Raw genomic sequence first — 564,712 nt, 5'->3', positions numbered from 1 at the left:
GTCCTCCACCCCCCCCCCCCACAAGGAACTGGGGTGCTGCATTGGGTGGGGAGGGAGGTTAAAATGTGTCCTATTCTGCAAAAGAAGACCCTGATTTTCTTCCTGCTGTTTGTCATCATCTGCTTGTCAGAAGCTGTGCTGAAACCCTAGAGGGCAGCGACTGGGCCCATTCTTTGCTGAGGCTGGAGCAGGGAAGGGAAGGGTTTGGTGTGACCAGCTCTTCCCCCCACCCTCCGGATCTCCATACTTGCTACTTTCTGAATAGCTTTGGCAGCCAGACAGGAGCTGATCCCATGGGTGCCAGAGGGTGGTGACAGAAAGAGATAGGTACTTTGCGCTTCTTGAGTGTCTCTGGAGAGGCCCTTGTCACCTGCACACGGCCAGTCAAATGTTTCCTTGTGGAAACTGAGGCATAAAAGATTTGTTCTGAGTTTGTTTTGAGCTTTAGATGCATACCCAGTTTTCCTGATGTGTAAACCCCAGCATCTTCAGAGTGGTCTGTGAATCCCCTTGAGCTTTTTCTCCTCTGCAGCGTGTTCGTTACCCATCCCACCCCCACCTCTCTCATGCTTTCTCTTTTTCTTTCTTTCAAGACAGGTCTCATGTAGCCCAGGCTGGCCTCAGCCTCCCTATGATGCTAAGCATGACCTTGAACTCCTAACCTTCCTGCCTCCACCTCCCTAGTACTAGGGTTATATCCTTGTAAACGCAGCTTCTGGTCCCCTGTTCCGTGATGAATGTTGGTGTCATCCCACAGCTCTCCATCCAGCACCACAGATAACTTAAGCCCAACAGAACAAACCTCTCCTTACTGCCTCAGTCTTCTGTACCCACATTTTTGGTTTTTTGCACTCGGGTTGGGGCGTGTCTGGCCACTCCTCACACACACACATCATTTCTACTTCCTGGGCCCGATCACCATCAGCAACAACAGATTCCCATCTGCTCCCTACTCCTTTCCTCCCTCTCTTTACCCTCCCCCTCTCTTGCTGCTGCCCTGGGAGGAGCTATTTTTAGGGGCGGCTTCCTGGGATGTTTTACTTGGGGCTGGTTACCATGAAGGAAATGTCACCAAAACAGTGGGCAAAGGTGAGGGGCACTCACTAGGGGCGCGGGGCTGACCCCATTTTGACCCTTACAAGTAGCCAGAGCGTCCACAGGCAGAGCCTTGCCTTCTTGGGGCTTGCTAGTGACCCCATGGGGATTTTCTCCGTCAAAGCTGGCTTGGGGTTTGAACCTTAAGGCGCGTCTTGGCGCCTCTTGCCTTCCCCTCCTTAGTTAGCCTTTTCTTGTCTTGAGAGCCAGAGGCCCCAGTGAGGCTCAGGACTTTCTGTTGTTTGATTGGAATCATTCAAGTAAAAAGGCAGGGTATTTGTATGTGGTTATGAAGGAATTAGAAGACTCTGCTTACTTGCTAGACCCACTTTGCCTTTACCTGGACCTTCTCTGCACCTTCAAAGAGAAAGGGATAAGGCATCATGGTGTCAGGGGGCGGTCAGTGGCAGTCTCACTTACTGGTGCCCAAGGGTTAAAGCTGTGTATAAACAGGAAGGGAAGGTGGGTTATGACAGGACGGCCCTGTGGTGCTGTGTTTCTGCTCCTCAGACACGGAGGACTCTGCAGGGGGTCAGCTGTTTGTGAAGGGACTGTGGAGGCACTCAGGAGGCCAATGAGATGTCGCCACCTTCATCTCCATCAGAAATCAGTGGGGCCGCTGGGGGCACCTCACAGCTGATGCTGAGGTCACAGGCACAGGGAAAGATGTCATTGAGATTAGAACTCAGGAAGTCTTTATAGCCACAATATGGCCATGTGTCCATTCCTGCTCACAGAAGGTTGTAGCTCATGTGACAACACAACTTTTTTTTTTAACCCTAGTTTTTCGAGACAGGGTTTCTCTGTGTAGCCTTGGCTGTCCTGCACTTGCTTTGTAGACCAGGCTGGCCTCAAATTCACAAAGATCCACCTGCCTCTGCCTCCGAGTGCTGGGATTAAAGGTGTGCGCCACCACCACCCCCTGCCAACAACAGGACTCTTATCTGAAGCTAATGCTGGTTTTTGTGGTTCTAGATAAATGTTGCTAAATCAGTGTGCAGGGCCATGGAGAATCAGTGGCCAGTGTTCCTGGTCTTCCAGTTCTTGAGTAGGCTTGTCTTGGCTGGAAGGAAGAGGCAGCTGTGGGGTTCTGTGTGCCCCTTGCTGTTTGCTGTTCCACTTGCCTCACCACCTGAGAACTCAGCTCCTCCTTCCCTTGCAATATCCGGTCACTCCTTGCTGCCCTACCTGCGGAACTGTGGTGTCCTAGACCAAGTCCTGAAGCACCTGGGCCGGAGGCTGAAGAGGCTGCATTTCCAGTTGTCCCTGTTTCCCAGCGCCTGGCTCTGCGCTAAGTAGACTGCTGGGGAAAGCCCAGACAGGAGCAGGAGGGCTGCAACAGGCTCCTAATAAGGCTGCTTCTGCTTTCTGAGCTTGATGCCACCTCTTGCAATTGAGGGAGAAAACTTTGCAGCTAGGCTGAAGGCCTGCAGGGTGGGTCTCCATGGCAGTAGCACACAGGCGGGCAGGAAGTGGCCCTGTGCAAAGCGGGAAGTGGCTGTTGTCAAACAGGAAGGGGGGGCTGGGCTGTGGGGTGGGAGGAGCCCTACAGAAAGGTGGGCGGGAGCAGGGTCAGCTAGAGAAGGTCCGAGTTACTCTGAAGTGTAGTCACTGACAAAAGGAAGGAGGCTGGCTTTGTGGCAAGAATACTTGCTGGCTTGTCCTTTCCTTGAGATGCCAAGCCTAGGCCTGGTCCCACCTCCATGGACCAGAAGAGCTCGATGGCTTCACCCCTTTTAGTGTTGAGGATGCTGTGTTCATGAAAGAAGGGTACTCTACAAGTCACTCTCTGTCCTATGTAGAAGACTCTTTCTCATCAGTCCTGAGTAGACTGTAGACCAGGAGGGATGGGGAGAAAGAGATAGGGCATAACCACTGGGGAGGCCAGGCTGTGCATGCTGGAGGGGAGTGTGGTAGGCACAAACCACATGGCTCACTAAACAGAGAGCTTTGGGATGGCAGGATGCCATGGCCAGCAAGACCGAGGAAGAGGAGGCGTTTTGTGGTCAAGCACTCCCTGGGCTGGCGCTCTCTCTGTGTGCCCCTCTTGCTTTCTTCTGTAGCCTGTAGACAGGCACAGGCTTCAAGCACCCCTGGGTGCAATTGGAGAATCTCGCCGAAACCCTAAGACCAAGTCAGAGGCTTCGCCTGGGGTATACAGATTCAGGGTCTGCCCAGGTGAAGGGAGAGCAGATCTGGCTCTTGTGTCTTCTCTGACAGTATGTACGAGCACAGGAGCTGGGCATGATGGCTCCATAGTTAAATGGCTGCCATGCAAGTGTGAGGACAAGAGTTCGGATCTCCAGGAACACATTCATGGAAATGCTGACCCACCCACCGGTAATTCTAGCCTCTGCTGAAGACAGAGATAGGGAATCCCCAGAGCAGGCTAGCTGAAAGACTAGCCAAACCTACAAGCTTTGGAAGATTTGATTGAGAGATCCTTCCTTAGCAGATAAAGAGTAGCCCGCAGGGCAGTGGTGGCGCATGCCGTTAATCCCAGAGTTCTGAGTTCAAGGCTCAAGTGAGTTTCAGGACAGCAGGGCTATGTAGAGAATCCGTGTGTGTGTGTGTGTGTGTGTGTGTGTGTGTGTGTGTCAGAGACAGACAGACACACTCACTTCAGGCTTTCTTCATACGCGTGCACATATAACCATATGCGTGCAAAACGCACAAAGAGGAAAGAAAAGCCGTGGGCACAAGCCAGTGCAGGAGACCTTTCCCTCTTTATCACCAGATCCTTGGGAAGAGAACTCTAGGCACTCCACCTTATTACTTCATTTAAAGCTCAGGCATTGCCATTCCTGTTGTGGAAGTGTGAAGCTAGAGACTGGGCTGTGGCTCGGTTGGCAGGGTGCATGTGGAGCAAGCACTAGGCCCCAGTTAGATCCCAGGCACGTCAGTGAGGTGTGGTGGGACCTTTAATACCAGGACCTAAGAGGCAGGAACAGGGGGATCGGAAGTTCAAGGACATATTTTGTTACATACCAAGTTCAAGAACGGCCTGAACCGTGGATGGGTGGATGGATGGATGGATGGATGGATGAAACTGGCTTGTTTACCTCCTTTGGGTCATAGTCAGATGTCATATCTCCTTGCTTCCCCTGCACACCTTACTTAAACTTAACACTCTCTTCCCTGCTTTGTCTGCGTATGGAGAACTTCAACACCAGTGAGTTTCTTGAGTCTGCACCCCTCCCATTTAGTGACACCATTGTTTTCCAGCGTTCGGAGCAGTGCCTCTCACAGTGACCGACCCAATACATACTTTTTGAAGGCTCGGATGAGGCTCGAGCGCATTTAATAATTTGGTGCAGCAGCAGCCCTTCCCAAACCAATGTGTTAATTGCTCTGGCTTGTGGCTTAGAGTCAGAATGAAGCCCAGAGCACGGCTCTGGGGTTTCCAGACACACAAGCCTTGCCAAGAGAGCAAAGCTTGGCTCCTTGGAGTTAGGCTTGAACGACGTGGGAAGATGAGCTCTCTGGACCTTAGGCAAGCCCCCTCAAGGAGCTGAGAGCCTCTTGTCTTCTCTCTGCTCTGAGTCACTGGTGAAGCCAGAGCACCCGTCCTTATTTTTAGTACTGCCACTGTTGTGGGGCACTAAGAGACTTAGGAGAGGAGATAAACATTAATCTTCTGGGCCTCCCCTCAGCTGCCACCTCTGCATCACAAGATGCTCTTCTCCCACACCTGCCCAAGAGCCCTAGGTCAAGGGGCGGTGAGGTGAGAGTGGTCAGAGATAGGGCGGGTAGACCTGCAGCTGGGAGGGCTGGGAGAAAATGGGGGTTTGCCTTGTCATAGGGCCAGATATATGGGAGGAGCAAGCCCACCACCCAACAAGCAAATTTATTGCTGCTTCCTTGAGTGTTTCAGTTGGTGGAAGTCTTCAGCCATGTTGTTCTACCTGAGACCAAAGGACGTCTTTCTGCCTGGCACCAAGGGATACCATGAAATGCTGGGAATTGGGAGTTATCTAGGATTTTCCTGGCTAAATCCTAGTTGTTGGTCATGCCGAACTTGAAGGTGACAAGAAAGGCCTGGGCAGCTAGGGTGGATTAGCTGGTGGTGGGGACTAGGCTCTGCCTGGCTCCACCTCTTCACAAAGTCGAGCTCTTGCTAGAGGGAAGACTTAGGATAAGCTGATGATGCTTGGAAAACATGAGGGAATTCCTTCTTGACTGTCATCTTCGTATAACCCAAGAGTGTCAGGCCAGCATTTGATTCCTTTCCTCTTGATGGACCTTAAGTTACTCAACTTCTCTGGGCTTTAGTTTTACCTTCTACAAAATTGAAGTAACCAAGCTGTGCATGGTGCTGTGCGCCTTAGATCCCAGCGCTTGGGAGGCGGAGGCAGGCCAGGCTACTCTGCAGCTTCAGGACAACCAAAGCTACACAGAGAGATTCTGTCTTGAAAAACAAAAGAAAACCAAACAAACAACTAATTGTACCCCCCACTTGGAGGGGGTTATAGGACACTTTAAAGAGATACTTTGTTATAGTGAGTAGAGGTGAGCCGGGGAAGAAACCCCTACAAGGAAGGCAGGGGGCTGTGAGTGTAGCTCAGAGGGTAGAGTTCTTCTTCTAGCATGTATGAGGCTGTGAATTCAATCCCTGGCACTGCATACGCCATGCATGGGCTATAATCACACTCAAGGGGCAGAGGTATGAGGATGAGGAGTTCAAGGTCATTGTCTTCAGCTACATAAGTGAGCTTGAGGCCAGCCTGGGCTACACAAGGCTCTGCTTTAATAACAGAGGCAGAGGGAGGAGTTGCTTAACCTGGATTCTGTACCCCAACACCTGGGATTCTTCAGTTGATTGTCACTTTTCTTCCTCCTGTCATGGCATAGCGGTGGTGAATGGGCAGTCTAAGCTGTGTCCCCTTCATCAGCTTTCTGACTGTATTACTTTGGGCAGGTTACTTTCTCTCTCTCTCTCTCTTTTTTTCTTTAATGGTTTTCAAGACAAGGTCTGTCTGTGTTACCCTTGGCTGTCCTGGACTTGCTTTGTAGACCGGGCTGGCCTGGAACTCACATGGATCCACCTGCCTCTGTCTCCCGAGTGCTGGCATTAAAGGCATGGTGGCGCCTAAATCCCTTATTTATGTAATAGAGCAAAACAGATCCCTGCACCACAGTTTCTGTTAGGACGAACTATTGAGAGTGCCTGACGCTGCCTGGCATTCAGTGAAGCTTAGTGAGTGGTGGGTGTTACTGAGTCCTGTTTACCTAGAGACTGCTAGCACGTACAGCATAGAGCCCTGGACCCCACTGAACAGCTTACGAACAGAAGGCAGCGGTGCTGAGTACAGTGTGAGCAGTCTCAGAATGCAGTGGCGGTGGGGAGAGGGCTGTAAGCGGAGAAAGCATGCCCTGCCGAGAAGAATGGGGAAGGCTTTGTGAAAGATGTGACTTTGGCCACATTCCAGCAGGTAGAGGTATGGGAGGCTGAGTGGAGGGAGAGGGTCCGAAGCCTCCTTGCTGGAGGCATCACTCTCTGTGTCCTTTGGAAGGGGTCAGCTCACTAGGATCTGAGGACCCATCAGGTTCTGGATATTTCTTTGAAGTAGTAATCTTAGGTCTGACTGCGGAGAAGCCAATTCCCGAAGTGGTGGGTAGCCAAGCCTATCCCAAAGAGGAGCAACGTGTGTGTCCTATAAAGAGGGCATCATAGTTGCGCCCATTTCCTATGGCTGTCCTATGCAGGGTGAGGGAAAGCATCTCTCGTGTGTATAGGGGACTTTAATCAATTTCACCAAGTACTGCTATTGTTCTATTGATCTTAAAATGTTTTCATTACACTTGTTTATTTGTGTGTGCATGTGTGTGCATATGCCATGACATGTGGGCGTGATTATGGATAAGAGACTAACCGTGGGAGTTGGTTTTCCCCTACTATGTGAGTTCCAGGGGAATCCAACTCAGGTCATCAGGCCTGGTGGCAAGAGCTTTTGCACCATCTCCCTGGCTCTACAGTTGGTATTATTTTACTTCATCAATACCTTGGTCACCCACATCGTCACTGTCAGCATCACCGTGTTTCAGAGTTGTTGTAAGGACCACATAAGAGAATCCATGCAGAACTAGCGTGGTGACTGCTGCGTGTCAGACTCAGTTCACGGCCGCTTAGCCTTCCGGTATCTTTGGTTCGGCTCTCTCCCTTTGCAGTTGCCTGTGATCAGCTGTGATCCAAAGGCCTGCAAGATTCCAGAAATAAGCAACTAATAAATTTTAAATTGCATGTTGTCTGAGTGACGTGGTAGAACTCCTTGCCATCCTGCTGCTTCCCACTCAGGACGTGACTCATCCCCATATCCACACAGCACACGCTGCTTGCCCGTTAGTCACTTAGTGGCCTTCGTGGTTGGTTATCAGATTGATCCGCAGTTGTAGTGCCGCAGTGTGTGCTCCCCCCATCCCCCTCCCCACCCCTGTTTCTTGCACTGCTTCTTCTGCCTCCGCCTCTGAAGAACTGGGGTTACAGGTGTGCGCGAACACCTGTCTCAGTTGTGGGTTTTGTTTACTTTTTATAATACTAAGGATTGAAACCAGGACGCTGTACTTGTGCTTGGACAAGTTCTGTATCAATGAGCTGTATCCCCCAGCCCTTGGGTTTTGAGACACTCTCTCAATATGTAGCTTAGGGGCTGGAGAGATGGCTCAGTGGTTAAGAGCACCAACTGCTCTTCTGAAGGTCCTGAGTTCAATTCTCAGCAGCCACATGGTGGCTCACAACCATCTGTTGTACAATGCCCTCTTCTGGTGTGCATAAAGACAGTGTACTCAAAGACATAAAATAAATCTTTTTTTTTTTTTTTTTTTTTTTTTTTTGGTTTTTCGAGACAGGGTTTCTCTGTGTAACCTTGGCCATCCTGGACTCACTTTGTAGACCAGGCTGGCTTTGAACTCACAGCGATCCGCCTGCCTCTGCCTCCCGAGTGCTGGGATTAAAGGCGTGCGCCACCACGCCCAGCCTCATAAAATAAATCTTTAAAAATAAAATATGTAGCCTAGGCTGGCCTTGAACTGGCACTCTTCCTGCCTCTACTTCCTCAGTGCAGGAGCGACAGAGCCACCATACCTGCCTTTTCAGTGCTTTTATGTAGTGTCTGGAACTTCATGCAGATCCGATGAGGGTCTCCAAGTATCCCCTCAGGTGAGGGAGGTCTGTTGTCACTTTAACAGGAACTTGCCTCAGACTCAGACATCTGCCTGCCTCTGTCTCCCAGATGCTGAGATCTAAGGCGTGCGCCACCACCCCCACCCCCAAATTCTTAACACCTCAGCTCAGTGAAACACCTGTTGTAGAAGGAGGAGACCAAGGTTTAGCTGAAGACCTAGATTTTAAATTCTAGTGCGCCCTTCACTGGTTTACGGTGTTCAACCTCTCCAGCCTCATTTGTTCATCAGGAAAGGGCAGTGACTACTGTCTCCAGATTTGCTATGACTTGCTGTGTTAACTTAGAAATGGCCAAAAACGCCTAGATGGTGCCTAAGAATCAAAGGAATGTAAGTGACCGGGTAGCCAAAGCTAGAACGGGTGGCTAATGGCTTTTGTTGTCTTTTGTCTCTGTTTAGATCATCAGAAACTAGAACGAGAGGCCCGGATATGCCGACTTCTGAAACATCCAAACATTGGTGAGTGTCCAGCAGAGCCTGGGTGTGGTGCAGAGGACAGGGGCACAGAGGCTGGCTTTGTGAGCAGTTCCCTCTGGTCTCGGAGCTTCACCTGGTGTCTTCTTGCCTGAGTAGGATGACAACTGAGTGTCTCCTAGGCCATGGTGCCATCTCAGGGCTGAGGTGTGAGGCTTTTGAATTTGTCTCAGACTCTTTCTCTTTCCGTCTTTGGGCTGAAATCCAGAGTCCTCAGTGTGTGGGGTTCCGGGCCACCAGGCTGCCAGAGTCCCACACCAGAGGCCATCCATAGCCTTCATGAAAGGCTCAGGATTTTGTTCCTGAACCTAAAAGAGTTTTGTCCCTGTCGCAGTGTCCTGCACACTCTGGGGGTTTCCATGGCACTCCTGTTTGTGTTCCGAAGACCCAGGGGAGCAAGCTGCCTGTCTGCCTGGCTTCTCTGAACAGGGAATGGCAAGTGCTGCTTAGATGCGGGAGGAGAAAAACTTGAGAGGATCTTTCCCCGCTCCCACCCTGACTGGGGTACAAGAGCACATTGTTGGTTGTTCTGAAGCCTGAGGAGGCTCGCCTACCACAGCCCACTCTGCCTCAGCCTTACATTGTTCAGCTGAAGCAGTCTTTGCCAAAAGTGTTGGCCCTGATCTGTTGCTCCTCACAGAAGGGACAGAATCTGGGCTGGCTGCAGTGTTTGCGCAGAAACCCAGGGTTGTCTTGAGGCAAGGAGCATCTCCTAGGTTTTCCTGAAATCCCTGAGTCATCACAATAGACAACACGCGTTCTCCTCAGCCATGGCCTAAATATCAAGGCTCCCACAGTGCCCCGGAGGCTGCCTGCTTAGCTCTTGGTGGCCAGGGCTGAAGAAGGGTGATGCTGCCTCTGAGAGCTACCCAGCCTCTGTCTCTCCAGATCTCAGGGCTCAGTGTGAGCGCTTATGTGGAGGAGCTGAGGTCAAGCTCCAGCCCACTGAGAGGGGAGCAGCCTGAGGTAACAAGAACTCCAGCCATGCAGGGCTTTGTAGATCAAAATCAGAACTTGGATCACACCCGGAGCTGATTGGCATAGCCAGTGTTCTGCTTCGCCTAGTGCAGCTGTGTTCTGCACCACCAGTGTCCCTTAGCCTGGGAATCTTGTTGGCCTTAGAGCTGCTGGTGTTCCTGGGGTCCTCTGAGGTTTTAGACTTTCACCTGAAAAATACAGTGAGGACCAATACGTTGCCATCCATGGATAAGAGAAGGCGACAAAGAGAAACACCTAAAACAACAGTCACAAAATGAGGCATGATCAGTCACAAAATTTGGTTAGTTCAGTGATGTAAGAGGATTTTTAGCCAGGCATGGTGGCACACGCTTTTAATCCCAGCACTCGGGAGGCAGAGGCAAGTGGATCACTGTGAGTTCGAGGCCAGCCTAGTCTACAAAGCGAGTCCAGAACAGCCAAGGCTACACAGAGAAACCCTGTCTTGAAAAACAAACAAACAAAAAACAACAACAAAATATTTTTATTATTTGCTGTGCATTCCAGGCCTGCAGCTATATAATAAGACCTGGCTCAAAACAAAATGAAACAAAAAGCAAATAAAGCTACCTACTAGCTTAGGCAATAACTTCCCTTTGTGTTTCCTGTGGTTGGCTCAGATAGAAACGATCAATGGGGTGGAGGAGAACAGAGAGGCTGGGGTCACTGAGAGGAGGCTAGCCTGCCTCTGTGTTTCATCTGTGACCATGAGAAATCAACCAGAAGGGCAGAAGTAGGGTCCTGGCCTAAAAATACTTTAGCCTTCCTTTTATTATCCATAGAAATAAGTATATCTAGTCTGTGACCTCTCGCTTTACATGGTTTTGGTATCCTTTCCCATCTGCCCTTAGCTCAGGGTAAAGGCCGAGGGAGGACCCATGCCTTTCATGTGTCTATACTATGGGCAAGCTGTAAAACCCAGGGAAAGCAAGCATGGTAAGGTCACTTGGGTATCAGACTGCCAAAACCTGTGCCTCCATTTTATGACTGCTCATGTGTCCTGAGGGATGTGTTGGTCTGAGGACCAGTTCCAAGGTTAAGAGTAGGCAGAGAGAAGAGCAAGCCAGGACTGTGTTCTGAGAGCATGTCTGCCTGGACTCCTCTGGCTTCTGTGGGAACCAGGAATCCTGGAGATGTGGCTGAGCTCTGTGTCCAGGAGGCAGGTGTTGCCATGGATCCCAACCTGGCTTGTGGCTAGGAGACCGAGTGTGCCCCTAACTCAACTGTTCCTCGCGCCACTGCTGTGTACTTTTAAGCTATGGCCTTTTTGGTTTTGGCCTTTTAAACTTCATGCCAAAGGGAGAGAAGCAGACTGCGCCTTGCACAATTGAAAAGGCTGAGAGCAGCGATCAGATCTTCAGCCTCTGGCTGCTGTCAGACTTGGTAGGGCTGAGACGCATGAGTCCATGGTACGAGGAGCCAGGCAGTCGCAGTTTCCCCCAGTTCGTGTTCTGTGCTGAGTTAAGAGCCCTAACATAAATTGTGGGCTTCGGGTAATGGTGTGTCACTGTAGGTCTGTCGCCTATAGCGAACCCTGGTGTGTGGGGTGGTTCATAGTGAAGAATCTGTGGAGGGGTCAGGGCCATACGAACCTTCTGTTCAGTTTTGCTGTGAACCCAGTACTGTTACCCAAAAACAAAACAAAAAAACAGTTAATTAAAACCAAGCAAGTATAATGCCTGTTGGAGATAAGTAAGGTGCACTGCTGAACTCAGAGCACCAGTAGAGTGGCTGGCTGTGGGGAGTCAAGCTGGCTAGTGCCGAGAGTCTGAAGTCTGAATGGAGTGCGAGCTACCTGTGATCTGCTTGCTCTCTGCTCTAAATCCCTCTAATGAATAGACTCTGTCTTCTTTCGTGCTGAGTTTCGATCACAGCCTAGCGCTTGTGGTTTAAAGCAGCGCTACTCGAACTTTTATGTGCTTATGAATCAGCCAGGGATCCTGTCAAAATTCAGATCCTGATTCAGTAGGTCTGGGGGGAGGAGCTGAGATTTCCCCTCAGCTTCAAGGTGTCCAGGTGGTGTTAATGCTGCTTCCCTCTGTGGTCCATAGGTGTGTGACCTTGCAGTCAGGTTCGCTGGGTTTTGGGTTTCTGAGTTCCTGTTTAGAAGCTGTGACCCTAGCAAGTTGTTTAACCTGTGTATGCCTTCGTACTTTCTCCTATGCGCCCCTTCATGGAGTTGGCAGAGGGTTCTGAAAGTGAGACACTGGGAAATATCATAAACATGAAAGCAGAGATTCTGAATCCAGCTCCCCCACGCCCTGCCCCAGCTCAGCTGATAAATTATTCAAGCCTGGCTGCAGGACCCATTCAGCTGATAGTAAATGTAGCAAAAGCAGTTGGAAAAAAAAAAAAAAAAGGAAAAAAGAAGAAGAAGCAGCATTGAGTTATAACTGAGCTTGTCCTAAATCCTTCCCCTATGTTGGAAGGGCTGAGACTTGCCACAGCTGGCCTTTGGGGGACAGACTTAGTTCTGTCTGGGATCCCTGTAGTAACAGCTCCATTCCTGCTGTTTTATTATTAAGGGCATCTTAAAAGCCGACCTTATTTTACTTGTGTGTGTGTGTGTGTGTGTGTGTGTGTGTGTGTGTGTGTGTGAGTGATGTGAATGCAGGTGTCCTCAGAGGCTTGAGGCATTGGATGCCCTGGAGATGGAGTTACAGGCAGTTGTGAGCTGCCCGGTATGGGTGTGAGGACCAAACCTGGATCCCCTGTAGTGTGGTAGGCACTCTTGACTGCTGAGCCATCTCTCTAGCCCCAGTTATAGACATCTTTATCAGGGATACTTTTTCAGTGTTGCTGTTTTGAAAAAGACTTCTAAAAGCATCAGGTTGCTGGTGGGTTTTGAAGAACTAGAAAATAGCTACTCACAGAAATTAGGTTGTAGATTCTTTGGCCCATGAGAGTATAAAATGTTGAGTGTAGCTTATTTAGGTCTTTTCCCCCCCTACTGATTTTAGAGGCTTGTTTATTTAGGTTGATTGCTGAAGTGCAGTCATGGTTTAGGCTGCTTCTACCAGATCTTCCAGTCTGTAGACTTGGTTTGGTCCTCTTGGCCTTCATGGCTTGTAATTATTGTGAAGTGGGCTGGGTGTCAGGTGACATTTTTTAATGTGTCCGTAGTACCATTAGGTGACTAGTTACACATTTGTATAATTGCTAGTTAAAGCCTGCCTTCTTTACAGGGTAAGCTCTGTAGTGGCAGGGCCTGGCTTCTCCTCTTCACAGCCTTGTATATACAACAGTGTCTGCTTCAGGGTTAGGGTTAGGGTTAGGGCCTAACCTAATGAATATGTTGAACCAATTAGTGTGGCCAGAGCTGGTGAGGAAGGAATGGAACATCTTTACCTAAGAGGATGGACAAAGTGATTCTTTGTCATTCGGTGATACTAAGGACCTTGATGTTAATTTGCCGAGTTAGTTGCTTCAAGTTGTGCTATGTAGTGTGACTTTGAACTGTTTTCTTTTGGTACCTGTTTCCTCTCCCTTCAGGTAGGGTAGCTGTCTGATGGAGTTAAAGTGAGGATTCAGTAAAGTATTCTCATAAAATGGTTCACATGGACTGGGAATATAGCTCAGTTGGTACTGTGCTTGCCAGTCATGTACAGGACTCTGGGTTCAATTCCCAGCACTGCATCAACCAGGTGTGGTGGTGTATATGCCTATAATCCCAGCACCCAGGAGATGGAGGAGGCAGGAGGATCAGAAGTTCAAGGCTATCCTCAGCCACATAGTGAGTTCAAGGCCTGCCTTGGTTACATGAGACACTGTCTCAAAAAAGTAACACAAAAGTAACACAGTGGTTGGCACATAGGAACAGCTTCATTACATTTTAATCATTTTGATTTTAATCATCAAGAATCAGCTGTGTTTGACATGGCACGGTTAATTTTTCCCTTCCTTGTCCTTAGTTTCCTGTTAATTTTCTTTATACATTAAAAAGGAAAAAAAGAAAGACCGCAGTCTCCTTTGGAGCCCTTGTCTTGGCATGCCCGTGTCTTGCTTTGGGCTTACATCAGAGCCTTTGGGGCTGGGTGGCCTGGAAGGATTAGTTTTCTGCTCCTCTGCTAATCCCCACCCACCTGCACTCTGTGTGTGTGTGGCCTTCCTTCACAAGGGCAAAGGCCTGGGTGTCTGTGTCTCTGGCCCAGTTCTTAGGCCTGCAGTGTTGGGGGCTTGGGGAGTGGAGTTTTGGGAGGAGGTTGTCCAGGTGAGGCCTGCCCCAAGGCTCAAGGCCAAGCCCAGCAGGGCAGTGCACTTGGGCTCCCCTTGGGAGTGGTTGTTAGCGTCCTACCTGCTGTCCTGTCAGCTCAGCATCTTGATGCTGTTAGTCAGCTCCCTAATGAAGCTGGTCTTCGGCTTCTAGGACAGCTGATTTCCAGGGGATTATTTGTATTACACACTTTAATGCTTTTTAATAGCAAAATTTTAATTAAATGGAAAGTCCTTTTGGAAGCAAGGGAGCAGCCGCAGCAGGACTCAGAATGAGGCACTGCCTGAAAGCAGAGAAGTGAAATGAAGGGGGGTGAGGGAGCGCTTGGGGAGCCTGACCTGAGCCTGAGTTAGGTGGGTCGGAGGGCATCAGGAATCTGACTGTGGATCTTTCCTTCCACCCTAAAAGCTGTCCCCTGTGAGCACAGGCTAGAGAAGTGAGGGTTGCAGAACTACAGATGGGCAGTGCAGTTGTTAGCCCCGGATCTGCCCTCATTCCTGAAGTGAGGAGAGAGGGAGCTGTGGTGATGCCCAGTACCTTGTGGCAGCTTCCTGGCTTCCTCGGTTGTAGGGGACACAGAAGTGCATTATCCTTTAGAGGTGCTTTGGCACTGGAAAGGGCAGCGGTGTGGGCATGCCAAGGAAGTGGCACCATGATTTTTTTCTGCCCAAGCACCTCACCAGTTGCGTTGGTGTCAGGCCATCACTGAGATGCTCTGTGACTGCTGAAGATGGAGCAGAGCTCAGAGACAGGAAGGTAGTCCTGAAACCAAAGGTCTCCTGGCAGCCAGAGCACGTCCTGAGAGTGGTACTCAGGGCTGGCGTTTAACCCCGGGGTGGCTTTCTAGTTGGAGCTGGAGAGACCTCAGAAGACACCGGGTTGGTCTTCTGCCCGAGAGCTTTTGAGGCATGCGTTGAGGAGGGACTGCGTTTGCCAGCCTTCACCTGCAGCCTGTTCTCTTGGGCACATCTGTGGCACTGTTGTAGGTACATTTGTGAGCACCCTCTCTTTGGCTCTGTTGCTTGCTAGCCTAGTATGTGGGCTGCCCCACATTTCTTATAGGCTGTAGTTGAGTGGACCAGCTTTTGGTGTTCGAGACCCACTGGTCAGTAACTACTTAACCTTTGCCAAGGGGCTGAAGCCTGAGCCTCTGTGTTTCTTTTTTGTAGAACGGAAGTAGCAGTCATCCCAGGGCAGCGTAATAAACTCCTTGAACACCCTGTCCCTCCTAAACGCCATCACCTAGCCAAGGATCTGGTACACCATATTGCTCAAGATAATGCATACAGAATCAGTAGGGTATGACATTTGTCTACCCCAGGTTGGCACACAGAGTATACATTGAATAAGGAGTTATTGTGACAGGGAGTGTTGGTACATACCTGTAGTCCTAGTATTCCAGACAGTAAGGTGGGGAATTGCCACACGCTCCAGGCCAAGTGGGCTCCATAGCAATACTCTATCTCGAAAATAAGTAAGGTCTGAGCATAGTGGTATACCGCCCTTTTAATCCCAAAACTGAGAAGGCAGAGGCAGGCAGATCTCAGTTTGAGGCCAGTGTAATCTACGTCCCGCGCTCTAGGCCACCCAGGCCTATATAGTGGGATGCTGTCTCAGAAATAAGCGGTGTAGGTATGTAGACAAACAGAAAATGTGGCTCAGTAGATAGAACGTTTGCCTACATGCATGAAGTCCCGGACCCCCTGGCGTTACACTAACTAGACGTGGTGGCGTGTATCTGTAACTCTAGCATTGTGAGGTAGAGGCCGCAAGATCAGGAGGTTGAGGTCGTTCTCAGCTGCATATTGAGTCTGAGGTTATAGATACAGACCCTGGTTTAAAACAGTTACCATGTTGGTTGCCTGAGCATGTGTGTGCCCTGCTCAGCGTGTCTTTCTCGTGGGCTCTACCTTTCCCCAAGCCCTCCATCCTCCTGCTCCCATTAGCTCTTCTGACGGAGCTCCTGGGCTTCCCCATCTTGTCAGTGTATGTCCCTGTGCCCCACATCATGTCGTAGGTGCACCTTCTGTGGGACTAGTCCCTCTAGGGAGCTCTGGCTTTTCTCTGTCTGACTGATTTCTATCTCTTGCTTCAGTCTGCAGTGGAAACCAAGTGCTAGTCTCTTGGTGTGCCTGTGTACCCACGGCCTGACGGGTACTAGGCACGTTGCCACTTTTCCCTGCAGCATCTTCAGAAGCAAGCCCTATGAGGCTGACAGGATGGGGCTGGGTGGGGTTGCCACAGAGAATAGGATTTCTGAGTTCCTTTCTGCTAATCTCTGTTCCCATCTCCTCTCTTACAGTGCGCCTCCATGACAGTATTTCTGAAGAAGGGTTTCACTACCTCGTGTTTGACCTGTAAGTGCCACTTTCTGAGGGTATGGGGACCTTCCTCTCCAGCTGGCTGAAGATGAAAGCTTGGGAGAGGCTAAAATGGGCCTTCAGCCTCTGTTGAGGGTCCCTCCCCATTGCTTGAGGAAAAGGACTCATGGAGTTTCTAGGGGGATGAGTGTGCCTGCCCGAAGCCACTCCCGGAGCCCAGCACTCTGATTGTTCACTGTCTCCTAGAGCCAGGGCCCATGGGTGGCCTTGCTCCCTCCCTTCTGTTCTGTGCCTGCCTTGTGCAAATGTTTGTTTGTTTCTTGGTGTTTTCCTTACTAGTAGGAGAAATCAAATAGTGACTCTCTGCGTGTCCGTAAAAATTCTGGGAAGTTGGAGGTAGATTTTATGAGACATGACCTGCGGTCCACTGGTTTCTCTCCCACTTTAGTTGTTCTTGAGTGTCATAAGAGCGGCTCTTTACCTCCTGGGAAGCCTTGTCTGGTACTGTGGTGGTTGAATGTCTGTTGTCTGTGGTCTCCTTATTCTTCAGCTTAGCAGTAGGGTCTGCCCTTGCACTGCCGTCGGTCTTCAGTAAAGCTGTGACTTGGGGTATTGTTCTTAGATCTCTGTATGGTCATCACCATCTGGGTGTTAGCGATTCTCTTAGGTCATGGGAACAGAACCGTCCAGAAGGAGGGGAGAGCCCATTAGCCCATGGAGAAGCTCTGTGCCTTGGAAGGACTGAACATGCTCTGGGCTCCCAAAGTGTGCTGGGAGTTGGAATGGCTCTAAAAGCTGTTTTGCTGTGTGATTCTGTTACCTGCTGGAAGCTGGAGTCAGCCTGTGGAGCCCGGCCCCTGTGACCATGTCTTCTGTTGGTTACAGAGTTACTGGAGGGGAGTTGTTTGAAGACATTGTGGCCAGAGAGTACTACAGTGAAGCTGACGCCAGGTGAGAGAACCCTTGGTTGTCCTGAGTGAAGCCCTTTGCCCTGGCTAATTTGGGGAAGGAGGGGGGCGGTGGTTTACTTGAATAGTCTTTGGCCTCTGGTCTGGATAAGGGTCTGTAAAGTTGTGGTAGGTCTGCATTCTGTGCACAGTATAAGAAGTTAAAAATTGAAACCCCCAGATTAATCAAACCTCTTCAAGGTCTCCTTTTTTTCTATTGCCTTAAAAATACTTTTTTTAAAAATTGCATTATTATGTACTCACAAGTATGCCCAATGGCTCCTCTCTGCACCTCTTCCTTCTTTTGATAAATTCTAGAGTATACAAGGTCCTGACACAGGGGACTGGGTAATCAGAGACAGAGAAAGCATCTTTTTTTTTTTTTTTTTGTCCTGAAACTGGAGAGCTTCCTCAGAAGCTTTCAGCTTTTGTCACCTTGTCACTTTACCACCATTACCAGTTCAGCATGGGGAAGTGTTTTCTAGGTCCCATGGCTTAGTCCCTTCTTCCCCTCCCCCCCATCAAAGCCAGTGAGTGGCTCTTGAGTGACACAGCACAGTCCACCTGCATCACAGGGCTCAGGTGCTGGTGTGGCCTGCTTTGCCTACCTTAGCTCTTCCCCTGCCTACAGCTTATCTGGCTCATGCGGTGGCTCAGGCTGCCTGTAGAGAGTGGGGGAGTGCAGCTTCCTCACGAATTTCTCAACCTTGAACAGCCGATGTTTGCTGATCAACTTCAGATGCCTCAGCCTGGGGAAGAATTCTCAAGTGGAGAGATGAATTCCAGTGCCAGCGGGAGGACCAGGCTGTGGGTGGGAGGAGGCGGGGATAGCTCGGGGAGCTTGGGGGTGGGGGGGACTGTACCAGTGGGTTTGGCCTGGCTCTGCTGGGACACTTCGCACTTTTGCCATTTTTGGCCAGAAGGCTCTCCCTGCTAGCCGGGCTCTGTTCTAATTATACATTTCTGTGGAGACTCGCCTCTGCAGCTCAGTCTTAAAGTTCTTTTGGCAAACTCTTGGGCTCTATGCTGTGGGAGGCCTTGAGCCAGTCTCTAGGTCTTGTAACATTCACTACACCTTTGGTTGTCACAGGAGCCTTAGTACCAGATTTCAGAGAAACAAAGTGCAGGCCACTCGTGGCAGCACACCTGCCCTGCGCACCTGGTGGAGGCTGCTGACAGGGCGTCTTCTCTAGCCTCGTTGGGCCTGAATTTCAGCACAGATAATTTTTGTTATGAAGGTCTCTCCTATGCACAAAGAGAACGTAAAAGCATCCCTGAGCTTCTCCTTTTTCCAAGTTGTGCCAAACAGAATTATTTCCAGACATTGCCAGATGTCTCTTGGAGGGCACACTCACCCATACTTGGAAACTATTGCTCTGGGCCGCTCACACCTGCTACCAGGCTTTGACTCCAGGACTGGCAGGATTGTGTGCAAGATGGACGGTCTGCTCTAAGAAGCAGGACCGGAATGTGATTCTGACCTAGGCTGCCCTTTTCTGTGTAGAAGCATCAGAAATGCTTTGCAGACACCCTGTTTAGAGCCCTCTTAGTTGTTATTTCTGGGAAGGATCTGTGTGCTTGTCTTATCAAAGCCTTATGAGATGACAAACGTTAGAGCAGTTAATGTCTTAGGTAGTACAAGAAAACACCAGTCACTCAGGGGATGTTTGAATCAGTGAAGACGTGTGTCCATCCTTGCTCTCTTCCCAGGTTACGGGTAAGCAGCTCCTCTGAGAAAATGTTTGCTGCTGAGGAAACAGCTTTGGGGGTTCTCACATTCCTCAGGGGTATTTAGCATCTTTCATCTCTAGAAAACAAATTGGTTGTTCTGGACCTTTGTAGTCAGAATAAGCTGGAGTAGACGTCTATATTCTAGTCTCTGCCTTAATTAAGGCTTTGTCGGTCTGGGAAACCCACATAACTTTACCTGGGCCTCAGTTTCCCTCCCTGTGAAGTAAGTGTTGGTGAGGAGAAAAGGGAGCTCTTGGCTGAGTGGCATAGCACACCCATAATCCCAGCAGTCCTGAGGCCGAGGTCAAAGAATCATGAATTCAAGGCCAGGCTGCGTCACATAGCAGGTTGCAGGCAGCTGATGCTACATAGCAGAAAGGCTCTACCTCAAAACAGGAAGAGGAGAGGAGAAAAGAAGGCGAAAGGAACCTTCATACACTGTTGGTATTGTAAATTAGTATAGCCGTTTTTGGAAGACAGTATGGATGTTTCTCGGAAAAACTAAAAATAGAGCTACCATCTGATCCAGCAGTCCCACTACTGGATAAATACCCAACAGAATTAAAATCAGTATGTTAAAGAAATGTCTGCCCACCCACGTTCATTGCAACATTATTCACAATAACCAAGATATGGAAACAAACCAAGTGTCCATCAGCAGATGAATGGATTAAAAAAAGAATAGTGTATACTATTGAGCCTTGCAGAGGCCAGGAGATTCTGTCGTTTATGACAGGATAGGTGAACCTGGAGGACAGTGTGTTACGTGAAACAAGACAGGCACAGGAAGACAAATACCACATGATCTCACTTATATGTGGAATCTAAAAAAGATGATCTCATAGAGGTGAAGAGGAGTGGTGGCTAGCAGAATCCAGCGTGGGTGGGGGTGATGGGGAGAGGAGAGTTGGTGGTCAGATAGGAGGAATGGATTCCCACATCTTGTTGCACAGCAGGTGGCTATAGTTAGTCATGTTTTGTTTGTTTTGGTGTAGCCCGGGCTGTCCTGGAACTCAGTCTGTAGATCAGGCTGGCCTCAACCTCAGCAATCTGCCTGCCTCTTCCTACCAGCTGCTGGTATTAAAGGCATGTGCCACCTACACTCGGCTCCTGGCAATGTTTTTAAACGTATAAAAAATATTTTAAATGTTCTCACTTTCTAGAAAGAATAAATACTTGAGGTGGTGTACATGTATCCAAAAATCACATGGTAATTCAGAAGTTATTTTTCAATTAAAAATAAAATATGTGGAGCTTGATAATGTTAAAGGCCCAGGGTCCTAGCTTCTTCTTTGGTGAGTGTGGTCCACACAGGCGGTCTTCGCTGAGGCGGTTTAGCCGTGCACTGACAGTTCGTGTATTGCTCCTTCAGCCACTGTATACATCAGATCCTGGAGAGTGTTAACCACATCCACCAGCATGACATTGTCCACCGCGACCTGAAGGTACTGACTGCCTTTGCCTCCTGCTTGTGGCTCGTTGGCGCCACCTGGTGCTAGGTAGTGGTGCTGCGTGAGGCCAGGGTAGGCGCCCCCTGGGCTCCAGGGTGGGGCCTCCTAAGGTTCTCCTTGTCCCTCCGCAGCCTGAGAACTTGCTGCTGGCGAGCAAATGCAAGGGTGCTGCGGTCAAGCTGGCTGATTTTGGCCTCGCCATCGAAGTGCAGGGAGAGCAGCAGGCTTGGTTTGGTAAGGGTGACCCTGTCTTCCCGGAATGCAGCCTCCGCCCTTCCTCCTTTTCCCGGTCTGCTTTCCTCCTTCCAGAAGGAGATGTCAGGCCTTTAATGGTCCTGGCTTTTTTAGAAAGTGGAGGGGGGGTGCGGGAGTGGTGGTGGGGAGTGACACCGAGGTCCCTCCTGGCCCTATGACTCAGTCCAGCGACTTTGGCTGCTGTCAGCGCTGCATTCTTGTTACCTCTAGGGAGGTGTTTGAGTCCCTGGTAGGCACAAGTACTTGCCCTCTGATTTAGATTCCAGATGCCGCACCGAGCCCAGCCTGTCATCTTTGCAGCCTGGGTGCTGAGAGCGTATCTAGTAAAAGCAACAGGCCTTAGAAGGGCTTTGGGGGGAAATTGGAGATGTGGACTTGCTGAGAGAGAAAGTGGGTTCAGTATGGCTCTCTCTTCCACAGGTTTTGCTGGTACCCCAGGTTACTTGTCCCCTGAGGTCTTGAGGAAAGATCCCTATGGAAAACCTGTGGATATCTGGGCCTGTGGTAAGCCCATTCCATACCCTGAGCTTTTTGGTGTGAAGGGCCCTCGACTTCCCGTGATGGCAAAACAAAGAGGCGTTCCCATTCCTTCTGGGCTCTACAAGTGGCTGCTGTCTGTGAAATCATGGCGTTGGCTCTCGTTCCCTTGGGAGGGCTGTTCCCATCATGCCCTCCTCCAAGTAACTTCCTGGATTATGTTGCATCCTTCTTGGAGAAGGATTTGCCCACGCCTTAGAGGATAGCTTGTACCTAAAGAATTCTGTGACGTGGCTTGGTGACATAAGGAGTGAGGCACAGCAGGAAGAACCAGTGGCACGGCATTATCAGCTGGCATCCACCTCTAACTCTGGCCTGCTCTTGCCTTTCTGGGTGGTTCTGAGCCCTGCATGGCCTTTCTTGGTTCCTCAGGGGTAGGTGACTGACCCCAGTGACCTGTGTGTTCTGTCTCGCAGGGGTCATCCTGTACATCCTCCTGGTGGGCTACCCTCCCTTCTGGGATGAGGATCAGCACAAGCTGTATCAGCAGATCAAAGCTGGAGCCTACGATGTAAGGACCGGTTTTCTAAGAGCTGAGCAGGCATTCCCGGGAAGACAGATTTTCTGCCCCTAAGGGTCTGTCCAAGGGAGTGTGGTATTATTGTCACTTGATAACAGGGTGTCAAGGGACTTTGAGGACCCAAGGATGGGCATACAGGACTCAATTCTTGCCACCTGATTTATAGGGAACAGATTTAAAAAAAAAAATTCTCGTTGCTAGCTATAAAGTTAAGGAGCTTACTGAAGCCCCTTGGACTATTTCTGCAAAGAGCAGAGGAACTACATGGAATGTTCTGTCACACAGGGAGAGCTCTGGAGGCTCCCTCCACTGCTTTGGTACCTTAGGCACATTGCAAAGCCTGTTTTCTCCTTGGTAGAAAGATACACTTGAAGCAGAAAATGTCGGAGACCCTTTCCTTCACTGATCTGCTACATTGACGTTATAACCGTTATTGCTCTTCCTTCCAAGTCCTTAAGTTGGTACAGATCCCGGGATATTCCCAAGACTTCTCCAACTCCTGGGCACCGCAGAGCACCCAGTTACAGGAGTTAGAGTGAAGAGAGTCCACCCTTCAGGGCACAAGGCTCACAAATGTCTCGTTTCCCTTTCCCCTGCCCCTGCTCCTCAGTTCCCATCACCAGAGTGGGACACGGTCACTCCTGAAGCTAAGAACTTGATCAACCAGATGCTGACCATTAACCCAGCAAAGCGCATCACAGCTGACCAGGCTCTGAAGCACCCATGGGTCTGTGTAAGTGTCTTTACCCCCGCCCTGGTCTTGGAGATTAGGGCGGCAGCCCTCGTGTACTGCCTTATAGTCCCTGCACAGGATTTGAAGGAGGGCAGCGGGGTGAGTGGAGTCCGAGGCCAAATGTCATCAGGGGGACTTGGGAGACAAAAAGGGCTCTTAAGTCTTTACTTGTCTGTCACTTGCTGTGGGGCTGTGATTGGCTCTTCAATTAGGACAGGTGGTAGAAAACAGGTACTTGGACCTCAGCTCTGACCAGGACACAGTGAATAAACAAAAAGGCTTCTGAAGTATTGAAACAGGTCCCCGAGGCTTAGTTGTAACACTCTTGAGCTGAGTCCTTGGGAACCCATAGGCTGTCAGTTTAGGTAGATATCTGTGTTTTCGTACACAGCTACATCAAGCTCTAACTGAGGTTGTCAGATGAAGGAAAGGGTCTCGTGGAACATAGCATCTTGAGTGAGGATGCGTTCATTTGTTTGTCGTTTCCCATGTTTATTGATTGCCTCTCTGTGCTGTGTCACTAGGCAGTTCTTCAAATAAGCAACCATGCCTGTACCCTGACAAACACACAAAAAATGTCACAAGTGCTCCTGGTAGGCATTAGGGTCACAGAAGGTTTTGCGGAGAAGGTGGTCTCTGTCTTGGTTCTTGGCAGATGACTGAGAGTCCCCTGTATGTTATCTGCAGACTGAGTTTAACATGGCAACAGGGAGAGGCCACAGGAAGTGGTCACCGGTAAGGAATGTTATGTAGTTTGGTTTTCAGTGAGACCGTGGCAGGGACTGCGAAGGAATGAGACAGAAAAAAAGATTTCATGACGCACCAGCTTCTGCCTAAAGAGTTGTGATTTTATTCTAAAGCTTTAAAGAGAGTGTGATATTTGCATGTTGTGTCCCTTTGAAAGCTACGTAGAAAACAGGACTGATGAGGCAGAAGGCTGGAGGCAGAGAGACAGGAAGCTATCACAGGTATCTGAGCAAGGCCAGGTGAGGTCTTAACTGAGGGTGAAGATGGAGAAGGAGTGGGTGTGCCGTCAAATTCAAAAGGATCTGAGAGATGTGGTGTCTGGGCTTGAGGAATGAAGGAGAGAGCAAGTCGATGGGTAGCACTCAGTTTCACTGGTCAGTGAGCAGATGCTTGTACATAGGCCCAGAAGAACTAGACTGTGAGAAAAGACAGTGGCTTAGTTTCGTAAGCAGTGAGTGTGGTGTTATAGCCAGGCGTGGTAGTGCACGCCTTTAATCCCAGCACTTGGGAGGCAGAGGCAGGCGCATCGCTATGAGTTCAAGGCCAGCCTGGTCTACAAAGTGAGTATAAGACAGCCAAGGCTACACAGAGAGACCCTGTCTTGAAAAAGAAAAAAAGCCGCCATCTGAGACACCTGGTGGCCAGTAAGAAGCATGGCAGTGTGGTCTGGGCATGTGGGTTGGTGATAGAATGCTTTCTTGGCAGACGTGAAACCCCGGGTTCCATGCCAGCACTGAAAAGAGGGCATGGAATGTGGAAGAGAGGGTGCTGTAGAGACAAAAAGCTGGAAATGCAGCCTGTCATCTCTTCATGGGTGACACTGAGGATTTGGAAATATATGAAATTGTTGAAATTGTTCTTGTACTGAGAAGGTTCTTGTTGTGAGCTTGTGTTGCTTCAGCAAGAGGAGAGGTGGCCTCTATCTCAGCACGGAGGGTCAGGGAGGGTCGCACGAGCCACGAGCCATGCCGAGAGGTTGACATCTCAGCACTGAAGGTCAGGGAGGGTCACGTGAGCCACGCCGAGAGGTTGACATCTCAGCACTGAGGGTCAGGGAGGGTCACACGAGTCACGCCGAGAGGTTGACAAATCAGCACTGAAGGTCAGGGAGGGTCGCACGAGCCACGCCAAGAGGTTGACACAGGAACTAAGAAACAGGTGGGCCAGACGCTGAGCAAGTCCTTGACAATACAGGAAAGAATCACTAGCTCTGACCAATGAGAGAGGCCATGGCTCCGCAGTTTCATAGAGCTAGTGGAACACGATAGGGAGTTTGTCTCCAGAGAAGTGAGGCTGAGAAGGCTGGGAGGCCGGGCAGAGAGGGCCGAGCCTTCTATTCCTTAGTGGAAGAACATGGGTCAAAAAGCTTTGTGTTTTCCTTGTCAATAAGCACTTGCTAATGTAAAGATCCACGGGGAACTGTGGTAACTTAGCACACGCCTACACCATGTTCAGCCCCCCCATACCTTAAGTCTACTCCCCTTCTTTCCAGCCTTTAATTCTAGTGATTTTTTTTTAAAGGAAGATTTTGTTTGGTGGAAGCTGGAATCTAATGGAAAGAATCTAATACAGAGGGAGCCTGACTGAAGAGTTTGGCGAGCAAGGCGAGGGAGGGGTTCTGAGCCTAGGTCAGAGGTCCACCCTGGGTTGCAGGTCGGAAAATCAGTATGAAATGACACGCAGAAGCAGGACACGCATGGTGGCCTCATATTTCTCTGTGGGGAATTTATACCACAAAAAAAAAAGGAGTGGGGGAAAAGTAGAGAAGGTGAAGAGAATTCTGTGGGAACCAGGAAGGGGAGGGGCCAGGAGCAAAGGCAAGGATTATGCAGTGGTAATGCACTCCAGGCTATAAGCCCCCGTGTTTACTTCCGGCGTGGCTAACTTCAGGCGCTCAAGAACCACACAACTACTGTGTGTTGGAGGCCATTTTCATGGGCCCCACCCCTTACAGTCCTGTAGTTCTCGGTGGCCCTCAGGGGCATCACTGTACTATAGCACTGCACAGTAAATGATGCTTACATTGTGATCCTCAGTCAGCAAGGAAATGCAGACTACAGTGAGAAGACAAAGAAATTAAAGACAAATACATAGAAAAAATTCTTCTGAAAATGATGAAAAAAAGAACAGGGCCTGGTGGTGCCTGTCTATAACGCCAGCACTTGAGAGGCCAAAGTCAAAGGCCCATGAGTTCAAGGCCAGCCTGGGGCTACCACAGCAAAACCCTGTCTCAGAAAAAAACAAAGATAATTTCTGCTTCAAGGGAAGTCTTAGCTTTCCAGAGCACAGTTTCATTCAAGACTTTGTGGGATGTGATGAGGGTTTTCTGGAAGGCACTCCATAGGGCAGGAGCCTCTCTCCCCTGTGCAGTCTGGACTACAGCAAGTACTCAGTAAACAATTGAGGAAGAAGTCACTGGACGGGGATCCCCTCACCAGATCCCATCATCCTCAGCTGCCTTTGGAAAGTTCTGCTGGCGCCCTCGTGCAGTGTCAGTTATCGGCGGTTTTCTTGTTGAGATTGTCCTCACACAACCTTGAGTTGGTGGTGGTTCTTCTGTTTGGTCAGCACTGGGGTAGCAGGGTGTGTGACTCCATCCTGGCACAGCAGTCAGTGGTCAGGAGGTCAGAGGGCCTGTGGCGGGGAATCTCATGGACCTGTCTGTTCGGCTTCCAGCAACGGTCTACAGTGGCATCCATGATGCATCGCCAGGAGACGGTGGAGTGCCTGCGTAAATTCAATGCCCGGAGAAAACTGAAGGTGAGCCTTACCTCTGCACCGCTGGCCTCTCAAAGTCAGGCCTTCTCACAGCGCAGCTCCTGCCTGGCCCCACAGTGTATGTAACTCCCTCCTGTTGGAACTGAACTGAGAAGGCTGTTCATATTGGGGCACCAGAAAACTCAAATCTTTAGGCTGTGGGCGGGAGCTGCTTTTGTCCGAGGCCAGGCTACCCTGGTGTAAAGTCCATTTGAACTCAGGGCATCCTCTTCTTTCCCCAGGGTGCCATCCTCACAACCATGCTTGTCTCCAGGAACTTTTCAGGTATGTGTTCCCAGCTGTGCACTATAATTCTGCCGAGGTGAGTGGGACAGGGATGGAGTCTGGCCAGTCCGGGCAGCGTAGGTGTGTCAGGCAGGATGAACAAGGATCCTGTTTGATGGTAGCTGCCGAAGGTTTCTTTTACCCAGGGAAGGGCTTTTCTGAGGCTCCAATTTATGAATTCTATTTCTTTGGACCCGGCCAAGGGGAGCCTGCCCAGCTTCCCCTTGTGCCCTGTTGCCTCCTGTTTGTAATTCTCCAAGGACTCTTCAGTGCTTTGAGATTTTAGCCAGTCTAGGGTATTGGAGAATGCATTGGAGGAAAAAGAAAGATGAGATACCATGTGCCTTCTCCATAGCACCCACTGAAGGTCATCCTTACTTCACTGTGTCCAAGAGGAGGTGCCTGATAGAAATTATTCGAGGTGTTTAAACCTTTCTCACTGACCGAGGCTTACAATGCTCTGTGAAAGTGAAGGGACCAGTGCTGGATAGGTAAAGGAACTCACTTAATTTGCATGAGGAATTGGCAGAGTTGGGTCAGTAATGTGTAAATCACACTTGACATTTCTTTTTTAAGATGCAAGACATCCCAGTCCCCTCAGCCCTATTCTCACCCTCACCTTCATTGTTTGCTCTCAGTTGGGAGCACAGTGGCTTTTCTGTGAGGAAAAGATTAGTGTCAAGACTTAACTGAAGACTCAGCTTGCTTTTGTCTTCCCTTCCTCTAACCCCCAGCCTCGCTGTTTTGGTTAAAGATCCTCCCCTTTCTCATCCTTCTAACAAGACCCTCCCCTTGCTTACTTCCTGCACCGCCATGGAGAGGGGCTTGTGAGGGAGTGCCAGCCACCCACTGGTTACAGTAGGTGGCCATTTTGGGCAGGGCTTGCGACTTTGAGCTCAAGTCCTGCCCGAATCTGCCTGAGTCTGGAGAGCTAGGGCTGTACAAACTCTTGCCCTTGGACCACAGGGCTCCAGAATGTCAGGACTGGATAGTGCGCCCAGGATAGCCCTGGTCTGGAGCCTTATTCCTATGTTCAGTTCACGCTAGAAGAAGGTCATGGCCCCTCCTCCAGGAGGAGAGCAGGAGCCTGTGGCTTGTTGCTCCCATTGAGATAGGGTGGTACCGGCACCCCCAACCCCGCCCCCTAGTGCTCCTTAGACTGTAAGGACTTTCAGCTTTATTTTCCTGATCTCAGAGCCTTCTCAGAGGACACTCAAGGACATTTCCATGAAGCCTGTAGAGTGATATTCCCTCTCTCTTCTAAGTCAAACCTGAAGACAGGCTGCTGCTTCTTGTGTAGTCTGGCCCATCAGAAGCAAATGCCCTGTCCCGTGATCTTGGGCTGCGTGTCAGCCTCCCTCTCCATTTCAGGAAGTCAAGTTAGCGTCCTGGATCCTGGCAGTCAGGCCTGTGAGGAAGGAGCATCGACTGGTCCTTCAAGAGCCTTCTGGCCTTTGAGCTCACTTTACCCTAGGTCAGAAGGGACAGCAGAAACAAAGCAGTCCGGCCAGCGTTCCGTGTTGGCTTCCTCTGCCCTGAATTTGGGGCAGGTGAGGACAAGGCTACGGAAAGAGCCTTCTACAGGTGTGATGGAGGATTGTCACTTTGTTCTTTGGGCACAAACCAGATCTTCCCAAGTTGATCCATGGGGTACAGCAGTTGGGCAGATGCTGACATGTAACTTTAATGGCCTTTGTTTTGTTTATGGGCTTTTTTCTTGGGCATCTCCATCCTCAGCGCACAGTAAGACACAGACTGAAAAGAGCTACCTCTCTTTGCTAACTCCTTAGAGGGAGACAGACCAGGGTCTAAGGAAGGCTTAGCCATAAAGGTGGCTTGCCCGAGGACTGTGTGGAGCCTTCTCACGCCCCAGCTCCTCTGTTACTTGGAATGCAGTGTGAGAAGTGTCCCGTGCTCCGGGCACTCTAGAAAGAGGCTCGTTTAAACCAGAGCTTGGTTTCCTCAGAAAAGGTACATGCCTCCCACCAGGTCAGGCTTTTACCTGCAGGCTCTTAACTTGAAGTGGCCATGGGACAAGCAATAAAGCCATTGCCATGAAGTAGAGGCATGGTGTTCTCCTCAGCCTGTCCAAGCCTCACAGGCCCCAGACTGCTGTATAGGGCTGGCTGCTCCTGTCTCCTCAGTCTGCCCCCTGGTGCCTCCTTTACCCCAGCTCAGCTGGCTTGGCCATGCCACCCGGGCCTTGCTGTGCGTGGGCGGCCAGTGGTTCCTACGCCTCATGCTGGGGCATGCTCGCTGCTGACTGGCCCCCGTGGCTTTGCGGCAGCTCTGTGCACTGAGAGACTGTATCCCCTCAGTTGGCAGGCAGAGCTCCGCCCCCGCCTCGCCTGCCGCGAGCGCCGCCGGCCTGGCCGGGCAAGGTACGTGGCATGAGTCCTCCCTGACCGCCTGCCTTGGCTCCCTGCCACCCCAACAGTAGGGCCAGCATGCCAGGCCCACTCACCAGGGAGGCGAGTCCCATGCTTGCGGGCTGAGATGGGCATGCCATACGGACCACCTAACTTGGCATCTGCAAGCACATTGATGTTATGAAGGCCCCTAACCAGCCGTGCATGCTGGGCGCTTGCCAACTCTCAGGAGGCAATAGCCTGGGGACTTGGAATTGGGCAGTACAAGCCTTTCCTCCAGGTGGTCCAAGGGCTTGACCTCAAACAAACCTGGGCATCACCTGAAGCTGTCTGGTGCTAAAACTAAACTTCTGCAGCACCATTTAAGACCCCCTCAGAGAAAGCCTCAAAATTGTGAAGCCTGAAGTTTATAACCTTCCAGGTCTGAAAGGTTGCGTGTGCAATACAGGATCTGTAGGGTCAGCTGTCCCTTGGCTTGAATTCTAGCCCTGTCATACACTGAGCAAATCCTGTCAGCTCTCCCGCCTCTAATTCCCTCATCTCTGTAATTGTCTTAACAAATTACACAGAGATATCTAAGAACATGAATGTTGTAGGTTCTCAGCTCTGCCTATACAGGACCACCAGCCACCTGGGAACTCATAAAACAAAACCCCGATGCCAAGGCCCCACCCCAGACAAAATCTGAATCCTTAGCGCATGGGATAAGTATAAGTGTTTTCTAAAGTTTTCCAAGTGATTCTAGTGGGCATCCTGAGTTGAGAACCAGCTGGCACATCTAACAGTAGGTGGTTAGGCTTACTGCTATAAACACATTAAACATTTTCTTGCCCACATACAGCATGACTGGAGATAAGGATAAAGGCCCCCTTTTTTTTTCTTTCTTTCTTTTTTTTTTTTAATCTGAGAATTAAAATGTCATGATGAAGTTACGGTCTTTCTCTCACTGGAAAAAGATCAAACATGGCTTAGTTAGGAATGGTCACCTGAAGAATAGAGGACAGTGGCAGTAGTCACAGCAGTGGTACTGATCAATGGCTCTTACATGCCAAGCACTGTGCTAAGTGCTGCTTAGGCATGGTCCCATTGGAGCCCCACCACTGTCCTGTGACCTGGGTGCTGTTTCATTTCATCTTAAATAAAGAATTTGAGACTTGAAGTGTTTAAGTAACTCATTCATGGTCAGGCACAGAACACAGCTAGCAAGTGGTAGAACCAAGATATGAATCTAGGGTGGCCAGGTGGATCAAAGTTGGGCTGATCCTATCTCCCTGTGTCCCCCAGAACTCTCCCACCCTCTGTCTGCTGCCTTCCTATGAGCTCTGTGGCCTTCTGGTGTCACCCCATTTTGGCAGCTCACAACTCTAGGCAATCCTTCCTGCTCGTGAATCCAGAGATGGGGAAGGCGATAGCTAGAGCCCAGTAAACTGGTGAGGTCCTGCCCAGTGAAGGCTGCAGCCCCTTGGCAAAACCCTCCTGTAGGTGGTCCTGGTTTCTGTGTCTGTGACTGTCTGTCCTCACGTCTGGTCTCCTTCGTGAACTGTGACACTATTTTCTTGAGAAAACTCCAGAGATGTCTTGCATCCTTCCATTGAGAGGACTTCCATGGTGTCTAGGGATGGAGCCCTCACCTTTTCACATTGGCGCTCTGTTTCTAGGCCTCGGGAGGAGCTGTTGAGGACAGCCCTCCCGGTGCCCAAGTGTGGTGTCTCTTCCTAAGCACAGGGCGTCTGCTTCTACTGAGCCCTCATCATGGCAAAGACGGTCCTAGAGTGCCATGGCTCTGAAACCCTCGAGATGTGCTTCCTGCAGAGGAGCTCCTGGAATGAATGGCCTTTTTTCAGGCCCCTTGTTAGCTCAGCAGTTTCTAGCAGACCTGGCTGCCAGATTGAAGAGAGGATGTGGTGCAGGAGACATGACTTGCCTCTTTGTTTTCACAGCTGCCAAAAGCCTATTGAACAAGAAGTCAGATGGCGGTGTCAAGGTAGGTGTGTCTCCAGAGACTGGCTTCTCGCCCCGCAGCCACTGAGGGATTCTAGGCACCTTCTCCCCCCACCCCCCATGCCCCTTCTCAAGGAGCATTGTCCTTGCTGCTCTGAGAGGGAAGAGGGGATGTGTGGCTCCTCACCTTAGCAAGATGGGCGTGTGTTGGGGGAACGGTCCTGGTTACAGTTTGTCAGAGCTGAGCCTCCCTCCCATACACCAGCCCCGTCTCCAGGGCTGCACTCGCTAGGTTTCTGATTTGTCTGAGCCATTTGGTTAATCTTGACCCTGTCTGCACAACCTCTTTTAATCAGAAGTAAGCCAGCGTGCCGTAGTAACTCAGGCAGCCCACCATACTGGGAACCTGAAGCCTCTGCTGTCTTTTTGGTGTTTTTCTGTAAACCACTTCCAGGTCCCAGATCAGACGCCACTGAGAGACTGGTGGCTCTCTAAGCGAAGGGACTTGGTGTGTCACAGCCCATTTCTGTCTGGTAAAGGAGTGTTTCCTGCGCAAGTCAGGAAATAAGAGAGGGCCTGGAGTAGGGACTTGGCTGAGATGAAAGAAGTGGCCGGAGATGCCCACAGGATAAGGGGCACACAGATGCGTCGGAGGCAGAAAGTGTCCAGGGCACGGGCACTGGATAGCGGGGATTCATTCCATCTGCAGACCCACCGACTGACACTTTAGAGAATTTCAGACCAAGAAACTATCTCAACCGTAATCTCTGACAAAGCATAAACTGGGCCTTTGCCCAGGAGCTTTTAGCCACAATTGAGTTACATACACGTGCCTCCCTGCTCCTTTCTCGTTCCCTCGTTCTCTGCATGTTTGCTTTGGTGTCTTTGTGCCAGAGGAGGGAAGCTTAGCCTCACTCACACGCTCACATGCTGCCGTGGTGTGGGTATGCCGCTAGACACGAACAAGATAAGTAAGCCAGACAGGAAAAGGGGGCTCCACAAGGTGGTCTAGGCCAGGGAGCTCTAGGAAGAAGCTGAAGGGGCACAGGAAGATGATCCCTTTAGTGATTGTCTCTAAGGTATGGAGTTGGCGGAGAGGGGGTGAGGGTAAGACAGGAAAACACCTCCACCCACCCACCTTTACACTTGAATGCATTTTCTTTAAAAATGAGACAGCATTGCCTCTGCAGCCTAAAAACAACAAATACATTGGTATGTGTTGTCATGCATATTGGTGTTCTCTGTCCAACTAGAATACAAGCTATATATGGTAGAAAGATGTAAGACAGGCTTGGTTGTACCCGCTTCTCACCCTAGTGCTTGGAGGCTGAGGTGGAAGGGTAATGAGAGGGAGCCAGCCCGAGATGACGTAGAAAAACCTTATCTCGATTTAAGGAAAAAAACTAAAAAACCCTTTTTTAATAGAGAAGAGAGAAAAACAGTCAAAATTAGGACTGGCCTGTAGAGGTGGGGCTGCAGAAAGGAGGAGTAGGGCTGTAGGGGCGGGGCTGCAGAAGGGAGGAGTAGGGCTGTAAGGGCGGGGCTGCAGAAGGGAGGAGTAGGGCTGTAGGGGTGGGGCTGCAGAAAGGAGGGGTGGGGCTGTAGGGGTGGGGCTGCAGAAAGGAGGAGTAGGGCTATAGGGGTGGGGCTGCAGAAAGGAGTAGGGCTGTAGGGGTGGGGCTGCAGAAGGGAGGAGTAGGGCTGTAGGGGTGGGGCTGCAGAAAGGAGGGGTGGGGCTATAGGGGTGGGGCTGCAGAAAGGAGTAGGGCTGTAGGGGTGGGGCTGCAGAAGGGAGGAGTAGGGCTGTAAGGGCAGGGCTGCAGAAGGGAGGAGTAGGGCTGTAGGGGTGGGGCTGCAGAAAGGAGGGGTGGGGCTGTAGGGGTGGGGCTGCAGAAAGGAGGAGTAGGGCTATAGGGGTGGGGCTGCAGAAAGGAGTAGGGCTGTAGGGGTGGGGCTGCAGAAGGGAGGAGTAGGGCTGTAGGGGCGGGGCTGCAGAAGGGAGGAGTAGGGCTATAGGGGTGGGGCTCTGTAGCTAGGTGGTATAGAACAGCAAGGCCCTGAGTTTCATTGCTTGGCAGGCACTGCAGGAAGCAAAACAGCCTCATTGATCTGATTGAGCTAGACTGTAGGAAAGGTTGTATGCCTGATTGAGGGAGCTATGGTAAGAGTGATAAGGCCGGGTGTGGTGGTGCACACCTTTAATCCCAGCACTCCGGAGGCAGAGGCAGGTGAATTGCTGTGCGTTCGAGGCCAGCCTGGTCTACAGAATGAGTCCAGGATAGCCAAGGCTACACAGAGGCGGGGTGGGGGTGGGGGGAAGAGTGATGATAAGGGCTAGAGGCATCCCTCATATGCACGAGGCCATGAGTTCAAGATACACTATAATTTAGAGATGAAAGATTCAGAGGAAAAGATAGTCAGAAATAGCAAGGAACAATCTTCAAAATTATTAACCAGTATGACAACACAGATTCTAACTAAATCGGAATAGAGGTCGCCTAAGTCATGGTCCAGCTACACCCGTAACACAGGGAATACCTGCTACAATTAAAAGTGTGCCTAAAAAGCTCACACTGGGTGTGGGTGATTTTAGAAGAATCCACAGGATGGGCACTGGCGTGCATTCTTATTTACTTTGTACTGTGAAGGCAGCAGTAGGAAGGTCAAAAGTTCAGGTTTATCCTGAGCCACATAGCGCAACACTGTCTCAGGAAAAATTAGCTGGGCACAGTGGTGAACACCTTTAATCCCAAAAGGGGAGAGGCAAAAGTTCAGGGCAGCCAGAGCTACACAGAGAAACTCTGTCTTGAAAAACAAAAACAAAAAAAAAGGCAGAGGTAAGTAGATCTCTTGAGTTTGAGGCTAACTTCATCTCCATCAACAGCCAGGGCCACATAGAGAAACCCTGTCTCGAAAGAAAGATAGAGAAAAGGAAAGAAAGAAAGAAAACCCATTAGTGTCAAGATCTCCAGGCTTGACTGGTAAGATAAAATGGTAACGAATAAACTGTCAGTTCAGGTGGGACGAGTTCTGCTTTGATCTCATTGAGATGAAGGGACAGGTGGCAGATCTGATGGAGATGTTCTTAGTGGCCTTGGGAAACATGGCATATAATCCAGGAAACCATCCTTCCCTAGCCTTGAACCTCTTGATTCTCCTGCCTCTGCCTCCCAAGTGTTGGGACTATAGGTGTGTGCTAGCCTGTCCATCTTTGTGAACTGAGTTCTGACAGACTCAGAACTTTTAAGATAATAGTTTCAAAGATGGCTATCTAGTATAACCATATGACATTAACCTAAGAAGGTAGCTATAATACAGACTCCAGAGCCAGGGGTGTAGCTCAGTGATAGAGCACTTCCTTAGCATATATAAGGTTCTAGGTTTGATTCCCCATATCACACAAAAACACCCGAACCAAAAAAAAGTGCTAATTTGAGCTGGAGAGATGGCTCATTTTTTGCTCTCGCAGAGGACCTGTGTTCAGTTGCTAGCACTCACGTGGCAACTCAAAACTGTCTGTAACTCATGTTCAGACGATCCAGTGACCTTTTCTGCTCCCTGTGAACACTGCATATACATGGTACACAGGCATATATGAAAGCAAAACACCCATACACATAAAATAAGAATGAATAAATCTTTCAAAAGGGAATTTCAGGATGTAGCCTGGGATTTAGATGCCGGAGGCATGAGTGGGAGAGAGAACCCACTGAATTTTAATGCATTTCTTCTCCCATATAAGTCAGAATATAAGTCCCATGAAAATTCAAGGATATTATAAAAGGAAAAATGGGAATTATATGTTATTAAGGTACCAAAAAAAGATTTCCTCAAAGGAAATGGAAAAGAGCAGATGCTGGAGAAGAAGAAATGTCCAGCAATGCTAGACACGGCTGGAGTGCCGAGGAGAAGGCTGTGTGTACAGAATGGCAAACAGGAGCACGTGTGGAGAGCCTGGCTCTGCTGTATGTCTCACCCTGATAGGTAGTGCTGTGCTTTTTTTTTCTTTTTCTTTTTCTTATTTTTTTTTTTTTAAAGGTTGATTTATACAGTATTTGGCCTGCAATTGAGCTAGCATGCCAGAAGAGTGCATCAGATCTCATTATAAATGGTTGCGAGCCACTATGTGGTTGCTGGGACTTGAACTCAGGACCTCTGGAAGAGCAGCCAGTGCTCTTAACCTCTGAGCCATCTCTCCAGCGCTGCTGTGCTTTTTATCTGAGGAGACGGTTTCGCTATTGTGATGGGGTAAGAGGCCAAGAAACAAGTGTTTTAAGAAAGGAGTGACCAGTTAACAGACCAACTACAACTGTTGGGACTTTAGATCAGCCGTAGAACACTTGCCCAGCATGCCCAGTCTTTAGCACTAGGAGGTGGCAGGGCGTGTGGGAGACACAGCACATAATCCAGGAGAATATTCATGGTAGGTGTGGAACCTTTTATTGAAGTGTTTAACAAATATAATTCCTACTTCTTAAAAAAAAAAAAGAAAAGAAAAGAAAAGAAAACTAAGAGGATCCATTGATCATCTGACGATGGAAAATAGATCAGGATGGCAAGTTTTAGCCTCATTTCTTCTTTTTTTTTTTTTTTTGTTAAATATTTATTATTTTTATGTATATGAGTGCTCTATCTGCCTGGACAGCTGCATGCCAGAAGAGGACATCAGATCCCATTATCTGATGGTTGTGAGCCACTATGTGGTTGCTGGGAATTGAACTCAGGACCTCTAGAAGAGCAGTCAGTGTTCTTAACCTCTGAGCCATCTCTCCAGCCCCTTAGCCTCATTTCTATCAGCGAAATACAAACTGAAACAAGGAGACTGGTCTACAGAGTAAGTTCCAGGGCAGCTAGGGCTACATCAGGAAACCCCATGTCGGGGAAGGGACTGTGCCATAGTAAAAACACAGGGTCACAGCCATACAGATGTCCCTACCTTTTCTTCTGGCGATTTTTTTCCCTAAGAATTCTAAAGAAGTAATAAAAATAGGAAAAGCTGAAAGCAGAAAGATGTTTTCTATGACATTATATAAAAAGATTGGAAACTATTTCAAAAGCTAGCCGTAAATAAATGATTAAATAATGAGAAATCCATTTAATAGGCCATTAGAAGGTTATTCGTCTTGAGTTGGAGAGATGATTTGGGACTTGGGAGCACTTGCTGCTCTTCCAGAGGACGTAGTTTAGTCCCCAGCACCCACCTCTGGGCTTACAACAGCTGATCTAAGGCCCTCCCTTTTCTGGCTTCTTCAGACAGATCTGGAACTAAGTAGCCAGTTATGAATTGCTATATTGGTACTGGCAACTAAACTCATGTCCTCTGCAAGAGCATCAAGTCATCTGCTGGGCCATCTCACCAGCCCTTAAGTTTTATTTTTAAAACAAAACATAACTGGGGCTGAAGAGATGGCTCAGAGGTTAAGAGCATGGTCTGTTCTTCCAAAGGTCCTGAGTTCAATTCCCAGCAGCCACATGGTAGCTCACAACCATCTATAATGAGATCTAGTGCCCTCTTCTGGCATACAGGCACACATGGGGGGCAAAGTACTATATAAATAATAAATAAGTAAAATCTTTTTAAAAACATAACTATAGCTTCTTGCTCAACATATAATATGGAAAACAGGGGAAAAGCAGCAGCAGCAGAAGAAAACTCACTGAATTTCTTATTCGTAGCTTTGCTGAGTGATGGGAATTTTGGTAACATTGAGGTTTCTAAACATTTTTCTGTTATTGTGGCTTTTCTCTACTTTGCATACTTTTCACCTGGACCATGCATTAATATTAATCAGCAAGTCAAATTATTCTCTAATAAAAACAAGAAAACTAGTGGACAAGTTGGCACATGCCTGCACTCACAGCACTTGGAGGTAGGAAGGTCAGGAGTCATCCTGGTCATCAAAGCTATGAAGTTATCAGGGTTATCCTCAGCAACATACTGGGTTCAAGACCAAGTTCTCAAAAAAAGCCACTTGTAACTCAAAATACTAGCTTTAAAGTGCAGCATAAAATTCTATGTAACATGTAGCTTTTAAAGATATTTTTAATTGCATATGGAAAAAACCTCAAAGAACAATAATAAGAATTTGGGGGTAGGGGGAACCACTCAGATTTCCCATTTGTTTTTCAATTTGTTTATAATGTGATTGTAGGTCTTTTCTTACTCTGTAACATGTAGTCGATGTGAGAAACGGAGAAGACAACACAGGGCATAGGGCCTATGTGGCGTCTCTTGACATTTGAGCCAATGTCCAGAATTATGAGGGAAGCCTGTAAAAGCCCCCGGAAGGTCTTGCGCTTTCAGCATTCGGATTCTTTTAGAATCTGTCTTCCCTTGCCAGTGCTCTTTCCCCTGATTTCTTCAGTTAATTCACCCATAGAAAGGTTCCCTTTCCTTTGTTCAGATGTTTCTGCAAGATCTTGGCTACAGCTCGCAGTCGCTTGAGTGGATCCCATGGCTTTCAACTGGAGAACTTGCGGTCGGTTCAGGTTTCTTTAAGGGTTCCTGCGAGTGACCCAGCATGTATGTAGATGCAAGCTCCACTTCTGAAGGCAGCATTGACAGGAACCATAAACACTCAGATCCTGTGAGGCCTCTGGGCAACTTGGTATTTAGCTGATTTCAAGCCAGAGTGTCCATTCAAGTTTGTTTATTTTTAATAAAAAGAAAAAAAAAGCAAAGGTTTTTGGTTAAGTACTCTTTGAGTATTTGTTTTAATTGAATATGGAAAAAGAGGCCGGAACCCTTTAACTATGTGAAATTTTAAATATATGTACAGTTTTTAAATAGAAGTCAGGTATGGTCCTTTAAAAGTGATCTGGCATTTAAACAATGCTGTGGTGTTCTGGTTGAGAAGGAGCCCAGCTATGTGTGGCTGAGGGCAAAGCTCTGAAAACATGGGCTGAGAAACTGAAGGATGGGCACTGGGAAACAGCCTCAGAGTGGGAAAGGGTGGTTGCTTTGCCTGTAGCACAGTTTAAGAAGAACAGAGCCAAGTAGGAGAAAGCTCAGAACATATTACCCACAAGGTGAGGCAGCAGCTAAAAGGTTTCCATTTGAATGCAAGGTCCAGGTAAAAGCAACAGCAATGGCCCTTGACAACCAGCCACTGAAAATCACCAGAACCAAGGCCAGGCCTGGACTGAGTGCCTGGCCTGATTCTCGGGTTACCTTAGAGACATGTGCTCTGTTTTAGCCTAGGGAAAAGCTACCTTCAGCAAACCTGGTCAGCACAGCATGTTTTTATTAACCTGGTGTTAACTGTCAGGCTTCTGTTAAGACGCTCTGGAACATACAAAGGCAGGTAAGATAATGACCCTTCAAAGTATCAGTACTAGCTAAGGTTAGTGACTCACACCTGGAATCCCGTTAAATAGAAAGATAAGTAATAGGTAGACCGCTAGACAGGTGACCATGGTAGATACACATGTAAGGTAGCGCCCTTCTTTTGAGGGATAATTTTGGAAATAAAAATCTTATATTTGAGCATATCCAAAAGGCTCTAATGCACGCTGGATATGGTAACACACTTAGTAGGTGAAGAAGGCAGGAGGGTCAGGAGTTCAGATCAGTTCTTGACTATATATATATGTCGGCCAAAAGTAGCCTGAGCTGCTTGAAGCCCTGCTCTAAAACAGACAAGAAGGCTTACACAAGCCCAGTGTGCTGGCACATACCTGTGATCCAACTGCACAATTGAGTAAGGCTGAGAGGGGTTACAAGTTCAGGACCAGCCTAGACTACATAGCAAGACTCTGTCTCGAAACAGAAGAGAGGACTAGTGCAAAAGGAAGCCTACTATAGGTTCTTCTTTAATTCAAATCCAAATAATGGACAATTTTACTTTTTAATGTTTTGCATATAAATTATGCATAGTGATGGGTTTCATTATGACACTTTCATACGTGTGCACATACTCCCACATACCCCATTATCCTCTGAAATACTCCTTTAAATATTAGTAGCTCCCTTCCAGAAAACATCTCTTGAAGTAGGAAGTTGGTCCCATGAGGACAAAAACCATTTCTCAGATATGTTTATTATGCCCAGAACAACCCTCTACGAGTAGTGTTGGATGTCGTTAAGTGAATGTTCAAAAGTCAAACAACAGACATATTCCAAGGGGACTTCTGTCTCCCAGTGAGCTAATTATCAAAGTCATAATTACCCTTAACCCCTTAGTCTACTCTGGTGTGCCTTCAGTGTGCTGTTTGGTCTTAATTTCACACAGAGCCTGAGGTCTGAGCGTTGAGTGGAGGTTGGGGAGTTAGTTAGGCTTTCAGCACTCTCCCTGATCACTGTACACATGCCTGTGTTTCTATTTCTAGTAATTACAAAAAGCAGTAGAACATGCAAATCTTTTGATCCAGTATGGCTATGCTGACAGGGAAAAGAATGTCAAAACTTAGCCATAAAGAGTCTACCATCTTTTATCTAAACAGCATTCATGGCATCATTGAGGTCAGAGTTCAGAAGCCAAGTATTACTAAAGCTGAGGACATCCTGTAGTAGTTTTCCCTCCTTCCCTGGTAGCCGCTCATCCCATTTCAGACAGACCTAGCGTAGAGTGTGAGGGCCTTGTTAGTGTGCTGCTCCTATCAACTCAGACCTATAATTTTGCAGCAGTCAAATGTTACACACATACATTTGTGACTGAACAAGACATATTTCCCAGAATATACTAGATTCCCTGTGTTTGTGAACCCAGCAGAAGAAGTCTTCTCCAGCGGCTGGAGGAGTTGATGTGCCTGTGGTCTGTGTACTGTTTTAACCCCTCTGGTGCTAGACTCCGGGATTCCTCCTCTTCCCCCTCCCCCTCCCCTTCCTCCTCCTCTCTCCCCTGATGCAGAGCGTAAGCTGGTGCACTAACCCGCAATGTCTCTGTGCTTCTCTTCTTACCTCCTCTTTCCCCTTTGCTGTGGTGTGTCCAGAAAAGGAAGTCGAGTTCCAGCGTGCACCTAATGGTGAGCCTTGCCTGCCCACCCATCTGCCCACTCCATGCTGCTTGCGCCCGCCTGCCAGCCATGCAGACCATTCTGCCATGTGCGTGTGCGTCACTCATCTTCACTGCATGTCCGTGCTGTGTGGGCAGGTGTGGCCTGTCCTGCCAGGCGGGGGCCATTGCCCAAGGTCACCTAGTGACCTCAGAAAACGGGCGTTGGAAGGTGTGGTGTGGCACTCCTTGCTGTGGAGGTTGGGTGGCCTCCCACAGCCTGTTGCAAGGAGTAAAGCTGGTAGGGATTTTGGAAAAAGGCAGCAAACACAGGCAAAGACCATCACTCGGGAGATAAGGCCTGTTCTGCAGGCATGAGCGGTTGCTTCCTGGGGGCTGACGGTCAGTGGACAGTCATGTGATGAGAAGAGCTAATGGTTGTCTCTAAACTTTGTTCTCCTGTGAAAATCCAGTTTTCCTGCTAGGTCCAAGATTGTAGCCTGCCCACCCAGCCACACTGAAAGACTATAGTAAATGCATCTTTTCTCATGGGGCACGAGGCATCAAGGGAACACAGCAGCCTGGTCATTATGAAACTGTCCATTATAACCAGAGGTGTGGCCTCTTGGGTGTTAGCTCAGCCCTCAGCAGATAAGGCCTGTCTTACCATGGAGTGTTCATCTACTGCCCACTGCAAAGGTCTTAATGTGAACATCAAGTGGACTTTGTGGGCTGGGCACCCTTCTCTGGTCAGCCCCAACCTGGAAATCAGCATCAGTACTGAGGTAGGAGCACTGCCCTCCATTGCCTCAGGGTAGGAACAGAGGGCAGCAGTTGGTGTGGTTTTTTTTTTGTTTGTTTGTTTTGTTTTAAACTAACACACAGAGCCTCCTTTCCAGCCTATAGAATTCAGTAGCATCTTGTGGTACTTGATATTGACTCAGGGTTCCATGCCTCAGGCCAAGTTTGAGTATATCTCAGCCTCTGATAGCAAGCTGGGGTTCTACGGCTTAGATCTGGTCCATGAGGCCTCTAGGCAAGATGTAGAAGAATCTGGATGCATCCTGTGTGTCCTTGGAGAGGAGAAATGCATTCTGGCCATCAGCACATCTTGACTTAATGCTCTGAATAGAGGCACACTTGTCTCCATGCCTGTTGAAGGAGAGGCAATCAAGCCGCGCCTTTGTGGCCGACACTCCGCTGGGACCCAGTGAGACTGAGCTGAGCTGTTCAGGGAATCGGAAGAGGCAGAGAGCCTTGGTGTGGTTCCCTACACTGGAGATCAGCCTTCTTCCTTCCTCTCCAGCCCCTCCACACTCCTCCTTGGCTGTGCCACTCTATGATGTTTTAAAAGGCAAGGAATATCCCTGGTGGTCATGTTGCCATTAGGAATATTGGCTTGCTGGGCGGCTTGTTCTTTCCTGGGAGCTCAGTGCTGGGACTGCAGCCACAGACACCGCTGAGATTTGCCTGCCCTTCCCTGGAGTTCTGCCCTCACTTCCAACTGATCAAGTCTAAGATTTATCTGGTGGAAGATGAAGAGCACAGTCCTGTCTCTGGGATCTGTGGCTACAATTTATACCCAAAGTTGAATCCCACCTATTTTCCTCCCTGGACACCGCCCCGCGGGCCAGGTGTCCTTTGCTCATGTCCTTCCTCCTCTTCTTACCAGGCTTCAAGCTGGTATTTTAGGGGGGAGAGGAAATGCAGGTGCCAGGGGGGAAGGGCAGCAAGGGAGCCAGAGTTCCCAGTTTCTATTCTGCTTTAAGTCACCGTCTTTTCCACCTGTAATGTGAGAAGAAAGTCCCGAATTTCTTTGTATCTGGTGTAGTTACATGGCACCTGGAGTAAGCGGAAATTTCCGGAGAGATGCTTTAAAACAAATCTTTGGCTAGCCCTGCAGTACGGATGCCTCGAGAGCTAGGTCTCTGGGGCTCCCCCAAATTCTCCTTCTCCAGCCGTCTCTCTAACCATTGCTCCCATCTGCATAGTATTACAGTTGCCGCCTCAGGCCTAGCACCTCTGGGCCAGACCAGGGGACAAGGGAGGTCTGGGAGTCAAACCTGAGCAACTTTGGTGACTCTGGAGGAACTAAACCATCTGTTTTCTTGTCTCAGCCACAGAGCAACAACAAAAACAGTCTCGTAAGCCCAGCCCAAGAGCCCGCGCCCTTGCAGACGGCCATGGTACCTCTGACTACGGCTTCTCCGCCTCTGACCCTGGCTGCCTGCCTCCTGCCTCTTTTCCACTTGCTCTTCTTGCCTTACCTCCCTAGGAATCCTCAGCTTTTGTCATTTTTTTTCCCCCGTAGAGCAGACTGCTCTTTGTGCTGCCCTGTAGGCCCCTTGTCCTTCATTCTCCTGCTTGGCAATGCTCCATCCTGCATGGCAGAACCACAGCTCCTGCTCCTTTCGCTGTTGGGGGAAAGAGTGGTCAGGGCTGTCAGTTAGGGCTCCCACCCCCAAGTTGGACCCCTAGTGGGTCTGCTGTGGGGGCTGGGGAGGGTAGGAGCTCTCTTGGTGCCTGATCATTAGTTCTTAGAGGCTTCCTTGCAGCTGCCTCAGCCTCTCCTTTGCATAGTCAGAAACAGGAAGGAGGGGAACTGGGGTCCCCCACATCTGTCTGATCCTGGAGAGCCCCTCTGGTCAGCTCTCTGGGTTCTTCAGCGGGCAATGTGATATATCACAGAACTTTCACTGACAGGGCTGGCTAGCTGATGAGTTGGCAAGGGAGAGACTGGGAAGAGGGGCAGGAATAATAACGCCTGCCACGCCTTCTACTTCCTGTGGCCCCTCTTGTTAGCTGGTGTGGTGCCATATGGTCAGCTAGGGAAGGCAGAAGGTGGGTGAAATCGGCACGCCCTAAGCTCAGCTTGCTGAAGGAGCACCCTAGGCCTCACTGGGAAACTTTATCTCTCTGCTTTCCCTGTGTCTCTGTCTTCTGAGGACCCCTTGATGAACACTGTTGGCAGGGCCTGACCTGTGCTCCAAATCCCACAGCCCATGGGGCTCCAATCTAGGAAGAACCCTCAGACCCAACAAGATACAAGTACAGAGGCCCCTGTCCTCTCAGCTTCCTGAGAACCTGCCTCTTGCAAGCTGCTTTTTACCAGCCAGTGCCGTCAACTAAATCCAGGGTTTCTACCTCTCTGGGACCCTAGAGAGCCAGTCTATTTTTTCTTGTAGGGATGGCTGGTGGGCAGGCCTCAGTGGTCATCATAGGGTCTCTAAAGGTTCTATGTAGGGGTGTGGGGATCCCTCAGGGAAGAGCCTAAGTCCCAATCAAGAGGGTAATTTTTATCTTCTCTCACAGGAACCACAAACCACCGTGGTACACAATGCTACAGATGGGATCAAGGTGAGCGAGTGGCCACCAAGTCTGCTTTTTTTCTCACTCAGCAGGAAACAAGTAGACTAAGTTACTGGAGTGTGAGAGTTCTGTGGATGTTATGTGCGGGCTGTACCCTAAGGCAGAGATGTTTGTGGAGTCCAGGCTAGAGGTAATAGTTAACTCTGAGGTAAGTTTAGTGAGGGCTGGAGAGATGGCTCAGAGCTTAAGAGCACTGGCTGTGCTTCCAGAGGTCCTGAATTCAATTCCCAGCAACCACATGGTGACTCACAACTATCTGTTAAGAGATCTGGTGCCCTCTTCTGGCCTGCAGGCACACGTTCGGGCAGAACACTGTATACATAATAAATAAGTAAATCTTTTTTAAAAAGAACGTCTATTGAGGAGGGAATGAAGGCAAAGGCTTTGGAGATAACCTGGTGGATAAGTACTTTCTGAGCCCGAGGACTGGAGTGTGGGTCCCAGAATCCATATAAAAGCACATAGCGGCCCATGTCATCCCAGCATTCAGGAGAAGAAGCAGGACTAACCGAATTAGCAAGTTCAGGCTTCAGCCAGAGACCTTGCCTCAGTAAGTAAAGTGGAGAGCAACTGAAGAAAACAAACAGCCTGTGTCTGGCCTCCATTCATGCACTCAAACCCATATGTAGCTCTGGCTGTCCTGGAACTCACTATGTAGACCAGGCTGGTCTTGAATTGCCAGCTCCTGCCTCCTGAGTATTAAAGGTGTGTACTGCTCCACCTGGCGTTATGGTTTACAAGTACTCCTACAGCAAAGAGAATTTACTGGTAGGTTTTTTGTTTTTGTTTTTGTTTTGTTTTGTTTTTTGATCAGGTGAAAAAGAAAATCTATTTGTATTTTTAACTTTATTGTGACCACATATTCTAGATAAGAGCTCTAAGGAGAACGTCGGACACTCTGGAGGCAGAGGCCGGCGGAGCGCTGTGAGTTCAAAGCCAGCCTGGTCTACAGAGAGTTTCAGGATAGCCAGGGCTATTAAAGAGAGAAACCCTGTCTCAAAAAAACCCAAAAAAAACAAAAAACCTCTAAGGAGAAAACAAAAGTGGGCAGTAAGGAAAGCTGGAAGCTCTGGTAGTGTTTTAGGTACGAGATACTGGTAGCTTGGACAGAGTGTAGCTAGCTATGCATCTGAGGAGAAGAGGCGGGATTTGTGTCAAGGGTGAAACACTGGATTTTATTTTGGGTTGACTAATGAGGCTATAACAGAAAGAGAAGGATGAAGGGTGATCACAGCTGTAGCATGAACGACTGGGTGGTGCCTTTTCCTGATAGGAAAGCCTAGGACAGACACTGGGACCTGAAGAGTTGCAAGGAGCAAGGGTGGAAGTTACAAGCCCCCTGGTTCTCAGCACCTCTTGTAGGAACCCATTTGTTTCTGCTCCTCCAAGCTTCCAAGGGTTGATCACACACATGTCCTCTTTTCCCACAGGGCTCTACAGAGAGTTGCAACACCACTACAGAAGACGAAGACCTCAAAGGTAGGTGCTGGCCCTTGGAGGGGAAGGGACCCCAGCCGTGACCCAGGTACCGCAGCATGGATGGGGCATCTGTCTTCTCTGTCCCCGGACCTGGGATTAATGATGCCTCCTTATTCTGTAGGCAGGCTTGACCTAAAAGCTGCTTTCCATGCACTGAGATATGAGGTCCCCCATATGGTATTTGCTGGGGCTTAGAGAGCTGTTCCATTGCGGTATAGACCAGTGGTAGAGCACTCGCCTGGCCTAGCACCTCGCCCTTCAAACTAAAGAAAGGAAAAACAAAGCCAACCACACAAACCCCAAGGATAACCGCAGACTGACTCTGCTTCTGAGTCCTGGCCAGGAGTGATAGAGCTAGAACTGGTCTGGTGTCTGAGGCTACACTCAGCTGTCTTTGTAGGCCTGTGATGACCACTAGCCTATACTTGGGGTTGGCCAAGATACCAAGAGCTATGAGGAACATGGAGGCCAGATCAGCGGGAATCACCTCCTGTTCTTTGGGTTAGCCTCTTGGAACTTCTGCCTATGCTTTCAATAAGTGACCATCTGCCAGACCATCAGAAAAGACTGGATATAGGGCAGTACCATATCCTTGAATGTCTTTTATGGGAGCAGGGTCCTTATGTAGGTTGTTTGAAGGCTCCTTTGGAAGCGGCAAGCATAGGACTATGCGCCTTTGCAGTGTTCCCAGCTGGCAGGCCTCTCTGGCAGAGGCAGCTGAGTGGGATGTGGTCCAGTGTCCACAGCAGCCCCAGGCGTCACCTCGCCCCGGCTCTGCAGTGCCAGTGGCTTGGGTCCTGTCCGGCTTGCGCGCTCACCTGCCTTATTCTGTTTGTTTTGGCTGCTCTGCCTTGCCCTGCCCTGCCCTGGCTGGCTAGCTGCCCCGCTCCGCACTGGGAATGGCAGCTTGGTGCCCGAAGGACGGAGCCCCCGGGACAGAACAGCCCCCTCTGCAGGCATGCAGCCCCAGCCTTCTCTCTGCTCCTCAGCCAGTAAGTGTGAGGGAGGCACATTCTGGCTTCCAACTCCCTGGCTCTTCCTGAAGCCCCCTAGGTATTCCCCCAAGAGCAGTCAGCCTAGCCCAGCTGCCTGTTAGTCAGCTTTAAGGGCAGTGTATCTGCCAGGGGCAGGGGCCTGCTTAAGGCACTAGTCCCAGGCAGAGCCCAGAGAAGAGAAGAGTAGGTGGGAAGCTACGGTGTAGACGTGGGGATGACAAAGCCCCTGGGATGCAGGCACTGCTTTGGCAGCAGGCAGGAAGAGCAAGAAGCCAGGCCTGTGAGGGGGGGAGTGAGTCGGGGCAACGGTGCAACAGCCTAGGAATTGTGTTGGGGTGTTGTGCTTTCTGAGGCTCAGCCATGTTAAAAGCCGGGGCTCTGAGTGAGGCAAACCTAATTCTGAGTCTTAGCTAAGTAATCCTAGCATTCAGGAGGCTGAGGTGGACGCTGACCGCTCTGCACTGAGGTCAAGGCCAGTCTAGCAACACAGGGAGACCATGTCTCAAAAGGGAACATGAATTCCAGCAATGTTACCTTCAAAAGTCTGTGAAGTATCTTAGCTTTCAAGAGCCTCAGCTTCCTTATCAGCTAAGTAGGGGCCAGTGAGGGGCCCCCACCTCAAGCACAGCAGTAGCTGGCAGGGTCCCTGAGATTCATGTTTACGCCAGTTGTTCTGTCTGTGCTAAAGGACTGCCTCTCTTGGTTTCTTTGCCCCATGCTGTCTGTCCTTACAGAGTTTCTAAATCTAGTCTTTCCTACCCATAGGACCCCAGTCAGGTTCTCCAGATAATTCTGATGGAACTCATAGGGAAGTGTTGAGAAGACACACCTGCTTGCCTCTCTGGAAAAAGAATAGAGCTCATTGGTTCCCCTCCCCCCTAAACCTCTGCTTGTTCACTCAGGGCTGCCCACCTATAGTGGTCTCTGTGGAGGCCCCTCCTGGCTGCACCTTCAGCTGTGCTGTCCCCTCCCAGACACTCCCCTTGGCTGTGCTGGCCCAGCTGTGTCCTGCTGGTACTGTTCTAATGCTCGCATTTGTCTGTCTTGCAGCCTCTTGCACCTGTGAGGAAAGGCTTGTGGCCTGGACCAGCCTGGGGCTCCAGTTACAGTCAGGGTTAGCCTGAACTCAGTCCAAGCTCGCCCTTACGCTAGAGACACCCCCTGCTAATAGTGGCTCTGTCTGTAAGTGAGCTCACCCTGAGAGCAGGATGTCACCATGTGCCCCTTGGGTAGGGAAGGAGGGCACCAACCTACCTGCCTCTCAGTCTTGTCTTGATTTTCCTGACATGAGAACTGATACAGGTTTCCAGTTTTTTCCTGAAGCCAGTGTCTAGTGTGAGAGGCTGTCAGAGGTGTCACAGTCCCAAGATCCTTTAGTCCAGAAAAGCCCCATGGAAGAGATGAATGGGGTATAAAGAGCCAAGCCCCAGCCAGCTCTCTCTTCATCCTTTTGGAACGTCATCTCTAGCTAAGAGTTTGCTCTTGGGCAGGTTGTCCAAGACTGAGATCTGGACCCGCTGGATAAGGGCTACAAGTGCAGTAGTTACTGCAGCCTGACTGAGCCCCTTCTGGTGAGAGAAGTAAGTGGCTAGAGACAGAACAGCCATGTCTAGAGCTGCTAAGCCTGCTAGGATGGAATACACAGGTTCTGACTAGGGGGTTCATGACATTACAGGCTCCTCAGCTGCTAAAAACAAGGCGTTTTCTGCAACCTGGTTGTTGATGGAGAAGGTGGCAAAGGCCACAGACCCACAAGTACTGAATGGGCTTAGAAAGGTAGTCCTCGGCTCTGCAGATGCCAGAACTGGGGTGGGGAGAAGGGTGGGCCTACTCCTCCTGCACAGGGCCTTAAAAGAGAGGAGGAGGATGTCTTTGACAAAGAGATCGCAAGGGATCCCTGAAGGACTGAGGAGGGCTCTCTTTTCCCTTGGGAAGTTGCCCAGCAGGTAAACTGGTGGATTTTTTTCCTCCCGACAGTGCGAAAACAGGAGATCATTAAGATCACAGAACAGCTGATCGAAGCCATTAACAATGGGGACTTTGAGGCCTACACGTGAGTAAAAGACCCATGCCTTGAGATGTTGATTGTCTCCCAAGCCCACCCGTTTCCCAAAAACTGTCTGTAATCCTGTGGAAAGTACAGGCTGGACCTTAAGCTACGTCCTAGTCTGACCCTAAGCCCGTAGTAGGCTAGGGTACCATCCAGGTAGACTCCCCACAGCCAAGCCTGCCCTGTCATCCTGACACTGGGTGAATGAGCAGAGTGGCTCTGCAGGCAAACCCTGAAAAGTGTAGTCCATAGCTACCCTGCTGTGGGACAGACACACCTGGGGAAGAAGGCCTGACAGGCTGTGTTTTTGCCCCCCCCCCCCCCACCCTGGCCCTCTTTTCTGCAGGAAGATTTGTGACCCGGGCCTCACTTCCTTTGAGCCAGAAGCCCTTGGTAACCTCGTGGAGGGGATGGATTTCCATAAGTTTTACTTTGAGAACCGTGAGTGGGTTCGTGCTGCTGACAGACCCCTGCCCACCCCTCTCCCCTGCCTCTGTCCCCACCCACCCTGTACCCCAGTTACCCGTCTTGCCTTATGTGACCTTCCTGCTGCACTCTGCTCTGTACGCTCACCTCCTTGTGCCCTGCTGGCTTTTAAGTGGCACTGCTCCAAAGCTGGGTACCCATTCATTTGGTGGCTCTGTGAAGGCACTGTCGGTCATCAGCCTTAGGGGTCACTCATTTGGCGGCTCTGTGAAGGCACTGTCGGTCATCGGCATTAGGGGCCATTGTATTCCTTTAAGCATCACCTCTCTCCAACATTAAGCCAAGATGATCTCAGCAAGGGATAATGAAGGTCTGTGTGTGCAGGGCTCACAGTAAAGGAAATGTAAAACAGGATCAGACGTGTAAGCAAGTAGTGCAACATCTGTGAGATCAGAAATTGTGGCGAGCATACGCTGGCCATCGAAGGAACCAGGCATCTGGATGGGGGGGCCAGTTTATAGTCTTGAATAGTTCCTGGAAGTCCCAGAATTGAATCACCACACCCTCCATCTCCTCCTCCAACTCTCCTAGACCCTCGTCCTTCAGTTTTCCTTCCTCTTGTCCACTTTATGCCAGGCACCTCTTATTCTGCCCTGAGGTTTATGTTGTAGCTGTTTCCCCCCACTGACTCCCGACATGTGACTTTGCCACATCGTAGCTACCTGTGTAATCCCTTAGCTATCTCAGTAATTCTAGTAGGCAGAGCAGTGTGTGTCCTCCTTCTCAGGGAGGGCCTCCTGCAGCCTCTGTAGCCTGGAGGGAACCTGCAGGGAAGCGTCACCACGTGCCAGGTGTGTGCTGATGCGGCGGTCCAACTCCCTGGGGGCGCTTCCAAACCCAGAGAACACTGGGAACCTGGGGGATCCTGAGCTGGGTGCTTTGGGGATTTCAAGCTTTGATGTGCCTTTCCTTTTTAAGTCACAAATTGATTTGGAATGTATTGCTTTTATGATTTTTTTTCTCTTCAGCCTTAGTTAGGGGCAAAATAAGCCTAGGACTTTTAAACATCAGCCTAACCCAAGTAGAAAAATCATAGGCTCTTATTAGAGCCACATAGTCCTGAATTTAAATATTTTATCTGATTTGAATCCCCCCCTTCTTATAGCAAAGAAAATAATATCAGTGAAAAATATCTCTTGCATGTAAAACCTTAGCATAATACCTAATGAAAAGAGTAGTTGCTAGCCGGGCGTGGTGGCGCACGCCTTTAATCCCAGCACTCGGGAGGCAGAGGCAGGCGGATCGCTGTGAGTTCGAGGCCAGCCTGGTCTACAAAGTGAGTCCAGGATGGCCAAGGCTACACAGAGAAACCCTGTCTCGAAAAACCAAAAAAAAAACCAAAAAGTAGTTGCTATTATTTTTACCCACAGTTATCTTTCTTTTGGATAAAAGTACTGTAATGGGAGACCTTGGCCTCTGGCAGGAGATATTAGGGTACTTGAGGATTCTAAAAATGGCAGCTGGAACTAGAGTAAAGAAGGTGCAGCCTAGCAGCAATGTGTGAGTGCCCAAGCCTAACACCGACTACCTCCCTGCCCTGCCCTTTCCCCTGCAGTCCTGTCCAAGAACAGCAAGCCCATCCATACCACCATCTTAAACCCACATGTCCACGTGATCGGGGAGGACGCAGCTTGCATCGCCTATATCCGTCTCACCCAGTACATCGACGGGCAGGGTCGGCCTCGCACCAGCCAGTCAGAGGAGACCCGAGTGTGGCACCGCCGGGATGGCAAGTGGCTCAACGTCCACTACCACTGCTCAGGGGCCCCTGCCGCACCACTGCAGTGAGCTCAGCCACAGGTGCACCTGTTGGGAGAGAAGGGACTGGGCAGGGGAAAGGTGGCTCGGGACAGATGAGGTCAGGGGAAAAGGGTAGGAGGTGGCACTCTGGGAGGAGTTACGGACCATGCGGGAGTGGAGGGGGGCATGGTAGACTGGGCAGTGTATTTTTGACAAACTTTGTTCTGTGACCAGACTCTAGACTTGTTGCAATCTCCCCCTGGCAAGCCTCGATTTCTTGAGTTATCAGAAGAGGGAGAAGGTGGTTCTCTCCCCATTCCAGGGTGAAGTGTGAGGATTGAAATCTATATATAAACTGTTGAGTAGGCACTCAAATGTGAGACAGTGTTGTGTTTAAACATTAACCTCGCCGCCCAACCCCACCAATTCAAGCACACTTAGCCATGTGTACTAAAATCCCAGGAACTTCTCTGTGTTCTCACTGACCTCTGTTCTGTCACCACCTTCTGCTCTGTTTATAGGGGCATTAGGAGATTCCAGCTGGAGGTTGAACCTTCGAAGCCAGTGACTCTGGAGGGCCTGAGTGACAGCGGCAGTCCTGTTCGTTTGAGGTTTAAAACAATTAAATTACAAAGCGGCAGCAGCCAATGCACGCCCCTGCATGCAGCCCTCCCGCCCGCCCTTCGTGTCTGTCTCTGCTGTACCGAGGTGTTTTTTTTACATTTAAGAAAAAAAAGAAAAAGATTGTTTAAAAAAAAATGGAATTCATACCATGATGCGTTTTAAAACAACTGATAGCCCTTGGGCTTGCAAGAAGGCAGGAGTTTGTATGACTTCATCCAGGCGTGAACAGTGGGCTCACCCACCAGCTTTGAAGAGGTGAGCTTGGCCTCAGGCCCCCATGGACTCAGGGGGACCAGGCAAGGACTCTTGACAGAGCTTTGGGAGCCATGGGTGGTTGCAGCCCCAGAGGTGGCCTGATCACCCCAGGGCTAGGAGTGGACTTCTTCAGAACACGCATTGACACCTAGGTGAGATGGAAGAAAACACCATGGCTGTTGGACCTACTTGGGAGAGAACGCGGCACTCCCAGCCTGCCAAGGAGGCGGCTGAGAAACAGAGGCCTCAGGACTGAAGGCCTGGACTTTCTGTACCGTTCCAGTTAGTGTAGACAGGAAGAGAATTGGTGCTGCAGAAGTGTGTCCGCTACGAAGCCGACGAGAAACCTCGTGTTAATCTGACATGCACTCATTCATTCATTTCTATCGGATGCACAATGCTCGTGGGCCTGATGCTGAGTCGGGAAGGGGGAGGGGTTGCTACTTTGCTTCCTGTTGGTTTCTCTAACTTAACAAGGAGAGATCCAGACTTTGGCCCGGGCATCTTTGGCCGCTTCTGGCGGTTGTGTTTCTGGGCTGATCTGGACCATCTTTGTCCTGCATTTTCATGCTGGTGGTCCCCGTGCTGACCCTCATCTGGGCCTGGGCCCTCTGCCAAGTGCCCCTGTGGGATGGAGGAGTGAGGCAGTGGGATAGGAGTTGGTGGTTGTTTCTATGCACTCTGGCTGCCCTCTGGGCTGCCCCCCCCCCATGCTGCACGTCATCTCTTTCCCCTGTTTGAGATTGAACTGACTGCTTGGGTGAGAGATGTCCTCTTTGAAGAGGCTCCTTGCTGACCAACTGAAGTATAGACTTTCTGCTGGACAATCTGCATGGGCACCGCCCCCCTCACCCGCATGTACCCAAATGGGGGTCCAGAGCCAAGGCTCCTACATTCATTGTCCCTCTCTGTGCTCAAGGGGTTCCATTCCAGGAAGAAAAGATCTGTACCTTAAGCAGATAACAGAAGATAGTGGAGGAGCAATTGGTCATAGTCTTGGTTCCCTCCCAACAAACAACTTCATATTATCTGCATTTGGGGGGGGGGGGAAAGGTGGGTAGGTTTCGGCTCCTTGGATGACCTTCAGGAGCTGGGAAAAGAGAACTGCAGACTTTGGAACCAGCTAAGAAGAGAGCAAACTCGTGGGTGCTGGTGCTTGGATTTAGCCAGCCTCCTCAAGCACCACCTGCATGCCTCAGACCCTGGACCCTAGTCCCTTCCTGCCCTGCAGCCTGCAGCGCCAGCCCACAGATACCTCCCCCACAGGGTTTGGTTTTGCTGGCTTGAAGACAACAACTGGTCTTAGAGCTCATTGAGACCCATAGCTTCGTATGGCTGCTCCAGCCCCACTTCTTAGCACTCTTACTCCACTTCTGGGGCTAATGTCAGCATCTATAGACTTAATAGACTATTTAAAAACAAACCACCTTTTAAACAGGAAATGGAAGGCATTTGATGCAGAACTTTTGCATGATGACATAGAAATAATTTAAAAATAGTGTTTGTTCTGAATGTTGGTAGTCCCTTCATAGCTTTGTTACAATGAAACCTTGAAGATATTTAATAAAATAACCTTTAAACAGTCCATTGTGTTATTGCTGTTGGAGACTCGTGGCCATGGGCTTGGATTCTAGCAGCCTGTGTGACAGGGCTTCACTGGGAGACAAACATCTCCCCCGCGCACCCGCCGCCGCCCCCCTCCTTCCCCTCCCCCCAATACCCTTGGGTCACAAGGAAGAAACTTCACATAAACTCAGCCTGGGTTGCTGAGTCCGGGGTAACTGGGAGGAAGTAGGCTCTTCGAAGAGTAGTGGACTGTTCCTTAGCCCCGCCCACCTAGAGGTGGCCCCGCCCCTCGGTGCGCGGGCTCCCTCCCCCTAGCGGGGCTGAGTGGACCGGCCTGAGGTCTGGGCCCGCCCCGACGCTCCGCAGACCGTGCCACCCGGCGTAGAGGACGGGGTCCGCTCCGGTGGGCCGAGCGCGAGGCCGAAGGTCTGGGAGGCTGCGGCCGGGCTGAGCACCGCGGAGGGCCGTTGGCTCACGCCAGATCCCGGTCGCGCTGCGGCCTGGCTCGGAGAGCGCGCGGACCGGAGCGGACGCCTCGAGCCGCAGCGCGCCGCCTCCCCCGGGTGGGAGCGGTAGTTGGGCCCGGCTGCGGCGGAGCGTTCGCTCGGAGATGGCGGAGCCGCCGCGACGCGGCCCGAGGCCCCGCGAGCTGGGAAGCCGGGCAGCCCCGGGACGCGGCGGGGCCCGGGGACAGGGGGGACGCCGCCCACTCCACCGGGTGAGCCATCCTGAGCCTCCCGTCCACGCTCGCCCTCAGTTTTCCTCAGCAGACTTCCCGCGAGTGTCGCCCCCGTAACCACCCGCAGCAGGCTCGTCCTGGGCGGCCCCCCATCCGGCCCTGCGCGCCCCTGCCCCGCGTCCCAGCCGCTGGCCTGCCCTCAGTCGCTTCACTCCGGTCACACGGGGCTCTCTCAGCCTTTGCTTGTGTGGACATCAACTCTCGGCCGCGCCCCTGCCCCTTCCCCTGCGGCTCCCCCACCTGTGGGCTGCTCGTTTCTTTGGTGAGCTCGCAGTTCCCGCAGGAGGGTCTCCCTCCATCCTCAAGGCCAGGTCCCCAGGCCGTCCGCCTTCCTCCCCCAGCCTCGGCCCTGATGTTTATCCAGCGGTGAGCCCACGCCCCCAGCCCTCCCTGACCCTGTGTGTGCTGCCCGCTTCGGCTGATGACCCTCCGGTTTCTCCTTCCTCAGAAACTTTCCGTTGCCACACACATGTTCTTCCCTCAATATTAGTCATGCCACTGCATCCCCACAACAGTTCTCACATGACCCCCTCCCTAAATCTCACTGCTTCCTCTAGGTACGAAGCTAAAATGCAGTGGTTACAGCTCAGGGGCTTGACAGGCTTGACCTTTGAATCCCAGTTTGTCCACTGACAGAGCTTTGTGATCTTGGGTAAGCTACTACCCTTCTCTCTCTCTCTCTCTCTCTCTCTCTCTCTCTCTCTCTCTCTCTCTCTCTCTCTCTCCTCTCTCTCTCTCTCTCTCTCTCTCTCTCTCTCTCTCTCTCTCTCTCTCTCTCTCTCTCTCTCTCCCCCTCCCCCGTGTGTGTGTGTGTGTGTGTGTGTGTGTGTGTGTGTGGTGTGTGTAAGTGGAACTAATACTATGTGTTTCCCCTGCATTTTTGAGCTGGTATTAAATGCAGGTGTTTCTTGACTTACAGTTTCCGTCCTGACAAACCTTTAAGACATCCCTAACTAAGAGTGCATGTAGTAAACCTGACCTACTGACCGCAGCAGCTTATCAGTGCCTTCTGCTGTGTGTGTGATGCCGGTTGCTTAACCTTCTGGTTGTGTGGCTAAGTAGGAACGTGCAGTGTCTCGAGTTGAGCAGAGTATTATGTCTATAAATCCACTACCACCTTAGGAAAGGATTAAAATGCTAAGGCCTGGGGCTGTAATTCCAGATAGAGCACTTGCCTAGCGGGCACGAGGCCGTGTATTCCATCACCGGCACCAAAACCCAAAACCATTTGAAGTATGCTTTATACTGTTTATCACTTGCACTTTGATTTTGTTGTTGTTGGTTTAGTTTTTCAAGACCTAGCCCTGGCTGTCCTGGATCTCGCTCTGTAGACCAGGTTGACCTCAAACTCAGAGATCCTTCTGCCTCTGCCTCCTGAGTGCTGAGATTAAAGGCCTGCGCCACCCCTACCCTCAGCCCCCACCCGGTTTCATTTAGACATTGTAATAAATGAAGCTGGTTTTTGGTTTTTTTTTGTTTTTGTTTTTTTTAATGCTCATTGGTGTTTTGCCTGCATGTATGTCTGGGTGAGGATATCAGATCTTGGCGTTACAGACAGTTGTGAGCTGCCATGTGGTTGCTGGGATTGAACCCAGGTCCTTTGGAAGAGCAGTCAGTGTTCTTAACCACTGAGCCATCTCTCCAGCCCCCATGAAGCTGTTTTAAGTCTAGTTCTATTTGTATATTCCAAGCTCTCAGAAATACGTCCACCAAATAGTGCACAGTAGATACTGTTATTAACACCTGTGATACCTGCAGCGTACAGCTTGCTTTCCCGTGAGTTCTCACTGCTGTTTTCCCTAAATTTTTCTCTGTTAGAATTCTGCCATTCCTGCCAGGCAGTGGTGGCGCATGCCTTTAATCCCAGTACCTGGGAGGCAGAGGCAGGTGTGAGGCAGTCAGTTCCAAGACAGCTAGGGTTACACAGAGAAACAAAACAAACAAACAAAAATAATTGATTTTTCCCATGACCTACAGCTCTCCCTCCTCCTCCTCCTCCTCCTCCTCCTCCTCCTCCTCCTCCTCCTCCTCCTCCTCCTCTCTCCCTCCTTTCCCCCACCTCCTCACCCCTGCATTTAGAGCCTGGCACAGGCTTTGCTTCTAAACTAGGTCTCCAGCCCCATCACTGTTTTGTTGTGTGTGTGTGTGTGTTTTTTTGTTTTTTTGTTTTTTTAATTTCTTGTGCATTGGTGTTTTGCCTACATGTTTGTTTGTATGAGAGTGTCAGAACCCCCAGAACTGAAGAATCCAGGTCCTCTGGAAGAGCAGCCAGTGCTCTTATCCACTAAGCCATCTATCTCTCCAGGCCCTCATCACAGGCTTTATTCTGTCTTATGTCACTTAGTTTTACCCAGGTCAAAGCTGAACTCTGATTAAATCATCATAAGTCATCTCTGGATTCTGAAGGGCTCTATCTATCCCTGCCTAGTCATGGCAGAGGTGCATGGGCTGAAATGGGTGGGAGAGAGAGACTGCCAGCTGCTGGCCTTCCTAAGACTGTAAGTGTCCAGCAGTCTGTCAGGTTAGATTTCCTTCCGGCTGTTTTCTCTCTGTTCCCTCACATTCCTCCAGGGTGGCTCAGGAACCATCCTGTACTGTTGTACAGTGTGGATATAGTAATACTTTGGTTAATTTAAGAAGGATTCAGCGTTCTGGCTTCTCCTTGGTGCCAGTGATGCCACGGCTTGCCCTGGGTGTGCATTTTTATCTTCTCGCCTGATTGTGGCATGGGTGGAATGAAGGGTCTGGGGTGATTTTTCACAAGCAGTGGAAAGGAAAGGACCCCCAAGTTCTGGGCTCAGAAGCTGATAGAATGATTAGCTCTCACCGTTGTGTGCACATGACTGCAGGTCCGTTAGTGCTGTTGGCTGTGGTAACGGGTGTGACTGATGTACAAGATTAGCACTCAGGAGTTTCTCCTATCTGATGTTTCGTTGGGTCATGAGGCTTCTAAGATGTGCCATCCATTTGTTACAGAGAGCTCACCAGAGCTTCTGCTCACCCGCAGACTTCTCAGTCCCAGGATGGGAACCTCAGTCCATCCTCCTGCCTCTTTCTTAACTTGAGTTACTGCCCCAGCTTGAGCATAGGGGGATTTGGATGCTTTTGGGGTATTCTAAGAAAGGGAGCGAGCTGTGACACCAAGGTATGGGATTCAACTTGTAGTCTATAAAGGCTTAATTTTTTTCTAAAGAACAAAGCATCTGGGCTAGGGCGAGAGCTCAGTGGGGAAAGGGCTTGCTGTACAGCATGAGGCTCTGACTTTAGGTTCCCAGTACCCATGAAAGGCCAGCTCTGTGGAGGTGCACACCTCCAGCACGGAGAGGTGTAACCAGGAGTTTGCCAGCCAGCCATTCTAACTGGGACAGAGAGCTTCAGGTTCAGTGAGAGACTGTCTCAAGAATCCAAGAGCAGTAAAGGAGGGCACTGATATTGGCCTCTGGACTCGACATGCACACACGCGCACAGAAGAGGCAGATCATCAGATGGGTAAGAGATGGATAAGGAGAACAGTGAATGACAGGCTTTCCAGGGAAGAAGTAATCCACCAATTCCTCTTCTTTACAGATTGTGGGGCCAAGCTTGTGGACTTTGCTGACTTCTGAGGGAGTGCAAGTGTCAGCCTGAGGCATGGGCCAGGAGGCCATGGTGACCTGAGGCCTGTGGAGTCTGTCCAGTAGACCCTGTTTGCTCCTTCTGCCTCTCCTGTCCTGTGTTGAAAGAATTTGTGTTCATCTCATCAGGGAACTGACCCTAAGAGAATTCCTTCCTCTTATTTTCCTATTCTCCTGCCCTACCAAGACAGTTCCAGCCCACAGAACTCCTACCTGCCGTCTCCTGAGGTGGTCCCCATCCCTCCCTCCTTGCTCCTCGCCATGCTCCAGCTGTGGAAGGTGGTACGCCCTGCTCGGCAGCTGGAACTGCACCGCCTCATACTGCTGTTGATTGGTTTCAGTCTTGTCTCCATGGGATTCTTGGCATATTACGTGTCCACCAGCCCCAAGGCCAAGGAACCGTTGCCTCTGCCCTTGGGAGACTGTAGTAGCAGTGGGGCAGCTGGTCCTGCAAGGCCACCAGTTCCACCTCGACCCCCAAGGCCTCCAGAAACAACTCGAACAGAACCTGTGGTCCTTGTGTTTGTGGAAAGTGCATACTCACAATTGGGGCAGGAGATTGTAGCCATCTTGGAATCTAGTCGTTTTCGTTATAGCACTGAGCTAGCACCTGGCCAAGGGGATATGCCCACACTGACTGATCATGCCCATGGCCGCTATGTTTTGGTCATCTACGAGAACCTTCTGAAGTATGTCAACTTGGATGCCTGGAGTCGAGAGCTGCTGGATCGGTACTGTGTGGAGTATGGTGTAGGCATCATTGGCTTTTTCCGAGCCCATGAGCATAGCCTCCTGAGTGCCCAGCTCAAGGGCTTTCCCCTCTTCCTACACTCAAACCTGGGGCTGCGGGACTACCAAGTGAACCCTTCTGCCCCACTACTACATCTCACCCGGCCTAGCCGCTTGGAGCCAGGCCCACTGCCTGGTGATGACTGGACTATCTTCCAGTCCAACCATAGCACCTACGAACCAGTGCTGATTGCCAGCCATCGGCCGCCTGAGCTTGCTGTGCCGGGACCAGTTCTTCGGCGGGCCCGGCTCCCCACCGTGGTACAGGACTTGGGTCTTCATGATGGCATACAGCGGGTGCTGTTTGGACACGGCCTTTCTTTCTGGCTCCATAAACTTGTTTTTGTTGATGCTGTCGCATACCTCACTGGGAAACGCCTCTGCCTGGACCTTGACCGCTATATCTTAGTGGACATTGATGACATTTTTGTGGGCAAAGAAGGTACTCGCATGAAGGTGGCTGATGTTGAGGTCAGTTTTTCTCTCTCTCTTTTGTTTATTTTGCTAGAAAATTTATAGCCTCTGCCTGTCAGGTTGTCTGCTTTGATTCTGAGCTGGTCATAGATACATATTTATAGTTGTGTACTATGCCTTTTATAGTTGGAAAGAATGCTAAATTACTATGTATTTCTCACTCAGTCTGTTTTCTCCTGATTTGATTTCACTACTTTCCTTCCAGGCTCTGTTGACCACCCAGAACAAACTCAGGACCTTAGTCCCCAACTTCACCTTCAACCTGGGCTTCTCGGGCAAATTCTATCATACTGGTGAGCTCTTTCCCCTATCCTTACCAATTTTAGTTTGATCTGTCTCTTTATTATCAACCCTGGGCACACAAATTGGAGAAAGGGACACAGTTTGGCGACAAAGTGCAGTGATGGCTTGGGTTAGCATAGGTGGCTGAAGAACGCTTTGGCAGTGGGGCAAACAGAAAACTCTGGGCCCTGGGCAAGGGTCAGTAATGTCCCAAGACTGGAAGCTGCTCAGTGTTGTTACAGAATCCAGGGCATAGGGGCTGACTGCTGTGGTCAACAGTCGGTGTGTGACCACAGGGACAGAAGAGGAGGACGCAGGGGACGACATGCTGCTGAAGCACCGCAGAGAGTTCTGGTGGTTCCCTCACATGTGGAGCCACATGCAGCCACACCTGTTCCACAACCGCTCCGTGCTGGCCGACCAGATGAGGCTCAACAAGCAGTTTGCTTTGGTGAGGCTCTGGAGTCTCTCCCTGTGCTTCCTCCCAGAGACAGTGTTTCCTTTGCAACCTTCCCTAATGGATGCCCTCTCCTACCCTTTCCAGTTGTCTTTCTTTGGAGGCATCCCCACCCGCTTTACCCTCTACTCCCCAAACTTCACCAGGTCCTGGTGAGAGTCTATGCCATTCCCAGGAGCATGGGATTCCTACGGATCTGGGGTATGCTGTGGCCCCCCACCACTCGGGCGTGTACCCCATCCACACGCAACTCTATGAGGCCTGGAAATCTGTCTGGGGCATCCAGGTGACCAGCACTGAGGAGTATCCCCATCTCCGCCCTGCTCGCTACCGCCGTGGCTTCATCCACAGTGGCATCATGGTAAGGGATTCCCACCTCAAATGTCAGACCTCAGACAGCCTTCAGCCAGTGTTGACTTGTGGCCCATCAACTCAGGGTTAGGCATCCACAAAACATGATGATGCAGATAGTGAATTCTGTTACTATGACTTCAGACCAGGCCTCTATCAAGGATTCTGGGAATCCCAGTGCCTCTTGGCTTTGGTTCTTAATCTGCTTTCCGTCTTACCATTCAAATCTCGTCTATCCGTATATTTTCTTTTCCTCTCAGGTGCTCCCTCGGCAAACATGTGGCCTCTTCACTCACACAATCTTCTATAATGAGTATCCTGGAGGTTCTCGTGAGCTAGATCGGAGCATCCGAGGTGGAGAACTCTTTCTGACTGTGCTGCTTAATCCAGTAAGGTGCCAGAAGGGAAGGCTAGAGAGCCACGGTGCTCTCAGGCCTGCGCCTCTGTTCACTGAAGTTAGTTCTGAGACAAGGCGGCTCTCAGTCTCACATGCAGGCACCCTCTTGCAGATCAGCGTCTTTATGACTCATCTGTCCAACTATGGGAACGACCGGCTGGGCCTGTACACCTTTGAGAGCCTGGTGCGGTTCCTGCAGTGCTGGACACGACTGCGCCTGCAGACCCTCCCTCCTGTCCCTCTTGCACGGAAGTACTTCGAACTTTTTCCTCAGGAACGAAGCCCCCTTTGGCAGGTAAAGCTGGAGCTCAGGCTGACTGGAGATCTGATGGGAGTCAGGGTTTGTGAGTTTAGTCCTTATCAGATTCGTGGCCTAACCTTCAGAATCCCTGTGATGACAAGAGGCACAAAGATATCTGGTCCAAGGAGAAAACCTGTGATCGACTCCCCAAGTTCCTCATTGTGGGACCACAGAAGACAGGTAAATTATCCACATCCAATTTATCCTATGCTGCCTTCCTATACCTACTTACACTAATCAACGCTCTTAAGAAAAGGATTCCTAGCCGGGCGTGGTGGCGCACACCTTTAATCCCAGCACTCGGAAGGCAGAGGCAGGCGGATCTCTGTGAGTTCGAGGCCAGCCTGGTCTACAAAGTGAGTCCAGGACAGCCAAGGGTACGCAGAGAAACCCTGTCTCAAAAAACCAAAAAGAAAAGGAATCCTTTTTTAAAACGTTATGTTTATTTAGTGTGCTTGCATGCATGTGTGTACGCATGCACAGGACAGCTCCAGGGAATTATTTTCATCATGTATTGTTTTGTTTGGGTTTTTGTTTTTTTGTTTTTTTTTTAAGACAGGGTTTTGCTGTGTAGCTCTGGCTATCCTGAAAGTCACTGTGTACTCCTGGCTGTTCTAAACTGTAGAAAGCTGGCCTCAAACTCACAGAAATCTGACTGCCTCTGCCTCCTAAGTACTGGGATTAAAGGCGTGCACCACCACACCTGGCATTAAAAGACCCTGTTTCAAAACCACTAAATGCTACACTACTACTAAAGAGCATGTGTGCAAGGACAGCTGTGGTGGCAGTTGTGTTTTTCTTTAGTATTTTGAGAGTTCAATCAGGCCTTGGACAAGCTGCCACTGTACCATTTAGTTGACTCTGGCTTCCATCTGTGAAATTTGGGTATTTTATTTATTTAGATTTTTGAGACAGTCTTATGTCACCCAGACCAACCTTAATCCCCTGTTCTCCTTGCTTCAGTTTTCCAAGTGCTGGGATTACATTTGTAAGCCACTACACCTGGCTCCATTTGGTGAGGTGAAGATACATAAATATGGGCAGGTTTGTTTGCTGAGTATGCACAAAGCCCTGGGTTCCAGCCCCAGAATTAAGCTAGTATGGTGGAACAGGTAGGATCAGAAGACCTCACTTGATATACAGCCAAGGCCATCCGTGAGGCCAGCCTAGGCTACAAAAGGCCCTGTCTCAAAAGTCTATTAGATGGGGTTGGAGAGAGAGCTTAGTGGTTAAGAGCACTGACTGCTCCTCCAGAGGACCTGGGTTCAGTTCCCAGCACCCACCTGGCAACTCAAAACTGTTTGTAAATCCAAGATCCGACACCCTCACATAGACGTACACACAGGCAAAACACCAATGCCCATAAAATAAAAATAACTAGGAAAATATTTTTAAAATCTGTTAGATAGGGCTGGAGAGATGGCTCAGGGGTTAAGAGCACTGTCTGCTCTTCCAGAGGTCCTGAGTTCAATTTCCGGCAACCACATGGTGGGTCACAACCATTTACACTAGGATCTGATGCCTGCAGGTGCAAATGAAGACAGAGCACTCATATACATAAAATAAATAAATACTAAAATAAAAACAAAAACTGTCAGATAACCAGACTTGGTTGTACGGGCTTGTCATCCCAGCAGTTTGGGAGGCAGAGACGGGGGAATCAGCTTCGGTGCCTGCTAAGCTACAGAGGGCATTCAAGGAAGCCTGGGCCATTTTGTAAGACCTAATCTCAAAATAAGAAAAGCAAAGAGGCCGGAGGCCATGGCTCAGTGTCAACATCAACCATGTGTGAAGCTGTGGACCCAGTCCTGAGCGCCGTGAAGGGGGAGTCTGCAAGCATCTCTGATAGGGTGGGGGTGAGCACCCCGTCTAACCCAGACCTGGGCCTCTCTCAGGGCTTCCCTTGCTGAAGTGGGTTTTACTACCCATAAGTGAGTATTCTAACTCATGCCACTCAGCTGACTGCTCTCCTGGACCAGGCTGGTTTTTCTCCTCCCTACAGGCACCACAGCTGTTCACTTCTTCCTGAGCCTGCACCCAGCTGTGACAAGCAGCTTTCCTAGCCCCAGCACCTTTGAGGAAATCCAGTTCTTCAGTGGCCCTAATTACCACAAGGGTATTGACTGGTGAGACTGGGTCCCTTTGAGTGTTCCTTAGAGCAGTGTTGCCTTCTCCAACATAGAGCCCACGCCAGCTCCTGCCAGCACCCAGCATCTGGTCTTGCCACTGAGATTTTTCTTTTTCCTATGCTACTCTGTAGGTACATGGACTTCTTCCCTGTTCCTTCCAATGCCAGCACTGACTTCCTGTTTGAAAAAAGTGCCACCTACTTTGACTCAGAGGTTGTACCACGGCGGGGGGCTGCCCTTCTGCCCAGAGCCAAGATCATCGCTGTGCTCACCAACCCTGCTGATAGGGCCTACTCCTGGTACCAGGTTTGCCTGAAGCTCGGGGTACATTAGGCCTTAAGGGAGAGGTGGGGAAGGTAGTCACTGCTAGAGACACAGAGCGGAATGAGAGCAGGCAAACTAAACTTGTCCCGTAGTGAAGGGTAGCTACGCTGTTGTCACCAGACAAGAATATGGCTGTCAGATCCCCAGCCCTGTCCCTTCTTCTGTGTCCTGCAGCACCAGCGAGCACACGGAGACCCAGCTGCTCTGAACTACACCTTCTACCAGGTGATTTCCGCTTCTTCTCAGGCCCCCCTGGCCCTCCGCTCCCTGCAGAACCGTTGTCTTGTCCCCGGCTACTACTCTACCCATCTGCAGCGCTGGCTGACCTACTATCCCTCTGGACAGGTACAGTCTCCAGAGGCCTCCCCAGGTACCCTTCCCCTCAGCCCCGTCTTAGGAGTCTAGACTCCACCACAACCACATCCCTGTCCCCTCAGCTGCTGATTGTGGATGGGCAGGAACTTCGTATCAACCCAGCAGCCTCAATGGAGGTCATCCAGAAGTTCCTGGGTATCACCCCCTTTCTGAACTACACAAGAACCCTCAGGTGGGAAAGCAGGTTTTGCAGGGAAAGGGAGGAGGGTCTGTTTGGAAGGGACACCTGTCTCTCCCTGTGGGCTGGGAGGGGAAGGAGTGCATCTGTGGGGCTTGGACTTCCCTTCTCCCTGACACTTAATACCTGTTCCTCTGAGTAGGTTTGATGAAGACAAAGGATTTTGGTGCCAAGGACTTGAAGGTGGTAAGACTCGATGTCTAGGGAAAAGCAAAGGCCGGAAGTACCCAGACATGGACATGGAGGTAAGTAAAACCCGGGACACGGTTGCCACTCTACCTCGAGGGTCTGATCTTGCTGCACTCTTTACTGTTTGTTTCTCCTTTCACCTTTTTTCTCCCATCAGTCTCGCCTTTTCCTTACGGATTTTTTCCGGAACCATAATTTGGAGCTATCAAAGCTGCTGAGTCGGCTTGGACAGCCAGCCCCCTTGTGGCTTCGGGAAGAATTGCAGCATTCCAGTGTGGGCTGATGCCCCAGTCTTTCCATACCAGCAAAAAGCCTGAGAGGCCACCTTAGAGCCGGGCGCACAGGGAGTTTGCGTGGCCTGGCTCCGCCCCTTACCCCTCTACCTCAGTGGCCCCTAGGATTGGAATGGCTGAAAAGGAAAGGGCATCTATCCCTTTTCCATAGTTTTGGGGCCTAATAAAGGGGTTTTCCTTGGTACCCCATGGTACTAGGTACTAGGTACCTTTGACCGATGAACCTGGGAGGTGAGGAAGAGAGGGTCCAAGGAAGGGGGTAGAAGAATGTATTGAGTCAGTGATTTCCCTCTTTATCCCCAGCAGTTTATCTGTCTATGCCTACCCATGAGAGGGCCCGTCTAGTCAGACAGTGGCATCTACCTGTGGCCTGGCCTCCCTAGTGTCATTCACATTGAATGGGGATGAGGTCGGACAGTTGCTCATAGAGCTGAATATGAGCCCTAGCTATGGGCTAGAAATACCCTTAATAAACATCCTTATTTTTCTGTTTTGTCTGCTTCACTGCAGTTGGAAAAAAAAAAAAAAAAAAAAAAAAAAAACCTAGACTACAGCAGGTATCAGCTAACTTTCCACAACTCTTCTGCACAAGGAAGAAGGGAAAGACCCAGAAAATAGAGTAAAAAAGGAGTTTATATATTTATAAATGCCAAATAAATACCAGAGGCCACCCATCGCCCTCTCCCAGACAAGGCTGTCTCCCCCAGCCCTGGGCTTCTAAGGTCTGAGACATCTTGGCCCCAAGCTACAGCCCAAGAGCGGCTGCCAGACTGAGCTACCAGGGAATTGAGTAGGGATGCTCTGTCCAGCCGAGAGTCACTCCCTCTGTGTGAGGGGCCCCCATAGCCACAGGCCTGTGTCCCCGTATAAGGCCCGAGAGGGGCCAGACTCAGGGGGAGAAGGTGGTTATCTCTAGAGAGACCCGCTGCCACAGCTCCTTGGTCTGTTTGCTGCGCTTGAGGTTCTGTAGGATGTCGTTGAACTGCATCATGCCCATGGGTGTCAGGCAGAAGGCGCTGCGGGCACTGCGGATTGCATTCACAAAGTCGTCGTAGTCGGCAGGGGTCAGGTGGATCAAGCGGTGATGGATGTACTGCAGGATGGGTTGAGGGGAATCTCAGCACAGAGCATACCAACTGGAGACCCACCCCCCGTACATGCTGAGGGCTCTGGTCCGACTCCACAAGAGGTGCTCCACCCTAGTCCATACTTTCTGAGTGATCACCTGCATGTATGCCTGCTGACAGCGTTGCACCAGCTGGTGGAAGGCCGGGGCTCGAAGGTGGTTGTGGGCATGAATGGGGTTCAGCCGCTGCAACGTCTCCATGACGATCTCCTGCAGCACAAACGGGCTCAGCACCCCCTTGGCTGCCCCCACACAGAACTGGTGCACGTAGTTCACTCCTGGGGGGCAGGGGGAGGGGCATGAGACGGGGGTGGCCACCTCTGCCCTAGGGACCCACTTACATATCTCAGCTCTGGCCTGACAAGAGCCTCCCTCCACCCCAGGAGCTGAGGTAACCCTCCACCCACCGTGCTCACACACATACCAGACCAAGGTCTCAGCAAGAGCTAGGAAGGAGGATAGGAAAGTAGGGGAAACAGGTGGGGGGTGACAATGGTCCTGGGGAGGGGAGGTGTTACCCAGCTTTGCTGCCAGCCCCAGCAACCATTTGACATCATCAGTGTAGGGGGGAGAGCGAGAGAAGTTGTTGGGGTGATCGTTGTGTGCCCGACGGCCCAGCATCTCCAGTGCCAGCATCCCTAGAAAACACAGATGGGCACATAACAGGATAGAGCCTTCACCTTCCACCCCAACCTGGTATTGACCCCATAGTAAACAAAGAGCTAGTGGAGAGTGTTTACTTACCAACACGGTAAGCAGCATGCAGGTGGTGCAGGCTGTGTGGGTTGACTGGTTGACTGTGGGCCTCCTCCTCTGGTGGTGGAAAACCTCCGCTTACCAGAGGGCTGGGCTGCGTGGTCAGAGCAGGCAGGGATGCACCCTGGATGGCTGGAAATGTGGATGCTGGATGGACACTGCTCACTGAGGGGAGATTGAAAGCCACGTGAGAGAAGAGGTGCAGAGAAGATCCCCTCTCTACTTCCCATGTCCAGTGCACCTCCCCTCCATCCACCTGCTCCCTGTCCCCGAAACTCACAGGCCACACTGGTGGGCAGTGGGAGCCCTGGCTCTGTGTGGTAGGGATGGACTGTGATGGGAGCCATGGAAGGGACAGGGAAAGATACAGCAGTGGCAGCAAGTGAGGGTGGAGTCACCGAATAAGGGTATTGAGCCCCCAGGAATGCAGGATGCACACCCTATAAAAGATGGGAAAAAAGAGCGGAGACCAAGTCATGTTGGATGACAAATGGACATTCCTACATTTCTTAGTTTTCCCACCAGGACTCCTGGACAGCCCTAGTATGCACCAGAGTTCTCTACTCCAACCCCTGTGACCTCCTAGTGTTCTCCCACATGCCCCACACCACCAGTAAAACACTAGTCTCACCTGTGGGTATGCAGAGCTGGGCACAGGGAAGACGGCAGGCCGGGGCATATGAGGCATAGGGTGGGCAGGGTGAGCTGGGTGGGTGAGATACTGAGGGCTGCAGGGCAGGTGGGGCTGTAAAGCAGTGTAGGGGTGCAGGCCAGGGGAATGACCATGCCCCAGTCCTGGACCTGGATATAAACTGGACCCCACTGAGATGACTGGAACCACTGTGGCTGCTGCTGTCACTGCTGCGGCAGCCACAGTAACAGGTTCAGTTCCTGGGGCAACCCTGCCCTCAGGCAGTCCCCGCCCCGCCTCCCCAGCAGCCCTCATTGCACTGCCACTACAGCTTGTAGCCCCTTCCCGGGCTGTGGATGAGCCGCCTGCTGTCTGCTCATAGAGCCAGAACCACTGATGAGCAACCTCAAACAGCACTTCAGGGTACACTCCCCCACCCTTGGCTGCCTCTTCCACTGCCATGCAGGCCTTCTCCAACATCAGGTTATCCTGGAAAGGATCACAGAGCATTAGGTGGTGAGGGCTCACCCAGGAATGCAGGCTGGTTGAGGGAGGGCTTAGAGTCAGTGCTCATAGTGTCAGTAGCGAGTGTTTCACACAGGCACTGAACAAAGTATTGTTCCCTCCCACCTGAAGCAAATCATTTCTCTGAGGCTATTCTCAGGGATTATCGTGGGCCCTAAACTAGAAGCCTCTCTTTCCTTGTGTGTGTGATGGGAATGATTCTAACTTTAGGATTATACGTATACAACAGGATTATATGTAACACATATGTAAGACAATAGAACCCTACACATAGTATATGAATATAAAGGGTGAATGTGAATTCATATTACTGGGCTGAGTACCCCTAATCTGAAAATGGGAAACACTAAAATCAGAAATATTTTGAACACTAACAACATGAGACCTCAAGTGGAAAATACAGTGAAGTATGCTTTCATGCACAAATAAGGCTGCAGGCTGTAAGTCAGTTGCTTGCCTAGCCTGCATGAGGCCCTGGATCCAATTCCACATACATGCATACACACATTGAAGAGAAAAAGGGTGAGAGAGGCACAAGATTACCTCTAGGCTGTGTGTGTAATTAATACATAAAATATGAACTTTATAACTAGATTTGGGTTCCATCCCCAAGAACGCTCATGTATAAGAAAATAGTCTGAAACATAAAATCTAAAACTAACCTTCAACCTAAAGATACTCAGCCTATAATATGTGAAATGATTCTCCCTAAATTCCTGAATATGGAACAATCAAGAGAGGGTCACTAAACTCCAAATAATATGTCCCAGATACTCAGAAAAGGCTAAAGCAGAATTGTTAGTTCAAGCTCAGCCTAGGCAACTTAGACCTCTTAAGGGAGGGAGGGAGGGAGCGCTGCAAGACAGTGGGTTGGAGGTACTTGCTGCCACACCTAACAACTTGAGTTTGGTTCCTAGGACTCACACAGTATAAGGGGAGGACAAACTCCCACAAGCTGTCCTTTGACCTCCACACACACTGGCACATATCCCACACCATCATGTATACACATTAAAAATAATTTTCCTAGAGGAAAAATGCTGGGCGCTTAAGTTCCCCCATGCCTAGGTGGCTGACAGCAGGAAATACCTGTTCCTTGCACTGCACCAAGGCTCGTTGAATCTCATTGGGGTTCAGTGCATGGGCATGAGGCAGGCAGCTCAGAGCCAACTCTGCCGCCGCCCTCACCATGTTGGAGTCTCGTGCCCGTGATGCTCTATCAGCCAGTGATGCAACCTCAGGGGGTGTCAGGTGCCCGTCCCAGCACTCTACCAGTATAGTCAGCGCTGCACTGCCTATCTCCATTGCCTGCCCTTTAGGGAAGAGGAAAAGGAGCAAAGTGGGCACCGCAGATCAGCAGTGTCCTGTTCACCTCCATCCTGTATGCAAATCACAACATTGGATTTACCTGTAATCCAGGAGACGTGGGAGGAATAGGTACGAGAGAGCCAGTTAGGAGAAACAAAGTTGTGCAGGCCAAGGGCATAAAGCCCAATCTCAAAGGCGCAAAGGTGCAGGTTGCGGTGAGGACCCTGGTGGCCTCCTGAGGAAGATGGTTGTGTGAAAATGGAAGTGCTGCTGTTGCCCCCTGCTTTGATCAGAACTGTCTTCGCCAATTCAAAGTAGAAGTGTGCAGCTGCCTCTGATGGCTGATTGGGTACGTGGGGGGCATGGCTCTCAGGGCGGCGGCCTTTGTAACACCTGAAGGAGCAATTGGATATGGACAGGGCTGGAGTTTCTTCAAAATGGTGTCCAAGCAGGTCAGGAGGGACCAGGGTAAGGAAGGCTGTTAGGGGATAACAGTCGGGTCACACTATAAATATGGGTTAGAGGATGGGCTAGGTTAGAAAGATGCTATTTCTCCCTACTGACCTGCCAACTTCAACCGTCTTTGCCCGGGCCCCTCCACTGGCGCTAGCCCTGCGGCTTCCACTGGAGGATGAGGAGCCCAGGGAGTCCGAGGAAGAGCTGCTAATGCTGTCACTGTCTTGTCCTCGACCCCAGGAAGTAGGGGCCCAGCCTCCTCGAAGTGGCCTTCGGCTTAAGGTAGGAGAGCTGTCCGATGTGGTCTCAGGGGCACTGCTGTCAATGCTGGCCATGCCTAGTACCCCCAAAACGAGTCAGTCGTGGACCTCAGGAGTGCCTGGAGTCAGTCTCCAGCCTGCAAGACTAGCCTTCCCTCCATGCCATCCCATGGGCTGTCCTACCTGTGTGCTTCTTTTTAGGCCGCCCTGGGGAGCCCCAACCTCGACCATTATAGCCTCCACGACTGCCAAGAGCTAGGCGGCTAGGAACCTTCCCCTCTGGCCGTGGGGTCAAAGCTGCCTCAGGTGGGAGACCCTCACAGGGGGAATGTGGGGAGCTTTCTGAGTGAGAAAACAGGACACTGAGATGAGCCCAGTAAAGGGCACAACAACAGACTGTACCACTCACCCGCCCTATCCAGTGCCCCCACCTCACCAGGCACATTCTTCTCTGTGAAGCCCTCAGTGGGACCTGGCCCAGCCCCTGCCACAGCCCCTTGCTGAGCAGGGCCTGTAGAGCCTGAAGTCAGTGGCTGCAGGGCCCCAGGGGCAGACGGGGCCCCATGCTTTGAAGGAGATCTCTGGTTGGCTGTGGCCGGACGGCTAGATGAGTAGAAAGAACTCAGTGTCTGTGGCTTATGTGTCTGGCTTTCTCGGTCCAAGAGTTTGTCTAAGATCTAGAGAAGAGACAAGCAGTAACATGATGTCCTTATTTCCTGAATTCTATTACCTTCCTTTCTTCTTGAAGTAGCCTAATGCTACCTCCTTCAGGAAGTCTTCCCCAGATTTAACTACAGGATAACCTCCCAGCTTACATGTCTTGGAATCTTCCATAACACTTACCTGAGGACTGAACATACTGATATTCAATAAATATTGAAATAAATGAATGATTGACTTTATGCTCTCTGCTTCTCTTCTTCCACCTCATGCCCAAGCATACCTATAAGAACCATTGGTCTCTTGTTCTTTATGAGAAGTCTCCAAAATTCTCTACTTACCTCCTACAGGCAGACCAGTACTTTTGTCATTGTACTGGAAACTTCTGAGAAAGATAGTGACATTTTGTTCACTCTCTGCCTGGCAAAAACCCAGTACCTCAGGCCCTCACCTTCTTGAGCTTGGCCTGGTCGTCCTTGTAAGTGATCATCAGTGCTAAGGCCAGGTCACCCTTCTCCCGACGTGTGCCTTCACATAGGAGGGGATGTTCTGCCTCACTCACTGTTGTCTTCATGCCTGTGAGGATTAGGAGTGATTATAGCGCCAAAGACAGCAGAAACATAGCAGACAGAGCCAGCACTCATGAGGAAAAGGTCCCCACTGCCTAATGTGTGCAGCCTTAGCTCCACCTGCTTCTCAAAGCCTTTGTAAGCTGTTCTTCTCTACTGGAGTTAAAGATGTGTCCCACCACACCCAGGCACAGCTAACATTTTGTTTCATTGCTTTTTTTTTTCTCTCTTTTCTTTTTTGTTCTTTGTTTTTGTTTTCTTTCTCTTTTGGTTTTTTGAGATAGGGTTTCTTTTGTAGTCTTGTCCTGGACTTGCTTTGTAGACCAGGCTGGCCTCAAAATCAGAGATCCTCCTGCCTCTGCCTCCCAAGTGCTGGGATTAAAGGTGTACACCACCATGGCCAGCTTTTTTTTTTTTTTTTAAGGCAAGATCTCATGTAGCACAGGCTGGCCTTAAACTTGCTATGTAACCAAGGATAAAAAGGAACCTCTAATCCTCCTGTCTCCACCTCCCACGAACTGGGATTGCAGGCATAGCCATTATATCTGGTCTTAGAACTCAGTCTTCCAGGCTGGAGAGATGGCTCAGGGGTTAAGAGCACTGACTGCTCTTCCAGAGGTCCTGAGTTCAATTCCCAGCTACCACATGGTGGCTCACAGCCATCTATAATGAGATTTGGTGCCCTCTTGCGGAGTGCAGGCACACATGCAGGCAGAATACTGTATAAATAAAACAAAACAAAACAAAACAAAAAACTTAAAAAAAAAAAGAACTCAGTCTTCCTGACAATTTCCTGTCTATCTGAACTTTTAAGCTTAGATTACATATTCTGTCACCTCCTTTAGACCTTTCTTTAGATTTTTATTTTGCTGTCCTTTAAGCACCAACCATATGTAAGACACATTTAAAGTTTTGTTTTTCTATATGTGTGTGTTTTGCCTACATGCATGTATGTACCATGTTCTTGCAGTGCCTGTGGAAGCAAGAGAGGGCACTGCATCCCTTGGAAAATGCAATCACAGATAGTTGTGAGCCATCCAGTGAGTGCTGAGTACTGAACCAGGATCCTGTAGAAAAAGCAGCCAGTGTTCTTCACTGCTGAAGCGGCTCTTCAGGCCCTGCTCTAAATTACTGTGTAAGAAGCACTAATTATTTGGTTCGCATATGTCATCTTGACTTTCCCATCACAACTCTAAAAGGCTTGACCCAAGCTTTGCTCCTGAATATGTTCAAGACAAGACACTTACCCAAGGCAGCAACTGCTGCTTCAAATCCCAGCTCCTCATCCCCAGGCATCTCATTATTCCAGTTTCGACTTGGGGGCCGGGAACCCGTGAGGGAAAACACTAGATGAAAATTGGGTTAAGTCAGGAAAACAAAAGTACCACAGGAAAGAATGCAGAGCAACTTAAAACCTTCGTCACCCAAGACCTGCCCGTGGAGCTGCCTGATGGGTCCTATAGTTGACTCTGACAGTTTCACAACTTTTGGTTTTCCTTTTAAAAAGCAACTACCCTTCTCCTCCAATGTCTCCACTTACTGTAGGGCCATGCACTATACCTGGAGCACAGAGAACATCGAAGATGAAACTGGCCAACATGAGGGGCAACACAGGCCGATAGTCACAGAGTGTGCCCTCCCGAAGTTCTTCTGCCCGGCACCGCATGGTACTCATTTCACTGGGACCCAGAGGGATCTTCCTGAGCAGAGCAGCCACCTCAGATTCCTGATATGCCAACTTTACCTGAGGACAGAAAGGAACTCAGACCTCCTATACCTCAATGGAGGTCAAGACAAAAGAATCCAAAGGCGGTGGTGGTGCATGCCTTTAACCCCAGCACTTGGGAGGCAGAGGCAGGTGGATCACTGTGAGTTCGAGGCCAGCCTGGTCTACAAAGGGAGTCCAGGACAGCCAAGGCTACACAGAGAAACCCCGTCTCGAAAAACAAAAAACAAAACAACAACAACAACAAAAATCCAAAAAGACTAAGGACAAGACAGAAAACCTCCAACCTCCAGGGCCTTGGTAGAAGCAGGGGGCCGCTGTAGCTCCAAGGCAAACATGCCAACTCGGAAGGCCAGGTTGTGGTGCTCTGGGCGCTCACTCAGCACTGTCAGCAGGAAAGCTGCCTTGGTCAGGGTGTTCGTAGCCACCCAGGTCTGACGGCTTGTGGATACCTTGTTTTTCTTGCCCTAAATGGGAAATGCAAAGAGTTGGACAAATGAGTCTGACTGACCTCAGTGGAGATAGAAGGAGGCTCTCACTTGGGGTGGGGAATAGGAGCAGGGATAAGTGGGGCCGGGAAAGTAGAGGAAGGAGGTCTCTCTCACCTTGGCAGGGGGCGGCTCTACCTTGAGGTCAGGTGGGTTGGCTAGCAGGTCCTGGGCAAGCTCCACAGTGAGGCGGGAAGCCTCATTGCTATAGCCATGGGCATGCAGGGCCTCAGCACAGGCAAATAACACCTACAGGACACAGGACCGAAAGATGAAGGCCTTCACTTGGAGAGCATCATACCTGACGATGAAGCACAATATCCCTAAAGCACTGGGTGCCATGATGATCCATAGCTGAGTCTGGTTATAGACACCACTAACACTCAAGATTATGTGGTAACAAGCATTGCTCAGAAAGGTCAAAAGAGGGGCCAATGGCTAGGGTGGTTCCTAGGGACTTGGGGCAGAGGAGCACTGCTCCTCTCATCTGAGAAGGGGGAGTCACCTCAGATACAGTAGGTCCTCTAAGAGGACAAGGCCCATTTGATTTGAGCCAGGGTTTCATTATGTAGCTCAAGCTGGCCTCCTGCTTGAGATTCTCCTACCTCAGCCTCAAGTGCTGGGATTACAGGTGTTTCCTACCACGCCTGGCAGGGAGGGGATTCTGAGTTCATCAACCTTGTGTCCCTATCTCTCAACTTTTAAGGTCTCTAAGGCCTGGAGAGGGAACGAGAGCTAGTCAAACCTGGTGATAATTCCAGGCAGAAAGGCCAGTCTGTACCTAAGTTTGTAGGCATGAGGGACCATGGCAAGCTCCAGGAATGAGTGAACTGCACAGAGGATAAAGACTAAGATAACACTGAAAATCTGGCAAAGATCAGACAGAGTGGAGCCCACAGCTCATGCCAAGGACCTTCATTTTTTTCTAAGGGCAGCAAGTAACTACTGAAGACTTTTAAGTAGCACACTGACATCGTATGTGAGAAATACCCAGAAGAGCATCAGTGTGGAAGCAGTAGGACAGGCTGCAGAGCAGGCGGCCAGTTCAGATCCCCTACAGGATGCTAATGATCTTGACACACTGCCAGCCAGAGCCACTGGGCCCTGAGTCACTCTGATGATCCATTCCACCCTCCTCTCCTTGAGTCCCTCACCTCCATTCTGCTCTCCTGTTCCAGTGGCTTCAGCCCAGCAAACAGGTCGTGCTCCTCCCCAGCCCCGCCCTCAGCCTTCTCCTCCTCGCCTCCGGCCCCATCCTGGGCATTCAGGTAATATGCTTGGTAGTCATCCTCCTCTTCTCCAACGGCAGGAGCTGCTTCTTTGGTTTTGTGGAGCCCGCTGCCATTGTCGTCCATGGAAGGGAGGTCATCTTGGGTACAGACCTCCCCAGGCAGCAGGCCAGGGCGGCCAGCAGAGGCTGTGGGAGGCTCAGGCCCTTCTGAGAAGTACACACCAGCATCTTCCTCATAAGTATCTGGGGGCTCGGGAAGGAAGGTGGCAGGTCCTCTGGAGCCAACTGAGGGAGGACAGGGTGGAGGGCTCTCAGGGAATCCACCGAAGGTGCTGGCCTCTGCACCCAGGGCCAGGCTGCTGTCATCCAGGCTCATCTCTGCCAGGTCTGGTTCCAGGGAGCTGTCCTCACTGCTGAGCCGTCGTTTGCTCCCACTGCCTGCTGAGCTCTTGCCCCCACTGCCAGTCCCACCCAGCACCTTGGCTTTGCCCCCACCTGGACCCATCTTATGCAAAGCCTTATCTCCTCCTTCAGCAGAGAGGCGGCGGGGACCCCGTTGCGAGGACACTCCCTCACCCAATCCTTTGCGCTTGGCACCAGGTTCCTTGGGCCTCACAGCTGGCTCAGTAAGAAGAGGTCGGGGCCGGGACTCTTCCAGGCCCCCAGATCTAGAGGCTCCTGGCCTAGTGGGCAGGGCCCGGGCCCAGCATAGCGCTAGCTTTCGGTCAGTGCCACTGTAGGTAACACCAGGAAGGGGATAGGCCTCTTCCCAGTTAAAGTAGCAGGCCTCCACTGCTGGCCGGAAGCCAGGGAAGAGCCTCTCCAGGGTCTTCTTGTGTTGTCCCCGCTTGACATTCTCAATCACCTTCAGCTGCCACTGACGCAGCTGTGCACACAGTTCCCGGCGGCTGTGGAAACAGAGAGCAGGAGGCTGCGAGGGGGAGACGAGACAAGCAGTCTGCACCGAGAGTGGAAAGCGGCAGTTACAGTAAGAAAGGCATAGAGAAGGGACGCAGTGGGGAGGGCATGCTCTTTAAGCTCCAGAAGACATTGGTGCAACAGTAATGAATTTGGGAAAGTGGGGACTATTTAAGGGAGGGGAGGAAAAAAACCTGTGAGAAACACGCCTCACAAAGCTCTGGTAAGGCCAGTGCCCAGCACTTCCCAGTCTCCCAGATGAGAGAAATCCCTGTACTTAAGGAGACCAGTGTCTGACTCTGTCAGAATACAGTAATCCTGGGGAAGACTCACCGCTGAGGGCTGAGGGCAGGGTCCAGCACAGCAAGCCTCCATAGTGTGACCATCTCATCACACATACTTGCGCAAGCGTGGGCTGCTACCTCTGACTGCCCATTGCTACGGCCTGTGTGACCACTGGCACTGCTATGCGAAGCTGAGGTGCGTACACTATACCACCAGCCTGTTATCTGGAGGCAAAGAAAGCTGTGAGGTACACAAAAGCCCACACCCTCCTCCAGGTTCCTATCAGAAAAAGGAGAATAAGATGCGAGGAGGAAAAGTGGGAACTACCACACACCCACCCATCCTGAGGTGTTACCTGTTCGTAGGTGAGGCATTGGTCAGTGAGTATTTCCAACAAGGGGGCAGCATTGCTGTCCCTCCGCTTGAACATCTCTCGAACAATGCTAAGCAGGTTCCAGACGCCCTCAGGCTCTCGGCCCCTCAGAGGGCGCAGCAGACATGCCCATTCAGCAGCGGCAGGAGGCTCCGTGGAAGAGAGATACATAGAGTTCACATCACTGTAAAAGGACAGAGACGGTGACTGAAGTAGGGCTTCTGAAGGAAAGAGGTTAAAACAGAGCAGAGCTGGGCCAGGCTCAGTGTTGCACACCTGTAATCCTAGCACTTGGGAGGCAGAAGCAGGTGGATCTTCCTGAGTTCGAGGCCAGCCTGGTCTACAAAGAGTCCAGGACAGCCAAGGCTACACAGAGAAGAAACCCTATCTTGAAAACAAAGAAACAAACAAATAAAACAAAAACAAAAAACCCACAAAACCCTAAAGCTGGGCTTTGACCTAAAGAGACCCTGACCTATGCAGAGTAGCAGAGGACAGGACACCTGTGACAAAATTCTTGGCCTTTCTCTGCATCTGCATCAGTATGATCAGGAAGAAAAACTGACTCTGGCTCTACCCAGATGGGCAATCACTGTACATGGTCATCATCAATCATGGCTGCAAAACTGATACCCATGTGCCAGGTGCCAAGCTAGTGCAGGGAGAAACGTAGCAAACACATGCACTAACAGAAGAAAGATCTATCAGTGGCCTAAGGAAGGTGCCTACTCACCACAGATTTAATATGCAAAGATCAATTTACCTGAAGACCACAGGGGTGGGGCCGCAGAACTTGTGCAGTGTCTTTTTTATGTTGTCAGTGAGTGTTGACTCATCCAAATACCAAGTGCTCTGGTCTGAAGCTGAGGGGCCTGCTGTAGGGTCTGGGAATTACAGGCAATCAGTCACCAATTGATACAAATCCAGATTCAGCCAACAGCATGGAACCTTTAGTAAGAGATGTTCTGTTCTGGCAGCTTGCTTGCTTTCTCACCACACTCACCTGGCGCTCCACATACTGTATTGATGGCTGTTGACTGGGAGGAAAGGAGTTCATCTAGAAGACGCTGGGCTGTAGGGAGAATCTAAGGGGAAAGGAACAAAGGCAGAGAGAACAAGGTACAGGTGAATCCAAGGAGGCCAGGCACAATTAGAAGGCCAGGCAAAGCCTGAAAGACAGCAGTGGGAAGATGTGCCAGCCTCACCCACCTGCTGAGGCAGCTCACTGATAAGATACTGAGCAAACTTCTGAAGCTGGTCTCTTTGCAGTCGAGACAGGGACTCGGAGACTGGAGCCCGCAGGCAGACTGCAGATGCCTGGAGGAGCAAAGAGAAATAGACCCATCTGAGAAATGGTTCTGGAGCTGAAGCAGGGAGAGATGGGCAGAGGGGAGGTAAAGGGGCTCACATTGTGGCCAGGCATGCAGCAGAGAAGGGGGGGGATGGAGCGTAGGATAGGGCCAGGATAAATTGGGAGGGCCTCACGTTGTGAATGCGGAAGAGACAGAGTGCCACGACATGGGTGCACCATTTGGCCCCAGCCCCACAGGTACAGCTACAGGAAGTGACCCGGCAGCGGTCAAACATCACAGCCACATTGTAGGCCCCTTTGGGGGGGACCATCTGCGGCGGCACCACTGTAGCACTCAGATGGAACCCTAGGGAGAAATAAGGCCATGGTCAGAAGTAGCTGCCAAGACCTTGTCAACCCCGGCCCCATGCTTAATTATACAGTTCACTCCTCATGGTAGTTTTGTTTTGTGTTTTTGAGACAGGGTTTCTCTTTGTAACCTTGGCTGTCTTAGAACTCACTATGGAGACCAGGCTGGCCTCAAACTCATAAGAGATCCACCTGCCTCTGCCTGCTGTCTGCTGGGATTAAGGACATTTGCAACCATACCCAGCCACAGAAGTTCTTAATCTTTACCACTGGTGATGAGAGGAGCAGGGTTACCACAGAGCACGTTGGAGCCCTTACCTATCTGCAGCGGATCTTTCACAGCCCTCATTCGGAACAGCTGATCCCCTCGCTGGAACTCATCCGCACTGCCATTGGCTAGGCATGAATATAGACTGCAGGGGAAGAAGAGGACATGGCCACAACCCAGCAAGTAACCTTCCACAGACACTGTGAGAGACCACCATGCTCTAGGCAACCCTCTCTGTTAGCACTCCTCAGGAGGAAACCCCAGGCACTCCCCACATTCCTTATCTTTCTCTTAGCAATTCCAACTACAGTATCCCTTTTGTTCTGCAGAAGGCCCAGCCGCCAGCCTGAGATACCAGAACTCCGCTGCCCATTATCAGTCCTCTCGACTCACCGAATGTCCTCTTCATTCTCAGGGAAACTCCAGAAAGCAATTCGGAGTTGGAGTTGTTCAGGCACTGGAGGATAGACTTTCTCCACCACTTCAAATGGGATGTGAAAGGCCACCTGCTTTGCTGACAACTCCACCAATGGGATTACCAATCCATCTTCCAAAACAAAGATTGGGATGGTGAAAGAGAAAGGGCCATAATTATTTTGCCATAATTACTTGGTACCAGTGCCACAGCCTAGGTACCTGTGCACACACACCCTCTTCTCAGAAATATATTTTTTGAAGGTTTTTTTGTTTTTGTTTTTCTTTTTCTTTTTTTTCCCCAAGACAGGGTTTCTCTGTGTAGCCATGGCTGTCCTGGACTCACTTTGTAGGCCAGGCTGACCTCAAACTCACAGAGATCCACCTGCCTCTGCCTCCCAAGTGCTGGGATTAAAGGCGCACACCACCATGCCCAGCTTGGCTGGCTATATTTTTAAATTTAAATTTTATTTTATTTTTTACTGTGTGTCTGTGTGTGGGTTTGTGCATGTGCATGCAGGAGCCCATGGAGACCAGGAGAAAGTGTCAGAACGCATGGGCCTAGAGTTACAGGTGGTTGTGAGTCATCCACACGGGTGCTAGGAATTGAATGAAGGGCCTATGGAAGAGCAACAAGCACACTTGGCCTCCTCCTTGTCAGGATATAACAACCCTTAAAACTCCTTTTGGGGGAGGGGAGCTGGGCAGTCTCCAGCCACACACAGTCAGCTGCCTAGCTCAAGCGCAGAACAGAAGATCCCAGGGAGATTCTAGGACACTTCTGGCCAGATGGGTGTTCTACAGCCCAGCAGGTAATCTACTCGTGGACCTCTGCACCAAACTTCCACATTCTCTATTCAGATTCACATTACACTGAACCTTCTCTTTGGCATTCAGCTCTGGTTGCCTTTTTACTTATCACTTTTCCTCTAAATGTCTGCAGGTCCCATCTACGGAGGGAGCTAAGCCAAGACTCAGTAATTAGGGACCTCAAGAAGCGAAAGAGTCTACAAGGCCTCTGGCGCCTGAGGCCTGACTTCTCATCCTGGAAGCCAGGGGCAGGGAGATAATCACCCCAGGGCACCTGGCAGTTGCTCCTGAAATCACCTGGAGTGGGAGGGAGTTAACACTTAATGTTTTTCTACACTGTTTTAACAAAAAGCAGTAATAATGTAACAGTCTGCAGATCTCATGCCAAACAGCTATATTAGAAGACTGATCAAAAAAATCACAGAACAGAAAAGAACCTTTCAAAAACAACAGCAACCCATGTAGGAGCAAGCTACTGAAGGTGACTGAGGAGGATGTGGGGCAGGAATGGCATCTGCAGGCCAGGTCTGGAAGGTATTGTAAGAGGATCAAGGCCTGCCTAGGCTGTGGAGCCAGGTCCTCTCTCAGGATGATGGCATGCAGGGAGGGAAGAAAGAGGGGAAAGATCTTAGGCTCCGCAGGAAGGTGTCAACATGCTGAAAATCTTTACCACTATGTTTTCAGTCACTTCCCCCAAAGTGAGAGCACTCAAAATCCCCAGACAATCTACATCTCAAATATGACAGAAGCAAGAAGAGCACAAGGATTCGCACCGAAGCTGCTTGTGACCTGCACCTGTGTGTGCGCGTACACATGCAGCAAGTGCTCTCCCCACCTCAAGCTCTGTTCTGCCCCTCGTGAACAGTGGTGGGACGGGCACATTTCTCTGAATCCTAAAGGGGCACCAGAAGTCTCCGCAGCTTGCAGAACAGGTCTTTTGGAATGGCCTGGCTAGAACACATAAGTGAATCCTTTCAACTACTGAAGAAAGCCAGCTCCCACTGAGGCCCAGGACAAAAACTGCCTTGGGCAGAGCAGGTGGAAGAGGTGATGACTCCTAAGCCTGTGAGGCTTCGCTCATCTTCACTCTCCTTTCTACCCCCTCCAAAAGCAAAATTCTTCACAGCACCAGTCCTTGACTTCACTGAAAGACCAAGAATGACTGAAACACAAGGGAAAAGTGCTTCCTGAGGAGACCCCGAAGAGAACTGCTTGCCCTCCTGCCCAGATCTCAGATATGGAAGTTCAAGGCTCCCACCCACTGGTCGCAGATGCCAGGAGCAGATCTCTAGTGTAACCCTATTTATTATGGCGTCTCTCCTCATAGGCAGGTTCTTTCCTCTTGGTGGAATCCTTTCTTGGTGCAGTTTATGAGAGATCAACACCCTGGGAAGCAAAGCAACCAATGCAGCATCCCATAGAGTGACACACCTCAAGTGGTTACTTTTTCACAATCCGTGCTTAACCACACTCTCTTCTGCCTACCTCTGGTTTGCTAAAGGCCAAATTCCGTTAAGCATTCTTAAAACAGAGACGGAGTATTCTCCCATTTTCGGTTTCTAAGGCGTAAAGGAATAACAAAAGATCTTTCTGGCCAAGCCACCAGGATGTTCTCTGCCACAACACAGGCTTGCGTGTACGCGCGCGGGTGAGCGCGCGCAGTCAGAGTCAGTCTCTCTCTCTCTCTCTCTCTCTCTCTCTCTCTCTCTCTCTCTCTCTCTCTCTCTCTTTCTCGTTCCTCCCCCCCTCCCTCCTTCTCTCTTTCTCTTTCTCCCTCTTTCCCTCCCCTCCCTCCCCCTCCCGCCCTCTCTGTGGTGAAGATGCCACCCCATCCCTGGAAGGCCAGAAAAGCAAGTCTTGAAGTCTTCTCTAAGCTTGGGACAGCTCCCGGGCCGGACAGCTCCCGAGCGAGGCCCAAGCGGGGCCAGCCGGCTCCCCTCCCCCTCGCAGCCGTCCCCGCTCATCCTCACCTCGCATTCTGGTACCGCCACTGCCACCTCCGCCACCGCCTCCAGTGGGGGAATTGGGCCCCGCTGACTGTTTGCGCCATCCTCGCCAGTTCTGGCAAAGGCTCTCGGCCTCGGAGATGAACGAACAGAGTGAATCCTCCTCAAAGCGATCGGAATCCTCGAACGAGAAGCGCTCGCCGTCCTCCCACTCCGCGAACATCAGCTCCATGGGGCCCGCACCCCCCGGGGCCGGGTCTCCCCCAGCGGATCCCGGGCCTGGGCCGCCGGCCGGGGACTGAGGGGAGGCCCGGGGCCTGAGGGGCGAGCCGGGGCTGGGGGTGGCCGGGGCGCTCAGGGCGGCCGTGCCGGGCGAGGATTTCGGGCCTGGTAGGGACACCGGGCCGGGCCTCACCCAACCGCGAGGTGCGAGCGAGGATTGTGGCCAGTCTGCGAGACTCGAGGCCGGGACGAAGCGCTGGGCGGCCAGGGCCTCTAGGCGGCTGCGGCGCCGCCTCCCCCATCAGCTGATCCGAACTTCCGGCCGCGCCGGCCATCACCACTTCCGCCCTCGCGTGCTCCGGGACTGGACCCGCGTACGGGCGGGTGTAGGGGACACGTGTATGCATTACCTGCTGTTTTCTCGAGCCCACCCTCACACACAGCTCCCAAAGGTACACGGAACAGCTACAGATTACAGCAATTGCTTGGTGCCCATAATGTCCCCAAGGAAGAAACAGCCGCCGTTCACGTCCAGAATCATCTTTGGCTGTCAGGGAACAGTGCAGTGACCATTGGATAGGTTATTGTCACGCCTCGAGATAGGCCGAGGCCGCATAGCCTCCTGGGAGTTGCAGTCCAGAGCCTATAATCCATCCACTTTATAGCGTCTAAAGGGGAGCGCCAGAAAAGAAAGCATTTGATTTCAGGAAATGGTTGTCCCTTTCCGTGGTACTGCCTTTGAAGCTAGGGATTTTTGATCTGCGCGTGTGTATGTGCGCGCGTACACGCAATGTAGACCTCTGAAGTCCATGGATGCCCTTCACCTGTCCTGATTGTTTGTGAACTACACATCAATTAGATTTCAATACAGTTATCAAGGCTTTAATAAAACAAACCTGTAAATAGTACTGTTTATACTTTAAACGCTAAGATTGGGCAGGGTATTTAATACTTACACTTTTGGTTGTGAGCTTAGCCTTTAATGGCTGAGCCATCTCTCCAGCCCAGGCATGGTATTTAATTGATAATGTTTGCCAAGCATTTACAAGGCCCTGGGTTCTATGACCAGCCCCCACCCAGTCCCCCTAAATTATCTCATATACATACTAATGCTACTGTCGACTGTTTTCTATTACCCTAATTGAAATGCTAAATTTCAGCTGTGGTTAGATATATTTTTCCTCATCCCAGTTCACAGACTACTGGGAAATCTACCCTAGGTTAAGATTGCTTAGTCTGCCGGGTGTGGCGCACGCCTTTAATCCTAGCACTCAGGAGGCAGAGGCAGGAGGATGTCTGTGAGTTCGAGGCCAGCCTGGTCTACAAAGCCAGTCCAGAACAGCCAAGGATACACAAAGAAACCCTGCCTCAAAAAACAAAACAAAACAACATCAACAACAAAAAGATTGCTTAGTCTAAAGTGTCTAAAAGCTGAATTTCTTCTTATAACTAAAAGACCCAGCTTGCAGAACCAAGCAGTTGTAGTGGAGTAAACAGCTATGGGAAAATGTAGCTACTGAGCAATAAAGAAAGACCCAACGGAAGTGGTGGCTAATGCCTTTAATCCCAGCACTCAGAGAGGCAGAGGCAGGCTGAGTTCAAGCCTGGTCTACAAAGCAAATCCAGGACAGCCAGGGTTACAGAGAAACCCTATCAAAAAAAAAAAAAAAAAAAAAAGAAAGAAAGAAAGAAAAAAGAAAAAGAAAGAAAAATAAAAAGAAGAAGAAAGAAGGAGGAGGATGACCCCTCTTTACCTTAGTAATAATCACACCAGACCATAGAGAATTCTCATTTCTGTATCACATTTAATGCTATCAACTACCAAGAAAAGGTTAACTTGATTGTGCCTGAAGCAGCGGAACATATATAAAATCCTACATAATTATTCCTTCTTTAAGGGGACAGTAAATAATCTCAGCAAAGAGCAGAATGTAAGAAAGAAACAGTAAGTTACAATGAAGTTAATTTCCTACCAAGTCTTATTCTACCACTTGGGAGAAGTAAACAAAAAGTCGCTGAAATATTGAGACAGATGATAATCAGCTCTACCTGATTATTTAGTAGAAAAAAATATAGTTATCAGAGACGTGAAAAAACTTTGTCCTCAAATGTCTTAGGTGAAAGTTAATATACAACATAGTGCTGTTTAGGGATTAGTCTGGTGCTATGTTTTCTTTTGGATGGGAAGCAGACAAGATAGCTCAGAGTGTTGCTATCTGCCCAGCTCTAGTGCTTTAAAGCTTGTAAAATAAATTACAGTCTCTGTGTCAGTTATTTGGGAACCAGCCAGGGTAGAGTAGCCTTTAAGAGTCTAATAGCCGCTTTACAACATGGTACTGCTTGTTTATTCATTAAGCAAGATTGAGAAGAGTATTTAATTCATTGGTAATACTTGTTTTTTACTTTTCTATAAATCATTTGTTTGGGGGGCTTTTCATGACAGGGTTTCTGTGTAGCCCTCGCTGTCCTGGAACTCTCTCTGTAGATCAGGTAGGCCTTGAACTCACAGAGATCAGCTTGCATCTGTGTTGGTATTAAAGGTGTGCTCCACTACCAGTCTCTCCCTCCCTCTCTTTCCCTCCCCCCCCCCTTAAGCAACTTTTAAAAATTAAAAAGGGGACTGGAGAGATGGCTCAGCAGTTGAGAGCACTGACTCTCTTCCAGAGGTCCTGAGTTCAATTCCCAGCAACCACATGTGATCTGATGCCCCCTTTTGGCCTGCGGGTGTATATGCAGGGAGAACACTGTATACATACAATAAATAAATCTTTAAAAAAAAATTTTAAAGGCCCTGAGTTCAATTCCCAGCAACCACATGGCAGCTCACAACCATCTATAATGAGATCTAGTGCACTCTTCTGGTATGCAGGCACACATGGGGGCAGAATACTGTATAAATAATTAATAAAATCTTTTTTTAAAAGATTTGTTTTTTGAAGCAGGGTTTCTTTATGCCCTTGCTCAGAGACCTGGCTGCCTGCCTCCTAAGTGCTGGGGTAAAAGGCATGTACCGCTACACCCATTAAGATTTGTATTGTGTTATCAGTCTCTAATTGCATTTGAAGGCACCAGAAAAGGATTATCAGGTCCCCTGGTGCTAGTTACAGGCAGTTGTGAGGCACCTAGCATGGTTGCTATGGAACCAAATGTAGACCTCTGCAAAAGGTGCAAGCACCCTTAAATGCTGAGCAATCTCTCCAGGCCCTAAAAATATTCATTGTAAGAGACTTGATACCCTATGAGCATATACAGGGGGAGGAGGTTCCCCTCAGTCACAGTCATAGGGGAAGGGAGTAAGGGGAAAATGGGAGGGAGGGAGGATGGGAGGATACAAGGGATGGGATAACAATTGAGATGTAATATGAATAAATTAATAAAATATATTAATTGTACAAATCAAATGAAATATACCTACAGAATCTTTGGGTTATCAGTTTATGCCATTTCTTTAGCAAGTACTTTGGACAGACTATTCATGATGTATTCACTAAATACAGCTGATGGTTTAAAAAAAAAAAAGCTCTGCAAACACAGGGACTTCACCATCCCTTATGTATCTAAAAGGAAAAGCACTAAATAGTATAAAGGACTTGAAAGGCAATAAAAGAAATCCTTACTTTTTTTTTTTTTTTTTTTTAATTATCTACACAGTATTCTGCCCACCACAAGAAGGCACCAGACCTCATTACAGGTGGTTATGAGCCACCACGTGGTTGCTGGGAATTGAACTCGGGACCCTCGGAAGAGCAGACGGTGCTCTTAACCTCTGAGCCATCTTTCCAGCCTCCAGAAATCCATACTTGATGATCAAGAGCACATTTGGACTAGAATATGGTGGCATACGCCTTTAATCTCAGCACTTGGGAGGCAGAAGCAGGCTGATCTTTGATTTCCAGGCCAGCCTGGTCTACAGAGAGAGTTTCAGGACAGCCAGAGCTATAAAGGGAAAGCTGGGGGCTGGAGAGATGGCTCAGTGGTTAAGAGCACTGTCTGCTCTTCCAGAGGTCATTAATTCAATTCCCAGCACCCACATGGTGGCTCACAGCTATCTATCCCTCTAATGCCCTCTTCTGGTGTGCACGTGTACATGCAGATACAACACTCATATAAATAAATCTTAAAAAAGAAAGAAAGAAAGGGAGCGCTAAGGGCTAGTTCAGTTGTTGGGTGCTTGCCTAAGGCTGGAAAAGACCAAGGCCGAGAAGTTCTTCTTCAGGATGGGTGGGATACGAGGAGGAGTGGCTAATTAGAAGTAATGGCCACTTTCTTTTTAGAAGATTTTATTTCAAGACAACACCCAGAACATGACTCATTCACACGAGCAAAATGAAGTGTTTTACCTCATTTTGCCCTTCAAAAATGCATAGGGATGCAAATAAAACATCCCTAACATGCCTCTGTACAGCTTTCAGAAATGAGAGTTCATTGAAAATGCTTCTCCATTTTCAGTTGAGGTGAGATTTGTTAGGAAATCTCTGTAACAACCTGGTCATCTTGTGGGGAGGTAAGCTCTCAGACTGTCCCAGAGTCTCCTGATTTGATCTCATCTTTCCGGCTTCCTGAAAACACAACAGAAACAAAAATAGTAACAGTTCTTCAGTTTACTGTGACCTAGACACATATTTTTTTTTTCCTAATATTCCAAATCCCAAGAGACCCAGCCTCAAAAAATAAAATGGAAGAGGAATGGAGTAAAATTCCAGACACTGACCAGCTAGCTTTCTTGCCCAGATGTACCCCTGCATATTCGAACACCCATGCACTTAGAGATACGTGTGCGTGCACGCACACGCAAGCACTAGGAAGGAAAAAGAAAAAACAAACAAACAACAACAAAAACCCCAAAGGAACAAAGAAAAGGGATTTAAATGGACTTGGGACCATCATTTGTATCATCTGAAGCTGCTATTCTAGGTAACAAATTAGTGAAGATCAACCATAGGTTAAAACTTAGCTTTTCTGCTGGGCGGTTGGGGCACACGCCTTTAATCCCAGCACTTTGGAAGCAGAGGTGGGTGGATCGCTGTGAGTTCGAGGCCAGCCTGGTCTACAAAGTGAGTCCAGGACAGCCAGGGCTACACAGAGAAACCTTGTCTCGCAAAACCAAAACAACCAACCAACCAAACGTAGCTTTTCTCACTTTGGCGAGGGTGAGATAGACAGTCCCAGATGAATGAGAGGCTTTTCCCGAAACTTAGCACACGGCAGTGTGAACCCTTTGTGTATATTCCCTTTATCTTCCCAAGAAGGCACCCGCGGAGCCAGCTATCACCTGAGCCCTGGAAGAACAATCGAAGAAGTCCTGGATCTCTTTCCTGCAAGCCTCGTCGCGGAATTCATTCTGCTTCCAGCAAGCCATCATCAGCGACATCTCCGTGATACAGGTTGCCTCTGGAGGGGCAAACTGGAGGACCTTCAGAAACAAGCCGACCATACACCTGTCGCCCGCGCTTACCCAGGCAGCCCCCGTTCCAAGTGCTCACCGCCTTTCTCTCGCCGTCGGTTCCCGACGCGGTTAGCTAGGATAAGAGGCTTGTTGGGTTTCAGGATAGGTTTCCCTGGGGTCCCAAACCGCGCCAGGCGGCCGCGCAAACTGGGCGCCGCCATTTTGCACAGCGTTCCCAGTAGGCTCCGCGGCGCCCGGCGTGACCCCTCTTGACCCTTACGCTCTCTGCGCGCGGCCCACCGGCTGCTGTGCGCGCACTTTCCTCCTCACACTGCCGCTCGGTTCAAACCCCGGCGGGTCGGCAGCCGCCACCAGGTTAGGATGCTCTAGGTCGTGCACCGCCCCTTTGCGGGCTCGGGACCGCGCAGGACGCGTGGGCTCCACATCCGAGGCTATGACTCGTTTGTGCGTCTGTGTGTGTGTGTGTCAAGTGAGTGCTGTGTCCGTATAGGCCAGGGGAGGGCGTCGGATCTCCAGGGGCTGGAGTTAAGGATGTTGGCCTGAGGGGCTGGAGAGGTGGCTCAGCGGTTAAGAGAACTGACTGCTCTTCCAGAGGTCATGAGTTCAATTCCCAGCAACCACATGGTTGCTTACAACCATCCACAATGAGATCTGGCGCCCTCTTCTGGCATGCAGTACATGAAGGCCTAATACTGTATACATAATAAATATTTTTTTTTAAAAGGATGTTGGCTTGGAAAGGATGTTTGTTTTTAACAAATCTGTAAGAACGATTGCTTTTGCCTGGCAGTAATGGCGCACGCCTTTTAATCCCAGCATTGGGAAGGCTGAGGCAAGCTGATCTCTGTGAGTTCCAGGACAGCTCAGGCTATAGAGAAACCCTGTCGCAAATAAATAAATAAATAATCAATGGGCAGGGCGGTGGTGGTGCTTGCCTTTGGGAGGCTGAGGCAGGCGGATTATCTCTGAGTTTCAGGCCAGCCTGGTCTACAGAGTGAGTTCCAGGACAGCCAAGGCTACATAGAGAAACCCTGTTTCAAAAAACTTTTAAAAACGTAAATAAATAAATATAAAAAGTCAATAAAAGAACGGTTTTCACAACGGGTTGTAACAACTGCTGTGTAAATGCTGTTTACTCGCTTGGCATCACCGTACTGTATGGTTATATTTGTGTTAACATACATAATATTTAACATTATTACATTTACTTATATTGTTACTATTTATGGACCTCCGTTTGTGGTTGGTTTGTCGGGCTTAGTGTTTGACTTTTAGGAGTTTACAAAACCGAGTCCAAAGATGTGCTACGGATTTGTATAGCATTTGCAAAAAAAAAAAAAAAAAAAAAAAAAAAAAAAAAAAAAAAACTCCCAGGCCATTTCTGCTGATGGAAGCAGAATCCAACAATCATGTAGTTTATCTGTCTACTTTAGCACAAGATGTACTTGCTTTGGGTACATTCGTGTTGAAATTATTTACCACAGATGTTTGGAATCCTACGTGGATGGCTTTTCTTCCTGAGTAACGAGGCTCAAGGCCAGCAGCCTAAGGTGGGAAATTCCAGGAAATGGTCCTGACCAAAGTCCATTTCTGTTTTCTTTTCTTTTTTGTTTTTGTTTTTGTTTTTTGAGACAGGGTTAGGGTTAGGCTCTGCACTGTCCAGGAATTTGCGCGTAGTCCAGACTGGCCTCAAACTCAGGGAGATCCACCTGTCTGTGCCTTCAACAAAGTCCATTTCTTGGTCAATATTTAGTATTTACTAAAGCTTGCTTTAAATTTGGCCCAAAATGGTGGAGCTGGTTTTTCTGGTAACACTCAGTTCATACTAACGAGGTTCAGTATGAATTTATTGCTTGTGACCTTACCTACCCCAACGTCTACTCAGGCTGGAGAGGTAGGTCCATGATTAAGAGTTTCTAGGTCTTCCAAGGACTCAGGAATTTGGTTTTCAGCATCCACTTCACAGGGCTCATATCTACCTCTATGTTGATTGCTAATCCCCAGTGCCTAAAAATAGTTATGCCAGACACGGCACATGCATGTGATCCAAGCACTTGGTGGAAGGCTGAGGCAGGAGGCAGAGTATTAAGTCTGAAGCCAGCCTAAGTTACAATAATGAATACCAGGCAAGCCAGGGCCACAGAGCATGACTTAGCCTTAAACATTTTTTTTTTTTAATGAACTAAAAAGGCAGGCGTGATGGCACATGCCTGCAACCCCAGCACTCTGGGAGGCAGAGGCAGGGGGATGTCTGAGTTCGAGGCCAGCCTGGTCTACAAATCAAGTCCGGGACAGCCAGGGCTACACAGAGAAACCCTGGGGGTGGGGGGCAGAGACTGATGGGACCTACTGCCTACCCCCCAAAAAAGAAAGAAAAATAAAGGGAAACTATTAAATGAGTAAATGTTTACCAATATTTTTGTACAAGTCTCTAGTTTTATCATCTCCAAACCCAAAAAATAAATAGAGGCCAGCAAGAAGGCTCAACGGGCGAATAAGGGTGCTGCCACTAAACCTGATGACAGGAGTTCAGCCTCTGGGACCACATGGTACAAAGGACACTGACTCTTCCAAGTAGAATTCGACATGTGTACTGGGCAGTACAAGCTATCAAATACATACACATAATAAGCAAGTGTAATAAAGTAGCCAGGTAGAAGACATTATGTAAAAAGCAGTTTATTATGTAAGATGAAACCTGAGGTAAGACAGAATAGTAACTTTGTGTTCTACCCCATACTTTGGTAGTAAATAAAAGAAACTTCTACCACTAGTACCCATAGCCTGCAGCAAATACTTGGTGCTGTATACAATGTAGCTGAGCCCCAAACTAGAAAAAGAAAATTCATTCTGCTATTTCCCTATGGAAAGTAAAGCTTTTTCACTGGTAAGCACTATGTAGTTATTCATAGTTCTTTCCCTTGTGGAAATGAAGCACCTGATTTGTCCTGGTCTTTTGTGATTATTTACATAATGATAGGAGAAGCTGGGAAATGCTGAGCAAAAAGCAAGTCTGATTCTCCAGCAACAACTATTCATGAACAAGTCATTCATGAACAAGTGGCCCGCCGTGTGCATAAAAGTGCTAAAGGAGTGTTCACACGCGCTGGTGGGGTGGAGAGTGCGCTGCCTTGCATAACCAGCACTTACATTGCTTGTTGCGCATATGACACCTGAGTTGTGATCTAGGTTTGCACCTATATAGTAGTTACTTTGTTATAGAAATCAGCATCTGCACTGAAATGGATGACATGGTTGGGAAACAGAATCCTCCATTTGACTTCTTTTGTACTATGATATTTATTTATGTTTCTTTCTTTATTGAGACAGGGTCTTGCCATATAGCTCTGGCTGGCCTGGAACACTATGTTCTCAGACTCACCGAGATCCACCTGGCTCTGCCTCCCAAAATGCTGGGATGCTAAAGCTAAAAGCATGTACAACCATGCCCATCTATACTATAAATTTTTAATTTTCTTTTTTTTTAAACAGTCTTGCCACTGTAGCCCAAGCTGGCCTACTGCTCATGAGCCCACCTAAGGTGTGTGTGTGTGTGTGTGTGTTCTAACATCTTTCTCACTTGTTCTCTGCAAGAAACAAAAATAGGCTAAACAATATCTATGCTATTATGAAGACATTTCTTTCTTTCTTTCTTTTTTTGAAGACATTTCTTACTAAAGGACAAAATAAAGGTCTGGGGATTAACTCAGAGCAGAGCACATACTTATCAGGTACAGAGCCTGGGATCCATCTCCAGCAAAGCACATACAATGACAAAACCCAAAAGCCTTTTGCAATGCAATCCCAGCCCATGTTAAAGCTTTTCTTGGTCACATCCTTAGAAGTCACAATACTAACCAGGAAACCTGATGGCTCAAAGCATCTAACAGTGAAAAGCATTTGTCTCTATAGATAAGGATTCACAGCTATCTGTAATTTACAGTCAGGTATGCTGATAAGCCAAGAGACTTCTCAAGTGATAGTTCGCTAACACAGTGAGCATAGCACTAAAGGCCCTTGGCCCCAGAAGAAGCTCTTGGTGTACTGGTCAAGCTGCAGTACTAGGCAGTTGGTCCATATTTCCAAATCTAGTTTTGGTTGTTGTGGACCTACATGGGTGTTTTGACTGCATGTATGTCTGTACAGCACATCTGTGCCTGGTGCCCACAGAGGCCAGAAGAGGGATCAAATCCCCCTGGAACTGGAATTACAGTGTCAGCTGCCGTGTGGGTGCTGGGAATCAAACTTGGGCCCTCTAGAAGACTAGCCAGTGTTCTTTTGTGTTGTTTTTGGTTTTTTTCGAGACAGGGTTTCTCTGTTATCCTTGGCTACCCTGGACTCACTGTGTAGACCAGGCTGGCCTCAAACTCACAGAGATCCTCCTGCCTCTGCCTCCTGAGGGCTGGGATTAACGGTGTGCACCACCACACCCAGCTCAGCCAGTGTTCTTAACCATCTCTCCAACCCAACATCTAAAGTTTTTATTTAGCTAGCCACTTAATGATGACTTAAATTCCTTTCCTTCTTCAATCTGTTTGAATTGGGTTGGGACTGGCTTTACCAAAAAACCAAAAACTCAGTATTAGGGTTGTAGCTATAACTCAACTGGTAGAGTGCTTGCCTTCCTAGAACCACAAAAAAATAAATAAATAAAAAAAAAGTGACTCAGCACCACAGTTATCTGGAAGAAAGAATGTGAGTAATGGATTGGAAGGAGCTTTCCAGCCCTAGAACAAAGCAATATACTGAACTGGCATCAGTGTAATATTAGCTAATTAATCTGTTTATAAGAAAAGACGAGCTGGGCAGTGGTGGCGCACCCCTTTAATCCCAGCAACCGGGTGGTGGGGGGGGCGAGGTGGGGGGGGGGGGGGGGCAGAGGCAGGCAGATCGATGAGAGTTCGAGGCCAGCCTCATCTACTGGGTGAGTTCCGGAAACGTTGGATCTTCCCAGTGTTTGCGGGAAATAGCCTAATGCAAGCAAGCAAGAGCTCCTTAACACACACTTGACAGTAAAGACAATGCAAGTGTTTTTAAAGTGACAGTGTTGTATACCTGTAGCCCTAGCTACTTAGAGGCAGGGGCAGAACTGTCAGCCCAGGAGTTGGAGGCGGCCTTGGGCCATGTAGTGAGACCTGTCTCAAAAGCGGGGTGGAGGGGGCTGGGGGGAGGCGGGGGGAGCAGAGAAGCAGAATAACACTCCACGCCGCCCCCCTTGGCCTCTCCATCAGGGTTACAGCTGGTAAGAGAAGTAAGATGAGGAACGAACTCTACGGAAAGGAACTAAATAGAAGTTTTATATCATCGCCTGACCCGTCCTGCCCATATCTGAAATGGTGAAATGGCTACAGATACGCGAAGTGTACTTGAGTCAAGTGACTGCTTCTGGTCTCTTCTTTTTTCCTTTCTTTTCTTTTTTTCTTTTTTTCTTTAGAGACAGGGTTTCTCCATGTAGTCTTGGCTGTCCTGGACTTGCTTCATAGACCAGGCTGGCCTCAAACTCACAGCGATCCTCCTACCTCTGCCTCCCAAGGGCTGGGATTAAAGGCATGTGCCACCATGCCGGGCCCGCTTCTGCCTCTCTTTAAAGAGAAGCTCTCTGGCTGAAATACTGGCTACATACCCTCCAGGTAGAGAGGGCTGAGGGTACTCGCCTAGCATTTTCCAAAACCGAGGTTCCATCCTCAATGCAGGGGGCAGAGGAATGAGTGAACACATCAGTTCAGAGTAGACAGTGTTCACTAAAGGCTGGGCAGTGGGTGTGCCTTAGGCGCCGTGGGAAAGCCATCTCAAGTCCTCAAGCCGAATGCTCTTTTGTAAGGGAAGTCAGGTTTTATTCCTTCTCATAAAGATCTGATGCACATAATCCCAAAATTTGCTCTGCCGTGTTTCATTGTTGTGGATCATGGCCGTGAGAGCTTCCCCTTGGTAGAGACCTTGCCAGTAATCTTGTAGCCACATTTCCTTCCAGCTGAAATGACAAAACAGGAGGGGGTAAGTGGAGGGGCCAGGGCAGTAATAGGCTGGTCTACAAAGAGACAGCCATGGCTACACAGAGAAACCCTGTCTAGGGAGTAAAAAAACAATTAAGCAGGTACTGTGCCTCTGGATAGGGCAAGGCTCTTCTGTGAAGGAAAGAGACATGGAGTAAAGCTAATCCTATCCCAAGAGATAGGATGTAGGTCATAAACATAATGACACCATAGTCACCTAAGAAGCTGACACTGCTCACTTGCCTCTAGCTGCAAATGTGGAAGAAGTGCCAAAGGTCCTTGGCATGGAAATAGTATTCTAGGGAAAAGCAAGGGAGCCTTTAGAAGGTTTTAACCTTCGCCATTACTTAAAAATCTAAGTAAAGGTGCATTGATATCTGGCGTGTAGAAAAGGCATAACCTGAATTTCCTTTTGTTAGGGGAACAGGGGTCTCAAATAGCCTAGACTGGCCTCAAACTCACTGTACAAGGCAGTCATGACCTTGAACTCCTTAACCTCCTGCCTCGGTTTCTCTATCGTTAGAATTACAGGCCTGGCCACTTACTTAATGCTTTAACTTTTCTAGTAAACCATGTGTTCAGCATAAACTGATAGATTCCTAGTGAAAGACTCCACCATCAGGACAGCAGTAAACAGTCCTCTGCTGCCACCCACTGCTGAGTCACTTTCTTCTAATTATTCTAGTGATCCCTCTCGAAATTAACAGTGGAGGCTTGCTGCAGGTAGCTTCAAAGTTTTCCCGTTCTACCTCCCATGCACACCTTTCCCAACACAGGTATATTCTGCTCTCACTTCCCTCTGTCCCCACACTGACCAATATTTATTATACATCCATTGAAAGCATCCCTTCAATTCTGTCTAGAGTGAATAAACCAGGCTATGATCTAAAGCAGGGCATAGAAAAGGTGGGCCGGAGGTGCAGCCTAATGGTAGAGTGCACACAAAAAAAAATGTAAATGCTTTTCGTGAGCACAGTGGCTCACTCTTGTAATCCCAGCACTTGGGAGGCAGAGGCAGGAGGATGAGGCCGGGTTACAGAGGGAGACTCTAGTATGTTTGGTTGATTGATTACTGCAAGGAGTGGGAGGCAGGGGTTCTTTCAAAATGTTCTCACTGGACTGAGGTGTGTGACTGGGTGGGAAAGTATTCTCTTGGCATGCAGAAGGGACTGACCTCCAGCACACCCAACACTCACCCCTGAATCAAAGGTCCTTAGCTGAGGTGGTGATCCTCAGCTTGGCACTGGGACAACAGATGTATCCACCACATCCAGCTCCCAGATGCTACTGACATCTTAAAGCAAAGTGAGCCTGTGTATCCTTTCAGCAGTGCCCTACACACTAAGAAAGCAAACAGTTTGATGTGACAGCTGCAGGGCATCCCAGCAACCCCTACCTGTCATTCTCAGGAATCTCTTCGACTTTGCCAAAGCCAGGAGCAGGCACTGGACAGTCCATGTGCGAGGGCTGGGCAATATGAGGCTCGGGGAAAGGAATGTCCCCAGGAGAGGATGCATGTGCTTTCTCGGCATCCAGCCGAGCGAGTACATGGTCGCAGACGAAACACTCAAAGCCATTGAGGTAGTTAGGCAACATGGGATCATTCACTCCCCACTCCCTGTGCTCCAGATTATGCAGAAGAAACTGGTTGGCGATGCCCCCGGGTTGCTTGTATGCCAGATATTTCATATACTCTTCATCATTCTTGTCCAGAAAGTCAATAAACTCTGCCAGCTTTTGAGGGGACTCAAAGTCATCAATTAGGATGATGGAGTGGTTATTGGGCATCCAGTCCCTCACAGAGGGTGATCCACGATACACAGGCACAGCACCCAGATGCATGGGGCGCCACAGTTTTTCTGTGATGTAATCATTGCAAATGGCATTTTCCAGGGCCAAGTGGAACTTATAGCGGGACAAAAAGGCCAAGAGTTCCGGATCCTCGGTGGTGGCCGTGGCTGTGTCCTGTAACCGCACAGTGGGCAGCTCGCGGTTCTGCAGGCACTTGCCATAGGAATCCACCTAAGCGAGGCAGAGCACGGCGGTCAGCAGGGTGCCTCGTCGCCCGGCCCACCCCCTCCCCGCTATGCTAACCTCTCACCCACCGGGATGTAGCGCATGAGCTCGCGCACGTAGCGGTCCCGGTCCGCGGGCACGTCGCAGTGAGACTGCAAGTAGACCAACGGCGCGTACCCGCGACGACGCCACTCGGCGCGCTCCCGGAGGGGAGGCGCAGGCCGGCGCAAATAGGCGACCCCGGGCAGCCATTGCAGCGGCAGTGGGTAATCAGAGTGGCGGCTGAAGGTGGCCGTGAGGTTGAAAAGGCGGATACCCGGGCCGTGGCTCAGCAGGAAGTTGTTGAGCGGCGATTCCTCGTGCAGGAGCGCCCAGCTCTGGTGCGCTAGGCGCGGCAGCGGCGCATCAGCCGCACGAAAGTCCGTTCCGTAAAAGAGCAGTGCGCGCGTCCGCGGGTCAGCGCGCGCCCGTCGATCCCGGGACGCCACGCACGCGCCGTGCGCGCACTCTATGCGCTCCGAATCACCTGGGAAGTGCGGAAACAGACCTGGGCTCCACCACAGCAAAACCGGTAGCTCCGCCGTCTCCGTGTTCGCCGGAGGCGGGGACCCCGGCCCGCGCGCCACCCCCACTGCGCCTAGCGCATCCGGCGGCCGGAAAACCGCACCGTCCCACGGCTCCGCCCACTCTGCCTCCCCACCCGCCTTCCCCGTAGCCCCGGACCCGGAGCTGCTGGCCGCACAAACACTGAGCACTCCCAGGGCGGCCAGCACCGTCTCAGTGCAGCGAGCAGCCATGTCCACACCGGACCCACTCGGACAGCACGAAACCCCGCCCTGCGGCGAGTGGGGAGCCGACCAGGTCCTACGCCATAGGGGCACGCGGCGCATGCGTAACTCCTCTCAGCCACAGGCTGGGCTGGGAGAGGTCGCGAGTAATGAACGAGATACTGGTTACATCTTATTTTATTTCTTTACAAATTAAAGATGCATTGAAAAATAAACCAATGAAAAGAAATGAAAGGTCCAGAGCAGGGGCATCCCGGGCTGGGAGCAGGCAAGCCTGACCACCGTCAATCCTAGCCCTTGTCCTGCCCCAGCCAATTGGAGTTGGAAGATAACTGTCAGCTACTCAGTCAACACCAAAGCCCAGTAACATCCTGGCACAGGAAGACAGGGCTCCAGCCATTTCCGCCTCTCCCCAACGTTTCTGGTGGGAGCTGAGTGGGATGTGGGCTGGCTCTGTGAGGTATTGCAAGTTGACCATCAGGCTCTCTACAGAACCATCCAGTATTGGGGCGTCTCCATCTGGAAAGGAGGCTGCCACCTCCCCTAGGTGTTAATATGCTTTGCAATTCAGTCCCCAGGCTCATTCATTTCTAGCTATGTGCTTCTATCCACAAAATGTTCACCAATCATTGCAGGGGAGAGAGAGCACGTACAGTGGAAGCAGAGACAACTAGTCATCCGTCCTCAGTAAAAACGCCTTTGCTACTGATCACCAGGTCCCCGAAAGGACCAACTACTTTACTCTCCACCACCTACGGTCTGTACCCCAGCTCTTGTGCACCTGTATATTTTATCCCTAATATAGGAAGATGATGACACGGAGCTGAATTTGCCACCTCCTGTAATAACCTTGGGATTCCCACTTCTTCCTGCCTGCCCCTTTCCTCTTGGAGGCTGGTCCAAAGGGACACAATATTGCTGGGGCCTGGCTGCCTCCAAACCCCCAACACCAAATCATATACAGTGAACTGAGAAACTACATTCATTACAACAGGATTAGCAGGAGAAAGAGGGTAGAGTAAGGGGCCTGGGGCACCTTCCATCAGCAGGACATGACAGAGTGGTAGGGTATTTGAGCCCAGAAAGAAGGTGTCTCCTTATATCTCGCCCTCCCCCCCAAAGAAGTCAACTGAGGTCAGCTTACATGACTTATAAGATATGGAACTGTCCCGATTTCTCTGCCATCCTGCAGCACTTCCTGGAAGCTGGCCTGGGACCCTATGCCATTTACCCACTTGCTTTAGCTCAGTAGCTGCCGAATCTCCTTGTGCATATGACAGAGAAAGTCCACATAGGATGCGCCTCCACTTAGGCTCTTGTCTTCCACCAGGAAGTGCTTGAACAGCATCTCCAGCTTGTCTTCCTGTTTGACCACGATAAGCTACCACCAGAGGGCAGGTTGTGAGGAAGGGTCAGTGAAAATGAAGTATTCATACTCTCCCTCCCCAAGCTCCTTCCTGCTGACTTGACCAGGTAAAAAACCCAGAATTCAGAGCAGTGTTACTGTCTAGGCACGTGGCTCAGTGGTAAGAGTATTTGCCTGGCATACAGAAGGCCTAGGGTTTAATTCCAGTAGCACCACCCCAAAACACAGCACTTGTCTTACCTTCATGTACCGCATTCTCTGTGCCCGTAAGCTATCAATGAGGCCTCGAACCTTCTTGGACAGTGGATTATCCAGAACTGGCAGAACACTCTGGAACAAAAATTCATGTATTACTAAGGAAAACTGCTTTTAAATCAAAAGAGAGCAACACAGATTTAGGTATCATCTGAAACGAAGAAGCCTGGAAGCACTTGACAACACCTTCCCTTGTCCCAAGCACTCTCCGGTATGTAAAGAGCCCAGCATGATGACCTCACTGGCCCACAGTCAAATCACCGAAGTGTTTTTTCCATGCCCATATTATCCTTGACACCCTGTTCTCACCAAGCCACTGGTGATCTGACTGAAGGAGGAGACGTTGAAAAGACTCTGGACAACACCTTGTTGGACGCTTGCTCCCACCCAGACAAAGAGGTTGAGCCCGTTTTCCAGCAAATATATGTCACCACTGCTTAATCGCTCTTCAGAGGCTCGAACTGCTGGTGGTTCGGTGGTACTATCAAGGGGAGACTTCGTCTAGACAAAAAGGGAAAAAAGTCACCAAGAACTACAAGACACTCCTTTACACACACAAACTAAGAAACCTACATGGAATGTATGTTGGAGGATGGTCTGATGTATTTTGATGCTAATTATGGCTTGTTGTCTGTGTGACCCAACTTTTGTTTAATAAAATGTACATAAAAATAAATTCCTCAGTCAGGCACAGTGGCACACACCTGTAATCCCAGCACTTAAGGAGGCAGAGACAGGTGGATCGCTGTGAGTTCGAGGCCAGCCTAGTCTACAAAGTAAGTCTAGGGCAGCCAAGGCTACACAGGGAAACCCTTTCTCAAAAAGCCAAAAGAACAAAACAAACAAATTCCTTAGTGTTGGCAGTAAAGCGATCCCACCCCTTCCTTAGAGGCCCTGTCCTCAGTACAGTGTCTCAACTCTCCAGTCCTCGTGCGCACCAGGGGCAGGAGCCGAGGGTAGAAGAAGACATTGGTCTCAGCCACGTCCATGGAGGAGACCAGCTGTCGAACATAGGCACGGTCATCTGTAGTGACCTCAGCTCCAGGCTGCAGGACGTCACTCTTCAGCACACAGTTCAGGTAAACTGGGAGGAGCTTCATGCACTCAGGAAGGATCAGCTGAGGGATTTATGGAGACAAAAGTCAATGATCACAAGGGATCCCTCTAACACACTTTGTTGAAACAGCCCCTGCGCTCACGTCCTGCCCCACCTGTCCTGCAGAAGAAGGGCTGGCGCAGTTCTTTCTGTAACAGGCCAGGATCTGGGCGCACTGGGCGATGAGAGTGTCCCGCACAGTCTTCACAGGACTGGTCAGAACACCCCGATATGCTACACGGGAAGGAGAGTCAGCGTCACTGCCCAGCTTCCCGTCACGCGCACCTTCCCACCACCACACCTACCCAGCAGTGCTGACTTGTGACCACCCTGGACCTTTCTCATCCCCAATCCCGCCCTGCCCTGCTTCTACCCTCACCAAACTTGGCCATGTAGTTGATGAGCGTGTCAGTCTCACAGTTTCGATACAGATCAGCCAGCTGGGTGCAGCAGTTTAGGGCCAGGTTGTGGATGCGGAGCCGACGCTGCCCTGCACAGCTGGTATAAAGCAGGGCACACTAGGGGAAGGGAGAAAGGGGGAACTCACACCCTCCCTCACAATTCTGTCCACCCCTTATTATCTTCCCAGTGAACGCACACAGCACTTTCGTCCCGCCCTGCCTCCCGCCTGCCACCTGCAGCAGCGCTCCACTCTCTTCACTGAGTCGGTCGTCGTGCTTGAATTCCACAGTCACGGTCTTGTCACCATCCAGCCCAGCCAACTCCACATCTGTCGTGTTGCTCATGTAGAAAGCTCCAAAGAAATCTACAGCACGGATACCTGTGGCCACAGGGACAGGTCAGGGTTGGAGGTAGGACATATACCTCAACCAGATATAGCCTCACCCAGAACTCACCAGTACTTGTCCGAACCCGCATCACAGCATCAAAGCCAACCACCTTCTGTACATCCCGTCGCAGGTCACTCAGGAAGCGTTCCTGATCATTCTCCACCTGCAGGCCAGGCCCCAGTCACATCACTGACCACACAGTTCCCCCTGCAGTCGGTCTCCCCACACCACTTCCACTCTACAAGCCCACTTAATCTTAGTAACAGTGAAAAGGATGACAATGACAGTGAAGCTTTTTATGGATTCATGACAAACCAGGTACCACACCAAGTACTTTATATACAATTGTTTAATCTGTAGACAAATCCTAATTAGTGAACTCTACTTTGTAGATGAAAGAACAAAAGATGAGTAATTAAGTGGGGGGCCTCAGTATCAACCCAGGACTGACTTTAGGACCCATGTACCTAACCACCATCCTCGGGGTTCAACTTCACACCCCAGTAATAAATTACTAACTACAGAGCCACTCCACATATAAGCAGATATTTCCACACCCAGGAATCTATACCTGAAAGCAGGCGTATTTGTAGACAGAGCCGCCAGTGAGCTGGGGAACAACACAGAGTGTGGCCACATCTACGTATTGGTTAGGGAAGAGGAAGAGGTCCACACAGCAGCCTTGGGCCACACACTCTTTGGCCAGAGTCTGATAGGTACCTGTCTGAGGCTGGAACAGAGTCTGGAAGGAAACAGAAGAAATGTCAAAAAGCTTTCCCCAACTTTAGAGCTGGTCATGTAAAATTAAAAACTTAGTTTCAAAACTTCAGCTCTACCACCTTATAATTCCAACAGTCGGAGAAAGGTGGAAGGAAAAGGAAGACTAGAGAGGTGAAGGAAGGAAGGGAAAAGAGAAAGAGCAAAGGCACAGGGTGTGATCGGCCACACCCATAATCCCAACACACAGAAAGCAGAGACAAGATCACTGTAAGTACAAGGCCAGCTGAACTACATAGTTTCAGACCAGCCTAGGCTACATTGTTAGACCCTCATCTCAAAAAGTCCACCAGGAATTCTGTGAGTGGGTTGGCAGTCTCGGTGGGGCATGTGAGGATAGAATGTAAAGGCGTGGTGGCGCACACCTTTAATCCCAGCACTCGGGAGGCAGAGGCAGTCGGATCTTTTTGAGTTTGAGGCCAGCCTGGTCTATAAAGTGAGTCCAGGACAGCCAAGGCTACCCAGAGAAACTCTGTCTGGAAAAACCGACCAACCAAACAGGCAAACAGAATGTAACCGCAGCCCAGTTGTTGACACTGAAGAGTGGACACGGCCGCTGCTGCCGTCCTCCGGGATGGAATGCCCTCCCCATCCCCAGCCCACACCTTCTCCTTGTCTGTGCTGATCAGCTTCCTGTCGTCTCTGTTCTTCAGCTTCCCCGGGGCCTCTGCAATGGGCAAGGACGTGTGGAACACAAACAGCTTTCCCGCACACTCGGCAGCCTAGGAAAAAAAGAAAAACTGCTTGTCCATCCCTCCCTTTTTTCGTCTGTTACTCTTTTTCTTTGCCATTTATTGGGCACTGTGTGAAACGGGCTGACATGCTAGACAGTTATCAGTCACTAAGGCTATTATCCAGTGATAACAAGGTCAGAGGAAAGCTAGAGAGGAGGTTGCCACAGACTCCTGACTTACCTTCAGAGCTTCCAAGCCAGCCTGGATAACTGGGGCAAATACTGTCTCTGTCTCTCTTGTATCTGCAAACATTTCTGGAATCTGATCCAATAAGCTGAAAAGACAGACAACCAAAATTGCCAGCCAGATTTTAGCTGCCTTCATTCTCAGTTCCCTGAACAGTTATCTGGCTCCCAGACTGAAAGCTCCTGGGCCACACCCCTGCCCGTCTACTAACCCTGCTCAACTCCCCGGCCTTCTGTGGTTGTGCCTCCCACTCTCTCGTCTCCACCATCTGGCTCTTACCTGGTGATAACTGCCCGAGACTCACTGACATTGACCAGGAAGCCATCCAGCAGTGGCACAAACATGTCAGCCACATCCGATACAACCATCATCTGTGGCTGAGCCAAGGAGCTCTTCACATTGTAGAAGTGGAGCACCTTATTGTAGGTGACAAAGCCGACTCGGATCGCTGACTCTTCTGCTCCACCCTCCCTGTGGGAGGTAACACTGTTATCCAAACTGGCCACCTTCTTCACCACCCATGATTTCATGACATAATGTTCCAGACATAGTGCTCAGTCAACCCAGACATCCACCATCAACAAGGAAAAGCAGTGCTTCGACCCTCACCTAGGCAGGTAGTCTAAGAGGGACTTGAGCTCCTCACAGAGGAGCCGAACAAGACCAGTTCTGATGGCGTTGTAGGAGACGTCAATCATAAAGATGAAGGCAGGAGGACTGGGGAACTTATTGTTCTGTAGAGGAAGGAAATGTTGAGGGCACAGGAAGATAGTAAGTAGACTGTAGACTAGAAGGCAGTGAGGACAAAGGAAATGTTAACAGCTAATGTGGGCTCTCACAACCCCTCCACCCACTGCCTTGCTCACCTTGCAGTAATCTACAGTGGCCAAGAATTCATAAGATCCCATCGACAGCTCAGGACGATCATAAGCATCCACACGCTTGCCAGTATGATCCAGATGTTGAAAATACTGGGGGGGAACTGTGGGGAGGATGCAGTGTCTTACTCAAAAGTTTCACCCTCAACCTAGTATGCCAACTCTTAGCTAGAGGTTCCTTGACACCATTCCAATACCCCCTGTCCTCCCCTGCGCCCCACTTCCCCAGCTCCTGAGAAATGCTCCCTGTCTATCTAACTAGAGAGATCACTGTGGACGCAAGGCTCCCCGCTCAGCCTCACAACTCACCATCACTGACACAGCCTCACAACTCACCATCACTGACACAGCCTCACAACTCACCATCACTGACACAGCCGCACAACTCACCGTCACTGACACAGCCTCACAACTCACCGTCACTGACACAGCCTCACAACTCACCATCACTGACACAGCCGCACAACCCACCGTCACTGACACAGCCTCACAACTCACCGTCACTGACACAGCCTCACAACTCACCGTCACTGACACAGCCTCACAACTCACCGTCATTGACACAGCTGCAAAAGGAGCACTGGAAGCGCCTCCCTCCCTCGATGAACATCATGAGAGGGCACATGTAGGCTTTGCAGCGATTACAGCGCAGGGGACCAGATTCGCCGTGGTCCACAACATAAGGTGACGCCTAAGGAACAAAGAGAAGGGGCTTGGATGGAGGGAAGCTACAGTGGCATCAGATGTGTGGCGACACATGACACAGACTGGGGGAGAGGCAGCATGATTCGGGTATTTTGCCTGGGGAAGGAATACAGTGGAAGGGAGCAAGGATAATAAGGGTCCTGAACATGGGGGAAACCCCAGTTTTCCCTTTTCATTTCCTCTCCCAGCATGCATTTCTTCTTAAAAAGGAAGAGGGCCTATGAAACTGGCCATAGCACACCAGAGGCTGCCATGAGTGTATGAAGAGAAAACTAAAGATTATATAGGACTTCTGCTCCTGGAGATGACTCCCTTCCCTCATATCTATGACACGTCTCCCCATCACTCACAAGAGAATTCTGTGGTGCCTATTGTTGTCCCAAATATGTCATCTTACAAATCCGAGAACAGCGTCTAACCATCCTCATCAGCACTCACAAAGGAAATGAGAGAGCAGAAAATACCCTGAGCCTCGAGGTTCCAGTCCTAGAAAACTCAAGACCTGAATAAACTGCTACCTAATTTTAAAATGCTTTCACCAGGCGTAGTGGCACATGCCTTTAATCCCAGCACTCTAGAGGCAGCAGCAGTCAGATTTCTGAGTTAGAGGCTAGCCTGATCTACAGAGTAAGTCCCAGGAACAGGTGTACAGGAAGCTCTGTCTTGAAAAAAACAAAAACAAAAACTGCTACTTCAGGTGCTAGATTGGCAGATGGGGACCCAAGCCTGGTGAGGGGTGGATTATTGGATACAGTAGTACCTTTTCTTTTTTATGCCTTCCTATACCTAATCCAATCCAGGGGGAATTTAAAAACAAAACAAAACAAAAACAAAAACAAAAAAAAAAAAAAAAAAAAAGCCAACCCACAACAAAATAACGCACTTATCATCATTACCATCACAAGATGCAAGCACACAATGAGGAGTTCCTATATCGGCTGTCTTGCTGCTAGAAATTAGGTTATTTTGTTTTAAAATAGGGCCTCACTATAAATCCCTGACTGGCTTCAAAGACTTAGCAACCTGGCTGCCTCTGCTTCCTGAATACCATGCCTAGTTCTTTTTTTGTGTGTTTGATTCTACTGTGTGGCCAGGCTGGGCTGGAGCTCCATGGCCTCCTGTTTCAGCTTCCTGAGCGCGACAAACACAGGTGTGAGCCTGCACACACAGCCGGCTCTCTGTCTTTCCCTTTGTTCCTCCTATGAACCCTGGTCTCGCAAAGTAGTTTGTTTGGCTTTTGCTTTCATCCTTACCACTGCTACCAGATTTGGTCCTGGGAAAGAAAGATACCGAATATACTGTCTGTCCCCTCCTGCCCAACCAAAATGTCTTCCATGCCCGCCAGAATCATGTCGAGAAAGAACCCTCATCCCTCCTTCTTTCTTTCCTTGTATTCTAGTCCTTTAGCAGACTTACCTCCTCTGGGGGCAGCCTTGCCAGTGGCTTGATGACAGCTGCGAGAGGCACCTGAGCCTGCTTAGCCATGTCAGATGTGCAAGGAATATTATAGGATGTGCATCGAATGTAGCGGGGACTTGCATTCCCTGAGGAGGGTAGGATATTTGAATCATATCACAGAAGCCTTTCAGATACCAATTCTCTCCATGGGTGAGTCACTCCACCTCCACAAATGTTAGGAGTTGGCAGTAGCTTTTAGCCCCCTGTAGGACTAAGCGGGGAGCAGAGGTGGGGTAGGAGAGACTGGTCTCTGGTTAAAGACAGAAGCATCATCCATAGCTGACAGCTTTAGAGAATCAGCTGCCATAAGGAAACAGACATTGAAGTTCATCTCACCTTGGTCTTTTACCAGGAAGTTGGTGGTGACTAAAGGTGGCACCTGTCCCCGTACACCAGTAACAAATGGCTCTGAACCCCGGTTGTTCCTATCATCTTCAATAACCTGAATCTGCAGGAAAAAAGTGAAATGAGTGGTATGAAAGAAAAAAAGGGGGCTGGAGACATGGCTCAGAGGTTAAGCGCACTGACTCCTCTTCCAGGGTCCTGAGCTCTATTCCCAGCAACCACATGGTGGCTTACAACCATCTATAATGTGATCTGATGCCCTCTTCAGGCCTGCAGGTGTACATGCAGGCAGAGCACTGTATACTTAATAATAAATAAATAAATCTTTAAAAAAAAAAAAGAAAAAGAAGTCCTGGACAAGGCCAGCCAGAGCTGCGGCATGAGAACACCTAACTTGCAGACAGCGCTCTGTGCACCAGGCGCTCCATGCACCAGGCATGCTTTCCTTTTGAAGACCGTTATCAGATGCCACAGTGCTGGCCTTCCACTTCGCAGCAGCTAGCAAGGAGATGCTGGGTGGGCCTTGGTGAGAATGGACTTCCTGTTAAGCCCCGTGGCTCCAATCATCAGTGAGCACCCTTTTATTGCTCCCACTCCAGGAAGGCTTCAACTCTTATCCCAAACCGTAAGATGTGACTGGATTCCGTTCTCCATCCCCATCAAACCCCTCCCTCCCTTCCTCTCTGTAAGATACACTGAGTCAAGCAAGGAGAACAGAGGACAGAACCCACATAGGAATGAATCTACCTGGAATGGTTCTAAACTCAATGAAATTAACAAGGAACACAGGGCAGAGAGAATTAAACAGCCAGGAATGACCAGGTAAGTAAGGCAAGGAAGCAAATGCTGCCTTCCTTTCAGGTGAGCATCGCTGGGTCCATATAGGAGAGGGTAAGGACCCAATCCTTATGTCCCAGGCCTCAAACCTCTACTCGTGACAAGACATTGAGGAGAGCAAACACAAAAAGGATATGCAAAGCTCATCATCAGACCCTTGTCCAAGCTGGTGACCTTTGCTCAGTTACTTCAAGATGAGTTTGATAAAACCAGAAAAAGTAAAGGGCAAATAAGACTGTATCCCGCAGCAGAAAGAGTTGACGCTTAGAGATCCACCAGACTCTAAAAGTCTCCAGATGAGAAGTTGCCCACATTCTCCCCTGAGAGAAATGCCATGAACCTGCATGTTCACAGCTACCCACCCGAACACTGCACCTCACCAAACCGGAAGGATTTGCTGCTCAACTCTGTCTGGTTCCATCACATGCCACACACAAGCTCCTGGAGGAGCCAGCGGGACTAAAACCAAAGCTTAGCATGCCACGGGCCCACCCTTAGAGGCTGGCCATTCACCATCCCATACTCAAGGCACTGCTAACAGTTTGCTATCTCTTCTGTTCATTGTGACTTGGGGCATGCATATCCTTCAGCTTATAAAAGCAAGGATCTTGAAGGGCTCGGGGAAGACATGAGAAGGGATGGACATGGTGGGTGAGGTGACGTCACAGGCATGCATGAGTGACACTAACACAGGGACAACAAGCACATTCTCCCACCCCTGCACTTACTGGACTAGGGATGGCATCAGGGTCTATTCTGTGCCTGGTTTTCTGCTGAGGAGGCAGCTCATTAAGTTGCTTTTAGTGTTTTAATAATAAAGGCAGCAGGAGGTACAGGGAGGGAGACAAAAGAACAAGAGGCAGACATTACTTCTCTAACGCTGGTGAAGCAGGCATGATGAGCCGGAGCCCCTCCTGGACTGTGGAAGTCAGGGCCCCAGTGGAGCTGGGATTCAAAGGCTCCCTAGCCCAACACAGAGGCCTCACAGGAGGCCTCAGTGACTCAGGCTACACTGGAGCAAGATAAGGTCAGGTAGAGCAAGCAGCAGGCAAGCAGGACTCTCCAAGGAGGCCCTAATGGGAAAAACCTCAAGGAACAGGAAGTTCCTGAGAAGGGGAAGCCTATACCTAAGAACTGTCATGAGAGAGATACCTCGGCTGTCCAGCTAGATTCTGCTTCTCACCACAGAGGGGAGAAGGGGGAGGTCGGTCAGTCCTCTTGGGTTCCCCTTAGCCAGCAGGCTTCCTCACTATGGTAGTTCCCCAAAGGAAGAGGGAAGAGAACAGAATGGAATATGACAATGGCTAAGTATGAAGAGGTGACCAACACCGATGTTACAGACAGGCTATAAAGCAGGCCCTACGTGGAAGAACTACTCTAGCGAGTCTGAGAAGGATGGGCTGAGATCTCCAATGGCTCTGAGGAAGAAGTGGCTTCCTCTGTGGACTTTACATGCACTGTGACTGCTCCCCATCCACAGTCAATCAGTCAATAGTACTGGGGGACATCACCCTACAACACTACTGTATAGGAGCAGAAAAGAACCAATGAGGCTTTCCTGCTCTGGCTGCCTAACACCAGAGACCTACTACCTGCTCTCATATCAACAAGAATGATGCCCTAGGGGCCGGAGAGATGGCTCAGAGATTAGAAGGACTGTCTGCTCTTCCAAAGGACCTGGGTTCAATTCCCAGCACCCACATGGCAGCTCACAACTGTCTGTAACTTCAGTTCCAGGGGATCTGACACCTTCATACCAATGCGCATTAGAATAAAAAAAAAAAAAAAAAGAATGATGCCCTACTAGATCTAAGGGAGAGGGGCCTAGTCACTACTCTACAGAAGGGTGAAGATGACCATGTTATTATTACGTCCAAGAGCCAGAGAACATAGCCCTTGACCCGGAGCTCTACCACCATGATCACTCTTGGCTTGGCTCCCTTCTTCCCTATATAGCTGTGGAGTCAAACTGCGCTACAAGACTTTGGGGATTTCAAGGTTCATGTCAAAGGCTTAGACATCACATCCAAGTTCTAAGTCTTTAAGAAGGTGGTTGAAAAGGGAATGTTATCAGAAAATGCCAAGCAAACGTCCCATCCCGGGCAGTCTAGTCCTCTAGAAGACATGTGTTTCCCCAGGACCACATAAGCACCTACTTACAGGGCTGGGGATGGCATCAGGGTCCAGGCGCTTAGGAGGCAGTGGCTGAGGAGGCCCAGGCTGACTGCCAAAGGTAGGTGCTCCTGGGTATGAGCTCTCATAATTAGGCTGAGGGCCTCGGCCTGGTCCAAAGGAACCTGAGAGACAAGGGCACAAGGTTGATAAACTCAAAATCCCTCCTCTATCTCTTCTTCTTTTACCCCCCAGAGCTGAGGACTGAACCCAGAGCTTTGCACTTGCTAAGCAAGCGCTGTACCACTGAACTAAGTCCCCAACCCCCTCTACCTCTTCTTAAAGTCTCAGGAAAATAACTGGACTCTCTGACACAGATTATGAGGCCTAGCAGTGCCTGAGGAAGCCAAAGAAAGGCCACACTATCTAAATGAAGTAAGAGACATGAACATTTCTTACAAAGCTCACATCCTAGTAATAGGTACTCTGAAGCTGCCCACTAGCTTACTACTTAGTAAGCAATACCAAAACAAACAAAAACCAAAACTCGCCATTTTGCTGCAGCTGATAACCCGGCTGCTGAGGGGAGTGCATAGGTGGTGGTGGTACTGGGGGCCCAGTCATCTGAGTGCCTGGACTCAGAGCGTGAGTAGGAGGCGAGGACACGTGGTTGGCCTGGGTCACGGGGAGGCTCCCAAAGCCCTGTCCAGGTGGGAGTGGAGCGGTCATGGAAGGCATCCGAGGGCCACCTGAAGCTGGGGGTGTGAGGCTGGAAGCCAGTGGTGGGGCAGATCGCAGGAGAGGCTGGACTCCAGGATGACCCTGAGCCTGGCTAAGGGGAGGAGCCTGGCTCTGAGGATAGGAGCCATATGGACCAGAATTAGGGAAACTTCCTGAGGCTGAGGCCAATGATGTTGGTGGACCTGAGAGACAGAAGAGGTAGAGGTGAAAGCCAGTCATTCTGCCTTGTTTGGTAAATTAGTTCTGTTCCCACCAAAAAACAAAATAAAATAACAACCAAAACAAACAACAAACAAAAATAAATATGACTGTCCCTGCATCTGGGCTAAATGGCACAGGAAATTAAAAATTTCTACTTCTGAAAAGTAGATGACAGCACCCTGGTTCCACCACTACTTACCATAGCCCAACCCAGAGGGGGGAGGGGCTGGGGCCACAGCACCACTGATCTGCATTCCAGCCAGCTGTGCAGTCACCTGTGTACTTGTGGGGGGAGGGCCATAGGGCTGAAACACAGCTGGCTGGCTGACCACAGGGGCCAAAGGGGACCCGAACTGCTGAGACCCAGGGAGCCTGTAAAGAAAAGGAAAGCAGAGGTGACTGGATGGGTGGGAAGTCTGTCAAAGCTGGTAGAGTTCCACACCGTGACGGGAGCCACACTGTTCTGGTATTTATGTTCATCCCAGGCTCTCGGATAGCTCCATACTTGTAGGTTTCTGGCCAAATGTGGCCTGGTCTACAAAGCGAGTCCAGAACAGCCAAGGTTACAGAGAGAAACCCTGTCTTGAAAAGCCTCTCCTTTGTGCAGCTCTCCTTCTGGGTCCTTTCACTTCATAACTGGCCATGTATAAATTTAAGCAATCAGTCCTACTAAGTGCCTGGTTTAGTGAAAAGGGAGACAGACACAGACAACCTTGAGCTCCCTCTTCTCATTTCCTCTTTAGTGTAGGCTCATGAAGACTAGAACCACTGTGGAAACAGATGTCTGGTAAAGGGAGAAAAATTCAGGATCACAAAAAGATAATATGGAAAAGAACACAGGAACTAAGATGGGTCCCGAATCATGCTGGACATCAGCAGCATCGGTAACCTGCAAAATAAGGCTGGCAACATGGCTCAGTGGGTGAAGATGTTTGCTGTCAAGCCTAAAGACGTGAGTTTGAGCCCCAGAACCCACACACTGGGAGGAGAGTACTGATTCCTACAAGCTGTCCTCTGACCTTCCACATGAGCCCCATGACAAACATGCCCACACGCATATTATTCATACAAACAAAACATGTAAATGTGGTAAAAAGTAACCGAAGGAAGCCAAACATGATAGAGGGAACAGAAGAAAGAACCTCAGGGAAAGGGAAAAACAGAGCCTTAGAGCATCGCGAAGCTACTCTCCTTACACTGCCCTTAGGCTCTCCCAGTACATACCTCTGCAGCTGAGCTGAGGAGCTTGGCCCATTCTGTATATCACCTTGGCCAAATTGGCTGTATGTAGTCTGACCACCAGAGGGCTGGGCTGTTGAGGCTGGAAGTGCCCCTGAGGAAGGTGGGGCTCTCGGCACACCTGAGGGGAAAGGACAGAAACTAAATGGTTGGAAATAACCTTCTCCTCCACCTTGAGGCAGGAATGCAAAACAAAACCCCACACTCCAGCTACACAGCAAAAAGGACACCATGCAACGCTCTCTACCTCAGTATTTGGCGTGTGGATGTCCAACAAACAAGCTACTTTCTCTGACACATCGGGGTGAAGCTAGTCACAACAACACAACACAGACCTTCCTCTGATCAACACAAACTTTCTCGTTCAATCTAAGACTCAATCTCAAAAACAGGGAAGGCGGAAGAGGAGATGAAAAGAAAAAGAAAAAAGAAACCAGGGGGCTGGGGATGTGGTCAGTTGCTTGCTTAGTATGAAGCTTTGGATTCAAACGCCAACACAACAGCCAGGCATAGTGGCGCGCACCTTTAATCCCAGTTCGAGGCCAGCTTGGTCTACAAAAAGCAAGTCCAGGATGGCCAAGGCTACACAGAGAGACCCTGTCTCAAAAACAACAACAATAACAAAACAACAAACAAAACAAAACAAACCCCAGTACAACATAAAAAATCTTCCTGGTAGGGTCTGGAAAGCTGGCCCAGTGGTTTAGGACCTGGGTGCTAATTGCAGAGGACCTAGGTTCCACTCCCAGCACCCACATGGTACCTCACAGTCAACTGTAACTCCAGTTCCAGAGGACCTGACTACCTCTTCTGAGTTCTAAATACATACATACATGCAGGTGAAACACTCTCACCAGTTTGAAACAAAATAGTACATCTTAAATACACTACACAGTTTCGCACACGTATAACCCTAGCATTTGGGAATCAAGAGGACCAGAAATTTAAGAAACTGTGGGGTAGTGGTGAGGGTGAGGGGGGTTGTTTGCTTGTTTGTTTTGTTTTACAGTGCTGGGGACTGAGTTCAGGGCTGCATGCCTGCTAGGCAAATATCCCTTCCCTGAGCTCCAACAAGCACCAGAGAGGCACTTCCCAGAGGCTGTGCTGGCCTTCACTGGACGTTCATGTACCCTATCCATGCTCCTTTTGCTCTCTCCCTGTTCAGTAGCATTCTCACAAGTCAGAGTCCTTCTTTTCTCCAAGAGTTCCGTCAGGTGAGGTGGCCCATCCCATTGTTAACCCTGTACCTACGTTCTCACAAAAACTGGGCTCTATCTTTTCTCTGATCAGACCTCCCCTCAAAACTGCTTCTGCCAAGCTTAGCCATACTTCCAGTATAAAACACAAGAAGTGACAAGTTATTTGGAAGTCACTTTTGAAATGTTCCTGACCCTCGGGAGAGATCAAATTGAGAAGTTCAACTTGCTCACTGACCATCACAGACCGAGACAGACGTCCCTTCAATAACAAACCCTCTCAAAAGAGAATGACAAGCTCCGTTCTGATACGTCAGACCTAACAGAGCAGAAGTGGACTCTGTCCAGTCAAAGTCCCATCCCAGAACACAGCGCTTTGAAAGAACCAAGACCTAACTTTATTATTTCACTGGTTTTGATGTTTTTGTTTTTGTTTTCTTTACTTCACTAATCTTTTTTTACAGTGTGATTAAAGTGACAATATTTTGTTTACTTTCTTTCTTTTTTTTTTTTAGTTTTTCGAGACAGGGTTTCCCTGTGTAGCCATGGCTGTCCTGGAGCTCTCTTTGTAGGCCAGGCTGGCCTCGAACTCACAGCGATCCGCCTGCCTCTCCTCCTGGGATCACAGGTGTGTGCCACTGCGCTCGGCTTTTATTTTGTTCTTTTTCAAAACCTATGCATACCATGCCTGACTGGTATCTTTTCCTCCTCTTTATTAAATCTACTCTTTTTAATTTTTTAAAGTTTTATTTATTTATCACATATATACAGTGTTTTGCCTGCATGTATACCACAAGAGGGTACCAAATCTCATCATAAATGGCTGTGAACCACCACATGGTTGCTGGGAATTGAACTGAAGACTTCTGGAAGAGTAGCCACAGCCCCCAACATCTGAGCCATCTCTCCAGCCCCTTCTTTTTAATTTCTTAACAGTACACCAGGCTGGCCTCAAACTCACTGCAATCCGCCTGCCTCTGCCTCCCAAATGCTGGGATTAAAGGCGTGGGTCAAAAAAAAAAAAAAAGGGCATGGGTCAGCATGGGTCACCTCACCCAGCTTGGATTAAGCCATCTCTCTAATCCTCATAAAATTCTATTTATGGATTTATTGTGTGTGGAGATCAGAAGACACCTTGTTTTCTCCTTCCACCATGTGGGTCTCAGGGATTGAATTTAGGTGTTAGTGGTAAGCACCTTTACCTGCTGTGCCATCTCAAGCCTCCCACCCTCCCCCACCTGCTTGTTTATTTATTATTTATTCATTCATTCATTTATTTATTGGTGGTGGTTCTGGAGACTGAAACTAGGATCTCATACATGTTAGACAAGCACTTTGCTAATGATTTATATCTTTGTTTTCACTTTTATTTTTAGACAGAATATTACTCTATTACTTAAGTTGAATTTACAGCCCAGATAAGCCTGAAACTTATAATCCTCCTGCTGTAGCCTTCCTCATAACTGGAATTACACGCCTGCAAGAACAGGCTTAGTGGAATCTACTCTCTTAAACAATCCAGAGTTTGGCTGCTGAGAATTTTTGGTGCGTGCCTTTAATCCTAGCACTCAGGAGGAAGAGAAAGGCTGATCTCTGAGTTCAAGGCCAACTTGGTCTAAAGAGAGAGTTCCAAGACAGCCAAGGCTACACAGAGAAAACCTGCCTGGAAAACAACAACAAAAGACCAATAGAGTTTGGCATACTCTAAGTCTTCAGCCAGCCTAACCAAAAAGTCTGCTATTAAATAACTTTACAGCCGGGCAGTGCTGGCACACGCCTTTAATCCCAGCACTCGGGAGGCAGGTGGATCGCTGTGAGTTCGAGGCCAGCCTGGTCTACAAAGGGAGTCCAGGACAGCCAAGGCTACACAGAGAAACCCTGTCTCGAAAAAATAAAAATAAAACAAAACAAAACAAAAAACTTTACAAGGCCTGCCAAGTAACAGCTATTCTTCTTGCAAAAGTAACATAAAACAAACAAGGGCTGGCAGCATAGCTCAATGCCAAAGCACGTATACAAGAGGCCTACGTTCAACTCTCCAAGACACACGCACACAGAATCTGATGCAACACCAAGTTTTCTTATTTTACTGATAGTACAGAACACCCAAGGAGAGAAAACCCAAGAAAAAGAAAATGAACGGCAGTAAGAGACCCAGGGAGCACTAAGGGTCAGGCATACAAATATACTTTTCCTCCGAGAGTCACTTACAGACAAATGTGTCCCAGAGTAATTTTATAATAAGAACCTGAAGGCACGTAAGAGGCATCCTCAACATACATGAGGAACACGTGACTTCAGGGAAATTAGGAGTCAACAGGTAATGGAAGTGCTATGACAATACCCTTCCATCTAGCTCTTAGTGATGCAGCCAGGTGAGGCTGTCCAGGGCGACACCCACAGAAGTGAGCTGCTACTGAATCTGGAAGATGCAGTCTCACTAGCTGTCTCAAGTGGAAACAGTCACACACGTAAAAACAGGATGAGAGAGACCACTCAGAGCCTTCACGATCCTCAATCACCATTCCTGAAGACTATCAGTCCCCCTCCTTAGCTCACAAGAAACCTGGAAGCATACCTTGGGGAGGTGTCTGCTGATAGCCTGGCACTGGGCCGTTGTAGGCTCCACAGGGAGCAGGAGGGACTGCAGGTCCTGGTTGCCCACCATAACTGGACTGATGATAACCTGGGTAGACGGGCTGGTTCTGCCCAAATGGTGGACCGGGTGGAGCTGACTGGTTGACATTCATTATGAGAGCATCCCCGATTTAATCTCACCTATTTGATAAAGGAAAATAAAGAAATCAGTCAAAACAAACTCTCTAAAGAGAGAACAACTCTTCAGGGAAGGAAGTAAGAGACAAAAGGGGGCAGAGATCAGTTAAACTGTTCCCGCACTACCACAGGATCTCAGAAGCTTCCAGGCCCAGCCAGGACCCAGTCGCTTTCCTCAAAGCAAGGATTTTGTTACTGGGAAGCCCATGCTGTGTCACTGCCAAGAAGGTATAAATGTCAACTTCAGACAGACTGAACGGAGCAGGACAGCAGCCGCCAGTCTCCAGTGCTATGACTTTCAGTGTCTAGTCACAGAGTCCTCTGGCTGATAATTGCAATGATATTACAGGTAAACAAAACAATGTGTCCCCTCCCCCCCCATCCCATTGCCACCGAGTAACTTCAAACGTGCTGGGGGTTTGTTTTTTAACCACTATGGCTGAAAATTAAAAAAATAAAAAATACCAACTAAAATCCGTCCCCTGACAAAAGACAAACTGTAGAGCAGCTGTTTGGGAGAAATAGCATTCTTTGTCTGACCTTCAATAATCCAAATGTTACTCTGACCCCAGTCTTTCCATGAAGAGTGTATTAACCTTACAAATGAAGCGTTAAGACAAACAATGTAGCAATAGTCCATGTCAAAGACAATTCATCTCATGCCTCAAGCTGAGGGCTTGTGGGTATTCTAAATCCTGAAGCATACCTGTAATTCTGTTTCTGTCCTAATGTTTGTTTGATAGGTCGGCATCAAAACTATTACACTCGCTCGGCATGGTGGCACACACCTGTAATCCCAGCCCTCGGGAGGCAAATGCAGGCATAGCTCTGTGAGTTCGAGGCCAGCCTGGTCTACAAAGCGAGTCCAGGACAGCCACGGCTACACAGAGAAACCCTGTCTAGTAAGAACAAAAAACAAACAAACAAAAAACCAAAAAAAAACTATTACATTGTTGCCCAGCAGCAGATGAGTTGGAGGGCCTTTTAAGGGTCATTTCAAAAAGGGCACAGCAGATCTAAACAGTTTATCATTCTAATAATTCTACAGGCAGAAGAGGCCCAGGAAGAGTGAGAGCTCTCAGGTGCTGCAGTAAGACACTGGGCCTCTCTTTGCTAGGAAAGCCCAAACGCTGATCCGCTGCCGGACTTAAAACTCTGTAAAGTAAAAAGTCATTTTAGGAACTGTCATTCCAAAGCCTAAACCCCACGCATGCCACCAACTCTAAGCTTAGGAGACGTCCCTTTCCCTTTACTTCCTGAAGGAGGGAGAGGGGCAGAATACGCTTAAAGTCAAACTCCAAGCTAGACTCCATTCAAGGTAGACAGTCGAAGGTGACAAGCCAAAGGGGCGGGGCAAGCTTTCTAGAACTCTGAAAGTACCCGAGATTTGGAGGCTTGAGAGCTCCAGAGATCAAGATCGGGAAGCCAAGCCAGCCTCTAGTGCCACGGTGAGGGCCAGTTCATTAAGCAGTACAGACAAAGCTTCTAATGCCCTTCAACATGCCGGGAGGGCGAGGCGGGAGCCGGAACCTGGGCCAGGAGGTGAAGGGAGGGGTCTGGGGATCTGAGAACGATCCGGGGTCACGGATGCAGGAGGTGAGGGTCTCTTTTCAGGCCCCGCCCCCAGGCTCCTCCCTTTCCTCTAAAACCGGACCGCGATCTGGCCAGAAATACCCTGGCCTCTCCGCAGCATTCCTCCCCACCACGCAACCTCGCGATGCCACTCCTCACCCGGCTCCAGATCCAGGTTCGACTTCGTTCCTAACGTCAAGGATCCCAGGCTCGACTTCCGGTTCCGAGGGGGCTGGCTTGTCGTCCCCGGAAGTTCCGCCTCATGCTCTTGGGCCGGCCACTCCTTCTGCCACGTCGGCCTTAGGCACGTTTCCGGGAGCCCGGATCTTGCGCATGCGCCTGTCTTCTTTTCCGTCATGGCGGCTCCCTGGGAAGTAATGGGGAGTTTCATACTCCCTCCCCCCCTCTTTTTTCCAGACTTTCCCACACACTTTATGGCTTTACCATCTGGAAGAGTATTGAGAAAACTAGGTCAGATTCTTACTAACGTTCCCTTCGTCATGCTGTGACTTTAAGGATCGCTAGTCTTGGAGCCACTTCCTGTTAACCTTTCACCCCATTGATTTTCGTCCCTCAGGTAGATCTCACCCTGACCTTTGAGCTACGGGTGATGCCGCTGTAGGGCACTAGCCCTTACTATGTGGTTGTGTGCTTATGAGTTCGAGTTTGAGCCAATTAGTTCAATATTTGGACAACTTTTGCCCCGATTTATTTCTTCACAATAATGCCTGTTGAATAGCCAAGTGAGAGGTATTTAGAGATGTTTCATGAGATTGTCCAGTATAGTGTTTGTTCAATAAAGATTAGTAACCATTTTATGCCATGCCTTTTTTTTTTAAATAGAGGCAAAACTCTACCAGAATAAAAAAAAATCTCCCTGGTAAAAGAGCTACAATTCTTTCAGTAATTGTAATACTCTTTAAAAAAATAATTGTTGCCCCTTTTTTCCCTCTAACCATTATTTTTTTGAAACAGAATCCTGTTTCAATCCAGACTGTCCTGAAACTGGATATGCAATCCAGGCTCACCTTGAACTCAGAACCTTTTTTTTTTCCCCCCGTTTTTCGAGACACGGTTTCTCCGTGTAGCCTTGGCTGTCCTAGACTCACTTTATAGACCAGGCTGGCCTGGAACTCACAACGATCCGCCTGCCTCTGCCTCCCGGGTCCTGGGATTACAGCGTGCGCCACCAAGCCCAGCTGCACTCAGACTCTTTGTACTTTACCTCTCCCGTACATGGATTATAATCCTTTCGGTACTGTTTATTCATACTTTAGAGTTGGTCCTGGTGTCCCACATCTTTAATCCTAGCACTCCGGAAGCAGAGGCAGACGGATCTCTGTGAGTTCAAGGCCAGCCTGTTCTACAAAGCGAGTCCAGGACAGTCAAGGCTACATAGAGAAGCCCTGTATCGAAAAACCAAAACAAAACAAAAACAAAAAACAAACAAAAAAAAAGGAAGTGTAAAGTCTTAAACCACCTAGATGTAGTTCCGTTTTGGAGATGGGGCTCAGCAAACAATATGTGCTTGAGTCCCTGACAGATGACCAGGTGTCCCTTCTGGATGATTCTTTTGCTAACAATTGTCTAGTTTAATAATTTGCCAAATGCAGCTAACATCTATTGAGCACCTGACCTGCTAAGGTGAGGCTGAGCCCGCACCTTAGCATTTTTACATGATTTATCCTATTTATCTTTCATGTCACCGTAAGGAAGTAGATATACAATGTGTCTTGCATAAAGTTTTGGCACTCCTAATAAGAGCTAAGATTCACAGCTGAAGACTAGAAAAAGCCTCGATGGTTAAGAGCACTGGACTCTTCCAGAGTTCAATTCCCAGAAACCACATGGTGGCTCATAGCCATCTATAATGAGATCTGGTGCCCTCTTCTGTCATGCAGGCATAAATGCAGGCAGAAAACTTAAACTTTATGTAATAAATCTTTTTTTAAAACTCCCTTGGGAGGCAGAGTCAGGCAGATCTCTGTGAGTTCAAGGCCAGCCTGGTCTACAAGTGACTCCAGGACAGCCAAGGATACACACAGAGAAACCCTGTCTCAAAAAAACCAAAAAAAAAAAAAAAAAAAAAAGAAAGAAAAGAAAGAAAGAAAGAAAAGAAAAAGTGTGTGCCACATCCGACCCATCTGTAGTGCTCTTAAAAATATTATTAGTGGCTGAACGTTGATGCACACACCTTTATTCTGGGCACTTGGGAGACAGAACCAAGTGGATCTCTATGAGTTTGAGACTAACCTGGTCTACAGAAGGAATAAATAAATAAATAAATAAATAAATAAATATTAAAATAAACAAAAACCGAGCTGGGCGTGGTGGCGCACGCCTTTAATCCCAGCACTCGGGAGGCAGAGGCAGGCGGATCGCTGTGAGTTCGAGGTCAGCCTGGTCTACAAAGTGAGTCCAGGATGGCCAAGGCTACACAGAGAAACCCTGTCTCAAAAAACCAAAAAAAAAAAAAATAAAATAAAATAAACAAAAACCAAGCTGAGTGTGGTGGTGCACACCTTTAATCCCAGCACTCCGGAGGCAGAGGCAGGTGGATCACTGTAAGTTCAGAGCCAGCCTGGTCTACAAAGTGAGTCCAGGACAGCCAATGAGAAACAGCGAAACTCTGTCTCAAAAAGCCAAAAAGAAAAAAGTTCAAGGCCAAATGGGGCTACTTAAGACCCTGTCTCAAAAAAAAAAAAAAAAAAAAAGTTCAAAGCTAGTCTGGGCTGTGTAGGCCAGCCTGGTCTACAAATCCAATCCAGTACAGCCATGGCTACACAGGGAAACCTTGTCTGGAACACCTCCCCACCCCCCCCGCGCGCAAAATAAAAAAGATTTATTTTATTTATGATTATACATAATCATATGTGTAAACCTGCAGGCCAGAAAAAGGCATCAGATCACATTATAGATGGTTATGAGCCACCATGTGGTTGCTGGGAATTGAACTCAGACCTCTGGAAGAGCAGTCAGTGCGCTTAATCTCTGAGCTATCTCTCCAGCTCCTTGACTTTTTTTTTTTTAAGGTGGGTTCTTGCTATGTTGTCCAGGACAGCCAGATCTTGACCTTCTGTACCCAAGCAACCTTTCTGCCTCAGTCTCCTGAGTAGTGGGGACTTTAGATTTTCATTAACACAGACACACATATAGCATAAATAAAAAATACAATGAAAGGAGTCAGAAGATGTGTAATTTCAGGTTAACATATTTTTTTAAAGATTGGTTTATTTATCATGTCTACAGTACTCTACCTGCATGTGCGCCTTCAGGCCAGAAGAGGGCATCAGATCACATTATAGATGGTTGTGAGCTACGACATGGTTGCTGGGAATTGAGCTCAGGACCTCTGAAAGAACAGTCGGTGCTCTTAACCTCTGAGCCATCTCTCTAGCCTTCAGGTTAACTCTATGTCTGTAAAATATTGGTGTGTAAAAGTAAAAGACTAAGCCGGGCGTGGTGGCGCACGCCTGTAATCCCAGCACTTGGGAGGCAGAGGCTTGTGGATCGCTGTGAGTTTGAGGCCAGCCTGGTCTACAAAGTGAGTCCAGGACAGCCAAGGCTACACAGAGAAACCCTGTCTCAAAAAACCAAAAGAAGAAGAAGAAGAAGAAGAAGAAGAAGAAGAAGAAGAAGAAGAAGAAGAAGAAGAAGAAGAAGAAGAAGAAGAAGAAGAAGAAGAAGAGCAACAACAACAACAAAAACAAAAACAAAAAAACTTGCAGCTCTTGCAAAACACCTGAGTTTGATCTGAGACCCTGCACTGGAAGGCTAACAACTACCTGTAACTCCAGCTCTAGGGCAAATAATGCCTTCTTGCCTCTAGTCACTTGAATTCACATGCATATACCCACATACAGACACATAATTTAAAAATAACCATTTAGCCAGGTTAGTGTCATCCTAGCACTCAAGAGGCAGGCAGAGTTCCAGGCCAGCCTGGTCTACAAAGGGAGTCCAGGACAGCCAGGACCACAAGAGAAACCTTGTCTCAAAACATAAATAAAATAAACATTTGAATAGTCAGTGAAGGGATATTCAGATGCGTTTGTTTGTTTGACAGTTTTTGTGGTTTTATTTAAACACAAATAAAACCCGCACTCAAGCCATCCACTCATGTTCTTTGCTGCCTAGCCTGGAGTTGGGACTGGTGACTGATGGCAAGCTCTGTCGCTCTTTCTACGATGGCTTTCTGGTTCTTGGAGGAAACATTGTGAGCAATCTCAGCACAGTAAGATTTGTTGCACATCAGCAGCACATTCTGCTCCTTGACACTGTGGACCAGAAACTTCTGGAAGCCACTGGGCAACATGTGCTTGGTCTTCATGTTGCTCCCATAACCAATGCTGGGCATCAGGATCCAGCCCTTGAATCTTCTCCGCATCCTGTTGTTGATACCTCTGGGTTTCCGCCCGTTTTGTTTAATTTTGACATATTGGTCTGAGTGGTGCCTGCTGAACTTGGTCCTCTTTTTGACGATCTTGGCCTTCACCAGAGGCCGGAGGGCACCATGATGCTGCAAAAGAGATGGCAGCCACTTCATAGATAGCACCGAGGAAGACGCTCAGATGCTTTTTTTTTTTTTTTTTTTTTGGTTTTTCGAGACAGGGTTTCCCTGTGTAGCCTTGGCTGTCCTGGATTCACTTTGTAGACCAGGCTGGCCTCAAACTCACAACGATCCACCTGCCTCTGCCTCCCGAGTGCTGGGGTTAAAGGTGTGTGCCACCTCTGCCCGGCATCGGATACTTTTTTTAATTGATGAAATAACTTCATAAAAGCATACTGATAAGCAATAGGGTAACAAGAACTCAGATTTTGTTCTTCTAACTTTAATTCTGATTTTTTTTTTTTCTGAGACAGGGCTTTTCTGTGTAGCCTTGGCTGTCCTGGACTCACTTTGTAGACTAGGCTGTAAATTCTGATTTTTATAACTATGTCATCACTAAGATAGCTTTTATCACAGAACAGCCGTCCCACAAATACTACCCACTGATATCAGTTCCCGCATGCCAATGTTATGTTTTGTAACAGAAAGAGGTTTCCTAGTGTGAGACAGATCTGTGCAATGCAAACCTAGAAACAAGTAGAGATGTTATTAATATCAACAGTTTCCTGTTTACACACACATCTCTGTATCCATGTTTCCGTGACCCCCTCCCCCTGCTTTTATATTGTGATAGTAATTTAGTTCAGCAAATGTTTACTGGGAACAACCTGAGATACAGAATATAATAAATATAACTTGTGACTTGGGAGGTGGAAACAAGAAGATCTGAAGCTGAGTCCCATCTGGGTTACATGAGACTCAGAAAACAACAACAACAACAAAAACAACAACACAAATCAGATTGTGGACCACAGCACACATTCCTTGCCTTCAACTTTTGTTTTCTGTTTTGTTGAGACAGGGTTTCTCTGTGTAGCCTTGGCTGTCCTGTACTTGCTTTGTAGACCAGGCTGGCCTTGAACTCACAGCGAGTCACCTGCCTCTGCCCTTCTAGTGCTGGGATTACAGGCGTGCGCCAGCCACCACGCCTGGCATGCCTTCAAGGTTCTAATGTTCTAGGAAGCATATAAATAATCTACGTGATCAGCTAAAAAATATAATGTGCACAAGATACTTATGTTGCCCAAAGAAGAAAGGACTAATTCTATAGGGGAGGAGCTAATGGTCAGAAAATGCTGTAAGGAAGAGGTATCAAAACAACTGAGTCAAACTTCTTCCACGCAGTACCCAGTCCTGTGGTGGACAATACAGATCTCCATAACAATTCATAGTAATGAAAATGAGAGCACGGGGGCTGGAGAGATGGCTCAGAGGTTAAGGGCACTGTTTGTTTTTCCTAAAGGTCCTGAGTTCAATTCCCAGCAACCACATGGTGGCTCACAACCATCTATAACGAGATCTAGTGTCCTCCTCTGGCATGCGGGTAGAATATTGTATAAATAATAAATCTTTAAAAAAAAAAAAAGAAAATAAGAGCACACCTACATCAGCCCCCTTGAACCACTGATTTCAGTTTACATTAAATATTACTAATTGGCTGAGCAGTGGTGGTGCACGCCTTTAATCCCAGCACTAGAGAGGCAGAAGCAGGTGAATCACTGTGAGTTGGAGGCCAGCCTGGTCTACGGAGCAAGTTCCAGGACAGCTAGAGCTGTTACACAGAGAAACCCTGTCTTGAAAAATAAATAAATAAATAAATAAATGTGACTAACTTAAAAAAAAAAAATATTGCCAGACAGTTGTGGCACATGCCTTTAATCCCAGCACTTGGGAGGCAGAGACAGGCAGATCTATATGAGTTCAAGGCCAGCCAATCTACAAAGTGAGTCCAGGACATCCAAGACTACACAGAGAAACCCTGTCTCGAAAAACCAAAAAAAAAAAAAAAAAAAAAAAAAAAAAAAAAAGACTGTGCAAACATGCAAACATTCTGATATGTGGATCATAATAACAATTGTATGGATTATTTCTCCCTCTGGGGCTTGGAGGCTGCCATTATTGAAAGAACTGACAGGTCACTTGGACCTTTGCCAGCGTCCGATGAGCAAGACAGGCATGTATCTGACAGACAGCTATGCAGCCTGGGGATATAGCTCAGAGCTCCAGCTTTTTTGTACCATGCAGAAAATCTTGGCCTTCCTGCTCAGATGGAAAGGTATGCTGGGACTTTGAAGACTAGGAACCCACAGCTCTGAGAGGAAGTCTCACCCCACCCCTACTCCTTCAGTGCTGCCCCTCCCAGGGGAGGGCATCCTCAGCTGAGCTCAGGAGCTCAGGAGCCTCAGCCTCTCTCCACTTGTTTGTTTCTTCTTTTCATTGCTTCTTGGCTTCTTCTGATAAGAGAGTCACACCAGGCAGCAAATCTCATAAAAGATTTTTTGGGGAGGATTCAGAGTGTGGAGGCACAAATCTACAGTTGGCTGCCACTGCTGAGTGAAAGGACAGACAAACTCCATTTTGAAGAACTCCATTTTGTGTTAAACCTAAGCCAAGGCTGAACCTAGATTCCAGAAAAGCCACAAACTAGTCTAAACAGAAAATTATTCCCTAGCAACACAATCAGTTCACCTTGGGAAAGTCCAAATATACTCTGCTCAGCTTGACCAGCAGGTGGTCTGGCACATAGCAACAACCAATTAGGAGAAGCCAGGCCAAAATTCCTAGCACCCCCCATGACTGCTTCAACCAATCTTTTCTATAGGCCAACCTGCCCCTACATTTATTACCCAACCATGAAGCGCCAAGGCTTGTAAGCCCCACTTGCAGCTTTTCTGTCCAAATGCCATCTGCTCATATACTATAAAACCCATTTTATTTATTTATTTATTTATTTATTATTTATTTATGTCTGAAGCCTATAAAAACTCCTCTCATTTGAGACTGAAGACCACTTCCCTGCATCTGCTGTGTCAGTGCATAGGAGATATGTCCTGGGTTCAAACCTGCAATAAAGACTTCCTTGCTAAGCCAGGCGTGGTGGCTCATGCCTATAATCCCAGCACTCGGGAGGCAGAGGCAGGTGTATCGCTGTGAGTTCGAGGCCAGCCTGGTCTACAAAGTGGGTCCGGGACAGCCAAGGCTACACAGAGACCCTGTCTCGAAAAACAAAACAAAACAAAACAAAAAAAAAGACTTCCTTGCTATTGAATTTGGACTTGGCTCTTCGATGGTCTGTTCAGGAAGTCTCTCAAAATTTGGGCATAATGCTGAGGACAGCAGGTAACTGAGCAAACATGGCCTTTATATAGGATTTCCTAGGAGGGTGGAACTTACCAGGGCAGAGATTTCCAGGGTAAGGATTGGTGGGATTCTAAGTCCTAAGCTTGAAAGAGCTCAGGAATTGGAGGGTTTCTGTGGGATTGGTGGGTTTTCTTGTTCAAGGATTGGTGGTTTGGGTTTTTATTTGTTTTGTTTTTTGGTTTCTTTTGTTTTTTTGTTGTTGTTTGGGTTTTTGTTTGTTTTGTTTTTTCTTTTTTCACGACAGGGTTTCTCTGTGTAGCCTTGGTTATCCTGAACTCACTTTGTAGACCAGGCTGGCCTCCAACTCACAGCGATCCACCTGTCTCTGCCCCCGAGTGCTGGGATTAAAAGTGTGTGCCACCACTGCCCAGCTCTTTTCGGATTCTTTTGTCTTTTTTTGTTGTTGTTGTTTTGTTTTAGTTTTGGGAAAAGGAGCAACAGGGCACAAGTCCCAGACCACTCACGGGGAGGTAGTGGTGGACTTGGATGCCACAGAGAATCAAGGCTTTGTGAACTCTTGGGCCTAGGGCCTAGGTGGTGGTGTTAGGGTGAAGGTATTACTGCAGTCTGTAGGCTCTAGTGTACCCACAAGGTGTGCACCTGAGGAGTTAAAGCAGCCTGCAATACCAAAGAGACAGATGATTGGCTTAGAGCAACTAATGAGTGTGGAGAATCTAATCAGTTGGCAAGGCGTCGAACGGTGGGGAAATGTAAAAAGGTTCTTTGTGCAAAGCACCCATTCATTGCTTCATCACCAGTCACCTTTCCCCAACCTTAGACCACCCTGCTGCTGTTCTTTGAATGTTCCAAGGTACATGTGGAGGTCAGAGGACAACTTTTGGAGTCAGTTTCTTCCTTCTACCATGTGGGTCTCAGGGATTGAACTCAGGCCAGGCATCAGGCTTGAAATGATGAGCCACCTAACAGGTGTCTTTGTCTTGTACATGTTTCTTAACTGTGCCCTCCGGAAGAAAGTTGGAGGCTTGGGCCTGTCATTTCTGGGCACTCGATATATATATATACATTTATTCATCCACTCATTTATTTTAGATTTTTTTCTGTGTAGCCCTGGATATTCTGGAACTATTATAACCTGCCTAACTTGCTTAAACTCTATAACTCCTCCATTGAGACCTATTTTAGTTCCTAGCATAGCTGAGGCTTCTCTGTTGACACCTGCTGTCGCCTTTAGCCTATCAGAAGCCATTCTGACTCCAAGTCTCCATTTTGACTATAAGGTGAAATTAAACTCAAGTTCTTAAGCCCTACGTTCCTAGAACCAGGAAGACCCAGTGCTTGTTGCTCAGCATAAAACAGTAGATGATAAATACATGTTGTGCTTGGGTTAAAGATAAATGATGTTCTAATAGAGTGAAGGCTGCAACATCCTGCTCTGTTCCTTACTCCCAGAGACTAGAAAGCCCCAAATGCTACCCCACCCCAAGTCCTAGCCAATCAGATTCAAATGCTTTGTCTAGCTACCTGGACATTGTGCTTCACCATTCTTCTTGTGTGTAGCTAGTCAAAATGATGTAATGCTGCCTTTCCCCTTGCTTCCTACCTGGTTACCTGGTTCTGGGTTTTCTTATTTAAAAAAAAAAAAAAAAAAAGCCTGCCTTAGAAGCGGACCAACATCACAGTTAGGCTCCCAAGTCCAGTCCACTGTGTCCCTAGCCATGGTCAGTCTTGGGATGTGACATTAAACCATCAATATCTCACTGAGATTGGTGCTCCAGTGATTTGTGTGTGACAATTCTTGTATTATAACAAAACTTGTTCTGTCAACCAGGCTAGCCTTGAACTCAGAGATCCTCCTGACTCTGTCCCCCAAGTGCTGGGATTAAACTCTTATTCACAAAAGTCAGCCTTTCCATGGTTAGCATACTGTGCAGTGCACAAATAGGTCCTGGTTCAATAGTAAGGCCATGCCGGGCATGGTGGCGAGCACCTTTAGTCCCAGCACTTGGGGACCCAGAGGCAGTCAGATCTCTGTGAGTTCAAAGTCAGCCTGGTCTACAAAGGGAGGATAGGATAGCCAAGGCTACACAGAGAAACCTCTGTCTCAAAAAAACCAAACCGAATCAACGACAACAACAACAAAATAGTCAGTTCAAACAGCAAAGCAGCAGTCTCTCCAGAAGAGTTTATGGAGCAAATCTCATCATTTCTTGCCAATTCTGGGACTGAAGCTGATGTCATTTTGCAAAAAAGTAGGTTCACAATCTTTGGGGGAAGGCACGCTGCCTGAAAGGTCGTAGTTAAAAAGACCCTGATACCGAGTCCTGACTAAAAGGCCCATGCAGTAGAAGGGAGGACATGGAGGGCAGAAGTTTGTACTATAATTAGCTTTAGGAGTAACACAGTTGGGGGAGGGAGAAGACCACAGCAGGCAACTATTTTGAGCTAGCTGTGATTGACAGAACATGTGTACTGGACTGTACTGATCCCAGGTCCAAGTTGCATGCCTGTGGTGTGTGGTGTTGGGGGGGGGGGCAGGCCTGGGTCGGCAGGAGCAAGACAGCCGGACAGGCAGGCGGGACGGGGTACCAGCACCTCAACTTCTCTCTCAGGGACACTCCCCAGACTCCGGGGCCACAGGCCAAGCTGTGTGATGGGTGCTGAGGAGGAGGTGCAGGTCACGTTAGCAGGGGGAGCACCATGGGGCTTCCGACTTCAGGGGGGGGCCGAACAGAGGAAACCCTTACAGGTGTCTAAGGTAAGGGAGAGCCCCTGAAATGATGTTTCATGGAGAAGGGGAACCCAGGGGAATTTGGGGAGAGTCATGTGGTGGCCTTCTGGGGGATGGGGGTGGCGGAGTGGGAGGCTGTAGAGAAGAGGGGGTGGGCAGGTAAGCATGCTCAAGGCTGTAGGGGAGCAGAGTGTGACCACAAGCTCCTAGAGGATTATTAGCAAAACCAGTCCTGGTTTCAGGGAGCAGAGCAAATGGAAGGGCTTGCTTCAGCAATGTAGGAGAAAAGGCTGAGTCTGGTCAGCCAGTATCTGTTCCCCGATGTGTGTAAGCCTCTCTACTTTAAACTCTAGGAATGTAGGGAAGGTTCTAATTTCTCTCTAACTTAACTGATGTGTGACAAGCTAAGACAGTCTCTCCCAGCCCAACCCAACCCTGCCCTGCCCTGCCCTGCCCTGCCCTGCCCATCTTGCCCTACCCTGCCAATGCCTTCAGTGTGTTGCTGCTCTTTCTCTAAGTCATACCCTAGCATGACTAGGCAAGACTAGGTGCTAGACTCTCTTATGAAGTCATTAGCCTTATGGCTTCACCCTACAGACTTAGTTCTCTGGTTTGTAAAATGCAGATAATAATAGTAGCAGCTTTACAACCCCTCCTAAGAGTTAAGTGCAATCTTTCATCCAGTGCAGTAAGAGCTCAACAGAGATTAGCCGTATGTCACACCTTCCAGAATACAGCTGGGTTACCTCAGTCTGGAATACCATTCTAAAATGTTAACACATAATGGCACCTGGGATTTCAAGGCTTAGAAAAGGACTTTTGCCCAGTAGAGATACTGTCCTTGGAAGAAGATCTTGCGAACTCATCATTTCTAAGACCTCACCCCCACGCAGTTTCCTTCATACCTGCTGCAGCCAATGATTATCTTTTTTTTAAGTTTTACTTTTTATCATTATGTATACAGTGCTAGAAGAGGGCATCAGATCACATTATAGATGGTTGTGAGCCACCATGTGGTTGCTGGGAATTGAACTCAGGACCTCTGGAGGAGCAGTCGGTGCCCTTAACCTCTGAGCCATCTCTTCAGCCCCCCCCCCCATGATTATCTTGATGCCTCTCGTCAGCCTGTAGTTGCACCCTAGACATCTCCCTACCCTTTTTACCCTCCCCCAAATCCTCAAAAACAAAGCCTCTCACATGAGCCCTTTTTGTCCTTTCATTCCACCCCAACTGGAACTTCCTACGATCTACAATCTCTCCTCCAACATCTCAGATCCGAAGACGAAGCCAGGCTGGCAGAGCAGGACTCCGAGAAAGGGACCAGCTCTTGGCGATCAACGGGGTTTCCTGCACCAGCTTCTCCCATGCCAGGGCCATGACTCTCATCGATGCCTCAGGGCATCAGCTTGTCCTTACTGTGAGGAGGTATGGAGTCCTCCCTTCCCTTTCCCTAGCCTAGGTCTCTCCTTGGCTGCCTTAGCTCTGCCTTACTGGCCTGGCTTCAGTAACTAACAAGCATCTTTTCCAATTTACTTAACTTTATTTGTTTGTTTGTTTTTGGTCTTTCGAGAGAGGGTTTTTCTGTGTAGTGTTGGCTCTCCTGGACTCACTCTGTAGACCAGGCCGGCCTCGAACTCACAGCAGCCTTCCTCTGCCTCCCAAGTGCTGGGATTACAGGCGTGTGCCACCGCGCCTGGCCCCTGATTACATTTTTCTGCTGGAGAATGTTTGTATATATCTCCAAGGGATGAGAGGAGGCATTTGAAGTCGACTTCAGTCCTTGGCCTGTCTTCTCCTTATTATAGATTCCTCAAAGTCTTCAGACTTCTCTTCTTCCTGGCCAACCTATTCCAAGTGTATGCCCGTCTCTTCTTTCCTCACTGCCTTGCCCCTCATCTCCTCCAGAGCTGCTATTTTGTAGCTCCTGCTTTCAAATTCTGTTATCTTTTCCATCTAGGGCAGCAGATGAAGGGGCTGTGAGCTCTCCATCTCCAGGGGAGCTTCAGGTGATGTCACCTTTATCTCCACTGAGTCCTGAGCCCCCAGGTGCTCCTGTTCCCCAGGCTCTTCAGCCTGGGAGCCTTCGTTCACCCCCCGACAGTGAAGCCTACTACGGGGAGACCGACAGTGACGCTGATGGCCCTGCTACACAAGAGAAGCCCCGCCGAACTCGCCGTCGGTGTCCCTCAAGGCCCTTCCTTCCAGGAGCCCCACCTGATGAGGTGTACCTGTCCGACAGCCCTGCAGAACCAGCACCTGTTAAAACTGGCTCTCCCAGCCAGGGTGACAGCCGTGTGAGCTCGCCTTCTTGGGAGGAAGGGGCAGCCCTCCAGCCGCCACCAGCAGAAGCACTTCTGTTACCCCATGGTCCACTCCGGCCTGGCCCTCATCTCATCCCTATGGTGGGCCCTGTCCCCCACCCAGTGGCAGAAGACCTCACTACCACCTACGCCCAGAAGGCCAAGCAAGCCAGTGAGTGCCTGAATCCTTTTGTTCTCAATCTGTGCCTTCAAATCCACATTCTGCCTACCCAGTGTTCCCTGCAAACAGGGTTTGGGACAAGTTGAGAAGAGTAATGAAGGGGCCGGGCGTGGTGGCGCACGCCTTTAATCCCAGCACTCGGGAGGCAGAGGCAGGCGGATCCCTGTGAGTTCGAGGCCAGCCTGGTCTACAAAGTGAGTCCAGGATGGCCACGGCTACACAGAGAAACCCTGTCTTGGAAAAAAAAAAAAAAGAGTAAGGAAGAGGAGAAGAATCATTGTGTTCCTGGTCCTTAGTTATCTTCGCTGTAAGAAAACTATTATTTTATAACTAGCTTACTTAATGGCTCAGTCCAAGCTAAGAACAGACAACGGAGGGACACGGGGAAGGGATTGACTTGCTGGGTGGTTGTGGTGTTGTTTTGCTGAATGTCAGAATAGAGGAGGAGAAAGAAGGATTCCGGAAGGGGAGCCGACGCCTGAGAACAGGGCAAGGCCATCGGGGTCTTCACGATGTCAACTGTAGGCACAGCATGAGCGCTACCTTAGGGACCTGCCGGTTCATATGGGGGTCCCTGGGGACTAGAAAGGTAGGAGCTGAGAAAGGGAAGGATCGTTGGTTTCTTACGTCACCTGGGCCGAAAAAGCCAGTTCCACTCATATCAGGCTTTTTGCTGCTTTGCTGTGAGCTACACAGGAACGGAATCTAGGGAGGTTTCTCTCTGTCCTGTGCCTCCCGTGCCCCTTCCACAGAACTCACAGCGATCCACCTGCCTCGGCCTCCCGAGTGCTGGCACAGAACCCCTTTTTGCCACTTCTGAAATCTAAAGACTCGCTCTCTAGTTACCTTTCTTCTCTTCCACCATTCTGATTCTCAATTCAGAGTTTTGTAGTCTGACACCCTGAGAGTATCCCCACGGCCTACAAAAAAAAAAAAAAAAAAAAAAAAAAATTCAGTTGCATGCTCAAGATCCCATACTTATCCCTAACTCTCATTTTAGCACTCCCTGCCTTCCCATCATGCTGGGCAAAGATTCTATTTAGTGGCTCAGGCTTATTTTTAGCCAAGTAGACCTCACAGTTCAGAGGGAGTGGGGTGAGGGGAAGGGGAGGCAGGTGCCCATGTCTATCACACTAGGAGCTGTGGGACAGGGAAAGAAGGGAGGGGGGACAGGTTCTAAAAACAGCTCGGTGACCTCACTCAGCTGCCAGCTCTGGGGACGAGACAAAGGGGCTTTAAAAGGCCTTGGGGGTGGCTCAAGCTGGTCCTGCTCCAGCCGGCACTGCCTTTCTCAGCATGGAGACCACCGATCCCATCGGCCAAGAGCCCCTCAGCCAAGCTGGCTGTGACAAAGCCCCAGCTCCTGAGCTCCAGGACCCATTCTACGCAGGTACTACTACACAGTCCCCATGGAGAGAGTGCTGGGGGCTAGGGTGACAGAGTGGCAGTGTAGGAAGAGGAAGGGTGGTCTTTGGGAAAGGTCATACTCTCTCATTCTCTCTTTTCGACAGTCTTTCTTCCAGAGAAGTGTCACCACCCCTTTCTCAGAATGGGTCGGTGCTAAGAGCATGCGGCCAGGGGCTTATGACAACGTGTTCTGTGGGAAACTCACAGGAAAAGAGTGAGAACTGAGAGTGCACTAGGGATGCACCAAGGCATATATGTGCAAATCTGGGAGATGTGTAAGAACAGGAAGGTGGTGGTGTACATGAGCAGCTGACATCAGGAAAGCACGTGGCTGCTTACAGCAGTGTGCTGAACGCTCAGTGGACTCACCTCACTGTGTTCACAGTGATCTTGGGAGGAGGGAGCCATTATCATCCTCATGAAGTAATGGCCCCAGAACTGAATTCTGACTCCTGTGTCTATTCTCTGCCGGATAGGACTATTCTGTGGTATACACGTGGGGACAAAAGGAATGAGGTCCCTAATTAGAAAACAGCTTGGTATCTTGAGAGGGAAAGTAGATGGAATGTCAAGAATTTTCCAGGAGGAACTGGGGACCAAAGACAAAGAGAGTATCTATGTCCAGGGCGGGCTCATATAGCAGGGCAGCCCTTCCCGCTTCCTGGCCCCACCTACTCAGGCCCACAGGGCATAAGAGCGTCCTGCACACCACAGACCCTCTCATGCCCACCTGATGGTGGTGCTCTCTTGAGTTCTCAGCTTGGAAGACTGGGCAAATGGGCGAGGAAACGGTTCTAGCTTCCAAAGCCGTCTTCCTATCCCAGTGCCAGCACTGGCTGCGACAAAGGAGAATCTATTTACCTGGTGACCTTGAAATTTCCTAAAGATTTAGGGGGTTGCCTCGAAGAGCAGCATTTTGGCTTTGTCTGCATCTTGGATCCAAGATTATCCTGGATGTGAGTAGCAGGAGGTATGAAGCACAAAGGAATGTTCTAGCAGTTGGGAGGGCCAAGAGTTCTAAAATCTACAGGGGAAACTCAGGGAACAGCTACCTGGAGCATGTAGGTTTATAAGTGTATTAGACAACACTGTGCTTGTATATGTGAACCGGTGTGTATGTAGGCTGGGCCAGTAAGAAACCGTGAATATGAGCCGGGCGTGGTGGCGCACGCCTTTAATCCCAGCACTCGGAGGCAGAGGCAGGCGGATCGCTGTGAGTTCGAGGACAGCCTGGTCTACAAAGTGAGTCTAGGAAAGCCAGGGCTACACAGGGAAACCCTGTCTTGAAGGGAAAAAGAAAAGAATCTGTGTACATGTGGCATGTCCCTTCTTATCTGCTCTCTCTCTGGGATTTGCCTGATTTTCCTGCCTGCCTTAGAGTGACACCTCCCCCACTCCGCTGCCAGTCAAAAGCAGAGCAGGTGAAGAATGCGCGGAGTGGATAAGGCTCTTCTGGAAAAAAGGAATGCAATAGAGGGAATAGAGCTGTGCTGTGGACAGTGTCTCTGTCCTGTCCTTGGTTTCACCTCGCCCCTACCCCCCACTCTATCTCCAAGTCTGAGGACTTTGCCAGAGGCAAGAGACACTGTAGGTCCTTTCAGTGAAAGAAAAAAACAGGTGAAAGCTTTGGGGAGCACGATTAGAATAGGCTGTGAAGCCTCCTGATCAATCTTCCTCTTGATCTCCTCAGAACTGCAACGTGCAGAAAGCCTCCAAGAAAAGAGCGTGAAGGAGGCCAAGACCAAATGCCGGACCATTGCATCCCTGCTAACTGCGGCTCCCAACCCTCACTCCAAGGGGGTGCTTATGTTCAAGAAACGGCGGCAGAGAGCCAAGAAGTACACCCTAGTGAGTTTCGGGGCTGCAGCTGGGACAGGAACAGAGGAGGAGGACGGCATCCCCCCAACGAGTGAGTCAGAACTGGATGAAGAGGCCTTCTCGGACGCCCGCAGCCTTACCAATCAGTCCGACTGGGACAGCCCTTATCTGGACATGGAGCTGGCCAGGGCGGGCTCCGGCACAGCAGAGACTCAGAGCTCTGGGCTGGGAGGGCAGCTGAGCGAGGTCTCTGGGCGAGGCGTCCAACTCTTTGAACAGCAGCGCCAGCGGGCAGCCTCCAGCACGCAGGAGATGACTCAGGTGGGCCCAGCCGCCATGCTAAATGGGCAGAGTCTGCAGTCACCACCTCGAGCTCAGAGTGCTCCCCCAGAGGCATCAGTGCTCCCGCTCAGCCCTTTGCCGGCCCCTGCAGCCAGCCCTAGCCCTTTCTTCCCGGATGGTGGAGCCCCCAGCCCTGCGCCAAGTATCTTCAACAGGTCAGCGAGGCCTTTTACCCCAGGTTTACAAGGGCAAAGGTCAGGTACCACCTCAGTGATTTTCAGACCCTTAGCCCCTAAGAAGGTGAGCGAAGGCCTGGGAGGCACCAGCCCCGCCCCGCCCCCCTTCGCAGCCCCTCTGCCGGGGCCCAGCTTCACTCCAGTTGTACCCAGCCACATGCCACTCTCTGGGACTTCTAGCACCCCACGTTCCTCCGGTCCTGTGACTGCTACCAGCTCCCTGTACATCCCAGCCCCGAGCCGGCCCGTTACACCAGGAGGTGCCCCAGAACCTCCCACTCCTCCTAGCGCGGCTGCCATGACTTCCACCGCTTCCATCTTCTTGTCGGCGCCTCTGAGAAGCTCTGCGCGCCCGGAGGGGTCCGGCCCCGTGACCCCCGAGTCGGCCAGCGCTCGGGAACAGCGCATCTCTGTGCCGGCTGCTCGCACGGGCATCCTGCAGGAGGCCCGGCGCCGGGGCACCCGGAAGCAGATGTTCCGGCCTGGAAAGGAAGAGCCGAAGAACTCGCCCAACCCCGAGCTGCTTTCGCTGGTGCAGAACCTGGACGAAAAGCCCCGGGCTGGCGGTGCGGAATCTGGTCCAGAGGAGGACGCTTTAAGCCTTGGAGCTGAAGCCTGTAACTTCATGCAGCCACTAGGGGGCAGGACTTACAAGACCTTGTCTCAAGTGGCACCGAAAACCCCGCCTCCAATAGCTCCCAAAACCCCACCCCCTACAACGCCTAAGACTCCGCCCCCTGTAGCTCCTAAACCCTCATCTCGAGAGTTCCTTGATGGGCTAGTGAACGGGTCGACCCCTATGGCTGGAATCCTTGACCTCCCAAGGCTGCAGGGGAGGGGTGGGGAGCTATTTGCCAAGCGGCAGAGCCGAGCTGACAGGTATGTGGTGGAAGCTACACCTGGCTCCAGCTTTAATCCTGGCCTTCGCCCTAGAAGCCCTTCCCCCACACCTTCACTGCCCCCATCGTGGAAATACTCACCCAACATTCGCGCCCCACCTCCTATTGCTTACAACCCACTCCTCTCACCCTTCTTCCCCCAAGCTTCCCGAACTCTCCCCAATAAGGCCCAATCCCAGGGACCTCGGGCCACCCCCAAGCAGGGTATCAAGGCCCTGGATTTCATGCGGCATCAGCCGTACCAACTTAAAACTGCCATGTTTTGTTTTGACGAGGTTCCTCCAACTCCTGGTCCCACTTCAGGGCCTCCCAAAACTACCCGAGTCCAGGAGATCCGCAGATTCTCCACTCCGGCACCCCAGCCCACTGCAGAGCCCTTGGCTCCTACTGTGCTTGTCCCCAGAGCGGCTACCACTTTGGATGAACCTATTTGGAGGGCAGAGCTGACCTCACCCCCTGTCACTAACCCAGACTATCCTCAAGAGTCTCCCAGGGGCTTTGCTGCCACCCCCAGCTCCTGTGGTTTCCAAGTTGCCAGGCCCCGGTTCTCAGCCACTAGAACAGGGTTGCAGGCGCATGTCTGGAGGCCTGGGGCAGGGCACCAGTGAGCAGGGAATAGGTCCCAGGACCAAGTAATGGAATTTAGACTCCCAGAAGTTTTTTCTGCTTTGTCCTACCAGCTTCACCCCACCCCACCCCCGACCCTGACCCCTCATCATCTGAGGCTGATTGCCTCTTGCCAGAAATAGTATCTCCCCTGAGCTCTCTCACCTTTCTACTGATGCTTTTTAGCCTATTATCTCTGCTTTGGAATCTTCTCTGTATTCCCTTGCCTGGATCTCTGGCTTCCCCACCCAGAGATCTCAGTAAGTCTCTGTTTTGTTTTTGTTTTGCTTTTGTATTTCTGTGGGCAGCATTAGTGTTAGGTAAAAAGCGCACAGTAAAGTGACCACTGAGATTTCAGGCAGGAAGCTCCCTTTGAGGCAAGCGACGGAAGGACTGAAGTGTGTCCTGAGCCCCTCATACTCCATAACCCTCACTCCTAGGTTAGCTGGTATATGCCTAGGTGTGTATGTGTGGGGGGTGTGTGTGTGTGCTTTCACAAATGTGTGTGGTTAGGATCTGCTTTGGAAAGGTATCAAATACGTATACACATGCGCGTCTCTTGAGGCGAAGGTAACAGGGGAGTTCTTTTCCTCCTACTTGAAGGGTCAGATAGCTTCCCTTTAAGGAGTCCTATGGGGGACAAGAGCTTAACTGCAGAAAAACTCCTGAGAGAGGAGTGTCTGTGCATGTACAGATATGAACTCTGACAAGACTGACGGGCAGGGACAATTTTCATGGGTCTACAAACTAGTTATACAAACTAGACCTGGAATAAACCAAGAATTCTTGAAGTCCAAGGATTTTAGGAAGTTAGCAACCAGAGTCCTGTGCTGAACAAGTAAGACAATTTCCTCTGAACTGCTTAATGAGTCTCAGTCAGGACGGATGGTGGGTAGAGCCAGAGTGGATGAAGAGAGTGAGGCAAAAACCCAGAGCAAGGATGAGATGAGCAAAAGTGACCAAGAGGGAGAGAGAAAAGATGGCTGACAAGAAGCTAACTATGAAGCTGGGCGGTGGTGGCACTCACCTTTAATCCCAGCACTCGGGAGGCAGAGGCAGGCGGATCACTGTGAGTTCGAGGCCAGCCTGGTCTACAAAGCGAGTCCAGGACAGCCAAGGCTACACAGAGAAACCCTGTCTCGAAAAACCAACCAACAACTGAACAAACAAAAAACCCAAACAAAACAAACCATGTGTGAGGTGATATGGGGAAAAGGCTGAGCTCAGGAGAAGAATGCGTGCATTTGTTAGAGCAAAGGTGTGAGGATGTGTGCTAAATGTTAAATGCCAAATATGGATGTGTTCCTTCCGGTGAGTCTGACCTTCCACCCTTCTGCAGCAATTCCTGAGGAACCAGGAAGCCACAGAGAAGCAGTGAGCCCAAACCTCTTTTTCACCCCACCCTCCCTGTAGAAGCCTAGCTCTTTTTCCTTTTCAGCTTCAGACCCTAATTTCTGCTCCCAGAAGGACTGACCTTCCATGAACACCAGCAGCCATGCTTTCTGCTTCACCTGGAAATCGATCTTTGCAATATTTCACGTCACAATTCTTTGGTTTGTGCAGAAGAATAAACGTATGCCCACAACTTGGTGCTGTCATTGCTTCTGGTTTTATACCCAATCCTGGTTTCTTTGTTGTCTTTCCTCATCCATTTTGCTCATCTGTTCTCGCCTCTGTCTCTCTTCCTGCCTTCTCATCCTGTCCCCTGCCCCCTACCATTTATTTTGCTTTGGTCTAATGGCCTTCCCCACTCCTCTGGTTTCCTCTTCCTGCAGTTTCCATGCCAAGCCTCTTCCGAAGCTCACTCCTCCGAGGCAAGGCTCAGCTTGCACAGCTGAAAGTAAGCTTTTGAAGCTTTTTGTTTTGTTTTTGATTTTTCAAGACAGGGTTTCTCTGTGTAGCCTTGGTTGTCCTGGACTCACTTGGTAGACCAGGCTGGCCTTGAACTCACAGCAATGCACCTGCCTCTGCCTCCTGAGTGCTGGGATTAAAGACATGTGCCACCACCGCCCAGCCTTGAAGCTTTTTTTTTTTTTTTTTTAAAGATTTATTTACTTTATGTATGAGTGTTTTATCCGTATGTACAGCTGCATGCCAGAAAAGGGCATCAAATTATTGGTTTGAGCCACCATGTGGTTTCTGGGAATTGAACTCAGGATCTCTGGAAGAGCGGACAATGCTCTTAATGGCTGAGCCATCTCTCCAGCCTCCTAGCTGAGAGTAATTGGAAAGGTTGTTGGAACCCTGTGCCATCAACATTTCCTGGCTCCCAAGAGGAAGTAACTGTGTTAAGCATTTTTCTGGCAATCATGAGAAGGGAATATAATGGCAGGTATGGGTGCTGAGGAAGGGAGAAAAGAGAGTATGTGGAGTGAGACTAAAAGGGGATTTGGGCACTGACTGGAAAGACAGAGAAGGAAAGTGTCGTTATTTATCTAACCAGCAGGGGGCACGTTTGTGCCAATAACCAGATGCTTCCAAGTACAGAGTCTGAGAATTCCAACGAAAGGGCTGAGACTCCATAGGCTAAATAGTATGCCTTTATATTTTTTATTTCAGGTATTTGGTCATAGGAGATCAGACTTTTTAAGTTTTGTTTTGTTTTTTGACAGGAATATAATTGTAATAACAAAGTTACTTTTCACTATTTATCGTTTTTCCTGTTTCCTGGGGTTGGGAGGAAATGGACCAAAGATAAAAGGTCTGGGCAGTGGCCACCTGCTGTGGGGGGGGACGGACTATCAACCCCCAGTTTAAGCATGATAAGAATAGGATGGAAGGAGGGTGTGGTCAGGAAGGGTGGGGGTGGGGAAATTCAGAGAGGGATAGGGGACATCTGGAAGCTTCAAAAGCTTCCTGTGAGGAGTAGGACCAACGGAGGGTCATGTGGTGTGAATGAGAGCGATACAATGATGCGTGTGTAAAAAGAATTTTTTTGTCTGTTTTTGAGACGAGACATTTCTCTGTGTAGCCCTGGAATTTAGATATCCACCTGTCTCTGCCCCTTGAGTGCTGGGCTCAAGAAATGTATGTTTACTAAATTAACCCCCCCCACACTGTCCTCCCTCCCCCCTCCCCCTCCTCCCCCTCCCCCACCCAGAGCCAGTTCCTTAGGCAGCCCGACTAGCTGGTTTCAGAACATGAGCAGAAGATGAGGGGCTAGGGTATCACTGTAGCTACTACGACAGTGGCTCTTAACCTTCTGAATGCTGGGACCCTTTAATCCAGTTCATGTTATGTTGTACCCCAACCATAAAAATGAATGTTACTATTATTACTATTTATTTGTTTGTTTTTTTATTTCAAGACAGGGGTTGTCTGTGTTGTTCTGGCTGTCCTGGAACTCACTCTGGCCTTGAACTCAGGGATCCACCTGCCTCTGTCTCCTGAATGCTGGGATTAAAGGCGTGTCATAAGAGTTTTTTCATTGCTACTTCATAGCTGTAATTTTGCCACTGTTATGAACTGTAATCTAAATATCTGATATGCAGGATATCTGATAAGTTACCCCTGTTAAAGGGTCTTTTGATTCCCAAAGGGGTCATGACCTACAAGGTTAAGAACCACTGGAGAGGAAAGCAGAGTGAGGCTGACAGGCCTCCACCACATCACATGCACTGGGGCTGACTAAGTTGGTTTCTTACCCTGCCAAGATCTAACCCTCTCAGAGGAAAAAGCCAACCTATTCAGGAAGTTTAAAAGCAGCATCACAATAAATAAATAATTAATTAAAAAATAAAAAAATAAGAAAAAAGCAGCATCACTGTGAAAAATTCCATCCTGTCTTCAGTTTAGGGCCTTAATCCCTCCCACCCCTAAATACACCCACGGATCCCTCTATCCCTGGTCCGGAATGGAACTGAGAGGAACACAAATCATGTTTTCTGTTTTTTCCTTTATCTACTCCCCCCCCTCCCCCCCGCTTCCCGCCCCCACAAACTAGGGATCCACAGGGATCCGCCTGCCTCTGTTTCCAAGTGCTGGGATTACAGGTGTGTGTGAGCGCCATTGCGCCCACCTCCTTTACCTACTCTTAATCCGTACCCACCACTTACTGTCTGCTTCCTCTCTGCCTCTGAAAAGCTTCTTTGGATCTAAGGCTCAAGGTGCAGAGAGGAGGCACACGCCCTCAGCTAACTGATCCTTGGCTCAGACAACTTGGTGGGACATTTTGTAGGCCTTCCCCCTTACTGAGCATCAGGAGAGCAGGGCAGGATCTTGGTTCCAGGGTCTCAGTGCCCCCTGTGCCATTTGAGCTGCTTGCCCTCATCGTCGCTATTAATAACCACCCTCCCTCCCCCACTGCCGGTGCTGCCCCTACGCCTGGCCAGCTCAGGTTCTCCAGTCACAGCAGCCCAGTCCTCCAAAGCTGCTGGACCCCAGGGAGAGCTGACCACCAACTGAGCGCCTGGTAAGTCTGCGGCTCTGTGGCATGAAGGGGCCCGGAGCCCACTCTTCTGACCTCTGTGTTTGCAGTCATGATTCTGCATCCTCGGGGAGTGGCCTCTCTTATCTCCGCTCAGCTCCCAGCTGTCCGGTTGGAGCCACAGGGTTGGAAAGAAAGGGACCTAAGGAGCCGGGAGGAATTGAGATGTGTGGGGAGGTACCTAACAACTGGGACGGGGTGGTCTGAGAGCGCACTAAGTTGGCAGTGTGCCGTTGTGTTTGTGAGGCAGGACTCCTCCACAGAAGCCTGCATGAATGTGAGGAGAGAGTGGAGCTCGTATCTTTAGTTTGTCCCCATCCGCAGCAAGATCTTATTACTCTGTTTCTGTCCTCTACTGCCATGCACGATATTGCTGAACTGACATCTGTCAGAGCTCAAATGCCCTCAGTTCACTCTCCACGCCAGCTCTGCGGCTTGGGAGAGGAGTGCCTTGAGGAAGCAAGGAACACACCCATGACCTCTCAGGCCACGTTCCAGTTGGCCTCCTGAAAGAACAACAAGCTCTTCTTCCTATGGAGAGTACTTTGGCTGAGTCTCCTCAACACTAGCAGAACATTTCTCTCCCCTCTTGGACCTTGAGGGAAGCCTGAGGAGGAGACCCCAGAGTCTGCAGCCAGAGCTGTAGCCTGAGATCCCAATACAAACAAGGACTTTCAATCATGCCAGGCCCAAGAAACCTGGGTGCGTTGTCTTGCCAGTGTAGTCTTTTAAAGACCCCCTCAGGCCCAGCCGTGTTCCTCATTCCTGTGGAAAGTGGACACATGGGTTGGTAAGAGGCAAGGAAAGGGTAACGCTCTACCTCTTGACCTGCTTCAAAAGAAAACAGGAGCCTCTGTGGAAACGCATTTCTGTGAAACCCTGAGAGTGGAAGGCGTAGCGTAGTGGTAGAGAGCCTGTGGCACGCATAAAGCCTCGAGTACAATCCTCAGACTGGAGAAAACACACACACACACACACACCTGGAGAAATTTTGTCTTCTACCCGAAGTTAAGAAGTACAGCTGGGGGCCGGGCGTGGTGGCGCACGCCTTTAATCCTAGCACTCGGGAGGCAGAGGTAGGCGGATCGCTGTGAGTTCGAGGCCAGCCTGGTCTACAAAGTAAGTCCAGGATGGCCAAGGCTACACAGAGAAACCCTGTCTCGAAAAACCAAAAAAAAAAAAAAAAAAAGAAGTACAGCTGTGGGGCCAGATGTGGTGGCGCAGGCCTTTAATACCAGCACTCGGGAGGCAGAGGCAGGTGGATCGCTGTGAGTTGGAGACCAGCCTGGTCTGCAAAGTGACTGCAGGACAGCCAGGTCTACACAGAGAAACCCTGTCTCAGAAAACAAACCAAACCAAACACACAACAAAAAGTACTGCTGTAGCACACACATTCGCCTTTCCCATCCCCTGTCTTTCCTTGAAGCCTGCTTCCCACTTCTTCCAGGTCAAATCCATCTGCACCATGCCGCTCTCCGGAACCCCAGCCCCTAACAAGAGGAGGAAATCCAGCAAACTGATCATGGAACTCACTGGAGGTAAGGTTTTCTTTTCTTCCTTCTTTCTTTTTTTGTTTTTTGTTTTTTTTTTTCCGAGACACAGTTTCTCTGTGTAGCCTTGGCTGTCCTGGACTCACTTTGTAGACCAGGCTGGCCTGGAACTCACAGAGATCCGCCTGCCCCCATCTCCCAAATACTGAGATCATAGGCGTGGGCCACCGTGTCCGGCCAGATGCAGGACTTTTAAGAGCATCCCTGACTCAGTCTTAGAAATGACATAATGCCAGGTAGAAGTTAGAGTGAAAAAACAAGAGGAAGTCCAGCTATGGAGGGTGTGGGAGACAGGGGTGATGGGAGAGGTAAGAAAGGCGAGGAGGAGGAAGGAAGAACTGGACATTCACGCTGTAGCCTCCCAGCCTTTCTACACTGTGCTGCACTACGCAGCCAGGCCCAAGACGACAGACAGGTCCCATGGTAGGGAGGTATGTGTGAGGACACAAGCTAGGCCTCACCAAACGGTTAACTTCCTTATTTCTTTCTAAGTGCTAGGGAACTTGTGTAAGCATTTAAAATAGGAAACTGGACAGGCACACTCCCTGGGGATGCACACAAGCTACCAAGTGTGAAGTTCTCCTGATACCTTTGGAGCCAGAGCTCACTGAAGAAAAAAAGAAAGAAGGCAAGAATCTGTATTTAGCATGGGGGACCGACTGCACGTGGGATGCACCTGTCAGCTTTCTCCACTGGCCACTGCCTGGGACGTTCCCTTACACTTGCTCTGTGTCTTTCACGCCAAGCCCGTTGCCCCTTCGGGCCTGTTTACTTCTCTAGCACCCCAACTCTATATGCCACGAACCTTTGTTCCCTTGCGTTCTAACTCCAAACCAGGAAATAAAAACTTATGAAATAAAAACGAACAATCTGAAAAAAATAAATGCTTTTCATGGGCTGTGTATGGTGTGCCTGCCTTCGTCCTAGCACTCAGGAGGAAGAGGCAGAGGCAGAGGCAGGCAGATCTTTGTGAGTTCAAGGACAGCTTGGTCTAATAGTGAACTCCAGGTCAGTCAGGGCTACCTAGTGAGACCCTGTCTCAACTGCACACACACACACACACACACACACACGCATGCACAGGGCTGAAGAGATGGTGAAATGACTCAGGGGTTAAGAGCGCTTGCTGCTCTTGCTGAGGACCCAGGTTCAGTTCCCAGCACCCACTTGGTGGCTCAGAACCATCAGTAACCCCAGGTCCAGGGGATCTGAGCCCTGTTTCTTACCTCTGAGGGCATCCGGCATGTATATGGTGCACAAACACACACGCAGGCAAAACACTCACACATCTAAGACATAAACAGATCTTTTCAAAGACACACAAGACGAAACCGTCTCTTAAATAAGACAGACCTTGGTCAGCCAACAGCACCTGCCCCTGAAATGATCTCTTTCTTAACACACTCAGTTGTGGGTGGTGTTTCCCTCCTCAGTCCACAGAGCCCTAGTTTTCTCTCTTTATCGTTTCTTCTCCACCTCCCGGACAAGGTGGACGGGAGAGCTCCGGCCTGAACCTGGGGAAGAAGATCAGTGTCCCAAGGGATGTGATGCTGGAGGAGCTATCGCTGCTCACCAACCGAGGCTCAAAGATGTTCAAGCTGCGGCAGATGCGGGTGGAGAAGTTTATCTATGAGAACCACCCCGATGTCTTCTCTGACAGCTCCATGGTGAGTATGGACATCACTCAGCCTCAGAGCCCGGTGTCTTTCCTGGCAGGCTCTTAGTAGGCCCCCATCTCCCCAAAGACCACCCATCTCTTCTCCATGAGGATGAGAAACTCACTAAGCCCCTGCATATATTAAGTTCCTAACATCTGTAGGGTGGGTTACAGGTCATGTCTGAAGCTAAGTCCCTATCCTAGAGCCAGGGCAGGAAGGAGGAGTACCACACCCAGAGGGAGAAAATTCCTTCCCAGTGTGGGTAAGTGTTAAAATAGGTTTGCAGATAAAGCACAGGACACCCAGTCCTCTATATTGAAGTTAAGATACAGAATGAAGCCGGGCGTGGTGGCACACGCCTTTAATCCCAGCACTTGGGAGGCAGAGGCAGGTGGACCGATTTGAGTTCAAGGCCAGCCAAGGCTACGCAGAGAAACCCTGTCTCAAAAAACAAAAACAAAACAAAAGATACACAATGAATAATTTTTTTAGTAAACTATGACCTTTGTGTCCTGGGGACATAAAACAAAACAAAACAAGAATTTAAAACTAAAGAATCTTGGAGCCGGGTGGTGGTGGCGCACGCCTTTAATCCCAGCACTCGGGAGGCAGAGGCAGGTGGATCGTGTGAGTTCGAGGCCAGCTTGGTCTACAAAGTGAGTCCAGGACGGCCAAGGGTACACAGAGAAACCCTGTCTCCAAAAAAAAAAAAAAAAAAAAAAGGAATCTTGGGGCTGACTGTATAGCTTAGTGGCAGAGAAGGTGAGTGGGACCTAGGTTTCATTTCCAGTACCCCCAAAACCAAACAATAACCCAACAAAAACCTAAAGAGAGCACCCAGTTACATATGACCTCCAGCTTTATACAAGGAGCTGGGTCACTGTGGTGGCTAAGGAAGGAGGATTGCTCGTGAGTTTGAGAACAATTTTTGCAACAAATAGTTGTGAAATATGTTGCCTGTAACATGTAACTTTTTGGACATAAAACCAATATAAGTTTTGAATAGTAAAAATTAGGAGCCAGGCGTGGTGGTGCACCCCTTTAAGCCCAGCACTTGAGAGGCAGAGGCAGGCGGATCGCTGTGAGTTTGAGGCCAGCCTGGTCTACAAAGAGAGTTTAGGACAGCCAAGGTTACACAGAGCAACCCTGTCTCAAAAAACAAAACAAAATAAACAAACAAATAAAAAAAAAGGTTTTGTTTGTTTGAGATAGAATCTTAAGATGTAAACTGGGTAGCCTGGAACTAAGTAGAGCAGGCTGGCCTCAAACTCACAGAGCTCTGCTTTCCTCTATCTCCTGAGTACTGGGATTAAAAGTGTGCTATATTGTAAGTTTAAATACATAAAACTACTTTCTTTTTTAAAAAATATTTTTATTTAATTTTTAAATTTATGTGCATTGGTGTGAGGGTGTCAGATCTTGGAGTTACAGACAGTTGTAAGCTGCCATGTGGGTGCTGGGAATTGAACCTGGGACCTTTGGAAGAGCAGACAAGGTGCTCTTAACCGCTGAGCCAACTCTCCAGCCCCAAAACTACTTTTTTGGGGGCTGGAGAGATGGCTCAGCGGTTAAGAGCACTGACTACTCTACTCTACTCTTCCAGAAGTCCTGAGTTCAATTCCCAGCACCCACATGGTGGCTCACAACCACCTATAATGTGATCTGGTGCATACTGTATACATAATAAATAAATCTTAAAAAAAAACAAAACCAAAAAAACCTACTTTCTTTTTAATTTGGGGGGGTTTGTTTGTTTTTCTTTCTTTCTTTTTTTTAAGATTTATTATGTATACAGTGTATATCAGATCACATTATAGCTGGTTTGTGAGTCACCATGTGGTTGCTGGGAATTGAACTCAGGACTTCTGGAAGAGCAGTCAGTGCTTTTAACCACTGAGCCATCTCTCCAGCCCATTTTTTTTTTCTCGAGACAGGGTTTCTCTGTGTAGCCTTGACTGTCCTGGACTCACTTTGTAGACCAGGCTGGGCTCAAACTCACAGTGATCCACCTGCCCCTGCCTCCCAAGTGCTGGTATTAAGGGCGTGCACCATCACTGCCCGGCAGAAATACTTTCTTCATGTAAACACATCCCATTAAATATCTAAGGCATATTTTATACTAAAAATCGTTATATACCTAAGCATTACACTTAAGTGGCAGTCTGTAATTTTCTTAAATCTCTTGATGTTAGAAAAGTTTAATGAGTTTTTGTAACCATCTTCATTTTGAATCATTCTTATTTATTTATTTGGTTTTTTTTGAGACAGGGGTTCTCTGTGTAACCTTGATTGTCCTGGACTCGCTTTGTAGACCAGGCTGGCCTTGAACTCACAAAGATCCTCCTTCCTCTGCCTCCTGAGTGCTGGAATTAAAGGTGTGCATCATCATGCCTGGCCTCTTTTTTTTTTTTTTTTTTTTTTTTAAATTTTTAATTAAAAATTTTTGTTTTTTCAAGACCTGGGCTTCTCTGTGTAGCCTTGGATGTCCTGGACTTGATTTGTAGACTAGACTGGCCTCAAACTCACAGCAATCTGCCTGCCTCTGCCTCCGGAGTGCTGGGATTAAAGGTGTGTGCCACCATGCCCAGGCTTTTTTTTTTTTTTTTTTTTTTTGTTCTCATCTCTTCTTTAAGGATGCCAAACGGGGGAACTAAACTCCTCCTTTAAGATCATACATTTTTTTCAGTCTTTCTTTCTTTTTCTTCTTCTTTTTTTTTGTTTTTGTTTGTTTGTTTGTTTTTCAAGACAGGGTTTCTCTATGTTATCTTGGCTGTCCTGGACTCGCTTTGTAGATCAGGCTGGCCTCGAACTCACAGCAGTCTGCCTGCCTCTACCTCCCAAGTGCTGGGATGAGAGGCATGCGCCACCACCACCATGCCCGGCTTGGATCATACATTTTCTAATCAGGCTTCTCTGAAGAAAGAGAAGTAGGGATGGAGAGAGGCCAGGCACAGGACAGGACGTTACCACCACCGAGGAGGAGGGGACCAGCTCCATTTCCTCTCCTCCTCCTCCACCTCTGCGTGGCTGGGGGAGGACAGTGGAAATAGATGCCTACAAAACATAGCCAAGGCAGGAGCGTCTGTCATTAGCCCTTATGCAGGATCAGAGTAAAAGTGCTGAATGGGTCATATCTAACTTTAGGAGACCAAAAGCCCTCCTCTGTGCTGGGTCTGGTTACACTGGGTGGAGCGTGGGGGACACACAGTGGCCAGGAGGGCCTCCTCAAGGAGTTGGTGGGGTTATTTTTAGGCTTTGGAGCCAAAACCAGTGTTGCCCTTTTGGCCATCCTCCTCTGCTTCACCTGCTACAGTTTCACTGTGAGAGAGTTCTAGTCTGATAGGCATTCAGGAGGAGAGGGGGAGACAGGGGCAGAGCACGGAGAGCTCTCACTGCTGGGCAGACTGTGAAGGGGAGGGACAGAGACTTTTTTTTAACCCCCCCCCCAAATGAAAACTGGCTTCTCTCTGGAAACTCATCCTTGCACTTTCCTGTTGAGTAGATGTCTTGGTTGCTTTGCCTCGTCAGGATAGGAAAGGGGATGGAAAAATCAGCTGACTTACCTTGAGGTATAGTCAGGGAGTCATCCTTCTCCAGGAAAGTAATTCCCTCAGACAGACAATCTTCTTTATGCATTTATTAGGGAGGATTTTTCTCAAAGATCTAGGGTCTTCTTTCTGACTGGTCCTTAGGTCTGTCATGCCCTCCTTGTATACATAACCTCTGTCTTTGTTTATTTTCCACATCCATTGCTAACCTTCCTCTTGCATTGTATTTTCTTTTTCAGGATCACTTCCAGAAGTTTCTTCCCACAGTGGGAGGACAGCTGGAGACAGCTGGTCAGGGGTTCTCCTATGGCAAGGGCAGCAGCGGAGGCCAGGCTGGGGGCAGTGGCTCTGCTGGACAGTATGGCTCTGAACACCACCATCAGCAAGGCTCTGGGTTCGGAGCTGGGGGTGCAGGCAGTTCTGGGGGCCAGGCTGGCAGAGGAGGAGCTCCTGGCACAGCAGGGGCTGGAGAGCCAGGATCAGGCAAGTACTCTCTCCAGAAGTAAGGCATCCAGTTCCCAGGGCAGAGATGTCCCTAGCCCTAGCTGAAATATGGGAAGAGAAAGACAGAGGTATCTTGGACTTGGAAGGATTCCCAGCCTTATCATTTAGGATTTGTTTTTCTGATCTCTCAGATTGAGTCACAAATCTCACCCCCGACTACCATTATGTTACAAACTATACACAGTTTCCAGGATGTCACCTCTAGCCCCTAGACTCAGCAACTTCCCTAGTGCTAAGACACGGGATTAGCTTTCATTAGCTACTAATAATAGCTGCTATTATTTGACTTACGTTTCTCTCTCGCGGCCACCAGGTGACCAGGCAGGTGGAGAAGGAAAACATATCACTGTGTTCAAGACTTATATTTCCCCATGGGATCGGGCTATGGGGGTTGACCCTCAGCAAAAAGTGGAATTTGGCATTGACCTGTTGGCATATGGGGCCAAAGCTGAACTCCCCAAATACAAGTCCTTCAACAGGTAGGACAGTGGGGACAGGATGATCAGATGTATTCCATTGTGTGGTACTGTGCTTTACTTGGTTGGGGATTGTAGTTCAGATGTTTGAGGAGGCTAAGGGGCCATGGAGGAACATGGGACCCTCGTGGAGGCCCTCTTCTCTCGTCTCGTCTCATAGCAGCAAAGGAAAGATTTGCTGGGAAGCCAGATCTCTGTTAGTTCACTCATCAGCAGTTTGGACACTGATTTATTGATTTTGATTTTTTTTTTTGAAGGTAAAATGGGGATATGCCACTTTATGGTTGGAGGCTTCTCCTCCCTTCCATTCATGGCGACAATGCCATTACTGTACCAGCAGGATAATTCTATTTCTTTATTCCCTGCTCCAAGTTTCTATTGTTTTAGAATTGGGCATCCACAGGCCACAATAAATAGGAGACCTGTGTGAGAGCAACTTGAGGAAGATCTGCAGAAGTGCTTTTGCACTTGGTAGTTAAGTCCTCCTGGCCACTATCTATTTGAGGTGAGGGTGGAGTTGTAATCTAAGATGGTCTCATACTGTTGACTCTATAGTATTTGAGGCCACTTGTTCTAAAATGGTGGTGTATGTCACAACTGTCCATGAGACCATGTGGATCCCTAGATTCCTCTCATCGCTAACTTTGGAGAGACATCAAGCTGGGTAAGTGGGGTGGTAAGGGAGAAGGTCCAGGAGCACAGAAGCAATCTGTCATTATGATTTGTATACTCTCCTCCCTTGAAACAGGGTAATATTTCATTGATAAGTACTATTTCTTTTATTCTGATTGTTAGTAATGTAACATGTTTCCCCTCTCAGGACAGCAATGCCCTATGGTGGATATGAGAAGGCCTCCAAACGTATGACCTTCCAGATGCCCAAGTTTGACCTGGGGCCTCTGCTGAGTGAACCCCTGGTTCTCTACAACCAGAACCTCTCCAACAGGCCTTCTTTCAATCGAACCCCTATTCCCTGGTTGAGTTCTGGGGAGCCTGTAGACTACAATGTGGATATTGGTATCCCCTTGGATGGAGAGACAGAGGAGCTGTGACATGTTTCCTCCTATGTTGTGTGATCTCCCCTCTCTGGTTCCAATTTGAGAGGGGATGCTGGACAGGATGCCCCAGCTGTTATTCCAGCATCCTTGTGGCAATGGGGGGAGGGTAAAGAGTGGGAGCTATTGCCTTCCCACCATTCAAGTTCCCACTCCAAAGCACCCCTCACCAGCTCAGGGCTCCCATCCTGCTGTTCCATGTGGAATCTGCTCTTTTATGGAATTTTCTCTGCCACCACTAACAGTCAATAAACTTCACGGAAATGAATTCATTGTTCCTCTGATATTTGAAAGCAGATGAAAACTGAGGCTGATGATGCACAAACACTGAAGCTAACTACTAAGCACTCTTGGTTCAGACTTTAAGACCATGTGTGAGCTTTGGTTGCTTACATACCCACACCTCACCCCAAAACCACATTTATTAAGTATAAACAAAGAATATTATTCACTATTACAGGAGATAAATTCTCATGTGTAAACCCATGTGTTGGCCCAGGTGTATATAAAGCTAAGAAGCTATTGTACACAGATTAGGAAATAAATGTTGGTAACACTGGTATTAGTTATCTTTCTGTAGCCAATTAGAAGCTGAGAAACACCAGGAAAGGAAAATGGAGTCCTAAGAAAGTGAAGGTCACTCTGGAGCAGAGACAGGCAGATCTCTCTGAGTTCTAGGCCAGTATGGTCTACAAAATGAGTCCAAGACAGCCAGGAATACAAGAGAAACCCGGTCTTGAAAACACAGAAAGAAAAAAAAAAAAAAAAAAAGGAAAAAAGAGTAAAGGTTCCTTTGATTTTCACAAAACAAGATCGATCATGTTTAAAGTTACAGGAGGGTTCGAAGAGATGGCTCAGTAGTTTAAACATGTACTGCTTTTCCAAAGGACCAGAGTTTGGATGCCAGCAGCCATTGTAATGTAGTGCACATACATGCACGTGGATAAAACACTCATACACATAAAATAAAAATAAAATCTAAAGTTACTAGAAACCAGAGTAAGCTTGGGAATCCACACGTAAAGGCTTAGTGGGCCTGGAGAGATGGCTCAGAAGTTAAAAGCACTTGCTCTTGCAGAAGACACACATTGGGGGTTAGTTCACAGCCACCTGTAGCTCCAGGACAGTGACTCTGATGCTTCCGTCTCACCTCCGCAGGCTCCTGGCCCCGGTGTGGTGCACACACACACATGCAGGCAGAACAATCATACACATAAATCTAACAAAAAACCTTAATTATTTGGTGTATTGCTACAATTGTTCTATTTTATTAATTCTTGCTAAGTTCTTTTAAGTAAACTATTTTTTTGTTGTTGTTGTTGTTTATTGTTTTGAGTCAGGGTTTCTCTGTGTAGCCTTGGCTGTCCTAGACTTGCTTTGTAGACCAGGCTGGCCTCGAACTCACAGTGATCCACCTGCCTCTGCCTCTCGAGTGCTGGGATTAAAGGCGTGCGCCACCATGCCTGGCTATTTATTTATTTATTTTGTGGTACTGGGGCTCAAACTTAGAGTCTCAAGAATGTTACACCAGTGCTCTACCACCAAGCTATACCACCACCTCCATAAAACTCTTATCATAGGTATGCCAAAACAAAAAACACCCATAGTATGTTCAGGTTTGGTACTTTCAGCAGTTTTAGGTATGTGGGACAGGTTCAGACCATATTTCCTACAGATATTTTGAGATGCTCTGAACTTGTCCCAGTGATGTAATATACTGAGGTAATATAGGTAGGGCACAGCTATGTTTACAAAGAGTTCTTAGGGCTGGAGAGATGGCTCAGAGGTTAAGAGCACTGATTGCTCTTCCAAAGGTTCTGAGTTCAATTCCCAGCAAACACATAGTGGCTCACAAGCATCTATAATGCGATCTGGTGCTCTCTTCTGGCTTGCAGGTGTACATTCAGGCAAAACATTGTATACATAATAAATAAATAAATCTTTAAAAAAAAAAAAAAAGAGTTCTTAGTTTTCATCAGATTCTCAGGCTTGTTAGGTAGTAGCACCTCTCTGACCAAGGTTTGAGAACTGTAGTCTTTTTGCTGTTTTATTGTGACAGGGTCCTTTCAGATGAGAATTTGTGATTCCAGAAGGTTCTAGTACTCAGTACTTCTATTATACAAGGTTGGTTTTTGTTATTTTCCTAGCCTCTGCAGACACCGACTTAGCAATTTCAAAGGTCCCTCTTTTAAAAATTACTCCTCTATTAGACTATTCACTCGATACTTTAGAGACTGAGTTATGCTACACAATACTGTACTTGCTGGCTGCACGTGAATGTGTTCACATGCCTTTAATCCTAGCACTCGGGAGGCAGAGGCAGGCGGATCACTGTGAGTTCGAGGACAGCCTGGTCTACAAAGCCAGTCCAGGACAGCCAAGGCTACACAGAGACAACCTGTCTTGGAAAAAAAAAAAGTTTCTGGTTGAAATTGAGATGTGGAATAAATACAAAATAAATATTTTAAAAGATTTTAAAAGCCAGGCGTGGTGGCACAGGCCTTTAACCCCAGCATTCTGGAAGCAGAGGTAAGTGGATCTCTGTGAGTTCGAGGACAGCCTGGTCTACAAAGACAGTTCTAGGACAGTCAGGGCTATTACACAGAGAAACTTTGTTTCGAAAAACAAAACAAAACAAAAAACCAACCAAACAAAAAAAAATGCTTTTTATGTGTATGGATGTTTTGTCTGTGTGCTGTGCATCTCGTGCATGCAGTGTCCGCAAAAGCCAGAAGAAGCAATCACATCTTCTGGAATCAGAGTTGTTAGCTCCACTCTGGCTCTGTTCAAAAGCTCCATTCTCAGCAAACACTCTTAACCTCTGAGATCTATCTTCAGCCCCTAAACAATGGTTTCTGAAAAACTGAGGGAAAACCCCCACAATTTTAGAGTGCAGGGCTTTAATCCTAGCACTTGTGAGACAGAGGTAAACAGATCTCTGTTAGTTTCAGGCTAGTGAGGGCAGTGAGACCTTGTCTTAAAATACTGATGACAATTTGGAAAAAATTTCTTTTTTGTTTTTTTCCAAGACAGGGTTTCTCTTTGTTCTGGCTGTTCTGGACTCGCTTAGTAGATCAGGCTGTCCTTGAACTCACAGAGATTCATCTGCCTCTGCCTCCCAAGTGCTGGGATTAAAGGCATGAGCCACCATGCCTGGCAATTTTATTTTTTTATGTTTTTGTTTTCCAAGACATGTAGCTCTGGCTGTTCTGGAACTCACAAGAGATTCTGCAGGCACCAGGATCTGGGACTAAAGGCATCTGTTACCACACCTGGCCTGATTACAAACTCAAGTGGTTGAATAGACTAGTGAAATTAATTTCATTTGCTAACAAATGTGGCAAGTGGAAAATTTAAGTTGTACACTGTGATTAGCCATATTATTTTTACTTGTCAGAACTGGTTGAGACTAAAGCACCGCATGAAAACTATTCAAGGCTTCATTCCCTTGTGTTTCATTCTTCCTTTGACCTATGTTCCTTAAATTCTTCTGCTTCAGAGGCTTGTTTTATTGGCCTGTGAACAGAGACACTCCCTGTAAGTCAGTGTTCAGGAGATGTGTCCAGAGGCCTGCAAGCGACAAATGGCAATCACACTTCACCGAGATTCCCATCTGCACCCACAGCTAAACACCTACGGGCATTTTTCTTTCTTGTTTGTGTGTGGACGTGCGATTTACTTCCTATTTTGGTCTCAAAAATTGATGGGGCGGGGCATCTGGGATAAACTTTTCCCGAGAAGCCAAGAAAGTTTTGCAGAAGGTAGAAACAAAACAAAACAAAAAAACGGATGAAGGTAACGCGGTGATCAGGAGGTCAATTTCGGGCCTACCCACTCCATCACCAAGAATTCGACAAGAAGCGAAGCGGAACCTCAGGTAAAAGAAATACTTTTCAGTTTGATGAGGAAGTTGGACAAGGTGAGCATATAGTCAGCCATAATAACTATCCCCACCGGGGACAGACCACCGGCCGGCCGGCGTCCTCCGACTCTTGTCAGGGCAGCTTAGACGCCGCCCGCGTCCCACCTCCAACTCTTTCCCGGGTAACCCCGAACCGCCCCGCCGCCGCCATCTTATACATCACTATCGCGAGATAGCCTCAGCCCTCAGCCGTCAGTCGCGGCACTCACTTTCCAGCGAGCCTCTTTTGCACAGTTCTCGCCGTCGCTGAGCGAAGTATCGCGAGAGCTGGTTGCCTTGGCTCCCCGTAGCTATAGCAGCCGCGGCGGTTAAGGATGCGACGGCGGGAGCGGTGAGTGCGACACCCTCAGGGGGGCGGGGCCGGCGGAAACGGGGTGCAGGGGTAGCGCTGGGGGAGGGGGGTGTAGGAGGTCGGGTCTCGGGCTACTTGCACCCCGGGGTGACGTGTTAGGAGCGACTTGCGTTCTGTGGGCACCGGGACCGGGCGCCTTTCTGAGCTTGGGGCAGGCGGGGAGGGTTGGCGCCGCTCGGAGGTCCGGGAGCAGGGGGGCGGGGAGGCTCGGGTAGAATTGGGTTCGAGGGGGCCCGGGTGGGAGCGGAGAAGCGTTTGTGGGTTGGAATCTAGGAGGCTAAGGAGACTCAGAACAGGATAAAAGAACCCAGCTGTATCCGGAAGAAGTGGGGGGGAAATGGGGGCAGTGTGCAGAAGAGAGTGTGTTGAATGGGGCCAGAGAGTTGGGCCCGGCTTGTATTTGGCTGTTTGGGCTTGAGTAGGAGTGCGGGAAAGAGGGGAGGGAGGGTCTGATCTTTGCCCTCCTGCCCTGGGGCTGGGCTGGGCCAGCGGGCCCGCACCTGACTCTTAAATGGTGTGGCGGGAATGGTAGCTCGTCCGGGACCCTCCCAGTTTCCCCGTTCTCCTTGTCAAAGAAATCTCCGACAAACCAACACTCTGGACTTGGGAAGGGAGAGGTCTTGAAAAACTAGTATTAGTTGGAGAAGGTTCTTTTTAGAGTAGAGACTGTGAGTAGGATAGTGAAAGATTGCTGCTCTAAAATAAAGCGTGGGATGGGAGCTGGAGAGAGACATTCTTGAGGGGGGTGGGTGGGAGAAAACCCAGAGGTGTGCTTCCTCTGGAAGCGTTTGTGAACTGACAGTGTGTGTTCACAACACGTTTCTTCCTAGATTCATTCAAATGTAGACTTCCTTTACGACATGCTTGTGAAATTATATATGCAGTGTAAAATCAATAGAGACGATATGGCAAAAGAATGTACAGTAAGACACACCTTTCACACATAGAACTGAAAACTAAGAGAGGCTTTCGGCAGCAGGAGGCTGAGCACTCAATCTGGGGTTAGTTTTAGTACCCTGCATAGGAAACCCAGTTCCCATCGCGTGCCCGTTCACATTGTCTTTGAAGAAATAGATGAGGTTTTATTTTAGGAGACATTAAAATTTGAGTACCTGGAAATAATTTTCAGGAGTTAGAATTATGGAGGAAAAATTTACACTCTGAATCTCAAGAGCTGTTTTCTGGAGTTGAGTTTGCACTTTTTGGCTGATTAATTCATTTCCAGTGAAAATCATGGATTCATGTGAGAGGTAAAGATGATTTATCCATTTTAATCTGCTGAAACAAGCTTTCCAATAGTCTATTTTGTAGGTATAAATTTACAAGGGATAACTTCTTTGGTTATGTAACTGGATTTTGCCATATTGAGATTTACAAATTCATTAATTAGAATAATGGCTTTAAATCCTTAAGCTAGGTTAGATATAGTCATGGAACTCATGCATTTGATGTGTATTAGAGGAAAACTTGATTTGTAGTATTTGTAACTAAACTTTAAAGTGTAAATGCTTTTTTGGAACAAGGTACAGAAAGCTTTGTATGGTAGTTGAATGGAAATTTTTTTTCTGGAGCCTGGCATGGTGACACACACTTGTAATCCCAGCACTTGGGAGGCAGAGGCAGGAGGATGTCTGTGAATTTCAGGTCAGCCTGGCCTACAAAGGGAGTCCAGGACAGCCAAGGCTACACAGAGAAACCCTGTCTCGAAAAACCACACACACAAAAAAAACCCAAAACAAAATGAGAGAGGTGGTGGTGGGGAATACACACACACACACACACACACACACACACACACACACATACACACACACACATACACACATACACACACACACACACACACACACACACACACACACCTACCTAATGTTTGGAGAGCTCAGTGATACCATGCTAGCTTAGCATGAAAAAAGTTCAGGATTTGAGTCCCAGCTCTGTAAACTACAAAAGAAAGACTCTTTGTCCCAGACTCACTTTGTAGACCAAGCTGGTCTCCAATTCACAGAGGCCCACCTGCCTCTGCCTCCTGAGTGCCACCACTCCTGCCGACAGAAGAGATTCTTAAACTGGGTGTGATCTTTCATCCCAGCACTGGGAGGCAGAGACAAGCCTGGTCTATATAGTGGGTTCCAGGACAGCCAAGGCTATAAAGAGACCCTGTCTCACAACAGAAAACAAAAACCAGTATTGATATTGAGTAGGGAGAGAGATTGAAGTTGAAATTATCCTAGAGAGCAACATTTAGGGGGTGGTTGGGAGAGTATACATTTATGGAAAGGGTATTTCTTCATAGGCTTTTTTCCCTCATATAGTTATACTGCGCATGAGAAGCTAATTTGAATATTAGTGTGATGTTAAATATGAGATTTTATATTATTAAACAGAATTGAATACATTATGCTATTCATGCTGTGTATAATTTTATAGGGAACTGTGCTTGAAGAAATAGTTGTAACAAATAATTAACACTTGCAGGCTTACAGAAAGTGATTGTTTTAGTAGTGGAAATGGTTATTTATATATACTCATATATGAGGAAAATAATACTTTTAAAAAATTTAATTTAATGTGTATGAGTGTTTTTCCTGAAAGTATTCATTGCAGTTTTGCCTAGTGCCATGGAAGCCAGAAGAGGGCGTCACATCCCATGAACTAGAGTTATAGATAATCGTGAACCACGTTTAGGTGCTGAAAACCAAGCCTGGCCCTCTGCAAGAGCAGCAAATATTCTTCTTTCCCCCCTGAGACAGGGTTTCTCTGTGTAGCCTTGGCTGTACTAGACTCACTTTGTAGAGCAGGCTGGCCTCAAACTCACAGTGATCTTGCCTGCCTCTGCCTCCCGAGTGCTGGGATTAAAGGTGTGCGCCACCACACCCAGCTAACACATTAACTTTTTGAGTCTGTCTGTCTTTCTTTCTTTCTTCCTTTCTTCCTTCCTTCCTTCCTTTCTTTCTTCTTGGTTTTTCAAAACAGGGTTTCTCTGTATAGCTCTGGATATCCTGGAACTCATTCTGTAGGCCAGGCTGGCTAGGAACTCATAGAGATCCGCCTGCCTTTGCCTCCCAAGTGCTGGGATTAAAGGCGGGTGCCACCACGCCCGGCCCTGAGAGTTACATAGATACTTTGATCACATTTACTTCCTCACTGCTGCCTCTAATTTCCAAGATATTCCTTCCTATCTCCTCACCACATCTCGACTTTGTGTCCTCTTTTATTTTTATTTATTTTTAGTTGTTTAAGATAGTCTCACTAGGTAGCCCTGACTATCCTGAAACTCACTCTGTAGACCAGACTGGCCTCAAATCCAGATATCCACCTGTCTCTGTCTCTAGAGTGCTGGAATTAAAGGCATGTGCCACCATGCCCCTACCCCATTTTTAATTTTTTTAAAAAATTATTTTATTTTGTTTAGTTTTAGTTTTTTGAGACAGGGTTTCTCTGTGTAGCGACTCACTTTGTACACCAGGCTGGCCTCGAACTCACAGCGATCCACCTGTCTCTGCCTCCCGAGTGCTGGGATTAAAGGCGTGCGCCACCAACTGCCCAGCTCCCCATTTTTAAATTTAATTTATTTTAAGAAAATTTTTTATAACCCACTGAGTTTGACTCGTGCTGTCCATATACTCATGGGTTTTGGCCTATCCAGTGGAGTGTAGTTGACCTAGCAGGGCCACAACCTTAAAGAAAATTGACCTCCTTTCCACAGAAGCCATCAGTAGTCAGTAGTTTCTGAGTTAAGAGTAGGGCCTGGTAAATCCCTACTTCTTGTGGAATGTCAGCTGGCTTGGTCTTGTGCTGGTCTTCCATAGGCAAGCACAGTTCAGTGGTGCTGTCATGTCCAGAAGACAGTTTGTCTCTGATCCTCCCTAATATCTGGCTTTTACAGTCTTTTTACCTCCTCTTCCTCAGTGGGTCTGAGCCTTGTCGGGTGGGAGTAAGATAGATGTCCATTTGTGACTGAACACTTCATAGAAACTTATTTTCTACTTAAGAATTTAAAAAATGTTTTTTAATTTCTGTTTTAAGTGCATTGAAGTTTTACCTACATGTATATCTGTGTGAGGGTGTCAGATCTTGGAGTTACAGACAGTTTTGAGCTGTCATGTGGGTGTTGGGAATTGAACCCAGATCCTTTGGAAGAGAAGTCAGTGCTCTTACCCGCTGAGCCATCTCTTCAGTCCCCCTACTTAATAATTTTTAAAAAGGGGCCAGCTGTGGTGGTACATGCCTTTAATCCCAGCACTCAGGAGGCAGAGGCAGGTGGATTTATGTGAGTTCAAGGCCAGCCTGGTCTACAAAGTGAGTCCAGGACAGCCAAGGCTACACAGAGAAACCTTGTCTCAAAAAACAAAACAAAACAAAAAGTTTTAAAAAGATTTATTTATGGGGGGGGGAGGGAGGAATGGGAGGATACAAGGGATGGGATAAACATTGAGATGTAACAAGAATAAATTAATAAAAAAAAAGAAAAAAAATAAATATAATATGGTATATTTTATAGTCTTTATAATAGTAATAAAACAGTTTATGTTGGGAAAAAAAAGATTTATTTATTATGTACACAATGTTATGCCTGCATGTATACCTGCACACCAGAAGAGGGCACCAGATACCATTATAGGTGGTTATGAGCCACCATGTGGTTGCTGGGAATTGAATTCAGGACCTTTGGAAGTGCAGCCAGTGCTCTTGCCTCTGAGCTATCTCTTCAGCCCCTACTTTCTTTCTTTCTTTATATATATATATATATATATATATTATATGTATTTATAATATATATATATATACATATATGTATATACACACACACACTTTTTTGGTGGGTGGTTTCAAGACAGGGTTTCTCTTTATAACAGCCCTGGCTATCCTGGAACTCACTTTATAGACCAGACTGACCTCGAATTCACAGAGATCCATCTGCCTCTGCCTCCCAAATTCTGGGATTAAAGGCGTGCACCACCATGCTGGGGTTCTTTTTTTTTTTTTTTTTTTTAAAGTGGGGCTTACAACTATGTTGTAATATTTTAATATTTTCAAGAAATACAGATTTAGTTGGGCATGGTGATGCATGCCTTTAATCCCAGGATTTGGGAGATAGTAGCAGGTAGATCTTTAAGTTTGAGGCCAGCCTGGTCTACCAAGTGAGTCCAGGCCAGTGAGGGCTACATAGGGAAACCCTGTCTTGGAAAAAAACAAAAACAAACACAAAAAAGAAGGAGAAGGGGAAGGAGAGAAAAGATACAGATTGAAGGTGAGTGAGTGGTGTGTTTTCCTGAGTTTTTTGAAGTAGTTCCCCCATCTGTACTGATGTTTGCTAGAATAATTTAAGGATAAAATGGGATTTCCCTTTGCTAACTCCCCCACCCACAGGGTTTCTCTGTGTAGCCCTGGCTGTCCTGGACTCTCTTTGTAGATCAGGCTGTCCACAACTCACAGGGATCTGCCTACCTCTCCCTCCTGAGTGCTGGGATTAAGGGCGTGTGCCACCACGCCTGGCTCTTCCAAGAAAAGTTTTGAGCAAAAGAACAAGATGATACAAAAAACCTTGAGGATTGAAAGTGCAATGTCTTCAGAAGATGAAAATGTTTGGCAGTCTTTGATGATGGGTAGAATGGGTCTAAGGGTGCTCATCACGTCTCTCCCTCCTCAGGTTGGCCTCAGGAGCATTTCTTTTCATCAAAACAGTCTTCTTTTGTTGTTTTGGAAGTCTGAATTTGCTTCTGTTCCTCCAGGTAGTATAAAAGTACTCAAATGCTCATTGGTCATTTGTATATCTTACTTGATAAAATGTCTTTTTAGGTCTTTGTCGATCCTTCCTTCTTTCCTATGATCACATATTATTTAGGCCTTATTTATTTGTTTGTTTGTTTGAGACAGGGTTTCTCTGTGTAGCCCTTGGCTGGCCTCTGTCTCCTGAGTGCTGAGATTAAATGAGTGCATTATCACTGCCCAGTATTATTTTTGAGGTTTTAAAAACATTCATTCATTTAATTTTATGTGCATTTATGTGCCTGAGTGTATGTGTGTGAGTCATGTACAGTAGGAGTCTGTGAAGGTTAGAGGCATCAGATACTTAGGGACTAGAGGTATAGCTGTGAACCACCGTGTGAGTATTGGGAACTGAACCCCGGTCCTGTGCAATACCAGAAAGTGCTCATACCCACTGGGAGATCTTTTCAGCCCCCCTTGTCTATTTTCTTTATGTTTTGGTATAGAGTTGTAAGAGTTCTCCACATGTGATACACAGTAACCTCTTTTGTTGCTGATGTTTTGTTTCCCAGGATGGATGGCCTTGAATTGGGTATGCTTCTTCCTCAGCCTCCTGAGTGCTGGAATTATAGATACGCACTGCCATACGTGGCTGGATAAAACCTTTTATCGCATAAGTTATTTGTAAATAATAGCTTTCATTTTACTGGTTACTTTTTAAATCTCTTGTTTAATCTGTTAGTTCCTTTGATGTATAGAAGTTGTTTGTTTTTTATATTTTACATATTAAAGACATGTAAAAAGAATAGTATAATACTACTAAATTGTTTTATTGATTACAAATCCTTGTTTTGTTTCGTTTTGTTTTTTGAGACGGGGTTTCTCTGTGTAGCCTTGACTGTCCTGGACTCACTTTGTAGACCAGGCTGGCCTTGAACTCACATAAATCCACCTGCCTCTGCCTCCCGAGTGCTGGGATTAAAGGTGTGCGCCACCATGCCCAGCTTCCTTTTTTATCTCTCAAGGCTGTTGGTGAACATTTGAAATCCCAGAACTCTGGAAGGTAAGGCTAGACAGATCCTGTCTGAAAACAATCAAAAGATAGCCTGGTGGTGAATGTGATGTCTCTTTAGTTACTTTAATCTTGAGATAGGCTGTTGCTGTTAGTTGTTAGACATTTCCTCTGGCTGAAGTGTAAAGTATTACCGAGATCTTGTGAAGAAAGGCTAAAGGGAGAAGGGTTCTTGTTTTGTTTCAGTTTCAGAGTGTAGTCACCAAAGGCTCATGTACATAGTAAGAATATAAGCCGGGCGGTGGTGGCACACGCCTTTAATCCCAACACTTGGGAGGCAGAGGCAGGCAGATTCTGTGAGTTCGAGGCCAGCCTGGTCTACAAAGTGAGTCCAGGACAACCAAGGGTACACAGAGAGACCCTGTCTACAAAACCAAAAACAAAAATACAAAACATAGTAAGAAATAGGTATATCTGTTATTTGCTCCCCCATTCATCTGACTGAAGATAATTAATACACTGTTACAGCATTTTGAAATGAAATCAGCTCTATGTATCTTTGGGCTAAGATGGTTCTGTTTTACCAATAAAAGAGTGGATGTGACAGAGTAAAGCTTTTTTGTTTTTGTCTTTGTTTGTATTTGAGACAAGGTTTCTCTGTGTAGCCTTGGCTGTCCTGGAACTTGCTCTGTAGACCTGGCTGGGCTTGAACCCAGAGGATCCAACCGCCTCTGCCTCCTGGGATTAAATCTCTGTTGGGATTAAAAGTGTGTGCCACAACTGGGAAAGAATTTTTTTTCTTTTTTTGGAAAGATTTATTTATTATTTGTACAGTATTCTGCCTATATGTGTGCCTGCACACCAGAAGAGGGAACCAGATCTCATTACAGATGGCTGTGATCCACCATGTGGTTGCTGGGAATTGAACTCAGGACCTTTGGAAGAGCAGACAGTGCTCTTAACCTCTGAGCCATCTCTCCAGCCTTGGCTGCCCTGGACTTGCCTTGTAGGCAGGGCTGGCCTCCAACTCACGGAGATCCGCCTGCCTCTGCCTCCCAGTTCTGGGATTAATTGTGTGCCCCAGCATGCCCGGTGTAAATATTTTCTTAAAGATGGTGAAACTGAGAGACAGCTTGGAATGCAAGGGTTTACTTTTCATTGCCTGACAGCGCAGTTAGCTGCCTTGGCTACTTTAGATCTGTGGACAGAGCAAAGGGAAGGATGGGTAGTGGTGCTAGGAATGCCGTCTGCTTTCTGGAATGCTTGCCTAGCATCCATGGGTTCCAGAGTTTGATGCCCAGCACTACCTCTACCCCTAGGACTTGGGAGGTGGAAGCAGGAAGATCCGAAACTAAAGTCATTCTCTTGTGCTTTGTGAGTTCAAGGTTGCTGGGATACAGGAGACTCTCCCTTGTGGGAGGAAAAAGGAAAGAAAATAGAGAATGTCCTCTTGAGGACTTAAAAAAAAATCTGTAAGTAGTGATTTTGGTGAAGTCTGATTATGGGTAAAGCTGTTGAAACAGATAGTAGTGTTTCCAGGCTAGTGGTGATAGATCCGACTTCCACTGTAGCTGAACGTGATGCTCTCTTGTGTGCTAATGCTAGCTATAGCAGGAGCCGTTGCCGCTACCATTGGCCCCCGAATTCAGCACTGTGTGGAGTGGCCAGAGCAGGAAATGATCCATGGCACTAGGCAGTATAAGGAAGGACTGGTAGCTCTAGCCATGTTGCTGCTCAGGTTGTGGATGTCACTTTAAATATATGGAGACTTGCTTACTGGGGGAGGAGCTGCTTCTTAAGGATCAGGTATGAATCTGAAGGGATGACCTCATCCTTCTACCCAGACCTGCCCTAGACGCTGAGTGGATGCTTTTCTTATTACATGTCCTACACCTGGGAGCAACAGGATATGACTGAAACTTGAAGCACTTGTGAGTAGGGGTCAAAAAACCACCGGGGGAATCTGTGAAATGTGTGGGTGTGACTGTCAAGCCGAGAGTGACAGACATGTAGACTTTCTCTAAGTTGAGGACTGCAGAAAAGTGCGTGAGAGATTGAGAAACGCTTTGGTGGCTCACTTTTTTTTCTGGTGGCCTCTATTTTATTTTCTTTTGAGACAAGGTCTCACTGTGTAGCCTTGGCTAGCCTGGAACCAGGCTGTTCTCAAGCTCATAGAGATCTACCTTCCTCTGTGCTGGGATTAAAACTGTACGCCACCATGCCCAGCTTTAGAAATATATTAGTGTGTGTGTGTGTGTGTGTGTGTGTGTGTGTGTGTGTGTGTATGTGTGTGTGTGTGTGTGTGAGAGCGCAAGCGCGTGCCTGTGTGTGCAGTAGCTCATGCCATTGTTTGCATGTGGAAGTCAAAGCACAGCTTTGTAGAGTCACTTCTCCTATTACTTTATACAGCTTCTGGGAATCCAGCTCAGGCCATCAGGCTTGTGTTGCAAGTACTTTACCTGATGCTGAGCCATCCCACTGGCTTGGTGTTAGGACTGACACACACACACACATACACACCTCACACAAAATTTAAAAGTTCAAAAAAATTAGTAAAATGTGTAAGTATTGTAAAACTGCAGAGAAGTTGTTATATAGAATAAAAATTTTAAATTACAGGGAGTAGTTTATTTTATTTTATTTTTTTGGTTTTTCGAGACAGGATTTCTCTGTGTAGCCTTGGCCATCCTGGACTCACTTTGTAGACCAGGCTGGCCTTGAACTCACAGCGATCCGCCTGCCTCTGCCTCCCGAGTGCTGGGCGCCACCATGCCCGGCCCTTATGTTTTAAATTAATTATTATTGTGTATATGCTATCTTTTCTCTGTGTGTGTGCGCGCATGTGTGTGGTACATGCCATGTAGTGCACACTTAGGTTAAAAGGCAATTTGTGGAGTTGATGTTTTTCATCTTTATGTGGGCTCTAGGGATTGAATTAGGCCATCAGGCTTGTGTAGCAAGTATTTTTTCCAGTTGAGCCATCTCACTATCCCAGCTCTAATGTTCAGAATCTCAAGTAGGCCTCATGGTACAGATTTGTAATCCTAGCTACGCTGGAGGCTGAGGCAGGAGGACTGAAAGTTCAAGACCTGACTGGCCTACATAGTTAACTTCAAGCCTGGCCTGGGTGGTGTAGTAACATCTGTCTCTAAAATAAAAGTCAGGGCCTGGGAAATTGGATCACTGGTTAAGAAGATAACTTATCCAAAAAGCCTTTAATCCTAGCACTCAGGCAGAGGCAGGTGGATCTCTGTGAATTGGAGGCCAGTGAGTTCAGGACAGGTAAAGCTACACAAGGAAACCCTGTCTTGAAAGAGAGAGAGAGAGAAAAAAAAAAAAAAAAGAGACAGAGACAGAGAGCGCTTATCTGCTCTGGCAAAAGACTCAAGCTTTGTTCCCAGCGTTGCTGTTGGGCCACTCATAACCACCTTTAACTCCAGTTCCAGGGGATCTGACTCTTAGCCTCTGAGGGCACCAGTATTTATGGGCACATTCCTACGTGTACACACACATATACAGAATTTAAAATAATGAAAATAACAGCTGGGCGTGGTGGCGCACACCTTTAATGCCAGCACTGGGAGGCACAGGCAGGTGGACCTCTGTGAGTTCAAGGCCAGCTTAGTCTACAAAGTGAGTCTAGGACAGCCAAGGCTACACAGAGAAACCCTGTCTAAAAACAAAACAAAACAAAACTGGGGATGTCATCTCAGTGCTTGTTTAGCATGTGTGAGGCCTTAAATTTAAGCTCTAGAACTGTTCCCCTCCCCAAAAATCAAGATCTCAAATACACAAGAACAGGATGACAGAAAGCCGACTGGGCAGACGTTCATGTGGAGAGTGTCTGGGGAGTTGTAAGTTTGGTGAGTCATGAGTGCACTGACCTAGCCATGGTTAGTCAGAGGCTGCTCATGCACGGTGGCTGCTGAAAACACCCTCAATTGTATTTGCAGGAATTTATTCAGGTGACACAGAATTAGTCCCTGTGTATTTTTTGTCCTAGGTTAGAAACATATTTGAGTGCTGGCATAAAAGAATACTGACAGTGTTAAGAGCATTCCAAGGAAGGGAGACAGATTCATAAATATTTTGAAAACCATTTAGATAGGAAACTTAGGATTTGTGATAGAGGTGGTGGTGAAAAAACTTGAAATTACAAAAAGAGTGCAACATCTAAATCCCTACACACACAATGAACTTTTTTTTTTTCAAGACGGTTTCACTGTGTGTCGCCTTGGCTGTCCTGGACTCACTTTGTAGACCAGGCTGACCTCAAACTCATAGTGATTTGCAAAATTACAAAAGTGATAAAGACATCAACCAAAGCATTCCACGTAAGACCACGGAAAGGGCACTGAGGAGGTGGAAGGCAAAATTCTCTACTCAGAGGGAGAATGGGGTACACATGCCAGAAGTACTTAGCAGGCAAATTCCTTCATCTGAACATGGGATGTGGAGCTGACTGGCCTCTGATTCATCTAGGAACATGTTAGGGAGGGTGTGTGTGTGTGTGTGTGTGTGTGTGTGTGTGTGTGTGTGTGTGTGTGTGTGTGTGTGTGTGTGTGTGTAGGGTATTATAGTGTACTTCAGAAGGAACTTTCCTGGTTTGAGAAAAGATTTTATGAGATAAGAGTTTTGTATGCTACACTTAATATGAAAAACATTAAAGAATACTAACATGTTATTCATAGCCCGAAAAAAATAAGTTCTTATTAACAGCACCAAACATCCCTCTAACTTTAAAGTAGGAAGCAGTGTGAGGATGGGATTTAAAAATAGAGAATTATCTCTGTAAAATGACATGGTAACAATACCACAAAGTAATATGGAACTTAAATCTTTTTTCCCCCCAAAGTTTCTCTGTGTAGCCTTGACTGTCCTGGACTCACTTTATAGACGAGGCTGGCCTGGAACTCACATTGATCCGCCTGCCTCTGCCTTGGAGTGCTAGGATTAAAGGCCCCGCCCCTTAAATCCTTTTGAATACTAGATGGCTATTTTCTGACAGAAATCCTAGGCCTTCACTCTTGCAGAGATCAAAGAAAGGGCAGATCCCAGATTGCAGAAAAATAACTTGAAGGGATTAAGAAAGAAGTATAGCTGGATATGATGCCATACAACTTTAATCTCAGGCAGAGGCAGGTGGATCAATGTTAGTTTGAGGCCAGCCTGGTCTACATAGTGAGTTCAGGACAACCAAGGCTACACAGAGAAACCCTGTCTGGAAACCACCACCACCCTTCCCTCCCCGCCCCCCAAAACAACCCAATATTGGCTTATTAGTTAGAGAGTGAGGAAAGACAGAAATAGACTTGATAATGCTGGGTGAGAATTGTCCATTCATTTGCTTTGTCCTTAGAATGTGCTGTCTTCCTGTCACATGGGTGGACACTATCAGCCTGGGAAGGTTACTGTCTCAATGTACAGCTTTTATCTGAGCTTCATTTTGGAGGCAAGATTAGGTTGGTTTGTTGACCATATGGAGATTATACATAGTCTTTAGACTTCTCTAGCCCCAAGAAATCACGTTGATATGTGGATCAAAGCCAAGTGATTGGTCTTTCCAGTATCACCAACCTTAGTCTTGAATTGGTGAAGTCCATATATGAGTCAGTTGGTTAGCATAAACTCAGTGGGTTCCTCAAAAACAAAAACAAAACAAAACCCCAGAAACTCTAATCTTTGGGAAAATTCCAAAAACTTTGGAGTTCTCTTCTAGGAGTAAGGGATAAAGACAGATGCGACAGGGTCTCTCTGTGTAGACCTGGCTGTCCTGGACTCCCTTTGTAGACCAGGCTGGCCTCGAACTCACAGAGACCCGCCTGCCTCTGCCTCCCGAGTGCTGCGATTAAAGGGGTGCACCACACTGCTCTAGTCTAATTTTTCATTAGTGAATCTTGAAAGTCTTTGTTTCTTAGATATTAACACTATGTTTGGCTTAGTAGCTATTCATCGAATATTTAATGAATTAAAACATATACAATAGGGCTGGCAAGATGGCTGTATGGGTAAAAGAGCTTGAATCAAGCCTGATGACCTGAGTTGATTCCCAGAACCCATGTAGTGGAAGGAGAGAAGTCCTCTGACCTCCACATGTGCACCATGCCATTTGCATGTGTACACACATACACATATGATAAATAAAACATTTAAGACATTTAATGGATAGGTGGAAAGCTCGGCATAGAATTGTCTTTGAGTTTTTTTTGTTTGTTTTGTTTTTCATGATAGGGTCTTTTTGTGTAATCTTGGCTGTCCTGGAACTCACTTTGTAGACTAGGTTGCCCTCAAACTCGATCTGCCTCCCTTTGTTTCCCAAGTGCTGGGATTAAAGGCTTGTGCCACTGTGCCCAGCTTTAGAGTTGTTTTAAAGTTATACAGAATCAGTAGTTTGACCTTGTCTCTAGTTGGGTCTTAGTATAGAGATATCAGACATAAACTAGTTCTGAAGTGAAAGAAAAGGAGAGTTTATTATAGAAAAGAAATATGACAGGCTACTGTATGGGTCCAACAGCAGCAAACAGTGTCTTTGTTGTTTTGATTAGTTAGTTTTGTGTCTATGTGCACATGGGCACACATGCCACGGAACCTGTGTGGAGGTTAGTGAACAGCTTGCAGGCATTGATTCTGTTTCCAACTTGTGGGCTCCAAGTATTGAACGTAGGTCATCAGGCTTGGTGGCAGGTGCCTTTACCCACGAGCCATCTCTCTCTCTCTTTCACTCTTTCTCCTTTCCTTTCCTCCCCCTCCAATCCCCCAGGCAGGGTCACTCTGTGCAGCCTTGGCTGTTCTGGACTGGCTTTGTAAACCAGGCTGTGCTGGAACTCACAGTGATCCATCTGCCTCTGCCTCCCTAGTGCTGGGATTGCAGGTGTGTGCCACTACATCGGCTTCCTTTCTTTTTTTTAGACAATGTTTCATATAGCCCAGGCTGGTCATGCGCTTGGTACTAGCTGAGGATGACCTTAAACTCCTTATTTTCCTATTTCTATCTCCCAGTGGCTGGGATTATACCTTAAAAAAAAAAAAAAATGTTGAGCTGGGCAGTGGTGGCACAAGCCTTTAATCCCAGCACTGAGGAGCAACAGGCAGGTGGATCACTGTGAGTTCAAGGCCAGCCTGTTCTACGAAGAGAGTTCAGGACAGCCAGGGCTGTCTCGAAAAACCAAAAGCCAAACCAACCAACCAACCAACCAACCAACCAACCAACCAAACAAACAAAAAAAAAGGAAGAAAAAAAAAGTGGGTATTATATTTATAAAATAAATGAAAAAAGAATTTTGCTCTAAGGCTCTTTGGTTCACTATTTTCTTCCAGCCTGCATATGGTCAGATTGGTTTCTTTTGTTTGTTTGTTTGTTTTTTCGAAATAGGATTTCTCTGTGTGGCTTTGGCCATCCTGGACTGGCTTTGTAGACCAGGCTGGCCTCGAACTCAACAGCGATCTACTTGCCTCTGCCTCCCAAGTGCTGGGAATAAAAGTGTGCCACCACGCCCGGCCAGATTGTCTATGGGATGTTTTCATTTGATTTCTAAGTGCGTACTCTAGGGAAATATGCCCAATAAATTAGAGGGGGAAATTTTACAAACATGAAATAGAATGTTTGTGATTATTGAGCAGGGTGTGTCTAGGAAGCATCACTCAACCTGCCTGGTTCATCTGTTTTACCTCAGCCCAAGACTAGTCTGACATTTGCTGCTGTACCATCTCCGTATGTGCTCAGCTGTTTTCTTCTTTAAAATCATAGTGGATTATTGTCCGCTAGCCACCATGGACTATGTGTAGTAAATGATATTAATCCTGGCTTCTTGGCTAGGGAGATTGTGATTGCATTCTCTTCTGATTTAAATGACAAAAGCAAAAGAGTAAGAATGCACAGTCTCATTTTCCTACAGATTCTTTAAAAACAATTATTCAAAATTGGCACACACACAAACAGAACTTGTTTGCCATACACAGTTGTTTGCCAAGTATTTGAAGCCATCCAGTTTTACCAGGTGGCAGCTGCTGTTGTTTATGGAGGCCTAATTTAATCCACAGACATGAAACAAAGAGTATCTTGTTTTGCAAGAAGGAAAACTTAAAAAAAAAATAGCAGCTTTATTGAGATATAATTCACATGCTATATAATTCAGGCATTTAAAGTATACAATTAAGTGGTTTTAATATATTCAGCATGGCTACTACCACAATTACTTTTAGAATATTTTCATCACTATACAAGAAGTGCTGTACATATTATTAATAGTCATATTGTTTCCTTCACATTCTCTCACTGCTGCAGCCAACCAGCAGTTTTTCTGTCTGTATATATTTGTCTATTCTAGACATGTCATATAGTTTGAATCATACAGTATGTAGGCTGGAGTCTCAGTAGTATAGTAGTATTTTTAAGGTTTATTTTTATAGCATTTCTATAGTGGCTGAAAATATTTATTTTACAAATACACGTTTTGTTTTTTTGTTTGTTTGTTTTGTTTCTTGAGACAGGGCCTCTCAGTGTTAGCCTTGGCTGTCCTGGACTGGCTTTGTAGACCAGGCTGGACTTGAACTTACAGAGATCCACCTGCCTCTGCCTCCCGAGTGCTGGGATTAAAGGTGTGCGCCACCACACCATTTTTTGTTTGATAGTTTTATTTATTTATTTCGAGACAAGGTCTTTTGATGTATCTGTGGCTGTCCCGGTACTTTCTATGTAGACTGGGCTGGTCTTAAACTCAAAAAGATCTTCTTGCCTCTCTCTCCAGAATGCTGGAAGTAAAGGTGCATGCCACTATGACCATTTTAATAGTTTTAAAGACTTATTTTTCACTATGTATATGTGTCTGTATGGGATATTGTTGTGGTTTTTCTTCCTGGCCTTATGCTCTCAGAAAAATGACTTATGAAGCTCAAAATATATTACAGATACCTAAACCATATAGCTAGGCTCTTCTCTGACTAGCTCATAATTTAAAATAACTTATTGGGCCGGGTATGGTGGCACACGCCTTTAATTCCAGTACCCAGGGAGGCAGAAGCAGGTGGATCACTGTGAGTTCGAGGCCAGCCTGGTCTACAAAGTGAGTCCAGGACAGCCAAAGCTACACAGAGAAACCCTGTCTCGAAAAACCAAAACCAAAACCAAAACAACAACACTTTTTGGGCTGGAGAGATGGCTCAGAGATTAAGAGCACTTGGTTGTTCTTCCAAAGGTCCTGAGTTCAATCCAGCAACCACAAGGTGGCTCATAGCCATCTATAATGAGATCTGGTGCACTCTTCTGGCCTGGCATACGTGCAGGCAAAATACCGTATAAATAATAAATAAATCTTTAAAAAATATAATTTATTTACACTAGTCTACATTCTGCCACATGGCTGGTTACCTCTGCTCAGGTACCATGTGTCTGTCCTCTTTCATGTCTTCCCAGGTGACTCTCCAGTGCCTGGCTCTATCCCAGAGTCCTTTCTGCCAGCTGGATGTCACACCTCCTATTTCCTATTGATAGGTGAAGTTTCCATACGGACACAAGATATTCTTTCAACAATGAGATGTGTCTGTGTTCGTGCAGGTGCCCTTGGAAGCCAGAAGAGGGTGCTGGATCTTCGAGAGCAGCCCTTCTCCACCTTCCTAATGCTGTGCCCTTTTAATACAGTTCCTCATGTTGTGGTGACCCCCAACCATAAAGTTGTTTCTTCCCTACTTCATAACTGTAATTTTGCTACTGTTGTGAACTGTAACATATATCTGACACACAACCCACAGGTTGAGAACCGCTGCTTTAGAGCTAGAGTCACTGGTGGTTGCAAGTACCAGGTAAGGGTGCTGAGAGCTGCACGTGGGTCCTCTGCAAGGACAGTGTACTATTTTAACTGTGGAGCTATCTCTTCAGTCCTAAGTTTTAATTTTGATAAAATCCAGTTAACTTAATTGTATTGCTTTTTGTCACTTGTGTAATATCTTTTTTTTTTTTTTTTTTTTTTTTTTCTGACACAGGATTTCTCTGTGTAACAGCCCTGTCTGTCCTGGACTCACTTTGTAGACCAGGCTGGCCTTAAACTCACAGTGATCTACCTGCCTCTGCCTCCTGAGTGCTGGGATTAAAGGCTGCATCACCATGCTTGGCTTTTGTGTGATGTCTTTCAGTAGACAAAATGACAGCAGTTTAAGGATTTTGTCCTCTTTTTGTAACTCTAGAATTAAGCAACACTTCCGCGTCAGCCATCATCATCATCATCACTGTCTGTTACAGCTTTGACAGCTTTGAGGAGTTTGCTCTCTCCTTCCATCATGAGTTACGGGATTACAACTCAGATTGTCCAGCTTGTGTCAAGCGACTGTACCCACTGAGCCATCTGCCTGGCTGTAAGCAGCACTTTAGTCTATAATAAAATAGTGTTTATGTGAGCCAAGCAGAATAGATTGGTTTTATGAACACCAGAAACAAAGACTAAAGAAAAGTTGTAAGGAAAACAAAACTAAACCCACTAGGCAGTTCATAAATCCCCCAGGCCAGGCCTGCTGTGATGGTGGAAATGCCCTGTAGAGTTGGTGCCCTTTCGAATTCTTAGTGTTTTCTTTTGATTGATCCCAGGGTGGTTTTCATGTCAAGTGTGTGACCTACACCCCTAGCTACGGCTCTGTACTATGTTTTGTCTTAAATAGAGGCAGGTTCTCTCTGTTAGCTGGCCTGGAACTCACTATCTACCTGTTTCTACCTCCCCGAGTGCTGGAATTAAAGGTGTGTGCCACCACACCCGGCCCACTTTCAGATGTATGGGTATTTAGCTTGCGTGTATGTATATGTACCATGGGAATGCAGTGCCTCATTATCAGAAGAGGGTGTCAGATCCCCTGAGAGTGGAATAACAGATGGTTGTGAGCTGCCATGTAGGTGCTGGGAAGTGAGCCCAGGGCTTCTGGAAGAGCAGCCAGTGTTCTTAACCTCTGAGTTATCTCTCCAACCTGTAATATTTAATCTTCATTGTCAATTTGTCTAGATTTAGAATTACCATGGAATTGCACACTCAAAAGTGTGTCTAGGCCAGGTAGTGGTGGCACACACTTTTAACTCCAGCATTCTGGAGGCAGAGGCTGGCAGATTCTACAAAGTAGTCCAGGACAGCCACGGCTACACAGAGAAATCCTGTCTTAAAAAACCAAAGCCAACCAACCAACCAACCAAAAAAAAAAAAAAAAAAAAAAGTGTGTCTATGAAAGTGTTTTCAGAAAAGTTTAAAAGTCGGTACCGCTCTGAATGTGGGTAGCACCATGGCGTGGGGGCCTGGGTTGAGATGAAAAAGTAGGCTGAGTGGCAGGATGCCTTTGTTTGCTTCCTGTCGGTGTAGCCAGTTGTTCATGTTCCTTCAGCTGAGCCTTTCCGGCTGTGAGCCAAAAAAATTTTTTCTCAAGTTGCTTTCTTAGATATTTGTCACAGAGAAAAGAACAAGTGTACTGTATATCTTTCTTTGCATTTAGCACTGGTCAGTGCAAGTCTCTGCTTTGCCTTGATGTGGCACTCCTGTGCCTTGGCACTAGGTATTGAAAGACCTGGTTAGAATGCTAATAGTGAGCAAGAGAAGCTATATCTTTTTCCTTTTAAACTTGCTACTTGCTTTGCTGCCAAAGGACTACTTTAGTTTAAGCATATTGTTAAAATGTAAGAGCTTAATTAGTTTTGGGCAGTGTCCATGGTTGTTTAATTTTACCAATAAACTTTAATTAAATCTTGTTTCAGTGAACTCATGTATTTTCTCTCAAGGTGTGGAAATACAGCCAACTTTCATGTTTGGCAAGAATTCTGCTGATGAGTTTTTTCATCAGTATGCTTATAAAACAACTCATTTCAATAAAGCTGTTTTATAAGCAGAGTAATACCTAGAAGCGTGTGGGATGCCCCTTGGGCCTTGGTGCCCTGCCTGCAAATGCAAGTTCTGCTGGACTGATCATATGGGTTTTTTTTTATGGGGTGGGCGTGGGGTTGGGGCTGGGGGTGGTAACTGCCATTCCCTGAAGAGGTGTGGCGATCTTGTCATCTTCAGGCTGGAAGAACCTTTAGATTCTAGTCTTGTGTATGTGTGTGTGTGTGTTTGTTTTGCTTTGTTTTTTGTTTTTTTTTTTTTCGAGACAGGGTTTCTCTGTGTAGCCTTGGCTGTCCTGGACTCACTTTGTAGACCAGGCTGGCCTCGAACTCACAGCGCTCCACCTGCCTCTGCCTCCCGAGTGCTGGGATTAAAGCGTGTGCCACCACGCCCGGCTGATTCTAGTGTTGTTTTGTATTGACTGACAACCCCAGTAGCTTAGTTTACATAATTTCTATTCACATAATTTCCTAATTTCTTTAATAGCACAGCCTTTTAATATTTAAGACTTTTGTCCATTAAAATGGCTTAAGTGCACATAATCTTGGGATTTTGAATTGGTTCAGACAGCATTATTTCAGTGACTCTCTAGAGCACTGCAAAGGTGTCTCCTCACAGTCGCTGTGCTGTGCCAAGCGACTGTACCCACTGAGCCGTCTGCCTGGCTGCAAGCAGCACTTTAGTCTATAAAATAGAGTGTTTATGTGAGCCAAGCAGAATAGATTGGTTTTATGAACACCAGAAACAAAGACTAAAGAAAAGTTGTAAGGAAAAAAAATACTAAACCCACTAGGCAGTTCATAAATCCCCCAGGCCAGACCTGCTGTGATGGTGGAAATGCCTTGTAGAGTTGGTGCCCTTTCGAATTCTTAGTGTTTTCTTTTGAGGATTGATCCCAGATTGGGCTCTTTTGGAAGCCGGGGTGTGGTGGCGCACGCCTTTAATCCCGCTGCACTTGGGAGGCAGAGGCAGGTGGATCGCTGTGAGTTCGAGGCCAGCCTGGTCTACAAAGCGAGTCCAGGACAGCCAAGGCTACACAGAGAACCGTGCTGGGGTGGGGGGGTGGGGGGAGAACAAAGGGCCCTTGGAAGCAGCGGACACCCTGCAAACCTTATTGTTTGATGACCCTTGCCATCAGGAATGCCTTTGCGGGAAGCAGCCTTATATAGTGTTCTAAGCCTCCAGTCAAGTTTGTCACAGGTCTTGTCCAGAGACTATTGGTTCATGTTGTACCACTTAGCTTCATAATGAATTGTTAGTACTCAGTTCCTGGTAGTTAGCAAAAAATTTGTTTTTTCCCTGATATCCTGTTCTGTGCCTTTGTAGTTTTGATGAACAGTTTCCCATTGTTGCTAGTTGCACTTATCTCCTCCCCCTGTACCCTTGCTTGTGTTCCCTTCCTGTATCACTTGCCCCACAGATGCCTTTGTGACTGCTTGAAGTTTTTCACTGAGTTCGAATGGGCTGTCTGGTAAGCATTGTAGTTGTGTAAAAACGGTGTAGAGGGAGGGTACAATGACTAGGTAGTATTTGTGATTTTTTTTTTTTCTTCACCCCACAGTAACGGTTTACTATGAAATTGAGATTTGAACTCAATTTTCAGGAGACTTTTTTATGTTGTCTCTTTTCTGCCTTTTAAATTTTGGAAATTTTATTTTCTTTTCCTCTAAAGTGTGTGTATGTGTGTGTTTGTATATTTGAACTTATATTTGAAAAAAAAATATATATATATGAATTAAAGGGAAAAGTTACAGGTTTAAAGAAAAGAGTTGGGGGCTGAAGAGATGGCTGAGAGGTTAAGAGCACTGCCTGCTCTTCCAAAGGTCCTGAGTTCAATTCCCAGCAACCACATGATGGCTCACAACCATCTACAATCTAGTGCCCAATTCTGGTCTGCAGATGTTATATGCAGGCAGAACACTGTATATTAAATAAATATGAAAAAAAAAGAGTTTTAGATTTAGTGTTTTAAATTTCCTTCCAAGACATTTATGTGAGGTTATGTTTCTTTGTTTTTGTTTTTGTTTTTATTTATTTTGTTCTGTTTGTTTTCAGACAGAATTTCTCTGTAGCCTTGGCAGTCCTGGACTCACTTTGTAGATCAGGCTGTCCTGGTACTCCAGTAATGATTTCTTGAACTTCTAGATTCTATGCTAAATGCTAGACATATATTTCTGATTTTCAGCACAACCCTGACAGGTAGATAGTATTTTTCTTTTCATGCACAGGTAGAACTTCTGCCTGCCCTCTTTTCCTTACAGGATGAGGAAAATGACCCCTACTTTTAAAGAATTAAGAACATGCTATGGCCGGGTGGTGGTGACGCACGCCTTAAGTTCCAGCACTTGGGAGGCAGAGGCAGGTGGATCTCTGGGAGTTCGAGGCCAGCCTGGTCTACAAAGTGAGTCCAGGACAGCCAAGGCTGCACAGAGAAACCCTGTCTCCAAAAACCAAAAAAGAGAACATGCTATGTGTCCAGTAATGTTGCCTTAAGTAGTAGCTTCCATTATTATAATACCACAGCTGAAAGAGGTAGTACTGAAGGCTACTCCCACTCCTTTGTAAGTGGTAGAGTTAAAATTTGAACTGACTTAGCCGGGCGGTGGTGGCACACGTCTTTAATCCCAGCACTTGGGAGGCAGAGGCAGGCCGATCACTGAGTTCGAGGCCAGCCTGGACTACAAAGTTCGTCCAGGACAGCTAAGGCTACACAGAGAAAACCCCGTCTTGAAAAACAAAACAAAACAAAACAAAACAAAAATTGAACTGACTCAAAAGCTAGAGTTCAGTGGCATTGGAGAATTTGAAAGACTTTTAGGATAGATTTCAGTACTTCCTGTTTTTTACTGCTAACACTGAAGAGAGTTTGTTTTGTTTTCTTTCTGATGCTTTGGTATCCTCTGTCACCTTCTTTCCAGTCACATGCTTGCTTTCTCACACTGGAATTGCCTGTACCGTTCTGTACCAGTGTTCTCACAACAATGAGTGAGGCTGGTGCTGTCATTGGCTTCCTCTCCTATTTTCCTCTTGTTGATAGTGTCATTATATTTTTATTATTGTATAAAATAACCCAGGTACTGATGTGTTTATAATGATTGTAAAATAATTCATAGTTGTAATCAAGTACCTAAATTATAAAAGCATTCCTTAGTGATTTAACCAGAGGGCTATATAGGGTAAATTTGTGGAACTCATTTTTACTGTTTGTTTCTCAGGGGCCAAATAAATTGCTCTGAATCTCTCTTCTTTCAACCTGTTATTAGTTTACTACTGTTGGCAGTGTGGTTAGGAAAGAACGTTGTGTGCCCCACTGGCCAGAGTATCTTTCCTCCATAGACTTTGGAAACATAAGATGAAATTTAAGTGTGGTGTGATTTAGGCTGGATATTCAGGGAAGAGCTAAAGAGCTTATAGGTCATATCTGTCACTGAGTTAGCTCTAACATGAAAAAATGCCAGTTTGTTTTATAAGACTTTGTTTTCATTAATCCTCCTTGCCCTTCCCACAAGACAGGGTTTCTCTGTGTAACCCTGGCTGTCCTGGAACTCACTGCATAGACCAGGTTGGCCTGAACTCATCTGTTAACCTCTGCCTCCAGAGTGTGTGTTGGGGTTAAAAGTGTACCACCAATCACCCACCTCAGTAACTCTTCTTCGTTTTCTTTTCTTTTCTTTTTTTTTTTCTGAGACAGGGTCTCTCTGTGTAGCCTTGGCTGGCCTAGACTTGCTTTGTAGACCAGGCTGGCCTTGAACTCGCAGTGATCCGCCTGCCTCTGCCTCCTGAGTGCTGGGATTAAAGGTGTCTACGACCACCGCCTGGCTTTTTTGTTTGTTTTTTTGAGACAGGTTTCTCTTGTAACAGTCCTGGCTTTCCTGGACTCACTTTGTAGACCAGGCTAGCCTTGAAAGAGCAGGCTAGCCTTGAATTCACAGAGAACTCACTGTGATTAAAGGTGTGTGCCACCACATCTGGTCTCATTTACATTTCTTTAGTAAGTATTAAGCATCTGTAGCTTTCTAATTCTAATAAAACTCTAGTAACTGATTAAGTTATTAATCTAATAACTGATGAAGTTCCTGAGGGGGAGAGAGAAGTCCTCTTTGTTGCCTGTATTTTAAAAATACAGTTTGTAGCAAGTAATTAAAAATACATTTATTTTATTATTATCTGTTATATAGCTCTGGCTGTTCTGGAACTTGTTCCAGACTAAGCTGGCCTCAAACTCCCAGAGATCACCTGCATTTGCCTCTTGAGTGTTGGAATAAAGGTGTGTACTATCAGTCCTGGGAAACATTTTTTGTTAATATATAGTAATCACATATAATGAGTTTCATTATGATACTTTGATACACATGTATAATGTATTTTGATCATATTTACCCTGCCCTATTCTTTCTTGACCCGTTCCCACTCCCACTGAACTCCTTCTCCTTTCCAATTGGCCCCAAGAGAATGATGTAATCTAAATGACCACCATTAGTCCTTCTTGAATGAGCTGCTGCCTTGGAGTCGATGCTGATATTAGGCCCGGGAGGATCGGTGTGGGAAGAATACAGTTCTTATTTAGCAAAGTGCTGGGCCTGTCTGCAGAATAACTTAAAGCTTTTTCCATCCTGGACTCACTTTGTAGACCAGGCTGGCCTCGAACTCACAGTGATCTACCTGCCTCTGCCTCCCAAGTGCTGGGATTAAAGGTGTGCACCACCACACCCGGCCTCTATATTTTATATAAGTGCTGAGATTATAGGCATGTGCCACCATGCCCGGCTTTCATGGAATTTTTTCTTTTTCTTTGTTTTTTAAAATTTCTTCTTACAGGTGTGTGTATATAAGATATAATCATAGATGTTATTTGTGGAACTCTTAAATGTTTTGTACATTTTTTTTCCGGGTGGGGATAAGGAGATCTCACATAGTACAGACTGAGCTTGCACTTGCTATGTAGCTGAGGTTGACCTTGAACTTTAATTCACTGCTTGCTCGTTTTGGGTGGACTAGCTCCTCAGCTGGCCCTGAGTTCCTGGGCTCTGCCTGTCTCCAGTGCTTTATGCTGGGATCTCACATGTGTGAGGGCATGCCTGGCTTTTTATGTAGACAATGGGGCTTCAAACTCAGATCCTCAAGTTTGCATAGCAAATGCTTTTACCTACTGAGCTGTAAACCCACCCCATACCCCCAGTAACTGTAATTTTTTTCTTTCTATGAGACAGGGTCTCTCTGTGTAGCCTTGGCTGTCCTGAACTCTCTTTGTAGACCAGGCTGGCCTCGAACTCACAGAGATGCCTCCTGAGTGCTGGGATTCAGTATTTATACTTTATTTAAATTAATTAATTAATTAATTTTGTATTTAGGGCTCTGCTTGGATGTATACCCGCAGGCCGGAAAAGGTCATCAGATCACATTATAGCTGGTTGTGAGCCACCATGTGGTTGCTAGGAATTGAACTCAGGACTTTTGGAAGAGCAGTCAGTGCTCTTAACTTCTGAGCCATCTCTCCAGCCACCCAGTTCCTGTACTTTTTGTTTTGTTTTGTTTTGGTTTTTCGAGACAGGATTTCTCTGTGTAGCCTTGGCTATCCTGGACTCATTTTGTAGACCAGGCTGGCCTTGAACTCAGAGATCCACCTGCCTCTGCCTCCCGAGTGCTGAGATTAAAGGCGCCTGCCATGCTTGTATCTCTTAATAGCCAGCATTTTCTTAGATCTGCAGTTGGGCTCAACATACTCCAGTCTCAGCACAATCCTTTGTAGTTTTAGCCTTTTTTGCAGAAAAATAGGCTTAGTTGGCCCACCATAGCCACTCTGTTTCCTGTCATAATGCCCTTTTCCCTGGGCATATAAAGAATTCTTGCTCTTCTTGTACTATGTCACTTTGTGGGGTTGGTGCTTGCCACATTTCTTGCAGAATGTCCAACAGGTCTTAGGAGCGTTCAGCATGTCGGTAGGAACATTATCAGCTCAAGGAGCTGGACTGCGAATCTTCATAGTAAAGAACTAAGCAGCCTTTCTACATCTCTTCCCATAGCAAAGTGACGCATGGTTTCCTGTCTGTTTATTTTCCTTAGTTGGCTTCAGACAATTTTTTGTGTAAGCGATAGAAAACATGATTTTCTGTATTTTAACACTATATAATTTTTCTTTTCTACATGATGTACTAATTTGATGCCAAAGTTCAACCTTCTGAGTATTGCTCATTTGGGTAACTATTTACCCAGAAGTATCAGATAACCAGTGAATAAATCAACAAGTAGTTGACCTTTTACAAATGGTTGTAGATGTTTATCTCTATTTTCTTTCAAACTTAAGTTAGAAGGAAATAAATATTGTTTCTATTAATAAGGCTCTCTGAAGCTGGGCATGGTGGCGTATGCCTTTAGTTCCAGCACTTTTTGGGAGGCAGAGGCAGGTGGATCGCTGTGAGTTTGAGGCCATCCTGGTCTAAAAAGCAGGTCCAGGACAGCCAGGCCTACACAGAGAAACCCTGTCTCGAGAAATGAAAATGAAAAAAATTGTCACTGTTTCTCTCTGTCTGTGTCTCTCTCTCTTCCCGAGACAGAGTTTCTCTGTGTAGGCCTGGCTGTCCTGGAACTCTCTTTGTAGAACAGCCTGTCCTTGAACTTACAGAGAATTGTCTGCCTCTGCCTCCCTGCTGGAATTAAAAGCATGCACCATTTTGCCTGGCCTAATAAGTCTCTATTTTAAAAAGTCACCTGTATCTCGTTGTAGATACAGATTTTGGAGACTTATTTAAAGGTAAGTAGAATTTAGTAAGATTCTGGAATTAGTTATTATAGTTACATTTTCTTTTTCAACTAATTTCATTGATTTCATACCTATTATCTCCAACTCTATAGAATAAGAATTCCACATACTGCAATCTGTGTGTTCAGAAATAACTAATATGAAGGAGTGTTGGGTGGGGTGGGAGTGGGGTCTTTGACCACTATGGCCAGCAGAGTAATGATCCATGAGAGGCAAGAAGGCAATACAGAAGGCTGGGCGTGGTGGTGCACACCTTTAATCCCAGCACTCGGGAGGCAGAGGCAGGTGGATTTCTGTGAGTTTGAGGTCAGCCTGGTCTACAGAGTGAGTCCAGGACGGCCAAGGCCACATAGAGACACCCTGTCTCGAAAACCAAAAGCAAACAGAAAGAAAAAGAAAGAAAGAAAGAAAGAAAGAAAGAAAGAAAGAAAGAAAGAAAGAAAAAAAATGAAGTTCAGGATTCTGTCCTGGATGTTCTGCCTGGAGTTAAACGTAAAGGCAAAAGTGTGAACACAGAGCACAGTGTTTAACCTTCGGCCCCGCCCCTAGCTGGCCCTCTTTGTGCTAGATGGCTGCATTTGATCCTTAGATGTCATTACACTTTAATTGTTTTTTTCTGTTGCTCAGGATTCAAGGCACAGCCTTGTACATGAGTCATCCTCACTTGCTTTTCCACCTTATTTTTGAGCTAGACTAGCTGGTTAGGATGCCCCGGGGATATTATTCTCTCCTTCCCAGCAATGGGTTTACAAACCTACCTGGCTTTTTGTCTTTGTCTGAGGATCAAACTCAGGTCTTCATGCTTTTGCTATGAAGCATTTACCAGCTAACTCAGTTGTCTCTCCAGACCCTCATGCTATATTGATTGTAATTGGCTTTTTCTTTTTTTTAAAAAATTATTTATTTATTAATTATACAGTGTTTTGCCTGCAGGCCAGAAGAAGGCCCAGATTTCATTGTAGATGGTTGTGAGCCTCCATGTGGTTCCCAGGAATTGAACTCAGGACCTTTGGAAGAGCAGGCAGGGCTCTTAACCTCTGAGCCATCTCTCCAGCCTTGTAATTGTTTTTTTTCTTTAACTTTGAGATTGCCAGCCTCTCTTTTAAACAAATATAAAATTTATAGAGAAGTTACAAGAAATAGAAATAGAGATACTTTAAAAAAAAATTTATATATATAGGATCTCATGTAGTCGAGCCTGGCCTCAAATTTTCTGTGTAGTTAAGGACTTTGTGCCTTTGCCTCCCAAGTGCTGGGATCTCAGTCACATTACTTAGGCAATGCTGGAGACTGATCCCAGGATTTTGCGTTGTAGGCAGACCCTGCCAACTGAGATGTTTCCCTAGCTTGGCATTCTTGTGCTTTTAGGTGAAAGTCAACTATTATTAATATTTTCCTATATATTTTTTTAATCTATATATTCCTTTTGTATGTGTTTGTGTGTACATATATGCATATATGCATATTTCTTTAGTTCTGAACCATTTGAGAATGAGTGGTAGATATGTTCTTTTACACTGAAGTATTAAAAAGTTTTTTAGCAAGGTGATAGTGGCGCACGCCTTTAATCCCAGCACTCAGGGAGACAGAGGCAGGTGGATTGCTGTGAATTCAAGGCCAGCCTGGTCTACAAAGTGAGTCCAGGACAGCCAAGGCTACACAGAGAAACCCTGCCTTGAAAAACAAAAAACAAAACAAAACAAAACAAACAAACAAAAGTATATATGTAGCTCTAATACCATTTCTATTCTCAGGTATCTTCAGTAGTTAACAGTGGGGAACAATCATGCTGCCCAGTGCTAGACCTAGAACCCCAGGTATCTTCAGTAGTTAACAGTGGGGAACAATCATGCTGCCCAGTGCTAGACCTAGAACCCCAGGTATCTTCAGTAGTTAACAGTGGGGAACAATCATGCTGCCCAGTGCTAGACCTAGAACCCCAGGTATCTTCAGTAGTTAACAGTGGGGAACAATCATGCTGCCCAGTGCTAGACCTAGAACCCCAGGTATCTTCAGTAGTTAACAGTGGGGAACAATCATGCTGCCCAGTGCTAGACCTAGAACCCCACATTTTATTTGAAGTGCAATGTTTTTGTCATCAGTGTTTGCCTGACCCATTTTTACTGCCTTTCTTGCCCTTGTTCTTTTTGGCTGTCCCTTTTAGTTTCTGACATACCTAACTAATGTGACAACTTACTGCTTTCCTCCCATAATGCTGCCATTTAGAGCCTGTGAATCCTTTTTCTGTCACTGTCTGTCTTCCCTTTGCTTCGGTGCTTGGGTATGTGTCATAGGGCAGGCAGTTTCAGTGAGCACCTAATGTGGATACTGAAAGCTCCACCTGCTTGCCCAGTCCCTTTGCTGAGAGCTAAGTGGAGGCTCGTCATTCCTTTGCGGCAGTTGAGCTAAAGGAATGCTGCATGGCTGGTTGGAGGTTTCTGAGTGGACTTGAGTGCAGTGTTGATGAGGGATGTATAGAGAATTCAGGGTCTTGCAGTCTGTGGGATGTGTGGGTTCTTCTTGGTTGTACATTAATCACTAGACAATATGTGAGTGCTTCTTTATGGCTGTCACTGTGATGGGGCTTTGGGAATAGTATAAGATTCATAATTAAGTGACAATATTATAGCCACCCAATTCCAGCTCTGCCACATACCAGTTAGGCAAAAATCAACTTTACGTCCTAGTTTATTCTTCTGGAAAGTTGAACTATTAGTATCTACCTGATAGGCTCTTGTGAAGATTAAAGAATGTCAGTAGAGTGTCATCATATGCCTGTGTTTTTATACAGTCAGATGACACATGACTGACACGATATAAAACAAAAGGAGAGTAATAAAAGCATAGTGAATAGTATGAGCATACAGTGTATAATGAAATACTTTCATTGTGACATGTGGATTATGAAGATTATAAATAGCCCAAGAACGTAGAGAGGGGAGGGCAGTCTTATGCAACCAGTGAATAGTCCTGTGCCTCAGTGATGTCCCTTAGACAAGGGTTAAAACCTCAAAGCATTTTTGCTTTTTGTTTGTTCGAAACAGGGGTTTGATACAAAGTCCAGGCTTCCCTGGAGCTCATGGGTAGGGTTACAGATGTGTACCACTATCCCTCCCTGCCCATTATGGTTTTTGTTGTTTGTTTTTATTTAAAGCAGGGTCTCACTGTGTAGCCATAGATAGCCTGGAACTCACTATGTGGACCAGGCTGGCCTTCATCTTACAGAGATCTGCCTGCCTCTGCCTCTGAATGTGGAATTAAAGATACGTATCATCAACCCCGCTTTTAAAACTTCTTTAGCTATTCTTTTTTTTTTTTTAAGATTTATTTTTTAATTATGTATACACTGTTTTGCCTGCATGTATACCTGCACTCCAGAAGAGGGCACTAGATCTCATTATGAATGTGGTTGCTGGGAATTGAACTCAGGACCTCTGGAAGAGCAACCACTTGGATGCTAGGAAAATGGTGCCTGCTATAATACCTGGCCTATTTTTGATTTCCTAAGTGGTATATATAGCAGATATTAAAGGGAAGCTTGAGGAGATAGTTGGAATTTAGCACTTCAGCCAGGTTTGGTTGTATATACCTTTTGAGCACTTGGGCAAGAAGGAGGATTGCTGTAGATTTGAGGTCATCCTGGTCTATGTCATAAGTTCCAGGCCAACTAGAGCTATATATTAAGACCCCATCTCAAAATAGAAATGTGGGTCTTTGAGGTGACTCAGAAGGGTAAAGTTCCTTGCTGCCTAATGACCTGAGTTTGATACTGCGAGTGCACGTGGTGGAAGGAGAGAGAGAGAGAGAGAAGTGATTTAGGAACCCTGTGCTGACACACACCTTTAATCTCAGCACTCTGAGTTTGAGGCCATCCAGGCCTACATAGAGTTCCAGGCCAGCATGGCGAGACCCCACCTCTCAGATGCTGGAGATGAGATGACTTCTTTTCAGGGATGGTGCTTGATTTGATCCTCCTTCCTGCTGCCTCGCAGACGCTTCAGCTAGTTGAAGCCAAAAGTTGGTCAGTGGATGACTTCTCATTCTGAGCCCCTCTGTATCATTTGAAGATTGAGTGATTTATAACTCAAATTATTTCTCTGATCCTCTTGAAAACTATTGATTAAAAAATTGGTTACATATGGTGGGAGAGAATGTCCCCTTCTGTCACAGACCTAGGGGAGGCAAATAGGGTGAAAGGAGGAGGGAGGGAGGAATGGTAGGGTACAAGTAAAGGAATAACAATTGAGTGTAATCTGAATAAATTAATAAAAAAAATTGATCACACAAGGGAGTGGATGAGGCAGAAGGCATAAATCTTTTGGATTGGGTATTGAGGACATGAGTGATTTTCTGGGGTAGAGCTTCGTTCCCTTAGAATGGAGTTGGCGTGCTGCTGTGTCCTCCACCTGTAAACAGGGCTTCAGAGCCACGCACAGAAGACACCTTCACAACACCTGGAAGACAGACTTCCTTGCTCTTTTTGTTGTTGTTGTTGTTGGTTTTGTTTTGTTTTTTTGGAGAGGTTTATTTGGGGGAAGAGAGGGGAAGAAGAGTTAGAGCCTGAGTGGGCCATGAGGAGAGAGAGAGATATAGACAGAGAGACAGTGGCGGGGCCGGGGGGGGGGGAAGGGAAGGGGGGAACCCACTAGAGAGATTGTAAGAGAGAGATTAAGTGGAAGACAGCAGGTTTGTCCTTTTATATCTTGATGTTTGCTTTCTTAGTGATTTGTTGTTGTTTTTGTTGTTATTTTATTCTTCCTTAGCCTCATTCTAGAAAGTTTGTTTGGCTTTTATTTCTGCACAGTTCAGGTTTTTTCTTCAAAATTTAAGAGAAGTTTCCCATGAAAGTGAAGATGCCACACTTCTTTTTCCCTTTAGCATTTCCCTTGTTACTTGTTCTCTCTCTCCTCTCTTTCTCTCTCTCTTCCCCTCCCTCCTGCTCCCTCCCTCTCTTTCCTCTTTCTCTCCCTCCCTCCCTCCTTCTTTTTCTCTCCCTTTCTCCCTCCCTCTGTCTCTCTCTTTCTCTCAGCATTGTTTGCCAAGGTTTCAAGTTTATACTGAGAGGTGAGGCAGCGTTGATCTTGGCAGAACAGTCCAAAGCCAGTAGAGTCATTAAATGACGTAAGCTTTTGATTTTTTTTTCTTTCTGTTAAAGCTCTCTGGCACAGCTGGCTATTCTGGTCTCAGAAGAGAAGAGAAGAGACTTTCTGAGGATCTGGTAGAGAGGACAGAAGAAAGTTGGAGCATACGTGAAAGGTGCAGCAAGGAACATCAGCAAAAATCCTACGGAGAATCCAGACAAACTTCTTGGCTTGTGGTATCTTTTCAGTTGTTTAGAGTTTGAGTTTTGCTAGAGGATGCTGAGACAAGGCACTAAGAGGGCGAAGAGGAGTGTCCTGGATTCCTGCCTCTCCTTCCAGTGGAAAGTCTTCAGTCCTCGAGAAGCATTGGAAGGAGAGCTGAGGAACACATCTTCGCCTGCTCCTGGATACTACTGAGTTGAGGGTCCATCTGTGTCACCAGGACGTTAGGGAAGGAAGCAGTTTCAGCAGCACAGAAGAAAGTAATACTTAAGAACTTCTCTGCGGTAGTCATGTGCCAAGTTACGTTTTGAACACCAGGGCAGGTGGACAGATTTGTCACTTGGATCTAAGGGGACCCCTGAATTCTCTGAACTTACAGATGTGGTTGGAAGGCTGCAAACTCAGCCTTCAATACAAACAAACTTCTGGATTCTTTTCTGTTGAGGACTTCAGAAGACACAGTTTCCCTGCCAAAAAGATATAAAGCCTTTCTTCCTGTTTTTTTTTTTTTTTTTTTTTAAAGCTTTTTGGGCTAATGTGAACAATAATGTCTTGGAAAAGAAATTACTTTTCAGGAAGCCGTGGTAATGTTCAAGGGATGTTTGCACCTCGAAGCTCAATGTCTATCGCCCCCAGCAAAGGCCTCAGCAATGAGCCAGGGCAGAATAGCTGCTTCCTCAACAGTGCCCTGCAGGTAAGGCCATCTCCTTCTTTGTGACAGCTGTAGTCCTGTGTTTGCAGAGACCTTCAGATGTTAGGCTTACCAGCTTCTGTCTGAAATCCATAACCCGAGATCATATTTTACATTTATCTGTGTGATGTAGGCAAGGCTCTTTATCTTTTTGAATGTTACCTAATTTGTAGAATTGGAGATTATAAAGATAAAAGTGTTATTAATCAATGTCAGAGTTTTTAGACTGTATCTTGAGACACTATCTCCTTGTTTTCATGTGCATGTGTTCTGATGTGTGTGGGTGCGTGTGTGAGTGTCAGCGTGCTCTGGTGATCCTCCATCTCTGCCTACCCAGCACTGAGGTTGCAGGCAGGGCTGCCATCCACACCCAACATCTACTGTGTGCCGGGAATCTAAACTCTGGTCCTCTTGCTAATGCAGCAAGTGACTGACCCACTGAGACATCTCTTCAGCCCCAAGGATAGTGTGGCTTTCAAGCAGCAGATACTCTAGGTGTGCTGTGGCCTGCCATTCCAGGGCAGCTTTGTTATTGTTTTCTTCAAAAAAGATTATTTTAATTTTTTAAACTATACATACGCATGTGTGTCTGGATATGAGTATAGGTTCCTTTGGAAGCCAGAGTCATCAGAGCTCCTGAATTAAAAGAAGTTGTAAGCTGTCATGTGGGTGCTGAGAATTGAATGTGGGCCCTCTGGAAGAGCAGCAAATGCTTTTAAGCACTATGCCATCTTTCCACACACCACTCCCCCTTGACCTTTTAAAGACAGGGTCTCATTATGTATCCCTGGTTGGTCTAGTAATCTATGTAGACCAGGCTGGCCTGGAACTCACAAAGATCTATCTGTCTCTGCCTCCCAAGTTCTGGGATTAAAGGTGTGTGCCAACATGACTGGCTTTTCTCCCCTTTCTCGTATATAAAATTTATTTTTATTTTACGTTCATTGTTGTTTTGTATGGATGTGAGGGTGTCAGAAGCCCTGGAATGGGAGTTACAGATAGACGGACAGGTGTGCGGTGCCGTGTTGGTGCTGGGAATTGAGTCTGGGTCCCCTGAAGAGCAGCCAGTGCTTTTAACCACAGAGTGATCTCTCCAGTCTTTGTAGGATTTTTAAAAACTATTTTTATTTTAGGTTCCTTAAATCTCTTTCTCCATATTCCTCCTAATACCTTCCAACACCCCAACACCAGCAAGGACAGAAAGGTTAGTGGAAGAAGAGGAGTAGTTTTCCTTAGCTACTTCCTGCTGCTTTGGGTTGTCAGGTTCCTAGGGGCAGGGTTAAGACTATCTCCAGCTTCCTCTTGCCAAGCTGCACCAACAGCAGCAGGAGTGGCAGGGGCAGCCTCAGAACTTGGAACCCTTCTCACTTGCTCTCTGGGTCTGGCATTATCCCATCTGGCAAAGACCACGCACCCTACGAGGTAGTTCAGCTGTGGCCAAACTGGAGCAGCCCCCATGTCCCACACCTGGGATTAAAACAAAAACATGTTTACATAGAAACCAAAACTTCCACAACATCTTTCTTTTTTGGTTTTTCAAGACAGGGCTTCTTGTGTGTAGCCCTGGCTATCCTGGAACTCAGAAGTTGTCAGCCAACTTTTGTCTCCTGAGTGTTGGGAATTAAAGGTGTGTGCCTTTAATCCAGGTTTTGTTTCGTTTTTTATGTGTTGTACCATTTTTCTAGCAAGGAAAATTTCCTAAGAAATTATTGTTACTTTATTTAAAAATATTTTGGTATGGATGTTTTGCCTGCTTCTGTGTGTATGCACCACATGCACACAAAGCCCATGGAGGCCCAAAAGGGTATTTGATCCTTGGGACAAAAACTGTGAGCTGTCTTGTGGGTGTGGGAGTAGAACTTAGGTGGGTCCTCTGCAAGAGTAGCCAGCTTTTAACTGCTAAGCCATCTCTACAACCCAAACATTATTTAATTTTTAAAAAACTTTTAAATGACATTTATTTATTTACTTTTATGTGTGTGTGTATGTGTGTGTGTGTGTGGTATAAATGCAATTATGTGTTTGTGTATGTAACCATGTATGTGCACATGGAAGTCAGGGGGAGAGATTGGTGTTTTCCTCTATTGCTCTGTACCTTATATGTTGGAGACAAGGTTGCTTAGTGAACCTGAAGTTTGTCTTGCCATTTCAGTTAGGATGGCTAGTCAGAGAACTCAACACTAGGTTTGCAAGCATGTGAATCACACCTAGCACTTATATGGGTGCTAGGGATTTGAACTCAGGTCCTTTGCTTTCATAAAAAGTGCCCTTACCACTAAGCTGTCTCCTCAGTCCCATACTACTACTTTTTAACAAGAAGACTAGATGTTGCTGTGTAGCTCTGGCTGGCCTGGAACTTGGTGTGTAAACCAATGTGGCTTTTTTTGTTTTTTGAAATAGAGTTTCTCTATGTAGCCTTGGATGTCCTGAACTCACTTTGTAGACCAGGCTGGCCTCGAACTCACAGTAATCCATCTGCCTCTGCCTCCTGAGTGCTGGGATTACAGGCTCATGCCCAGCCAGTGTGGCCTAACACAGAAATCCACTTGCCTCTTAGAGGTATGTGTCAATGCACCCAGCAGCTCACTATTACTTAAGGAGTTTTCATAAAGGTAAATTTTTTTCATTTGGTTCAGGCTTCTAATACAAATTTAAAGGTATTCTTCCTTTTCTCATGGAGATCATCCATTAATTTTGTACCTTTTCTTTTTTCAAAAAGATTTATTTATTTATTTGAATACTCTGTCTGTATGTACACCTGCAGGAGCAGCCAGTGCTCTCAACCGCTGAGCCATCTCTCCAGCCCTAATTTTGTACCATTTCTTGATGAATTGATCCTTTACATTGAACTTGTACCTTGGTGCTCTGTCACATGGCTAATTCCCCTAGATCAGCTCTACAGTTTATAATCCCTGAGTTTTTTCTTTAGCATCAATTTGATTTTTGCTATAGGATATTTTCACTGGATGACTTTTATTTCCAGAATATGTTCATTTGTCACTCTTGTTAGTTACTATATAATCCCAACTTTCTCCTTTGATATTAAAAAAATGCTTTAAAAATTTGTGGGGTGTCTGTGTCTGTGTGTCTGTGTCTGGGTTTGTACAATTGAATGCAGTGTGCTCATGGAGGCCAGATGAGGGTGATAGATCCCTTGGAGCTGGAGTTAAAGGTTTTGTGAGCCACCTGCTGTGGGTGCTGGAAACCAAACTGCAGGAACAGTAAGTGCTCTTAACCGCTGAGTCTTTTCCATCTCTGATGCTTCACCTTTTTCTTTTTAAATGATTCTATGTCCTTCCAATTCTTTTTTTGTTTTCTTAAGATTTATTTATTTATGTAAAAAGTGTTCTGCCTGCATGTACACCTTCATGCTAGAAGAGGACATCCGATCACATTACAGATGGTTGTGAACCACCGTGTGGTTGCTGGGAATTGAACTCAGGACCTCTGGAAGAGCAGGTGGTGTTCTTAACCACTGAGCCATCTTTCTAGCCTTGATGTTCACCTTTTTTGAGATTTGTTTTAATATTGTAAGAATGACCTTTTGTCCGAAGAATAAAGGTTTTTCCTGCAGTCATGCCCTGTTTGCTTGAGTTCTTCACTTTAAAGATAAAGGCTATTTGTAGGATAATAAGTTCCCTCCTTTTTTGGAAGGTTTTGTGGCACTTGGACATCTTCCGCCGTAGCTTTCGGCAGCTTACGACTCACAAGTGCATGGGTGATTCCTGCATCTTCTGCGCTCTTAAGGTAAGCTCCTGAAAGTTGTTTCATGTCAGCATTTTAATTACTGTTGTTACTATTGAGGGGATTTGGTTAATTAGGGCAATTTAAAAAAAGATTTATTTCTTTATTATTATGTATACAATGTTCTGCCTGCATGTACACCTACACATCTGGGGAGGACCCCACATTTCATTATAGACAGTGTGAGCCACCATGTGGTGCTGGAAATTGAACTCAGGACCTTTGGAAGAACAGTCAGTGCTCTTAACCTCTGAGCCATCTCTCCAGGCTTCTAATTAGGACAATTCTTAAGAATTTGTTCCTGAATTATCTTTCTGCAATTTATAGCAGAAACGAGTGTGAGTGTTTTATTTTGAGGTATTGTTGTGCAGTTGGTATGCCACTCTGCTCCAGTTTGCCGAGAGTTGTAATAGATGTGGTAGATACTGTCCAAGTGTGCTTCTGCTTTGCATATTTACTTCCAAAACTCATTTTGAATTTTCCTTTTTTTTTTTTTCTGAGACAGGGTTTCTCTGTGTAACAGCTTTAGCTGTCCTGGAACTCAGAGATCCACCTGCCTCTGCCTCCCAAATGCTGGGATTAAAGGCATGCACAGCCACCGCCCAGCCGAATTTTCCTTTTGAAAGAACAGTTGTTTTTGTTTTGGTTTGGTTTTGTTTTTTTTTTTTTTTGTTTTTTTTTTTGTTTTTGATTTTTCGAGACAGGGGTTCTCTGTGTAGCCTTGGCTGTCCTGGACTCACTTGTAGACCAGGCTGGCCTCGAACTCACAGCGAGCCACCTGCCTCTGCCTCCCGAGTGCTGGGATTAAAGGTGTGCACCACCACTGCCCGGCTGAAAGAACAGGAATCAACTATTACTTGTTAAAACTAAATTTAAGAAATTTATTGTTTCATGATGCTTTCCATTAGATTTTCAAAAATTAATTTTATTTGTTTTGTGTAAGTATGTGCCATTGACACTTGTGTAGAGGTCAGAGAACAACTTCTTAATTTTTATTTTTTTACTTTTTTGACACAGGGTTTCTCTGTGTAGCCTTGGCTGTTCTGGACTTGCTTTGTAGACCAGGCTGGCCTTGAACTCACAGAGACCCGTCTTTGCTTCACTGAGTGCTGAGATTACAGGTGTGAGCCACCACTACCTGGCTTCATTATTTTTCCCTATCTCATATTTTCATGCTCTGAGTAAAATGAATCTGGTCATTTGTATAGAGACAATGAATAGGAGAGAGATTTTGACAGAGAAGGAAACATGATGGTCCTTGGTTGGAGCCATGTCCTTGACCAGCATAAAACTCTCCTGTGTTTTTAGTTCAGGTATACAATAGATTAGTTGTATTTGTATCAATCTGTAGCTTCCATCTGAGTTCAGAGCAAGATTCCAAGGTCATTATTTTGTTTATGAAGGCTGAATTTTGTTGTTTTGTTTTGTTTTTCTGAGACAGAGTTTCCTTGTGTAACAGCCCTGGCTGTCCTGGAACTAAGTTTGTAGACTGGGGCTAGCCTCAAACTCATCTCCTGAGTGCAACCACAGCCGGCCTGAAGGTTGACTTCTTAGTTTTTCATCACTGCCTCAATATGATCATTATATATTTAATTTAGTTGCCTTTTAGCTTAAAGTAGAAACTGTGAGCTGAATAGTCTTGAATTTTCTAATTTTCACTGGTTATATGCAATAATTGACAACTTTTTTTTAAGATAGGTTCTTATGTGGTCAAAATTAGTCTAAACTGGCCTTGAACTTCCTACTTTGCTGAGAATGATTCTTTTGAGTTCACCTAATATGTATGCTGGAATTACAAGCATATACTACTAAGCCCAGTTTTCTCTGATGCTGGGGTCAAACTCAGGGCTCTGTGCTTGCAGGCAAGCGCTTTACCAACTGAGCTACATTGTTTTGGAAGCATTTTGTCTTTTTGTTTTATTTGGTTTTGTTGTTTTATATTTACCTGTCTGGCCTTGGGTTTGCTATGTAGCCTAGACTGGCTTTGATCTTGCTTGTGATTCTTCCACCTTAGTTCCCAGTTCTGGCCTAGCTACTGTGATGGCATCTGTGAAGGAGTTAAATGAATCTTCTGAGCTTTGTGTCATTTGAGCCACAGATAACCTTTTCTATATTTTACTTAGAACCACTATAACTTGTAACAAAACAGATTATAAATAATGAAGGTGTGTGTATAATCAAATATATACATGTGAAAATTATAAAAAAAATAAATTACTGGTTAGTCATTTAAAAAAATATATATATTTTAAACAAAGAAACAGGGTTTCTGTGAGTGAGTGTGTGTGTGTGTGTGTGTGTGTTTTCAGTACAGGGTTTCTCTGTGTAGCCTTGACTGTCCTGGACTCACTTTGTAGAGCAGGCTGGCCTCAAACTCTGCTTCCTGAGTGTTGGGATTACAGGTGTGTGCCACCATGTCCAGCTTTTAAATATAAAATTTAAAAAATTATTTATTTTTATTTTATGTGCATTGATGTTTTGCCTGCATACATGTCTGTATCAGATCCCCTGTACCTGGAGTTACAGAGATCATAAGCTGCCATGTGGGTTCTGGGAATTGAACCCAGGTCCCCTGGAAGAGCCACCAGTGTTCTTAACAGCAGAGCCATCTCTCCACCCCCTTATATAATTTTAACAAACTCTTCTTCAATAAGTTGATTCTAACATTTCCTACTAGGTCCATTAAAAAAAAACTATCTAAAAAAATCCTTGATATCTGTCAACTCTGATTTAAGATTGTGTTGTACCAATTACTGTTTCCTTTCAAAACCCAATCTATTCCCATCTAGTATGATTAAATGATTTTTCCTGACCTAAACTGTCATTACCTGTAGCCCAGAGTTCTTATTATTGTTCATGTTGGGTTAGTCTTGCACCCGCTGTCGACAGGGTATAACTTTTCTTTGGTGTTGGCGCATTCATTTGTCTCTGTTCTGGGAGGAAATCCGTCCTCTGTACTTAGTATGCTACAGAGATTTTGTTCTTCTTCCTGGGATTGTCCTAGAGGTTTTACAGTGCCAGCACGTAGGACAGAGTACTTTTTGTTATAGGCAAAGAGGAGAATGTTGCTTTGATTGACTAAATTAAATTTTTTCAATTAGTGATTTTAAAAAAAGCATCCTATGACAGCATAAAATCTAGAGGATGGTGCCTGGTGGAGGTGGGCGTGATAGGAGGAGTAGGTTCTGTATTGTGAGATGTCTTGAAACGTCTTCACTTAGAGAGCAGTTAGACTGCTTAGCTGGGGCAAATTTGAGATTATAGGGGCGAAATATCTTTTGAGTTCCTTTTGAGTACTGAAAGATTAGCACAGGATCTTTATTCCTCATTTTTTCTAGCCTATAGAAATGGATTTTTTTTTTCCATTATCCTTCATGGCCAATATCAGAGAGTAAATCTATTAGTCTACATGAGTTAAAGCAGGAAATTAGGTTTCTAGTGTGCTTCCTAGACATTTTAGCTAGTAAATAAAAGTCTACACATAAGAAGGTAGGTCGTAGCTTGTGTTTAACGTCCTCTTGATTACTTATGGACAGGAGGAGCATAGTTGTGTGGTCCTTCGTCCTGTTTGTTCCTAGGTCCTCCTCGGCTGTGGGCATTCTAACTGTCTTCAACTGATTTTACCATTGAGGTAGTTGGGATAACTTAAGCTGAATCCTTCATCCTTTTTAAAATTTGGAGTTCAGATTGTACATGTTAGTCAAGTAGAATATAACTACAAGTAGACATCATGATTAAATCTTTTCTTTCCAGAATTTATGGCAGTCTAAAACTTATTGTAGACTTAGAATCTTTGTGCATATCCATAAGAATTCTTCAATTGTCCCAATGCAGTAAGTGGATAAGGTATTGATTCCAATAATGTTGGTAATTTGTGACGACCCTCGCTTTTGTTATGACAAAGTTAGTAAACTAACCATTGAACTGTATAAAATATCAGTGTCAGTTTATGATTTCTCACTAAGGGCAGCACTGTGTTCTGGCCCATATTTGTCTGTGTTCATTGTTTTGAAGTTTCAGTGTTTTTGCCTCTTTCTACCTCTGTCCGAGTATGTATGGAAATGCTATCAGCATAGCAGCAGCCATGAGTGTGATAAGTAACTTCTGTGATTCTAAGACCAGAAGAATGGGTTAGCAATTGAATATCAATAAAGGCTTAAACTTACCAGTGGATATGATAGTGATAACAATAGATGAAGTAATGTATATGGATACTTGTCTAATTAAGAAGTCTAGAAGGAGCCCTTTTTAGTTATAAAGGGAGAGACTCCCAAGGAAGACAATAGCCAGTTGTTCTCTGTGTTCCCTAAAGTTGGATCCAGTATTTTTATAGTTGGGCCTGATGGTACATGCGTGTAACTCCAGCACTCGGAGGCTTAGGAAGGAACATTGCTGTGAGTTTCAGACCAGCTTGGTTATGTAGTGGGTTGGAAGTTATCTTGGGTTACATAGCAAAAAGACGCCACCCCCGCCCCCAGAATCTTTATTAAACTGGATGGTTATCTGATGGTATTAAGGCATTATCATTACCTTGTGTAGAGGATGGCATAGGCAATTTTTAAACAAAAAGTTCTTATTTTTTAGAGTTATATTTTGGAATATTATGTATAGGTGGAAAATATGTCATGTGCCTCAAATGATCTGGGAGTAGGCTAAATATACAGAGTCAACATAAAGGGAATTAAATCAGTCACAAACTGGCAGTTGTTGAGTTGGATTATGGATACATGGAAGCTGGTCATGCTATTCTGTCTGTTTTGATGTAGTTAAGATTTTTCTATAACAAAACGAGAAATCTTTTGTTGACCTGTAGGATGCTACAAGGTTAAATATATAAATGACCTTGCCCTGTCTTGAAGATATTGCAACATTCTTTCACCACATAAAACCAATGAAAGGATTTTTCCCAACCATTAACATAGCTCAAAAATTAACCCTTTGCTCTCAGAGGCTTATATTTACAGACGACACTGTTTACATTTAGGTTCTTTAATTTCCAGAAGGCATAGGGGGAAAAATAATCACGAGAGTGGAAATACTAAATAAATTAGGAAGCCCCGATCAGAACAGGAGTCCTGAAGGAACTGAGCAAATGTCAGGCAGGCGATAGCGTGTGACACCTTTGCAGAAGGTATCGCTGGATGCCCGTGGAAGATGGGAGTTGGACATTCTAATACTTTGAGCCCTTAAAGTACTGGAATCAAAACATTTTCTTTTTGAACCTTACTGTCTCTAATATTTAAGAATAATTTATATGTAAAAGTAGGCTATTCTGAGAAAGAAATAAAAAGCTCTTTTCTGAGGCTGGAAAGATGGCACAGAGGTTATGAGCACTGACTGCTCTTCTAAAGGTCCCAAGTTCAAGTCCCAGCAACCACATGGTGGCTCACAACCATCTATGATGAGATCTGATGCCCTCTTCTGACCTGCAGGGGTACATGCAGGCAGAGCACTGTATAATAAATAAATAAATAAATAGTTTTTTTAAAAAGCTCTTTTCTGCTCCAAGGCAAGGGTGTCTGTGTGTGTGTGTGTATCTATTTTTATCTTTATTTATTTGTTTATTTTGTGGGAGGAGAGACTTAAGGAACAGTTAGTTACATTAGTAGCCAGAACACAAAAATGGTCTGTCTTTATGGTGCTTCTATCTTATGTACATGGCTTTTGTTAATCCAAATAATGATGTGTTTACGTGGACAGAGTTGCCTGCTACTTGATCCAAGAGAGATGGGTGGGGAAGCACCTGCTTCTTGCCATTAAAGTCTTGTTGCTTTTGTGCTGCATCCAAGTTAACAGATACAAAGTAATTTACTATTTCACGAATGAAAAGGACCTTTAGATTCCTCCTGTTAGGGAGCATAGAGAGAAACCTGAAAGGTGTTGGGCTTTTTTTTTTTTTTTTTTTGCTTATCAAAATGGAATTGTTAGGAACTCACAAGGAATGATGGTTTCTAGGTTTGAGTTCTTTATGTCCTTTCCCTCTCCCTGCTGTAGAATTCAGCAATTGGAATAATACCAGTTTTTGTTCCTTATTGGTACTGCCACCTGTTCTTACTGCTGAACTAAATGTTCTTGGCTTTCTTTGGCGTGAACAGGATCTCCCTCTGGGAAAGGTGGGAGGAGGGTGAAAAAGAGAGCGGGAGGAGGCCGTCCCAGCCTGTGCTCACGTGAGAGGGACACACAGGGTTAGTGTGCTGCCTGAACAGAGGAGCTTTGTGCTTCAGCTTCGCCAAGAGTTACAGCGCCACAGATGGACGCTAGGAAGGCTTAGGCTGCTCACCCCAAATACAACTCTTCCTAGCGATAGCAAAGCAAGACTGCTGTTAATTAAAGTAAGAAAATAAAGAGGATTCAGTCAAAGGCCGTTTGAAATACATTCCTTTACTCACTGTGGATGGGGAAGGCTGCCTGTAATTAACTAAGGGACGCGAAAAGAGTACAGCATGGAGACACTGATGCTGCTGAGTACAAGAGCCAGGTCTGTTGTTGCCCAGACCCTGATTACTTTAAGTCATGGGGAACTGCTTTTCTTTTCTTTTTCAACTTATTTATTTTTGAGATTGGCCCAGGCTGGCCTCAAATTCATGGCAGTCCTACGATACCGGCCTCTTTAGTTCTAGGATGATACACAGCAGCCACCACATTAGGCCTAAGTGACTTGCTGGGTTTTCTTACCGTTCCTGCTAAGCGTGGAGAGAATGAGTTTCAGGAGGAAGGCCTGAGGAGGAGGAGGGGTGCTTAATTTCCACGGAAACTGAACCAAAGACTAAACGGGTTGAAATGTGCTAATGTCTAATTTGTACAGATTATTTGTATTTGTTCTAGAAATAATTCCCTGGTCATTTTAGGATTAGTTTTAGAAGCTTGGGAGCTATCTCAGATGGTAATTTTTGCTGCTTAAGCAGGAGGACCTGAATTTGGATCCCTAGCACCCTCTTAAAAAGCCATTCATGGAGCTAGGCGTGGTGGTGCACGCCTGTAATCCCAGCACTCAGGAAGCAGAGGCAGGCAGATCGCTGTGAGTTTGAGGCCAGCCTGGTCTACAAAATGAGTCCAGGATAGCCAAGGCTACACTGAGAAACCCTGTCTCAACACCCCCCCCCCCACCAAAAAAAAAAAGAAAAAAAATCCAGTCATGGTAGTAAATGCCTGTAATCCCAGTGCTGAGAGGCTGACGCAGGATGATCCCTGAGGGCTAGACTGGCCAGACAGTCTAGCTGAGTCTGTGAGTTCCAGGTTCTATGAGTGAGATGCCCTGTCTCAGTGAAAATTAAGATGAAGAGCAATTGAGGTTATCAGACCTCTGACCTCCATATGCATACATGACCCTGCACACAGGCAGGAATGCAGAACGGCTTAGACTCCAAACAAACAAAGGCTCAAACTTCATTGGCCCTTTGGTTTGGAGGTGGAGTTTTTGTCAGCAGTGTACCTTATCAGTAACAGTTGAGATTAGCCAGCTGGTGATCACAAATCTTGCCAAACTGAGTGACCCTTCCCCGCATAAATCACCAGCTGTCAGGCTCGTGCTGCCATGTGATCACAGTAGTAGTCATTGTCCCCCGCGCCCCTCTCCCCCTCGTGTCTCTTCATTCCTACACACCCTCAGTGTGTGGGACAGCTAGCCATTGTCTGACGACGGCCTGCGTCCTCTCTTGGTCTAGTGTAAGTGCTTTCTCATAGGCACATTCTCTGTTAGCCACCAATTACGGAGCAGCCCGCCATGCTTTACCCAACTGCACAATAGACTTGTAAGTAGATCCAAATTGCTCCAAAATAGCTTGGAATAATTATAGTAGATTTCTCTCATAATTTATTAAGTAATACTGAGTACGTATTGCTGACCCTAGCTCCTCTATAACATATAGAATCACTTGTAGGGAAATGATAAATTACATGGTAGTCTGTGCTTGAGTGGCTTTAGAACATTTAACTTGGTTGAAGAGAAAAGATGCCAGTGAGGGTGAAATGAGAAAAATGACTTTAACTTGAAAAAATTTATTTTTATTTTATGTTCCTTGGTGTTTTGCCTGAAAGTATTTGTGTATGAGGGTGTCAGAAGCTCTTGAACTGGATCTACAGACAGTTGTGAGTGCTGGGAATTGAACCTGGGTCCACTGGAAGAACAACCAGTACTGTTAACCATCTTTCCAGCCCTATTTTTGTTTGTTTTTGAGGCAGAGTTTCTCTGTAGCCTTGGCTGTCCTGGACTTACTTTGTAGACCAGGCTGGCCTCAAACTCACAGAGATCTACCTGCCTCTGGGATTACAGGCGTGCGTCACCTCACCCAGCTTCTCCAGCTCAATTTTGTTTTTGGTTTTTTTTTGCGACAGGGTTTCTCTGTTACACAGAACTCTGGCTGTTCTGGACTCTCTCTGTAGACCAGGCTGGCCTTGAATTAATAAGTAATTAAAAAAAAAAATAGATCTTAAAAAAAAGAAAAGAAAAGAAAGAGCGAGTTCCAGGACAGCCAAGACAATACAAAGAAACTCTGTTTTCAAAAATGAGGGAAAATGGGAGCTGGAGAGATGGCTCAGAGGTTAAGAGCATTAGCTGCTCTTCCAAAGGTCCTGAGTTCGATTACAGTAATCACACAGTGGCTCACAACCATCTATAATGAAATCTGGTGCCCTCTTCTGGCCTGCAGGTGTACATGTAGGCAAAACACTATACATAAATAAATCTTTTTAAAAAGAAAAAAGAAAAACGACAAAAAGGAAAAGAAAAAAAATTGTAAGCTCTCTTTTCCTAAAGCCCTACTGTTCCCTTTTTTTTTCCTATGGTACTTAATTTTTTTTTTTGTTTTGGTTTTTCAAGACAGGGTTTCTCTGTGTAGCGTTGGCCATCCTGGACTCACTTTGTAGACCAGGCTGACCTCGAACTCACAGCGATCTGCCTGCTTCTGCCTCCCGAGTGCTGGGATTAAAGGCGTGCGCCACCACGCCCGGCTCTATGGTGCTTAATTTTAATCGATTGCTTATTTTAGTTCTTGTCTATCTCCGCTTCCTAGAATATAGATATGAGAAAAAATAAGTTTTGCTCTTCCAATCTTTGATATGTCTCAGTACCTAGAATGACACTATTACATAAAAGGCAGAAGACATCCTTGTTTTAAGTAACTGAGTGAATCAGTCATGTGATATGGGTAGATCTCACCAAAGGAGAATAGGAAAGAAACTTTCTCCTCTCTCCTTTAAAACAAAACAAATCAAAAACAAAGCTGGGCATGGTGCTACATGCCTTTAATTCCAGCAGAGAAACCCTGTCTCAAAGAACAAAGCAAAACAAAAAATTATTTATATTTTATGATTTGTGGTTTGTCTGCGTGTATGTCTGTGAGGGTCCCAGACCCCCTGGAACTGGAGGTGCAGAGAGCTGTGTGCTGTCATGTGGGTGCTGGGAATTGAACATTTAGGAGAGAGCCAGAGCTCTTAAATGGCTGAGCCATCTTTCTAGCCCCATGGAACTCATATTGTACTCTAGGCTGGCTTCAAACTCAGAGATCCGCCTGCCTTTGCCTCCGGAATGCTGGGATTAAAGGTGTGCATACCGGGCCTAGAGTTTGCAATTTAAGTTAAACTGGAGTTACTGTACTGAGAAGTGACACTTGCATAAAATTTGGCAGGAAATAAGTGACCAAGTTGCACAAAGAGAGAAAGAGTGATTCAAGTAAGGAATACAAGTAAAAAATCTCTGGGTCTAGAACATCCATCTTGATTGTGGGACCTAGCAAGACGCCCATATGGCTGCTGTGGGTGAGTTAGAAGTAGATCCGTTGGCCAAATAACATATAGAATTTTCACTTTGGCTTTTACTGCATATTTGATGGGAAATCTTTGGAGAGTTTTCTACAAAGAATGACATTTGGTTTTATTACTTGTTTTGTTTTGTTTTTTTGATTTTTGAGGTAGGGTCTTAAGTAGCCTAGTCTTTTTGTTTGTTTGTTTGTTTTTTTTTTTTTTTTTGTTTTGTTTTGTTTTGTTTTGTTTTTCAAGACAGGGTTTCTCTGTGTAGCCTTGGCTGTCCTGGACTTGCTTTGTAGACCAGGCTGGCCTCGAACTCACAGCAATCCGCCTGCCTCTGCCTCCCGAGTGCTGGGATTAAAGGCGTGCGCCACCATGCCCGAAGTAGCCTAGTATTACCTTAAACTTGCTATGTAGCCAAGGATTACCTTTGGCTACCTTCTGTGCCTGATTGTACAGTTCTGGGGACCCAACTTAGGGCTTTGCGCATGTTAGGTAAGCACTCTACGAACTGAGCAATGTCCTCAACCTAATTATATATATATTAAAAAACATCTGATTATTGTTTTGAACCTACTGTGTATTTCCTTGGAGACATGGTTCAGTCAAGAACTGGTTGCAGTTGGGTTGAGAAAATGGTTAAGTGGTTCTTCTAGAGGACTCAAGCTCACTTAGTTGCTCGAACCTACTTCAAGTATCTCACAACTGCCTGAAACTCCAGCTTCAAGGACCTAAAACCTCTGGCCTCTGCTGGTACCTGCATATCACTGTACATACCCACACTCACATAATTTAAAATAATAATCTTAAAAAGTAATATAAAAAAGAAACGGTTACAATCATCCAGTGAAGAGAAGAATTGGCAGCAGGTGAGGTGGTGAGCGGTGTGAAGTCTGGATGGACTGTGGGTGGAAGCACGGCTGACAGGGTGTGAGTTCTGAGACCAGGAGAGCTTCAGCCACGGCTTTAAGGTCTCTTACCTATGTACTACAAGGAAGTAACTGGAAGTAAACATGATGAAATGCTTATTTTATTACTGAAAGAGTACGTGTGGTGAGAAGAAGTTTAAAGGTGTATACCACCACACCCAGCTGGCCTCAAATTCTTGATCTTTCTGCCTCAGCCTCTCAGGTGGTGGGGTTATGAACACAATACCTGATTTGCTATATTCTGTATAAATTTTGGAATCTTATATAGCTGGAAAATACAAAAGAAGACTAAGTTTCGTAGGAGAACCCATCCCAAAAAATAATTGCCAATTCATTGACATGTAGCTTACTCCTTCTAACCTGAGCGTTGACTTCTTTTCTGTCTCCCAGGAAATACTATAACTGCCGTGTGTCGTGTCCTGAGAATGGGCTCCCCTAGTGTGCCCTTGACAGCATTGCACTGAGGGGCCAGCGCTACTGCAGAGATACTCCCCTATTCTGATTTTCAGTCTTTGGTTTTTAAATCACAAGCTGAATATATCTTGTTTCTATGTCTGTCAACAGAGGGGGGTGCTAGCACGATAGACTAGGATGTGTGGAAACTCAGTAACAGCATCGCGTTTTCCTCTTGTCTCACAGGGCATCTTTAACCAGTTTCAGTGTAGTAGTGAAAAAGTGCTCCCTTCTGACACTCTCCGCAGTGCTCTGGCAAAGACTTTCCAGGATGAGCAACGCTTCCAGCTGGGAATTATGGATGATGCTGCAGAGTGCTTTGTAAGTGCTGCCCTCTTGCTGCCTTTGATAAGAAGTAGAATTGTTCATCTTCATCACGGCCTATTTTATGATGGATTCACTAGGCTCTGGTCTCTGCATAGGAACTAGAACTTTCTCAGCCTTCTTCTCAGAACTTCTCTCAGAGTTCTAGAGTCTACTGCTACAGTGTGAATGTCTAGTGGCTTTGTGATTTTTTCCCTTCAGGCTTAGGGCAGTTTAATGCTTGCCACTGGGGGAAAAAGTGGCTTTTACCTTCAGAGAAACCAAGGCATATTGAAGTACAAACTGTACTCCCAGAGCTTCTGATTCTGTGGCCTGGCATAATACCATAGAAAGCCAACTCTAACAAGTACCCAGGTAATCCTGCCTGTGTTGATGGTGCTGCTCTGGAGAACCCATATTTTTTTGTTATTGTTGTTTTTTGAGACAGGGTCTCTCTGTGTTGCCTTGGCTGTCCTAGACTCGCTTTGTAGACCATGCTGGTCTCGAGCTCACAGTGATCCACCTGCCTCTGCCTCCCGAGTGCTTGGAATTAAAGGCGTGCGCCACCATGCCCGGCTCAGAACCCATATTTTGAACTCCTCTGTTTCTAGTGATATTAATATGATATTCTGCATAAACAATTACATTGCTCTAGTGACTTTAATCCTTGCTCTCCCACCTCGCAAGTGCTAAGTGCATGTGTCAACATGCCACAGATAATCTTTTGAGATTGGATAAATAGAACACAGGGTTTAGAAGAATTGGGGTCATTGGCTAGTTTTCATAGTGAGTTTAACTCTGTTTCTGTTTTCTGTTTATTTCTTTTTAAGACTTGTTCTTACAGTGGAATCCTTGCAGAACTGGAGTCCTATCTCAAAAATAAAAAGGGGGTTGGTATAGGAATTATGCTGAATGAAAATATGTCAGAAGTTCATTTATTGGGATTAATGATGTAGCTCAGTTGGTGGAGCACTTGCCTAATGTGCATGTAGCCTTGACTCTAATCCCCAGTGTGTGGATCTGGCACAGCAGTGCACACCTGTAGTTCACCTGTAGTTCCTGAAGTGGAAGCAGGAGCTCACCGGCCTGCACAGTGAAGTCAAAGCCAGCCTGGACAAAGGAGACCTTATTGGGAAAAAAAAATTCTTGAAAAAACAAACACTAAAACTAAAACAAAAAAGAAAAAGGAAAAAAAGTTATGTACTATGTGATTCCTTTTTTTTTTTTTTTTTTTTTTTTTTTTTTTTTTTTTTTTTTTTTTCGAGACAGGGTTTCTCTGTGTAGCCTTGACTGTCCTGGACTCACTTTGTAGACCAGGCTGGCCTCAAACTCACAGTGATCCACCTGCCTTTGCCTCTGTCTCCCTTCCCAAAGTGCTGGGATTAAAGGTGTGCGCCACCATGTCTGGTTTAATTTAGTATTCTTTAGTATTCTTGAAGTGACAAGATGATAAATATGGAGGAGCAGGCTGGTGGTTGCTAGGAGTTAGAAGTGTAGATAGATGGTGAGGCTATAAAAAGGCAGTGCAAAGGAGGTCTGTGGGGATGAAACCCTTCTGTATCTATTTTTTTTTTTTAAAGATTTATTTATTTATTTATTTATTAAGTATACAGCGTTTTGCCTGCATGTAGATCTGCATGCCAGAAGAAGGTACCAGATCTCATTACAGATGGTTGTGAGCCACCGTGTAGTTGCTGGGAATTGAACTCAGGACCTTTGGTAGGGCAGACAGTGCTCTTAACCTCTGAGTCGTCTCTCCAGCCACCCACCCCTTTCTGTATCTTTATTCTTTATCTCTGCTTTCCAGGAAGATTGCTATGCCTTGGCATGAATTACCAACTTGCCCACTGGCTTTTTTTTTTTTTTTTTTTAAGATTTATTTATTTATTTATTTTTAAGTTTATGAGTGCTCTATCTGCATATGTACCTGCACACCAGAGAAGGGCATCAGATCACAGTATAGATGGTTGTGAGCCACCATGTGTGCTAAGGAATTGAACTCAGGACCTTTGGAAGAACAGCCAGTGCTCTTAACGTCTGAGCCATCTCACCAGCTGCGCCCATTGGCTTTTAATTGTGCTGCTTTTGTTTTTTCCTATAAGGAAAACCTCCTGATGAGACTCCACTTCCACATTGCTGATGAAACCAAAGAGGACATATGTACTGCTCAACACTGCATTTCTCACCAGAAATTTGCGATGACACTGTTTGAGCAGGTAAACCTCTGTCTTGGACTTTTTCTTTCTCTTTTCTTCTCTCTCTCTCTCTCTCTCTCTCTCTCTCTCTCTCTCTCTCTCTCTCTCTTTCTCTCCCTCTTCCCAGTTTTTTGAGACAAGGTTTCTCTGTGTAGCCATGGCTGTCCTGGCCTTGCTTTGTAGACCTGGCTAGCCTCTAACACACAGCGATCCTCCTGCCTCTGGCTCCCCCAGTGCTGGGATCACAGGTGTGTACCACCAAGCCTGGCTCGGACTTTTTCTTTAAGAACATTTTATCTGAGGATGCGAGTTTCAAAACAAGTCCTGAGTGTGGCTGCTGAGTGTTCCTTTTTCCCTCTGCCCAGTGTGTGTGTACCAGCTGTGGTGCCACTTCTGACCCACTGCCCTTCACCCAGATGGTGCACTACATCTCCACCACATCCCTTTGGTGAGTTTTATGGAATTCTTTCTTTTTCCTTAAGATTTATTTATTTTTATTTGATGTGTATGAATGTTTTACCTGAATGTATGTTTGTACTCAGAACTCATGCCTGGTGACTGTGGGGGTTGGAGAGAGTGTTGGAGGATCCCATGGAACTGGAGTTACATACAGATAGCTGTGAGCTGACATGTAGGGCTAGGAACTGATGAGCCATGGTCCTCTGGAAGAACAGCCGCTGCTCTTAACTGTTATGCAGACATTTCCCCAGCCTGTTCTTAGGGAATTCTTCATTGTACTGTTAGGGGTTTCTCCAGTTGATTGGCTTTTAATTGAAGGCCACCAGATAGCATATGTCCTTATTGCTGAATCTGTGTTATATTGCAGAATTTCAGAATTTGTAGGCTTACTAATTGCTAGCAAAGTGGGAGGGAAAATGGGGATTCTGTGAGTTTTGGATTTGGGGACAGAGAAGCTCACTGTGTTTGTAGGCCACCGAGGCTAGTCAAGACATGGGACTGTAGTATAGTGGGCAAATGAAAAATCACACGTGCCAAACATTTAATCCCAGCCCTTGGGAGGCACCCCATGTGTTGGAGGCCAGACTGGTCTGCATAGCAAGTTCTAAGACAGCCAGAAAGAATTCCACAGTGAGACCCTATCTTAAAGACAGAAAAAGAAAATCACTTGTATGAGTTAGGTGTTTGTATGGATGATTTTGTTTTTTAGTTTAGTCATAATTTGTAACAGCATCTACCATTACCTTTCTCCTTTCCCCGTCTTGAAGTAACCAGGCTATTTGTATGCTGGAAAAGCGAGAGAAGCCTTCACCAAGTATGTTTGCTGAGCTGCTTCAGAATGCTAGCACCATGGGGGACTTGCGGAACTGTCCGGTGAGTTAACTCTATGGACTTTAGGATAAGAAGGAGAACCGTGATTTGCAGCCTTGCCACAGAGCTGGTGGGAATGTTTGAACTAGGGCTGTGTATGTATTTCAGAGCAACTGTGGGGAGAGGATCCGAATCCGCCGAGTACTGATGAATGCGCCACAAGTTATCACAATTGGGCTGGTTTGGGACTCAGACCATTCAGACTTGGCAGAGGATGTCATCCACAGCCTGGGCACCTGCCTTAAGCTGCGTGATGTATGTATTATTAGTTACCTTTATTTTGTATTGTTCAGTCACTGAACAGACAGGTACGCTCTATGTGACAGTTAATATAGCATTTGGACAGATGCACTGTGTTTCTGTGTGCAGACTCATGAGCCTCATGTATACGCTCACATATCACTTTTGTGAGGATGGTAGAACCCTTCTAGAAAAAAATGACACACTTTTTACCTTGGTGAACAGATGGGCAGAACTTTGATATTGGTAAAAAAAAAAAAAAAAAAATCAGTTTCTATGGGGTGCTTGTTGCTTGTTTATGCCTGGACAGTGAAGAGAAGTATATCCAACAGCAGGAGATAGGAAGGCCAAAGGGACAAGCTTTCTTGACTTTGGGAACTGAGTGAGGTAAAAGTTGGTGGCCTGAGCCCAAGAGCAGGAAATGAACTCTCTGTTGAGAAGATAATTGTATGTGAAGACTCTATAAAGAAACTACCAGCAAGGCCACTCCCTTGCAGCCCGGAAGCTTTTATTGTAGATAAGAGAGAAGGTAGACAGGGTTATCTGAGAGAGTCTGCTTTGGCTGCCTCTCTGGACCGAGAGGAACAGAGAGAAAAGGCAAGGAGAGAAGCAGACTGGCAATTGCCAGGGCTGTGGGAGCAGAGACGATAGCAGAAACAGTGGGAGAGTCCTGCCAGTTACAACGGTTTTGTTGCAGCAGGGGGAGGGCAGGTTAGTTGAAACAGCCTGGGAACTGGCACGGGGCTCTGATCTGTTGGAAGCTTGTTCAAGTTAATAGAGAACTAATGCCCACTCTGGAGATTGGAGGGCTGTAGGAATGTACAGCAAAGTAGTGACTTTCCCCTGGCAAATAGAAATTCCCTTCACAAGGTTCCCGAGGAGTGCTGAGTGCTACCAGGTCAGAGTCCAGCCTGAGCTGAGCCAGATCACTATTTGTGGTGTTAGGCCCTGGAAGTAATGACATAGATTTAGATGATAATTTAGCAGCTTAGGGGTTTTCTGTGTGTTTATTTTGGGGAATGGGAAAAAATGTGAGAGTAGATCTCATTTTTATCAGCTCTGTGTCCTAAGGTAGGGACAGTCAGTGCTTTCCTTCAGTTCAAGGAGAACCAGAAAGTCTGGTTTTCTTTGTGCTGGTTTCTGTCGGGGATAAGGCAAGTCTTTTCTTTTAAATAGCCACTCTTGAGAGTAAATGGTCTGGTGTTACATCCTTTTCAAGAAATCTAACTGGAGTAGGTTGTGCACAGAAAAATCTTAAAGTAGGGTTTTGTTTTTGTAGTCCATATACTCTGTATTAGTTCTGTCTTTTTTTTTTTTTTTTTTTTTTCCGAGACAGGGTTTCTCTGTGTAGCCTTGGTTGTCTTGAACGGAAGGGATCCACCTATCTTTGCCTCCTGAGTACTGGAATTAAAGGCGTGAGCCGCTGCCACCACCCCCCCCCCCCCCCCCCCCCAGTCCAGCCTGCCCTTGAGCTCTTAATGCTCTTGCCTCCACCCTCTTTACACAAAGCATTACAGGTGTGTGCTATCACACCTGGCTTTGACTTAATTGTTTCGATTACTTTCTCAACTAGGTAAATTCTTAGGTCAGAATCCCTTAACTCAAGTATTTGTATGTCTCTTAGCACTTGAGACAGAGCTGAGTACCTATAAGTTGAAAAAATTTGAAAATTGAGAGCCATTTTTGTTTGTTTTGAAATTGTTCTTGCTTCTCTTATGCCTCAGAAAGAAAATACTTTTTGAGCTGACTATGTAGCCCAGGCTGACTTCAGGCTTATGCTCCTCCTGCCTTAGCCTGCCCGTGCTGGGACGGTAGGCATGTGCAGCTCATTTCTAATGAAGAATTTGGACTAGCAAAAATATCTCAGCTTGAGGGAGAAGCAAGACACTATCTTCATTAAATGGTGATGGCCGCTAGACACAGCAGTACACATCTGTAGCTGCAGCCCTCGACAGATAGAGGAGGATCAGGAGTTCAGGCTCATCCTTAACTATACAGCGAGCTCAGGGCCAGTCTGAGGCTCCATCTCAGTAAAACAACCAGGAGGAGCTAGCTGTGGTATCTCATGCCTATAGTCTTGGCACTCAGAAGGCTGGGGCTTAAGCATTGCCATGTGTTTGAGGCCAGACTGGCCTACATAGTGAGTACCACCAGCCAGGGCTACATAGTGTGTGGCCTTATTTTGGGGTGTAGAAGGAAGAGAAATGTTGATGGAGTCTGCTGAGGGAATATGGTAGATGGTTGGCTATGTGATGGAAACTCCCCTGCTTTTTTCCTTCCTGTAGCTGTTTTTCAGAGTGACAGATGACCGGGCCAAGCAGTCTGAACTATACTTAGTGGGAATGATCTGTTACTATGGCAAGCATTATTCTACATTCTTTTTTCAAACAAAGATCCGAAAATGGATGTATTTTGATGATGCGCATGTCAAAGAGGTAGGACTATGCAAGAATTTTGAAGTATTTGGTGACTAAAATAAAAAAATATATAGCATAATATATAGCATGTCCACCTTTGTGAGATTTTATGCATATTTCATCACTGAGTTGATGTTTCATAGAAACAAAACTAATTGTTCATTGTTTTTTTCTCTGATTGTATTTAATACTTTGTTTAAAAAACAGGTTTACTAGAAAGTCATTAAGTTTAGACTTAGGATCTTTCCCCGTTTCATTTTTTCCTCCCTAACTGTTGTAAGAAAGCCACACCAGGAGAGGGACTGTTGTTTGAACTGTGGACATGAGGGTGACTGTCGTATGCTTCTGCTGCTTCTGCTTCAGATTGGTCCAAAATGGAAGGAAGTGGTAACCAAGTGCATCAAAGGGCGTTATCAGCCCTTGCTGCTGCTCTATGCAGACCCCCGGGGCGCCCCAGTGTCCCCCCAGGACCCACCGCCCCAGGCTCAGCTCCTGTCCTACACCAAGGCGTGCTACGACAGTGAAGACTCAGGTGAGGAGTCCAACCCTCCCCCATACAGTTAGACAGTTGGGGCTCCTACAAGTTTAGCTCATAGCTATTACAGTAAGAAAGAAATGCCAACTTGTGCACAGGCTGATTAGCATCCAGCTTTGTTTTCTTCATCTTGATTTCAAGAGTCAGCTGGTCCAAATCACAAGTGAGAAGACAACTATGTTTGCTTGCATTTAGATACTGAAATAAAATTATAAGGGGTACCTCAGTGGCCTTGAACATTGTTAAGGGTTATTGATTCCTATTAGCAATGTTATGGTGGCTTAAGTAAATTTTGAAAAATATATGTATTTGTTTTATTTTATGTGTGTGAGTGTTTTGCCTGTGTGTATGTTGCACTGTATTTATGCCTGGTGCCTACAGAATCCAGAAAAGGGTGTTGAATCCTCTGGAACTGGAGTTATGGATGGTTATGATCTACCTTGTGGGTGTTGGAAACTGAACCCCAAGTCCTCTACAAGAACAGAAAGTGCTCCTAACCACTGAGCCACCTCGACAGTCTCTGGCTTAAGTGAATTGTTAAGAAACACTAGATCACTACAATGCTAATCCTTGGAGGTGAAAGAGTTTTGTTTAAATTCCAAATGCTGAAATGATGTATGAGCCACTGTTCCAGTCTAAGGCAGCTGTTTGGAATTACATAATGCCTTCCTGCAGAAGTAACTGAGCTTATGACTAAAGTCCCAGGATATCCCTCAGAGGCTGATAATATTTGAACTTTAGCCCTCATAGTTTGGGCTTGATTTTTTGTAAAGATACAGGATTGGCTCTTAGTGTAGTTTTAAAAGATAAGGTACTTGCCCTAAAGTTTTTCCCTTCCTGTTGCATCTCCTTCCTGTCTGGTCAGCCGTGTTTCTTCTGCTGTTTTGTTTTTATTTGGTTTGCTTTTTGAGTCAGAGCCTCACTATGTAGCACAGACCACCCTGGAACTCACTATGTAGCTCAGGCTGGCCTCTGTTTCATGGTGATCCTCTTACCTCAGCCTCTTGAATTCTGGGCTCATACCAAGCCTAACTACTCTTTCTGTTTTGTACCTCACCCAGACTTGCTCTACTTCTTCCTTCAGTCAAGTACTCATGTGTCTATTGTGTTTATTTTAGCTAAGGCTTCAGAAATTTTTTTTCTGTGGAGTAAATAACAGCCCTATGAGTTTTCAAAGATACTAAAAATGTGTATGTCAAGTTTTTAAAACAACATATATGACAGTGTAGGAGAGAGCTTCTAAGATAGGTGAACAGCTGGCATGTGTGACAGGTTGGCCTGGGGCTTTCCATCTATGTAGGATCTTACGTCTCACAACCTTTTCATTTCTTCCACTTTCCCCGTAGGTTTTCTAAAAACCCCACAGTTTTTCACAGTGGCAGGCAAAGTGAGGGCTTCAGCAAGGTAGGGACAGGGGTGGGAGGAACTGTATGTGTGTCTGGATTACCTGGAAGACGGGTGTTGGGAAGAATGGCTCTGTGGTGTATTCTTCTCACCCTTCCTTCTAGGAAGTTCTTCCTATGGGTCTTTGTTGCATCCATCTCCTTTCCTCATGTCTGTCGCTGTTCTCTCTTTCCTTACTTTTGCATCTGTGTCTCCTCCTTCCTTCAGGGAGGGAGCCTTCCATCTCAAGTGACACTCGAACAGATTCCTCAACGGAGAGCTATCCCCACAAACATTCTCACCATGAGTCTGTGGTCAGTCACTTCTCTTCCGAGTCTCAGGGGACAGTCATCTATAATGTGGAGAATGATTCCATGTCTCAGAGCAGTCGGGACACAGGTAGGGACTTACACATAGAACCCTGCTGGCCTGATTCAGTTCTTGCGTAGAAAGTCTCCGAAGAAAAAGAAACTGGAGGGGGCTGGTGCTGGAGAGATGCTTCAGGGGTTAAGAGCACTGGCTCCAAAGGTCCTGAGTTCAAGTTCCAGCAACCACATGATGGATGGCTCATAACCATCTATAGTGAGATCTGGTATCCTCTTCTGGCTCACATCCAGGCAGAATACTGTACAAATAAGAAATAAATAAATCTTAAAAAACAAAACAAAACAAAAAAGAGGCCGGGTGTGGTGGCGCACGCCTTAATTCCAGCACTTGGGAGGCAGAGGCAGGCGGATTGCTGTGAGTTCAAAGTCAGCCTGGTCTACAAAGCGAGTCCAGGACAGTCTAGGCTAGTAGGGAATTTCAAGGATACAGCATGCCTGCTCACATGTATTTATCATGTAGTTTCAGTAACTGTAGCCCAAGATCAGTGTAAAGCAAAGTAATTCTGCTTACAGCTGCTGAACACCAGTGAGTGGTTCACTATTGTAAGTGCTGTCTTTACTGGTTTGTGTCTTTTGCTCAAAATTAAGATGAGATCCGTACATTTTGATGAGTCTTTTATGTTATTTCATATTTCATTGAGGGTTTATATTATTGGGCTGGGGAGATGGCTCAGCACTTAAGAGCACTGGCTGCTCTTCCAGAGGACCCAGGCTCAATTACCAGCAACCACAAAGCACTTCACAGCTGTCTATAACTCCAGCTTCAGGGGACCTTTACATAGACAAACATGCAGGCAAAACACCAGCGCACATAAAATAAAAATAATTTTTAAAAATTTATTTTATGGCTGGGCAGTGGTAGCACATGCCTTTAATCCCAGCACCTGGGAGACAGAGGCAGGTGGATTTCTGTGAGTTCGAGGCCAGCCTGGTCTACAAAGTGAATCCAGGACAGCCAAGGCTACACAGAGAAACCCTGCCTCAAAAAATCAACCCTCCCCCTCAAAAAAAACTCCAAAATTACTTTGTGCTATGAGTGTTTTGCCTGCATGTATGATGTGTGTGCACAATATGCGTTACTGGCGCCCTTAGCAGTCAGAAGGGTGTGTCAGACCCCTGGGGCTGGCATTACACACAGTTGGGAGCCATTTGTGTTGCTACTTCTTTTAGGTTGGGAGTGCGGTATGGGCGGCAAGACAGGGTTTCTCTGTGTAGTCTTGGCTGGCCTGGATTCACTTTGTAAACGAGGTTGGCCTTGAACTCAGAGATCCTCCTGCCTTTGCCTCCCTAGTGCTGGGATTACAGGCGTATGCCAATGTGTCCAATTTAGGTTACTTCTTAATTTTACTTACTTATTTATTTCTGCTCCTTTTTTCTTTTCTTGACCTGGTCTTGTTTTGTAGCCTAGGTGAGTCTTACACTCAGGGTGACCTTGCTTCAGCTTCCCACATGCTGAATGCACAGCTGTGCAGTACTACACCTGGCTTGCTTTCTTTCTCCCTTTCTTTCTTTCTTTCTTTCTTTCTTTCTTTCTTTCTTTCTTCTTTTTTGGTTTGTTTGAGACAGGGTTTCTCTGTGTAGCCATGGCTGTCCTTGAACTCCCTCTGTAGACCAGGCTGATTCACAGAGACCTCTGCCTCCGGAGTGCTGGGATTAAAGGTGTGCCACTACCACCTGGTGATTTAGAATTTTTTAAAGATGAAGTCTTAATATGTTGCCCAGGCAGTTCTGCAACTCCTGAGCTCAGGGCTCCTCCTTCTTCAGTGTCTACAGGTGGATATCACATCACAAAGTTAGGTTACTTTTTTTGTTTTGGATTTGTTTTTGTTTTGAGACAGGGTTTCTCTGTGTAGCCTTGACTGTTCTGGGCTCACTGAGTGCTGGGATTAAAAGTGTGCACCACCACACCCAGTGGTGCGATTGTTTGTAATAGCTATCTTTCTGGAACTGTGGGCCAGAGAGCAGCCACTCCTGCAGGGAGTGTGGTGTGTGCTGGGGTGAGGAGAGTCCCTAGGGGTTTGACCTTGGTGTTATTTAGTTGCTGCTGGTCATTTTCTCTTGTAATTCTTTCTCTTGGGCCCAAACAAACAAACAAACAAACGGATAAAGCAATGAAGTTACATGGGGTGGTTGGTTAGGAGTAGAATCCATCACATTTCACTACTGATAACCCGAGGACCTGTAAGGCTCTTTGTACACCAACCTGTGAAGATGAACTTGTCAGCTCCCAGGCATTTGAGGGCCCGGGCAGTCTCTCTTATCCTGCCTTCAAACTTGGTTCTCCTTCTGCATTCCAGCTGCTTAGCTGATTATGTCCTTTATAATCTGACCTTTTAAAATAAAAGTCTTGTTCATATATTTATATACTGTAGGCATGATGCTGGGCAAGTTACATAAGATATGGAGCTCAGTGGTTACTGATAAAGAAATATGAACTATTATGTTTGCGTGCAGTCAGGTTTGATGAAGCAAGGCTTAGAGAATGAGAGTTGATCAGAGTTGAACCGCCTGCTGGGTGTGGTGGGTGTGGCCTTTAATGTCTGCCAGTGTTGTCCAGGACAGCCAGGACTATAAGAGAAAACCTGTCTCAAAAAACAAGATAAAACAATACAAAAATGCCTTTTAAAATTCACATTTAAAGAGGATTTAGAACTGAGTTCTAAAGCCGTACATAATGAGAGTTGTTGCCAAATAAATAAAAGCAGCTCTGTCTCCAGTTTGTGAGAGTGGGAGGTAGGTGTGATGCACACCTGCAATCTCAGTACTCAAGAGACTGAGGCAGGAGAGTTACTCTGAGTTGAAGCCCACCTGGCTTGTATAAAATAAAAGCAAAATCCACACAAAACTCCACCTCAATAAAGTAAAAATAAAACCCACTCAATGGAAGAAAGAACAAAAAAAAAAATGTGGGTTTGTGACATTTTTAGATAATATTTTTTTTCTTTGAAGATTAAGAAGTAAAGCCTGGCATGGTGGCACACGCTTTTAATCCGAGCACTAGGTAGGCGGAGGTAGAGGCAGAGGCAGGCGGATCGCTGTAAGTTCAAGGCCAGCCTAGTCTACAAAGCGAGTCCAGGGCAGCCAAGGCTACACAGAGAAACCCTGTCTCGGAAAACCGGGGGCATGGGGGGGTGCAGAAAGAAAATTACAAAGTGCTGGAGATGGAGTTTAGGGCCTAAATGGTCATTCAAGTGATTGATTCCACAGCACCGCAAGAGCAGACAGAAGTTACTAATGAACGTCTTTAGTTCTTCTGGGTCACTGGGAAAAATGATGAGTGTGGTTGGGGACTGGTGATTGTTCGGGATATGTTATAGATTTGGAAGGCACTGTAACTACCTGAACTTCTCTGTACTTATCTCCAGAGAGACTCAGATAGTTCTGACCCCTGAAGTTTCTGATCCATGTATATAAGTCTGTGGTGCTGCTACAAGTCCCAAAGGGAGACTGGGCTCTCAAGAGGGTAGGGGTCGGTTGCAGGAAGCAGCTTACTTTCATTTCCTTGTTCTTTCAGGACACCTGACTGACAGTGAATGTAACCAGAAACACACATCGAAGAAAGGGTCCCTGGTGGAGCGCAAGAGGAGTTCTGGTCGTATGAGGAGGAAAGGTGATGAGCTGCAGGCCTCAGGGTACCACAGCGAAGGCAAGCCCTCTGCGCTCTGCGCTCCTTGATTCCTTTCATTTAGCTTTGTCTTTTTTGCCAAAGAGATTTTCCTTATTTCTCAACTTTAGGATTAGTACATTTGTGATTATTTTAAACACCTTTATTTCTTTTATTCTCTCTGATTTTTAGGAGAAACACTGAAAGAGAAGCAGGCTCCTAGGAATGCCTCCAAATCCAGTAGCACCAGCAGGCTGAAGGATTTCAAAGAGACAGTCAGCAATATGATCCACAGCAGGCCTTCCCTGACTTCCCAGGGCAGTGCCGGCTCTCCCCGTGCAGGCAGGGCGGGAGACCAGCCAGACAAGACACCACCAAGGAACTTGTCTTTACACTCTCGGGACTGGGAAACGGAGAGTACCAGTAGTGAGGCAAAATCCAGTTCTTCCAGCCGGTACCGGCCAACATGGAGACCCAAACGAGAGTCTCTGAATATTGACAGCATTTTTAGTAAGGACAAAAGGAAACACTGTGGCTACACCCAGCTTAGGACGTTTCCTGAAGATGCAGGTAAGCAGAAAGTAAGGCAACAAGTGAACTTTGAATTACAATTGATTTATGTGTTTAAAAATTCTGAGTTTTTTTTGTATAGCTGATGCCATGTTTTTTGAAAATAAGACTTCAGTGAATAATGTCTAGGGAGAGGGTTTAGTTAGGCAAATGCTAAATCTATCTCATTTTCTATACCTGTCCTTTGATTGAGATAGCTAAAGAATTTACACCAGATGAAATAAGCAGGCCAGCTGCTTATGACACTAAAGATGGTGGTCCAGGCTCACAGCGCAGCCCCTGGGGAGCCGCCCGGCCTGGGGCTCATCTCCTAGAGCAGCGCCCTCGCCTAATCCAGCGCATGGAATCCGGCTATGAGAGCAGTGAGAGGAACAGCAACAGCCCCGTCAGCGTGGATGCAGCCCCGCCCGAGAGCTCGAATGTCCACAGGTATTGTCTGCTCTTTTAATATGCAGCAGCATGAGTCGCCTCCTTGGAGCTCTCAGCTGTGAGTAGGCTAGAGAAGAGAGGCTTAGCTCTCTGACCTGCTTCTCTACCAGCTTTGCTATAGCAGCAGCGCCCTCTGTTGGGAGGAGGAGTAAAGGCAGTGGCATTTTATTTCAAGCATTAGCTGTGCAGCAATAGTTGTTGAGTACATACTTAAGCAGAGCATAGTGATGTCGGGGTAGCAGAGAATGCTGACCGGGCTGGTCTAGAGTTCATGTTGTAGCCCGGGTTGACCTGAGACTTAAGCTGACTCTTTTGCCTCATCTCCAGAGTGCTGGGATTACACAAGTGCCCCACCATGCACATTGTGAATATTTACCGTCTTACATTTTTATTTTAAAAATTGCGTAGGGGGGCTGAAGAGATCACTTAGAAGTTACAAATATTTGCTGCTTATGCAAAGATGAAAATTTGGATCTCAGAACCCATGTCAGTAGCTTTAGGGAATCTGACAAGCTACTCTGTCATCTACAGGTACCCACGCACATGTATGCGCACACACACATATGCATATGAATGTATACGTAAATAAAAATAATTGTTTAGCAAATACTTTTCAATAAAAAAATGAATTAGCCGGGCGTGATGACGCACACCTGTAATCCCAGCACTTAGGGAGGCATAGGCAGGCGGATCTCTGTGAGTTTGAGGTCAGCCTGCCTCTGTCTCCCAAGTGCTGGTATTAAAGGCATGCACCATCACACTTGGTTCAATTTTTTTTCAATAATTTATTTTTTGTGTATGTGCATTGGATTGGTCTGCATGTATGTCTCTGTGGGTGTCAGCTCTTGGAGCTACAGCTGTGAGCTGCCATGTGGGTACTGGAAATTGAACCCGGGTCCTCTAGAAGAGCAGACAGTGCTCTTATCCACTGAACCATCTCTCCAGTCCAGAATGAGTGAGTTTTTAATGAGCAGATATTCAACAAGATATAATGAAGTATGATGTACTAAGATAGTCAGAGGTGACTGGGATAGCCCAACTGAGAGAATACAAGCAAAGCATCGCCGTCAGTCTGGAGCTCACAGACACTGAGCGGACATTGGCTGGGGAGGGAAGGCCCTATGAGGCAACCGTTTGCAGTTCTTAACTGAGAGAATGCTGAGAAGAGCGGAGTGTCCCTTGGCTGAGGCTTCCAAGTAACAGAACAAATGATGGCAGGCAGGTAACACCATCAAATTGGGGATTGCAGAAGATGGCTGGAGAAGCTGAGCAGTTGCCTGCAGCTTCCCCTTTCAAGAGTCCTGGTGGAGGGTTCTCTTCTATTCTATCCATGGGTGGACTTCCTCTGTTTGTTTGTTTGTTTGTTTTTGAAGATAGGGTTTCTCTGTGTATCCTTGGCTTGACTGTCCTGGACTCGCTTTGGCCTCGAACTCACAATGATCCACCTGCCTCTGCCTCCCTAGTGCTGGGATTAAAGGCGTGCGCCACCACGCCCGGCCCATGGGTGGACTTCAAATTCCCATTTCTATTGTAGGCATTTGTATATTATGAGATAAACAATAATAGCTTTGGTTGGAAATAGCTGTCTCCCCCCCCCCCCCCCTTTTCCTGGTTTTTCAAGACAGAGAGTTTCTCTGTGTAACAGCCCTGCTGTCCTGGAACTCAGAGATCCACCTGCCTCTGCTTCCCAAGTATTGGAGTTAACGGCATGCACCACCACACCCAGCCCTACTAGCTTTGTTTGTTTGTTTTGTTTAAAGATTTATTTATTATGTATATAGCATTCTGCCTGCATGTATACCTGCTCAACAGAAAAGGACTCCAGATGCTTATGAGCCACCATGTGGTTCATTTTCCTGCCTCAACCTCAGGAGCAGCTACATTATGGTTTTGCCTTATGCCTCTTGATTTCTAAACTTTTTTTTTAATTGTTTATTTTATTTGCATTGGTGTTTTGCTTGCGTGTATGTCTGTGAGAGCATGTCGGATCCTCTGGAACTGGAGTTATAGACAGTTGTGAACTTCCATGTGGTTTCTAGGAATTAAACTCAGGACCTCTGGAAGAGCAAACAGTGCTCTCAACCCTGAGCCATCTCTCCAGCTCCCGGTTTCCAAGCTTTTATGATGCTTGCTTTCTGTTTTGAATTTTAGTCTTAGACATGTTGCTAGAAGCCAGTTTTTGGAACTTTTACTACTCTGGACTCTTTTGAAGGGATCAGAGCACAAAGAGAGCAATTGGGTTTGTCCCTTCTTGGCGTCATATCCCGAAGTCTCACAGCAGTAGCATCCTGGAAGTGGACTCCACAGCATCCATGGCTGGCTGGACAAAGACTCAACCTCTCTCAGGTAAATAGGATGATCCTGGATTTAACCACCAACCAGTTCTATTTGGGAAACACTCTTATTGAGTATACTTCAAATAGAATTGTTTGAGAATTCCATCAAAATACAAATGTGTGTGCTAGAGAGCTAGCTCAGTTGGTTAGTACTTGTCATACACCATGAAGACCTGAGTTCAGTTCCCAGTGTGGTAGGGAAGCATATCTATGGAGCTCACTGGCCAGCCAAGCCCAAATCAGCAAGTCCCGGGTCCTACTGAGAGGACGTCTCAAAAAGCAAGGTGGATATACCCACATACATGCAAATGGAGATACACACCCGTCTAAACACACCTACCCCCAAGTGTAAATGTGGAGGCTTTTCAGATGCTTTCTTTCAGTTTCTCTAGTTTTTCCCCCTACAGCTTGCCTGACTGTTTTAGGATTGGAAAGAGTTTTGTGGAAATGAGAAGGGACATAAGTACAGTGCATGATGATTAAAAAACAACAACAACAACAGTTCCATTCTTTTTTTTTTTTTTTTTTTTTTAATGTATGTAGTGTTTTGTCTGCATGTAGGCCAGAAGAGGGCATCAGGTCTCATTATAGATGGCTGTGAGCCACCACGTGGTTGCTGGGAATTGAACTCAGGACGTTTGGAAGAGCAGCCAGTGCTCTTAGCTTCTGAGCCATCTCTCCAGCCCTCCAACAGTTCCATTCTTTAGAGGAATAAGTCCTAGGGCTTTCCTTGGTGTAGGTAACCTCTTGAGAAATGAATCCCTTTGTAACTTGTGTTCTGAACTGAGACACAACATAGACATATGGGCAAAATGATGAAATTAGCAATTCAAGCTTGCTCTACCTTTGCCTCTATATCATACTCTCATCACCAGTTGAGTGATAGTTGGTGAATGGTTCTTAGAGGCAGGTGGAAAGGAGTGTGCAGGAATAGGGATAAGAAGGTGTGAACTTGCTTGGTGTGCGTTGTCACACTTGCTGTGCAGAGAAATGTATGCAGAGAGATGCACTTGGAATACTGGCTAAGTTAAAGTGAAGGACTGGCAGAAGACATGCCTGTTTCCTAATGAAATTACATACTGTGCTCACCAGTCACAGTTTAGTTTATTTTATGTTGAGTAACATTACTTTAAGAAACTTGTGAATGTGGATGAACCTACTACCCCTTCTAATCTCTTCTATGTGGCACCTTATCAGGATAATAAAAACTGAGTGTCATGGTTTTCCCTGCTAGTCCTCAGTTCTGGATCAGCTGGATAGACTAGAATCTTCTAATAGGATTTCTCAACAGGCAAAGGATATTTAGCAGAATGATGAGAACATTTCACTCATATATGCACATGCATCCACATGTAAAGAAGTGTGCACTTGAGCTCATGCACATGTGTACATCCCCACCCCAACTCCCTGCCCACACACATGTGTACAACAAAAAGACAAAATAAACTCAACTACAGAAGTAAAATTGGTTCAACAACTCAATAACCTTCCTTTTTACTTGCTGAAACTTAAGGAACCAGTGTTAACACTGTGGTATATGTGCTTATATAAATGTATAGATGTTTATGTACATACATATAGGCCTCAGCATTATTTTTTTTTAAGATTTATTTATCATTTATACAGTGCTGTGCCTGCATGTACACCTGCAGGCCAGAAGAGGGCATCAGGTCTCATTATAGATGGTTGTGAGCCACTGTGTGGTTGCTGAGAATTGAACTCTGGACCCCTGGAAGAGTAGCCAGTGCTCTTAGCCTCTGAGCCGTCTCCCCAGCATCCTAGGCCTTAGTATTAAAAAGGAAATCACACTATGCATGCTGTTTTATCTCCCAGTTACTTGATTTATCATGTTTATCATTCTCAGTCTATTTCAACTCATCAGTGAGCTCTTTACAGCTGAGTTTTCACTATGGATATTTACAAAGTGATCTAAACAGATGGTGGCAATTGAGAGAAATATGATTCCTTTTTTTTTTAAGTACCAGGAATTGAACCTGGGAGTTTAGGAGCCATACATGTTAGGCAAGTGCTCTGCTGCTGAGCTATATCCCAGCATTTTTGCTGTTGTTTTGTTTTCTGAGACAGGTCCTCTCTATGTAGTCTGCACTGGCCTGAGACTTAATATTATAGCTCGGACTAGCTGTGGCCTTCTGGCAGTCCCTCTGTTTCAGCTTCCCAAGCGCTGCTACGACAGGTATTAGCACCATGTCCAGATTCTCTCTGAGACAAGGTCTCACTAAGTGCTCTAGGCTGGCTTTGAACTTACTCTATAACCAAGTAGGCCTTGGGGTTGTCATCCTTCTCCATCACCCTTTGGAGTAGCTAGGATCAACTGATGCACCAGCCCTAGCGGAATTTACCCTACTTGACTTGAAGTCAACTCTGTCATTTGCCATCTGTATTACCTTTCTGTATCTCCATTTTCTTTTCTTCTAAAAGGGATAATACAGTTTATCCCCTTTACCTTTTCACGTGAAAGAATTAAATGACGAGAAAATTAAATATATAAAAATGCTTTAAAAACTGTTCTTAGTATATTGAAAATGCTTAAGACATGTTAGGAGTTATGCTGTTACAGTTAATGAAATATTGAAATATATATGTTGTTGGCATCATCATTATTCATGGCCTGTCTTTCTCCCTAAATCTGATAAAGAAAGTACTGTCCAAAATGTGAACTGGAAAGCAAAAGTTCTAAAGGAAAAATGGCCTAGTGACCATTGCGTCAACACGTAATTGAACTGGACTCTGCAAGTGTTGTGACTTGTCTCCCTTGCTTGTGTCTCAGATGGGGGCATCACCTCTAAAAGTGAGCTGGATGAACTACAGGAAGAAGTGGCCAGGCGGGCCCAGGAGCAGGAGCTTCGAGCGAAACGGGAAAAGGAGTTAGAGGCTGCCAGAGGCTTTAACCCCCATCCCAGCCGGTATATGGACTTGGATGAACTGCAGAATCAGGGTAATTGTGAGAATCAGGCCGTCAGTCATGGGGACAGAGAGAAAAGGCCACCAGTAAGATCCACACTTAGAAGTGTTTATCCACTGTTTAGCAATATTTGATTTTATCTGGGTTCAACTACTGTGATGAGGGCTCAGCTTATTGATTAGTATCACTTCTAGGACCATCCACGAGCAGCCTAGAGGTTAGGGGATAGAGAGACACCTGAGCGGTTACGAGCACCTGCTCTTCCAGCCTCCACAGGCACCAGGGACACAGGAAGTACATCGACATACATGCAGGCAAAATACCTGTCATATACTTAAGATTTAAAAATAAAGGTTAACCCTGAAGGTTAGAGACACTGTATTATTCAGGGAAACTGGTTTATATAACACCTATAAGCTGTGTAAGTAAAACAAGTCTTAACTGGGAGGGCATACAAGGGCGGTAATTTTTTTAATGTGAGGTTGGAGAAAGAAGAAGAGGCAGTGCATATATATGCCAGGCAGACTCTCTGTCTGAATTTTGTTTTCATTGGGGGTTTGTGTTGTTTCCCGTATGGGGCTCTCCCTTTGCTGCCCAGCAGGCCTTGTGCACATGTCTTCCTTCGTTAGCCTCCCAGGCAACTGGGGTGGTAGCTGTGCACCGTCACACTCATTCATAACTTATTTTTGATCCCATGACAGTTCATTCTCAAATCTTAGGTGATGTGCATAGTCTTAAACGTCCCCAACCCAACCCCCCCCCCCCCGAAACAAATTAGTTTTACATTACCACTTTGTGCCAAGAGACTAGTCTTTAAAATAGAAGTTCAACACCTCAATATCTCTTCTTTATATAGGCTTTGAAACATTTCCCTAAGGGGTTTGTTTGTTTTTATTTTTTCTCTGAAATGAACGTAGTGCTCTTATTGCTCAGAGTCGGCTGGTAAAGCAGTATGAGGCCTGGCGGCAGCGCCCTTCCACTGGCTGCTCTTCCTCAGCTCTTAACCATGCTGTAAAGTAGCTTTCTGCACTAAATCATCTTAACTGAGGGCAGCTTTTCTTCTAATCTTACTGTGGTGGTTTCTTTTTTTTTTTCTTTTTCTTTTTTCTTTTTGTGATATTGAGGATGAAACTCAGGGCCACACACTTGCCAGCCTTTCTACAGCAGAGCCATCCCCACCCCTATTGCCCCCCCCCCCCAAACCTCGCACATGCCAGGCTCTCTACTGCTGAGCCACATCACCTGACCCCTTCTTTGTTTTGATTCAGGACAATCTTTGTCTTTAATTTCCCAAGTTATTTGTACTGTTTGTTTCAAAATAAGCTTTAAAGCCCGGTGTGGTGGCACATGCCTATAGTTCTAGCACTAAGGAGGCATGGTAGGCAGGTCCCTGAGTTCACAGCCAGCCTTTTCTACAGATCTAGTTCTAGGACGGCCAGGGAAGAGAAGCTCTGTCTCAAAAAAACAAAAGCAAAAAGCTTGAAAATTTCAATTCCTCTTAGATGTTTCTGTATTGGGAATGTCAGTCTGTTTTTCATTTTGAGCTCTAGACTAATCAGTTTGATGTTGCAGTTTTACATTACTCTGTGTGTGTGTGTTTGTATGTGTATAGGTGCACACGCATGTTCATGTGGAGGACAGAGGACAACCTTAGACATTGTCCACCTTTTTTTCCTTCCCCTGGGGTATGTTATTTAGTCTGGAACCTAACTGAGTAGCCTAGTCTGGTTGCCAAGTGAACCCCAAAGACACACCTATCTCTGCCTCCCCAGTGCTAGGATTGCAAGTGGACACTCGTGCCTGGCTTTATTCAGTGTTTGGGGATGAAACTGAGATCCTTATGCTTCCAAGACAAGCCTCAGCCACCTCCACAGCCCTTTTACCCTTCTTCTTTGAGACTAGGTGGTGGCTGGCCTAGAACTCACTTTGTAGATCAGGTTCTCCTCACGTTTGTTTCACTTCTCCTCCCGAGTACCGAGATGAGGGCATGTGCCACCATACCTTGGTTTAAAGTTTATATTGCTACCGAAAGAGGGATCTTGTTTTCTTTTTTCCTCACTCTCTTAGTTAGACCACGTATTAGAGTTGAAGAGGAATCCCTCTGATGATGTTTCATTGTCAGTTCTCTATAAGCTTTGGTGTAGCCTCACCTAGAATAGTAAAGCCTGGAATGTTAAGAGTCTAGATGATAAAGACTTAGATCTGTTATACAGATCCATTAACTATAGCTTGTCTCGGTCTTTGTAGAGTCGAGAACTTTCACATGGCCTCACTATGTTGCTTTGGCCTCTGAAGTGCTGGGATTATGTGTGTACCTTGATGCCTGACCACTCCCACCCCCACCCCCAGTTACTACCTCTTTGTAGTATTGTAAATTGTAAAGATGTTTAGATTTAGTTGATTTCAATTATAATGAAAGAACTTTGGGACTAGGGCTGGGGGAAATCAGAGTTCTAGAAATGGGGTAAAATTGATTGCCAAGGTTTTTAGTTTCTCTGTGTAGCCTTGGCTTTCCTGGACTCGCTTTGTAGACCAGGCTGGCCTTGAACTCACAGAGATCCTCCTGCTTCTGCCTCCCAAGTGCTAGGATTAAAGGTGTGTGCCACCACGCCCGGCCTTGAGCCTTTCTGGAGGTAAGGTGAGGATAGGGGAAGGATGACATTATGAAGATAAATGACTCAGACTTTTTATTCCATTCCATTCCATCTTACTCTTTTCTGTTTTGGCTTTTTGAGAAACGATCTCATTGTATAACAGTGTCTGGCCTGCAGTTTGCTATGTAGAGCAGGGATCTTCCTGACTCTCCCTCCAGAGTGCTGGGAATAACAGGCATGTGCCGTCATACCTAGCTTGACATTTCATTCTTCCAGCCCCTTGACCATGTGAAGGCTCAGTGTTAATTCCAATTATAGGTGAATTAACATCATAAGTTACTGTCAGTTTATGGTTGTAGATGAATAGAAGATAAGGATACCTGATGGTCCTTCACAAGAGTCTCTTTACTATACGTCTTAGTCCTTTCATCTGTCACTGTTCTTGGACTATTCTTTTGTATCTACTTCGACCCATATGCAATTTGGGAGTAGGGAGAACTAGCCCATGTTGTTATATGGGAGGTGGCTTTTTAGGGATGGATACTTTTAGTGAGTGAGGCATGATAAAAGTCAAAACTTCTCATTGCTAAAGGTCACATGTAACAACAAGTGGAGTTCAGTGCTGTAGTAGATATATTGAAGTAGAAATTGCAGGCCACCTTGCCCCAAGACATGTGCTGACAGAGCGTAGTGGTGCAGAGAGAATTGTAGCTGCATGAAGAAGTGGCATGCGTTATGCTCTACAGAATGGCAAGCCATGTTTGTGGCTATAGCAGTAGAAGTCTGGAGTGTCTGATGGTAGATGACAAGGTGTCGTGATTTGTAGAAGCAGTTCAGTTCCAGGCACAAGAGTCATGTTGCTACTATGGACAATTCTTGTTTTTTGCCTTTTGGAGATATTAGAGTTGGCATTCACATGACACCCCTACCCCATTCCTGGCCTTGGTTAGGTCTCAGTTAAGGCAAAAATGGATGCCTTACTTGTTCTCAAGACTTCTTAATAGCAATGGATAGTTAAAGAAAGCATAGACTCGTGGATTAACAAGGATCTGTGTGTCCAAAAGAGAAGAAACACTACATAGGAGAAGTTGGAATTAATTATAATAAAAATGAAAAGTGCTGGCCCTTTCAGGGAGGAGTGACGGCTTTGAAAGGTCCTTGCAAGAGGCAAATTCAATATTTGAAGAGTCGCTGCATCTGGAACAAAAGGGAGACTGTGCTGCAGCTTTGGCTCTCTGTAACGAAGCTATCTGTAAGTAACTCAACTGCTATGGCTACGGCGTTTTTGACCAACTCCACAGTGGGCACTAGTGTTGTCTCGCAGATGGCCATATGAACAGTTTTTAATGTCTCTTGTGTTCCTAAGCTGAGGCCCTTCAGGTTTCAAAATGTACCTGGTGGTGTCACTGGTCTGTGGACATTTACTGGAACAACCTCAACAGGAAACCACAGATGAATTCTTCAGCTGTGTGTGTCTGTCTTTTTATCCCCAAATAAAGTTAGACTGCAGATATGAGGCTAGCCTACTCTTTCTCTAGTCACTGGCTAATGAGAAAAACTAAATAAACTGACTCTGACTCCCTAGGCTAGTAACTTCATTGTAAAACTCCATTCTTTTTGTTTCTCTCTGCTTTCTGGTATGCCATACTGTAATGTAACAGCAAGGGACTAAAGCCAAGAACTGGTATCTGACTCTTAAAAATGAGCCCCACAAAGCTTTTGCTCTGTACAGACAGATGCAGGTTTGGATCTTATTTTTTGCTGTTGGCTATCAATTAGAAAAGGGGAGTTGGGAGCAGAGTGTGGAGGCCAGAGTCAGACAGGTCAGTGAAAAGATAAAAGTGGCAACCTCCAAGTGCTGGTTTATCTTCCTGGCTCCTTTTAAGTTTTGTTTTGTTGTTGTTGTTGTTGTTTTTTAGTGTTTTGTTTGTTTAAATTTGAATTAACTTGTTTGGCCTCATGGCTTTCATGAATGTTCTTTAGACCCAGAGCTGGTTCTGTGCCCTGGACTGCGCATGCATAGTCCATGCCTTGCATTCCTGCTGCAGATTTTGTTTTACTGCCTCTCTTTGCTTGGTTTTGGTTTAGTTTTTGTTCTTTTATTTTTGTTTGTATTTTGTGTTGTTTCTGCTATATTTTCTTTTGCATTTTAGCTAAACTAAGACTTACCCTGCATGGTGCCAGCTCTAGCACGCACAGCAGAGCCCTAGTCGATAAGAAGTTGCAAATCATTATTCGAAAAGCACGAAGCCTGCAGGATCGCATGCAGCAGGAACCATCATCGCAGCAGCCGGTGCAGCCCTCAGCCTCTGTCCCGTCACAGGGGGGCGCCCTCCCTCAGCTGACAAGGTAGTGCTTGAGAACCACATTAGTTTATGGACATCAGGGGAGGAAGTGACTCTGGGGCTCCATAGCAAGAACTCTGTCTCCTTCACTACCAGGGAAGAGAGAAAAATCCGCTCCTAAGATTTTCTCCTCTAAGGCCAGACATACAAAAGCTCCTAGAGAGATGCAGCTATACAGGATAACAAGCTATCCGAATTTCCTGATTGTTATATTTGCATTTTTTATGTTCTGACACTATGTTCTTTCATGTTGTAGTAGTAACCATTTAATTTGGGGGTTTCACTGTTTCCCATCCCTTGCAGAGAAAATGTAACCAGTTGATCTTGCTTTGATTAAACCATAGAGAAGAGACACAAAGATTTTCTTTGTTTGCTTCTCTAAGGTCAGGGTAAGGAAAAAGTCCCAAGAGGTACTGGAGTAGTTTCCACATTTTAGGGGTTTAAATTTAGCTTTTACTTAGAATAAACGAATTTAGGTAAAAATTAATGTTGGCTATTAAAATTTCAAAATATAAATATGATAAAAACAGATAACTTCTGTGTGTGTGTATGTGTGTGTCTGTCTGTCGGTCTGTCTGTCTTGCTGAGTCTGTCTGTCTGTCTGTCTGTCTGTCTGTCTATCTTGTTGAGTGTATAACCCAGGAAATTTCATATACTACTAGGCAGGTGCATCCTTGGCTTTGGTTGTTTGTCTTTTCACTATCAGCTCCATTATGTTTGTTAATATTTTTGAGTGTTTGCCTTGGTTCAGGAGCAGAGCCAAACACTTTCTGTTTTATTTATTACAATAACCTGATGAGATGCTATTATTTAGCATACATTCTAAATAAGGGAACTTACGGAGAGGATAGTTACTTAGCTAATAAGTGGCAGAAGTATAGAATTCAAATACACATCCTTTGTCAGTGTTCCCCTTCCTTATTTCCCCCCTCCCTCCCTCCCTCTTCCCTTCCTCTCCCTTCCCTCCCTCCCTCTTTCCTTCCTCTCCCTTCCCTCCCTCCCTCCCTCCCTCTTCCCTCCCTCCTTCCCTCCCTCCCTCTTCCCTTCTTCTCCCTTCTCTCCCTCCCTCCCTCCTCCTTCTTTACTTCTTTCCCTTTATCCCTCCCTTCCTCTTCTCCCCTTCTTCCTGTCTTTGAAATGGGGTCTCTCGTTGCCCAGGCTAACTAGGGCCTGTAATACCTTGAACTCCTGATCTTCCTGTTTTTGCCTCTGGAGTGCTAGTGTTACAGGCCTGTTTGACACTACTCTGGTTTATTCTGTCCTATGGATTGAACTCAAGGCATCTTGCATGTTGGGCCAGCACTCTACCATCTGAAATATATAGCTAGGCCTGTCTCTTTTAGAGTATCACATTCATGTTACAAGAGTGACTGGGTCTCCAAACCCACAAATATTTGTGATATACAGTCTGAATACTTCTTATCTATAATGGTTTAAGACCAGAAGTAAGTCGCTCCCTCCACCCTTCCCTCTCTGTATATCTGTCTATTTCTTGTTTTTCTGTCTCTCTGCCTCTCTGTGTCTTTCTAGCTCTCTCTTATATCTGTCTCTCTCTGCTTGTCTTAGTCTCTCTCTCTTTCTCCTCTTCCCTCCCTCCCTTCCATTTACCTCTCTTTGCCTTTTTATCTTCCTTTTTTTGAGAATAGGGTAGCTTTAGCTGGCTTGGAACTTGCTAGGTAGACTGTGTGGGCATCAAAGTTACTAGAATCCTCCTGCCTTTGGTTCCTAAATGCTGGGATTAGACGTTTACACTGCCATGTCCAGTTCACATTTTAACTTTTTTTCTTTCAGATTTTGGAGCACACACATAGATAGGTTGAACACCCTCAGCCCTGAAATTTGAAGTCTGAGATGATCCAGGGTCCGAACCTATTTCATTACTGTACTTATGCTTAAAATAGTTGGGGGCTCTAGTTTTGGATTTTCAGACTCTTAATTCTTATTTGAAACTCTGGAGCTGGAAAGGTTGAAGTTTCCTATAAGACTGCATATTTTTTTGCTCATAAATATAAAACAGTGAGAATCAACTAAATGCAGTTTGTCCTGATTCCCACTCCCCAACGTTAAGAGAGTCTCGTTCTGTTACTGTGAGGACCTCTGCGCAAGGAACACAATGATAGTTGATTTCTGTGACCCCAGGAGGACAGGTCGCCTTGTATTCTGTAGTAATATCATCTTCTTTTTTTTTTCGACTGAGCTACCCCCTAGGACCTAGGGTAGCTCTTCCTTCTATAGCATTTGAGACTTTTGTTGTATATATAGTACGTGTGACTTCTAGGCTTTCCATTCTGTGGGAAAAGCAGTTTTTATTTCTTGTGTGTTTATTTTTGTTATTGTTGTTTTGGTTTTTTTGTTTTGGTTTTTTTTTGGTTGTTTTTTTTTTTTTATTTTTTTTTTTTGGTTGTTTGTTTTGTTTTTTGAGGTAGGGTTTCTCTGTGTAGCCCTGGCTATCTTGGAACTCACTTTGTAGACTAGGCTGGCCTTGAATTCAAAGATCCACCTGCTTCTGCCTACTGAGTGCTGGGATTAAAGGTGTGCACCACCACCACCACCTGGCAGCTTTTATCTTTTTTAATTTGCGAGTGGCCTTCATGGGTGTCAGAGAATGTTGGCAAAGGCTGCACTGAGCGTCACACATGCAGGCTCGGAGACACTGCCTCTCTTCTGTGAACTCGTACACTAGTGGCTTTGTGTTTGTCTCTTTCTCTTCATCATATCATGGTTAGCTAGAAGTAAAATGGAATAAATAGTTCTTTTTGGAAGTATTATAATTAGACAAGGCACCTTACGACTGGTTCTCTCCATTTGTTTTAGTGAACAGCCTATCCCGCTCCAAGTATTGTTAAGCCAGGAGGCCCAGCCGGAGCCCTGCAAGGGTACAGAATTTGCGAACAGTTCTTTCTTCCATTTACCTGCTTCCTGCCATGAGTCCCACTCATCACTCACTGCAGAGTCACCTGTTTCATCTGTTACACAGCACAGTTCCCCTAGTCGGTCTTCCGCAAAGTTTCTCACATCCTTTGAGGTGGACAGCATCCGTCACTCTGCATCCCACAGGCAGGATTCACCTAAAGCAACAAGAAGAATTGAGATGAATTCTCAACATGAATGCCTGCCATTGGATGCCCTTGAAGATAAGTTACAAGGCTGCAGGGAGGGGGACAACAGCGGTAGCAGATTCCCACCACAAGAAGGAAGGGACACAGCTCAAGATCACCTGTTTGAAGAAAAGAAGAATTCTGTTGACACATCCATGGGAATGCCTTGGTCACATTCAACAGGAGAAGCCACTTCTGAGAGAGTTATACATAGCCTAAATAGTCCTTCAAGTTCATCAGCTCAGCCTAGTATTCCCCCTTGCAAAGCCTGCTACCCCATAATGCCTGCTGCTTCTTCATCTGGGCTTCATCCTACTGACCCCATGCAGAAACTAAACCATCTCCAAGCCCAAAGTCTCCAAACTTCATTGACTTCAAAAGTGGTCAGAGGCAGTGAGGAACCCTATAGGCCAGAGTTCCCCAGTACAAAAGGACTTGTCCGCTCATTGGCAGAGCAGTTCCAGAAGATGCAGAGTTCTTCCACAAGGGATGTTAGAGGTTCCCAGGATCAAAGTTTGCCAATCGGTCTAAGGAAGAACTCTTCTCCTTCTGACCCTATGCCTCTATTACTCCAGGGTCCAGGAAAAGAGCACTGTTGCTGGGCAACACATTCCCCTTCTCTAGGCGGCAGGGAAAGACTGCCGTGCCGCGAAGGTCCTGAAGATGAGCCTTCGCTTGCCATGGACTCTGGGCTTCTGAATGGTGAGACCTTTAGGAGGGGACAGCCTAGGTTGGCTGAGCCTGATATACACCAAGGAAAGTTATCCCGAGTGACAGATATGAGGCCTCAGGAACTGGCTAGTGTCAACTTGGGGACTTCTTTGCCTTTGGATTCTTGGGTAAATGTCACAAGGCTCTGTGATTCTCAGGTTACATACAGAGGCCCTGGGCCAGGAGTTAAGCCCTCCTCCCATGATTCCCATGCATATGTAACCTACCCAGAGAGAAATCACATGCTTTTGCATCCACACTGGAACCAAGACACAGAGCAGGAGACCTCTGAGCTGGAGTCTCTCTACCAAGCCAGTCTTCAGGCCTCTCAAACTGGCTGTTCTGAATGGAGGTCGCAGGATGTGGCTTGGCAGCCACTTAACCCAACAGGTAAAAATACAAATGGTGGGGGACATGTCAAAACTGAAAGCCAGAGAACACGATTGAAAGAGGGGTAGTGTTCTGTAGAGCATCGCTAGCTTACTTCAAAGCAATAAAACCTCTGCCTTCCCTCATAAAGCCTTCAGGACAACAGCTAGGCATTATTTTTTCCTAGTCAGAGTTTAGATGGGGTCAGACTTATCACTGGGAGAGTAATCCCCTCCTTATAAGGAAATGACCACTTAAGCGGGCTCTCCAGAGTGTAGTGCAGAGAAATGGCTCACAGGTCCGCGGGGGGGGGGGGGGGTAGACGGGATGGGGGGTCTGAGAAGAGTCTGCTTTTATGTGCTTTAGAGTGAGACCAGTCCATTCAGGCCCCAGCGCCACCTTCCAAGGACAGCCACACCAAACCAAGTCTCTACTGTGACATTTTCTGACTTTACTGAGCTGGCAATATCAGGGCCTCCCCTGGATCTTCCAGGGACTGCTGTGTGTGTTCCCTGGAGACTAAGTAGACATTAATAGATAAGATATGTTTCTGATCTGCATTTTACTTTAGACCTTATAATAACAAATTTAAGTACTCTTTGATACCCACACAGGTTAATTTAGAAAGATTTAGAATGAATGAGGAAAGGTTGGAATCTACTTCACTGAGCTTTCTTCTAATGTAAGAGAAAAAATACACAAACATTAAGTTCAAATTGAGTGTTTAACAAATAATAATATCATGCACTTGAGATGGTTTAGTGGGAAAAGGCACTTTGTCACAAGTCTTAACAACTTGAACTCGACTCTCATAATCTCCTAAAGGTAGGAGAGGGCCTAGAGAGATGGCGCAGTGCTTAAGAACACTTTCTGCTCTCCCAGACTACATAGGTTCAATTTCCAGAACCCACATGGTGGTTCACAACTGATGCCATCTTTTGGTCTTTGTGAGAGCTGCACAGACATGCATGCAGGTAAAACATTCAAGCACATAATAATAAATAAATCAGAGCTGGGCGCGGTGGCCCATGCCTGTAATCCCAGCACTCAAGAGGCAGAGACAGGGGGCTCTGTTTGAGTTTGAGGCCAGTCTGGTCTACAAAGCAAATCCAGAACAGTCAAGGCTACCCAGAGAAACCCTATCTTGAAACTTAAAACTCCCGCTGCCCCCACCCCCCCATCACTAAGAAAAGAAGATGGAGCTGGGCGTGGTGGCACATGCCTTTAAACCCAGCAAAGGCTACACAGAGAAACCCTGTCTCGAAAATCCAAAAAAAAAAAAAAAAAAAAAAAAAAAAAAAAAAAAAAAGGTGGACAGAGAGAACCGACTCTACAAAGTTTTCCTCTGACATCTACATGTCGGCTGTAGCATGTGCACCCACATACATATTCATCATAGAGACACATAAAAATAAATTAAAATGCTGTCACAGAAAATAGTGCATTACAAAATTAAAGTATTTGAATGTTAGACATATAAAACAAAACAAAACCAGAAAACTTTTATACTAAAAGCTAAATGTGGTGGCCCACACCGTTAATCCCAGCACTAGGGAGGCAAAGGCAGGGGGATCTCTGAGTTCAAGGCTAGCCTGGTCTACATAGTGAGTTCCAGGACAGCCAATGCTACATACACAGTGAGACTCTGTTTCAAAGACAAACAAACAAACAACAAAAATAACTTAAAATAACATTTCTCAGCTGTACGTCTGTAGTCCCAGCACTCAGGGAGGCAGAGGCAGGTAGATCTCTGTGAGTTCAAGGCCAGCCTGGCCTATAAAGAGAGTTCCAGGACAGGCAAGGCTGCACAGAGAAAACCTGTCTCCAAAAACAAAAACAAAAAGAAAGGAAAACAAACAAGCTCCATTTCTCATTGTAGATAATTCTAAAAATGTATAAACTAGCAATTTCTTTACCCTGCCATGCAGTTTCATGAAGGGTTTATTTTGACTCTTAGTTGAAGTCCATCATGGTGGGGACTTGCAGGCTGTAGGAACTTGAAGCATCAGATGGTCACACCCACAGTCAAGCAGAGAGGAGTGAGCTCATGCTGCTGCTGAGCCATCCACAGGGATGCTTTGGTTGTTTATTTTGAGAGTAGTTTATTGAGTGCATGAGAGAACCAGTGGGCTGGGCAGCAACGAGCACTGCTTATAGCCTACTCTAGTGTTTTTATAAGTTTACCTTTGGCTCTTAAAAAAAATTGTATTGCAAAACGTCTCGTTTTGAGATTGTTTCACCATGTTGTCTGGGTTGATATTGAACTCATTATGTAGCCCAAACTATTCTCAAATTTATGGGGACCTTCTTGCCTCAGCTTCCTAGAGTATTGGGATTCATGGCAAATACAATACCAGCTTACCACAACCAGTTTTATTTTAAGTTTATGAGTATTTTGCCTGTATGTATGTCTACATATGTGCATACCTTGTACCTACAGACCAGGAGAGGGCATAGGATCCCCTGGGACTTGAGTCACAGATAGTTGTGAGCCACCATGTGGGTGCTGGGAATCAAACCCAGGTCCTCTACAAGAGCAGCCCATCACAACAGCTTTAAAGAAAATTCATCACCTTCCAGAGAAGTCTCTGATCTAGCAGCAGTCCTGTGCTTCTTGTCTTTTATCAATCTCTCTTACTCCAAGTAAACACAAGTGTTTCCTGTATACACTGATCTGTTCTGGACATTTCCTATGAATGAAATCAGCCAGTATTTGGTCTTTTGTGATCTGATTAATTTTTACATATTAGTTCTTTAAAAATTATGTAAACTCTGCTTTTGTTTTAGTTTCTAAATTTTCTACTACTTTCAACTGGCATAGAAATCATTTTATTCATGTTTACTAAAACATTAAAAGTAGCTTTTGTAGGCTGGAGAGATGGCTCAGAGGTTAAGACCACTGACTGCTCTTCCAGAGGTCCTGAGTTCAATTCCTAGCAACCACATGGTGCCTCACAACCATCTATAATGTGATCTGATGCCCTCTTCTGGCCTGCAGGTGTACATGCAGGCAGAGCACTATATACATAATAAAAGCAAAGAAACAAATCTTTTTAAAAAAATAAGTATCTTTTGATATGAAAAGTTTAAGCCAGATGTGTGTTGCACTTCTCTAATCTCAGCACTTGGAAGGCAGAGGCCGGCAGACCCCTGTGTGCCTGGTCTACATAGTAAGCTCCAAGTGAGCCAGGCTTACCTGGTAAGACTGTGTTTCAAAAAAAAAAAAAAAAAAGAAAGAAAGAAAGAAAAAAATTAATATATTAAAAAGAGTAAAAGGAAATGTTATAATTAACCCTGTCCCCCAGGTAGTCATTACCAGTTTCCATGGTGATTAACTTGGCACTTCATCAACAAAAGGCCAATTTTGATTTGGATATAATGCCTCCACACATACGCTTCCTTCCTCACAAGATTTTTATTTTTTTTCCATAAGATTATTATTGTAAACTAAAATGTGCCTAGTCGCATTGTGGTCATTGTAATGAAATTGAGTAGTATACTGCTTTCAAGTTTGTAGTATGAGAGTTTAGAAAAAAAAAAAAAAAGAAACCTGTGTAGATACACAAAAGCTGGTTATTGTGTTATAATTACTTCCAGCATTCAGTGCAGTAACATGCTGTACAAGTTGATAGACTGAAAAAAAAGCTGTACTTATGTGTACTTACTTGTTTTAAAACACATATTGGTCAGTACATTCTTTTTTTTTTCTTTTTTTGGCTTTTCGAGACAGGGTTTCTCTGTGTAGCCTTGGCTGTCCTGGACTCACTTTGTAGACCAGGCTGGTCTTGAACTGACGGCGATCCGCCTGCCTCTGCTTCTCAAGTGCTGGGATTAAAGGCGTGCACCACCACGTCCAGCTAACATTATATCTTTTTAAAAAGGCATTTATGGCAGACTGAGAGATGGCTCAGTGGTTAAAATAATTGAGTACTCTTTGAGAGGACCCAGGTCAATCCGCTACCTACATGGCCTTACAGCCATATGTGACACCAGTTTCAGGGACTGTGATCTTATATTCTGCTCTCTGCAGACGCCAGGCATGTATGTGGTGCACAGGCCTTCATGGAGGCTAAATACCCGTACACATAAGAAAAAATTTAAGTGATTTGAATTTGTTGAATCTTAAAGATTTAAGAGGTAAAATTATAAAAATCAGAAAAAATGAGACAAAGCTTTAAGACCTGGATTTGACAACAATTTTTTAGAAATAACACCACGAAACCAGGCAATAGATAGAAAAAATAAGATAAGCTGTGCTACATCAAAGTTCAAAACATTTGTGCATCAAAGGACACTGCTGACCTACAGGTGTGCATCAGCTTTAGAGAATGCAGCTAGCTAGTGTGCATGAGGTCTTGGGTTCAGCATCCAAAACCGTAAAAAAGTAAAATTAAGAAAGGGTACTAGCCGGGCATGGCGGCACATGACTTTAATCTTAGCAGAGGCTGTGAGTTTGAGACCAGCCTGGTCTACAAAGTGAGTCCAGGACAGCCAGGGCTATTACACAGAGAAACCTTGTCTGAAAAAACAAACAAACAAACAAACAAACAAAAAGAAAGGATATGGGACTGAAGAGATGGCTTAGTGGCTTAGAGCAGTGGCTGCTCTTACATAGGACCCAGGTTCGATTCCCAGCACTCACATGGCAGCTCACAACCAATGCTCTCTTTTGGCTTCTGTGTATCTACTGCATGCAAGTACTACACAGACACATGTAGATATAACACATATACACTTAAAATAATAAGATAATTAAAAACAAACAAAAACCCCCTAAAATATTCATTTAGTGTGCCTGTCTCAGCACAGCTGTGGTGTTCAATGGACAACCTGCAGCTGTTGGCATGTATGTCTGTGCACTACACGTGTGCAGTGCCTATGGAGGGCAGAAGAGGGAGGGAGTCATATTCCCTAGCACAGGGATTATAGGTGGTTATGAATTGCTGTGTGGGTGCTGGGAATCAAACTTAGGCTTTCTAGACACCCAGTCAGTGCTCTTAATTGCTAAGCCGTTTCCCCAGCCCTTTATTTATTTATTTAAAAAAATTTTTATATACTCTGGTGTAGCTCAGATGGGCCTTGAATTCCTTTATCTTCTTGCCTCTACCTCATAAGTACTGAAATTATACTTGTATGCCATCACACCAGGCTACATTTTAAATTTACTTATTTGTTACATAACCCTTTAAAGTAAGAATTCCTTCCAGGCAGTGGTGACACACCCCTTTAATCCCAGTACTTGGGAGGCTGAGGCAGGTGGCTTTTTGAGTTGAGGCCAACCTGGTGTACAGAGCGAGTTCCAGGACAGCCAGGGCTACACAGAGACACTCTCAAAAAACAAAAATAATGACAATAAAAAAGAAAAAAGGAAAGACAAAAATCCCAATGTTCAACCAGAGACGTTCTGTGTCAGATCTGTGGTAAGTCTCAGGAAGTCAGTGTCTTTGTCCCATGTCTGTCCCCCTCTTTTCACACTCTGAAGGTTGAACCCCCAGAGCTTCATGTATTTAGGCAAGTGTTATACAACTGAACTATAGCCCCATTCACTGAGAAGGTATAATTTTTTTAAGCTCCCAGATAAATCAGTACTATGTCAATGCATTAAGTAACTAGAAATGTTTAAAAAAAAAAACTGATCTAAAGTACTTACATTAACAGTATACTTAAGTTGTGTGGTCTCTCTCTCTCTCTCTCTCTCTCTCTCTCTCTCTCTCTCTCTGTGTGTGTGTGTGTGTGGTGAGAGAGAGAGAGAGAGAGAGAGAGAGAGAGAGAGAGAGAGAGAGAGAGAGGTAGGTACATGTATCAGAGTGTCATGTGCATGCTGTGTGTATCAAAGGCAGGTACATTTTCACGAGAGTTAATTAGTTGGATTGGGGACAGCCCCTTGTGAGGGGATCACATATCCAATTTAGAGCAGTTTTAATGGTGGTTTATAATTCAAGCGATTGAGAAAAGCTAGGCATAAGTGGGGATAAAAATTTTTTCACATGCCAAATATTCCTGAAGTGATCCTGCTCAGAGAGAGCATGAGAGGACATTAGAAGATAGTAGACTCCTGTACTTAACATTGAAAGCCTTCAGTTTCAGTTCTGGTTAAATCACTCTCTGATTATGGAACTCATTTCCCTATTATGTCAAAAGAAGCAGGTTTGATTTACAAGGAGTATGATCATTTACATCCTGAGCCCGAACTAGAGATACTGTTTCCTTTCTTACCACAATATGTTAGATCACTGTGTCAGACCATTTCCTCTCTAGATTACAACTATTGGGCCTGGTTTTGAAAACAAAGCTGATTTTATTCATACAAGAGAAATGTTGGAGGATGGAGGATATTCAGCCGACTGTCTTTAGAGCCTTTCCTAGAAACTTCTACAGTAATTTTGATTTTGTGGCCTATAAGAATTTATCTGTATTCTGAAATTTGCTGTTTATAGATTCAAGGGGCATACCTCTCCACTGGATTCAGAGACACAGACTAATTACTTAGTGAGAGAGCTCCGTGTTTGTGCTTCCAGGCTCAAAGTTCCGGCTCTAGAGGAGAGATGACTCCAGCTTGTTTGTGTGTTTCCCTTCCTTAGGCTCTGCAGATGGCATGGGGAGGAGACTGCACTCAGCCCCTGGTCCTGAGCTCTCAAAGACTTCAACAGCAGAAACGGAGCGTGCTGTTCATGGGCCAAGCACAGCGCCTGCCTCTCAGGTACCAGCCTCTAGTGCTAAGGTGAGGGACTCAGGTGGTGAGCCAGAGAAGAAAGCCTGCAAAGAGGCAGGCAGAAGTGCTGCTTGTAAGACAGAGAGGCGTGGGTATGTGAGGCAGCAAGGACTATGTGATCTGAGATTGGAATGCCTTTGAGTGAGAGGAGGGTACCACATGGTAACTGCCTTTGAAGTCTGTCTAATTTATGTGATAATTTTGAGTTGTAATCAGTTTTTCATATCCCTGAGCACAGGGCCTGGGGGGAACCACAGGTTGATTGTTTCCATCTGCCTGTGTGTGTCTATGCGTTTGGAGACTGCAGCTTGTGGAGCCTCAGCAGGGGTCTGGGGAAGCATGCGGTTCACTCAGTCTGAGTGGCAGGCAGCCTTTTCTCAGGGAAGGAGGAACCTCAGACCTTTCCCCATAGTCTGTAAGTAGAGTCAGGATCTGTTCAGCGCACCTTCCTCCTTGCTAGAAACTGAAAGTTGTCATTTGGTGAAAGTTATGTATATTCACCCAACATTAGAACTCATGGTCCTTATTTACACAGATGTACCCAGAATTCAGAGGGATGTTCCTTTCCTTGAGCAGCTTTGTGCCCTTTTAAGTGGATCCTAGGATGTGAAGAGCTATGTTAATTTTCGCTCATCTCTGACAAAATACCTATGAAGACAAGGGAGGAAGGATTTATTTCAACTTGTGGTCTTCGTGGGTTCTCTCTCTGGTTGATAGCTCCATTGCCTTGGGCCTGAGCTCAGGCAGAACGTGTCTGGGAGGGCATGTTGAAGAAGAGTTGCTTACCTCATGGCAGCCATAAAACAGAGCGACAGTGGCAGGTACACCTTTCAGAGGCACACCTTTAGCTATTGCTGTCTCCAGTTAGTAGAGACCTCTTAGCTAATTACTAATGTGTTCATGCGTGAATGAACCACCAGTGAAGCTGTCATTCTTATGAGCCAGTCAGCTCTCAGTAATTGGATCTACAGGTGTGGACTAGGTTTTCAAAATGTGAGCATTATGGGAGAAACTTTATCTTCAAACTATAACAAGAGTTATAGAAGCTGTGAGAATAAATTGAGAGGCAAACGCTGCTGATTGGGTGAGACTCACTGCGCTCGTAACAGGAAGGAACGAGATGAAATGAAGGGCAGCTTCACCTTCTTTACAGCTCAGCACAAGACCGCGCGCGGCCCAATAAGTTCTAAATGAAAAGTGAAACATATTAGCAAAAGAGAAAACTGATTAAAAACCCTCCCTTTTGAGATTTTTCAGTTTATTTTTATTTTATTTCTGTGTTTTGATTTCTTCTGAGACAGGGTTTTGCTCTGTACATAGCCATGCTGTTCTCCGGTTCACTGTGTAGACCATGCTTGCCTTAAACTTACAGTGCCTCCCTGTCTGTACCTTCAAACTTTGCCATTATTACACCAAGCAGTAGAGATCAATCAACAGACTCAAATACTATTGTGTTGGCTAGATTTTACAGGAAATATACTCTTCTGATAATTTTAATAGACTTTTCTAAAACACATTGAGTTTTCATTACTATAGAGGTCAGGATACAAAGCATCCTGCTTTGAAGCTTGTCCACCAGGTAAAAACAGGTTTTCTTTTGTTTACTTTATTGTTGTTGTTTTTTTTACAGGGCCTTATTATGTACCCTGTCTAGTGGAACTCATTATATAGACCAGGCTGGACTCCACAGAGATCTGCCAGCCTCTGCCTCCAGAGTACTGGGCTGAAAGGCATGCGCCACTACACCAAGCTTATTATTTTTAGTTGCAGTACCAGGATTGAATCAGGACCTCACATGCTGGGCAACCCTTCTATCATCTAAGTGCATACATAAGATGGGTTAAAAATACATGGTTCAGAAGACCATATAGTGCAGACTGTCTCTGCCCCAGCAGCCCTTCATATCCAGTTTCTCTCCCAAAAGACACTCTAAAGGTTACTGAGTGTAAGTTCCTAAGTGAATGAATATTTCTTCTTCTCCTCCTTCTCTCTTCCTCCTCCTCCTTTCTCCCTCTCATCTTTCTCCTGTCCTCCTCCTCTTTGAGAAAAGGTAGTTTCCCTGGTATAGCATTTGTTCTCACATAGTTTTCTTTCTTTTCTTTGAAAAAAAATTTTTTTGGAGGTGGCAATGGTGGAGGGGTGGAAGTAGGGGGGTGGGAGTGTGTGTGTGTGTGTGTGTGTGTGTGTTTCGAGACAGGGTTTCTCTGTATAATAGCACTGGTTGCCCTTGACTCCCTTTGTAGACCAGGCTGGCCTTGAACTCACAAAGATCTACCTGCCTCTGTCTTCTGAGTGCTGGGTTTAAAAGCCACCTCTCACATATTTTCAGTGCATTTGATCTAGATGTCATTTCCCTAAGAGAGTTGTTTTTTGTCTAGTGTATTATGCATTTACTTATTGATTTAGTTTATCTATTTAGAACAATGCTTATTGAAATTATATACTTGATGCCATGCCAGGCACTGGGGATACTGTGGTGAGTGAGTGGTACAGTCTCTGGTTTCATGGAGCATTTAGTCTACTACAGGGACAGATAAACACACAAACAACTTTATAATGTGATTAAATAACTGCTGCTATGAGACAATCATAGAAGAGGTGAAATAACAGGGAAAGCTTCATGGAGAAAGAAAATTGAGTATACCAGGCAAAGGAAACTGAAGCAAATGTTCACTGGATTAAAAGAGGATGATTTGGTATGACAGGATTAGAAAACTGATAAGAAGAAATGATGGAAGTGTTGACAAGTGATAGGAAAGAATATAAGCAAGAGTCAGACCATGGGTCACAGAGGATTCTGTAGGTCATGTAGGAGTTTGAGAGGATAGAGAGCAGTAAGTATATTGGAGTGTCAGTTAGGCAGTAAAGGCAAATGAGACAGTGCCTCCCTGCACTGGGGAGGAGGGCAGTGAGAAGGATGGGGACACAGACCAAGAATGATATTCAAGTTTTGTGAGTTGGTGATTGTGTTTGGGAGAGTTGTACAGTTGACTATGGGTGTATTACTCATTACTGGACCTAGCTGGTAAAGTGTGGATAGGAGACATATGGGCTAGAAGTTGAGAATTGTGTTGTATTGGGATTCCTGGCCACTGAAAAGAGGGAAAAAGAGAGTGTGTAAAAGACACAGAGACAATACAGGATTAAATGAGAAAGATCTGCCACACTGTATCACGTGAGACCTTGTGGCACATTAAGTAGGTAACAGGAGATTAGAGGATCAGATTAAGGCTTCTCAGTGGTCCAGGCAGATTGATATGAAATCCACGAGGAGAAATGTCCCTTTGGCCACAGCAAACGAGAAATGTGAAGTAACTTAGGAAAGTGTGGTCCTAGGAGGAGTCTGGAAAAAACTGTTCTTTCAACTTTGGATATTTCAGTGTTTCTGATGATAAAGGAAGTATTTCTGGGTCTTTACCACAAAAGCGAATGGAGCCCTGGCCGGGCATAAACAACTGGGTATAGGGTTAGGTATATCTGGGTATATATACCAAAGAGACAGCTGTGGCAGGGCAGGGTGGAGTAGGCTTCAGTTCTGTATTTTAGCAGGTAGTTTAGTGCCCAGTATAGATTCTCTTCAGCCTCTTAGTCTGTTTAGATTCCCACTCCCACCTTCTCTCCTATCCTGTCTCCAATATTTTTGGGGGACCAGGGATTGAACCCAGGGCCTACTCTACAATTGAACTAAATCCCCAACCACTACTTGGTTCCTGGTTGGAGTTTCTTTTCTTTTCTCTTTTGAGATAGGGTGTTGCTTGTATAGCCAAGACTGGCTTTGAACTCACTATGTGGGCCAAGCTAGCTTTAAACTTCAAGCAGTCCTGCTCAGTCTCCTGAGTGCTGTGATCACAGTGGATCTATATCAGCATGCCTAGCTCTCAGTCCCAGCTTTAAATTTCTGTTTCAGTCTGTTTAGCTGTGCTGTTAGTATTAAAGAGTTTCCCTAAGACTCAAATGGTGGACCTAGGAAGGCCAACAGGTACTGCGGTGGAGTAATGTAAGAAGGTGTGTTGCACTCGAGTTCCTTCCATTTCCCTCCGCTTGCCTCTCTGTGTTTATCCAACCACATCCTGCCATGTTAACCCTCATCTTTGTGCTTTTCTGTCTTGTCTCATTACAAGGATTCATCAAACGTGAGGAAAAAGACTTTGGAAACCCGGCACCATTGTTCCAGCTCCTCTTCCCTCCCTGTCATCCATGACCCTCCTGTATTTCTCCTTGATCCTAAACTCTACCCTCCCCAACCACAGTTCCTGTCCCCAGATGTCCTGATGCCCAGCATGGCAGGGGAGCCCTATAGACCCCCAGGTAACACCCCCCAAACTAATAATACATGCTAAAATGTGATTCTTTTTGTTTGGTTGGTTTAGTTTTTCCAGACAGGGTTTCTCTGTGTAGCCCTGGCTGTCCTGGACTCACTTTGTAGACCAGGCTGGCCTCAAACTCACAGTGATTCTCCTGCTTCGGCCTCCCAAGTGCTGGGATTAAAGGCATGGGCCACCACACCCAGCTAAAATGTGATTCTTTTTCAGGGTCAAATCAGTATACCTACTGGGAAAGTGTGATATCCCTAGGTACAATGAAATAAAAATATGAATTACTATGGAGTATGACTACATAATTTTTTTAAAGATTTATTTTTTTATCTTTGTGAATGCTTTATCTCTATGTACACCTGCACTCCAGAAGAGGGCACCAGATCTCATTATAGATGGCTGTGAGCCTCCATGTGGTTGCTGGGAGCTGAACTCAGAACCTCTGGAAGAGCAGCTAGTACTCTTAAGCACCGAGCCATCTCTCCAGCCCCTGAATAATGAGTGTGAACTGAACTGTTTTAGTCATGAAGAAAAAAGGTTTTAAGTGATGAAGTGTAGTTAATAACTAGTCTTTAGAATCCTCCTACAAACTGAAAGTGTCATCACTTTTAGCTAGTTTTTCCCTGGCTGCTTATTACGTTGCAGCTGACGATGTAGGAAGACAGAAGTTAACGGAAGACTGGGAAGGCTCTGTGCTTTAAGAATGCATGTCTTATGTACAGACCCAGATGGCCTGGAGGAGGATGGGCAGCACATCTCAGGCTTTCACTGACCTCCATGGGAAGATGTTCTTCTCTTAGTCCTTATGAGTTTCACTTACATTTTACATCTGCGGTTCTCCATGGGGAAGAGGACATACTACTTGGCACTTAATGGATGCTGCACGAAGATGCTTTGAAACATCATGCAGTGCACAGGGCAGTCCCTTCTGATCCTCAGTAAAGAATTATCAGCCCACAGTGCCATAGTCAAATAAATGTATAGAGAAGACTTTCTATTCTACATTGTGTATGGGTAGAGTGGTATGAACGAAAGCAGAGAGCTCAGAAATTGAACAAAGATTTAAGTGGAGGCCACGTAACTGCAGTGAAGGTATCATGTTAGGAGCCAAACGAACAAAACAACAGCAAACCCAGTCAGAGGTGGTGCACATCAGGCTGGCAGACCTCTGTGAGTTCGGGGCCACCCTGATCTATAAAGTGCAAGACAGCCAAAGCTACACAGAGAAACCCTGTCTCAAACCATGCCCCCCACCAAAGAATAAAATATAAATTAGAAAAAAAAAGAAAAGTCGAGTAGGATTTTAGTATAATTGCTGCCGGGGACTGTATTTGTTGTATTAAGTAGCCACTCTTATGCATACATTTCTGCGTGTTTGTTAGAGAAGGGTTATAGTGAATATAAGTACGGCAATAGGCAAGAGACTGCTTCATTTCCCCCATGATAAAAGAGATTGATTTTGATGTAATGTTTAGGAGCTGTTAGGGCTAAGGCTATAGCTTAGTGGTAGAATGCTCGCCTAGCGTGCACAAGGTCCTGGGTTCAACCCCCAGTACTGAAAAAAAAAAAATCATATATCTATCAGAAGCAAACCTAGGTTTCTTTTTCCCTTGTGCGTGTATTCTTGAAGGAGGGAATGGTCCTCTGGGAAGGAGAATTTTTTTCTAAAGATGCTCAGTCTTTGCGTTTCTTTTGTTTTCTCAGGAACTTCGAGGAGTGTCCAACAGTTTCTGGCTATGTGTGACAGGGATGAAACTTGCCAAGGGGTCAAGTACACAGGAAGGACTTTGAATTACCGAAGTCTACCTCATCGTTCCAGAACCGATGCTTCCTGGGGACCAGGGTCAGAGATCAACCAGCATGTTGGGGCCAGAGACCTAACTACGCCAGCATGCAAGCCTCAGCTAACCTACACTGCCACACTTCCAGAAAGACGCAAGGGCCTCCAGGTTCCTCATGCCCAGTCCTGGGGGAGTCTGTTCCACCCACCCTCCCATCCTTCTGCTGTTCACCCAATGTCCCCGCCATCCACCAGTCATCATGTACCCCTTAGGTCGGCTTGGAATTCGGGTCCTGTTCTAGGCTCCCGAGCACCTGGCCCTCGAAGAATAGATATGCCCCCAGATGATGACTGGAGACAGAACATTTACCCCTCCCAGAATAGGCATAGGAGGACGGGAGAGGAGAGAATTATGTTTGTTCTATCAAACGCCCCTGGAAGAGAGCAGAGCAGGGTGAGATTCTTACAGCACAGCAGGTGGTAGGGGTCACTCCTAACCACTCCTGGAGCCACACCCTTCTCTACAAAACTGTGCTATGGCAGGTGGTGCCATGTGCCCTGCCAGTTAGGCCGTTCTCATCGCAACATAGACTTGGCCATTTCCACTCAGGCTTCACAGGCTTGTAATCTCAGCAGTTGGGAAGTAGAGGCCAGAGAATCAGCAGTTCAAGGCTAGAGACGCTGGGGTAAAAGAGGCCGTGCTGTAAAAAACAGAACCATCACAACAAAAAAGAACTATTGGATTTCCTAAGGGAGTTTGCTTCTTCAAAAGGGAGTATTTGAAAGTTGAGCTTTGGAGCCGGGGATGCAGCTCAATTGGGACAGTGTTTTCCTAATAGGTACAAAGCCCAGGTGGTATCTTTAGCACTGTGCAAAACAACTTCATGGTGCACAACTGTATCCTAGCCCTTGGGAGGTGGAGGCGGGAGGATCAGAGGGTCAGGGTCATCCTTGGCATAGCAAGTTCTAGGCTAGTCTGGGCTACATGAGACCCTATAGGGATTGGAAAAAGAAAACTCAAACTTTGGCTCCTCTAGCAAAAGGAAGCAGCTGATGCTTAGAGCTTTATCTGAGCCACTTTAAAGTTGAGCCTATCTTATTATTCTGGACACTAGCAATTCCTAAGTGTTTAAAATCAGTAAGCCGGGCGTGGTGGTGCACGCCTTTAATCCCAGCACTGGGGGGGTGGGGGCAGAGGCAAGTGGATCGCTGTGAGTTCGAGGTCAGCCTGGTCTACAAAGTGAGTCTAGAACAGCCAAGGCTACACAGAGAAATCCTGTCTCGAAAAACAAAAAGAAAAAAAAAAATCATTTTATTCCTGGTTACGTTTTTATGTCCTCTGCCCGACCCTCATCTCCAATCTGAGCCCTTGTCTTTTGGTTCCCTACTATAGTCCCAGCCTAGGCGCTTGGTTTATCCACCTGTCTCTAGTACCTAACTCTCTATCTTCCCTACCTCCTATCTCTGGAGAGGGATATAGTTCCCTGTAGTCAGGATTCTGACCACATCCTTAAAAGAAGCTCAACTGCCCGGGCATTATGGCCGGTCAGCCTTCCTTGTGACTCATACTTTAGGCCTAGAATGTGGAGCTGCCAATATAGTATTTGCCCTTTGGAACAAAGATGGAGTTGGGCACACTAATACACCCTCCAACCCTTAGCAGCAGAGCCATTCCTGCCATATGCTCAGTCATCATTGTAAACACTCAGAGTCGGCTAATCTATTTTAGGGCAAAGCATACTGTTTTTGTAAAGTATTTTTCATTAATAAATCTATAAGATAGTTCTATTTAATCTCTTGTCCTTCACTTTTGTTTGTTCTTGCTCTTTTCTTCTGGGGTGGGGAGGTTGGATATTTATGTGAAATGACTTTTGACCAAGTGAAAGTGAATCACCAAAGTGGAGTTGAAAAATATATAGTCAATGTTGGAGTCAATATATTCTTAAATAAGAGTCTTTTTCCTTTTGTTATGGCTGCTAGCATGTTAGCTATCCCTTTCCTGCCTGTGACACTCAATACATGACATACTTCATTCTTCCCCTCACTAAGGAGATTCTCTGGGCATCCAGATTACTGGCAGACTCATTCCTGGTGGAAGTACCGCTTGTGGTGCCTTTCTTCTCTGTATTCCAGGTTTGTGCTGTGCTTCCTATGCTTTGCCCTCACTCCTCTCCCTTTCCCTTAAGAGTCAGACTCTCAGCTGGGCGTGGTGGCACACACCTTTAACCCTAGCACGCAGAGAGGCAGAGGCAGGTGGATCACTGTGAGTTCAAGGCCAGCCTGGTCTACAAAGGGAGTCTAGGACAGCCAAGGCTACACAGAGAGACCTGTTTTGAAACACCCCCCCCCCCACCCCCAGCAAATAAGTCAGAATAGCTCTATGATAATAAGATCTATCTTCATCCATGACACACTCCCAAAAGTCTCTTTCCTTTAAAAGGTATTTTGTAGTGGTTGGAGAGATGGCTCAGTGGTTAAGGGAACAGGCTGTTGTTCATCCTGGGTCTGGTGTCCACTGGGTGTCCTTTCCTTATTTATCCCAGATGTCAGGTTCATTGGTTCACTCAAAGAAACAAAAGATGCCGAGACCTTTGTTCTGTTGCTTCCCTAATCACCGTTTTGGACAGAATCTAAGCACCTCCCCCAGCCCCAAGACAGGGTTCTCTGTGTGGCCTTGGCTGTCCTGGCCTTCCTTTGTAGTGCTGGGATTACAAGTGTGCGCCACCATGCCCAGCCTGAGCACACATTTTTATTTTTTGTTTTTGAGACAGGGTTTCTTTGTGTAGCCTTGGCCATCCTGGACTCACTTTGTAGACCAGGCTGGCCTTGAACTCACAGCGATCTGCCTGCCTCTGCCTCCCGAGTGCTGGGGTTAAAGGTGTGCACCACCACACCCGGCTACAAATTTTATTGAGTAATAGAATATGCTGGACTTTCTTGCTCCATCCTATTTGGATCCTCCACCATGTAGACACATGGGCCTTAATATGTAAGTGGCCTCTGAACCTTTCAACATATCTGGTGTGAGACACAGTCTTGTAATCTTTTATAAAAATTGTAGTTACTTTGTGTTTATGAGGTACACATGAAGGTCAAAGAATAAGTTGTAGGAGTTGGGACTCTGCTTCCACCTGTGTGCCCTGCCCTGTGGGTCCATCACTGGGTGTGGTGGCAAATGCCTTTACCATCTGAGCCATCTTACAATAACTAATCCTATAACATACAATAACTTCTCTTGTAGTCCTGGCTGCAGACCAGGCCTGCCTCTGCCTCCTGAGTGCTGGGATTAAAGGTGTGTGCCACCATGCCTGGCCTGTTCTTATTTCTTGACCTCATGGATACTGGTCAACTTGGATCTGTTTCTGTAAGTTGCCCAGGCCCAAATTCTGTGTATACACAAATATAAGGAACTAATTTTTAATTTTCTACCTACCTAGCCTCTGCTGCCCCAAATTTTCCATTTATATACACTTTTAAAAAAAGTTTTAGCAGAAGTCAGACTTAAAGGAATCTATTCCTTCTTTCCATTGTCTCCTTCCACCATGTGGATCCCAGGGAACTTGGGCCACGGTCCTTGGCAGCAAGGCAGCTGAACTCTCCCGGCCTTGAATCTATTTCCTGAGTGAAGTGGGATCGTGTGGCCTTTCACGTGAATCTGACAGATTCTTCGAATATCTCTTGGTGTCATTCCCTGGCTTCCCTTGACTTTTGGTCCTTAAACCTTGGTGCTTAGACTTTTTCAGCTGAATTTATGTGCCTTCAGACTTCCCAACCCCAACTCCCTTTTTGAGACGGAGTCTCACTTTGTTACCCTGACTGGTTAGACACAGCTAGACTTGAACTCACAGAGTTCTGCCTCCTGAGGTCTGGCAGTAAAGGAAAAATTGCATTTTAAATGATAGTGGCACTTCTTTAGTCTCCAGTGTTTCTTTAATTTTTGTCTCCAGTCATACCATTATCACTCAGGTTTTGTAGGTAAATTGTCTTATATTTGTCTAGTAGTGGGAAATTCTGAGCTCTAACTACGTCTCTTCGTTTTCCTGGGGTCCAAGGCAGCCAGAAAAATGGCCTTTCTTCATTGCACTCATATAAGTCCTTATGTCTAGACTGCGCCTTCTCTTTTCTGTCACGTGTTTCTGCATGCAAGGAATTTTTACCTGATCCCTTGACTTGCTCCCGTTTCTGTAGTAGCTTCGGTAATTTTACTCAAGTCCCTGGAGCCTGTCCCGCCCCCGCCCCCGCACGCGCGGTGCATGACGGTCTTAGCCCCTCTGAAGGGAAAGAGGGTCCGCCATGTTCCCCGGCGGCGCCGCCGCTTGGCTCTAGTAGCCGCCGCCCCCGCCCCCAACCCCGCCCGGCCCGGCACTTAGCCGAGCCCCGGGCCCAGCATGGCCGCCCCGGAGCCGGCCCGGGCCGCGCCGCCCCCTCCCCCGCCCCCGCCGCCCCCTCTTGGGGCCGACCGCGTCGTCAAAGGTGAGAGGTAGCCGAAGCCCTGGGGGCCTGGCGTGAGGCGCGGTGTGAGGGCGGGCGGGAGTCCGTCCCCTCAGGAGCGGGCCCGGCGGGGCGGGCGAGTGACTGGCTGCCTCCCTCGGGGAGTGGCCCCTGGGCGGGTCCCCGCTGGGCCGGGCTGCGGCGGTGGCTGCTCCCTCCTCGGGCTCCCGCTCGCCCTGCAGGCCCGCGCCGGGCCGCGGTGCGGGGCGCCGCTGTCGCGGGGTTCGGGCGGCTCGCCGCAGTGAGCCCCTTCCTTGCCTGCTCCGCCTATCCCCGGCGCTGGGCCCGCGGTGAGCTTCCGGCTCAGCGACTGCTGCGCTCGCTCGCTCGCCGGCGCCCGGCTTGCCCGGCGCACCGCGGGGCCCGGTAGCCGCACGCAGTCGCGTGAGCTGTCGGGCTCGCCCGGGTTCTGGCCCACGCCTGCTCCCGAGTGACAGCGCCTGGCGAGCTCCAGCCGCAGGGGGTTCGCGCTCGGCCCTCAGGCGCCACCCCGCGTGGAGATTGGGGGAGCCATATGGGATTGGACGAGGGTGGAGGAGTCCGGCGAGAGTCAGGAACCCAGAATTCGAGCTGCAGGGCAGAGGAGAAAGCCGTGTTATAGAAAGAACGAAGAAGTGTGTATAGGAAGTAGTAGTTATATTAAAAACCGCCAGCGCGTACCAGAAAAGGGTTACCTGTCGCCTCTAAACACAGGGCATGCATTCTCTAGAAGAAAAAGTGAAATCCTTCTGAGCCAGGGATGGATTAATGGACGATTGTGTATAGATAAGCAGATTTATTTAGAGAAATTTAGAGGCAGTTGAAAGTTCCTTAAGAGTCCAAGTTCTCTGAGAGTGCATCTACCACACAAATACTTTGGGTATTAGTACGAACCTAAAGTTAAAGTTTTTGTTTATTGTGTAGTCAATAAGCAGAAATAAGAAAATAAAGATTTCACTTAGACTATGTTTATTTTTAAAGCTATTTTAATTTTCAAATTCAGTTTTTCAAATACAGACTGGCACAGTGTTTAAACAGTGTTAGCTTAGTTTTGAATCGTGGCCCTGGTTTGCCATTAAAATGTTTTAAAACAAGAAACCCTTTTCTCGTGTGTGTATGTGTGTGTTTGTGTGTTTGTTTGAGACAGGGCTTCTCTGTGTAGCCTTGGCTGTCCTGCAGTGCATTCTGTAAGCCATGCTGGCCTTGAACTCAGAGATTTGCCTGTCTCTGCCTCCCAAATGCTTGGATTAAAGGTGTGCACACCAACTGTGTGTTTTCTTTTTTCAGTCTGCGCTTTTGGTTCCTAAAAGAACGATACATATAGTTGAAGCTAGGCTTTATGTGGTCGGGTTAGGCATTAGTTTGAGCCAAACAGTTAATGAAATTTCTCTGAGGGTTTTCCCCCTTTAAGGGAACAGAGAAAATCAGGTATTGATTCTATCAAATTCTGTAGTTTTATAGGTGGGGGTTGAAATGGAGGCCGTTGCCTGCCTCTTCATTTTCTTAACTATATTTCCTGTATATTAATTTGTCTGGGTACTTTTTACCAGAATAAAGCTGGTGAAATAATACTAACTAGTCACACTCACGAATCATGTATTTATGCTGTCCTTATGCGAGTCTTGTTCCTTGTCATATGTGTGGCAATGTGTTTTTCCTACTGCTTTAATGAAGGAAAAATGAGCATAAGGCAGATTCCGTAGGGGTGAGTTAGTCCAAGACACAGCCATTTACAGTTTATTCGTTTGAAGTAAAAAACCATTTTCTTAGTAGGAAAGAAGCTTGTTTGGAAATTTTCAGTTATAAAGCTTATGGCTAACATATCTTGTGTCTCCTTTCCTTGTGGAATTTATTAGAATTCCTGATACTGTGGTGGCACATGCCTTTTAATTCCACCACTTTGCAGGCAAAGGCAGGAAGGTTGGTGTTAATTTTGAGGCCAGTCTGATCTATATAGCAACTTCCAAGCTAGCCAGAGTTACATAATGCAGCCCCATCTTAAAAGATAAATAAGTAAAACAACACAAAAATAAAGCTCAAATTTCATTTAAGTCCAGGATGTTGTTCTACTTTTCATATACACTATTTTATAAGATTGTTGGGGGCAACTTCCATTAGTATTGAGTCCAAGTCTCTCTAGAACTCTTTCTTCTCCTCTTTAAATTTTAGGCTCAATGCTTTTTTTTTTTTGCATGTTTGAGACAGGGTTTCTCTGTATTAGCCTTGGTGTAGACCAGACCAGCCTGGTTGAACTCACATCGACCCGCCTGCCTGTGCCTCTGCCTCTGCCTCCTTAGTACTGGGATTAAAGGCCTGTGCCACCACGCCCAGCCCCATTTTTTGTTTTTGTTTTTGTTTAAAAAAGATTTATTTATTATGTATACAATGCTCTACCTGCATATACCCCCATAGGACAGAAGAGGGCATTAGATCACATTATAGGTGGTTGTGAGCCACCATGTGCTTGCTAGGAATTGAACTCAGGACCTCTGGAAAAGCAGTCAGTGTTCTTAAACTTTGAGCCATCTCTCCAGCCCCTGAACATGTTTTGTTTGTTTGTTTTGTTTTTAAGATTGCTTTTATTTGTGCAGATGTTTTGCCTATATGTTACATATGTACACCATATGTGTGTAGTACCCCAGGGAGTCAGAAGAGGGTGTCAGATTTTGTAGAACTGGAGTTAACAGAAGAATTAAGTAGCCTTATGGGTGTTAGAAACCTGATAGTGAAGGCTCTCAACTGCTAAGCCATTTCAAGTCCCCAGACATGTAGGTTTTTAGGAAAATATAGAATGTTTTGTTTACTATCATACTTATGAAATTCTCTTGTAAGTTTGGGAGATTTTAAAACTATAGTAATTCATTTATAAATGTGATAAGCCTGTCACTAAACTTGTTAGTAGCAATTCTGTTTCACTGGTCATGGATAATTAGGTTTCTTGGTTAGTTATAGTCAGTTCTGAACCTGAGTTTGACTCAGGTCAAACTCTTTTCATTAAAAATCTAATAGAGAGGCTTATAGTTAGTCCCACGGACTGCTCTTACAGAGGACCAGAGTTCTGTTCTCAGCATCTATGTCAAACAGCCCATAGCTGGCTAACTCCAGTGTCAGAAGATCTGATGCCCTCTCTGTGCTTAAAAGCTGCATTCACTTGCGTATATTCCCACACAGACACACATGCATATACATAATTAAAAATAAAATGAATCAATGAAAAAGATTAACCTGATATGGTTAGTCACAATGGCATATGTTCATAATCTCAGCACTTTGGAGGATGAGAAAGGAAAGTCATCAGTTCAGGATCAGCCTGGGCCATAATGAGACTATGTCTCAAAAATGCTCAAAACAAAGTATAAATAAGCTGGGTAGTGGTGGCCCACACCTTTTATCCCCGTACTTGGGAGACAGAGGCAGGTGGATCTCTGTGAGTTTGAGGCCAGCCTGATCTACAAAGCAAGTTCAGGACAGTCAAGGCGACACAGAGAAACTCTGTCTCAAAAAAACAAAACAAAAAAACAAAGTATAAATAACTCACAAGTGATTTATGTCAGATAGTATATGTTCCTGAAGCATCTGTTACTCTTTTGTATACATCTGAATTAAAAAAAATAGAGATGGCTCAGAGGTTAGGCATACTGACTGTTCCTCCAGAGGTCCTGAGCTCAATTCCCAGCAACCACATGGTGGCTCACATGTCTTCTGGCATGCAGGTGTTTGTGCAGACAGCACCGTATACATAATAAATACATAAATCTCTGGGGGAAAAAAGAAAGAAAGTGGAAACAAGTGGTTGGTAAGGTGGCTCGGTGGGTAGAGCTGCTTGCTGCCAAGCATAACCTTAATCTCTGGGACCCACATGCTGGAAGCAGAGAACCAGTTCCTCTTGACAGTTGTCCTACCTCTGCACACATATACACATACTACATGCAAAATAAATAAATGAAATAAATTTTATAGCATGTAACCTTAACAAAAAAAAAAGGAAATGGAAACAACCTAGAAAAACATAACTGTGCATATGTACCTTATTGCCACATCAGTAAAATGGTGTATTTGAAACACAAAATCCTGATTTAGGAGTATTCCTTTCTTCTACTCCCCACAGATTTATTTAACCTAATTTTTCCAGTTACTTTTCATCACTAAATTGTGCATGTACACACACAAACTTAAATCCCAGTTTTGTAAAGCTGCTATAATGTGAAATTCACCTTTATCCCATACAGAATAGTGTTTAGGTTATATCCATATTAGCACACACAATTTATAAGTTTTTTTTCCTTTTAGTTTTTAAAGAAAAAAATGATTATACTTTTTATGTTTGGAGTATGTGTGGCAGAAATGTCATGGCACTTATGTGGGTACTAGTTCTCTTTTTCTACCATTTGGATCCTAGCACTTGAAGTTATGTTAGGCTTGATGGCAAGTGTCTGTACATGCTGAGGCATTTCCCATAGCCCTCGTTTTGATTTTTTGATGTGGGGTCATATGTAGCCCAGAGGCTGGCCTTGAAGTCAGTTATTTAGCTGGCCTTGAACTTATCTTCCTGGTTTTATTTCACCAAGTGCTAGGAATACATACATGCATGTACTATCATGCCTGGCAACGATTTTCTTTTACATTTAACATTTCCTCCAATTTTCTAGTTTTTATTAATCATAAATTATCTATTTGCCGATTGAACCAAAATGCTGAGTGTACTTTCTTCTAGACTGATTTTTTTTCTTTTTCTGGGACAGGGTTTCTCTGTGTAGCCCTGGCTGTCCTGGACTTGCTTTGTAGACCAGGCTGGCCTTGAACTCAGAGATCCATCTGCCTCTGCCTCTCGAGTGCTGGGATTAAAGGCGTGCGCCACCACACCTGGCTTCTAGGCTGATTTTTTTAAAAAAAATAGGCAGGCTTATTCGTTTAGCTTATACATCAGATCATTTGCCACTCTATTTCCAATACTTCAGTTTTATTAGAATTGTTAAATTTCTATCAGATTTGTAAATTATTTATACATATTTTGGAATCACATAATGTCAGTGTTGCTCACAGGTGTTTTCATACACACACACACACACACACACACACACACTGGCTTTTTGAGACAGGGTTTCTCTGTGTAGCCTTGGCTGTCCTAGACTCGTTTTATAGACCAGGCTGGCCTCAAACTCACAGAGATCCACCTGCCTCTGCCTCCCAAGAACTGAGATTAAAGGCATGTGCCGCCACCACCTGGCGTGTTTTCATATTTTAAAAGCAGTTTGAATATTAGTTTTGTTTACAAAGTATCTTTTAGGCTTATATATAAGGGTAACTCCTTAAAATGCTTTTCTTTTTACCCTTGTTAAAATTTTAACCATACTAAAATAAATTTTTAGTACCATGTGTTCTAGAGAAAGCAGAGGGACAGAGACTACAATGTGTGTTTAAAAGATAAGAGAAAGCACTATGGTAGCAAGTTATCTTAGAAAGAAAATACCAAGAAGGAAACACAGATACTCAATAGAGAGCTGAAAGCCAGAGCTGTCGAATGAGTAAATCAGTTACAAAGGAAAATTTATTGAAAAGAACTGTGATGTATTAAAATGAGGTATGTTTTGTGTTAATCATGTGACTTCACTTCGTCATAAAAATGTTAATTTATATTCAGAGGTGAAATAATCCAGCTAATTGAGTCTTTGTACATAAAGTTTGTCTTTGGACATCAAAGTTACAAAATAGTAGCCAGGCTGTGGTGGCTCATGCCTTTAATCTCAGCATTTGGGAGGCAGAGAGAGGCTGATCTCTGTTTGAGGACACCCTGGTTTACAGAACAAGTTCCAGGACAGCTTGGGCAACATAGACTGTCTCAAAAAACAAACAAGCAAACAAACAAACAAACAAAAACCCAACCAAACAAACAGAAAAAGTTACAAAGTAGTAATGATTAAATTCCTGCTGTATGCTGGGCTTGGTGGCGCATGCCTTTAATCCCAGCACTCAGAAGGCAGAGGCAGGTGGATTGCTGTGAATCTACAAAGTGAGTGTAGAACAGCCAAGTTTACACAGAGAAACCCTGTCTTGAAGGGAAAAAACAATCCTACTATGTGCTTCTTACCTTGTAGGAAGACAGTGGCAGTGTAAAAGGTAAAGTCTTGATCCTTGGGGAAATAAGTACTCACGAAAAGTTAATAAATTTTGTTCAATAGGAATGTGGTTTATAGTTACTACAGAACCTAGCAAGTTGTCCCAGTCCAAAGGATGTAGTAATATCTGGTCTGGCAAGGCTCTTTTTTTTAAAGAGAGGGTCTTACTGTATAGCTCTTAATGGCCAGGTTGGCATTGAATCTAGATCATCTGCCTGCCTCTGCCTTCCCAGTGCTGAGATTAAAAGTGTGCATCATTACACCGTTCTTATAGGATATATAGAAAGGGTTTTGTTGTTGTTGTTGTTTTGTTTTTTAAAAGAAGCATTGAAAGTTGGGTAGGATTGAAATAAGGTGGGAGGGTCCTTGACATGTGCAGCGTTTATTGTGTACCTCCTTTGTACCAGGCATTTTACGAGGAATTGGAGTATGTAACTCAGTTGGTAGTGCAGTTGTCTAGCATGCAGGAAGCCCTGAATTTCATCTCCAGTACCACATAAATCAAACACAGCGACACATCCCTGTAATCTCAGTGTTTGGGAACTGGAAGTTCAAGGGCATCTTTGACTACATAATGAGTTTGGGGCCATCCTGTCATACAGGAGATCCTGTTTTAAAATAAAAGATACTAAGTAAGATATAGTCTTAGGGCTGGAGAGATGCCTCAGAGGTTAAGGGCACAGTCTGTTCTTCCAAAGGTCCTGTGTTCAATTCCCAGCAACCTCATGGTAGCTCACAGTCATCTATAATGAGATCTGGTGCCCTCTTCTGGTATGCAGGTGACATGCAGGCAGAACTCAGTATATATAATAAATAAATCTTTTTTTAAAAGCTAGAGTCTTAGTGTGGGAAGTATGGTGAGGGCAACACTATAAGTATAATAGGTTTAGACACAAAGTGCTACTAGAATGATAAAGAGAAATGACAGCAATCTCAGTTTACAAAGAAAGCGTTACTGAGAGCAGTGTTTAGAGGTGGTCCTTGAAAGATGAGTAGGAATGGAATAGAGAAAATAGAGTTTGGAAAAAAAGGGACGTGTATGACAGTAATATGTAAGGTGCTTGGCAAGGAATGGCAGATAAAGTTGGAAAGAGACCTTTGTGATCCCAGTTAAAAAGCTAAAATTTTAGCTTGTTACAGCAGGCTAGCCTCTGAATGATTAAGAACGCAAGTTGTAGATAGAATCATACAGACTTCCTGGCTTTGAAAACTGCCTCTACCACTGTGTAACTTCATGTAGACAAGTTCTTAACATTCTGAGTCTTAGCTTCCTCATTTAGGCTAAAATTAATGTTTTATTTTAGAGTTTATGGAATATTAATTAGGGCAGTGCATGTAAACTCTGTACCGTAGTACCCGGCCAGGCATGTCATCTGTACTAAATCAGTGGTAGCCATCACTATTAACTGTTTTTGATGATTTTAAAGTAGAAGCGTGATCTGTTACCATTTTGAAAGCTGATGAGATTGTATGAAACAAATTATTAAAGGAGGCAGCAGCTTTAATTAGGTTTAGTTACGTTAGTAGAATAGTTCAAGAGAGAGATGACCAAAGCATCAATTAAGGGAAAGAAAAGCCAGGTCTGATTATGCTTAATAGTAGTAGGAGGTAGATATATGTTGGATAAATCATGGAGAATCGTACTGAAACAGATGAACAACACTAAGGGATAGTAAAACTAAATTTGCTTTAGCGTGATTCAATTGAGCAGTTATAGTTGGGGAGTACAGATTGGAATTACTTGTTAAGGACTGAGAGTGGTAACATTGGAAAAGACCTTAAGATTCAGGTTATTAAAAAATAATCTTTTCTAAAAATTATTTATTTAATGTGTATATGAGCGCTCTTTTTGGCTGTATACCTACATGCCAGAAGAGGGGATCAGATCATATTACAGATGGTTGTGAGCCACCATATGGTTGCTGGGAATTGAACTCAGGGCCTCTGGAAGAGCAGTTAGTGCTCTTAACCTCTGAGCCATCTCTCCAGCCCCCGAAAAATATAAAGTGAAGTGCCTGTGGAAGTAAAAGCACTTTCTAATGGCCTAGGTTTGAGTCTAGAACCCATGGTGATAGGAGAGAATTGATTTTATTTGGTAAGAGACTACTTTCAGTCATATGGTATATACCTTTAATCCCAGCACTTGGGAGGTAGACACAGGAGTGCCCTTAAGTTCTGCCATAGCCTGAACTAAATAGGAGAGACTGTCTCAAGGAAAACGTAAAAACAAAACTACCTAAAAATTTGAGCCTGTTAATTTAGCTATGCTTTGTTTTATTGAGAGTGGATAGTAGAATTGAAGATTTCTAATAGAAATTAGATTATAAGAATTAAACTACTGTTGATACAATACAGATAAAAGAAAATTCAGTAATGCAGATGTAAGAAAACTGAGAGAATTTGAACAATCAAAAAGCCTTGGGGTCATATTAGAGAGGTTACTCAATGGATAAGAGTCTTTCTCTTGCAAAGAACCTTGAGTTCCCTGCTCCCTGCTCTTCACATCTGATGCCTTAACAGCCACCTGTAACTCCAGTTCCAGTGGTTTTGAAGCCATCCTCTGGCCTCCAAGGGCACCTGCACACATGTGGTGCATATACATATACTTAGGTCCACACTTATTTTTATAAAATAAAACATGGCTTGGGAGATGGCTAGTGGTCAAGAACAACTTGTTACTTGTTGGTTTTGCTGAAGACTCTTAAGTTTTTAGCACTCACTTTGTAGTTAACAACCGTAACTCCAGTTCCCGGGAATCTTGACACCCCTTTCTGACCTCCATGGGCACCAAGCATGCTCCCAGCATGCATTACTTACTTACTTACATACACACATACATACATACATGCATACATACATGCATACATACATGCATACATACATGCATGCATGCATACATACATACATGCATGCATGCATGCATACATACATACATACATACATACATGCATACATACATGCATGCAGTTTGAAGACTCATACATCTGTAATACAACTAAAAAAATTAAAAGTATATAAAAATAATATTTTTTTAAAGCCTAAAATTCGGGCTGGAGAGATGGCTCAGCGGTTAAGAGCACTGATTGCTCTTCTAGAGGTCCTAAATTCAGTTCGCAGCAGCCACATGGTGGCTCACAACCATCTATAATGGGATCAGATGCCCTCTTTTGGTCTGTGGGTATATATGCAGGCAAGACACTGTATACATAAATCAACCAACCAATCCATCAATCTTCTTTTTAAAGCCTAAAATTCAGAAAGGGGGAAAATTTTTTAAATCTTAGTGATGAGCAATAGTGATATCATGACAAAAAGCAAAGAAGAGCTGGACGTGCTGGTGCATGCCTTTAATTCCAGCCTCGTCTATAAAGAGAGTCCTGGACAGCCAAGGCTACACACAGAAACCCTGTCTCGAAAAACCAAACAAGAAGCAAAGAAGGAAAAAAAAATTGAGGAAGGGATACTTAAATAATGACCAGAATTAAGCAGATGAATGTGATGCTTTGAAATTCTGAGTACAGTGCTATTTATTTGTTGAATCTTTCCTAAGTTTATGTGGCTACTCCGTAGATCTACATCAGCCTGATAAAAACCTATTGTTTGGTTTTTGAAATAGAATCTCAGTGAGCTCAGGCTGGGCTGCTGATCCTCCTGCCTTCACCTCTGGAGTGCTGGCATAACAGTGTGCACTAGTATTCCTGGCTGAGGAGCATTTTCATGATCCCTTAGGTCAAATGAAACTTGTCATTATGTTGGTATAAAGGCATGATACTGGAAAGCTAAGTGTGGTGATGCATGCCTGTAATCCCAGCACTTGGGAGGTAGAGGTAGGCAGATATCTGAGAGTTCAAGCCAGGACTATTACACCGACAAATCCTGTCTCCAAAACCCAAAGCAAACAAGCGAACAAAAAGACACGACACTGGAGCATCATTTAGACCTAGTTTCAACCATGGTTCTACACCTTGAGAAACTACTTAACTTCTCTGAGCCTATTACCTCATTGATGAAATGGAGATGAAATATGTGTGATCACACAATATATTTCTGAAAATCATATGGGACTGTGTTTTGGAAAGTACAGACTAAATCATTATATATTGTCTTTAGATTTATGAGTATTTTAGAAGCTACATGCTAATAATTGAATAAACGGTGTATGTTGTAGATACTTGATACAGAGATGAAATACCTAGCCCCTTTACTTTCAAGGCACTGATAAGTTGGTGAGAGAGACGGGCATTTAGTAATGCAATCGATACATGTTATAACTTAAGTATACATCATGTCCTATATTTGGTCAAAAAAAGAAAAGGTACTGTTAATGTATGATGGGAATATCAGAAAAGTTTCCTAGAATGAAACACTAAACGAGACTTAAAGACAAGGGGTAACTGGGTGTGGTAGTTCATGCATGAAATCCTATCATTCCTGGGTATGGGGGATTGAGGTAGGAGATTGCGGAAGTTCAAGTTCAGCATGGGCATAGTGAATGCCAGGTAAGGACAGTGTGAGGTCTTATTTCAATTACCCCAACATAAGGTGAGATTATATACCCAAGACAACACGACATGCAAAGTAAGCCAGTCAATCAATCAATCAGTTGAACAGATTGTCACTATGTAACTTGGCTGGTTTGGAATTTGCTGTGTAGACCAGGCTGACCTCAAACTCATAGAAATCTACCTGCTGCTGCCTCCTGAACACTACTCTCTATACTACCATGCCTGTCTAAAATAGTTTTAAATAAATAAGTTAATGTCTGAAACAGAATATGTTCAGAATATGAGGTGGTAGTAAAAGATGTGGGTAAAATATAGGTGGGTATTTGGTCATGAAGGGCCTTTATATCATGTTAAAATAAAGAATTTGAATTTTAGAACTAGGTATCAGCACAGTGATTAATAGTACTTCTTGTTCTTACAGAGGACCTGGGTTTAGTTCCCAGCACCCACATGGTAGCCCACAGCCATTTATAACGCCAATTGCAGGTGACCAGATGCCTTCTTCTGACCTCTGAGGGCACCAGGCACACATGTGGTGCACAGATGCAGACAAAACACTCATACACATAAATTAAAATTTAAAAGTAATTTGAATTTTATATAGTGAAGCCAATCTAAAATTGAATATTGATGTCTGGATTTCATTTATTTCTTTAGGTTTTTTTTGTTTTGTTTGTTTGTTTGTTTGTTTCCCTCAAGACAGGACTTTACTATGTAACAGAGCCCTGGCTGTCCTGGACTCACATTGTAGACCAGGCTGCCTTGGAGCTCAAAGAGATCCGCCTGCCTCTTCCTCCTTGAGTGCTGGGATTATAGTTATGTGTCACCACACCTGCCCTGATGTTTAAATTTTAGAAAGAGAATTATGTAGGTTTGGGCAAGTGGCTCAGTTAGTAGAATGCTTGAAGGCCTGAATTCTTTCTCCAGAACCCAAGTAAAAAGTGCTAGGTGTGGCAATATGTGCTTTTAATCTTAGTACTGGAGAAGTTGAGACAGGCAGGTCTCAAAGTTTCCCCTGCCAGTCAACATAACCTAGCCTACTTTGTGGGTCCCAAGCCACAGAGAGGACCAACCCATCTTTTAAAAAAAAAAGTGTGTGTCACTCAAAAAAAAATTGTTCTCTGCCCTGAACATACACATACATACAAAAAAATCTTGTAATGGGCAAAATGGAAAAGATTGTAGTAGTTGGACATAAGGAGGGAAAGACATCTTTATTCAGTGTCTGGTGACCAAAGAGACAAAACCAAAATTATTTAGGACCATGTATGGTGAGGGAGATAGCATGTCTAGGATAATTTGCAGACTAATTAGACAACCATTTGGTAATGGCTTGGATGGAAAGACACCGCATTCACTTTTTGGCAAGTTAAGTTTACAAAATCTATAGGCCATAAAGTTGAAGATATTTGATAGCTTAATGTGGATCTGGAGTGTAGGGATGGGACCTGAGCTGAAGTTGCCTATTTAGAGGTTCTCAAGATGTATATGCTATTGTGTATTTGTGATCTTTGCAGCACTCAGGAGGATAAAGCACTAAGATTTCACGTTCCTGGCCAGCACGGGCTATATACTGGGAGCTGTGGTGTTGAGTAAGATTTACTAATTCAGAGTAGTATGAGAGGAGGCTCAAAGATAGGACGCGTAAACCACCACTGACATTTTAGGAAGGTTCAAGAAAAGAAGAGTTTGAGACTGTAGCTCAGTAGGTAGAGTGCTTCCTTACATGCACACAGCCATGGTGCTTTCAATCCCCAGCACTGTATAAACCAGGCATGGTGGTGCACACCTGTGGTGACAACATGTGGGAGATGGAGGCTAGAGGATCAGAGTTCAGTGTCACCTTTGACTACATAGTGAGTTCCAGGCCAGTAAAAAATCAACCCCACAAAATTGTCCTCTGACATCCATACACATATTGTGGCACATGCACTCACACAGATCATGTAGCTCAGTGATTCTCAACCTTCCTTTTGCTATGACCTTTTAATACAGTACCTCTTGTTGTGACTCCCAACCATAAAATTATTTTTGTTGCTGCTTCATAATTTTGCTACTGTTATAAACCATAATGTAAATAACTTGTGATTTCCTATCGTCTTAGGCAACCCCTGTGAACAAGTTTAGAAACAGTGATGTAAACACTTATACTGTAATAATTGTTTTAGAGATAACATGAAAGATTATCTTATTTGCATCTTATTATGATTCAGGGTTATGTAGTAATATATATGTATATATGCAGCATACACACACACACACACACACACACACACACATTGTTTGTTTTTTCCAAGACAGGTTTTCTTTGTGTAGATATGGTTGAGTTAGAACTAGCTCTGTAGACCAGGATGGCCTTTAACTTACAGAGATCCGCCTGACTCTGCGCCATCCCCAACTGGCATAAATTATATTTTGCAATTTAAATATGCATTATAATTAGAAAGTTCTGACTAAAATTTTTTTATAATAAAAAAGCTTCAGTTAATCTTGAATTCTTTCAAATAATTCAAGTCTCTAATCATTTTCAACAAAGAACATGTTATTATATGTAGCTTGTTATTCCCCCCACCCTAGTACTAGAGATTAAATCTAAGGAAGGCCTTGCACTTGTGAGGCTAGCACTCTACCATTGAGCTATAGTCCAGATCTTATATTGTTTTGCTTGCTAGCTTACTTCATTTATATTTATTTACTTGTTTGTTTATTTGCCTATTTGTTTATTTTTGAGACAACCTCTCAGTAGCCAAGGCTGACCTCAGATTTGCTAGGTTCTAGACCTATGTAGCTTTTTTCCCCCCTAAGACTGATTTATTTAATGTATATGTACAGTATTTGCATGTATGCCCAATTCCAGAAGAGGGCATCAGATCATATTATAGATGATTGTGAGCCACCATGTGTTTGCTGGGAATTGAACGCAGGACCTCCAGAAGAGCAGTTAGTGCTCTTGACTTCTGAGCCATCTCTCCAGCCCACCTATGTAGCTTAATAGAACTGTAGAAGCTAGGTTTGGAGGAATGCCTGTAATTTCAGCACCCAGGAGGCAGATGCAAGTGGATTTCTATTGAGTTCATGATCAGCCTGGTCTATATAGTGAATTCCAAGAGAGCTAGGACAACTTTAGTGAAGTGTGTGTGTGTGTGTGTGTGTGTGTGTGTGTGTGTGTGTGTGTGTGTTCACGTACGTGTGTACACAAGTGTTTAACATGTAGGAGGGTCTGAGTTTCTTCTTGAAATTACTCTTAGAAAACATTTGTTTTAAATGAATGCTTGTATCCACTAAATGAAAAAGAAGAAAAAGTCTGGTGTTTTTCAAATGTTTTTGAAATTTATTTATTTATTTATTTACTTATTTTGGTTTTTCAAGACAGGGTTTCTCTGTGTACCCTTGGCTGTCTTAGACTTGCTTTGTAGACCAGGCTGGCCTCGAACTCACAAAGATCCACCTGCCTCTGCCTCCCAAGTGTTGGGATCAAAGGTGTGTGCCACCACACCTGACTCTGGTTTTGAAATTTATATTCAGTTTTAAATTATTAGTTTCTGTGTTAATATATTGTTACTTGTTTTGTGTTCATTTAAAAAAAAATGCAGCCGTCCCTTTTCCCCCAACTCACCGGTTGACATCTGAAGAAGTATTTGATATGGATGGGATACCCAGGGTTGATGTTCTGAAGAACCACCTGGTAAAAGAAGGTCGAGTAGATGAAGAAATTGCACTGAGAATTATCAATGAGGGCGCTGCCATTCTTCGGCGGGAGAAAACCATGATAGAAGTAGAAGCTCCAATTACAGGTAAACTTACTTGTGTTTTGTATATTACTAAACCAGTATTTAGTTGATTTGTGAGAAAGCTGTTTCCTATTCAGTCACATAATATACTGATTTATATTGTATGGACATTGCCTTAATTTTATAATTTTGTGTGTGTTACATTTTTGTCTTTAATAAGTACACATGCAGCTGCACTCTAATAGCTTTTATGAAGGTTTCATCAGTTGTATTGGCCATACTTCAGTTTGATTCAACACTTAACTTTGTACTTAACTTTAGTGGCAAATACCTTGGTACCATATTAGATACCTAAGGTGATCATTTGAAGGTCATTAAAAAGTACTGAGGTGAAAATGGGGGTTTATTGCCAGCATTATAATCTTGTCATCCTGTGAAGTACTTCCTTAGCTTCTAAATAAGGATACTTACAAATTTAGATGAAAAATTCATTACTGACATAAATCCTGTTACTTCTGTTACATCTTGTTTTAGATCTTGGACATATGAGCACTTGGTTAGCTATCATCCCCATGACAGTCTTCTTAGGCCACCTTCAGATAGCTCTTGGTAGCATTTATATTCTCTCCATGTTACAGCAGTTAGAGTTTAAGGAATATTTGTTAACTTTGAGGTTTTTTTTCATATCTAATAATCTTCTTGTTTCAGTGTGTGGTGACATCCATGGCCAATTTTTTGATCTGATGAAACTTTTTGAAGTAGGAGGATCACCTGCTAATACACGATACCTTTTTCTTGGTGATTATGTGGACAGAGGTTATTTTAGTATAGAGGTAATAATCATATACTGTCTTTTGAATTGCTGTTGTTAATATAGAGTATTTCTATTAATTCTTAGTACAGTAAGTTCCTAAAAATATTTGTATTGGGTTCTTTTTAATACCTCTATATATTCTGAAATTTGTAGGAAAAATTATTTATTCCTTTTTCAGAACAATTAGTATCATTTTTTACATTGTTTTTCCCCCAGTGGAAATGATGATCAGACTGAGATCTTTATTGTTTTGTTATCTCATGACTTATGAGCTAATGATGGTCATTTCTTTCTTTACCTTCCTTGCCACTAATGGCATTAAACCATGAGAAAGAGTATATTCTCTTTAAATGAAGAATTTTGTGATTCTTTGATTATTTAAACCCTAGATTTAGCTCATCATGGTGCTATCAAGATCCAAGAATATGGACTGGAGAGATGGCTCAGAGGTTAAGAGCAGTGTTTTTCCAGAGGTCCTGAGTTCAATTCCCAGTAACTACATGGTGGCTCACAACCCTCTGTAATGAGATCTTGTGCCCTCTTCTAGAGTGCAGGCACACATGTGGGCAGAATACTGTATAAATAATAAGTAAATAAGTCTTTTTTTAAAAATCTAAGAATATATGAAATGTGAATTTTTAAACTTAAGAGGCATTAAAATGACCTATTGTTTGTCACTTAATTCAGTGATTCTTTTTGCTCCTTTTCCTTTTTAATTGTATGAAGTATGGAAAATACAGTACAGTCTGTATTTTCTAACGTGTATCTCTTCTTTCTTTAAATGAAAAATGGGACCATATTAAAATGTTTTTCTCTATCTTCACATATCTGTGCACTATTGATGTCTTTACATATTGGTAAAAAAAAAAACCTACAGAATCATTTTAATAGCTGTACTGTTTTCCATTGAATAAACAAGCCATAACTTCTTGTTGAACATTTAAAGTTCCCAAATTTTTGTTATGTTTTGTTTTTTAAATTACAAGTGATATCTTACTGGGACATGTTTGTATATATTTCTGTAGGACAGATTTGTAGGTAGACTTGCTTAGTCAAAGCTCTGTCAGTATATAATGTATGTTACACGTTTAATATATCTCAACCAGGTTTAAGCATTAACAGATCCTGGTTAATTTAGTCCTCACAACACTGTTATGAGGTAAGTTGTTATTTGTCCATCCGTTCAGTAGGTGAGGAGCCTAAGGCTTGAAGTTAAAGTAGTTAGTGAATGGCATAGTCAAGCAGAAGCTTCTGCTTCTGATCACCTGTCCTAGTAGGTGTTGAGGCCTTTTTGCCTGGTAAACTTTAATTCTACGTAGTGTTGTGTGTATCCACGTCTAAGGAATTTTCGGTACATTGTAACTTCTCAGGAAGGACTTTGGGACTGTCCATTCCTTCCCTTAGGAATTTTATAGTCCTAGGTTGTTCTTCCCGTCATAGTCTCATTATCAAGTCCTTTAATCTTTCCTGCTTTAAGAAGAGTTAGAAAATGTTCCTGCCTTACACAGAATTAGTGTAATTGACAAAATCAGCAAAGTAAAACGTAGTTGTTACTGAGCATGTTGGTGTGTGTGTACTCATTTAAGACTGTTTTGTAGCTTAGTTAATAATATATTGTTACAAAAAGAAGATAAAATATCAAAAACAAATACAGTTAGGTTTAGTAGATATTCTTTGGTTTTATTACCCTTTTTAAAAAGTAAAATTAAGGGCTGGAGAGATGGCTCAGCAGTTAAGAGCACTCACTGTCTGCTCCTCCAGAGGTTTTAGTTCAATTCCCAGCAACCACATGGTGGCTCACAATCATCTATAATGTAATCTGATGCCCTCTTCTGGCCTGTGGGTGTATATGCAGGCAGAGCACTGTATACATAAAAATAAATAGATTTAAATAAACAAATAAATAAATAAAATAGAATTAAGGCCTGAATAGTTATGCACATCAAGGTACTTTTCTAAAATAATTTTTCTTTTTGTATTATAATTTATAAACAATTTATTTCTACACGAAATAGGCATTTTTCTTAATTAACACATAAAATGTTAGTCTTTTAATGTTAATTCTAGAGCAGTGCCTTTATGCAAAATGTTTCTTTTATTGTTTTTATATTATAAAAATTGCATTTTCTTTGAATTTGGATTAGATCAGTGATTCTCAACCTTTCTAATGCTGCAATCCTTTCATACTGTTCTTCATGTTGTTGTGATCTCCAACCATAAAATTATTTTCGTTGGTACTTCATAACTGTAATTTTTGCTACTATCATGAATCAGTGTAAATATCTGTTTTCTGATGGTCTTAGGCGCCCCCTGTGAAAGGGCTGTTTGATTCCCAAAGGAGGCGTGACCCCCAGCTTGAATATAGCTCCATTAGTGAGTACCTGCTTTGCGTAAGGAATCATTGCAAACAACAAAGCAAACATAAGTCTTGGCCCCTGTGTTTGGCAGTGTGGTATAATGCTTAAGATGAAAGGATAAAAACCTGCCTTTATTCTGTAGGAGCTTTGTGATTTTGGACAGTTACTTAGATTACTGCTTTAGTTTCTTAATACATACAGTAGAGGCAATATGATAATTACTTTTTGGCCTTTTGGGTAAAATAAAGTGGGGATGCTGTTAAAAGCTACATAGTGTTTGAGGAATAAAAGAAAACATTTTTAAAGAAAAATTGTCAGGCACTGTAGTGCTCAGTACATTGTAAATATTCTATAGATGGTAGATGCAATTTTTTTGCATTATTATCTTTACTCTTTACAATATAAGAAAAGGAGCCATTTTGCTAAGCTATATTAAACAATCTAAAGTGTTTAAGTAGTTATATATCTAAAGTAAATTTATTAATTCAACAAATATTCATTGTTCTTTTATTTGCTAGATACTTTTCCAGGAGAGTCAGAAGCAGTAATACAACAAAGTCTGATTTCATGAAGCTTACATTTATTAAGGAATAAAGAACAATAATAAAGAGTAACAGAATTTGTAAGGGAAATACAGTTAAAAGAAACAAAGATCAACTCAGTTAAATAAAATATAAGGAAAATTCACTGGAAACTTTTTTTTTTTTGCAGTGTGTCTTGTATTTATGGGTCTTGAAGATTCTATACCCAAGCACATTATTCCTTCTGAGAGGCAACCATGAATGCAGACACCTTACTGAATATTTTACCTTTAAGCAGGAATGTGAGTACTTACAGGAGAAATATTTCTAGTTCATTGCTGTTCTTTTATGACCTGGGTAGTAAGAAATATGAAGACTTCACAGTGTAGCATGCAAAAATAGATTCTGTGACCACACATGTACACTTTTTAGGATGAAATTGTTAAGGACTTTCAGGTGTGTTTTCTATTTAGTTTTATAGTTGTACCTAAGAACAGTATGGTTTTTAAAAAGAGTGGTGTGATAATTTAATGTATTTATAAAGTGTATATAGTTTTAATGTCAGCATTATTTTTTCTAGTAGGGAAAACAAAGAAACAAAGACCAAAATGGGTGGTAGCAGTATTATTATTCTATGACGGATTTTTTTTTTAAAGATTTATTTCTTTTTACTTTATGAGTGTTTTATCTACATGTATGTATATGCACCACATATGCCCCTGGAGGTCAGAAGATCTCATGGAACCTGAATTACAGATGATTTTGAACTGCCATGTGGGTGCTTAGAGCTGAACTTTGGTCCTCTGCAAGAACAGCCAGTGCTTTTAATCTCTGAGCCATTTCTCCAGTCCTCTATTGTAAATTTTTATGTCTCAATTTTGAGGCATCCTGAAAAATATAAACTATCTTGTCTTCATTATAGACCATTTCCAGCATACTGTTAATGAACTCAGTATTTTTAATTATTTTTATTTTTATTTTTTGGTTTTTTTGAGACAGGGTTTCTCTGTATAATGTCCTGGAACTGTCTCTGTAGACCTGGCTGGTTATGAACTCATAGAGATCCACCTGCCTCTGCCTCCTGAGTGCTGGGATTACAGGTATGCACCACCACACCAAGCAAATTATTTTTCTTTTAAGTTTATTTTTATTTCTTTAAATTATTTGTGTGTTTCTGTATGGGAATTTATGTGTACATATGGGTAGGTACAGGAGGAGGCATCAAATCCCTCTGGAGCTGGAGTTAGAGATGGTTGTGAGTCACTTGATGTGGGTTCTGAAACTGAACCCAGGTCCTATGGAAGAACAAGTGCACTTAACCCCTGAGCCATCTCTCCAGACTTGACTTGAAAGTCTTAACTTACAACATTTATCCGTTTTTTTTCTTTCAATTAAAACAATAATAATCCATAAGCAACCATATGATATAGAGGAGTGCTGGCTCTTTTTCCTTACACTTTTAAAGTTGGGCTTGTTTCATTAATGTGTATAACCATATTAAGTCTTTCAATTAAATTCTAAAAATAGAAATTTGAGCCGGGCGTGGTGGCGCACGCCTTTAATCCCAGCACTCGGGAGGCAGAGGCAGGCGGATCGCTGTGAGTTTGAGGCCAGCCTGGTCTACAAAATGAGTCCAGGATGGCCAAGGCTACACAGAGAAACCCTGTCTCGAAAAACCCAAAAAAAAAAAAAAAGAAATTTAATTCCATGGGGTTAAAGGGAACCCTTGTAAATACAAAAATATGTAGATGAAGCCGAGTGTGGTGGTGCATGCTTTTAATCCTAGCACTAGGGAGGCTGAAGCAGGTGGATCTCTGAGTTCAAGACTAGCCTGGTCCAGAGTCCAGGACAGCCAAGGGTAACCAGAGAAACCCTGTCTCAAAAAAAGAAAAAAAATGTAAATGCATTAGTCTCATAAAAAACTTGTAGTATTAGCTTATAACTTGTGTATATCCTCTCAAATACCTTAAATTATTTCTAGAATATTTTAATACCTAATATAACTTAAATGTTATGACTAAATATTGTTGAACAATCAATGAAATGACTAAAGTTACTGTATTGTTTAGGAAATACTGACAAGGAAACAAATAAGTCTGTTTATTATGAAGGCTTTTTTTTCTGAATATTTTGATCAAATGTTGGCTTAATCCACAGTGTAATTTTAGAACTGACTTGGTATGATGGCACAGGTCTTTAATTTTAGCCCTTAGGAGGCAGAGGTAGGCACTGGAGAGATGGCTCAACCATTAAAGGCTAGGCTCACAACCAAAAATATAGGAAGTAGAGGTAGGTGGATTTCTCTGTATTTGAGGCCAGCCTCATCTATATAGCAAGTTCCAGGGCTGCATATTGAGACACTATCTATAAAAAAGGAGAAAGAATGAGTAGGGTACATAAAGATGAAAAAACTTAGACTATTAATGATACAGTTATCTGATTTCAATAATGAGGCAATCAAACATAAGATGAAATATGGAAAATACATGTTTGATCTAATGGATCAAATTAAAATTTTTATTAAGCCACATTACTAAACAATTGATCTGTCAGCTGTCTGTCAGGATACCCTGGTTGCTAGATGTATAGGAATCTTTTTTTTTTTTTTTTTTAGAATTATTTTATATATAGTTATGTATATGGGTGTGTGTGTGGTGGGGGAGTTGGTGAGTGTTAGTGCCTGTGAAGACCAGAGGCATCAGAAACTCCAGGAATAGTTACAGACAGGTGTGAGCCCCCTGATGGGGGTGCTGAGACTCAAACTCCAGTCCTTTGAAAGAGCAAGAAGTGCTCTTAATTTTTGAGCCATCTCTCCAGCCCCAGGATTTTTCTTATGCTTCATTGCTAAGCAAAGCTTACGGTTTAATCATCCTCCCTATCTCCATGCATGTGAAGGCTTTCCCACATTTAGGAAGAAAGAGACCATAGGACCTCCTTAGTGTTAGCTCTCAGCCAAGATGCCCTGTGGGTAAGAGAGCTCTCTATCTTGAAGTCAGAAATAAATAAGAAAAAAGAGAAAGAAAAGAACTTAGTTTTTATTTTTCCCCCTTAGATGACTATAAAGTTTCTAAAGATGCCACTTAAAACAATTAGGGATTTAAGGGCATTGAGGCACATTCAGGAATATGCATTTTTTAAAAAAGTAAATGATAGTTTGATTGGATAGAGTTTAATTTTTCAGGTTTTTCTGTATTGGCCTCTTGCTTCGTTGCTCATTTTAAGCCTTCATTTTAGATAAGAGGAACCTGTTACTGCTCTAGTTTTTTAAGTGGATGAACTTTGAATTTTGTTGTGATGATGTGGTGGTCTGTATAATAGATATAACAATTTTAAGATTGTTTAGTATTAGAATTATGTAAATGTTAAAACTTTAACCCCAAAATATAGTTTTAATTTTTCTTTATTAGGACTATGGAAGTTCAAAGTTGAACTGATTTTAGAAATTTCATTTACTTTGTTTTTGTTTTCTTTGTTTTGTTTTTTGAAACATAATTTTTCTGTGAAGCCTTGGCTGTCCTGGACTCGCTTTGTATACTAGACCGGCCTCGAACTCACAGCAATCCACCTGCCTCTGCCTCCTCAGTGCTGGGATTAAAGGCATGCGCCACCACCGCCCAGCTCAATTACTTATTTTTGATAATATTTTATAACTGTCTACTACATACCCAAAATAAAGTTAGAGAGAGAACAGATATTCACTTTTTTGAGACTGATAACTTTGCCTATTTCTGTTGAATCTTAGGATGGAGAGGCTTTTTAAAAATTCTATGTATAGTAAACTTGATCCTTTTTTTTTTTAAACTTCATCCTTTTTAATATTGTATTTCTGTGAATTTTAACAATTGCGTAATTGTACCTATCACTGTATTCATGTAACCGAAGTTTCCTCATGCCATAAATTCAAAATTTGCTGGGTTTTGTTGTTGCTTTTTCACCCAGTCTTAATTTACGGCTGCCATTTAGGTGTTTTCTGTGTTATAGTTTCCTTGCTTTGGCTTTAGTAGTCAGCTTAGAACATTTCCCTTTAATAATTGAAACTAGATATTCAAAAATCACTTAGGAAACCAGTGATGCAATATTATGAAGAGAATAAGAAATGAAAATTTAGTACTGGTGTAAATTTTAAGACTAGCTGGGCCTATGAGATGTCTCAGCAGATGAAGACATTTGCCACCAAGCCTGATAGTCTGAGTTTGATTCCATGTTGTTTGAATGAGAAGACTGAATCTTGCAAGTTGTTCTTTGATCTTTACATATAGGCTATACACTTTTGTGCATGTGCGCGCACACACACACATATACTTAAATAAATGTAAAAACAAATTTAAAATAAGAATTTTCAAATGCTAATATTCTTCTTTTTCTAGGTAAAATTAAATATTCAGAAAGAGTCTATGAAGCTTGTATGGAAGCATTTGACAGCTTACCCCTTGCTGCACTTCTAAACCAACAGTTTCTTTGTGTTCATGGTGGTCTGTCACCAGAAATACACACTCTGGATGATATTAGGAGAGTGAGTAGAACCAGCTTCTGAACTTGGTTCCTGTTTACATTATTTTTGATTAGAGAGTTTTTAAAACCATCAAACTTATTTTTACTGCTATGATTAGATAATGATAGAAATGAATATACTAGTTAAGAGACTGATTTCAAGGAAATACATCCTGATCGTTTAGAACAATTTAGTACTGACTGTATTCAAAGTTGGTATCACTTTCTTATGTGCATTCTGTCTTCAGTTGATGAATTAATTCTTTGTGTCTTTTATTTCACAGTTAGATAGATTTAAAGAGCCACCTGCATTTGGACCAATGTGTGACTTGCTGTGGTCTGATCCTTCTGAAGACTTTGGAAATGAAAAATCACAAGAACATTTTAGTCATAATACAGTTCGAGGATGTTCTTATTTTTATAAGTAAGGAAAAAGATCCAAGTTTAATCACATTTTAGTTATGTAACAGTTTATGCTTCATGTGAAAAGAATTCTTTTACTTAATTTACTCTTTTTCCCCTACAGCTATCCAGCAGTGTGTGAATTTTTGCAAAACAATAATTTGTTATCGATTATTAGAGCTCATGAAGCTCAAGATGCAGGGTAAGAATTCTGTCTCCCTGACCCAGATTTACACTTGAATACAAATCAAACTTAGGAATCGTGATTGATGCTTTACGATGCATATTAAGCTATTTGTTTTGCAGCTATAGAATGTACAGAAAAAGTCAAACTACAGGGTTTCCTTCATTAATAACAATTTTTTCGGCACCTAATTACTTAGATGTCTACAATAATAAAGGTAAGATGTTGTTGATTTAAAAAAAATGTATAGTCAACTTAGCCTTTTAATTACTTTAAAAAAATAATAGGGTGCATTGTTTGAAACTGTCCAAATCTCATTTTTAAAAATCTTAAGATATAAGGGAGGGGAGAGAAAAAGAAATAAATTCCAAAATGCGCAATCAAGTTGTGTGCAGCCTACTTTACAAGTTGCTGTTCATAAAGCCATTTCTAGAAGTGCTCTGAGTTAGGCACAGCTACCAGTGATTTTGAGAACAACTATATATGATTTTCCTTAAGCTCCCTCTCTTACATCTTTCCCTATAACTGAGAGAATGTTTTTGTGTCTGTGTAGCATTGCTGCTGTCATCATTTTGTCTATTTGTTTACTTTATAATGTTGTTTGTTTTATGTTCACCAGTACAGGCTTTTTTCTTTATATATCTGTATTTTTTCCTTTTATCTCGGTGGTCTTAAATTATTTCCCCAAGACGAGCTTTTTTTTTTTTTTTTTTTTTTTTTAATTCCCTTTGGTCGACTTTAAGAGAGATATCCTTCTCTTTCTTTTATTTGCTTTTAACCTTTGTCTTATACCCTTCTTTACCTCCTATTCTAGGCATCCATTTCTCCTCATTTGCTCCTAATTTGATCTGACTATAAAGATTAGATTTCATCTTATTCTGAACATAGCTTACTGATTGAGAATGCTTCAGAGTCGTAATCTAGTTAAATATGTCCCAGGGACATGGAAAATGAGATGGGGTTTTACGTAGTTCACATCATGAGAGGAGGAATTGAAGAGGCCAGCTTGTATTCTGTCTGGACATGTCTAGAATTCAGTTGACTATCATAGCTTCAGGGTCAGACTATATTAGACGTGCCAAGAGGGGGAAAAAAAAAAAAAAACCACACCAGAAAGTTAAAGACGTTAAAAAGTACATTTAGAAAGATAATGAGGTCATTGCTAAATGTGTGTCATGGTTTGAAAGAGGAGAAGAGCTTTTGATGATGGTAGATGATAGTAAGAGATTAAAAATATTTGCATGTGATGAAATAGCATGCCAGATACAGAATTCTTTGATAGAGAATATGCTATAGAATATATAGCTGCCTAATGAAATATGGCTTCCCTTTTGAAAAGTAGCGTTTCTGCCAAGAACAGAATTGATTGCTACATCTGTCTGCCAGTACCTTAACCCTTCAGCAGTGTTTTCTCTTCATCTAAAAAGGATGAGTGTTCAGTGTTCAGTTGATTGCAGCCTTGCTGCTTATCCTTTGCCAGTTTGATTTAGGAGGCTAAGGAAACCAGCTTGTCGTTGTCGTCGTCGTTGTTTTAATTTTTAAACTGAAGTTCAAATCACTGAGTCTGCTCTATCAGAACCAAATGTCTCAGTAATTCTGATTTGTGCATAAATGATGTTAATGATTTGATTGTTCATATATATATATATGGGCACATTTGTGATGTTTCATTCCTTCCCGTAAGCAATTTTCTAGATTTCTTATTTTTCTCTTTTCTTCTTTAAATAAAAAGTTTGAAAGTTTGGTATCAACCCATAATTTCTGAGACTACCTTAAGATGTTTTAACATGTGTGTTGTATAAGAGGAAAAAGCATACCCATGAGTTAGTATAGTAAATGGTAACACCGAGCAGGGTTGCTTTGGCTTTATGCTAACTAGAATTTCAAATGTTGGATTTAGCATCCTCACTGAAGTGCTTTTCATTAAAAAAAAGGGGGTGGGGGAGAGGAAGATAATCCACATGATCATAAAGTGAACATGCTTCTGTGACCATACTTCCCCTGCATGATGTACTGTTCTGTCTGAGATCCAAAGCAGTAGGCAAGTTAATCATGAACTGAAATCTCAAAAACTTTTATTTCTAAGTTGAAAAATAAGTCATGAGCCAGGCATGATGGTGCACGCCTTTAATCCCACCAGAGGCAGAGGCAGGCGGGTCTCAGTGAGTTCGAGGCCAGCCTGGTCTACAAAGGGAGTGCAGAACAGCCAGGGCTACAGAAAGAAAGGCTGCCTTGGAAAACCAAAAGAAAAAGAAAAAAAATTACATTATATTTATAAAATATTTATATTTTTTTGTTTCATATGGAATACATTCTCTGATCTTAAACTTTTAAGATAGACAGGGTAGACATTTTGGTTGCATTTAACTTACGGAGTTTATGGCCATATTGTATTAGGATATTTAAAAGATATTTAAAATTGAGATGAACGTGTGTCCTTGAATTATTTAGTTATACTATTTTTCTCTTCTGGTTATTTTTTATTTATTCATTTATTTATTTGTTCTTCTGGTTATTTTTATATTTTTTTCCTAAATGAAGTAAAACATTTCTTTTAAATAGTTCTGTCTGATTTCATATACTAAGAAACACTCGTATTTTCTAAATTGGTGGGGTTTTATTTGTTTGCTTTATTGAATTTAGCTGTTCTTATTATGTTGCCTCCAATTAAAAGGATCTTCCTAATTCCTCAATTTTGTGAGCTTTAAAAAAAAAGAAACTAGAAAATTGCCCATTTCTATTCTGTTTTCCTTAAAAATTGAATTTCACAATTTGCATTTAGTAAAAGTGCATGTTTATTATTGGATTATAAAGTAAAACAAGCATTCTGGAAGGAATCTGAAAACTTCATTGATAATGAGTAAACATTTTATATTTTTACATATTTTAAACTGGGCATGGTGGCACATACCTTAAATCTCAGCATGTCAGAGGCAGAGTCAAGCAGATCTCTGTGAGTTTGAGGCTGACCTGGGCTACATAGTGAGTTCCAGGCCAACTAGAGCTATCCATTGAGCTCCTGTTTACAAAAGAAAAATAATGTGTGTGAGTGCTAAAGAATTCATTCCTGACTCCCACTACCAAGCCCAGATCTACGCATCCCTCCCTCTTAAATAGATGCTGTGTTTTAAGTATTTGATGCTCTTCAGGCTCAGAATAGTTTGCTATACTGATGTTCAACTTACTTTGCAGCTGCTGTACTAAAGTATGAAAATAATGTGATGAATATTCGACAGTTTAATTGTTCTCCACATCCTTACTGGTTGCCCAATTTTATGGATGTCTTCACATGGTCTCTACCGTTTGTTGGAGAAAAAGGTACGGGTTTTTTGTTTTTTAGAGAATAATTATTTCTCTTACATTTACTCCAGTTTACTATCACAGACACATACTTGCTGGAGGAAACTGAAGCCTGCTTTCACTGTGCTTACAGCTCTTCTTGTGTCTGTGGGTGTGGATATGACAGCCACAAAGATATTTTGGTTCAATGTTTACAGCCCCCATGTGAGGATGTCTGGGGGACTGGTAGAGGATTTATAAATAGCCCGATGTCGTCTTCAGCTGTTGGATTTTCTTTCAATTTGTTTTAAGCATAAATCTTTTATGGAGGGTTAGCTTAGCTTTGGAATGGGCGCTTCTATATTCTAACACCATTTGTGTAGATTTTACAGAATTTATGGGACAATTTAGTAGTCATCATTTTGGCAATGTTAGTTGTTTTATAGTGAATCTGTATTGTAAGAGGAATGGAGAAATCCAGTTTCTATCTAACCTAATATTCTTCTGTATTTAAAAATGTATAGTTTCAGTAATGCTTTCTGATGAATGTTGAGAAATAACCATTAGAACATTTACCTTTGAGATGTAACCATTAAGCTTTTAAAGAGAAAATAAATGCTGTTTAGTAATTTTTTTCCTAGTTGTATAGAATTCGTAGGGTTTTATTGCCTTCTTTTCCGTGTTAGTGTTCATTCTTTTTTCTTTCTACTTTTTAAGCAAGGCAGTGTATCAGATTTCATATGTGACAAATTGACAATGTGAAAATACAGATAGAATTATAAAACATTTTGTTCTATATCCTCTTCTATTTTTCACACCTCTTCCACAATATAAAATGTTACCCCTGTTAGAGCAATTTTTGGTTCTAAAATTCAGAATTAATAATTTCACTGTATATGTAAGGAGATGGCCTTTACTCTTCATTTACTCAGTAGATCTGATGTTAAGTTTATATGGAGATAGAATTACCCATTTTAGCATTTGAGAAGAGGACTAGTTAAGGGCTTAGGTGGAAGGGATGGGTTACACTTACAGCCTTCTATCTTTGGTATATGAGAAATAGTTCAATCATAGCATCATCAACTAAAGGGAATTTAAGAATTTATTTTACTCACTGTGCTGTCTCTAGGCTAGATTGCAGCTCAACTACTTTAATGCAAGATCAGGGGGATGGAGTATGGGGATCCAGAGGATAAAGCAAGGAGGAAAACGATTATTTTGTAGATTCTAATTTAGTAATGTTATACTTCTCTTTACTGTTTCATAATCTCTATTGTTTTTGCTGTGAGTGTTTAAACACAGAAATTGTAGTTCGAAAATGCATTTATTATTTTATATTGTCTACCCATTGAGAGATTAGAAAATTGAAGCTGACTTTTGTTTGTCGACTACAAGTGAAGAAAAAATGGAGAACAATGGACTTCTGTTGATATTTACATTTAATTGCTACGAGATGCTCTTTAGTTCTGTTAATTTTTGTTGTCACTTTATGTACATTAGTATTCTGTCTGCCTGCATGTGATAGGGTGTCAGATTCCTGAATCCGGAGTTACAGATAGTTGTGAGCTGCCATGTGGGTGCTGGGAGCTGAAGTGGGGTTCTTTGGAAGAGCAGCTAATGTTCTTAACTGTTCAACCATCTCTCCAACCCCATCTTTATTTTTGAGACAAGTTCTATCTATGTAACTCTTGCTGTTTTACCTAGACTTGTCCTGAATTCATTCATGGTTTTTTTTTGCCTCATTCTTTCCAGATTACTAATGTATGCCATCAGTCTTCATTTATTGGCGCATGTGTGTGTGTGTGTGTGTGTGTTTGTGTGTGTTTGGGACAGTTCACAAGTCTTCCTTATCAGAGGGCCATGTTAATCTCTGTACTGTTCCAGTTTTAGTGTATGTGCTACCAAAGCCAGCACTGGTGGTCACTCTTTCTCTTCCTCTTACCACTCATTGTCAGCCTTAAGCAAACTCCTGTTGTATGGTCTCCATGGTTTTGCCCATTACAGCCATTTCATATAAATGGAGGTATACAATATGTAGTAGCTTGTTTTATTTGTACTGGCTTCTTTTCAACCCCCTGTCCTCCTTTGTTTCTGTTTTGATTGCTCTTGTGTAAATGTTCATCTGTAAGCTGGTACCAGTAATGTGTGGGTGCCAGTGTATGTGCAGACATATGGAAGCCAGAGGGCAAGCTTAGGTGCCATAATTCATCATCAGGTGTCATCTACATTGGTTTTTGAAATATCGTCTTTCACTGACTTGGAGATCACCAAGAAGATTAGGCTGGCCCCACATTTCCAGTTCTGGGATTACAAATCCATAACACCATGCCCAGCTTAGTTCATTTATTTATTGAGACAAGGTCTCACTCTGTAGCCTGGCTGTCCTAGAACTCATGGACCAAGCTGTTCTTCAATTCACAAAGATCTGCCTGCCTTTACCTCCTGGTTGTTGGGATTAAAAGTGTGTGGCACCACTCCTGGCACGTCCAGCTTGTTATGTGGACGCTGGGCATTGAACTCAGATCCTCACGCTTCACAGAAAACTTTACAGATTGTCCTGTTTTTGAGACGAGGTCTTTCTGTGTTTCCCCTGCTGGCCTGAAATTTGTGATCCTTGTACCTTAGCCTTTTAAAAGCTGTGTTATGTGTGTACCATCACTTCTGGCTTCTGTTACATTTTAAAGATCGATCTGTGATGAAGTGTGAATCTGGACTTCATTTCTTTTTATAACCAAATAGTATTTCCTTATATTGTGTGGATGTCCTACTGCCTTTTGTCACTCGTTCATAAGCCTCTAGACATTTGATTATTTATGCTCTTTTTCTTGCTGTTACATACGACATTAGGAACAACATCCTTTTATAAGCTTTTGTTTGGTTGCTTATATGAAATACTTCATTTATTTTATAGTTGAATTATTTATTTTTGAATTATGTTTTATATTATGTGTATTTACATCTGTAATATATGTGTGTACATATTCTAGATCCAAATCTCTTATTAGATAGATGACTTACAAATACTTTTTCCCATTCTTTAGGTTGGCTTTTTACTTTGGTGATAGTAGTTTTTTAAACATAATTTTAATTTTTCCTTTGTCTTTCAAATAGGATCTTGTTATGTTGCCCAAGCTAGGCCCAGATCTGAGATGAAGTAGTTCTGCTTCAGTGTTATGAGCACGGCATTGGTACATACCATTGTGGCTTGTTTCTCAAGTTTATGATTTTGATGAAATCTCATCTAATTCTTAATTACCTAATCCGTAAAGATTTATCCCATTTATTTTTTTTCTACGTTTTTTTTTATGTCTGCTAAATTATTTTGATACCCACGTTTAAAAAAGATTAATTGACGTTAACCTTGTGACCTTTTATTCCTGGACCTGATTTACCCTATGAGACCATCTGTTTGTTTGTTTTGTTTTTCAAGACAGGGTTTCTCTGTGTAACCTTGGCTGTCCTGGACTCACTTTGTAGACCCAGCTGCCTTCAAAATCACAGTGATCCACCTGCCTCTGCCTCCCGAGTGCTGGGGTTAAAGGTGTGCGCCACCACACCTGGCTTCCTATGAGACCATTTCATAGTTCTTGTCACTTCTTCATAAAATGGAAAACTGAAGTTTAGTTTATAATTCTCAGATGTTATATATTGAAACAGTTGTATTTCTTACAGATCTTTGACATCTGAATCCCAGTCTTTCAGAGTTCTTATCTGTTAAATTGCTTTCATTTTAAAATTTTTTAGTTTTTGAAGTTGTCATTCCTGCTGTCACGAGGGATCCTACTAAACTATTGTTTTAGTTGTATGTAGGCATCTAACGTATCATTCTTTTCTTTTTGAATAGTGACAGAAATGTTGGTAAATGTCCTGAGTATCTGCTCTGATGATGAACTGATGACAGAAGGTGAAGACCAGTTTGATGGTATGGATGCTCATCTTACTATGCTATAATGGAATGATAACTCTTCTACTGAATCTCAGGACACCCCATTTTAAAAACGTCTTTGCTTTCCTGTGGCTATGCTGTTTGATAAGTGAGAATTCACTCACACAAACACACACACAATCACACACATATTTTAAGTTTTGAGAATAACTTCAGGTGCTTTTTTGTAATGGCGTGAGAGTTTTAGGAAAGGGGAAGTTTGGAAAAAAGAGCAAGAAACAGGAAAATGGAGAGTTGTTGAAAGGGTGTGGTTCTTAATGAATATGGACATTTCTTTGTGAAGAGGACATTCAATACTGTGTTCCTAGTACATCAAAAACATCGGTGAACTCCTAGTATTGTATTCACTTTATCAATTTAGGTTATTCTCACCCTAGCGTGGTTATGTTCAAAAGATCGCTTGCCAATTTGCTAGAGATTTTGAAAGTTTGCTTTTCTTTTTCCATAGAAACAAAGTTATATGTGGTTGTTAGCTCTTACATAAGCCAACAAACTTGTGTAGCTAATGTATATTTATAAAGAAATACCAATAGGGCTTGACAGAAAGATGGTTTTGTGGTTAAGAGCACTGAGTGCTCTTCCAGAGGACCCAGGTTCAATTCCTAGCACCTCTATGGCAGCTCATAACTGTCTGCAACTCTAAGATCTGACTGCCTCACACAGACTAACATGTAGGCAAAACACCAATGCACATAAAATAAAAATAAATATTTATTTAAAAGAAGGAAAGAAAGAAATACCATTAAAAATTGTTTGTTTTTATGTTTTGAAATTTTTACTTAAAAAAATTAAAGCTGCTTAAATTTTAACAGTAAAATAAAAAGATAAAATAACTTAAATGCTGAAAACATATTTTTTATTTTTTTGTGTATAATTTCTGTAGTGTACTAAGTTTATATGGTAATCAGCATTCAAATTCCTTATTGTGCTAATTATGATACACATTTTAACAGGGAGATAGATATATTGCCTTTTTTCTTTCTCTTTCTCCCCCTCCCCACACATTTCCCCTGCCCCCCCCCCTTTTTTTTTTTTTAAAACAAGATCTCATATGCTTCAGGCTGGCATCAAAACCCACCTGTAGCTGATGACCTTGAATTCCTAACCCTCCACTTCCTAATCACTGGGATTATAAGCATGTACTTCCTTTTTTTTTTTTTTTTTTTTTTTTTTTAATTTATTTTATTACGTATACAATGTTCTGCCTGCATGTGTGACTGTCCACAAGATCTCATAGATGGTTGTGAGCCACCATGTGGTTGCTGGGAATTGAACTCAGAACCTCTGGAAGAGCAGACAGTGCTCTTAACCACTGAGCCATCTCTCCAGCCCCAGCAGGTACTTTCATACCTGGCTTTTCTATTGTGTTCTTGAGACAATCTTGCTATGTAACCCAGGCTGGGCTTGAAATACTGATTATCTTGCTTCGGCCTTTTTTTTTCCTTGCTGGGCTGTATTATAGATGTGTGACATCATACTTGATGTATGCCATGCTGTGTGGATTGAACCTAGGCTTTATGCATACTAGGCACACCCTCTCCCAACTTAGTTATAGCTCCAGCTCTCCTCCCCATTATTTTGAGTCAGGTCTTACTCTGTAACCCAGGATGGTCTAGAACTATGGCAAACCTACCTGTCTCCTCAGTGCTGGGGTATCAGGTATGTGTTATAACCTTATCTGACTCAAGTTTCATTCTAAACCCATTTGTTGAAAATACAGGTCCTGGAGGGCGTGCAGGTGGTGGTGGTACAACCAGCACTGGGGAGGCAGAGGTAGGCAGGTCTCTGAGTTTGAGGACAGCCTGGTCTACCACTGAATTCCAGGACAAGCAGGGCTACACAGAGAAACCTTTCTTGAAAGCAAAGCAAGACAAAACAGACCCCCCCACAAACATACCAAAATAAAACTGGAGTAACTATTCCCACGTACTGGTGGCAGGCAGAGCTAATGCTTTTATTACTGTACCTTTATTAGTAACTTAAAAGCAAATTTATGTCAGTTTTTTTGAGGGTTTGGATACTACTTTTCTCTCATGAGTTTCTATTTTAAAATATTTCATCATATATCGCTTTTAAAAATATGTAAATAGTTGTAATTTCTTCTACCTATAACCCACTGTTCTATGAAAAAAATCTAGGTTCAGATTCTCCTCCTTTATACATGGCTCTGAGACTTTAGGTAGATTATTTAACCAGTTAAGTTTGTGCTTCCCTTATCCATTTAAGGATGATAATTATTCATGTCGCAGGTACTGAGATAATATTGACATGGTGACTGAAATAACTCTTGGCATATGCCTTTTTTTTTTTTCCTTGTATGTTTTTCAGTTAAAGTTTCTAGCAGTTTTGTTACATTCTCTGAAATATTCAGTGGGTATTTCAATTGGTTTATGTTAACTATATCCAAGTCTAATATTTTTTAAATAATATTTAGCTTTCAAACTAAAGATTTCTCATTTTGTATAATTAGTCCATTTACCAAAATTTACTCCACTGAATTTATAATTATTCAAGTTAGTTTTTTTTTTTTAATGAATTTATTATATATAGTGTTCTTCCTGCATATATACCTGCACACCAGAAGAGGGCATCAGATCACATTATAGATAGTTGTGAGCCACCATGTGGTTGCTGGGAATTGAACTCAGGACCTCTGAAAGAGCAGACAGTGCTCTTAACCACTGAGCCATCTCTCCAGCCTCTCAAGTTAGTTTTTTAAAGCTTTTAAACAGTTAAATGGTTTCAATTTTTAAAAAAAAATTCCCATTACTATTCAGTTGCTATTTTTAACATCTTCTTTGTCTGTATTGAGGAATTCATTTATTGTTTTATTGGTTTGTTTTATATCCAGTAAGATCAGTAGAATTTTTTCATATGCTAATTTTAAGTTTTTTTGTATATAACTTGTAAAAATAGGTCTTCTGCATTAGGCTGATAGTATTTCCTAACTTGCCGTTTTCTTCTTTCAATGTTGTTATCAGTATTACCAATAGCGTATTAAGTAGGAGTGGCAGTAGGTCCTTTTCTTATAATAAAAAGGAAAGAGTTTTATAGTTAAGGCTAACAGTACTTGGTTTGTGTATCATATAATTTATATGAAGATAAATATGATTGATTTTTAAAGATTTAACTAGAAAAGGAACACATAATTTGTCATCTGCCTAAAGCATAGAAGTATTAAACTATATATTCCTTTTATAGAGGTTGTATTTAATTTTTGTTTTGTTTTGTTTTGTTTTGTTTTTGAGACAAGGTTTCTCTGTATAGCTCTGGCTGTCCTGGAACGCACTCTATAGACCAGGCTGTCCTCGGACTCGCAGTGATCTGCCTGCCTCTCCTCTCAGAGTACTAGGATTAAAGGCGTGTGCTACCATACCCAGCTAGTTGTACTTATTTTGTGTTTTTCCCACCAATAAGATATAAATTGTGTCAGTTTATTTATTTGTTGTATTATTCTTGCATTCCAGGGATGAATTAAGTTTCATCATTAAAGTGGCATTTATTACTTGATAAAAAAGATAATGGTTTAGTAGTTCCTTTCACTTTCATAGCTATGTAGTCTTGGAAAAGCACCAAAATTCTTAGGATCCTCTCATTTAAAAATTGAGAGAACAGAAAAGATGACATTTTATTCTCAAGTAACTGACAATTTCCTGTACCATTTATGACAATGTTTCTATGAAAAAATACACTGAGTTCTGTTTTGCATTCTAGAAATAGAGTTCCCTTCATTGTCGGCATCACAGGTGCATTTATTTATCTTTTTTTTTTTTCCTTCACAATTTCATTAACCACGAGTTAGTATCCAGAATTCTAAAAATGATATATAAAAATAATGAGTCAAGGAGTTTGCATAGAAGAATGGGAGTGATTTGGGAAAGAAAACATTGAAAGAATGGAGAAAGTGGAGGGTGTTAGGATAGACACTAAAGGTCAGCACAGGCTCAGAAAAGAACTACTGGAAGGCCCCCCCCCCCCCCCCCCGTGCTTGTTTCATCCCTTTTATTCCATCCTTCTCTGTCCCTCCTGTCTCCTTTCCTTTCACCATGATAGCATGATTTCTCTCTTCTCTTTCTCTTTTCCTGCACCTTTGTGAAGCCATCCTACAGGGTTGGAAAGAACCTGACTTTAGAAAGAAAACTTGATAGAATGGGGTTTGCTATGGAGGTCAACTGAAGGTTCAGTTTTTCTGTAGAGAAGGAGAAAGTAGGATTAGAGAGTTTTCAGTAGCATGAAGCAGAGTAGTTTATATGTATTTACTTTTGAGATTTGTTAAAATGAATTAAGACTCTTATTGAGGGCTCCTTGGTATGGTATGGCTTATTTGTTTGTTTCTTTTTTTCCAAGATAAATTTGCATAAACGTTGCATATAAAATGTATAGTCTCCTTTTTAGAGGTGTTAATCATGAAAGGATTTTTTGAACACTAATAATTTCTATGATTTTAGAATGCATAAATTTCTTTTAGATATTTATCTTTTGTCTTCAGCTTGGTAAGAGACATGCATAATCTGTGTGTTATAGTATCATTCCATTAAACTCTGAAGTTCCTATTATGCAATCATGTATCTTAGCATTAGAATGTAAGATCTGAAAAACTGAAACCACCCCTACTGCCCACTTTTAAAGCTCCTTACTTGATTTGAGGCAATCTGTTGCTATTTTTGCAAAAAGATGTCCCTTGGTCTCCCAGATTGGATTGGGAACAAACAGCACATTGTTAATTTTGAATATATGCAAACATTCTACAATTCAGATGAAGAAATCACGTCATCTTGTTATAGAGTGTGGGAGGCTCAGCTTTTTCTTTATTGAGAATGGGTGATGCTTTCCACTGAGGAAAGTTACCTACATTTTCTATATATACTACAGATTTTGCATATGCTTATATCCTTGAAGAGCCACATGAGTTTGTATCTTATTTGTGTCATTGCTTTTCCCTTAACATACTTTCATAGGTGGCATATTTCCTTAGAGTTATGACTATAAATGTGTGGTTGTTAGCACAGTCGTTTATTGGTCTTATGTGTTTTCATATGTGTTTTTGTCCCTAATTTTGTCTACTTTCATCAAAAATTATAACCATTCTTTCATAATTTCTTTCTGAACACATATCTTTTAAGAAATCTTTGCTTTAGAGCTCTACCCTATAGCATCTGTCTTTTATTCACCAAATTCTACAGTACTACATTTTTCAAGTTTTCAAATATTAGGGCCTTCATTTTTCTCTCTTTCTTTCTACACTCATTCTTCAATACCACTGCCAAGTTAAATCTCTATCTTTTTATTTGTTTCAACCACCTTTTCTCCATCATTCACTTCCTTTTTTCTGGACTCTCCATCTGAAGAACGGCTCATATATGGCAATAAAAAAGGTACAGACCAGACAGAGTAACATTGTTTTGAAATATGACTTCATAAGTTACCTCATGTCCATGTAAGTTGGCACATTCATTAACTAATGTTTTGAGAGTCTTTTTGGGCCTTGTGCAAATTTAGCCTCTTATCTGAGTCTTATTTGATGTTTTAGAAGTCATATTCCAAGACATCTGTCTTTCTGTGCATGGAAATAGTTTTCCCTCTTTTCATTCCTCTTGTTTTAAATTTTCATTCTTTTGTTTATTTGTAACGTTTTGTACTTTTCCCTGCATGATTAGGGGTGTTTGATTGTCTGTCTTATTCCCCAAAGTATTTTTAAAGAGGACATTTACTTTAATATGATGCATGATGTGTTTGTAGACTGATTTTAAATCTTGATTTGTACAGTGTGTTTATATTCCTCAAAATTTTTTATTTGAATTCAGTATAGTTTTTATATCATTTGCTTTTTACAAATATATAAATTAAGGTTGAAAATACAAATGTATAGTGATAATAGTCATCCTTCTCAACCTGCTACTCCTTATACAAATCAAACTTTTAAATTTTCTGCCAATTTAAAAATAGAATCTATATCAATTTATTAGAAGGAAATTGGACTTTGTATTCTTGGAAAAGTCATTTAAACTTAGGGAGGTTTTTTTGTTTGTTTGTTTATAAAATAAGGAAATATCCTCAATGTGTCTTCAGATTCTGATATTCTTTGATACTTAACCTTTTTAGTTGATCTGAAGAGCACCTTTTGATACTCTAATGGCCACATAGTTTTGAGTTTGGAGCACGTCAGTGCTCTCCATATTTATTACCCTTTAGAGAGAATAGCAAATAATTTAATTGGAGCCCTGCTCTCTAAATACATGCTGTTTTCATCCTTGACATTGGACTTTATTTTTCCTGTTTTCCATTTAGTTAGGTCTAGTCATCATTTTAGCTTTTAATTATATGTATTTGTAGTTGGCTTGAATTCTAAATGAAATGCTCTCACAAGACTTCTGATAGTTCAGACCTCTGCATACCTAAGGCCTATTTTGCTCTAGCATCTTAGCCTTTCCTTGACCTTCTCCTCAACAATGGTGCTTATGTATGAGTGTTTCCATCATGTGGAAGCACAGGTGTAATGAAACACTCGGGTCCAAAATAACTAGTTGCTATATATGTGGTAACAGCACTGAGATTATTGTTCTTGCTGGAGACCAACGGAAGGAAGAGTGATTCCTTTGAGTCTTTGTCCAGCTGAGGAGCCAGTTCTTTCCTTAGCCAGCTTTTCCAAGGAGTCTCTTACTGTTTATTTCATATTCACCTGTGGTTATTAAAGGTTATATATACTTGCATGACTTTAGAGGACAGCTACTCCATGAAATTGAGAGATAGTCATTGTTGTTGAAATATGACATTGTTACCCTTTGTACATTATCTATAGATTAACTTAAAGAAGCTTATTCTTATATAATATAATGAGATATTTTAGTGTGCATGTTAAAAGCTTTTGTGATAGTTAAGCAGAAATCTTCCGTTTTAGTCTGCATGCCATGAGCTCCCATAAAAATTAAAAATTACAAGATTGTTTCTAGTTTCTTGTCCTCTGGTTTGCAGTCCAAGTTGGGGTCAAAGTCTCTTGACCCATACCGCCTGCCCCCTTACTCCTTTGCTGATTAGTCAGTGGTGTGAGGTAATTAAAGTCTTCTTAGACCCTAATATTTGACAAGTATTGAGCCAATCATTGAGGGATTGAGAAACTTTCTGGCATGAGTTATCAAGTCCTGCCCTTGGAAGCTGTAGAAGGAGACCTGGTCTCGATTGAGTTGGGTCTGGAGGAGTAGGTTAGTAGAATAATAGAATAATGCTTGAATGCCCTAAACTTGAGCCTTTTTCCCCATTTATTCCATTGAAAGTAGGTTCAGCTGCAGCCCGGAAAGAAATCATAAGAAACAAAATCCGAGCAATTGGCAAGATGGCAAGAGTCTTCTCTGTTCTCAGGTACTGATACATTTTGTTTTGTTTTGTTTTTGGTTACTTGTAGAAATTATTTCATTGCATTTTATGAGAATTTTTCTGGTTGCTACCTAAAAGCAACTGGTTTTCTTTCTGTATTGAAACTAGTAAGTTCATGAACTTTTGAAGGACTAGAAGTTCCTTTAAAGCCGGTGGTATTTTGTTTGCTTGATTTGTATTGTGGAGCTGGAATCAAATCTAATACCTAAAACATACTAAGCATGAAATCTGCATTGAAAATAGAGCTTGTGACCTTGTTCTTGCAATGAGAACACTGAATCTACACCTTAAAAATCAGACCAGAATAAGATTCCTGGTGAGAGCCAGGCAGTGGTGGCGCACACCTTTAATCCCAACACTCGGGAGGCAGAGGCAGGCGTATCACTGTGAGTTCGAGGCCAGTCTGGTCTACAAAGTGAGTGCAGGATGGCCAAGGCTACACAGAGAGACCCTGTCTCGAAAAACCAAAAATAAAAAGATTCCTGGTGAGTTTTCTCATCCATGTAGGATGTTTGTTTTCCTAACAACTTACCTTTCTGGGGTCAAAATTCAGAGAGACTAGGTTTCAGGAAAACAATGTGTGCTTTGATTATAATGTGTCTACCCTCCCAAAGAAAACATTTAGAATATGGGAAAATAAGTATCTTGGAATTGAGGGAAATACGGTAATAACAATGAACATAATAATTACATGCATGGCCTATATCTGAGCTCTAGTTCCTCTTATAAAGTAAGTGCTTACTGATAGATTTTTATTTTGTTTGGTTTGTTTTTTGTTTTTGTTTTTGTTTTGTTTTTTGCAGTTTTGAGGATCAAGCCTAGTGCCCATGAATGCTAGACAAATGCTGTACCTCTGAGCTATTAACCTTTCTGATACTTGTTCCATTTTTCTGCTGTAGGGAGGAGAGTGAAAGCGTGCTGACACTCAAGGGCCTGACTCCCACAGGGATGTTGCCTAGTGGAGTGTTGGCTGGAGGACGGCAGACCTTGCAAAGTGGTAATGATGTTATGCAACTTGCTGTGCCTCAGATGGACTGGGGCACACCTCACTCTTTTGCTAACAATACACATAATGCATGCAGGGAACTCCTTCTGCTTTTTAGTTCCTGTCTTAGCAGCTGACATACGCAGGGTACTGTGTGCTAGGCAGTATTTGATTAGTACCTGACCAAGACATAATATTGATAGAACGGGTTGTCTTTTAACTGAAAATAATGGTCAGTTCTCCAGCTTGTCTTAAAATGATGTGGGAGCCGCTCATGTCATAATTCTGAAATACTTATTTATTCATTTGTCTAGTGCACCTTTTTAAAAGCTTCACTAAAGAATGTGAATCAGGGATATACATATTACTAAAATGGAAATGTAATTCCAAGTTTCTTACTTTTAAAATTTATATAATTGTATTATATTTTCAAATATTTAATTTTTGAGATAAAATTCTGCTTAAACCCAAAAACTTCCTTTATGAGCTTCATTTGCCAAAAGATTTATGCCAAGTTTTGTAGCCTGGTAAATGATTAGAGTTTGTTTTCTGTGGTGTTTGTCAAATGTTCTATGTATAATTGACTGTCTGTAACTTGCTGTTTTCCTTCCTCTGCAGATATAGCTACTTTCCTAAATCTGTCTGTCTTTCTTTAGGGTAGCTGTATGTCTGTAAATATATGTTCAATTAAATTACTCTATCAGACACTTGTCTGTCTTTTGATGTAGAAGCAGCTTTGTAGCACCTTGATTTTAGGTTTGCTGCATTTGTTGCTGCACTTGGTGCATTCTGAATATGAATGTAACATGAGATACTAAGCTATTGTTATAAAGGGTTGAATTTAAATCATGTAAGTCAAAATTGAAAGGGTGTTATTAAGTGTGCCTTTATTTTGCATGAAAATAAAAAAATTATACGTAAAGCATTCCTGTAATCTGGCTCGTTGAATATTTTATGTTCTTTAAAAAGCTAACTTGTTTTTAAGTATCTGTGTAAGTACTGGGTAAACTTTGGAAGCCCATCACAGATTAAGTAGAAGAAAGTAGTGTGAATATTGCAGCCCATACACAGTAACACACAGTGTCAATTTCTTTCCCTTATGGATAAAAACAATTTGCGGTATAGAAAAAAAACTATACTTAGAGCCACTTTGACAGGTCATTGTTTTATTAAAATAGGCAGTGATAGATCTGTTGTTTAGAATACATTTTCTTTTTGGTATTCTAATTAGTGAATTTTTTAAGTGGAAAAAAAAGCAATTTAAATATTTGATAAATTTGAAATTCCTTCATAATGTCGTTTTACTCAATTCCAAAACAAAACCTTTTTTAACTAAAATAATTTTTCAGTAGACAAATAATTTTTATCCTATATATGTTCTATTTTATATGTTATTCTATTGTCTGCTGCTGCCACTGGTGCAAACAAGTTCAGCTAAGTACAGTAGTGGCTTTCAGATTGAGTAGAAACCACATGTAGCTTCAGATTTCCGTGGTGAATGAGGTATTTTTGTTTGGTTGGTTTTTGTTTTATTTTTTTATTTTTGTCATCGTGCTAGAAATCAAGGGATCTAGCTAGAACCTCGAACATTACTGAACCACTAAGCCGTATCCCATCCCTACATTCCTTTTCTCTTTTTTTATTTTTGGATTTTAAAAAAATCTTATGATTTTCTTTGCCCTCCATTTTTAAAATTACAAATATTTTTAAATGCCAAAGAGAATTCATGAGTGTAAATTAAAACATTAACAAAACCTTAAATATTCAATAAAAATTACAAAAATTGTTACTAGTACAGGATATCATTCTAATTATGAAAAGTATACCCTTTTTTTTAGAACAAAAATAAAATATATCATATTTAAATAAATCTACTTCACAGTCATCTCTCATTATCCTTGGATATATTGTTAGTTTTATACTGTATCCATGGCAGACCGTGCTTTCAGATTTCACAGTTAGCACCTGCTAATTACATGCTTTGTTGACAGCTTGGTACTTGTATTTATTCTTAATTTGCATGCAGCCTGAAGCTCATTCCTTCAACTTGGAAACCACCCTCAACTGCAGGGAAGGTTTGAAAAACAGCAGCTTTGCTGAAGGGACTGTCTGTTCCCAGCATAGAGTGAGTTACTGGAAGGAGCTGAGCTTAAGGGGTCTAATTTGGGGAACTGGACAGCTCCCTAGTTCTGCTAGGGACCACTCTTGATGTTATGGTTTGAGCATTTGGTCGAAGTTACTTCCCTAGCACATGAAGACTTGTTTTAAAAGAAGTAATAAAGCTCACATAGAAACCACATTTTTGGGGTGTTTTACTAAAAGATTAAATGTTTTAAATTTTTATAGATATAAACTCTCTGATATTAATGCTTATGACCAAGAGGTAATATAAAAATAAATTTAATTCTGAGACTTAAAGTGTATTTTTAGAATATAGAAATTGCCTTTTCAATAACTTTTAAAACCTCTTGTTTTGTTTTTTTGAGACAAGGTTTCATGATGTAGCTTTGGCTGGCCTGCGGTTCGTAGAGCAGGCTGCCCTCAAACCCATACAGATACTCTAGCCTCTGCCTCATGAGTGTTGGGATTAAAGGCAGGAACACCACCACGTTTAGCTTCTTTTTAGTATCTTTGAAGATAAATTATATGTTATTTCTTGGGTGGAAGGGGTTGTTCTTTTTTTAAAAACTACAACTCTACTGGAGTTTGATTTAGGAATTTTAATATTTTTCCCCCATGGTAATTTGATTGGGAGTTAACTCTTTAATTCTGTCTACATCACAGTCTATTTGGGAAAATATGTAGCTATTTCTATTTTAGTAATGCCAAATTTCTGTTGATCATTTGTTCTTTGCTGTACTGAAGAACATAATAGTTAAAGACAGTGCTATACTGACAATTACTAGCACTGTGCCCTGTGTAATTGAAAATTAATAAAAGAGAGGTACAGTAGTGGCTTTCAGATTGAATTTTACAGTTACCAGATGTTCTTTGAAGTTTGCTGTCCAAGTTCAGATGCCTATATTTCAGTTGTAAGCTTTTCAACTTGGCAGAGTATATAGCTTACTATCAAGTTTCGTAGCTTAGCAAGTTTATCAGTAGAATTTTAAACTTTTGATTTAATTAAGAGGTACTACTCCTCTTAATGAGATCAATTTTTGTCTTAATTTATTACCATATACAAGTTGGAGAGTGCTGCATACACAATCACTTCAACTGTCACATACTTTTAAGCCATAATCTGATAGACAGTATTTTTTCTTCTTTCAACTGTATAAGGAAAATGTTCATATTCTGAAGGGGTTAGTAATGAATGTTTGTGGACTTGATAAGTATAGATGGATCTTTTTTTCATTTTGTTTTGTGTATTTTCTGTTTGTGTGAGACAGGGTCTCACTATATAGCCTTGGCTGGCCTGGAACTCACTATGCAGTCCTGGCTGGCCTGGATCTCACAGAGCTCTACCTGCCTTGAATGCTGAGATCAAAGGCATGGCCACCATGCCCAGTTAGATGGTCTTTTGTCCCTGTTTTCTGCTTGGGCAAATTCTTTTCAGATACACAGTGCTAGATTTTCCTCCCCAAGGATGAGTTGCGTAATGGGCATATAATGTGTATGTAATTTGATTTAACAGTTAAAGAAAATTAAATCTTTATTCTCTTTTGGATCCTCGGTTCACTACTTTCTGGCTAAGATCACCAACATTTTCTAATTTAGTTTCTAAGGCTCTTCCATTTATAATGTTCAGGTGAAATAAAATAAATTCTAAATCATACTTTTTCTTTAAAAGACATTTCAGAAATAAGTATTATAATTACCTTTATTGTAGAAGAGGCAAAGCAAAAGGAGTGTTGCATTCTTGTAACATTATAAGCAATGCACACTTTAGGTAGAGAAAGGGTAACATTGTCAGGCAAGTACTATTACTTTTTGCGTTTTTTAGCTTTTGGTACCCTTTGTCAACTCTTGACAGTTTAAACCCCAAAATGAACAAACATGTAACCTTTAAGCTTTTTTAAAAAAAATATTTTATTATCTTATTTTTATGGGTGTTTGGCCTGCATAGATGAACATATATGGTGTCCTCTGAGATCAGAAGAGCGTGTCAGATTCCCTAGGACTGACATTACAGATGATTCTTAGATGACATGTGGGTGCTGAGAATGGAACTTGCATTCTCTGCAGGAACTGCAAATGCTTTGACCTTCCAACTTTGCATTGCCGAGAAAGGCATCTTTAACTATAAAATACATGACTTAATATTCAGTTCTTTAAATGGGACAGTACAAGTTACACCAAGAATTTTTTCTCACATGACCTATATATTGTACCTGTATTATGAAATAATTAGGCTTCATTGCCTGAAAGACATTAGTTCCATCCCTTAATGCCTTTCTGATTAGTGTACATGTTGGAACAGATGCCCAGTGTCCTTTCTTTCTTCACCCAAGAAGGCAGATTTCTCTTTTCTAAGCAAATTCATCATGACGATAAACTGAATTTAAAAATAATTTTTCAGTGTTACAGTTGTTTAGATATTTGGACAGTCAGTATTAGAGTAGGGGCCAGGGTGCAGTGGTATTCACTAACAGTCTCTTAGCAGCTCTAAGAAAATGGTGCAAGATGATCACTTGATCAGGGATTCAGGACCAGCCTTCTTTAAAACAAACAAAATCCAAGTTCTTAGTGTAGAAAATTGATCATTTTAGGTTTCCCCCTAAAGAACAGAACTTAAGAATTATACTTAGACTAATTCAACAATTTTAAGGACCCTAAATTTCATCATAGTTGTACCAGATTTCACTGTTTATGCTTTGCATTGTAAATCTGAAGGGACAGAACACTGTTACTGACCCCTTCATGTTTGTATCTTAGAGAACCAAGCAGTGATGAATGTTGCTAATTTTAGAAATGAAAGAAAAAAATTCTCTTTTCTGCTACAGTGCTATTATCATGATTTTCCTTTAATGTTAGTTCACTGATAAAACAAACAATGGGAAATTCTAGCACCATCAAAACAGTGAAGATTATTTAAGTTGAGTAACACTGGAGTGCATTTGCGTGGGTGCTGAGATGTCTGTCTTTACAATAGGTCTGTATGTCCTGTGCTCTGATGTCATAGTGCTGTGTGTAAGCTGTGCTGTGTTAGGAATTGGGGGATTGGGTGGGGGTCTCTGATAAGGGTACTGTTTGTGTTCAGTTGTAAATGATGATGTAGTTTGGGGCACTGTAATATATTAAGTGATCATTGCCTTTTCTGCTGTACAATATGACCCTTCTCATCTCTCTCATTCATTTTGCATGCCTCTGCTCACTTCTGTACAGCCACAGTTGAGGCTATTGAGGCTGAAAAAGGTACGATCAGAGTCATTGCACCGGGCAGAGATCTGTGGTCTGTGGGTGGGCGTCAGAGACTGTCCTGTGGGTGTGTCTTATGCCTAGCTTGCATAGATGAATCATACTGGCTGACTCATCAAATTTAACAGTCACATTCCTCTTTTATTTAAACACAAGAGCTGATACCTGTAGTGTCTTTTCTCTTTTCTAATATAACCTAGAGTTTATTGTTGCTGATTTCTTTAGCATATGTTGTATATTATAGCATTTATGTTGCCTGATTTAAAGGACATTATTAAACTAACCCTGCTAGTCGAGAGCTAGCCCATATTTTGCATGTTTTATGCTACTCAGATTTTTTCCCCTAAGTGAAACCCCTACTAAATCATCATGTGAGTTTGTATTTTGCCCATCTGAGTACAGGAGCTATTATTATAATGAATTTTTTTTTTTTTTTTGCTTCCTGCAGTTTGGGCTGTAGTTTTATGCTTAACATTATATTCATGTGCATTAAGACTTAGCTTGATATTATACACTTCTGTTTAGTGGCCATAGCCATTGTTTTCTTCCTGTTCATATGCCACACTAGAGATTAAGCAGCTAGACTGTAAGCAATTGTACAGATTTTTAAAATAATTTATTTTTTTATATGCATTGCTTTACACATGTATATCTGTTTAAAGGTTTCAGATCTTGGAGTTACAGATAGTTGTGAGCTGTCTTGTGGGTGCTGGGAACTGAACCCAGGTTCTCTAGAGGAAGATTCAGTGCTCTTAACTGCTATGCCATCTCTCCAGGCCCTAGATATCTTTTTTTAAATTTATACTTTATTAGTAGAATCTGTATCCTACTGATGAAATAAATGAGAATCCATAAAAATTGGTGTGCAGTTGGCTTGGTGGTGACTGTCTGTCCCGGCACTAGGGATGTTGAGTCGGGAGGCAAAGCTGTATCATAATTCCAAGGCCAGCCTGAGCTATATAGTGAGGTCTGTCTCAAAACTGTTAAATCAAAAACCTCTTAATACTCAAGAAAGTTTACCATTTATTTTTATGTAGTTTATAATAATTGGCCACAGAATGAAAGGAAACATGTCCTAAAATGTCAAACTATGAATACTTTTTATCATCCAAACACAGTTCTAATTTGGGAATCATTTTCCACCTTTTTTATTTTATAATGGTATTGCTGGCATGATGATTCCTCCAAGGTAGTTTTTAACCTGCTGAGTTTTACTTTACTCCTTTGTCCCCCCAAGTCCCTGGTACGTGTTGTGTGCTGAGGGTTGTTCTTAGTTAGCTTCCTCGCTTGGCCCCCTCTTTGCTACCTAACTGTTACGGTCACTGTATGATCTGAGGTTTGAGGTAAGACGAGATGAGTGGTTTGGTAGAAGCAGACAGATACCCTGAGACCATTGCCTACAGGTTGGTTTGTTTAAGTCTTTAAATGTTTCATATTTTTATTAGGAGAACTAAAATGGGGATAGAATTCAGTTAAAGTAAAATTTAAGTGTTGCTACTTACAGTAATTTTTTGTCTTAATTTATTGTGTTTTTGAAAACTCAGAATTGTTTTTACAATTACTGACTTATCAAATTTGCATTTTGTTAAGCAATACGAGGATTCTCTCCACCACATAGAATCTGCAGTTTTGAAGAGGCAAAGGGTTTGGATAGGATCAATGAGAGAATGCCACCCCGGAAAGACGCTGTACAACAAGATGGTTTCAATTCCCTGAACACCGCACACACCACTGAGAACCACGGGACTGGCAACCATAGTGCCCAGTGACCAGCGGCTTCCCAGGGACTCTCAGGTCTCGGGCCCCAAATGGACAGATCACCCAAGGAGCTGGAGGGCTCGGCTGAGCTGATGATAAATGTCACAGTCTCTCTGAGGAAACCATTGTGCTTTTTGAGACCCTTGCTCCCTTCCTGGATGGAGGCTTGAGCGCCCTGGGACATGTGCTATCTAATAAGATTGGGTCATCGCTGCCACAGTGGAGAGCAGTGAGCAAGGGGTTTGGGGCAATTTCCAGTGGAGGATATCTATTACCTCCATTTATGCTTGTGGTTCACACATTTACGTTTACAAAAGATTTCCTTTTTCCCCCCTCAGTAGATTAGATTTTTTTTTTCAACCATGACATTAAATGCAATCTTTAGAGCTAATGTGGACTCCCCTGCCCCATGAAATGTCTTTAAAAGGATGAATTAGCATGGTCTTAAAATGTATTTCTGAGGTTACTAGCTATATTTTGAATTGTAGGCAAGAATCTGAGAAACCAAGTTGGTGTTTATACAAAATGCTGACCTCAGGTTCTTAAATGTGGCTAATTCTGTAACATAGTCTTGGTATTTTTCAATTAAGAATGCATAAACTATTTCTAAGAAGACTCTTACTTGAACACAAATCCGAAAACCAATTTAGAATATTTTCTGCCCATATCTTTTGAGATTTATGCCCCAGAGATTTAAGGGAAAAAACAAAAGCAAAACTAAATTTTAAAATTATGAAGAATTACAGAATTACTCATTTAAGGTACTTTAAAAGAAGTTTGTACATTGTCAAAGTAAATTTTAATTCAAATCATGTCTGTAAAACTTGACGTATTTTGTGTATGCATGTTTTCATTTTGCGAATATTTAATATATAGACCTATGATGTACAGGTACAATATGTATAGGTTATGTAGATGTTATGAGAAATTTTAGTTTATTGTGAGTACTCCAGTTGCTTTAAAAAACCACGAGGGTGATTTGCTGCTGGCTTTCTATAAGTTTTATGTTTAAATGCAAAGGAAATTTAAGATGTCTGGAAATGTTTTTGACTAAGTAATGCAGCCTAGAAGCAAGCAATGGTTCTCTTCAGCCCTTCAGATGTTAGTGGAAGCGTAAAAGTCAAGACTGCATGTCAAAATTTACTTTTGATAGTTACAGAACTGCCTGGTTAAACTAAATGGAGCCATGTGCTAATTTTACACAGTTACTGACCTGTATTGATTGATTGCCACTGTAGTTTGGTATTTTCCTTTATTTTAGTGGCCTGCTTCCCTCATGCCCTGGAATACAGCTCAGAGCTCCAGGCAGCGGAACCATCTGTTGTTTTGTTTGCCAGAAAGTGCACCCTGTATGGTCTCCTGTCTAAGTTGGAAATATTATGCATGTGCAGGACTATTCAAGTATTTTATAAACAGTAGCACACAATAAATTCCATGCATGGGCCGCTGCTCCTATCTCTGTGTTGGGTTTTATTTGGGAGATCTAGTCTGATTTAATCTTTTTAAGCAAATTGTAAAATTATGTTAATTGAACTATTATAAATTTTACTGGTTTCCCCCTTAACCTTTTGTTATACTTTTTTATGTGAGTAATTGAATATTGGAGGGCTTTGGATGCCTACAATAATTTCCCAAAGTATAATATTTAAAGTCACCTGGGGCTAGGGATATAGTTCAGTGATAGGGTGCTTGCTAGTCATGTGCAAAAGCCATTGGTTTAACCCCCAGTATAATAAATAAAATGAAAGTCACTGTTTTCACCAACTCTTGGTTGGAAGAAATTTTCTAGTCTTGAACTTTGTTAGAGTGATATTGATAATTTGGGTATTTTAACAATAAGCCAAAATACTATTATGGGTTACTTTTCCGTTGTTGAAGTGAGCAGAACATTGTTCAAGTTGCTGGGCGTGGTGGCACACACCTTTAATTTCAGCGCTCAGGAGGCAGAGGCAGGTGGATTGCTGTGAGTTCGAGGCCAGCCTGGTCTACAAAGTGAGTCCAGGACAGCCAAGGCTACACAGAGAAACCCTGTCTCAAACAACAACAACAACAACAAAATTGTGCACATTGAGAAATTGCTTACAATTTTTAATATAACATGACAGATAGCTTTAAATGGTAGCTATGAGAGCAGTAGTAACGTGTGCAAACCAAGCATGTCCCCCGACACAGTCCTTAGTAAAAAGTTGCTCTGCAGCTGAGTGGACATGGCAGCGTACACCTTTTTCTCAGCACTCGCGAGGCAGAGGCAGGCAGATGGGGCTGTGGGTTTGAGGCCAGCCTGGTCTACAAAGCAAGTCCAGGACAGCCAAGGTTGCATAGAGAAACCCTGTCTCGGAAAACAAAAACAGTAGCTATGAGACACATAAAACATCCGTTTATATCAAAATATATATCTTGTCAAATTTCAGATAAAAACAGGACCTAAACTGCTTATTATAATCTCTAATAAAATATTAGTTTATTAACCAATCCATTAGCTGCCTCTAAAATTACTATGTACTATATACTTTAAAGACATTTTTTCCCTAATTTTGTTTCATGAAAATTACATTGTTAAAGTAGGAACTTAACTAGTATATTAGGATCTCTATGAATTCAAGGCCAGCCTGGTCTACAGAGCGAGTTCCAGGACAGCCAGAGCTGTTGCACAAAGAAACCTACTCTCAAAAAACAAAACAAAGATCAAAGAGAAAGTAAAAGAACAACTCAAATGTACATGAAAATGGTAAACTATCACCCAGCCTCACGGACACCTTTGAAATTGATAAAGTAGGAACCTCTTTCTAGCCCCTCCCCTCCCCTCTTCCTCCTTCCTTTTTTCTGAAAAGAATCTCTGTAGTTCAGATTATCCTTCATCTCATCTGTCCTGCCTCAGCCTCCCTAGGGCTAGGATTTTTACAGACATGAGTCACCATGCCTGGCCTTCCATCTTCATAGACAGTTTTACCAAAAATGGTTAAGTACATAAGATAATTTTCATTGCAACTTACAACGCAAATTGTGGAAAATTCATATCTCTAAAGTGTTACTTTAAATATCTACCAATAGAAGTAGGAATGTTAAAATACAATAACCCTTACCGATTTTTCCCTTGACATTCTGAGCTTTCAGAGTCAGTCTGATTTCTTGTACCTTCTTGAGTTCAGTCATCAGCAACAGAACTCTTAACCTCATTGAAGGTCATTATTTAAGTTTGAGGCCAGTTTAGTTTGAAGTTGACCTGAAATCTTCACTCAACAATGATCACGCCTATTTAATCCATGCTTTTGAATACTATAATTCCTTTAGTTTATTTTCTTTTTTGTTTGTTTGTTTGTTTGTTTTTAAAGACAGGGTTTTTCTGTGTAGCCTTGGCTGTCCTGGACTCATTTTGTACACTAGGCTGGCCTCGAACTCACAGTGATCCACCTGCCTCTGCCTCCCAAGTGCTGGGTTTAAAGATGTGCACCACCGTGCCTGGCTTTGATTCCTTTTGTTTACAGCTATTCTATAAGGTGTTAATGCAATGTTTCATTGACTCCTTACTTGTTTGTAGTTCATGTTTTCTATAGTTTGGGATTCTATTGGAATCTTTTGTGTCAAAACTTTGTCAGTTGATTTACTGCATCCTAGGACCATATTGCCAGAGGTTCTGTTTCCCAGAGGTAGGTAAGTGACAGCTGAGGTCAGATGGAACCAGAAAAATAAGGGAGCGAGGATGGGGAATTTTGTAGTCAATAGGACCACTATCCAAATATCTGCTGTTAGGTTTTCCAACTCAATAGGTAGATGTGAAAAGGAGTCTAGGAAGTGTGATTGAACTTAATGGGTCAGCATCCTTTACCAAAAGTAGTGAAAAGATAGCGGAGTTAATTCTTTTCTGGGTTTTGTTCCTATAAACAGGAGTATTTTTACTCAGTAACTGAAACAAATGTTGGTCTTGCTTATTTTGTTGTTTCAGAAGCATTTCTTCCTCTTTTGAAGCTGTCCTGTAGACTGTCCTTTGATGGCACTCCTCATTTAAAGAATACTAATGCTCCTTCCAGTGAAGTGATTTTACAAAGTAGTTTTCCTTGTGTTTTTATAGTTGAGTTTCTTGTACCATTAAATGCCATTTCCTTTCTGTCTTGTTTTGTTTTGTTTTTTGGACATTGTTGAAATCTATTTGAGCAGTGTGTTAAGCTAAAAAAGGACATCAAGTTTGGCGAACTCATCATGGGTCTAGGCTGACACCCACATTTTCCTTTCCTTTGGTATGATACCTATCCTTCCAGCCAAATATTGATTCCCTAATTAATCCCAAGGGTTTCCCCTTCCTAATGAAGCTGTAAAATGAGAGCAAAAATGCTGCCTTGAGAGAGATCCAGGAAATAGTAGGTTTCACCTTTCCTCAGCCTGCCTGGCTTTGGTGAGTTGGGGTGTGTTGACAGAGTCTTGAGCCCTGTTGGCAGAGAGTGAGTGTCAGAAAGGGAATTCAAGCAGGTGTCCAGGTCCTGACTTGGCTCGTTAGGGAGACTTCAGCCTTGTCTGTCTGGTTGGCAGGGCACACTTAAGTCACTGAGACCCAGCATTTCAGCAGTTGGCAGAAGAAGTGATGTGAAAAAACAGCTGCAAGTGAGACCCAGCCTAGATCTGAAGAGATCAGACATTCACTTCACTTGGAGGAAAGAGAGAAGGAAGCAAGCCTAGGGCTTAGCAGGGTAAGTTACTTTCCTATCCATCTGTCTACTTAGTTCATTTTATAATTCTGTAAAGTGTCTATCACTTGAGGAAGTGTTAATCACTGGGTAAGCAGCTAGTGTAGTCAGAACAGTACTATTCTAAATGTACCTTTCCTACCTTCTCCCTACAGTTGGGGGTTTTGCTCTTTGGTTTTTGAGATACTGTCCAGACTGGCCTCCAACTCGTGATCATCCTGCCTCAGTTTCCTGAGTGCTGGAATAAGTGTTCATCCCCGTGCCAGCCTTCCCTTACCCCTTTCAAGGAGCCCAGTGACCAGTTCTTCTCCCACCACCCCATTGTCTTGCCACCCCGTCCAAAGATGGTTTGTATTTGCTGATGGATTTGAGAAACTTCAATGGCATCTCCTGGACTGCAGTGAGAATCTTGCTCTGTATCTTATATGAAATATGGGGCTTTGTTAATGAGGGAGAAATGGGAGCACGCTGTTTAGGAATAGGTTAATTTAGGGTGAACTTTGGAGGTAAAGGATAAGTTTTTCTATGAGCCAGCTACTGTAATCCTTGTTTTTCTCTTAGTCACCAGAGATGGCTAGAAGAAAAAATTAAGTGATCTCTTTTGTAGATAAAGTAGGCTGAACTCTGGGGAGTTCTGAATGCTTATCTCCCACCTCTATTCCTTCCCCTCCACCACCACCTTTGTTTTTCTCAGTTTATACCTCTTGAACTTGGAGGAGCCTGGGACTCCAAGCTAGAACTAGGGTCTGGGTCTGTATTATACAAATTCAGAAATGATTAGACATGCACACACAAATGTAGAGACCCAGCTTCTCATTCCTGCATTTTCACCTTCCTGTCAGAAAGCCAGTACATTTATAACAGGTCATTAGTGTGCTCTGGATATGGAGGAGTCTGATATTAGGAATTCCCCATAACCACTATTTCCTCCGAGTGGTGTGTTTGCTGTCTAGTTATAACCCACCCTTGTACATATACACATTCCTTAGAGTCTGCCATTGAAGGAAGGCATCCTTGGAAATGCATAAAAGTAGCATCTGTCTGAACTTAATTGGCTTCCACTGTGGCAAACGGCTATGGTTTAGTTTCAGGAAGATGCTCTTTATAAATGTTTGGATATAAGACTTTATATATCTGTTCATCACCTGGGGAATGGCTAGATCATTTAAATGTTTTTCCTAGAATGCAGTGATTCTGGAATCACAACATAGGAGCATGTGTGATGGTTAGAGTGGGTGGTAGAGAGCTGCGTATGACTCAGGGTTCTTGCCGAACATCAAGCCCTGGGTTCGGTGCTGAGCTCTTCACAAACTGGTTGTGGTAGAGCATGCTTGTAATTACGACACTAGCAAGTGGACGCTGAAGAATCAAAAGTTTATGATCCACCTTCAGCTACACAGCTCAAGGCCAGCCTAGAATACATGAAACGTTGTCTTTAAATAAACAAAGTGGTGGTAGGTGGACTGGGAGGTTTGCTCAGTGGCAGAAAATTCACTTGGTATAGCCCTAGGTTTGATCCTTAGCATCGTGGAAGGAAGGATAAATGAGAGGCATAATCAAGTCAGTTCTTGGAAATTGGGTTCAGAAGTATGAGGAAAAAGAGTGCTCCCATCTACTCATTGGTACAGGGAAATGACTCATAAAGCTAAAGACAGTATGTTTTCACTAGGTCCTATGTCCTTGCTGATATTAGTGTAAAAAATACAGATGAGCTCGCTGTCTCTGCTTCATGAACAGTCACTCATGTTGAGGATGGAAACATAAGGATGAGGAGAGAAAAAGGGAAATTGATTCCTCCCTTAGCCTCAGGCCATGAATTTATAAGAGCAGTATTTAAGAGATGGGCATGAGCTGGATGATTCAAGAAATATTTTGTTGATTTTTGTCACCTGTGTACAATTTGCAGCTGCATGATGATTCTGGAAATTTTCCTTTAACAGATCTGGTTGAGAAGGATCAACTGTCAGGCCATTTTTATAACAAAACATGATCCCTGATGTGAACTTTGTTACCTTGCTTGCAGTAGAACCAGCTGCTGCCAGAGTTTTATCCTCTATCCTTTCCTTGTCCCTGGAGACAGTCAATGTGGATATTAATAACTATAGCCTTTCAAAGTCTACAGATACCTTTATTTCTTAAGTTTTTCAGATTGAAGGGAAATTCACATACGAAATTAAAATGTTAAAGTACCAATTAAATGGCATTTAGCGGTCTGTGGGTGTAGCTTAGTTGGCATAGTGCTTGCCTGGTGTGTAGGAAGCCCTGGATTTAGTTCTCTCCCCCTCCTAAGCCCAGCATGGCGGTACATACTTGTAATGGGAACACTCGGGAGGGAGAGGCAGAATACAAATTTGCACTTGATTCTCACCTCCATAGGAAGTTTGAAGTCAGCTGGCACTGTTTGAAATTCTATCTCAAAACATTTTTTGGTTTTTTTAATTAACTAAAAAATTTAAGTATATTTACAGTGTTATATAACCTCTCTGTCTAGATCTAAAACATTTTCATTCCTAAAAGCAAACTCAGCTGAGGCAGTCACTCCTCATTCACATGACACATGTACATATGTGCAAGAAAAATACTTATAAAAACATCTTCTAAAGAGGCTGGGCAGTGGTGGCGCTTACCTTTAATCTCAGCACTCAAGAGGCAGAGGCAGGTGGATCTCTGTGAGTTCAAAACCAACAAAGGGAGATCCAGGACAGCCAAGCTCCAGAGGGAAACCCTGTCTCAAAAGAAAAAAATCACCGGGCGTGGTGGTGCATGCCTTTAATCCCAGCACTAAGGAGGCAGAGGCGGATTGCTGTGCGTTTGAGGCCAGCCTGGTCTACAAAGTGAATCAAAGACAGACAAGGCTACACAGAGAAACCCTGTCTCAACCTGCCCCCCCCCCAAAAAAAAAGAAAGAAAAATCTTATAAACAATCCTGAGGCATGAGGTGGCTGGGGGGAGGGGGGTTGGGACGGACTACTTGCCCAGCAATCCCAATGACCTGAATTTCAACCCTGGAGTCCCCATGAAAATCCCAATTCTATAGGACACATCTATAGTTTCATTGCTCTTACTCCAAGATGGAGGTAGAAACTGGAGACTTGCCTAAAAAGTTGTGGTCCACCTAGCCTGGATTGCACAACCGCACATAAATATCGAGAGAGATTGCCTCAAGCAGGATGGAAGGCAAGAAACAACTCGAGAAGTTGTTCTTTGAATTCCACAAACATGCTGCAGTATGCATGCATCTGTATTCATACACGTACATGTGAAATAAATTCCTTAAAAGGTCAAGATACTAGTCCCATTTATCTTAAGTCCCAGTATTGTTTGGATGACCGGAATTAGCCAGATAACCATGGCAGGTAGTAGTTCCCGATTGGTTAACATTTTCCATTTCTAAACAGTCCTTAAAGAAAGTCCTGTCTAGAGCCACACTATCTTTTATGTTAGGACTGAAACCCTGCCATTTTGATTCTTATGTTCCCTGTGTAAAAATGGTAGTTACTTAAATTGGTCTAGATACCATTAATTTATTCTACATCTCTTCACAAAGATTTTACAATTTCTGGTCTGTTTTGTTTTGTTTTTTTTTTTAATGGTTTTTTGAGACAGGGTCTCTCTGTGTAGCCTTGGCTGTCCTGGACTGACTTTGTAGACCGGGCAGGCTTTGAACTCACAGTGCTGGGATTAAAGGCGTGAGCCACCACACTTGACTCTGGTCTCTGTTCTTTTTTTCTTTTTTTTTAAGATACCCTTTTTTTTTTTTTTAAGATTTATTTATTATTATGTATACAGTGTTCTGTCTGCATGTACACCTGCAGGCCAGAAGAGGGCATCAGATCATGTTACAGATGGTTGTGAGGTACCATGTGGTTGCTGGGAATTGAACTCAGGACCTTTGGAAGAGCAGGCAGCGCTCTTAACCACTGAGCCATCTCTCCAGCCCTGGTCTCTGTTGCTATTTGAAGATTGCCTTTGAGTGATCTCATACAATCTTTAATATATTTCCTGAAGACTTTTTTTGATGAGCTGGTTCATGATTATCAACACCAGTGATTACTGTGCTTTAAATACCTTTCCTTTGGGCCTTCAGCAGAGGCATTTTCACCAGTGTCACCCTTTGTCCTCCTGACCCCCTGCCTCCACCCTCCAGGCACATGCCATAGGTCAGCCCATCATGTCTGATGAGGTCCTAGTGGTTGGTGCCGCTGGCTAGAGCCATCACACTGGTTTGGAAGGGTGGAAAGGGGAACCAGCAGAACAGGCTGGCCAACAGTTAAAAGAGTTAAGGTTTATCTTCACAACTAGGTTAGATTAGCCAGTTTTCCAGCTGCTGGTAATTTTGAATAACCAAAACTTGGGTTGCTTTTTCTTCTTTTTTAAAGTTAATTTAGGGCTGGAGAGATGGCTCGGAGGTTAAGAGCACTGTCTGCTCTTCCAGAGGTCCTGAGTTCAATTCCCAGCAACCACATGGTGGCTCACATCGACCTATAATGATGAGATCTCGTGCCCTCTTCTAGCGGGCAGGTGTACATGCAGTTCAGGCAGAACACTACAAAATGTTTTTAAATTTAAAGTTAATTTAACAATATGTATACTGAGACATATATGGTAGCACACATCTAAACTACCTAAGAATGTCTCAAAGCAAGCTACAAAAAAAATCTACGTGCTTAATATATTAATATATTCTTTCATTAAAAAAGTTAGGCTGAGGAAGTAGTTTACTTTTAGAGTGCTTGACTAGCATTCATGGATGTGGTCCTAGCACTTGAGAAATAGAGCCAGAGGATCAGGGACTCAAAGTCATCCTCAGCAACAGATTAGGGCTCTTCTAGTCTATATGACCTGTCTTCTCCCACCTCCCAAAAAAAGGTAGTCATAGGTAAGCCTAGGGGCTACTATTGGCAAGTTTTTTTTTAAAACCTATTTTATTGTGGTTCTTACACCTCTGCCTCCACCCCAATCCCTTCCAACACCCTAACACCAGTGGGGTAAGGGGGCATAGGTCTCTTAGGCTACTTCCTGCTGGTTAGGGTCGTCTGGTTCCTTGGGGCAAGGCCAATCTTTGTAATCAGGACATGTCCAGCTTTTCAATCAAACTGCAGCAACAGCAGCCAGCAGCAGGGGAGAGCGGCAGCTTTTTTTTGGAGTCCTCTTCCCTCTCTGGGCTCTGGCCAGAATTAAACTATCTGCAGCTGGCCAAGATCACACCTCTTTCAGAGTCTGAAGGAAGCAAATAGTCTGCTGCTGTGGACAGTCTGAGGCAGCCCCGTGTTCCACACCTAGGATTAAAACAAAAACATGTTCGCATAACGTAACGAGTTTTTAAAGAAAACAAAACTCCCACTATAGGCTCCTTTGATCAAACCAGTTCCTATCCGCTGCCTCTTTAAGGGGTTTGTAATTTCTTACTTTGTACATTTATTTACCTGTATATAGAACTTCATATATCACAGAATTAATTATATGTAATTCTTCTCTTGGTTTTGTTTTCATTTTTGTTTGAGATGGGGTCTTGCTATGCAGCCCAGGCTGGCCTGGAACTGTTTATGTTCCTTAGCCTCATGAATACTAGCATTATAGAAATGATCCACCATGTGTCTGGTGGTCGCCTCTTATTTTTATAACTGCTTTTCTCAATAATAATCTGTAACTAGTAAATAAATGCTCTGATAGCCGAGCCTCCGAGTCTTGAATGTGACTAGACCAAGTATCTGAAAACATGCATTCATTTTGTCAAATTCCATTTCTGTTTAGCATCTGATCCCCAAGTTCATTGGACATGGCTCCACGTTCACAGCGGCGAAAGCGCAAGAAACCTCCACCAGTGACTCCCATGGTTGAAATCCCACCCACAGAAGTGTCTCTGCTGCCTCCAAACCTCTCAAAACCTGGCCCTAGTATTGATGTGCTTGGCTTCATGTCCTTGGACAATAATGTACCAGGTCTGTCCCAGTTGATCCTTCAAAAGCTGAACATGAAAAGCTATGAAGAATACAAGTGAGTGACTAGCTCTGTGGAAAAGGCAGACTCATCTCTGTAGAAGAGTGTAATTTGGGTGTTTTCTCACTGTGACCTTTGTCAGTCATGTTACTATAGAGGAATTTGCTTAAGAAAAATGGGTACATTTGAGATAACATAAAAATCTATGCAAGGCAGAGGAAGCACAGAAGAGATTTGGGAGGTACGCGTCCCTGTTGCATCTTCTTCCATGCTGTCTCTACAGGTTGGTGGTAGATGGGGGAACCCCAGTATCAAGCTTTGGATTTCGATGTCAACAAGAAATGTTCCAGAGGATGGAGGACACGTTCCGATTCTGTGCTTACTGCAAAGCACTCCCTAATGCTCTTTCCAATGGCAAGGTTCTCCGGCACTGTACGAGGTGACTTGTGGGGTGCCCTTGAGAAACATTCAGAGGTGACCCTATACTAAATCCTCATTCCAAGAAGAGCAACCTTAAAGGCTTTTAATTGGTTGGTTTTGTTTTGCTTGGTTTTGGTTTGGTTTCAGAACTAATAGTTCCTCGTTTTGTGTGGCCCCAGTTTTAATCCTGTGTATTTTTGCTATCGTAGGAGATAAAATAACTCTTCCTGCTTTGTTCTTGAGCACACAGAGGGTAGGATCACATTTGTTCTAAGAAGGTGGAGGCAGAGTCACACCTGTTAAGAAAAAGCATGAGCAGATGCTTTTTAACAACCTCAGTTGTTTTAGGTAGGTGGAGGTGCGGCAGCACTCGAAGACCAATTGCTTCATCTGCCACGTGGCTCCTGCATTTGGGCTGTCACTTGCGTTCTTGTCCACACCACCATCACCTGTTCCATCGGCCTCTCTCTGTAGTTGCAGCTATCCAGCCCCCTTCCCTCCGCACACCCAGCAGCCTTTGTGATGTGGCTCGTTCTCTCAGGTGCAGAAACGTCTACTACTGTGATAGAGAGTGCCAGAGGTCAGATTGGCCAGCGCATAGGAAGGTCTGCCAAGTGCTCCGTCTGGTGGCTGTGGATCGCGTCATGGAATGGCTTTTGGTCACAGGTAGAGTAGGGGTGTTAAGAAATTGTACCATAATGGCAATTGTTGATGTTATTTGGAAAGAAAGTTAAAGCATGTTGTTTAAAGAGGAAAATGAGAGACTGTGTCAAAGAACGCGTATACTTGTAGTTACAAGTTGGCAAAATGAAGACAGAATTATTGAGGAAGGAATTTTGAACCCAAGGAAGGATTCACCTTTCCTTTCTTCAGTTATAGGTATGTGACTGTGGGTTTGTGCAGTGCCTCTTGAGGCTGGAAGAGGGCATGGGATCTCCTAGAACTGGAATTAGAAGCAATTGTGAGCTCCCCAGTGTGGCTGAGCTTTGGAACAAAACTCAGGTCCTTTTCAAAAACTGTCCCCTCTTCTTTCCAGCCCTGTTCACTTACTTACTCCTTCTGCCCCACAGGTGATTTTGTCCTACCCTCAGGACCTTGGCCATTGCCGCCTGGAGATATACAGGATTGGGATACCTGGTTTTCTATGAGGGGCACACAGCTAGAGTCTGCATTGAATGCTGTTCTTGGTAGCCATGCTATGACCATGCTTTGGGCCAGTCTAGGAAGGCCGCGGCCAGACGCAGATGTCCTTCGTGGCTCTTTGAAGCGGCTGATGACGGATGTTCTGTCACGGCCCTTGACCCTTGGCCTAGGGCTTCGGACTCTGGCAATAGATGTTGCAAAGGCTGGGGGAAGCACACTGCATGTGGTTGGTGCTTCCCATGTGGAGACATTTCTCATTCGTTCCGGAGATTATAATGAGCTTGGCTACATGTTTCCTGAACACCTTGGCTTCCATGTGGTCATGGTGGGTGTGGATGTGAGTACTGACCTTTTACAGAGTTCCTCACCTTTAACCCCGGAGCCTGGAACAATTCAGCTTAGTGGCCACAGGGCCCTGTATCATGACTTCTGGGAGGAGCAGATAGAGACCGGGAATCTAGCCCATCCAGATTTGGTGGCTGCATTCCATCCAGGTAAGAGCTGTTCATTCTACTTAGTGTTTCTGTTGCTGTGATGAAACACCATGACCAAAAGAAAGTTGGAGAAAAGGGTTTATCTGGCTTACATTTCCCACATTGTAGTCCGTCACTGAAGGGAGTCAGGACACGAACTCAAGCAGGGCAGGAACCTAGAGCTAATGCAGAGGCCATGGAAGGTGCTGCTTACTGGCTTGCCTCTCGCAACTTGCTTAGCTTACTTTATTCTAGAACCCAGTCCAGGAATGGCACCAACCACAGTGGACTGTTGTCCTCCCCCATTAGTCACTGTTTTAATTAGAGTTTTATTGCTGTGAAAAGACACAATGCCCATGGCAACTCTTTGTTGTTGTTGATGTTATTAAAATTTGTTTATTTATTATGTATACAGTGTTCTGCCTGCATGTGCACCTGCATGCAGGAAGAGGGCAATAGATCCCATTATACATAGTTGTGAGCCACCATGCGCTTGCTGGGAATTGAACTCAGGACCTCTGAAAGGGCAGTCAGTACTCTTAACCTCTGAGCCATCTCTCCAACCCCTCGGCAAGTCTTTCTTTTTGGAGTGGAGGGGGAGTGTGTTTGGGTTTTTTTTTTTTTTTTTTCTTTAGGCAGGGTTTCTCTGTGTATCCTTGGCTGCCCTAGACGCACTTTGTAGACCAGGCTAGCCTCAAACTCAGAGACTCTGCCTCTCAAGTACTGGGATTACAGGCATGCACCACTACACCCGGCTTCAGCAACTCTTATAAAGGAAGACATTTAATTAAAGCTAGCTTAAGTTTCAGAGGTTTAATTCATTATCATCATGGTGGGAGGTTAAGCAGTGTCCAGGCAGCCAAGATGCTGGAGGAGGAGCTGAGAGTTCTACATCTTGATCCATAGGTAGCAGAAGGGGACTGTGTGCCACTGAGTGTAGCTTGAGCATAGGAGACCTCAAAGACTGCCTCCGTAGTGACACACTTCTCCAGCAAGGCCACACCTTCTTCAGTAGTGCCACACCCTATGTGCCAGGCGTTCAAACATATGAGACTATAGGAGCCGTACCTAATCAAGCCACCACAGCAACTAAGAAAATGCCCTAGCTGGATCTTATGGAGGCATTTTCTCAATTGAGGTTTCCTCCTCTTCAGATGACTCTAGCTTGTGTCAAGTTGACATAAAACTAGCCAGGACAACTAACATCTTTTTTCTTTTTTCTTTTTTTTTAAAGATTTATTAATTTATTATGTATACAGTGTTCTGACGAGTACACCTGCTTGCCAGAAGAGGGCACCAGATCTCGTTACATATGGTTATGAGCCATCATGTGTCACTGGGAGATGAACTCAGGGCCTCTAGAAGAGCAAGACAGTGCTCTTAACCCCTGAGCCATCTCTCCAGCCCCATCTTTTTTCATTTAGTTCTTACTCATTCTTTTCGTCATCATTAAATACAGCATAATGATGAGTTTGGTCGATATTTCCCATGCCTGTTACCTTGGTTCACCATTTTTTAATGAAGAACTTGGGTAGCTCATGATGGTGAGAACTGGGCATGAAGAGCATGAGGGATGAGTAGATAAAAGCAAAGAAGCGCCCTGCTCTTAGGCTGTGCTCGGCCTTTCTTCCCTCTCCTCCCAATGCCGTTCTTGTTCTTCAGGTTTTCATGCCTCGACAGTCCTGATGGAAGCTTGGCTACCTACCCTGCTGCTGCTTCGTGACTTTGAGATCCCAACACTGATTACTGTTTACAGGTTTTTACCTATTTCTGTTTGTGATCCTGTCCTGACTCACTCTCTCCCATACGCAGATGAACCCATTTTGATTCCCTTTGCCCATCTATCTTAGGAAGATGTTCTTCCTTCCTGAATGTGGCTCTAAAAACAAAAACAAAAACCCCTGGGAACAGCCCTATGTTACATGATAAGGGAGACGCTTGGGAGGGAAAAACAGCCCTCCCTAAGGCCAGCTTTACATAATTTTGGGATTGATCGTGAACTGCCCTGCACATGGGCGTTTTTTTTGTTCTCTCCTAATCAGTAGAGGTATTTTCCTTCTCCCACAGCCGACAGGAATTTGAAGCCTCTTTGCAGATTCTGGTGAACTTAGATGCACACGTCATTGCTTGTGGAGCTAACCCTTTCCCGTCCCTCAGGCCGGAACAGGTCTACTCTAACCCCAGCAAGCAGCCAGTCCACAGCAGTGCCTACTACGTCATGTTTTTGGGACGTTCCTCCTGCCAACTAGATGAGAAGCAGTGAGAAGAAAAAGCAGATGCTTTTCCTGTAATTGAACCAAATCGTAACTGAATGCCTGAAGAATGGAAGCTTAATCAAATTACCCTGTTGATGTCAATTTTTTTTTTCTAGCTTTGAAACCTGTTGTGTGCTAAACCTTATTCACAGTTCAAGTAAAAAGTCTAAACCAATGAGAGTTTAGTATGGCCAGACTCATTTCTTTGTTTTCCCGTAGAACTGGGAGGCCCTTGTACATACTGGGCAAGTACTTTACCGTTTAGCTACATTCCCAGCCCTCCTTTGTAATTTGTTATTTATCTCTATCTATCTATTTATTTGAGATAGGGTGTTGTTGAGTTGCCCGGGCTGACCATGAATTTAATAACATCTGCCTCGGCCACACAAGAAGCAGGAGTTGCAGGCTGAAATGTGGTGTTACAAAGAATGAGAATTCCAAATGTTCAATTTTCCCAATGAAGACTCTGGAGCCAGATTCTGGGGTGAAAAATCTGATAGTTCAGAGAGGCAGAGAAAGCACCCAGCTGACCTCCTTACTCAGTTCACATCCCAGGAGGAAAAAGCTAAAGAGCCTGCTGCTAACTCATCTGACGGCCCATGAGGAAAATGCCCGAAAATGCCTGCTAGCTCACCGGGCAGCCCAAGATGAAAAAGCCAAGAGCTAAAAGCTAAAGACCTAAATAATTCAAAAGCTCCATTTTCTCCACGCTGTCTTAAATTCCACTCAACTCAGTGCCCCTCCTTTCTGTTTAATTCTAGTCAGCTGGTTTCTTGCTCTGCCTTTCGACCTAGAGTTAACTTTATTAAATCCTGTATATAGAAAGCTCTTGTATTAAAGGTGTGTGCTAGGGCTGAGCCACATCTTGTAAACATCACCTATTTACAATAAACAGAAACTTCTTGGATTAAAAGTGTGTGCTAGGGCCGGGCTTGGTGGTGCACACCTTTAATCCCAACACTTGGGAGGCAGAGGCAGGCTGTGAGTTCGAGGCCAGCCTGGTCTACAAAGTGAGTTCAGGACAGCCAGGGCTACACAGAAAACCAAAAAAAAAAAAAAGTGTGTGCTAGGGCTGATCTACACACACCATAACCACCTGTTTACAATAAACATTTTTCGATTAAAGATGTATGTTAGAGCTGGTTGAGCCACACCATAATCACCTGTTTGCAGTAAACAGTTCTTGGATTAAAGGTGTGTGTTAGGGCTGAACCACCCCATAAAGAAACAGGGTTTTACAGTTCACAATCTTGGGGCTCACAATGGAATCAAATATCCTGCAACAGAAACCTTTGTGAAAAAGGAAAAAGACCAAAGGAAAAAAGACATTTATTTCTCAAACTTCTAGATTCTTAGAATTCATAAGCCAAGACATTGGAAGGTGAAAGCCCATTTCCTGGTTTATAGAAGGCAGCACCTTTCTTCTTTGTCCTTACCTGTTAAAAGGGCAACAAAACTCCATCATGCCTCTTAAACCAGGACAGTAATCCCATATTTAGGGTAGTGCTGTTATGGCTTAGTCATTTCTCAACAGCCTCACTGTCTGATACCATCATCTTGGAGACAAAGACTTCAAAACAATAATTTTGTAGGGAATGCATACATTCAGACCAAGGCAAAAGGTAGAAAAACATCCTTACTATTTATGAGTCACCTGATTCTTGACAAGGATCAAAGGGACAGACATTTCTTTTCTTTTCTTTTTTTTTTTTTTTTAAGATAAATTTATTTATTATGTATAGTGTCCTGCCTGCACATACACCTGCAGGCCAGAAGAGGGCATCAGATCACATTACAGATGATTGTGAACTGCCATGTGGGTGCTGGGAATTGAACTCAGAACCTGTAGAAGAGAAGGTGGTGCTCTTAACCTCTGAGCCAATCTCTCCAGCCCCAGACAGTCCTTTTTACCTTTTTTTAAGGCATGTAAAACTTAAGACTTTATTACGTCTAGTTGAAATGCATGAAAGCAGTTGTTCTTATGTATAACACCTGAAAATGTAAATAGAAAACCACGTTTTCTCTTATGGATAGTGTAACAACAGACAACATAAAAAGAAAATGTCAAGTAGAATCCCTATTACGTTTCAGTGAGTCTGTCTTCCCTAGAAAAAGAAGGATGTGAGAGCTTCAGGGATAGCTGGGGCATGGGTCTCCTCTATCCTGAGTCCCGCAAGGTCAGGTGATGGGGAGAGGAGGTGGAAACAAGGCCATGTGGCTGGAAGGCAGGCACATCTGCTCGCTGGATCACTCCCAGCAATTAAAAGAATGTGTGGATCTTCTCCCAAATGCTCAGGTACTTGGTTATATCTTCTGGAAACACTTTAGAAAGTTTCTGAACCAGCAGGCTTTTAAATTTCTTCATTGTATCAATCTTCCCCTTAACTTGCTCGTTTTTAGCTAGAGCCCTTGGTTTAGCGCTGAGGATTTCGACCTTGATCGATATTTTCAAAAACTTCTAGAAGGCACCCCGATATCTATCATACAGCTAGCTATCTGTACTTAATCTATGCCCTGTAAGCCCGTAACAAGAAAGTTCCTCCCTGGGTCAGGAAGGACCCAGGCTCTCCTGTGGGGTCCAGCCAGGATGGAGCTGGCCTCCCCTGCCGGGTCCAGGCTTGAAGGCCAGTGGGGCCATAAGTGCCAACTCAACAACTTCTGGCTGAGCCCCGCCTGGCTGCCGGGCTGGAAGTTGCTGGCACTGCTGCCAAGCTGCCGAATATTCTCCACGAACATCTTCAGGTGGTCAAACTCCACTTGCCCCTCAGCTGCAGCTTACAGTGAGTGACTCGGGTTCAACTGTGCTCCCTTCCTTTTTGAGGGTTTCTGTGTGGCTGTCCTGGAGCTCGCTCTGTAGGAGAGGCTGAAGAGTAGTAGACTTCTCAACAAACGGCGCTGCGACAATTGGACAGCCACGTGTGAATAAAGTTGGAGCCCCAATTCATACGATGTAAAACGAATTCCGACTGACTTCCAGTACAAGTGGCAGTATGGCCGAGGGTCGGGAATTGGGAGGCTGTTCTGGCTACAAAACAAGACTATCTAGAGACAAGACGTGCTCAGTCAGGCCTATCTCTGGGAGCACAGCAAGTTCTAGGTCAGCTCAGACACTCCTTAAAATGGTTCAGAGATTGAAAAAGATTTTAAACGATTGGAAGAAAATACGTAAGCACAAATGTTGGCTGTTCACACCAACTTAGGCAGCGTCCCTGCCATGCAGCCCCCTAGAGACCTCCAGCCGCCAGGTCCCACCCCCGGACTATTCTAGCTGGAAAGTAGGGGTCCCACCCTACAGAAAAAAAGCTCAAAATTAGGCCACAGATTCCCACCAATCCCTGAGCTTACCCCAAGATCAAGCCAACCTAGAAAAGTCTGCCACATGCAGCCCTCCCCCTCCAAGACACCCTATATAAAGCCTGCCTTCTGCTCAGTTCTCTGCTGCTTCTCCACTGAACAGAGGTAGCCACCCTCCCTCTTGTGTCCCAATAAATCTGTCGGGTGAGGCTTGTTGTGTGGGGTGACTTTGTGCTATTCCTTGGCTCCTCACTGCTAGCCTTTCCCCTCAGGAAAGTAACACAAAAACAGAAAAGTTAAAATTACTAAGTTTTAATGTTTCAATTATCAGGAAAGTGAAAGCCCCTTAGGCCAGTGAGATGACCCAGTAAATGGGCCTTGCAGCCAAGCCTGAAAAACACAGCTGCGTTCTCAGACCCCACATGGTGGAAAGGGAGAACTGTCTTCCCCAGTCCTCTGACCTCCATGTGTCTTAAAGGAGTGTGTGTAGTGGAATCGCAGTGTGTTGAGACGTGAAGGCACTTGCCTCCACACCTGACCTGAATCCCATCCCTGGAAACCACATGGTAGAGGAAGAGAAGCAATTCCTACAAATTGTGCTCAGGCCTATGTACCATGTTTTTGTTGTTGTGAAAGCCATGATGGAGAGATGGCTTGTTATGTGGAAGTGCAAGCCTGTAATTCCAGCACTAAGAAGGCAGACACAAATCCCAGGAGCTCCCTGGCCGGCCCTCCTTGTCTGACTGTCCAGCATCCCAAGTTCATTTCATGTAACTGCCTCAAATTTAGCTGTAGGGTGAGTTTAATGCACCAATGAACCAGTAGAATCTTGAATCAACTCCTCTCTGCTTAGTTTTGCTTAATTCGGCTCCAGTTCCGTCTACCCAGAATTCCCTATAACAGGAGGCAAACTCGCCCTCGGTTCTCAGGATACCCTGAAGGCTTGAGCTCCTAGTCCCACGGAGCCCCCTCCGCTCCGCCCACCCGCGCGAACCCAAAAGCAGCAGCCTCCTCCGTACGTAGCTCCTCCACCGGGAGTAGACACTGGGAGACCTGAACACGTGGTAAAACCAGCAGAGCCACCTGAGGGGAGTGGGGTCCCGCCCGAGCTAAGGGGGCGGTCCGGGCAGCCTGCATCCCTGGCGCCGCCCAGGCGCCACGCCCTCCAGCGCTCCCTGGCTCCATTTTACCGAAAAGCGGGCTAGGGTGTGACGCTGCTCCCTGGTTCAGGTGAGGTCTTGCACCCCCTCCTCTTGCGGTTTTCCCGCCGGCCTGTCAGCTCGTCCCCAAGCTCCCGTCTGGCTCTCAAGCTGGAGCGGCGGAGGCTCCGGCAGGTTTCGGGTGCTGGGGTGGGTTGGGCAGGCTTGCCCCGCGGGTGGGAGGGCCGGGAAGGCCTGTTAGTCGGTCCTCTGTTAGGCTTGGCATAGTGGGGATGCCAGGGAGCGGTGGCACCCGGCTCTCAGTCGGGTGGGCCCCAGGTAGGCTTGAGGCCAGAGGGGTGGCCCTGGCGAAGGGCCTCCCAGGACACCGAGAAAGAACTGCACCGAAAGCCGGGTCTGGCTAGTGACTAGACTTTTTGGTGACACAGCAAATTCAGTGGAATTTGGGGGCAGTTTGTGTTGTGCTTAATGACACCTAGGACAGATTTTACCATCCTGGACATGGTAGCTTGGGCTTACAATTCTTGACAACTGTTCTAGGAAGTAACACTTGAGATTTCATTCCTAGTCCTTGATCCTCATCAGAAATCCCGGGAACAGCCCAACCAAAGCTCAGAGGGGAATGGCTACGCAAAGGGACAAGTGAAAAGACACCGGCTATCTTAATACTGCTCATTACATTGCCTAATTGCTGCCAGGTGATAGTGAGCTATTCGGATAAGGTAATCTGTCCAATTACAGTACAGCTACCACTTAGGCTAGGAAAAGCATTTTGCCCTGCACACTTCAGGCTACCTTCTCGTTAGTTCTCGTGGTTGAGTAGAGGGCTGTCAACCCCCCATGCAGAGGACTAGCCTTCTATCCATGTTATTCTGGTCAGCGATTGTTGTAAATGGCCCTTCAGGAACCTAGAGGCGGCCTTTGGAAAACTGTTTCTCTTCTTGCCTGACTTAAGTCGCACTTCCTGTTTCTCCTCCCTGTTTGTTGCCTGCCTGTGCCCTAGGCCTCTCTAGCTGAGACTCACACAGAGACGCACCCCTTTACCAGCTGACTCAACTGGGTGGAGATGGTTTGGACAGCCAGGAATGAGTTTTCCAAGTTTTCTAAAAGTTGTAACATAGACGTTGAAGGGAAAAACAAAAACTTTAGTTCACTCAATAGAATCCTGGTCCTTGAGCAGAGCTGAGTAATTTGCTGAGTCACCCTGAGGTTTGTTCAGCTTTTTATAGAAGGTTTTAAAGTGTGCCTTTTTGAAGAGATCGCATGAGCCATGTTTAAAGGTGCTTAAAAGGCATTGAAGAGGAAGCTGTTTTGTCCACTGTCCCCTCTTCCCCAAGCATTCTCCCAAAGAGTCTGCCACCTTTTTTTTTTTTTTTTTTTTTTTTTTTTGCTTCTGTGTGTGTCCTTTCGGTGAGATTGTGTACATATAGAAGAAAATGGATGTCCTATGCAGTTTTCCACCTTGCTTTTTTTCACTTAACATGTGAGGTAAATGGTTTTATATATGGATTTTTTAAAAGCTACCACATTTTATAAGGTATATAGTTTACTTTATAGTTTTACTTTATGAACATTCATAATGTGTTTCCCTCGTCTCTGAATGATGTTTACATTGTTTTTAACAACTTTTTATATTAAGATGATACTATAATGAATAGCTTAGTACTTAGTGCATACATAAGTGTGCATTTGTGAGTGTATTTCTGTGACCTATAGTTTTCTTTTTTGGTGTTTTAAGACAAGGCTTCTCTGAGTAGCTTTTTTTTTTTTTTTTTTTTTGGTCTGGATTCTCTTTGTAGACCAGGCTAGCCTTGAACTCACAGAGATCCGCCTACCTCTGCCTCCCAAGTGCTGGGATTAAAGGCGTGTGCCACCATGCCCAGCCCTGAAAATCTTGGTATAAGTTCTCTAGGCCCTTAAAGGTAAGATTTAATATTGTAGCTGAAAATGTAGAAATAGAACTTTGTTGTTGGAGTGATTCATTCTTTTATCTATGTGGTCATGCATGTGTGTGCAAGTTTACGGGGCTGGGAGCACATGCCACAATGTACATATGGAGGTCAGAGGAAAATTTTGGGTGTGGGTCTCTTGTTTCCTGTCCTGTGCACTGGGCTAGCTGGCCTGGAAACTTCTGGGGATTCTTCAGTCTCTGCCTCCCATCTCACCATAAGGGTGCTGGAATTAAAGGCCTGAGCTGCTTTCCCAGCTTCTATAAATCTGAACGCAGGTCTTCCTCCACCTCTCCTTACACCTGAGCCACAGTATAAACCCTTTAACTTTTGTTTTTGAGAGTCCGGACAGTTCTTCTGCCTGGGCCTGGAGAACTAGGTAGATGGCCAACGGGAAGTGAAACACCTCCCTGCTAGTGTGAGGAGTGCGGTTGGGTCCCTGCGGCAACCCTCCTCTTATCCCTACGTGTGGGAGGCAGAGAGTGGGCAGTCTGACCTAGCTGGACCAGGTGCATCCAATGGCCCTGGATTCAGTGGGCGTCCCTGCCTCAGTAAACAGAATAAAGAATGATCAAGAAGGCCCCCAACATCAGTCTCTGGTCTACATATGTACATGCACATGTATGCACATACCTGTGCATACTACACATAAAAAAAAGAAAGAAAGAAAATATTTTCCTTCCTTGTGAGGGTAAAGCTTTAAAAAGCTAATGTAGTCTTTGGTGTTTTAACTTTTTTGTGACCCTAAACATTATTTCACAAGTTACTTTCAGATTTTCTCCTTAAGATCCTGATCTCAGCCAGGCGTGGTGGTGCATGCCTTTAATCTTGGGAGGCAGAGGCAGAGGCAGAGGCAGGTGGATTGTGTAAGTTTGAGGCCAGCCTGGTCTACAAAGTGAGTCCAGGACAGCCAAGGCTAGCACAGAGAAACCCTGTCTCGAAAAAACAAAACAAAACAATCCTAATCTCTTTCATTTGGTCCTCTGACCATCCTTTAGAAACTGCAGACTTGCCCTTATTTCTGGTGGCAATCAAGAAAAGAGAAGAAAGGAAGGAAAGAATTTAGCCTTTTCCTCTTTTAATGCATAGGTCTTTGGGTTTAAGTAATTGAGACCAGGCTGGGTCATTTTCCTTTTATGTTACTGTCTTTGTGTAGCGGGACACACATGTGTGTACATGTTTCTGAATACAAAGTGCACGCCAGTGTATGTGCATCTGTAGAGACCAGAAACTGATAACAGGTGTTGTCTGTCGCTCTCCACTTTATGCTTGGCATCAGTGGCCCTCCTTGAACCCAGTACTCTCACTGATTGCTTAGACTGGCCAGCGAGCTTGTGGGATTTCATCTCTTTTGTCCTCCCTGCCCCTAGCATTGGGGTTGCAGGCTTGTGCTGTAACACCCGGCTTTCTATGTGGATGCTGGGGGTTTGGAACTCAGATTCTCGTAACAAATGGCAAGCTCTACAGACTTAGCCATTTCCCCAGCTTTATCTATCTTAATGACTTATAAACCCTGATATTGCTTATGCCCAGTTATAGCTGCTTTTCTATGGTTATGCCTTAAGTGGCACTTATAGCAGCACAGGAATTATTACACCCTTTTATATTGGGCACACAAAAGGCTGGATGCTTTCTGAATATTTTATGAGCATCTAGGCTACTAATTATAGAGTGACCTTTCATAAGAATTGACTTGAGTTGGATTTATTATCTCTTGATATTGGGGAACTTGAACCAGGCCCCATGTGTGTGCATATTACATCACTAAACTTCACCCCAATACTTGTTTACTGTCTTGAGGTAAAAGAAATAATTTATGTATACAATGGGGGAAAAACACAAAACATACATTTTTAAATCTACCAAGTTAGAAAATAGATCAAGAAATGCTAAAATACCACGGTACCAAAGAATATACAACATTAACTTGCAGATTGTGTTAGAAATACAGAATCTTGGGTTGGTGAGATGGCTCAGGGGCTAAAGGTATGTACCGGTTTGGTTTTTACTGCTGTGATAAAGACCATGACCAAAAGTAACATAGAGGGAGCTGAGTTTATTTCATCTTGTAATTCCAACAGTCCGTGATGAGAGAGGTCAGGGCAGGAGCTCAACAGAGGCACCTGAAGGCAGGAACTGAAGTAAAGACCATGGAGGAACACTCTTGTCTTGTTTCTCCTGCCGTGCTCAGTTTGCTTTCTTACACAACCTAGTACCACCTGCCCAGGGATGGCAGTGCCCACAGTGGGCCTTCCACGTCAGCTGTCAATCAAGAAAATGCCCTACAGGTTTGCCTATAGATCAGTCTGATGGGGGCATTTTTCTCAATTCAGGTTCCCTCTTAGGTGATTCTAGCTTGTGTCAGGTAGACAAATAACCGACACGATGTGTTTGCTCCCAAGCCTGACACCCCGCCCCCCCCCACCCCACCCCACCCCTCGCCCAGAACCTACATAATGCAAGGAGAAAAGCTACGTTCTCAGACTGAGCTCTGATCTCCATAAATCCACCACCGCACACAAAGTGCTAGCACATGCCTGTACTCTCAGCAGGCTAAGGCAGTAGGGTAATTGCAAGTTCAAGGCCGGCCTTGTCTATATATTGAGTTCCAGCCTACCTGGGCTACAGTGTGAGACCCTGCCTCAGAAAGGGGGTGGGGGCAGACTCTCAGCTTCCATTCTAGAACTACAGAATCAGTGCATTCCCCAGTGAATTCTCAGGTGATTTACATGTATAAAGTCTGAGAATCCCACTTTTTGTTCATTGCATTATTTAAAGAAAGGAGGAAAGATTTAACCTAAAGTAAGAAAGGATGCGTGATCACAGGCTTGAGGGCCAGGTCAGTGGATTAAAGAAGGAATGATGAGTGAGAATCGTTGCAGTCTCAGAGATGTAAAGGAAACTATTCACCTGTTCAGTTGTCGTCTCAGAGACTTACTCCTGTCGTCTGCTGACCTAGGCCTAATCCTGGAAGCTTCTAGCCTCTGTACAATCTAACATAGACCTAGAATGTTTTCAGCCTCTGAGACTCACTGATGAACAGGATCACCCTTTCTTGTTCTTTCTGAGCTCATAGCTGGATGGTTCAACTCAGCTGTTCTGGCTTAAACTCCTTTCCCAGCTGATTTACTCAATCTGGCTTTTTCCCTTGGCCTCCGAATTGCTCTGCTTGGCTGCAAACTAACTCCAGCAGTCTTTCCTAATCTTCTGGCTCCTTCTCATTCTCTGGCTCATTCTGTCTTCACCTGAGTTCTCTCTCTCTCTCTCTCTTTCTCTCTCTCTCTCTCTCTCTCTCTCTGCGACCTGTCTCTCTATTACTGTCCAGGTAAAACTGCCTCCTCCCTTTCTCTTCCTCTCCCTCTCTCTGCATTGCCCCTTAAGTAGCTTCCCTTTCCTCTCTCATGAGAGTTGGGCATATCCTATTCTGTCAAATCTTTCTGTTATGTGTCACTTTTTCTGCCACTCAATTAGACATCACTTTCAAACATGGGTGCTTCCTTCTATAAACTAATTTTACTTTCATTGTTCAGGGTTAAAAGCCTGTACCACCATCCCTGGACCCAGGCTTTTCTTTGCCTGATACTTGCTCTATACCAGGCTGGCCGTGAACTCGGATCTGTTTGCGTATGTCTCCTGGATTAAAGACTTGTGTCTATGTTCCAGTCAAATCACACAGACCTAGAAGGTCTTTGGATCCATCTCTTGCCAGAACAGCCATGTTCTGAATTAAAATTCCTCTACATAGAAATTTCGCATTGGGGATAGGTAAGGGGGCTGGAGATGAGGCTTAGTAGTTAAGAGTACTTGCTGCGCTTCCAGAGGACCTGAGATCAATTCCCAGCACCCATGTGGCAGCTCACAACTGCCCTTAATCAGCTCTAGTCCCAGGGGATCCGGCTCTTTCTTTTGCATCACATGCTCACCAGTACCTGTGTACACACATACACATAGAAACAAATACGTCTTTTTAAAAAGAGGAAAAAAAAAATGTTGACTATAAATTGGAGCCAGTACCAAGGGGACTGGAATGTTTGGTCATTATTTTTTCCTCCCTGATTTTACTGGGGTCTGAAGCTAGGACAGAACAAGTTAAGTACATGCCTGAGTTATATCAGGGCAACCCTGACAGTTTTTATTTGATACATCAGCAAGTAACTCACTGTGGAGTTTAGGTCTTAGGAGTAATAGTTCATGGAAAGGGTAGCTAATGATGCTGTCCAGGGAAATCGGAAAGCTGGGATAGTGGAAGCAAGAATATAAATGGGGGAAAAATATATAAGTGGGAAGTAATCTTAGCAAGGCAGCCATGGTGTTGGGGTGAGACCTGCTGCAACACCATGCTGTGGAAACAGAAATGAAGAACAGGAGAGTCGTCCCCACAGATGGATAGAAACGGTTGGGTTACATCCTACACTAGAATACTAGGTAATTTAAGTAGTGACTCTGTTGACAGACAGGTAAGGGATGTATATGGTCTGGAAGTGTGCGTGTGTAATTCCACACCAGGCCTGAAGGCCTCCTAATTGCCTTTTGTTTTCCTCATGGCGCAGGGCATAAAACCCAGGGCTTCATGCCCAAGGATTATAGGTGTGGTTACCATACTTGACTTTTACACCGCTTTCCCCATGCTGACCACACCCCTGGCCGCTGGTCCTTGACCTCAGTCCTTTTTACTGCGATGATTGTGCATCATAGTTGCGTCCCACCCTTGTATTTGATAGTCTGTGTTCATTTACTCCTCATCTGTAATAGTGTCTTAGGTCGGCCTTGGGTGTCTTTAGGGTTTCTCACAGAGATCTCAGGCTTGCAAGGGTCAGAGAACAACACAGAGGAGCCAGTGTTTTCCTTCTGCCATGTAGATTCCAGGAATTGAACTCAGGTTATCAGGTGCCTTTATTTCACTGAACCATCTCTGGCCCCATTATCCACATTTTAATGTCCACCCTAACACTGTGTGTGTGTGCATGGCTTAAGATGACGCTGTTGTTGTTGTTACAGAATGTCATACCCGGGCTATCCCCCGACAGGCTACCCACCTTTTCCCGGATATCCTGTAAGTATTGCTGTCAAAATACAAAAATCACTCATCTTTCACATGGTTGTTATGTAGAAGCGGCCTGTGCCCCAGAGCAGGGGTCGTGAACCCACATATCCAGGGCTATAAATCGTTGAGAAAAGACAGTGCTGTCTGGAAATATAAGGTGTGTCATAGATGGGCAACGAAGGCTGCTGAGCTCCAGCCCATGTGCTGTGTGCTAACACACCCAGTGTTGCTAAATTAGGCGGAGTAAAGCCCGAAATCTGCATTTTATGTGAAATGCCCCAACCTTTTATTGTTTGTTTTCTGAGAAAAAGTCTCACTTTGTAATTCCAGCTGGCCTAGAATTCACTATGTAGACCAAGCTGACCCCAAACTCACAAAGAACCTCTTGCCTGGCGCGCGCGCCCCCCCCTCCCCCCATGCTGGGATTAAAAATAAACACTACCACACCTGGCTCAAGGGCTGCTTTTAAAACTTGAAAGCTAGGTTTTTAAAATGATAATTACTTTCTAAGCCAATATGGCACGTGTGGGGTTGGGAGGAGGAGGGCGCAAGCACATGCGCATGCCTGCAAAATCCTCCCAGGACTCACTGGTTAGCTTTTGTGTTGGAAGGCTTAAAGTAACCAAGTGGTCTGAAGAGGTAGCCTAGGGTAGCATGCTTGCCTAGCATGTGCAAGGCTCCAGAAACACACAAACAAAAACTAAGGAGAGCTTGGCTTGGCTAAATTACAGGATTGGAGCACCTGGACCTGTTGATAGCCATACTGCTCTGGGGGCAAAGTTCATAAGTGAGACTGATAAATGGTATGCCAGGCTATTACTCTATCCCAGGGAGAATAAAAGAAGGGCCTCTGCAGGTGAATAATAATGTGTGCATCTTCATGCAAGATAAATATATAACTTTCTGTAAATTGAGAAGATTGCAAATATATTCCCAATGTGGCATCATTTCAGTCAGTCTGAGTGGTGACAGACAACTCTGACGTCTCTGTGATGTAACACAGTAAATAAAAATTTATTTTTTGCTTGCCTCAAGTCTCCTGGAGGTCAGCCATAGCGTACAGCATAGGGTTCAGTGGAAGGAGATTTTGTTGTATGCGGTGTTCTGGGCTCCCAGCGCTGGTTCCCTGTCGGTTCCTCTGTAGGATGGAGGGGAAGATCTTTTATCATATTTGATAAGCACAGGTCTGATAGCACATGCCTATTATCATAGCACTCAGAGGTGGAGGCAAGGGGAGCAGAAGCTTGAGGGGAACCTGGGATATATAGTAAGGCCATGCAGAGGAAGAAGGATGGGGGGGGAGGGAGACAGGGAGAGAGGGAGGCAGGATGGGGCAGGAACTCACCAGCTGAGGGGGGAGAGGGGGAGAGAGGGAGGCAGGATGGGGTGGGAACTCACCAGCTGAGGAGGGAGATGGGGGGGGAGAGGCAGACAGGATGGGGCGGGAACTCACCAGCTGAGGGGGGAAATGGGGGGGAGAGGGAGACAGGATGGGTGGGAACTCACCAGCTGAGGGGGGAGATGGGGGGGAGAGGGAGGCAGGATGGGTGGGAACTCACCAGCTGAGGAGGGAGATGGGGGAAGAGGGAGACAGGATGGGGCGGGAACTCACCAGCTGAGGGGGGAGATGGGGGGGGGAGAGGGAGACAGGATGGGTGGGAACTCACCAGCTGAGGGGGGAGATGGGGGGGAGAGGGAGACAGGATGGGTGGGAACTCACCAGCTGAGGGGGGAGATGGGGGGGAGAGCGAGGCAGGATGGGTGGGAACTCACCAGCTGAGGAGGGAGATGAAGGGGAGAGGGAGACAGGATGGGGCGGGAACTCACCAGCTGAGGGGGGAGATGGGGGGGAGAGGGAGACAGGATGGGTGGGAACCCACCAGCTGAGGGGGGAGATGGGGGGGAGAGGGAGACAGGATGGGTGAGAACTTACCAGCTGAGGGGGGAGATGGGGGGGAAAGGGAGGCAGGATGGGTGGGAACTCACCAGCTGAGGGGGAAGTGGGGGAAGAGGGAGACAGGATGGGGTGGGAACTCAGCAGCTGGTTCTGATTCCTATTGAGAAATGGACTGTTCTTGTCCACCTTACACAGAATTAAATTTAACTGAGTTCTGATAAAAATACTAACAAAATGGGATAGGATTAATAAAGTTAATATAAGATACCAGAAATGGGGCTGGAGAGATGGCTCAGCAGTTAAGAGCACTGACTGCTCTTCCAGAGGTCCTGAGTTCAATTCACAGCAACTACATGGTGGCTCACAACCATCTATTAAGAGAACCGGTGCCCTCTTCTGGCAGAACACTGTGTATATAATAAATAAAATAAAAATTTAAAAATACCAGAAATGATAAGTTGTTGTTGTTTGAGAGAGGAGGGGGGAAAGATACCTGAATAGTACTCTTTGTTATTTTTAAATGGGTCATATGTTTTTATGATTTTGCCCACTTAGACATGTTCCTAATTTTTCTAGCCCGCAGGTCAGGAGTCCTCTTTTCCCCCTGCGGGTCAGTATCCTTATCCTAGTGGCTTTCCACCAATGGGAGGAGGTGCTTACCCACCAGCACCAAGCGGTGGCTACCCAGGAGCTGGAAGTTATCCTACACCCGGCGGCGGCGGTTATCCAGCCCCTGGGGGCTATCCTAGCACCCTAAACCCAGGGGGCGCTCCGGCTTATCCTGGAGGTAAGCTCTGTGGGTCATGAGAGTTACAGTGGCTCACTTGAGATAGGTTAAAGTGTTCTTTTTGTCCCCCCCCCCCTTTCTTTTACTCTTTTTCACAGTACAAGTTATTTCTTGTACTGTGAGAGTTTAGAGTTACTCTTAGTTAGCCACAGACAGCTAAAGAGCAGAGGTTCTCAGACGTTAGGAGAGCTGGGAGACTGACAGGCTCTCCTGTGATTGGGAAGAAAATGACTGCTTGTTGTCAGTAACTGATTGAGAGGGGCTGGAGCAGGGTTTTCAACCTTCCTCGCGCTGCTGCCTTTTAATGCAGTTCCTCGTGTTGTGGTGACCCCAGTGATATAATTATTTTTGTGCATGAGTAGGTAATGTAAACATGTGGGGGGGGGGTTGCCGAAGGGGTAGCGACCCACAGATGGAGGACCATTGTGTGGAGCAATGGTTTAGTAGGCAAGAGTAGTGCCTGCTCTTCCAGAGGACCTGGCTTAGGTTCCTAGCACCCACACGGTACATCACACTTGTCTGCTCCTCTGTTTCCAAAGGCTCTGATGCCCCTTTCTGGCCTAGGACATCGCGTGAATGTGGTGCCTTGATATGCACACAAAACACCCTTACACATAAAATGAGTGAATCTTAAAAAAAAAAAGACAGAAACTTTAATTAGCATGACATGTTAACTTTAGGTTTTAGGACCACTTAATCCAAAGATTTAAGAAAAACACCATAGGGGTTGGAGAGATGTCCGAGTAGTTAAAAGCACTTGCTGCTCTTGCAGAGGACCTGGGTTCCGTTCCCAGCCCCTACACAGAGGTTCAGCAAACATTCATAACTCCATTTCCAGGGGATATACTGCTTTCTTCTGACCCCTGAGGGCACCAGGTATACATGTGGCTCACATACAAATGTGCAAGCAGAACACTCACACACAAAACAAAAGGAACAAATTAATTAAAAAAAATTTTTTTTAATTTATTCATTTTACATCCTGATTGTAGCCTCCTCCTTTGTCTCCTCCTGGTCCTACCTTCCCTCCCTCACCCCCTTTCCCCTCCCCTAGTCCTCAGAAAGGGGGAGTCCTCCTCCCCTACCATCTGACCCCAGCCTAGCAAGTCTCATCTGGACTGCCTGCATCTTCTTCCTCTGCGGTCTGGACAGGTTGTCCCACCAGGGGGAAGTGATCAAAGAGTGGACAGCAGAGTCCATGTCAGAAGTAGTCCCTACTCCCCATATTATGGGACCCACAAGGAGACTCTGCTGCCTGTCATCTGCTAGATCTGAGCAGGGCATCTAGATCCTCACCATGTGTGGTCCTTGGTTGGTGCATCAGATTTGTTGGCTCTATTGGTCTCGGTGTGGAGCTCTTGTACCCTCTGGGAAGGAAAAAAAAATTTTTTTTAAACTCACCATAGTGAGTTGTATTTTAAGTTACTAAAGATGTTAAATGTACTAAAACTTTTGGTTTTTCGAGATGAGGTTTCTCTGTGTAGCCTGGCTGTATGGAACTTACTCTGTCGACAAGGCTAGTCTTGAACTCAGAGATCTGCCTGCTTCTGTCTCCTAAGTACTAGGACTAACGGCCCGTGCCTCCTGGCCTAGCTTGTATTAAAACTTTTAAAACTCAATATAATAATTTTTTATGTTTCTGTATGGGTTTGTGTGTGTGTGTGTTCATGACTGCCATGGTATGTTTGTATAGGTCACAATCGGTTTTTCCACTATGTGTGTTCTGGGGAGTGATTCAGGGGGTCAGGCTTGGCAGTAAATTGCTTTTCCCTTCTGAGCCATCTCACTTTACCCCTTGAACATAGTTCCCAGTTCACTGTGAGCTGAGGACAAGTTGGATATACACAGATGGGATAACTGTCACAGCATCACCGGCATTTATTTTCCTCCGATATCAATAGATATTTTTCTTTTCTTTCTTTCTTTTTTCTTTTCTTTTCTTTTTTTTTTTTTTTTTTTTTTTTTTTGGTTTGTTTGTTTGTTTGGGTTTTTTGTTTGTTTTTTAATTTTGTTTTTGAGACAGGGTCTCTCTGTGTAGCCTTAGATAATTTTTCTTATAGTTTCTCTGTATTATAGGACTTTATTTCGAGGCAAGGTCTCAGCCTGCATCCTGGGCTGGCTTGGAGCTCACTAGGTGGCTCAGGCTGGTTGCCAGTTCACGGCAGTCCTCCAGGCTCAGCATCCCTAGTGTTGAGATTACAGATGTGGGTTGCCAAATGTGGCTCTTCAATGTGGTTTAGTGAAATCTTGTTTTTTTTCCTAATCCCAGGCCAAGGCTTTGGGGCCCCTCCCGGTGGAGCAGGTTTTTCTGGCTACCCACAGCCACCTGCACAGTCGTACGGTGGAGGACCTGCCCAGGTTCCAGTGCCAGGTGCGTTCTGCTCTCTAGAGAGAAGCTGCGTTACAATTCTGTGAGCTTTTCAGTTACCTAGCAAACTTAGATTTATATCTGAGACAGTCTCCAGGGAATGTTTATGTGATTCCGTAAATAACCTTAAGTATATGGTATCATGGCAGATCAATTTGCTCTGAGATCATACTCGGTGAAATGGAGATGAGGAATGGCATTTTTCTATTAGCTAGTCTGTCCTAAAGTCAAAAATCAGTTTTTAAAGGAACCACCCCCAGGCCTGTACCCTGACAATCATCCCAGATGGAATCAGAATTGAATCTAGTTCAAGGCTTTTGTTGTTGTTGTTGTTTCTGTTTTTTTAAGGTACGGTGGAGCTAAATAGATGAGTCAGTAGTTAATGGCGTGTGCTGTTCTTGGAGGGGATCTGGGTTCAGTGCCCAGCACCCACATCAGGCAGCTTACAGCTGTTGTAATTCCAGTTACAGGGGATCCCACACATCTGGCCTCTACAGGCACCTACACAGTCACATACATAATCTGAAAAATAAAATAAGTCTACACAGTCACATACATAATCTGAAAAATAAAATAATTCTATTAAAGATACAATATTTGTTAGGATCTTATTAAAAGATATATGTGATCCAAGTTGAGTTTTCTTTCTTTTTTTTTTCCTTTTTTTTTTTTTGGTTTTTTGAGACAGGGTCTCTCTTTGTAGCCTTGGCTGTCCTGGACTCACTTTGTAGACCAGGTTGGCCTCGAACTCCCAGAGATCCGCCTGTCTCTGCCCCCCAAGTGCTGGGATTAAAGACGTGCACCACCATGCCTGACTCCAAGTTGAGTCTTCATTTAATAAATCAATACTTAAAAAGATTACCCTGGGGCTAGAGAGATGGCTTACTGGTTAAGAATGCTGACTGCTCTCCAAGAGGACGCAAGTTCAATTCCTATCACCCACATGGTGGCACAGTTTTAGGGGCCCTGAAACCCTATTCTGGCCTCTGCTGGCGGCGGGCCAGACATACATGTAATCAAAACTGTCATACACTAAACATGAAGTTAAAAAAATCAAGTTACATTTTAAAAAATATGCTTTAAAAAAGAATAATAGATTATCCTAGTGAAGATCATGGGATGGGGAAGAGGTTTGTTTGGTTGGTTGTTTTGAGGCACGGTCTCCCTCTGTAACCCAGGCTGTCCTGGACCACTCTTTGTAGAGTGGTCTGGTATCAAACTCACAGAGATCCACCTGCCTCTGCCTCCAGAGTGTTAAGATGAAAGGCGTGCGTTGCCATGCCCGGCCAAGATATTCATCTTTAGGAAATCGCGTGAGGTATCATTGTTATCGCTACTCTGCAGGTGAGAAAGCTGCAGCGAAGTCATAAAAACCAGCAGGCTCCTTCGGTTAGTCAGTGGCAGCCGTGAAGTGTGTGGGATTAATGGCGTGAGCTACCAAGCTTGAGGAAGAGGTTTAGAGGCATGAGGTGGAGGCAGAACAAAAGGGAGTAATGCATATGGAATGAAAACAGAGAGTGGTTGTGTTGAGCGGCACAAGGAAAGATTTGGGGGCACAGATGTGAACAAAGGACAATGGCTATATGAGCAGGAAAATGTTGTGTGGAACCCATCGTTCTGTGCCTTCAACAGAGTGTTGCTTATCCCGGTGAGTATAGCATAGCATGTATGCTGTCGTGCTTCTGTGTCCAATATAAATTGTTTGTTTTCAACACCCAGGTGGCTTTCCTGGGGGACAGATGCCGTCCCAGTATCCTGGAGGACAAGCTCCTTACCCTAGCCAGGTACTTTCGCTTCTGTGTCCTTCAGCTTTCACGTCCACCGTTTAAATGTAGTGGGACTCACGGTGCTGAGGAAGGACGCCACTGCTTTGTGAGGCAGAGGAAATTATCTGTCACAGTGAGGGAGATGTAAACTCTGCTTTGGATGGACCGTGTGGTCTTTGGTCCATGTGCTTCAAGTAGTGTCTGACACATTTGGTAAGAGCAGCGTCTCACAGGTGAGGCTGTCTCCCTGCATCCTAGAATGCATGCGTGCCGGCCGCTCTGGTGGTAGCCTCCCTGCCCTGAGTGCTTACAGCTGTGAGCGTGGGTGGTGGGGTGTTTGCACATCTCAGCCTTAGGAAGGGTGCTTCTGCTTTCTGTCTGGCCCTTTGTAACCACCCATTCTTCTTTCAGATTACTACAGAGTCCTTCCCTTCCTATCCCGCTTTCTCTCCTGTCTCTTTGGATTATAGCAGTGATGTGAGTAAGGACTGCCAGTGTCCACTAATCCCAAGGCCCTGTATCTGCGCCAGCATTTGTCCCTGGAGCTCACTGTGCAGATCAGGCTGGCCTTGAACTTCAGTGACCCCCTGCTTCTGCCTTTGAGTATTGGGATTGAAGGTGTGGACCACCCACCACATCTGCCTTGTTCCTGATTTCCAGTGTTGTCTCTCACTAGGGTTGTATGTATATTTCCCCTCAGTGCTTGGCAGAACTTGTAAACGTGGTAGCTAGTTAATTCTGTTGAGCTGATTTCTCAATAGCCCTCTGAGGTTTCCCATGTTTGAAATCCCCTCCCTACCCCTCTATATACAGCTCCCCACCTTCACACTATTTCATAAATTGCTCTGTTCTTTCATGTCCGATGCAAGTTACAAGAACAAAATTGCCGATCTTGGATCCTTACCTTTATCTTGACTTAAAAATTATTTCTGAAAGCCGGGCATGGTGGCACATATCTGTAGTCCCAGCACTTGGGAGGCTGAGGCAGGTGGCTCTCTGTGAATTCAAAGCCAACCTGGTCTACAAAGCCAGTCCAGGACAGCCAGGGCTACACAGAGAAACACTTTCTTGAAAAACAAACAAAACCAACTTTTTTTTTCTGTGTTGTATACTAAGGAAGGTCTGGCATTTTCAAGCGTGCCTTTGGCCTAGGAAGGAGGAGGACTATGGAACTGGGAAAGAGACTTCTCAGTGGTCTTTCTGGGTTTCGTTCACATTGAGGATTTAAGGAATTCAAGATGCAGAGAGGTCTGAGAAACCTCTCAGGACTGCAAGCTGGAGAAAGACTGCGGCGAGACTAAGTCTTACTTCTTTTGACTGGCAGAGCCATAGAGAGAGTCCTCTAAAACCACAGAAAATTGCTTTTAACCCTTTTTTTGTTTGTTTTTGTTTGTTTTTTCGAGACAAGGTTTCTCTGTGTAGCCCTAGCTGTCCTGGGCTCACTTTGTAGACCAGGCTGGCCTTAAACGCAAAGAGATCCTCCTGCCTCTGCCTCCTGAGTACTGGGATTAAAGGCATGGGCCACCTATCTGGCTATTTTTAACCCTTTGAAAATTACTCATTTTATAAATCTGTAGTTGGTTTAATTGCGAAAACGAATTTTGATTGTACTTTAAGCATGTGTATTTCTATGTATGTTCATGTATGTGTCCGTATGTGCATGCACATGTGTGAACACAGCTGCCATGGTATATGTGGAGATCTTGCAGAAATTGGTTCTCTCCTTCCACAATGTGGGCCCCAGAAATGAACTCAGGTTGTCAAACTTTGCAGCAAGCACCTTTACCAAAGAGCCATTTTGCTTGCTATCCTCTTAATTGTTAATTTTTAAAGTTAGCATGTGAAGTGATAGACTTTATTATAATACTTATAAATAATATACACACACATACACGTACGTACGTACACACACAGACATGAACATCACTTTACTTCCTACTCGCTCTCTTCCTCCACTGCCCGCCCCAACCCTTCCCCTGGGACCCTCTTAGTCATCCCTTTTCTTCTCCCATCTAACCGTCTCTTCTGGCTTCATGCCTCCTATATTCTGGTATCTTCTGCTTCTCCTCAGCCCCTCCTTTAAGGCCTCTTTATTCAAGTCTCTCGATACAGTAAGGGATTCTGTTCACCTACCTGCCCCCGCCCCACTGTTCCCTGGGCCCCACTGTCCCGTTTGCTTTGTTCCGCTCTCTTTTCCACCCCTCACCCTTAAAGCTTCTCTTTGCCAGTCTCACAGGCCTCTTACTAGTTCCTGGTGGAGGTTTATATATGAGCAATACATTGAGAAAAACTTGCATCACGCAGTATTTGTTACAGGTAGAATAATTTTAATTTTTCTTTAAAACCACTATGGAAATATTTGTTTGTTTTTTGATGCATTTCTGGCTTAGACATTAGTGAGAGGGGCTCCAAAGTGTAGTGGTTGTCACCTCTGCTTTACAAGCAGAAGGTCCTTGGTTCAAGTTACAGTATAACCATGGAACACTAATGGGCCCCGCCCTTATAACTACCCTAGATAAAAAACAGAAATTGAGACATTAGAGGGGAGCAACTGATAAGCCTTTTTGGCAAAACAAAACATTAGGATAACACACACACGTATATATATATACGGAATTACTACTAATAAAAGCGTTTCCTTCGGGCTGGAAGGCTGGCTTAGTGGAGGCCTACGTCCTGTCATGCACAGGGCCTGGGCTTAGTTCCGAGCACTGTCAGAGAAAGGATTTTTGCTCTAGCTAGCTGCTGGGCTGTTTGTGTTCCCTTCACTTTTATTTTCTGTCTCCCAACCAGTGTTGGGTTATTATTTTTTCCATTTTTAAGAGATTTTTTTTAGATTTATTTATTTAATGTGCGAGTGTTTTGCCTGCAGGTTTGTATGGGTGCCATGTGCACACCCAGTGGCTGCACAAGTCAGAAGAGGGGGCAGATCCCTGCATGGCTGTGCGTGCTGGAAACTGAACCCGGCACCTCGGAAAGAGCAAGAAGTTCTCTTGACTATTGAGCCGTTTCTGCAGCCTTCCCCGCACCGCCCCCCCCCCTTAATTTAAATTTAAATATTAGTTTTTTTTGTTTGTTTGGTTTTTGGAGACAGGGTTTCTCTGTGTGGCCTTGGCTGTCCTGGACTCGCTTTGTAGACCAGGCTGGCCTCGAACTCAGAGATCCACCTGCCTCTGCTTCCTGAGTGCTGGGATTAAAGATGTGTACCACCACGCCTGGTCTAAATTTTAGTTTTTTGGGACAGTATCTGGCTGTGTAGCCATGGCTAGCCTACTCAGTATGAATGTCAGACTGGCCTTGAACTCAAAGAGATCCTCCTGCCTCTACCTCTTAAGTGGAATGGATCATTTTGTAATATGAAATTATATTGATTACATGTTTTAATGATATTTTGGAGATGGTAGGTTAAATAAAACATATTACATTGGGCTGGAGAGATGGCTCAGAGATTGGGAGCACTGGCTGCTTTTTCAGAGGACCTGGATTCAATTCCCAGCACCCACATGGCAGCTCACAACTGTCTGCAAGTCCAGATACAGAGGATCTGGCACCCTCTCACAGACATGCATGCAGGCAAAACACCAGTGCACATAAAAACAAATAAAACTTTAAAAAACCTACTATATTACATCTAAAAACAACAACCAAAAAAAAAAACCTCTTTGTTGCAGTGATTTTACCAGTATGGCCTAAAAATGTTTATTATTAGGCCTATAATTATTATTGCATCAGTATTTTTTTCCTTTTTTTTTTTTTTTTTTGCTTGTTTGTTTTTTTGAGACAGGGTTTCTCTGTGTTCACCTTGGCTGTCCTGGTCTCACTTTGTAGACCAACCTGGCCTCAAACTCAAGATTTGCCTGCCTCTGCCTCCTGAGTGTTGGGATTAAAGGCATGTGCCACCATGCTTGGTTACGTCAATATTTTCTAACCTGCTAGCAATCAGTCAAGACATAGACACCTGTTATATTTTAAAATAGCCTTAGTTAACCTGGGGCAGGGCAGACATTAATTAATCCCCTAACTACTTACTGTAGTGGGGCAGGCATAGGCTACCTGTCCCAATCCCAGGCCATCTGCCTCTAATACTTGCTATCAACCCACCTCCCTTCTATAATCCCAAATATTTGCTAACGTTCTTCGCCATCCACGCCTGCCATGTGCTTCTCTTCCACCTAAGCCGTGGTGCAGCTTCCTTCCTCACCTCTCCTCCTGTCTCTCTCCTTCCAAGGTTCTCCCCGCCTCCCCAATCCCTGGAACCTTAGTCACACCTATTCCATTTGCCCTGCCCAGGTGTAATGGCCTTTTATTGGTCAAACAGTTTAGGCTCTTAGGCAAGGTACAGGTGGGTCATAGAGACAGCAAGCAGTAATTAGCATCAAAATACATCAGATCACCCTCCAACAAAACCTGTCACAAGTGTTGTCTTCCTTCTGTCCCTTTTATTTTAAGAGAGCAGTTGGCTCCTGAGATGCAGTTCAGTGGAGAGTCTCTTGCTGGCCTGTGCACCACCCTAGCTTAATCCTTAAGGCCACAGACAGGTGCTGAATGGGTGGTTTATAGCATTGTATTTTAAACTTGGGCACTCAGGTCTGCTTCATTAATGTTTTTTTCTTTTCTTATTTTCGAATCAAACGTTAACATTCATCTGTCTTTTTTTTTTTTTTTTTTTTTTTTTTTTTTTTTTTTTTGAGACATGGTTTCTCTGTGTAGCCTTGGCTGCCCTGGACTCGCTTTGTAGACCAGGCTGCCCTCGAACTCTCAGCAATCCACCTGCCTCTGCCTCCCAAGTGTTAGGATTACAGGCGTGCGTCACCACGGCCCGGCTCATCTCTTTTATTTTTTTATTGTAATGATTTTTTATTCTCTCATATATGCCCTCACAACTATAGTTTCCCTTCCTCCTCTTCCCTCCTGTCACTCAGCTCTCACTGTTTGGGGCGTCAATCTCCTCTCTCCACTCTTCTGTCAAAAGGAAGCTAAGGCATACCCAGGTTATGGCTTAAAGTCCACAAGTTTGACTCGTGCTTCGTGGAAGCCCGATGTCTGTTAGTAGCTGAGACAAGTGTGTTTGGAAGCGGAGCTGGATCTGTCTTTCAGAATGAGGCCTGGTCATAAGTCTCATATCCTCACACTAAAGCCCTCACATACACGTGATGGCTGCGTGAAGCCTTCAGGTTGCCTTATTGTGCGAGCAACATCCTTACTTGAACTTTGCACCTTTTGTTATCAGCCTTCTGCGATGACTCAGGGCACCCAAGGGACGATCCGACCAGCCTCCAACTTTGACGCTATGAGAGATGCAGAAATTCTCCGCAAAGCAATGAAGGGGTTTGGTAAGGGAAATGGATTACCCATTTACAACTGTAGGGAAGGTGAAGCTGTGTCATAAACGAAGCCTTACGTCAAGTTGCACATCAATGTCACCTGCTGCCTACTGCCTTGGAAGCATTCTCATTCTTACATAAAAATCTGTGACTCTTCTAGGGACCGACGAGCAAGCAATTGTGGACGTTGTGTCCAACCGTTCCAATGACCAGAGGCAACAAATTAAAGCAGCTTTTAAGACCATGTATGGCAAGGTATGTTTTTCCCCTTCAGTGAGAACAGCAAGGTCTACAGGGTCTGCGTTCACATCGCTGCATTTTCACTAATACTCTGGGGAAAGGACTTCACAGACTCCAGGGTTAGAATCTCTTCACAGTCTTTTTGCTGGAGAGTGTGCCTTCATGTCTCCTCACGCTGTGTCCTGTATGTGCTAGTGTCCAGGAAGCAGTGGCTATGGCCCCATCAAGATCTGCTCCTTACACGGTCCCTGTTCTTCTCAACCACTGGTCTCCTTCCGGCCTGTTGTGGCATAACCGGCTGGAACTGGTCTCTCCTAGGTCTGTGTGAGCACATGCTGTGCTCCCAGACTGTTACATGTGCCCTCTCTCCCCGCATGGTAAACAACTTACTCAAGATCTGCCCTTTAAATGTCAGCTACTGCATGTCTCTCATTACTTGAGATGGAATTTGGTTGTTCTTTCCACTGTGGTCCCACGGTGCTTTTTAAAAACCTGTGCTGTTGCTGGTCTCACTGCCAGCTCTGAAACCCCGTGTGCTTCCCTTGTAAAAAAAAAACCATGTCCTCTTCTTTATGGTCCGGCAGCAGGTGGGTAATGAGTGCTTCCGTAACAAATGTTTGTTGGGTAGATGATCAATGACTAAATGCAGCAAAATTTATGGTGCAAAAAAAATTGCCATTTTTTCCTCAGATATAATGGGAGAAGAGGCTAGCATTGCTTTTTCATTTTCATAGGAATCCTAAACTTTGCTAACCCCTTCACCTGCAGCGCCTTGACGTTCTTCAGAACAGGCTCATGGCCCATCAACTTACCCAACTTAGCCGATTTTCCTCTGCCCAGTTCATTTATACTTTTTAAATTATTAACTTTTAGTGTGTGTGTGTGTGTGTGTGTGTGTGTGTGCGTGTGTTATAGATATACACTGAGCCTCCTTGCCAGGCTGTCTTTTTTTTTTTTTTTTCCATTTATTCTCTGTGTGTATGGATATGGATGGATGGGTGGATGTGTGGATGGATGGGTGGATGTGTGGATGTTGGATGGGGGGGCGGTGCATGGGTGGATGGGTTTGGATGTGTCCATGGCACATTGCACATATGTATTACAGGAATGTGTTCTCTCCGTCTGTCATGTGGGTCTCAGAGAAGACAGAGCTGAAACTGAGATAGACCATGGAGAAGTGCTGCTTACTGGCCTTCTTCCCACAGCTTCCCCAATTTGCTCTCTTATACACCCAGGACCACCTGCCCAGGGGTGGTACCACCTGAAGTGAGCCATTCTACATTCATTATTAAGTGATGAATCAAGAAAGTGCCCTCTACACTTGCTTACAGGCAGTGTGATGGAGGCATAGTCTCAATTGAGGATCCTTTTTTCACATAACCCCTGGCACATACCAAGTTGACCAAAAACTAACCAGATACCTACTGAGCCCTATTTTTTTTTTCTTTCTTTCGGTTTTTTTCAAGACAGAGTTTCTCTGTGTACCTCTGGCTTTCTTGAACTTGCTTTGTAGACCAGGCTGGTCTCGAACTCAAGGAAATCCACCCGCCTCTGCTTTCCTAGTGCTGGGATTAAAGGTGTGGTCCACCACACCTGACTTATTTCTTTACTCTTAAGATTAATAGTGTGGCATAAAACCCAGGTGCCCTTTGGTAAAGAGAAGAATGTGGTGGTGCACACTTAAAGTTCCAAGTAAAAGTGGCTGAGACAGCCTACAGAGTGAGACCCTGCTTCAAAAACAAAACTACTGTAGGTAATTTCACTGGTGAGAACCTCCTCTCTCTCCTCAGTTTGTGGTCCATCTGCCTTCCCCTTTGCCTGTTTGTTTTCCTGTATCCTTTAAGGTATAAACGAAAAACTTTCTTTGAGCTTCCTTAGCTTACTTTAAACGGCCGCCTGGCTTTTGTTTCTGTGTTACTTATTGGGTGCTTGTCTTAGTGACTTTTCTTTTGCTGTGGAGAGACATGATGACCAAGGCAACTTATAGAAGAAAGAATGTATTGGGACTTCACACTCTGAGAGAGTTAGTCTGTAGCCATCACAGCGGGGGAACATGGCAGCAGGCAGGGCGGCATGGTGCTGGAGCCGTGGCTGAGGGCTCACAGCTTATCTAAAAGTTGAAGGCAGAAAGAAAGCAAAACTGGGCCTGGTGTAGACTTTTGAATCTTCAAAGCCCACCCCAAGTGGCACGCCTCCTCTAACAAGGCCACAGCTTCTAATCCTTCCCAAGTAGTTCCACCAGCTGAGGACAAAGCAATCAAATATGTGAGCCTGTGGGGCCGTTTTCCTTCACACCACACACTGCTAGAGTACAGTGTGCTTTGTATTATCCTTTTAGATGTTTGTCTTCTCAATAAGAGCAAGATGGTAGTGATTTCTAATTCTTTATAGAGCCAAAAATAGTTTCTTTTTTCTTTTTTTAAAAAAGATTTATTTATTTATTTATTGCATATGAGTGCTTTATCTACAGAAGAAGGCATCAGGTCACATTATAGATGGTTTTGAGCCACCATGTGGTTGCTGGGAATTGAACTCAGGACCTCTGGAAGAGCAGGCCGTGCTCTTAACCACTGAGCCATCTCTCCAGCCTCCAAAAATAGTTTCTTATACTAAGTAAATATCTGCTTATCGTTTTATATTTTTACATTGATTTATTTTTGGGTGGGTGGATGCATATATGTGTGGGTGTGCGCGTGCCGTCATGCACGTGGAGTGCCCGGACGTCAGCACTCTCCTTCCTTCCGCCATGTCATTGGCACATATCTCGTACCCACTCAGCATCCCCCCGGCCCTCCTTCTCTTACCCTGACTTATCCTTTTTCCAGCCGCGCCTTCTGTCTTTGTGATACAGTAGGACTAAAGCAAAGACTTAGGTGTTTATAGACACAAAGAATTCACCACTGAATTTAGTAGATTTACTCTCTGCTTTGTATATCATATTCACATTTCAAAATGTGACTTTTCATGGTGCCATTTCCATTTCGTTTTTTCATATTCTCCTTAAAAGATTGAAGCGAGGCGCTGAGGAGGTAGCTTAATGGTTAAGATCACTGGCTGCTCTTCAGAGGACCCAGTTCTGTCCCCTGCACCCACATGGCAGCTCTCTGCTCCATGTAACAGTTGTTCTGTCCCCTGCACCCACATCGCAGCTCACTGCTCCATGTAACTCCAATTGCAAGGATCCAGTACTCACTTCTGGCCTCCAGCTGGCACTGCAGGCGTGAAGTGCACAGATATACATGTAGGCAAAACACCCATACACATAAAAGAAAATAAAATTTATTTTTTAAAAAAGATTCATGTGAACTTTTCTGTGTACTGACTTTTCATATGTTATTTAACAGGATTTAATTAAAGATCTCAAGTCAGAGTTAAGTGGAAATATGGAAGAATTAATCCTTGCCCTCTTCATGCCTCCCACGTACTATGATGCCTGGAGTTTACGGAAAGCAATGCAGGTACACTGTCTTATTTTCTATGATTATTCTGTATTACTTAATGTAGGAAGCCTCACAAACCTTGGTCATTCTGAATTTGCAGTGATAGATGAGACAGAATTATTTCATGTCGTCTGAAATGCAGCTTAATTATCTTCAGAGAGACCCTTCCTTTCCTTCCTCGTAACTCTCCTCTCTCCCCATTACAGGGAGCAGGAACTCAAGAACGTGTATTGATAGAGATTTTGTGCACAAGAACAAATCAAGAAATTCGAGACATTGTTAGATGTTACCAATCAGAGTTTGGGCGAGACCTTGAGAAAGACATTAGATCAGATACCTCAGGACATTTTGAACGTCTGCTTGTGTCCATGTGCCAGGTGAGTGTAGTACAAATGTTTGTACAGTAGTGGAGGGGACATACATTTGTGCCTCTGGCCCGTGAGCGTACTTATTAGTAGTTAGCCCCTCAGATTATTGCTGTCCTTGAGAAACAACACAGAACGTGGCGGACAGCTTTCTTCTTAGTTACTACAGAGGCCAAAGAGTTCTGTACGTCCAACTGTTATAAGAGATCAGTAAATAACTTCTTTTAGGTTTGATGAAATCAGAACCTGCCTGAGGCTCTGTGGCAGAGACAAGGTGAAAGTTAGTGTCAGTTTACAGTGTCCTGTCACGGAATGGGGACCATTGGAGATGTGTGGGGCTGCAGCGAAAGTGCTAGAGGGTGTCAGAGCCATAGGAGGAGAGGCAGGAATCAGGAGAGTACTGCAGTTGGCGGCTTCCTTATTACCACCCAGGTGTGCAGGCGGAGGACAGAAAACACTCTGGGAGGGTGTTTGGGATAGTATTAACAGCAGTAAGACTAGGTCGGTGTATCTGACGAGACATAGAGAAGACCCCACGCTGGTTGAGTGTCAGGAGATACGGGCTGCCTGCTATGTACAACACGGCAGGATCTCAGGAGACCTAGAAGTGGAGAAGGGGACCCTGAGTAGCTAAGGAACGAGTTACAGAAAGTGTACAGGATGTGTAGAGGCTGTAGAGTAGTGTGCAAAGGCTGGGGCTACAAAAAAGTGAGAAAAATAAAGTGTTGGAGGAAACTGGATTTGCCTTGAACAGCAAAGCAGAAGAGTAAGTTAGAATTTGAAAAGAACAAGATTGGAAGACAGGCATAGGTGTTCAGTGCAGAATGGGCTGGGGCTCTTCCTTAGGTTTGTCTTTATGCAAGGTCCATGACCTGTCCTAACTTTTCTAGGGTGGGAACAGAGACATCACTTCTTAGAAAATGGGGACTATATTCTGTACTTAAATCCAACCAATGATTTGAAATATTATCCTGAGCACCTTTTAAGATATTTTCACTTAAAAAATTTTTTTTAAATTTATGTGCATTGGTATATTGCCTGCATGTATGTCTGTATTCAGGTATCAGATCCCCTGGAATTGGATTTACAGATAGTGGTGAGCTGCCACGTGGGTGCTGGGAATTGAATCCAGGTCCTCTGGAAGAGCTGCCACGTTCTCTTAACATCTGAGCCATCTTTCCTTCTTCCCTGAGAGGCTAGGCTGTTGGTGACCAGCCCATGAAGGCAGGAGGAGCAGAGGCGGGGCTCAGGACTCAGAAGGCTGTGAGCATGACACAGACCGAATAGCTTCCAAGGCCAGCTGCAAGGAGACAGATCAACTTTATTCCAAGGGCGAGGGGAGTATACAGGAGAAGGGAAGCAGCTAGGAGGAATCTGATAGGGCGCTCACAGTACACTTCATTTGCATTAAACAGCGCCGGCTCACCGCCTGTGCCGGGGCACACTACCTAATTATCCATTAGGTGCCGGGAGGGGAGGGCTAGCAAGGAGCTGTGCCAAAAGCCATATATATCAGATATGGTTAGAGGCATCTATGTCTAAAGACACTCTCCAGGAGAGGACAGGCAGAGAACAGGAGGCCCTGCTGAGGAGAGGGAGTCCTCCGTCTGGTGCTGAGCTTGGAAAGGCTGTCAGGACTGGGAGGACTGCAACCTCAAACAGCAGGGTCCTCCAGCATCTCTCCAGTCCCGAATGGTTTTATTTTTATTCTTTGTGTTTGGGAGTGAATACTAGAGGTTACAGGCCTTGCCTCTGAGCTTCAGCCCCATTTTGAACACTCTTTTTCCTGTGTTATGTCCAGTTACCCCTGTGGAATACAACAGTGCCATTCCTCGTGCCGTGGGCTCTCAACAGAGCCTTCTGTAGCTTTAAGGAGCGTCTTCCCGTTTTGTTCCTCAGATGAACACTATGACTTGCCCTTTCATCAAGTCTTCATGATAAATTCAGTTGTTTGTTTGTTTTGGTTTCTGGTCCTTGGGGTTAAATCTAGTGGTTCATGGGTGGAAGGCAAACTGTCTACCACTAAGCTGTGTTCCCAGCCCTCATAATAAACGGGGGTGCTAACAAGATACTTGGATCTGAAATCTAACATAGTCCCCTCTTAGAGTGAAATTCCTTATGGGCAGAGTCCTTGTCTCTGGTCCCTATAACTTAACATAATGCCTGGTACAAAGAGCGTGATTGCTGTTTTACACTTGTATAGGAATGTTTTGGTCTCAAATCCCAGCTAAAGAGGGTTACGTTTCCCATTTGAGTGATAGTTTACATTCCCTTGTTAAAGACAGTCAGCTGTGATTTGGCCCTTAAAGCCCTGAAACCCCCAACTTTATATTACACCATGGCCGTATATCCCAGAATCCAAAACTAAGTGCGACTGATTTGGAAAGGAAAGGCATACACACAGCAGCCTTGATGTGCCCGCGTTTGATAAGCTACCCCTGTAAATCCCAAAGTGACTGAGGAAAGAATTCCACCTCCAGTTTCTGCCTTTCTCCTGCAGGGAAACCGTGATGAAAATCAGAGTGTAAACCACCAGCTGGCTCAGGAAGACGCTCAGCGCCTCTATCAGGCTGGTGAGGGGAAGCTAGGGACAGATGAATCCTGCTTCAACATGATCCTCGCCACCAGAAGCTTCCCGCAGCTGAGAGCCACCATGGAGGCCTATTCCAGGGTACGGACTCTTCCGAAGGTTTGGAGTGCATCCTAGGGCATGAAAACGCTTGACTCTGTAATTTTTTTGTTTGCAGATGGCCAATCGAGATTTGCTGAGCAGCGTAAGCCGAGAATTCTCTGGATATATTGAAAGTGGTTTGAAGACCATCTGTAAGACTCTGAGGCACTCTGCCTCACTTTGTTTTCTGTTGAATGATTCCAGTTACTGTAATCTCCCCAGAGTCTGCTTAGGCAGGAACTGAGTGAGTGAGTCCTGTGTTTGATACAGGATCCTATGAATGGTTGATGGTGTGCGACCAAAAGGATTGATGATTTGTTTAAGGTGATTTTACTTTCATTTGTTCTCTTTGTTGAGTACTGCAAGAAGACTCCAGTCTACTGTAGCTCTTCCTTTTACTGAATGAGAAAGCCACAAAACACCTTTTTTTTTTTAAAAGTTAATTTACTTATTTATTGAGACAGGGTTTCACTATGTAAATCTGGTTGGCCTCAAATTCACAAAGATCCACCTGACTCTGCCTAAGTGCTGGGATTAAATGGGCACGCCTCCACATGCAGCACACGGAGCACTGTTTTGAACCCGCAGAACACACCATAGAAGTGTTCAACACAGTGAGCCTCTTCAGTGTGTTTCTGGTGATCTGGCACCCAGGCGTGTGGGGTTTCTGTCCACAGACGCCACAGGAACGAGGCTCTGCCCATACCTTGGTGCTGGCAGTGGAGTGCCTAGGAGTGTTCCTGTAGTGACTGTGGCTAAAGCGATGGTAGTGGGCAGTGTGTACCCTCTGCCATCTGTGGGAACTCACTATGCTAAGTAATTTTCCAGTGACTCAGAGTTCCAAATGCTTGAAATCCAAAGATCTTCAAATCTTTGACAATCTGTTTTCTCTTCAACTATATTCATAGCTTTTTCTCAGCCAAATGATTGTGTGTGTGTGTGTATGTGTGTGTGTGTGTGTGTGTGTGTGTGTGTGTGTGTGTGTGTGTGTTGGGATTGAACATAGGGCCTATGCGTGGTAGATAAGGAGTCATATCCCTCACCCCTAAAAGATACTCTCATATCCTTTAACCTAATTGTATTTACTGTGAGAATATGTGTGATGTGTGTGTAATGGGCACATGCATGCCACTGCACACATATGGAGACTGGAAGACATTTCACGGAGGCAGTTCTTGCCTTCCCCCTGTAAGCTGGATCTGGGGGGGTCGAATTCAGGCTGCTGTCCATAAGTGCCGAGCCCTCCATTTTGGCCCTCAAGATTATATTCTTAGTGTGAAGAATTCAGATTTTTATCACTTCTTTTATTAATACGTTACTTCGTCTAGGATACACTTGCTGCAGATTGGAGTGCATCTGTACAGAGAAAATGCCTGTATTGCTAGAGGGAGCCCTCTGGCATCGAAAGTTGCCTACTGACACGGCGGCAAAGATTGAGATAGCTGAGGAAAGTCCTTATCCACACACTTTAGTTTTCTATGTAAAAATAATGCAGGCTTAAAGCGGTACATGAACCACAGAGGCGTACTTCTGTACCACACAGAGGAGCCGGCTGGCTGGTCAGGCCAAGACTCCATTCTAACGCTTGTGTGCCTTGCAGTGCAGTGCGCCCTCAGCCGGCCCGCCTTCTTCGCTGAACGGCTGTACAACTCCATGAGGGGTGTGGGCACAGATGACTCCACGCTGGTCAGGATTGTGGTCACTCGCAGTGAGGTGAGACGAGGCAGCACTTTCCAGGTCACTTTGTGCTTGATTTAGAACGGTGATTTCATCAATGTCCATGACCATGAAATCCTGAGGAGTGATGTGCCCTCCGTGCGGAGACTGCAGCAGTAAACAGAATCGCGCCCCTCAGTGAAGACAGCACAAAGCCTTTCCCACTTAGGAAGGCCTGTGAAGAATATGGGTTTATGGGAAATTGCAAGCTTTTTGTTTTGGGGTTTTTTGTTTGTTTGTTTTTTAAGGAGACTGGGGTCTTGTTAAATTGTCCAGGCTGGCCCCAAACTCTTGGGTTCAAGTGGGCTTTTGCCTCAGCTGCCTAGTAGCTGGGACTACAGACATGCATCATGTGTCTGGCTTGCTTATTAATTGATTGTTTATTATTTTTTTGGGTTTTTTTTTGTTTTTTGTTTTGCAGTGCTGGGAATCAAACCATGGTGCATGCTTGTGCTTGCTAAGCAATTACTCTGTCACTGAGCAAAGCTTTGGCTCCTGGCTTATTCTTTTACTTGGCATGGAAGAAATGAAAATGCTTATGTAGATTCATCTGTTACAATGTCAACATTAGCATCCTTATTAATTAGAAAATCTTTAATCAGTTTCTACTCCATATATTGGTATATTGTTTAATTTTTATTTTATTTTTGTTTTGTTTTGTTCGACACAGGGTTTCTCTGGGTAACAGCTCTGGCTGTCTTGGAACTCACTTTGTAGACCAGGCAGACCTCAAACTCACAGATACCCACCTGCCTTTGCCTCCCAAGTGCTGGGATTAAAGGTGTGTGCCACCATATCCAGCTTCATTTATATTTTTAGTTGAAAGTGTATATTATTAAGTAATATTACAGAAGGTAGTCTTTTTTTTTTAGAAAGACAAACAAAATTTGGGGTTTTTGTTTGATTGATTTTGTTTGAGACAGGGTCTCTCTACATAGCTGTGGCTGTCTTAGAACTCACTGTGTAGACTAGGCTGACCTCAGACTCACAGAGATCGCTTACCTGTACCTCTTGACTGATTAAAGACGTGTGCCACTGTGCCTGGCAAAATTTTTTAAACCTTGGTATGTGTTTATGTGTACACTTAAATTATCTAAATAGAATCTATTCTTTAAAAAAAATTATTATGTGTATAGTGTTCTGCCTACATGTACACCTGCATGCCAGAAGAGGGCATCAGATCACATTGTAGATGGCTGTGAGCCACCATGTGGTTTCAGGGAACTCGCGACCTCTGGAAGAGCCAACAGTGCTCTTAACTTCTGAGCCATCTCTCCAGCCCCCAGAATCTATTCTTAAATTCAATAAAATACACATAATAAAGTTCACTATTTTACCCATTTTAAGTGTACCTTGGCAGCAAATACAGTCGCATAGTTCTACGTTGTACATTTTCTAGAACTTTTTACATATTGCAGAGTTGAAAATTCATGCTCAAGAAGCAGTCACCCCTGCCCTCCTCCTGTAACAGTCAGCAGTTGCCACAGGACTTTCTGTCCTGCGTTGATGACACTAGATTCCCGGAGCAGTTGGAGTCACGCAGGTTTTTGAGATTGGCTTCTTGGACTTAGTGGAGACTTCCCAGAACGTGCGATGGCATCGTACGTAAGAAGTTTCATTTTAGGGCTGAATAACAACGCGCTGTTTCTGTGTACAGCTCTGTCCACTTGTCTGTCTGTGCGTACTTGCTTTGCTTCTGTCTCCTGCGCTTTATGGAAGCCGCTGTGATGCGCATGGCGTATGCTAATCCCTCAAGTCCCAGCTACTTCACTTGGGAATTGAGCAAGAGATGCAGTTGCTGGGTGACAGCAAAATTCTGTAGACCCTTCCTTTAATCACCACACTGTTCCCACCAGGGGTGTACAAGTGCTCCCACCTTTTGGCACCCTTACCAGCACTCACTATACATGTTGTGTAAAGCTACCCTGTTGTCAGATAACTACTGCATATTCTCAAATGACTGATATTTAGTAACAATGTCACTCATATCACATCTGTCCAGTGTTTTCCAAAGTAGCAAATAAGATCTCTGCTGGTGGTGTCAGCACTAGTTTGAACAATAATTCTGGAATGTTGGGCATTTGGTGTTTGTCCTTTGTTTTAACAGATTTTTTTTTCTGTCCTGTCATTTCTTACAGATTGACCTTGTTCAGATAAAGCAGATGTTCACCCAGATGTATCAGAAAACCCTAAGCACAATGATCGCAAGTGACACGAGTGGCGATTACAGGAAGCTGCTTCTGGCCATTGTTGGCCAGTGAGAAGGATTTTTTTTTTTAATGAATGAAGCTATTCAGAGCAAGGACACCTGCATGCAGCCATGTCAGACACCACCTGAGCAAAGCAGCTTTTTGTTTGTTTGTTTCTTTGTTTGTTTCTTTGTTTGTTTTTCGGGACAGGGTTTCTCAGTGTAGCCCTGGCTGTCCTGGACTCACTTGGTAGACCAGGCTGGCTTTGAACTCACAGTGAGTTCTCTGCCTCTGCCTCTCGAGTGCTGGGATTAAAGGTGTGCGCCACCACGCCCACCTGGCTACAGAGCAGCTTTTTACTAAGGACTGTGTCAGGGGACGTGCTTGGTTTGCACATGTTACTACTGCCTTAATTCTAATATCACTTTTCCTTTCTATATCAGATCAGTATAAAAGCCATATCAGTAATAGAGAAATGCTATAATATTTGTAAAGCTTCATTGTCACCACTGTTATTTTAATCAGGATTTCAAATTGAATAAAAACCACAGTAACCTAACATGCTGGTCTGGTTTGTGCCGCTCCCCAAGACCAGCTCCAAGACTGGCGAAGAAGAGAGAAGAGAGGTGGGTCCACACTAGGGAGAATTGAGCAGGTGGTGAACGGCTAGTTAAGGGAAACCAACCGTTGTTTGAACAACTAGCTAGAGGAACTAATTGTTGAGGAAAAGTTGAGGAACGGAGCAAAAGGAAATACTTGGAGACTCAAGCATATGTCATACAAGCTGAAGGTCTTAAAGTCCAGGAGAACTTTTCTTCTGTCTCTGTCCTGCTTACTGACTGACTGATCCCTTGCTCATTGTCACCCATCTTTCTATCTCTCTTCTGACTTGCTGTTGCCCATCCGTCTGTCTCTCTTGCTCTTCCCCATCCATCCATCTCTCTTGTCTTAAACAATACTCAGGAAAGTTTAATCATAAATTTCTCCGGGCTAAAGCCATTGTGTTTACAAGATTGTTGTAGCAACATAGCTTGAGCTAAATGTTCTCTAATAAAGGAAAAACTTGACTTACTCCCAGTCCCAAACCAACAGTTGTGCTATCTAAGCCTAGGCTAACTGCCAAGGGGTCCTCTATTGTAAAATGTCTGTAAAGCATGATGTTCCAAGCCCACCTTCTAGTGCTCTCAAAGCAGATTCTAAGGAAACTTTTCTACATGTAACGGTATCTAGCCAGGTGCTGTTATGTCAAAGTCTTAACTTTCTTTCATGCTGTTTCTGCTTGGGTGCTCACAGAGCAAAACACTCTATCTCAAGCCTTTGACCAGATGCCCTCTTTCAACATTCTCTGTGGGAAAAAGTTTTTCCCTGTATGATTTTCCTTACAGGCTGAGAAACAAAAGAGAAAAAGCAGTTTTAGGAGAAATAGCAGATTTCTAAACAAAATCACACCTGGACTATACATCATATGTAGGGGCAGTGGTGATCAGCCAGAGGTCTCTGGAGCTTTGTCAAGAAAAACCTCTACAGCTTGTCCTCATGTCTGCAATAGGTTGGCATTCAGAGTGTGAAAAGCCATAGTAACTCACACCGATGGCTGTTTTCTGGTACAAATGGACAGAGACTCTGCCTCAGCCAGCAGGACTGAAAGGCCATATGATGTTCACTTAAATAAGACAAGCTTATGTAAGCAAACCCTTAACTCTTCAGAGATTTTGGAAACTTCACTGATGTTCTTGAGACACATTTCCATTCCAAGGAATGATTCACGCTGTGTAGCAGGAAAGCCTTGCTGAACACCAGGCAGCTCTGACAGTGGTGGCCTGTGCAAGGCTGGCCCTCTAAGCTGCAGAGACTCCAGATGTCATATTATCTTACTAATAATCAGAAATGTTCCTAAGGCCATGTGTGTCAGTCTGAATAAGCAAATTGCTTCACCACACTAGACTTGGTAGGCTTGAGTGTCCTTCGTTATCTCCTTGGATTCTCTTGGCAATCGTGTTTAAAATCTGTTGGTCGTAGCTGTTAAGTATGTATTTCTCAACTCTCAATTCATTTTCTTTGGCCTGTACTGTCTGCTCTTACGTCTTAACTAGTACCTTCTAGACCAGTCCTTTTATAATATATTATGGAATAGAGAATTGTGAGTGCTCTTGTTATTTTCTGACAAAAAAGTCAACAGTGGCTTTTAGAAAGTTTATATTATGTTTCAAATTATGTATGTGTGTGTGTGTTTGTGTGGGTACAAGTGCTCATGAGGACTAGAGGCATCAGGTGACCTGGGGTCCCCTAGAGTTGGAGTCACAATCAGTTCTGAGCCACCCAGCATAGGTGCTGGGAGCCAGACATGGGCCTCTGCAAGAACAATTCACACTCTTAACCCATCTGTCAGTTGGGATTTTGATAGCAATTCATTAGACCCTGTACACATACTTCTGATTATATTATTAGGTACGGTAGGTGCTGGAGGCCATGCTTAGTGGTATAGTGTGTGCTCTGCATGCACAGGAAGCATCTGGCTATGTAGCCCCTAGCTGGCCTGGAATTTGCTGTGCATATCCAGCCTGAGCTATCCTAGACTCACTCTGTAGACCAGGCTGGCCTCAAACTCAGAGATCCACCTGCCTCTGCCTCTCCGCAGCCTGGGATTACATGAGTATGCCACTGTACCTTTTTTACTTTTTTTGGGGGGGGGGGGGGCCGGGTTTCTCTGTGTAGCCCTGGCTGCCCTGGAATTCAGGCTATAGACCAGGATATCCTCGAACAGAAGAGATCCACCTGCCTCTGCCGCCCAAGTGCTGGCATTAAAGGCGTTTGCCACCACCACAGACACAGAGGCAAAGGGCACTGGATCACTTGGAACTAGAGTTACAGGCAGGTATGCTGCCCCCTTTGGGTTCTGGGAATCGAGCTTGGGTCCTGTAGAACACAAAGGCCCTTAACCAAAGAACAATCTCCTAAGGTCCAAGAGTCAGCATTTAAGATACAGATATTTTGAGGAAAAGATCTAAATTATTAGTTTACTTTTGAAGGAAAAAAGACTTTTGTATTGTCCAGGCTAGCCTCAAACGCCTACGCAAGCAATGCTTTGCCTCAGCTTCCCAGGTGGCTGAAACAAGAGGCAGGAGCCAGGGCATCCTGCTAAAAAGTATTGACTCCTAAAAGGCTTTTTTCTTCTCTTCCCTCCCCTCCCTCGTTCCTCCCTTCTCTCTCTTCTCTCTCTCTCTCTCCCTCATCCTCTCTCTCTCTCCTCTCTCTCTCTCCTCTCTCTCCTCCTCTCCCTCCTCCTCTCTCCTCCCTCTCTCTCTCTCTCTCTCCTCCTCCTCTCTCATCTCTCTCTCTCTCTCTCTCTCTCTCTCTCTCTCTCTCTCTCTCTCTCTCTCTCTCTCTCTCTCTCTGTCTTTCCCTGTGTGTGCGTCTCTGTCTCTCTAGTTTTTGAGACGTGGTCTAACTAGGCTTCTTTCTTTAACAAAAGTTCCTTTTAGTTTTATCATTCTAAATTTTTTTGTGGGTACTGAATTCGAGAGTGCAGCAAACAAAACCAAAAGGCGGAAAACTGTACTTTTACCCAAACTTGCAAAAAGAAAAAGAGACAGCACTCAAGGGGCGTGGTTTCCAGGAGCACAAGCTTGGACCTTCCTTCCGGGAGCTGGGAAAAACCAAGTTCTCACGAGACCTAGCTGGTTGCTATAGTTACAGAAAACATGACCTGCGTCTGTCTCAAGTAAGTTAGTTATTCCCTGTTAGAGGCCGTAAAAGTGTTACTCCCACTCCGCAGACCTTTTCTTCCAGGATTTCCCACTCTTCTCCTTAAGCTAAGGCCAGGTTGAAAGCCCAGCCCAGCTATGCCCAAGATCTCGCCTCATCCAGAGCCGAGTCCAGCCATTTCTTCCTCCCTCTGGTCCCCTTGTCGCTGGCTGCAGTGTCGCTGCTTCTGAGCCTGTGACGGGAGTGCATGCCTTGTTGGAGGCAAGAGCAAGAGTGGGCATTTGTCTAGGGGCACAGTTGTGCAGTAAGAAAGTCTTAAATCTCCACGTCTGGGACTGTGGATCAGTAAAGCGCTTGCTTGCACAGAGTGCGTGAGGCTCTGTGCTGTCTGCCCAGCAGCGCAGGGTAAACCAACAAAACCTCCATCTTCATAGACAAGAAGGGAGCACACTGTGAATGGGAGAGAATCTTCCTGGACTAGGAAGTGTTTAATTAACTGTGGTTTCTGCTCTTAGAAAGATAGACGGAAGAGGAAAAAATAGGAGGCAAAGAATGCAAAGGTTCCAAAGTATTCACTAGGCCGGGGAGGGGGCAGCTTAACCCAGTAACACAACAGAACTATTTCTACGCTTTGGTCTCCAGATTTATTCTCGCATTGTGATCCAAACATGCTGAGGTGCTTGGTTAACTTTTTGGCATTTGTCTTTGAACCGTTTAACGTCTTTTCTTTCTGCCTAGAAGAGCCTCCATTTAAAGCCATTCTTTATCGCCGAGTGTGGTGGCGCACGCCTTTAATCCCAGCACTCGAGAGGCAGGAGGATCGCTGTGAGTTCGAGGCCAGCCTGGTCTACAAAGTGAATCCAGGACAGCCAAGGCTACACAGAGAAACCCTGTCTCTAGAAACAGAAACAAACGAACGAACAACTACAAAACTCTGTTCTTTTAGCTTCAGGTTCCCTCCCATGAGATCCTCCCGGTATACACAGTCTCACACAGGCAGTTAGGTCCCAGCGTCAGCACATTACTCGTCTCACACACAGGCAGTTAGGTCCCAGCGTCAGCACATTACTCGTCTCACACACAGGCAGTTAGGTCCCAGCGTCAGCACCTTACTCAGTGATGACCGGTAAGATAGCAAACTTGTATGAAACCCAGCTTCCTTCTTCCTGTATGGCGTACGTAAAGGCTTTAGTATACAAGTCATAATCAAAGGTTAATTCCCTCGCCACCCCCCGGTTCTCTGTCAGGCCACCAGTCACAAAGCTTACATCTCTTGGTCTATTTATGCATGGCTCCCTCACTAGACTTGGGGCTTATATCTTTTCTCTTCTGTCCTCTGAATCTAATCCTGTCTCTAACTTAATAAAGTTTGCTCAGTTAGTGAGTTTGACAGAAATGGAATGGAGTAGAATAAAAAAAAAAAAAAGTCAGAGTCAAAGACGTGTGTGTGTGTGTGTGTGTGTGTGTGTGTGTGTGTGTGTGTGAGAATCTATCACAAGGAACATAAACAAGCTAATTCGTATGGTACAAATTTACCAGAGAGACAGGGGCCGGCACAAAGAGGCATTCCAAATATTCATTTGTAAGGAAATCACCAGTGCCACTGAGGCCCTGAGAGCCTAGAAGCGATTGGGTAAAGGACCTAAGGTTTTTAGGCAAGTGCAAGATTGAGGGAGTCAGCCAGGCATGGTGGTGCACACCTGTAACTGCCTGTAATCCCAGCACTTGGGCGGATCTCTGTGAGTTTGAGGCCAGCCTGGTCAGCAAAGCGAGTCCAGGATATCCAGGGCTACACAGAGAGACCCTGTCTGGGGGGGAAAAAAAGTAAAACAATGATAACACAAGGTCTGAGGGAGTCGCTGGGAAAAGGGGGGGGGGGGTAACTAGGAAGCCTGAAGAGGGCAGGTGGCTGCTGTTTTGCATCCCTAACCAGCTAGCTATAACTCAGTACGCCCTCACAGGCGAGTTCCACTTCGGGTTTTAAACTTATGTTCAGTAAACATCTAAAACAAAAACTCCCTTTATGACCGATCCCTTTGTGAGAGGTCCAATCACATCATCGCTGTCATTGGACGTAGCTCAGATCCTCTCCATTGCTCCTGTTTGTCTCTGACTTTTCCCCTTTATCCCCCACCCCCAAATAGCCCACATCTGCTTTCATGTAATGTGTGTTTAAACCTAGGTTCCACACGTGAGAAGGAATGAGATGTTTGTCTTTTTCCCCTTACATTATCCTTTTTCATTCCTCTTCCTTTACCCCTTCCTCTTCCTACATACCCCTTCTACTTTCTTATCATATATACATATATATGTGTGTATATATACACACACACACATACACACCTCATATGAGAGAAAATATACACATATGCCTTTCTGAGTCTGAGATGTTTTCCTTAACACAATAATATCCAGTTCCACCCATTTTTCTGTTACTAGCATAAGTTCATTCTCCTTTACGGTTTCTTGTATATACAGTGTGTATATGGTAATGTCTATAATATGTTCTTTATTCATCTTGTGAGCTTCCAGGCTGCTTCCATACCTTGACTGCTGTGAGTGGCTATGCAGTGAGCACCTGAGAGTGGTATGGATGGATAATATGATGTTTTATTTTTACTTTTTTATGTGTATATATGTTATGTGTATATATATGTTGAATGTATGTCTGTACACCACATAACAAGGCCTGGTGTCCTTAGAGGTCAGAAGACTATGTCAGATCCACTGGAATTGGAATTACAGACAGGTGTAAGCCACCATATGGGTGCTGGGATAGAACCGAGGACCCGTGGGACAGCAGTGCTCTTCACCACTGAACCATCTCTCCTGCCCCCCCTCCTTTAAAAAAATTTTTTTATTTAAAAAAATTTTTTTGAGACAAGGTTTTTTCTGTGGTCCTAGCTGTCCTGAGCTCAGTTTGTAGACCAGGGTGGTCTTAAACTCACAGAGATCCACCTGCCTCTGCCTCTGGAGTGCTGGGATTAAAGGTGTGCGCCACCACGCCCAGTGTGTCTGCCTCTTATTTTTATTTTCTTGAGGAATCTCCATGTGGATTTTCACACTGGCTGTGCTAGTTTACTTGCCTGGCAGCAATTTGTACAAGGCTTGTTCTCATCATAGTCTACTCCAGATTGAATTATAAAACCCAACCTTTGAGAAAAAAAAAAAACAGTGGGGGTATGGTTCCCTTAGCGTGGTCCTTACCTAGCATCCATGAAAGCCTGGATTTGGCCCACAGCAGAGCATAATCTCAAATCATCCCAGGAGGTAGAGGCAGGAGGATTGGGAGTTCAGGGCCATCCTTAGCTGTCTAAGATCCTTTATTTGTCACTGTGATAAAAAATACTCTGACAGAGCCGGGCGTGGTGGCGCGGAGGCAGAGGCAGGCAGATCGCTGTGAGTTCGAGGCCAGCCTGGTCTACAAAGCGAGTCCAGGACAGCCAAGGCTACACAGAGAAACCCTGTCTTGAAAAACCAAAAAGAAAAAAAAATACTCTGACAAAAGTAAGTTAAGGGGGAAAGGCTTGATTTTAGTTCACAAGTCCACGTCACCATCTACCACGGTAGGGAAGCCAGGCCCCAGAGGCTTGGTGAGCCTGGTGACATTCATCAGCAGTCAAAGAGCAGCTCATGCCTGCTGTCAGTGCTCACTTGGTTTTCTCCACTCATACAGTCCAAGATCCCTAGCCCAGGGAATGCTGCCACCCACAGTGGGTCAGTCTGTCCACCTCAACATGACCAAGACTGCCCCTTAGAAGCATACAATCCCAGGAGATTGTACACTTGTCAAGTTGATAGTGCTAACTAGTTCTCACAGGGCTAACCTGGGCTATGTGAGATCCTGTCTCAAAACAGACATATTTATTTATTTAGTGGGACAGAGTTTATCTGTGTAGCCCTGGGTGACTGGTTTTGAGTTCACCATGTAGACCAGGTTGGGCTAGAACTCACAATTGTCCAGCCTCAGCTCCCCAAGTGCTGGGGTTACAAAGGTATGTGTTATCACACCTGGGCAACAATTTACTTTTGAAATTGTTTGTAAAATTATTTGAAAATACACATATAGAGACATATGCTTTTGTTGTATCAAGATTCTGTAAAAACTATGACACAATCTAGGAAGGGAACCTCTCAGACTACGGAGGAGATGCAGGGAGAACAGTGGGTGATGGATGGCGCTCCAAGTCCTTGTCCTTTGCATTTCATAGGTCAGTGGTGTGTTTAGGAACCCTTAGCATCCGTTTAGTTGAGCTGTGCTCATGGGACACCTCCTGAAACCACTTCCTGTCCAGCAGCAGGAGTGGCAAAGGGGATTAAACAGCACTGGTCTCTGATGTGTCTGCAGCTCCTGTGGTCCTGGGTGTGGTGTGGTACAGACTAGTCTGTTAGTTACCTTCACAGAGGCCGAAGAAGACCAGAGAGACTTTGACCGAGTGCTGACATGGAGCCTGTGTCATCCACAAGCAGAACGGTGCACATTACTGTGACAAACGGATATGATTTGGTAAGTTGACTCTTGGAAAAGAGCATGGGGTGGGGCAAAATTGAAGTTTTGCATCATTTTTCTCCCATGTGGAGAAGCATAGCGATCTTCTCCACAGTGCTCCGTGTGGTTAGTTTATACAAGTCATAATGTTGTGTGTCTAAAATACTTCGCCTTTTGAGTACTAAATCTAACAGGGTTTGAACAAATCGTTTCTGTTTTGCCATGATTTTCTACCCCCTCTGCACCCCCTTTTTTCTAAGACAGAATTTCACTAGCTCAGGCTGGTGTCAAATTCACTGCAATGCTCCTGTCTCAACCTCCCAGATGCTGAATTTTAGCACGAGCCACCACATCTGACTTATAATTCCTTTTTTCCCTTTCTTTTGAAAAGGATCTTTCTGAATTCTCTTTATGATTAATTTCGCTTTACTATTTCAAATAATAGACCTGTAATAACTACTAAAAAATAGGTGAATAATGAAATGGGAAAATGTTTATTGTCCTGAAGTTTACAGAACTGTTCTTCTGTTCTTTAAAAGGATATAATTATTTCTGTTTAATATTGTATATTATATATATATGTATATATACACGAATATATATTTACAAAAAAACATAAAACTATATTCTGAGGTGTTAATAGTGCCCATATATTAAAATAAGGCCACAGGAAATTTAATTCCCTGTGTAATTTTTTTACTTTTTTATTCTGTTTTGCTTTGTTTTGTTTTCGAAGCAAGGTTTCTCTGTGTAACAGCTCTGGCTGTCCTGAACTTGCTTTGCAGACCAGGCTGGCCTCGAACTAACAGGGATCCACCTGCCTCTGCCTCCCAAGTGCTGGGATTAAAGATGTGCGCCACCATGCCCAGCTATTTTTCTCACTTTTTAAAGATGTGACAGTATATTTTTATAATCAGATGATACAAAAAGTGATAGTTTTAAACTTTAGTGACACTTCAGTAGAATGTTGCATTTAGCTAGAACTGCATATTTAATGATTTTCTAATTTGTCTCATTTTGTATTTGTGGTGAAGCATGTTAGAGAAAAACAGAAAATATTTATTCCAAGTCCAGATGGGTTGTCAGATACATAGGAAAATTATACATTTGGAACTCTAACATGAAGCTTCTACCCACAGAAAGGCTTCAAAGGAGACACCCCAGTCACTTTTGTCCGTGCAGAATTCAACCAGGTAGTTCTTGGAGACTCCGCAAAAATCACCATCTCTCCCGAAGGAACTGCAAAGTACAACTTTACCAGCAGCATTGAGCTCAGCCCAGATGGTGGAATCACTTTAGACGACCTCGCCCACAAACCTTTATTCCGTGAGTCCCTGTGATGGGGGAAGAGCGCGCTCCGTAACAGCACAGTGGCCTTTGTTTTGTCTGCTTCTGCTACCCAAAACCATGACATGCTAGTTTTAATCAGTTTTTTTTTTTAATTTTCTCTTTTAGATGTTTCCTTTATATCCCAATATTTATAGTTGTCAGGTTTTAGGGGGAAGCAGTAAAAACAGCAGCAGCAGCAACAACAACAACAAAAGCCAGGGGTGGTTGCACATGCCTTTAATCCCAGCACTCAGGAGGCAGAGGCAGGCAGATCTCTGTGAGTTCGAGGCCAGTCTGGTCTACAAAATGAGTCCAGGACAGCCAAGGCTACACAGAGAAACCATGTCTCAAAAACACAAAACAAAACAAAAACGAAAACAAAACAAAACCTCACAGACCTTGACGCAGACTTTAACATTGTTGATTGTTTATTTGATAGTCCAGCATAACTGGGCATCCTGTGTTATCCGTGCTTCTGTATACACACCATCCAGAGTGGCCAGCTTCCCTCTGCCTCTCCTGCTAAAGGATGAGCTTATTAAAATCAGGGCTGGATTTAGTTTATTCCAGATTTTTCAATTCCTAGAAATATCTGCAGCACAACAGACGCTCAGATATTCTTTGTTGAGTGAATTAGATGGCTAGGTGGATAGTTTCTGTGTCTATGTCTTTATAGGTTTTTCCATGTCTAGGTTATATGTTTATCTCTGATGTAATTGGTTCCACTTGTGGTCTAGCTTGTTTACTTCATCTTGTTTTAATCTGCATTCTCTCTCTCTCTCTCTCTCTCTCTCTCTTTCTCTCTCTCTGTGGGGGTGTGGGTGTGCGTGCATGTGTGTTTAGGCGAGTTGTGTGCACATGTATTTTGGTGTGCGTACATGTTCGTGTGTATATGTGCAGAAGCCAAAGATCAATGTCAGGCGTCTTCCCCTGTTACTGTCCACCTCGGTTTTTGAGATAAGGTCTCTCCCTGGCTGGCCAGTTATCTCCAGGAATCCAGCTGTCTCAAGATTACCCAACCTCCACCAGAACATAATGTCTTACTAAATGTTTTATTGCTGTGAAGAGGCACCATGACTGTGGCAACTCTTACAAAAGCATTTGATTGGGGCCTGCCTACATTCAGAGACTGAATCCATTATCATCATGGCAGGATGGTGGCACACAGGCATACATTGTGCTGGAGAAGCAGCGGAGAGTTGTACATCCGGTTCAGGAAGAGAGAGAGAGATACTGGGCCTGGCTTGAGCATTTGAAACCCCCAAGCCCCACCCCCCAGTGACACACTTCCTCCAACAAAGCTGCACTTACTCCAACAAGGCCACACCTCATATATGAGCGGGGCCATTCTCTTTTTTTTTTTAATGGGGGGCCATTCTTTTTGTTTGTTTGTTTTGAGACAGGGTTTCTCTGTGTAGCCTTGGCCGTCCTGGACTTACTTTGTAGACTTTGGCTTTGAACTCACAGCGATCCGCCTGCCTCTGCCTCCCGAGTGCTGAGATTAAAGGCTTGTGCCACCACACCCAGCCATGAGGGCCACTCTTATTCAACCCACAATACCTGAAGGTACATGTGCTTGCCACAGGCTCCCAAGTTTTATGTGGGTGCTGGGGCTTTAAAGTTGGGTTCTTATGCTTGCACAGCAGGCACGTCATTGATTGAGCTGTCTCTCAAGTCCCGTGTGTTTTCATCTGTAGTCTTTGTATTACTCAAGGACTCTGTGGAGGAACAAAACCAACTAAATGCATATATGTTAGATGGGGGCTGTTAGACTGAGTTGCATGATATAGTTAGGATGGTCGGCCAGCTGCTGTCTCACCCTGGAAGGACCGGGAACCCAGTAGTCACTCACCCCACTAGACTGCGTTCTAAGCGGTCCCATCCTGGAGCTGGATGAATCCTGGAGAGTCACTAATCTTGAGGCCTGAAGAATACAGGCTTGAAGAAGCTGCTTCTAAGTTCAGTAAAAGAATCAGCAGCGGGGCTGGAGAGATGGCTCAGAGGTTGAGAGCACTGTCTGCTCTTCCAGAGGTCCTGAGTTCAATTCCCAGCTATCACATGGTGGCTCACAACCATCTACAGTGAGATCTAGTGCCCTCTTCTGGTGTGCAGGCACACATGTAGGCAGAACAATAAATAAATCTTAAAAAAAAAAAAAAAAAAAAAAAAAGACATAGCAGTGGCTGCAGAGGCATAAAACTTGCCAGAAAGAGTGAAGGCAAGGATGGATAAGAAAGAGTGTTATTTTTATTTGAGCTTCGAGTAATTTGATGAAAACTCCCTGAGAGGGTACCCAACAGCTTGCCTTTTCATTGACCCCAGATCCATCAGCATGAAAGGGGAACAGCCACAGGTCTTTATTTTTGATTTTGTAATTTTCCAGCTTTTTCAATGACACATCTCAGGGGTACTCACCAAACCCACAGATCTCAAGATTGTCACCTCAGAGATACAAGACTTGGAGAAGCATGTCACATTCCAGGTCCTGCAGTCTGTCTCTAACGCTCTTCCCATAAGAACTCTCGGAGTAAGAGTTTCAGAGTCCTCTTAAGGGACAAGTTCTCTGGCTTAGCCATTCCAAGCGTCAAGTGTGGTCTCCCTGGGAACCAGCTAGCTGTGCAGGGGTCCGTCCCAACCTCGCTCTCACTGCTCCTTCCTCTCTTCTTCACTTTGCTCTGTGTTTCTCTGAAGTCCAGAATAAAAGAGTTCTTGACTGCTTTCTTCCTAACCATAATGTACAAAGAAAGCAGGAATGAAGAGTTCTTTTAAATGTGTAACCAAAGCCACGAGACAGAAGTAGTCCCCTAGCTCCCGGGAGAAAGGCAAGAGCTGAACTTGGAGCTTTTGGGCAGTGGACGTTGGTGAGCATATGGGAGGGCTGGGCCACAGGAGAGAGCAGTACTTCAAAAGCTGGGAGTGATTTGGGTGGTTTTAATGTTTAACAAGGACCAGGCCTTGGCTGCCATGGATGGGGAGGTGACATGTCCCCTAATACAACTATGGCTCTGAAAAATCCAGGCCTAGGAAAAGTAAATCGTCTCACCATCCTCTTTCTTTAGAAAGAAAGAAAAAAAAAGAGTGTTTGTTGATAATTGGTAGAGATAGGCATGTGTTCACCACACACAAGGAGCTTCTATGTAACAAAACTCAGCCATATCCTAGGCCATAGCAAATATAAAAGTATTCAGATGAAGTTCTCCTCCTTGTTTGGTCATTGAGTCAGAGACTTGAGATGAAGGGGACCTTAGCCCTGAACTCATTACACAGCCTAGATTAGCCCTGGCTTCTCCCACGGTCATCTGAGATCTGGCACACACATTCCGGGTGTGTGTCTGTCTAGCACACACATTCGGGGTGTGTGTCTGTAGAGTAGCCTCGAGCTCTGAACCTTCCACCTGCAGCTGGGAGAACACTAGGATCCCAAGTGCGCACCACCACACGCAGCTCAGACCGTTTCCTGAACAAAACAGAACACTGAGCAGAATTAGACCTCAATGCCAGAAAGATGGAAACGTCATCTGGAAACTTAAAACAAACCAAAAGCCCAGGAATGATTGATGGGACTCAGTAAAAAATAGACTGTAAAGCCAGGCAGTGGTGGTGGAGCACGCCTTTAATCCCAGCACCCTGGAGGCAGGCGGATCAGTTCCAGGCCAGCCTGGTCTACAAAGCGAGTTTAGGACAGCCAAGGCTACCCATAGTGAAACCCTGTCTCAAAAAGCAAAGCAAAGCAAAACAAAAATCTATGGAATGCCCAATGAGTACCATGCGAATGCCCAATGAGTCCCTGGAACTGGAATTGTGGATAGTTGTAAGTCACCATATCAATGCTGTGGACTGAATCCTGGTCCTCTGGAAGAGCAGCCAGTCTCAACCACCGAACCATCTCTCCTGCCGATTCCCCCTTTGAGAAAGGGTCTCACTATACATCTTTAGCTAGACTAGTACTAGCTCTGTAGACCAGGCTGGCCTCAAACTCCCAGAAATCCATGTGCCTCTGCCTCCAGAGTGCTAGGACTATAGCCGCATGCTGCCGTGCCCTGCTCATAAACCTAAAGTTTGAGGGTGCTGAATGAACCTAGCGGGGATGAGATCCATGCTAAGGAAATGTCACAAACTGTGCTGGGGATGAGGGCGAGGTGGTGGAGTGCTTGCCTAGTGGGCACAAAACCCTGGCTTTGATTCCCAGCCACGCCTAAACCAGGCATAGTAGTTGTGCTGGGTAGTTTTGTTGTTATTTTGTTTGTTTTTCTAGACAGAGTTAGTTCCTCTGTGTAGCCTTGGCTGGTCTGGCTGGCCTCAAACTCACAGCGATCCACCTGCCTCGGCCTCCTGAGTGCAGGGATTACAGGTGTGTGCTACCACACCTAGCTTTGTTACTGGATACTTTTATGTTAACACTGGCTAAAGTCAACTAAGAAGAGGCAACCACAACTAAGAAAATGCCTCAGGGGTGTGCAGGACTGAAACTGGAGGATCATGTGAGGAGGGAGAGGAGGGAAGATGGAGACAAGAAAGGGGATACAAGGAGAGACAGCTAAAATTAAGTTCTATAGAGGAGTAGTTTGAAACCTAGTACAGTAGAAGCTTACACACACACACACACACACACACACACACACATATATATATACACACATGCAAGTGATTTAAATGAAATCACCAAATAATGGGAGAAATAAAACTTCAGCTGGCCATTTCTTGTCATCAAATGAAACTTCCAGTACCAGAAATGAGTTACATCTAATTGAGTTGTTGGCCAAAGGGGACCTATGGGAACACCTAAACAACCCAGGCCGTTGCCGAGACGATAGATTGCTCTCCACAAACTGACAGCAAGTCCCCATTGCTGAAAACAACATCTACACGACTCATTGAGCATGGAGAAGTTGAGCTGGTGCCTACGTAGAGCCTTCACCCCTACATGCTAGCATCTTTGGTACAGGAAGGTACTCTACATGCTACCAAAGGAGAAACACAACCACCAGCCCAGCCACAAACTTGATCTACAGTGCTGCCACGCCTGTAAGATATGTTATGGCAACGGTGGCACAAAGCTTATGGGAGTAGCCAACCAATATCTGACTTGACTTAGGGCCCACTCCATGAGATGGAACCCACCACACTACTGTTCTATAACAAACAAACAAAAAGTTAGCAATAAAATGACTCCTAGTGACATTCTGCTATACTCACAGATCAATGTCTTGCTCAGCCATCATAAGGGAGGTTTCCTCCTGCAGCAGATGGAACAAGAACAAAGACCAGCAGCCAGACATGGAGAACAAGAAACCTTGGAACACTGAACCCTAGACGAGATGTCTCTGTCAGATCCCCAACCTGAGGGCTCGGGGGGCCATGTGGAGGAGGCAGAGAGAGTCGGGGAGTCAGAGGGGATGGCAGATACCAAGAGAACAGGCTTTCTAAATCAACTGGATCTGTGCGCTTGTGAGCTCTCGGAGACCGAGGCACCATGTACAGGGCCTGCATGGTTTGCACCAGATGGGGTCCTAGAGCTGAAAGGAGAAGTGGACACATGCCCCATCCCTAACCCAGAAGCTATCTCCAATTGATAACCACTTCAAATGAAACTTTAGTTTTCTCCAAGGGAGTCTCACGTAGGAAACAAACTATTCTTAAGGGTAGGCTGCATGCCAAGTGGCAGGTGGCCAACAGAAAATAAGCTAAATGGCATCTTTGGAGGTTCACTGTCTCAAATGAAGGCTTTTTTATTCTAGTGTTTTAATTTTTAAAAAGATTTATTTATTAATTACATATACAGTGTTTTGCCTATGTGTATGCCTGCACACCAAAAGAAGGCACCAGATCTCATTATAGGTGGTTGTGAGCCATCATGTGAGCCACCTGAGAATTGAACTCAGGACCTTTAGAAGAAAAAACAGGGCTCTTAACCTCTGAGCCATTTTATTTTACATTTCTCCTTTTTTATTTTTATTTTTAATTTTTTTTTTTTTTACCCTACAGGTCCTTTGCATATATATTATGCTTTCCAGTTTATCTTTTTTAATGAGATTCCTGAAAACAAATGGCTCTCTGCATCTATAGTGGTTTCCTATGCTTTTCCTTGGGCTCTTTTCCTTCAGTTTGTTTGTTTTGTCCTATTCCAATGTGCTAGTTTTTCTTTTATCATATCATATTCTGATCCCTTGGGATCCTCTTTTCTTTCTCTTTTCTTTCTTTCTTTCTTTCTTTCTTTCTTTCTTTCTTTCTTTCTTTCTTTCTTTCTTTTTCTGAGACAGGGTTTCCCTGTGTAGCCTTGGATGTCCCAGATTTGCTTTGTAGACCAGGCTGGCCACAAACTCACAGAGATCAGCCTGCCTTTGCCTCCAGAGTGCTGGGATTACAGCATCCAGCTGGAAGCCTGTGTTCTAATGAGAAACAGAAGGAGGTGGGTACAGATGGGAGGGGAAGTGGAAGAGAAGCTGGGAAGAGTGGAGGGAGGGTATGGTGCTTTGAGTGAAAATGCCCCCCCCATTATAGGGAGCAGCACTATTTGAAAGAATCAGGACTTGTGGCTTTGTTGGAGTGGGTGTGGCCTTTTTAGCAGAAGTGTATCACTGGGGATGGGCTTTGAGGTTTTAGTAACTCAAGCCAGGCCCAGTGTCTCTTCTTGCTGCTGGCCTGTTCAGATGTAGAGCTGTCAGCTCCTTCTCCAGCACCATGTCTGCCTGCGTGCTGCCATGTTTCCTGCCATGGTGATAATGAACTAAACCTCTGAACCTCTAGGGCAGCTCCAGTTAAATGTTTTCCTTTAAAAGAGTTGTTGTGGTCATGGTGTCTCTTCACTGCAATAGAAACTCTAAAAAAAGAAGGGAACTGTAATTAGGATATATTATGTGACAAAAGCAATCTCTTCTCAATAAAAGGAAAGAAAGTTAAACAAAACTGATACCTGATAAGGAAACTCTCATACAATTGACTTTCAACATTGAATGTTGGACTGAAGAGAATTAATATTCAAATACCTAAATTTTGGTATTTAGATATTTGAAAAAACAAAAAAGAAAATGCTTCTACTTGGAAGCCAGAGGCAGGCAGGTCTCTATGAATTTGAGGCCATCCTGGTCTATATAGTGAATTCCAAGACAGCCAGAGCTTCATAGTGATATTCTGTCTCAGATAGATAGATAGATAGATAGATAGATAGATAGATAGATAGATAGATAGATAGATAGAAAGAAAATAGAAAATAGAAAATGCCTCCATAAGATGAAGTTGTAGGCTGTAAGCAAGCCTGTGGAGCATTTTTGGTTTTGTTTTTTGAAACAGGGTTTCTCTATGTGTAGTCCTGGCTGTCCTCGATACCTCTTTGTAGACCAGGCTGGCCTTGAACTCACAGAGATCCTCCTGCCTCTACCTCCAGAGTGCTGGGATTACAGGTGTGTGCCATCGCCATCACTGTCTGGCTTGTGAAACATTTTTAAAATCAGTGATTGATGTCAAAGCGTCCATTCCATTGTGGGCAGTGCCATCCCTGGGCTGGTAGTCCTGGGTTTTACGAGAAAGCAGGCTCAGCAAACCACGAGGAGCAAGCCAGTAAGCAGCAGCCCTCCATGGCTTCTGCATCAGCTCCTGTTCCTGCTCTGTTTGAGTTCCTGACCTGACTTCCTTCAGTGATGAACAGTGCTGTAGTTCAAATCAAATAAACCCTTTCTTCCCCAACATGCTTTAGTCTTGGTGTGTCATCATAGCAATGATCGCCCTAACTAGTTCAGGAGTGCACACCTATAATCCCAGTACTCAGGATGTAGAGGAAGAAGGATCACAAGTCAGGGTCATCCTTGGCTACATAGCGAGCTTGAGAACAGCCGGGAATATATGAGATCCTATCTGAAAACATTACTTTCTAAAAATGCTCAAGTCGGCAGTTTCATCATGTCGTCCAGGCTGACCTTAAACTTGGAATTCTTGCTTCTTCCTCTTAAGTGCTGAGATTACAGATGTGTGCCACCACATCTACCAGTAATTTTTTTAACAGTGGTTCTTTCAGGTGATAAGGAGTAGTAGCTTTGTTGCCAGAGAGTGGCATATGTCAGCTGCCTTCCCATGTCTGTGCTGCCTGACTCTGAGGTAAGATCCATTCCTTAAAACCTACAGCAGAAAGTTCAGACGTCACGGAGCTAGTGACTCCTCACTGTCTACCAGAAGTCCCTGATGCACCTTCCTGGGTGTCAGGGTAAGTGCTCCGGCTGCTGTTGTTGTCTGTTGTGGGGTTTTGATCTGAAGCCTCATGCAGCCATTCTTACCATTGTGATCGACAGACAGACAGACAGACGTCAGAAATCACTTTCTTAAATTGCGCTTGCGGCAGCTTTGCCATCTGATGGAGGGGCTAGAAGCTTTCTTGTTTTCTTTGCTCTGACTTTTCCAGTAACCATGACTGAAGTTTTACCAAAGGAAAAAAAACAGAAGGATGAGAAGACCCTGACTCTTGGCCAAGCTGTGGTGGACCTTCTTCCTTTACTAGAAGGTCAGGAGTATAATCCACCCAAAAGCCAAAAATAACCAGCCTCATAAAACCTAAGCCCAGCACTGTGTAAAACTCAGCTTCCATGCCTCTGAAAGATTCCGGTGGGAAGTGAGGTCATGCCTATGCTCTGTGCTGACCCTTTCCTTTTTGGTTCAACTTGACCTTCCAGGAGTGGAATCGTTTGAAACCACAGTCCCATTACACCCTGTGCAGGGGTCACCCTTGGAAACTCCTTCACCACCAGGCTCTAAGGTAATCTGAGTTTTAAGTCTTAGTGTTTTCAGCCTGCCTCATAATCAGGTGAGTGCAATGCATTGGGCACGTCTTCACATGATACCTATAGCGCTAGAGATGAGGAAAGGAAAGTCCTACCTCGTAGATTATGACCCGGCTTGACGAATGGATGAGGCAAAGAGCAGGCAGGCTACTTTGCCCAGAAGCATGTTAGGGAGGGCTTAGCTCTGTAAGTGCTTCTTGTGCTGGGGCCACTGGGTTAAACTATATATGACAGTATGTCACCCAGTTAGGCATGGCAGCCTGTCTCTGCTTAAAGACTTATAATTCAACAGTACCAGCCAACACCTCCTCCTGAATTCTAGAATGTGAGACCATGCAACGTTCCAGGGTTCCCTGCAATGGCACCCTATAAACATCTAAGGCACAACATCCTAAAACTGAACTCACTATCTTCCCCTAAACTTACCCTTCCTTCCTTCCTCCCTCCCTCCCTCCTTCCCTTCCTTCCTTTCTTCCTCCTTCCCTCCTTCCTTTCTCTTTCCTTCTCCCCCCCCCCCCCGCAAGGGTTCTCTGTGTAACCTTGGCTGTCCTGGAACTCACTCCGAACACCAGGCTGGCCTCGAACTCACAGCAATCTGCCTACTGTGCCTCCCACGTGCTGGGATTACAGGTGTGTACCACCACACCTGGCAATTTACTTTCTTCTATCCTAGTGCCTTGGACTGATGGCATTGCCCATCCATGAAATTACACCATGGGACCCGAGCTGCATCCACAGATGCTAACTACAGCCAGTCTCCAAACCCAGCCTATTTTATCTCCCAAGTATCTTTAGACCATTTCTTTTCACTGTTCTCCTGCTCAGTGTCACCTCAGCTTTTGTTGGGACATTATGAGTAATTTTGGCCATCAGCCTTCCTATTGCTTACATAGCAACCTAAAAGGAAATCTGATCGCATCTCTTCCTGCTCAGTGTGGCTCGCAGTTGTATCCACTGCACGTGTGTCAGGGTCCACGTCCCTGGTAATGGGACCCTCCCACATCACCAGCTCCATTCACAGCGCTCCTGTTCTGACATACTCTGTTCCAGTGTCCCAAACTGCTTCCTTATCTTTGGGCTGAAGGTAGCACACTGTTTCAGTCCCTCTTACAATAGTTTTTCTTGGGGCCCAGAATTATATTTTTCTTTATTTCCTTTGCTCATCCAAGTCACAAACTCCTTGATATCCTGTAAAAGCAGGCTCAGATATCATTGTTTCCTATTCTTCTCCAACCCGGAAATTAATTATATTCTTCCTCTTTGGTGCTTCTCAAGTAGTTTTTTTATACAAGATTTGTCATAAAACTATAATACAAGCTTCATAATGAAAGACAATGTCTCTTCTTTATCAGCAACATTATTAGCAAGCAGTACACACTTAAGGGGCCGGTGAGGTGGCTCAGTGGGGGAACACACTTGGCTGCCAAGCATTGAGTCCAGCCCTAGAGACCTACAAAGTAGAAGAGAGAGATAACTCCCACAAGCTGTCCTCTGACCACCCAGCCCTTCACATAAAAAACTAAATAAATGCACATTTAAAATTGTAAATACACATTTAAACCTTTGTATTGTATTGTGCAAGAATGTTAGGGGCACATGCACACACATACGTATCAAAAATATTTTATTATAAAGCACTATATTTAAATTATAAAAATAATCATAAAAGAGTGGGCATGGTGATACATATCTTCAATCCCAGCACGCGGGAGGCGGAGGCAAAGTGGATCTCTATGAATCTGAGCCTAAGTTGGTACATACAGTGAGTTCCAGACCAGGCAGGACTACGTGGTGAGACCCTATATAGTAATAGCGACAACAACAATGACGATGATGACGGTGGTGGCGGTGGTGCACTTGCCATACAAGTGAGAGGACCTAGGTTTGAACTCCCAGAATCCATGTGAAGCCAGACATGGGCCTTCACATCCTAGTGGAAAGTATTTAAGGTTGTCCTTTACCCTTCACATGCTCCCAGGGGCACCTATGTGCCTGAACACACACACACATCATACGGACATGCATCCCACGTCAAAAGCACTCAGTCCCATCCCGTGCTGGGTGGTTGCATTCAGCACGGAACCATCCAATCCCTTCCCCATATGTATTTGTGCTTGTAATTTACCTCACCACTGTAGAATGAAACGGTCTCCAGCTCACCATAAGATTCTCCAGTTTTCCTTTTGACTCTTTCATTTTTGGTTTTTCGAGACAGGGTTTCTCTGTGTTGCCTTGGCTGTACTGGACTCGCTTTGTTGACCAGGCTGGCCTCGAACTCACAGTGATCCTCCTGCTTCTGCCTCCTGAGTGCTGGGATTCCCTTTGGACTCTTTCTTCAACTCCTGGTACTTGGGGAAAGACATTTAAGTCCTCTCTTTGGAAGGGATTGAGTTTAACCTCGTCTTGAACAGCGGTAGGAGATAATGTCAGTAAAGAGAACAAAGCCCTGTGGTGATGCTCATAAATGCCGCCTAATTTTATTTTATAGCAATGCAGTCTTGATGTGAAGGTATTTGTGGCAGAGCCCTTACTGACCCCAGCCCAGGTCTCCGCGAGCAATCTCCTGAAGGTCACACTGGAGGCGGCCTATTCTGTGCCGGAGGCCTTCATGCCTGTAGGGCCCCAGCAGAACTACATGGTTGGTCTGCAAGTCCCGTCTGTTGGAGAGGTAAAACCCTACTTCCACATGTTTACATGGACTCAAGCAAACCTGCAGTCACGGAATGTTCCTCCCTTCCAAGACTGTATTCAAACTCACCCTACCAATGGCTAAGATGTATTTTTACACTTAAAAACTAACATTTACAGCCGGGCGTGGTGGCGCACGCCTGTAATCCCAGCACTCGGGAGGCAGAGGCAGGCGGATCGCTGTGAGTTCGAGGCTAGCCTGGTCTACAAAGCCAACCCAGGCCAGCCAGGCCTACACAGAGAAACCCTGTCTTGGAGAAAAAAAAAAAAAAAAACTAACATTTATTGGCATTTGGTTTTACATTTATATTTTCACGACCCTATGCAATTATACCATGTACATATTACATGTAGTTTATATTAACCAACATTTAAATGCAACATTTAAAAGCAGCCAGTTTTTGGTGTGCTTACACGTGGTTATTTTATGCCTCCTTTATGGTTTCTGCATGCGTTTCTCTCAGTTCCAGGTATTGTTTAGATCAGATTCTTAGATACAGGAGGAACACTTAAGGCTCCTGCTGGAGATTCCCAAGGTGAAATGGCCTGACCTGTGCTGCTGCCGCAGCCATGACTGTAAATATGCCTAGCGTGGTCCGTGTGCTGGGGGATTTGTGGTGGTGGTTTTTCCTCCTGGCCCTAAGCTCCCAGGATAAAAATGTGTGAGCCTCAATATATTTACAAATACCTAGGCCATATAGCTAGGCTCTTCTCTGACTAGCTCATAACTTAAAATAACCCGTTTATTCTAAGCTACATCCTGCCATGTGGCCTGTTACCTCTGCTAGGGTACCATGCATCTGTCTTCCTCACATCTCTCCGGACAAATCTCCTGCACCTGGCTCTATGCCAGAATCCTTTTGGCCTGCTGGATGTACCACCTTGTATCCTAACCTTTTCTGTAGGCCATAGGTTTTTGATTGACAGGTAAAGCATCCACACAGTACACAAGATGTTCTCTCTGCAGGGATTTAGGTGGGTTCCAGAGACACTTGACTTTCATTTCTAAAACTGCAAAGACCTAAAGCAAGTCTGAATGGTTGCTTCCCTCTCCAGGGGCAACCCCGTGACTGCGTGCGGCGTCTGTGCATTGTTCTGCTCCCAACTTCAGGTTTCTTCCCCCCCCCCCCCTTTGATTGGTGAGATGGCTTAAAGAGCAAAGCTACTTATGGCTGAGCCTGATGACTTGGGTTTGACCCCTTGGACCTACACTGGGAAAGAGAGCACCAGCTCCCAAAAGTTGTTCATCTAACTTGGACACACATCTGTGCAAATTACAAGTAAATAAATATTTTTTTTTTAAAAAGAGTAATTTGAATTTTATCATGTTTTCTTTCATTCACAGAATTATGCATTAGCACAAATTGAATGAAGGTCACAGGCCCTTATATAGAACCAGATAATCATGGAAATAAAATACCCAGAGTCCCTCTGGAAAAAATACTAAGGGGAAAAAAAAAAAAAACAGGGAATTTTTTTTTTTTTACACATCCCAAAGCCGTTTGCAGGAGCCCTCACATCTGGTGTTTCTTGTTTTAGAAGGACTACCCTATGATATTCAGGAATGGGAACCTGAAGCTTGGAGGGGAGAGAGAACCTGTTCCTCGGCCGAAAAAATGGCCTATTGCTAACATTCTTGCTCCAGGAGCTAACAACATCCCTGATGCATTCATTGTGGGTGGTCCCTATGAGGAAGAGGAAGGAGAACTCAACCATCCTGAGGTGAGAGAGAAGAGGTTCTCATGATAAACACAGTGCATTAACAGACGATGAACCTTTTGTGGATTTCAAATTTCAGAATTTGTACACACATACCTGTCATTTGTCAAAATTGGTTGCATGTCAAAATCAAATATCATCTAATTCTGTAAATGATAATTTATATCCAGTTTACTCTTTATCTTTGTTCTTTTTTAGTAGATAAGTATGTTATTCAGTTGTTACTATAATGAAATACCCAAGATAATCAACTTATAAAGAGAAAAGGTTTATGTTGGTTCACATCTGGAGGTTAGGCTCCATGATGGGTTGGCTCCTGTTTTGTGCCTAAGGAGCCCCATCTAGGCCTCATTTCCTGAAGGCATCATGCCTCCGGTAGTCTGGGGGCCTTTTGCACAGAGGCCTTTGAGAGACATTCAGCTCCCAAATGATGACAATAATAATACAGTTTGAGGGGCTGGAGAGATGGCTCAGAGGTTAAGAACACTGTCTGTTCTTCCAAAGGTCCTGAGTTCAATTCCCAGCAACCACATGGTGGTTCATAACCATCTATAATGCAATCTTGGCCCTCTTCTGGTAGGACTACTGTATAAATAATAAATAAATCTTTTAAAAAATACAGTTTGAAATGTAAAATTAATAAATGTACAGTAAACGTCTCTCCCATGTCTTCTTCCTGAGTCTTTTCTGTCTTGTTACTTTGTTGTGGTTTCTCCCAGACGCCTCCTGTCCATACAAAAGAAATAAACATAGTGACAAGAAGACTAATTAAGAGACAGAACCCAGCTCTTTCCTGGCAAAGTGGGAAAGAAAAGCTGGGTGTGGTGGTGCATGCCTTTAATCCCAGCACTTGGGAGGCAGAGGCAGAGGCAGGTGGATTGCTATGAGTTCGAGGCCATCCTGGTCTACAAAAAAAAAAAAAAAAAAAAAAAAAAAAAAAAGAAAAGAGGGAAAGAAAGCCATATTTCAGAAGGGCTGGCTTACCAAGCCAAAACAAGGGTTTAAAACAAAACAATAAAAAGTTCCTAGGTGGCTGTATTTGTATTCATCTGTTTGTGATAGGAAAATGCCTTTGCATTTGACGGTGGCTCCAAAGCTGCTGAAATAACAGTCAGTCAGCATTATGGCAAAATTTACAGACAAAATTGTTTTTCTTGGTGCTGGAGAGACTCAGCGTTAAGGGCACTGGCTGCTCTTCCAGAGGACCCAGTTTTACTTCCCAGCATTCACGTGGGAGGTCACAGCCTTCTGTAACTCTACTTCCAGAGGATCTGACACCTCTAGCCACCAGGCACACACACGATGCACAGCCATCCATGCAGGCAAAACTCCCACAGACTTTTTTTTTTTTTTTTTTTTTAAGGTTTTTCTTTAGTGAATCCAGACTTTTGGGAAGCATTCAGTTGCATTATTTTCAGGACTAGAACATATTAAAAGGCCACTCCTATTTTTCTGTTTTTTCCACAGAATTGTTTTTGTTTCTAGACTGGGTATTGATTATGCTTACTCGAGTCAGGAACAGGAAATATGTCGGTTTTGCCTCACACATCAATAGACATTAGTACATGCATATTGATACTGTCCCTATTATTTTTATAGGCTATTCTTTTGTTTTTCTTTTTTTTTAAGACAGGGTCTCTCTGTGTAGCCTTGGCTGTCCTGGACTTGCTTTGTAGTCCAGGCTGGCCTCGAACTCACAGGGATCCACCTGTCTCTGCCTCCCGAGTGCTGGGATTAAAGGCGTGCGCCACTACCGCCTGGCTACTAGTATATAACTTAACTTGCTTTGTCTTACTTCAGAATATATCTTGGGTATTTTCTTCATATCGCCACATAATTTTTTCTTTTTTCTTTTTCTATATGCTATGACATTGAGTAGACATACTTTAATTTATTTATTCACTCCCTAACTAGTGGTAATCAAGATCTTTTTAGTTTAATTTTTTCTTTTTATTTCAACATATATTTATCAAGGGCATAGAAAATGATAGAAAAGTGATTGCAAATGATTCTCTTTTTTTTGTTTTTGTTTTTGTTTTTGTTTCTGTTTGTTTTCAAGACGGGGTTTCTCTGTGTAACCTTGGGTGTTCTGGACTCACTTTGTATAATAAGCTGGCCTTGAACTCAGCAATCCACCTACCTCTGCTTCTCGAGTGCTGGGATTACAGGCATGTGCCACCATGCCTGACTAAATGATTCTTGTACGAGTCAACAAACATCGTAGAAACATTCAGAAAAATAATTAGCAAAAGGAAGATGTTGCTGGGCGTGGTGGTGCATGCCTTTAATCCCAGCATTCGGGAAGCAGAGGCAGGTGGATTGCTGCGAGTTTGAGACCAGCCTGGTCTACAAAAGTGAGTCTAGAACAGCTAAGGCTACACAGAGAAACCCTGTCTCGAAAAATCAAAAAGAAAGAAAAAAAAAAAAAAAGGAAGATGTTAAATTCTTCTCATTGACTGTAATATCTAAACTACTAATAAGGCTAGCTACATTTATAAACTGCTGATATGTCTTTTCTCATCATTTTAGTGAATATTTATAATTCTCTTTTTTATTATTTATTTATTTTGGTTTTTTTCTTTTCTTTTCTTTTTTTGTTTTATTTTTTGTTTTTTTTGGGACAGGGTTTCTCTGTGTAGCCTTGGCTGTCCTGGACTTGCTTTGTAGACTAGGCTGGCCTCGAACTCACAGCCTCTGCCTCCCAAGTGCTGGGATTAAAGGCGTGCACCACCACGCCCGGCAATTCGCTTTTATTTTATATATTCAGATATTATGCTATATTTTAGTTTACACAATTGTTTCTCAGCCTTGGCTGCATTTTACAATTACCTGTGAAGGTTCTGGGTGTGGTGTCTTATGCCTTCAGTTCTCGCACTTGGGAGGCAGAAGATCTCATGAGTTCGAGGCCAGCCTGCTCTATATAATGAGTTCCAGGCCAGCCAGGACTACATACTCAGGCCCTGTCTCAAAAATCAAACCAAACTTTAAAAAAAAATTTTTTTTAAATGGGACAGAGTCTCAACATCTGCCTAGGTTAATCCTAAACTCATCTTTCTGCCTCACCCTCCTCAGAACTAGGATTGCAGAGACATGCCCCTATATACAACCCTTGGAAATATTTAAGACAATAACATGGTGTGTTATTTTTGTTTCCCATTTCTGTGGCAAAATATTCTGTTGCAGGAAACTCAGGAGAGGAAGGGGTGTTCAGCCCACAGATCCAGGCTATGGTCTGTACTGTCACGGAAGTCACAGCCCGAAAGGCCTGCCAGTTCACATCTGTAGTCAAGAGCAGAGAGCAATGGCTCCATGCACACAGGCTGGCATCAGCTCCTTTCAGGACTCCGCTGAAAATGGACAAATAAGCAACACACTGCCACTCTCTGTGATTTTAATGTGCACCCTGAATTGAGACTCACTGAGGTTATGTGTATAAACATTTGGCACTTAGGAATGGCTTGGTGTCAGCCTAGCGTTACATCAGAGGACTAGCTCATGTACTACTAGCAGTTGAAGCTGCCAACAGACAAGGGTGCCCACAGACTTGACAGAATGGAACTGGTACACACAGAGAACAGAAATTTCCATCTTATCATTTTATAGGACAAGGAATTTAGGAGCCAAGCGGAATGCATAAAGAAAAGGATCGTCTGGGATTTGGAAAGTCGCTGCTACCTTGATCCTTCTGCAGTTGCAAAGTGAGAACAGAAGTGGCCACAGGGTGGGCCAGGGCGGATGGAGTGGGGTGGGGGGATGGGGGGGCATAAAATCAGTCTTCACTCTAGTCAGTCTGTTTATGTTTGAGACTTTCTCCTCCACTCCGCCTGCATCAGCTTGACACGCTGTCTGCTGGTAACAGAGTCCCTAGTGACTTTGCCAAGGTGGGCATTTCTTTTCAACTTAGATAAAATAATTCTAGAACTGACGTGCACAGTGGCTCTGCAGTGCTCTCAGAAACCCATGCACGGCCTTTGCTTTAGCTCTGCCTCGTGGCTCAAGATTGCTGGAGCTGGTGTGCGTGAGTGTGTGTGTTGGAGTGACATAACTCTGCGGCCTTCACAGGCAAGAGGGCTGGCTGAGCCGTGCAACTGGTGTTGATTCAAACTTCAAGAGTTGCTTGGTTTTGGTTTGTTTAAGCACAGCCATAAGCTGGTGAGTACTGATTAACTCAGTCCTGTGTGCACAACAAAGCATACCTAAATCTCCTTGAGGAACAAAGTAAGCTAAATACAGATCAGACATGGCTACATGGAAACTCTTCGTAAAGTACATGTGGTACGTTCCACAAAGATGGATTCTGTAGACTGAGAAAAACAAGGTTATGAGAAAGGTCTGGAGGAGGGTCTGGCCACACAGACTGCGTAGAGGTCACCAGGCTAAAAATCATGTCTGCTCCAGCCTTCTGTCAGAAAACATTCTTTCCCTTGGAACAAGGGAAATGTGCTTACCATTCCAGGTTCCCTTAGTGCATGCCCGCGAGTACACAGACCCCTGTTCCCTCCAAGCTCTGCTGGAGAGCTGCCTCGGCAGTTAAGAGTACTTGTTGAAAGAAGTACTTGTTACTCTTGCAGGGGACCAGGTTTGATTTCCACATGACAGCTCCCAGCCGTCTGTAACCCCAGTCCCAGGAAATCTGATTTTGTTGGAGTGTTGGACTCCTGGCTTGCAAAAAAAAAAAAAGTGTGTGAAGGGAGCATTTGTGGACTTAAAAGGGTACATGATGGTAATGTTAGATGGCCTTAGGGTTTTTGCTCCTCAGAACTTTTCAGGAACCTAATAATCCCTGTTTTTTTTTCCCCCCCACATGGGTCATCTCTAGATGAAACTGATGCTAGAAAGTACATTGTCTTAATTAGACACATTGTCACCCAGCCAGAATCAGGGTCCATTGCTAAGGAGAGACAGGAGGCAACAGGGGGCTTGAGGCTCAGCTGATAACTGTCTCTGTCATAGAAGGCTGGTTACAGATGAAAAACACAGGAGCCAACCAATGTGCTTGTACCTGTAGTCCTCAGCCCTGGCTTTTAAAAACAAAAAGGCTTATTTTTTTTCCCCCCAATAGTTTTCATTTATCAGAAAATTGATCAGGAGCCAAGCAGTGGTGGCACACTCCTTCAATCCCAACCCTTGGAAGGCAGAGGCAGGAGGGTCTTTATGAGTTTGAGGCCAGCCTGGTCTATGGAGTGAATTCCTAGGACAGGCAGGGCTACCCAGTGAGGCCAAAAGAGAGAAAGAAAAGAAAAATCAGGCAGGTGTTTCAGAGGTGTACTCTGGTCCCCTGCCTAGTCACATGTGACTCTTTTTCTGTGTTGGTGGATTTGATTGGCTGGTGTTTTACTGAGGACAAACCGTTGCTCATATTATTTTGAGCACATAGTCATCTATCAGATCAATAAAGAACAAGACAAAGCTTTAATTGCTTTACCTTAACTTATGAAGTGTTTGGTAATTTCTTCGTGTTCTATGGATTTGAACTTGCGACTCAGTGTTTTGTTTCTCTGTAACCTTTAGCACTTCTCATCTGCTCATTAATACACATGCACAGGCTATGCTCACAAGGCAGCTGCTGGCTGGCTTCCTGCCTGAGAACACCTTTCTTTCTCCTTTTGCAGAATAATTGTAGTGAGTACAGTTTTTGACTAGACATGAGTGAGATTCCTTAGCAACCATGATTGGCAGGCTGTGACAACACAGTGGAAGCTTTCGGGAGTGCAGGGCCTGCCACTTTTGCAGTAGTCCACGATTGGGAATAATTTGACCCCACAGATAACATGGATGCCTCACTTCTGATCTACCATGTCCTCAAGTTCATGTGCATCAAACCTGTGAGGCCCACTCATCACATCTGAGCTCAGAGGACAACTTGTCAGGGTCTGTTCTCTTCCATCGTGATGGTCCCACTGAGCCACTGGCCCTATTTAATTTTGGATTGGTTTCTGGGCATTGTGTCTGCGGAAGTAGGAATCTAAGGACTAGGGACTTGGGTGTGAGGTTTGGTCTTGATCCATCTAGGACTTGGATTAGGAGTGTTTTTGTAGCTGTGCCACAGGCCTCTGCTCAGTTTCTCCTGCCCTGTGTTCTTTGGGCTAATCTATGAGGGGTTATCAAGATGGGACTCTGTTCCTCTGCTTTCTCAGCTGAATTCTGTTGGAGCCCTGTAAATTTTGGGCTGGGGTTTTAGTAGATTTGAGTGCTTGGGCTCTCATTCTCAGAAGGGTACATAGTCCTTTCTTTCTTTCTTTCTTTCTTTCTTTCTTCTTCTTCTTCTTCTTCTTCTTCTTCTTCTTCTTCTTCTTCTTCTTCTTCTTCTTCTTCTTCTTCTTCTTTTCTTCTTCTTCTTCTTCTTCTTCTTTTTCTTCTTCTTCTTTTTTTTTTACATAGTACTTTCTTTCCCCCTTCCTTTGCCACCTTTTGTTGAGGGAAGGCTGGGCAGAGGTGTTGTCCAGCGGAAGACAAGGCTCTGATAGTTTCCCTTAAAGACTAGGCCTTTCTTAAAAAGAACACTCTGAGCTGTGCACACCATTAATCCCAACACTCAGGAGACAGAGGTAGAACTCACCCTGTGAGTTTGAGATCAAGCCAGTCTATATAGCAAATTCCAGGTCAGCCAGCGCTACATAGCGAGACTCTGTCTCAGAAATAAAACAAAAACCAGAAAAAAGAACACTTGGGAATGTTTCAAAGCATGGACTTCCTACCCTCCTTGAAGCATGGGGCCTCCTGTATGTAACATCCACAGGAACAGGGGGTCCTGAAATCTGAGTTCTCTGAGCGAGGTGGCGCACGCCTTTAATCCCAGCACTCAGGAGCTTAGGAGGCATAGACAAGCAGATCTTTGTGAGTTCAAGGGCAGCCTGGTCTACAACATGAGTCCAGAACAACCAAGGCTACACAGAGAAATCCTGTCTCCAAAACAAAAAACAAAAAATCTGGGTTCTGTGGAATTTTAAAATTCTTAGTCCTCAATAATTTGTCAAAGTTATAATTAAGGTCTTTTTTCCCCCCTAGTTATTGTACCTTGGCCATCTGTAAAGTAGATCTCAGATTTGTGCCTGTATTTTCCTGTCTCTCCAAATTTCAGGTCACAGTTTTCCTTTAACCTCAACTCTCTGATGGAGCTAAGGAAAAAAAAATCCCAGTTTTCAGCCGTGCGTGGTGGTACATGCCTTTAATCCCAGCATTCAGAGAGACAGAGGCAGGCAGATCTCTGTGAGTTCAAGGCCAGTCTGGTCTACAAATTGAGTTCCAGGACAGCCAAGGCTCCATAGAGGAACCCTGTCTCAAAAAACAAAAAGTCTACAGTTTTCTTTTGTTTTTGTTTTTTTGTTTTGGTTTGGTTTTTTGAGACAGGGTTTCTCTGTGTAGTCTTGACAATCCTACACTCACTTTGTAGACCAGGCTGGCCTCGAACTCACAGTTCTGCCTCTGCCTCTCAAGTGCTGAGATTAAAGGTATATGCCACCACACTTGGCTTAAGGCTACAGTTTTCAATTGGACCAGGGAGCAGGGACAGAGACAGGTGAATGCTACTATCCACTTTCCCCTTTATTCAGTTAAAGACTCAGCTTAGGATTCTGTCACCCATATTCAGTCTGAATGTGGGTCTTCCCTGTGCAGTTAAACCTGTCTAGAGGCATATTCAGAAATGTACCCAGGGATATGTTTCTCTATAGTAAATACAAGTCCTGCCAGCTTGGTAAGATGAACCATTACAATTTTCAATGCTTTATTTGTGTCTGTTTGATTAGACAGGGTCTCCCTGTGTAGATGAGGCTGGCCTGAAATTCACAGTCCTCTGGCTTCTGTCCCGCAGTGCTAAGATTAAAGACATGCGCCACCCCCCAGCCTCCTCAGTGGTTTGTTTCTGAGACAAGGTCTTGCAAAGCATCCCAGACTGGCCTGGAACTCACTGTGCAGTCCTCACTTTGTAATCCTCTTGTCTTAACCTTCTGTCAGGCTTCTGTTGCCATATGGCACTAAAAGATGTGTTATTTGAAACTGTTAGCACTTAAGTAAAATTATTTTTATAAATCTATAAACCAAGGAGAGTTTTTTTAAAAACCAATCACTATGCCGGGCATGGTGGCACACGCCTTTAATCCCAGCACTTCGGGAGGCAGAGGCAGGCGGATTGCTGTGAGTTCGAGGCCAGCCTGTTCTACAAAGGGAGTCTAGGACAGCCAAAGCTACACAGAGAAACCCTGTCTCGGAAAACAAAAACAAAAACACAAAAACAAAAACAAAAAAGTAAACATTTAAAAATAATCAATCAGCCAGCTGTGGTGATCTATGCCTTTAATCCAGCACTTGGGAGGCAGAGGCAGGCAGATCTCTGAATTCGAGGCCAGCCTGGCCTACAGAGTGAATTCCAAGACAGCCAGGACTACATAGAGAAATCCTGTCTAGAAAAACAGCCGGGCGTGGTGGCGCACGCCTTTAATCCCAGCACTCAGGAGGCAGAGGCAGGCGGATCGCTGTGAGTTCGAGGCCAGCCGGGTCTACAAAGTGAGTCCAGGATGGCCAAGGCTACAGAGAGAAACCCTGTCTCGAAAAACAAAAAAAAAAAAAAAAAAAGAAAAAAAAAGAAAAAAAGAAAAAGAAAAACAAACAAAACAACAAAAAACAAAAATCAATCTAGCCAGGCATGGTGACACACATCTGTAATCCTGGTATTTAGGGGTTGTCTCCAAAACAAACAAATTCATCTGGCTAATAAGATAGATATTCACTGTCATACCCCCCATCCCCTGTATACACACACACACACACACACACACACACACACACACACACACACACACATTCTATTACTTTCTAGGCAATAGATTTTATTTTTAGTCCTTTGAACTGAACCCAGGACTAGGCAAGCACTGGCTCTACTGCTGAACCGTATCCCTAGCTCATTTCAGTTATAATTTTCTTAAAAAGGAGAATATTTCCTTTCAAGCTATACTGGTCCATGTTTGCATGTGCTGATGGGCTGGTTTTTAATTTGCAGTTTCCAGAAGCGCATTGCTGATTGCCGGCTCTGGCCCGTAGAGATCACAAGAGTGCCTTTGGTCATTGTACCAAAAGGGAAAGCAGGCAAACTTGAGAAGGTAAGCATGTGAACCCCCAAAATAAACCTGTTGTGGTGGCTTCTGCCCATGGCTCCCAGCAACTGGAAGACTGAGACAAGGATCATTTTAGATCCGGAGCTGGAGAGCAGCCTAGACAGCAGAGGGGAACTTCACCTCTGGTTTTTAAAATTAGAAGTGACCTATCAAATCAAATCTGTTATTCTATGTCTAATGTGATTTGATGTGGCTGTTTCCTCTAACGTGGCTAATTTGTGGATCTTTTCCCTCAGACTTTCTTAGTGCATGTCCTGACATTTCCCTTTCCCTGGAAAACCAGGATGTTTGGCCAATGAAGTTTCCTGTTGCTCACAAATACTTATTCAAGCCTTATTTTCAGATACTTATTTCCCCTTGACCCTTTGGGTTTTTGTTTTGTTTTTCTTGTTGGTTTTTTTGGAGGGGTATTGTTTGTTTGTTTGTTTGTTTGTTTGTTTGAGACAGGGTTTCTCTTTGTAGCCCTGGCTGTCCTGAACTCACTTTGTAGACCAGGCTAGCCTCAAACTCACCAAGATCTGCCTGCCTCTGCCTTCCGAATGCTGGGACTAAAGGCGTGCACCACCACACCCAGCTCCTTTGACCCTTTGTTATATTCTTACCATAGGTACCATAAGATATAGTCATTTTTATCCAGGTCAAAATGAGTAATACAGTTTGACCTATTCAATTTAGGCTTACCTACAAAATGCTTGTTAGTGTGATAGATTTGTGGGTAAACATGATTCTGGAAAGACACAGTTTTGTGAACATGGAATGTGTTCTCTCTCATCTTTCCTGTCTCATCTTTACTCCTTTTGTATAAATTCCATGAGAGCAGGGGCCCTGCATTAGATTGCTTTACAGCTCACACAGAACCTAGCATGACACACAACTCATAGCAGGCACCTAGCGAGCATCTAAGTTATTTGATGTGGTTTTGAAAAGATGCTTTTGTGGAACAAAAATGTCACCACAATGAACAAAAGGGAGCCTTGTGCAGCACTGGTGGGGGTGGAAGCTAGTCCACCCACTATGGAAATCAGTATGGGGGGCGGTCCAAAACTAAAAATAGATCTAGCATATGTCACAGCTGTACCACTTCTGAGTATTTTGCCCAAATTACCCCAAGTCAACACATCACAGAAATACTGGCACATCAGTGTTTATTACCACAATAGCACAGTTATGGAACAAACCCAGCCAGATGTGGCTTAAATACAAAATGGAATTTTTAAAGCCAGGTGTGGTGGCTCACGCCTTTAATCCCAGCAGGTGGATCACTGTGAGTTCGAGGCCAGCCTGGTCTACAAAGCGAGTCCAGGACAGCCAAGACTACACAGAGAAACCCTGTCTTGCATCTAACTATTATTATAGTGGGCAACTTTAAAGAGATTACTTTTAAGCTTGGAATTAGTTTTCTCTGAAATTTGATTTTCCTTTGGCATATTTTAGCAAAAAAAAAAAAAAAAAAAAAGACATCAGACTATGTTCACAGGCTGTTTATCTTTGGAGTGAGTTTGGATGGAAGCAGGTGAGCAGGTGTTTTAAACACATGGTAGGCTCAGTTGTGCTCCTTAGTCTGTGGCAGGCATAGCTGATTGATGAAAGCGCTCTTTAGAACCTGGATACACAGAGAACCCCTTCTCAGCAAAGCATGCCCTATCAACTGAGGGGATAAATTAAAACACATTGGGCAGAAGCCATACTGAAAGTCTGGAAAATTCTGCTCACATCACAGGAGTCTCTGAAATACAGTTTGAGCCAGACTATCTAATTTCTCTTAAATTCTGTAACTATCTTTTTACCAAATTCGACTGTTCTCCTAAGAAGCAGCTTGCTGAAATTGACTTTGACGAGGTTTTTGTAGTAGTAATTCAGTTGAATTTCCCTTGACTGACCTATGGCCTTTTACCTCATCAACGCTGCTAACATGCGTGTCTCAGTGGCTGTACTGACCTATGGCCTTTTACCTCATCAACCCTGCTAACATGCATGTCTCAGTGGCTGTTAAAAACACTGTGGAAATGAAGCCAGGTCCCAAAGTGTCTGCATAACTGAGCAAAGCTACACAGCTGGTCGCTTAAGCAGAGCTTGTTCCTGCAACAGCCTTTGAACTCCAAGGCTGAGCTCCCCACTGTCCGCCCCTCTGCTCTTTTTTTTTTTTTTTTTTTTTTTTTGGTTTTTCAAGACAGGGTTTCTCTGTGTAGCCTTGGCCATCATGGACTCGCTTTGTAGAGCAGGCTGGCCTCGAACTCACAGCGATCCGCCTGCCTCTGCCTCCCGAGTGCTGGGATTAAAGGCGTGCGCCACCACGCCCGGCTTCGCCCCTCTGCTCTTATTCCCTTAGGCTGATGATGAAAACCAGCTTTCCTTTCATGGTGTGGCTTATGTCAACATGGTCCCACTCTTGTATCCAGGAGTGAAGAGGATAAGAGGGGCTTTTCATGTGCACCCCTACTTGGATGGCACAGTCTTTGAAAAGGTAAGAAATTGCATAACACACCCCTCCCCCAGACGAGGTTTCTCTGTGCGGCCTTGGCTGTCCTAGACTTGCTTTGTAGACCAGGCTGGCCTCGAACTCACAGTGATCCACCTGCCTCTGCCTCCCGAGTGCTGGGATTACAGACATGCGCCACTGGGCCCAGCAAAATGTATCATCTGAATTTATCCCCCATATATGTATGTGGTTAAATCTTTAGCACTCACATCTTTGCAGTGACATCTAGGAACAGTGAATGGCATTCACCACTGTACACTATGAAGAAAGGTTTCTCTGACTAAGATTGAGAGAAGCGTCTGTCTTTGACATGTCCTTGACATGTTTAGAAGTCATTTCAGTGCTTTGTCACTTTAGTTCCTCCCGTTGGGTCTTTGTCCTCCCCAGGCACTGGTTGCTGACTCCATTTGTAACACAGACATGGTTTTTTTTTTTTTTTTTTTTTTTTTTGGTTTTTTCAAAAAAAAAAAACCTTGGCCATCCTGGACTCACTTTGTAGACCAGGCTGGCCTCAAACTCACAGCGATCCACCTGCCTCTGCTTCCCGAGTGCTGGGATTAAAGGCGTGCGCCACCACGCCCGGCCAGACATGGTTTCTTATATGTAGCTCAGGCTATTTTTAAACTTGCAACATTCCTGCTTCTGCCTTCCAAGGGATGATGGTATAGGATATACCACCATGCCCACAGTTGACTTTTCTTTTCTTTTCTTTCTTCTTCTTCTGGATTTTTTTTTCCAGTTTTATATCCCTCAAAATTTTTTTTTTCTTTTTTTAGTTTTTTGAGACAGAGTTTTTCTGTGTAGCCTTGGCTGTCCTAGGCTCACTCCGTAGACCAGGCTGGATTAAAGGCATGTGCCACCACCCCCAGCTGATCCCCCAACATATTTTTTGAGCAAAACATTTATTTATTCATTTCTTGCATTTGAAGTACTCCTCGATGACATCCTCGGCCTGAGATTCTTTGCCATAGTCCTTAACCACTACACAACTGCAACTAACCACTTTCCGTGGCTTTCCCTCTCGATCAGTTTTACAGAGGCCTACCCCTTCCCCCAGTTTCTTGTCATCAACCTTAACCAGGTTGATCTGGTGCTCAGCACACAGCGCCTCCACCAGCTTGACGTACATGGGCTCATCGCAGTTGGATGCCAGCACACAAAGGTGGGCCTGGCACTTGTCTAAGGCTTTGGGAGCTTCGCGTATGCCACGTGTTAGGCCATCGTGGATGAGGGCGGTCTTCAGCACCTCTTGAAGAGCAGCGCTGATGTCCATTACACCTCCAGCAGCAATGCCTTCCTCGGCCATGGTTGTGGATTACGGGTGAGGCCGAATCTTGAACACACCCGAGCCTCCGCCTTCGCGCAACTCGGCGGCGGCAGGGGAAAAGCCCCCAAACTTTTCATGAGTGTGGATTTTTTTTTTTTTTTTTTTTTTTTTTTGAGACAGAGTCTCACTGTGTAGCCCTGGCTGGCCCGGAACTTGATATATAGATCAAACTGACCCTGACCTCAAACTCAGAGATCTATCTCTCTCTCTGACTCCCGAGTGCTGGGATTGAAGGTATGCATCGCCATGGCAGGTATGAGCATGGTTTTTTAAACATTGTACACCTTTAAAAATTATTATTGGTTTTTTTGAGAAAGGATTTCTCTGTGTAGTCTTGACTGTCCTGGACTCACTTTGTAGACCGGGCTGGCCAGAGCACACAGAGATCTACCTGTTTTGCCGTCCAGAGTGCTGGGATTAAAGGCGTGCACCTCTGCACCCAGTTATTATATTTTATTATTGTTATTGTCATTATATTTTATTATTAGTGTATGAGTGCTCTGCCTGCATGTACACCTACATTCCAGAAGAAGGCATCAGGTCCCTTTATAGATGGTTGTGAGCTACCATGTCACTGCTGAGATGTGAACTCAGGACCTCTGAAAGAGCAACCATTGCTCTTAACTGCTAAGCCATCTCAACAACTCTGATCTTACCATTTTTACTTGGGTTGGCAAGATGCCTCACAGAGTTATTTGTTGGTTACTCCCACAAGCTTTGTTCTACCATTGTCCTAGTGTATCTTGCAGGCATCACACCATTGTAGATCAAAGGGTTTGTGGCTGGCGGTAAATTTTAAGTTATTTTACTGATAAATCCCTATATGATTTATTTATTTATTTATTTATTTATTTATTTATTATGAGTTAGGACTTCTCTGTGTATCCCTGGCTGTCCTGGAACTCACTCTGTAAACCAGACTGGCCTCCAACTCAGAGCCACCTTTGCCTCCTGAGCGCTGGGATTAAAGGTGTGCACCACCACTGCCTGGTTGATTTCTGTTTTAAAGGAAGAGTCTGCTACTTACTTGGCGTGCAAATGGATGATGGATCTTCCATAACTTTATTATTGAAAAATAACTGTCTTTTACAATGATTACATAATGCATTTTTATTGTTAAGTTTTACAGGAGGTTAATTTCCCCTAGAAAACAACATGACAAACTGGACTGTGATTTGAACCATACCAAGCTTTATTGTGAGCTCAAACTTGCCTTATTCTTCTAATTATGCTTGATAAGTAAATAGTAATTAGACAAACCCTGTCTCTTTTATATAAATGAATTATTTTACTTGAAGTAACTCAGAATTGTACGTTAAAGGTGAAATCCTTCTGATGACTAGAATTATGACACCAAAACCAATTACAGCTGCAAGGTCTCTTCCTCCCACTTTAAGTAACAGGGAGGCAGCTGGTTCCCAATGGTGACTTTATACGTTCTACAAGTGAGGAATGCAGTGAGGTTCTTCAGGTCTCTCGCGGGTAGTGAAATAATGTGGGGGGAGTGGCCCCCTTGGGAGGCCCCATTACCCATGACCCATGGTTGTGCATGTGCTTCTTTTCAGACCAAATGCTTGTTCAGCTTATTCAGGGACACCGGGCACCACATGGTTCACAACAACAAAGCAGGAGGGCTCGGCTCTCCGTTGTCCAAACCTGTTTCCAAGAATCTGAAAGAAGAGAAACCAGTGAAAGACAAGGATGCGGATGGGCGGAGTCGGCCTGGGGAGCTGGTAGGCTCTCGGGACCTCATGTATTTCCCATCGGGTGAATTGTATCAGTGTCTTTTGTTTTAATGTCCTTACTGCTATGAAGGACACGAAAGATGTCTCGATGTTTCTTTTTGTTTTAGCAAGCGCCTAGTATAAAATCCCAGAGCTCAGACACCCCTTTGGAAGGTGACACCCTCCTGAGCCACAACCTAGAAGGACAGGTAACTATGCTCAACACTTTAGAAACTAAATTAAAATCCACCAGACCTTTGCTGAGCAACACAGCTTTTGTAGAAAGTGGGGCATGAGTCACCGGGGGTATTCACTCATGACTGGGCTATGACCTTGGGCAACCTAGTTCACAAAGACTGCAAAGTGGGTTGGCACTAGATTGCATTTAAGGTCCTTTCCAGAATTAAACTTGTTTTGTTTTTCCAGGCTGGGTTTCTGTGTGTAACTTTGGCTGTCCTGGAACTCACTCTGTAGACCAGGCTAGACTCAAACTCACAGAGATCCACCTGCCTCTGCCTTCTGGGTGCTGAGGCTAAAGGCCTGCGCCACCACGCCCGACTCAGAATTAAACTTTAATCTTTCACTAATTCTACATTACGTACCATAAGGGATGCAAAGACGCGTCACTAGTAGTGTTTGTCCATCTGCCCTCAAGACACGCTGCTCTCTGTCCAGGCTGTGGCATTTCTAACTACGCCCGGAACATTGGTGGCTGCTGTAATAGAAACACTAGGACAAGTCCTTACCGGGCTCAGAGCAGGCAAACCTGCCTATCTATTAGGGTAAAATGGTCCCAGGGGACTCGTCAAAGAAAAGGTGACCCCAAACACAGTAAAAAGACAACCCTCTGCCCTGTGAAGATGGAGAGAGAGGCATTCCAGGGTTAGAAAAGAACTTGAGTCAAGGCCCCGAGAAAACCTCAGGGTATGATGTAGGAGGACGGGACGGAGCGGCTCTAGAGAGCAGCGACAGGTAGAGAAAAGAAGTCTGGAGAAGCCGAGAGGCTCACTCCTGTGCTTAAGCGTCATTCTGCAGGAGACTAGAGCTCCATCTGACCCCTTCCCAAGCTGGGCACTGGACACAGGACCAAAGGAATGTTGGGTAAGCACTCTACCGCACACCACACTCCCTGTGATGATGTTGAATGACGAGTTGTATTGCAAGCCAGGATTCTCGTCCGGTTTTCAGTGTGAAGGTGGGCGGGGCCCCGGGTTTCATTATAGTGCGCTTGCGCACTGATGACAGTTTCACTTGGGGAAGAGCAGCAGTAGAGGAAGTCAGCGACCTGCAGAGGACAGGTGTTTGGGTTTGGGGAGTTTGTGGGGACAGGGAGATTGATGAAGGAAAGTTAAAGACAACTCAGGTTTCAGGCGTTGCTTTGTGGAGGGTTGACATCATTAAGAGAAATCTCAAGAGGAGACATGAGCACAGGAGACGGCTATAATTAGGATGTTGGTAAAAGTAAGTCTGGGTCCATGTGGTCAGCAGTCGGAGTTGGCGGATGCTGAGAAGACTTTCCCTGAGGATACACGGACTTGAAGATAACACTTCTACATAAGACGGCTGCTGGAGGGAAGGGTGACACGCATTTAAAGTAGTTCCAAAAGAAGTATGCATGAGTTCAGCAGCCATTGTGGTGCACGTCTTTAATCCCAACACTGGGGAGGCAGGAGGATGTCTGTGAGTGCCAGGCCCTGGTTTACACAGTGCCAGGCCACGTCTTTAATCCCAACACTGGGGAGGCAGGAGGATGTCTGTGAGTGCCAGGCCCTGGTTTACACAGTGCCAGGCCAACCAGGACCACAAAGTAAAACCCTGTCTCAAAAAGAAAATAATATATGTATCAGAGCGGACGTTCCACACACCTTTAATCCCAGCACTTGAGAAGCAGAGGCCAGTTGGTCTAAGAAGAGACTCCAGGATAGCTAAGGCCACATAGGGAAACCCTGTCTCAAAAAACCCAAAGTAATTTCAACAGGATCCACTGGAGTGGAAATTTCCAAAAACAGACATGAATACACTTTCTCCCGTGAGCTAGCCACTACTGCTACATTTGAACCATAGCGATCACTCTGCATGTGCAGTTATGTGCAGTTTATACACGTTTTTCCTTCCTATGTTGTAAGCAGTACCTGATGTTGCTAAAAATGTTTCCTTACTGTCTTCGTATGAGATTAACAAGTAACAATGTCTTTGCAGCAATATTTAGAAGCGGGGACATACATTGTCTTAGAGATCCAGCTGGACAAAGCCTTGGTTCCGAAGCGAATGCCGGAGGAACTGGCCAGAAGGTATGGGGCACTTGTTCTTCTGTTAGGCACAGTTGTGGGATGAAGACGAGGCACTCAGATTGTCCCCAAAGTGTAGTTTCCCCATCCCCAGCAGCAGTGTTTCTGTCTTTGTTACAGGTTAGGGTTTATTCCATTATTGCGTCCTCTTTGCAAACATAATTAAAATTCTTTTTTTTTTTTTCTTTTCATCATTAAATTCAAAAGTTGACATGAGCAAGAAAGTATAAAACACTCAAATTCCTACTGTGCTGTAACAGTACTTTCTTTTTTCTTTTTTAAAAAAAGATTTATTTGCCAGGCGGTGGGTGGCGCACGCCTTTAATCCCCAGCACTCGGGAGGCAGAGGCAGGCGGATCGCTGTGAGTTTGAGGCCAGCCTGGTCTACAAAGTGAATCTAGGACAGCCAAGGCTACACAGAGAAACCCTGTCTCGAAAAACCAAAAAAAAAAAAAAGATTTATTTATTTATTTATTATGTATACAGTGCTCTGCCTGCATGTATGCCTGCAGGCCAGAAGAGGGCAGCAGATCTCATTATAGATGGCTGTGAGCCACCATGTGGTTGCTGGGAATTGAACTCAGGACCTCTGGAAGAGCAGTCAGTGCTCTTAACCTCTGAGCCATCTCTCCAGCCTGGGATACCATGTGAGACCTTTTTTTTTTTTTTTTTTTTTTTTTTTTTTTTTTTTTTTTTTTTTTTTTTTTTAGTTTTCCAAGACAGGGTTTCTCTGTGTAGCCTTGGCTGCCCTGGACTCACTTTGTAGACCAGGCTGACATCAAACTCACAGAGATCTGGTTGCCTCTGCCTCCTGAGTGCACCACCACTGCCCAGCTTCTTCTTACTAAACTTCTAAAACTTTCCTTCTGCAAACCTTGGGCAAAGTTTGCTCTCTTTTTTTCTCTGTCCTTAGAGTGTACAATTAAGTTGCTGACTTGGCTTTCTTCTGTTTTTGCTTTGTCTTGTTTTAAGATTGAGTTTTATGTATCCTGGACTGTGTAGCCAATGGCAGCCTCGGACTTCTGATCCTCTTGTCTTCCATTCCTCAGGTGCCGGCGAGCACCATCAAACCTGGCTTTGTGCTGTGTTAGCAATCAAACCAGGGATTATTGCATACTAGGCGAACATCTTACCAACTGTGCTGCGTCCCCAGCTCCTCTCTTCCTGTTTAATGTACTTTAAATGTATTTAGAAATAGAAATTTTCATCTGGGGACTGTGTTCACTACATCCCACAATTTATGGGATGTTTCACTTTTGTTTTCGATTGATTATGCAGGTGTGTACCTGCGTGTTTTACTGCATACTTCTGTGCACTCACCCATGTGTCCATATTTGCTGAGCGAGTGTGTGTGTGTGTGTGTGTGTGTGTGTGTGTGTGTGTTTGCTTCGTAGTATACTCATGTAGCACATATGTATACAAGTGTACTCACCCGTGTGTGTATTTTCTGTGTCTGTTTGTGCCGCGTACTCCTGTATGCACAGGTGTGTTTACATCCACTCACTCGTGTGTGCATGTGAGGAGGTCAGAGGGCAGTCTTCCTCAATCACTTTCACTTTGTTTATTATTTAAACATGTACTATTGTTGTTGTCGTGTCGTGTTGTCGTGTGTGTGTGTGTGTGTGTGTACACTCCATGTTGCATTTGTGGGCAGAGTACAGCTTTATAGAGCTGGTGCCCCCGCCCCACCTTTCCATAGGTTCCAAGGATGGGACTCAGGTTTGAAGTTTACACAGCAAGTGCCTTTGTCCACTGGGCCATCTCTATGACCTCACCTTATTTTTTGAGATGGAGTCTTTTAACTCAACGTGGAGCATAACATTTTAACTAAACTGCTGGACCCTGCTAACTTCCTGTCTCCCACCTACCCATGTCCACCCCCACCCCACCCCAGAGGTGAAGCACGTCCTGTACCGTTTTTGTTTTTTAATAATTTCTTCATATTACATGCCGATTGTTGTCCCCTCGCTCTTATCTTCCTGTTCCCACCCTCTCTCCCTCTTCCACCCTTTTCCCCTCCCCTAGACCTCTGACAGGGGGTCCCTCTTTCCCCACCTATCAGCCTATCAGGTGTCATCCAGTTAGCCTGCAATCTCTTCTGTGTGCCTGCAAGGCCACCCCACCAAGGGGCGGTGATCAAATCTTGGGCAGCAGAGTTGATGTCAGAGGCAGTCCCGCTCTCCTTGCCCCCTCCCCCACACACATGGAGGATGAGCCGTCCATCAGCTACATCTGAACAGGGTCTAGGTTCTCAGCTGGCAATGTCCTTGGTTGGTGCATCGGTTTGTGCAGGCCTCCCTGGGTGCAGATGCTGATCCCTCCAGGTGTCCATCCCCCCAACTCTTCCCCACAACCCTCAGTGCTCCGCCCAGAGTCCCAGCATCTGTCCCGATCCCCCGCTGGGTGAAGTCTCTCAGAGGACATCTGTGTTGGGCTAATAATAACCACTTATAAGTGAGTGTATACCATGCGTGTCTTTCTGGGTCTTGTATCCGGCTTTTCTATGGTAGTGTTTTTACGTGGGTGATGGGATTCAAACTCAGGTCATCCTGCTTGAACCATCTCCCCTGCTTATTAATATAGCATTATAAAATGGTTATATCAACATGAAGGTCAACCCACGTGATCCTTCTGTTCAGAAACTATCAGACCCTGAGTAAAAGTCCTTAAAAAGACACAATGGCCCACATAGTCTGCCTCTGCGTTGCCCTCGCCTCTTCAATCCTGTTACACCAATATCTTTCCTATTCCTCACACTCGAGGTTCATGTTTTGTTACTGTGTTCGTTTTGTTTCTGAGGCAGCGACTCAGTATGTAGCTCTGGCTGTCCTAACTCCCTCTGTAGAGCAGGCCGGCCTTGAACTGGCAGAGATCCGCCTGCCTGTGCTTCCTCAGTGCTGGGATCATAGGCTCGTGTTTGCAGCAAGCCCTTCACTTTGCCTGAAGTGTCCTCATCCTCACATGGCTTTCCCTTTCTCTTCCCTTGGCCTTTGCTCAGATAGTTGCAGTGAGGCCTCCTCTGATGAAGTGTGCTCTCCTGCTCCACCAGCCTGGGCCCACGTAGCTCTGCCTCCACCACCATTTCCCCCATGTGGTTACCATATTTATCTTAGTGGCTTTCTTTCCCTATGAGAAAGTAAGCCCATGAAGGCAAGAATCTTGTGTTGTTTAGCTCCAACCCAAGGCCTAGAAAAAAGCTGCTGATGGACAGTAGGAACGTGTGTGTGTGTATGTGTCTATATATATTTAAGGACTTATTTATTTTTATGTATACAGTGCTCTGCCTGCATATACACCTACAATTAGAAGAGGGCATTAGCTTACATTATAGATGGTTGTGAGCTACCATGTGGTTGCTGGGAATTGAACTCAGGACCTCTGGAAGAGCAATCAGTGCTCTTAACCTCTGAGCCACCTCTCCAGCCCACCTCACCATATACTTTGAATGAACTGATACATCATCTCTGGAGAGGAACCTAGGAGGCTGACAACAAGGCTGAAAGGAGATACTTTGCCACACATTATTCCAAGTCTTTTCTTACTGTATAATATATTGCCTATTAAGATAACTAGGATTGGGGGCTGGAGAGATGGCTAAGTGGTTAAGAGCACTGCCTGCTCTTCCAAAGGACCCAGGTTCAATTCCCAGCACCCACATGGCAGCTCACAACTGTCTGTAACTCTAAGATCTGACATCCTCACACCAATGCACATAAATTAAAATTAAATAAAATATTTAAGATAACTAGGATTAAAATTAGTAATCATTAGCAGTTCTATACAATTATTTAGGACCTATTAGAGACAAGTTGAACTTATGAATTGAGGATCACAAGGCAATACAGTATATTTTGACAGGAATCTGAACTGATAAGGGACCAGAGCTAACTTAGCCTTTGTAAGTTCTTTCTTCTGTTCCGTTGTGTTTTGTTTTTGTTGTGTGTTTTTTGGGACAGGGGCCCCAGAAGCCCAGACTCGCCTCAAGCGTGCTATGTAGCTGAAGCTGCCCTTGAACTCCTGGCTCACTTGCTTCCATCTTCCAAGTGCTGGGATCAGAGGTGCACATCACCATGCCCAGTCCCCCTTGTAGATTCATGTGAGGCTCCCGAGAAAGAGGAGGGACCGAGATGGGGCTGGAGAGACGGCTAAGTGACTAAGAGCACTTGGATGTTCTCCCAGAGGACCTGATCTTGTTTCCCAGCACCCACATGGTATCTAACAACTGCTCTTAACTCCAGTTCTAGAGGATCTAATGCCCTCTTCTGCCTTTTTTTTTTTTTAAAGATTTATTTATTACGTATAGTGTGTTTTGCCTGCTTGTACCCCTGCAGGCCAGAAGAGGGCACCAGATCACATCATAGATGGTTGTGAGCCTCCGCGTGGTTGCTGGGAATTGAACCCAGGACCTCTGGAACAGCAGTCAGCGCTCCCAACCGCTGAGCCATCTCTCCAGCCCATCTTCTACCTCTTTTGATGCTCACAAGCACATTGTGCACATTTATAATTGCAGGCAAAACAACCATACATATAGAATAAAAACAAGTAAATATTTATTTAGTTTTTTTGAGGCAGGGTTTCTCTGTGTAACAGCCCTGGCTGTCCTAGACTTACTTCGTAGAGCAGGCTGGCTTTGAACTCACAGAGATCTGCCTGCCTCTACCTCCTGAGTGCTGGGATTAAAGGCATATGCCACCATGCCTGACTTCAAACAAGTAAATCTTTAAAAAAAAAAAAAACTCTTAGAGTGTGCTAGCATCATTGTAATTTAATAATATAATGTATAAATTGTGATTATGAACACACTTTTCATCCTAGAGGGAAGGGAAACTTAGTTTTCCAAACCTGTGCTCAGAAGCACAGACAGATGTGATGCCCACTATTTCCCAGCCCTTAGTCCAGAGGTCACTTAGCAACACGTTTAAAAAAAAAAAAAAAAGTGTGAGAATAAAGCCAGGGCTCAGGTCAGCACCTTCCTCTATACTGTTCGTGGGCACAGATCTAGGGCTTTAAGTGAGAGAACACAACAGTGCTCAAGTGCAGTAGGGAGACAGCTCCCCAGACTCCACACAGAAGCCGGGTATGGTAGCGCACGCCTATAATCCCAGCACTCGGGAGGCAGAGGCAGGTGGATCACTGTGAGTTCAAGGACAGCCTGGTCTACAAAGTGAGTCCAGGACAGCCAAGGCTACACAGAGAAACCCTGTCTAAAAGAGAAAAAGAAAGAAAGAAAGAAAAAAAAACAAAAACAAAAACAAAAAAGACTCCACACAGACTCTGGGGAGATATGAAAGAACACAGGCCTGACTGTAGATAATAAAGCCTTTGTTGTTTTGTTGCTTTTTCCTGATACAGGGTCAAGGAAATGATACCCCCCAGGCCACCTCTCACCCGCAGGACAGGGGGAGCTCAGAAGGCAAGTGTTAACGCAGGGTAAAATTGTGGGTGCCAAGGCATTTCAAGGCAACACGAGCTCTTTAGTGTGGCTTCCTGAGAGGGGTGGGTGGTGGGTGGTAGATAGTGTACACACAGTGCCATCTCTGCTACTTCTTCACAGGCTTTTTTTTTTTTTTTTAAAGATTTATTAAGCCAGACGTGGTGGTGCACGCCTTTAATCCCAGCACTCAGGAGGCAGAGGCAGGTGGATCACTATGAGTTTGAGGTCAGCCTGGTCTACAAAGTGAATCTAGGACAGCCAAGGCTACACAGAGAAACCCTGTCTCGAAAAACAGCAACAAAAAAGATATATTTATTTGTCATATATACACAGTATTTTGCCTACATGTACAGCAGAAGAGGGCACCAGATCTTATTATAAATGCTTGTGAGCCATCATGTGGTTTCTGGGAATTGAACTCAGGACCTTTGGAAGAGCAGGCAGTGCTCTTACCCTCTGAGCCATTTCTCCAGTCCCTTCACAGGCTTTTTATTCAGTTCCATTTGTGATCAGTGATCAGTGAGTCACATACAGTGGGTGGAACAGCTCGGTTTAAAACCAGCGTGGCTTGGGGTTTCTAACCCTTGATGTGGGTACCTTTCAGGCCTGTTCACTACCTGACATCTGCTGTCTTCCCAGGCGGTGAACGACTACCACACACAGATCAAGAACATTTCTAGAGCCATCCTGGATGAATACCACCGCATGTTTGGAAAACAGGTGGCTAAAGTCGGGGGTGACGTAGACAGTGAAACCATGGAGGAGCAGAAATGCCAGCTCAGCTATGAGCTCAATTGCTCTGGAAAGTACTTTGCCTTCAAAGAACAGCTCAAGGTAAAGTGTGCATTTCCTTAGTCATCCTGTCAGCCAGTGATGACCCTTCCGTACACACATGCTGAACAGTGCCTGCTCTGATTCCACTTGGCTACGTTCTCTGGGAGAGAATGCCAGAAAACAATCCATGCCTGTGGTCTCCGATGGTTCAGAGTTATTCCAAATGAGAGCCCGTAAGACTCAGTCTTCACTTGGGCCTGAGCAGGACCCGGGAACAGACTCCACACCCCCCACTAGCAGAGATTATGTTCCTGACACTATGACCAATTCTCCACATCTCTCATTAAGTCTCATTAAGTTTCCTGCAGAATAGGAATTGAGAGCTAGTGCTGCACATCTGCAATCCCAGCTCTTAGAAGATGAAGGATCAGGAGTTCAAGGCCAGCCTTGGCTACATAACAAAGTTAAGGCCAGCCTGGGCTCTGGGCTATGATGAGACCTTGGTAAACAAACAAAAAAGAACTAAAAACTGGTCTTTTAAAATAGTAATAGGTAGTATTTATTTTCAGAGTATTTTTTTAGCTTTGGGGGGTGTTGAGCAACAAGAGATAATAATAATCTCACCGTCACATGGGGCTATTATGGGTATTAATGTGATGATGGTGTTTAGTATATAACCTGACTCAGGGAGAAAAACCAACAACTGCCAGGCTATACCAACATGCGATACATATATATTATTCTCCCTACATCTGAGCTATAGATGTTCTGAGACTCCCAGTAGGTGCTCTGAACCATGGGCAAGGAGCTGCAAGGATGGCTCAGCAGTTAAGAACACTGATTGGTCTTCCAGAGGACCCAGGTTTGGTTCCCAGCACCTACATGTTGGCTCACAGCCATTTGTAACTCTGATCTCAGGGAATCTGATAGCCTCTTCTGGCCTCTGTGGGGATCAGGTACACATGTGGTGCACAGACATATATGCAGGCAAAACACCCATACACGTAAAATATAAACAAATAACTAGCTTAAAACTGTCGATAAGGGCTGGAGTGTGGCTCAGAGGTTAAAAGCACTGTCTGTTCTTCCAAAGGTCATGAGTTCAATTCCTAGCAATCACATGGTGGCTCACAACCATCTATAATGAGATCTGGTGCCCTCTTCAGGGATGCAGGTATACATACAGGCAGAGCACTGTGTATATAATAAATAAATATTAAAAAAGAAAGGATAATACTGAACCTTGTATGTTTTCCTATGTGTACGTGCTTATGATTTTTTTTCACTCAAAGGAAGCACTTTATGGCTTCTCTTACGGAATATCAAACCACTGCCATCACTCATTCTGGTTCTTAGGTGCCTTTTTTATGTTCAGTTGGGTCTGTTAAACATACGTGCTGTGGTACCTTGGGTGTCAGTCTGGTAACGACATGTCTACAGAGTGCGTAGTACCCTAATGTGTATGGCACCCTATACAGCATGAAATGGAAGCAGAGAGAGTTGGATGCAGGGTCAGATGCTGTATCTGCCCAGAGCAGCGCTCAGCTTAAAGCTTATGGATTGTTTCCTTCTGGAAATTTCCACTTGTCTTCAAACTGGGATTGACTATGGGCAACTGAAACTGTGGCCACAGAAAGACTACTGTATTTGTCTAAGTTTGTTTTTAGACAGGATCTGGCTGTACAACCTTGGCTGTCTCCATGGTTCTGTCAGGGCTCTGCCGTCCTAGTGCTGGCTTTACAGGCATGTGCCACCACACACGGCGTTGTGCAACATTTCAGACTTCTGCTTTGCTTGTTCAGCTTCTCAATCATCATGTAAAGTATGAAGGCAATGCTAGAGCTATGTATTCGCTTAACAAATGAGAAAACTGAGGTACCAAAGTAGAACATAAGATGCCGGGTGGTGGTGGTGCACGCCTTTAATCCTAGCACTTGGGAGGCAGAGGCAGGAGGATCTCTGTGAGTTCAAGGCCATCCTGGTCTACAGAGTGAGTTCCAGGACAGCCACGGCTACATAGTCAGATCCTGTCTTGAAAACAAACAAACAAACACAGAGTACATGAGATTGTACAATGACAGTGTTTAAACCGGAATTCCGTTCTCCAGCCTCAGACATTACTTTCTCCCTTACAGCACATAGTTGCTGGGAAAGACACAACTCACAAACACTGCAAAATTGAGAAAAGAATTTCTTCTACTCCAGGCTGCAGGCACAGGTCTTCAAAGCTAGGGAAACAGAGGCAGGAGATGGAGTTCAAGAGCACTGAGAACTACACCTAGTGCATTCCAGGCTAGCCTGGACTACACAGTGAGCCTCTGCCTTTACTTTATTTTATTTTATTTTTATTTTTCAAGACAGGGTTTCTCTGTGTAGCCTTGGCTGTCCTGGACTCACTTTGTAGGCCAGGCTGGCCTCGAACTCACAGAGATCTGCCTTCCTCTGCCTCCCGAGAACTGGGATTAAAGGTGTACACCCCCTTGCCTGGCTTGAGACTCTGTCTTTAAATAAACAAACCCACCCAGAACAGGTGGACGGGAGCTGATAGCCTCGCAGGTAAGGGGAGAAGAGCTGACCATCACTCGAAGTTCTGAGCAGCCTGGTGTCGGCACACTGCTGAGCCGCGTCCTCAGAAGTGAACATGTGTGTGCCTTGCAGCATGCCGTGGTAAAGATTGTGAGGGAGAAGTACTTGAAGACAACAGCATTTGAAAACCAGGAGGAGCTGCAGACTTTCATCAGTGAGCTTTATGTGTTCCTGATAGATCAAATGCACGTGGCCCTGAACCAGGTGGGTGTTTACAGCTGAGAGCAGCCGGGCTCCTTTCAAATTAACTCCTTCATTCTTTGTATATTTTCCTCCTTTGTTCAGCAAATACAGATGAAATGATCTGTTCTGTATAAGGAACATACTCTTTCAGTTTCTGAGAAAAATGAGTTCTTGAGCTGGAGAGATGGCTCCGAGGTTAAGAGTATTGGTTGCTCTTCCAGAAAACATGAGTCTGATTCCCAGCATGCACATGATGGCTCATAACTGTCTGTAATTCTAATTTCAGGGAGTCTAAACTTTCATCTGGCCTCAGGGGCAGGCAGGCATGCACCAAAAGTACGCACACACATAAGCAGAACAAAGAGAGTTTTAGTGTGGCAGAATTGTTAAGTAAAGGCTATGGAAAGAATGAAACAGACATGATTTTGTGAATGTGCACACATCTCAATTAGTCTTCAGGATAATAAAAATAAGGGAAAACCACGTTTTTGGATATTTGAAAAGGCATGTTTGAACTGCTACTGTAAAGAGGACAGTGGCAATTAAAATATGCCTTTAAAGTTTTAAAATCACACTTGTATTTATTTTGTGTGTACCTGTGCCACATTGCACATGTCAAGGTGTTCCTTCCTCCACGTGGGTCTCAGGGACAGATGTAGGTCACTGAACTGGCAGCAGCCTTCTTTACCCACGGAGCTACCTTGCACTTTAGTGACTAGCAATCAGCCTCTCTACCCACGCCTCTGTTTGTGCCTGAATTTGTACAGTTTGTCTCTTGCCCGGTTTTATGCATTCCTGAATGTAGTTAGGTGCTACTTGGTGTAAACAGTGACAAAATCAACTCTTATTATACACCAGAGAGTCTCCGACCAGCCGTGCCCCCTCATAGCCTATCTGTCCTGTTTGCTCTCTCTTCGCTGTCACCTGACCTGTCCTTTTACATGCTTCAGTCTTGTTGGAATAGGTAAGACAGAGAACGCAATAGTATAGGATTAAGGGAGCAGTGCTGCTCGGACATGGGCATGAGTGTTCGCAAAGCTCCTGACTACTGTCCTGAGCATCTGCCTTCTGCCTTCTGCCTCCAGAGAACCTTTGGCTGGTAGAGGAGCAGGCTTGAAAAGCAAGTAAGGTAAGTGCTGTGATTGCGGCCTGTCTCTTCAGAGGCAGGCCAGAGCTCTGCGTGACGCTGGGACCTTTCAGGGAAGGCTTCCTGAAGGAGTTGTGGCTTGAGCTGGGCCTTCAAAGCTGCAAAGATCTCCAGGAGGATGATTCAGAGCATTGAGCTGCCAGATCGTCACAAGGCTCAGGGACTCAGGAAACGGCATACACATTGGAGAAGCAGGACTTGAAGCTGGGGGTCCACTCCTGATGAGGTTATCGGGAGTGTGGTGGGGCGGGGGCAGGAGTACTACACAAGGAAGCTTTGCAGGGTCAGAGGAACGGCTCAGCAACTGTTGAGAGCACTGGATGCTCTTCCAGAGGACCTGGGTTCAATTTCTAGCACCTACATGGTGGCTCACAACCACCTGTAATTTCAGTTCCATGGAGATCTGATGCCATCTTCTGGATTCCATGGCACCAGGCATGTACATGGTACACAGAAATTAGCAGGCAAAACATCCATATACAGAAAATAATTTCTAAAATATTTATTTACTTATATGAATGTTCTATCTGCAGGCCAGAAGAGGGCATCAGAACCCAGTATAGATAGTTGTGAGCCACCATGTGGGTGCTGGGAATTGAACTCAGGACCTCTGCAAGAGCAGTTAAGTGTTCTTAACTGCTGAGCCATCTCTCCAGCCCAAAATAACTTTTTTTAAAATTTAAAGTGTTCCTCTTCTTTGCATTAACAGGGATAGTGAGCTGAATTACTCACACTGTGATATAGTTTGTTTAGATTAATGCTTTACAGAAAAGCACTCTCAAAGCACTTACAGGGGCTGTATTAAAGGTGACACTGGTGATATTGTCTGGTCACTACATACTAAGGGAAGAAGGGTCAAGGATTCTTTTTTTTTTAAAGATTTATTTATTTTCATTTTATATGCATGTCTTGCCTGCATGTATGTATGTGTGCTATGTGCATGCAGTGCCCACGGTGGCCAGAAGAGGGCATCAAGAGCCGAGTGATAGGCCATTGTGAGCGGCAACCATGTGGGTGCCGGGAACTGAACCCAAGCCCTCTGCAAGAACAGCCAATGCTCTTAACCTCTGAGCCATCTTCTGGCCCTGAGTCAAGCGTTCTTAAGTTTAAGGCTCAGTGACTGAGCCATCGGTGGGCAGGGAACAGAGCAGGTGAGACTGGGTTTGGTCTTGGACATCAGAACTGATGAGTCATTGCTTAAGAGAGAGCAGCCTGAGCTAGAGATGAGGTTTGAGGAGCCGTGTGACCATAGATGCAGCTGCCTGAAAAGCTATGGGGAAAGACGAGAGACCCTGGTGATAGGCCCCTTAAATGTCAGCAAAGGGACAGGGATGGATGAGTCGAAGACACGGCCATGGCGACAAGTGGGAGTGTCAAGGAAGCAGCAGAGTGTGGGGTTGCCAGAGGCAAGGAGAAAAAATTAAAAAGAAGACAGATCTGTACTGTCCAATGCTTAGGAATTCAAGACAAACGAATCTGGGGAATTTTGTTAGGTTTGAAAATAAAGAGGTTATTATTAAACTTTACGTGGGAATTTCATTTACATTGCGAAAATTCAAGCTAAAGTTAATCGAGGGGTAAAATAAGACATAATATACATTCAAGAAGTTGGACAAAAGAAAATAGAATCTAGAAATTGCAGGGCTGCTCTCTTTAAGGCAAGCATGGGTACAAGTTTGGTAAATGAAGTGAGCAAAGTAGAAAAGGTAAAACCAAGTGGAGGACTGGGTGTGGTCACTCACATTTATGTAAGTCCTGCACTTAAGAAGCTGAGTGAGGCAGGAGGATAGCTGTGAGGTAGAGGCCAGCTTGATGCTTCGTAGCAAGTTCTCGGTGTGCCTGGGCTGTAGTGTGCATGCCAGACTATCATGGGCGATAGTGTGAGAGCCTGTCTCAGGGAAAATAGACAAGAAGTTGCATACGTATGTAAAGGGAGGGAACTATTGTTAGAAAGCCCAATGTATACAACTGTGAAAGAACCAAGGTTTGAAATGGAAGGTTTAGCCTTGGGCATGGTGGCGCACGAGGGAGGCAGAGACAGGTGGATCGCTGTGAGTTCGAGGTCAGCCTGGTCTACAAAGTAAGTCCAAGACAGCCAAGGCTAAAGAAAGAAAGAAAAGGAGAAAACTTTGGGTGACTCTTCATTTGAAAGCAAGAGCACAGAGCCACAGATGTAAACAGCTTATATGGGGAGTTAAGAGTTGAGGGTCTAGTGGCTGCGGAGATGGGTCAGAAACTAAGAGCACTGGCTGCTTTTTCAGAGGACCTGGGTTCAATTCCCAGCACCTACATGGCAGCTCACAGTTGCCCCTAACCATCACACAGACATATGTGTAAGCAAAACACTAAAAATTAAATAAATTATAAAAAGTAATTTATTACCAAAAAATCTTGAGGTTTAGACTAGGGATATACAGCTCAAAGCATTTGCCTGGCACCTGCAAGGTCCTGGCTCCATCTCTAATACATTGTAAACATTCAGGGCTGCTTGCCTAATGACTTCTCTTCCTTCTTTTTGACAATGTTTCACATAATCTAGGCTAGTCCTAAACTTGCTTTGTAGCCTAGGACGGTCTTGAACTGAGCCTTCTGCCTCTGCCTCCCAAGCACCTGCTGTGGTTAGCCTAGCCTTTCTCTTACCTCTATGAAATAAGCTCGTACTGAAATGTTGGGACCTAGCCCTGCAGCTGAGGCACGAAATACTAGTTACTCAGGAGGATTGAAAGTTAAAGGCCTGCGTGGTCCACAGAGTGAATTCAAGACAAGTATACTCCTTCAGACACATGGATGCATGCATGCGCCATCGTCTCATTTATGTTATGACTGATCTCATATCCAGTTCATTCTCATAAGCATCTCCACATGTAGTTGTTTATTTTGTCCATTTGCGCTCTCAATGACAAGTCCATGCCAGATGACATCCAAGAGGCCACGTCCACGATCCCAACAAGCACCGAGCAGCTCCGGCTCTTCGCATTTGAGGCAGAGGTCAACGAGAACTTCGAAATGGCAGCAGTTTACTATGAAGAGGTAGCTAAACATCTCAGTGACTGTTGTTGTTATTTGTGAATCTGTGTAAAATTGTAGGGTTTTTATTTATTTATTTGTTATTTATTTATTTATTTTGGTTTTTCGAGACAAGGTCTCTCTGTGTTAGCCTTGGCTGTCCTGGATTTCCTTTGTAGACCAGGCTGGCCTTGAACTCACTGCAATCTGCCTGCCTCTGCCTCCCAAGTGCTGGGATTACAGGCGTGCGCCACCACACCCGGCTGGGTTTTTATTTTTTTATTTTATTTTTTGTCTGTTTATAGGGTTGTTTGGTTGGTTTTGTTTTTCAAGGCAGGGTTTTTCTGTGTGGCCCTGGCTATCCTGGAACTCACTCAGAGATCTGCCTGCCTCTGCCTCTCTAGTGTTGGGACTAAAGGGGTGTGTCACCACCATCACCACCTGCAAATAGTAGTTTTTTATTAACATTAAAAGTGATCAGTCAAGCCAGGCTTGGTGGCTCACGTCTTTAATCCCAGCACTCGAGAGGCAGAGGCAGGCGGATCGCTGTGAGTTTGAGGCCAGCCTGGTCTACAAAGCAAGTCCAGGACAGCCAAGGCTACACAGAGAAACCTTGTCTTGGAAAAAAAAATGATCAGTCAAAGTATAGGCACAGGTGAGTAGGACAGAAATAGAGGAACTTGCAGAAGAGACATGAGAGAAAACTCTCTTTGACCAAGTGTTGTGTGGAGAACTCCTTGGCAGAAGGCTACAGGGCAGAAGGTTGCAGGGGAAGGCGATGTCTGCCCTCCCAGCATTAGAAGGCGGCAGCAGGAAGATTGCCACAAATTAGAAACCAGCTTGGACTATGTAACAAGTTCCTGACTAGACAGGACTATGAAAGTACAGAGTAGGAGAAATTGTTTGTAGAACATATATTTTTCTCTTTTTTTTAATATTTATTTATTTTATGCACAGGAGTGCTCTATCATATGTATATCTGCTTGCTAGAAGAGGGCATCAGATCACATTATTATAGATGGTTGTGAGCCACCATGTGGTTGCTGGGAATTGAACTCAGGACCTCTGAAGAGCAGTCAATGCTCTTAACCTCTGAGCCACTTCTCCAGCCCCTAGAACACATAATTTTCAAGCAACTTGTGTCCAAAATTTAGTACTCTAAATGCAGCTGGGTATAGTAAGTGCACCCCTTTAATCCCAGGGGATTAAATTTGGGAGGCAGAGGCAGGTGAATCTCTGTGAGTTTGAGGCCAGTGTGGTCTAGAAACAAAACAAAACAAAAGACTCAAAATGCAACATTTTTTGTAAAAGTGCTTAGTATCTGTTTTAATTATTTTGGATATACCTAAGAGAAGAACTGCTGGTTATATAGTGATTCTATGTTTAACTTTTTAAGGATTTCTGTTGGGATTTTGACAGGGGTTGCTGTTATTTTGTAGGTTCCTCTTGGCAGCACTGACATCTTAACAACACTAAATTGTCCCATCCTAACCTGAACTCAGGGCATCTTTCCATTTATTCATGTTTTCTCTTCCTTCTTTCCTTCCTTCCCCCTTTCTTTCTTTCTTTTCTTTCTTTCTTTCTTTCTTTCTTTCTTCTTCTTTTCTTTCTTTCTTTTCTTTCTTTCTTTCTTTCTTTCTTTCTTTCTTTTTTTTTTGTTGCTTTTGCTTTTGGAGAGTTGGTTTCTCTATGTAACCTCGGCTGTCCTGGAACTCTCTGTGTAGACCAGGCTGGCCTCTAACTCACAGAGATCTGCCTGCCTCTGCTTCCCAGATGCTGGGATTAAAGGTGTGGCTAATTTCTTGAAACCGAGTTTGTAGTTTTCTTTACATGAGGCATCCTTTTTCTTGGATTTATAGATAATTTTGTGTATTTGCCATCTCAAGATTATGGCAGTAATTATTATTTATGCCTGGTGCAATAAAGTGAGTCCTTAGTTCCTAAGGTATTGGTTGAGTCTAGGAATAATTCTCTTGAGGATTTATTCTAAAATATTTATTAGGTCTGGAGGACAGAGACCTATTGATGTATTTAATCCACTTTAGTGCAATAGTTAGACAGGTACAATTTATACTGATTTCCTAAGCTGGTCTGGCTGCCTCCGAGCCATGTGCCCCAAGTTACTCGCCAATCTTCATCCTGTCTGGGCTGAACCTGCTCCATCAGGCCACACCCTCTCTCTCTCCATCTTCTTCCTTTCACTCTCCTCCTCTCACTGACTCGTGGTCCCTACCTGAGACACCAAGCCTGAGACACCAAGCCATGGAACCAAAGCCTCACCTACTTCTTTTATTTTTTTAAAGATTTATTTATTTTATTTTATGTATATGAGTACACTGTCTTCATACACACCAGAAGAGGGCGCCAGATCTCATTATAGATGGTTGTGAGCCACCATGTGGTTGCTGGGAATTGAACTCAGGACCTCTGGAAGAGCAGCCAGTGCTCCCAACCTCCGAGCCATCTCTCCAGTCTCCCTCACCTACCTTTTTTCTGCCCAGTTACAGGCTGTCCAGCATTTCTTTATTAGCCAGTCAGGTCTTGGGGCCATAATTTAGCATCTGGATAAACAGAACACCAGACCAGCCCCCAACAAAGATTCAGGTTTGTTTTTGTTTTTGTTTTTTGTTTTTTGTTTTGGTGGTTTGTTTGTTTTAAGGATTCAGTTTTTAAGTCATGTCAACCTTTTTTTTTTTTTAACTATATACTCAAAGCTAGAACAGTACTTCAGGCATGTGGGTACCTGCATAAGCAGAAGAAAAGTGATATTTTCGGCTTTCCTAGAACATGTGGTATTTGTGGGACATTTACTGTGTTGTATGCACAAAGAGTTGGCCGTGGCCTTGCATTAACCCTGCCCCTCCCCATACTTTGTGTACCTAGAGGTTGGTGCGGGAACCCCAGAACCTGGACCACTGGCTGGATTATGGTGCCTTCTGCCTCCTCATTGAAGACAACGTGAAAGCACAGGAGTGTTTCCGGAAAGCCCTTTCCCTGAATGAGAGTCATATTCACAGGTAGAGGCGAGGCATGAATGTGACGTAGCAGATAAGCTATCTTCTGCCTACTACTAGCTGAACAGATTGTCTGTGTCGTTAAAGTGCCACAGGACCAGACTGCTAACCTACTCTGTGTCATTAAAGTGCCACAGGACCAGACAGCTAACCTGCTAATGGGTCTCTTCTCAGTTTGCTGCTGTGTGGTGTCCTGGCTGTCTTGATGGAGAACTATGAACAAGCAGAAATCTTCTTTGAGGACGCTACATGCTTGGAACCCACCAGTGTTATTGCCTGGACTTTACTTGGTATGCTGTTTCCCTGTGATGTGCATGTGGGCTTTCCCACATCGCAAAATTCTCTTTTCCCTAATTACTTTAGTGACTGAGGATGTGGTTTTTTAAAAAGATTTTTTATTATTATGTATACAGTGCTTTGCCTGCATGTATGCCTGCACGCCAGAAGAGGGCATCAGATCACATTATAGATGGTGTGAGCTACCATGTGGGTGCTTAGAATTGAACTCAGAACCTCTGGAAGAGCAGTCAGTGCTCTTAACCACTGAGCCATCTCTCCAGCCCTGAAGATGTGGTTTTTAAACTCTAGTAAAACCAAACATGGCAGAGAGAGATAAAATGGGCCCCTTCTTCATCTATGGTCATGGGAGGCCAGCCCTTTATCTCTGCTTTTTTATTTCCTCAGGGTTGTTCTATGAAATTCAGAATAATGATATTCGGATGGAAATGGCATTTCACGAGGCCTTCAAACAGCTGCAGGCACGAACCCTCCAATCAAAGCTGAAGAGAACTGGCACCATAGAGAACATTGAGGAAGGCGTGAAAAGGGAGTCCAGCTCTAGCCCCTGGGTAGTCACTCAGGAGTCTGCCGCAGGCATCAAAGCTGAGGCCCCGACAGGTGGGAGTGAGGCGTGGCCGCGGACATGGCCACTGGAAACTTACCAGCCTCAGGAATAGGACACCAAGTCAGCATTTGTTCAATACATACTGAAAGTTTTAGCTACCTCAGCAACATCAGGAAAAATACCTTGCTCATTAATCACTCATCACCTGGGACCTGGGCTAAAGCATCTGTTGACACTGGTTTTCATATAGGATTTACTCCTTTCATAAGTATCCCTTAAAAGCTGGTACCGTTCTGAATACATTGAAATGTTTTTCCTCTGTCCTTTCCTGCCCACCATGTAATTTTTCAATGCATTTATTCATCCTACACACACTTCGCTCCCACTCCCTCTATTTCTGCATATTGTAAAGATTTTTAAAATTTATTTTATAAGTATATGTGTGCCCGCTTATCTGCATGTGCATCACAGGCAGCAGGTGTCCACAGAGTTCAGATGCTCTGGAACTGGACTTACAGACTGTTGCTTACTGACAGATGTGGGTGCCAGGAGCTAAACCTGGGGCCTCTGAAAGAGCAGGAAGTGGCCCTAATCACGCTGATGCGGTTTTTGTATGCATCTTTGCTTGTTATTTCCTGCATGCACACGCATTGTTGTTCTGCATCCGTACACATTTTAAGGTCGTCTGAGAAAATTTCAATTGGAACTTCATAAGCTACACACGTTTAAGGCCAGCTTATTAAGTGTTGATGAAATCACCATCACAAAAATAATGGCATGTGCCCCTGCTCCCGTGACGCCTTTCATCTGGCCCGTCTCTAGCTAACCACTGGCCTGCTCTCCTTATAGAGGAATCTGCACTTTAAAAATTGCTGTTGTTAGCTGGGCATGGTGGCGCACACCTTTAATCCCAGCACTCGGGAGGCAGAGGCAGGCGGATCGCTGTGAGTTTGAGGCCAGCCTGGTCTACAAAGGGAGTCCAGGATGGCCAAGGCTACACAGAGAAACCCTGTCTCGAAAAACCAAGAAAACAAACAAACAAACAAACAAACAACAACAACAAAAAAAACCCTGCTCCATGGACATTCTGTTTTATTTTTATTTTTTGTTTGGATGGGGTATAGTTTTTTTTCAACAATCCCTACTAACCTCAATATTTCCTCCTCTGAGGTAAGGTATACATTCCTAAACGTATACATTTCCATCATATTTGTCAGGTATAAACATATAGATATGAATGCATTGCATATATGTCTTTCGTGGCTGTGGTTTTGGGTACGCCTTGATAGCTGGCTGGCATATCAGGTTCTCACATGTAACTGTCTCACTTAGCTATGTATGGACCTTTATGTGTCTGTATGGATTTTATAGTGAATTTATTAAGTTCATTAAAAATGTAGCTATAATTTTTATTTGAACTATACTAAAATTAGAGATTAGCTGAGAGATAATGATCATTCTTATATTAGCCTATTCTGTCCTGTGTGGCAATGACCACTTAGTAATTTCTCTTTGTCTTTTACTAAAATTTTAACATTTTACCTAATGAGGCCCTGTTTAGTAAGCAAAATTTCTAGTCATTTCTAGATTCCAAATCATTTTTATTGTACTTTGTTTTTTATAATTTATTTTTATTTTATGCATTGGTGTTTTGCCTGCATGTATATCTGTGTAAAGGTGCCAGAACCTTTGGAATAGGACTTACAGACAGTTGTGAGCTGCCATGTGGGTGCTGGAAATTGAACCCAGGTCTTTTGGAAGAGCAGCCTGTGCTCTTAACCACTGAGCCATCTTTTCAGCCCTTCTACCTAATTTAAATATGGACGCCTTTTTCATGTTTTATTCACTCTAATGAGTTAATTATTTTTGTTGTTTCTTTAAAAATTGACTATGAGTTGGGCATAGTGGTATATGCCTTTAAATCCCAGTACTTGGGAGGCAGAGGCAGGTGGATCTCTGTGAGTTCAAAACCAGCCTAGTCTACAAAGAGAGTTTAAGGACAGCCAGGGCTATTACAGAGAAACCCTGTCTCAAAAAACAAAACAAAAAATTGACTATGAGCTGGGCATAGTATCTCAAACTTTTAATCACAGCATTTGGGCGGGGAGGAGAGGTAGGTTGATTTCTGAGTTCAAAGCCAGCCTGGTCTACAGAGCAAGTTGCAGGGTAGCCAGGGCTACACAGAGAAACCCTGTCTCAAAAAAACCAAACCAACCAACCCACCAAATACATGGCTGATATTATCCATAAATAAACATAATTTTATCTTCTTCTCTCCCAATACTTATGTCACAATTTCTTTTTTGTTGTTTTTGGTTTTGGTTTTTGGTTTTTCAAGGCAGGGTTTCTCTGTGTTATCTTGGCTGTCCTGGACTTGCTTTGTAGACCAGGCTGGCCTTGAACTCACAGTGATCCACCTGCTTCTGCCTCTGCCTCCCAGTGCTGGGATTAAAGGCGTGCTCCACCACACGGCTCACAATGTCTTTTTTAAATGATTTGGTTTATTTTTAATTATGCGTGTGCCTGTGTCTGGGTCAGGCGTTCGTGCAGATGACTGCAGGAGCCTGTGGAGGCATGTGATCCTCCCTGAAGTCTGGGATGCTGAGAGCCTTGTAGTGTGGGTGCTGGGAGCCAAGCTCAGCTCTTCCCGGAGCTCGGGTTCCCCGCCCGCTGAGCCTCTTCTCCAGATCCCATGTTATCCCGTTATTTCCTCCAGTGTTGTCACCATTTCCCCTTTCTCAAAAGTTTCATCTTTTGTCATGTTGCAATTTCGGGTGTAATCCCTCAGCTTTCATCTCTCTGTCTCTCTGTCTCTGTCTCTCTCTCTTTTTTTTTTTTTTTTTTGGTTTTTTGAGACAGGGTCTCTCTGTGTAGCCTTGGCTGTCCTGGACTTAATTTGTAGACCAGGCTGTCCTGGAACTCACAGTGATCGATCCACCAGCCTCTGCCTCCTGAGTGCTGGGATTAAAGGCGTGCGCCACCACACCCGGCCAGCTTTCATCTCTTACCTGCCTGATGTTACTGGGTTTTGTTATTTTCTTTTGAGAATTTACCAAGAGGTTTTTCTTTGTTGTTGTTATTTAGGAATCAAGCCCAGAAGCTCCCACCTGCTGAGTCCTAGCTCCACATTGGAGATGCACTCCCAGCCCCAAGGTCCTTTTTGTTGTGTTACCTTTCATTGTTTGTGCCTTCGTCTTTTTGTTTGTTTGCTGTGGTCTCTTTTCTCCTCTCTTCAAAGTTGGAAGTATTTTAGCAGGGGGAGGGGGGCGTATTTCCTCCTCTCACCTTTCCTCAGGTTCCTGGCTTCGCAGATCTTCTGCGTTCAGTTCCACGTGTCTCTCTGTAAACTGGTCTTCTGTACTTGTTTCCTGCTCAGCCCTGAAGGAAGCTAAGGAGGGCCCGGCCCCTTGAGGGCTTTTCTGTTGTCTGTGCTGCACCTTTCTTCTCTTGTGGGTTCCTGAGGCTGTGGATCTAGCAAGTGACTTGTGTGAGTGTGCTGTGTGGCATCTCTCTCCCTGGGACCCGAGGGCGCACGCGGAAGGTGTGGAAGGCATCTGTGTGCGTTAGTGATGATGTCCACCTGTATCCTAGTCCTTCAGGCAGTGTGAGAGGATGCCTGTCTTACTGTTTTTCCATCGTCTCTCCTATAACCTTTCAATGCCAGAAAGAGGAAGCTCCTTTTCATCACGATCTAATCTATTTAGGACCAAGCACTGTGTTGTCCAGTCTAGACGAGTTTATTGAAGAGTCGTCTAAGGCACAGTCTGAGTCACAAGAGCCAATAATGACCTTACAACCTCAGGAATCTTCTCTTGCCCAGAAATCATCCAATGTGCTGTTAAAGGAGCTAGTAGTAAAAAAAGGTAAATAGGAGTCAATACTTCCTCTGGAAAGAGATATAAACCAACCGGGCGAGCACGAAGGCTCTTGGAATTATGACAGTGGGGATCCAGATGTTTGAAGTTACACTGCCCACACGTGACATTAGTCTAGGGTCTGAGCTCTAAATTCCATGCTGAGACTCCTTTAATAACTATGGGTTTTATTTTGTTTCTTCAAGTAGCTAAGTGAACTGTAGTTTTCCAATGAGTCTTCATTTTCAGAATATAAGCTGTGTTTTAAACCCAAGGAGGCCTGAATACTTCTTTAAATTAATTGGTTAGTGTATGTTTCTGTGAGTGTGTGTGTATGTCACGTATGTACACACACATGTGCATGTGGAGGCCAGAGACTAACACCAGATATCCTCAGTCACTCTCCATCTTGGTTTGTTTGTTTTTGTTTTGGGTTTTCTTGTTTGTTTGTTTTGTGGGTTTTTTGTTTTGTTTTGTTTTTTTTTTTTTTGGAGACAAGGTTTCTCTGTGTAGCCTTGACTGTCCTGGACTCACTTTGTAGACCAGGCTAGTCTCAAACTCACAGCGATCTGCCCGCCTCTGTCTCCCAAGTGCTGGGATTAACGGTGTGCACCATCACCACCACCACCACCACTGCCGCCGCCGCCACTGCCGCCTGGCTTTCCACCTTGTTTTTTGAGACCAGGTCTCTTTGTTTCAGCTGTCCTGACTCGCCAGTGAGCTCAGGCACTTGCTTGACTTGGTCTTGCCAGTGATGGGATTCCAGTACCACACCTGCCCCCGGCTTCTTTTTTTTCCTCTCTCTCTCCTGTTTTTGTGGACGATGGAGGTCGGAACTCCAGGCCTTACTGATTCGTCTTTTCAGGCCCTTTTGAATAGTTTCAAATGCCTTTTCACGAGGTGGTGACCTACCTTAGAGCCACTAGTGCATTTACCTTGATGACCTTTGAGTCGGCTTTCTGTAGCATAGCTATTGCTTTCCAGATTCTGGTCTTTATCTCATCTGAGATCAGAATATTCTCCCTACCTTATTAATATGTCTGAGCGTCTGGCATATCTTATTTGTGTCTGGTCTTCTCTCCTGTCGATCTCTTTCCAGAAACATCAAGATGTCAAGATCTGTCAGCCTTTTTGCATCCTGCCCCTCAGGTTGTTCCCCAACCTCCCACCACAATATTCATGGAGACCATTCGCTTCTTGATGAAGGTCAATGCTGTCCAGGTCAGAATGCTTGGGAACTGGCGCGTCTGTGGGGGATTTCACTGAACTGTGTGTTCTACCCCCAGCAGTGTCTTGAAAGCTTAACTATGTGTGCAGTAGAAACCAAATATAATTTTTTGGTACTGAGGAGTGAGCCTGGAGCCTCCCACATGCTAAGCACACATTGCACCATTGAGTTCTGTCACTAATTCCTCAGCTGTACTTTTTGGGGTTTTTGTTTGTTTGCCTTTTGTTTTTGGAGACAGGGTTTCTCTGCGTAGCCTTGACTATCCTGGACTTGCTTTGTGGACCAGGCTGGCCTTGAACTTGCAGAGACTGGCCTGCCTCTGTCTCCCGAGTGCTGGAATTAAAGGCGTGCGCTACCACTGCACCAGGAGCCTGTTCCGTGTGTACTGGCCCACATAAATCACAGGCAGAGTAACTGGAGTTAGTCTTCTTTCCAGAAAAGAAGTTCGTCCAATTAGCACATACCCACATGAAGAGGTGCTGTGCACAAGGGGTGGGAGGGAGGGTAAAAAATAGGGCCTGGTGGAGTTGATGCTGACCCTGCAGGCACACACCTCACTTTGAGGGCATGCAATCTCAAGAAAAGGCAAGAATTATCGACTGGGTGGATGTGGGGCACATTAAACAAGAGCCTTTCACACCTGAACCTTTGCCAGCAGGAGCACAAACTCTCTCCTCAGTGAATAAATCCATCTCCCTAGGTCAGAGCGCCAGGAGGCAGCTGCCCTTCAGGGTAGTTTCCTGGGAAGATATGTATAAGGCTTCTGTATTGCAGGCTAAGGCACAAATGGACTGCAAGATCAGCGGAGGGTGTCACGTCTGCTTCGCAAGCACATCTGACTGCACCAGATTTTCAGCCTTTTTAATTGTGGGGGTGGGGAGAGAGAGCCTCAAGTGCATTGCTTTGGTAAATGGATATTTTTAGTGCTATGGCAAAGGCAGGAATTTATGTTTGTGAATTCCCAAGTCTTAGCATTTTAGAGAGATGGGTTTTGCCTCATTACACATTTCCTTAAAATGTCAGCTGTTTGAAAATGTATTTTGGTGCTGGCAAGGTGGCTCAGAGGTTAAGGGCACTGAATGCTCCTCCAAAGGTCCTGAGTTCAATTCCCAGCAGCCACGTGGTGGCTCACAACCATCTATAATGTGATCTGATGCCCTCTTCTGGCCTACAGGCATACATGCAGCAGAGCACTGTATACATAATAATAAATCTTTAAAAAAGAAAGAAAATGTATATCATGTATAAGCAGGGAGCTTGATAAAGTGCCTCTGCCTGCACCCAATAACTGCAGTCCGAATCTCAGTCTTCATGGCCACCAGGCCTGCACCTTGCAGTACTGCAGTGTGTTCACTTAGAAATGCTGTTGTTCAGTCAGGCGGTGGTGGCGCATTCCTGTGATCCCAGCTGTCAGGAGGCAGAGGCAGGCAGATCGCTGTGAGTTCGAGACCAGCCTGGTCTACAAAGTGAGATCAGGACAGCCAAGGCTACACAGAGAAACCCTGTCTCAAACACACACACACACACACATATATATGAAATGTTTATGTTTGCTGACTGAGTTACTTGTACTGGAATGTGAAGTACGAAGTATGATGTTCTTTTGTCCCGTTGCCTCTGAGATGATCCTATTTCTTTACAAGACATCCTTTACCATTGGAGCCAGACTCCCTCCACCCTGAAAGCAATTCGACTAGCACAGGCACTCATTTTTATGGTTCTTTTTAATTTATTTATTATTTATTTATTTATTTATTTTTGGTTTTTCGAGACAGGGTTTCTCTATGTAGCCTTGGCTGTCCTGGACTCGCTTTGTAGACCAGGCTGGCCTCGAACTCACAGTGATCCGCCTGCCTCTGCCTCCCTAGTGCTGGGATTAAAGACGTGCACCACCACGCCTGGCTTATGGTTCTTTTTTAACCATTGGGTTTCCTTGCAGTTTGTGCACAGAGTGCTGGCCCATGAGCTGCTGTGCCCTCAAGGTGGACCCAGTTGTGAATATTATTTGGTTCTGGCCCAGACACACCTTCTCAAGAAGGACTTTGCCAAAACAGAGGAGTACCTTCAACAAGCAGCCCAAATGGACTATCTGGTACTGGGTTTCCTAGATAAAGCCTTTTGAATGAGAGAAAGGATGACAGGCCTCTTTTTTTGTTTTTGTTTTTGTTTTTTTGAGACAGGGTTTCTCTGTGTAGCCTTGGCCATCCTGGACTCACTTTGTAGACCAGGCTGGCCTCTAACTCACAGCGATTTGCCTGCCTCTGCCTCCCGAGTGCTGGGACTAAAGGCGTGCGCCACCATGCCCGGCATGACTGGCCTCTTAAGACAGAGAAAGCAGGACACAGCGATGTGTGTCTCAGCTGCTCGAATGGCTTGAGCTCAGGAGCCTGAAGTCAGCATAGGAGCACAATGATACTGTCTCAAGGGAGATAAAGTAGTGGTGCCATATCCCAGGGAGGCTTCTGGCGCGCGCGCGCGCGCGCGCGCGTGTGTGTGTGTGTGTGTGTGTGTGTGTGTGTTAATCACGAGCTCTACAAAAGATAAAGAATGGGTAAGGCAGTCATTTAGAAGGAGTTGCTAGTTATTTCAAGCTTCTAGACTTCTGTTTTCTCCTAATAGCATCATCCTGGTTATTGTTGAGTGTTTGACTTAATATTCACCCCAAGACAAAATGGCCTTGAGGAATACAAGAATGAGAGCACAGCCAGGCGTGGTGGTGCACGCCTTTAATCCCAGCACTTGGAAGGCAGAGGCAGGTGGATCGATGTGAGTTTGAGGCCAGCCTGGTCTACAAAGCGAGTCCAGGACAGCCAAAGCAACACAGAAAGACCCTATCTCGAAAAACCAAAAGAATAAATAAATAAATAAATAAATAAATGAGAGCACATCCAGGAATATACTCCCTAGTGTGACTAAGACAGTTCTTTCTGGGTGTGTGCTCTTAGGGAAAAAAAGGAAAGTAATATGCTGATCTAAATGTAAATGTTCAACAAAATTCATTAGGGACATAAATACCAAATCTCCCTGCATGTTCTTTGTGTCCTCAGAACCCTAATGTCTGGGGTGTGAAGGGCCACCTCTACTTCCTAAGTGGAAACCATGCTGAAGCCAAGGCATGCTATGAGAGAACTATTAGTTTTGTAGTTGATGCTTCTGAGATGCACTTCATCTTCCTACGGCTGGGACACATCTACCTGGAAGAGAAAGAGGTAAGGGAGACAGAAGGGTAGGAATGCAGGGTCCAGGCCTGGCAGTGGCTATGGAGAAATGTAGCTCCGCACTGCCACCTAGGGTAACTTGAAGAGCTTCGGTCCTCTGTTGTCCTGCACCATCATGACCGTGCCCCCCTCCCCCGCCCCTTTATTAGGGGCCTTCCGTTTAGGTAAAAACCACATACGTCTGTGACCACACTGTGGAAAAAAAATTCAGAACAAGTCAGAATGAAGCAAAGTTAGGGAGCTTAGTGATAGAAACACAGAATAACACACCATTTAGTTACATGTGAGTGTGGGGAGGAGAGAGAAAAACTGACTTAAGAGCAACACACACACACACACACACACACACACACACACACACACACAGCAGTGCGCATCCAAAATGGGTATGGGTTTCTCAGGAGATCTTTCTGGATGTCCTTATCATGTCCATATGAATGATTTTGGAATGTAAGTTTTAAAAGCTTTAAAGATTAACCAACTTAGCCGGGCGTGGTGGCGCACGCCTTTAATCCCAGCACTCGGGAGGCAGAGGCAGGCGGATTGCTGTGAGTTCGAGGCCAGCCTGGTCTACAAAGTGAGTCCAGGACAGCCAGGTCTACACAGAGAAACCCTGTCTCGAAAAACCAAAAAAAAAAAAAAAAAGATTAACCAACTTTGTTTTTTTTTGTTTTTTTTTTTTTCTAATAATGGGTTTAAAAATTAAATAAAAATTATGAGTTGTTGGGCTGGAGAGGTGGCTCGGTGGTGAAGTGGCTAAAACATGGCATACACGCTCAACCTCCTGCAGAGGAACCCTAGTTGGATCCCAGCACTTACATAACAGCTCGCACACATCTGCCAGAGGATTCTAATTTCCATGAGCTCCTGCATGCACACAATACATACTCAGGCATACACACATGCACATAAAGTTAGGTATTTTTAAAAACATGAGCTGGTTTGTTAAACTTGAGGAATTTACTTTTGGGGCTTGAGAGAAGGCTAAGCAGTTGAGAGCACACACTGTTCCAGAGGACCCAGGTTCAGTTCCCACATCAGGCAGCTCACAGCCACCCATGACTCCGACTTCAGAGGATCTGAGTCCCTCTTAAGATGTCCACAGGCACCAGCATAAGCATGGCATACAATCATATGCTTATGCATGTAAATAAACATGGTTTTATTTTTTGTTTTCGAGACAGGGTTTCTCTGTGTAGCCTTGGCTGTACTGGACTTATTTTGTTGTAGGCCTTGAACTCACAGAGATCCACTTGCCTCTGTCTCCCTGAGTGCTGTGATCAAACTGGCTTATATACATTTTTAATCTTTAGCCAGGCAGTGGTGGCACACTTCTTTAATCCCAGCACTTGAGAGCAGAGGCAGGTGGATCTGTATAAGTTCTAGGCCAGCCTGGTCTGCAGAGCAAGTTCCAGAACAGCAAAGGCTATAGAGAAAGACCCTTGGAAAACCAAACCAAGCAAAACACACATCATAGCAACAAAAGAGTGCATTCCCAGCACCTACATGAGGCCATTCAGAAACCACCTGTAACTCCAGTTCCAAGGGATCTGACATCTCCAGCCTGCATGGGCCTCACTCATATACACCAGGCACACATACATGTGATTAAAAATAAGACAAATCATTTTAAGAAAGGATTTCCTCTTTTAAATGAAATTGACAGAGTTTCCTGAGGAACATTTTTTAGGTTTCGGGATGAGAAGGGAGTGTCAATGTACTCAGGACCCTTCTGGTCCTTGGGAAACATGTCATCGTTTTTAGCATCCTTGTTTGTCTCTAGGGAGATAAGCACTATCTCCATAGGTGGTCTCAATTTTAGCACCTGAGCTGAAGTTCCTAGCAGATTCTAAACAGGGAAGTTTTTTCCTCATGTCTCCTTGAGGCTCTCCTGTTCTCTTATCCTGCTTCATAGCCATCCTAAAGAACAGTGCCATGATCCTGACATCTTTATACCAGTGGGAAAGTCGTTTGCTCAGCATTAGGGACCCAGTAACTAGTGTAGACATGAGAGTCTGCTATCAACCACCGTGCTACTAAAAAGTTATTATGAACTTAATGAATGTTGTTTTAACTAGATATAATATTAATACTAATAGGAATTTTGAGACAATAGAAACATTCTTTGGCTTAACTAAGATAACATGTCCTGGGATTCAAAGGGACTTCTTCAAACTTCTTCCCCAATACAGAGCACTAGGTCTAATCTGACTTAAGCTAGCCCCACCCTATAGGCCACTCTAACCTGACTCTAGAAGTCCCTCTGCCCCAAGAGCCTTTACAACAGGTAGAGGTGGGAGTGGGGTAGGCTTGCTATTCTATGAAACTTCAAATACATGCAAAGCATCTGGACCCACCTAATGGTCTCACCACTCTGCTGCAGGCGGCTTCACTCCCTGGTTTTGTTTTGTCTTCTTCTTCCCTTTCCCTTCTTCACCCATAAATGTCTGGGGTTTTTTTTTTGTTTTTTGACCTTTTTTGTTTGTTTGTTTTTTGAGACAGGGTTTCTCTGTGTAGCCTTGACTGTCCTGGACTCTCTTTGTAGACCAGGCTGGCCTCAAACTCACAGAGATCCGCCTGCCTCCCAAATGCTGGGATTAAAGGTATGCGCCACCACCACCCGGCAGATGTCAGGTTTTTTTATTTAGCATATTGACCAACAGGAACATGAAGGTACAATACATGACAGTGCACACAGGAAGGCTAATCCAGGTCTGAGAGAAACTGTAGCTTTATTGCAGTGAAGTAAATAAGGAGAAAATTTCTTTGTGCTGGAGAGATGGCTCAGAGGTTAAGAGCACTGTCTGTTCTTCCAAAGGTTCTGAGTTCAATTCCCATCAACCACATGGTGGCTCACAACCATCTTTAATGAGATCTGTTGCCCTCTTCTGGTGTGCAGGTATATATGCAGGCAGGGCACTGTATACATAATAAATAAGTCTTTTTTTTTTTTAAAGAAAAAAGAAAATTTCTTTTTAATGTCATGGCAAGCTGCCATCTTCAAGGCAGCTAGTGGCGTCATGGTTACTAGGAACCAGTTCCTTGGCTGAACACTCAGGGTCAGTCAGTTCTGTAGGTACCAGACAAGATTTAGTCACTGGTTCTTATATCCTTTGGAAGTTTCACTTTAGAAAGAGACAGGGTCTTGCCAAGTGGGGTAGTGTGTGCCTACAACACTCAGGAGGCTTAGGTAACAGAATTGCTTGGTTCCAGAACTTTTAAGCCAGTCTGGGGAAAATACTGAGGTCTCGTCTTAAAAACAAACAACAGCAAAGGAGATGATGGGCTAGGGGCATAGGACATGTCTATCATGACCATGGCCCTGGGCTTAGTCCCAAGCACCACATAGCACCAGGCATGGTGGCACATCCCTATAAGATGTGCCCTAAAAGAAAAGAAATGTCATCTTATGTTACAAGACTGTCCTTGAACTGCTGGGCTCCATCCTGTTACCTCAGCTCTTGGAAGCTGAGCAGCTAGGGATAGAAGGATTGCATCGGGGTCCAAGTGTGATTTTTGAATTTCTCTAAAAGTCTCTGTGGCACCTTGAAGACTTTTCTGATATTGGAACAGGTTCTCAGAAGGACCAGAGAGGCTCAGTGTCTGCCATCCTACCACACGATCCCACTTCTGAGTGAAAAGATGAGATCCGTAAAGTCTAGACAGAATTCACGTAGCCCTGGTGCTTGCCGCCCAGAATGTGTAGTGTAACTCCCGCTGCAGCTGCAGCCGCGTCCTTGACCCGCTCCCAGGTCAACCCCGCCCCTTCCGTTGGCTTCCTGTCTCTCCCCAGTCCTCTTAGCAACAGCTCCTTTAAAGTATTCATGAAAATGCCATCCAGTCTCGCTCACTTCCAGATTTTTCTGGGTGGAAACTGCCGAGAAGCTCATCGTAACCTTGGCAACACTGTGTCTGAAGCCTAACGGTACTTTCTGTTGACAGTATGACATGGCGAAGAGAACGTACATGCAAGCCTGTAAGAGAGCGCCTTCGTGTCTTACCTGGTTAGGACTAGGAATTGCCTGTTACCGGGTAAGGGCAGAGGCCTGATACCAGGCCCGGGTTCCATGGTCCTCCACCTAAGCTGTGGGTTTCGTGATGCTGTGGGATGGCAGTCTGCTCTAATGGAAAAAGTGTTCTTCAAAGTCGTTCACGAACTGAATGAAGCCTAAGAAAAAAAAATCTGTGAAAAAACTTACAAAAACCTAGCATGAGACATCTGAGATGTAAAGAGACAGGAGGGAGCTCCCAGGGCCACACAAGGAGCTATAGTGTCAATGTTTTTTATTTAGTTATTTTATTTTATTTTATTTTTAAATCAAGGACAATTTGACAATGTCCTTAGTTGTAAGGAAAAGAAAATGCCTTCTACTTCACCCTGATTTGGCAGCCATTAACTTTAGGTCCTCATTATCTTCATCTTCATCTTCATCTCTGCATTTCCCTCAAGTCTTTTAAAGCAAATGTCAGATGTGGACCTCTCCTCTGCAGATCTGTTTCCATGGTCAGACGTGGACCTCTCCTCTGCAGATCCGTTTCCATGGTCAGACGTGGACCTTTCCTCTGCAGATCTGTTTCCATGGTCAGACGTGGACCTCTCCTTTGCAGATCCGTTTCCATGGTCAGACGTGGACCTCTCCTCTGCAGATCCGTTTCCATGGTCAGACGTGGACCTTTCCTCTGCAGATCTGTTTCCATGGTCAGACATGGACCTCTCCTCTGCAGATCCATTTCCATGGTCAGACGTGGACCTTTCCTCTGCAGATCTGTTTCCATGGTCAGACATGGACCTCTCCTCTGCAGATCTGTTTCCATGGTTAGACTTGAACATAATCCCTGTCTTCCTAGTACCAAAGACGGGATCTCACATATCCAGGGTGGTCCCAGACTCACTAGATAGCCAAAGATAACACTGAACGCATCATTCATCTTACCAACCAATGCTGAGATTACAGACAGACAACAGTGTCTACCAAAGCCATGAGGTTGTTGGTGTCTGTCTCAGAGTCCCTTCACGAGGCCAGGGACAGCACCTTCAGAGCTGTAAACATTCAGGAAGCAGAGGCGGGTGGTTCTCTATGAAACCAAGGCCAGCCTAGTCTACATAGCAAGTTCCAGGCCAGTCAGGGCTACTTGAGTGCGCCCTATGCCTTTGTGCTTAGTCCCTTTATCTCTCTTGACCTTGTTCACCTAACAAATTGTTTACTTTCATGGTCCACTTTAGTGAGGCTATCCTCCAGTCTTTAAAACATTGAAAAATTTTTTTATATATGTCTTTTATATCCTTCAGTCCTGAACTAGATCTCATACTATTTTTCTTTGTCTCACCTCTCAATCATAAGTGAGCTTTTACTATAGAAATATTTATTTTGTAATGGAACCGTTTATGTAGTTCATTTTTCATTATATTTTTCACATGTCTGCCAGTGAGGACTCTGAGGGCAGGGGCTGTATATGTGCATACATATTTTTATTCTCAGCATCAAATATATTGCTGAGCACAGAACACATCCTCAGCAAATGTAGGTTGGTTGAATACAGTGTCTGAAAGGCCTAAAGTGGTTGAAAAGTTGTGCTTTATCTTTTCATGGGCTTAGAAACTCACAATTCTTTAAAAATTGAAAAAAAAAAATCTAGGCCTGGTGGCTCATTCCTAAAACCCAATGCTTGCTTGGCTGAGGCAGGAGGATAGTTTCAAGTTCAAGGATACATAATGAGTTTCAAGCCAATCCTGTGAGTTTCACTAACAGAAAGACTCAGTCGCTAAACAATTTTAAAACAAAAATAAGGGCCTGGAGAGATGGCTCAGAGATTAAGAGCACTGTCTGTTCTTCCAAAGGTCCTGAGTTCAATTCCCAGCAACCACATGGTGGCTCACAGCCATCTATAATATGAACTGATGCCCTCTTCTGGCCTGCTGGCTCATATGCAGGCAGAGCACTGTATACATAATAAATAAATGAATCTTAAAAAAAATAAATCAAACAAAGTTACTTTATCATGGGGAGGATATATATATATCCACCCACAAATAGTCTATTAGTAGTTAAATAATTATATAGAACATATAAAATATATGCTATATATGACTCTAGAGACACAGATGCATTTTGAGGTTTTGTTTGAAAAGCACTGGTATAGGTCGTGGACGCCTATCGATTAGATAGCTGACTCTGGCCAGTTTAAGTGAAAGGCATTTTAGACTATGTCTCCCATCTCTCTCCAGCTGGAGGAGCTCACCGAGGCTGAGGATGCCCTCTCTGAAGCCAATGCACTGAATAACTACAATGCTGAAGTGTGGGCTTATCTGGCTCTAGTCTGCCTGAAAGTGAGTGCTTCTTACTGTCCCTCCACAATGCCCTTTCAGGGATCCACAAGCCTTTAATCCCAGCAGAGGCAGGTGGATGTCTGTGAGTTTGAGGCCAGCCTGGTCTACAAAGGGAGGCCAGGACAGCCAAGGCTACACAGAGAAACCCTGTCTCAAACAAAACAAAACAAAACAAAACAAAACAAAAAACAAAAAGCCCATTCAGGGATCAGGTAAAGGCCTGAGTAAGAAAGAAAGGTAAATTGGTGAACAAATAGTAACAAGGTGATGAGCTCTGGATTTGCCATTGTACTGAGGACAAAGGAGACGGCAGTGTTGGGCAGCCCCTCCATGAAAGGAATGTGCTTAGTCATCGTTGACTCACATTTCCTATGACAGATGTGCTGTGCTTTTCCTCAGGTTGGCCGACAACTGGAAGCTGAGCAGGCCTACAAGTACACAATAAAGGTACGAGCTAGTAGACTGTGAGAGCTCTCAGTGCCTGATGGATTTTCACCAAGGAAGCCAATACATTCTAAGTCTCTAGGAGAGCTTTCAAGACGTCCAGAATATCGGAAAGCCTCCCCCTCCCCCCAGTAAATTTGGAGCCTCATTCATTGGGGGTCTTTACGGAAACACAGTTCGTTGTACTTGACTTCATCCCTGCTTTGTTTCTGCAGCTGAAACTGAAAGATGAGGCTCTGCTTGCAGAAATCCACACTGTACAGGAAATGGTTGGCTTTGGAAATCCATCTTTCTGACTGCTGAACCAGTGGATATTTAACATGGGACCCCAAGCATCTTTTATTCCCAAATTGTCACCAGATGAAACCTGCCCATCCCCCCCACCCCATTAGCAGTTGACTGTAAATCAGATCACAATAAAATAAAACAAACTGTCAAAATGTATCCAGTGTGTTTCTGGAGTCTTATGTCACACATTATATTTATATGTTCTTATATAATATGTAACTAATTAATAGACATTATTTTGTGATTAGGTTATGGCACAATGGTGTGACTCTTAGAATTTCTGATGAAAGCTTATCAGATCATTCTGGAGGTGATCCCTGGGGGTAGTCAATTGCCAAGGTTCTTGGCAGCTTTAGGGAATTAAGGCATCATCTTCAAAGGTGGGCCCAGAATCCCTATGCTGTGTCACTCGGTAAGAGAGCAGAGGATATTCTAGTGGGCTAAGCCTTTTGGAAGAGCTAAAAGAGAGGCCGTTGCTCAAGATAGAGGTGCCAATTTCTTTAAATTAACCAGGAGTTTCTACATGGATCTAAGTCAGGAGAGTAGCTTTTACACACAGCTATGTAATCAAAGATGCAAATTTCATGAGTGAAGTCATAATTCCAGGTTTCAAACAGGACAAAGAAGCTGGAGAGATGACTCAGAGGTTTAAGAGCACTGACTGCTCTTCCAGAGGTCTTGAGTTCAATTCCCAGCAGCTACATGGTGGCTCATAACCATCTATAATGAGATCTGGTGCTCTCTTCTGGTGTGCAGGTGTACATGTAGGCAAAGCACTGTATACATAATATATACATTTTTTAAAAAAAGGACAAAGAAATTAAACTTTTTGTAGTAAAGGCAGAAATAAAAGGGCTTTCCTCCCCATTTCTTTTTTTAATTAAAGTTTACTTTATAATTCAGATTACATTCCGATTGTTACCCCCTTGCAATCCCCACCCTCCCTCCCTCCCTCCTCTGCCCTGTTTCCCTCCCCTAGACCTCTGACAGAAAGGGGCCACTTCCCCCCTATATGACCACAGCCTATCAGGTCTCATCCTTGTAGCCTGCTTCCCCTTCCTCTGTGTGCCGCCCATCCTCCCTACCAAAGGGAAGTGGTCACATTGGGGGCACCAGAGTTCCGTGGCAGAGGCAGTCCCAACTCTTCCCAAAACTGTGGAGAATGAGCTGTCCACTGGCCAGATCTGAGTCTAGGTTTACTGAATGCATTGTCCTTGTTGGTGCAATAGTTTGTGTAGCCCCCCTGGGTCTGGTCCACCGGCCTTGATGGCCCCTACCCATTTATTAATGGAGTGATTCCTTCTGTGAGTGTGGGAGGATAAGAGTCATATTAATAAAGAACACAAACTATTTATTTATTTAGAGTTTTCAAGACAGGGTTTCTCTGTGTAGTGTTGGACTCTAGAATCCACTCGGGTAGGGGGTCGTCGTGAGAGACCACTCGAGGACCACAGTGTTGATGCAAAAGCACAAGGTTTATTGTCAGGTCAGGGGGCCTCAGCAGGGAGGGAGGCACCCTGAGTCACTGCTACAAGCTATTCTTAAAGGCTAAAACCGCAAAGGTTAGGAGGGGCTGCGTGCCCTATGTTAGGATTGGCTCTGGTGGTCGCTAGGGGTGCTTGTCTAAATGTTATTGGCTATTGCCGGGGTCGTTGGTCTTGGGGGCTATTCTTGGCACGGAGGGGTGTTGGGGAGTTTCCAGATGGTACTTTTCTGAAAATTGTTTACCTTAGTTGAAATTGTTTATCTCAGTTGGCCACCTTGATCTCAGAAACTGAAGCTGGCCTTCAATTCTTTCTGGGTCAGTTTCTCAAGCTTGTCTGGGTCATGTTCCCAGGCTTAGGCTGAGAGAGGGAGCCTTACAGTAGCTCTGGTTATCCTGGCCTCGCTTTATAGATCAGGCTGGCCTCGAACTCATAGATCCCCCTAAACGCTGGGATTACAGGCATGGGCCACCATGCCTGGCTTAAACTAGTGATTTTTAAGAGTGCTCTTCGCTCTGTCCTTTATGAAGTCTTCCTGAGGAAGGGACAGTTTCATCCGGGCTGTGTCCGGTCCCGCCCGGCTTCTCAAGTGCACCCTCTGCCAGCCCACCAGACTGATCGTCAGGGCCGCCTAGGCCAGCGCTCCTTCCCATCCCAACTGGCGTGGGAACTGCGGCAGGTCCGTGGTGTTTGCAGAACACTTAACGCCCAAAGAGACAGGCACAGCCGTCTAGCGATAAAGTCAACCACCGCAGGAACTGAAGCTAACAACAGCCAGCAACCCACGCCCACTGACACACCTCTTCCGCAGCAGTCAACTAAATCCCGGGAGCCTTGTTGCAGTCCGGTACCCATAGAAACAGAAAGCGGAAGGGGCGGGTCGAGGGGCCGGCCGCTTCCGCAGAGCGCTTTCCGGCTCTGGAGCGGCGCGGCGCTCGCGGCGTGTGTCTGCGTGGCCGCTTGGGGGCGCTCTACCAAGGCTCGGTGGAGCGGGTCTGCGCAGGCGGACAGCCGGAGATCCGCTCGCCGGGCACCATGGTCCACCTCAGTGAGTGCGCGTGGGCTTCCGGGAAGGTGCGGGCTGGGGCAGCCGGGGCTAGGCGAGGCCGCGCTGCCTTACAGCGTAGCCTCTTGTCGGTCCGTTTTGCTTTTAGACTGGGTCTCACTGTGTATGTAGTCTTGGCTGACCAGGAACTCGGTAAAGACAAGGCAGGCTTCGAACTCACAGACAGGCGTTTGCTTCTGCCTCCCCAAGACCCTGAGATTAAAGGCGTGCGTAGCCATGCCCAGCCTCTCAGTTTGTTTGTTTGGTTGGTTTTTCGAGACAGGGTTTCTCTGTGTAGCCTTGGCTGTCCTGGAGTCGCTTTGTAGACCAGGCTGGCCTCGAACTCACATTGATCCATCAGCCTTTGGCCTCCCAAGTGCTGGGATTAAAGGCATGCTCCACCGCCGCCTGGCCCAACCTCTCAGTTTTTACCACAAAATCGTAGAAATCGTTTTGCAGGTGAGGCAGGCACCTAAGGGTACAACAAGGTCACAGTAAGTGGCAGGTACTTGTTACGTAGATTTGGGGAAAAGGAGGTATGTCCTGTTTGGAGTGGTTGAGGGGAGTTTCGCAGAAAAGATGGTACCTAAGGTGGAAGGAATAGATTGGAAGTGCAGTAGGAGGAGGAATTGCACCTTTACCTAACATGACACACACACACACACACACACACACACACACACACACACACACACACATATATATATGTTTTTTTTTTGAGCTAGGGTCTCTCTGTGTAGCCTTGGCTGTCCCGGACTCGCTTTGTAGACCAGGTGGCCTCGAACTCACATTGATCCACCTGCCTCTGCCTCCCAAGTGCTGGGATTAAAGGCTTGCGCCATCACCCCCGGCAATATGACCTATATTAAGTGATCTGTTTTTTTTTTTTTTTTTTTTTTTTTTTTTTTTGGTCCATTTATTACTCTACAGCAACCGTTTTCTGCAAAGCCTACCGCGGAGGCCACCTAACCATACGCCTTGCTTTGGGTGGCTGCACCAACCGGCCTTTTTACCGCATTGTCGCCGCTCACAACAAGTGTGCCAGGGATGGCCGCTTCGTAGAGCAGTTGGGCTCCTACGATCCACTGCCCAACAGTAACGGAGAAAAACTGGTTGCCCTAAACCTGGACCGGATCCGGCATTGGCTTGGCTGTGGGGCTCAACTCTCTAAGCCTATGGAGAGACTTCTGGGTAAGCCATCTCTTAGTCAATTTAAGAGATTTTATATTGGGTCAGCTCTAGGAAAAGAACAATTTTCATTCCATCCAAGCTTCTCTGGACAGGAGTGGAAGGTGTCATGATATAACTGCCATTTTTTAATCTGGAGACCCCCGTAGTGGACTCCTTTAAAAGATGCCAAGTGACTGGGATTTTGTGCAAAAAAATTAAACCAATGGTCTTTGGTGCCGTCTGTCAGTTTGCCTTATTTATTTAAAGTAAGGAGAACGGTGTTAGGAAGTAGACAGCTTGGCAGGCCAGGAGCCTGCTTCTTACCTACGCTGTGGGTTAGTCAGGTGTTGGCCCTCAGCTCTGGGAAGCATTGGCACCTGCAATACTATAATCGAAACCCTGTTGCTTTTTAGGTCTTTCTGGCTTTTTCCCCCTGCATCCGATGATGATCACCAAGGCTGAGAGACTTCGGAGGAAGAGAGCGGAAGTCCTCTCAGCACTTCAGAAAGCACCGTCAGAGCCCAGAGAGACAGAAGCAAGCTGACTTCAGCGAACCCAGCTGTGGCTCTGCACGCTCAAGGCCTGCAGGACCCTGTTTTGTTTTGGGTTTGAGGGTCAATAAATGGAGTTTCCCAGTCCTCAATCTTTCGGCATATCCTGAACAGGGGTCAGACGGAGACCAGTTTTTGTCTGATGGCAGAACTGGGTGTAGGTGTCTGCTAGGCTTTCCTGCCTTATCTTGTGACAGTCGGTGGTGGGTACTGGGAGGTTTAGGCTTTGGGTTAAACCCTGTTCACGTGGGCAGCTTTACAACCTGCAGTCAGATCCAGTTCTTTCCTGCTTCAAAGCCCTCAACCAGAATGTGCGTGGCCCATTCAAAGGTTTTCTTTAAGACAGTCTTACTGCGGCAGAGCTTGTTATATGTGATATGTAGACCAGGCTGACCTTGAACTTGCTCCTAGCCTCTTGACTCCACCCTCCTGAGTGCTGGGATTATAGGTTCAGCCACTATACCTGGCTCAAATATTTCTTTAATCACTTGGGATCATCCTAAAGCTCAAGAAGACAGTTGCCTTATTTATTTTTTTGTTTTGTTTTGTTTTCATTGTTATTGTTTTGTTTTTTGCAGAGCTGAGGACCAAACCCAGGGTCTTGCTAGGCAAGCACTCTACTACTGAGCTAAATCTCCAACCCCCAGTTGCCTTGGTCTTTGTTAGTGGGATTTATATTGTTTTCTCGGCTCATGGTCTCAGGTTTACAAAGATAGTTGTAAAAGTTGCTCTGGGGCTTTAATAGCCTATCTTTTGTTTGTTTTTGTTTTTCTGAGATAGGTTTCTCCATGTAACAACCCAGGCTGTCTTGTGTCTTTTTTTTTTTTTTTAAATCAACAACAGTTTGAAAATGTCCTTAGTTATAAAGAGAAGAAAATGTCTTTTATACTAGGTTTGCCTTGAACTTGAGACATCTACTTCTGCCTACCTAATGCTAGGAATTAAGGGGTGTGCCACCACCTTCTGAGAGTAGTTAGGAAGAAGCTAATACAAAGCCTCTCCACTTAGCAAACTGTGTTGTGGAGTTGCTCATGTATTACGTATCCCAACTGTAAGTCGGTTCTACCCATGTTTACACATGGGGAGGGAGGCTGTAGCAGTTTGATGTTCAGACTCCATATACCTATCTACAAAGTCTTTCCCTACATATAATGCTGCCTATATGAAGGAAAAAATAAGAGGGCTTCTCCAAAGTCTACTTTAAAGATTTATTTATTTATTTATAATGTATACAGTGTACATCTGCACGCCAGAAGAGGACACCATGTGGTTACTGGGAATTGAACTCAGGACCTTTGGAAGAACAGCCAGTTCTCTTAACCTCTGAGCCGTCTCTCTAGCCCCCAAAGTCAGTGATAAGAGGCCCAGGAGATGGCTCAGGGCGTAAAAGTGCTTTACCATGCTGTTCTGAGATGCTGAGTTCAAATCCTCAGAACCTGTGTAACAGCCAGACAGGAAGTAGAGTCTGCAATAGTAGCATCCTACAGGGTCCTGGGAGGGAGAGGCAAAGGAATCCACAGACACTCACAGGCCAGCACCGAAGATCCGATCTCTAGCCTCCACATGTGTGAACATGCCCACTTTAACTCACACAGTGATATGCACACATACACATCACACAGAAGAAAGTCAGTGATAAGAGTTGCATTCGGGCCGGGTGTGGTGGCGCACGCCTTTAATCCCAGCACTTGAGAGGCAGGCGGATCGCTGTGAGTTCAAGGCCAGCCTGGTCTACAAAGTGAGTCCAGGACAGTCAAGGCCACACAGAGAAACCTTGTCTCAAAAAACCAAAAAAAAAAAAAAGTTGCGTTCGGATATTGTGAGATTGTATGAAATGAAATCTAACACCTGCTTCACCTGAACAACAGAATTCTACAGCTGTAGGCATGAATTACATGTCTGTCACATGCTGGATAACGTAGGTTTCAAGTTCTAGAGTAATGCTAAGGTGCCGGGAGTTTAGAGAAGCTTCTAGGGCCTGCTAGTGTTCTGGTCTGTCTTATTATCTGCGTTCTGAGAACAGTTACTAGCTAGTGTCCGCTCTGAGGTTGCTCTCTGATGTTGCTGGGTTTCCTTCACTTGTTATGAGGGGACTTTGAAAGATGGACGGGACTGACTTTAGTTAGCTTTAATTTGAGATCTGATCCAGGGAACAGGTTGAGTCAATATTATGTCCACCAAACGTGTGAGGTGACTGGAGCAACAGAGTGCGATTAATTCTGTGCTGTCAAAGATACACATTCTGTGAGATAAAAGGTATTAAATGGGCTGGAGAGATGGCTCAGAGGTTAAGGGCACCGACTGCTCTTCCAGAGTTCCTGAGTTCAATTCCCAGCAACTACATGGTGGCTCACAACCATCTATAACATGATCTGATGCCCTTTTCTGGCACACACACACTCTTCTGGTACACACCCGTTGTTTTGTGCATTTTGTTTTTGTTCGATACAGGCTTTTTTCCTGCAGAGAAGTTGAGCTTGTAGTTATTACTGCTTTGAGGATCTCCTTAATATTAACCTTTGGGTTGAGCATGTTAAATTTACCAACGCTGATACATGACCACTTGTATTATATTTTACTTATTTTGTGTCATATTGTATGTATGTGGATGAGAAGACAACTTGATGGAGTCTGTTCCTCCACCCTATGCGTTCCGGGGGTCCTCGGGTATGGCGGCAAGTGCTCTAACTCGCTAAGCATGCTCGCCAGCCCGAGTAACTGCTTTCTATTGGGAAAACTTTGGTTCTGTTACATACTTTCATGTGTCACGGAGCTTCTGCGCGGGGAACGTGGAAAAAGTGCGGCTGTGGCGGGCCAGGAGAGCGTGCTCCCGCCCTTGGAGACGCCGCCGTCCCGATGGTAAGGGCGGTACTTCTCCGGCGCGAGCGAGCCCGCTTTGCGGCTGCCGTAAAGCAGGCTGGCCCCCGCCCCTTGTGCGCCTCCTGTGACGCAGACACCCAGGGTTTTTTGGGCGGGAAAAGGCGGCGGGCGGACCTAGCGGCTGTGGGCACAGGTTCCCGGCGTTCGCCGAGCAACCTTGTCCCCGGTATGGGGCTGCTGGAGCTGTGCGAGCAGGTATTCGGTACCACCGACCTCTACCGGGTGCTGGGCGTGCGGCGCGAGGCTTCCGATGGCGAGGTACGACGTGGCTATCGCAAGGTGTCCCTGCAAGTGCACCCCGACCGTGTAGATGAGAACCAGAAAGAGGATGCCACCCGCCGCTTCCAGGTAGGTGGGCCCGCGTTCGGAGGGCCATCCGGACTGCTCTCGCTCTCGCGGGGGGCTCCCCCACTCCTGGAGCCGCGCCCAGCCGATGCTCTCGGCCTGGCGTTTTTAAGCTTTTCTAGCCGCACGGTTTCAGTGGGAGGTTCAGGGTGACTTTTGGGTGCTCTCTGCCTGCAGATCTTGGGAAGAGTCTATGCGGTGCTGAGTGACAAGGAGCAGAGAGCAGTGTATGATGAGCAGGGGACGGTGGACGAGGACTCTTCTAGCCTCGACCAAGACCGGGACTGGGATGCGTATTGGAGGTTACTCTTTAAAAAGGTAAAGGGCTTTATTGACTCTAATTCCCATCGCTCAGCTCACAAGTACAATCGCGAGGTTAAAGCAATGTTCTTTGTTGTTAGATATCGCTAGAGGACATTCAAGCTTTTGAAAAGACATACATAGGCTCGGAAGAAGAGCAAAATGATATTAAACAGGCCTATCTGGACTTCAAGGGTGACATGGATCAGATCATGGAGTCTGTGCTTTGTGTGCAATACACAGACGAACCCAGGATAAGAAACATTATCCAACAAGCTATCGATGCCAAAGAGGTTCCGTCCTACAATGCCTTTGTCAAAGAGTCTAAGCAAAAGATGAATGCAAGGAAAAGGAGGGTAAGTGTGAATGTTGTTCCCGTCGCCCCTGCTGCCTGCTGGCCTGCAGCACTGAGCTAATTAGATGATCAGGAAGTTGGCTGTGTCGTGCTGAAAATGATTTCACTTGATGGGTTGTTTGGGAGGCCTTGTAGCTTTTCTGTGTGGAGTTGGAGTCTGGGTACTTAGCAGAGGCTGTTGTCCTCGCATGGGTGAGGAACAGAGAGAAGGACGGTAGCGACTGTGTCTTGTTAGAAGTACTGGATGATGGGCGGGGTGTGCTGGTGCTCACGGCGCTTGAACATGGAGGAAGCTGAGGACGGCCACTTTTTAGGTCAGGCTGTGCTGTGTGGAACAGTGTGCCATTGGTTGACTAGTGTGTGGTAGGTCCCCAATTCTCCCACCCAGAAGAGGGGGAGAAAACACAGATTTTTTTTTCTTATCCTGTAAGATAAGACTTATAGGAAAGTAAGTCCTAAATGGGCATGTACTGCACTTACAGAGACCCAGGTTCAATTTCCAGGGCCAAGGTTGTGTGGCTCACAACTGTCTGGTTTCTGTGTGACTGTTGTCTCTCCAGTCTCCACCTGCTTTTTCTTTTTCTTTTGGTTTTCTGTTGTTGTTGTTGTTTGTTTTGTTTTGTTTTGTTTTTTCTTCAAGACAGGGTTTCTCTGTGTAGCCTTGGCTGTCCAGGACTCGCTTTATAGACCAGGCTGGCCTCGAACTCAGAGGGATCAACCTGCCTCTGTCTCCCCAAGTGCTGGGAATTCAGGTGTGCACCACTGTGCCCTGCACCTTTTTCTTAAAGCACATATGAGGTGAGTCTTTGTGCCCCCATTCTGAGAATGCAAGATTGTCCCTATTAAACCAGGGTTGGTGGAGATGATGGCCAGAGAATTCAAGGTAGCAGACATCTTTTTGTATGCTCTTTGGGAAAGTTACCTTTGCTTGCTGTTAAAGCAACAGTTGCTTCATCTTGGCTCTCAGAATTAGAGCTCCCCAGGGGAGCAGGCAATTTAAGATTTTAGGTGTCTGGTGGGTACTTGAGTTGGCTTTTTATGTGGCTCAAGTGGATGGAGCTTTTAGATACAAAAACATGCAAAGAGAAAAACTGACCTTTGTGTTTTGGGTGAGTTGGGGTGAGGGCCTGCGTACGGAGGAAAGACTGCCATGTCTGCTGTTCTGAGGGAAGAGGTGAGAAGATACCAAAGTCATTTTGTTACAGGGCTGCATCTGTGTAGAGTCATGCCCACTGCGTGCTAATCACTCTTAGTAGGTAAAACTGAGAACAGCTGCATTCTATCAGGATTTTGGTTTGAGAAACTTAAGAGTTTGAGAGAAAATGAGAGCTTGAAAGCTGTCCAACCAGGGTTAGGGACTAACGGATGCTGAATTTTAAGAGATGAGAATAAAACAAAACTTGTTTTTGTTCTGGAATAACAAGATGCCATCTTATTAATCCCAGTATTAATGGAAAATTTCGCTACTTTAGGAAATTTTACAAGGAGTAGGGCTTCAGGTGTTCAATTTTGTTAAATGAAGGCAGCTTTGAAATGAGGTAAAGAAAAGCTGAAACTGAATTTGCTAGTTTTTTCTAAGAAAACATTTAAAATTTGTGTGTGTGTGTTGGCATGTTTGTGTTTGTGCCTCGTGAGTGTAGGTGCCCACGGAGATCAGGAGAGGCAGTTGATTCCCAGGAGCTGGAGTGACAGATGGCCCGATGTGGGTGTTGGGCACGTGCTCTGAAAGAGCAAGAAGTGCTGCCAAGCGCTGAGCCGGATAACCAGCTCCAGAGAAAGCCTGTACATCACTGCAGCTCCCAAGGCTGTTGCCAGTGCCCTGTATAAAATGGGGTTTCAGATGGAGACCCTGAAGTGCCTGGTGCCTGGCATCCCTTGTGAAGCTATCCCTGCCTCTGTGACCTTTCCAGTTCACCTAGGTGCTCTTCCTTTGTGTCACGCTGTGGTTTGTGATGCCAAAGTACTTGTGCTTTCTAGGACTAAAACAGAAGGGAGTATTGGAACCAGACTGCTTGCCCTGGGCAGTGTTTGAAAACCATGTGTAATTTTATTCATATAACTCTAGTTCTGGAAGGGGCCTTAATATTTTCTTTATGGGGGAGGGGAGTATATTTCTGTCATTTCTTGGTTGCCATGGTCTGATGAAAGTTTCTGTTCAGGCTCAGGAAGAGGCTAAAGAAGCAGAGCGGAGCAGAAAAGAGCTGGGGCTGGAGGAAGGAGTGGATAGCCTGAAAGCACTCATCCAGGTAAACATGGCAGGCTCCTCCCACAGGCCCGTCCTGGATGCTGTGGGGAATGTATTCCGGTGTTGTTTCTTTCTTTTAGGGTAAAATTACACATCTTTTTGGTTTTTGAGAATGTACACTTCAGTAATTTCACCCCTCCAAGTTGTATAGCTGTCACCAGTGATTCTGGAATAACGTTCCATTGCAGAGGCTGCCCAGGCCCATTGGTAGTCACTGGTGTCCTGTCCTTACCCACCCCCTCCCAGCTGTGAAATGCTTTGTCTCAGTGGACAGTTGTTGCATTTTGAAAGCTGTGTTTTAACTTCTCAAACAGAGCAGACAAAAAGATCGGCAAAAGGAAATGGACAATTTTCTGGCTCAGATGGAAGCAAAATACTGCAAGCCTTCCAAAGGAGGGAAAAGAGCGGCTGTCAAAAAGGAAAAGAAATAATGTAATAAGAGTTTTCCTCTCGTTGGGTCCTTCTGTGTCAGTGGTGCTGTGGTAGACAAGGTGAAGGCAGCCATTAACCTGACCGTGAGAGAAGCTGTGTGTCCTGTCTAAAACACACCGATCACCTAAGTAAGCCAAGCAGGAGTCATCAGCCTGATCTGTAGCATTTCTTAAACTCACCTGACATTGTGTGAGGGTTTCGTGTGAAGATGTGTGCGGTGGTGGTTGGGAGGGTGGATTTGACATCTGCTTCCGTGGGTCTTCTGCCCAGGGAGCTCTCTATAACACGGTCTCTGGACTGCTTTTCGCTGGTGTGCATGCACTAAAGAGAGGCTGTACCTGTGGGGAACACCCTCAGAACACCTACTGAACAGCTGTCTTCTAAATAAACGCTAGTATGCTTTGGTCTTAATAATCCTCGCAAATCCTCTTTTCTTGTTCTGCTGTTAGGTTTCATCTTCTGTCCCTTAGTAGGAGATGTGGGTGTTCACGGTACTGCAGATTGTTCTAAGATTGTGGCTAAATAAATAAATAAAGAAAAGGTCTAGTGCATTATTTAAATGATCCCATTGAGCTAGAAAAATGGTTTTTTGTTTTGTTTTGTTTTGGGTAAGTAATTTAGTCAGCACTGCAACAGACAGGCTGGCTTCAGCACAGACAGATGTCACAGTCCTGTCCATGCTTGTCACTGGTGAGAGTGAGATTCAAACTCTTTCAGTTGTACGTGTTAGGTACACCAGGGTTTTGTGTGTCTTGATCTATTTTGTTGTTTGGTTTGTTTCAGATGAGTCTCATTGTGTAGCTCTGGGTTGCCTGGGTTTCTCTATGTAGACCTATACTCAGGTGGGGTTTTTTCTTTTTTTCAATACAGGATTTTTCTGTGTAGCCTCAGCTGACCTGGAATTTGCTCTGTAAACCAGGCTGGCCTTGAACTCTGCCTCTGCCTCCCAAGTAAGGATTAAAGGTGTGAGCCACCACTGCTGACTATACTTGGGTTTTTGAACATGAATGCTAACTAGCTTTGAGGGGGACACACACATGAAAGGGTGAGGAACTAGGCTGAATGACCCAAGGGCACTCTGAGCCACAGGTGTTTAGAAAGGTCACTCATGTAGATCTGATAGTTTATTCATTGTATGGATTTGGGAGAACAGATTTTCATTTACACCTTGAATTGGTAGTTATTCAGCACACAAGACACGCTGTGTTTGTAGTGCATGAATGAGCCTCTGTTCCTACTGAGCATCGTAATTTAAGGTGGACACATTACATATTTAGTTTGTGATCATAAACATGTTAGAACAATTTAATTAAAATATAATGCAGTGTGGGTTATTTGAAGCATCTACTTGATGGCATAAACTTGGGATACTTTTTAAAAAATATTTGTCTTATCTATATCTTATCTATAAGGCTCTGCTTCTGTCTCTTGAGTGGTGGGATTAAAAGCGTGCGCCACCACCACCTGTCCTGTACCCCATTTTTTTTTTAAAGACTTATTTATTATTAGGTATACAGTGCTCTGCCTGCATGTACACCTGCAGACCAGAAGAGGGCATCAGATCACATTATAGATGGTTGTGAGCCACCATGTGGTTGCTGAGAATTGAACTCAGGACCTCTGGAACAGTAGTCAGTAAGTACCCTTTAACCTCTAAGCCATCTCTCCAGACCCATTTGGAATAATTTTAAGTCACCTTCAATAGACAACCATTTGACTGTAGCCGTTTTGAAAGTTAGTAATGTCAAAGTGGTGTGATAACTAAGGCACTAGTCAGTGGTGCTTTAGTGAGGCATCCTGAAGCCATCGTTAACACCACACGGTATTGCTCGTGCCCCCGAGGAGCCAGTGGCAGAGCCAAGGGAACGCGATGTTCTCCAACTCTCCTGCTCTTTGCATGGAGAGCTGGCTCCGTGGTGAAGTGCTCACAGCACAAGCATGAGGCTGAGTCTGGATCCCCGCCACGGACAGAACTCTGTCATGGTGGTGACAGATGACCTCCAAGTTCAGCCAGAGACCCTGTCTCGAAATGAGATGGAGAGAACAATTAGGAAGTACACCAGTGACCTGGCCTCCACGTGCACTCACATACAATTGCACAAACAGGAACTCAAAAGACCCTGACGTAGAGATGTAAGGCTGTTCTAGGAAAAAGAAATTGATTAGTTTACCTTATTTTGTACCATGCTGATACCTTTAGTTAGCTTTTTTTTTTTTTTTTTTTTTTTGGTCTAAATTCAGAGCCTTTATTTATTTTATTTTTATTATTATTATTATTATTATTTATTATTATTATTTATTATTATTATTATTATTATTTTGGTTTTTCGAGACAGGGTTTCTCTGTGTAGCCTTGGCCATCCTGGACTCACTTTGTAGACCAGGCTGGCCTCGAACTCACAGCGATCTGCCTGCCTCTGCCTCCGAGTGCTGGGATTAAAGGCGTGCGCCACCACGCCCGGCTCAGAGCCTTTATTTTTGTTTGACAATGAACAGGATTAACACATGGCAGCTCCAGTGGCCTTTGCTCACACCACCGAGAAGCAGCGGGCTTAGCAGGGTCTCTCCATGGCAATGCCTCCACACAGTAGCCCTGTTTTGTTGTTTTTGTTTGTAGCCTTGGCTGTCCTGGACTGAATTATAGACTAGGCTGGCCTTGAACTCACAGTGATCCACCTGCCTCGGCCTCTCGAGTCCTGGGATTACAGCCATGCGCCATCATGCCCAGCCTTGTTTGTTAGAGGTATAGAGCATTAACACTTGTGCAGCCACCAGACCAAGCTGAACTGTCAGGGCTTAGCTGAGATGGGAACCTTGGGTTGTCTCAGGTGGGGGACAGGACCCTAAACACCTCAAAAGATGCCACTGCCTGGTTCTGAACCAAATCCCCTTGCTAATGCACTTACAGACAATATTAGCCCTGGCCCTCTTCCTGTGGAGCTGGTCCTAGCAGAACGTTGTCTTTTTCAGAGTTGCTGTTCTTAAATCAACACTATAATGACTCCATCAGAATACCAAATGCCCCCCAGATGAAGCCTAACCAAACATCAGTGGGCTGTGACTGTCTAGAATCTAAGGGCCAGGCAGCGGGGAGACTCACCCTAAAACCTCCATCCTACCTGGGCTCAGAGTCCCTGTGAGGGAGCGGGAAGGAAGGGGAGAAATAGCATGCTTTGCACAACTTGACAGTACTGCGGCTGGGTGGGTCCCCGAACTGCTGGCCTCTGCAGAGCCCTACTTCCCAGACAGCTGCTCGTACAGTTTGGGCACGTAGTCATCCCACTCTGCCTGGTAGCATGTGCCGCAACCGGGGCTCCCAGGTGATAGTTCTTTCGGGAAGCCCCACCTTGAACTTGCCGAGGTAGTCTCCAGGCCTGTTGCTGAGGGTTGGCTTGTCACAGTTCAGTGGCCTGTCCTGCTCGTACACCAGCCGGACATAGCGGTGGAGGCCTGTGCAACTGAGAGGCCCAGAGCCCACCTAATCTGAGAGGACCTCGCCACTGCTGATGTCATTGCCCTTTATGTTGCCTGCCACAAAATGGTGCGACTTCTTTAGTTTGGGGTCCTTCTTGCTAGAGGCTTCTGGGTCTGTGAGGACCCGGGTGTAGTTTTCCTGGATTGAAGCCATCCCACGAAATGCTGCTAGGCCTATTCTTAACCTGGGTGGGCATTAGCAGTTTGCCCAGCTCATCCACCTCCACCCCGGCGTATGCTGCTGCTCCGCCTCCTGCAGGCCTAGTGGCCCAGCCCACTGGCAGCTGTTGGCGGGCATGGCGATGGCAGGACCCAGGCCACGGTTCTGCTCTTTAAAGAGGAAGCTTGTCAGGTAAAAGCACCTACCCCTTGAGGTGATGTCCTCTGACCACATGTGCATGCCCCACCCATGCACATATAAAAATAAGTAAAACTGTAATAAAGAACTTAAAGTTTAGGAATGACATTTATTTGCTGAGTATCTCTGATTGTTGGCAGCATTTTCTTCTAAAAATATGTTAAAACTAAGTGTAGTTCTCCAGAAATTAATATAAGCAGAAATATTCTGGAGCCAGTGATCTGAATCATCTGTGTGTAATCTCACTGAAATGTATAAGAATTGAACTGGTGATTGGTTACAGGCAACATGAGCAGTGATTTGGGTTGGTTTTTCATTGTTTTTCTTTGGGCCCAAGCTTTACTGCCCCATGGAATAGGTTAACCAAAGCTGAAAGAAGACAGCTGGACACAGAACAGTTGCCCGCGCAGTCTTTGGCGATGATACTCTATAGTGTTTCTCAGGCATGTATACCAAGATAACTCTTGAGGGACCAAGCTGCTGTTTGTAGGAGCTTTGTCTCAATCAGTGCCTGAGTGCTGGTGCACGAGGCCTCCGTGTGTTCACAGCTGTCTCATTCGGTGCCTGAGTGCTGGTGCAGGAGGCCACCGTGTGTTCACAGTTGTCTCATTCAGTGCCTGAGTGCTGGTGCACGAGGCCTCCGTGTGTTCACAGCTGTCTCATTCAGTGCCTGAGTGCTGGTGCATGAGGCCTCTGTGTTCACAGCTGTCTCATTCGGTGCCTGAGTGCTGGTGCAGGAGGCCACCGTGTGTTCACAGTTGTCTCATTCTGTGCCTGAGTGCTGGTGCATGAGGCCTCTGTGTTCACAGTTGTCTCATTCGGTGCCTGAGTGCTGGTGCATGAGGCCTCTGTGTTCACAGTTGTCTCATTCGGTGCCTGAGTGCTGGTGCACGAGGCCTCTGTGTGTTTACAGTCTGCTGTAGCCTTGAGGATTCTCACTTGCCCTGTGGTCACTGTCTGGTTCTAGAGATGGGTCCACCTCTGCTTTGAGGTTTTGTAGATCCATGTGACTGAGGACCTGTCAGACACAGAATAACATTGGTAAACAGTCTATACTTGGTAATAAGCATCAAAGGTCATGTCTTTGGGATTTTTGCATAAATTACTATGTGGACTTTAAATCTGGACACTGTCTCATATACTGAGAAGTATACATTCACCAAGGCATTAAAAATAAAAACTATGTTTAATCTGGGAGACAGGCAGGTAGATAGGTCTCTGTGAGTTCGAGGTCAGCCTAGTCTACAAAGCAAGTCTAGGACAGCCAAGGCTACACAACACAAACCCTGAAACCAAAAAAACTGCTTAGTTTACCATACTGAAAAAAAAATGACTATAGTCTAAGAAGTGAAACGCACGCTATTTGTATGTATATGTGTCTGTGAGTTTATGTCGTGTGCAGGTACCGCTTGGAACTGGACTTACAGGTTGCCTGACAGTGAATATTGGGAACCGAAGGTTCTTTGGAAGAACAGCAAGTGCTCTGTTTGGTTTGGTTTTCGAGACAGGGTCTCTCTGTGTAGCCTTGAGTGTCCTCCTGGACTTTCTTTGTAGACCAGGCTGGCTTCGAACTCACAAAGATCCGCCTGCCTCTGCTTCCAAGTGCTGGGATTAAAGGTGTGCGCTGCCATACCTGGCTCAGCAAGTACTCTTAACCACTGAGTTATTTTTCCAGTCCTTCAAATATTTTGTTAAAAACAAAAAACCAGGTGCTGGTAGCTCAAGTCTTTAATCCCCAGCACTTGGGAGGCAGAGGCAGGTGGATGGATCACTGTGTGTTCCAAGGCCAGCCTGGTCTACAGAGTGAGTTCTAGAAACACTGTCTCAAAAAACCAGAGTAACTTACTTTAAAGATTAATTTACTTGGGGCTGGAGAGATGGCTCAGAGGTTAAAGAGCACTCTTTGCTCTTCCAGAGGTCCTGAGTTCAATCCCCAGCAACCACATGGTGGCTCACAACCATCTATAATGAGAGCTGGTGCCCTCTTCTGGCCTGCAGGTGTACATGCAGCAGAGCACCGGATGCATGATAAATAAATAAATCTTAAAAAAACAAAACCACAACAAAATATTAATTTACTTAAAAAAAAAAAAAAAAAAAACCAGAAATCAGAAACTTTTAAACTTTGGGCAGTTGCCCTTTTATACCCATCTTCCAAAATGATACTGAAATGATTTCTATAGATGAGGGACAACTAAATATAGACATGTCTGCAGGAAAGGAAGAGCTGCAGGAATAAAGAGAATAGGCAGGGCTGGAGAGATGGCTCAGCAGGTAAGAGCACTGGCTGCTCTTCCAGAGGACCAGGGTTTAATTCCCAGCCCCACATGGCAGCTCATGTTACTATCTGTAACTCCAAGATCTGACGCCTACACACACACACACACACACACACATACTGTCAAAATACCAATGCACATAGAATAAACATAAATTATTTTTTAAGAAAAGAAAAGAAAGACAATAAAAGCAGGAGCCCCAGCCCCACCTGTACCTGCAGACCCCCTGCCAGGTCGGGCCTGATGAGGGTACTCAGATGTACATGAATTTCGGTACTGTGTGTCTGGCTAAAAGAAAAGAAAAGGCATCTTAGGCTGTAGCTTCTCCCAAAACATACTAGTTTGAGGTTTACACAGTGTATTAGTTACTTTCCACTGCATTGATGAAATGCCATGACCAAGGCAACTTACAGAAGGAGTGGTTGACTGAGTCTAGCACAGCAGGGCAGCAGAACCGCATCTACATCTTGAATTGCAAACTTACGTAAGCCGAGATACCTAACCAGCAATGGTGGGAGGCTTTAACCTCTCACACATGCCCTCAATGATAAACTTCCTTCAGACAGGCCATGCCTCCTGAACTGCCCAAACAGCACCACTGGCTAGGGACCAAGTACTCAAATGTCATAGACTGTAGGGAACATCTCATTCAAATGATTACAGAGAGGAAAACTTTGATACTCACAATGAAAAACTGGGCCAGGCGTGGCGGTGCACACCTGTAATCCCAGCACTCGGGAGGGCAGAGGCAGGCAGATCTGGAGGCCAGCCTGGTCTACAAAAGCAAGTCCAGGACACCTAAGGTTACATAAAGAAGCCCTGTCTTTAAAAACAAATAACCCCCCCCCCCCAAAACAATGAAAAACTGTCATCTGCCAACCTTAGGGCACTGTTGAATTCCAAGTAGAAAATTCTACGCCAGATGCCCACAAAGTGCTTTGCTAATTTGTAAGAATTTCAATTTAGTCACCCCTAGAATCCCAGCACTCCAGGAAGGCAGAGGCAAGGTTGATCTCTGAGTTCAAGGCCAGCATGATGTACAAATTGAGTCCAGGACAGCCAAAGCTACACAGAGAAATTCTGTGTGTGTGTGTTTAAATGGCATGTTTTACAACTTTATTAATGTCTTTTAAGAATTTTGGCATTTACAAATAATCCATATGGTATAATGTTGCAATTACATAAAAAAGGATGTTTTATTTTGCCTCCACTGTGTTGGGGTTACAGGTTTGCTACACCATAGAATGCCATTTGATTTTTTAAAAAAGATTTATTTATTATGTATACAGTCTACCTGCATGTACACCTGCAGGCCAGAAGAAGGCATTAGATCATATAGATGGTTGGGAGCCACCCTGTGGTTGCTGGGAATTGAACTCAGGATCTCTGGAAGAGCAAAGTCAGTGCTCTTAACTGCTGAGCCATCTCTCCAGCCCACCATCTGATTTTACTTTACTTTACTTTATTTATTTATTTAGGTTTTTCGAGACAGGGTTTCTCTGTGTAGCCTTGGCTGCCCTGGACTAACTTTGTAGACCAGGCTGGCCTCGAACTCAGCGATCGCCTGCCTCTGCCTCTGAGTGCTGGGATTAAAGGCATGCACCACCACCGCCCCTGCCCGGCCACCATCTGATTTTATAATGCCATTTAAATAGCATCAACAATGCTGATGAGAGGGAAGTACACCTATAATTTCACCATGTGATGGAATTTAACTTTCCTTTTGGTTTTTAGCTTTATGAAACTCAAACACTCCAAAATTACTTCAGTAGGCTGTGGTGGTGGCATGTCTTTAATCCAGGCAGAGGCAGGTGGATCTCTGTAAATTCAAGGCCGGCCAGACCTACAGTAACAACTGTCTCAAAACAAATACCAAAGTTACCTCAAGGGATTTAAAATGTAAATACTAAAATGAGGTACCTGCTGGGACTTCTCAATTAAAAGAGTCTCTGAAAGGCTGGAATTAGGAGCTAGGACATTTTTCCTGGTGAAGGTACCACATTGGAGATGAGGCTTTAGCAGACTGCTTTATGGGCCACATGGTAGCTATTGCAGTGACTTAACATGGCTGTTGAAAAAGTAAAGGTAGCCACAAATGACCGTGGTGGCTCTGCTTCAATAAAGTTTTATTTTAAAAGACAGGCAGTAGCCCTGTATAGCTCATGAACTGAGGTTTATTGACTCGTAGCCTAGATGAAAACACTGTAGTGGATGTAAACATGTTTTTGCTTTGATCCATATTGTGGGATGTGAAGCAGACTTGTGAAGAAAAGGTGATGCTTGTCCACTAGAAGAGCAACTGTCTCTTGTGAGGGCATGGCCTTTGCCAGCGGATAAACATCCTAGTAGGGACTCTGAGAGGAGGCTTGGCTTTTTTTTTTTTTTTTTTTTGCTTTTTGGTCTTGGCATCGTTTCCTATTGTTTGGCTGTTCATAGCTCTGCTTTGAGAGCTCCTAGAGATAACTGCTCCAGAGAACGCCTTGAGGTTCCGGGTTCCAGCTGCTGCAGTTGGGGTCAACTTTGCTGAGTTGCTGTTTAACCAGTCTACTGGAATCCTGATGAGTGGAATTGCTCCAAAGAACTGATTCTAAAAAGGTCTACTTCTCTTGTTCCCACTAACCTCTTTTCTCTCCTATCTAGGGTAGATGGGTTGGCAGGGAGGTGTAGGCATTAAAGAACCCCAGATAAAGTAGGTTTGAAAAAGTTCAGGGCCTCCAAAACATCAAGGAACAGTTCCAGTCAGCAGCACCAGGCCTAAGACCCACAGCTCACACTCTTAGTTATGTTGAGCCGCTACCTAATCAACCCCCCTCCCCAGCCTATTGATCACAAATAGGAAAAATAGGGGTCAGCAGTTAAGAGCACTGCCTGCTCTTCCAGAGGTCCTGAGTTCAATTCCCAGCAACCACACGGTGGCTTGCAGACATCTGTACTGTGATCTGATGCCCTCGTTGGGCATGCAGGTGTACATGCAGCTAGAGCACTAGATACATAAAATAAGAAAAAAATCTTTAAAAAAAAGAAAAGGAAAATTAATGCTAGGGCAAGCTCCCCCCCCCCCCTTCTTCAATACAGGGTTTCCCTGTGTAGCCTTGGCTGTCCTGGACTCACTTTGTAGGCCAGTCTGGCCTTGAACCCAAAGATCTGCCTGCCCTTGCCTCCCGAGTGCTGGGATTAAAGGCATGTGTCCACCACACCTGGCACAATTAAAAAAAAAAAAAGAAAGAAAGAAAGAAACTGAAGTGCTGAGCCGGGTGTGGTGGCGCACGCCTTTAATCCCAGCACTTGGGAGGCAGAGGCAGGCAGATCGTTGTGAGTTCGAGGCCAGCCTGGTCTACAGAGTGAGTCCAGGATGGCCAAGGCTACACAGAGAAACACTGTCTCGAAAAAACAAAACAAAACCAAAAAAAACTGAAGTGCTTTCAGATGTCAGATGATCAGTTTTATTCTTTTTTTTTTTGAGACAGGGTTTCTCTGTGTAGCCTTGGCTGTCCTGGACTTGCTTTGTAGACCAGGCTGGCCTTGAACTCACAGCGATCTGCCTGCCTCTGCCTCCTGAGTGCTGGGATTAAAGGCTTGCACCACTACCGCCCGGCTGATCAGTTTCATTTTATTTTATTTTTAATAATTTATTTAATTTTATTTTAGTGTGAAGTTGTCAGAGCCATTGGAACTGGAATTATAGACAGTTGTGAGCTGCCATGTGGGTGCTGGGAATTGAACCTGGGTCCTTTGGAAGAGCAGACAGTGCTCTTAACCACTGAGTCATCTCTCCAGCCCCCAGTTTTATTCTTAAGGCAACTAAAATTAAAGTTGGAAAGAACATAGTTATAAAACATAAACAGTGTTTAACAAATGTTTGAACCTGATTATGAGACGAATTCAGAAGTTGTTCTTATGTTTTCTGGGGTTCCCAGTGACTCTTAAGAAGCAGAGCTGTGTATCCCTCTGGCTTGTCTGTGACTTTCCTTCACCCCAGGCCTCATGAAGTTCTGAGGTGAGGAGTGCCTTTCGAAATTCATAGCAGCCTGGAACTTGTGAAGGTGGCTATTTTTGTAAAACCATTTCTCTGCAGCATAAGTAATGAAGTTAAAATGAAGTCATATTGTTTTTTGGGTATTTTGACTGCATGTATGTGTGCTCACAGAAGTTACAGACACTTGTGAGCTGACATGGGAGTGCTGGGAATTGAACCTGGGGCCTCAAAACAAAGCCAGTGCTCTTAACCACTGAGCTCTCTCTCTAACCCCAACTTTTTTAAAATTAATTTTTCTTTGTGTCTATGTACAGTGTGAGTGTGCACCCACATACACACACAAGGCAGATCCCCACCTTTGGTGTGGCTCTCAGCAGCCGCCCACCTTGTTTGGCCACAGGGTCTCTCTCTGAGCTGGGCTATCCAATAGGCTAGGCTATACAGCCATCCCGCCCAAGCATCCAGGCAACCACAGACGCTACAGAGAGGCAAGAAAGGTTCTCTCAGAGCTTGCAGAGGCTTCCAGTTTCTTAACTGAGAGAGCAATAAGTTTCTGTTGTTTCAGCTGCCCATGTTATGTCGTTTGTTATGGGATCCGTGTGAAACATACAAATGCCCGCCACTGTTAGTAGAAGATGGGTCAAGGGTCAAAGTGGGATACATGAGCTGCAGATGTCACCGTCTGTAAAGTGGTACAGGACACTAAGTGTGGGCTCAGTCATTTCCCTACACTTTAAGCAAGCTATCTGGCCACAAAGCGGATGAGGTAGGGCCATGCATTGACCTACAGGTGTGCAAGGTCACATGGCCCAGTCCTCAGGATTTTTTCAGATACTTAGAAGTAAAAGGGCTAGTAAGTGCACAGTAAGGGAGGAGTCAGGTGTCAGCATTTAAAACACCCATTGGGAAGAGGGCCAACTCAGCTCACAGCCAGGTCTTCCATCTGACACCACTTTACAGTGTAAATGCCACCAGAACAGGGAAGACAGTGAGTAAGGCTGACCAGGAATGCATGGAGTTTATTGTGCTTCCTTATGCTCAGAGTAAGTTGCTGGGATTTTAGATCTATGAATAGAGCATTTTACTCCCAAAAAATGAGGCTGTGGAACCACTTAGAATTTTAAGAAAACACACCTAGAATAGTATTTATTAGAATGTCCAACTTTTTTCTTGGAGTTAATCAAGCTACTAAATAAAGTCCTAAGTTTGCCAAACTCAGCCTCCCACCCCTCCCTTCTTCTTTCCTCAACTATCAAGGACAGATAGGAGCTGGTCGGCAGCTATCACCTGTGATTCCAGCACTTGGGAGCTGGGGGCCGAAGGAGTTCAAGACCAGCATGGGCTATCTGGGACGCGGAGTTAACCCCTCCAAAACAGATAAATAGGGGGCACGTTACCAAAAACGACTGAGTTGTGTTGGGTCTAGAGAAGACAGGTAAAAGGAGCCTCTCTTGGGGCTGCTGGTTAGGCTCGTCCACCACTGCGCTTCGAGCTCGGCTGGAGTCACCGTGGGATTTCTGCAGAGGAAATGAAGTCACAGAAATAGCTAATAGTGTCCTGGGAGCTGAGCCTGTTCTACATCAGTCCTGCCCCAAAGCAGCTGTGGTACCCACTGCTATGGCCTAGAACTCGGTTTATTTTTGGCAGAGGACAGTGCGGTTTGAGGTCAGTCTAAGTCCTACAAAACTACTACTGCCATCAAAGGCTCAGAATAAGCAAGGGAAGGCAGAATCAAGGACTTACCATTGGCCGGGGTGGCCCCAAGGTGCTCAGGTGCTCTACTTCAGCTGTCCCAATAGGTGGCAGCAGATTGTTCCGACCCAGCGTCATTGGTGAGGGAGAAGAGAGAGTATCTGCTGTCACTGGACTGCAGATCCCAGCAGCAAGACTGGGATGGGAAAGCAAAGTTGTTACAATAGAAGCAAAGTGGTGAGAAATGCAGTAAGCCACGCCACTAAGTTTAATGTGCTCCAGAAGCTTTGGGCCACTGGGATTTTCAGAAAAGGAGTAGCAATTTCAGAAATAGGGTTTTTTTTTTTTTTTTAACTTAAATTTTCAGCTGAGTCAACAGGATGATCTCATCCAGTATTTGTATTTGACTAAAACTTTTTGTTTGTTTGTTCCAGACAGGGTTTCTCTGTAGCCCTGGCTGTCCTGGAACTCGCTCTGTACACCAGGCTGTCCTTGAACTCACAGAGACCTGCCTGCCTCTGCCTCCTGAGTGCTGGGATTAAAGGTGCACCACCACTGCCAAGCTTTCACTAAAACTTAAATAAAAAATTAGAATTTGCCAGGGGCAGTGGTGCACGCCTGTAATCCCAGCACTTGGGAAGCAGAGGCAGGCAGATTTCTGTGAGTTCTAGGCCAGCTTGGTCTACAAAGCAAGTCCAGGATAGCCCCGGCTACACAGAGAAACCCTGTCTCGAAAGGAAAAAATACTTGAATTGGATTTAAACCTTAGACAAATTCATTGTGTGACTGCTTAGTTATTAGTTTTTAGGCATAGCTTTACTCTTATATTCAAACTCACTCTATAATGATTCTCATAATTATTACTAGTTTTACCAGTTTCAGAGCTTCTGCATTTGAAACCTACACCCAGGATCCTCTGAGGATTTCTTCTGCAGGCCATGGGGTCCCAGCACGAGAGTGGCTTGTGCTGATGGGATGAAGGGTGCGTGGTGGAGGGTTGCGCCTCCTGGCCGACTGTGCTGTATATGACAAAGATGATGTACTAAGCTCCAGGGCTCGGTTTGGCCAATTTCGGTTTGGAAGGATGGAACTGGACCCAGGCCTGGTAAGTAGCTTGTCATCAAGATCTCTAGTGGCCAAATCAGAAATCCACAATGAAAATACACATAAAGGAAGACAACGCTCAGGTAAAAAGCTTAACCTAAGACATTCAGAGAAGAAAGAGCAAAGTGGCTTCCAGAAGGTTATCTAGGACTTAGGCATGAGAGGCCTAGGCCAGGCTGGAATTTGAGGCCCTTCTGCTTGGCCTGGACTATAGGTGTGTACCTGACAGCGGCCCTTTCCAAGCATAACTTACTAGAATGGAGACTGGGGAAAGTGCCCATGATCTGCTTGCCACACAGTCATTTGTTCAGTTATAGGGAAGGCAAGGCTGGTGGCCCTCAGTGCTTCCCACTCAGAGTCCTACAATATCCGAAGCACTTTCTGAGCTGATGAAATGTCCTCAGGGTTAGATACTGAGGCATGTGCTCTCACTTCGATAGTGAAATAGTGAGCTAAGTTGCTGGGGATCCATCCAGCACCCTCCTCTGGGCTCTGGACATGCACACACATGGTGCACATACACATGTGGGAGCAAGACACACACACATATAAAAATGACCTTTAAAGTGCTGAGCTAATTGGAACCTACAGGGTTGGAGTTCAGTCCTGGAGGCCTTGAAGCTGAGAACTACCAAAGGGTCCCGGCCACCTGCTGCCCAGGGTAGTAGGACTAGCAGACCCCTATATGCAGAAGCAACTGAGGAACGCAACTCTCCCGTGAGTCTTCCGACATGAGCATGCCTAAACGCTGCTCTACAGCTGTGGTGATGGGTTTGGGCTGTTTGTTTTACGGCAGATACCACGAAATCGGATGCATCTAAGACATCAAGGAGACAAAATGGAGTGAAAATGAAAGAATGGAGCAGTCAGCCTCTGTCGCTTGACTCCTCGGCCTTTCAGGCCTGGGTTGTATCCAGTGCCTTGGTGTTTAGAGGATTTAGAAAAGAGAATGCCCTCACTCTAGCCCCTGAGACTTTTCTTCTTTGAATGGTGGGGAGCAAATACTTGAGAGATGAGTAACTGCGGCTGAGCCCCACTGTGGTCCTGTTCGCCCTTGGCCCGCACTAGCTCTGAGTGCAGATCCCACAGCTCTTGCTTGAGCTCAGGTGTAGACTCTTTGCTCTCTGTTCCTTTGCTGCAGCACGGTGCCTGTCTCATGCCTCAGCCCCTAACCTATGCTCCCCAGATGCAGACAGCTCTGCTTGGGGGACTGACTGTTAGATGGTCTAAGTACTTTGGCAGTTTCTCAAAAGTTGAGCACACAACTGTCCTGCCATTTTTTTGCTTCTAAGTCTTGATTCAAGAAAAATGAGACTATATGACCTCAAAAATGAACTATGCAAAATACGTCTCATGTCTTTCTGCATAATAAACCCAACCCAGAGACAACCTAGTGAACACAGCGTCGATACATTATAATGCGCGTTATGCCCGTCATGTACAACACATGGACAATGCCATTGTGGCCTTCATAGCCATCCACAATCTGGTCACATTTATTTATTTCATGGACTCTTTTCCACTAATTTACCACGGCCTATTTGAATTCTACAATATTGTCAATGATCTTTGGAAGCATTGAAGTTCTAAAAAATTACTTTTTTTGTGAGCAGATGTGTTTGGTGCATGCCTTTAATCCAAGAACCCAGGAGGCAGAAGCAGGTTGAGGTTAACCTGGTCTGAGCTGAGGTTAATTTGGTGTACACAGCAAGTTCCAGGACAGCAAAGGCTACATAGAGAAACAGTCTCCAAAGCATCTTTCTCTCTGTGTGGGCATGCTCAAGGTCAGAGGACAGCTTTTGAGAGCCAGTTCTCTCCTCCCACCACGGAGGTCCCCGGAAGTAAGCTCAGGCTGTCAGGCTTGGTAGTGGGTATCTGTAGCCACCAAGCAATCCCTCTGGCCAGAAAGCATTCAAGTTCTGACATCTTACACTTCTATACCAAAACCGTCTGCTATGTTCCCACATCCAACTCTTCACACATATTCTTCCTACCTAGAGTGGCCTGGTGATCATCTAAATTCCTAGACACAAACTCATCAAAGTGCCTTCTCCGTCTGGGCCGCACTCACGTGACTCGGCCACAGCATGCTGCATGTGTCCAGGTCCTGGGTGTGTTTCCCAGTTCCTGACTCCCAGGCGTTGAGACCTTGCCCCTTAACTGCTTTCCTTCCTGGGTGTGTCTGCCACTGAACACACTTCAGCTCTGCAGTGCATTAAAACTCGAGCTGCTTACAGGAGCTTGTCCATCAGTGAGAGACTCCTTGGCTGCAGAGGCGTCCCATGGACCAAGAGGCCGTTCACGTTCGGCTGATGACCATTTGCTTGACAGAAACTCATCTATGTGTCAAAAGCAGACATTGGTTGGTGGAGTGGCTAAGTTTGCAAAGTTAGTGTTTCCAACTAGGTTATTTATACATCCCCCATCTTGTGCCTTAACCTTTGGAACATTGGCCAGTAGTTCCCAAAGTGCACTGTCAAGAGAACAGGCTTTTGTTGTTGCTAGTGTTCTGTATTTCTAAGTGATAGCTGATTAATAGAGATAGAAGCATTAATGGCCGCTCTGATAAGGGAGAGGGAGATTATTGCTGGCAAGAGAAAAGAAACGTAAAGTCACAAGCAAACTCTGGAACAATTAAAAAAAAATAAGTAGTCCTCAATTCTGCAGATTCACCTTTCACTAGCCTAGAGTGCTGCTGCTTCCTCATTCATAGCTCTTTGGATTTTTTGGTTTCTTTTTATTTATTTTTATTTTTATTTAATTATTATTATTATTTTTTTTTTGGTTTTTCGAGACAGGCTGTCCTGGACTCACTTTGTAGACCAGGCTGGCCTTGAACTCACAGCTATCTGCTTGCCTCTGCCTCCCAGAGTGCTGGGATTAAAGGCGTGCGCCACCATGCCCGGCTGGTTTTTATGACAGTGTCTCTCTGTGTGGCCCAGTCTGGCCTTGAAGTGATGGGCTCAAGCAATCTTTCTGTGCCAGCCTTCTGCATAGTCGGAGCTACAGGGTACATGTTTCCCCCAAGTTCTGTTTAGTACCCTAAATCCCACAGGCCCTATGAGGGTTCTTCTTAGCTCTAACGTGGCCATCATGCAGTGTCCTGTAGCCACCTCTTCTGCCACAAAACACTTTCCTTCCTCTTTCTCTCAAGAACTAGCTGTAACCAACTGTAATTGCAGCACTTGAAAAGCTGAGGCAGGGGGATTGTATATATAGTGAATTTGAGGCCAGCCTGGGCTACACAATGAAACCATCTCTCAAAATAATGCAACTGAGGCAAACACTAGAGCCTGCTTCCTCTGGCAAGAACAGTTCTGAGTTCTCACAATCAGCTCTGGGGGCTTACCGGATTTGAAGTGATGGACGGCACCTTAGACTGTGGCACTCGAGGTAAGACCAAAGGCTGCTGTTCATTCAGCATATAGGGACTTCCCGAATCCAGTCTGGTAATTTCAATGTTACTCTCGTCATCTAAGCAAAGGAACAGGATCTATTATCCATAGGTATCTTCTGATGTACAAACAGTATTGAGAGAAAAACCTCCCTGACATCTCGTAGTCTCAAGAAAAGCTTCACTGCCAGGTTTGGTGGCGCACGCCTTTAATCCCAGCACTCGGGAGGCAGAGGCAGGCGGATCACTGTGAGTTCGAGGCCAGCCTGGTCTACAAAGGGAGTCCAGGATGGCCAAGGCTACACAGAGAAACCCTGTCTCGAAAAACCAAAAAGAAAAAAAAGAAAAAGAAAAAGGCTTCATTCACTTCTGCAGCTCAGCTGCACACACCTGCATAGTTACAGACCCTCAAGCTGTTCTCTCTCTGCACGAACATGCTATTTCTTCCTTCCCCCTTCCCGTCCCCATCCTCAGGACCAGTAACCGTCTGAGAGCTGCCCCCACACTTTAAAATAGATCCTCAAGCTGAGAGTGCAGTTCAAAGTGGTTTTACAGGCTGATGATGGCCGCTGGTACCAAACAGAAGGGAAACCTATGACGACCTTTGGAATGGGCTGCCCAATGTGGTGGCCATGGGAGACAACACCACGGGCCACTTAAAAGGTGGCGTCTGTGACTGGAACACAATTTTTAAAGTTAAAGAGCCTCATGTTGCTCGTGGTTACTGTACTCAACAGTGTAACTTCAGAACCTTCCGATCATTAACCCTGACCTCAGTGCCCATATACAGTGCCAATGAAAGTAGAAACCGTTAGAAGTCATGTTATTTTAGAAGGAGACCAAGTGTCCTGAAGAGGAGCAAGTGCACTATTAGCTCTGGAAAGACTTCCAAAATTGGGATGAACAGACACTGAGTGTAAAACTAATATTTTCCTCAAAAAACAAAACAAACCCTGAAAACATAAAAAAGAAGCATGTATATATATATATATATTTAAAGAATACATCTACAAAAGCCTCTAAACTCAAATGTGAGCAGGTTAAATAGTGAACTAGGAAGGAAATCTGAGGTTTCAGAGATGACTGTAATTAGCATCACCCGCTGCTCTGTAAGAGGACCCAGAGTTTGCTTCCCAGCAAACCCACATCAGGCGGCTTATATCACCTGAAACCACAGCTCCAGGGCTCCATTAACCTCTATGGGCCTCTGCAGCACCAGCACACACACAGACACAAGAGTTAAAATAAATTTTAAAAGTACCAAAGACCTGAATGCGAGTGTTATCTTTGCACCAAGGGCAAGGAGTGTTCATTTACAGGCCGTTCACGGCTTCCTTTAGTCTAGAGGACAGAGCAGAGTGGCACTGAGAATGGGTTAACTGCCCCTGAAAGCGGCTTCACTATTCGTCTGGCTCTGGGTAAACAAAAGCTCAGTCTGTTTCAGGGCCTTTCAGCCAACTCACTGAATTTAGGTTTTATGTAGCCTAGGCTGATTTTCAATTACTCATCCTCCTGCCTCCACAAAGTGCTAGGATTATAGGTGTGTACCACTGCAAGCTAACTAGTTGATTTTTAAAAATTTTGTTTGTTCATGAGTGGGTGGGGAAGCGAGCACAAGCATGTGCTGGTGGGCATGCATATGCCAGACGTGTGTGTGTTTGTGTGTAGAGGTCAGAGGGAAATTTTAAGGAGTCAGCTGTCAGCTTTTTCTTGCCACCTCATGAGACTGGAGGATAGAACCAAGGTCATCAGGCTTGCACACAAACACGTCTGCCTGCTCAGTCCTCTCACTGGCCCTGACCAGGTAATTTAATGAAGAGTGTTAGTCCTGTTCTCTTAGGTTTGACAAGGGAGTACATATAGTCAAAATCAAACACAACAGGGAGGGTGTACATTGGTAAAGTCATGAGAAAAAATTGGGGGGAGATTCCACTGACACTGGCATAGTTTATCACATGACCTACCAATTCTATACGTATATATACCAAGTACATATGTTCCCCCAAAGACACATGAAGATGTTCCTAACAGCATTCTTGAAGAAAAACATAAATAACCATCAGCAGTAGACAGAATACCACACAGCACAGAAAGAAAAATGGCTATAGGTGAGCATAACAATCTAACACTCTGTCGAAGGGGGTGTAGGGTATTGATCTATTCTTAGAAAAATGTGGGTAGGCTTTGCTTTCTTTTATGTTGTTTTTTCTTTTTGAGAAAGGGTCTCTCTTTGTATGCCCAGTTGGCCTTGAATTCACAGACTCCTCCTGTTTCTCCCTCCCAACTACAACTAGAAGTGTGTAGAACTACACCCAGCATAGGGTAGGGACTCTTTTTTGTCTGTTCATATTTTGTTTTGAGACAAGGTCTCATTATATAGCCTTGGGTATCCTAAAACTCATTCTGTAAACTAGGCTGGCCTTGAACTCACAGATCTTTTTTTTTTTTCTCTGCCTCCCAAGTGGTGGGATTGAAGGAGTGTGCTACCACTTCTAGCTTTGGGAAGTGTTTCTTGAGACAGGGTGCTATGTAGTTAATCTAGCCTGAAACTCCTGATTCTCTTCCTCTGCCCCCGTGATGGGATCGAACGCATACACCATCACACCTGGCTCATTTTTACATAAATTCAAAACAGAATCTGTGGTGTTGGAAGTGAAGACGGGCTTCTGGAGTGTTGGAGCATTCCGTTCTTGATGTGGGGGTTGTTCATACAAGAATATCCAACTCGGGGGGCTGGAGAGACGGCTCAGAGGTTAAGAGCACTGGCTGCTCTTCCAGAGGTCCTGAGCTCAATTCCCAGCAACCACATGGTGGCTCACAACCATCTGTAATGAGATCTGGTGCCCTCTTCTGGCCTGTAGGCATACATACAAGGCAGAACACTGTATACTCAATAACTCAATAAGTAAATAAATCTTTTTAAAAATCCAATTTAAAATTATTTTATAAAAAATAAAATAAATTGTTTTATTTGTATACAGTGTTTGGTACTGAACCCAGAACTCTATACAGTCTATGAAAGTGCTATGTCACTGAGCTACAGCCCCACCTCAGGAATATTCAGTCTGGGGCTGGAGAGGTGGCTCAATGCTTAAGGTCACTTGCAGCCCTGCAGAGGATCTAGGTTTGGTCCCCTGCACCACACAATGGCTCACCACCATCTGTGACTCCAGTTCCAGGGCATCCAATGCCACGGCGCACAAAACACATGCAGGTTAGGCACGCATGCTCATATGGTAAACACGTCTGAAAAAATGTCTTAGAAGAGTGCTGATGTATGAGGCCCTGGGTTCAATCTCTGTCACCCCTCTCCCGTGGAGTCTGTGTGACAGTTACTACACAGGCCTGAGAACTAAGACTCCCGAAAAGGGGAGAGTCTCTTGGGCTGAGGTCGATATTCCTGCCAACAGAGAAACTGCAGTTTCAAAACTCTCTTTGCTGGGAGCTACTTCCTTATTCTCTCTAACTCTAACTGCATTTTACTCCCAAGGTGGGCTCCTCAGGCGCAGCAATGGTTGCTATGAGACCCTGGCCTGGGCCTCCAGCCAGGTACTGTCTGTGGCCATGTAGTTCTGCTTCACTTCCACTTAGTAAAAGAGACGTGACTAGAAATTAATCATTAGTTAATAAGTCATACTATGGCCTACAAAGAAATGGAGTGCTTCAAAAGATTCCAGGCAGCAGGGACAAGAAGAATAGAATGGGGAAAACGTCCTGGCACACAGGTGCTGGGCACACAGGTGCTGGCACACAGGTGCTGGGCACACGTTTCCTTAGGGAGAGGACGTTGGCCCTAGACAAAGAGAGCACATACATATTGATACTAAGTCAACAACTTAGAAGTGATGACGTCTTTTTGTTATGTACTCTGCACCTTGTATTGTTTCAATTCAACGTCGTAATTAAAAATAGGACAACACAATAACTTCGCATTCTGTACCTGTACCATGTGTGCTTGACTGCTCACTGACTTCTGCGAATCTGCTCTGTGGGAAAATGTAACCAAACCCCCCCCACCCCCCGCTTTCAAGAAATGTATATAATGCTAGACTGCTTGGCTGAAAAATACATTCAGATGGAAACTCAAACTTGAGTCGCCTCTTCTGTTTGTCACTTCACCATGTCTCCATTCACCTATGCTCCAAGGACCAATCCCTGATTGAGCTAGTGGTCTGTGGCAAATCTCTAAACACTATCACAAAAAAACAAAAAACAAAAAAAAACCACACACACACATATGGGGAAGGGTGGGGATAGCTTAGCAGTTCAGAACACTTGCTGCTCTTGCAGAGGACTGAGGTTCAGTTCCCAGCACCCCGTGGAAGCTTATAACTGTAACTCCAGTTCAAGGAGCTCTGATGCTCTCTTCTGGCCTCCCTCGGCACAAGGTTAAAATGTGGTACACATATGTACATGCATTCAAATACACACATAAAATAAAAACAAGTCGCCGGGTGTGGTGGCGCATGCCTTTAATCCCAGCATTTGGGAGGCAGAGGCAGCTAGATCGCCGTGAGTTGGAGGCAAACCTGGTTTGCAAAGCAAGTCCAGGACAGCCAAGGGTACACAGAGAGACCCTCTCTTGGGGGAAAAGAACAAAACACAAACCAAAAACAAGTCTTTAAAAACAAACAAACAAACAGCTGGGCATCGTGGCGCACACCTTTAATCCCAGCACTCAGGAGGCTGAGGCAGGTGGATCTCTGTGAGTTTGAGGCCAGCCTGGTCTACAGAGTGAGTCCAGGCCATCCAAGGCTACACAGAGAAACCCTGTCCCTAAAAGACAGACAAACAAAAAATTTTAAAAAACAACTGGACAAAGTAGTTAATACCTGTAATCACAGCACTGAGGAGCCTGGGGCAGAAGGCTGTCATGAGTATAACAGTATCCTGGGCTACATAGTACATTTGAGTCCAGCCTATGCTGTCTCAAAAAAATTATTTGCTGGACTTTTGCTTTTAGTCCAATGCAACAGTAACAGGATTAACTTACTCACTTACTTAAAATAGCCAATGATAGCCATAAGACACTGGCTTTCAAGACAATAGACAATGGATAATGAAGGAGTAAGTCCTGGAGATATAAACAAATGAGACATGCTCTGCAATTGCCTAAGTTGATTTCCAAGATCAAAAATGCAAAGACACAGGACAGGAAAATACAGCTCATAATGAAGAGGTTATCAGTAAGCAAAACCAAAGGAAGTAACAGGGTTTCAAGCTATTTCTATAGCTCCTCCTTTTTGTCAGGGTCTCACTTTGTAACCCAGGTTGGTCTTGAACTCAGAATCCTACTTCAGCCTTTGAGTGTTGGCATTGCAGGTGTGTAATAAAACACCTGGCATTAGCCAGTTGGTGGTGGCGCACGCCTTTAATCCCAGCATTTCAGAGGCAGAGGGAGGTGAATTTCTGAGTTTGAAGGCAGCCTGCTTTACAGAGTGAGTTCCAAAACAGATAGGGCTACACAGAGAAACCCTGTCTCAGAGAAACAAAACATACCTAGTATTATTATAGTTTTTTAAAACATTAAATGGAGGCATGGAAGTATAAAGATCATACAAAGAATACTTTGAGATCACAATCACTGAACGGAAAAGCACAGTGAGTAAACTTAATAGCATATTTGTCATCACAGAAGAAATACATAAGAAAGCACACACATTATCCAAAATGAGACAGAAAAAAAAAAAAACTTGAAGCAAGGTTGAAATTTATTAAAAATAATTAATATAGACTTAAGCATGAGCATTAAGGGGAAAGGAGAGAGACAGAAGCTATTACAGACAGACACAAGAAAAGCACAGTTGTATACATGCCCAGGTGGTATAAGCTTCTCAAGATAGCTTAAAAAACAAAAACAAAAAAAACAGACAGTTAGTGGGTGTGGTGGTAAATCTCTGAATTTGAGGCCAGCCTTGTCTACATAGAGGGTTCCAGGCCAGAAGTGAAAAATATATAGGGACAAAATGACACCAGGATTCTTGTTACAGCCAGGCATGGTGTCGCACGCCTGTAATTCCAGCACTGGGGGAAGGCAGAGGCAGGAGGATCTCTGTGAATTCTGGGTCAGCCTGGTCTACAAATCAAATCCAGGACAGCCAAGGCTACACAGAAAAACCCTGTCTTGAAAAAAAAAAAAGTAAAAGTAATGCACAGGAGAAGACTTCAGATAATTTTTTTTTTCGAGACAGGGTTTCTCTGTGTAGCCCTGACTGTCCTGGACTCACTTTGTAGACCAGGCTGGCTTTGAACTCAGAGATCCATCTGCCTCTGCCTCCCAAGTGCTGGGATTAAAGGCATGCGCTACCGTTGCCCGGCTCTTCAGATATTTTTTTTTTAAATAAGAGTTATTTATTTATTAAGTATAGTGTTTTGCCTGCACATACACCTGCACACCAGAAGAGGGCACCAGATATCATTATAGATGGTTATGAGTCATCATGTGGTTGCTGGGAATTGAACTCAGGACCTTTGGAAGAATAGGCAGTGTTCTTCTAAGCCATCTCTCCAGCCCCCCAGATAATATCTTTAAAGTACTAGGAACTAAACTGTTGACAGACTAGAGAAAATTTAAATTAAAAAAACCTAGCAGATCTGTGTACAAAGAATGTTAAAGACTATTTTTCAAGCTAGACTTTTAAAGATTTTATTAATTTTTAGAATGTGTTTGAGCGGCTACATTTAATGTGCGTACCACATGCATGCAGTACTCATGGAGGCCAGAAGAGGGCATCAGATCCTCTGGGCCTGGAATCAGATGGTTGTGAATCACCTACCACGTATGCTGAAATCTGAACTCTTCACAAGAGCAGCAAATGTTCTTACCCACTGAGGCACCTCTAGACTCTGCACCCCACTCCTGGCTACAAGTTTGTTTTCTTTTACAGCAAGTTTTGTTTTGTTTGTTTGTTCTGAGACAGAGTTTCTGTGTAACAACTCTGGCTGTCTTGGATTCTCTTTGAGGACCGGGTTGGCCTCGAACTCAATGATCCACCTGCCTCCGCCTCCCCCGAGTGCTGGAATTACAGGCATACACCACCATGCCTGACTTTATAGCAAGTTTTTAGTACTGAGTTAGAACTCGTAAATAACTTTAAAGTCTATCCTAGTTTTTACATCACTCACAGTGTTGTGCAGTCATCGCCACAGTGTCATTTCAGAAGAGTCTCATCACTCCCAGTCCCTTCTTCTTCCATCCCCTGGCAAGTACTGACAGACTTTGTGTCTGTACTTTTGTCTGCTCTGGATATTTTATATGAGTCAAACTACAACAACAGCATATGTAGCCTTCTGTGTCTGTCCCTTTTCATTTAGTATATTTAGTATATTTTAAAGGTTCACCCATGTTGTCATAATAGTTTGGTACTGAATTCCTTTTTATGGAGGAATAATAGTCTGTTACTGTATGGGGCGTCAGTCTGCCAGGGCCTTAACAACGTAACAGGCTGGGCGGCATACACACAGGCACCTATTTTCTCACAGCTCTGGGCCCCAAGATCAGGATGCCATCAGGGCTGGGCTCCGGTGAGGCTTCTTTTTCTGGCTCGCAGATGGCCCCCTGCTTGCTGTGTTCTCATTCCGCCTCTCCTCGGTGCATGTGTGGGAAGAGAAAGAGATCTCTGGTGTCTCTCCATCTTCTTATCTTCTGCTAACCCCTGGCCTCACTTAACCTTATGTATGTCCTAAAAGCACATCAAGATCACAGCTTCAACAGAGGATTTTTAGAGGGCACACAATTTAGTCCGTAAAACATGCACATGTCAACACTTTATTCATTTGGCTGATGGACACTTGAGTTTCCACCTGGGTCTATTTCTGATACTACTACTACGAACCCACATGTAGAAGTTCTTATGTAAACAGTGTCTTTCTTCAGTTCTCTTGGTAACATACTTTGTAGAGGAATTTCTGGGTTATATGGTAATTTTCTGTTTAACATTTTAGGAACTTTTCACAATGGCTGTCCATCTTAAATTCACACCAACAATTCAGGAGGGCTCCAGTTTCTGCAACCTTCCCCATTTGTTAGCCCTCAAAAAGTAGGATTCATTACATTTTAGTAAAACTCCCCCCGCCTTCTCTCTCAACCCACCACCCCCCCAACCCCCACCCCCCCCCCCCCCCCCCCCCCCCCCCCCCCCCCCCCCCCCCCCCCCCCCCCACCCCCCCCCCCCCCCCCCCCCCCCCCCCCCCCCCCCCCCCCCCCCCCCCCCCCCCCCCCCCCCCCCCCCCCCCCCCCCCCCCCCCCCCCCCCCCCCCCCCCCCCCCCCCCCCCCCCCCCCCCCCCCCCCCCCCCCCCCCCCCCCCCCCCCCCCCCCCCCCCCCGTGAGCATGCTTATAGTGGTTTTTGTTTTTTGAGTAGACCAGGCTGGCCTCAACTCAGAGATCCGCTTGCCTCTGCCTCCTGAGTGCTGGGATTAAAGGTGTGCGCCACCACCTTTTGTACAGTTTTTAATTTTGATGAAGTTCAACTTACTCTTCTCTGTTATGCTTGCTCTCGTCCCACCTAAGAACTCACTGTCAAATCCAAAGCCATAAAATTTATTGCTTTTTTTCTAAGAGTTTCCTAATTTTCACTCAAATTTAGTTTTTGATTAACCTTTAAAAGAATGTTTGTTTTTGTATCTGAAATGTTTTTATTTATTCACTATGTTAGTCAAGGGATATCTTGTTAGGTTTGCTTCTCTCCTTCTTCCATATAGGCTCCAAAGACTGAACTCGACTGTCAGGCCTGACAGGCAGGCGCCCTTAGCCACTGGGCAGTCGCGCCAGCCTGCTTCATTCACTTCTGAGTTGACTTTTGGTAATGATTAGATCAGGCCAGCTTCACTTTTTTCTGTGTGGATGTCCACTTTGCTCCGGCTGCATTTACTGTAAAGATGCCACCTGCACTAACTAACCTTGGCAGCCCTGTTGACGTCATTGGCTGCACATGTGCTCAAGTTTATTTATTTGTTCTACACTTATGTATTCGTCCTCTGCTAGTCTTAATCGAAGTAGTATTTTAAGGGTTTTAGAATAAAAATGTTAGTTCTACAACTTTGTTCTTTTCAGTGTTGTTTTAGCTGTTGAGGGTCCCTTGCAGTTCTAGATGACTTTTAGGATCTGCTTGTCCATTTCTTTTTTTTAAAAAATGCAGCTGAATTTGTTTTGTCTTGTTTCTTGTGCACTTTGCATATGAGAGCCAAGCACTCTATCACGTTCCATACGATCACATTCCCAGATCAGGCAGTTGGAATACTGATAGAGACTGCACTGGACCTAAAGATCTACCTGGAAGTCATCTTAACAGCATGACGCCTTCCAGTCCATGGCCACAGCCTAACTTGACCATGCTTCTTTCTTTAGGCCTTGGCCTTCTGTCATTTTTTTCCTTTTCTTTTTTTTTTTTTTTCTTTCTTTTCTTTTTGTTTTTGTTTGGTATTTCAAGACAAGGTTTCTCTGTGTAGCATTGGCTGTTCTGGAACTCTGTAGATGAGGGTGGCCTCGGATTTATAGATTCACGTGCTTCTGGCTTTTAAGTGCTGGGATTAAAGGGGTGCCCCACCACTGCCTGGCTTCATATGGTGTCTTTTAGTTTTCAGTACACAAATCTTCTATTTCTAGACTTACTTTTTTGTGGGGTGGGTGGGGGATTTGAGGTAGGGTTTTTCTGTGTAGCTGTGGCTGTCCTGGACTCACAGACCAGGCTGGCCTTGAACTCAAGAAATCCACCTGCCTTTGCATCCCTGAATGTTGGGATTAAAGGCATGCGCCATCATGCCTGACTCTAGGGTTAATTTTTATCCCTAAACATTTTTAATAGAATAGGTAACTGGCAGTATAAAAAGAAGAGGAGGGTAGACAGAAGCATGGAAATTACTTATTTTTATTTTATGTGTCCATGCACAATGTGCATGTAGTGCCTGTGGACTCCAGAAGAGGGTATCAGATCCCCTGAAACTGGAGTTACAGACAGTTGTCAGCTGTATGTGGGTGCTGGGAATCGAACCCAGGTCCTCACTGGAAGAGCAGCCACTGCTCATAACAACCGAGTTATCACTCAAGTCCTCTAAACAGTCCAGTCATTTGGCATTACAAAGGAATTGTTCCTTAATTCTGTTTTCAACTGGCCGACTTTACAAATAAAGCTGCCATGAAAGTCACAGTCACAAGGACCTGTATACTTCTGAGAACACCAGAAGTAGAATTGGACCCTTTCCTAGCTTAGCCTCCACATGAAAACCCAGCACTGGCCAATACCTTGGCCTTAGTCTTGTGAGACTCTAAGCAAAGGACCTGCTAGTTGTTCTAGGCTTTCTAACTGACAAACCTGTGATACAATAGTGTCTATTATTTAAAGCTATGAGGTCTGGAATAATTTGAGTGGTAAAGAAAAACCATATACATTTTTCATATAAACATATAAAATAACAAAATATTTCTATATCTAACTATATAACCCATTTAACCAGTCATTCTAGTACTAGTAATTTGCCTTGAGAAATAGAAATATGTGCCCTAAATTCTTATAACAGCTAAAGCGGAAAGCAATTCAAATGGCCATCAATAGATGAATTGATAAAATGTGGTTTCATGAAATAATACCCAGCAATAAATGGAACTACAGAACACAAAGTGAGATGGACAACGTGACAATTGATCTGCTTTCTGTCACTGCAGATCAGTTAGCTTTGGTAGCTTTCTGTGTAAATGCAGTTAGAAGATATGTACTCTGTCTAAGTTAGGGTCCATTGCTGTGAGGAGACACCACAACCACAGCAACTGTTATAAAGGAAAACTTTTAATGGGGGCTGGCTCACCGTTCACTACCATCGAGGTGGGAAGCATGGCAGTGTGCCAGCAAACATGGTGCTGGGGCAGCTCTACATATGGGTCAGCAGGCAACAGGGACAGAGGGTGACAATGGGCCTGGCTTGAGCATTTGAAACTCAAAGCCTACCCCCCAGTGACACCAACAGACTTCCTATAACAAGGCCACACCTGTTCCACATGGCCAGTCCTAATCCTTTCAAATAGTACCACTCCCTATGAGCCTATAGGGCCCATTTTCATTGAAGCCACCACAATCTACTCCCAGGCCCGTTTAGGCTTGTAGCTATATCACACTGCAAAACTGCACTCAGCCCAACTTCAAAAGTCTCCATCCACAGTCTATGGCAGTCTCCCTACTGTTTGTAAGTCCACAGGTCAAAGTTTCTGATATGCATGGCAATCTCTTAGCTGTAACACCCTGTAAAACTGGAAGTGCAGACCACATCCAAAACACCATGGCACAGGATATACATTACCATCTCAAAAGGGAGGAAAGGGAGAATAGTGAGGAGATGCTGGACCAAAGCAAGACCAAAAGCCAGTTGGCAAACTCCAAACTCTGTATCTCCATGTCTCATGTCAAAGCGCTCTTCAGGTCTCTAACTCCTCTCAGCTTTGTGACTGCAACACACTTCTCTCTCTGGCTGGTTCTACTTCCTGTTAGCAGTTCTCCTCAGCAGGTGTCCCATGGCTCTGGCCTCTCCAATGTCTTGAGGTCTCCAACACAAGGTTTCACCTTCACAGCTTCACAATGGCTTCTCTGGGCCTCCATGCAGGGACACCCCTGCCACATGCCTGGCCCCGGGGGGCCTCCATAACCCCTTTCTTGTTTCCTTGACTCGAAAGCCAGAACCACGAAGCTGAAGCTGCTAAGTTCTGCTGCTTGCTGGGGTGGAACATGGCCTCTCATTCCAATACACTCTCACCAGCTTCCTGCTGTTGATGGTTTCCTTCAGTGCTCTGTAGGCCAGGCTGGCCTTGAACTCAGAGATCTGCCCACCTCTGCCTCCCAAGTGCTACTGGGATTACAGGTGTGTGCCATCAAGCCTGACCCTAGACTTTAATTCCTTTTTAGAGGCTGGCAGGCTAGCTGGCTGGGCTCTTGCTTTGAGGCTACCAATCCCTTTATCTATTTAGCATTAGGCTTTTCTTTAATCTGTTTACACTTCCTGTTCCTTTTCTCCTCAAGCTATACATTTTGTATTTTTCCTTGCTCAGCTTGCTTCTTTTCATCATAGATCTGCATAAGAGTGAATGCTAATAACCAAGCAACACAGTCAATACTAGGCTGTCTGGAACTCTCCTCGGCCAAATATATAACTCTTCAATTTACCCTCAGGCGGATTTTTCTGGACAAGGGCAGAAAGCCGCCACACTCTTCACCAAAATATCACACGAACAGTCTCTAGGCCACATATTAATATTCTCCTCCGAAGCCTCTTGAGCCAGGCCCCCACAGTTCAAGTCACCCTCAGCATCCTTGTCTTTCACGCTTACTAGTGCGGCCCATTAAGGCCCACTGAAAGCATTCCACATCTGTCCTTATCCAAAGTCCCGGAGTCCACATTCCTCCAAACAACAGCAAGGTCAGGCCTATCATGGCAATACCCCAGTCCTGGTACCAACTTCTGTCTTTGGGTTTCTATTGCTGTGAAGTGAGACCATGACCACAGCAGCTCTTATAAAGGAAACATTTCATTGGTGCTGGCTTACAGTTCAGAGGGGTTTATTCCGTTATCATTGTGGTGTGAAACATGGCAGCACGCAGGCAGACATGGTGCTGGAGAAGGAGCTGAGAGCTCTACATCTGAATAGGCAGGCAGCAGGAAGTGACAATGGGCCTGGCTTGAGCATTTGAAACCTCATAGCCCATGCCCCCCAGTGACAGAGTCCTAATCCTTTCAAACAATGCCACTCCCTATGAGCCTGTGGGAACAGATGCAACATAAAACACCAGAAAGGAGAGCTGACAAAGGGCATGAACCTTTGGGCGTGATGGATGGTCACTGTACCAACTGGTGAGGGCTTCATGGGTGGGTATATACGCACTGGAACTTACTAGATCTTACACTTGAAGTCTGTGAAGTATTTGTGTGTTAATCACTCTTCCCTGAGACAGTCTGCAAAGCACGTGCCACTTACATGGTTTTCCTCACAGAAATGTTGGAGGAGAAAGTACAAACTCTGCTGACCACAGATGAGGCCTCGCCTCGTTACTGCTCTACCCATTCTCATTACTAAGTTCATCACTAAGTTCTCTGCTAGTTTCTATCAGAAACACCCACATTAATCAGACTTACTTGATATAATATAAAAAATATATTTGATCTCTACCTAGTTTCTGGCACATATCTCCTGAGACCCTTAGATTCTTCAAAGCAACACAATGTTTCTGTATTCTGAATACATGGATAGTGGTTGGGAAAGTGACTAGTCTCAGGATGGGGTGAGGGAGAGAGCTAACTGCCAGGGGAACCAGCCATGGGATCAGGTTTGGAACTTTTATGAAGAGAGGTTGAGTTGATCAATGGCCTTACATAGTGAGGACTATGGAAACCCGAACAACGGCCCTTTTCAGAAGCCTAGCCAGCCTTGCAGGGCCTGGAAGGTGGTGTGGGTATCTCCTCTTCCTTCTCCCGTGCTGTCCCATGCAGCTCTTCTCTGGCTGCTCACATGTCTTCTCTGTGGTATTCCTTATAAGCCCGTAAGTCTGAGTTCCTCCCTGAGTACTGTGACCAGTCTAGCAAATTAACCAAACCTAAGGAAGGGGTCCCATGAATTCTAATTTTTGGCTAGAAGCACAGGTTGCATCCTGCAGCTTGAAGGTGTCATGTGAGGTATGAGGTGTGAGAGACAGGCTGTGAGACTGAACCCTTTGGGATCTAAAGTGATCTTCCAGGTAGTGTGAGAACTGAACCACAGGATACTTAGATAGTGTGTGAGAATCTGACAGAGACTCTATTAAGCATGTGTGTGGATACCCATACACATTTAGTGTCAGAAGTGTTGGTGTGTGTGTGTGTGTGTGTGTGTGTGTGAAGATAGAAAAAACCCCCTGGTCTTTACTCTCTCTCACACCCAGGTAGTAGTAAAGCATCTAATCTTGACTTCTTAGAGCCAGCGTGACAGCACACGCCCGTAATACCAGCCACTCGAGAGGCTGAAGCCAGAGGGTCAGGTTCAGGGCCTGCCTGCGTAACTGTGGAACCTTCCCTCTAAAGTAAAAACTTGGCAGTGTTTGCCTAGTGCGTACAGAGTCCTGGGCTTGACCAGCACCACACATACACAAAAGACTGTCTGAGATTTGTAAATCATAAGTAATTATTTTTCACATTGGTTTCAGGGGGATCCTTACCAGAAGCAAATCCCTCCCAGTGACTACGTGTCAACTGCTCCATACAGCCCACAGCCTTGCTCCACACGTTGTCAAACACATAAGCAAGAACATCCTCTTTCATGCAGTAAAATGGAGCAATGGGAGGGTACCCTAACTTCTGCTTCTCTGTAGCTGCTTCTGATTTGTTTCCATGAAATCCCTCTTCCCTGGAATAGAAGCAAGAGGGAAAGACTTCATGATTATTCTTCCCTAAGCACCGCCGTTGTCCTTTATACTCAGAACTGCGCTTGTCTCCGCCCTCCTCCTCCCCCGAAGATAGGGACTTCTCAGAAGAGACTGGATTCCTTCTTTTAGGAAAGGTGGATTCCTTTCCCCACCCTGTCCTAGTAACCCACACACAGAAGGTGGGAACTGAAATCCACAGGAACTCCTGTGTGGGCGGTTCTGGAGACTCTAGTGCCAGTAACCAGAAACTCCCAATGAGCCAAGTCTAGCTGCTTCTCTAACAGGAATACCAACAGCCTGGGGTGGGGGAGGGGCTAGCTGGCAGAATGTTCATTTACCATAGCCTACGATACAGAAGGACAGAGAAAGTTCAGGAAGTGGCTTAGGAAAGGCTGTTCCCCCCCCCCCCCATAGTGAAGACTGCTATCAGGCAGCAGAAGTCTTCAAAACAAAATAGGCAGGAAAGAGGCCCATGCAGGGCAGCTACCTAAGGAAGAACTTGCTTGGCATTAGTAGGGGACCTAAGAGCATCAGAATGATTGTGCTGGGCTGTATTTACTTAATTTAATTTTTAGATGTTATTTCTGAGGTACAGTGGTATGTGGCCCTGACAGGCTAGAACTCACTATGTAGACCAAGCTGATCTTAAATCTGTGGTGATCAGACTTGCCCCTCACTACCAAATGTTGGGGCTACAGGCATATACCATCATTTTATGAGGAAAAAAAATCCAATTGTATAGAAAGACTCATAGTGACAATAATGTCTTCTACATCTGATTCCTGTTCCCTCTCACCAGAAGCAAATATTCTAAACTGTTCCGGAGAAATAATTATATCATGTGTTACACTGCACCTCATTTTTTTTTATCTTGCAGTATATCTGAACAGCTCTGTCAGCACAGATCAGCCTGCTCCTTAGAGAGCAGCTGGAACATTCCAGCAGCTGCACCGCATACATCCAACAGGCAGGCTTCTGACTATGGTCAGCGCTGCAATTTTATACAGTGCTTTGTTTCATGGGTGATTACATCTGTAGAGTAGATTCTTATAAATACAATCAGTGAGGTAAAGGCATCTGCTTTGCAATTTGAAAGATAAGGTCCACCATCTTCTCAGGGTCCTATGGTCCAACAGTGAAAGGACTTACTTGATGTTCTCTCAACAGTATCTCATTATGGTTTGACATTTTATCTCTAATATAAATGCAGTTAAATTTCATAAATTTAAAATGTTTGTTCTGCTCATATGAACTTTCTGTTCATGTCCTTTTCCTGTTTGTAGTTTTTTTTATTGATGTACATAATTAAGCAAATTAACTCTGAATGTCGTACATATATTTTTGCCTAGTTTGTCACTTGTTTTGACTATGTGTTTCTTTTTCCTGTGTAGAAAGGCCATCTAACAACATCATTTAACAACTTCTAGAGCAGGGTGTGGTGGCGCACGCCTTTAATCCCAGCACTCTGGGAGGCAGAGGCAGGCGGATCTCTGTGAGTTTGAGGCCAGCCTGGTCTACAAATCGAGTCCAGGACAGCCAAGACTACAAGAGAAACCCTGTCTCAAAAAACCAAAAACCAAAACCAACCAAACAAAAAGAACTTCTTAAATGGTATACAGATTTTGTACAAGGTTTTTTTTTGTTTGTTTGTTTTGGCTTTTTGAGACAGGGTTTCTCTGTGTAGCCTTGGCTGTCCTAGAGTAGCTTTGTAGACCAGGCTGGCCTTGAACTCACAGGGATCCGCCTGCCTCTGCCTCCCGAGTGCTGGGATTAAAGGCGTGCACCACCACGTCTGGCTTGTACAAGGGTTTTAAGTTGCATTTGAGGCACAGTATTTTAATTCCAGCACTTGAAGGCAGAAGCAGGTGGATCTCTGTGAGTTCAAGGCCAGCACTATCTGCACACCAAATTACAAGCCAGGAAAAGCTATCTATTGAGCCCTTGTCACAAAAAAGAAAAAGAAAAAGGGCTTCCATATTCCCTAAACATACATGATTTGATCTGTTATGTACAAAGTTTTTACACATGAAATTTAATTTTTATAGAAAGAGTAAGTTAGGAACTTAGGAATGTTATTTTTTCTTGAGTGGTTTTTCTACTTGTATGAAAGTTATTTGCTAAAACTATCATATATACTCATTTTTTGCAGGCATTTTCACATTTTGTGAACTTCAATAGTTTGAGTTAGGAACATTTTTCCCTATGGTCCTGGAGTTTCAGCCCGGGATCTTCTGTACACTAGGCAAGTTCTCCACAACCAAGTTATAGCTTCAGCCTTTTAACTTTTTATTTTGAGGCAGTGTCTCACCAAGTTGCATAAGATGGCCTGATCTCACTTTATAGCCCAGACTGGCTTTGAACTTGTGACTCTCTTTACCTCAGCTTCCTGAATAACTGCTCTACACGGGCCTGCTCTAGTAGGTCCAGCTTTGGTCAGGAACATTTTAAAGGCCAACTACTGTGTTACTTTACAAGAATACAGTTGGTACTATCTCCAATGAGGCTGCCTTTTGATGTCTTGCCCATATTACCTGAAAATTCACTTGGGTATACTCTCATCAAAAAAAGTGAAAGGTGCCCTGGAAACACATATCAGCCATTTATACCACATTTAAAGTGAGTTCAATCAACTTCACTCTTCATAAGTTAAGAAGAACCAAAGGGGCAGACTTCAGATTTGAGAAAAAACAAAAGACAGAAGTGGATGACAAAGGCTAGGGAAGGAGGGGTCTCTAGAAAATCAAAAGCACTTACTCAAAATTCCCTTAAACACAGAGCTAACTCAGTGGCGTTTGGTATAGCAATCTGTCTGTCTGCTGGTGTTGGGCTGTGTGCACATGAGTGAACACAGCAGTGGCAGGAGGAAACACCACGGGAAGAAGAGAAGTCCAGAATCATACTATACAATAACCGGAAGCAACTACACAGCCTAACACAGTATTGGCACTTCAGATGTGCTGTTGTAACTCTCAGTTCTGAAAGTTGTGTGTGTGTGTGTGTGTACGTGTGCATGCCATGGTACACACGCAGCAGTTAGAGGACAACCTTGGGTGTCAGTCCTTGCCTTCCACCTGGTCTGAGATGGGATTTCTCTTGTTCACCAATATGTATGTCATGCTAACTGACCCATCAGCTTCTGGAGACCCTGTTGTCTCTGCCTCTCAACTCCCTGTGGACGTTCTGGAATGACAGACACCTACATTAGCCTACGCATGGCAAGCACTCTACCCACTGAGCCATCTCCCAAGCCCTATTTATCTTTGAGACAGGGTCTCACGTGACCCAGGCTTGCCTTACACGTTCTCTGTGGCTGAAGGTGGGAACCTCTAGTTCTCTTATCATTACCTCATGAATGCTGGGGTTACAGCCAAGAGTCACCGTTCCCAGTGTATGCACTGCTGGGGAGTGCATCCTGACTTTGTGTGTGTGCACTGCTGGGGAGTGCATCCTGACTTTGTGTGTGTGCACTGCTGGGGAGTGCATCCTGACTTTGTGTGTGTGCACTGCTGGGGAGTGCATCCTGACTTTGTGTGTGTGCACTGCTGGGGAGTGCATCCTGACTTTGTGTGTGTGCACTGCTGGGGAGTGCATCCTGACTTTGTGTGTGTGCACTGCTGGGGAGTGCATCCTGACTTTGTGTGTGTGCACTGCTGGGGAGTGCATCCTGACTTTGTGTGTGTGCACTGCTGGGGAGGGCATCCTGACTGTGTGTGTGTGCACTGCTGGGGAGGGCATCCTGACTGTGTGTGTGCAATGCTGGGGAGGGCATCCTGACTGTGTGTGTGTGCACTACTGGGGAGGGCAACCTGACTGTGTGTGGTGCACTGCTGGGGAGGGCATCCTGACTGTGTGTGTGGACTGCTGGGGAGGGTATCCTGACTGTGTGTGTGTGCACTGCTGGGGCGGGTATCCTGACTGTGTGTGTGTGCACTGCTGGGGAGGGCATCCTGACTATGTGTGCGTGCACTGCTGGGGAGGGCATCCTGACTGTGTGTGTGTGCACTGCTGGGGAGGGCATCCTGACTGTGTGTGTGTGCACTGCTGGGGAGGGCATCCTGACTGTGTGTGTGCACTGCTGGGGAGGGCATCCTGACTGTGTGTGTGTGCACTGCTGGGGAGGGTACCCTGAGTGTGTGTGTGTGCACTGCTGGGGAGGGCATCCTGACTGTGTGTGTGCACTGCTGGGGAGGGCATCCTGACTTTGTGTGTGCACTGCTGAGGAGGGCATCCTGACTGTGTGTGCACTGCTGGGGAGGGTATCACGACTGTGTGTGTGTGTGTGTGTGCACTGCTGAAGTGGCATCCTGACTGTGTGTGTGTGTGCACTGCTGGGGAGGGCATCCTGACTGTGTGTGTGTGCACTGCTGGGGAGGGTATCCTGACTGTGTGTGTGTGTGCACTGCTGGGGAGGGCATCCGGACTGTGTGTGTGTGCACTGCTGGGAAGTGCATCCTGACTTTGTGTGTGTGCACTGCTGGGGAGTGCATCCTGACTTTGTGTGTGTGCACTGCTGGGGAGTGCATCCTGACTTTGTGTGTGTGCACTGCTGGGGAGTGCATCCTGATTTTGTGTGTGTGCACCGCTGGGGAGGGCATCCTGACTGTGTGTGTGTGCACTGCTGGGGAGGGCATCCTGACTGTGTGTGTGCAATGCTGGGGAGGGCATCCTGACTGTGTGTGTGTGCACTACTGGGGAGGGCAACCTGACTGTGTGTGTGTGCACTGCTGGGGAGGGCATCCTGACTGTGTGTGTGGACTGCTGGGGAGGGTATCCTGACTGTGTGTGTGTGCACTGCTGGGGCGGGTATCCTGACTGTGTGTGTGTGCACTGCTGGGGAGGGCATCCTGACTATGTGTGCGTGCACTGCTGGGGAGGGCATCCTGACTGTGTGTGTGTGCACTGCTGGGGAGGGCATCCTGACTGTGTGTGTGTGCACTGCTGGGGAGGGCATCCTGACTGTGTGTGTGCACTGCTGGGGAGGGCATCCTGACTGTGTGTGTGTGCACTGCTGGGGAGGGTACCCTGAGTGTGTGTGTGTGCACTGCTGGGGAGGGCATCCTGACTGTGTGTGTGCACTGCTGGGGAGGGCATCCTGACTTTGTGTGTGCACTGCTGAGGAGGGCATCCTGACTGTGTGTGCACTACTGGGGAGGGTATCACGACTGTGTGTGTGTGTGTGTGCACTGCTGAAGTGGCATCCTGACTGTGTGTGTGTGTGCACTGCTGGGGAGGGCATCCTGACTGTGTGTGCGTGCACTGCTGGGGAGGGCATCCTGACTGTGTGCTTGCACTGCTGGGGAGGGCATCCTGACTGTGTGTATGTGCACTGCTGGAGAGGGCATCCTGACTGTGTGTGTGTGTGCACTGCTCGGGAGGGCATCCGGACGTTGTGTGTGTGCACCGTAGCGGACTGCATGCTGACTTTGTGTGTGCGCACTGCTGGGGAGGGCATCCTGACTGTGTGTTTGTGGACTGCTGGGGAGGGCATCCTGACTTTGTGTGTGCACTGCTAAGGAGGGCATCCAGACTGTGTGTGTGCACTGCTGGGGAGGGCATCCTGACTGTGTGTGTTTGCACTGCTGGGGAGGGCATCCTAACTGTGTGTGCGTGCACTGCTGGGGAGGGCATCCTGACTGTGTGCTTGCACTGCTGGGGAGGGCATCCTGACTGTGTGTATGTGCACTGCTGGAGAGGGCATCCTGACTGTGTGTGTGTGTGCACTGCTCGGGAGGGCATCCGGACGTTGTGTGTGTGCACCGTTGCGGACTGCATGCTGACTTGTGTGTGCGCACTGGTGGGTAGGGCATCCTGACTGTGTGTGTGTGCACTGCTGGGGAGGGCATCCGGACTGTGTGTGTGTGCACTGCTGGGGAGGGCATCCTGACTGTGTGTGTGCACTGCTGGAGAGGGCATCCTGACTGTGTGTGTGCACTGCTGGGGAGGGCATCCTGAATGTTTGTGTGCACTGCTGGGGAGGGCATTACAACTGTGTGTGTACACTCCTGGAGAGGGTATCACGACTGTGTGTGTGTGTGCACTGCTCGGGAGGGCATCCTGACTTTGTGTTTGTGCATTGCTGGGGATGGCATCACGACTGTGTGTGTGTGCACTGCTCGGGAGGGCATCCTGTCTTTGTGTGTGTGCACTGCTGGGATGGGCATCCTGACTGTGTGTGTGTCCACTGCTGGGGAGGGCATCCTGACTGTGTGTGTGTGCACTGCTGGGGAGGGCATCCTGACTGTGTGTGTGCACTGCTGGAGAGGGCATCCTGATTTTGTGTGTGTGCACTGCTGGGGAGGGCATCACGACTGTGTGTGTGTGTGCACTACTGGGGAGGGCATCCTGACTATGTGTGCGCGCACTGCTGGGGAGCGCATCCTGACTTTGTGTGCGTGCACTGCTGGGGAGTGCATCCTGACTGTGTGCTTGCACTGCTGGGGAGGGCATCCTGACTGTGTGTATGTGCACTGCTGGAGAGGGCATCCTGACTGTGTGTGTGTGTGCACTGCTCGGGAGGGCATCCGGACGTTGTGTGTGTGCACCGTTGCGGACTGCATGCTGACTTTGTGTGTGCGCACTGGTGGGTAGGGCATCCTGACTGTGTGTGTGTGCACTGCTGGGGAGGGCATCCGGACTGTGTGTGTGTGCACTGCTGGGGAGGGCATCCTGACTGTGTGTGTGCACTGCTGGAGAGGGCATCCTGACTGTGTGTGTGCACTGCTGGGGAGGGCATCCTGAATGTTTGTGTGCACTGCTGGGGAGGGCATTACAACTGTGTGTGTACACTCCTGGAGAGGGTATCACGACTGTGTGTGTGTGCACTGCTCGGGAGGGCATCCTGACTTTGTGTTTGTGCATTGCTGGGGATGGCATCACGACTGTGTGTGTGTGCACTGCTCGGGAGGGCATCCTGTCTTTGTGTGTGTGCACTGCTGGGATGGGCATCCTGACTGTGTGTGTGTCCACTGCTGGGGAGGGCATCCTGACTGTGTGTGTGTGCACTGCTGGGGAGGGCATCCTGACTGTGTGTGTGCACTGCTGGAGAGGGCATCCTGATTTTGTGTGTGTGCACTGCTGGGGAGGGCATCACGACTGTGTGTGTGTGTGCACTACTGGGGAGGGCATCCTGACTATGTGTGCGCGCACTGCTGGGGAGCGCATCCTGACTTTGTGTGCGTGCACTGCTGGGGAGTGCATCCTGACTGTGTGTATGCACTGCTGGGGAGGGCATCCTGACTGTGTGTGTGCACTGCTGGGGAGGGCATCCTGACTGTGTGTGTGCAATGCTGGGGAGGGCATCCTGACTGTAATGTGCACTGCTGGGGAGGGCATCACAACTGTGTGTGTGTGCACTGCTGGGGAGGGCATCCTGACTGTGTGTGTGGACTGCTGGGGAGGGCATCCTGTGTGTGTGTGTGCACTGCTGGGGCGGGTATCCTGACTGTGTGTGTGTGCACTGCTGGGGAGGGCATCCTGACTGTGTGTGTTTGCACTGCTGGGGAGGGCATCCTGACTGTGTGTTTTTGGACTGCTGGGGAGGGCATCACGACTGTGTGTGTGTGTGCACTACTGGGGAGGGCATCCTGACTATGTGTGCGCGCACTGCTGGGGAGCGCATCCTGACTTTGTGTGCGTGCACTGCTGGGGAGTGCATCCTGACTGTGTGCTTGCACTGCTGGGGAGGGCATCCTGACTGTGTGTATGTGCACTGCTGGAGAGGGCATCCTGACTGTGTGTGTGTGTGCACTGCTCGGGAGGGCATCCGGACGTTGTGTGTGTGCACCGTTGCGGACTGCATGCTGACTTTGTGTGTGCGCACTGGTGGGTAGGGCATCCTGACTGTGTGTGTGTGCACTGCTGGGGAGGGCATCCGGACTGTGTGTGTGTGCACTGCTGGGGAGGGCATCCTGACTGTGTGTGTGCACTGCTGGAGAGGGCATCCTGACTGTGTGTGTGCACTGCTGGGGAGGGCATCCTGAATGTTTGTGTGCACTGCTGGGGAGGGCATTACAACTGTGTGTGTACACTCCTGGAGAGGGTATCACGACTGTGTGTGTGTGTGCACTGCTCGGGAGGGCATCCTGACTTTGTGTTTGTGCATTGCTGGGGATGGCATCACGACTGTGTGTGTGTGCACTGCTCGGGAGGGCATCCTGTCTTTGTGTGTGTGCACTGCTGGGGTGGGCATCCTGACTGTGTGTGTGTGCACTGCTGGGGAGGGCATCCTGACTGTGTGTGTGTGCACTGCTGGGGAGGGCATCCTGACTGTGTGTGTGCACTGCTGGAGAGGGCATCCTGATTTTGTGTGTGTGCACTGCTGGGGAGGGCATCACGACTGTGTGTGTGTGCGCACTACTGGGGAGGGCATCCTGACTATGTGTGCGCGCACTGCTGGGGAGGGCATCCTGACTTTGTGTGTGTGCACTGCTGCGGAGGGCATCCTGACTTAGTGTGTGTGCACTGCTGGGGAGGGCATCCTGACTGTGTGTGTGTGCACTGCTGGCGAGGGCATCCTGCTTGTGTGTGCGTGCACTGCTGGGGAGGGCATCCTGAGTGTGTGTGTGTGCACTGCTGGGGAGGGCATCCTGACTGTGTGTGTGTCCACTGCTGGGGAGGGCATCCTGACTGTGTGTGTGCACTCCTGGGGAGGGCATCCTGACTTTGTGTGTGTGCACTCCTGGGGCGGGTATCCTGACTGTGTGTGTGTGCACTGCTGGGGAGGGCATACTGACTGTGTGTGTGTGCACTGCATCCTGACTGTGTGTGTGTGCACTGCATCCTGACTGTGTGTGTGTGCACTCCCTCCTGACTGTGTGTGTGTGTACTGCATCCTGACTGTGTGTATGCGCACTCCCTCCTGACTGTGTGTGTGGGCACTGCATCCTGACTGTGTGTGTGTGCACTGCGTCCTGACTGTGTGTGTGCACTGCATCCTGACTGTGTGTGTGTGCACTCCCTCCTGACTGTGTGTGTGGGCACTGCATCCTGACTGTGTGTGTGTGCACTGCGTCCTGACTGTGTGTGTGCACTGCATCCTGACTGTGTGTGTGTGCACTGCATCCTGACTGTGTGTGTGTGCACTCCCTCCTGACTGTGTGTGTGGGCACTGCATCCTGACTGTGTGTGTGCACTGCATCCTGACTGTGTGTGTGCACTGCATCCTGACTGTGTGTGTGTGCACTGCGTCCTGACTGTGTGTGTGTGCACTGCATCCTGACTGTGTGTGTGTGCACTGCGTCCTGACTGTGTGTGTGTGTACTGCATCCTGACTGTGTGTATGCGCACTCCCTCCTGACTGTGTGTGTGGGCACTGCATCCTGACTGTGTGTGTGTGCACTGCGTCCTGACTGTGTGTGTGCACTGCATCCTGACTGTGTGTGTGGGCACTGCATCCTGACTGTGTGTGTGTGCACTGCGTCCTGACTGTGTGTGTGCACTGCATCCTGACTGTGTGTGTGTGCACTCCCTCCTGACTGTGTGTGTGGGCACTGCATCCTGACTGTGTGTGTGCACTGCATCCTGACTGTGTGTGTGTGCACTGCGTCCTGACTGTGTGTGTGTGCACTGCGTCCTGACTGTGTGTGTGCACTGCATCCTGACTGTGTGTGTTGGGAAATCATTCTACCAATTGAGCCACATCCCAGTAATTTAGAACTTATTTTTCTTACTTTAGAACTTTTAAAGGCTTAGAAAAATAGTTTATATTTCAGGAAGGTAGCATGAAATATGATGAGTGAACTGGGCTTAGAATCAGATGAAGAAGGTTTTGGTTTCAACTTTACCTCATGTTAAGCAATCTGCTGCTCACCTAACTCATTTCAAGGTGGTCTCTGCTATATGACTACTGTCAGAATGTAAGTGGATACTGATAAGCCGTGTGTGCCCTCTTAGAGTAAGAACTAGATGGGCATGGTGGCACACATTTTTAATCCTGGTACTTGGAAGGCAGAGGCAGGTGGGTTTCTATGAATGAGTTCGAGGCCAGCCAAGACTACATAGTGAGACAGACAAACAAACAAACAAACAAACTTCATATCTCTTCAACTACTCTTTGAAGTTTCAGTTTCCACTAGTGATGATTTTTAAAAGTATAAACTCAAATTATGTAGATAAAATGAGTCATTTAAAAAATCTTTGTAGGAAAAGGCAAAACATAAGTGAAGGAGGAAGGTACAGAGGGAAGTAACAGGACATGAGCTCTGCATGTCAGAATGAACTGGAAGCTCTCCCAATGTTACAAATCTACTTATAGGTGATATCAATAATGCAGTTTCAAAAGAGTAGACGCTGGGATACACAAACAGTAAAAAATTTTAAAGGCTGTACTCACACATCCGTGTTGTCAAAAGCCAGGTACTCCTCGATTACTCCTTCAGAAAAGATTATACAATCTGCCTCCTCTTCTCCCATGGCAGACGAGCCAGAGGGCTTGATGGTGGGAGACGTTTTGTAAGAAGATGAAAAATGTAACTTCTTTCCCCTTATACCAAATCTCGGAGAAGAAAAAGTACTATTAGTGACATTAAAACAAACAGCTCTCACATAGCAAGTAACATAGCTTTTGGACAAACCCTCCTGCCCTGGCAATACTTTCCTGAACTACTCTAGATCTTTTTGCCCAGTGCTGGGGTATTACTCAGTGCCTTGGCCACGCCAGGTGATGCTGCCGGGCTCTGATTTGCAAATCTTTTCCAATGCTACCGTGGAACATCTTCTCACGCACCTGACAGCCATTCACACACCTTCACATGTGCTCTGTATATTTTCAATTAGGCCGTTTTTATTTCTCACATTGTAGACATTCCTTGAACCACCTGGCTATTAATCCTTATTAGACAACTTGTGAACATTTGATCCTACTCTCTCCTTCTTTTGATTCATTATTTGCACACAGGATTTTGGCTATTTTTTTAAATTTTGCCTATGACATCATGGCCTAGAAACCACTGTAAACCCAGTATCACGGGAACACGTGGTGTTTCACTGCAGGTAGTTGTTCTGTGTATTCCATGGTGAAGAGCTGACTTCAGTACATAGCAGTTAGAGTCTAGTTTCCCAGTAGCACTGTCCCCAACATCTGCTGAAATATGTATTTACAATAAATATAGCTGGGGGTAGTGGAAGATACCTTTAACCCCAGCACTCATGAGGCAGAGGCAGGCGGAGCTCTGAGAGTTTGAGGCCAGCCTGGTCTACACAGTGAACTCCAAGCCAGCCAGGGTTACATAGTGAAACTCTGTTTAGACACAACTCTTAAATTAACCTGACTGAAGCAGAAGAACACAGTTTAATCTCTGCAAACTCAACTTTTCATTTCCTTCCTTTCTTCTTTTTGGCTTGTGCTTCTGTAGCCTAACACCATCTCTCAATACTTTAACTTCCTGGACTGCCGTTTTGACATACATACTACTTTTTTATTTTTATTTTTTTGGTTTTTCAAGACAGGGTTTCTCTGTGTAGCCTTGGCCATCCTGGACTCCCTTTGTAGACCAGGCTGGCCTCGAATTCACAGTGATCCGCCTGCCTCTGCCTCCCGAGTGCTGGGATTAAAGGTGTGCACCACCACGCCCGGCTCATACATACTACTTTTTATGTTGAATGACAATCTTGTTTGAAACCATAATCTCAATTTATACATTAGTCTTTTTCTTATATTGTTATCATGTAAATATGCTATGCTTTCATTTAGATTAAAAAAAAAAAAAAAAAATGAAAGAAGTTGAATGCCAGTGCTATTCCAGGCACTGTGTCCGGTGTCACTCAGACATACAAATGATTACTGAATTGCTTCTGTGTGCCTTCCTCCCAGCCCAAGAACACCTCCAGAATAGAACGTGGACCAGCTCCATTTTAGTGCATTTAAGATATGAGAGAAAGCTAACATTGGGAGGATTGGTGACTGAGCGACAAGAAAGTAACAGATAAAAATAGAGCTCTAGGGGCTGGAGAGATGGCTCAGAGGTTAAGAGCACTTGCTATTCTTCCAGAGGACCCACGTTCAATTCCCAGCACCCACATGAGAGCTCACAACTGTCTGTTATTCCAAGTCTAGAGGATCTAACACCCGCATTTTGACATACATGCAGGCGAAACATTAATGCACATAAAAAAATGTAAAGCTCTAGGCAGGACCAGCTTATAATTCTATATTTTATCTTAAAGGCAATAAGAATCAATTGCAAGTTTTTTTTTTTAATGCAGTGTGGCAAACTGATAGGATTTTTGTAGAGACTTAATTATTGATAAACCTTATTTTATAGTAACCTTGTATGTTAACATAAAAAATTTTACTCAGGACACACACACTTCTCTGATACCTCCTAGAACAAAAAGTGGCCAAAGAGCAGCACCAGCAGAACCTAGACTTTGCTCTTCTGTGCCACCATCCTCCCAAAGGAATCATTACTGCAAGCTAGGAGACTGACATGCTTGCACCATAAAATACTTACATGGTAGAATCTCTTTCTTGAGACAAGGTCGCTTCATGTGAAGATGACAGGGCAGAAGAGGATCTAGGGTATAATCCATAGCCTTCACTCGGAGTGATTATCTGCTTACCCAGAATCCTTCAAACAAGGGAACAGACACAGGGAAGTACTTTCACTTGGCACACATGCAAATCTGAGAATTTCAGCAACAAATCTGATGGCTCTACAAAGAACTCCTACAAACTCAGCCGGACACTTGAGAAAGACTCTTGAAAGGAAACGTGAGTTCTTCCTTAGGCGTGTTTCCCTCTGATAGGATTTATATGGAAAAGGTAAAGCCATCACTGCCCAGAGGTTTAAGGAAAAATCCAGGAAAAGTTAGGGATGTGCTCGGTGGCACAGCACTTGCCTCACATGACAAGGCACATATTGAATACCTACCCCCAACACACACACGAGAAGATAAAGGCCCAGCCAAATTAGTGAAAACTATTAATTATATTCTTTTTTTAAAAAGTGATTTATTGCCGGGCGTGGTGGCACATGTCTTTAATCCCAGCACTCTGGATGCAGAGGAAGGCAGATCGCTGTGATTTGAGGCTAGCCTGGTCTACAAAGCAAGTCTAGGACAGCCAAGGCTACACAGAGGAACCCTATCTCGAACCCCACCCCCAAATTGATTTATTTACTCATTTAATGTGCATTGGTGTTTCATCTATATGTCTGTGTGAGGGTCTTAGAGCCCTAGAACTAGAGTTATAGACAGTTATGAGCTGCCATGAGGGTGCTGGGAATTGAACCTGGGTCCTCTGAAGAGCAGCCAGGGCTCTTAACCACTGAACCATCTCTTCAGCCCATGAATCATATTCTTTTTTTTTTTTTTTTTTTTTTTAAGATTTATTTATTTGATATATATGAGTACTCTATCTTCATGTACTCCTGCAGTCCAGAAGAAGGCATCAGATCTCATTATAGATGGTTGTGAGCCACCATGTGGTTGCTGGGAATTGAACTCAGGACCTCTGGAAGAGCAGTCAGTGCTCTTAACCTCTGAGCCATCTCTCCAGTCCAAAATTTAAGTACACATAGTGGTGATACTATTGTGGTTTCACAAGGAACAGTCTATGTGTCCTTTCAAGTATATAAGAATCACTTGTAGAGTGTGGTATAAACAGAACCCTGAGCACTGTGTTCAAAAGAAACGCTCTTACCTCTCCCATGCCTCCATACTGCAGGGTATTAGGAGCTTTGCTCCAAGGATAGCAGTAGAGTCCCAGAAGCACCCCGCCCTGCCCCCGCCCCCGCCCCACCCATACTCCCCACTTTCTCCACTCAGCTCACTGTGGCCTCTCTCAGCTTCACTGCCATGCCCTCTAGGTGGCCTCATAGCCTCTGCCTGCTACCCAAGGGCCCTGCTGGCTGCATGGGGAGGGAGGGGGCAGTCTTGGGTGGTGTCACAAGGCTATGGGGTCATTAGACCATTTGTCTTGGACTAAAAAGATAGGAGTGGTGATGAGCAAGCATGACCTCATCCCCCAACTGGCCTCTCCTAGACCCTGAAAACAAACAACAATAAAACTAAAACAACAATAACAAGAAGCCGGGCGTGGTGGCGCACGCCTTTACTCCCAGCACTCGGGAGGCAGAGGCAGGTGGATCACTGTGAGTTCAAGGCCAGCCTGGTCTACAAAGTGAGTCCAGGATGGCCAAGGCTACACAGAGAAACCCTGTCTCGAAAAACCAACCGCCCCCCCCCAAAAAAAACCCTGGGGGGGGGAAAAAAAAAAACCAATAACAAGAACAAAAAAACCTAAACAAAAAATAAAAACAAAAGAAAGGATCTCTGAAATGCCCTGACACTCAGAAGCCAACTACGATAGAGATATTTTACTTGGCATGTGACATGATGCCTCGTGTTCCAGGCCCTGGGAGGTGGAGGCTGGAGGAGGATCATCAGTTTGCATGCAAAGTTCAACAATCAGGGCTGGAGAGATGGCTCAGGGGTTAAAAGCACTTTCTGCTCTTGCAGCAGAAGACCAGGTTCAGTTCCCAACACCTACATGGCAGTTCACAACTGTCTGCAACTCCAGCTGCAGTGAATCGAGATGCACTCTTCTATGGTATTGGGCATATGTGCAGTATATATACATACATGCAGGCAAAACATTCATAACATATAAAGAATTTATTATTTTTTTTTGAGACAGGGTCTCATTATGTAGATCTGGCTGTCCTGGAACTCACTATGTAGACTGCCCTGAACTCACAGAGATCTGCCTGCCTCTTGAGTACTGGGATTAAAGATGTGCACCACCATACTTAGCCTAAGGAAAGTTTTTTTTAAAAGAAGCTCAAGGAAGCCGGGCGTGGTGGCGCACGCCTTTAATCCCAGCACTCGGGAGGCAGAGGCAGGCGGATCGCTGTGAGTTCGAGGCCAGCCTGGTCTACAAAGTGAGTTCAGGATGGCCACGGCTACACAGAGAAACCCTGTCTTGAAAAACCAAAAAAAAAACCAAAACAAAACAAAAAGAAGCTCAAGGCCAACCTCGGGCATCTGAGACCTTGTCTCACACATACACAGGCCCATTTAAAAAACAGTTTTACAGGCTGGAGAGATGGCTCAGCGGTTACTAGCACTGTAAGCTCTTCCAGAGGTCCTGAGTTCAATTCCCAGCAACCACATGGTGGCTCACAACAATCTGTAATGTGACCTGATGCCCTCTTCTGGCCTGCAGGTGTATATGCAGATAGAGCACTCATAAAATGAATAAATAAATCTTAAAAAAACAAAAACAAAAACCAAACCCGCCGGGTAGTGGGGCACAGGCCTTTAATGCCAGCACTTGGGAGGCAGAGGCAGGTGGATAGCTTTGAGTTCGAGGACAACCAGGTCTACAAAGCGAGTCCAGGATAGGCAAGGCTACACTGAGAAACCCTGTCTCAAAAACCAAAAACAACACCTCCCCCCCCCCCCCCCCCCCCCCCCGCGCCAAAATCCAGTTTTACTCACAGCTAGACATGGTGGTGCATGCACTAAGGAGGCAGAGGCAAGCAGATAAATGAGTTCAAGGTCAGCCTGCTCTACATAGTAAGGCCGTGTCCAAAACAAACAAACAAACAAAAATCACTCAATTAGAATACGTTGTTAGGGTAAGTCCAAGAAGCTCCTACTAACCTGAGTTTTCTTTCAGCCAGGGCTTTACACAAAATCATGTACATTAAACAAACAGCCAGGCCAAGCATAGTGGCCCATGCTTGTAATCCCAGCGCTCCAGGAGGCAGAGGCAGGCAGGAAGCCAGCCTGGTATTTAGTGTGAGCTCCAGGGCAGGGCAGCCAAGGCTACACAGAGAAACCTTGTCTCGAAAAACCAACCAACCAACCAACAAGCCAACATCACCCTCACAAATTCTCAGGCCAGGTGAGTCTTTAAATCCCTGCATTCTGGAGGTCTAGAGTACAGCATGGTCTATAGAGTGAGTCTCTGGCCAGCCACAGTTTCAAAGTAAGACTCTGTCTCAAAAAAGAAAAGAATCCAAAGCTCATAAAAGCTTCAGAATTCAAATTCTGAGAGCAGCACTGTTTGTCTTGCTCCGTACCTGAGGTGAGGAAAGCAGGACGCCCACTGCTGGCACTCTTCCTGCAGACTGTGTGCGTGCATGCCCAGCTTCTGCTCATACAGGAGCTCGTCGATGGCCGTGAACATTGCTCGGACTTTCTCAGTGGCATTTTGGTCAAGTTCCTAGGAACAAACACCACTCCCAAACATTTAGGTGAGCTATTAAGAATATATTTTGGTGAACTTCTATACAATTAGATTAGCTTTTCTGAATTTAATTAATTTAACACTTTCACTATCAGATATATTTTTATGCACTTAACAATCATTGAGATGTATAGACTTTGTGTCTGATTAATTTTGGTGTGTGATTTTTTTTTTTTTTTTTTTTTTTGAGGCAGGGTTTCTCTGTGTAGTCTTTGCTGTCCTGGACTCACTTTGTAGACCAGGCTGACGTGGAACTCACAGAGATCTGCCTGCCTCTGCCTCCCTGAGTGCTGGGATTAAAAGTATGCACCACCGTGCTAACATATATCTATTTTTAATTTAAAGATTATTTATACAGTATTCTGCCCACATGTGTGCCTGCATGTAAGAACAGGGCACCAGATCTCATTATAGATGGTTGTGAGCTACCATGTGCCTGCTGAGAATTGAACTCAGTACCTCTGGAAGAACAGTCAGTTCCTGACTTCTGAGCCATCTCCGGTGGCAAGTTATTATTCTTGTTTTTTTCTTTTTCTTTTTTATTTATTAATTTTTGGTTTTTCAAGATAGGTTTCTCTATGTAGCCTTGACTATCCTGGACTCACTTTGTAGACCAGCCTGGCCTGGAACTCACAGTGGTCCGCCTGCCCCTGCCTCCGAGTGCTGGGATTAAAAGTGTGCACCACCATGCCTGACTTCCAGCAGCAAGTTCTTTATAATGAAGTTTTTTAAAAATTATTTTTGTTATATACATTGGTGGTTTGACTACATGTATGTCTGTGTAGGGTGTAGGATCCCCTGGAACTGGAGTTACAGACAGTTGTGAGCCATCATGTGGGTGCTGGGAATTGAACTCAGGACCTCTGGAAGAGCGTCGGTGCCCTTCACCTCTGAGTCATCTCTCCAATCTGTGATGGAACTGTTTAGTTAGTTCACTGAATTCTCCTGATAAGGCATCAGATTCATTTGCTGGGAATAAAGCTTGGTTCTGCTCTGCCCTTATCCCCTTCAAGGCTCCACAGGAGAGAGTCCTGCTCACCTGTCCACATCATTTGTGTTTCCTCCTCAGATTCACCATCTTTTTTTTTTTTTTTTCTCCTGGTTTTTTGAGACAGGGTTTATGTAGCCTTAGCTGTCCTGGACTCACTTTGTAGACCAGGCTGGCCTCGAACTCACAGAGATCCGCATGCCTCTGTCTCCCCGTGCTGGGATTAAAGGCGCGCGCCACCGCACCCAGCCCAGATTCACTATCTTGCACCTCTTTACCCATCCATCTTTTCTTCAATTCCAAGAATATTTACTTTTGAAATACAAGTTTCATCTCCTCTTAGGACTCTTTTATTTTGAGGGTGTGCATGTATGTATGCATGTATGTACATACGTGTGCCTGTGCATGAGTACTGAGGCCGGAAGAGCAGGGGCATTAGATTTTCTTTGCCATCACTCTGCATCGGTTTCTGAGGAGGAGCTCTTGCTGAGCCTGGGGCTTGAGCCTCAGAAGCCAGCAAGCCCCATCCATCTTCTCGTCTTCACCCGACCTGAGCTGAGATTACAAGACCTGAGGGGACACCCAGCTTGTGACACGGATGCTGGAATCTCAACTCTGGGCTCAGTGATACTAAGCACGGAGCCATTTTGCCACTCCGCCTGCCATTTATCTGTCTGGAAGTTCTTTCTCTTTACATGATCACCTCTTCAGTGCTTAAGTCTCAACGTAGTGTACAGACAGACAACACCAGAGTCTTAAGTAAATGTCTCTTGTTAGATCCTACTTCAGCACCCTGCTAGAGCACTCCTGCCACTCTCTGTACTTTACATCCTTGTCAGTCCCACTAGACTACTGAACTATGTATGTCTCACCCTATAGCCAAAGGTAACTACAGCAACGGGCGAATATGCTGGGGAAAAAAATGAGTAAAGGGCTAGAGAGATGGCTTGGGGTTAAGAACACTGCCTGTTCTTCCAAAGGTCCTGAGTTCAATTCCCAGCAATCACATGGTGGCTCAGTCATCTATACTGAGATCTGTCTGGTGCCCTCTTCTGGCCTGCAGGTGCACATGAAGGCAGAACACTGTTATACTCAATAAATAAATATTTAAAAAAAGAATAAAACCTGAAAACCCAAATTTTAAATATGGGGGAAGCTGCCATTATGACATGTTAACACCAAGAACTATTGAATGTACTATTCTAGTTGACAGCTGTGGTGGAGGTAATAATGGTAAATGACAAAAGTAGACTATAAAATAGCACGCACATGCATAATAACTAGGGGAAATACACATAGATGGAAGACTAGTGGAAAGTGATTAACACTAATAATGATAGATTTAAACAATCAGGCTTCTCTGTAGAGAGAGCAGTGGCGGAGGCCATGTAGGAAACGCTGCAGTGAGCAAGGGAGCCTCCTGGAGATGCCCACCATTTTGCATGACTGTGATGGGTGCCCCCTGGAGGGGCATGGACCCCAGGAACTTTGTCTCTGGATTGTTTCTTGCTGCTCATATGTCTTTCCATGCTTGTCATTGCTGTATTCCTCATATATCTGGCATGGTGTGACTGGATACAAGGAGACCCTCACTGCCTATATATGGCTTCCTGGGCATCATCCTGCTCTGTTGAGCAAATTCCCTGCAGATTAATATGAAGCTGTACTTTCATAAAATAATGCTGTTTAGATGAATTGATGATTTTATAATTCCTGATACTGATTTTTAAAGAATTCCCGATTTTGATTCAAATACTTTTAAGTGTCTCCTGCAGAACAGCAAAAGCTGCAAAAGGCGTTCAGTGAGCCTTCATGTGTCACAAACATGTAAACTGCACTAGGAAAAATAGGCTTGGGAAAAATTTACAATCAAGGAAAACATTCACTCTAGGTTAGGTCCAGAGATGAGGTCAGGTCTCAGTATGCACCATGGTAAGAAAAGCCATGAGCAAAGAACAGTGGTTCTATGCTGAGGGTAGATCAGGGAATAGATACTTAGCTAACGTAGCTGTACAAAGCTTCAAAAATAACATGTAAGATAGATCATCTGTTTCTGGTAAAAACCTGATTAACCTATGGCATAAAAAACTATTGCTTTGAACTTATAATGAGCTTATGAAAGGCAGATAAAAATACTGCACTGAACTTATAGTGAACTTGTGGAACTGAGATATAAAGATTTAGTCAGGTGTGAATTTTAATGAAAAAAATATAACCAATAACCCTGCTGTACCGCCTCTTGTGTAAGGATTTTATCTGCTTTGTGATAATTGCTTTTATGGTCACGAGGTGTATTTTCTTCTGAGAGAACTTTGCTTTAGAGGGCATAAAAGGAGCCAAGAAGTAAGCAGCTGTTAGAGCTTGCTCTTTAAGAGTTTGCTCCATCCATCCAGCATGTGTGTACGTGTGTTTGTATGCAAAGTTATTGGAACTGAGCTCTGCTCTACCCACCAATTAAGTGTATATATATGTAAAGTGGTTGGATCTTTGCTCCATCCACCCGAAACATGAATGTGCATGTCTCTATGTCTGTATGTGTATGGGTGAAGTTATTGGAGCTTGTTGGAGCCTGCTTTGCTTCACCCACCGAGTGTGTGTGTGATTCCTTCCTTTTCTCTTTTCCTTCTTGCCAGCTCCCAGAGAGTTAAAAGACTGCAGGCCCTCGAAGAGTTCAAAGAGTTCAGAGTCTTTCACCATTACACAGCACCATTACCTCTACACCCACCACTTCAGTGTAGGTGGCCTGTCGGAGCTGGTCTTTGACAGAGCAGCTAACTATATTGTTTAAAATAAGTATGGTAGGGGCTGGAGAGATGGCTCAGTGGATTACAATGCTTGCCTCACAAGCCTTATACCTGAGTTCAAGCCTCAGAACCTCTGTAAATATGGAATTAGAAAAACAACTTCAGTGTTCTCCTATGGCCTCCACATACGGACCACGGTATAAGCACCTACACACATATAACATGCATGTATGCATACACAATTAAAAATAAATTAAAAAATAAATAAGCCATGTATTAAAAGCACATGCTTTTAATCAGTACTCAGGAGCTAGAGACAGGAAGGAGGTCTTCCTGAGTTTGAGGCCAGCCTGGTCTACATAACAAGTTCTAGGCTAGCCATTGTTACTTAGTGGAACCTTGTCTCAAAACAACAACAACTAAAATATCTAGGCATGCCTTTAATTCCAGCACTGAGGAGGCAGAGGCATATAGAGCTCTGTAAGTTTGAGGCTAGCCTGGTCTACATAGTGAGTTCCAGGATAACTGGAATTACACAGAAATACCTTGTCTCAAACAAACAAACAAACAAACAAACAAAAACAAAAAACAAGCAAATAAATAAGGTAAAAAGTGATCAAGGAAAACACCTAATATTGACCTCTGGCCTCCACACATGCATACAAGGCAAGCACACTCCTATGTACTGCACCAAACACACACGCCACAGTGAGGAGGTGAGGAAAGGCACCTCCTCAGTTCCAGGAGAGCCTTCCTAGAACTGCCGCAGAGTGCTCAGCAGACAACTCACACCATATCCCCAAGAGACGATGGAGCTGCCTTCCGTAGAGATCCCTGTGCCTGCAAAGCTTGGAAAAGCAGAACTCGAATTCCCAGTGTCAGTTGATGCAAAAGGTGATTCTTGGGTGATGTCAGACTCACTAAATGGATAGTATGAGAGAAAGGGAGAAAAAATAAATAAAATTCTCATGTTTCCTTAGCAACTTATCAGGCAATTAACATGTATACAATAGCATGTACACAAATAGCGTGTATACAAAAATAAGCTTGGAATTCAAGCACTACTTAATCCCTATAGCATTGATGGCAGCTCTGCTGACTAATGCTAGTCAGTTTGTGAAGATTTAGTATTCACCTGTATAATGTGCACTCTTTACCAGATATTGCAGGCCGGGTAGCAGAATGTCTGACCTTGCCCAGGGCCTGGAGCTCCTTGAGTGCGTTCACAGACGGCCATCTCCTTTACCCACTGCTACTGTCACCTGCTCATGCAGGCCTAGTGAACTAACTCTCCTTAAACTTTAAGGAATCTCAGTTTTATACCCAGATTTGACACTAGAGTTTGACTTTACAATTTTTCCTGCGACAGCGCGCTGCTCCTTAGACCCTCTCTGACCCTGTCCCTTCACTCTGTGTCTCAGTGACGGCGGCTATTACTCAGGATTTACTGCATGACAAATACCGTGTCAAGTTTTATATACTTTATCTGATTTATTTTCACAAAACCATGTAAGAGATGCTGATAATGTCTTTCCCCCCCTTGGTCAAACCAACTAAAGATTTGTCAATTTCACTCACTAGCTTCCAAAGAACCAATTTCTGATTGTTGTTTTTCTATTTCATTATCCATTAACTCATTTGCCAAGTGTTACTCAGCTAATAAAGGTCAGAAATAGAATTAAAATCATTTATCTGATCCCCTCTCTCTTTTTTTTTTTTCAACAGACAGGGTTTCTCTGTGTAGCCTTGGCTGTCCTGGACTTGCTTTATAGACCAGTCCGACCTTGAACTTACAGTCCCGCCTGCCTCTGCCTCTCCAGTGCTGGGGCTAAAGGCGTGCTTATCTGATCCCTTTTGAATCTAACTACTTAACAACCACCTAATACTACTTCTGCCGGGCTGGAGAGGGTTCTCTGAAGTTAGAGCAGGTACTGCTTCAAGAGTCCCCGGTCAGTGCCCCGCGCCCCCGCCGGGCAGCTCAGGGAGCCTGCGCTCTAGCCCCCGCCGGGCAGCTCAGGGAGCCTGCGCTCTAGCCCCCGCCGGGCAGCTCAGGGAGCCTGCGCTCTCAAGTCCTGTGTGCAAGCTTACAATCTCTGTCTCTCTCTCACACGCAGTTAAAAAAAATAAGATTTTATACTGCTACTTCTAGAAAGTTATGAAAATAAGTGAAACATTGTTTCCATGATCTGTTCCAGAATGAAAATTAAATGGTACTAAAGTCCTGAGTGGGGGCAAAGTGTATAAACACACACACACACACACACACACACACACACACACACACACACACGGTGGGGGGAATGGGCGGAGAAGAGGCTGGCTTTGCAAGCCTGAGCTCCAGCCTCCTGCCACAGACTTACATAAAGATAAAAATCCTTGTTTTTTTTTCACTAGCACAGGTGTGGGCCTAATAAACAAAGTCCATACCCTTAGCAAGTGCAGTGGGAAAGCAAGTGTGCTTTGTTAGTACCTTTGAGAACTTGTGTCTTTTTCCTGGCTGTCGTTGGCTGAGGAAACGTCACCCAGCGGCTCTGGAAGCGGGTGATGGTTAAGAGCGTGCTTTGTTGGTCCTCTCCTGTGAAAGACAGTCAACAGGCTCAGTCGCCAGCTCACAGGACTTACTGCTCCTGTTACTCTCTGTGTATGCGCATGGCATGGTGTGCATGTGAAGACTGGGACCGGCCTTGGTGGCAAGGGCTTTTACATGCTGACCATCTTGTCATCCCCTGTAACAATACTTAGAAACCATTTTAAAATTTATGTGTAGGTATCTATGCCTCTGTGAGTTTGTGTGGGCCATGTGCACAAAGGGTGTCAGATCTCCTGGAACTTGAGTTAGAGGCACCGTGAGCCTCCTGATATGGGTGCTGTAACTGAACTCAGGTCCTCTGCCAAAACAATAAGTACTTTTAATTTCTGAGCCATTTCTTCAGTCTCTCAATATATTTTTTAACCGTGTCTACCATTAGAGACAGAAAATTAAGGTGTACATTCCATTAACTGGGATCTTAGCTTTACATACAAATACAGTACAATTCCCTAAAAACTCGAACTATTCATTTCCTCTGAGGAGTGCTGGAGCCAGACTGCTTAGATCTGAACCCTGATTCCACTGCTTCCTGATCATATTATAATGAGCACATATTTACTCCTGCGCTTTAAGTAAAATAACGTGTTCAGGGGTTTATGATGTGCATTTTCATATAAAGGCCCTGAGAATACTCCCTGTGAGAAAACTTTTAAGACTCTATAGCCAACTACGTCTTCTGAATGTATTTGACTAGAGAATTTTGTGGGGAAAAGATGCCTACTCTAGGTAATTATGTCTGGAAGATATACTAGCTGACTTGTCGTTTATTCCAGTGGACAAGCCCAGAAAATAGATTCCAGAGGAGCAGTGTCCAACAAATGTATGATTGAAAACAAACAAGCAAAAAAGTATGAATGTCATTTTCTTTTCTTTTCTTAGATTTATTTACTCATTTATATAGTACTCAGCCTGCATATGAGTGAGCAGGCCAGAAGAGGACACCAGATTTCATTACAGATGGTTATGAGCCACAATGTGGTTGCTGTGAATTGAACTCAGGACCTTTGGAAGAACAGCCAGTGCTTTCAACAACCTCTGAGCCATCTCTCTAGCTCATGAATGTCATAAAAAAAAAAAAAAAAAAAAAAAAAAAAAAAGCTAACTGGGTGTGTTGGCACACGCCTTTAATTCCAGCACTTGGGAGGCAGAAGCTGGCAGATGTCTGTGAGTTCGAGGCCAGCCTGGTCTACAAATGGAGTACAAGACAGCCAGGGCTACACAGAGAAACCCTGTCTCAAAATACCAAAAGAAAAACAAAAACTAACCCATCACACTTGGTTTATGTGTTTATGTTTGATTTTTTTTTTTCTTTTTAAATTTTTTATTTATTTATTTTTGGTTTTTTGAGACAAGAAAATCGGTTTTGCTAAGCTCTACTGCTTCAAAATGGATTCAAACTATAACATATAACACAAAAAATTCATTTTAATGTACTATCATTTAAATGCATTTAATCTTCATTGTCCACTATGATTCCCTTTTGGACAGGTCATTTTTAGGAACTATCAAAATAGCACCAAAACCAAGTAGTATAACTTCATGGTCTCAGTAAGTCCAGATAAAAAAATAGCTATCCAGAGTTTCTTTATAAGGATATATATTTTTAAAGCTGGGCGTGGGGCACACCCCTTTAATCCCAGCACTGGGAGGCAGAGGCAGGTGGATCAATGTGAGTTTGAGGCCAGCCTGGTCTACAAAGCAAGCCTTGAACTGCCAAGATGACACAGAGAGATCCTGTCTTGAAAAACTTTTTTAAAAATGTATTTTTAACTTCTCTGGTTGAATTATAAAAGCAAATCTGGGGCTGACACAGCTTAGTAAATAAAGGTACTTAATACCAGGCCTTATGACCTTAGTTCAGTCCCCAAGACTCACAGTCAAAGGAGTGATTCTTTTTTTTTTTTTTTTTTTTTTTTTTTGGTTTTTCAAGGTAGGGTTTCTCTGTGTAGCCTTGGCTGTCCTGGACTTGCTTTGTAGACCAGGCTGGCCTCGAACTCACAGAGATCAGCCTGCCTCTGCCTCCCTGAGTGCTGGGTGTAGGCTCAATTTTCTTAACCAATATATTTTATTAACAATTTAGTGACTGAGCATACATCACTTATAACCCAACTAACCAAAACAGTAGGAAATGAGGATTAACGGACACAATAACAAAACCTTAAGGATATCTGTTCCGAGGAACGATTCTCCGGGCGTGTGCCGCAGGATTTCTTCTGCTGGAACCTGGGGTAACTAGAACCCAGAACCTCAGCAGGAGCCGGAGCCCCGAAGCCTTCCCTCAAGCGGTTCTCTCTAGGAGCGTCTTGAAGTGCAGCGATAAACAGCTAAATCTATCCCAAGTCTCCAAAAAACCTTGCCTCCAGTTCTGGGCTCATTTATATATCTCCTCCCAGAGTCTGTTCACGGGATCTTTTCAGCTGGCAACAATGAAACTCCTGCACTAGGTGGTTGCTCTTCTAGTGGATTAACATCACCTGTTCTCTCACAAGACCGTTCCGATCCCACACTTCGAATCCTAAAAAACAGGTTTATCTCTCCTTCACTTGGGATACAAGTGTTTGCCACTGCACCTGACTTAAAGGAGTGATTTTTGTAAACTGTCTTCTGACCTCTGAATGTGTGCCATGGCGCATGCCTATGAGCATGCACAGACACAAAATGAATTTTTAAAAATTAAAAGCAGATTTTAAGTCAACCCCTTCTCACATTTGGGAAACGACTGTTTTTTAGTCTTATTCCCTAAAGAGCTTATTGTCCATTTTGTTCTTATGTAAATAACATATTCCTTAATAGACAACATGCTTCTGAAAAGCAAGGAGAGGTTCTTTTCTTCGTATGGCTCTGTCACCAAGTAAAGGTGGGAAGAGGCAAGTAGTGTTACCAGCTACTGAGGACCTACCATGTACCAACCCTGTGCCAGCATTTTAGGGTGGCTTATAGTTCTTATTTGTATACATAGACAGGAAGGCCCAGATTTTATTTTTATTTTTATTTTTAGACAGGTTTATCTCTGTGTAGCCCTGGCTGTCCTGGAACTTGCTCTGTCGACCATTTGGCCTTGAACTCAGAGCTCTGCCTACCTCTGCCTACTTAGTGCTGGGATTAAAGATGTGCGCCATCACCGCAGGGCTCCCTGATTTAGTAATTTGCCTAAAAGCTACATGGTGCACGCCTTTAATACCAGCACTTGCTGTGAGTTCGAGGCCAGCCTGGTCTACAAAGTGAGTCCAGGACAGCCAAGGCTACACAGAGAAACCCTGACTCAAAAAACAAACAAACAAACAAAACCCCAAAAAGCAGCATGGCAAGAAAAGTGCCCATCCAAAATCTCAGGTATGACTTTAAATGAAGGTTACTGGCATACATAGCCAATATTTAACAAGTGTACGGCTACTGAAATTACTAGTTTAACGAGGGGGAACAATGGGACTTGGATTTTTAAAAATTTAGAATCTATTGGCTTAAGATGTGGAACCTAGCCAGGCTTGGCGGTGCATGCTTGTAATCCCAGCGCTGGGGAAGGCAGAGGCAAGCCGACTTCTGTGAGTTCCAGGTCAGCCTGGTTTACAATGCAAGTCCAGGACAGCCAAGGCTACACAGAGAAACTCTGTCTCAAAACAAAACAAAACAAACAAAAAGTGAAACCTTTTACATTTTTCTCTGAAAAATAGAAGCTAGTTATAGCCATCTGTCACAATTGTTGAAAGGTCCAAGAAACTCAACGTTCTTTTGAAATTGCAACCTGCCAGTAAATATAAGGCATTACCTGCCAAATCACAACACTTTACTAAGTGCACAACAACGAGGGTCTTTAAATTACAAGTGCTTGCTTTTTAGTCTACAAACAAAACGGACCCTTCTTTGCAGGAGGTTTAGGCAGGACAATAGGCTTTAGAATCGGACTGACTCTTAGTTTGTACTTCTCAGGCGCACCATTTTCTATACACAGTGCAAGGTCAGTCTCTCCATCTGACTTTGCTAATGCATTTAAGGAAACGGCTTTGCATAGTGTTTGGAACTAGACGTGTTCAACGTTAGTGTAGCATTCAGCTAGTCTCTTCAGCGGGGCCAAAAGAATTGTGGGAATGTTAAATGGTCCTGGCGGTCCATTCCCTCAATTCAGGTAGTTAACAGCCCAAAAGACAGTCTTAGGACAGCATGGGTGACAACAAACTCTCAGCTGGTGACCCAAGAACAAGAAGCAGCTTCCGCCAGGGCGGGGAGGACAGATTTCGGGATACTACTTTCCAATCCTAGCCCTGGAAAGGAAAGGAGAGGACTGGTCGGGGAGGGTCCCTAGAGCTCCCGCGGCCCAGGCTGGGCGAGCAGAGCAATCCACTCACAGCTCCACGCTCTGTGGCACGGCCTTCCGAGTGTATCTGGAAATCATCCTCCTTTTTTTCCTCCGCGGCAAGGGTGGGCAAGCCAGGGCGGGGGCCTCGGGGCCTGGCCCTCCCGCCGGCTCCGGCCCGGCCCCCTCCTGCCACCTACCGGCCCCGTCTTGCCCGGTCGCCACCTCCCAGAGTTCCCACTCTATAGTCTTCCGGCCTGCTTCCTTCCTTTCATCAGCGGAAGTGACGGAGAAATACAGCATCGTCCAGAAATTGGCTCCGATGCTCATTAACGACTGCACATCGGCTTCCAGGCGGCTTTTAGACTCAGGTCTGGGCCGAAGCGGACGTGAGGGTCCAGCATGAGCTGGGGTCGAGGGGTTGATGGTAGCCTCTGACTAAGTGGAAGAGACGGCCAAGGAAAGGTGCCACAGAGGCGCACCAGAGAGGGAGTAAAAGGAAACGCAACTTTACCTTTGTCGGGTGGAAGAAGAGTTTAGATTGATGAAAGAGTACTAGACCGCGCCAGGTATGTCGCTTGTCTTTAACCCGTGACTCTGTTAATTCTACATAAGAATACCTGCTTGGATTTAGCGGGAGGGAGGGTAGATTTTGCCTTGACCCTCCGGGTTGAGAAGCAGCACGATTCTAATTTACGTAGTGAATGGGTAGTTGCATAGAAAATGCAGGTTCCTTATTGGTTCATTGCAAAGCCAAGTAAGCTGAAGAATCAAATCGCTGCATTAGATGGTCATTCAGACCACGACAAATTATTTTGAGACGAAACGGTAACACACAGCTTTAAATCTTCTATAGACTTAAGTCCTGTAGAGCTAGGGATATTGCTTTTTCTTTCTTTCTTTTTTTAATGTAAAGATTTATTTATTTATTATGTATACAGTGTTCTGTCTGCATGTACACCTGCAGGCCAGAAGAGGGTACCAAATCGCATAGGTGACTGTGAGCCACGACGTGGGTGATGGGAATTGAATTCAAGACCTTTGGAAGAGCAGCCGGTGCCCTTAACTTCTGAGCCATCTCTCCAGCCTGATACTGCTTTTTTTTTAAACGCACTTAATAACACACTTTTAAAGTAATGAGGTGTTTTAGAGGTGGCAGAGTAACACTTCCATTCCACAATTAACGAGAAAGCTCAAGTAGGAAAGTAAAGTGCCCAAAGTGTGCAACTAATAGAAGCACAGAAAGTTTCGAGAAAAAATAATAGATAGTAATGTAATGCTTTCAAATTGTGCTGCACACGCTGCTACTAATTTAGGGGCAAGGATAGGCTTCGACCTTTTCCAAACCTGCTTTATCTGGGGTTCTTTAATGCTTACACCTCCCTTATGACACACCTACTCTAGATAGGAGAGAAAAGAGGTTCATGGGAACAAGAGAAGTAGACCATGTTGAATTGAGTTCCTGGGAGCGATTCCCCTGGTGTGGTAGGCAGGATTTCAGCAGACCAGCAATTCAACCAAATTTACTGCTGGAACCTGCAACAGCAGCCGGAACCCAGAGCCCTGAAGCATTTTCTGGAGCGGTTCTCTCTAGCAGTGTCATGAAGTGGAGCAATGAACAGCCAAACAATACCAAGACTCAAAAAGCCCCGCCTCCTGTTTTGGGCTCATATACATATCTCCTCTCAGAGTCTGTACTAGGATGTGTTTCAGCTGGCAAAACCCAAGCCTGTGCATGAGGTGTTGGTCTTCTAGTGGGTAAACATCACCTGTTCTCTCACAAGTCTGTTCCCCATCCCACACTTGGGATCAAAACAAAAACTTGTGTACATCCACTATAGGCAAGCGTTTAGTTTGTGAGACATTCTTGCCGTGTTGCCTAGCCTAGCCTTGAACTCCTGGACTCAGGTGATGCTCTTTTTTTTTTTTTTTTTCTATTTAATTATCTTTTTTTTTTTTTAATTTATTCTTGTTACATCTCAATGTTTATCCTATCCCTTGTATCCTCCCATTCCTCCCTCCCTCCCATTTTCCCATTATTCCCCTCCCCTATGACTGTTCCTGAGGGGGACCTCCTCCCCCTGTATATGCTCATAGGGTATCAAGTCTCTTCTTGGCAAGGTGATGCTCTTGCCTCTGTCTCTCAGCTGAGCCACACCCATTGCACCGAGCTAACTTTCATTTTTATTCTTACGTACTTACTTGGTTTGGAAAGTGTGTTGTTGGATCTCCAGTCACTCCGTAATATCAAGGTTTCCATTTCGCATAATTTAAGGGATGTAGTTTCAGTAGAAATGTCATTTGGAGAATAATAAGTCAGGTGGTGTCTGGTAAAGGCCAGAACCGTGGTGATGGGAGATTCGGCTTAGTTTTGGGAAATAATGCGATTACCTAGAAGAGTTTTGGGAATGCTGTGATTTCTTCTTCTGTGTGGCTCATATCACTGAAACTTTGGATGCCATTTTCAAAGAAGAATGGAGGGCAAGATGAAGCTTGCAATGGTAGAAGATGCTGTGGAGTACCATCTGTTCCTGATACCAGATAAAGCAAGAGACACAGAAGAACACAGAGAGATTCTTCAGAAGTACATTGAAAGAATAATGACCCAATTTGCACCTGTACTGGTTCCTTATATCTGGCAGAATCAGCCCTTCAATCTCAAATATAAACCTGCCAAAGGTAAAGTAATCCTTTCATTCAGTGTTGCCTGAGAGAGATTTACGCCCACAGCTTTTAAAATTAGGGCTGTTTGCCCTCATACATTTAAGCTTATAAATTTAAATATATACCATATGAATAAGAATTTGGGCATTGCGGCTGTTGCTCTGAACTTTATTTGTTGTTGTTGGGGGTTTGTTTGTTTGTTTTTATGTCTAGTTTTTTTGTTTGTTTTGGTTTTGGTTTTTGGTGTTTTGTTTTGTTTTTTTGAGACAGGGTTTCTCTGTGTAGCCTCGGCTGTCCTGTACTCAGGACCAGGCCGGCCTGGAACTCACAGTGATCCACCTGCCTCTGCTCCAGAGTGCTGGGACTAAAGATGTGCACCACCACACCCATGTTCTGAACTTTAATTACTGTGCCATCATGTAAGTTTCTTCAGTCCTAGTTCCTTATTACTACTCAATGCTTATCTTGATGATGTCTTTAGGAGGTTGCTTTGTTTCATGTAGTTTTTTTTTGCTAAGAATGACTTTGCCTGGCTAATTAAGACAATTAAATGGGTTTTGTCACTATCCATTTCTATCTGAAATCATCTTGAACCTCCTTCTTCCTTCCCTGTGTCACCAGTGCTTTCAGTCAACTCTAGTAAAATATAACAATCTGTTCTGTCATTTCTTCTATCTTTATAAAAGTGAATACTAGATAGCTGGCCCAGGCTGAATTTATGTAGAGTCATTTAGGATCAGGCGCCTGGTATGTTTTGATCCTGCCATTCTTGCTCATATTTTAGTGCTATTCTGTTCTATTTGGCCAGCAACTGCTAAGTTTCTCCTTTGCTATTTTGCTGAACTTTTTCCAGCACTGGGCACTGAACCTGGGGCCTTGTGCGTTGCTAAGCAACTGGTCTCCTGTGGAGCTATTTCCCCAACCCTGATTTTCTAAAATACATGTGATGTTTACTGATAAGGAGACTAGCAAATCAGTTTGCCACATCTAAAATGAATCCCTTAGGCAGATATGGTGGCGCACGCCTGTGATCTTAGCACTCTGAGGCTAAGGCAGGAGAATCGCCAGTTTGAGGCCAGTCTGGGTCACAGACTGAGACCCAGTTTTGTTTCCTTGTTTGTTTGTTTTTGTTTCCTTCAAGACAGGGTTTTTCTGTGTAGTCTTGGCTGTCCTGGACTCACTTTGTAGACCAGAGGCCACTTGCCTCTGCCTCCTGAGTGCTGGGATTAAAGGCGTGCGACACCATGCCTGGCAAGACCATGTTTTGTTTTGTTTTGTTTTTAAAGCAACCCATTATCTTTTAGCTTTTAATTAAAAAATTATTTATTTATTATTATGTATACAGTGCTCTGTCTGCATGTATACCTGCAGACCAGAAGATCACATTATAGATGGTTGTGAGCCACCATGTGGTTGCTGGGAATTAAACACATGACCTCTGGAGGAGCAGGCAGTGGTCTTAACCTCTGAGCCATCTCTCCAGCCCTCCCCCCCCCCCCCCATTATCTTTTAGAAAAGTGTGTTTACCCTGTATTTCTCACTTATCTAATAGCATTGCTGTTGACAAAGCTAGTTAGTATCTCTCTTTAAAAAAAAAATATGGATGAATGCTCTGCCCACCTATACACCTGCAGGCCAGAAGAGGGCGTCAGATCACATTATAGATGGTTGTGAGCCACCATGTGGTTGCTGGAAATTGAACTCAGGACCTCTGGAAGAGCAGTCAGTGCTCTTACCCACTGAGCCGTCTCTCCAGCCCTGCTAGTTAGTATCTCAAATTATGCTCCTCACTTTGCTGCGTTGGTTCAGGCAGGAAGACCTAGGGTAAGCACTTCCAAAATATCCTTTCCACACCTGTGTGATCTCAGTGTGGATACTCTTTATTCTTTTATCTGGAAAAGCGCAGCTTCCCAACTTACTTCTCTGGTTCAGTCTCTTGAGCGCACCACATTGTTGACAGGTACCTTGGTAGAACACAGACTGGATTGTGTCCTCCTGGCTTACCCTCCTTGGTTTTCCTGTGGCTGCAGTGGGACACTTCAGTTGGAGTCCAATGTGGATTGTAAATGAAAATTGTACTCTAACCAGAGCTTTTCTAGCTGGAGAGAGAAGGGTGAGTTGGAGTGAGCAGCAGAGTTGAGCAGGCTGGTCAGCTCCCCTGTGTTTTGTTTATTTGGTGTTCTGCCATTGCTCTGGTAGACCCCGTGTTGTATTTGTTTACACTCATGTGGTACAATACATTGACTGATTTCTTACATATTTGTTTATTTATTTATTTGTTTGTTTATTTATTTTTTCTGAGACAGGGTTTCTCTGTGTTAGTCTTGGCTGTCCTGGACTCGCTTTGTAGACCAGGCTGGCCTCGAACTCATAGACATCCACCTGCCTCTGCCTCCCGAGTGCTGGGATTACAGTCGTGCACCACCACAGCCGGCTCTCTATTTACTTATTTTATGTGCATAAGTGTTTGCATGCACGTATGTCTGTGCACCATGTTCAGTCAGTGCCCTCAGGCCAGAGAAGGGTGTTAGGTCCCTTGGAACTGGAGTCACAGATGGTTCTGAGCATCTGCAAGAGCCAGTGCTCTCAACTACTGAGACATCTCTCCAGCCCCACACTGATTGATTTTTGTGTGTTGAGCCATCTTTATAGTCTAGGAATAAATCCCACCTGATTGTAGTACTATAACCTGTTAAATGTGTTGTTGAATTTGGTTAGTCGGTTTTCATTGTTGTGATAAAAAAAAAAATACCTGAGAAAATCCAACTTAAGGGGATTTGTTTTAGTGTATGGTTTCACACTGGTCACTTGGGTCTGCTGTACCTCAGCTTGCCCTCAAACTCATGAGCCTCCTGCTTCAGCCTCCCCAGTGCTCGGATTACAAGTGTGTGCCACCACTGTTAGAGGTTTTTGATTTCTAATTCAATAACCTTCCTAGTTATAGGTCTAACAGTATTTTCTGTTTCTTCATGATTGAGTCAAGATCTTGATAGGATTTATCTGTTTCTTACAGGTATCGCAGTATACCTGTACACTCAGGCATATATTCTTAGTATATATATTTCTCAGTATAAAACATTCATTGATTTCCTTGTAATCTTTTATATTCTGTAGAAATAGTGTAACAACAGTGCCTTCTTTCTTTCTTTCTTTCTTTCTTTTTTGAGACAAGGTTTCTCTGTGTAGCCTTGTCTGTCTCACTTTGTAGACCAGGCTGGCCTCGAACTCACAGAGATCCACATGCCTCTGCCTCCCAGCACTGTGCTGGGATCACAGAAGTGCACCACCACTACCCCAGCTTGTTTTTCTGCTTTCTTAAAGTTCGAGTATGTTATATAACTCTAATGAGATGTCTGATATGGTCCATAACTAAACTGTTAATTTATTTTCATAAAACTATTTCTCAATTTCTCTCTTAAACCAGCTATCACACAAATAATTAAGACTTTATTTATTTATTTTGGTTCCTCAAGACAGGGTTTCTCTGTGTAGCCTTGGCTGTCCTGGACTTACTTTGTAGAGCAGTCTGGCCCCAGACTCACAGAGATCCACCTACCTCTGCCTGCTGGGTGCTGGAATTAAAGGTGTGCACCACCATGCCCAGCTCAAGACTTTAGTATTTAAACAAGCTTCACAGCACAAGAACTGAGCAGTTATTAATCTATTCTTAACCCTCTAAGCTAATTTGGTTTCCTTCCAGTGTACATCCCAGAGATACTTGCACTTTGTAGTTTTCTTAATTCAGCTCCTTTTCCTGATGTCTCCCATTACAGAGTCCCCTGCTTCCTTTTTAACTCCTTCTCCCCTGGCTGGCAGGAAGTCCAGCCCTATTCTCCCTGCTCAGTGATTGGCTGTACGTTGTTTTATTGGCATATCAGGGGACAACTGGGGAGCAGTGTTTACACAACATTGAGACAAGAGATTCTCAGAACAAGGCCTGCAACCAGAGAAAATAGCATTTGAATTACACAGTAACCATATGCCTACAGTAAACTGTTACTATCACTGTTTTTGCTAAATTTTATGAATTCTCATATATAATACTTTCATTTTTATTTGTTCCAAGATATTTTTTCACTTCTGTGACTTCCTTCTGGTTGTTTAAGCGTGTTATGTTAGTGTATATATGGATGGTGCACTTGTGTGGAATGCCCCGCTCTCCCAAGAGCAGAACCCTTATATCCACATGATGCTCCCTTGTCTCCTGTAGCTCTGTGCCTTCAGCCATGCTGGCCGTTCTCCCTGCAAAGTCCAGTTCTGGCCGTTCTGCACCCATCACTCCTCCCATTCACACAACCTTTAGTGTGCCTTTAAAGACAGTTTGGTTAAGCCGGACATGGTGGCGCACGCCTTTAATCCCAGCACTCAGGGAGCCGAGACAGGGGATCTCCGTGAGTTCGAGGCCAGCCTGGTCTACAAAGTGAGTCCAGGACAGCCAAGGCTACACAGAGAAACCCTGTCTCGAAAAACAAAAGAAACAAAACAAGACAAAACAAAAAACCAGTTTGGTTATCTGTTCCTTGTTTTAGACTCAAAGTCCTCAGAAATACAAATTCCATATCTTGTTCAGAATGACAAGCTCCCAGAATACTTCTTGGGACTTAGTCAGTGGCAGGTTATTGAATGCACATGTATATTTTTCCTTGCAGTGACAGACTTGCCTGACTTATGATGACTTCTCTCTTTTTTTTTTTTTTTTTTTTTTTTTTTGGTTTTTCGAGACAGGGTCTCTCTGTGTAGTCTTAGCTGTCCTGGACTTGCTTTGTAGACCAGGCTGGCCTTGAACTCACAGCGATCCTCCTGCCTCTGCCTCCCGAGTGCTGGGATTAAAGGCGTGCGCCACCACGCCCGGCTCAATGACTTCTCTCTTGTTTGTAGGAGGTGTTCCTGCTCATATGTATGGCGTGACAAAGTTTGGAGATAACATTGAGGATGAATGGTTTATTGTTTATATAATAAAGCAGATTACAAAGGCATTTCCAGAGTTGGTGGCAAGGTATTGTCATTATTTTAATTATTCTAAAGGAATTCTTATTTTAAAGTATGAGTGATTATAGTGGAGTCTTTTTAGTAATTTTTGTCTGAGGTCTGGTAGAAATTGTTCAAACGTGGGGCAGATTGAAAAACTGACTGTTTTCTTTCTATTCTCTTGTGACTTTATTTTCTTAAGAAAGATACCGAAGAGCTTAACTCCCGAAATACTTCAAGAAAAACCTTCTTATTTCAGGTTTTGCTATTTTTGAATTTTAGTTATGGCCTGGCATAGTGGATGCCTGAGGTGCCAGTGCTTAGGAGGAAGAGGGAGAATGTGGAGGCTCTCAGGACAGCCTGGCCTGTGCTGTGAATGCCCTGCTTTACAGAAGCAGGAAGCGCCAGTCGTGGGAGAAGAGATGCTTGTGCTACCATATGTGAAACAGCATAAAAGGGGTGCTGTGCTGCTGGTTTCCCCAAGTTAGCATCATGAGCTTTTGTTTGTTTGTTCTTTTGAGACAGGTTTCTCTGTGTAGCCTTGGCTGTCCTGGAACTTACTCTGTAGACCAGGCTGGCCTCGAACTCAGAGACACCTGCCTATCTCTCCCTTCCAAGGGCTGGGATTAAAGGTGTGCACCACCATGCCTGGCTCATCGTGATTTTTGTGGTGGTGGTGGGGCTTTTTGAGACAGGGTTTTCCTGTGTAACTCTGCATGTCCTGGAACTGGCCAAAAAAAAAAAAAAAAAAAAAATTTTTTTTTTTTAAGTTTTTTGAGACAGGGTCTCTTTGTGTAGTCTTGGCCATCCTGGACTCATTTGTAGACCAGGGTGACCTCGAATTCAAAGTGAGCACCTGCCTCTGCCTCCCTGAGTATTGGGATTTAAAGCATGCACCACCACTCCTGGCTTCATCATTAACTTTTTTTTTTTTTTTTGAGACAGGGTTTCTCTGTGTATCCTTGGCTGTCCTAAACTCACTTTGTAGACCAGGCTGGTCTCTACCAGGGTGGAGATTTCCAGGGTCGGGGTTGGTGGGATTTCAAGTCCTGAGTTTGAGGGAGCTCAGGGATTGGTGGGTTTCTATGGCAAACTCAGAGATCGGTGGATTTTCCTTTTTTTCTTATAAGGCACTAACCACTCTCCTGCTTCCCATTACAGCCATTAGAAAAATGACAGGGCCGGTAGGAAGTCTGGGGCCAGGGTTTACAAAGTTTACCAAGGGAGTCCACAACCAGGAAGGCTTTCCCAGCCACTTGAACTGGCATGAATTGCCCACAACAATGCACAGTTACACTGGTGTCCTATCAAGTTGGCAGGAAAGCTCACTCACTAATGGCCCCCACGGCTCCCAGGGTCTTTCACAGAACCTGGAGCTCCTCTCTCTCTGCCTCCCAGTGCTGAGATTACGAGCACACAGAGCCACACCAGGCTCTTTAACATGGCATCTGCAGAACTAACTCAGGACTTTCTCCTTGTATAGCAAGCACTTTACTGACCGAGCTATCTCCCTTCCCAGCCTTTATCTTTTATTTTATTTTATTTTTTAACTAAAATCAACAGGAGCTGGAGAGATTTCCAAGCACTTAGGAACACTTATTGCCCGTGCTGTTTTCCAGCACTCACTTGGCAGCTAACAACCATCCTAACTCCAGTTCCAGGGGATCCAATTCTGTCTTCTGACCTTAGCATCACCAGGCATGCATGTGGGGCACAGACATATATGCAGGCAAAAAAATCATACACATACAATTAAAAAACTTATATTTCTCACTAACTTCCAGGAGCATAATGCTTTGTTATTAACTATAGTTGCTTTTCTGTATAAGAATAGTAAAAACCTTCTTAAATGTGTGCTCTTTCCACATCTAAAAATTATTAACAGTAATATATTCTGTAAAGATTATGATCTGTTTTTCTAGTTCTATCTTTTCAAGGATAATAAGGAAGGGCAACACTTTTTATTTTTACAGATTCTGAATATTCATTAAAGGATAGTTCCTATTACACACTTGGTCTATAAAGCTCTGTAAGTGGTAGACACCATGGCTGGGGAGATAGCAGTTAGGAACCCTTGCTTGTTCTTCCAGGGGACCAGAGTTCAGTTCCCAGCATCCATTCGCAAGGCAGTTCACAACTGTCTGTAACTCCAGTTCCCTGGGATCCAATGCTTTCTTTTGGCCTCCTTGGGCCAGGCATGGGTTTACACGCAAACACACAGATAAATATTAGACACCTACTTCTATGTCAGATGTTTTTTGGTTTTGTTTTTAATGTAAGAAGACAGAAACACTTGTTCTCTGTCCCTGCCACATTGGTCTATCTAAAGGACAGTTGTGACTATTTTGCTACTCTGCTCTACAACAACTTTACAGTTCTGTGCCTATAGAGCCCATGCTCACGCATGAGTTCTCAGGGTGGGGTTGCTTTTCAGCCTTGATCTTTATGCCATACTTCAGATAACATAACTGTCTGTAACTCTAGTTCTCAGAGACCCAACACCCTCTTCTGTCCTCTGTGGGCACTGTACACACAGGATGCACATAGGTATTTGTAGGCAAAATACACATAGAAGAAAAATAGTTTAAACCTGTTATTTATTCGTATTGCTGTGTGTGTGCGTGCACGTTATACCTGGGGAAAGGAAGCGCTTGTGTGCACCGTGCAGTGTGGGTCTCAGGATAACTTTATGGAATCTGTTCTCTTCCTCTCACTTTTTGTGGGTTCTGGGGATCAACCACAAGTTGCCATGCTTGCACAGCAGGTGCCTTTACCAGCTGACTGCCTCTCCAGCTTCTCAGTCTAACTTCCTTCTTTAAAAAAAATTTATTTTTATTTTATGAGCATTGATTGGTGTTTTGCCTGCATGTTGATCTGTGTGAGGGCATCAGATACCGCAGAACTGGAGCTGCCAACAGTTGTGAGCTGCCACGTGGGTGCTGGGAATTGAACCGTGGTCCTCTGGAAGAGCAGACAGTGTTCTTAACCACTGAGTCATTTCTTCAGACCCTCCCTCTTAAAAAATGTTATTTATTTTTATTTTATGTGCGTTGATGTTTAGTTTGCATGTATGTCTGTATGAGGGTGTCAGATCTTGGAGTTACAGGCAGTTGTGAGCTGCCATGTGGGTGCTGGGAATGAACCTGGGTCCTTTGGAAGAGCAGGCAGTGCTATTAACCACTGAGCCTCTCTCCAGCTCCCAGTCTAACTTTATACATTAAAAAAATTTTTTTAATCATGTGACGATGTCACTCAAAAATTAAAAATAGATGAGACAAACAAAAAAACAAACAAAACTCTTTGTAGATCCAAATAGCACTTTGTACAACAATAACACTTTGTACTTTGTGAAATTAGGCTTCTAATTTCTCCTATAAGTGATCCCCCCCCACCACGTTTGGCACTTTATAGTACCTATGTGTTTTTATATTTCTGTCTAATACAGCACTTTGATTTTCTCTTCTTAATCTCTTTACACTCTTAAAGCTTCCTATTTGCATTTACTGGATTTTTTTAAGATTTATTTTTATTGTTTTTAATTATGCACGTGTTGGGGGAGGTTGTGGGCACTGGATCGTTAGAAGCCCTGGAGCTGGATTGACAGGCATTGTGAACTGCCTGCTGCGGGTGCTAGGAACCAAACCTGGGTCCTCTGCAAACACAGCACATGCTCTTAACTGCAGAGGTGTTTCCCAACCCTATATGTTAAATTTTGCATTTTTTTGGACAATCTGTACATAGTACATACTTAAGATTTTTCTGAGATGAAGGGAAAATGTATCTGACTAAAGCTGTTTTGTGCTCTGTGGATGTGAAATTGGGTCTTCTCTTTCATTAGGATTGAAGACAATGATGGTGAGTTCTTGTTAATAGAAGCAGCTGACTTTCTCCCTAAGTGGTTGAATCCTGATAATAGTGCCAACAGGGTAAGTACACCCGGGCTTAGAGAGTAGAGATCCTGTGTACCTAGGCTTCCCAGAGCCCATGGAGAGACTGAGATGTGCCATTTTGCAGGTGTTCTTCCATCAAGGGGAGCTGTGCATCATCCCTGTGCCAAGGAAATCTGAAAGGATATCCTGGTTACCCACGGCACCCCCAACCACCCAGCAAGCTTTGAGTATAATCTCAGCACACCCAGGGGCTGTTTTAGCTTCAGAATCTATACGCGCTGCTGTGGACAGGCGCATCCACGGGTAAGAAGGGGAACACCGATACTCTTAGCTGAGGAACATTTTGGTCAGTGTAGCACAGGTTTTTATTTGCATATAGCATGCCTTCCACCTAGACAAATGCTCATCTACATTTTATTGGCGTTGGTGTTCATGACATTGACAGTTAAATTTATGGAATTTACATTGAGAAAGCAGACTGGTTGGTTGATTGACTGATTGAGATAGGGCCTTGCTGTGTTGCCCAGGCTGGCTTTTAACCCCTACACTCAAGCTAACTCTTCCCTCACCATCCTGAACAGCTGTGACTCCAGGAGTGTGTCACTGTGCTTGGCTTAGATGTTGTTTTTCTTTTCTTTTCTTTTGTGATAGCAAAGTATCGTCTATGAAAATTTGAGATTGGGGCTGGAGAGATGGCTTCATGGTTAAACACACTGGCTGCTCTTCTAAAGACCTGAGTTCAATTCCCAGCACTCCTATGGCCAGCCACTCACAACAGTCTTTAACTGCAGTCCCAGGGAATCCAACACCCTCTTCAGGCCTCAGGGAGCACCAGGCACACATGTGGTGCACAGACATACATATAGGGAAAACATTCATACACATAAAATAATAAATAGAGTAAAAATTGAGATATTTAAAAGATGAAAACCTAAAGAAGACAATGTAATACGTTTGCTTTTTGTTTTGTTGCTTTCGGTCCTGGAGCTGCCATATGATCCTTTGGCCTATGTGGAACCCTTTAGGCTTCATTTTGAAGAGAAGGAAAGTCCTACTAGCACTTTAGTTCAATGTACTGTCTTAATGATAGTAAAATTCTTTTTAAGCTGAATGTGCTAGATCACACCTTTAATCCCAGCACTTGGGAGGCAGAGCAGGAGGATCTCTGTGAATTCCAGGCCAGCCTGGTCGAAAAGGCAAGTTCCAGACCAGCCAGTGAGACCCTAAAAGACAAAAAAAAAAAAACCTTGATATTTACATATAAAATAAAAGCATTGTGCTACCTCTCACAGGTACCCAGAAAAAACTGAAGCCTCTCTTCATCGAGCCCACTGCTTTCTTCCAGCCGGCATCGTGGCTGTACTCAAACAACGACCCAGACTGGTGTCCGCAGCAGTCCAGGCCTTCTACCTGCGGGACCCCATTGACCTGCGAGCCTGTCGAATTTTCAAGACATTTTTGCCTGAAACACGAATAATGGCATCTGTGAGATATCTTTCTTGAGCATTTAGTTTTTCTTATAATTTTAATAGTTCACTTAGAAAGGTAATGCACAAATCCTTGCCTTTATACCCAAGCGTGAGGGTGTTAAGAGATGCCTCATTTTGTAGCTCATGCCCTACCTACTTGTGACCATTTTCCCTACTTCTGTAATTATTTCCTTCTTAACAATGAAACATTTCATCTCTTAAGATTATTATCTTCTAGTCCTCCTAGGTTGCCATAATGTAATTAATAATAGTTCACTAGAGACAGGTCAGAAGTGGGCAGCAGGGTAAACTTCAGTGTGTGGATATGCATCTCTGGCTGTTTCTGAAAACAAGCAGGGAGTGAGCAGGCCGCTTCTCTGCACCGCTGCGCATGCGTGAGCACGAAGCCCTTGAGTGGCTGTTGTTAGATTTAGCTGTGAAGTATTCAAAACCCGATTTCAAGAGAAGACTCACATATTTTGTATCCCAATGCCCAGGTCACTTTCACTAAATGTCTGTACGCACAGCTAGTGCAGCAGAGGTTTGTGCCAGATCGACGAAGTGGATACGGGCTCCCACCTCCATCACATCCCCAGTACCGAGCCTACGAACTGGGCATGAAGTTGGTATGTTGAACAAGAAAACTGCCTGACTTACCTTTTTGCCCTCCTGGCCTCCCTCTTTCCTCCTTTCCTTCTTTCTCTTCCTTCCCTTCCTTCCAGCCTTCCTTCCTTTCTCTAATATGAAAGAGCTTTAAGGGCAGGAGAAATGGCTCAGTGGCTAAAAGTACACACTGCTTTTACAGAGAACCCAAGTTTGATCGCCAACATTCCCATCACAACAACCTGTAATTCCAAATCCAGGGCATATCCAGGCTTCAGGCCTCTCTGAGTACCTGCATTCATATGTACATGCCCATCTGCACCCATACACGCACACACATACACTACATACATACATACATACATACATACATACATACATACATGAAATAAGATGAAATATTAAAGAAAGATACACTTGAACACTAATGATAGCAATGTAAATTGACCCAAATCCTTATAGGCAACAATATCCTGCTATTCATCAACATTTCAATTGTACTAACCACTGTGCTTGGTTTTTTGGTTTTGTTTTTTGTTTTTCTTTTTTGCTTGTCATTTCCACCTGAGATGAGGAATGACGTAGCACAGGAACTCTAGAAATACGTCGTGCTTATCAGAGCCTCAAGTGAATTAGTCAGTAAGTAATGAAGTCCTCTGAGAGTCAGTCCCTTCACACTTTGAGCGAAATAAATTCCACTTGGGCTAAATAATAAAATATGAAAGGTGAAACTATAAAATTGCAAAATTATCATCTAAGAGAGGCCTTTTAAAGTATGCCTTTCAACCATAAGCAATGAAAGAGTCATTAGTTTGATCTCGTAAAGGTTTCTAGCCCAGCACAGTGTACATCTGTGGTTCCAGTTAGAGTCCAGGAGTCAGAACACAGCCTGGAGGACAGATAGCAAAACTGTCTCAAACACAACAGTATACGGAAGAAGAGAAATTCTGTATGGAAAATAAAAATGTCAAACTCAAAAGATTTATGAAAATCTGGAGAAGGAACATTAGATGTTCCTAGAGAAAATAATACTAATTAATTTTAGAAGCTGAGCAGATCATTCTCAGAAGCTACATTTTTGTTTTGTTTTGTTTTTTGAGGCAGGGCCTCTCTGTATTAGCCTTGACTGTCCTGGACTCACTTCGTAGACCAGGATGGCCTCCAACTCATAGCGATCTGTCTGCCTCTGCCTCCCAAGTGCTGGGATTAAAGGCATGCGCCACCACCACCCAGCTTCAGAAAATATAATTTAAAGCTATCAAATAGTGGTTTTCACCACTAGATTGGCAAGTATAAAAATATATGAGAACATATACTGAGTTGGTAAGAATCTATAAGAATATATAAAGGAAAAAGAGACTCTAATATGCAGAGCAGTGATGGGCCTTTAATCCCAGCACTCAGGAGGCGGAGGCCAGATGATCTCTTGAGTTCTAGGACAGCCAGGGCTACAGAGTGAGACTCTGTCTTGAAACACTAAAAGAAAGCAGAAAGAAGCGTGAGTGGATTTAGTCCCTGTGGAGGACAGTTTGTCACTTTCCATCAGCACTGACGTTCCACTGGCCATTCTGCTATTTAGTTTCACTTCTAGAAATGTATTTTCAGGTACAAAACCACATAGACATATACTCGGGAGCATCGTCTGTAGTGCTGAGGGCTTAGGAAACGCCAAGTCTGCAGTGATAGAATAGGTGAATTACAGCCTGTCTGAGAAGTGTGTGCTCATGGGAAATTCTCTCCACAACATGTAGTTACATGCAGAGTAGTGTGACAGAAGGGGCGGAGTAGAAGAGTGTCGTGGAAATCTACTTGAGTGCACAGGTCACTTCTGAAGGGCAATGCTGGAAGTGGTAATACCGTTTGAGCTAGTGTGCCATATTAGTCTCATGGTTTGTTTGTTTGTTTTCTTTTTGGTTTTTCAAGACAGAATTTCTCTGTGTTGCCCTGGCTGTCCTGGACTCGCTTTTATAGGCCTGGCTGGCCTCAAAGTCACAGAGATCCAGCTGCCACTGCCCAAGCCTGGTGTCTAGTGATTTTTTTTAACTAAAGGTTCTTAAGATTACATTCTCTTCTTTCCTGTGTCTGAGAATGTGCTCAGCCTTCTTACCTTCACGTTTTGTTACGTTATTTGTTTATTTTGTGTGCATGGCAGGGTTGGGGATCCTGCCACGGTGCATAGTGGGGGTCAGAGGACAACTTTTAGGAGCTGGTTCTCTTATACCACGTGGGTTCTGGGGACTGAACACAGGTCCAGGCTGGGTGGCGAGCACTTTCATCCACTGAGCCATCTTGCCAGCTCAGGGACTGAACACAGGTCCAGGCTGGGTGGCGAGCACCTCTGTCCACTGAGCCATCTCACCAGCTCAGTTAAAAAGTGTTCTGAGGGGCTGGAGAGATGGCTCAGAGGTTAAGTGCACAGACTGCTTTTCCAGAGGTCCTGAGTTCAGTTCCCAGCAACCACATGGTGCCTCACAGCCATCTATACTGAGATCTGATGTCCTCTTCTGGCCTGCAGTTGTACATGCAGGCAGAGCACTGTGTACATAATAAATAAATAAATAAATATTTTTTAAAAATGTGCTCTGAATGCAGCTGGGCACTGTGGCATGCACCTTGATCCCAGTGCTCAGGAGGCGGAGGTAGGCGGATCTCTGAATTCTGGGCTTCCCGGGGCTACAGAGTGAGACCTGTGAAAAATCACAAAACCAAAAAGTGTTCTGGGTATTCGTGGCCCTTGCGTCTGGTCACCTGGTTCTTGATTGGGGCTGAATGAGAAGAAATTAATTTAAGATGATAAAGAAAAAAGAAAACACTAGAGTAATACAATAAAAATTCTGTCTCTCTCATCTAGGCTCATGGATTTGAGATTTTGTGCTCCAAATGTAGCCCACATTTTTCTGACTCCAAGAAATCCGTTGTGACTGCTTCACCACACTGGGCCAGCTTCCTTGAAAGTCTGAAAAGGAATGATTACTTTAAGGTGGGGCTTGTATTTGTTTCTTCTTGTGAATGGGTGAATGCTTGTGTGCATGTGCACGAGTGTGCATTACGTGTGTTCTCATGTATGGAGGCCAGAGATGGGGGACGGTGCCTTTCTCTCATTAACGTGGAGCTTCCCAGGTGGCTCTCCTGGCTGCCAGAGAGCATCCAAGACTCTTCCTGCCCCTTCTAGCTCTGGGCTAGAGGTCTGCACTAGCACACTGTTGTTGTTTGCTTGCTGTTGTTGCTGCTCTTGTTCTAATGTGGGTGCTGGGAAGTCAAACCCAAGTCTACACAGCAAGACCTTTATCCACGGCCACCTCCCCAGCTTCTGTAGTGTTTAATTTTAAAGTCTACAACCCAGAGAAAAATACAGAAGCGCAAACAGAAGGACACCCCAGTGATACGCAGGATGGGAGACAGGCCATGAGGGAGTATTTATTGAGTATTTATGATACCAGAGGATGGTTTTTAAATTTTTTGTTGTTGTTTGGGAGGGTTGTTTTATTTTGTTTTTGTTTTTCGAGACAGAGTTTCTCTGTGTAGCCTTGGCTGTCCTGGACTGGTTATATAGATCAGGCTGGCCTCAAACTCAGAGATCCGCCTGCCTTTGCCTCTAGAGCACTGGGATTAAAGGCGTGCTCCACCACGCCTGGCTTGGTTTTTTGTTTTGTTTTATTGAGGCAAAGTTTCTTATGTAGCCTTGGCTGTCTAGGAGCTTGCTATCTAGACCAGGCTGGCCTTGAATTCAAGGAGATCCTCCTGCCTCTACCTCCCAAGTGCTGAATGGTCACCATACCCTGCTTTGTTTTTAAACATCTTTTAAATTATGTTTACTAATTTAGTTGAGGGGGCATGTATGTGGAAGTCAGAGGACAGCTTATTATGAGAATCAGTTTCTTATGTGGATCCCCAGGGTTGAACTCAGGGCATCACGGTAAGCAGTGAGTACTTACTGTGTGTTACTCACGGTCAAGTGACAAAATGTATTACTTGTATCTGATGAACAACTTATAAAACTGAAAAAGAAAACAGGAAGACATTAGACAGGAAAACTAACAAGGATAAGAATCTTAAAAAACTACAAACCACAGCTGGTGTACATAGAACCAGTGACTACAGAGTGCTCATCCCTGTGTGGGACACCTGTATCACACTTACCCTCCCAAGGCTCAGGGAGAGTCTCAAAAGATGGTGAGAAGCAGAGACAGGAGAGCACAGCAGAACTGTCTCCAGGTCAGCAGTGTCAGCATGTAAGACCAAGCCAGGCAGCAGCAGTGACATATACAACACCAAGCCAGGCAGCAGCAGTGACATATGCAACACCAAGCCAGACATCAGTGGTGACATATACAAAACCAAGCCAGACCCAGTCCTAGCATGGAAGAGGGAAGTGGGCACAAAGTCTTACCCAGCTGAGGACAGCTGCTGGCTGCTGGGAGAGAGTTGGCCACTTTTCCTGAAGGATAGGGCCTCTGAGAGCTACTCATGATCAGTACGTGGCCCTATACCACCACCCACCCCAGCTGCATGAAGTAGTCTCAGTGGGTTTAAAAAAAACATGAAATTGGGAGGGCATATGGTAGAAGAGACAGGAGAGGAACTGAAGGGGTGTGAAAAGGGTGGTGGTGGACTTGATCAAAGCACCTTATATACATGTATGAAATTCTCAAGCAATTTAAAAAACTACAAGGCAGGTGTGGTGGCACATGACTCTAATCCTAGCACTCAGGAGACAGAGACATGGGAACCAGTGCAAGTTCCAGGCCGCCAAAGCTACATAGCAAGACCCTGACCCAAACAAACAAGAAAACAAAACAGAAATAAAGGAGGAAGAAAGACAAATCACAATAAGATGATTAGTACATTTCTCTGAAAATATTTATCTTCAAAGCTGAGTGTGGTGGCTCATGCCTTTAACCCTGGCACTTGGGAAGTGGAGAGAGGAAGGTCAGGAGTTCAAAGTCATGTTCATCTGCATAATGAGTTCCAGGCCAGCCTTGTCTCAAAGAACTAAACTTCACAGGCAGTGAATGTAAACCTACAAGCATAGTAATGAAGAGAATTTAAAGTGAACACCCAATACACTGCTGCTAGTATTGTCATTGATAGGCCTTTAAATGAAAGTAATTTGAGAGTATAATAAGGGCGAGAATGATGAAAATGCATTACATATATGTATTAAATGTCATGAAACCCATTACTGTATATAACTGATGTGCTAAGGAAACACTGAAACGCAGAATTTGAAGCCAGGGGTGTATACACTTGTAATTCCAGCAAATGGGAGGGTTAGACAAGAAATTCTAAATTCAAGGCCTGCCTGATCGTGTAGCTATTTCAAGGCCAGTTGGGCTACTTGTAAGACCAGTTCCAGATAATAGTAAAATTGGACTGGGAATGTAGCCCTGTGGTGGAGGACTTACGTAATTTGTGCAAGGCTATGGGGTTGAACCTAGTAACACAGAGGAGAAGGATGTGAGAATGTGTTCCAAAAACTATGGGATGTTTCACTCAGAACTTTGATTTTGGATAATCTTTTATGAGAAACACCCGCGGTGTAGATAAGCCTGTAGGGAGATTATAATGTAAGGAATGTGCGACAATATGAAAAGGCTTGAGAGTGTGGTCTGTCTCTAAAGAGTACACAGTAGTCGGAATGGTACTACTGTAAGGAGGTGTGCAGATAAGAAAAGTAAAAATTATTGTGGGATTACTCTACACTTCTCGTTCTGTCTGGCAGAGTTTCTGGGTCTTGTTTTAGAAGTTGGTTGCTAATCAGTCAATTATAAATAAATAAAAATGGATAGAACACCAGATGCGTTCAAAATCTGTGACTCCAAAGCTGACCTGTTCTATGTAGTGGATTCCAGGCATCCAGGCTGCAGAATGAGCCCTTGTCTCAAGAAAAGAAAAGGAAAACCAAAAAACTAAGAATGCACCCAGCCTTGTCCCTTACTTTCTTTGAAGAAACTGGAGTCCACCCAGATAAATTAATGACAGAACAGGTCAGGCACAGCCCCTGGGCTCCTGGATGTCACACTTCTTTGGAAGTCACTAGTGGGTGTTTAAGTCCTGTTCTAATGGCCACTGTTGTGCTTTCAGGGACTGATGGAAGGCTCTGCTCAGTACCAGGAAAGACTAGAAATGGCGAAGAACTATTTCCAGCTCTCCGTACACCGGCCAGAAAGGTATAATAGCTAGGACCTCCCACAGTAAGACAGGATGGTGTCTGGGCACTTCTTTTTGTATAATTTTTTTTTTTTTTTTTTTTTTTTTGGTTTTTCGAGACAGGGTTTCTCTGTGTAGCCTTGGCCATCCTGGACTCACTTTGTAGACCAAGCTGGCCTCGAACTCACAGCAGTCCGCCTGCCTCTGCCTCCCGAGTGCTGGGATTAAAGGCGTGCGCCACCACGCCCAGCTTTGTATAATAATGTATTTTTAAAAAACTATCATGGCTGTATGTACATGTAATGTGTTATGAATCCAGACACGAGCATGCCATGGCGCCCGCACATGCGTGTGTGTGTAGTTAGAGGACAGTTTTCTTCTTTTTCTTTTTCTTTCTTTTTTTTTTTGTTTGTTTGTTTTGTTTTGTTTCGAGACAGGGTTTCTCTGTGTAGACCAGGCTGGCCTCAAACTCACAGTGATCCACCTGCCTCTGCCTCCCGAGTGCTGGCCTTAAAGGCGTGCACCACCGCACCTGGCCTTAGAGGACAACTTTGGAAGTCGTCCTTTGTGGATGCTGGGATCTAACTCAGGTCATCAGGTTTCCATGGGTGTCTTGCCTGTCATAAATAAGATTGTTGTTGTTGTTATGAAAAATAACATAGATACTCTAGAACAAATAGAGAAGAACGTAAGGGCTTTTTCTTTTTTCTTTGAAACAGGGTTTCTCTGTGTAGCCCTGGCTGTCCTGGATTCTCCTTGTATACAAGGCTGGCCTCGAACTCACAGAGATCCACCTGCTTCTGCCTCCTTAGTGCTGACATTAAAGGCACGCGCCACCTGGCTGAAGGAAAATATTTATACCAAAGTTGACCACTATTATTTTGATTTATTGCTTTGCAGAGATTTTTACCATTTGTATCTATGTTATAGATACTTGTTCATAATTTTATTTATTCATTTTTACATGAGTACAATGTTTTGTTTTTTGAGACAGGGTTTCTTTTCTGTGGAACTCACTCTGTAGACTAGGCTGGCCTCAAACTAAGAGATCCACCTGTCTGCCTCCCAAGTGGTGGGATTAAAGGCCTGTGCCACCACTGCCTGGCAAGTACAATTCGTTTTAATAATTTTATTGCTTTTATGTATGAGTTTTACCTGTATGTATGTTTGGGCCCATATGATGCCTCATTCCCTAAGGAAGCCAGAGCTGGTATTAGATCCCCTGGAACTAGGTCACAGACAGTTGAGAGCCACCGTGTGGGCTCTGGGAACTGAACCCAGGTCCTCTGGAAGCACAACCCCTTTGAGCCATCACTGCACTCCCCTGCAGCTCTTTATAACATAATATCTGAGGAACCGTAAGGCACACAACTGTTTTTGCTTCTGAAGAAAATATACACACTGCTTAAACATGTGATATTTTAAGCTAGGTGAGGTGGTTCACTAGTGTACCGCTGGCATGCAGGAGGCTGAATCAGGGGGATCATTGCGTGAGTTTGAGCCTAGCTGTGCTCCACAGTTGGTAGACAAACCTCGCCCGTGAAGAGAAACCTTGACTCAAGAAACAAAACCACCAGAATTGGAAGGTTTCAAGAGAGACTCTCATTTCTCACACTAATCATTTTTCTGCAGTCTCGTTTTGATTTGATTTGCTTTGGTCTTTTGAAAATTGAGTCAGAGTCTCACTATGTAGCCCAGGCTGGCCTCAGAGACTCACTGTGTAGCACAAGCTGGCCTCAGAGTCTCACTGTGCAGCCCAGGCTGGCCTCAGAGTCTCACTGTGTAGCCCAGGCTGGCCTCATGTTCTTGTTCCTTTTGCCTCCTCCTCCCAAGTTCTGGAATTAAGAACGTGAGCCACCATGCCTGGCCTCTTATTATAAGCCAGGCTCTTCCTCCAGACCTGTTCTTGAATCCCAGAGCTTAGACATCTTCTGTTTTCTTTTGTTTAGATTTATTTCACTTTATGTCTGTAGTATTTTGTCTGCGTGTGTGTGTACCATGTTTGTTCCTGGCATCCTCAGGTCAGGAGAGGGCATCAGATCCCTGGAATTGGAGTTAGCAATGATTGTAAACTAACCTGTGAGTACTGGGAAACAAACCTGGATGCTCTGCAAGAGTTAAGTGTTCTTAACCAGAGCCACCAGTCTCTCCAGTCCTTAGAGCTAGCTTTCTTTCTTTTGGTTTTTTTGAGACAAGGTTTCTCTGTGTTAACCACGCTGGCCTTGAACTCACAGAGATCTGTCTGCCTCTGCCTCCAGAACCACCATACCCAGCTAGAGCTTTCTAACAGGAGTTTTTTTGGTCTCTGTATTGAGACAGGGTCTTGTATAGCCCAGGCTAGCCCTTAATTTATTATGTAGCTGAGAAGCTTAAACTCCTGATTTCCTACCTCTACTTTCCGGGCAGTGCTACCCTGCCGGCTAATGTCATAGTCTTTTTCTAGCACCACTGTCATCCTCACAGTGCTCGGGTCCAGTCTGTAGCTTCTGTTTGTCATTATCTGTGTCCTGCACTCTTCCTTTGGCCCACCACACCACAAATAAACTCAGTTGCCAACCTCTGGTGACTGTTTCCTTTCAATTCAACCATTATAGCCAGGAAAATATATCTCTGGTCATCCTATTCTCACATCTCTTAAAAATTATGGGATAATATAATAATGAAAATTTGCAGGTACCTGAAGTATCCATCCAAAATGGATAAGTGAATTGTAGTTTATTTTTTTTTCAGATAAAATTATGCATGTGTTTTGTGTACAACATGGTATTTTAAAGTGTATATCCACTGCAGAATGGTTAATTTAAATAAAATGTGTATTAATTCATATACTTGATGATGTACTTAAAAAGTACAGAGTTAGGGCTGGAGAGATGGCTCAGAGATTAAGATCACTTTCTGTTCTTCCAAAGGTCCCAAGTTTAATCCAGTAACCACATGGTGGCTCACAACCATCTACAATGAGTTCTGGTGCCCTCTTTGGGCCTGCAAGCAGAATACTGTATAAATAATAAATAAATAAATCTTTTAAAAAAAATACAGAGTAAGCTGGGTGTGGTGGTGCATACCTTTAAATCCAGCACTCTGGAGGCAGAAGCAGGGGGATTTCTGTGAGTTCAAGGCCAGCCTGGTCTACAAAGCCAGGACTACAAGAGAAACCCTGTCTCAGAAGGAAAAAAAACAAAAAAACAAAACAAAGTGGATTGTGAATGCTCTGGGTGCACTGCCAGCCACAGTGTACTTGTGGGAGTCAGAAGACAGTTTGCAGGAGTCAGTTTCCTCCTTCCTGTGGCTGAGGATCACACAGTGGCAGCAGGCTTGCCCTCTGAGCCATGGTTCTGGCCCTATCTCTTCTTAAAAAGAAAACTTGTCCACAGCCCAATAAAAGTAATTAATTGCCCTATTGTTGTCTTTTTAGTATATACTGTTCTCAAAAAACTATATTTTGTCATAAAAAAGATATTTTTAGGGTTTTGTCTTGGTTAGTTTTCAGTATCTTTTTTGCCCAGGTTGGCCTCAAACCTGTTGCATAGTTGTGACTGGTTTTGAAGTCCTGATCCTCCTGCCTCTGCTTTTACAATGGCGCTGTTACAGGCATGCACCACCACACCCGTGTTTTGCATTTATTCTTTTTTCTTGCCCAGTAAGGTTTGTGTAACATGGGGTAGGGATAATTTATTACTCGTGTGATTTTTCTAAGCACTCACTGTTTATTAAATTTACTTCGTCTAAATAGTTGAGGCAGTTCTATCAGCATAGATAGTAAGTCATGTCGTCATCACAAAGAAGTGATTTTGTCTTTCATTTCTTTATAGTTCACTCGCTATGAGCCCAGGTGAAGAAATCTTAACCGTGTTACAGACACTTGATGTGGAAACACTCAAGAAAGAGGCAGCTGATCTTCCTCCTGAGGATGGTGAGTGAGAGGGTCAGCATCTTCCTCCTGAGGATGGTGAGTGAGAGGGTCAGCATCTTCCTCCTGAGGATGGTGAGTGAGAGGGTCAGCACTAGACTGCCTTGCCGGGGCAGGGGTTGGGGAGCCTCTCCTGTGACATGGCATATCTGCTTTCTCTCTCAGATGACCAGTGGTTAGACCTCTCACCAGACCAACTGGACCAGCTGCTGCAAGACACTGCGGGCAGAAAACAGTCTCAGCCCAGTCCCCAGCAGGAGGAGGAGAGCTATGATGTAGTGCAGGTCTCAGACAGCATGAAGGCCTTCCTCTCCAAAGTGTCAACCCACAAGGGGGCAGAGCTGCCCAGGTGAGCGTGTTACAGCAGAAGTCGAAGTCATCGTCATCAGTGGAGAGTGTGTTTCCACTTCTGTCCTGTTTCGTTTGAGATAAGAGTCTTACTGTGTTGCCCTGGTTGCTAACTCCTGGGCTTAAGGTCTCTGTCTTGGCCTTCTGAGCAAATAGCCACATGCCACCACACTCGGCATTGTTTTGATTTTGCTTTTCTCCCCATTTTTTTCTTTTCTTCTTGTATGTGTGTGATTGTTGTTTTTATTTTTGAGTTGTTTTATTTCTTGTGCTGCTTTGCTTCTTCTTTTGGTGCTGGATAGAGTTACACCTTTAAGTAGCCTTTGTAATTCCCGAAGAAAGACAGACAACTCAAAGGATTTAAAGCCATCACCCAGAACCATGGCACTTCCACTTAACTCTCTTTTGTTAGTTAGTTTTTTTGAGAGAGGTCTCTCTGCATAGCCCTGGCTATCCTGGAACTCACTATGTAGACTAGGCTAGCCTTGAAATTACAGCTACTTGCCTGCCTCTGCCTCGAAAGTGCTGGTATTAAAGGTGTGAGCTCCGTGCCCAGTTTCTTTAGACTCTAATTCGGAACCTGTAGACTCTGTAGCATGCAGCTCTCAGCAGGCTCAGGCTTCTGATCTCCTTCCCCACAAGCAGCTTGGATTCTTAAAACTCAAGGAGAGGGATTAAAGGAACTCATCACAACTGTGAAGCTGTTTGTGGCAAGTAACCAGGGAAAAGGTGGATAGAACTTCTACCTGTACAGCAAGTGTCTCTCTTCTTTTCTTTGTTGGTGGTAATGGGATCGACCCAGAGGCTGTAGGCCATTGACCCAGAGGCTGTAGGCCATTGACCCAGAGGCTGTAGGCCATTGACCCAGAGGCTGTAGGCCATTGACCCAGAGGCTGTAGGTCATGGGCCAGAGGCTGTCTGTGCACACTAACAAGTGCATCCTGGTGAGCTCCTTCTCCAGCCCAGTGAACCTGTGTCAGAGTCAATATTCCTGAACTGTAAGAAGAGATTCCAGTTAATGCTCATTATTTGTTGTTAAAAAGGACAGAATAAGGGAAGGTGCAATTTTATCAATTTTGATAAGCTTTGATTTTTGTTATTGCTTTTTTCTTGCCTTAAAATCATATGAAATCATGGTCCTCCTGACTACACTTCCAGAGTGCTGGGGTTAAAGGCATAACTTGGGGTCCTGTAAGAATACGGGTTAGGTAAATGAACTCAGATAAATCATTTCTCTTCCTATGTATCTTGTAGGGAGTAAAGAACAGACATGTCAACAAATGAATATCCTTAAATGTATGTAAACAAGGTATAATTTTTACTTTTCTGTCACCAGATTTTTGTATTTCTATTGCCACTCAAGGCTGGTAAAGTACAAGGAGTTTTTATTTAGTTAAACTACAATTTCCAGCCAGATGTGGTGGCATACGCCTTTAATCCCAGCACTCAGGAGACAGAAACAGGCGGATCGCTGTGAGTTCGAGGCCAGCCTGGTCTACAAAGTGAGTCCAGGACAGTCAAGACTACACAGAGAAACCTTGTCTCGAAAAACCAAAAAACAAAAAACCCTACAATTTCCATTGCTATTCCTTTCTTGGACGTTTCTGGTAGTTTCTCTAAGCTAGCACCATCTTAGAAAATGCCTCTGAGACTGTGGTCAGGATAAACTCCATGCTCTTTCCCCTTTGATCTTTCAGAGACTCTTCGGAAGCTCCAATCACTTTTGACGCAGATTCTTTTCTGAATTATTTTGATAAGATTTTAGGTGAGTTACAGTGTGGTGTTTAATTTTTTTTCAAACTGTTGATAGAGCACTGGGACATCAGATCATTTATGAGCCAAAATACTGCTTTCTCTTGATGGTTTCAAGTTGTGTTAAACCATAAATCACTGTGCTGTCGAGTCATGTTACAGAAGCAGCCTACTTTGTGTTTGACCAGCTGCCTGCTTGCTGGCTATGTTTTTGAAAGGATTTTAATGTGGCTCCTATGTTATGTTTTTGTTTTTTCTTTCAGACTTTCTGTTTTTGGAAATCAATCAGAAAATAAACAACACAGAGCTGGGGAGACGGCTCAGTTAGTAAGGTGCCTGCTGCATAGGAGCATGAGTTGAGCTCGCTGGCACTCACAGAAAGCCAAGCACAGATGGACTGGCCTCTAACTCCAGTATGTAGGGACAGAAATAGATAGGCTGGTCCCTGGAGCCTGCTGGCGAGCTCCAGGTTCAGTGGGGAGATTCTGTGTCAAAATAAAAGGTCAAGAGTGGTAGAAGACACCTGATACCAACTTCCAGCCTCCACATGCATTTGTACACATGCAGACACACTAGAACACACACTTGTGCACACATGCATACACACACAAAACAAAAACACAGGGGTATGACTGGGCTGTGTACTGAAGAGTAATAGTAAATAATTTTGAAAATATTAACTCTTCCTAGTAAGCAAGCAAATGTAAAATAAAATAAAAGCACATTTTTTTCTCACCTTATTGAAAAAATTAATAATCAGCTTTCTTCTTCTTCTTCTTCTTCTTCTTCTTCTTCTTCTTCTTCTTCCTCTTCTTCCTCTTCTTCTCCTTCTTCTCCTTCTCTCCTTCTTCTCTTCTCTTCTTCTCTCTTCTCTTCTCTTCTCCTTCTTTTCTCCTTTCCTTTCTTCTTCTTCTTCTTCTTCTTCTTCTTCTTCTTCTTCTTCTTTTCTTCCCTGAGACCGGGTTTCTCTGTGTAGCCTTGGCTGTCCTGGACTAACTTTGTAGGCCAGGCTGCGTTCAAACTCACAGCGATCCACCAGTCTTTGCCTCTGGAGTGCTGGGTTTAAGACATGTACCACCAAGCCCAGCCTTAAGCTTTCTTTCTTCTTTTTTTTTTTCTTTTTGGCTTTTCATGTCAGGGTTTCTCTGGCTGTCCTAGACTCACTCTGTAAACCAACTGGCCTTGAACTCAGATCCCCTAGAACTGTAGTTATAGGATGTTGTGAGCCACCTGGCATGGGTTCTCAGAACCAAACTCTGGTCCCTTGAAAGTCCTGCAAGCCAGCCCCATGGTTTCCTTTCTTTTTTTCTTTTTTTAAGATTTATTCATTATTTATATAGCAGTCTGCCAGCATGTGTGCCCGTGTACCAGAAGAGGGCACAAGATCTCACTATAAATGGTTATGAGCCATCTTGTGGTTGCTGGGAATTGAACTCAGGACCTTTGGAAGAATAGCCAGTGTTCTTAACCTTTGAGCCATCTCTCCAGTCCCATCTCTCCAGTCACCTAGATGTCCTCACAGCAAACTATGTTCACTGTGTGTTCTAGTGTCTGCGTGTGTACAAGTGTGTGTGGAGAAGTTGGTATCAGGTGTCTTCTATCACTCTTTGCCTTACATTTCAACCCAGAGTCTCCACACTGAATCTGGGGTTCACCAGCTAGGAAATAATATCTCTGTACAGTTGAATGTTGACATCAATGTATAGCTATGTAATTTCCTAATTTAAGATTTTTTTAAAATGTGTATTTGCCTATGTGTCTTTATGTGCACCATGTGTGTGCCTGGTGCCTGAGATGGCCAAAGAGGGTGTTGTGAGTTACCATGTGCGTGCTGGGAACCAAGCCCAGGTTCTCCGCAAGACAACAAGTGTTCTTAACCTCTGAGCCATTTCTGCAGCCCCCTGATTTTTATCTATATATTTTATGTTCCTGGGGATCAAGCCCAGGGCCTCATACACTATAGTCAAGTTCTCTGCTGTTAAGCTATAATCTCAGCCCAGTTTTTAAATGAAAAAACAGAAAATTATTAGTTTGTGTGTGTGTTGTATGTTTGTGTGTATTGTGTGTGTTCTATGTGGGTGTGTGTGTGTTGTGTTGTTGGGGCATGTATATGTAATAGCGTGTGTGTAAAGGTCAGAGGACAATTTTGTGGAGTAGTTTTCTCCTTACACCTTAGGGTCACCAGGTTGCACAGCAAGGACTTGTCCTTGAAAACCGTCTCAACAGGCCAGCTTTTCATCTTTTGAGGAAAAAAAACTTCAATTAATTAAATTCACTTTAAAAAAACTAAACTTTAGGCTGGGCAGTGGTGGTGCACGTCTTTAATTCCAGCACTCGGGAGGCAGAGGCAGGTGGATTGCTATGAGTTCAAGGCCAGCCTGGTCTATAAAGTGAGTTCAGGATAGCCAAGGCTACACAGGGAAACCCTGTCTTGAAAAAAGAAAAAAAAGACAAAAAAACTAAACTTTAATCCCTTATCTCAGCCTATTCATGGTTCTTTTAAATGTCTCCCGAATCACCCTTTTGGTAAAGGATTCACCCCCACTGGAGACAAGGGTTTCTCTGTGGAGTCCTGGCTGTCCTGGAACTCGCTCTGTGGGCCAGGCTGGCCTGGGTGAGCTCTGCCCGCCTCTGCCTCCGAGTGCTGGTATTAAAGGTGTGGGCCACCAGCAGCAGCACCACCCAGCTTGGGAAAAGATTTTTATAAAGTGGTTGGATTAACTCATTTGGTCCTTGTGGAACATTGCTCAAAAAAATTTTGCCATGTGGTTCTTCCTGTGTCTCTGTCACTATAGGGACAAAGCCTCAAGAGTCAGACTCGGATGATCTAGACGAAGATGACTTCGAATGTTTAGACAGTGATGATGACTTGGGCTTTGAGTCTCAGGAGCCTGAATCTCTAAAAGGAGCTCTTGGGAGTCTGAAGTCCTACATGGCCCAGATGGACCAGGAGCTGGCGCACACCAGCATGGGCAAAAGCTTCAGTACCCGAAAGCAAGCGGTAAGTGTTGTTGTTTTGTTTGTTTGGTTGGTTTGGTTTTTCTTTTTTGTTGTTGTTGGTTTTTTTTTTTTTTTTTTTGGTTTGGTTTGGTTTGGTTTGGTTTGGTTTTTCGAGACAAGGTTTCTCTGTGTAGCCTTGGCTGTCCTGGACTGGCTTTGTAGACCAGGCTGGCCTCGAACTCACAGTGATCCACCTGCCTCTGCCTCCCAAGTGCTGGGATTAAAGGAGTGTGCCACCACCACCTGGCATGATAAGTGTTTTCTAACCTCTACTTCTCCAAGTGTGTGTAAGAGAGTGACAGTCATCTGCTGTCTGAGTTCTCCCTTCTTTGGATCTGTGAAGTTTGGAATGAATGAGCACTAATTTTACTGACTGATGCTAAGAATCGCCTGCAGCACCTGGGTCCATGCTAAGCACAGCCCATCACGACCCCAAGAGTGCTAGCTTTCCCTTAACGTTGGCATAAGGAGAGGCTGGAGAGGCCAGGTGCACGGACATGTGCCTAATACAACTACTCAAGAGCCTGAGAAGGGAGGGTCGCTTAAGCCCAAGAGTTTGAGGGCCCTGGGGCAGCATATTGAGACTGTGAAAGAGGGGGCAGGTGCTGAGAGTGTAGCTCGGTGGTAGAGCAGGTATCTGATGTGCACAAAGCCTTTGGTTGAGTCCTCACCACTGCAAGGAAAAAGCAGATTATAAACTCCAGTTCCAGGGGATCTGATGCCCTCTTCTGGCCTATGAGGGCACCAGGCATGTACTTGGTACACACAGATATTTGCCAGCAAACCATTCATACACATAAAATACATAAATCTTACCCCAAAAAGCTCCAGAATATTTAATTTTTAAAAATATATATCTCTGTCTGTGGGTGTTTGTGTGCATGTATGCCTGTGCACCATGTGTGTGCTTGATGCCTTTGGATTTCCTGGGACTGAAGTTATAGATGAGACTGGAATTACCTAAAATTGTGAGCCATTGTGTGGGTCCTCTAGATCAGCCAGCTGTTCCCAACCACTGAGCCACCACACGTGATGGCACCAGGTGCTGGTATATATATTGTCATGTTATTAGAGCTCATTTTCACTTTGTGTCACCGAAAGTTGGAAATTTCATTTTAAATTTAGAATTTAAGTATATATTATTACTAAATTATTGCATTTTACTGTAGTCAACATCCAGTCTGAAGGGTTACTATCTTCTGTTTTCCCACCTTCCTCCCTTCCCTTCCTCTGCCCCTCCCTCCCCATCTTCCTCCTTCCCTCCCTCTAGAATAAGGAACCTCCATCCCAGACCAGAAATAAGAATTCAGATGAAGATTCTGGTGCAGGAGATTGCGTAGTAGAAGCCGTGGATGTAGACCTGAACCTGGTTTCAAATATACTGGAATCCTACAGCTCCCAGGCTGGGCTGGCGGGGCCTGCTTCCAACCTGCTCCATAGCATGGGGGTGCGGCTGCCTGACAATGCCGATCACAACCCCCAAGCGAGCCAGTGAAGGCACAGCCCTGCGCATCAGCTGCCGTTCTCCCTGAATAAACACGGAGTCAAGTGTGTTCGTTTCTAATCGGCTCTTCATAAGAACGTCATCTGTGCAAAGTTGCACACTCCCTGCACTACCCTCTCCACAGCCCTGTGACCTAGACACAGGCAGTCATGAGCTTGTCTTGTTTACATTTTCCCAAGATGTGGGCTTCCTTGTGGCTTAGTAGCACTCGCCATTGGTGCGATCTCGTTCTAAGGTATGTTCTTACTCAGGACAGACTTCTGTTTTTGTTCTTGTATTTTTGTTTTTCGAGACAGGGTTTCTCTGTGTAGCCTTGGCTGTCTTGGACTCACTCTGTAGATCAGCCTGGCCTTGAACTCAGTGATGCGCCTGCCTTTGCCTCCCAAGTGCTGGGATTAAAGGCGTGCGCCACCATACCTGGCCTCAGGTTGGAATTCTAAGTTGGCAACATCTCCCATTTAACTTTTTTTTTTTTTTTTTTTTTTTTTTTGAGACCAGGTTTCTCTCTGTAGCCTTGGTTGTCCTAGACTCACTTTGCAGACTAGGCCAGCCTCAAACTCAGAGAACTGGCTGCCTCTGCCTCTCCGAGTGCTGGAATTAGAGGCGTGCACCACCAGGCCCTGTCTTAATTTACTTTTTAAAAAAATTTATTATTTATACAGTATTCTGCTCTTATGTGTGCTTGCCCACCACAAGAAGGTGCCAGATCTCTTTACAGATGGTTGTGAGCCACCATGTGGGTGCTGGGAATTGAACTAGGTACCTTTAGAAGAGCAGACAGTGCTCTTAACCTCTGAGCTGTCTCTCCAGCCCTCTTAATTTACTTTGTTTTTTTTTTCAAGACAGGGTCTCTCTGTGTATCCTTGGCTGTCCTGGAGTCATTTTGTAGACCAGGCTAGCCTCAAACTCACAGTGATCTGCCTGCCTTTGCCTCCCGAGTGCTGGGATTAAAGGCATGCGCCACCATGCCTGGCTCTTAATTTACCTTTTAATGATATATAAAATGCTAAAATTTAAAGTGTTCAGTCTGTGACATTCTATACATGCGCTCCTAATTTTATATATATAGGCCTGCCTTTGCCTCCTTGAGTGCTGGGATTAAAGGGGGTATGCCACCATGCCCGGCTAAGAACTTACAGGTGTGGGCCATCACACCCAGCTTTCCTTTACTCTTATTGTATACTGTCTGCTTTGACCTTTTCCAGACCTACTTTATCTGAGGTTCTCTAATTCTTACACTTCCCTGCCAACCCACCTACCCTAGACAGGAGAGAAAAGAGGTTAGTGGGAACAGGAGAAGTAGACCTTTTTGGACTCAGTTCCTGGGAGCGATTCCCCTGGCGTAGTCAGCAGGATTTCAGCAGACCAGCAATTCCACCAGAGTTGTGGCTGGAACCTGGAACAGCAGCTGGAACCCGGAGCCCTAAAGCATTCTCTGGAGCAGTTCTCTCTAGGAGCATCTCGAAGTGGAGCGATGAACAGCCAAACAATAGCCAGACCCAAAAAGCTCCGCCTCCTGTTTTGGGCTCATATATACATATATACATATCTCCTCTCAGAGTCTGTACTAAGATGTGTTTCAACTGACAAAAAACCAAGGGCCTGCATGAGGCGGTTCCTCTTCTAGTGGATAAACATCACCTGCTCTCTCACAAGTCCGTTCCCCATCCCACACTTGGGATCAAACCGAAACGTGTACACCCACTGCAGTATACAGTTACTGTATATTGTTCTGTGAAAGCCCAAATACTAGGGGCTGGAGAAATGGTTCAGCAGTTTAGAGTGCTTGCTGTTCTTACAGAGGACTGGGGTTCCATTCCCAGCACCCACAAGGTGGCTCACTATGACCTGTAGCTCCAGTTCCAGAGAGTTCCAGTGTCCTCTTCTGGCCTCTGTGGGTACTGCATGCATGTAGTGTACATACATACTTGTAAACAAAACACATACACCTAAAATATAACTAAATTAATTAATTAAAAAGAAAAGCGTCAGGCTCATTGGAGACCCTTGTCAATAAAATGCTTGCCACACCCTTTAGCTCCCCAGAATCCACCTAAAGCCTTGCATGGTGGCTAATGCTTGTAGTCCTGACACTGGGTGAGCAGACAGGTGTATCCATAGCTTGCTGGCCAACTGACCTAACCAGCAAACTCCAAGCCCGTGAGACCCTTCCTCAGACACTGAGGACAACTCATGAGGCCTGAGGGTGACTCCAGCCTCCACACATGAACACTAGTTGGCCTATGTACACGCACATACGTATGCAAAAGCACCAGGTAAAATGTTTCTTTTTATTAGGCAACATTCTAGCATTTTAAATAATTTTAATTGTTAAGAATACAAAAACAGAACAAACAAACAAGAGTAAATATACCTTTACAGTTTTGAAATTTAGCCTCGCATTACGTTTTTGTCCCAGCTTGATTATGAGAAAAAGGCTTTCCACAGTACATTTATGTATGTTGCTTATATCTTTATTGAGGACTAAATGTTGAGAAAAAGAGAAACAGATAAAACTAAGGCTTGAGTGGGCTGCTTTTCTGTTCCTATTACCAAAGCTGACTGACCTTGGGTCAGTCCTTTGGGGGACAGGTACATTTGTTAAAAGGTCTGCCTGGTTTTGCTCATCTGCATTACAGCTCCAGCAGTGTGCCACTCTATCCTGAACACTTCTATAATCTGTTATTATGTGTGCATGTGTGGTGTGTTTGTGCACCTGTGTGTGTGTGCTGCCAATTTACCTGCCATTTTGAATATCCCAGCCCAACTGTCCAGATAACTTTGGAGTTCTGTATCGAGGCTCCTCCGCCCAGCTGGTGCTGGGAAAATGAAGCTCAGGGTTGGTTCTCATTTTAGCTTCCCCTGTCTTTTCACACAACAACAAAACTCCCAAAGCAGGTTTATCAAAAGCAAACAATTAACTCTGAGCACTCCTTTTTCTGTCGGTGTTTTCAGACTGGGACACACGGGCTCACAAACACATCCCCTTCATAGCATGGACAGACGGTAATGCACAGACCCTGAACTGTTTTCTGACTGCAGGGTGTGAAGAAATCTCGAGTCCCCTTTCCCAAGTGCTTTTCTCTACCTGCGATTCATCGTGGGTGAAGGCAGGCTGCCAAATCAGGGCCAGGCACATGTTACCCGTCAAGAGTTCCAGATGAATTCTTGGGTTTTCCTAGATATGACCTTTCTGGGGTCAAACAGAAATCTAGAGGATCAACTTTTTCACTCTGGAATCCTTTGTCTAGTGCTGTGGGGCTCTCCTGTGTAAGCTGAGGTTGTTGGGTCTTCTGTTCGTCATCAATTAGTGCAGTTATCTGAAGCTAGGACTTGCCCAGCCACTTTCCAGCTGATCCTTTGATAGTTTCCTATGCACATTTTCCCAGTGGTGATACAGCCTGGGAATCTAATTTAAACAGTTTACTGTCACTCACAAAGATCTTTCCTATCCTAGAACAGGAAAAAAAAAGTCTGAATCAAGGCATGAAAATGTACTTCCCCCAGAGAAATGTCTCCTTTATAGTGGCAAGATACAGATGACACAGGGGGGCTGAGGGGACACAGCTCAGTGACAGGCTTGCCCAGATGTAGGAAGTCCTGAGTGTGGTCTCTAGCACCATGGATGGGGGAGGGGGGGCGGTCCTGGCTCGGAGCTTCAGCTTGGAGCTTGCTTCTTCTCACTCATCCCTGATTGGAGCCGCACTCTCTGGAGGTGCACATCCAATACTGCTTCCTGTTTCCAGGTGCGCACCCAGTACTGCTTCCTCTTTAGTCTTTCCTCTGGGTCACAAACTGAGCAAGTGAAAGAGCTGGAAAGACACCAGAGTCTTAAATCATCTCACACCCTTCTGAGATTTTAGCTACTTAAAAAAAAAAAAAAAAAAACTGCCACCACTTCTGGTTGACTGCAGTGCACTCCAAGGAAGACCTTTGCTCCCACTTTCCTCATCCCTTCAGAGCTTAAAAACAAAAAACAAAACCCTAAGTTTGGGGCTGAGGATATGCCTCCACCATAGAGCAGGTGCCCACCAAATATGAAGTCCTGGGCTCAATCTGCAGCAGCACCAACTACCAAAAAGTCAACTGCGCCCAGGCAGTTCCTGTAAGTGCCTCCTGTAAGCTGCATCAATAAGCCCCTGCCAGAAGAGGTTTGCTCCTACAGCCTTGCAGAAAATGGCCACACCCAAATGAGTCAGCACCCTTCCCTCAGCTTCTCATAGTCAGCAGCTCATCAATTAATTTTAGTTTTTGTTTTGTTAAGAGACAGAGTCTTGGGCTGGAGAGATGGCTCAGTGGTTAAGAGCACCGTCTGCACTTCCAAAGGACCCGGGTTCAGTTCCCAGCACCCACATGGCAGCTCACAACTGTCTGTAACTCTAAGATCTGACACCCTCACATCAATGCACATAAATATAAAAAATTAAAATTAAAAAAAAAAGAGAGACAGTCTTCTGTCTCGAAAAACCAAAAAAAAAAAAAAAAAAAAAAAGAGAGAGAGAGAGAGAGACGGAGTCTTGATGTGTCATCCAGGTTGTCCTGGGCAAAAGTGATGCTCTTGCCTCAGCCTCCATAGTAGCTGGGTTAAGCACAGGTCCAAGCTGCTTTGTCCAGCTTATAGTGACATTTTTGGTTGTCCATTAGTAGGAACCTCTTTGGCAGGAGGAACTCCTCAGAGCACCTCTGCCTTGGGAGGCTGTCCTGGAGCTGGCTTTGTTACCTTTCTTTCACATGGACTAAACAGCCAGAGAAGTGCAGCTCTGTTCTTCCACCCACTTCTTAATCATGTGGTGGGCGATAGCTAACTTGGGGGGCAGCAACAGTGGGGAAGCCTCACTCTGCTGCTGAGTAAAGGAGCCCTTTCTCCTCAGGGCTGTAGCCACTTCGTCAAGACTGAACCAGGCAGCTGCCTCTAGTTCTTTCACGTTCACATGGATCTGAAAGACAAGGAAGGGGGTGTAGGGTGGGGGTAAAATTAGGAACTATAACATGTAAAACACTATGGCCACAAGTGAGAAAATTCATAGGGAACTATGTGATCTTAGGTGATAACATCTGGGACCAATGGGCTAGGTTAAAATCAGTTCTAGATACTGTTCAGAATCACAATAAAGAATGGAATGCATTTTTAAATAGTTCTAAAGAAAAGATAAAAATTTCAAAAACCCTATTCAGCTGGGCATAGTGGTGCACACCTTTAATCCCAGCACTTGGGAGGCAGAGGCAGGTGGATCTCTGTGAGTTTGAGGCTAGCCTGATCTTCAAAGTGAGTTCCAGAATAGCCAGGGCAGTTATACAGACAGAGAAACCCTGTTTTGAAAAAAACAAACACCCGGTTTCAAGCCCTAGTGCACATACGCATAAAATTCTACAGTATAGAGACTAAAATATTGAGTGGTAAATTATGAGTAATTGTGTGTGCATCAATTGAATAGCTCTTTCAATTAAAAAGGAGCTACAGGTCAGCGAGGTGGCTCAGCACGTGAAGGGACATGCTGCCAAGCTAAGCTGGGCCCCTAGGGCTCACATGGTGACAGAACAGAGCCCCACAGCTTGTCCCACATGATTTCCGCATGTGTACACAGGCAAATACACGGACTTTTTTTTTTTTAAGAATCAGCATTTATACAAATATTACTCTCTTTAAAGGATAAAGGTTAATGATAACTAAAAGCAAAAGCAAAGTAAACACAGACCATCCCAGGAAGTGGAAACAGATTAGAGAGCCCATAAAAATCAGGACAGAATAGGCAGATGGGTAGGAGGGCCTCCAGTGACTTCCATCTGTCAGACCTGACACAAAGAAGCAAGGCGAATTTAGGTCTGACACCAAAGTCCTTCTCAATGAGAGGGTCCTATAGTTTCAGATCATGAATCTCCACCAACCTGAATCCCTTGGGCAGTAACACCAATCTCCAAATCGTTAAGTGAGGTGTGTACATTCTGTCTCTATATAAGGTACTGTTAAAAATTGAAGATGAAAAATAAATTGCAACATACATGGTGTTGGCACACTGGACACATATGCAAAAGAGTGAAACTGGACCCCTTATACCAAATCCCAACACAAACAGATTAAAAACTAAACGCATATATAGGAGCTGACATAAACCATTTGGAAGAATCTACTACTAAGCTTTGTGGTGGTAGATTTTTTTTTTTTTTTTTTAGGTGTGACATTGAAAGCAAAGCAGGAAAAGCTAAAGAAGACAGGATGAGGTTAGGAAATGCAAAATGGAAAAGCATCCTATTGGGTGTTTGAGGTCCTACATTCCACCATGCTCTTGCATTGAAATCAGAAAAAAGGCAAAGTGCCCAAATAGATGGCTGTTAAAAGGAATAAATATTTATAGTTTTTGTTTTGTTTTGCTTTTGGTTTTTGAGACAAGAGTTTCTCTGTGTAGCCTTGCCTATCCGGTAACTCACATTATAAACCAGGCTAGCCTTGAACTCAGAGATCTGCCTGCCTCTGCCTCTTGAGTGCTGGGATTAAAGGCGTGTGCCACCATACAAATAAACCAAATGTTGAGAAATTAAAAAGGAGTAGTAGAAGAAGAAATATATGCCGGGCATGGCCTTTAATCCCAGCGCTTGGGAGGCAGAGGCAGGAGGATCTCTGTGGGTTCAAGGCCAGCCTGGTCTACTAAGAGACTTCCAGGACAGCCAGGGCTATTACACAGAGAAAACCTGTCTCGAAAAACCAAAAAACCAAACCAAACCCCCAAAAAACAAGGAAGCCTGGCATGATGGCACACACCTGTAATCCCAGCACTTGGGAAGTTGAAGCAGGAATACCCTAAGTTTGAGGCAAGCCCTAATGACACAAAGTTGAAGGCTAGCCTGAGCTACAGATACGGAGACCCTGGCTCAAAAATGAACAAATAGACAACAAATGTGGGCAAGGATCTGGAAATAAAGAACTACTATATACTATTGGCACAAGTGTAAATTGGTGCAACCACTGTGCAGAACTGTGGAAGTTATAATAAATAAATAAATAAATAAATAAATAAATAAATAAATAAATAAATAGGCGGTGCTCGCTTTTAATCCCCACACTGGAGAGGCAGAGGCTGGAGGATCTGTGGGAGCTTGAGGACAGCCTGGTCTACACAGTGAATTCCATGCCAGAGAGGGAGCCACAGTAAAATCCTATCTCAAAAGAAAGGTTTAAAAAGTAGGACTACCATTTGTTCCAGCAATCTCTCTTCTGAGTGTATATACAAGTGAACTGACATATGGAACTCAAAGGAGCCTCTCTAGTCCTCTTGTTGCTGTGACGTAATTCACAACGTCCATGATAGAGAAACAGTCTAAATGTCAGTGAAGACAGTGTGACAAATACATATCATGAACTCGTACTGAGGGGGTTGGTTTGATCTGCCCCCTCCCCCCAGGTTCTAACACAGTTCTAGGTTTGCTCCAACTTGCTTTGTCACCCATAGCTGGCCTGGAACTCCTGGGCCTTCCTTCCTCTGCTTCCTAAGAGCTGAGGTAACAGGTATTTCTTACCCTGGATGGCATTACTGAATTTTTGAAAGGAAGGAAACTCTACGTGTATTTGGTGACGGGCCTGGAAGACATGCTAAGTGGAATAAGCCTGATGCAAACTCTGCATTGTCTCTGCTACATGGAGACTAAACTAGTCAAACATGTGTAAGCAATTCATTGAGTGATTGTTCCCAAGACCTGGAAGCGGGGAGACACAGGGAAGCCATGATCAGAGAATATAAATTCCCCTTATATGTGGTAAGTTCTGGAGGCCCATACAGCATCTATAGTTAGCAATATTGTGTTGAATACATTAAAATAAGGTTTATGTGCTGGGCAGTGGTAGCGCATGCCTTTAGTCTCAGCACTTGGGAGGCAGAGGCAGGTGGAGCTCTGTGAGTTCAAAGCCAGCCTGGTCTACAAAGTCAGTTCAGGATAGCCAAAGCTACACAGAAAGACTGCTTCAGAAAAAAAAAAAAAAAAAAAAAGGCTTACGTTAAATATTCTTAGCACAGAGGAAAAACGATGGGGGAGGCAACAATGGGTAAGTTGATGGCACTGATAGTGATGTCTGATTGATGGGTCCTGATAGTGATGACTGGTTGAAGGTCCCTGATACAAGCTTACCTTCAATCTTGGCAAGTTAGATGCGTTCAGTGTCTACAGACATCTGTAGACATGACTTCAAAAAGGAAAAACAAAAACAAGACAGGGTCTCATGTTGTCTAGGCTGGTTTCAAACCTCTGACTCTCTTGCCTCTACCTCCCAAGTGTTGGGATTCTAAGTGGGTGCTACCAGCCTGGGTATATATGGTGCTGAAGGCTGAACCCTGGCTTTGTGTGTGTTAGGCTGGCACTTTACCACCTGAGCCTCACCCCGACTCATGACTCTGTTAATTATACGTCCACAAAGCAGCTCAAAGGGAAGTTGCTTCATAACAGATGTATGCAAGGGAGAGTGGTGACGCTTCCCTTCCACTCTCAAGTGTGAAGCCCTTCAGATACTGACTATCTCAGACATCACCATATAATCCGCACATTACTCCTTAAGACAAGTGCTCAGAAAGTCCTTGCAGACCAGCAAAGGGCGCATCACAGCAGAAGGGAAAGTTAAGACTTTACCTCTGTCTGGCCTGGTTTCACCGTCGCATGACAAGCAATCATGAGTGAGCTATTGGGAAAGGGCCAATGCTGGGACGCAAAGAACTGTATGTTTTCCACTTCCAGGCCCACCTCTTCTGCAACTTCTCGCTGGACAGCCTCCTCCACGTTTTCACCTGCAAGCACTCAGGTTAATTCCAGACAGCCCCGGAGCAGGAGGATTGCACATTACCTATCTGCATCACGATGTTCCCGTGCTCCTGGGTGCAACCCAAGGCTTAGTTCCCTGAGTGTAGCAAGCCTCAGGTCTAGTGGGCTAGTTGTGACGCAGGTGAGTGTAGCAACGGGAGAGGTTACTGCTGCCTCCTCTGTGTCACGGTGCCACTTTTCACCATCTGTAGACTTTACTCGGTAAAATAAAAGACAGTATAGAGGAAAATCAAAGTGAGCGTGGAACTCTAGCTACTATTGTGTATGCTGAGACTCAGGGAGAAGTACACTAATGTCTGTAATTTGTTCATCAGGAAATAAGATGGGACGAGGGCAGGGCAGGCAAATGGATAGATGCGTATGTGAGAGGAGAGTGGTAAGGATTCTAGGACTGAGGCGGTGGCTGTCGGGGCACTACAGTATAACTCTTCCAGCTACCCTGTTATGTAGGAAAATTATATATAGTCCCAGGACAGTTTAATGTTTGTGACTAGAGGCATGATGGCAGCAGGACAAATGTGTTTTATCTTCCGTTGTCTCCTGTACCTCCTCCCCTGAACCCCTTACCTATATCACAGAAACCTGCCAGGGCGGAATATAATCCCTTGGGAAAGGAGCTCTGGCGGGCAAGCAGGCACCGGGCCCCATCTGACACCAGCGTGATCACCACCGGGGCCATCTAGGACAGGAGAATGGAGATTGAGATGCTGGCACCTCGGCCTCAGAAGGCAAACAGAATGAACGATCACGGAAGCCTTCTGAGCAGACAGGCTCCCTTCCCCGTGACGGCAGCAACAGCCTTCTTGGCCTACTGTCCTCAAGTTTCTTTTTCTTTAAGTTTTACATAGAAAATCCTAAAAGAGCCAGGGCTACATAGGGAGACCCTCTTTTAAAAAACAATGAGAAATTTTTTATTAATTAATCAAAAATTTTTTTTCTGAGGCAGGGTCTCTCTAGTTGGTCCTGGCTGTCCTGGAACTCACTATGGAGACCAGGCTGGCCTCTAACTCATGGAGATCTGCCCACGTCTGCCTCCAAGTGCTGATCACAATGCCTGGGCTGTGTATTTTTAATTAATTAATTAATTGGTTTTTTTTTGTTTTTGTTTTTGTTTGTTTGTTTTTGAGACAGGGCTTCATTGTGTAGCCTTAGCAGCCCTGGACTCACTTTGTAGACCAGGCTGGCCTCGAACTCACAGTGATCCGCCTCCCTCTGCCTCCTGAATATTTTTATTATAAATGTATGAATGTTTTGCCTGCACATGTGTACATGCATGCCTGGTCCCTGAGGAGTCCAGAAGAGGCCACTGGATCCCCTGGCAATGGAGTTATACATGATTGTCAGCTGCCCTGTGGTTGCTAGGATTTGAACCTGGGTCCTCTGGAGGAGCAGCCAATGTGCTCCTAACCCCTGAGCCATCTCTCCAGCCCCTTGTTTTGGTTTGTAAGAATATCTCACGTAGCCCAGGCTGTCCTCAGTTCCCAGGTCCGGGAACTGCAGGTATGTCCCACCCGCACTGGCCCCACCTGTGGATAGTAGATGTTCTTGTTGGAAGGGCACACTCGCTTGCTGCCTGCCAGGTTCTTCTTAGTGGGCTGCCCACTTCTGCTGCAGAACTGATGACCACTGTGCCAGCGGAGCAGGGCCTGAGCCTACAGACACAAAGGTGGACCTGGCTTTAGAGAAAGGTGTCTAGGACAATCTGCGGGGAAGTCTTCTTCTAGCTCACTTATTTCAAAAGTTATTCAATCGTATAATTAATGGTGTGTGTGAGTGTGTGAGAGTATGTGAGTGTGAGTGACTAAGTGTGAGTGTATGAGAGTGTGAGTGTGTGAGAGTGTGTGTGTGTTGGCACATGTGCCATGGTGCATGATGGGTCAGAGGAAAGCTCTGTGGGTTGTTTCTCCCCTCCCACCTTTGCAGAGACCATCCTAGGTCACCAGGCTTGTATGACAAGCATCTTTACTTGCTGGGCTGTCTCACTGGTCCTAGCTCACCTACTTCAAGTGCATTAGCCTGTAAAATAAGGAAGTGATCTAAATATATTTTCCTAGCATCAAAAATCTAAAGAAAAGCGTGTTGTACTTTTTATTTTTTTCAGCACTGGGACTCTACAGCTTCACATACACTAGGAAGTAATCTTCCATTAAGCTATGTCCCTAGTCTAAAGGGTATTTTGAAATACATTATGAATTGTTTAAAACATGAAAATATACAGCAATATAATATACACCCATGAAATACAACCCAACTTAAAAAGAAAACATTTCAATTTCCAGTATAGTTAAGCATTTCTTTCAGTTTTTCCTCCTCAATGAAGTTGTTTTTTTTTTTTTAAACCATGACCCCCTGTTCAGATGTAGCTGATTCTCCATGTAGGGGGAGGGGGAGCTGCTGCTGAACCTGTGACATGCACTTGGGTGCCCGCGATTTGGTCACTGCCTCTTGGCAAGACGGCCTGGTGGGCGGGCACACAGTGGAGAGGATGCAGGCTGTCCTGAGGAGACCTGATAGGCTGTGGCCAGAGGCCTGGGGGAGGGGAATAGGCAGAAGAGGGAGGGAGGGTGGGGATGGGAAGATTAAGAGGGAGGGGATAACATCGGGAGGTAATGTGAATAAATTATAATAAAAAAAATATACATTAAAAAAATCCGGGTAGAGGGGCTGGAGAGATGGCACAGAGGTTAAGAGCACTGACTGCTCTTCTGGAGGTCCTGAGTTCAATTCCCAGCAACCACATGGTGGCTCACAGCCATTTATAATATGATTTGATGCCCTCTTCTGGCATACAGGTGTACATGCAGATAGAGCACTTATATACATAAAATAAATAAATAAATAAATAAATAAATAAGAAGAAAATAGCCTTAAAAAATCCAGGCAGAGGAGGGGGTTGCTGCAGAGACCAATGCACCAAGCAATGGCGAAGACCTAGACCCTCTGCTCAGATGTAGTTAATAGGCACACAGTCTCCTTGTGGGTCCCACAATATGGGGAGTAGGGACTGCATCTGACATGGACTCTGGCCATGATGACTTCCTCCTGGCTGTGCGGCCGTCCCAGGCCACAGAAGAAGAGGACATGGGTAGTACAAATGAGACTTGGTATGCTGAGGTCAGATGTTAGGGGAGGGGGGCTCCCCTTTCTGAGGACTAGGGGAGGGAGGGAGGAAGAACGAGGGAGGGAGGAAGGGTGGGGCTGGGAGGGAATGAGGGAGGGGGCTACAATGGGCATATAAAGAATTCAAACTGCAGAACAAACAGGTAATTTATATTGCTAATCCCACTACATGGGAACAGCTCTGAGACTGGCTGAGACATGAATGTCTATGCACAGACAAGGCTTCTTGTTGGTCACAGAATCCCTGTGACTTATTAGATGCCCTTCTTCATATGGCATGAATGAAGATTTACAGCTGTCTTTCTTCTGCTCATACAAAGAGCAGAGAACCAGCCTTAACTGTTCCGTGTACCCTGCACACCTCATATATTTATAATTTTAGGGCTGTATAATGCTTGTGAGAAATTATATGTTTTCAGAACAGAAGAATCAGACATTGAAGCTGGTTTAGACCTGACAGGATTCATTCCTCTCAGCATGCTGGACACTGACATCCTGCATCCTTCATGTTCCAGCACCAAGTGCTTCAGTTGCTGTTCCTCATCAGAACAGGACAGCTCCCAGGACAGCTTTGAAGAAAGCTCTGATCCCAACTGGTCCAGCATTTCAGACTGTCACACACAGTCTGTTCTATTAAGCCTGGAATTTCTTGACATTTAAAATGCTATTCCTAGCTTGTTTAACCATCTTCCCCAGTTATATTTGGGCCTCTACAAGGGTATTATTCGTCCCAAATCAGCTGGAAGAAACTTTAGGAGAACGATGCCCCATTTTCTTCAAAGGGGGTTGGGTAGGTTTTTTATTGCTTTCTTGGGCTATAGAGGTTTATTTTCATTGGGAGTTGGCTATAAGTTACTATTGGTCTTTTTTTTTTTTTAATATTTTTATTTAATTTTAATTTATGTGCATTGGTGTGAGGGTGTCAGATCTTGGAGTTACAGACAGTTGTGAGCTGCCATGAGGGTGCTGGGAATTGAACCCGGGACCTTTAGAAAAGCAGACAGTGCTCTTAACCACTGAGCCAACTCTCCAGCCCTACTATTGGTCTTATTCAGAGAGAAAACGAGGTTGGACTCAGGGATATCTCTCTTTTCCTTTTTCTTTCTTTTGTAGGTATGGAGATAGGGGTTGTAAAGAAAGAAGTGGGAATACAGAAATATATAGGGATGATAGGACAAAAAGTAGATTAATGAGTCTACTCCTCAACTTAAGGCCTTAATTGTTACTCACAACGCTATTTTTAACTCATTGGTATAGAATTTTGTATACTGATGCAAAATAAGTTTAATTTTGATACATTGATATAGAATTCAAATTTAAGATTAATTTTCCACACACATTATATATATTTCTACTCTAATATGAAGTATTGTACCCATACAACTCAAGTAGAATACAAGGTCTACCTCCAATACTTTGAAAGTGCTATTGCAGGCTGCTAAAGAGAGTAAATTATAGAAGTTAATTGTTAGTTGATCAAATCATGGTGGTGTCAATTACTAGCCTATTTTTATCACAAGAATATACATCCTAAGTGTAGCAGATAGATATGATTCTATAGATAGATAAGGTAAAATAATTAGATAAGGTCTTCAAAAACTTCAGAGTCCTACGGAATATGGCATTTAAAGGTGTTTTTATTGTTGGGCTGGGCGTGGTGGCGCATGCCTTTAATCTCAGCACTTGGGAGGCAGAGGCAGGAGGATCACTGTGAGTTCAAGGCTAGCCTGCTCTACAAAGTGACTACAGGATAGCCAATGCTACACAGAGAAACCCTGTCTCAGAAAACCAAAACCAAACCAAACCAAACAAAAACAAAAACAAAAAACAAAAACAAAAAAACAGCCAAAAAAAAAAAAAAAAAAGATGTTTTTATTGTTTTAAGGATTCTTTGACAGTAAGACAGCTTAGCTCCTGGCAACACCCAGCCTACCACAAAGAAAATGATGAACATCAAAGAACCTCCTTATGGAGATGGCTTCAAATGTGGCAAACCAAGCACTGGGCAAAATGTCTTCATTTCGGCTACAGACAGAATTCTGCCTAAAAATAAGAAAGCTTGGATGCAGGCAGAGTCGACGGCCAAACTCTGCCAAGACAGGGTAAGCAAGTCCTCAATAGTTCCTGCCTCACAAATATGTCTGTCAGATACACTGGGCCAGAGGGCGGGAGATGATGCTCCAACATTATAGAGAGTTTTTGCTGTTCAGGCAGCAAACTGTCTCTGTCATTATTTTTTTCACGTTGGAAGCTGCTAACCTGCACTTCCTGTTTACCCGGGTAATTAATTTTATTCCTTCTCAAGTCTCTGATAGGGTTGAAGACCAGATAGTTTAGTTTTACAATTAAGCTTAGTTGTTTAGGGGCTAAGATGTTTTTAGGTCTAGATAGATGTTTTAAGTCGATAGAGATGAGATATGATAGATATTGACTTACATTCAGAATTTTAGACTCACCAAAATAGAAAATGTACTTTCTTCAAGGTTGCCAAATACAAATAGCTAAAACACTATAAATGTAACATTTATATAATTCCTGATTGCTTAGTGGTTCTTCTTACTGTATGTAGTTTATTATATATATATGTATGTATATATATATGTAATAATATAAATGTATATGTAAAAAATAAAAATATTTTTAAAAAAGAAAAATGGGGTGGTGGTGGTGGTGGTGGTGGTGGTGGTGGTGTGTGTGTGTGTGTGTGTGTGTGTATAGGTCAGAGGACAACTTTGGGCAGCAGTTCTTGCCTTGAAGAAGCACTTGCTGTGCAGTGGCCCTGAGCTTTCAGCCCTTCCGCCCTGTGCCTGAGATCTTGCCCTAGGAGTCCTGGGATTCCAGAGACACCTGCAGCATCTGGTTTTCACATGGGTTCCCAGGGTGGAACTCCAGTTAGGGTTGTGCAGCACGTGCATTCACCCATGGACCTTTCCCCAACTCAAGTGGTCATTTTCTTTCTATTTTTTTCTCCACAACTAAAAAAGTCTTAGTGGTTTCTTTTTAATTTAGAATAGGCAATGGAACATGACCGCAGCCAGGTGTGTTGGTGCCTGTGTGCAGATGCCTGTAATCCCAGTACTGGAGCAGTGGAGACCATAGGATCAGCTTGTTCAGGGCTATCCTTAGCTATATAGTAAGTTGTAGTCTAGCCTGGGCTACGTGAGATCCTGACTTCAAAACAAAACATTAAAGGCTGATATGATGAGCAGTCTTGTCACCTTGGTGGGATTCAGGATCCTCATGGAAACAGATCTCTGAGTCTGTCTGGGAAAGATGATCTAGGTCAGGTTAACTGAGGTGAGAAGACTCATGATAATGTGCCTACACCATTTCAAGGGCTGCAGTCCTGCATGGACTCTGCCTTGTGATGGCAACCACAGACCTCGAGCCACCATGAGGGATGGCACCCTTGAATAGTGAGCTGCCATAAGCCCTTTCTCAAGTTGCTTTTGTCAGGGTTTATTATCTCAGCAGTAGAAAAAGTAAGGAATACATCAGACATGTAGGCGGCTGTGAGTTCAACCCTAGAACCACTTTAGCCAGGCGTTCGAGGGCATGCTTACAATCCTGGTAATTCAGAAGGAGAGGCAAAGGGATCACAAGTTCAAGGCCATCTTCAACTACATAGTCAGTTCAAGCCAGCCTGGAGGGATAAGACCCTGGTTCAAAAAAATTACCAACAATAAAAATAAATAACAAGTGAAATCTAAAGCTGTGAGAACAAGTTATTAAAGCAATGCAAAGGTATTTCTCATATTAAAAAAAAAAAAAAAACACAATGTGTATCATGCTATAGAGTTAAAAAATACTGGCCGGGTAGTGGTGGCGCATGCCTTTAACCCCAGTACTTGGGAGGGAGAGGCAGGCAGATTGCTGTGAGTTTGAGGCCAGCCTGGTCTACAAAAAAACCCAAAAAGCAGAAAACCAAAACAAAACAAAAAAGATATTTATGAGGTTACCCAGAAAGATGGCTAAGAGTACATACAGCTCTTGTAGAGGACCAGAGTTCAGTTCCCAGCACCTATGACCTGTAATCAGCCATTTACAATCACTCATAACAAGCTAGTGCCCCCTGCTGGCCTCTGCATACACCTACACTCAAATGCACATACCCACACACACAATTAAAAATACAATCTTTTGTTTTGTTTTTTCAAGACAGGGTCTCTCTGTGTAGCCTTGACTGTCCTGGAGTCGCTTTGTAGACCAGGCTGGCCTCAAATTCACAGCGACCTCCCTGCCTCTGCCTCCCAAGTGCTGGGACTAAAGGTGTGTGCCACCATTGCCCAGCCTAAAAATACAATCTTTTAAATAGGGACTGGAAGACCCTGCTGCCATGTTCTTAAGAGGCAAACCTTCCCAATAGCTCGGCTAAAAGCAAAACAAGGAACAGGGAGCAATCTTTCACAGCACTCTGCTGCCCTCTGCCAAGGTCGAGGAAGGTCTGTGATCTGTGTGTCACCCTGAGATCATATGCTTATGTCTGTTTGTCCATGCACACAGCCTTATACTTCCCACAGAACTGAGAGACCGGAACTACCGTGAACAGCAAGGAGGAATCCATCGAGTTCAGCTGAAAAACAGCCTGCCTCAGCTTGATGAAAGAACCTCCGAGTTCTGCCTCCATTTCAGATTTTGGCAAGGGGGCTAGAAAATTAGAAAAGAGAATGTGATTAGACAGATGTCCGGCGTTGCCTCTGTGCAGCCCATCCTGTCAAAGCACTGCTCCCCAAACTTGCCCACGAGACTCATCTAGGGATCTGGGAAATTACATAGGTCCCTAAGCTTTTACCTAGAGAGAGACAGAGACAGAGAGAGAAAGGTGTGTATTACATGGAATAGTTGCTCTGGGTCCCCAAACCTGCGTTTTGGAAGATTAAAAAATAAATAAATAAATAAATAAACAAACAAATACCAAGTGACTCTGAGGTTAGTTTGGGAATGGTATAGCCCAGTATTTATCAAGCTCTCTTTAGAGCGCTCTGCCTGCTGCACCAGCAGGACCCACCCATCCTTTACATCCCAGACACCAGAGAGAGACGCAAAGCACGGTAGGGCCTACGAATCCAGAGTCAACTGACTGTACGGGACAGGGGTGGGGACCTGGAACCACTCCATGGGAACATTTTTATTAAAAAAAAAAAAAAATGATACTGTGACTTCATTTGTTTTTGAGGTAGAGTGTTGTATAGCCAGGCTGGCCTCAGGCTCAGGGTGACCTTGAACTGCTGATTCTTCTTTCTCAGTTCTCAAGTGCTGGGATGACAGGCATGAGCTACCATGCCAAGCTTTTGTTTGGTGTTTTTGAGAGGGGGATCACTAGGAAGGCTAAAGTGGCCTAGAACCCCAAATTCTTTGGCCTTTGCCTCTTCCAAGCACTAGGATTACATGCTGTCATACCCAGTTTTGAAGACATGAATTTTAAAGCATTTATAAAATAGTTAAGATATAAAATGTATAAATGGGGGCTGGAAAGATGGCTCAGAGGTTAAGAGCACCAGCTGCTCTTCCAGAGGTCCTGAGTTCAATTCCCAGGAACCATGTGGTGGCTCACAACCATCTATAATGCATTCTGATGCCCTCTTCTGGCCTGCAGGAGTACAAGCAGGCAGAGCACTGTATACATGACAAATAAAGAAATCTTTAAAAAAAATAATAACTAAAAAATAAATAAAATAAAATGTATAAATGCGTGGGGGATAATAAAATATGCAAGCGTGTGCCCACCACTTAGAAAGAAACCATAACAATGTCTTTGATTTTCAGCCAGGTAAGGTGGTGCATGCCTGTGAGCCCTGCACACGCAAGGCTGACGCAGGACCGGACTGGAGGCCAACCTGGGCTATACAGCAAATTCCAGGCCATCTAACGCCTCAGAGTGACCACCGTGGATAACAGTGTTTTTACCCATATTCAAAGAGAAAAGCTGATAATGTGTTTGTATGTGTACAGTTTTCCACAGAAGGGTATTCCACAAAACCCCAAAGTCTGAGAGCAGCAGGGAAGCACCTATGGGGGGTTGGGGTGAGGTGGGGGTGGGGTAGGGGGTGGGGCGGGGGGTTTGCTTGGGGGGGGGGCGCACCGTGGGTGGAGGAGGGGCCGTTCAGCCCTAGATCCAAAGCAAACCACGCTTCCTGCGGGCCGGAGCATCCAATCAGCACCGAGTCTTCTAGTTTTTGTGCACCCTGTCCAAACTTACCCAGCAGCCCTTCCAACTCTACCCAACAAAAAAGGAGAGAGAAAGTGAGACTCGGATTTTAGTCACATGGCCACAGTCGTGCGGGGGGTGGGGGGGGCACAAAGGAAGCAATTCTGTTTAGATTACACAGTTGCTCCCTCAGGAGCATTCTGTTACAGGACGCCTCTCACATACCACAAATTGTATGTTCTCAAATCCGTTATGTCAAATATGATAGTATTTGCTAATACTTTAATATCTCTTGGTTGCTTACAGTATCAAAGTACAATGCACCTATATACACAGCTGTTTTACATTGCTGTTTAGGAAATAATGACGAGAATCAACATCTGACCATGTTTGGTATATCATAGATATACAAATGGTTGTATGATTTTTTTTTTTCCTGCTACTGAGATGAAATCTAGCAGCCTCATTGTGGAGGTCTGAATAAGAATGGCCCTTGAGCTGGGCCGTGGTGGCGCACGCCTTTAATCCCAGCACTCGGGAGGCAGAGGCAGGCGGATCGCTGTGAGTTTGAGGCCAGCCTGGTCTACAAAGTGAGTCTAGGACAGCCAAGGCTACACAGAGAAACCTCATCTCAGAAAAAAAAAAAGTGGCCTTGTAGGTCCCTATGATCTATACTTGGTCCCTAGTTGGTAGAACTGTTTAGGAAGGATTAGGAGGTGTGGCCTTGTTACTGCAGGGCAGGGGTTGGGGCTTGCTGAGGGGTGGGTGCAGTAGGACTTTGAGGTTTCAAAAGCCCATGCTGTTTCCAGTGTGTTCTCTGCCTTCTGCTCTCAGGATATATGCTCTCAGCTACTGCTCCAGCGTCATGCCTGTCTGTCAGCTGCCATGCTCCCTGCCAGGATGCTTGCATCCCTCTGAAACCGTAAGCCCAAATACACTCTTTCTTTTGTAAATTGCCTCGGTTACCTGTTTTGTCACAGCAACAGAAAAGGGACCAAGGCACTCATATATGTGGCCAGGTTTTCTACCACTGAATCACATCCCCCAGCAGTCAGTTTTAGGAAATATTTTCAACTCACACTTGAGTCTCAAAAATAAAACCTCTAAAGCCGGACGTGGTGGTACATGCCTTTAATCCCAGCACTCAGGGAGGCAGAGGCAGATGGATCTCTGTGAGTTTGAGATCAGCCTGGTCTACAAATCGAGTCCAGGAGAGCTAAGGCTACACAGAGAAACCCCGTCTCAAAACCAAATCAAACCAAACCAAACAAAATAAAACCCCCAAATCCAGAGGCTTAGATCTGTAGTTGCATGTACTAAAAGGGATCTCAAAATTAATTTTTTATTCAATTTTGACCTAATCAAAATTAAGTTAGGATGCAAATCTTAAACTACGCAACTCTGCAGTTCCCTAAGGCTAGAAGTCGCTACCCTATGGCAAGGCTGGGCAAACCTTCTCTATAAAGAGATAGCAGTGCCTGTGACACAGAGAAACCCTGTCTCGAAAAACAAAAAGAGAGATAGCTAGTACTTTATAGTTTATTTAGAGTTTTATTATATATATTTGTATCTTGCTATTGTAGCATAAACGCAGCTGGACCCGGTATGTCAAGGAATGAGTGTGGCTGGGCTACAATACAATTTTATTTATAAAATGGGCAGCAGGCCTGTCCCACATGAACAGCAGTTCCATGGATCTCTGTTTTTTGTTTTGTTTTGTTTTTTTCTTCGAGACAGGGTTTTTCTGTGTAACTTTGACTGTACTAGACTCACTTTGTAGACCAGGCTGGCCTCGAACTCACAGCGATCCACCTGCCTCTGCCTCCCAAGTGCTGAGATTAAAGGCGTGCGCCACCACGCCCGGCTTCATGGACCTCTGTTTTAACAGCTCATGGTTCATATCACCACCGAGAATATGTAATATCAACCAAGCTCATATGACGAGTTATTAACTAGCAGAAACAGTTATATAAGCTTGAGACTCAAGAGCTGTTTGGAAAATCTGGGTGTTTTTTGTTTGTTTGTTTGTTTGTTTTTCGAGACAGGGTTTCTCTGTGTAGCCTTTGACTGTCCTGGACTCGCTTTGTAGACCAGGCTGGCCTCGAACTCACAGTGATTCCGCCTGCCTCTGCCTCCCAAGTGCTAGGATTAAAGGCACGTGCCACCACGCCTGGCAGAAAATCCGAACTCTAAAATACAAGGATATGTTTTTGCAACTACCTAAATTCCTCCTAGTGGCCCAGGATTCTCCTACTCGGCTGGTGCACTTTGACCTTACCTGCTCGGCTAAGCCGGGGGACCAGGTATCGACGTCCTGACGCTGATGCCTGTAGCAAAGGATCCAGGTCATGAAAGAGGTAAAACACTCCTGTCTGCTGAGCTTTCCTGCAGGCCTCATCATCTTCCTTCAATTCAAATAAATACCTGTATTTGGGAAATAAGCCAACCGTACTCAGGCTAGTGCAACGGATGACTTGGCAGTGGTAGAAACACCTGCTGTCAAGCCTGATGACCAGAGTTCAGTGTCCAGAACCCACATGGTGGGAGGAGAGAACAGCCCCTCACGCTATCCTCCAAGCGCCACACACACGCCACGACATATCCAGATACAGCCCAAGCGAATAGCCAAACATAACTAAACCACAGATTCACTCGGGGGAATTCTTCTTAAATCTCCTATAGTTTTACCTATGCACGTGTGCACATATGTATGTATGTATTACAGACCTGGGGCCTGAACCCAGGGACGTGCACATGCTAGGCAAGCTCCCTTACGCTGAGCTGGGTGCTCCGTTTTCTTCTCACCTTTTATCACTAAGTTGCCCTGGCTGGTTTTGAACTCACTCTGCAGTCCCACTGCCTCAGTGGTTACAGGTCTGTGCCACCATGCCAAGCTCCATTTATTTTCATCCCAGTTTGCTCCCTAGCTGAGGTGGCTACCAGGCCACTGCATTCTGGCCTTCGCCCTGCTGCTCCGTCCATCCTGTGGGCCACTGCACCATTTATTCATTGTCCATCTTCCCAAGGAGTCTGTGATCTATTTAAGGACAGGGTCTGTTATTCTTGGCAGAATAGATGGCCTAGTTTACTAAGTATTTGTTGACTTGAACTTTGAGGGCAATAAATACTTACTGAATTAAACCTTAAGGGACTTTGCCAGCGTTACACAGTGAGGCGAGAATTTGCAGACAGTGGACTGAAAGGAAAATGAGCCCAAAGGTAAAAATCTCAGCACAGAAGATGGCAACACAGAAGACGGCAGCACAGAAGACTCAGCATGGAAGATGGCAGCAGGCTGTATTGCTGCAGAGAGCAATCGCGGTACCTTTAGAGGGACCACTGGGAAAGCCCATTCTTGATCTAGCTATATTCATAGTGATAATATTTTCTTTTTTTAAAAGATTTATTTATTTATTTATTACATATACATGCTTTGCCTGCATATGTGCCTACAGGCCAGTGGAGGGCACCAGATCTCACTACAGATAGTTGTGAGCCACCATGTGGTTGCTGGGAATCGTACTCGGGATCTTTGGAAGAGCAGCCAGTGCTCTTAACTTCTGAGCCATCTCTCCAGCCCCTGATAATATTTTCAGTAGTCAAAATAAAAATGTGGACTAAGAAAACTTTCTGAAGAAAGAAAGAAAAGAAAAAGAACGAAAACTTACTGGTTTCTCAAAAAGAGATAATAATGAAGTTCTAGACTTTTCTAGCACTGTCATTTAGGGTGGTGGGAGTCTGTCCACAAGCTTTACCAACAGAATCAGAGTCCTTAAGAACCAGTGATGACTAAATGAATATTATCTTGGGGACTTAATTATTAACTATTTCTTGGCCTGTTAAAACCCTCAAACCAAATTAAGGATGTATCTCAGTACCAGACTGCCTTCCTTGCATGCGAATGGCCCTGGCTTTGATTCCAGTACAGAAGGACAAAAAGATTAAGCCCTAAAACAGACTCTCAAGTTTATGCCATTTTTTTTTTTCGAGACAGGGTTTCTCTGTGTAGCCTTGGCCATCCTGGACTCACTTTGTAGACCAGGCTGGCCTCGAACTCACAGTGATCCACCTGCCTCTGCCTCCCGAGTGCTGGGATTAAAGGCGTGCGCCACCACGCCCGGCTCTTTATGCCATATTTTGACAAGTAAGTGTAAAACATGTTTTACAGATGTCTTCTGTAAAATCCGGGAATATCTATGAAAGCAACAAGCAGAGTTGGCAGCACATGAAAACACACGGCAAAAGAACAAATACCACAGTAGCCATGTCAGGAGCCTCAACCATTGGTAAAAGGAGTAAGTAAGCTCTTTAGAAACAGGGATAGCAGCTGGGCCATGGTGGCGCACGCCTTTAACCCCAGCACTTGGGAGGCAGAGACAGGTGGATCTCTGTGAGTTCGAGGCCAGCCTGGTCTAGAAAATGAGTCCAGAACAGCCAGAACTACAAGAGAAATGGTCTCAAAAAAAAAACCTAAAAACAAAAAAACAAAACAAAACACACACACACAAAAAAAAAAACCAATGGGAGAAAAAAAGAAAAATAGAAACAAAGACAAAAGAAACTTGATCTTTTAGAAATTGTGATATTTTTAAGTGACTGTCACCTCCTGGGGTAAGGAGTCCATGTATATCAAAGAACATACACATGTCACTCCAAAGTTACCAAATACAAACAACAGAAACACGCTGCCTTCAAAGAGTTAGGAGTAGAACAGCCTTGGCTTTGTCCTAATGCCTTTTTTTGTTTTTGTTTTTTGTTTGTTTGTTTGTTTTGTTTTTTGAGACAGGGTTTCTCTGTGTAGCCTTGACTGTGCTGGCCTCATTTTGTAGACCAGGCTGGCCTCGAACTCACAGCGATCCACCTGCCTCTGCCTCCCAAGTGCTGGGATTAAAGGCCACCGTCCGGCCCAGTGGGATTTTTTTTTTTAAGATTTATTTATTTATTATTATGTATACAGTGTTCTGCCTGCATGTACATCTGCAGGCCAGAAGAGGGCATCACATCACATTATAGATGGCTGTGAGCCACCATGTGGTTGCTGGAGATTGAATTTAGGACCTTCGGAAGAGCAGGCGCGCTCTTACCCACTGAGCCATCTCTCCAGCCCCTCAGTGGGATTTTAAAAACATGCACAGTTTAAACTACACTGAATAGTGTTTCTGTTTCCTGAAACAGCAAGGATAGCTCCAACACCCTCCCACCCTCCCTCCCTCCCTCTAGATAGAAGGGGGGAGGCTGGAGCAAAGGCTCAGCAGTTAAGGGCACCTGCTGCTCCTGTGGAAGACCCAGAGTCGGTTCCCAGCACCAGCAGAGACGCTCACAACCATCTTTAGCTCCAGTTCCAAGGGATCCCACACCCTTTTCTGGTTTCAGAGGTGCCAGGTGTACATGTGACATACACATACCACACACAAACACACACACACACACACACACACACACACACACGAGAGCAAAACACACATTCACATAAATGAAAACAGATAAATCTTTAAAGAGACCACAACCACAACAAAAGGCTGCAAACGAGCAGGTATGGCCTGCTCTGTGTAGACCTATATTCCTTTCAGTGTATATTGATATGCAATACTGTTTAGGTAATTCCAAAATTCCAAACATGGATTTTTCTCTGATTAGTGGGATTATTGATGGTTTTTAAAAATTAATAACTGTAATATTTTCTTATTTTTTTAAATGAATGACTATTAAAACTTTTTTTTAGGAGAAATCAGATGAAGCTTAAAAAAATCACTACTTTCAGCAGTCAGTATAATGGCTTCTGTGGTATTATAATGAAAGGAAGACACTGAATGAGCCCTTCACTGAGAAGAGCGTGGGAACTTTTGGGTCTCACTAGGTCTCGTGAGGCCACTGGGCGAAGACCTTCCTGTCAGTTTTTTGCTTTTAAAAGTCATTAGGAGCCAAGCAGTAGTGGCGCATGCCTCTAATCCCAGCACTCAGGAGGCAGAGGCAGGCTGATCTCTGTGAGTTCAAGGCCAGCCTGGTCTTCAAAGTGAGCCCAGGACAGCCAAGGCTACACAGAGGAACCCTGTCTCAAAAAACAAAAACAAAACAAAACAAAAAAAGTCATTAGGGCAAAGCAGGCTGGCCTTGAACTCACAGCGATCCACCTGCCTCTGCCTCCCAAGTGCTGGGATTAAAGGCGTGCGCTACCACTGCCCAGCCCAGTGGGATTTTTTTTTAAGATGCTTTACCATCTTCCTGCCTATGCATCCATCTACAATCTTTCAGTGCCTGTTATGTGTGAAGCATTGTTTCATGCAACAAGATAGCACAACAAAGGTCAAGGGCTTAGCTGGGAGTGGTAGTACACAGGCAGTGTCCGCACTTGAGAGGCTGGACCAGAGGGACAAGTGTTCAAGGCCATCCTGAACTAAACTCTCATTTATTTTTATTTTACGTGCATTAGTGTTTTGTCTGCATGCACATCTGTTTGAAGGTGTGTCAGATCCTGGAGTTACAGACAGTTGTGAGCTGCCATGTGGGTGCTGGGAATTGAACCTGGGTCCTCTGGAAGAGCAGTCAGTGCTCTTAACTGCTGAGCCATCTTTCCAGCCCCCCATCCTGAGCTATATAGCAAGATCCTACCTCAAACACCAAATAGGGATGTGGAGATGACTCAGCTAGTACAGTGCTCACTAATACCAACACGAAGACCCAAGCTTGCGTCTCTAACACTCGCACAAGAAAAGCCGGGCGAAGCTGCTATATAATTCCAGTGTCAGGGAAAGCAGAAACAAGAGGATACCTGGGGCATGCTGGCTAGCCAGTCAGCGAACTCTGGCTTCCGCGAGAGACCGCCATCTCAAAAAAGAAGATGCGGAACTAAAGAGATGGCTTGTAAGGAGGAACCAAATTGAATCCATTTTGAAGAACACTTCCATTTTGAATAAGGGTCAAATAAAGTTTAAGTTCCCAAGACCTCCCAGAGCAATCGACATCCTGCTTGGCAGAGAGATATGTACAAGGGCAACTGACATCCTGCTTGGCAAGTTGAGACAATGCCCCACCACACCAATGGGAACAGGATGAGTGTCCCACAAACATATTCCTAAGAAAGTCCCCTATCCCTAAATACTAATTGGTGAGAAAATTTAACTGTAACTTGGCACAGATGTTTATGGATGTCAGGATTGAAAACTCTAACATTCTGGCTTGGGGAGTTGCAGTTCAGCTCCCGAGTCTGTCCTACAGCCCTGATTCATCAGTAGCGGTTTGAGCACAGTAAATTTTTGTCATCTGCTTAAATACTTACTAAGATGAACATTCTAAGATGCAGTCAGCTCCCTAGTCTGTGCTGTTGTTCCTGACTGGTGAGTTTTTGCTGCCTGATTCAAATAAAGATCTTTCTTTGCTGGACTCTTGTGACTGACTGCCTGGGGTGTTTTGGATTTTTGGACCCCAACAGGCTCTGTAGTTAAGATTACTGGCTGCTCCTTCAGAGGACCTGGGTTCACCTCACAGCACCCATGTGGCAGCTCGCAACCGTTTATCAGTTCCAGAGGATTTGATTCTGGCTTCTGTGAGCACTGAATACACACAGTATACAAACACATGCAGGCCAAATACCCATACACATAAAACTTAAAAAAGAAGAAGAAGAAGAAGAAGAAGAAGAAGAAGAAGAAGAAGAAGAAGAGGAGGAGGAGGAGGAGGAGGAGGAGGAGGAGGAGGAGGAGGAGGAAGAAGAGGAGGAGGAGGAGGAGGAGGAGGAGGAGGAGGAGGAGGAGGAGGAAGAAGCAGCAGCTGGGCAGTGGTGGCGCATGTCTTTAATCCCAGCACTCGGGAAGCAGAAGTTGGCGGATCGCTGTGAGTTCAAGGCTAGCCTGGTCTACAAAGCAAGTCCAGGTCAGCCAAGGCTGCACAGAGAAACCCTGTCTCAAACAACCAATATATATCTATATATATTAAAAGAAAAATGAAAAGAAACAGTAAAGTGGAGAAGTGACTGAGGAGGACATCTGGTCGACCTCTGACTCCATATGCATATGTGCTTTCACCTTTCTGCACATGTGTTGCCATAAATATGTACACACACATGAAAAAATAAGTTAGACCACGTTCCAAAACAAAAACAGTAACGACAATAATAACAAAAGAAGTTTTCTTTCTTTCTTTCTTTCTTTCTTTTTTTTTTTTTTTTTTTTTTTTTTTTGAGTGTTTATTAACCTGGGCTGCCCTCAGATTCTTTCTGCTGCTGAGAATGATTCTGCATTCCTGATCCTCTGATCTCCACCGTCTACATGCTGGGATTACAGGCGTGCAGTACCACTCTTGGTCGAAAGGACAATGTCTTATTTGAATAGAGTTTATAGTCCAGAGTATGAAACATTTTAGATATTTACAATGTAGGAAATTTAGTAGTGAATGGCTTTCAATTGTAAATAATTTACAGTGGACATTATGTATATATTTTTTTCTTTTGGTTTTTCAAGACAGGATTTCTCTGTGTAGCTTTGGCTATCCTGGACTCACTTTGTAGACCAGGCTGGCTTCAAACTCACAGGATCGGCCTGCCTCTGCCTCCCGAGTGCTGGGATTAAAGGCGTGCGCCACCAAGCCTGGCTCATTATGTGTAATATTTATCTCATACATTTAATTCCTTTGTTTTGTGTTTGTTGTTGTTGTTGTTTCAAGACAGGGTTTCTCTGTGTAGCCTTGGGTATCCAGGACTCATTTTGTAGGCCAAGCTGGCCTTGAACTCACAGAGATCCACCTGCCTCTGCATCCCTGAGTGCTGAGATTACAGGCATGTGCCACTGTGCCCAGCTCATTTAATTCTTAATATGGAGTTTTAAAGTGTTTACATTTTAGTATTTAGTACAAGAAAAATAATCAGGTTGGTCAGAACTCACCGTGTTTTAGTGACATAGGTTGACAGCAGCCTACAGCACCAAAAAGATTTCCTCCTGAAAGACATTCCACAGGACAGGGACATTGTAGGGTTCCTAGAGAAAAATGGAGTGGTTTTGTTTTGTTTTGCTGTTTTTGTTTTAGTCATAGTATGCACTTTAAAGTAAAAAATCAACAAGAGAGTTATAGTTTAAGCCAGAACAGAAACATTTTGCATTATCAGGGGGAAAAAAAAAACAAAAACAAGACGCAGGTAAACAGGCTTTGACACTGTTTTGTTGTTGTTTGTGGGTTTTGTTTTGTTTTTTTCTGAGACAGGGTTTCTCTGTGTAGCCTTGGCTGTCCTGGACTCACTTCATAGACCAGGCTAGCCTCGGACTCACAGCGATCCACCTGCCTCTGCCTCCCAAGAGTTGGGGTTATAGGCCTGTGCCACCACGCCCGGCTTGTTGTTTGTGTTTTAAGACAGGGCCTTGCTATGTAGCCCTGGCTGGCCTCAAACTCTGCCTACCTCTACCTCCTGAGTGCTGGGATTTTAGATGTGAAAACCACCCCTGGCCTTCACTGCATTTTTATCACTAAAAGAATCTCAAATTCCCAGTGTTTATTTTCTGTTTTTCTTTCTGAAAAAAAAAAAAAATTTTTTTTTTTTTTAAGGACAAGGACAAGGTTTCTTTGCATAGCCCAGGTTGTTCTGAAATTTGCTTTGCAGACCAGGCTGACTTTGAACTCACAGTGATCCGCCTGCCTCTGCCTCCTGAGTGCTAGGATCCAGTGCTTATTTTCTAATAGAAAAATTGAACCCTGTTCTGCTAAACTAGTAAGTGTTGAGAAAAAACCAAACCAAAACAACAAAGTTGTTTTAAAGTAGTAGGCACATATTTTTGTTGGAGGAGAAAATTCATCTTGGTGCCAAAAGCCGGGAGGAATTGAGCCGCTAGCCCGGTGGGCCACGCTGCTCTTGGACATACGAGGACCGGGGACGGGGCCTTTTACCCTATCTTTCTCTCCACCTGACATGATCAACTTTAGACTCTGTGAGAATCCTTTCCCGGCAGCCTGAGATATCAGGTGCTCTTCCGGGTGATAGGTTTCCTCCACCGCCAAAATAAGACAATTCAAGCCAAATTAAAAGTATATAAAGCCAGGCTTGTTGGGGGCAGCTCTCTCATGAATTCACCGACCTCACAGGAGGGGGTCAGCGGAGTTGCCATGAGATTGGTGGCAGGGAGGGCAGAGAGAAGAAAGAATACACATGCACGGACAGAGAAATGCAAAGAGACACAGACAGAGACAGAGACAGAGAGAACTGAAATGTCTGGATTCTATTAGTGAAAAGCCTCTGGGGAAGAGGAAGCCCAGCCTCTGGGCTGGAAAGTTCAGGGTAGAGGGTGAGGTATGCCAGCAGGGTCCTGTAACAGGTAACTGAGGGATGCTGGGAGAACCTGGAGGCCAGGTTTGCTTTGGTATGTTAAGTAGGCACCTCAGGCTCTTGCCCGGGCACTGAAACCCAACACAAAGTTTCTTTTTAAATTGTGCATTGGGACAGGCGGTGGTGGCGCATGCCTTAAATCCCAGCACTCGGGAGGCAGAGGCAGGCAGATCACTGTGAGTTCGAGGCCAGCCTGGTCTACAAAGGGAGTCCAGGACAGCCAAGGCTACACAGAGAAACCCTGTCTCGAAAAACAAAATTAAATTGTGTATCGGTATGTATTGTCTTCGCCGTGCAAGGTAAGTTTCATAAAGCCATGAAATTCCACTGAGAAAGTAAGACCACTAGAGCAGTTGAACAGTCTTTTAACCGTGCCCAAGGGAGGCAGGCTTGGACGAGCCTACAGAGAAACGTTTGTAACTCAAGGCTGCTTCTGGGTTGCACAATTATGAATCACCTATGAGTAATCCTTGAATAGTTTTGGTTGCGCTCTATGACCTAGGCAAGGGTAAAACATATTTAGCAAACGAGTCAACAAAAATATTAAGTACTGATATTATGCAAGGTGGCTTAGGAACCAAAACCACAGAATAAATCATGTTCACAGAAGGCAGTATGTGCTATGTGGGTTACAAAGCACTCCGGGATGGTGTTGAAGACGTAATTTTAATAATCTCAAGGTGTGTGCTTAAGGTCAACCTTACTAGCTCATATATAACTCAGAAATGTACATTGCTCCAATGTTTTAAGGTTAATTTAGGAATAATTATTGTGTTAAATAAACTTTCTTTCCTTTCTTTTTTGTTTGTTTGTTTTTGAGACAGGGTTTCTCTGTGTAAATAGCCATGGCTGTCCTGGAACTCACTCTGTAGACCAGACTAGCCCTTGAGATCTGTGTGCCTCTGCCTCCCGAGTGCTGGGATTAAATGCCTGTGCCATCACACACAGTTCACTAAAAGCACTTTCTTTCTTTCTTTTCAAGATTTATTTATTCATTATGTATACAGTGGTCTGCCTGCATGACAGAAGAGGCCATTAGATCACATTGTAGATGGTTGTGAGCCACCATGTGGGTGCTGGGAATTGAACTCAGGACCTGTGGAAGAACAATCAGTGCTCTTAACCTCTGAGCCATCTCTCCAGCCCCTAAAATCACTTTCTACACAAGCCTCATGACTGGAGTTTGATTCCTGGAGTCACTGGTTGAAGGAGAAGACTGACTCCCCAAAGTTGTCCACTGGCCTCCATAAGCATGGTATGACATACTTGCGTCTGTACGAACAAGCATCATCATCATCATCATCATAAAATAACAAGTTTAATTATGTTATGTCTGTGATGTAGCTCAGTTGTAGATTACTTATCTAATATGCATCAGGCCCAAGGTTTAATCAGCAACTCCCAACAAATTCTGATTAAATAGAATAACAAGTAGCTTCTAAGTTTAGAATGATCTGTGTAGTAATTCATAATATAGTATTAAGAGGGAAATGCCCAGAAGGTAATGGGGAGGTGATAGTCCAAGGGCTTCACTTGGATGGGGTACATAGGCCGTGCAGGTCTGTAGTACTTATGGTCACCATATATACTTGAAAGACACTTGAAAAGTACTAAGATATCTTAAATGCCCTCACCACAACGAACAGCTATAAATATGTAAGGTGACAGATATAATATTAGCTTGATTTATATAATAAGATATGAAAATATCAAAATATTATGTTGTATACTATATTTTATCAATTTATTATCATTACTACTACTACTACTACTTTTAAAGATGGATCTGGCTAAACTGGGCGTGGTGGCGCACGCCTTTAATCCCAGCACTTGGGAGGCAGAGGTAGCCGGATCTCTGTGAGTTTGAGGCCAGCATGGTCTACAAAGACAGTTCCAGGACAGCCAAGGCTACACACAGAGAAACCCTGTCTCAAAAAAAAAAAAAAAAAAAAAAAAAGATGGATATGGCCTAGAACTCACACTGTAGCCTAGGCCGGCCTTGAACCAAAGGCAATGCTCCTGTATCAGGCCTCCAAGTGCTGAGATAACACACATAAGCCACTATACCTGGCTTTATTTGCCAATTATATCTTCAGATAGACAGGTGAAAGAGACAAGTAATATTTGGTTGGTCACCATTACCTAATTCATTTATAATGAAGAGATTGGATAAACAGCTTAGGTGGACTCCAAAATCACTCTGTAGCCCAGGCTGGTCTTGAACTCATGGCAATCCTCCTGCCTCTGACTCCAGAGTGCTGGGATGACAAGTGTACAACACTTCACTGATCTGCAATTATGTGAATTTATTACTGTTGGGTCTTTTTTATTTTCTTGGTTTGTTTTTTGTTTGTTTTTGTTTTTCAAGACAGGGTTTCTCTTTCCGTGGCTGTCCTAGACTTACTTTGTAGATCAGGCTGGCCTCAAACTCACAGAGATCTGCCTGCCTCTGCTCTTGAGTGCTGGGATTAAAGGTGTGCGCCACCATGCCAGACGCTTGTTTTCTTGTTTTTGAGAGGGTCTTACATAACTCAGGCTGGCCTTGAACTCACTGATCCTCCTGCTACCACCTATTGAATGCTGGGATTATAGATGGCTAGGCATTTATAGTTTTCAAATGACTAGAAGTATAGAGACCAAACTATAGACAGTGGCTAGTTTAAGGAGAAAAAATGATGAGGGTTGAAAGGGGCACATCCAATTTCATTTTCACTCGTGTGTGTGTGTGTGTGTGTGTGTGTGTGACCTAAGTGTGTGACTGCCTGTGTGTGTGTGTGTGTGTGTGTGTGTGTGTGTGTGTCTGTGCCACAGGACATGTGTACAAGTCAGAGGACATCCTCAGGTGTTGGTCCTCACCCTCCATCTTATTTTGAGAGAGACTGTTTCTGCTGGTCACCACTGTGTACACCAGGCTGGCTAGCTTGTGAGCTTCCAGGGAGTTGCAGATCCGTGTTATTGTACCCAGATTTTCATGGGTTCAGGGACATCAAACTCAGTAAGCAATTGACCCACTGAGCCATCTTCCCAGCCCTGACTAAAATGTACTTATTTATTCTTACTGGTTTTAAATTTCATTTACTTATTTTTGAGATAGGCTGGTCTCAGACTGACTTATGGGGGACTGTTTTGCCTCAGCAGGAGAGACTATAAACTATCTTGAAAATTTTAAGCCCATGCACATATTCGTTTTTAAAACGCTAGACTATCTATCAAAAACAGTCGTTTCTGGGACTATCCACTGAAGGAGATGTTTCTAGCTACTGGAATTCCTCTGGTGAGCTTCATGGGCCGTGGGAACTCAAGAGCTACATCTGTGGCTTTAACTGCTCATTACTCTGTGTGACCCCACTGTACGGCTGCTGGGGTCTGGGCCAACGTCTGCTACCACGTTAACATTAGCCAACTGCAGATCATCGTGGCCTAATCATTGGCAAGGTAGGATTCTTATGAACTTCTGTGATACACACACACACACACACACACACACACACACACACACACACACACACACACACACACACACAATTTCCTATCCTGTTCGTCTTTCCAGGAGGAATGACTCACAGGGCATAAAGAACATCAAAGCGTTCATCTCGAATCTTCACAGGGGCCCGGGGAACATCCACTCCACTGTGGACTTCGATGGGCTGCGAAAATGCGAAGCTGAGGAGCCACCGTGTTGCAGACTTCACGGTTTCAGTGTCCTGGGTTTTATAAAAAGCTTTATGGTTTACTTCTAAAAGATCCCACCGCTACTTCAAAAATTAAGAGAAAAGGTGAGAAATTGGAGATTTCTTTTAAATAACTCTTCAAAAACGTTTCAGAAAATAATCATAGTTACTCAATATTGAGTGCAAAATGGTCCGGTTTCTGGAGATTAGAAAGGCTTAAGTTAAAACTGTCAAATTCTGTAACCGAGAGCGTCTGCCAAGTTTTGATTATGGCTCCGCACTACATCCTGGCTGCACTTAGAACAGGTTTCGTTTCACTGTACTCACTTTGAGTTCTTTTCAAGGTGCCTTCTATGCCCCAACGGTCTGCAAACCCTTGGAAAGTCCAAATGCTCAAGTTCAAATGGTTTCTAGTATCCCTTCCCCGTGGGACTGATGTTTCTGCCACTCCTCCCAGAAACCTCCTAAAGATGCACTCTGGGAAACGTAATTTAATCCCAAGGACGGGAGCAGTAACTATACTGGGGGAGGGGGGCGGGGCGGGGGAGGGGAAGAACCACAAACCCCAACTTCTGCCACACTTCCCAGCAGTCCCCGAGAGATAAACAGTGCATTCTGGGAATTGTAGTTCAATTTTCAGGCATGGCGTGCTACGACCTTGGATTGCAAGAGTAACCAAGGTTGGCAAAGCTTCTAGTGAAAAGCACCACAACCAAAAAACTCTCACAGTTTCCAGTTCTTCTAGACTAGAGGTGTTATTTAAATGTTGCTTAGCCGGATTGGTGAGCTTCAGATTCAGTGAGAGACCCTGCCTCAATAAACAAAGGGGGAAGCCATGGAGGAAGGCGGTTAATGTCAGCTTCACCCTCTACACGTACGTACTTGTATGCGCACCCCATGGACACACATGTACCCATGCACATCAACCCACATATTCATATGCACATGAAGAAAAACTTTTTTTTTTTAAAGGCTTGGAGTTCCAGGCCCGCCTTTAATCCTGGAGACAGAATTCTCTGAATTTGAGGCCAGTCTGGTGTACATAATGGGTTACATGTTATCCAGGGGTGCACACTTGAGACCCTGCCTCTAAATAAGTAAGAGAAAACTGTGCTTTGGTATATTAAAGTTTTTGATAAAATACCTACCTTGATCAATCAGTCAGATCAATTTACATCAGACTAAGAGCAATCTCCAACAAAGCGACTTAGAGCTGTCCTCTTCTTACTATACAAGTTGTTTGCTTCTATGAGAAGCCAGTGTTGTAGCCACTCATTCAAAATATGTTAATCATTTGTGGTTGGTTTTTGTTTTTCGAGACAGAGTTTCTCTGTGTAATAGCTCTAGCTGTCCTGGAACTCTCTCTGTAGACCAGGCTGGCCCCAAACTCACAGAGATCCTCCTGCCTCTGCCTCCCAAGTGCTGGGATTAAAGGTGTGTGCTATCACCACCCAGCTTGTTTTTAATTTTTGTGCATGGGTATTTTGCCTGCAAGTGTGTCTGTGCACAATGTACATGCCAGGTATCATATCCTCTGGAATTGGAGTTGAAGATACTTGTTAGCTTCCAAATGCGATTGCTGGGAAACTCAGGTTTCCTGGAAGAGAAGCTGGTGCTATTAACCACTGAGACAGTTCCCTAGCTTCTCAAAATATAATTGATGAGCACAAAAATAATTTTCTGGATCTATTAATTATTAAATACATAAAAATATCTATCCATGTATAAACCAAATCCTATGTGAGGAAACAAAATAAATAAATATACAGACGATTGTAAGTGCTGGGAGCAGAAAGTAAAGCATGTTAAGAGGGGAAATAATTTTTCTATTTAGCATAGGGTGGCTAGCCTCATTGTTAAGGCAACATTTGAATAAAGAGCTGGAAGGAGGTGACTAGGATAGCCAAGTTAGGATTTATGGGGGAGGGACTTGTGGCTAGAATAAAATGAGCTCATGCAAAGGCCCTGGGGTAGAAGTATGCCTGGCAAGTTTAAAGAAAGTCTAGGACTAGGGCTGTAGAGATGGCACCATGGTTTAGAGCCCTGGCTGTTCTTCCAGAGGACTTGAGCCACCGCCGCCCTTCATCATTTTAAACATTTTAAGACATCGTTTTTAAACACCATGCCAGATGTTCTGCTCCCTCCGCTGGACCACCTTCTTTAAAGCCACAGCTGGTAAGAGCTGCCCTCTGCTGTGCCCTTTGTCCTCAGGGAGAAGGGCCAGGCTGGATTAGAGGGTCAGAGCTACAGCCTTCCCCTGCCCTGCAGCAGCCCGGAAGTAATTCATCAAAACACACAGAAGCCCCACCACCCAGCTTGTATTCTCAAAGAGGGGCTAAGGGGTGGGGAGAGGGTAATTCCCAGTTTCTTAGTGACTGCAGACTCAAGGGAAAGCATAGGAGGACGTTGGGGGCCATTTCCCACCAAGTCAGAGCCAAAGAGCCAGTAGGCTTAACCGGTCCAGACACAAAGCAGGTGTCCCAGGGCCCACTGTGTAGCATTTTGTATGCAGCCCTGCCCTTCTATGGCTGGTTTCCTGATCTGCCACCGACCTTAAGAGCCAAAGGGCTGTAAGAGACAGGGCCTGTCTCTTGGCCCCTTGCTATGCCCTAGCACAGAGCCAGTGCTTAAAACGCATCCCCTCCATCTCTGCACCCATGGTCCTCTGAGCCTTACCCTTCATAGTTAAGTCCGTAGTAAAGCTGGTAGTACCAGGTAAGATCAAACACAGCCCTTTCATCCTGATTTTAGAAGGCTCCTCATGAATCCATAGGATGTAAATTCGGATTCGCACAAATCTGTATTTACTCCTGGTTCCGGAGATAACACGGAACTTGATTGGTATCTGTGTCCCGATGTCGCCACCTCCTAGAGCTTGCTGGGATCTGTTGACTTTTGCTGTCCTGTTGAGACACTCACTGCCTTACTGACTAAAATGTGTGGTTCAACACCACACTGCATGTGAAACAGTCACCCAGGGAGGGGAAGAAGCAAGGAAGAAAGGAACACAGCCTGCCAGGACCCCAAGGCCACTGGGGTCCTGCTACAGGTCACTGGCAATCAATCTACCTGACACTTCTCAGTGGATGCTTGGCCTTTGGTGTGAACCCAGGCTGGACCACAGCGAACCTTTCCCCGAGAGGGTCTCTACAAATGGGAGGAAGGGATGAATGCTTTGAAAGGATGCTCCAGTACCAGCCCTAAGCTCAGTGGACAGGGGCGAAAAGGACTGTTTGAGTCCAAATGTGGAGATAAAAGAGTTCTCTGGAAAGCAGGCTGGCCAGTGACCCTGGTCCAATCCAGATGGAATTCAGCTTGTGTCGTCCCCTCCACAGGAGGGAAGTAAGATGGGAGGCGTGCTCTCAGATCCTGCAAAAGGGATTTCTGGAGGCCAGAGAGATGGCTCAGCAAGTAAAGGTGTCTGCTTTCAGCCCTGATGGATCCACATAGAAGGAAGAGGCTGACTCTCACAGGTTGTCCTCTGATCTCCACAGGTGTGTTGTGGCGTGCATACCTCCCCCACACCATGTACCCCTCACTATAAAAATAATAGTTTGTTTTAACCTATCTGTCTGTCTGTCTATCTATCTATCTATCTATCTATTTTTGGTTTTTTTGAGACAAGTTTCTCTGCCATGGTTGACCTAGAACACACACTGTAGACTAGGCTCATCTCAAACTCAGAGATTTTCCTGCCTCTGCCTCCCAAGTCCTGGGATTTAAAGGTGTGCACCTCCACTGTCCAGCTGATAGTATTGTAAACAGTAGTGACTGTTTTCTTAAAAGAGGGAGTTCTAGAAATCAAACCGAGAAACTGGGATACTGAAAAACTGGTGGTAAGTTTTCTCTGCCTTTAATAGAATTTATATCCAGAGCTTTGGCATAGCCTTACAGGATGAGGACCCCTTCCACACACACTTTAAGTGAAGGCTTAGCTCTGATAGGCTTTGGAGACACCACAGAGGCTGGGCCTAGGCCTGCATGGTTAGGCTGGCTTCTTTCACTCCAATGACATTATGAGATTCACATGATAACTGTTGTTCTTCCATCCCATACCCAGGCAAAGCCAAGCCAGCCTGGACAATGGGCGAGCTCACAGGCAAGCCCAGCTGCTGACAACCTCAAGGTCTGTTCTCATGAAACTAAATATTTCTTGCCATAAACCACTAAGATGGAGGCACTTGTTACATATTCATGCCAACAGCTGACTAAAACAGAAATCAAGACTCAAACACAGTGCATATCTAGCTTTAGAATTTCTCAGTGTAAAGTTTACTCTCTTACTGGGCATGATGGCACATGCCTTTAGTCCCATCACTTGGGAGGCAGAAGCAGGCAGTTCTTTGTGAGTTTGAGGCCAGCCTGGTCTACACAGCAAGTCCAGGACAGTCAAGACTACACAGAGAAACCTGTCTTGAAAAACCAAAAAAACAAAGAAAGAAGGAAAGAAAGAAAGAAAAAAGAAGAAAAGAAAAAGAAAGGTATTTCAGAGCATGATATATCTCTTGCTTATAGCCATAAGGCACAGTAGAACCTAATTTACACGTCTCCTTTACATGGCTAAAACTAGACAACGTATACAAAGCAACAGCTTTTTTTTTCTTTTTGAGACAGGGTTTCTCTGTGTAGCCTTGGCTATTCTGGACTCACTTGTAGACCAGGCTGGCCTCGAACTCACAGTGATCCACCTCCCTCTGCCTCAAGAGTACTGGGATTAAAGGCGTGTGCCACCACACCTGGCTACAAAGCAACAGCTTTTAAACCTCAGATAACAGACAGTGCAGGAGGGCACTGATCTCTGGGAGAAGGGAGACAAATAGGGTGAGTCCTTTGATGGCTCCAAGGACTGCCTTGCAGCGTCTTCAGGGTGCAGAGGATAATGGAAGCTGGGGAAAAGAGCCTAGTGGCTTCTCTGAGCTGAGGAAATAGAGCAAGGCAGGTTCTCAGACGGGGCAAGAAGAGAAGAGAGGTTGGGGTGGGGCAACCTGCTGTGATGACTTTACAAGGGTTACCCCTGATGTATCCACCAACTACAGATAAACATATGTGTGCAAGGATATTACTGAGGTGGGGAAAGATCCTCCAGAAGGAGCGGGCAGAATTACCTCCAGAGATAACAGAGGACTGAGAATCATCCATATCCCCAACAGAAGAGCGGAGACACCTCCCCACTAACGAGACACTAAATAGGTACTCAGACACAACTTGTCTCAGGCATGGTGCCCATCAAACCCCCAATGAAAGATGACTGCTCACATCTAAGGGATCCTAAGCAACAAGCTTCAAAGGGGTCACATTGTGTCCAGTATCTTTCCAACTGACTTGACTGACCAAGGCTCCAAAACAAGGCTCAAACTTCATTATAGAGGTCTGGAGTGATAGCTTCGTCAGCAAAATGCTTGCCTTGCAAGCCTTAGGGACCATTAGTTCAATCCCAGAACACAGGAAATGACATTATAATGAGGGAGATGACAAAAACAAATGCACAGGAGAATCTGATGCCAAGAGGTGGGATGGGTTAGGGCAGGTTGAACCTGCTGTAAAAGTGGGTAAGAATATGAGGCTGAGAGGAAGGCACAGGATAGGACAGCAGGTTAGGTGTCCCCTGATGTGAGGAGAGATGGGTCATGGAGTGTAGATGCAAGGGATTTGGGCCAGATGAGAATTTGGAGGGATAGTGCTCTGTGACATGTGTCTGAGATGTCAAGCCATACTAGAACTCCCTGCTTTGGGTCAGCTTTCCATGGCTCAGTGCCAGCCATTGGGATGAGCAGCTTTGGACAGAGCAAAGAGCAGACAGAAGGCTGCTTTGGTTCTCCTCTTGCTCCATTTCCTCCACTCCTCCTCTCAAGAAGGCAGCCCTTTCCCAGGCTAGCCCCATCCCCTCCCTGGCCCTGGGTGTTGTCATCATTTCTCTAAACTAGCTTATGGGTTTGCCTTTTTTTTTTTTTTTTTTTTTAAGCATTGCCTTTACAGTAAAGCAAATATGCCTGCCATCGGCTCTGTTCCATGGACTTTAAGATGCTTTGCTAGAAAGCTGCTAAGTGTCCTCCTGGTGTCAGGACAAGCCATGACCAACAGCAACATCTGTAAGGACTATCCCTGGGCCAGGAGAGGCTCCATATGGACCTCAGTTCTGTTCTTTTTCTCCATTAAGGGAGTGCTTTGAAGCACGTGTGTGAGGTCTACCAGATGTCCCAAAGGGATAGAGCCTGCTTTCCCATGAATGGATTAGATAATGGATAAGTCTGTAAGTAACTTGTCTCTACCAGTACTCTTACTGTACACAAGTGGATTACTAATCTCACATGAGCTTCTGAGTTTGGCCTTGTATTTTTTTTTTCAGCAAACATGGTAGACACAAGAGTCTTCAAATGTTTTCAAAACATGAAAGTGGGAAAGGGGACAATAGCAGAGTAAGGGCAAGAATGGGAAACTGATGGATAGGACCAAAGTGTATAATATGCACACAAAGAAATGTCGCAATAAAACTCATTAGTTTGTTTGGTTGGTTGGTTTTGTTGTTGTTGGTTTTTTGTTTGTTTGTTTGGTTTGGTTTGGTTTTTTGAGACACAGTTCTCTGTGTAGCCTTAACTGTCCTGGACTCGCTTTGTAGACCAGGCTGGCCTTGAACTCACAGCAATCCGCTTGCCTCTGCCACCTGAATGCTGGGATTAAAGGTATTAGCTTGTGCAAAGCATACTAATATCCAGTGTATTAGCTACCTGACATAGCTGTGAGAAAATATGTGATGAAAGCATTTTAAGGAAGGAAGAATTTGTGCTGGAGACATGGCTCAGTTGTTAGACATGTCAGTTGGCTCACAACCAAAAAGACAAGGACAGAGGAATCAACTTTGACCTGCATTTTCAGGAGAGGCAGCCCATTGTGGCAGGGAGGCAGGAACTTGAGGCAGCTGGTCACACATCTGCAGCCAGGCAGCAGAGTGATGAATGCTGCTACTCCTCTTCCTTTTTTCCTTTTCACTGACCCCAGGACCTCAGCCTCTCGGAGCAAGCCAGTAAGCAGCATCCCTCCATGGTCCATGCTTCTGTTTCTGCCTCTGGATTCCTGCCTTGGTGTCTCTTCACAATGTACTATAACCTGTAAACAAAAATAAATCTTTTCTTCCTCTAAGTTTTTTGTTTGTTTGTTTGGTTTTGGTTTGGGGTTTTTTATTTTATTTTATTTTTTTAATTTTTTTATTTTTTTGCATGTGTGTGTTGTTTATCAGAGCAACAGAAAACAAGTTAGAACAGTTAGCTTCTTTGGTGCAATCTCCATCCAGTGAGGCACAGGGGTAATGGGTAAGCCCCTAGCTTCATTACACCTTGTGAACAGTTTAAGGAGTACTCTACAGTCTCTTAGGTGTCCCAGAGGGGTCAAGCCCCAGTCCTCTGGTTACCTGCACATTTGTCCCTGCCTCCCTCTGACTCCTCTGCCATGACTTCTGGGTCACTTGCCAAATGAACAATCTCACAGCATCTTAGATCTGATCTGAAGAAGCTCAGTGTTGGCCAGAGCATCTGTTTCAGAATCGTGGATGTAGTAGTTCAGATGGGAAATAAGAGCCATCCCAATTCCAACGCCCAACCGTGATTCCAGTTGAAGCTTGGATTCTATATTAAACAAACAAACAACAAACAAGCAACAACAAAACCAAAAATACCCTGCTCCTTCCAGAACAACAGCAATGATTAAGCAAGATCAATGCTGTAGAGCTGGAGAGATGGCTCAGTAGTTAAGAGGAATGGCTGCTCTTGCAGAGACCTGAGCTCAATTCCAAGCACCCACACAGTGATTGTCTTAGCTAGGGTCACTATTGCTGTGACAAAACACCATGACCAAAAGCAATGTGGGGAGGAAGGGGTTCATTTGGCTCACACTTCTACATCACTGTTCATCACTGAAGGAAGTCAGGACAGAAACTCAAATAGGACAGAAACTTGGAGGGAGGAGCTGATGCAGAGGCCATGGAGGATGCTTCTTTCTGGCTTGCTCCATATGTCTTGTTTATTTTGCTTTCTTATAAAACCCAGCGCCACCAGCTCAGGGGTGCTACTGCCCACAATAAGCTGGGCCCTCCTCCACCAATTACTAATTAAGAAAATACCCTACAGGCTTGCTTGCAGCCCCATCTTTTTTTTTTTTTTTCCAAGACAGCGTTTCTCTGTGTTGCCTTGGCTGTCTTGGACTCACTTTGTAGACCCGGCTGGCCTCAAACAGACAGTGATCCGCCTGCCTCTGCCTCCCAAGTGGTGGAATTAAAGGTGTGCACCATCATGTCCATGTCCCATCTTATGGAGGCATTTTCTCAATTGAGGTTCCTTCCTCTCAGATGACTTTAGCTTGTGTCAAGTTGACATAAAACCACCTAGCAGAGGGGCTTGCAACCATCTGTAACTCAAGTCCTAGGGGAATCCAGCACCCTCTTCCAGCACCAGGCACACATGTGGTATATGTACATCCATGCAAGCAAATCATTTATGCACATAAGACAATACAACAAAGAAAAAACCAGCAACAGGAGTGGCTGCTTATTTAATTGAAGAGTCCTCTCAGCATCCCGCATCCTCAGTTCTGGTCACAGCAAGCTAGACCTCCTCTGAGATCGACCTCTCAGATAGATAAAGCCACATATAGACCTGTACCATCTGCCCTGCATAAGTGTTCCTCTACAGTGCCACTGCAAGGGGACTTCCAGGAGCCTCCAGCATCCTTGCCTGCAACTCGGCCCTTCAGCCATTAAGGGGGCCCCTCCCCTCTCCTGCCCTTTCTCATAAAGGACACAAACCTGGGGCATTGTGGCCCTCATCCTCTCCCCTTGGGCCCCTGTTTGGAAAGTGTCCTTCCACCTCTATGCAGGCACACGGGTTGAGTGAGTCCATAAACAAATACCTATGTTGGATGGTCAGGTGGGCAGCCTGTCCCTTTCCTTATCTCAGAGCTCACTCAGATGGAAGGAAGCCCATGGCCGGCCACTCTGTTTACTCTCCGTTCTCCGTCCATTGTACATGGGGTGGATCTGAGGCTCTTCCCCCCCTCCAATCTCTCTATTAGTTCAGCTTCAGAAAATCTCTTATCACCTCCAGATGTTAAGGCCACGCTCTGCCATCAAGCCTGCCTGGCCATTTTGCGTTTGTCATTAATTGATTTTGCCCTCCCCACTTAGGAAGCACAAATTGGCCCTGCCCGTTAGCAGTAATAATTCCCTGAGATGGGTTATAAATCATGCCTCGTGTCTAGCCCTTGCTCACAGTGGAGCAGTATTTACATAGGGGCGTACTGGGCGAGGAGGCGGGATGTGCATTGGGGCTGGGGAGAATCCAGTCAAACAGAAACCAAAGGCTGACAGATCCCAACACATAGGGGGCACTCACTTTGGATGTGTAGAAGGAATAGAAGGAAGGAAGGGAGGGAGGAAGGGAGGAAGGGAGGGAGGGATGGATGGTTGTGTGGCTTTCTCTGGGGAGATGTGAAAAAAAAAAGTCTGTTTACTCCAGATAGGCTATGGACTATAAACCTAAAACACCATCCCACCGAAGGTCAGCTTGGTGAACCAATGAACTTTCTGAGGTTATTCACAGGCGCATGAAGGACTCAAAGGTGGCTGCATCTCTGAAGAGCCCACCCCAGCACAGATGACAAGCTACAAGGTGCACTTCTGGAGCTCTCTGCCAGCTCCACAGAAGAGTCTCCTCCTTCTAGAACTGTTTGCTGCCTATCTAACCTCTGGAGTGGTTTTGTGATGCTTTAAGTTTCTGTCCTTCCTGAATCTTGTGAGGGAATGAGGAAGAGGGGTCTCTACTATAGTACAGAGTGGTTTGAGGACCCCATGAGTTGTCCCCACTCACATTTCACCTTTGTTTTTTTGTTGGTTGGTTGGATTTTTTTTTTCCGTTTGTTTTGGTTTTTCCAGGCAGGGTTTCTCTGTGTAGCTAGCCTTGGCTGTCCTGGACTTGCTTTGTAGACCAGACTGGCCTTGAACTCACAGAGATCTGCCCGAGTGCTAGGATTGAAGGCATGCACCACCATGCCTGGTAGTTGGTTGGCTTTTTGAGTCAGGATTTCTCTGTGTAGTCCTGGCTGTCTTGAACTCATCCTGTAGACCAAGCTGGCCTGGAACTCAGAGATCCACCTGCCTCTGGCTCCTGAGTGCTGGGATTAAAGGCGTATGCCACCACCACCACTTGGCTCACTTTTGTATTTCAAAACCAGTGGAATTTATTGTCTAAGTCTTTTCAGAAACCAGCTGTGTGTGGTAGCACCTGCTTATAATCCCAGCACTCAGGAGGCAGAAGCAGGCAGACCTCTGTAAGTTCAAGGTCAGCCAGGTCTACATAAGACACTGTCTCAGCCAGGTGTGGTGGCTTGCATCTTTAATCCCAACACTAGGGAGGCAGAGGCAGGCGGATCCCTCTGAGTTTGAGGCCAGCCTGGTCTACAGAGTGAGTCCAGGACATCCAAGGCTACACAGAGAAACCCTACCTCGAAAACCAAAAACCAACCAACCAAACAAAAACAAAACACACACACACACCCAAAAACCCAACAACAACAACAACAGTTTTCAGAAATTCCCCAACCACATGGATGTGTTCTTGAGAGAGACCCCATCCTGGGTGCAGAGATCTTTCAGAAAAGATGACTTCCCAGATTTCCTCACACTGCTTCTAAAATGGACCACACCCTTCTTCACTCTTAATACCTAGTAATCATGCCCCTGCCTCACCTACTCCAGTGGTGTATTGTGTTCTATGTTGGGCCTTGTAGCAGAAGAGAAACCCTGTTTCTCTCCCTCCCTCTTCCCCCCCTCATATAGTTGAAAGACATAGAAAATTTCCCCTTGCTTTGATTTTCTATAAGACCCCTGGTCTTAGTTACTTTTCTGTTTCTAAGATACCCTATGACCAAGGCAACCTACAGAAGAGAGAGTAAGCCTTGCTTACAATTTCAGAGGGTGAGTCCATAGCCGTCATGACAGAGGCCATGGTGGCAGACGGGCATGGCTCTTGTAGCAGTAGCTGAGAGCTCACATCTTGATCCATAAGCGGGAGGCAGAGGTTGCTAACTGGGCCTGACATGGCCTTCTGAAACCTCAAAGCCTTGTGGGGCATGGTGGCGCACACCTTTAATCCCAGTACTCTGGAGGCAAAAGCAGGCAGATCTCTGTGAGTTCGAGGCCAGCTTGGTCTATCTACAAAGAGAGTTCCAAGTCAGCCAAGACTATTGCAGAGAAACTGTCTTGAAAAACCAAAACCCACCATGGAGGGTGGTTTCTGCCTTCTCCATACCTCTGTCTCCTGAGCTCAGCATCCTTCAGATAAACCTGCTCAGAGGCCTCAACCATCGGCAGAAGTGATAGCTGGTGGTAACCAGGGCCTCCTGTGTATCAGCAGCATCAATTGATAATGCTGCTAAGCAAGGCTGTCATCCGCCTGTTTACTCTCCTCTGATTTGTTTTACTCCAATTCATTCATCCCTAGGTTCCCCCAATAGGCAGGTCCATCCTCCCATTCCATTCTGTAAACCAAGGCCAACCCACACTCTTTGGAGACTTCCTTCCCAGCCTCCTGTGTTTGAGCTGGGAGCCTTCCCAAGTCAGGACTCTGGAGCTACCAAGATCCCTTCAGATCCAGCAGGGTGGACTCCTGAGCAGAGTCCTCCACAGGCACTCAGCCTCACTTGGAAGCAGGAGACCGAGAGCAGATGAGCTCAGGAGAAGGCCATAGGTGTCCCTGAGGAGCCTATGCAGTTTCTGCCTTGCTGCTGTGCATGGAAAAAACAAGGCTGGGTGGGGGATGGCAGGCCTGTTTGCACACCGCACTGTTCAAACAGACTCCCCTGCCGCAGACACCTGTGCGGTGGAGGACAGGGCAGGCAGTAGCGGGGGCTCTCACAGCCTCTTGACTCTCCCCACAGTCACCCTGACAGCTGCTGCAGAGTCCTGGCCACATCATGCCCCGTGCTGGGCTCTGCAGCTGCTGGGGTGGTCAAGTATTGCCCCTGCTCCTGGTCTATATATGCTATCTGCTGCTCGGGGCCACCGTCTTCCAGCTGCTGGAGAAGCGGGCAGAAGCTCAATCCAGGGACCAGTTCCAGCTGGAAAAGCTGCGCTTCTTAGAGAATTACACCTGCCTGGACCAGCAGGCCCTGGAGAAGTTTGTGCAGGTGAGGGAGTAAGTAAGAAAAGATGGGGGCAGGAAGAATGGGGAGGTGGGTGGTGGTGGGCCAGTGGCAGGTGCAGAGCCACCACCCAGAGGTTGGTTCTCTGACCGGGAAGCGGGGTGGCCCAGGAAGATGGAGCCCAAGAGAGACCTAGTCCAGGGTCCTGGCACTCTGGTCTATTATGTGAGCTTGATCAAGTCACTTAACCTAAATGTCCTCATCAGTAAGGTGAGAAGAAAAAGTATATCCGGGGTTAGGGAGGTGGCTCAGTCAAGCGACTGGCAAAAAAACAAAAACAAAAACAAAAACAAAAAAACAGGACCTGAGCTCTAAGCCAAGATCCCACGTTAAACAGCCAGGTACAGGCAGGTAAGATGGCTCAGTGAATAAAGGCACTTGGCACGGAGCCTGCTGACTGGAGTGTGATTCCTAGGAACCCACATGGTAAAAGGAGAGAACCAACTCCTGGAAGTTGTCCTCTGATCTTGGCACATGTATGTCCACATGCATATAAACACGCACGCATGCGCGCGCGCGCGCGCGCGCGCGCGCGCACACACACACACACACACACTGCTATGTGTCAATTAAAATGCAATTTAAAATAATAATAATAATAATAATAATAATAATAATAATAATAATAATAATAATAATAATAATAATAATCAGCCAGGCATGGTGACTTGTAATGCCAGCGTTGGAAAGGCCTAGACAAGCAGATCCCTTGGGTTCTCTGGCCAGCTAGCCTTGCCAAATGGATAGGCCCCAGGCCAGTGAGAGAGCCTGTCTCAAAAAAAAAAAAAAAAAAAAAAAGAAAAAAGAAAAGAAAATGAAAAGTAGAAAGCTAGGTAAATGGCTAAGTAGGAAAGAATATTTTATAAGCACAGAGACCTGAGTTTGAATCCCCAACCTCCATGTATAACTCTGGATATGGCTACAAGTGGTTGTGGGTTGGTTGGTTAGGGAGACAGGTGGATCCCAAGACCAGCCTAACCAAAAGGGCGAGCCTCTCTGGAGACAGACAAAACCAAACAAGGCTGATGGCTCCGAGGAATGACACCTGAGGCTGCCTCCTGGCCATATATGCACATACATATTCGCACACAGCGATCTGCACACACACAAATGCGTAGAGGCACATATGCAGACAGAAAATGCACGTCTTCTGGTCTAAAGCTCCCTCTGAGCTGCCACTTGCTTCATGAACATGAGCTGCCAGCTATCGGCACTCTAGAGATTTCCTCTCCCACACTCCCCCACTTCTCAGGACTGCTGCCCCATTTGCTGGCTCCCAGCTCAGGTCCTGGGGTGGAGATGTGGACAAGGGTGAGAACCAGCTAGGCTGTTGGACAACTGTCCAGCTGGATGAGCACTGCCAAGACTGCTAGGTGCTATCACTCCCTGCCTGGGCCCTTCCTACCCTCCCTCTCTTCAAGAAACAAAGTAAAACTAGGTATTTGGGGCAAAGGCAAAGATGGGGGCACTGAGGAGATGGGCAGAGCAATTGGACCAAGTGGTACGAGTCACCACAAAACAACAGGCCCAAGCGTAGTTGGCACGGTGACAATATGTGTTAAGTGGTAGGGACTCGGGCTCCATTCCATCAGGATTCAGGACGTGAGGCTCAGCACCTTATAGGTGTTTTGTCCCCGTTGCTTCCTGAGACTGACCCGTGGTGCAGGGTGTGCGGGCTGTGACTGCACAGCCAGTGGCTAAGGCAGAAGTCACAGCCATGCTTCTTTCAGGGGTGGGGGCGGCCTTTATTCTTCCCTCTGAGGACTAGCTCACCCGCCGCCGGGGACAAGGTACTGCCCAAGGCCAGAGCTCTTAAGGTGAGGCCTGTGGACTGCTGCCTCCAGCAGCAATGCCTGAGAGTATGTTAGGAAAGCAAGTGTCAGCTCCCACCCAGACCTGCTGACTCAGGTGCTTTGGGTGAGGGGACCAGGTGGTGCTGAGGCCCTGAGATTTCTCATGGGACCAAGAGCATCTGGCCTACTAGATGGAACATGAGGAGAACTGCCCCTGTTGTCCAGGATATCCTCCAAATACAGAGTTAACTCAGGCTTGGTGCTCACCTCCAGCCCTCACAACATCCCAGAAGTAAGGGACACCCCCAAACCTCTTCCTATCCTGGGCTGGAGGTGTAACAAGCTATGAGGAGTGGGCAGACAGGTGGCAAGGCTTGAAACAATTCCATTGTCAAAAGTTAAGGACGGACTAGATCTGACAGCATCCCAAGAGGGTGTGCTTAGCTCAGCGACTCACTAGGAAAGAGGGGACAGACACACCCGCAGAAAGTCCTCAGTCTCAGGGTAGACCCTCCAAGTGGAGCTTGGAGATTTGGGGAACTATACACAGTGCTGAGTGTGGTGTTTAAATGTGACTCCGCGAGGACGTGAGCTTGCACATTAGCCCCCTTCCCTCCTTCACTGTGGACCCCCTGAGGCCACTCACCCTGGAGCCATCAGAAGGGTCAGGACCCCTTCTGCACAATATCAAGCATTCAGAGCTGCAATGGGGACAGCTAGGGACCTGGGCGGATGCTGTCCCCAAGGGTGGAAGTCTCAATTCGGAATGTGTGTCCCAGCTCTCTGGGTGTGTGGGAAAGAGGAGGCCAAAGTCTACAGCTCAAGAGGTTATTCCTGCCCAAATGAGGGCCAGGAGGCCTCCAGCCAGGTCCCACAGGACCGGGAGGCAGGGGCACCATACTTCCTAATGGCTCCCCGCCCCCTGCCCTGCCCCTGCCTTTGGGGCACCACCAGATATGGAGGCTGAGCTGCTACCCACCCAAGCTAAAGGGGAGAGGGCTAGAGTCTGTGGAGGGAGAGCCCTGCCCATTTCCCATGACCGGTTGGTTGATGATGCAGCCTTGAGCCTGTGAAGGCTCCTGCTCTAGCACCACAAAACATGAGCACATAAAGCACACATGTAGACACATACATGCAACATACAACACTACACAGCACATGCAGTTAACACATCACATGGACATAGTACCACTGTATACCCATGCATACACACACACTCACATATGCACACACACTCACACACACATGCACGCACATACGCGCACACATTCACACACACATATGTATATATGCACACACACTCATGCACGTACATGCACACACACCCTCATGTGGGCCTCTCTGATGGAATTTCTCCTGCAGGCATGGGTTGTATTCAGTAGACAGTGTCAGAGAACAAGACTGCCAGCAACCCCCCTCTACGCCCAGGAATGCTTTCACTCCTACAGCCTGCCCTGTCAGAGGGCAGCCCCACACTCCGCTTTGGCCAGCAGACCCTTTCAGAGTGTTCAACACAAAACCTACCTTGTCTACAACCCACCTCTGTCTCTGTGCCTATCTGTGTCTCTGTGTCTATCTCTCTGTGTGTCTGTCTGTGTGTCTGTCTGTCTCTCCCTCGTGTGCGCACGCGTGTGTGTGTTTGTGATGTTTTCCTAGCTATCAAGAGCACCACAGGGTGAGCATGGTGGCATACACCTATAATCTCAGCACTTGGGAGGCAGAGGTAGTCGTATCTCTGTGAGTTCAAGGCCACCCTGGTCTACAAAGCCAGTCCAAGACAGCCAAGGCTATACAGAAAAAACTTGGCTAAAAAAAAAAAAAAAAAAAAAAAAAAGAAAGGAAGAAAGAACGCATCTCCACAGTTGAGTGGAGAGTGGGATATGACTTTCTCACGTACTCTGGTGCCTCACATTTGACCATGTCCCCTGGAGGGGGAGACCTGGTGGCACTCAGAGGAAGGACAGCAGGTTACCAAGAAGAGACTTGATACCCTATGAGCATATACAGGGGGAGGTAATCCCCCTCAGGAACAGTCATAGGGGAGGGGAATAATGGGAAAATGGGAGGGAGGGAAGAATGGGAGGATACAAGGGATGGGAGAACCATTGAGATGTAACAAGAATAAATTAATAAAAAAAAAAAAAAAAAAAAAAAAGAAATGTACTAAAAAAAAAAAAAAAAAAAAAAAAAGCATCTCCACACCACCTGGCTCACCACTGGCTCATTAGGGCATACTTTAGTCAACTGCTGGCCACTTAGTGTCTTAGCCACTCGGAGCATCAAAGCCTTCATGTCCATTTCTGTGACATGGAAATGATGCTATCTAAGAAGCATGGTAGCATTCTACTGAGAGCTTGGTGACACCTTGCACTCAGTAACTGCCAATCCTACTGACCATGCCACTTCCACAGGTCATCCTGGAAGCCTGGGTGAAAGGCGTGAACCCCAAAGGCAACTCCACCAACCCCAGCAACTGGGATTTTGGGAGCAGTTTCTTCTTTGCAGGCACAGTGGTCACCACCATAGGTAAGGGGCAAGAGGGCAGACCTTCCCTAGGCCCTGCTCAGCTGAGGGGGGGGGGGGGGGGGGAGTGAGAGGGCGGGGTCTCCCTAGGCCCTGCTCCACTTGGGAAGAGGGCGGGGCTTCCCCAGGCCCTGCTCAGTTTGGGATCCATTCCAAATGCCATGGTCCGGAAGGGGATGTGGTACATAAGGCCCAGATCGGAAAGTGGATAGAAGTGACTTGTGAAGAAGGCAGGTGGTCAGGTTGGCTACAGCTACAGCCTGGCTCGCTTCCCTGGGGCATGCTAAATGGCTAGGCAAAGCCCTCCCTCAGCATCGAGTCAGGAGTGAGTACCTCTTCCTATGAACTTCAGTCCTGCCCGGTCCTGGCGCACTGATGCTATGTGTCTGGTCACAGACCAAGCTCTTGCTTGGGACTAAAAGTCCTCTCAGAGACTGGATAGAGGGACAAGAGGTGGAAGGGCATTTGTGCACAGGGACTGCTCCTCAAGACAGCAGGTGTCCTGAGAACCTGGAGTACCAACAGAAAGCCTGCTCTATTCACTCCCCGTGAAGCCTCAGGCCTCCCTCACACAGACCTCCCGCCCATTCAGTTAAGTCCAAAGCCAAGTCCATGCATTTTCCTTGGCAAGTCAATCAGTGGAGGGTGTAATACAGACTAGTATCTGTCCCAGGCTTGGCCTTCAGAGCTTCCAACCCACCAAAGAGGGATTAAGTTGCCATAATTATATGAGACAAGGTGGGTAACCAGATAGAAACGACAGGAAACATCTCAGAAAATCATGCCTGACAGGCGGGGAGAGAGGCAGTCAGGAGGGCTTCCTGGAGGCAGCATCTTTGGAGATGCGCTTTCTATAAGTAGAGACTGTTCTATCAGAGAACAGGGTGAGTGTCCACAGGAACTGGGGAGCTTCTCCTCCTCCCCCAGGTGATGGAGACAGGCCTCTGCTAGATCTGGGGGTGGGGTGGGTGGGAGCCAGGTCTGGGCTCTCTCTTCCCTCCCCTCATCTGCAGCACTCCCTTACCCTGCAGGCTATGGAAACCTGGCACCCAGCACGGAGGCAGGGCAGGTCTTCTGTGTCTTCTATGCCCTGATGGGCATCCCACTCAACGTGGTCTTCCTCAACCATCTGGGCACAGGGCTGCGTGCCCACCTGACCACGCTGGACAGGTGGGAGGACCACTCCAGGCACTCCCAGGTAAGGAAGAATCCTCCCTGTAGCTCCAGGCCCTCAGGGACAGACAGCTGAAAATTGGGAGATGGGCCCCGGTATATAGACACCTGACAGTCCATTTGGACGGCTGCAGGGCTGGGAAGAAGGGTGGTGCTGCAGACCGGGCAGGGCATGGCCTCAAAGGCTCTATGGCACATGTGACTATGGTGTCCACCTGCAAAGGGTTGAGGGCCAGGCACTGGTTGTGACCTCCCTGAAAGGTTTGTGCCCATGTGCCGGGCAGCTCTATGCAGCATCCTTCTTTGGTGAAAAATCTGAACATTACATTCTCTCTTCATGGTCACCATGGACATGCTTTCATATGGTCCAAAACAGTCTCCTGGCTACCCAGCATGCCCCCACAAAGGGACCTGGGACAGGTCTCAGTAGGCCCTGTGGAGCCTGCTCAAGTGTGGCTCTCACGTTCTAAGGAGTCTTTGGCTCCTTCCTTGACCTTCCCTGCCCAGGAAGGCTTGGCACATACATGTCACCGTGCCCATGGGTGCAGCTCCGCCCAAAAGTCTGCAGCAGGGAAGGGGATGGAGGTGGGGCTTAGCTATCGCCCTGCCCACATCCAGCTTTTTCCAGACTTCCCCCAGAACCTACCAAAGGGTCTCAGGGGCAATCTCGTCCCCTCCCAGCTCCTGCAGGTCCTGGGCCTGGCTCTGTTCCTGACCTTGGGGACCCTGGTCATTCTCATCTTCCCGCCCATGTTCTTCAGCCACGTGGAGGGCTGGAGCTTCCGTGAGGGCTTCTATTTCGCCTTCATCACCCTCAGCACCATTGGCTTCGGGGACTACGTTGTCGGTGAGAAAGGGATAATCAGGTTATCTTGGCGGGCACCCACCAGGATGGTGGTGAACACGGAGGTACCAGCTGAGGGAGGCTGGTTACTTCTAGGACCACTGTGGACTCTTGGTGGCATCCTCAGAAGTCTCTGGTACCCATCACTGCTTCTTCTGCTACTAGTCCCTGGTATGAGGACCAGGGAGAGAGCATTCCTGTGGAAGTTGGGGCGTGGGGAACGTGGGGTGGCAGTGCCCTCAGACACCAGCTATCACCTTCCCCGACAGGCACAGACCCCAGCAAGCATTACATCGCTGTGTACCGGAGCCTGGCAGCTATATGGATCCTCCTAGGGCTGGCGTGGCTGGCGGTGGCCCTCAGCCTGGGGTCCCTGCTTCTGCACAGGTGTTCCCAGCTCTGGCTGCTCATCAGAGGCCTGGACCCTAAGGATGGAGCAGCCCCTGACTCTGACCCCAGACCACAGAAAATCACCATCTCTGCATGAGACCCAAGTGTCCTGCCCTCTCCAAACCCATAACATTCCCTGCCCTTCTTCTTCCTTCTCACCCCACACACTATCCAGCAGCTCTCCCGACCAAAGACAAGAAACAGATGTAACTGAGGGGAGATGAGGAGGCAAAAAACAAACAAACAAACAAACAAACAAACAAACAACTTATGTGGCCGGAGATGTAAAGGCTGGCCTCAGAGCTCTGTTTCCTGTCCCCCAAAGAGAACATGGAGAAGTCAAACTCAACCTGGATCATGGTACCCTAATCACTCCTGCCATCTTCACATACTCTTGGGAGGCCTTAGGCTGCCATCAAAGATGGGCTTGATTTTTGCATTATTTGCCACATACATGGGAGGCTCTCAACAAGCCCCATAGATGTACCAGGCACCATGCCTGCTTCTAGGCTTATGACGGCGATAGCTTCTGCCTTCACCGTGTCTTCGGTCTTGAAGGGGGCCCAGCGCAGCACCTGCAGCCTTGATGGGGATAAACCTGGGGACAGTGGGCTGGAAAGATGGCTCAGTGGTTAAGAGCTTTGACTGCTCTTCCAGAGGTCCTGAGTTCCATTCCCAGCAACCACATAGTGGCTCACAACCATCTATAATAATGTGATCTGATGCCCTCTTCTGGCCTGTGAGTGTGCATGCAGGCAGAGAATGTATATGTAATAATAAATAAATCTTTTTAAAAAATGAAAATTCAGGGCAGTGGCTGGAGGAAGGAAACTGGACACACACCTGGTGGGGGGCACTTCTGGTGCACGCAGGAAGGTGTCCTCAGAAGTCTCGCAGCTGAGGGACAGGAAGGCTGCCAGGCGGCCTTCCCTAGCTCTCCTTGCCCTCAAGTAGAGGGGTATTCTAGAATAGCGCTTGAGACCTCTGTCAGGTGTCCCACTGTTTTCCTGGACCTTCAGAGCACCCCAAGACCTCATATTCTCCATGAGAAGCAGGAGGGAGGGACAGCAGACCCCGGAAGCTTTATAGACTATGAGCTTCCTGGTGACATGAACTGCCATAGGAACATTTCATCCAGCCCGGGCCCTTCTGCCAAATTGTGACTCTAGGCCAGAAGAGGGGAGTTTTTGGCCTGGCCTCATAGGTTAAGGAATTATTATTATTATTATTATTATTATTATTATTATTATTATTATTATTATTATTATTAGTTTTTCGAGACAAGGTTTCTCTGTGTAGCTTTGGCTGTCCTAGACTCACTTTGTAGACCAGGCTGGCCTCAAACTCACAGCAATCCACCTGCCTCTGCCTCCCAAGTGCTGGGATTAAAGGCGTGTGCCACCATGCCCACCCTGGAAGTAATTTTTGCTAGGACTTCCTTCACCTCCTCAGTGGTAAGGGGGTCCCTAAGATCTGTCTCCTCTTTACAGTGTCAGGGGTGGGGGTGGGACTGTGAGCCTAGGAGGTTGAGTGCGGGGGCTGTCCTAGGGAAGGACCCACACGGGCAGAAGGTTCCCAAGCATCCAAGGAAAGGATTGAAATCTGAAGTCCTCCAACACCTCCACACATGCCTGGCAGGCCCTGCTCTGTCCTGGGTGGATGGAGACCATGTGGAGACTTCCTCCTAAGCAAAGGACAAGCTCCGCTCAAGCTCCGGACAAGTTTCTTTTGCCTGCTACCCTCCTTCTCCCAGCACACACACCATACCATGCTCAGCTGGCCCCTATCTTACTTTTTTTTTTTTTTGTTTGTTTATTTTTATTTTTATTTTTTTTTTTTTCCCTATCTTACTTTTTGAGTGCACTGACTGTACAGCGATCTAGGGTGACACATGCACTTGGAGGAAGTCCCTGGCCCCTCAACTTAGGCAGGAGTCCGGTGACAATAAACTTGGCTGCTGTTTCTTCTCTGTGGTGGATATCAGGAGACTCTCCTACTGCTGGGAAGCGCTGGGGTGGGGTTGAGGGTCCGGTGGGGGTCGGAGAAAGGCCTTTCTTTCCTCTGTCTGTGGCTACCTGGCAGCCCTCTCCTTCCCTCGAATGTGGGGCTGGGCACTCCACCATTCTCCTGGGAGCAGTCTTTTTTTGTCCTGGGATTGGGTCCTTGAGGGTGGGCAGGGCCAGCCCATCATCCAGTATCCCTGAGCAGGGGAAGGAAACAGGCGGGTGTTTCCTTAGAGAAGGAGCCCTTCCTGCCCAGCCTGGTTCCTGTCCATCGTAGCTTTCCTCATCATGCCAGAGCTCCCTGGCTCCCGCCTCTCCATCACCTGCAGACCGCGATCTCCCGCGGCGTCTTGGTGGGCTGGGGGCTGCAGGGTGCCGGGCACCGCGTTCCTGCTGCTTACTTATCTGGCTTACCTGGTGCTGGGCACGAGCGTGTTCTGGGCGCTGGAGGGTCCCGCGGCCCAGGACCCTAGCCGCAGCTTCCAGCGCAGCAAGTGGGAGCTGCTACAGAACTACACGTGTCTGGATGGTCCGGCGCTAGACCTGCTGATCCGGGTTAGGGGCCAGCCTGGGGAAGAAGAGATGGGGCTTAGGGGAGAGGGAGGGAGGGGGAGGGGAGGAGTGGAGCGGGATGCCCGGTAAGGATGAAGAATGCGCTGGTCCAGGATATGAAGTGCTGGGGGTGATTAACCTATGGGGAGGTGGAGGGCACAGGCTTAGGGCTGTGCTGTTGGGGTAGGTGACCACGGGGTTGGGCTGGACAGCAGTGGAAAAGGCCTCTACCCTTAAGGAAATGAGAGGGCGTAGTTAGTCTTTTTTGTTTGTATTCAAGACAGAGTTTCTCTGTGCTAGCCCTAGTGGTCTTGGATTCGCTTTGTAGACCAGGTTGGCCTTGAACTCACAGTGATCCGCCTGCCTCTGCCTCTTGAGTGCTGGGATTAAAGGCGTGTGCCACTACACAAGTCACAAGTTACAGGGCTGTCCTGATAAGGACAGGTAGCATTTGGTCCGGTGCCAGGGACTTATTGGGACCAAGGGTGAAGGATGAAAGGCCACATCTAGCCTCCTCCAAGGGTGGGGTGAGTAAGTGTCTTTAGCAGGATCCTGGGCACCGGGGAAAGGGTTCATCCAATAGGAGTGGGCAAAATAGAATCAAAGCGTGCTTGCCTGGGAATGAGGCCAAGGAGAGAGGGGCTGCGAGTGAGAGGACCTGGATCCAGGGTTGCCATCACTTTGCCCAGAACACCCTACCCCACCTGCAGTGAGGCAGGGCTGAAAGGAGAGGGCAGGGGGAGGTACATAGATCTGTGAGCCAGCTGCTCCTCAGCTGATGAGGATGCTAAAGAGTAGGGAGGCAGAAGGTGGTTCATCCCGGCACGGCTTCCTATGGAGGTCTGTTTTACTCCTGGCCCTTGTGGAACACAGGTGGCAGCTGAGCAAATAAGTGCTTGCGTTAATATCCTGCACCGCGTCCCGAGACAGAGCTTAGACCCTCGTGTCTGGGTGCGGAATCCTCATACTCCTGCTTGGTTCACTAACAGAGGGGGGCACGACCTGAGCCCCAAGTCTGTAAGCTGAAGCCAGATACTGGAATGGAAGAGGAAACTGTTAGGGTGGGACAGGAGGTCGGCTGAGTGGAGATAGACTTCCGAACTTTTTTGGGCGGCCCAATTGGGAAGGATCTGCAGCTAGGCAGGGCGGCGGCTGCCTCTACCCACAAACCCCAGAGTCAGTAAATAACTCTGTTGCAGCCCTTCCCTTGCCCAGAGTCTCACTAGAAGATACTATCATCCCCACTTGGAGATGAGCCAAGGCTCAGAGAGGGTTAGCAAGGCTGCACAGCCAAGAGCCGAGGCCATTGACTGCCCAGAGGCTGCTTGTGGGTACGCCTACGCCCTACGCATGTGGGCGTTTCCCAGAATTTCCAGGCATACGCCACAGATTTAACCTTCATGGAAAGGATTAGGTGCAGTTAACATTACTATCTTACAGACAAGGAAACCGAGGCATGTAGAAAGTGAACAACTTCAACACAGCTTCCTTCACTCCCGAAACAGCCTTGATGGCCTGTGGCAGAGTTAATTCAGGTCTCTTCTGTCCCACTGACGGCTAAGGTCAGGTCTCTGTCATCTTCTGGTGACATCCAGCCTATCGCTTCTTGCAAGATTGGGAGTTAACTGGGCAGCAAATGAGTACTTAAAGCACAGAGGAAGCCCAGAGCCCATCTGGCCCTAACTCTAGAAGATGGGGTACAAGGGCCTGCCCTCATGACTCCTGCCTCTGGGGAACCCTAGGCTGGGAGGATGGGTTGAGACTCCTTGCCCTGATCAGGCCTGGAGTAAAGAACCAGATACTGTGTGCTTTCCTGGGGACACATGAACAAAAATGTCTTCACCTCCGTTAGGGCACCAATGAGTCACCAAAGGAACAACCCCACCCAGGTCTATCTGGATGACCAGTGAGTTTGTTGGGGTTACTGCGAGGAACATGGGTGATTTGACAGCAGATGCATCACTGAAAAGCCCATCCCACCAGGGCTGGTAACCTCCCAGAAGCTGCATCCTTGGAGCTCACTACAACTTGCAGGCAGCCACACTGAAGTCTCCTTTCCTCAGCAAATTGTTACTGTGTATATAATGTGGGGGAGGGGGCCTTGCTAATCCTGTAACTTTCTGAGCCTTAGGACCTTGTTAAGTGAGTGAAAATGAGGGCAGGAGGTTCCTAGGTGTGGCTGAGGAGAAGGTTTCTTGTAGATATGAGGGAGAGCATAGCTGGGGGCACCTTTTAGGGTCCAGACCCAACATGCCTGGCAGAACTAGGCCCTGAAGGGAGAATGGTGGGGTGCATGGGGGTGGGCCATGGGGGCGACATAAACCAAGAGGTTCAGAGAGTAGGAACCAAGAGCAGAAGCCAAGAGACCAAGACACTGGTGTAGCCAAAATGGGTGGGCTATGTAGAAGCTGGGAGAAGGGCCCAATTGAGTTAGGGTAGGGGATGGGGTATGCCAGCCAGGACACCCTCATAACAGGTACTGGTGGTGCTGAGAGAGGCTGACGGACAGCGTCCACTCTGATATGTTAATAGGTACCTCAGTTAGCCATTTGTCCTGCATTTGAGACCTAACAGTAAATCCTATGAGCATCTCTTCCCCCTTCCAGAAGTGTCTCATGGTGTAGAAATTGTCTATATAATGTGAGGACTACAAAAAGATGAGTATAAGCCAGGTGTGGTGCCACACACCTTTAATCCCAGCACTCGGGAGGCAGAAGTAGGCGGATCGCTATGAGTTCGAGGCCAGCCTGGTCTACAAAATTAGTCCAGGACAGCCAGGGCTACACAGAGAAACCTTGTCTCGAAAATCCCCCCTCCCCCAAAATATGAGTGTAGGTGTGGGTATAGATGTGAGTATGTGAATGTCTTGGGGCACAGGGGCCAAGTCCCCCTCCCAAGACCCTGATGGTCACTTCAACTTCTTCCTGCAGGGCGTCATTCAAGCTTACAAAGATGGGAGGAGCCTCCTGGGAAATACCACCAACATGGGGCGTTGGGAGTTTGTGGGCTCTTTCTTTTTTTCTGTGTCCACCATCACCACTATCGGTAATGGCTGGGTGGGGGTGGTCTGGGGTGGCTGGGGAGGTGGCTTCTTCCTGAGAGCCAATGGAGCCTCCCTGAGAGGCAGTGGAGCTGATGGTGGCATTTGAGGGGGGCTAATCCAAGGTGCCATACCTATAAAGCTATCAGTTCTGCAGCATGATGTCCCCCACCGCTCCCCACACCCGTGCCCTCCTACAAGCCACACCTCCTGCCCCAGGACCCATAGACTTGGTTTCTGCATTTCACCAGGCACCAGAGGGACTGTGCACATAGCCTTCCTACAGTCCCTCTTATCCCACCAGCTCCATCCAAGTCACCACTCTCCAAAAACATTTCCCACCCAGAGCCAAGATAAAGTGAAACCTGTCCCCAAAGGGCCCCTGAGGACTGTTGTGTAGAAGCAGTGTGAGCCAAAAGCACTGGGTTCCTGCAGTCCTGAATCCCTCCCGTGGAATAATGCCAATCAATGGCCCTAAGGTCCTTTGCTCTTGGCATCCCCTGCATAACCCAGGACTCACCACTAGAGGGCGAGCTCACACCAACGACGACTCAATTCCGGCTTCCCTGAGTAGCAAGTGGTCTTACCTTGTCCTCCCAACAGAGAGCAGGTGAATTGCATTAGGCAAAGCTCTTTGTGGAGTTTTAATCCAGCTGCTATTTCTAGGAGGGAGCTCTGAGGACTTCAGGCAATCTTTGAGAAGCATATGTGGAAGGTCCCTCTGTCTCCTGGGCCTATATCTTTGTCTTTTTGGTTTGTTTATTGTTTTGAGACAGGGCATCTATTATGTAGCTCTGGAACTGCCCTGGAACTCTCTATATAGACCATGCTGGTCTCGAACTCACAGAGATCTTCTTGCCTCTGCCTCCTGGGCACTGGGATGAATGGCATGTGCCACTGTGCCTGACTTAGAGACCTTGGTGGGGTTTTTTTGGTTGTTGTTTTTGGTTTATTTCTTTGGTTGGTTGGTTGGTTGGTTTTTGGTTTTTCGAGACAGGGTTTCTCTGTGTAGCCTTGGCTGTCCTGGAACTCACTCTGTAGATCAGGCTGGCCTCTAACTCACAGCAATACACCTGCCTCTGCCTCCCGAGTCCTGGGATTAAAGGTGTGCGCCACCATGCCCAGCGAAGACGTTGTTTTAAGGCAAACAAAACAAGAGGAGATGATGGGGGCTCCAGAGAAAGAGGCTCCTGAAGAGGATCCCAGGACTGATACCAACACACGGCAGCTTTCCGTCATCCACGCGTCGGTTCACTCAGCTCTTGCGCGCATTGCCTGCTCCGGGGTTCACCTTCCCACTGAGGCTCTCTTACCGCTGTGCCGAGGGACCGTCTGCACCCCCTTTTTAAAAGTCCAACGAAACGGGCTCAAAAATATCACGCACCTTATCCAAAGTCCCACAGCCTTGCAGGTGACAGGGCACAGGAAGGACAATTTTGAGGGAAGAGAGTGGCCCAATCTAGAGTGGGAGCGGAATTCCGGAAGTTGGGTGGGGTGGGCAGGCAGAAGGCTTTGGTAGCCACGGGTGGAAGAGTCCCTTTCAGCACCCCTCTCTTTTGGCCCTAGGCTACGGAAACCTGAGCCCGCAGACCATGGCTGCCCGTCTCTTCTGCATAATCTTTGCTCTCATTGGGATTCCTCTCAATCTGGTTGTGCTCAACCGGCTGGGCCACCTCATGCAGCGCGGGGTGCACAAATGTGCCCACCGTCTAGGGGCCCGCTGGCAGGTAAGGGCTAGGAAACCTGGATGAGTCATTTCTAGAAGGGGGGACCGTGGTGAAAGAGGGGTGAGGGAACAGGAAGGGTGGGATGGGGAGAATGAGGGGGTTGGTAGGATTGGGGGTACAAAGTCCAGAATGAGGTCTAAGATGTCCGTGACCGGGATGAGAAGGGTGGCAGGACTCAAAGCCACACTAGAGCGTTTGGCAGGAAATGTGAGGGAAACACAAAGCTGAGGAGGTGGGGATAGGGCACCCCACCCCCATCCTCCGGTTACAGCTACAGGCCAGTGCTGTGTGCTGCAGGACCCGGCCCGGGCACGGTGGCTAACCGGCTTCGCTGCGCTGCTCTCGGGCATCCTGCTCTTCCTGTTGCTCCCTCCACTTCTTTTCTCACACATGGAGGGTTGGAGCTACGTGGAGAGCTTCTACTTCGCCTTCATCACTCTCAGCACCGTGGGCTTGGGGGACTACGTGACCGGTGAGAGAGGCTTGGGGTTGGCAGGGTTGGGACTCAACTGCCTACTCCGTCTAGGCCTGGGCATCCACCTCAGGTGTCTAGGTGGTATCTCATGTGTGTGGCTTGGTGATCTTGGCACATAGCTTGTAGCCTAAAGCATGCTTTACCCTTTCCCGGCGTGGTGGGCTAACATCCCTCCCTCTTACTGGCCAGTGTAGATTTCTCCTCCAAGGCTGCGGACTTACTTGTAGATCGGTGCCCTAGAGGGACACGGAACCCATCCCCATGCCCCAACTCCAAGGGAAGACCCAGGCAAAATAGTGAGGGGCCCCAGGACACCCCAGTCTGTCACCCTGGACCATGCAGGCACCCCACAGGCACGAAACAGTGGAGGCAAGTTCCAGCAGGTGGCAGTGAAGGGACAGCTTTATAGCCAGCCTCGGCTGACCCTGAAGATCCCCTAAGAGTGAAGTTCACAGGTTCCTCCACCACCAGGCTGGCATTGGGGACACCACACCCTTCCGTAGACCAGTGCCCTGGAGTGAAGGGGGGGGGGTCTGTCATGAGAATTTTCTCCTGGGGCTGGCAGGGCTAGGCAACACTTATCCC

The 564,712-nt window shown here is 45.3% G+C and overlaps 21 protein-coding genes and 2 pseudogenes across 60 annotated transcripts in view; 14 read left to right on the top strand and 9 right to left on the bottom strand.

Annotated features, from left to right (window-relative positions):
• Camk2g (calcium/calmodulin dependent protein kinase II gamma) overlaps positions 1-50,863 on the top strand; it is a 57,156-nt gene extending 6,293 nt beyond the window's left edge. The window contains exons 3-23 of one of the 18 annotated variants that reach the window (XM_051142751.1): positions 8,674-8,733; positions 16,260-16,314; positions 17,164-17,229; positions 20,329-20,401; positions 20,539-20,641; positions 21,083-21,166; positions 21,616-21,710; positions 22,330-22,452; positions 25,876-25,959; positions 26,199-26,241; positions 28,560-28,622; positions 30,551-30,594; positions 39,483-39,515; positions 41,602-41,670; positions 42,797-42,841; positions 44,284-44,332; positions 45,211-45,324; positions 47,305-47,380; positions 47,724-47,818; positions 49,419-49,663; positions 50,125-50,863. In XM_051142751.1, the coding sequence (XP_050998708.1) occupies positions 8,674-8,733; positions 16,260-16,314; positions 17,164-17,229; positions 20,329-20,401; positions 20,539-20,641; positions 21,083-21,166; positions 21,616-21,710; positions 22,330-22,452; positions 25,876-25,959; positions 26,199-26,241; positions 28,560-28,622; positions 30,551-30,594; positions 39,483-39,515; positions 41,602-41,670; positions 42,797-42,841; positions 44,284-44,332; positions 45,211-45,324; positions 47,305-47,380; positions 47,724-47,818; positions 49,419-49,651 (1,607 nt within the window). In that variant the 3' untranslated portion in view covers positions 49,652-49,663; positions 50,125-50,863. Of the gene's footprint in view, positions 1-8,673; positions 8,734-16,259; positions 16,315-17,163; positions 17,230-20,328; positions 20,402-20,538; positions 20,642-21,082; positions 21,167-21,615; positions 21,711-22,329; positions 22,453-25,875; positions 25,960-26,198; positions 26,242-28,559; positions 28,623-30,550; positions 30,595-39,482; positions 39,516-41,601; positions 41,671-42,796; positions 42,842-44,283; positions 44,333-45,210; positions 45,325-46,377; positions 46,510-47,304; positions 47,381-47,723; positions 47,819-49,418; positions 49,664-50,124 lie in introns of those variants that run through there. The other 17 variants (XR_007830387.1, XM_051142759.1, XM_051142755.1 and 14 more) reach the window with 17 other exon arrangements.
• A 5,707-nt stretch (positions 50,864-56,570) lies between these two features.
• Ndst2 (N-deacetylase and N-sulfotransferase 2) lies at positions 56,571-62,960 on the top strand. Of its 4 annotated transcripts, XM_051142735.1 has the most exons (13): positions 56,571-57,661; positions 57,870-57,957; positions 58,243-58,397; positions 58,579-58,764; positions 59,015-59,143; positions 59,264-59,446; positions 59,536-59,632; positions 61,455-61,578; positions 61,713-61,887; positions 62,080-62,250; positions 62,343-62,452; positions 62,601-62,703; positions 62,805-62,960. In XM_051142735.1, the coding sequence occupies exons 1-13, from the start codon at positions 56,663-56,665 to the stop codon at positions 62,928-62,930; spliced, it is 2,646 nt and encodes an 881-aa protein (XP_050998692.1). In that variant the 5' UTR covers positions 56,571-56,662; the 3' UTR covers positions 62,931-62,960. The 4 variants fall into 4 exon arrangements, with proteins under 4 accessions (XP_050998692.1, XP_050998694.1, XP_050998687.1 ...); XM_051142737.1 differs by having other exon boundaries at positions 62,152-62,250; positions 62,601-62,960; XM_051142730.1 differs by having other exon boundaries at positions 62,601-62,960.
• Positions 62,961-63,540: 580 nt separating this feature from the next.
• Positions 63,541-79,602, bottom strand: Zswim8 (zinc finger SWIM-type containing 8). Of its 4 annotated transcripts, none has more exons than XM_051142715.1 (26): positions 79,375-79,602; positions 76,574-76,727; positions 76,231-76,325; positions 75,738-75,910; positions 75,462-75,569; positions 75,256-75,337; positions 75,016-75,136; positions 74,235-74,436; positions 73,928-74,103; positions 72,600-73,584; positions 71,584-71,694; positions 71,245-71,424; positions 70,792-70,975; positions 70,479-70,577; positions 69,114-69,238; positions 68,439-68,679; positions 68,186-68,344; positions 67,851-68,079; positions 67,387-67,679; positions 67,068-67,291; positions 65,454-65,942; positions 65,103-65,262; positions 64,811-64,987; positions 64,585-64,704; positions 64,166-64,276; positions 63,541-64,033 (listed from the first exon to the last, which is right to left on the bottom strand). In XM_051142715.1, exons 1-26 carry the CDS (start codon positions 79,580-79,582, stop codon positions 63,573-63,575), a joined length of 5,667 nt encoding a protein of 1,888 aa, XP_050998672.1. In that variant the 5' UTR covers positions 79,583-79,602; the 3' UTR covers positions 63,541-63,572. The 4 variants fall into 4 exon arrangements, with proteins under 4 accessions (XP_050998672.1, XP_050998667.1, XP_050998678.1 ...); XM_051142710.1 differs by having other exon boundaries at positions 63,542-64,033; positions 71,563-71,694; XM_051142721.1 differs by having other exon boundaries at positions 63,691-64,033; positions 64,166-64,344; positions 71,563-71,694.
• Positions 79,603-83,872: 4,270 nt separating this feature from the next.
• Positions 83,873-85,223, bottom strand: Chchd1 (coiled-coil-helix-coiled-coil-helix domain containing 1). Its single transcript, XM_051143387.1, has 3 exons — positions 85,056-85,223; positions 84,845-84,963; positions 83,873-84,131 (listed from the first exon to the last, which is right to left on the bottom strand). The coding sequence occupies exons 1-3, from the start codon at positions 85,177-85,179 to the stop codon at positions 84,018-84,020; spliced, it is 357 nt and encodes a 118-aa protein (XP_050999344.1). The 5' UTR covers positions 85,180-85,223; the 3' UTR covers positions 83,873-84,017.
• A 5,503-nt stretch (positions 85,224-90,726) lies between these two features.
• Positions 90,727-93,878, bottom strand: Fut11 (fucosyltransferase 11). Its single transcript, XM_051142697.1, has 3 exons — positions 93,078-93,878; positions 92,369-92,994; positions 90,727-90,950 (listed from the first exon to the last, which is right to left on the bottom strand). The coding sequence occupies exons 1-3, from the start codon at positions 93,876-93,878 to the stop codon at positions 90,806-90,808; spliced, it is 1,572 nt and encodes a 523-aa protein (XP_050998654.1). The 3' UTR covers positions 90,727-90,805.
• A 59-nt stretch (positions 93,879-93,937) lies between these two features.
• Sec24c (SEC24 homolog C, COPII coat complex component) lies at positions 93,938-113,332 on the bottom strand. The gene is made up of 24 exons (XM_051142704.1): positions 113,200-113,332; positions 111,272-111,471; positions 107,483-107,618; positions 106,458-106,630; positions 105,868-106,239; positions 105,365-105,501; positions 103,933-104,001; positions 102,359-102,470; positions 101,981-102,108; positions 100,412-100,550; positions 99,848-99,963; positions 99,591-99,715; positions 99,261-99,452; positions 98,976-99,069; positions 98,667-98,783; positions 97,856-98,026; positions 97,351-97,447; positions 97,129-97,274; positions 96,873-97,011; positions 96,609-96,727; positions 96,336-96,515; positions 95,707-95,898; positions 95,383-95,472; positions 93,938-95,157 (listed from the first exon to the last, which is right to left on the bottom strand). Exons 2-24 carry the CDS (start codon positions 111,441-111,443, stop codon positions 95,017-95,019), a joined length of 3,357 nt encoding a protein of 1,118 aa, XP_050998661.1. The 5' UTR covers positions 111,444-111,471; positions 113,200-113,332; the 3' UTR covers positions 93,938-95,016.
• A 3,812-nt stretch (positions 113,333-117,144) lies between these two features.
• Positions 117,145-117,586, bottom strand: LOC127187122 (60S ribosomal protein L32-like; annotated as a pseudogene).
• A 5,716-nt stretch (positions 117,587-123,302) lies between these two features.
• Positions 123,303-131,259, top strand: Synpo2l (synaptopodin 2 like). Of its 2 annotated transcripts, XM_051142627.1 has the most exons (4): positions 123,303-123,506; positions 124,753-124,904; positions 125,437-125,951; positions 129,058-131,259. In XM_051142627.1, the coding sequence occupies exons 1-4, from the start codon at positions 123,402-123,404 to the stop codon at positions 131,208-131,210; spliced, it is 2,925 nt and encodes a 974-aa protein (XP_050998584.1). In that variant the 5' UTR covers positions 123,303-123,401; the 3' UTR covers positions 131,211-131,259. The 2 variants fall into 2 exon arrangements, with proteins under 2 accessions (XP_050998584.1, XP_050998585.1); XM_051142628.1 differs by lacking the exons at positions 123,303-123,506; positions 124,753-124,904; positions 125,437-125,951 and adding an exon at positions 127,130-127,350.
• Myoz1 (myozenin 1) lies at positions 130,559-144,703 on the top strand. 2 transcript variants are annotated; one of them, XM_051142659.1, is made up of 6 exons: positions 130,559-130,582; positions 137,082-137,172; positions 138,673-138,851; positions 142,630-142,873; positions 143,208-143,373; positions 144,191-144,703. In XM_051142659.1, exons 2-6 carry the CDS (start codon positions 137,100-137,102, stop codon positions 144,420-144,422), a joined length of 894 nt encoding a protein of 297 aa, XP_050998616.1. In that variant the 5' UTR covers positions 130,559-130,582; positions 137,082-137,099; the 3' UTR covers positions 144,423-144,703. The 2 variants fall into 2 exon arrangements, with proteins under 2 accessions (XP_050998616.1, XP_050998611.1); XM_051142654.1 differs by lacking the exon at positions 130,559-130,582 and adding an exon at positions 135,512-135,619.
• A 3,820-nt stretch (positions 144,704-148,523) lies between these two features.
• On the top strand, positions 148,524-235,949 carry Usp54 (ubiquitin specific peptidase 54). Of its 8 annotated transcripts, none has more exons than XM_051142624.1 (22): positions 148,524-148,678; positions 179,182-180,023; positions 183,675-183,767; positions 195,077-195,211; positions 197,296-197,409; positions 197,754-197,836; positions 198,615-198,720; positions 198,826-198,972; positions 201,243-201,392; positions 201,738-201,906; positions 203,521-203,691; positions 207,193-207,324; positions 207,475-207,852; positions 208,050-208,281; positions 210,494-210,627; positions 213,406-213,573; positions 217,267-217,386; positions 218,288-218,483; positions 221,294-222,678; positions 229,239-229,357; positions 233,491-233,677; positions 235,390-235,949. In XM_051142624.1, exons 2-22 carry the CDS (start codon positions 179,877-179,879, stop codon positions 235,947-235,949), a joined length of 4,926 nt encoding a protein of 1,641 aa, XP_050998581.1. In that variant the 5' UTR covers positions 148,524-148,678; positions 179,182-179,876. The 8 variants fall into 8 exon arrangements, with proteins under 8 accessions (XP_050998581.1, XP_050998579.1, XP_050998580.1 ...); XM_051142622.1 differs by having other exon boundaries at positions 229,239-229,378; XM_051142623.1 differs by having other exon boundaries at positions 217,252-217,386.
• Positions 235,950-239,851: 3,902 nt separating this feature from the next.
• Positions 239,852-286,515, top strand: Ppp3cb (protein phosphatase 3 catalytic subunit beta). Of its 4 annotated transcripts, none has more exons than XM_051142647.1 (15): positions 239,870-239,938; positions 254,150-254,350; positions 254,996-255,120; positions 258,170-258,281; positions 262,347-262,492; positions 262,755-262,894; positions 262,997-263,074; positions 263,179-263,273; positions 266,249-266,374; positions 270,180-270,257; positions 275,630-275,656; positions 277,556-277,637; positions 278,552-278,649; positions 283,963-283,992; positions 285,586-286,515. In XM_051142647.1, exons 2-15 carry the CDS (start codon positions 254,200-254,202, stop codon positions 285,762-285,764), a joined length of 1,467 nt encoding a protein of 488 aa, XP_050998604.1. In that variant the 5' UTR covers positions 239,870-239,938; positions 254,150-254,199; the 3' UTR covers positions 285,765-286,515. The 4 variants fall into 4 exon arrangements, with proteins under 4 accessions (XP_050998590.1, XP_050998587.1, XP_050998604.1 ...); XM_051142639.1 differs by having other exon boundaries at positions 277,553-277,637; XM_051142633.1 differs by lacking the exon at positions 275,630-275,656 and having other exon boundaries at positions 239,852-239,938.
• Positions 286,516-295,266: 8,751 nt separating this feature from the next.
• Mss51 (MSS51 mitochondrial translational activator) lies at positions 295,267-301,330 on the top strand. The gene is given in 7 exon segments (XM_051143345.1): positions 295,267-296,429; positions 296,656-296,811; positions 297,334-297,458; positions 297,863-298,429; positions 300,071-300,164; positions 300,476-300,695; positions 301,127-301,330. Coding segments are annotated over 7 exon segments (1,584 nt in total). The 5' UTR covers positions 295,267-296,211.
• A 3,672-nt stretch (positions 301,331-305,002) lies between these two features.
• On the top strand, positions 305,003-334,981 carry Anxa7 (annexin A7). The gene is made up of 14 exons (XM_051142686.1): positions 305,003-305,187; positions 312,065-312,119; positions 314,584-314,794; positions 317,064-317,165; positions 318,882-318,946; positions 319,340-319,405; positions 324,159-324,261; positions 324,413-324,507; positions 327,837-327,950; positions 328,139-328,309; positions 330,798-330,968; positions 331,045-331,120; positions 332,569-332,681; positions 334,823-334,981. Exons 2-14 carry the CDS (start codon positions 312,066-312,068, stop codon positions 334,943-334,945), a joined length of 1,464 nt encoding a protein of 487 aa, XP_050998643.1. The 5' UTR covers positions 305,003-305,187; position 312,065; the 3' UTR covers positions 334,946-334,981.
• A 3,534-nt stretch (positions 334,982-338,515) lies between these two features.
• Cfap70 (cilia and flagella associated protein 70) lies at positions 338,516-407,004 on the top strand. Its single transcript, XM_051142678.1, has 29 exons — positions 338,516-338,594; positions 342,927-343,085; positions 344,207-344,393; positions 352,789-352,887; positions 353,057-353,139; positions 355,653-355,832; positions 357,392-357,574; positions 361,175-361,269; positions 366,570-366,669; positions 369,014-369,148; positions 372,056-372,223; positions 372,343-372,423; positions 374,414-374,505; positions 379,855-379,915; positions 380,576-380,770; positions 383,369-383,500; positions 387,531-387,656; positions 390,516-390,649; positions 390,821-390,936; positions 391,331-391,543; positions 394,575-394,643; positions 395,195-395,353; positions 396,444-396,565; positions 398,512-398,664; positions 399,620-399,781; positions 403,733-403,822; positions 406,017-406,118; positions 406,518-406,565; positions 406,778-407,004. The coding sequence occupies exons 2-29, from the start codon at positions 343,023-343,025 to the stop codon at positions 406,856-406,858; spliced, it is 3,429 nt and encodes a 1,142-aa protein (XP_050998635.1). The 5' UTR covers positions 338,516-338,594; positions 342,927-343,022; the 3' UTR covers positions 406,859-407,004.
• LOC127186219 (40S ribosomal protein S12-like) lies at positions 370,074-370,530 on the bottom strand. Its single transcript, XM_051142673.1, has one exon. The coding sequence runs from the start codon at positions 370,467-370,469 to the stop codon at positions 370,074-370,076; it is 396 nt and encodes a 131-aa protein (XP_050998630.1). The 5' UTR covers positions 370,470-370,530.
• Positions 407,005-409,216: 2,212 nt separating the features above from the next.
• Positions 409,217-411,114, top strand: Mrps16 (mitochondrial ribosomal protein S16). Its single transcript, XM_051142670.1, has 3 exons — positions 409,217-409,382; positions 410,310-410,570; positions 410,963-411,114. Exons 1-3 carry the CDS (start codon positions 409,370-409,372, stop codon positions 411,091-411,093), a joined length of 405 nt encoding a protein of 134 aa, XP_050998627.1. The 5' UTR covers positions 409,217-409,369; the 3' UTR covers positions 411,094-411,114.
• Positions 411,115-414,021: 2,907 nt separating this feature from the next.
• On the top strand, positions 414,022-417,968 carry Dnajc9 (DnaJ heat shock protein family (Hsp40) member C9). Its single transcript, XM_051142662.1, has 5 exons — positions 414,022-414,328; positions 414,503-414,643; positions 414,727-414,981; positions 417,140-417,226; positions 417,540-417,968. Exons 1-5 carry the CDS (start codon positions 414,149-414,151, stop codon positions 417,654-417,656), a joined length of 780 nt encoding a protein of 259 aa, XP_050998619.1. The 5' UTR covers positions 414,022-414,148; the 3' UTR covers positions 417,657-417,968.
• A 2,923-nt stretch (positions 417,969-420,891) lies between these two features.
• On the bottom strand, positions 420,892-421,884 carry LOC127187208 (phosphatidylethanolamine-binding protein 1-like; annotated as a pseudogene).
• Positions 421,885-422,303: 419 nt separating this feature from the next.
• Fam149b1 (family with sequence similarity 149 member B1) lies at positions 422,304-475,332 on the bottom strand. 4 transcript variants are annotated; one of them, XM_051142614.1, is made up of 14 exons: positions 475,169-475,332; positions 470,706-470,810; positions 469,026-469,155; positions 464,337-464,479; positions 460,761-460,877; positions 458,642-458,803; positions 448,105-448,292; positions 433,890-434,014; positions 432,776-432,879; positions 430,341-430,565; positions 429,488-429,632; positions 429,142-429,261; positions 423,978-424,056; positions 422,309-422,507 (listed from the first exon to the last, which is right to left on the bottom strand). In XM_051142614.1, the coding sequence occupies exons 1-14, from the start codon at positions 475,213-475,215 to the stop codon at positions 422,440-422,442; spliced, it is 1,758 nt and encodes a 585-aa protein (XP_050998571.1). In that variant the 5' UTR covers positions 475,216-475,332; the 3' UTR covers positions 422,309-422,439. The 4 variants fall into 4 exon arrangements, with proteins under 4 accessions (XP_050998573.1, XP_050998574.1, XP_050998571.1 ...); XM_051142615.1 differs by having other exon boundaries at positions 422,311-422,507; positions 423,984-424,056; XM_051142616.1 differs by lacking the exon at positions 470,706-470,810 and having other exon boundaries at positions 422,304-422,507.
• A 2,186-nt stretch (positions 475,333-477,518) lies between these two features.
• On the top strand, positions 477,519-505,406 carry Ecd (ecdysoneless cell cycle regulator). The gene is made up of 13 exons (XM_051142613.1): positions 477,519-477,795; positions 482,659-482,776; positions 486,587-486,674; positions 486,763-486,941; positions 487,931-488,123; positions 488,605-488,733; positions 491,562-491,690; positions 494,795-494,880; positions 498,673-498,773; positions 498,936-499,119; positions 500,816-500,883; positions 503,666-503,871; positions 505,141-505,406. The coding sequence occupies exons 1-13, from the start codon at positions 477,591-477,593 to the stop codon at positions 505,363-505,365; spliced, it is 1,911 nt and encodes a 636-aa protein (XP_050998570.1). The 5' UTR covers positions 477,519-477,590; the 3' UTR covers positions 505,366-505,406.
• A 4,445-nt stretch (positions 505,407-509,851) lies between these two features.
• On the bottom strand, positions 509,852-532,415 carry Nudt13 (nudix hydrolase 13). Of its 2 annotated transcripts, XM_051142604.1 has the most exons (8): positions 532,321-532,415; positions 525,723-525,868; positions 523,379-523,513; positions 521,837-521,943; positions 515,703-515,828; positions 514,744-514,855; positions 513,988-514,142; positions 509,852-510,311 (listed from the first exon to the last, which is right to left on the bottom strand). In XM_051142604.1, exons 1-8 carry the CDS (start codon positions 532,401-532,403, stop codon positions 510,111-510,113), a joined length of 1,065 nt encoding a protein of 354 aa, XP_050998561.1. In that variant the 5' UTR covers positions 532,404-532,415; the 3' UTR covers positions 509,852-510,110. The 2 variants fall into 2 exon arrangements, with proteins under 2 accessions (XP_050998561.1, XP_050998569.1); XM_051142612.1 differs by lacking the exons at positions 509,852-510,311; positions 514,744-514,855 and having other exon boundaries at positions 514,026-514,142.
• Positions 532,416-549,379: 16,964 nt separating this feature from the next.
• LOC127187207 (potassium channel subfamily K member 16-like) lies at positions 549,380-556,427 on the top strand. The gene is made up of 5 exons (XM_051143385.1): positions 549,380-549,592; positions 553,812-553,926; positions 554,955-555,121; positions 555,778-555,943; positions 556,210-556,427. The coding sequence occupies exons 1-5, from the start codon at positions 549,380-549,382 to the stop codon at positions 556,425-556,427; spliced, it is 879 nt and encodes a 292-aa protein (XP_050999342.1).
• Positions 556,428-558,580: 2,153 nt separating this feature from the next.
• Positions 558,581-564,712, top strand: part of Kcnk17 (potassium two pore domain channel subfamily K member 17) — a 10,674-nt gene continuing 4,542 nt past the window's right edge. The window contains exons 1-4 of the mRNA XM_051142594.1: positions 558,581-558,888; positions 561,816-561,930; positions 563,492-563,652; positions 563,950-564,124. Of these exons, the coding sequence (XP_050998551.1) occupies positions 558,622-558,888; positions 561,816-561,930; positions 563,492-563,652; positions 563,950-564,124 (718 nt within the window). The 5' untranslated portion in view covers positions 558,581-558,621. The remainder of the gene's footprint in view (positions 558,889-561,815; positions 561,931-563,491; positions 563,653-563,949; positions 564,125-564,712) is intronic.

This window comes from Acomys russatus, chromosome 3 (genome assembly GCF_903995435.1).
Source record: "Acomys russatus chromosome 3, mAcoRus1.1, whole genome shotgun sequence".
NCBI lineage: Eukaryota > Metazoa > Chordata > Mammalia > Rodentia > Muridae > Acomys > Acomys russatus.
The sequence above is the reverse complement of the archived record's forward strand: the minus strand, read 5'-3'. Positions and strand labels throughout refer to the sequence as shown.

What these genes read in the sequence shown, in the direction of transcription:
- Ndst2 (XM_051142730.1), top strand. Translation starts at nt 56,663, where the DNA reads ATGCTCCAGCTGTGGAAGGTGGTACGCCCTGCTCGGCAGCTGGAACTG. An exon ending in TCATCCACAGTGGCATCATG is followed by an intron (nt 58,765 to 59,014) that starts GTAAGGGATTCC and finishes TTTTCCTCTCAG; the next exon opens with GTGCTCCCTCGGCAAACATG. An exon ending in TGACTGTGCTGCTTAATCCA is followed by an intron (nt 59,144 to 59,263) that starts GTAAGGTGCCAG and finishes ACCCTCTTGCAG; the next exon opens with ATCAGCGTCTTTATGACTCA.
- Zswim8 (XM_051142710.1), bottom strand. Translation starts at nt 79,582, where the DNA reads ATGGAGCTGATGTTCGCGGAGTGGGAGGACGGCGAGCGCTTCTCGTTC. An exon ending in GAAAGATCCGCTGCAGATAG is followed by an intron (nt 75,911 to 76,230) that starts GTAAGGGCTCCA and finishes ATTTCTCCCTAG; the next exon opens with GGTTCCATCTGAGTGCTACA. An exon ending in TGGTGCAGTGCAAGGAACAG is followed by an intron (nt 65,943 to 67,067) that starts GTATTTCCTGCT and finishes GATCCTTTCCAG; the next exon opens with GATAACCTGATGTTGGAGAA.
- Chchd1 (XM_051143387.1), bottom strand. Translation starts at nt 85,179, where the DNA reads ATGGCGGCGCCCAGTTTGCGCGGCCGCCTGGCGCGGTTTGGGACCCCA. An exon ending in CCGACGGCGAGAGAAAGGCG is followed by an intron (nt 84,964 to 85,055) that starts GTGAGCACTTGG and finishes TTGCCCCTCCAG; the next exon opens with AGGCAACCTGTATCACGGAG. An exon ending in ATTGTTCTTCCAGGGCTCAG is followed by an intron (nt 84,132 to 84,844) that starts GTGATAGCTGGC and finishes TTGTGTTTTCAG; the next exon opens with GAAGCCGGAAAGATGAGATC.
- Fut11 (XM_051142697.1), bottom strand. Translation starts at nt 93,878, where the DNA reads ATGCGCCGCGTGCCCCTATGGCGTAGGACCTGGTCGGCTCCCCACTCG. An exon ending in AGCTCATGCGCTACATCCCG is followed by an intron (nt 92,995 to 93,077) that starts GTGGGTGAGAGG and finishes TGCCTCGCTTAG; the next exon opens with GTGGATTCCTATGGCAAGTG. An exon ending in GAGATTCCTGAGAATGACAG is followed by an intron (nt 90,951 to 92,368) that starts GTAGGGGTTGCT and finishes TTGTCATTTCAG; the next exon opens with CTGGAAGGAAATGTGGCTAC.
- Sec24c (XM_051142704.1), bottom strand. Translation starts at nt 111,443, where the DNA reads ATGAATGTCAACCAGTCAGCTCCACCCGGTCCACCATTTGGGCAGAAC. An exon ending in AGAGTGGAGCGCTGCTGCAG is followed by an intron (nt 97,012 to 97,128) that starts GTGGCAGGCGGG and finishes CCCTTCCCCTAG; the next exon opens with TGTGCCCTGCTTTATACCAG. An exon ending in GTCAGATCACCAGTGGCTTG is followed by an intron (nt 95,473 to 95,706) that starts GTGAGAACAGGG and finishes TTTTTGTTCCAG; the next exon opens with AGTGTTCTGCCAGTTCTGGA.
- Synpo2l (XM_051142627.1), top strand. Translation starts at nt 123,402, where the DNA reads ATGGGTGCTGAGGAGGAGGTGCAGGTCACGTTAGCAGGGGGAGCACCA. An exon ending in CTTGTCCTTACTGTGAGGAG is followed by an intron (nt 124,905 to 125,436) that starts GTATGGAGTCCT and finishes TTTTCCATCTAG; the next exon opens with GGCAGCAGATGAAGGGGCTG. An exon ending in CCAGAAGGCCAAGCAAGCCA is followed by an intron (nt 125,952 to 129,057) that starts GTGAGTGCCTGA and finishes TGATCTCCTCAG; the next exon opens with AACTGCAACGTGCAGAAAGC.
- Myoz1 (XM_051142659.1), top strand. Translation starts at nt 137,100, where the DNA reads ATGCCGCTCTCCGGAACCCCAGCCCCTAACAAGAGGAGGAAATCCAGC. An exon ending in TCTTCTCTGACAGCTCCATG is followed by an intron (nt 138,852 to 142,629) that starts GTGAGTATGGAC and finishes TTTCTTTTTCAG; the next exon opens with GATCACTTCCAGAAGTTTCT. An exon ending in AAATACAAGTCCTTCAACAG is followed by an intron (nt 143,374 to 144,190) that starts GTAGGACAGTGG and finishes TTCCCCTCTCAG; the next exon opens with GACAGCAATGCCCTATGGTG.
- Usp54 (XM_051142618.1), top strand. Translation starts at nt 179,877, where the DNA reads ATGTCTTGGAAAAGAAATTACTTTTCAGGAAGCCGTGGTAATGTTCAA. An exon ending in TCCTCAACAGTGCCCTGCAG is followed by an intron (nt 180,024 to 183,674) that starts GTAAGGCCATCT and finishes CTTTTTTGGAAG; the next exon opens with GTTTTGTGGCACTTGGACAT. An exon ending in GCCCTCCCTCAGCTGACAAG is followed by an intron (nt 218,484 to 221,293) that starts GTAGTGCTTGAG and finishes CATTTGTTTTAG; the next exon opens with TGAACAGCCTATCCCGCTCC.
- Ppp3cb (XM_051142630.1), top strand. Translation starts at nt 239,854, where the DNA reads ATGGCCGCCCCGGAGCCGGCCCGGGCCGCGCCGCCCCCTCCCCCGCCC. An exon ending in AGTAGAAGCTCCAATTACAG is followed by an intron (nt 254,351 to 254,995) that starts GTAAACTTACTT and finishes TTCTTGTTTCAG; the next exon opens with TGTGTGGTGACATCCATGGC. An exon ending in ACCGTTTGTTGGAGAAAAAG is followed by an intron (nt 266,375 to 270,179) that starts GTACGGGTTTTT and finishes CTTTTTGAATAG; the next exon opens with TGACAGAAATGTTGGTAAAT.
- Anxa7 (XM_051142686.1), top strand. Translation starts at nt 312,066, where the DNA reads ATGTCATACCCGGGCTATCCCCCGACAGGCTACCCACCTTTTCCCGGA. An exon ending in AAGCTCCTTACCCTAGCCAG is followed by an intron (nt 318,947 to 319,339) that starts GTACTTTCGCTT and finishes TTCTTCTTTCAG; the next exon opens with ATTACTACAGAGTCCTTCCC. An exon ending in AAGTGGTTTGAAGACCATCT is followed by an intron (nt 331,121 to 332,568) that starts GTAAGACTCTGA and finishes TGTGCCTTGCAG; the next exon opens with TGCAGTGCGCCCTCAGCCGG.
- Cfap70 (XM_051142678.1), top strand. Translation starts at nt 343,023, where the DNA reads ATGGAGCCTGTGTCATCCACAAGCAGAACGGTGCACATTACTGTGACA. An exon ending in GGAGCTAGTAGTAAAAAAAG is followed by an intron (nt 395,354 to 396,443) that starts GTAAATAGGAGT and finishes ATCTCTTTCCAG; the next exon opens with AAACATCAAGATGTCAAGAT. An exon ending in CCTACAAGTACACAATAAAG is followed by an intron (nt 406,566 to 406,777) that starts GTACGAGCTAGT and finishes TTGTTTCTGCAG; the next exon opens with CTGAAACTGAAAGATGAGGC.
- LOC127186219 (XM_051142673.1), bottom strand. Translation starts at nt 370,469, where the DNA reads ATGGCCGAGGAAGGCATTGCTGCTGGAGGTGTAATGGACATCAGCGCT.
- Mrps16 (XM_051142670.1), top strand. An exon ending in GCCTATGGAGAGACTTCTGG is followed by an intron (nt 410,571 to 410,962) that starts GTAAGCCATCTC and finishes GTTGCTTTTTAG; the next exon opens with GTCTTTCTGGCTTTTTCCCC.
- Dnajc9 (XM_051142662.1), top strand. Translation starts at nt 414,149, where the DNA reads ATGGGGCTGCTGGAGCTGTGCGAGCAGGTATTCGGTACCACCGACCTC. An exon ending in ATGCCACCCGCCGCTTCCAG is followed by an intron (nt 414,329 to 414,502) that starts GTAGGTGGGCCC and finishes CTCTGCCTGCAG; the next exon opens with ATCTTGGGAAGAGTCTATGC. An exon ending in GGAGGTTACTCTTTAAAAAG is followed by an intron (nt 414,644 to 414,726) that starts GTAAAGGGCTTT and finishes CTTTGTTGTTAG; the next exon opens with ATATCGCTAGAGGACATTCA.
- Fam149b1 (XM_051142614.1), bottom strand. Translation starts at nt 475,215, where the DNA reads ATGATTTCCAGATACACTCGGAAGGCCGTGCCACAGAGCGTGGAGCT. An exon ending in AAAGACACAAGTTCTCAAAG is followed by an intron (nt 469,156 to 470,705) that starts GTACTAACAAAG and finishes CTATCCATTTAG; the next exon opens with TGAGTCTGACATCACCCAAG. An exon ending in GCTTTTGACAACACGGATGT is followed by an intron (nt 448,293 to 458,641) that starts GTGAGTACAGCC and finishes CTTCTATTCCAG; the next exon opens with GGAAGAGGGATTTCATGGAA.
- Ecd (XM_051142613.1), top strand. Translation starts at nt 477,591, where the DNA reads ATGGAGGGCAAGATGAAGCTTGCAATGGTAGAAGATGCTGTGGAGTAC. An exon ending in AAACACGAATAATGGCATCT is followed by an intron (nt 488,124 to 488,604) that starts GTGAGATATCTT and finishes CCCAATGCCCAG; the next exon opens with GTCACTTTCACTAAATGTCT. An exon ending in AAAGGAATGATTACTTTAAG is followed by an intron (nt 491,691 to 494,794) that starts GTGGGGCTTGTA and finishes TTGTGCTTTCAG; the next exon opens with GGACTGATGGAAGGCTCTGC.
- Nudt13 (XM_051142604.1), bottom strand. Translation starts at nt 532,403, where the DNA reads ATGTCCCTGTCCTGTGGAATGTCTTTCAGGAGGAAATCTTTTTGGTGC. An exon ending in ACCTATGTCACTAAAACACG is followed by an intron (nt 525,869 to 532,320) that starts GTGAGTTCTGAC and finishes TCCCAAATACAG; the next exon opens with GTATTTATTTGAATTGAAGG. An exon ending in CGGCCCCTCCTCCACCCACG is followed by an intron (nt 521,944 to 523,378) that starts GTGCGCCCCCCC and finishes CTAATTTTCTAG; the next exon opens with CCCCCTTGCCAAAATCTGAA.
- LOC127187207 (XM_051143385.1), top strand. Translation starts at nt 549,380, where the DNA reads ATGCCCCGTGCTGGGCTCTGCAGCTGCTGGGGTGGTCAAGTATTGCCC. An exon ending in CACAGTGGTCACCACCATAG is followed by an intron (nt 553,927 to 554,954) that starts GTAAGGGGCAAG and finishes CTTACCCTGCAG; the next exon opens with GCTATGGAAACCTGGCACCC. An exon ending in ACCACTCCAGGCACTCCCAG is followed by an intron (nt 555,122 to 555,777) that starts GTAAGGAAGAAT and finishes GTCCCCTCCCAG; the next exon opens with CTCCTGCAGGTCCTGGGCCT.